Source organism: Phyllobates terribilis, unplaced genomic scaffold (genome assembly GCF_046119375.1).
Source record: "Phyllobates terribilis strain yellow unplaced genomic scaffold, ASM4611937v1 Scaffold_1__5_contigs__length_1240528914, whole genome shotgun sequence".
In the NCBI taxonomy this organism is placed as follows: domain Eukaryota; kingdom Metazoa; phylum Chordata; class Amphibia; order Anura; family Dendrobatidae; genus Phyllobates; species Phyllobates terribilis.
The window spans coordinates 308,727,998-309,201,112 of NW_027362761.1; the positions used below are offsets into that span (position 1 = coordinate 308,727,998).

Below are 473,115 nucleotides of genomic sequence, written 5' to 3' on the forward strand. Positions count from 1 at the left end.
GCCTTGCGACCAGGCTTTGGGCACCCTAAAGGAAAAGGGCACCGTAAGAACGGTGGCGCCCGTGGTTACTCGGCCCTGCGGCCAGGCCGGTGGCTCCGCGGAGGTAGGGGGCGCTGTTGGTATTGCGGCGCCCGGAGGTACTAGGCCTTGCGACCAGGCCGGTGGTATTTCCTGCTTGGCCACGCTCTAGGTCGAGGCGTGTGACGTCACAGGGGTCGCGGCCGCGGTTTCCGGTTGAGGCCTAGTCGGCGGCGGTGACGATGCAGCGACGGGCACGGCAGGGGGAATTTCGGGCTCTGCGACGGGGAGCTGGGGCAGGCACGCGGTTTCCCGGCTCGGGGTAGAGACGTCCCCTTTACCTGCCTCCGTCCGTTCAGCTCCCTTCTCGGCGCCGTCTCCTGCCTTCATTCTTCCTGCGCCATCCTCAGAGGCGGTCTGTCTCCTCGTCTCAGGTGGCGTGCTCCGCTGTCGGGTTTCGGTCTGCTGGGCCATTTCTCGGCTCCACTCCTCCACCGTCTCTCGCTGCACCCGGGCCATCCTCCGTGCGAGGCCCTCCAGCGCGGTCTGTGCACACTCCCGGTCTCGGGGGAGCTGTGCTAGGATCTCCAGCAGGCCTTCTGGAGTGGCGACCTGCAACAGGCTCCTGACCACTGGGTCGGTGCTGCCTGACTCTCCCTCCATCTCCGGGTAGGCTTTCTCTGGACTCTCTTCCAGACGTCTTGTCTCCGGGTGCGCTCTCTCCAGACTGCTCCAGGCGACACCCATCTTTGTTCTCTTCTTCTGTCTCCGCCCACATTGAGGGTGGTCCCGGGGCAACTTTGTGATTGTCAGTTCCAGGGGCAGTTCTCTCACGCTGATGGACACTTCCAGCATCACAGTCTCTGTTGGTGGGCGCGGTTTCCGCTTTTGGCGCCATTCTTCGACCTGGGCCACGATGGGAGGTGGCCTCTTGCCACCCTCTGGCACGCCCATAATGGCATCCGCTCTTCCAAGGCGGGAAATCTTTGGAAATGGCGGGAATCGTCTCCCAGTGGCGGGAAACTCCATGGATGGCGGGAAAAAGCTGCAAATGGCGGACAACCGGCGGGAAACGACCTGTGATGGGGTCCGTTGGCGGGGACCCTCCGGAACCGGCAGGAGACTTCTTTTTGAGGTAACGGTGGACTTTTCTTCAGGCACGCAGTACCCGGTTGTTGCGGGCACGTTATCCTGCCGACTACGCCAAAGTTGACGCGCCCCCTGGGCCAGTGCTGTTAGGGGATTACCCGGAGCCGGATCAGATGGGGGTTGTAGTCTCCGAGTGGCGGTGACCCGGTCCGTGCCCAGGGTGTCAAGCTCAGTGTGTGGCAGTCCTTATGATGTTACTAGATGTTCTTTTGTGTCGACTACGCCACCCGTTGAATTGCGGTCAATACGGCCGCCGCTGCAGCAGGGTCCACTGAGGCTGGTGATGTGTGTGCAGCTTAGGTAGTATAACCCCCAACGGGAGGGGTATAGCCTCAGGGGGTCAGCCGTGGAGGATGGTGGTTGTGAAGGTGCAGCAAGGAGACTCAGAGGCATAAAATGCAGTTCCAGGGTTTTACTTACTGGTGTTGCTCGGGTCACTGTGTACAGCAGTGACCACCCAAGCCGTGCTGCGTCCACCAGGTCCTGGACTCGGTCAACTCCCAGGCAACTCCGGAGTGTGGTCCTGAGCTCCTTTCTGTCTCTCCCTTCTTCTGGCCGTTCCCACCAGGGATCCACCTAAGTCCGGCTCCCTCGGGCCTCTTGTTGGTCAAGCCTCCTCTGGGCTCCCTGACCCTATTCTTGGTCTGCCTTCCGGGTGGATTTAGTGGGTGATCGTGGCAGATCCTGCCCACGACCTCCGGTTCCTGGCTAAGGTGTGCTGTAGCCTCTGCCAGCTTGGGATCCGGTACCCTGTTGCCGACCCTTCACCCTATTAGCTCTCTTATGGGCTCTTGGGGTCCCCTCTGCGCCTCTGGGTCTCTCTCTCTTCTCCTCTGCTCTGCTTCTCAGGCTCTCAGACAGACTGTCTGACTGGCTCACAGGCTCTGACTGACGTCTCACAGACTGACCCTGATCTAAGATGGTGCCCACCTTATATACTCCCTCTATGTGTGAGCCCAGGTGACCAGCACCCAATGAGCTCCTAGCTTTACCCAGGCTGCTCCCCCTATCTGCCCCTACACTACTGGGATGTTCCACCCCCCTCCCACTCCAGTCAGGAACAGACACTGTCGTACCTGCACATTTCTCTAGTGGGAGTACCATTGGTCTGTTCCCCGGAAATGGGATGTGTGTAGTGCATGCAGCCTACTAGCTCAGTTCCACACTCCATCCTTACCCGGGAGTGGAATATCACACCTCTGGGTTGAGGTGCAATACCCCTGTAGCAGCCGAATCCTCAGGGTGCTACAGTAGCATGTCCACGTACAATATGAGGAAGTTATAGTTCTGATGCATAATCAATGACTAACTAGCTCTGCCATCACTACTATGGGAGCAATGAGTCACCTGAAAAAGAATGATTAACATTACATGCCGAAAACTCGGATTTTTACATTGATTCATTTGTTCTTCCTTGTAGTTTGTATATTTCAGATTTGTTAAACCTTACCTGTCATTTCAGACAACTTTTCAGAATAAGCTTTGTGTACATGATGAATAACCGAAATTTTGGCCATTATGACTTATATATATCCTGAATGAATTTTTTACAAGATTTCCCTTCAGCAGAATCTCACTCTAATTTTCAGTTTTCTCTAAACCAGCTGTTACGATGTCTCCTATACACCACACCCACACACACACAGATGGATTCCTGTTCTTCCCTCTCTGAAACACAGAAGCAGCTGCATGAAAGGCATTATACAGCAGTACTGGACTCTGTAGCTGTGAATCCAGCATTGAAGTAAAATAAATTTGCTAGAAGCTGTATCACGATCTGCCTGTCTATATGTATAGAGTGCCCCTCACTCTTACTCCCACCTCCCTCTGCATAGATTTTAATAGGCTCTGTAACACAACCTCACTGTTTTGGCAATATGTCTTGTTTTTTAGTGTTTATTTCAGAGTGCATTGTGGACGATGAGTTTTGGAGGAAGAAGTAGATCAGAAGTAGGGAAAGAAACATATTTCTCTGATAAGATATAAAGTATTAGAAATAGTGATGAGCGAGCACTAAATTCCTCGGGTACTCGTTGCTCGGGTCAAGCAAAGAGGAATGCTCGAGTACTCGACCAGAGCAACGAGCCCAATGTAAGTCTATGGGAAACTCGAGCATTTTTCAGGCGGCTCCCCCCGGCAGTCTGCAGAGGGCCTGAAAATTGCCCAAATCGATGGGAACAGTGCTATAATGACATGGGAACAGCATGGGGAAGACCCCTGGAAACATTTCTGACTCCCAGGTCACTGCTGACAACAACGTTGTCAGAGTATTACGGCACTTTTACGGACTCACAATAAAACATACAAAAACAAAAATGGATTTTCCTGGGAAATATATTAAGGAACATCCTTTCCAGGGTAATGACTTGTATATAAGGCAAAATAAATAACCAAAACCAAAAATACTCCTCCACACCTTGGGCTATGTTCACACGTAGCGTTTTTGATGCGTTTTTTCACTTTAACTTTGCTTTCAACTGTGACAAATGCATTCACTGGGAAATGTAATTTTAACATTTTACAACCTTATCTGGCCATGTGGTGTGTGACACATCAGACACATGCATACAGTGCTGAAAAGACATGGGAACAGCATGGGGAAGACCTCTGGAAGCATTTCTGACTCCCAGGTCACTGCCTAAAAGTGTGCCTATCATAAGTGATCCTTGGTGCATGTGAAGATGCCTCCCGCCATGCACCTGTCATTGCAGACTTGCAACAATCACCGTCCACGTCCTTGTCCCAGTGCAGCGTTCAGTTGTCCCTACCCCATTCCTTGGAATGCAAGCGCAAGTATGCAGCCAGCCAACCACCCACCCACAGGCTGCAATACTATACTGCCAATTTTTTGACAGCTGCTTGCACTTGAAATGCGGCCTTTTAGGCTCGTGGAGGCGGAAGCTTTCATAACCTCATGCCGGCGGCGGCCGGGTGTCCATACTCTGTCCCCAGCCGCCACTGTTTCTCCCGGTGTCGTCTCCGCCTTCTACAAGCACGGGTCCCACAACATTACCCGTGCCCTCCCCAGTGCACTTACTGGGAAGGACCGCCTAACCACACACACGTGGACAGGTGAATGTGGCCAGGGACGGTACGGAGCCAGTCTACAGCTTTTTTTGCGGAGTTGTATTTCACCACTGCCATATTCTTTAGCTTGGTGAAAGGACTTGGGAAACCATATCTACCCAGCTGTCATTTCTCCCAGGAAGTCCTCTAAAGCTGCTTTCACTTGAAATGTGGCCTTTTAGGCTCGTGGAGGCGGAAGCTTTTCATAACCTCATGCCGGCGGCGGCCGGGTGTCCATACTTGGTCCCCACCCGCCACTATTTCTCCCGGTATCGTCTCCGCCTTCCACAAGCACGAGTCCCACAACATTACCCGTGGCCTCCCCAGTGCACTTACTGGGAAGGACCGCCTAACCACAAACACGTGGACAGGTGAATGTGGCCAGGGACGGTACGGAGCCAGTCCACAGCTTCTTTTGCTGAGAGTTGTATTTAGCTTGGTGAAAGGACTGGCATAGAGGGAAACCGTATCTACCCTGGGTGTGATTTCTCCCAGGAAGTACTCTAAGGCAGCTTGTTGCAGAAGCAATGGCAGCCCGTCCAACATCAACTCGCACTTGTCGGTGGTGCTTTGACACACAAACATCTTTCTTTGCGCATTTAATTTCATGAATACAGAGTTTAACAATGACCTGATCTGCAATGCGGTTTAAGAAATAACATGCATAAGCATGTCCGATCCACATTAAAAAAGCAGCCATAGAGTGTCCGGGAATCTTCCCCCACACTTTTCTTAGCCAGGGCAGCTTCTCGGCAGGGTTGGACGGGCCCACCAGAGAACCGGAGACTCCTCTGGTGGGCCCTGGCTTCTCCTTCAGGAGAGTTCATAGTGCCGAAGTGAGGCCATGATGATGATAGAGGCCACCATCTGCTTAGTTTTCTGTTACTTGGAATGCAAGCGCAAGTATGCAGCCAGCCACCCACCCACAGGCCGCAACACTAAACTGCCAGATTTCTTGGCAGCTGCTTGCACTTGAAATATGGCCTTTTAGGCTCGTGGAGGCGGAAGCTTTTCACAACCTCATGCCAGCGGCAGCCGGGTGTCCATACTCGTCCCCAGCCGCCACTGTTTCTCCCGGTGTCGTCTCCGCCTTCCACAAACACAGATCCAACAACATTACCCATGCCCTCCCCAGTGTACTTACTGGGAAGGACCGCCTAACCACAAACACGTGGATAGGTGAATGTGGCCAAGGACGGTACGGAGCCAGTCCACAGATTTTTTTGCTGAGTTGTATTTCACCACAGCCATATTCTTTAGCTTGGTGAAAGGACTTGGGAAACCATATCTACCCAGCTGTCATTTCTCCCAGGAAGTCCTCTAAAGCTGCTTTCACTTGAAATGTGGCCTTTTAGGCTCGTGGAGGCGGAAGCTTTTCACAACCTCATGCCGGCGGCGGCTGGGTATCCATATTCGGTCCCCAGCCGCCATTATTTTTCCCGGTATCGTCTCCGCCTTCCACAAGCACGGGTCCCACAACATTACCCGTGCCCTCCCTAGTGCACTTACTGGGAAGGACCGCCTAACCACAAACACATGGACAGGTGAATATGGCCAGGGACGGTACGGAACCAGTCCACAGCTTTTTTTGATGAGAGCTGTATTTAGCTCGGTGAAAGGACTGGCATAGAGGGAAACCGTATCTACTCTGGGTGTCATTTCTCCGTCACCAGGTTCCGCCTATTGTCACACACGACCATGCCTGGCTGTATGTTCAGCGGTGAGAGCCACAGATCAGGCTGCTGTGTTACAGCTTTCAACAACTCTGCAGTGCTGGGCGGTTTGTCAATTAAGCATGTTATCTTCAGCACAGCCTGTTGCCTCTTGGTCAAGGCAGTGCTGCAGTGCTGTCAGCTTGTGACTGATGTGGTCATTTCGGAGATGGAGGAGGAGATGCAGGAGCTGACCAATGTGATTACATTGAGGTTAAATTGGTGACGCTGTTTTTTATACTAAAGAAAGATCCTATTGTTTTGTTTTTTTTATGTTATTTTTTTAAGACAAATGCATTCACCGGGAAATGTCATTTTAACATTTTACAACCTTATCTGGCAATGTGGTGTGTGACACATCATCAGACATATCCTGTTTTATTTATGATGGAGGGACTCTGAAAGTCATAAAGCCTATTTTTATAGGGCCATCAGACGGCCCTTACTATTCTTAAAAGGCCAGCAGTCGGCCCTCGCTATTGTTAGAGAGCCATCATCCGGCTATGCTTTCTTGTTCCCATTATTAACAAGTGGGTCTCCTATACTGTTATTGCGTATCCAGTGACTGCAAGGGCTGCCAAAAATTTGGACGCAACCCAATACCCCTTTGAAGAGACATAGAGGAGGGTCTCAGTAAAAAAAATGTTCCCATTATAAAGGAACAGGTCTCCTATAGTGCTAATGCCAATGCTGTGACTGCAAGGGCTGCCAAAATTTGGGAAAAACCACACTAAGAATTTAAAGACACATAGAGAAGGGCCACAGTAACGACAAATTCCCATTAGAAAGGAGAGAGTCTGCTATACAGTTATAGGGTATGCAGTGAGTCCAAAGGCTGACCAATTTTAGGAAAAACCCCACTAAGAATTTAAAGACACATAGAGCAGGGCCACAGTAACGACAAATTCCCATTAGAAAGGAGAGAGTCTGCTATAGAGTTATAGGGTATGCAGTGAGTCCAACGGCTGACCAATTTTAGGAAAAAACCCCACTAAGAATTTAAAGACACATAGAGCAGGGTCACAGTAACGACAAATTCCCATTAGAAAGGAGAGAGTTATAGGGTATGCAGTGAGTCCAAAGGCTGACCAATTTTAGGAAAAACCCCACTAAGAATTTAAAGACACATAGAGCAGGGCCACAGTAACGACAAATTCCCATTAGAAAGGAGAGAGTCTGCTATACAGTTATAGGGTATGCAGTGAGTCCAACGGCTGACCAATTTTAGGAAAAAACCCCACTAAGAATTTAAAGACACATAGAGCAGGGTCACAGTAACGACAAATTCCCATTAGAAAGGAGAGAGTTATAGGGTATGCAGTGAGTCCAAAGGCTGACCAATTTTAGGAAAAACCCCACTAAGAATTTAAAGACACATAGAGCAGGGCCACAGTAACGACAAATTCCCATTAGAAAGGAGAGAGTCTGCTATACAGTTATAGGGTATGCAGTGAGTCCAACGGCTGACCAATTTTAGGAAAAAACCCCACTAAGAATTTAAAGACACATAGAGCAGGGTCACAGTAACGACAAATTCCCATTAGAAAGGAGAGAGTTATAGGGTATGCAGTGAGTCCAAAGGCTGACCAATTTTAGGAAAAACCCCACTAAGGCTCTGTGCCCACTATGCGTTTTTCAAGCAGTTTTTATGTGGATTTTCCGCAGCGTAAACGCTTGCAAAACGCTTGGTAATCCGTGCCCCATGATCCCCAATGAAAATCTGCATGTTCTGTGCCCATGCTGCGGAATTTTCCAAAGCTGATTTTCCTTGCGGAAAAATCCGCAGCATGTCCATTATTTGTGCGTTTCTGCATGCGGATTTGAGGTACCAATGCACTTGAAAAACGCAAGTCAAATCCGCATGTAAAAACGCTGCAAAAACGCTTGTAAAATCCGCAAGCGTTTTTGACTGCCAAGAACATGCAGAAACGCTGCAGAAATTTTCTGCTTCATTTCTGCATCGTGGGCACATACCCTAAGAATTTAAAGACACATAGAGCAGGGCAACAGTAACGACAAATTCCCATTAGAAAGGAGAGAGTCTGCTATACAGTTATAGGGTATGCAGTGAGCCCAAAGGCTGACCAATTTTAGGAAAAAAAACCACTAAGAATTGAAAGACACACAGAGCAGGGCCACAGTAACAAGTATGACATGTTCCCATTAGAAAGGAGAGGGTCTGCTATACAGTTATAGGGTATGCAGTGAGTCCAACGGCTGAACAATTTTAGGAAAAACCCCACTAGAATTTAAAGACACATAGAGCAGGGCCACAGTAACGACAAATTCCCATTAGAGAGGAGAGAGTCTCCCATAGTGTTGGCCTATGCAGTGAATGCAAGGGCTGCCAAAAATTTGGAGGCACTTCAATGCCCCTTGGAAGAGACGTGGAGGCGAGCCTCATAAAAAAATGTTTCCATTAGAAAGGAGCGGGCCTCCTATACTTGTAATGCCCATGCACTAAGTGTATGGGCTGACAAACATTTACCCCTGGGGAGTATACAAGAACTGTATAAAAAAAAAATTTTTTATGGGCATTATAAACACCCTTTAAAAAATTAAGTGCGTGTTGCATCACGGACCACGGTCACCCTGGAGATATGGTGGTGGAGGATGAGGAAATGGAGGAGGACAAGAGCAAATAGCCAAAATCAGGAAGCGTATACCCATGTCTGGGTGTGAAAAGGTGCATGGGAATACACCTCCCAAGAAAAGACACTGGATTTGAGTTTATGTTATGCTGCTATCATTCGGTGGTGTTGAGAAGTCTGGCCCAATCCAGCCCTTGTTCATTTTTATAAGAGTCAGCCTGTCAGCATTTTCAGTTGACAGGCAGATGCGCTTATCAGTTATAATTCCACCAGCAGCACTAAAAACCCGCTCTGATAAAACGCTGGCGGCAGGGCAGGCCAGGACCTCCAAGGCATAGAGAGCCAGTTCATTCCACGTATCCAGCTTGGATACCCAATAATTATAAGGCACAGAGGAATCACGGAGGGCATTGGTACGGTCGGCAAGGTACTCCCTCAGCGTCTTCCAAAACTTTGCACTCCTTGTGAGAGTACCTCGTGCCTCAGGGTCTGTGCGATGGGAAGGTCTGAGCAAACTCTCCCAGAACTTTGACAGTGTTCCCCTGCCTCTACTGGATTGGAGTTGTGTCTCTCTCGCCTGTACTCCTTGGTTATCCAACGAAGTGGGCCCTCTGCCGCCAGCGTTTTCAGATGGGAATTTTTTTAATAGTTCCACAACAAGTGTCTTCTGGTACAGCCCCATTTTTGTAGACCTGTCCGCCTCAGGAATAAGAGATATAAAGTTCTCCTTGTAGCGTGTGTCTAGAAGTGTCACCAACCAGTAATGACTGTCACCCAAAATTTTGAGAACGCGAGGGTCATGGGAAAGGCAGCGTAACAAACTCAGCCATGCGTGCCAGACTACTAACGGGCAAGACTTCCGTGTCCTCACCAAGAGGATGACTGACCATGCTCTCCTCCTCCTCCTCTCTGTCCTCTGGCCATCCACGCTGAACAGACGGTATGACAGCTGTGCAGGTAGTACCGTCTATAGTAAGAGAAACCAAAGACAAGCAAAATACCCAAATAACTGGAAGTAAATGGGTAAATCGCACAGTGCAAAAATAATAATAAATAATGAAGGGTATTTAGTTAACATCATTTTGATCAAAATAATGTAAAAGCTATCCCGCAACGTCACGGCAACCCTTATGGGACAGTCCTAACTCTAATATTAAAACCTTACCATTTGTCAAGTGACGTACATATGGATAAGGGCAGAGAGACTGACCCCCTAGTAGAAGCATAGACCTGAGGCAGAATGAACATTTCAGCTCAGACAAAGGGCGGCCACACCCTTATATGTACTAAAGAACACTGAACTACAAAGAAAAAACCTAGAAGTCTGAACTGAAACATAAATTGATGTGCATGCAAAATGTAAATGCATGTTCACACAAGGCCACTAGACAAAGAAAAATCAAAGACAAGCAAAATACCCAAGTAACTGGAAGTAAATGGGTAAATCGCACAGTGCAAAAATAATAAATAATGAAGGGTATTTAGTTAACATAATTTTGATCAAAATAATGTAAAAGCCATCCCGCCACGTCACGGCAACCCTTTTACATTATTTTGATCAAAATTATGTTAACTAAATACAGGATGTTTAGGATGTCACGGCAGTCGGCTCCCGGGCCCGTACTCTGGGTTCTCTCTTGAAAAAGGGGTTTTAGTGTACAGTTTGTCTCGTGACGCCACCTGTGGTTTCTGGTAATGGGTACCAGCGCTGCTGCAGACCTCCGGGGGTGAAGGGATGGCAGCTGGGATGTTTCTGCTCCCCACAGGCGGAGCGGGCCCCCGGGGCAGTGTAGGTGCAGATGGTGATGCTGGGCGTTGTAGTGCAGAAGAGAAGGCGCAGCAGGAGTAACTGACAGAGACAGGAGATTCACTTCAGTACCTTTACTGGTGCAGATGTCAGGTACGGTCCAGGGTACTCGGTAGGAAGGGTGCACTTCAGGACTCTCCCCAGTGAGCGGGTATAAGGCCTCCTGGTCCATTTCTCCCTCTCTAAGCTCCTGGCCAGCCTGCAACTGGGCCTAGCTTCTGTGTTGTGTTGTTCTCTCACCTGTCGCTTGGTAGTAGGACCTTTCTCTGGCAACCACTATCCCTGGATGCTGGGGCCTTCGTGGTTCCTAGTCCTGTAAAAGGTTTAGCTTCAGGTCGACCAGGGATCTGTAATCCTCCTGGTATGCTGGTAATCCCTACTGGGCGTAGAGGGCCCTGTAGGCGTGGACCTGGTGCCCGGTTGGTATTCTGGGGTGCGCCTGTGATGCTCCTCTGCCCCCTTAACTCCCTTCTCCTCTCCTCTTTGCCTCCGGCCACACTCTGGCCCCGCAGAACACAGCAGCTCACATGCTGCTTCTTCACTGGTCTGAGTGTCAGCACACTTTCTCTCTGACTGAGAGACTCTGACTGAACTGCCTGACTCCACCCTCCATATATATATCCCTAACAGTGCTCCCTCTGGTGGTCTGAGGTGGAAGGGTGGAGGTGTTTGTTTGTAATGAGGGCCTCTTGTGGAGAAGTCTATCCATGCACCCTTTTGGGTCCTGTGGTAGCAGGGCGCCACACAAACTGTAAATTTTGACACTCCTAATATTGTAGCAATTTCTCGGATGGGTTTTTTCTGTTTTTGCAGCTTAAGGATGGCTTGTTTCACCTGCATGGAGAGCTCCTTTGACCGCATGTTTACTTCACACCAAAACCTTCCAAATGCAAGCACCACAACTCAAATCAACTCCAGGCCTTTTATCTGCTTAATTGAGTGGGATTGCCCACACCTGTCCATGAAATAGCCTTGGAGGCAATTGTCCAATTACTTTTGGTCCCTTTAAAAACAGGGTGGCACATGTTAAGGAGCTGAAACTCCTAAACCCTTCATCCAATTTTAATGTGGATACCCTCAAATGAAAGCTGAAAGTCTGAACTTCAACTGCATCTGAATTGTTTTGTTTAAAATTCATTGTGGTAATGTCCAGAACCAAAATTAGAAAAATGTTGTCTCTGTCCAAATATATATGGACCTAACTGTAGATTGCCTTTAGCCGCTAAGCCTGCCAGTAAGATCAAATTCCCCAATCTGCATGTATTAGCATGCATGTGTTTGAAATGTAAATCCATTGACATCTTTATATCTCCTATCTGATAAATAAAATAATCAATATAGCGATTATAATCCATAATTTGTCAATATGTTATATTACTTGTGATATATCGCCTATGTATGTACCAGCTTTATGAAATTATGTTTTCGTTTCAGCTAAAAGAAACCAAGGCTACCTGCAGATATTGTTAGAACGTTCTGTAAGATGTTGTTCTAGCGATAAAATAATCTAAGATAAGTCTCAAGTCTCAAGTCTCCTGGAATTATCCTTGAGAGCTAAATTGATATGTTTTCACTTGAATTGTTGAAGCATTTGGTCTGAGCATGCGTGGAAACTCCACGGCTGTGAGACAGAATTTTGATTTAAATTCTGCACCCTTTTACAACACGTCAGATCCCTCTTTCATATTCCTAGGTGTCCCTTATACGCCTTTAATATCTTCTCTTTATCTATCTCTTAATTGCAACTGTATTGTAAATACATTTTCCTTTTATACAAATCACCTGTGAAGATGGATGTTTTGCTTGGAATACAGAATATACAAATCATATCTGATGCTGAGTTCCAGAGAAATTAGTGTTTTAATGCATATGCATATTAGGCATTCATGGCTTTGGGTGTGGTAGAGCATTTAACTAGGCTCTGTCTCCCTTCCTGCAATGTCTGTGTGATGTCAGGAGCCAGGCATGGAAATCAGACCCTGAGAGATCAGTCAAACTAAAGAGGCTAGTGCTTGGCAGGGAAACAACCTGAGGAGGTTGAGGTTATTTAAATCCTCGGTCATGCTCAGAGCACTTAACACATCATTTGCATATAAATTAAAATACTAAGTTATTGAGAATGCAGCAACAGATAGAAGATATAAAGGTATCAATAGATTTACACTTCAAAGACCTGCATACCCACATATGCAGTTTGGGGGGACTGAATTTACTGACAGATTCCCTTTAAGGCTTCATTCCCAAGATGAGTATTTGGTGAGTTTTTTTTATGTTGCAGATTTTATACATAATTTCTGCACTTTTTAGCTAAATTAGCTTACTAGCGTTTTTCATTTGTGTTTTTTATGTGAATTTTAATCACATTTTTGCCTCTTTTCTGGTATATCATGTTTAAAATAAAACTGCTTTGTTTTTGATACTTCCCGTTATTTAACTTTGATAAAACTTTATTGGTACAGTCATGTGCGGATTACTTGCGTTGTCAGGTAAATGCTTTTTTTTTTTCTTTTACCTGTGGATGTGCATTTAATGCAATTCTATGTGGAACACCTGCACATAAAATTTACCGTTCCCACAAGAGAAATTAACACGATGAGGATTTCAAAAACGCACCGTCAGTTTACGCAGCGCAAAAAAAGCACAGCGGACATATGATTTCTATAAATCTCATCTTCTTTGCTGGAACTGTAAGTCGCTGCATTAGTTTGCGCAGCATAAAAACTCACCAAAAATTAATTGTGGGAAATTAACCTATAAAGTAAAATACGAAGAAACTAGAAGGAATGAACCAAATGTCAGCTTGCTGGCGTCTGTCTCAGTCTATTCATTCTGAATCTATTCATTCCGAACAAACATTTAGTTTTTAAATTTTCTTTATTTTTCAGTCTATGGTCTTGTTATATTGTAGCATTGTTTATGGCCTGTTTTATTTTTTTTATTTTTAGATTTTTTAAACAGTTATATTTTATTACTACTTCTATATTTTCTGAATGAAATTCCAATGCATCTCATGGTGATCTAGAAATCATTTATTGTTATTATTCCTATAAACAATTTAAACAAGAAGAAAAGTATTTCAAATACAATCTATTTTATTATATTCTTATTGCAGGTTATAATACAATATGTGCAACACAATAAACATATATACATATAATGTACAAAAGTCAGATACTTGAGCCCAATTCATCATTTTTTCCCCAGGAAAACTCATATAAAACTGATTGAAAATTTTTCCACAACTTGTAGGTATGCAAGCATTTTGTTTGCAACTTTTGTGTTTTCATGGCAGTCATGGCCATGCTCCGCCACCTTTATAAAAAGTGAGCAGAGCTTAGCCAGGAGGTTGTGTTGGCGAATGCGGCTAACAAAGTCATCATAATTTATGTCACAAAAGTGGAACAAATTATGAAAGAAATGTGCTCCAGTCGCCAGTAATGTAGGGATGTAAACTGTCTTACCCTGTTCCGACCCCTGAAGACAACAAATGTGCTATGTGAATACTGTTGTGCGGTTTTATATGTAAAAGTAATCTGTGTCCAATGTAATGTATTAGGGTGTTGTACAGTATGGAAAGTGTTAATGCATAATGTGAGTATAGCATAGGATAAGCTTAGGACAGTATAAGATATAGAATAAGGATAATAGGTTTCGCATGTAAGATAGGAAATCGTTAAGGATAGAAGTAGCCCAGTGCACGGGCACTAGTGCTGATAAAAGGGGGCACTTCCTGGTTAGGGAGAGTTCAGTGTCAGTTAGTGAAGTGCATAGTGAAAGCCAAGTTCAGGTGGAGTGGTGGGTTGCTAAGGGCAGCATGGACCAACCATTCGAGGCAGTGGAAGGCCAAAGAGAGTTCCTTGATGGACATTCCTACAGCGTCAGGTACCAAGGAGTGGGCCTGGTCTTCTGACATTACAAGGTCAGTGGATGTGGAATTACGTGGGGGGCAGGTGGCCGGTACTGGGTGCACTGCCAAAGTGGACAACGAATCCCTGAGGCTGATTGGAGTCAGTGGGCTTGGGGGTAGTCCAGGATGAATGGGTGGCAGGACAGCAATGCAAAATAAAAGATAGTGTGTATTTGGTCAACAATTTGACCAAGTCAGATTTAAGAAAACCTGACATGGGCTTTTATTTTTGGAGAGATCTGCAGGATGGTAGTGGGGAAGGTCTCTCCCACCACTCTGGATTTTGGGAGTGACTCAAGTCCATGATTTCCATTTAAACTTTCAATTAATTTTTAGGTGTGTCAATGTTTTGTTTGCGGGCAGTGTGAACTAAGCTATACCCCAAAGCAAGCTGCATGTCGTAATTAAGCCTGCCCAGTACTTTACAATGCTCAATCTGACCAAGGGTTACTGGCAGGTGCCTCTGACAGAGACAGTGAAAGAAAAGACCGTCTTCATCATGCTGAAGAGTCTCTATCACTATGTCGTCTTGCCTTTTGAGTTACACGGGGCCCGGCCACGTTCCAGAGGCTGATGGACATAGTTTTAGAGCCCCATCAGAAGTATTCGTCAGCGTATTTGAATGATATTATCATCTTATCGCGATTTTTCTTTCTATAAAAATGAAACATAGCATAGATAGCATCATCCATCGGTCCGTCACTTTGCTATGATGTCGAAAATATATCTTTAGTGCCGACTGGCATACCCACTTGTCCCAGGTGCAAGTAGTTGTAGATTCGCTCCGAGCCGCAGACACACCAAAAAATGTGCAATAGGTTTCAAGGAATTCTGGTACTTGGGGTATGTGATTGGCCATGGGGTTATCAAACCTCAAATAAACAAAATTGAGGCCATATAAAACTGGACCCGGTTTCTTACGACAAAACAGGTAACAGCGTTCCTCGGCATCATTGGGTATTACTGAAGATTTATTCCTAGTTTTGCCGGGAGATCGGCTCCTTGAATAATCTCTTAAAGGGAAGGAAATCTGTCATGGTTTGGTGGAACCCCCAGGCGGAGGTAGCATTCCAATCCATGAAGTTGGCATTGTGTGGACAACCCATCCTCACCAGCCCCAACTTCAAGAAAAGCTTTATCGTGCAAAGGGATACCTTGGAGGTAGGCCCAGGAGTGGTTCTGTCACAGGAGGTGAACCGAGAAGAGCATCCGGTCATCTACTTGAGTAAGAAACTCACCAGAAAAAAATTATACCGTAGTGGAGACAGAGTGGTTGGCCATTAAATGGGCCTTGGAGTCCCTATGTTATTATTTACTCGGGCGTCAGTTTGCTTGATAAAGGACCATTCACCCTTGGTCTGGATGAGAAATGCTAAGAAGAGGAATGCTTGGGTCACCAGATGGTTTCTGTCACTGCAAAACTTTAGTTTCTCAGTGGAACATTGAGGAGGGAAGGCGCATAGATATGCATACAAGCATACTAAACCCAGTGGAGAGCATTGTAATCACAGCCACAGCTGTGGTTGCAATGCAAAGTAAGAAAGGCTCTATGCAGAATAAGTCTGTGTGAGTCTGAACTCAGGCCAGAGAAGGCAAAGCTACTGACACACCCATGATTGATACGGTGGTGCAGTCGCCTACGGCAACGGACTGATACAGACGCTCCGGCTGCGAACCGGAGGATAAAAGTTCTGGTTTATTTTGTGAGTTTGAAAATAAAGATGTTTAAGTTGAACTTTCTTGGATCACTGCCTCATTGTCACATGGACACAAAAGCCGCTGCCTTACAATATATGTATGTCCTCCATCCTGGTATATATGTTCCCCATCCTGGTATATATGACCTCCATCCTGGTATATATGTTCCCCATACTGAGCCCCATCCTGTTATATATGTTCCTCATCCTGATATATATGTTCCCCATCCTGATATATACGTTTCCCATCCTTGGCCCATCCTGGTATATATGTTTCCCACCCTGGTATACATGCCCTTATCCTGGGCTTCATCCTGGTATATATATATATTATATATATATAATATATATATATATATATATATATATATATATATATATATATATATATATATATATATATATATATATATATATATATATATATATATATATATATCCCTTATCCTAGACCCCATCCCCAGGACCGGATGGGATACACACGCGAGTACTGCAGGAATTAAGTAACGTCATAGACAGACCATTATTTTTAATCTTTAAAGATTCCATAATAACAGGGTCTGTACCACAGGACTGGCGTATAGCAAATGTGGTGCCAATATTCAAAAAGGGGACAAAAACTGAACTTGGAAATTATAGGCCAGTAAGCTTAACCTCTACTGTGGGTAAAATCCTGGAGGGTTTCCTAAGAGATGCTATACTAGAGTATCTGAAGAAGAATAACCTCATGACCCAATATCAACATGGGTTTACGAGGGACCGTTCCTGTCAAACTAATCTGATCAGCTTTTATGAAGAGGTAAGTTCCGGACAGGACCAAGGAAATGCAGTGGATGTTGTGTATATGGATGTTTCAAAAGCTTTTGATACGGTTCCACACAAAAGGTTGATACATAAAATGAGAACAATGGGGATAGGGGAAAATATATGTATGTGGGTTAAGAACTGGCTCAGTGATAGGAAACAAAGGGTGGTTATTAATGGAACACACTCAGACTTGGTCTCAGTTAACAGTGGGGTACCACAGGGGTCAGTATTGGGCCCGCTTCTTTTTAACATATTTATTAATGACCTTGTAGGGGGCATACAGAGTAGTATTTCAATATTTGTAGATGACACTAAACTCTGCAGGGTAATCAATACAGAGGAGGACAATTTTATATTACAGGAGGATCTATGTAAACTAGAAGCTTTGGCTGATAAATGGCAAATGAGCTTTAATGGGGATAAATGTAAGGTAATGCACTTGGGCAGAGGAAATAAAATGTATAATTATAGGCTTAATTGTAAAACACTGGGCAAAACTGTAACTGAAAAAGACCTGGGTGTATTGGTGGACGACAAGCTCACGTTTGGTGGCCAGTGTCAGGCAGCTGCTACAAAGGCAAATAAAATAATAGGATGCATTAAAAGAGGCATAGATGCTCATGAGGAGAACATAATTTCACCTCTATACAAGTCACTAGTGCGACCACACTTAGAATACTGTGTACAGTTCTGGTCTCCGGTGTATAAGAAAGACATAGCTGAACTAGAGCGGGTGCAGAGAAGAGTGACCAAGGTTATTAGAGGACTGGGGGGTCTGCAATACCAAGACAGGTTATTAAACTTGGGTTTATTTAGCTTGGAAAAACGAAGGCTTAGGGGTGATCTTATTACTATGTACAAATATATGAGGGGACAGTACAAAGACCTTTCTACTGATCTTTTTACTCTGAGGCCTGAGACGGGGACAAGGGGGCATCTTCTACGTCTGGAGGAAAGAAGGTTTAATCATAATCACAGACGCGGATTCTTTACTGTAAGAGCAGTGAGACTATGGAACTCTCTGCCGCATGATGTTGTAATGAGTGATTCACTACTAAAATTTAAGAAGGGCATGGATGCCTTTCTTCAAAAGTATAATATTACAGGTTATATATACTAGATTCCTTGATAGGGCGTTGATCCAGGGAACTAGTCTGATTACCGTATGGAGTCAGGAAGGAATTTTTTCCCCCAATGTGGAGCTTAGTGTTTGCCACATGTTTTTTTTTTGCCTTCTTCTGGATCAACATGTTAGGCTATGGGTTGAACTAGATGGACTTAGTCTTCCTTCAACCTTAAAAACTGTTACTATGTATATAAGCCCCATCCTGGTATACATGTTCCAGTGCTGGTATATGTCGCTCATTCTGCCACTGTTCTTTAATGAATAGAAAAAAATAAACGATTATACTCACCTTATCTCCACTCCTATGCCACATAGCATCCTCTTCTGAAGCCAGCCGCTGAAGTTTGCGCTGGCGTCGGTGGGCCCCTCACCCGCAACGGCGATTGTTACGCCCCTGACTACATGGTCATATTAATGGATTAGGTGAGTTAAAATTTCTTAAATGATTTTTGAGAGCACAATTTACTGCCACTGTTGATTATTATAAAGTGGAATAGCAATTACAATAAAAAGTTCAATAGTCTAAATGATAAAATATGAAACCATTACTGTAAACATGACTATGTAAATGTTCTGAGTTTCTCGCACTATAAAATATAGGATCTAGATTTCAGCAAAATGTATAATTTATTGAGCCTTCAAAATATAAAGGGACCCAGTCAGCACATTTCTTCATATGGAAGTAGTGGTATGGCCGTGTAAACGCTTGTCCAATAGAAATGATACTTGCTTTGTAGAAATCTGATGTGTCAGTCAAGCTAAATTTGGTGAATCCATATGCAAATTATACTGGAAGTGCATTGGGGGCAAGTCATAGAACTTTGAAGGCAATGACACACCATAGCTGGATATGTATATGACTTCTGTTGTATATTTCTAAATACTGACACACAAGATCTCTACAAAAAGAGTACAATTTCTGTTGGGGGTAAGTGTCTACACAGCCATACCACTACAGTACTTCCATATGTAAAAACGTACAGACAGGTTGCCTTTTAAACCGATGACAGGGCTATGTTTTAGCTACACAGTCTTTTTTAAAGGATTTTTACACTGAACTATATTTGGATTTCGCCTATATACAATTATATAGTTGAAGTTGTGCTGAAATCTATTAGCCTGAATGTTCTAATAATGACTGGATATACCTTGTGGTCATAATGGAGCCACGTCAAGCTCCTGTAGCACTTATGACTTATAATGCAGCCAGTACTCCACCATTTATGCTGTTTGCCTTGTCCAAATATTACAGTCCTGTATGTGAGATTGTTCCTTTAGCTACCGATATTTGGAAATCTATCTGTGTTAATAACCTGCAGCCTTCCCTGACTTCCTAGTGTCCGAGTAGGGGAATAAACAGCTTTTCTCTTGGTAAATTCCTTGAACGACATTGAGCCGAAACAAAGATTCAGAAATGTTATGTCTTTTCTCCTGGAGACCCTTCTTTATAGCCTGTAAAAGACAACAAGTTTCATCAATAGATGTAAAACAAATTAAGCATATAACATTCATTCCCTATAAAAAGTGGCATGATAGCGACAATGGTGGCAGACCACGAGGCAGCTATGGGGCCCCTGAGTCAGGTTATAACAGGTTATAATACTGTATGGAGGACATCTATCATCGCATGTTCAACTGTATTCGCATCCAGGAGGGGGCTGGAGTCGGGCGTAGCTAGAGGGAAGCCCCCATGACCGGGATTGGCCGGGAGGATTTGAGTTCGGAAGATGCGGGGGTTTAGGATTGGGTATTGAAGTATAGGGGGCGGGCACCATAAGGATTGAGGTGTGGCTATGGGGAATAGTGTGGGAAGGGCCACTCTTCTGTAGGACTCGGACAGAGAAGACCCCATATGTCACAATCCCCTACCTCTATGGAGTCCGTGGAGGCATTGGTGGCCCAGCTGCGGGACTTGGCCCGTTAGAGATCCAGGCTGGCTGGCATCCCAGCTGTCATCCTTGCTGGGGGCAGCACGTGCGGAGGAAGAGGCACCGGGTCCCAGCCGGAGATCCAGAAGATCGCGGCCTCCGGAGCGGCTGTCGCCCAATGTACTTGCGGGCAGCAGGCGGCGGCTGCGGAGCCCCTCACGGGACCCTGCGGGTGGCGAGCAGCACAGTGCGGTGCCACGCCGCCGTGCTCGCACCGGCAGGAATCCGCACAGCCGGCCTGCGAGTCCTGAACGGCGGGGACCGGCGCTGAAGCACAGGCTCCACAGGAAGTGCGGGCCGCAAAGGAAGTGCGGCCGGCGTCAGCAGCGCTGCCTGGACCGGAAGTCAGGGCAGCACCTAGGAGGGACATTCCTGCATCAGGCGGATCTGCCTGGACACGGCGGAACATAATTGATCTGAGGCGCACAGCAGTGGAGCCGGCAGGACGGACATCCGGAACGGCAGGTATCCCTGGCGATGCTCCTGTCGGGGTACCTGCCAGACGAAGCGGGAGACTCAACACACGGCAGCGATCGGAGGGCAGGCAGCAGCAGGGAGAAGCAGCACCGTCAGGCCCAACTCTTCAGTCCGCGGCGGGCGGCAGAGTGGCGCCACCTGGCAGGCACATCCCATCCAGCATGGGTCGGGCCGGTCGGTCCGGGTCTGGGGCGGTCGGCGTCACAGGCCTACCAAGCGGAGCGGAGTGAGGACAAGCGGGAGGCGAACTCCAGGCATGGGAGCACCAGCGGCTGCGGCAGGCGCTCGGGTCCCCCTGTTGATGAGGAGGCCGGGGGCGCGGACCTGGAGCATGGCCGCCAATCGGAAGGATCGGATTTCGAACAAGGAAAAGACAACTCACGGGATCGGCAGGACTCAGGATTGTTGGCTGGCGGGGACATAGCACCTGCGCAGCTACGTGAGTATGATTAAATGTCTGGTTTGTTGCCCGCAGGGGCTGTATGGCAAGGGGTAGAGAGTAGTTATTTAGTGAGGAACGATGCGAGGAATGTGGGTGGGCCGAGTGGGGCACAGGTACCGGGGCTTAGTGATATTTTAAGCACTGTCGCAAGTCTTGTTGAGGTTAGAAGGTGGGACAGCAGGCGACACGGGCGTCTCGCCCGTGAGAGCTTGATTGCCTGGGCAGGCAGCAGCGCAGCAGGCTGGGCCTGAAAGGGTCAATGGTTGCTAGCGAGGTGGTGTCATCTGGGGTTTCGGTATCGGTGCAGACCGAAAAAGAAAAAGGCGGTACGGTAAAGCTTGATGATTGTTAGAACCCTCCTGTTTGTTTTTTCCATCTTGCGTTTTGCGGTCACGTGACCATCTGCCTTTATTTTCCAGCTCCGCCCTTGTGGCTGTGCTGGACTTCAGTGTTTCATTGTTTCTCTAGCCTGGTGCTTCGGTGCCTTTCTCTGTCAAGTTCGCTTGGTCCTCTGGGACCTCTAGTACATTTTTGTCAGTTTGTCTTTTTGTGTTCTGCAACAACTTCTCTGTTTAGGAGGTGTCCCATTTTTGTCCCAGTCCTTAGTTCTTTTAGGGACCCCTCCCTTAATTCTATAGGTCTTCGTTCAGACTAGCTGAGGACTAAGGTGGCTCTGTTCACTAGGAACAGGCAGCCCGCTACATCGTAGGGATTTAGCTTAGTCTTACTGTAGGGACAGCTTTCCCCTATCTTTCCTTAATACATGTTGCAGATCATAAGAGTTAGAGGGTTTGGGTGCAGTATTAAGGATGATTTGAAGTTCTAGTTTTGAGTTGGCATTGTTTAGGCTGGCTTTTTCGTTAGCTTTCTTTGGCGCAATGCGAGTTGGGGAATTGGTGGCTCCAAGTAAAAGCAGGGCGGGGGGACTGCGGGCTGAGGATGTGGGATATTGGGTTGGGGGCATTGATTTTTGGTTAAGACACTCTAAGACGGATCAAGCTGGAAAAGGCAGGCATGTGGTGTTGGACAAGGTGGACGGGGCAATGATGTGCCTAAGGAAATGTTTGGAAGAATATTGTCAACTATGGTCGGGTAGAGTGGGCCTGCTTCTATGCCATGAAGACGGAACGTTTTTGTCCCGTTTTCAGTTTACTGCAGTACTTTAAAAAGGGATTCTCAAGTTGGGGCTTAGCCACGAATTATATGGCTCACATTCGTTTAGGATTGGCGCAGCGTCAGAGGCAGATAGGTGCGGTTTGGGTGCTGAGGTGATAAAGCACATCAGCAGGTGGAATGCTGACCGCTATCTTACGTATGTGAGGTATTACTTATGATAAGGCGATGGCAAAAGTATTTCGTCAAGCAGGTTAATATGTTTTTTCGTTAATCATTTTAGGTGCTGGTCCATTGTTAGCCTGGATTTTCGGACATTCGTTCGTGCATTGGGGGGCACTGCGGGCCGATGTAAGGCCGGACGGTAGGCAACTGGGTTTTGGTAGGGAGCAGATTGTTGTCCGCTGGCTGGGTTTTAAGGGGATGGTGTGGAGTCGGTTTTTGTCCGAATTCCACAAGGCGGCCCGGTTGGATAGAGCACCTGATATCTTGGTGGTTCATATCGGTGGGAACGATTAGGGAACAAGGCCCGTTAGGGAGTTAATTCGTGACATTCGGTTTGATCTTTTGAGGCTATGGACAACTTTTCCAGGGTTGCTGACGGTGTGGTCAGACATCGTGCCTAGACAAAAGTGGAGGGCGGCTAGATCTTTAAAAGGGATCAATAGAGCGAGGGTGAAGTTGAATAGGGCCGTAGGGACCTTTGTATCCAGGAATGGAGGTGTAAGTATTAGACATTTAGATATAGAGTCCGGAACGGGGAATTTTTGGATGGCTGATGGTGTTCATTTGAATGCCATCCGAATTGATCTCTGGGCTTTGGCAATACAGGATGGGATCGAAAGGGCATTGTTTGGGTTGGGGTGCTCACGAGCCTGAGGCGTCAGGGCTGTGTGTGGTTGGCGGGGGGTAGGGTTCTTGGAGTTGGTACGGATTTGTTGATACAAGGAATTTGCGAGAATTCCGGGTAATTTGAAGTTACATGGAGGGTGGTCTGGCAATTTTTGGTCAGGCCTCTGGACGGGGTTTTTACCCTGGGAGCTCTTAGGTGATTAATCTTTCACGTATTGTGGAAGTATGGTGCCCTCGAGCTGGTGGTGCACGGCTGAGGGTAAGATGGCAGTTGGATTTCTTTCATGTTATAAAAGCCAGACCTATTAGCTCAAAGAACCCTCCCCTCTAAATTTATCTGGTATTATTATTATGGTTAATATGTTAATGTTTGTTTGTTAATAAAATGGCCGCTGTGGCCAAATTTATCCAAAGAATCCTGTATTGAAGTGTTTTTATTCGTGGGGGGGGGGGTAAGGTGTAGTGTTGGAGAAGGTGGAACCAGTTAAATACGGTAAGAAAGCCATACTGGCCGTACCCGGTCATGGATGCCAATATAGTTGAAAGCAATGATGGAGGAGGGAACAGCTGCTGACGCTCCCTCCTCCATAATTCTTCCTCGGTGTCTGACGTCTCAGCTCAGCAGGCGCGAAGACGTCACTACATGGCGCCAGCTATGCTGAGGTGTGCAGTGCTTCAGAACGCTTGCTGCAGAGACTGGAGCAGCGAGGGAACGAGGAGGAGAGGTGAATATTGTTTGTTTCGTGTGTTTGTTTGTTTTTAAATCAGTAAGTACATTGTGGTGGTTATAATACTGTATGGAGGACTATGGGGAGTGCAGTATACGCAGTACACTGTATGGAGGACTATGGGAAGTGCAGTATACTGTATGGAGGACTATGGGGAGGGCAGTATACTGTATGGAGGACTATGGAGAGTGCAGTATACTGTATGGAGGACTATGGAGAGTGCAGTATACTGTATGGAGGACTATGGGGAGTGCAGTATACTGTATACAGGACAATGGGGAGTGCAGTATACTGTATACAGGACAATGGGGAGTGCAGTATACTCTATGGAGGACTAAGGAGTGTGCAGTATACTGTATGGATGACTATGGGGAGTGCAGTATACTGTATGGAGGACTATAGGGAGTGCAGTACACTGTAAGGAGGACTATGGGGAGTGCAGCATACTGTATTCAGAACTATACTGAGTGCAGTATACTATATGGAGGACTATGGGGAGAGCATTATACAGTATTTAGGACTATGGGGAGTGCAGTCTACAGTATGTAGGACCATGGGCACAGCATTATACTGTATGGAGTACAATGGGGATTGCAGTATATGTGTAGCGCCCCAAGGGTTCGGCCGCTACAGGGGTATTGCACCTCTGCCAGAGGTGTGGTATTCCACTCCCGGGTAAGGATGGAGTATGGACCAGGGCTCAGTTAGCTGCATACAGCACACTCACCCCATTTCCGAGGGACAGCTCAACGGTACTCCCATTAGACAGAAATGCAGGTACGACAGACCATGTCCCTGGCTGGAGTGGGGAGGGGGGAGGTATACCAAGTGATGTAGGAGCAGATAGGGGTTGGTTCCTGAGCGTAGGTAGGAGCCCATTGGTTGCTGGTCACCTGGGCTCATGGCTAGAGGGAGGTATAAAAGGTGGGCACCATCTTAGGACAGGAGGTCGTTCAGTCTGTGCAGAGAGAGGAGAAGACAGGGAGTAGAGGCTCTGTAGGAGCTCTACTCCAGAGTAGGCCTAGGGAGAGGCCGAGGAGGAGAGTGGAGAGAGAGAGGAGGTGAAGGGGAGCTGGGATTACTTCTCAGCCCAGCTCCACGAGAAAGGAGAAGAAGGAGGAACAGAGAAGGGAAAAGAAGAGAAAGAAACAGAAGGGCTCAAGAACAAGAAGGAAGAAGGGACCCTAAGAACCCACGAGAATACAGGGTGAAGGGTCAGGCAGATTAAGGGTGCCGGATCCCAAGTTGGTGGAGGAGAAACTACCCTCAGCCAAAGACCGGACGTCGTGATCATTTATTGGTGCGACACCTCATCAAACCTGCTAGGAAGGCACCATATAGGGCAGCGGGGAACGGGGCCCACGTTTACCCGCGCAGTTCCGCAGCAGCTGGACAAAAGTGGGTCACTGGCGAGGCAGGCCAGAGGAAGGATTGAAGGGGGTCCTGAGCTATACTCCTGAGCTGCCTGGGAGTTGACCGAGCCCCTCACCTGGTGGACGCAGCACGGCTCGGGAAGTCCTTACCAGCTGAAGTGACTAGGATATTAACCGTGAGTAAAGACCCTGGACTGCAGTACGTTGTCTGTGTGCTTTTTCGCTCCTCCGGCACTACCAGTACTGGGACTCTCACCACCATCACTCCCACCATCCACTACACTGCCCTGGGGCCGTACTCCTCCCGTGGGGAGTCATACCATCCCAGCTGCATACATCATCGGCCCCAGCGGTCTGCCCTGCAGCGGCGGTTCCTAATAACCGCAATCCACGGGTGGCGTAGTCGGACATTATCTCAAACATCTAAAAGACTGCCACTGGTCTGACCACCCTGTGCCACGGGAGCGGGTCGCCACTACTACCCCCATCGTCTCCCTATTGCCCGGTTCCGAGTACCCCATGGCCCAGGGGGCGAGTCATATGTATGGAGGACTATGGGGTGCATTATACTATATGGAGGACTATGGGGTGATTTATACTATATGAAGGACTTTAGGGATTGCATTATACTATGAGGAGGCCTATAGGGAGTGCATTATACTATATGGAGGCCTATGGGGAGTGCATTATTCAATATGGAAGGCAACGTGGGGCCCGGTATACTATATGGAGGGCTATGTGGGGGCCATTGTAATATTTGGAGGGCTATGTCGAAGCCTTCATAGCCTTCATACTTTATGGAGGGCTATGTGAGGGTGATTATACTGTATGCAAGCAGTTTTACAGTGTGAAGGTTTGTGTGGGGTCTATCATACTGTGTGGAGGGCTGTGTGCGAGCCTTTATACAATGTAGAGAGGTGTGGGGCCATTATACTGTATGTAGGCCCATTATACTGCATGGAGGGCTCTGTGGGGGATCATATTGTGTTAAGGTCACCATACTTTGCTGAGGGAGTTAAGGTGGGGTATAGTAGGGTCATCATATTATGCATGTGGACGGTACTGTGGAGGAATTCACTGTGGGGGTATCACAGTGTTTGTGGGGCACTTTTGTTGGCATCATGCTTTATGGGGGCAATGAAAGTGGAATCTAGGGCTTCAGTAGGAGGAAAATTACTTTGTAAAGATTGCAAAGTTGTGAGATATGCTCTTCTGTGACCCCGCCGAATATTAATTATTTTTTTCTTTGGGGTGGGGCCTAATTAGAGCTTCTGCTATGGGGCCCCATGATTCCTATGTATGCCCCTGCCTATAGACAAACATCGGTAATACTATGGATTGTACTGGACCGCTGTTTCACATACAAAACCATATGTCAGATTGTGATGTCTGCACAGTTTTGCAGGTGAAACTGATGTTCTGCAAAATGAAGTCATTTTTCAACAATCAATTAAAAGCCGCTGCAGTTGTTTGCTTATATACGCGCTTGCAATATATTGCAGAAAATATGTTTTCGTTTATTCATTATAACTTGACTTTATACAGGTATTGAGACTTTATCTACACTGCACCATAATGTAAGTGAACATGATTGGGTTGCGACTAGGAAGTTGAAAGAAATTAAAACCAGCTTTTTTCCTGTAGTTTGGGGATACACGGCAACTTTGGCCATGACATAAGTCGTGTGGACAAAGATTGCTAGGTGTCGCTGCTGCATCGCAACACAGTACAAGTGAATGGGGTCCTATTGTGACCCCGAGGTAACCGCAACAAGCCAATCAGACCCGGTTGGATTTTCTGCGACTTGCTTGTCACAATAACTGTAACCTTGGAATGACTATGCAACCCCATTTACTTGTATTCCATGGGCAGAGTCCCCATGTAGCCCTTGTTTGCAAGTAGCAAACATGCACAGCATCTTGCTGGTTAACATTCTCTTATGTTAGGGAGAAACATAGCAGCAGCATAGAGAGATCTTTGGCCCTGCAACATCGTGTCGTGGCCAAAGTAGCAGCCCCAGCCATGAGCAAACCATACTATAGCATCACCAATGGATAAATCACCAATAGATAAATCACCAATGGATAAAATCACCAATGGATAAAATCCATATTCTTAATTAAATAGCCAATTTAAAAACAGCAAAACGAAACCAGGGAGAGGGGTGACAGGCGGCATAACCTGGTTATTGCCATTTTGCATTCAATTATGCTTCTATGGAAAGGAATCTCTTACAACATGACGTAATTATTAAGTATCATTTTAAAGATATGTAAACTAGTATATCGTCATGAGAAAAAATTGATACATGATAAAGAACAATTATTGTTGTAACCAGACAATGATGGATACATTGTAACAACAAAACTATAAAAATACGCCTGGATCACTTATCATTGAATCCAATTGTTAATTATACTGCAAAGTAAAGCACGCTGGATTCTTATCTCCCCCTTGTGGTGAAAAAAGAACATTTTCGAGTCCTGCAAATCCCAACAACAGTGCTGGCTCACTACCATGAACCTCTTACATCTGTTTGACTAAACGTGTTGCACCAGGGAAATCCATTAGAAAATCTTGAGCCCCATACAGCTCCATAATCAGGGCCCCATGCAGCCATTCCAACGTTGCCTATTTTATCTCTATAATGGTGCTTTCACATAATCCTATTTTACAGTCCAAGTTATGGCTGCAATGCCCATTCTGACCGATGGTCTCCTAACCTGAGCTGACAGCTGCATAATCAGGTATGAGATGTTGGTTTAGTTTAGGAGACCTGCGCATTCGACTGGCATTGTGGCCATAACACGGACAGTAAAATATGTTGGTATATTTGTACCCTTATCCCGATGATGAATACACATTTTCGGATACACAATAATTTATCACCACCTCTTCACCCACATACAAATAATATTTAGACTAAGGTTTCATAATGACACTTGGTCACCCAGCAAGAAAATCATAGCCTCTATAGCAACAATTTCAGACAGGAAACATGGACGTTTTAGGTATAAAAGACACATAGTATGTCAATTTCCATGAAGGCATATTTTTGTAGTGTCAGGATACATCAATGGATATTTTATCGGACAGCACTCAGACCCATGGGGTGTCACTTGTTCAATCACACATCCGTGTGTAATGTCCGAGTGCTGTCCGATTTTTTATCAGACAGTACCCAGACCAATAGAGTGTCACTTGTCCATTCTCGCATCCATGAAAATCACTGATATGATAAAAAACTAAAAGCATGTCCTAAACTGATCTGATGTTGAGGATCAAAATAGGACTTAAAGATGGGTCTGAGTGTTGTCTAACAAAAAGTCGGGCAGCACACCGACATCATGATTAAGAACGCATATAGTGTTTGAAATGCGTAAGTGATCAGTACCCTTTCACCACTCTTCTATGAATATTTGAAATAAAGTGCTAATTTTAACCCATTTGGATTAAGCTGGACAAGCCCACCTCTTTTTTCAATCGATCACCACCTTGTAACAGCTTCTGCTCCAGGCTCTCCAAAATCCCAAGTTGAGCTGGTGATTTTCTTTTTCATTGATACGATGTACAAAATTCATTAAGTGGTGTGAGCTTCTTAAGTAATTTAGCACATTCTACTCTAAAAAACGCCTTTTCATTAAAACTGGTGTGTGTGCCATACCAGTTTTAATAAATCTGGCTTTTAGTGTTCCTAAGATATTCAAAAAAACATTTATTAACAAAAATTAATACACGCATAGGTGCAACACATTTCATCTACAAATGCAAGAGGTTCATGAGAGTGAACCAGTGTTGTTGCCTTTTGCAGGACTCAACAATTTTCTAATTTCATTGCAAGGGGAGATAGGCATTAACTTCTACTGCACAATGCAGCAAAGTGGATTTTTAAAACTAAGATAATAGGTCATATTGGATTCAATGATAACACATGGTGCAGGCCACACCTGGCCAAAGTGTAGACTGCGGGCCTAATGTAGCCCTTTGGCGGTTCCGGAGTGTCGCCTGTGGACCAAAGGGCTGGATACAGTAGCGTCGTGCACCACACACCCGGTGTCTCACTTTCACCGGTACCTGTATCACCTCCCTCTTCCATCATTGAGCCTGTGCTGTGGGGACATAATAAGAAATTGTGTGGACATAATACTGTGTAAGGGGGCTGTGTGGGGACCTAATAATGTGCAAGGGGGTGGTCTTAGGGAAAAATACAGTGCAAAGGGGCTGTGGGGGCATCATACTGTGTGGGGGGCATCAAACTGTGTGAGGGAGCTGTTGATCAAGGTACATGTATACTTATTAGAACAGATACTGGACTCTGCAGATCATATATGTCAATACATATTCAAGAAATTAGAGTATCAGTCACACAAAATTGACATATCTGCCTAGACCATAGAATGGCAGACCATTCGGAAAAGATACATATGCCCAAAAAGAAAAAACCTGAACATAATGGTCATGTAAACGACAGAAGTCTTTGGGATCAATTAAAAAAGCCTTTATTATACAACCATTGGTTATTTGATGGCACTGCACAGGAAGAGTGGACACACACAGTTAATAATAAATACAATGAGTCAATAGCAAAAAAAGGGGGGTTAAAACATTAAAAAAAATCACCCGGACCAAAGCAAGGATGAATTAATTCAGTAGTAGTGATGCATCATATTTCATACGAAAAACTATGGAATTTGTCATACTCTACTGATTAGGAAACATCCACTAGGTGGCGTAATGTGAACGCAGTTGACCTGTCCTAATGTTACCAGAAACTAACCTGTATTTTTTATATATGAAGAGTAGGATTATACATACTGTTTTTTTATATATACGGTACTCTTTTTGGGCACATGTATACTTATATAGATTTAAGGTTGAAATACAGTAGCTTTTTACAAACTTTATAAAATGTAGTATATTACACGGTTTTGATTAGCTGCTACTGTAAGAGTACATGTTACAATAACCCCCCCAACCGTAACATATATTACCAGCAGCGAGTCATCAAACTTAATTTTATTAATTAAAAATAAGTGCAAACAATGAATATAAAATAACTATAATAATATTGAGCAAAATTAAGTTTGGCTCGTTGGTTTGGCTCTCTACAACAGTCACGATGTCTCATGTGGTCCCTTGTGAAATTTAATTGCCCATCGCAGTGATTGACAGAGGAAGGGGACTCCCCTTGTACTACATCACACACCCTTTAAACTCGTGATGCAATAGTTGGATGTTGATGACTGCTATGTCAACCAGAGACATGACAATGACCTTAGAGGCTGCCAGATACAGAAATTCATAAGTCCCTGCCAGTAGCAATGTAGAATTGGCTGCGTGTCATTGTAACACATTGTAATACAGAAATAGTGCAGTGTAATATGCCACTGATCCAAAGATGTATCAATGTTTAAGTACTAAAAAAGTTAAAAATAAAATAATTTAGGGGAAAAAGTCAATAACATTTTTTTAAACTCCCTTTCATACATCAAATCAGCATGATATATTAAATGCAAATTGCATGCACCATGTTACCATCAGCAGCACCAGCAGCCAACCTAAAATTCCTAGTAGTAGCCCCTGCTTACCGGACTGAATGATTCCTCAAAGTCCAGTGAATTGTCCAGTTGTACATGGAACACAGGAGCTGAGATCGCTTCCGTCATGTTGTAGCCGAACCACAACTTGTTCATAATGGCCTAAAAAGAAGATAAATATTTCACTGAAGATGAGTGGAAACCAAGTATTGTCAGTAATCACAGAATCACAGCATAATGTACAGCTCGATTAAACCTCAGAGGCAATTAACAAAAAGAACTTGTTACATAACATACAGAAGTGCATTAGTCCTCATTCTAGGCTTTATTCAGACATCCTTGAGTCACGTGTTCTATCTGTAATTTTAACAGACAGAACCCCTACCCATTTTATTCCATAGGGCTGTTCACATGTCCATGGTATTTTGTGCATTGTGTGTCCACAAAAAAAATCACTGACACATGTCCGTTTTTGAGCCACTGATCAAAATTACCCATACAATTCTATGGGTCCATGAAAATCACAGACTGTGCACAGATGGCATCAGTGTACCATCTATGTGCTGTCCGTAATTAACATTGTAATGAAACAAGGGAGGAGAAAATGCCAGACACAAATGTAAAGTATAAATATATCCTTTATTAAATAATATAATTAATTAAAAACACTTAAAACGGAGAACAAGGACAAAACAGACATGTTATTGACAAAATGGCTACAATAAGTTACATGGACTGTGAAAAACAGTATATATATAGTCGTGTTGATTGTAGTATGTCTCAGCGGCTGAATTGGCTAATGTCCCAAACAAAATACGTAACGCATTATGTATTGTAATATAACTGTTCATAAATAAAAGTAGTGACAGAAATATGCCCCAGATGAAGCCTAAGTGAAACTTGTGTTGGGTGCATTGTCTCATGGATGGGTAGCTATATTCTTCTAAAATGGCTTTACTTTGAGACAATAATTTTATCTCTGTGTTATTTGTCTTTTTCAGCAGCTGAGTCATTTAATATACTTGCAAACTGCTCTTCAGACGTATTCTATTTTTCTCTCTATATACTCATATGTAAACTCATATGAGTGATCTTGTACTTAATATTAACATTACTACACGACATATTTATGCCACATGTGTATATATTTCCGTCACTATTTTTATTTATTAACAGTTATATTACAATACATAATGAGTACATATTTTGTTTGAGACATTAGCCAATTCAGCCGCTGAGATATACTGTCACGATTCCTCCTCTCAGTGTGGTGAGTGGCAGCTCAGCCATCCAATCTGGGGCAGGGGCATGCTGAGCTGTCAGTATTGTGATAGACAACTCAGCTGTCCAATCTGAGACTTGGGCATGCTGAGCTGTTAGTGTGGTGAGTGACAGTCCAGTCGCCCAATCAGGGCCGTGGCGAGCTGGGTTTCCTACAGTTGTCTCCTGTTCGGAATGATTCCCAGGGTATTTAGCTGGCTGGCTGCCTCTTATCTCTGCCAGTTGTAGCTCTGCTTGGTTTCGTGTGTTTTTGCTTTGTGCTTTGAGTTCTAGTATTTTGATCTTTGTTGACCGACCTTGGATTTGCCTTTGACCATCCGTTTGCCTAGCTCCTTTGTCTTGATCCGCTACCTTCTTGGAATTCTGACCCCAGACTGTTACCTGACTACACCTTTGCCTCACCCCTCTGTTTATGACATACCCTCCTGGCTTTTGATCTTGGACTCCCTGACTTCCCCACCTCATGGCGTGTCCATAAGTAGGTACTAGCGTCACACATACTACATTCAACATGACTATATATACTGTTTTTCACAGTCTATGTAACTTATTGTAGCCATTTTGTCAATACGATATCAGTTTTGTTCTTGTTCTTCTTTTTAACTATTTTTAATTAATTATATTATTTAATAAAGGATATATTTATGTTTACATTAGTGACTGGCATTTTCTCCTCCCTTGTTTCATAATTTTGATGTATGCCTTAAAACACAGTACTTGGCTAATGAATTGCCCTGTTGTATTACTATAACATTGTAATGAATAGAAGAAGCTTTGCTATTTATTTATTTTAGCTAATTTAAAGGGAACCTGTCAGGTCTCCATGCCCTCCAACTCAGCAGCATTCACATGCATATGACTAAACTCCCTGCCTAGCCAGCCCTGTATAATGTTATTCAGTTAAATCAATGTTTGAAAAAAACATTTATAAGGTCCGCTTTTTCTATGCTAATTAGAGCTTTGACTAGTCAATGGGGCGTTAGTTTCCTAAAACTAGTCGTTCTTCTTTCCATCTTTCCATGTTATCACGCCCTTGTTATCATGATAACATAATTTGCAGGAGCGGCGTCATCGCCAGCTTTTGCGAATCTTGCCATGCACTCCTCACATTTCAGCAGCGTCAATGCGCCTCTGTAGCCGGACGTACACTTCCTGGCTTCAGAGGCGCACTTTGCATGACCTGATTCTTTGGATGTACAATTTGCGCGGATGCAAGTAAAAATGCCGGGCCCTTGTTTTATGAACAATGCACTGAGCATCTTGTGCCTTTCCTTTCTTTTCTTGCAAATTGTTCAGCCCTTTTTTCTGTATTGTTTGGCCCTGTTTCCTTTTTGCATATTGTATTGCATTGCTATATACATACTGTGTATTCCTGCAGTCTGGACAAAACAGGTGAGTTTTTCTCTTTGGTGAATTGATTACACATTTTAGCTATATGTGTTAATTCATTATGGCCATTGTCATTTATTAGGGTCATTACGGTTGGTTGTTTTTCTCCATTCATAAATATAAAAAAAACTGTCATAAAGATTGTTGTTAGTCACTTATTTTTTCTCCGAAAAAGATATAAATTATATTGATTTTCAACATTTTTTCAAAATTGGATAAAGCTACGACTTTCAGTATGGCCACGGCCCCACTATCAGTTTTGGTCAGCATTTTTTCTCAGGAGCGGGAGCCAAAACAAAAAAAAACGCAAAGTTTCTGTGTGAGGATAAGTTTACACTATATACTGCAAATAATGAATTTGTCAAGGCTTAGCCCCTCAACAATTACCCAATCCTTGTATTCAGCTTTACTATTTATTTCTGAATATATACTCTATAGAAAAGTTGAATTGAAATTTCCTTCTTATCTAACTTTATCCTTACTTATACACTTACCTGTGCAGTCGCACCAACTATCCTTAAACCACCTGAACCACCTATAACCAGTTGAGACGTCTGGTCTTTAGACAAAAGAATAGTTGGCGTCATGGAAGATGGTGGCTGCATCCCTACAATGCCAAGGAAGAGTAATCATACTTGTGAATCGCAAAGAAACATTTCACAAAATAATATCAAAATGTAATTTGGATAACACCAGGCTGAAGGAAAATGCTGTTGGCAAGCTGCGTTATTTCTTCTCATTTGTTATAAATTGGTGAACCCTTTCTGACAATCAGGTTTTCTTAGGAGACACAGTTTAACACAGTAAAAGCAAAAAATCACAAAAGATACAAAGCATTCTGCGAGCCCTATGACATGTGCAAATAATGAACAAATGAATTATTCTGCATTGCATTATTGCTATGTCGAATGTATATAACATACGAGGTCTTAGTGCACTTACGACCATATTGTGTGAGACTTCAAGACGACTTCCCATTTGTCCAAGGTTTCATTCAAACGTTAGTTTTTTGACATTTGAGAAAAACGGACCGAGTTTCATCAGTGAGTAATCATCGTGCCATTGGTTTCATCAGTTTTTTTTCACTGATAAGAAAGAAAAAAGTTTCTCCAACATATTCTATCTAAAGATATCCGAGGGACCATAGACATCCTTATAAAAAACAAATCTTTGTTCCAGAATATTTAAAACATCACAGCAGTGAGGAAACAAAAATAGAGCAACATTTTCGGCACTGGTGACTGTATTTATTTAGTCACTGCTGGGTCTATCATCACACCCCTGGCACCTTTGGCAACTACCCATCATGTTGTTTTTTCACTTCCATGTACACACGTGCGTTAGTGTCAGATCTCTCTTACCTGACAGCCTACCTCTTGGGGATTCTGTATGGTCTAACAGACCCTGGATTTATCTTTGGAGGTTTTTGATTCCTGCCTCCGCTACATAGATACCATGCCCCCTTTTCCCTCTTTATCTGCAGCTGGCTGCTATTATCTTGACATCATCCTTTGACCTTCTGGTCATATGCTTTCATTTGGGTAGTACATGCTAATATTTATTATACACCATGTTTCTTGTACCCTCTATGGGGACGCCCATTGAGTTATAGCATTGTGCATTTTAAGGGGAATTGTTATATCTATAGTTGTATATTTACAGTTGAAAGCTAGGCAGTCACATGTACTACAGACTGGCGAGAGAGGAGCAACCGGGGCCGGGGGATGTTATATGTATGATAGGACAGAGCATGGGCACATACAGTGTCTGCCATTACTATGGTTTTTATGGTGGAGCTGGACAGTCACATGTACTAGAGACACTGGTGAGAGAAGAGCAGCCGGGGGATGTATGATGAGAAGCTGTACTTCATGTCAGTGCAGTGTATACTGACCCTGCTGTGGGCTGATTAGTTCCCCTTCCCATTTAGGGAGTCTGATGACCTGTATGTGACCTCTATCTCTGTACTACATACTGGTCATGCTGTGTGTACAAATCCTATGTATCAAGGTTATCATTTTTCACTATATATGAGTTATCTGTGTACAGGCTCCATCTCTGTGCTGTATACAGATCCAACATATCCAGGTTATTCTCCACACTATACAGTTAGGTCCATATATATTTGGACAGAGACAACATTTTTCTAATTTTGGTTCTAGACATTACCACAATGAATTTTAAGCAAAACAATTCAGATGCAGTTGAAGTTCAGACTTTCAGCTTTCATTTGAGGGTATCCACATTAAAATTGGATGAAGGGTTTAGGAGTTTCAGCTCCTTAACATGTGCCACCCTGTTTTTAAAGGGACCAAAAGTAAGTGGACAATTGACTCCAAGGCTATTTCATGGACAGGTGTGGGCAATCCTTTCGTTATGTCATTCTCAATTAAGCAGATAAAAGGCCTGGAGTTGATTTGAGGTGTGGTGCTTGCATTTGGAAGGTTTTGCTGTGAAGTAAACATGCGGTCAAAGGAGCTCTCCATGCAGGTGAAACAAGCCATCCTTAAGCTGCAAAAACAGAAAAAACCCATCCGAGAAATTGCTACAATATTAGGAGTGGCAAAATCTACAGTTTGGTATATCCTGAGAAGGAAACAAAGCACTGGTGAACTCATCAATGCAAGAAGACCTGGGCACCCACGGAAAACAACAATGGTGGATGATCGCAGAATAATCTCCATGGTGAAGAGAAACCCCTTCACAACAGCCAAGCAAGTGAACAACACTCTCCAGGAGGTAGGCGGACCAATGTCCAAATCTACCATAAAGAGAAGACTGCATGAAAGTAAATACAGAGAGTTCACTGCACGGTGCAAGCCACTCATAAGCATCAAGAATAAAAAGGCTAGACTGGACTTTGCTAAAAATCATCTAAAAAAGCCAGCACAGTTCTGGAAGAACATTCTTTGCACAGATGAAACCAAGATCAACCTCTACCAGAATGATGGAAAGAGAAAAGTATGGTGAAGGCGTGGTACAGTTCATGATCCAAAGCATACCACATCATCTGTAAAACACGGCGGAGGCAGTGTGATGGCTTGGGCATGCATGGCTGCCAGTGGCACTGGGTCACTAGTGTTTATTGATGATGTGACACAGGACAGAAGCAGCCAAATGAATTCTGATGTATTCAGAGCCATACTGTGTGCTCAGATCTAGCCAAATGCAGCCAAACTGATTGGTCGTCGTTTCATACTACAGATGGACAATGACCCAAAACATAAAGCCAAAGCAACCCAGGAGTTTATTAAAGCAAAGAAGTGGAATATTCTTGAATGGCCAAGTCAGTCACCTGATCTCAACCCAATTGAGCATGCATTTCACTTGTTAAAGACTAAACTTCAGACAGAAAGGCCCACAAACAAACAGCAACTGAAAACCACCGCAGTGAAGGCCTGGCAGAGCATCAAAAAGGAGGAAACACAGCGTCTGGTGATGTCCCTGAGTTCAAGACTTCAGGCAGTCATTGCCAACAAAGGGTTTTCAACCAAGTACTAGAAATGAACATTTTATTTACAATTATTTAATCTGTCCAATTACTTTTGGTCCCTTTAAAAACAGGGTGGCACATGTTAAGGAGCTGAAACTCCTAAACCCTTCATCCAATTTTAATGTGGATACCCTCAAATGAAAGCTGAAAGTCTGAACTTCAACTGCATCTGAATTGTTTTGTTTAAAATTCATTGTGGTAATGTCTAGAACCAAAATTAGAAAAATGTTGTCTCTGTCCAAATATATATGGACCTAACTGTATATGTGTGATCTGTATACAGGATCCATCCCTGTGCTGTATATGTATACCAGGTTATTCTCCACACTATATATGTGTGATCTGTATACCGGCTCCATTCCTGAGCGGTATACTATAATGTATAAAAAGCCTGCCTATCCAGGTTATCACTCCGCACTATATATATGTGATCTGCATGTGACCATCTCTGCTATATACTGATCGTGTATATAGATCCTGTCTATCTAGGTTATTATTCACACTATATATGTGTGATCTGATATGTGTGACTATATATTTATAATGTATACAGATCCTGTCTACCCAGCCTGATATATCCATCCTGTTTCTTTATATTGTTCCCCTCATATGTTTGCAGGATCTGTGTATACCCACCAAGTGCTTATTTTACATTACCTAAGATGGTGGATAGCACAGGCCTGAGTGGCATACCTGGAGCCTTATCATATATGTTTTCTCGTATATAAAATAATAAAATATTTGGGGAATACCTCAGCACATGGTGGGGCAGAGAGTGGGCACTAATAACTCAGCACATGGCGGGGCAGTGAGTGGGCACTAATAACTCAGCACATGGCAGGCAGTGAGTGGGCACTAATAATTCAGCACATGGCGGGCAGTGAGTGGGCACTAATAACTCAGTACATGGCGGGCATTGAGTGGGCACTAATAACTCAGTACATGGCGGGCAGTGAGTGGGCACTAATAACTCAGTACATGGCGGGCAGTGAGTGGGCACTAATAACTCAGCACATGGCAGGCATTGAGTGGGCACTAATAACTCAGCACATGGCGGGGCAGTGAGTGGGCACTAATAACTCAGTACATGGCAGGCATTGAGTGGGCACTAATAACTCAGTACATGGCGGGCAGTGAGTGGGCACTAATAACTCAGTACATGGCGGGCAGTGAGTGGGCACTAATAACTCAGCACATGGCAGGCATTGAGTGGGCACTAATAACTCAGCACATGGCGGGGCAGTGAGTGGGCACTAATAACTCAGTACATGGCAGGAAGTGAGTGGGCACTAATAACTGAGCACATGGCGGAGCAGTGAGTGGGCACTAATAACTCAGTACATGGCGGGTGGTGAGTGGGCACTAATAACTCAGCACATTGCGGGGCAGTGAGTGGGCACTAATAACTCAGTACATGGCGGGCAGTGAGTGGGCACTAATAACTCAGTACATGGCGGGCAGTGAGTGGGCACTAATAACTCAGCACATGGCAGGCATTGAGTGGGCACTAATAACTCAGCACATGGCGGGGCAGTGAGTGGGCACTAATAACTCAGTACATGTTGGGCAGTGAGTGGGCACTACCAGTGTGATGCTGCACCTAGCTCTGGAGGATACATCATGGGCCCAGTTTTCAGCCCTGTCTAACAGGTATTGTACAGTGCTGCTCACAATTTTTGGCACCCCTTCATTTTTTTATAAACTGTACAATATCTTCAGAAATAAATGGAAATGTACCAAAGTTATATTCTCAGGATTTTTTTTATTAGTCGTCCAAAGTAATGCAATTATAAAACATTGTTTTTCAACTTCCGTGTTGCAATTTCAAAGAAGAAACAGAATAAACACCATGTGCAGCAATAAAGGCACGCCTAATTAATACTTGGTTGCATACCTTTTGGCATTTCTGAGAGCCTCTTAATGTTTCTTATAGCCATATATAAGCTTCTTTCACTTCTCAGCTGGAATTTTCTCCCACTCTTCCTTTGCAGTTTGTTCAAGCTCTTGAATGTTTGCAGGGTTCTTTTTCCCAATGACAGATTTCAGCTCACCCCAAAGATTTTCAATTTGATTGAGGTCAGGACTCATTGCTGGCCATTTAAAAAAAAAAAAATCTTTTTCAACCATTCCGGTGTACTTTTGGATGTGTGCTTTGGGTCATTATCTTGCTGGAGGACCCATGATCTTCGACTGAAACCAAGTTTTCTTACACTGGATAGGACATTTTGCTCTAAAATCTCTTGATAATTATTTGATTTCATGATTCCTGTGAGGTTAATTGTTGGTAAGGTGTTCTTTTCCTTATAAGTTTCATTGCATTGTCTGTAAACAAACTGTTGCTTTGCATTGCCAAAAAGCTCTATTTTTGTTTCATCTGGCCACAAAACATTTTCCCAGAAGGATTGTGGTTTGTCAAGGTACTCTTTGGCAAGGATCAGTTGTTCCTTTTTATGTCTTTTCTTCAGCAATGGTTTCTTCTTTGGCCTTCCCCCATAAAGCTCTGCTTGGTTTAGTGTGCGGCGTATGGTACTTGTTGAAACCATGACCACAGACTGTTCCAGGTTGGCCTTCAGGTCTTTGTATGTTTGGCGTGGTGTTTTTCCACCATTCGCACCGATCTTTGAAGACATCTCTTGTCAATTTTCCTGTTTCCCCCACTTCCAGGGAGGTTCCATGCTTGGCAAACTTCTTAATAACATTGCTTACTGTTGAAACTGGAATACCAAGGTCTTTGCAGATATCCTTTGCTAATAATAGCAGTTCTGATGTCGTCAGACAGCTCCTTTGTCTTTAACATAGTGACAAAGGAACAGGGCCTACTATGTGGCTTTTTAAAACACTGAAGTCATCATTCATTGGCAAATTCATGTCACATGGGCACCGACAATTAATCACAGGTGAATCTCTTTTGTGATTTACCATAGGCGAGTCAAAATGTTCTTCCATACTAAATTAATGTAAAGGGTGCCAATACCAGTGACACAGCAAGCTTTAGGTTTTTCTATTTTTCCCTCCCATTGTTTTTTGTTTTAAATTATTGTTTATCATTTGCTCTTTTGTCTCTTTATTAGGTCCATGGCGTTCAACTCCATTTAAGGTGTCAAATGGCCTCTTTGGTGGTTGTTTAGGAGTCAGGTGGAAGTTGCAGACGAGTTAAAGTGGACTCATTTTAACTAATAGAGGATGTTAAACCTCATGGTGGTGACCAGGCTCAGCTATTGGGTGCCAGCCTCAAGGATGTTGTAAATGTAAAGTCAATCGGGCGGGCATGGTGGTTAAGCACAGGAGTAAGGATAATAGGGTCATTGGTGCCCTCAAAGTTTGCTTGAATGGCAAGCTAGTGCGTGCCGCCCCTTTATGGCTGTCTGTACTGGTGCTGTATGTCAGACAGCTGGGGATATCACAGTACTTGTGAATCAAAATGTACTAGCACTTCACCTGACTCCTAATGTGATTGTTTTAATCCTGTTTAAATAAAGCTGTGGCCATTTTGACAACCAAAATAATGTGTTTTGTGTATTTATTCCAGTGTCTAGGTTTACTGTAGTTATAGTTGTTTTAAGACGGAGTGAGGGTCAGTCCCATATCCAGAAGTCATGGCTTTTCTCTTTTCTGGTGACGGTATTTTAGGCTTGAGAAAGGCCATTTGGCCGAAACATTGCTCTATTTTTGTTTCCTCACTACTGTGATGTATTAAATATTCTGGATATTTTCTGGATAACGATCTCTATGGTACCTCGGATATCTTTGGATTTTTGGACCTGGTGGGAGGCCCTGCCCAGTAACACATACTCATCAATGGTGCATGGGAATTCTATACTCAACATATTCTATCAATCAGTGAAAACCAGATGGCACACAAATATCATCTGAGTGCTGTCAGATTTTTTTCACTAACCCATAGACTTGCATTGACAATTTTAATCCGACTCTCGGACATGTATTAATATCGGACATATCCCCACAATTTAGCGGAGCAGTCCCATACACTGTACAAAAGTCAACTGTGAAAAAAAGGATAGCACTTGTGAATGAACCCTAAGGCTGATTTCACGCATCCAACATTTTCTGGAAAAGTATGGACTGCAATATCCGGACAGGCTGCGGGTCATAGGCAGAGGGTATATAGGCATATATGAGGCTGTCAAGTTTGGCTCAGTAGACCCATGGCCGTTCCTACTATATAACATTTTGCTTCCTTCATGCTGGGGGCAAGTTAGGGATTTTATATGTGGTGACAGGTTCCCTTTGTAGAGAAAAGTCTTTCTAGTGGCAGGTGTCCAATTAAAAAACTAGTTTCCACAAATGAGTAATTTTATTATATAATGCTTTGAAAAAAAGAAAAAAATATATATAAAGTACTGTGCAATAGTTTTCAGCAGATGTGGCCCAAAACTGCTGAGGCCGCTAGACTTTGAATGGAGTCGTTCACTGCAGCTCATTTAATGTCTTTATATTTGGCCACAGCATGTTGGACTTGCACTGATCTGATATAGCAAATAGTTATTTAGCTATTTAAACGTACACATGCAGTACTGTGCAAGAATTTTAGGCAGGTGTGAAAAATGCTGCAAAGTAAGGAAGGTTCCTAAAACACAAGTCATAATAGTTCCTTTTATAGCAATTAACAAAATGCAATGTGAATGAACAGAAGAGACGTCTTAATCAAATTAATATTTGGCATGACCACCCTTTGCCTTCAAAACAGCATCAGTTCTTCTAATTACACTTGCACAAAGTCAGGAATTTTGTAGGATTATACATTTTTTAAAGGATTAAAGGAAATGGCACATCCACAAATCTCATTAAAAAAAAGTTACTTCTTTATTGAGTTTCCATAAGGAATAGAAAAAAAATAATAATTCAATGGCACTGATGCGTTTCTGGCATCTCAGTGCCCTTATTCACACAGCGAATATTGAGATTTGTGGATGTGCCGTTTTCCTTTAGTCCTCGAAAAAATTTATCAATTTGGAAGTCCACAACAAGAGTGGCACCCATGGATAGAGAAAGGATGTGTGTGAAAATGCAGACATGGCAAGCTTATCTATGACTTCCTTATGCATATTTGTAGAATTATAGTCAGGTGTATGAGCAGGGCGGACACAGACTGTAGTGGGCCCCTGTGCAAGAATTTTTGGGGGCCCCCCCCCTGCCCTTTATAGGGGGCATGAAGGCCCCCCCCCCGTGCATCTCTCATCCCCCCGTGCATCTCTGATTCCCCCCACTCCTAGTTAATTAATTGTATTTAAAAAAAAATAAAAACTTGTTATACTTACCCCCAGGGCCGGCTCCAGGTTTTTGTGGGCCCTGGGCGACAGAGTTTCAGTTGGCCCCTTTAACACATACCATGATTCATGATGCACAGATACCACAGAGAAATATATATATATATATATATATATATATATATATATATATATATATATATATATATATATATATATATATATATATATATATATATATATATATATATATATAGTACAAGGCCAAGGATTTCACTTACTACATGACATGAGCGATATCTATTGTAAATTCTACAATAGCTCAGAAACCGGCGAATCCTCACAGCGCACAGTGCAGACCGGACAGTATAGTCTTTCATACAGTATTATGGGCACCATATAATGCTCCATACAGGATACTGGTCCCCATATAAAGCTCCATACAGGATACTGGCCCCCATATAACGCTCCATACAGGATACTGGCCCCCATATAACGCTCCATACAGGATACTGGCCCCCATATAACGCTCCATACAGGATACTGGCCCCCATATAACGCTCCATACAGGATACTGGCCCCCATAAAATGCTCCATACAGAATACTGACCCCCATATAACGCTCCATACAGAATACTGGCCCCCATATAACGCTCCATACAGAATACTGACCCCCATATAACGCTCCATACAGGATACTGTCCCCCATATAACGCTCCATACAGAATACTGGCCACCATATAACGCTCCATACAGAATACTGACCCCCATATAACGCTCCATGCAGGCTGTTCCCCCCCTTATAATGCCCCATTACACGAGCGATATCTATTGTAAATTCAACAATAGCTCAGAAACCGGCGAATCCTCACAGCGCACAGTGCAGACCGGACTGTATAGTCCTCCATACAGTATTATGGGCACCATATAATGCTCCATACAGGATACTAACCCCCTTATAATGCTCCATACAGGATACTGGTCCCCATATAACACTGCATACAGAATACTGGTCCCCATATAACGCTCCATACAGGATACTGTCCCCCATATAACACTCCATGCAGAATATTGGCCCCCATGTAACGCTCCATGCTGGCTGTTCCCCCCTTATAATGCCCCATGCAGGATGACACCCCTCTTTTAATGCCCTATGCAGGATGTCACCTCTACCCCCCATAAAATGCCCCATGCAGGATGTCACCCCCCCATATAATGCCCCTTGCAGGATGTCACTTCCCCCCTTTTCAATGCCCCATGCAGTATGTCAGACCACCCCCTCCCTTATAATGCCCCATGCAGGAGGTCACACCCCCCCTCCTTATAATGCCCCATGCAGTATGTCACACACACACCCTCCTTATAATGCCCCATGCAGGATGTCAATTCCCCCCTCCCCCTCTTATAATGCCCCATGCAGGATGTCACTTCACCCCTTCCCCTTATAATGCCCCATGCAGGATGTCAATTCCCCCCTCCCCCTCTTATAATGCCCCATGCAGGATGTCAACCCCCCCATATAATGCCCCATGCAGTATGTCACTTCCCCCCTTCCCCTCTTATAATGCCCCATGCAGGATGTCACGCCCACTCTCCCCGCACCATATAATGCCCCATGCGGTATGTCACCCCCCCATATAATGCCCCATGCAGTATGTCACACCCCATATAATGCCCCATGCAGTATGTCACACACACCCCATATAATGCCCGATGCAGTATGTCACCCCCCCATATAATGCCCCATGCAGGACATCACACCCACTCTCCCCCCACCATATAATGCCCCATGCGGTATGTCACCCCCCCATATAATGCCCCATGCAGTATGTCACCCCCCCCATATAATGCCCCATGCAGGACGTCACACCCACTCTCCCCCCACCATATAATTCCCCATGCAGTATGTCACCCCCCCCCCATATAATGCCCCATGCAGGACGTCACACCCACTCTCCCCCCACCATATAATGCCCCATGCCCCCATACATTAAAAAAAAAAAATCAAATACTCCCCTCACTTCTTACCTGATGCTGATCCGGACTCCACAGCGTCGCCCGCGTCTTCCCGCTGTGACAGCTCAGGAGAGATCGCGCGCGCTGTAAACATATCACCGCGCCCTCTGACCTGAGACGTCACAGTCAGAGGACGCGGAAGACGCTGCGGAGGCACGGTGAGGGGTAAGTATTGTGCCGGCGCCGTCACATGACCGGAGATGTCCCTGCGCTCAGCATGGGGCCGGGGGCCCATGCTGAGCGCAGGGACATCTCCGGTCATGTGACGGCGGGGGGTCCTGCGGGGGGGCCCCATGAGGAGACGCACAAGATGGGGGCCCCAACGGGGCTCCGAGGGGGCCCCGACAGCCCGGGCCCCATGCTGGAGTCAGGACAGTCATGCCCTGATGGCGGCCCTGCTGGAGTCTGGAGGGGCCCCCTCTCCCTCGGGGCCCCCGTTCAATGAACCAGCTGCACGGGCGGTAGGTCCGCCCCTGTGTATGAGTATCCAACTATACTAAACAGGTGATAATGATCAACATTTCATATATAGGGTGAAACACAGGCATTAACAGAAATAGCTTTATTGTAGGCTTAAAACTAGATGAGGAACAGCCAACACCACTGTTAATACTTCTACTTTTGAAAGTATTCTTACCTGGCAACATTTATTCCACACCTGCCTAAGACTTTTGCACAATGCTATATATACAGCATGGGGAAATAAGTATTTGAAACACTGCTGATTTTGCAAGTTTTCCCACCTACAAAGAATGTAGAGATCTGAAATTTTTATCGTAGGTACACTTCAACTGTGCGAGACAGAATCTAACAATAAAAAACAGAAAATCACATTGTATGATTTTTAAATAATGAAATTGCATTTTATTGTATGAAATAAGTATTTGATCGATCACCTACCAACAAGCAGGAATTCTGTCTCTCACAGACCTATTAGTTTTTCTTTAAGGAGCCCCCCTACTCTGCACTAATTACCTGTATTAATTGCACCTGTTTGAACTCGTTACCTGTATAAAAGACACCTGTCCACACACTCAATCAATCACACTCCAACCATTCCACCATGGCCAAGACCAAAGAGCTGTCTAAGGACACCAGGGACTAAATTGTAGACCGGCACAAGGCTGGGATGGTCTACAGGACAATAGGCAAACAGCTTGTTGAGAAGGCAACTGTTGGCACAATTATTAGAAGATGGAAGAAACACAAGATGACTGTCAATCTTCCTCGGTCTGGGACTCCATGCAAGATCTTTCCTCATGAGATAAGGATGATTCTGAGAAAAGTCAGGAATCAGCCCAGAACTACATGGTAGGACCTGGTCAATGACCTGAAGAAAGCTGGGACCACAGTCTCAAACATTACCATTATTAACACACTACGTGTAATAATTATAATGGATATCTCAGGAGTCTTTTTGCGTGGAACAAAGATACAACAGAACACAACTTATAGGTGTCAAAGTGTATATTATAAACACACGGTGTTTTAAACAAGTGCAGATGAAAATACAAAGTCCATAAACACTCAGGGGAAAATGCAATTAGCAGAGCAGTTTGTAAAGCACTGTTCACACTAGAGGATGCTAGAAAACAAGGAAGTCTTTATCAAGTCCAAACAATATATATTATATAATCCAGGGAGGCCTGGGTAGGAAGTCCCAGATAATGCAGCACAGACTCGTGCTCTAAATGTAATCAGCAAAGCAATCTGTAAAGCACAATTCACACTAGAGGATGCTAGAAAACAAGGAAGTCCTTATCAAGTCCATGCAAGGAAGTCCATACAATATTTAGATAATCCAGGGAGGCCTGGGTAGGAAGTCCCTGATAGTGCAGCACAGTCCCGTGCTCTGTAGCTATCTAAAGCAGGTGAGTCAGAGCGGAAACCAGCTTACTTGTTAGCAGAATGCAGGTGAAGACTGAGGCTCAGAGGTAACAGCAGGAGCAGCCAGGAGAAGGAGGAATACTGGTAACAACTGAATGCAGCAGAGTCTCTGAGAGCAGGTAACAGAAGATCCAAACAAGTCTGCAGGGCAGAGCAGGAAACTAGGAAACCACCTGGAGCAGATCACAGGCAGAATACTCTAGCACTGATTAGAGGCTGGGGTGGAGTTATAAAGCAGGAAGACAAGGGGCATATGAGACAAAAGACACCATCTTGAAAGAGGGCAAAAAGGGCCATAATGTAATTAAAAATATTTGCAGTCCTGACACTACGCCGTCATGGATTAAAATCCTGCAGGGCATGCAAGGTCCCTCTGCTCATGCCAGGACATATCCAGGCCTGTTTGAAGTTTGCCGATGACCATCTGGATGATACAGCGGAGGCATGGGAGAAACTCATGTGGTCAAGTGAAACCAAAATGCAACTTTTTGGTATCAACTCCACTCGCCTTGTTTGGAGAAGGAAGAAGGATGAGTACGACCCCAAGAACACCATCCCAACTGTGAAGCATGGTGGGGGAAACATCATACTTTGGGGGTGCTTTTCTGCAAAGGGGATGTGACGACTGCACCGTATTGAAGGGAGGCTGAATGAGGTCATGTATTGCAAGATTTTGGCCAACAACCTCCTTCCCTCAGTAAGAGCATTGAAGATGGGTCATGGCTGGGTCTTCCAGCATGACAATGAAAAAACTAAAAATGAAAAAATGAAGAATACTTCATATTTACACGCGCAAAAATTTTCCAAATATTTTTCATTTATTTCTATTTTCTACAGCAGTAATGTTATTCATATTTCATACTTCATATTCACATACTCAGCGTTACAGAGTGCTACTTTGTTTTTTCATTGTATATGGAGGTAGCTCCTCTTAGTAAGCACCTGTTCACACCTATTTCTTATAGTGGAAGTGCCGTCATTTTCTTTGTTACTAGATTTAAGCTTTGACTGAGCACGCCACCCCCATGCCGCAGGTGGTTTTAATTGCATCAGGATCTTACTTTCCCACACATAAGCAGACGGATGTCCCTTAGAGAGGTATTCACATTGGTAGGTCCTGACATCGAGAAACGCCTTATCGCGGCTGTGAGGTACACATGAATTGGCCAAGTTATGCGCTAAGATTTCTCATTTATTTCTAGATTCTACAGCAGTAATGCTATTCATATTTCATACTTCATATTTACATGCGCAAAAATTTTCCAAATATTTTTCATTTATTTCTATTTTCTACTGCAGTAATGCTATTCATATTTCATACTTCATATTCACATACTCAGCGTTACAGAGTGCTACTTTGTTTTTTCATTGTATATGGAGGTAGCTTCTCTTAGTAAGCACCTGTTCACACCTATTTCTTATAGTGGAAGTGCCTTCATTTTCTTTGTTCCAGCATGACAATGACCTGAAACACACAGCCAGGGCAACTAAGGAGTGGCTCCGTAAGAAGCATTTCAAGGTCCTGGAGTGGCCTTGCCAGTCTCCAGACCTGAACCCAATAGAAAATCTTCGGAGGGAGCTTAAACTCAATGTTGCTCAGCAACAGCGCCATAACCTGAAAGATCTGAAGAAGATCTGTATGGAGAGTGGGTCAAAATCCCTGCTGCAGTGTGTGTAAACATGGTCAAGAACTACAGGAAATGTCTGACCTCTGTAATTGTAAACAAAGGTTTCTGTACCAAATATTACGTTCTGTTTTCTATTGTATCAAATACTTATTTAATGCAATAAAATGCAAATGAATTATGTAAAAATCATACAATGCGATTTTCTGGATATTTTTTTTAGATTCTGTCCCTCACAGGTGAAGTGTACCTATGATAAAAATTACAGACCTCTTCATTCTTTGTAAGTGGGAAACCTTGCAAAATCATCAGTGTAACAAATACTTATTTTTCCCACTGTATATACTGTATATCTAAGTATATATTTATATATATATATATACAGTACAGACCAAAAGTTTGGATACACCTCATTTAAAGATTTTTCTGTATTTTCATGACTTTGAAAATTGTACATTCACACTGAAGGCATCAAAACTATGAATTAACACATGTGGAATTATATACTTAACAAAAAAGTGTGAAACAACTGAAAATATGTCTTATATTCTAGGTTCTTCAAAGTAGCCACCTTTTGCTTTGATGACTGCTTTGCACACTCTTGGCATTCTCTTGATGAGCTTCAAGCTCACATAGCTGTTTCTGTTTGTTAATGACTGTGTTTCAACCTTCATATGAAAGGCTGAAACAAAGAAGACCTAGACCTAGAAGAATTGATGCTTTGATGCTGTTTTGAAGGAAAAAGGTGATCACACCAAATATTAATTTGATCTCTATTTCTCTTTTGTTCATTCTCTTTGTATTTTATTAAATGATAAAAAATGAGCAATTATCACTTCTATTTTTGAAACTTTCGTACTTTGCAGCATTGTTTTCACACCTACCTGAAACTGTTGCATGATACTGTATGTGTACGTCTAAATAATTTAAAGGGTTTTTCCACTCACAAGATATTGATGACCTATTCACTATATCAGATCAGTGTAAGTCCAACAGGCAGTGGTCAGATTTATAGACAGTGAACAGCTCTATTCAAAGTGTGGCGATCCCAGCCATGTACTGCAGAACAGCTCCTATTCAAGAGAACACCTGGCAGCGGCCGCTACACCTTGAATAGTGCAGCACATTGCAGTTCCATTCAATGTGTTTACATTGGGCTACCAAGTGATCTTGCACCAGCTGATTGATGGAGGTGCCGAGTGTCGGATTATAAGGATAGCTCATCAATATCTTGTGATCGGACATCCCCTTTAATTTCATCTTATCTGTATATGAGTAGAATACATACCAAACACAAATACAGAAAGGAATGCAAAATTAATGATGTCTCACCTTCCTTCAAGGAAACTATATGAATATTGCAGAAATCAGCCAGCTGATTGTTAAAGATTATCCCTGTGCTTGGGGAATAAATCATGGAGCCAAAGCTAGTATTCAGAAAAGAAAAAATATAAAGTTAATAGAGAAATTAATTTCTGACAATCAGAATAGGAAATCTCATAAAATTCAATCTTAGAAATTGATGGGATATTGCTAGGATATGCATCACTTTTGATCGGGTGGGTGTCCACACCGCTGAATCTAATATTTTGTAGGGAGTTCTGCAAATCAGTGTGATAAGTAGAATACCATATATATGTAGGGTATGGTGTCTTTGTTCCTTATAGGACATCCAAGAAGAGAATAAATAAGTCATGTAGTTGGTAGGATACGTAAATCTACTTGGGTCCAACCACTGGGACCTGCACAGTCACTTTCCATTATAGTGAAAAAGAAAATACTGCAAAGGCTAAGTGCACTGTTTCTATTGCTAATTGTACTGTCAGCAATGTTGTTGTACCTCCTTCTATACTAGTTGTGTGTTAAATTTATATAGTTAATATTCACAAAACACTGTTTTCTACAAGACAGGTAATACAAAAACTGAATGCATTTATTGATAGAATCCAATAGACATATGATCTGAGGTCACAGCCTAAACTAACAGTCAGAATGCCCTTTAAAGAGACTACATAGGGCACTGTAGCCCACCTTCAACCAGTAGTTATATTAGAGAAAATCACACCAAAGCAACACTCCTTCAGAAAGCATGCCAGCCCCTTACATTTGATTGATGGAGCTTGTGACAGACACAGAGCTTCCATCTTTGCTGATGACAGAGAGGTGAGTCGTGCCAAAGGTCTCTGAATTAAGAACTTCAGACATATTATAAAAAAGAAAGCCGTGATCTCCAAAGTCATCAATTTTGTTCCTAATTTTGTCTGCATAAGGCTTAGAGATGAACTGTAGGTGAAAGGAGACAAAAAAATATAATGGATAAGAGAAAAGATAGGTATATTTTTGAGTAAAATGTACATTGTTGTTTTATTCTATAATCTACTGACAACATGTCTCCGAAATTCAAAGCTAAAAATTTTGTATTTATTTGAAGCAAATGAGAAATCGTCAAAATAATAAAAAAGAAACAGTGCTTTCAGACCTCAAGTAATGCAAAGAAAACAAGCTCTTATTCATTTAGAAACAACAATACTCAAGTTTTAACTCAGGAAGAGTTCAGAAATTAATATTTGGTGGAATAACCATGATTTTTAATCACAGCTTTAATGCGTCTTGGCATGCTTTTCACCAGTCTTTCACACTGCTTGACCTTATGCCACTCCTGGCGCTAAAATGTAAGCAGTTCTTCTTTGTTTGATGGCTTGTGACTATCCATCTTCCTCTTGATTACATTCCAGAAGTTTTCAATAGGGTTCAGGTCTGGAGATTGGGCTGACCATGACAGGGTCTTGATGTGGTGCTCCTTCATCCACACATTGATTGACCTAGCTGTGTGGCATGGGGCATTGTCCTGCTGGAAAAAACAGTCATCAGAGTTGTGGAACATTGCCTGAGCAGAAGGAAGCAAGTGTTTTTCAAGGATAACCTTGCATGCGGTGTAGCATCGGCGTCTCTGCCCCGTACTAGGCAGAGACGCCGTCCCTCTCACCTCCCCGCTCCTGGCGCGGCGTCCTCCAGCGCTTCTCTCCCCGCTGCTTCCGGCACGCGCTCCTTCCCCGGCAGTGTGCTTAGGGCGCGCACGCGCTCGCCCTCTCTTAAAGGGACCACGCGCGCCGTCCTAAGGAGTCCCCGGCCAATTGCCGGAGGACCTCCCATATTTAAGGCACCTCCTCCAAAATGGAGGTGCCCGAGCAATGTTGTTGCAAAGCCTTCACTCTGCTTCAGCCCTCAGGTCCCGTTACCAGTTACCAGCCAGTCACCTGCCAGATTCCTGCTTGTTACCTGCCAGTCACCTGCCGGATTCCTGCCTGTTACCTGCCAGTTACCTGCCTGATTCCTGCTTGATACCTGCCTGATATCCGTTTACCTGCTTGCAAGCCTGCGGTCCGACGGTCTGCTTTCCTACACCTGTCAGTCTGTCTATGGACCAGCCTGCTCGCTCACCTGGGAGCGCTCATCTGCTACCTGCCTGCTAGCCTACCTGGAGGCTCCGCCGTCACTTGCCGTGACCACCTGCCTGTCCAGAGACTCTCGCCTGCTCACCTGGGAGCGCTCATCTGCTACCTGTCTGCTAGCCTACCTGGAGGCTCTGCCGTCACTTGCCGTGACCACCTGCCTGTCCAGAGACTCTTGCCTGCTCACCTGGGAGCGCTCACCTGCTGTCTGCTAGCCTACCTGGAGGCTCTGCCGTCACTTGCCGTGACCACCTGCCCGTCCAGAGACTCTCGCCCGCTCACCTGGGAGTGCTCACCAGCCACCTGCCTGCTGTCCTTCTACCCAGAGACTGTCCCTGTCACTTGCCGTGAGTACCCGTCCTTTTACCCAGAGACTGTCCCTGTCACTTGCCGTGACTACCTGCCCCTCTACCCAGAGACTGTCCCTGTCACTTGCCGTGACTACCTGCCCGTCTTCCCTGGGAGTCACCCGCTTCCTTACATGGACTGCCCCCTTGTATAGTTGCACAGAGGTTCCACCTCCCAGACCCGTTACAGTTTGCTCGGGCCATGGAACCCGGTGGCCCCCAGATCTCCGATCTGCACCAGGAAGTCTTACGTCAGAAAACTCAGCAGGAGGTGGTACTGTCCTATCTACGGTCCGTTAACTCTCGTCTAGGCGCATTGTGTGACTTGTCTATGTCTACCTCTGGTCCAACCGTGCCCATTTCTGCGGTACCGCAATCCAGTCCCTTCATGGTACCCGACTATGGACCTCGGCTTCTGGCACCTCCACGCTTTGCCGGCGAACCTACTTTAGCTTGGGGTTTCATAAACCAGTGCACCCTGCACTTTGAGCTATTGGCATACCAGTTCATCTCCGACCGAGCCAAGGTGGCCTTCATCATGTCCCATCTTACTGGGGAGGCACTGGCATGGCTAAATCCCCTGTGGGAGAGAGGGGATCCCCTGGTGTCCGACCTGCCGTCTTTCCTCGCTGCTTTCCGGAAAGTCTTCGATGAACCTGGACGGAAAACCTCTTCTGCCTCCTCACTGCTACGTCTCCGCCAAGGGAGTCTCACCGTGGGCCAATATGCCATACGGTTCCGCACCCTCGCTTCTGTGCTTGCCTGGGAAAATGAGGCTCTGGTGTCCTTCTTCTGGGAGGGTCTTTCCGGTCGGATTAAGGACGAGTTAGCTGGTCGGGACATTCCTACCACTCTGTATGACCTGGTGTCACTAGCTACCCGGATTGGCATCTGGTTCCAAGAACGTGCCAAAGAGACTACCTGGGAGAAAGACTTTTCTTGCTCTGCTCCTACTTCCCTGAGGCCTGCCTCTCAATCAGTCACTCCGCGGGCGCCCTCGCCTGAACCTATGCAGATCGACCAGACCAAGATGGTCAAATCTCGCCAAGAATCTCGCCGAGCCGAGGGAAGCTGTTTCTATTGTGGCAGTATGGAGCACTTCATCCATTTCTGCCCGGAGAAGCCGGGAAACGCCAGTGTCTAGGACCGCTCGGAGAGGTCGTCCTAGACAAAAGTAAGCCCTCTCCGTCTCTGACTTTACCGGTCTCTATTGCTTGGGGAGAAAACCGTCACTTTGAACTTGCCCACCTGGATTCTGGAGCTGCTGGAAACCTCATCTCCCATTCTCTGGTAGAGAGATACCGTATTCCCACCAAGTCCCTGGCTGAACCATTATCAGTCGCCTCCGTGGATGGAAGACTTCTCTCGGAGACCATCCTGCTCGTCACTGAACCCATAACCCTGCAGGTGGGAATGCTGCACTCTGAGGAAATCTCATTCCATGTGTTGTCCGGACTTTCTCACTCCCTGTTGCTAGGTCTACCTTGGCTCCAGACACACGAACCCGTATTGAACAGGCGATCCGGTGAAGTACTCCGATGGGGTCCAGACTGCCATAGGACCTGCTTGGTTCCGGTCCGCCCAGTTCGCCCTCCGCCTACTCCAGCTAATTTACCAGGTCTCCCGACTCCTTACTGGCCCTATGCGGACGTCTTCGGTAAGAAGGAAGCAGAGACGTTGCCACCCCATAGGCCATATGACTGCCCGATCGACCTGGTACCTGGCACCACTCCTCCCCGTGGGCGTATCTACCCGTTGTCTGCAGCCGAGACCCGGGCCATGTCTGAGTACATTGAAGAGAATCTGGCTAGGGGATTTATCCGGAAATCTACCTCCCCGGCTGGAGCCGGATTCTTCTTTGTCAAAAAGAAAGACGGCTCGCTACGCCCCTGTATTGACTATAGAGGACTCAATCAGATCACGGTTAAAAATAAATACCCCCTTCCGCTCATCTCTGAGTTATTTGATCATCTTAAAGGCGCCAGGATCTTCTCCAAGCTGGATCTACGTGGAGCTTATAACCTGGTCCGTATCCGTCAGGGAGACGAGTGGAAAACAGCATTTAATACCCGGGACGGACAATATGAGTACCGTGTGATGCCCTTCGGTCTCTGCAATGCTCCCGCCGTCTTCCAAGAACTGGTCAACGACATCTTCCATGACCTTCTTTACTCCTGCGTGGTGGTATACCTGGACGACATCTTGGTCTTCTCTCCGGATCTTCCCACACACCGGAGGGATGTTCGTCAGGTCCTGCTTAGGCTCAGGCAGAACCACCTCTATGCTAAATACGAGAAGTGCCTTTTTGAGCAGACCTCTCTTCCTTTCTTGGGCTATGTTATCTCCCAGACAGGCTTGCGAATGGATCCCGAGAAGCTCTCTGCTGTCCTAAAGTGGCCCCGTCCGGAGGGCTTGAAGGCGATACAGCGATTCCTGGGCTTCGCTAATTACTATCGTCTCTTCATTCCTCACTTCTCGTCACGGACTGCGCCCATATCTGCGCTCACCCGTAAGGGAGCAAATCCCAAGGTATGGTCATCCGAAGCTGAGGAGGCCTTCCTTTCCCTGAAACAAGCCTTCTCCTCTGCCCCTGTGCTGCACCGTCCGGACTGCAACAAACAGTTCTACCTGGAGGTTGATGCCTCGTCCTCTGGAGCCGGAGTGGTGCTCACCCAGAAGTCTTCCTCCGGGAGAATGGTAACCTGCGGCTTTTTCTCTAAAATCTTCTCCTCCTCTGAGCGCAATTACTCCATAGGAGACCGAGAACTGCTTGCCGTTAAATTGGCGCTGGAGGAGTGGCGTTACCTGCTTGAAGGGGCTCTATACCCGGTGATCATCTATACGGATCACAAGAATCTGGCATATCTCCAAAATGCCCAGAGACTTAATCCACGTCAAGCCCGGTGGTCTTTGTTCTTTGCCCGCTTTGATTTCATCCTTCATTTCCGCCCGGCGGACAAAAATGTCAAAGCTGATGCCTTGTCCCGATCCTTCCTGTCCTCCGACCAAGAGGAGGAGCCTATGCACATTATCGACCCCTCCAAGGTGATGAATGTGGCCCCCTTGGATTTGACTCGTCTTCCACCCGGCAAGACGTTCGTGGCGCCTCCAGACCGTGAGAGGGTTCTTCGCTGGGGTCATTCTTCTAAACTAGCTGGCCATGCCGGCCAAAAGAAGACCTTCCTACTCATTTCCTGGCATTACTGGTGGTCTACCCTGCGTAAGGATGTGGTAGACTTCGTCTCTGCCTGTTCATCTTGTGGCCGCAACAAAATTCCCAGACACTTACCAGCTGGTCATCTCCTGCCGCTTCCCATACCTGTTGCCCCGTGGCAACACATCGCTATGGACTTCATTACCGATCTTCCTGTCTCTGCCGGGTGTACTGTCATTTGGGTGGTCGCGGACCGCTTCTCTAAAATGGCCCACTTCATTCCCCTGCCTGGTCTTCCGTCTGCACCTGAGCTGGCTAAGGACTTTATTCGCCATATCTTCCGTCTCCATGGCCTACCCCTCCACATCGTGTCGGATCGAGGGGTTCAGTTTACCTCACGCTTCTGGAGAGCCACATGTAAACTGCTGGACGTCACCCTGGACTTCTCCTCCGCTTACCACCCTCAGTCCAATGGTCAAGTGGAGCGGATCAATCAGATCCTTACCAGCTATCTCCGGCACTTTGTTAATGGCCACCATTCTGATTGGGTGGACCTCCTTCCTTGGGCCGAGTTCTCTTATAATAACCACGAGAGCGAATCCTCTTCCAAGTCCCCGTTCTTTATTGTCTATGGCCAGCACCTCCGGATTCCGCTCCCTGTCTCCGTTTCTGTGGACAACCCTGCTGCGGAGTCTCTTGTCAGCGAATTTTCTACTATTTGGGAGAGTACCAGGTCCGCTCTTCTTCTGTCCTCTGAGCGGATGAAGAGATATGCTGATAAGAGACGTCTGGATCCGCCTCAATTCCGTCCGGGAGACAAGGTTTGGCTCTCGTCCAAACATGTGCGGCTCAAAGTACCCTCCTTCAAGTTGGGCCCTCGATTCATCGGTCCCTTCGAAGTCCTCAGGCAAATTAACCCTGTGGCCTACAAATTAAAACTCCCGGCCACCCTACGGATTCCCAACTCCTTCCACGTATCTCTCCTCAAACCCGTTGTCTTTAACTCTTTTTCCAATAATCCAGGTGCCCCTCCTGCTCCGGTTTCCGCTGATGACGTCTTTGAGGTAGAGAGTATTCTGGCCTCCAAGAGGGTAAGAGGAAAGACCTTTTTTCTGGTAGATTGGAAGGGGTTTGGTCCTGAGGAGAGAACTTGGGAACCCAGGGAGAACATCAACGCCCCGCTTCTCCTTGAAAAATTTCTTTCTGGCCAAAAAAAGAGGGGGCCTAAAGGGGGGGGTACTGTAGCATCGGCGTCTCTGCCCCGTACTAGGCAGAGACGCCGTCCCTCTCACCTCCCCGCTCCTGGCGCGGCGTCCTCCAGCGCTTCTCTCCCCGCTGCTTCCGGCACGCGCTCCTTCCCCGGCAGTGTGCTTAGGGCGCGCGCGCGCTCCCCCTCTCTTAAAGGGACCGCGCGCGCCGTCCTAAGGAGTCCCCGGCCAATTGCCGGAGGACCTCCCATATTTAAGGCACCTCCTCCAAAATGGAGGTGCCCGAGCAATGTTGTTGCAAAGCCTTCACTCTGCTTCAGCCCTCAGGTCCCGTTACCCGTTACCAGCCAGTCACCTGCCAGATTCCTGCTTGTTACCTGCCAGTCACCTGCCGGATTCCTGCCTGTTACCTGCCAGTTACCTGCCTGATTCCTGCTTGATACCTGCCTGATATCCGTTTACCTGCTTGCAAGCCTGCGGTCCGACGGTCTGCTTTCCTACACCTGTCAGTCTGTCTATGGACCAGCCTGCTCGCTCACCAAGAGTGTGCAAAGCAGTTATCAAAGCAAAAGGTGGCTACTTTGAAGAACCTAGAATATAAGACATATTTTCAGTTGTTTCACACTTTTTTGTTAAGTATATAATTCCACATGTGTTAATTCATAGTTTTGATGCCTTCAGTGTGAATGTACAATTTTCATAGTCATGAAAATACAGAAAAATCTTTAAATGAGAAGGTGTGTCCAAACTTTTGGTCTGTACTGTACATTTTTACATTTTATTTTATATAAGCAATACAAATATTATATACAAGGAAAAGCCTAAGCAGTCCTTGTATAGTGCACTTGCCTGTCCTACTTGCAAGGTATTTTTCATCAGGTTTGATCATATTTTATGTGTATGTAAGAAAGTGGACAAGAGAGAAGATGAGTATAGGTGATGCCTATACTCATCTTAGATATGGCAGTTGGACAGGAGAGGAAACAGGCAAGACATGCCTTCCTTCCTTCCTTGCTTCCAGGTCATCTGATTTGCAAACAGTGTTTACCATTTGTATTTGTGCCATTTATGTTCTGGCTGCTATAATCATCCACATTCACCGTTCTTCCACAAACTCTGCACATTTCATCCATATTAACCCCTCTCTCCTCTCTTCTCCTATGTACAGCTGTCATGACAACAGATCAGGTGGAAGTGTTGGTCTGCTCCTTTCAACAAAATGTACTTTTCAGGTCATCCCCACAGTACCCTCCCTTATCTTCCCTTCTTTTGAGGCCCACACAGTCAGACTCTACCGGCCCTTCTCCCTGCGAGTGGCGGTTGTGTACCGCCCTCCAGGCCCCTCCCGTCAGTTCCTCAATCATTTTGCCACCTAACTTCCAAACTTTCTATCCTGTGACATTCTCACTCTCATCATGGGGGACTTTAACATCCCAATTGGTGATCCCCTCTCCCCATCTGCGGCTCATCTTTTATCGCCAACTTCCTCCTTCTGCCTTTCACAGCTTATTAATTCTCCTACACATGAAGACGGAAATACTCTTGACCTGATCTTCGCCTGGCTCTGTTTAATACATGACTTTACTAACTCTCCTCTTCCGCTCTCTGACCACAACCTTCTTTCATTCAAGAACTGTCACTCCGCTCAAGACACCCCCAATTTCCACAACTATAGAAATATACGTGCCATTAACACCCAGAAATTTATGAAAACGTTGCAATCATCATTGGTCCCAATCTCCTCCCTCTCATGTCCTGACTCTGCACTGAAGCATTATAATGTAACATTGCAGTGCGCCCTGGATGAAGCTGCACCTCCTACACAGAGAATAACTCGGCACAGACGGCGACAACCATGGCACACGCTGCAAACAAGTTTTCTCCAGCGGTGCTCTAGGTGTGCAAAACGGCTGTGGAGAAAATCTAATCTAGCCAAAGATTTCCTCCATTATAAATTCATGCTTAAATCATATAACTCTGCCCGTCACCTCTCCAAACAAACCTACTTTAGCGACCTCATCATCTCACTATCCAATAATCCCAAATGCCTCTGACACTTTTCACTCTCTCCTTAATCAAACAGCACAGGCCCCGACCACCGACCTCAGCGCTGACGATCTGGCCAATTATTTCAAAGAAAAAATTGACCATATCCGACAGGAAATTTTCTCCCAATCCCAAAATGTTATGCATTCTTCTCCCTCCCACATTGCATCTTGCTCACTTTCTGACTTCGAACCAGTCACGGAAGAAGAAGTGATCAAGCTCCTTGCATCTTCTCACCCTACCACCTGCACCAGTGACCCTATTCCCTCACATCTCCTTCAGTCCCTTTTTCCAGCTGTCACCACGCACCTAACTAAAATATTCAATCCCTCCCTCTCATCTGATATTTTTCCCTCCTCTTTTAAACACGCCAGCATACATCCATTACTTAAAAAAACACCCCTCAACCAGAACTACCCTGCTAACTACAGACCTCTTTCCAATCTTCCCTTTAACTCTAAACTCCTAGTCCACTCCCATTTAATCCACTATCTCTCAGATAACTCTCTTCTTGACCCTTTACAATCTGGTTTCCGCTCTTTACATTCTACTGAAACTGCACTCACTAAAGTCTCTAATGATCTACTAAAAGCTAAATCTAATGGTCACTACTCTCTGCTGATTCTCCTGGATCTCTCTGCAGCATTTGACACTGTGGATCTCCAGCTCCTGCTCACTATGCTCCGCTCTATTGGCCTCAAGGACACTGTTCTCTCTTGGTTCTCCTCCTACCTCTCGGACCACTCCTTCACTGTGTCTTTTGCTGGCTCCTCTTCCTCTCTCCTTCCCCTTATTTTCAGGGTTCCTCAAGGATCAGTCCTAGGCCACCTTCTTTTCTCCTTATACACTGCTCCTATTGGACAAACAATCAGCAGATTCGGTTTTCAGTACCATCTCTATGCTGATGACACTCAATTATACACCTCGGCTCCGGACATCACCCCTGCATTATTACAAAATACCAGTGATTGTCTTTCCACTGTCTCTAACACTATGTCCTCCCTCTATCTAAAACTGAATCTGTCAAAAACTGAACTACTCATATTTCCTCCCTTCACTAACCTACCTATGTCCAATATTGCCATTTCCGTTTGTGGTTCCAGCATTACTCCCCAGCAACATGCCCGCTGTCTTGGGGTCATACTTGATTCAGATCTTTCCTTCACTTCTCATATAAAATCACTCGCTCGATCATGTCATTTACACCTCAAAAACATCTCAAGAATCAAAACTTTTCTTACCTTCGACTCGGCAAAAACGCTTACTGTAGCTTTTATTCATTCTGGTCTGGACTATTGCAACTTTTTACTAATCGGTCTCCCTCTTACTAAACTTTCCCCTTTCCAATCCGTCCTGAATGCAGCAGCCAGGATCATATTCCTCACCAACCGATACACCGACGCCTCTTCCCTGTGCCAGTCATTGCACTGGTTGCCTATTCAATACAGAGTTCAATATAAACTTATCACTCTCACCCACAAAGCTCTCCACAATTCAGCACCGCTCTACATCTCCTCCCTCGTCTCAGTCTACCTACCACCCTACCCGTGCCCTCCATTCTGCTAATGACTTAAAACTAAAATCCTCCATAATCTGAACCTCCCATTCCCGTCTCCAAGATTTTGCGCGTGCTGCGCCAATTTTTTGAAATGCACTACCCAGAACAATTCAATTAACTCCCAATACCCACAGTTTTAAGCGAACCCTAAAAACCCTGGCCTAACACCTCAACACACTTATCTAACTGTCCTAGTTTGGCCCATATTAAAATTTTCTTCAAAATCATGCTCATACCATCCATTGACTTAATAGCCTGTGGCTGTACTGTACACATACTGGCTGGCGACCAGTTCATGTAGTGTTATGTACATACCCTATTTAGCATATTATGTCTGTATTATACAATATATGTACATTTTACCATTTGTGTCTCCCTATTTCCTCATAGACTGTAAGCGATCAGGGCCCTCACTCCTTTAGATATCTGAGTTATGATTATTCTGTAACATCTTTATTGTCTGTACAAGTCCCCCCTAAAATTGTAAAGTGCTGCGGAATATGTTGGTACTATAAAAATAAAAATTATTCTTATTACTATTATTATACCTAGCTGAGTAACTGCAAGCGAACACCGCCATCTGCTGGTCAAAGGCGAAAGTGAATGTAAAGGAAGAATTACAGTAGTAGGAACTTTACAGTGGGAACCTATTTTCTGACAGGAGGAGTTTAAAGACGACCCCAGGTCAGGTGACACCTGTGTCGCAGTTACTATTTATAAACGGCCTGGCTGGGCCGAGGAGAGGCAGTTGGTGCCACAACCTGTACCAGGACAGGTTGTGTCACTGCTAGGTGGGCTTACAGCTATCATCGCCACAGAAGGGTCCGAGAGAAGTCAGATGCCGGAGAAGGCGTGAGCTGTGAGGAAGATCCGTGCCCTGCGCCAGTAGATATCTGTGACCAGCGCCAGTACAAGATTTGTAAGCAGCACCAGTAGAAGTCTGCAAGCAGCACCAGTAGAAGTCTGCAAGCAGCACCAGTAGAAGTCTGCAAGCAGCACCAGTAGAAGTCTGCAAGCAGCACCAGTAGAAGTCCGTGACCATATCCAAACCAGGCTCGGGAGACGATCCGCTAGGGCCAGTGTAAAGATCAGAGGTGTTTACAGAGACTACGACGAGGATGGGCCTAGTACTGAAAGTGAATTAAGTTGAGACGTAAAGGCATTAACAGTCGTTTAACTGCTATATAAAAAGAACAGTGTATATAATAGAATGTTGCCTAGATATTTTATTTAGTCGCATTGCTGTGTCATAATAGACTGTTTTGACCCTGTTACTTTAACCCGCCATATAGTGCTTATTTATGTGTATATATACACTTATAAATAGATTTTCCTTTTTTGTGTTAGTTAAATAGTGATGGTTAAGTACCACTGTCTCCTCACTATCTGCGCTGTTGCTTCCAAGTAACCTGCTTACATGTAATCATACCTTTTGCATGTTGGCAGATGTCTCAGGATTTGTAAGTTTATCTCTGTGCCCGTTTGCAAATTTCCAGGCTTCCGCAATGTGATGGTAGGTTGTTATTTGGTCAGGTACTTTCCTCATGGCACTCTTATCAAAATGATAGCCTAAAAAAAGATGTCCAATTTCATTTTTTAGACATGAAATCTAAATTTTAATACATATATAATATCAAATTGCCAGGTTCCTACTCAGTTACAGTCCTCAGCTCCAAAGTTATTCCATTTATTTCATCTATTCTGTAAAACAATCTTTACACATATTTCATAGTGTTTATACTGCTCATGTGGCCAAAAGCCAATCCTGCCTGCAGGGCCAAATAAGAGCACAAGTGTGCTGGTAATTCCTGTGCTAATTCACCCAACTACGTGTGTCGGCGCACTAATAGACCGTACCCTAAATTATCTGTTAGTCAATTGCTATAAACCTGCATAGTACACTCTTCCTTTCCATTCTTCACGTGTACATTTTTTTGTTTTATAATTTTACAAAGATATAATTTCAGTTTAATCATTTCCACCTTTTTCCTGATTACCAAGTTTTTTTTACTAAAACATTGTAGTTCATTTGAAGGAAAGCAATACCAGGGAGACAGGCAGGCAGCAATCATGCTGGCAGCACACATCCAACTCCATTCCTATAGGTGCTACATTTCCAAGAACAGATTTTTGTCCCTGCGCTGTCCACATAGAAAATGGACCGCACATGGACCCAATGTTAATCTATGTGCTGGTTCACAGTGTGCAATTGTTCTTTTATTACCATTATCTCATCCTTTCTCTTTTATTTTTGTGTTGTGCGCTTATTACCATTATCTTGTCCCTTCCCCTCTATTTTTGTGTTGTGCACTTATTACCATTATCTTGTCCCTTCCCTTCTATTTTTGTGTTGTGCTCTTATTACCATTATCTTGTCCCTTCCCCTCTATTTTTGTGTTGTGCACTTATTACCATTATCTTGTCCCTTCCCTTCTATTTTTGTGTTGTGCACTTATTACCATTATCTTGTCCCTTCCCTTCTATTTTTGTGTTGTGCGCTTATTACCATTATCTTGTCCCTTCCTCTCTATTTTTGTTGTGCACTTATTACCATTATCTTGTTCCTTCCCCTCTATTTTTGTGTTGTGCGCTTAGTACCATTATCTTGTCCCTTCCCCTCTATTTTTGTGTTGCGCACTTATTACCATTATCTTGTCCCTTCCCCTCTATTTTTGTGTTGTGCGCTTATTACCATTATCTTGTTCCTTCCCCTCTATTTTTGTGTTGTGCACTTATTACCATTATCTTGTCCCTTCCCCTCTATTTTTGTGTTGTGCACTTATTACCATTATCTTGTCCCTTCCCTTCTATTTTTGTGTTGTGCACTTATTACCATTATCTTGTTCCTTCCCCTCTATTTTTGTGTTGTGCGCTTATTACCATTATCTTGTCCCTTCCGCTCTATTTTTGTTGTGCACTTATTACCATTATCTTGTTCCTTCCCCTCTATTTTTGTGTTGTGCGCTTAGTACCATTATCTTGTCCCTTCCCCTCTATTTTTGTGTTGCGCACTTATTACCATTATCTTGTCCCTTCCCCTCTATTTTTGTGTTGTGCGCTTATTACCATTATCTTGTTCCTTCCCCTCTATTTTTGTGTTGCGCACTTATTACCATTATCTTGTCCCTTCCCCTCTATTTTTGTGTTGTGCGCTTATTACCATTATCTTGTTCCTTCCCCTCTATTTTTGTGTTGCGCACTTATTACCATTATCTTGTCCCTTCCCCTCTATTTTTGTGTTGTGCGCTTATTACCATTATCTTGTTCCTTCCCCTCTATTTTTGTGTTGTGCACTTATTACCATTATCTTGTTCCTTCCCCTCTATTTTTGTGTTGTGCGCTTAGTACCATTATCTTGTCCCTTCCCCTCTATTTTTGTGTTGCTCTCTTATTACCATTATCTTGTCCCTTCTCCTCTATTTTTGTGTTGTGCACTTATTACCATTATCTTGTCCCTTCCCTTCTATTTTTGTGTTGTGCACTTATTACCATTATCTTGTCCCTTCCCCTCTATTTTTGTGTTGTGCGCTTATTACCATTATCTTGTTCCTTCCCCTCTATTTTTGTGTTGCGCACTTATTACCATTATCTTGTCCCTTCCCCTCTATTTTTGTGTTGTGCACTTATTACCATCATCTTGTCCCTTCCCCTCTATTTTTGTGTTGTGCGCTTATTACCATTATCTTGTTCCTTCCCCTCTATTTTTGTGTTGTGCGCTTATTACCATTATCTTGTCCCTTCCCCTCTATTTTTGTGTTGCGCTCTTATTACCATTATCTTGTCCCTTCCCCTCTATTTTTGTGTTGTGCACTTATTACCATTATCTTGTCCCTTCCCTTCTATTTTTGTGTTGTGCACTTATTACCATTATCTTGTCCCTTCCCCTCTATTTTTGTGTTGTGCGCTTATTACCATTATCTTGTTCCTTCCCCTCTATTTTTGTGTTGTGCACTTATTACCATTATCTTGTTCCTTCCCCTCTATTTTTGTGTTGTGCACTTATTACCATTATCTTGTTCCTTCCCCTCTATTTTTGTGTTGCGCGCTTATTACCATTATCTTGTCCCTTCCCCTCTATTTTTGTGTTGTGCGCTTATTACCATTATCTTGTCCCTTCCCCTCTATTTTTGTGTTGTGCACTTATTACCATTATCTTGTTCCTTCCCCTCTATTTTTGTGTTGTGCACTTATTACCATTATCTTGTTCCTTCCCCTCTATTTTTGTGTTGTGCGCTTAGTACCATTATCTTGTCCCTTCCCCTCTATTTTTGTGTTGCGCTCTTATTACCATTATCTTGTCCCTTCCCCTCTATTTTTGTGTTGTGCACTTATTACCATTATCTTGTCCCTTCCCCTCTAATTTTGTGTTGTGCACTTATTACCATTATCTTGTCCCTTCCCCTCTATTTTTGTGTTGTGCACTTATTACCATTATCTTGTCCCTTCCCCTCTATTTTTGTGTTGTGCACTTATTACCATTATCTTGTTCCTTCCCCTCTAATTTTGTGTTGTGCACTTATTACCATTATCTTGTTCCTTCCCCTCTATTTTTGTGTTGTGCGCTTATTATCATTATCACGTCCCTTCCCCTTCTTTTTTGTGTTTCATACCCGTTACTTACTTACTTGTTTCATACCATTTCATCCTTAGCAAGCACCCAGAAATTATTCATTTAGTATTTTGAAAAACTTTCTAATGAAAAATTACAAACTAAATAATTATGTATGGAAACCTCAAGAACATTGATTAACTGAAATTTTAGAAATATGACCTCATATTATAGCACTTATTATATTTACTCACATTTCTTCATTATACTTTATAAATTCTAACAAAACAAATATATAAAACTGGTTGAAATTGAACTTTTATTGTTAAAAGTATTATTTTTAAAGGGCTCAGCAAATCAGTGAAAATGATTAGAAGAATACTATATGTAAATAGGATACGGTGCTTTTGATCCTTATAGGATCTATGCATTAGGCAAGAAAGGAAAACTATTTCTATAGTGCTACTACAGTATAGTCTTAGTTTCCTCTTCTATTGGATTTCTTTTGATGTGGAAACCAGGGGTGAATGTAGGAGACTGGCAGGGCACATGCCGGTGGTCCTGGGTGCTAGAGAAGGCACTCTTCCTTCCTCACAGTATTTATATAAAGGGCTAGGGGAACAATATGAATCTTTATCCTGAGGAAAGGAAAGTCTGGCTACAACTGTGATGGGAAATAAAGCCCTGGACTGACAGGTGTTACAGTTCCCTCCCCCTGGGTAATTAAGGGAAATGAAAGGTGTTCTTCAGCTTTATAGTCACTTTGTGACTGCAGACTTGAGAATCCTCACATCGCACGCACTGCACGCTTTGAGAATTCTCCGGTGCATGCGCCAGGAGCTGGCAGTCATGTGACCACAAATATGCGATTTGCATACTTCGGCCATATTCCCACTAGATATGTTTGGTCTCACTCAATACACATGCATTGAGCAAGGCTGCACACGTCTAGTCGGCACATGACCGCATGTATGCAAATCACATACTTGTGGTCATGCGCCCTTTAGATCCCAGCGCTGGGAGTGACTGCAGACTTGTAGCCTAACACTGGTCAATCCCCTTCAAGTGGATATTGAACAATATGTGTTCCTGTTGGGCATCAATGGAGACATTTAAAGCACAACTAAAACATCTGGGCCAAAGAGTAGATGGTGTGGAAAAAATCCAAAAACCGTCTTTGCCCGCTTAGATGAGTAGCAGATAGTGATCCAGGGACATTCTACACATTCAGGGTCTCACTAAGCTACAAAGATTTTTAGAGCTATAGCCTGCTGTGCAGTCACTGTTTGCCTCGTTGCTTGGAATTCACAATCTACTACAGACTAACTCAATATGATTTACAGGACACTTAAAACCATGTTTAGGTCATGTAAACATGAAGTTCTTGCATCATATGCATAGCTCACTTCTTTAAGGTGAAAGAAACCATTAAAGGGTTTGTTCACTACTCAGACAAACACTATTGAATCCCTATGTTTCCCTCTAGTAAAACAAAAACACTTCTCACCTCCGGTGCCAGTGCCACTCCAGTGGTGTCAGCACTGGCTCTCTTGGGGATCGCATGACATTGTAACCCCTGCTGCATCTTAGTTGTGGAATGACTGGCCTGAGAACTAAGCGCAAATGTCTGTATAACAGGGATGAAGATTAGGGATTCTATACTTAAAGAATAACTTATAGAATTGATCAGCCTTTGCAAAGTTATCAATTTTCGTAATACACTTCATTACCTTATTTTGTTTTCTTCTCTCCCAGACACTATGCCGCATACTACTTCAATGTCCAGGTCAAGCTCCTTTAGAAGCTGTTTTCAACTGCTACTCAGCAAAATTCATACACTGCATTCAAAGAATTTGTTACAGGACTTTCCCTTTCTTATTAGAGGGAAGGGCATAGGAAGGAAAAGAACTTTGACAGTTTGAAATCAGTGTAGGATCATGCTGAGCAGCAGTTGAAAGGAACTTCTAAAGCAGCTTGTACTGGGCACAGAAACAGCACTGCACCATACATTTTGGGAGGGAAGAAGCCAAATAAGCTAATGAAGTATATTTCAAAAATTCATAACTTTGCAAAGGCTGATCAATAATTATATATAAATTAGTTGGTTACTTTTTAAGTAACTAAATGGTTAATGTCCATAAGTTTGAAGTTATAAATAATTATGTTAGTAAAAAGGAAGTGAAACGACTTTAGATTTCCTTTTCTTTTAAATGGGCATCCTCCCATACTGTATGTTCTATGTAGGTACACTTGTTTTTGCCAACCAGGAAAGCGTGTTTCATCTTAACTTCCATTCTCCCCTTTGGAATATTCCAAATCAGATCTGAAGTGACAAGATCTTCCGCTCTCCAGACTTGGCAGGATTCATGTACTTATCCTTCCAAGTATTTTATACTTATTTCAAAGGGTTAACATTAAAATTCCCAACAGATTTTTTCAGATGTTCAAATCATTCTTTATAAATTATGCTTGGGTGGCAACACACCTTGCTTGGGATATAACCACCTCATTTAGATGAAACTGAAATTGGATCTTCCTGGCCTTTTAGAGTATCTTTAGGCAGAAAGTTTTTTTCCTGCTTTCATAATTGGACTTTAAAACAATGAGTAAAGATGGAAACAAACATCTTAGGCTTTCCTCTGTCTCATTTTCTATTCAAGACCTTGCTTTAGAGACTTAAAGCATTTTCATAGTGTGCCGATAGTTACGCCCTGCGGTAGAGAAGGGAGACATGCTCTCCCTGCACTACCGCTCTCCGTTCTGTAGACCACAGGTCGCTTTATGCCTGCGGTCTACAGAACGGCCGAGGCGCCAACATACACACAGGACGTCAGAGTTCCGAAGTGGAGATGTCATCGTGCCAGGACTCTGACATTTCGTGCGTGCATTGGCGCTATGACAGTGCGTCGTCTTGCCGTTGCACTCGTCAGGAACCTAGATTAGGTGAGTATATGTTTTTTTTTTTATAAATATATATTAAAACTTGTTGTCAGATGTGGGTGCATCATAAACAATGGCGGACCCTTATACATAGTGTGAAAAACCCTAAAACAGTGTTAGGGGCCCTCATATATTTTATAGACTAATGCAGGGGCCATTACACAGCTTGTGGACTACTGTAGGGGCCATTATACAGCTTGGGGACTAATGTAGGGGTCATTATACAGCTTGTGGACTATTGCAGAGGCCATTATACAGCTTGGGGATGAATGTGGAGCAATTTTAAAGATTGGGAATTAATGCAGGGGCCATTATACAGCTTGGGAACTAATGCGGGGACCATTATACAGCTTGGGAACTAATGTAGATGCCATTATACAGCTTGTAGACTAATGCAGGGGCCATTATACAGCTTGAGGACTAATGCAAGGCCATTATAATAATAATAATAATCTTTATTTATATAGCGCCAACATATTCCGCAGCGCTTTACAATTCAGAGGTTCATATACAACAGTCATAAGTAACATAGCTAAAGATAATACAATAATTACAGCAAAAATAATGACGACCCTACTCGTAAGCTTACAATCTACAATGAAGTGGGGGTGGCACAAAGTACAATGGCTTATTTACAAAGATGGTTCAGCCATCTTGAGGGGATGAGGGATAGATAAACACTGCATCAGCTCATCACCAGCCAGTATCTGTAGTGCTTTTTGGTTTGGTGGAGAGTTATGTTTGGAGAAATAAGGGATGGGCTATAAGAAGATAAAAGGACTTCGATTAGGGAAGGTGATAGGCCGCCCTAAACAGGTGTGTTTTAAGGGAGCGCCTAAAACTGTGTAAGTTGTGGTTCATCCTAATTTCTTGGGGTAGAGCATTCCAAAGAATAGGTGCAGCTCGGGAGAAGTCTTGAAGCCGGGAGTGGGAGGTACGGATTAGTGCGGATGTTAGTTGAAAGTTGCTTGCGGAGCGTAGAGAACGGGTAGGCCAATAGACAGAAATGAGGGAGGAGATGTAAGGGGGTGCCACACTGTGGAGAGCTTTGTGGGTGAGAACAAGCAATTTAAATTGGACCCTATAATTCTTGGGCAGCCATTATACAGCTTGTGGACTAATGCAGGGGCCATTATACAGCTTGGGAACTAATGCAGATGCCATTATACAGCTTGGGACTAATGCAAGGCCATTATACAGCTTGTGGAGTAATGCAGTGGCCATTATATCGCTTGGGGCCTAATACAGAGGCCATTATACAGCTTGGAGACTAATGCAGGGGTCATTATACAGCTTGGGGACTAATACAGAGGCCATTATACAGCTTGGAGACTAATGCAGGGGCCATTATACAGCTTGAGGACTAATTTGGGGGGCATTATGCAGCATTATTCCCCATATCCAATCACTCACTCACGCTTGTCACCTTAAAAACATCTCCAGAATCCGACCTTTTCTCACCTTTGAAACTTCAAAAACTCTTACTGTTGCCCTTTTTCACTCTTGTCTGGACTACTGCAACTCTCTTCTGAGGGGTCCCCCTCTAACCAAACTCTCTTCTCCAATCCATTCTGAATGCAACAGCCAGGGTCGTATTTCTGTCTAGCCGCTTCACCAACGCCTCAACCCTGTGCCAGTCATTACACTGGTTACCCATTTGCTACAGAATACAATACAAACTCATTTCTCTCACTCACAAATCTCTGCACAGTTCTATACCACCCTACAGCTCATCCCTCATTTCTGTCTATCACCCTTCCCGTGCCCACCGTTCTGCAACTGATCTAAGACTAATGTGGCGCCTCTGCGGGTTCAGTCGCCACAGAGGTACTGCATCTCACCCAGAGGTGTGGTACCCCACTCTCAGGTAAGGTGGGAGTACTGTCCGGGACCCACCCACCTGCATCCAACACTACACCATTCCAGACCAGCAGGCACAGCAAGATGCATGTGTACAATGCTGAGCCCTGTCCCTGGTTGGAAGGGGGGGAACCAAGAGAGGGGGAACCATGTAGTGGGTGTGGGTGGAGGAAGTAGATCAGGGGAGCACCGTTAGTAGGAGTATAAGAAGAAAGGGAACCATCTTGGGAGAGATCAGTCAAGGGAGGGAGAGTTGGGAGCAGGAGCTCTGGAGGAGCTCTTCTCAGGAGGAGTGAAGAAAGGAGCAGGGCCCAGTCTGAGGGGCCCAGGAGGAGAGACTGAGAGAAGAGAGGAGCAGTGAGGAGGGCTCCAGGAGGAACAGAAGGGATCCCAGGGGCACGGCGAGTGCGGATGCCACCCGTGTGCCCAAATCTACACGGACGTGGAGGGATCAGGCCGCAGAGGGGACCGGCCCCTAAATTAGTAGAGAACAACCAGGCTCAGCTAGATAACCGGAGGCTACTGTACTTTCAAGGTGCAGCTGCCCACTACCACAATTACATCGCCGAAAAGGTGGCCGCATAGGTTCCAGGGGACTGCACATCGCCCGACAAGATCCGAGGCTACTGGCTTGGGACACTGATAGTGAGGCGCAGGGCAGGAGGGTGAGAGCCAGTGCAGGGAAGATGACCGAGAAAGGAACATAGAACGGGGTCCTGTTTAAGTACTCCTGAAATACTTGAGAGCTGCGGAATCCCTTCCTCGGTGAGCACAGGATGACGTTATAATCCGGAAAGTGTAACCTGAGGAACTTAACAACTGTGAGTAAAACCTGAAGACTGCACCCCACTGTGTCCTTGAATAATTGCTGTGCCATCACCAGCCCTGCACTACACAGCACCAATAACATCTACCTCATAACATCATTATTTCCTGCCCTGGAGCTTAGCTCTACCTGTGGAAAGCTGAACCAACTCAGCTGTGTCACCATCAGCTCCAGTGGATCAGCACCGCAGCGGCGGCCCCATATAGCCGTATACCACAGGTGGAGTCACGAACATTATCTCTATAAAAACTTTATTCCCCTTTTACTTTTCCCCTTTTATTGACTGCCCTGGGTCACGGACCGCGTCACTGCCACTGTGACATCCGCCAGCACCGACCGGCCCAGCTACCGAGTACCCCACGGCCCAGAGGGCGCGTCACTAACATCTTTCATAATCCGAACCTCGCACCTCCGTCTGCACTTACACCATAATTGCACTTAGGTCATACATGTCAAACTCTGGCCCATGGGCCAAATCTGGCCCATAATGTGGTTTTCTTTGGCCTGCGACACCAGAACCACCACTCCTATCTGGGGTCCATTATTCTGTATGGAGGATTATGTGGTGCACATTATTCTGTATGGAGAACTATGTGGAGCCCACTATTCTGTATGGAGGACTATGTGTAGCACATTATACTGTATGGAGGAGTTTGTGGGGCTCATTAATCTGTATGGAGGACTTTTTGGGGCCCATTATACTATATGGAGGACTTTGTGGGGCCCAATATACTGTATACTGGTTGGCACGCAACTTTGTCCAAGGTTTTCATTTTAGTCTTCTGTGTGTTTGAGTTTGACATCCCTGACTTAGACAGTTCCTGGCTGAAGACCGAATCATGCAGCTTATTATGAAAACCTTTATTTATTATAACAATGGCTGGACTGTACAGCACATTCTACATATTGTGTCCCCTTACAGTTATATGAAAAAGTTTGGGCACCCCTATTAATCTTAAGCTTAATGTTTTATAAAAATTGGTGTTTTTGCAACAGCTATTTCAGTTTGATATATGTAATTACTGTTGGACACAGTAATGTTTCTGCCTTGAAATGAGGTTTATTGTACTAACAGAAAATGTGCAATCTGCATTCAAACAAAATTTGACAGGTGCATAAGTATGGGCACCCTTATCATTTTCTTGTTTTAAATACTCCTACCTACTTTTTACTGACTTACTAAAGCACTTTTTTTGGTTTTGTAACCTCATTGAGCTTTGAACTTCATAGCCAGGTGTATGCAATCATGAGAAAAGCTACTTAAAGTGGCCACTTGCAAGTTGTTCTCCTGTTTGAATCTCCTCTGAAGAGTGGCATCATGGGCTCCTCAAAACAACTGTCAAATGATCTGAAAACAAAGATTATTCAACATAGTTGTTCAGGGGAAGGATACAGAAAGCTGTCTCAGAGATTTAACCTGTCAGTTTTCACTGTGAGGAACATAGTAAGGAAATGGAAGAACACAGGGACAGTTCTTGTTAAGGCCAGAAGTGGCAGGCCAAGAAAAACATCAGAAAGGCAGAGAAGAAGAATGGTGAGATCAGTTAAGGACAATCCTCAGACCACCTCCAGAGAGCTGCAGCATCAACTTGCTGCAGATGGTGTCACTGTGCATGGGTCAACTATACAACGCACTTTGCACAAGGAGAAGCTGTATGGGAGAGTGATGCGAAAGAAGCCGTTTCTGCAAGCACGCCACAAACAGAGTCGGCTGAGGTATGCAAAAGCACATTTGAAGAAGCCAATTTCTTTTTGGAAGAAGGTCCTGTGGACTGATGAAACCAAGATTGAGTTGTTTGGTCATACAAAAAGGCGTCATGCATGGCGGCAAAAAAACACAGCATTCCAAGAAAAACACTTGCTACCCACAGTAAAATTTGGTGGAGGTTCCATCATGCTTTGGGGCTGTGTGGCCAATGCCGGCATCGGGAATCTTGTTAAAGTTGAGGGACGCATGGATTCCACTCAGTATCAGCAGATTCTTGACAATAATGTTCAAGAATCAGTGATAAAGTTGAAGTTGCGCAGGGGATGGATCTTTCAGCAAGACAATGATCCAAAACACCGCTCCAAATCTACTCAGGCATTCATGCAGAGGAACAATTACAATGTTCTGGAATGGCCATCGCAGTCCCCAGACCTGAATATCATTGAACATCTGTGGGATCATTTGAAGAGGGCTGTCCATGCTCGGCGACCATCAAACTTAACTGAACTGGAATTGTTTTGTAAAGAGGAATGGTCAAAAATACCTTCATCCAGGATCCAGGAAGCTACAGGAAGCGACTAGAGGCTGTTATTTTTGCAAAAGGAGGATCTACTAAATATTAATGTCACTTTTCTGGTGAGGTGCCCATACTTATGCACCTGTCAAATTTTGTTTGAATGCAGATTGCACATTTTCTGTTAGTACAATAAACCTCATTTCAAGGCAGAAACATTACTGTGTCCAACAGTTATTACATATATCAAATTGAAATAGCTGTTGCAAAAACACCAATTTTTATAAAACATTAAGCTTAAGATTAATAGGGGTGCCCAAACTTTTTCATATAACTGTATTTCCTCATAGATGGAAGTTGACGCGCCCCTGGGGCAGTGGGGTACTCGGCAGCCGGGCCGGTGGATGCTGGTGGGGGATATCACGGCGGCTGGCCCGGTCCGTGGCCCAGGGCGGTCAACAAAAAGAAAGGGGTTTTAGGTTTTGGAATAGTTTGTGACGCCACCTGTGGTGCCTGGTAAGGTCTACCAGCGCTGCGACAGTGGTCTGAGGCAGATGTTAGGGCAGCTTATGATGGAACGGCTCCCCACAGGTGGAGCGGGCTTCAGGGCAGCGTGGAGAAATGGATAGTGGTACAGGTGAGAGACAGCCAGGACGGTTCAGGGAGAAATGACAGACACTCACACGGGGGTTTGCTTCGGTACCATTACTGGTGTAGATGCAGGCATGATCCAGGGTACTCGGTACGAAGGGTGCACTGCTGGACTCTCCCCAGTGAATGGGTATAGGGCCTCCTGATCCGTTGCTTTCACTTGCTAAGCTTCTGACCTGCCTGGAGCTAGGCCTGGCTTAATTACTGTCTCTCTCTCTCTTGCACCTGCTGACCTGGTGGTAGGGCCTTCTCTTGGAGATCACTCTGCCTGGTCGCTGGGGCCTCCGTGACTCCTAGCCCTGGTACGGTAGTCAGCATTGGTCGACTTGGGACATGTAGTCCTCCAGGTATCCGGTGGTCCCTACTGGGTATAAAGGGACCCTGAGGGCGCGGACCCGGTGTCCGGTGTATAGGTCGGGGTGAGCCTGGTACGCTCCTCTGCCCCCTCGTTGCTTCTTTTCCCCTCTTGCCTTTGGCCACACTCAGGGCCCTCACTAGGCTTCAACTCATGCTGTAGGCCTTGGCTCGCCTAAGCACAGCGGCCAGCATTCTGCGACTTCACTGGTCTAAGTGCCAGCACACTCTCTCCTCTCACAGACTGCAAGTAACTGAGCTGCCTGGCTCCACCCTCCCTATATATATCCCTAACGGGCTCCCTCTGGTGGTGTGAGGTGGTAGGGTGGAGGTATGTGAATGTGTGAGGGCCTCTTGTGGAGAAGTCCATCCATGCACCCTACTGGGTTCTGTGGCACCTGTGCGTAGCAGGGTGCCACATAAGCTTGCAAGCAGGGCCCTCACTTCTCCTATAACTGTTGAAATGTGTTATGTTATATTGTTTTTATTGTCTATACATATCCCTACTCGTGATGAGCGAGCATGCTCGTTACTCGAGGATTACAAGAATGCTCGGGTGTTTTTTTCGAGTATCTTCAGCGTGCTCGGGTGTTATGTTTTCGTCACTCCGTGCTCATGATTTGCAACTGTTTGACAGCTTTAATACATGTGAGGAATGCATTTTTTAGGCATTCCTCACACGTATTAAAGCTGTCAAACAGTCGCAAATCATGAGCACGGAGTGACGAAAACATATCACCCGAGCACGATGAAGATACTCGGCGAGCACCCGATCATGCTCGCCGAAAGGGTTAACAGAACATACTCACTCATCACTAATCCCTACTTAATTGTAAAGTGCTGTGGAATATGTTGGCACTATATAAATAAAAATTAGTATTATTTATTATATTAACTGTTGGCACAATTAGAAAATGGAAGAAACACAAGATAACTGTCAATCTTCCTCAGTCTGGGGCTCCATGTAAGATCTCGCTTTGTGAGGTAAGGATGATTCTGAACAAGGTCAGGAATCAGCCCAGAACTACACGGGAGGACCTGGTCAATGACCTGAAGAGAGCTGGGGCCAAAGTCTCAAATATTACCGTTAGTAGCACACTACGCCGTCATGGATTAAAATACTGCAGGGCATGCAAGTTCGCAGTGCTCACGTCAGCACATATCGAGGCCCATTTGAAGTTCGCCAGTGACCATCTGGATGATTCAGAAGAGGCATGGGAGAAGGTCATGTGGTCAGATGAGACCAAAATAGAACTTTTGGTATCAATTCCACTCGCCCTGTTTGGAGGAAGAAGAAGGATGAGTACAACCCCAAGAACACCGTCCAAACCGGTGGGGGAAACATCATACTTTGAGGTTGCTTTTCTGCAAAGGGGACAGGAGGACAGGACGACTGCACTGTATTGAAGGGAGGATGGATGGAGTCATGTATCGTGAGATTTTGGCGAACAACGTCCTTCCTTCAGTAAGAGCATTGAAGGTGGATCAGGGCTGGGTCTTCCAGTATGACAACGACCCGAAACACACAGTCAGGACAACTAAGGAGTGGCTCCGTAAGAAGTTTTTTAAGGTCCTGGAGTGGCCTAGCCAGTCTCCAGACCTGAACCCAATAGAAAATCTCTGGAGAATATTTGTATTGAGGAATGGGCCAAAATTCCTGCTGCAGTGAGTGCAAACTTGGTCAAGAACTACAGGAAACGTCTGACCTCTGTAATTGCAATCAAAGGTTTCTGTACCAAATATTAAGTTCTGTTTTTCTATTGTATCAAATACTTATTTCATGAAATAAAATGCTAATTAATTATGTAAAAATCATACAATGTGATTTTCTGGATTTTTTTTTAGATTCTGTCTCTCACAGTTGAAGTGTACCTAAGATATAAATTACTGACCTCTCCATTCTTTGTAGATGGGAAAACTTGCAAAATCGGCAGTGTATCAAATACTTATTTTCCCCACAGTATATAACCAGATGTCATATGAATTCCTGACATAGCCCTGTTCGTGTTGGCTGGCTCCTTCTCTGCTCAAAAAAAGGCATCTTATGCTTTTTGTTACCAGCCACCATACTCTTGATCCCCAGAAAAGGATATCAAGAACAACTTGTCGATGGCTTGGTGGGCAGCTGTCAGTTTTCTAATATACGATGTATGGAGAAACCACTTGTAGGAGACACAGGCTTAGAGGATGAATTTTATACCTGGCAATCCTGTATTACGTTGTAGAAAACACCGACCATTTTATGTGGCTCTCGGGGTCAGACTGATCTCCTGTTACACAAGCTGCTCTTCTTCAAACCTCCTGCCCTTTTGCACTTTTTGTTCATCATGTTATATATGTTTAATATTTTCCTTATTATTAGGCTCACATGTGACACAGAATTTGTATGTTCAATTTTTTTTTTATGTCTTTCAAAAAAATCCGTTGGAATCATAACAGATAGCAAAATAGACAATAGACCACCTTAAGGTGGTCATATACAGTATTTTCAAAGTCTGAAGGCAGAACACATATTCAGCTAACAGCTATTTCTCCTGACCCCCTGGAGACATCCATATTCAGTTCTCTCAGGAGTGCATGTACTGTATTTTAAATGGCGAGTGAGGAATAAGATGGCTGGATCCCTGAACCTTGTGAACCAATATCAGATTAACTTTGCTCAAGAATATTACATTTAGTTATAGAGATGTAATTTTGTGATCTTACCTTCAAGGACATTTAGGATGAAACTGAGCACACCGCCTCCTGCTGGTGTGGGAGGTGTATACAAATTGTAGTCTCCTAGAGTCACATTTAATGGTCGTACAATTTGCACCTTGTAATTTTTGAAGTCTCCCAGTGTAAGACTGCTCCCTGATGCCAGAATCAAATAAAGAACATTTTGATAATTAGTTAACGAGAATAGGCGAAAAAAATGTATCATTTTAATGAGAAATGTAAGCAACAGTTAATTTTTTAAAATTAAGTGGTCAGTTTGAGCTCACCTTGATGTTGGAGATCATCTATCATTTTCTTTGCTATGGAACCACTATAAAAGCTCTCAGCACCTTCATCTGCCAACGTCTGGAGGGTTTGTGCCAGTTGGGTAAAGTTTACAGAATCTCCTGCATTTATTACTCCTGTGCCTTTACAAAGCAGCTGACTAACAGGTAAAAATACACAAACCATCAATAAATTGCATATGGCAAACAGTATATACTTTGTTTTCAATATGAAAAATAAAAAATATTTCCATGAAATCCCGTCACAACTTAAGCACTGCCACTCTGGCGTTTCCCAATGATGTTATATCTAACTCTTATGTGACCACTGCAGCCAATCACTTGCCGGGGGTTAAGTGCCATACATGCAAACATGACTGCTGAAGCTAGTTAGTGACTGCATTATGAATGATTGACCATCACTGCAGGATGGGTGGAGGCCACCATGGCAGCACTGTTGGGGCTCTGGGGATTTAATGGGGAAGTAAAGGTTATGTTTCCATTTATAACATTTCATGCTCTCAAAAATCACTGATAGCCCCTTTAATGTCAAAAATTCTGTGCAAATAATTTCTTAATATATTTTTACAGCTGTTGTAGCTATGTTTTTTTTTCTGATAGCTTTCAAGATCTCCTGCACAGACATAGACGAAAACACAGTAATTAGGTTCATGCTGTATGAAATCCTGATCGTGACTCCTAGTAGAGAACGCTACGTCTCATTCTTAAAGCTGAGGCGTTCAGAGAAACATAATTGTGAAACTTACCCAGGCACAGGAAAAGAGCAGTGAATCAAGCAGGGTCAGACACGGAGATGTTGCACAGGAGGCTTTAAAATTTTCAAAACTCTATTTTCTAAAATTATTATTTTAATATAATATATATATATATATATATATATATATATATATATATATATATATATATATATATATATATATATATATACAGTACAGACCAAAAGTTTGGACACACCTTCTCATTTAAAGATTTTTCTAGATTTTCATGACTTTGAAAATTGTACATTCACACTGAAGGCATCAAAACTATGAATTAACACATGTGGAATTATATACTTAACAAAAAAGTGCAAAACAATTGAAAATATGTCTTATATTCTAGGTTCTTCAAAGTAGCCGCCTTTTGCTTTGATGACTGCTTTGCACACTCTTGGCATTCTCTTGATGAGCTTCAAGAGGTAGTCACCGGAAATGGTTTTCACTTCACAGGTGTGCCCTGTCAGGTTTAATATGTGGGATTTCTTGCCTTATAAATTCGGTTGGGACCATCAGTTGTGTTGTGCACAAGTCTGGTGGATACACAGCTGATAGTCCTACTGAATAGACTGTTAGAATTTGTATTATGGCAAGAAAAAAGCAGCTAAGTAAAGAAAAACGAGTGGCCATCATTACTTTAAGAAATGAAGGTCAGTCAGTCCGAAAAATTGGGCAAACTTTGAAAGTGTCCCCAAGTGCAGTTGCAAAAACCATCAAGCGCTACAAAGAAACTGGCTCACATGAGGACTGCCCCAGGAAAGGAAGACCAAGAGTCACCTCTGCTTCTGAGGATAAGTTTATCCGAGTCACCAGCCTCAGAAATCGCAGGTTTACAGCAGCTCAGATTAGAGACCAGGTCAATGCCACACAGAGTTCTAGCAGCAGACACATCTTTACAACAACTGTTAAGAGGAGACTTTGTGCAGCAGGCCTTCATGGTAAAGTAGCTGCTAGGAAACCACTGCTAAGGACAGGCAACAAGCCGAAGAGACTTGTTTGGGCTAAAGAACACAAGGAATGGACATTAGACCAGTGGAAATCTGTGCTTTGGTCTGATGAGTCCAAATTTGAGATCTTTGGTTCCAACCACCGTGTCTTTGTGCGACGCAGAAAAGGTGAACGGATGGACTCTACATGCCTGGTTCCCACCGTGAAGCATGGAGGAGGAGGTGTGATGGTGTGGGGGTGCTTTGCTGGTGACACTGCTGGGGATTTATTCAAAATTGAAGGCATACCGAACCAGCATGGCTACCACAGCATCTTGCAGCGGCATGCTATTCCATCCGGTTTGCGTTTAGTTGGACCATCATTTATTTTTCAACAGGACAATGACCCCAAACACACCTCCAGACTGTGTAAGGGCTATTTGACCAAGAAGGAGAGTGATCGGGTGCTACGCCAGATGACCTGGCCTCCACAGTCATCAGACCTGAACCCAATCGAGATTGTTTGGGGTGAGCTGGACCGCAGAGTGAAGGCAAAAGGGCCAACAAGTGCTAAGCATCTCTGGGAACTCCTTCAAGATTGTTGGAAGACCATTTCCGGTGACTACCTCTTGAAGCTCATCAAGAGAATGCCAAGAGTGTGCAAAGCAGTCATCAAAGCAAAAGGTGGCTACTTTGAAGAACCTAGCATATAAGACATATTTTCAGTTGTCTCACACTTTTTCGTTAAGTATATAATTCCACATGTGTTAATTCATAGTTTTGATGCCTTCAGTGTGAATGTACAATTTTCAAAGTCATGAAAATACAGAAAAATCTTTAAATGAGAAGGTGTGTCCAAACTTTTGGTCTGTACTGTATATATATATATAATCTTATATTTTTCCTCTTAAATGCCGCAACATTTCAGAGTGACACATTCAGATGTTCTTTTTTTTTTGCACGTGAGAACAATGGGTCAATATTGATCATATTTTTTTTATTCAACTTTCATCCAGTATTTTTTTGTACTTGTGTCCATTTTTACTACCTTTTGTGGCACTTTTTTTCCCATATGCACAAATATAAACAAAGAATCAATTTCCAAGCTTCTTCTACCAATTAAATACGTCCCACAGAAGGATGACAAACTCATAGACATGAATTGTATCAAAATCGGACAAATCATTTTTAATTTTTTCCATTCCGGACATTCAGACCGGAAAAAAACACAGACATGTGAATAGCCCTATAGATTATAATAAGTATGGATATCTTTAATATCCACTGCCAATTGCAGAGTCTGTGATTCCTACCTATGAAAAAATGACCCCAACATTATATCCAATATTTATGGTAGTTTATCAACCAGTGACCAGTTCTGCCACTCTCACAAGAAGACAGCATTGTCAAATTCATCTCAAAAATATAATTTAAAAAAAAAATTGTTAGCTGTTGTCCTTACCAATGCCAACCCCCCCAAGTACATGTTTTTCACGATCCCGGCACTTACCACAATGAGCTATTTCTTATTTGTTTTGTAGTGAAGCTGAGGAATTTGACCAGAACATTTGAGACCTTAACTCCATCTGTCACCAGTTTGATTGTAGGCTGAAACAGAGTTTCCCAAGGTAACTGTCCATATCTCCTGTGAGCAGCCTCATAACCTCTCAGCTCTCCAGGAACACCAATCCATTGCGGTCCTAGAAAAGACATTCCTATTTTAGGGGAGACTAGTTTCTTTTTCAACTATTTGCTGAATTTGTCTTTCCTTTACAAACACACATTAATACATAATAAACACTGTGCAAGTTCTCAATTGCTCTTAGACATATCATGTCCCCTATAGAAATCTATGAACTCATACTCTACCGCCAGCGAGAACGCTAGGTTTATGACAGGTTGACAGGGTCAGAATGGGCCCCTCCTTGCTTTCGATTTTTCTCATTGTCTTCCAACAACTATTATTTTGGGGTTAATATGACTTTCTGATCTTTTTTACTCCATTTTTTGGGGGAGGCAAAGTGACAGCAATTCTGCAATTTTAGATTTTCTTTTATTTTCTTCTATTCTTTTCATTAGACTAGTCACAAATGCTGCAATACCAAATATGTTATAGGTTAAGTCTCATCATCACAAATGATTCAAATTGCAAAGAAAAAAAGAAAAAACAAGCAACTTTGAAGTTTGCTTGTTATTAAAAATGCTCTCCATCCTCAAGAATGGAGGGATTTTTAATTCTATTAATTCTATTGCTTACTGCTCATTGCCTAGGTAATCGGCCACCGCTACAGCCTATCGGTAGTGGCTGGTCTGCTAGGCAAGAATCGCAGTGCTTACAAGTTCTTTCTAACAAAGCTTGTAAGCAGTGCCGTAACTAGAGTCCGATGGGCCCCGGTGCAAGATCTGGATCGCCCCCCCCATCCTGGTATATATATGTATATGTCCTCCATCCTGGTATATATGCCCCTCATCCTGGTATATATATATATATATATATATATATATATATATATATATATATATATATATATATATATATACACACACAAGCGTACTGTATTTATATATATATATATTTCCTCCAGCTTGGTATATATGTCCCTTATCCTGGCCCCATCCTGACATATATTCATTCCCCATCCTGTTATATATGTCTCCCACCCTGGCCCCATCCTGGTATATATATATGCCCCCCATCCTGGTATATATGTCCCTCATCCTGATGTTTATATATATATATATATACATACATATATATACATATATACGCATATATATATATATACCCTGCTCAAAAAAATAGAGGGAACACTCAAATAACACATCCTAGATCTGAATGAATGAAATATTCTCATTGAATACTTTGTTCTTTACAAAGTTGAATGTGCTGACAACAAAATCACACAAAAATCATCAATGGAAATCAATTTATTAACCAATGGAGGCCTGGATTTGGAGTCACCCCCAAAATTAAAGTGGAAAAACACACTACAGGCTGATCCAACTTTTATGTGATGTCCTTAAAACAAGTCAAAATGAGGCTCAGTATTGTGTGTGGCCTCCAAGTGCCTGTATGACCTCCCTACAACGCCTGGGCATGCTCCTGATGAGGTTGCGGATGGTCTCCTGTGGGATTTCCTCCCAGACCTGGACTAAAGCATCCGCCAACTCCTGGACAGTCTGTGGTGCAACGTGACGGTGGATGGAGTGAGACATGATGTCCCAGATGTGCTCAATCGGATTCAGGTCTGGAGAACGGGCGGGCCAGTCCATAGCTTCAATGCCTTCATCTTGCAGGAACTGCTGACACACTCCAGCCACAGTCTGGCATTGTCCTGCATTAGGAGGAACCAGGGCCAACCGCACCTGCATATGGTCTCACAAGGGGTCTAAGGCTCTCATCTCGGTACCTAATGGCAGTCAGGCTACCTCTGGAAGCACATGGAGGGCTGTGCGGCCCTCCAAAGAAATGCCACCCCACACCATTACTGACCCACTGCCAAACCAGTCATGCTGAAGGATGTTGCAGGCAGCAGATCGCTCTCCATGGCGTCTCCAGACTCGGTCACGTCTGTCACATGTGCTCAGTGTGAACCTGCTTTCATCTGTGAAGAGCACAGGGTGCCAGTGGCGACTCTGCCAATCCTGGTGTTCTGTGGCAAATGCCAAGCATCCTGCACGGTGTTGGGCTGTGAGCACAACCCCCATCTGTGGACGTCGGGCCCTCATACCACCCTCATGAAGTCGGTTTCTAACCGTTTGTGGAGACACATGCACATTTGTGGCCTGCTGGAGGTCATTTTGCAAGGCTCTGGCAGTGCTCCTCCTGTTCCTCCTTGCCCAAAGGCAGAGGTAGCGGTCCTGCTGCTTGGTTGTTGACCTCCTACGGCCCTCTCCACGTCTCCTGGTGTACTGGCCTGTCTCCTGGTAGCGCCTCCAGCCTCTGGACACTACGCTGACAGACACAGCAAACCTTCTTGCCACCGCTCGCATTGATGTGCCATCGTGGATGAGCTGCACTGCCTGAGCAACTTCTGTGAGTTGTAGAGTCCGTCTCATGCTACCACGAGTGTGAAATCACAACCAACAGTGAAAAGTGACCAAAACATCAGCCAGAAAGCATTGGTACTGAGATGTGGTCTGTTGTCCCCACCTGCAGAACCACTCCTTTATTGAGTGTGTCTTGATGATTGCCAATAATTTCCATCTATTGTCTATTCCATTTGCACAACAGCATGTGAAATTGATTGTCAATCAGTGTTGCTTCCTAAGTGCACAGTTTGATTTCACAGAAGTTTGAATTACTTGGAGTTATATTCTGTTCTTTAAGTGTTCCCTTTATTTTTTTGAGCAGTGTGTGTATATATATATATATATATATATATATATATATATATATATATATATATACACACATTGGGGAAAATAAGTATTTGATATACTGCCAATTTTGCAAGTTTTCCCACCTACAAAGAATGGAGAGGTCTGTAATTTTTATCGCAGGTACACTTCATTTGTGAGTCGCAGGATGTTAAAAAAAAAACAGAATATCACATTGTATGATTTTTACATAATTAATTTTCATTTTATTGCATGAAATAAGTATTTGATACAATAGAAAAACAGAACTTAGTATTTGGTACAGAAACCTTTGTTTGCAATTATAGAGGTCAGATGTTTCCTGTTGTTCTTGACCAAGTTTGCACACTCTGCAGCAGGGATTTTGTCCCACTCCTCAATAGAGATATTCTCCAGATCTTTCAGGTTTCGGTCTGTCGCTGGGCAACATTGAGTTTCAGCTCCCTCCAAAGATTTTCTGTTGGGTTCAGAGCTGGAGACTGGCTAAGCCACTCCAGGACCTTGAAATGCTTCTTACTGAGCCACTTCCTAGTTGCACTGGCTGTGTGTTTTGGGTGATTGTCATGCTGGAAGAGCCAGCCACGACCCATCTTCAATGCTCATACTAAGGGAAGGAGGTTGTTGGCCAAAATCTCGCAATACATGATCCCATCCATCCTCCCTTCAATACGGTGCAGTCGTCTTGTCCCCTTTGCAGAAAAGCACCCCCAAAGTATGATGTTTCCCCCACCATGCTTCACGGTTGGGACGGTGTTGATTGGGGTTGTACTCATCCTTCTTCCTCCAAACACGGTGAGCGGAATTGATACACCAGTTCTATTTTGGTCTCAAATTACCACATGACCTTCTCCCATGACTCCTCTGGATCATCCAGATGGTCATTGGCAAACTTCAAAGGGCCTGGACATGTGCTGGCATGAACACGGGGACCTTGTGTGCCCTGCAGGATTTTAATCCATGACAGCGTAGTGCATTACTAACGGTAATGTTTGAGACTGTGGTCCCAGCTCTCTTCAGGTCATTGACCAGGTCCTCCCGTGTAGTTCTGGGCTGATTCCTCACATTTCTCAGAATCATCCCTACTCCATAAGACGAGATCTTGCATGGAGCCCCAGACTGAGGAAGATTGACAGTCATCTGTCATTTTCTAATAATTGTGCCAACAGTTGTTGCCTTCTCACCAAGCTGCTTGACTATTGTCCTGAAGCCCATCCCAGCCTTGTGCAGGTCTACAATATTGTCCCTGGTGTCCTTAGACAGCTCTTTGGTCTTGGCCATAGTGGAGAGGTTGGAGTGTGATTGATTGAGTGTGTGAAACAGGTTTCTTTTATACAGGTAACGAGTTCAAACAGGTGCAATTAATACAGGTAATGAGTGCAGAGTAGGAGGGCTTCTTAAAGAAAAACTAACAGGTCTGTGGGGGCCAGAATTCTTGCTGGTTGTTAGGTGATCAAATACTTATTTCATGCAATAAAATGAAATTTAATTATGTAAAAATCATACAATGTGATTTTCTGGATGATTTTTTTTTAAGATTCTGTCTCTCACAGATGAAGTGTACCTATGCTAAAAATTACAGACCTCTCCATTCTTTGTAGGTGGGAAAACTAGTAAAATTGGTAGTGTATCAAATATTTATTTTCCCCGCTGTATATATGTCATCTTTCCTGGTATGTATGTTCCTCTTACTGGTATATATGTCCCTTATTCTGGGCCCCATCCTGGTATATATATTCCCCATCCTGGCATATACTGTATGTCCCTTATCCTGTGCCCCATCCTGGTATATATATCCCCCATCCTGGTATATATATCCTCCATCCTGGTATATGTCCCCTGTTCTGCCACTGTTCTTTAATACATAAAAAAAAATAAACAATCATACTCACCTTCCCTCTCCTCCCCCCACCGCGCGGCGTCCTCTTCTGAAACCGGCAGCTAACTTCATTGTTCAAGCGATGGGAGTGCATAATGTCATTTCCATGCTCCCCCAGTCATGTGCACGCCGACGTCAGCTGCTGGCTTGTGATTGATCGGCAGCATGTATTGCCACGCACAGACCTGACGGGTCTCTGCGCTGCAATACACTTCAACTGAATGTGCATCCGAGGATGCACAACCAGTTGAAGTTCATACTGGCATCAGCAGGTCCTCGCCCCTGCGTGGGCCTGGTCATGGTCGCAACCTCTGCGACCGTGGTCATTAAGCCCCTCCTTGTAAGTGCTGCTCTAAAGCTAGACAGATTGCTTGATCTGGTGCACTTCAGTATCCATGCACTCCTCCTGCAGCGCTCTCAGGTTAACTATGCAGAACAGCATAAAAACATGCTCACAAAGAATCCTGTGAGCAGCATCCCCTTGGTAAAGACCATAAAAATTAGCACTAAATAAAAAGGCCCATATCTCTGGAAATGTATAGCGGATTAAAAAAAAGCAATGCTCTGAGGAATACCAGGAAAAACATACCATTTGGTCCAGCATTCAGGCAGATTGTCATTGGGTCAGAGTGCTTGGACCCCCTTTTTTGTCCGAAAGTCTTTTAATGATACCATATGCAAGAACACGTACACAGCATTCACTATTGAACGCCGACACGGTGCATGCAGCACTGAATTACATTCAGCAATGGCCAGTACCGGCAAAAGGACATTTTTTGTGGGCAGAGAATATACATCTGCAATCCTGTCCCACTCCTACCTGTGATGTTTGTAGCAGAGTCAGTGTATCCTGTGTGATGTGTTTACAGTAGTGTCAGTGTCTCCTATGTGATGTAAACTGCAGGTGTAACACCGGTACTTTACTGTAGATGCAGTGACACAGAAACACAGAGCCGCCAATACGGGGTTAATAAACAGGGGGGTGTTTATAAGAACAAGGTCAATCTCCACGCAGGGAGCAACAAGGAAAATATGGGGGGAAAACAAGGAAAATAACAGGTGAAAGTCTATAACTAACAGTTCACAGTCTGACAAGATGTAGCAGAGCCGAACCGGTTGTAAACATTAGTTTGTACACTTAGCTGACTCTGGCTCCTCACCAGGCAGTCGCCAGCGGATGAAAGTGATGATTTCTTCAGGCTTCCCCGCCCAAACAATGATCCGTCTTCTGGCGGCAGCGGGCAATCTCCGGTTTTACCCGCTGAGCCCCTAGTCTATAACACGGCACCTCACGTGCCTCGGCTCCACGGACCCTGCGTCCCTTGTCACTATAGTCGGGCTTGACTCTTCCGGTCCACTGCACCCGACTCCTGCTCCCAGTACTCGAGCCAGGAGCCTGGACCCTCTCACACTGTTCTCCTGCGCAGGACTCAGCTCCGCTTTCCCGCGCAAAACGTCCTCGTCTCTTTCTTTCTCCAGTCACACCAGGAGTCCCTCGGTCACCTGACTTCCCAGCTCTGTCTCTGGACACACCCCCAACTTCCCAGTCACATGAATCCTGTGCTAGCAGTCTGTCTCCCCCCTGCAACAGGAGGTACGGCCCCGGAAGTTCCGGATCCCTTGTCTGAAAGCACTTACACCCCGGTCTTTCCCCTTACACTCCCGCTCTCCTTTAACTCGCCATTCCACGGGCGAGAGTTCCTTCATCAAACGTTCACACTCTTGGACTTCCTGGACGATACGATGCCATATAAATTGATCTTGTTCGTAACGTTAAGGAGGCACTCCTGCTGTTGTCCTTTCTGATCGGCGTAACTCAGTTTGACCGATTGGGGGTGCAGGGTCACTCGGATTCCCAATCTCCGCCTGCCGGGTGGCTTCAACCGATGTTGTTCCCTCGCCGCCTGCACTGGGGACTGCAGGTAATCGAGTGCTGGGGCTCGGAGGTAGAATCAACAATTCTTCTTCGTCCACATCGTGGCTTGGGGCAACTGTGACAGGACCTTCTCTAGAAGCAGGTGATTCTTCTTCATCCTTGTCATCTTTAGACAGACAGGGCCGCAGCATACTAAGATGAACCACTCTGGTAGGGGCTCCTTCAGTCCCCTCGGGTTGAACTTCATACACAGGTCCTTCAGCGCCAATCCTGCGCTTCACTCGTTGCGGGGTCCGTTCCCACCGTTTACTCAATTTGCCCCGGGGCCGCCTGTCCCGAACTAACACCCGCTCCCCGGGCCTCAGAGCTGTCCCTCGAAGAGGCAATGTCTTATGATGTTTGAGTTCCTAAAACTTTTGTTGTACCAACCGTCGGAGGGTCTGCAGTCGATGCCGATGTTCCCGGACCCAGGAAGACATCCTCGTCCGTGGGTAGTCCTCCTCGGGGTCCAGCTCTAACTCGGTGATCTCTTGCCCCTTTCGCCCGAACAGCAAGGTATAAGGAGTGAACCCCGTCGTACTATTCACTCGGTTGTTGTAGACCCACACCAACTCGGCCACAAACTCAGGCCATCGTACCTTTCGATCTTCCTCCAACGTGCGGAGCATTTGGATCAGTGTCCAATTAAAGCGTTCACAGGCCCCATTTCCTTGAGGGTGGTAAGGAGTAGTCCGTGACTTCTCAATCTTGTACAACCGGTGCAGCTCTTCCATCACCCTGCCTTGGAAGCAGGCGCCTTGATCGGAATGGATCCTCTTTGGGCAGCCATACACCCGAATGAAGTCTCGGCAGATGGCCTGCGCAGCTGACTCGGCGGTCTGGTCCCTGGTCGGGGTCACTACCGCAAACTTTGTGAAGTGGTCTGTCATTACCAGGCAATGTTCATACCCGAGATGCGCCGGTCCAACAGCCAAATAGTCGATCATCAGCACCTCCAAGGGGGCAGAAGTCACAATGGTTTGTATGGGGACCCGCTGCTCCGGGGGCTTAACCAGCTCACAGCTCCGACATCTTCGACAAGTGTCTTCTATTGTTACTCGCAGTCGGGGATGATACACCAGCCTCTGCAACCACTGAAATGTCTTCTCTGGTCCGAAGTGAGCCCCTCGTTCATGAGCCTCCTTGGCCACTACTCTGACCAACTTCTCTGGGATCACCACTTGCCAGGTGGTCCCGAACACTCGCAGTAGCTGCACCCGTCGGTACAGCAGCCCGTCTCGCAAACACAGTCTCTCCCATTGTCCCAGCATTTTCAGTACTCCCGGCGACAGGGTACTCCTCTCTTCTCGACTGGGGACTTGCCGCAAAGCCACCCATTGACGTAATTGAGCAACTTCTCTGTCAGTCTGTTGAAGTTGGATCCAGTCATCTCTTGGCCGCCCTAGCACTTGTTCTTCCGACGTCTCTCTGATCTGTCACTGCGCCGCAGTCAGCGGTCCCACGAAACTTCGGAAGCTAGGGGTCTCATCCGCCTCTAAATCTTCATCGCGGTCATGATCAGGCCGTTCATATGTCACTCTGGAGAGGGCGACGGCGTGAGTATTCTCTGCCTTAGGCGATCTTATACCGGTACCTGGCCATGCGGGCCACCCACCGCTGCTCCAGGGCTCCCAATTTCGCATTTTCCAGGTGGGCCAGCGGGTTGTTATTTGTTCTCACCAGTACTTCGGACCCGGACAAATACTCTGCAAACTTCTCGGTCATTGCCCAAACCAGAGCCAGCAACTCTAATTTTAAAGAGCTATAAATATCTGGGTTCCTCTCGGAGTCGTGAAGGGAGCAAATGGCGTACGCAATCACGCGCTCTTTCCCCTCCTGTGCTTGGGATAACACGGATCCTAGACCATGTAGGCTCCCATCAGTGTGGAGTATGAATGGTTGGGAGAAATCCGCATAGGCAGGTATTGGGGCCTCGGTCAGGGCCATTTTTAGGGCACGGAAAGCCACTTCCTGGCTGCTTCCCCACCGAAACGCCTGATTCTTGGAGACCGCCGGCACTCCCTTAAGTAGCTCCAGCAATGGGTTGGCTATGCTGGTGAAGTTCTTCACGAATCTTCGGTAGTACCCGGCAAGTCCCAGGAAGGCCCGAATGTCCGTTACTGTCTTCGGGGTAGGCCACTCCTGTATGGCGGCCACCTTCTCCCGGGTGGGCCTGACTCCTTCACCAGATACAGTATGACCGAGATATTCGATCTGTTTGCGGAACAGGTGGCACTTCTGGGGCTTCACCTTTAGGCCATGACTCTGTAGGCGACTCAGTACTTGCTCCAGTCGCTGGAGGTGCTCCTCGAAGGTGGCGGCATAGACAATTATGTCGTCAAGGTAAATCAGTGTGGCCTCGAAGTTCAAATCGCCCAGGCACCTCTCCATCAGACGCTGGAACATCCCGGGGGTGTTAGTCAGGCCGAAGGGCATCCGATTGAACTCGAACAGTCCCATGGGTAATATGAACGCCGTCTTCGCACGGTCATGTTCGGCCACGGGCACCTGCCAGTACCCACTGGCCAGATCCAAGGAGGAGAAGTATCTTGCCTTCCCTAAGGCCGACAGAGACTCTTCGATTCGAGGTAGTGGGTAAGAGTCCCATACTGTACAGGCATTCAGTCATCTATAGTCCACACAGAACCGCAGGGTCCCATCTTTCTTCCGGACCAGGACAATCGGGGATGCCCACGGACTCTGACTCTCCCGTATCACAGCATTCTGTAACATATGGGCTAGCATCTCCTTAACCTCTTTATACATCTGGGGAGGTATCTGCCGGTATCTCTCCCGCACTGGGGCAGCGCTCCCCGTGGGAATCTCGTGGGTAATGGCTTCGGTGCAACCAAAATCATCCTCATGGCGAGCAAAGACTTCCTGGTACCGCTCCAGTACCTCCTCAACCTGCTGCACCTGTCGAGGTGTAAGTCCCGTCAATTCAGTCCGCATTCGTTCTAGGATTCTTCGTCCCTCCCTTCGCACTAGCCCGGTGGGGTTCCGACGGCACGGTGACCGCCAGAGTCCAGGGGTCTCCTCGTACAGCGGACAGCTATACCACATCAGGTCGCACCAACTTCTCTGACATTCCCAGAATCTGGGTTATTTCCGCCCTGGGAGGGAGTGTGAGATCATCTTCGCCCAGATTAACACACCACACTATAACATTGCCACCCTGGACAGTGGCCAGTGTCCGAGCCACCAAGAGTCCAGGAGGTACTTTGTCCATCGATCTCGGTTCTATCTGAACTTCGACTCCTTCAAGAGGTGTGCAGACCTGTGCGGGTAACATGAGTACAGTTTGTCCGGGCGGTAAGGTGAGCGCCGTAGCTGCTGGCACTATTATTTTTCCCAGGACCTTCCCTTCATTCGACGTCTCCTGAGCCTGGGCAGCTCGGATTAGTTGTTGAAAGACCCTCCTTTGGGGGGTTCGTGGGTCCCACTGGTCTAGAGGAATCTCCCTCGGCTCACTAATCAGGATTTGCCCGATCTCTTTCAACATATTCATTCCGAGGGTCACCGGGGGTTCACTTCCGGTTCCCCCTGCAAGTAAGACGACTCCTTTTTTCCCCACATCTTTTCCACATACTCGGATCTTCATCCACACCACCCCTGTGACCGGGATGGGTATTTGATTAGCAGCCGTGAGACTAATTACTGGTCCCCATTCAGCCTGCGCTATCTCTGGGAATCGCTGTTGGAAGTAGGGTTCTGTCATCGTAGTCACCTGAGATCCCATGTCAATCAGGCAGTGAACAGCCTGACCACTTATTTCAGGCCAGACAGTCGGGCTGGTGGAAACCAGGTCCTTGGGACTTCCTTTTCTTCTTTCCCCTTCCTCAGGCTCCGGGTTGTGTCCCCCAAACACGGAGCCTGCTAGTTTAACGGCTGCTGCGACAGGGGCCGCCCTCGGCTATCACAGCCCCTGGCGTAATGTCCTGCGCCTCCACACTTCCAGCAGGTCGTGTCTCTGTCTGTGTAGGGCTGCCTCACTCCTCTATGGAACTCTCCTGCAGGGGGGGGGGGCTGAATTCAATTATTTCCATAACTGGGGCAATCGATCTGGGTATCTCTGGTGTCGGGGCAGGGGTCTTCTTGAGACTGGACCATTCATCCCGCATCTCCCGTATCTCCTTCTGCATCTCTCGAGCCCATTCCGGTTCAGCTGCAGGCAGGGTGGGTACCTCATTACTCCGGACCATCCCTGCCAGGGCCGTCACCTCCATCTCCTGCTCTCTCACACGTGCCTCTGCCCCCACTTCTAGAAAAGTCATAGGTGGGTTGGCGTGCAGGCGCTCCCGCAAGGCCTGCTTCAGCTGCACATCCCTGAGGCCTGCCACAAACTGGTCCCTCAAGATCACGTCAGGGGAGTCCATTCCCAAATTCCCCATGTCGTCTTTTCTAGTGATATAGGCATGCACCCTCTGTAAGGCATTAACATACTGCGTCACAGTCTCCCCCTCCTGCTGCACTTGGTGAAACAGCCGTATCCTCAGCTCTCCTACATTGGTGGGATCCCCATGCATCTCCTCCAGTATCCACACTACTTTTTCTACAGTATCCCGGTCATGGGGAGGGCGGTACATCACGGATTGTCAGGCATCGCCGTCCAGGGCCAGTAAGGTATTTTGGCTTGCATACAGTTATATGAAAAAGTTTGGGCACCCCTATTAATCTTAAGCTTAATGTTTTATAAAAATTGGTGTTTTTGCAACAGCTATTTCAGTTTGATATATGTAATAACTGTTGGACACAGTAATGTTTCTGCCTTGAAATGAGGTTTATTGTACTAACAGAAAATGTGCAATCTGCATTCAAACAAAATTTGACAGGTGCATAAGTATGGGCACCCTTATCATTTTCTTGTTTTAAATACTCCTACCTACTTTTTACTGACTTACTAAAGCACTTTTTTTGGTTTTGTAACCTCATTGAGCTTTGAACTTCATAGCCAGGTGTATGCAATCATGAGAAAAGCTACTTAAAGTGGCCACTTGCAAGTTGTTCTCCTGTTTGAATCTCCTCTGAAGAGTGGCATCATGGGCTCCTCAAAACAACTGTCAAATGATCTGAAAACAAAGATTATTCAACATAGTTGTTCAGGGGAAGGATACAAAAAGCTGTCTCAGAGATTTAGCCTGTCAGTTTCCACTGTGAGGAACATAGTAAGGAAATGGAAGAACACAGGGACAGTTCTTGTTAAGGCCAGAAGTGGCAGGCCAAGAAAAACATCAGAAAGGCAGAGAAGAAGAATGGTGAGATCAGTCAAGGACAATCCTCAGACCACCTCCAGAGAGCTGCAGCATCAACTTGCTGCAGATGGTGTCACTGTGCATGGGTCAACTATACAACGCACTTTGCACAAGGAGAAGCTGTATGGGAGAGTGATGCGAAAGAAGCCGTTTCTGCAAGCACGCCACAAACAGAGTCGGCTGAGGTATGCCAAAGCACATTTGGAGAAGCCAATTTCTTTTTGGAAAAAGGTCCTGTGGACTGATGAAACCAAGATTGAGTTGTTTGGTCATACAAAAAGGCGTTATGCATGGCGGCAAAAAAACACAGCATTCCAAGAAAAACACTTGCCACCCACAGTAAAATTTGGTGGAGGTTCCATCATGCTTTGGGGCTGTGTGGCCAATGCCGGCACCGGGAATCTTGAGGGACGCATGGATTCCACTCAGTATCAGCAGATTCTTGACAATAATGTTCAAGAATCAGTGACAAAGTTGAAGTTACGCAGGGGATGGATCTTTCAGCCAGACAATGATCCAAAACACCGCTCCAAATCTACTCAGGCATTCATGCAGAGGAACAATTACAATGTTCTGGAATGGCCATCCCAGTCCCCAGACCTGAATATCATTGAACATCTGTGGGATCATTTGAAGAGGGCTGTCCATGCTCGGCGACCATCAAACTTAACTGAACTGGAATTGTTTTGTAAAGAGGAATGGTCAAAAATACCTTCATCCAGGATCCAGGAAATCATTAAAAGCTACAAGAAGTGACTAGAGGCTGTTATTTTTGCAAAAGGAGGATCTACTAAATATTAATGTCACTTTTCTGGTGAGGTGCCCATACTTATGCACCTGTCAAATTTTGTTTGAATGCAGATTGCACATTTTCTGTTAGTACAATAAACCTCATTTCAAGGCAGAAACATTACTGTGTCCAACAGTTATTACATATATCAAACTGAAATAGCTGTTGCAAAAACACCAATTTTTATAAAACATTAAGCTTAAGATTAATAGGGGTGCCCAAACTTTTTCATATAACTGTAGCTGGGGTCATCGGATGCATACGTAACATACTCCTAACTCTCTCAACACAGTCCCACAGCATCATATTGTCCCCGGTGAACTTTGGGAGATTGCTGAGCATGGCCCCCAGTGGCAAGCTAGATTTAGGAGCACCCAGGATGGGCTGCTCTGCAGTGTCTGTGTCTAACGACTGCCGACTACGCCAAATATAACACGGGAACTTTAGATGCAGTGACACAGAAACACAGAGCCGCCAATGAGGGGTAAATAAACAGGGAGGGTTTATAAGAACAAGGTCAATCTCCACGCAGGGAGCAACAAGGAAAATATGGGGGGAAAACAAGGAAAATAGCAGGCGAAAGTCTATAACTAAAAGTTCACAGTCTGACAAGATGTAGCAGAGCCGAACCGGTTGTAAACGTTAGTTTGTACTCTGGCTCCTCACCAGGCAGTCGCCAGCGGATGCAGGTGATGATTTCTTCAGGCTTCCCCGCCCAAACAATGCTCCACCTTCTGGCGGCAGCGGGCGGTCTCCGGTTTTACCCGCTGAGCCCCTAGTCCATAACACGGCACCTCACGTGCCTCGGCTCCACGGACCCTGCGTCCCTTGTCTCTATAGTCGGGGTTGACTCTTCCGGTCCACTGCACCCGACTCCTGCTCCCAGTACTCGAGCCAGGAGCCTGGACCCTCTCACACTGTTCTCCTGCGCAGGACTCAGCTCCGCTTTCCCGTGCAAAACGTCCTCGTCTCTTCCTCTCTCCAGTCACACCAGGAGTCCCTCGGTCACCTGACTTCCCAGCTCTGTCTCTGGACACACCCCCAACTTCCCAGTCACATGACTCCTGTGCTAGCAGTCTGTCTCCCCCCTGCAACAGGAGGTACGGCCCCGGCAGTTCCGGATCCCTTGCTCTGAAAGCACTTACACCCCGGTCTTCCCCCTTACACAGGCTCAGGGTATCCTATGTGATTTATAAAATAGAATTTCAGTGTATCCTATATGATGTATACACAGCAGTCGATGTATCCATGTGAAGTATACAGCAGTCTTAGTGTATCCTATGTGATGTATAAAGTAGAATCTCAGTGTCCTATATGATATATATATATATATAGCAATCGATGTATCCATGTGATGTAAACATTAGTCTCAGTGTATCCTGTGTGATGTATAAAGTAGAATCTCAATGTCTCCTATGCGATGTGTATAGAGCAGTCGGTGTATCCATGTGATGTATACAGCAGTCTCAGTGTCTCCTATGTGATGTGTAAAGCAGACCTCCCTCTTGCTTGAGTTCAATAAACATTTTGTGAGCAGTGATGAATTTCCCACTTTGAAGAGACATGCATTGTAATATACAACACTAAGTTTCTGCTGCAAGCAGTTCTTTACAAAGTTTAGCATTGCAAAGAGTTGATTGTGCTCCTTACTGACTGACACAAACCTGGAAAATCAGTTGTGAACTATCATCATCCATAGCACATAACATTACACATCTCACCAAAGAGAAGAAGTTCCAGGCATCACATTAGTGGTGAATTATTTAAATATTTGATTAAATATGGCAGGGTCATTTTTAAGTTGATAATTTTGTATGGCCCGCAAGTCATGTTATAAATATCCAAATGGCACTTTTCCCCATCCCTGCTTTAATCCAACAATATTCAACATACAGCAAAGTATACATTCTGTTTAAAGCTGTAACAGTCCTATCTGTTTAAAGTGAAGGACAGATAATGGCATCGCTTATTTTGCACCAGTTTTTTGCTGTTCAGCTACCACTGTTACTAGACATTAACACATAAATCCCACACATGATATTCTAAAGTGCACCTACCTGTTTTGAATATTTTTTTATTTGCACACTGGTCCATTAAATGTGGAGTAAACTCTCTGGGAACAGTCTCTCTAGCATTGATTACCTCAACATTTCCTAGAAACAAGAGATAAATGTAAACTTTAGTTTGTGGAATATATATGTGTAATGTGTCATATAAAACAACCAACAATACTGTAGACACAAAGTAAAACACAACTCCTTATAATAGGGTCACTAGTTTTGTCTATGTGCAAAGTTAATTGGCATACTTGTGCTTTTCATGAACGTGATACCATTGCTTTCCTATCAAATGGGGTTGTCTTAACATGATAAACCCTTCTGAAAATGAAGGCAGCCCACTTATCTGCTGATCGATTCATGTTCTAGTTCTAAAATACTTTGCAATGCTTTTTTTTATCATCTGGGGAACTTGAGGCCAGACCTCAGGCCAGAGTCACACTAGTTTATAGCATCCGATGCTAATGACACTCAGCTGTGAGTTTGAGCTGAGTATAAGTGCACTGTGCTCTGATCCTCTCGCAATAGAGAATCGGAGCACAGGTGCGAAAGAGACGGAGAAAATAATTTCTCCATCTCCTCCATTGCCGGCGTCTGCGGGAATCGCACTGCACTCGACCATGAATAAGACATTTTAGTTGAAACGCGTCGGTTTATTTGCAAGGTTATCAGTGGTATGCCTGTTTATCTGTTTTTATGAAAAGACTTACAATAAAGGTGAAGTTTTATTCTGAAATCAATGCATATTTTTCCTATGCTTCGTTTCATTTGAAAACGTCCCGGTCCAGGGCAGCTCTGTGCAGTGAATCATCTACAAAAGAGTGTTTGATGATGACGAAACTCAGTTGCCAATTGCAGCGTCTTTATGCAGTGTGCAGACTGTCAAGGAGGGCAGAGTTGAGGAGTCGGTGGAAGATGATGCAGGGGATGATGAGGTCCTAGACCCCACATGGACCGGAGGCCATCCAACTGACGTGTGCAGTTCAGAGGAAGAGGAGGTGGCCATACAGCCACAACAGCCCAGCAGAAAAGGGAGCAGGGTGCAAAGGCACAGTGGGCAGCCCTAGCCACTACATCGGCTGCTACTGCCCACCTCGCTACTGATCTAAGCACACCAAAGACAGCTCAAAAGAGCTCCCTGGCATGGCATTTCTTCAGGGAATGTGCTGCCGACAAGCGACAGGTGGTTTGCACTCTGTGATGTCAGACCCTGAAGCGATTCATAAATGTTCTGAACCTGAGCACCACCTGTATGACGAAGCATCTGAATTTCAAGCACGAGGTGAAGGAGTATACACTTTAAAAATCATGACAAATCTGAGCCTCCTCCTGCTCCCTCTTCTGCTGCAGTCTCAACCTTTTCCTCCAGCTCACAATCAACAGGGCCACCTGCCTCCCCGCAGTTAGAGGATGTGATAGCATCACCACCACCAGTGTCACCGAGCATCTCCACACCGTCCCATGGAAGTGTTCAGCTTTCCATTCCCCAAATACTCGATAGAAAGAGGAGATACCAACCTAGCCACCCACAAGCCATGGTACTGAATGACAGCATTTCAAAATTACTGGCCTTTGAAATGATGCCATTCCAGTTGGTGGAGATGGTCAGTTTTAAAAAAATGATGTTGGTGGCTGTCCCACAGTACGTTGTTCCCAGCCGCCACTACTCTTCCCGGTGGGCCATCCCTGCCCTGCACAAACATTTTGCGGACCAAATCAAGTGTGCACTGTGCAATGCCATCAGTGGCAAAGTCCACATAACCACCAATATATGGACCAGTAAGCACGGCCAGGGACGTTACATCTCCCTAACTGGTAAATGTAGTGGCAGCTGGGACAGTGCGGTAGGCATTCCACCTCATGTCCTACCATCAACTAGTATTGCTGGACGTTTATCTGTCCAGGTTCCCTCCTCCTCCTACTCTTCTTCCTCCACCATCTCCTCATTCGATCACAGGAACACCTGCACCACCAACTTGAGCACAGCCAGGGGGAAACGACAGAAGGCTGTTCTTAAACTCCTCTGTTTGGGGGATAAACCAGACAGATGAGTGGTTGCTGCTGGTGGATCTCTTGCCCGGCCTGGTGGTGTGCGATAATGTGCGAAATCTCATAGCAGCTCTGGGCCTAGCCGGTTTAACGAACATCTCTTGCCAGGCGCATGTGCTCAACTTGGTGGTTCAGAGCTTCCTGAAAAACTACCCACATATGTCTGAGCTGCTAAAAGTGAAGGCAATGTGTGCACAATTTTGGCGTTCTCACCCTGCTGCTGCGCGCCTGTGTGCGCTGCATTGTCACTTCTGCCTTCCTGCTCACCAGCTGATATGTGACGTACCAACAAGGTAGAACTCCAACTTGCATATGCTGCATAGACTGTGCAAGTTGCAGGCAATAGTAGAGCTTCAGCTGCAGCACACACGGTTGAGTCGTACTGCAGAACAACACCACTTCACCACCAATGACTGGCCCTACATGCGGAACGTGTGTGCCATGTTGCGCTGCTTTGAATATTCCCCCAATATGGCCAGTGCTGATGACGCCAACATCAGCGTTACTATATTGCCTATATACAAAAAACTGCAACGAATCCCTGATATACTGTATATAAGGTGTCCTAGAGGGAATTATTATATGCTTAAAGTTGAGGGATAGTACACAATTATGTATGTAGGTATAATCCACAAATATATTGATTTATGATTATGTTGATTATATACTCACTTTGAGTGTACACATATATATTGTCTTTTCTTTACATACACTGCTCAAAAAAAATAAAGGGAACACAAACAACAGAATATAACTACAAGTAAATCAAACTTCTGTGAAATCAAACTGTCCACTTAGGAAGCAACACTGATTGACAATCAATTTCACATGCTGTTGTGCAAATGGAATAGACAATAGATGGAAATTATTGGCAATTATCAAGACACCCTCAATAAAGGAGTGGTTCTGCAGGTGGGGACCACAGACCACATCTCAGTACCAATGCTTTGTGGCTGATGTTTTGGTCACTTTTGAATGTTGGTTGTGCTTTCACACTCGTGGTAGCATGAAACGGACTCTACAATCCACAGAAGTTGCTCCGGTAGTGCAGCTCATCCAGAATGGCACATTAATGCGAGCTGTGGCAAGAAGGTTTGCTGTGTCTGTCAGTGTAGTGTACAGAGGCTGGAGGCGCTACCAGGAGACAGGCCAGTACACCAGGAGACGTGGAGGGGGCCATAGGAGGGCAACAACCCAGCAGCTGGACCGCTACCTTCGCCTTTGTGCAAGGAGGAACAGGAGGAGCACTGCCAGAGCCCTGCAAAATGACCTTCAGCAGGCCACAAATGTGCATGTGTCTGCAAAAACGGTTAGAAACTGACTCCATGAGGGTGGTATGAGGGCCCGACGTCCACAGATGGGGGTTGTGCTCACAGCCCAACACCGTGCAGGACGCTTGGCATTTGCCACAGAACACCAGGATTGGCAAAGTCACCACTGGCGCCCTGTGCTCTTCACAGATGAAAGCAGGTTCACACTGAGCACATGTGACAGACGTGACAGAGTCTGGAGACGCAGTGGAGAGCGATCTGCTGCCTGCAACATCCTTCAGCATGACCGGTTTGGCAGTGGGTCAGTAATGGTGTAGATTGGCATTTCTTTGGAGGGCCGCACAGCCCTCCATGTGCTTGCCAGAGGTAGCCTGACTTCCATTAGGTACCGAGATGAGATCCTCATACCCCCTGTGAGACCATATGCAGGTGCGGTTGGCCCTGGGTTCCTCCTAATGCAGGACAATGCAAGACCTCATGTGGCTGGAGTGTGTCAGCAGTTCCGGCAAGATGAAGGCATTGAAGCTATGGACTGGCCCGCCCGTTCCCCAGACCTGAATCCGATTGAGCACATCTGGGACATCATGTCTCGCTCCATCCACCAACGTCACATTGCACCACAGACTGTCCAGGAGTTGGCGGATGCTTTAGTCCAGGTCTGGGCGGAGATCCCACAGGAGACCATCCGCAACCTCATCAGGAGCATGCCCAGGGGTTGTAGGAAGGTCATACAGGCACGTGGACGCCACACACAATACTGAGCCTCATTTTGACTTGTTTTAAGGACATTACATAAAAGTTGGATCAGCCAGTAGTGTGTTTTTTCACTTTAATTTTGGGGGTGACTCCAAATCCAGGCCTCCATTGGTTAATAAATTTGATTTCCATTGATGATTTTTGTGTGATTTTGTTGTCAGCACATTCAACTTTGTAGGATGTGTTATTTGAGTGTTCCCTTTATTTTTTGGAGCAGTGTATATATATTTGATGTATTATTTATATGATCAGAGATTTATTGAGCACTATGTCACTTTATACCTACAGAATTCTTATAATAATATTTGTTTTTGTCTTTTATTCAATAAAATTGACATCTTTTTAAACAATTTCGATGTATTTTGGTCCTGGCATTTTTTCTTCGTTGGATGAATATACCGCCTATATACCTGGTGGAAAAAACTATTCAGGCCATGATGGATGAGGTGGTGGCACACAAGAAGAGCAGGCGAAGGAGCATAGTTAATTCACACCATTATCAGGTCTGTTGTCCACACAGGGCTCGGAGGGTGGGTTACTGTTCCAACATAGACCAGGTACCCAACTGTACAGGCAGGGGACAGTTTGGGAGGATGATGATGATGAGGCGGAGGAGGCAGGGAGGAGGACTAACCATTTTCACAGCAGGGTGGCACTCAGATTAGCTCACAGGCATCACTGGAGCGTGGCTGAGGGGATACAGATTACCCAGACGAATGACCTTCCACCGAGGACAGCTTGTCGTTGTCTCTGGGCAGCCTGGCACACATGAGAAAATACATGCTGCTGTGCCTGTGGAATGATTTACGAGTTGCCCGTATTGTTACCAGTGCAGATTACTGGGTGGCCACCCTGATGGATCCCCACTACAAGGACAACATACCATCATTACTTCCGTCACTGGAAAGGGATCACAAAATGCATGAATACAAGCATACGCTGGTAGAAAAACTACTAATGACTTTCCCACCTGACAGCGGGGGTTCAGTGGAACAACAAGGCAGAGGTGGAGGAGGAAGTCACCAATGCAGCTGAGGCACTGCCAGCACTTCAGAAGGCATGGTTAGAATGGCCGAAATGTGGTAAAACTTTATGAGCATGCCACAACATCTGACATCACCATCTGATATGGTACGTATTAGCAGGAGGCAGCATTACAACAACATGGTGGAAGACTATCTGTCCACACATCTCCACGTACTAACAGATGGGTCTGACCCATTTAAATTTGAAATTTGCTTCTGAAGCAGTACTCTGCCCCATGGTCTGGGAGTGAAGTTAGAAAGCTGCTTCATAGAGGATTCTCTACCCTATGGTCTGTGGGTAAAATTTGTAAGCTGCTTCAGAGAGGGTACTATGCCCCATGGTCTGGGGGTGAAATTTTAAAGCTGCTTCTGAGAGGGTACTGTGCCCCATGATCTGGGGGTGAAATGTTAAAACTGCGTCTGGGAGGGTACTCTACCCCATGATCTGTGGGTGAAGATTAAAATTTGCTTCTGAGGGAGTACTCTGCCCATGCTCTGAGGGTGAAATGTGTAAGCTTCTAATGTAGGAATACTCTGCGCCATACTCTGTGGGTGACATTTTTAAAGGACTGCCTGTAGCAAGCCTCGCTGCGGACTGCCAGCTCGACCCAAGATCATACTAACAGCTTTTCATTGGCGGAATTTGTAACATACGCTACTGGAGCATACATTTTTGAGCTGTGGGGGTACTATGCCCCATTGTGTGGGTGTGAAATTTTTAATCAGCTTTCGCAGGGAAGGTGAAAAGGTGCTGTGTTGTTTAAATTTATTATTGGCTTCTGTGGGGGAAATGTGAAAACATGCTATGTGGGTGAAATTTTTAATAAGATTCCGTGGGGGTACTCTGGACCATGCTCTATGGGTGAAATTTGTAACTGGACTGGCGGTAGCAAGCCTCAGTCTTTGTGAGGGCACTGTTAAAATGTTTATGTTATTCATTTACTTCCTATTTTACCATGATTGCTATGGTGAAAGAACCCTTTTAAGTCATTTTCCCATCCACATTTGTTTGCAAGGTGATTGTCCTGCTCTTACCCCCATTTAGCTTCCTTTTGCAGCCCCCTAGACCTGACTATGACCATTTTACAGCCATTTTAAAGCATCAAAGTTCAGGTCACCATTGACTTGTATTGGATTCGGGTCTGGGGTCAAGTTCAACGTAAAGTGGGGACCCAAACCAAACTTTTTACTGTATGTTCGTCGAACCATTCGAACCCGAACAACCATGGGTTCGCTCATTCCTACTTACTAGTTGATCTCACTCCCCTGAACATCTCGCTGCTTAGAGCAGAGGGAAAACTGCAAGTGCAGTTTTTACTATCTTATGCTCTTAGGCCGGTTTCACGCATCCATATATTTCCGGTAACGGAAAAACCGGCACCGGAGATATCCATGTCCCGTGTGTGTCACATGTGTGGCAACCGTGTGCCACATCAGGATCACATGGATCGGCGCCCGGGAATCAGCATTACAGTTAGCGTTGTTGCTAAGCGCAGGGTCCTGAACGCTGCCCTCATCATGGTTCCCTGCCAGCGCTGTGATCAGCCCCAGCAGGGAAGATGAGGAGGGCAGTAGTAGTCTGCTCCAGCTGTGTCGCTGTGTAAAAATAGGAATAAAATAATAAAATCCATATACTCACCTGTCCGGAGATGTCCTACGCTGTAATCCTCTGACCGCTGATGCCGGGGAGCTGAGCTCAGAAGCGGCATCCTGTCACTCACTGAGCGCAGCTCCGGAGAGGCTTATTCTCCCCGGCACCAGCGGTCAATTTTCCATGTTTTCGTTTTTCCTCCCCTTCTTCCAAGAGCCATTTTTCTGTTCACATAGTCATATGAGGGCTTGTTTTTTATACTTTTGAATGACATCATTCAGTTTATCATGTGATACACTGGAAAGCACGAACAAAAAATTCCAAGTACGTTGACATTGAAAAAAAGTGAAATTCCACAACTTTTTTTTTTATTTTTTATTTACTATGTTCACTATATGGTTAAACTGACCAGACAATATGATTGTCCATGTCAGTACGATTATGCAGATACCAAACATGTATAGTTTATTTTTTTTATTTCAGTGATGAAAAAAATCATAAATTTGTTAAAAAAATAAATAAATTTTGCTTGTGTTGCTATTTTCTGAGACCCATAACGTTTTCAATTTTTGGGATATGGGGCTGTGTGAGGGCTTATTTTTGTGTCTACCCCATTTTGGGGTAGATACGAGGTTTTGATCGCCTCTTATTGCATTTTATTGCAATGTTGCGGCTGCCAAAAGACATAGTTCTAGAGTTTCAATTCATTTGCTCATTACGCCGTTTACCGATCAGATTAATTTATGTTATATTTTGATAGATTGCACTTTTATAAACGCACAATACCAAATATGTGTATTTTTTATTTATTTATTTTAATTGTTTTATTTTTAGTGGGTCAAAAGGGGGGTGATTTGAACTTTTGTTTTTTGTTTTGTTTGTTTTTCTTTTTTTTTTTATTATTTTTTTACTTTTTACTGTATTTGTTAGTCTCTTTAGAGGGATTTGAAGCTGCAATCAACTGATCAATTGTACTATTCATAGCAGTGCATCGTCACTGATATGTATAGTGAAAATTAAAATGTTCTATGAACACCAGCTACAGGAGAACAGGCTTTCACAGGAGAATCGTCATGACAAGCACAAAGGTCTTCAGCATAGCCCTGGCTGTCATGTCAACCCATCGGTGCCCTGCGATCATGTCATGGGCTCGCTGATGGGCGTGTGGAATGATGTGCCCCCCCTGTTAAATGTCACTATCAGAGATTGACAATAGCACTTAACATGTTAACAGCCGTGGGCGTAGCTTAGCTCAGCCCCCAACTGCTAGAGGCACATGATGGCTGATTAAATCAGCCAACATTTGCCGGGAAAGATGCAAACTCGGCGTGCGAGCCTGCATCAGAGTCAGGGACACAACATATGAAGTAAATATACAGGTGCATCTCACAGAATTAGAATATCATCAAAAAGTTAATTTATTTCAGTTCTTCAATCCAAAAAGTAAAACTTCTATATTATATAGAGTCATTACAAACAGAATGATCTATTTCAAGTGATTATTTCTGTTAATGTTGATGATTATGGCTTACAGCCAATGAAAACACAAAAGTCATTATCTCAGTAAATTGGAATAATTAACAAAGAACACCTGCAAAGGCTTCCTAAGCATTTAAAAATGGTCCCTTAGTCTGTTTCAGTAGGCTCCACAATCATGGGGAAGACTGCAGACTTAACAGATGTCCAGAAGGCAGTCATTGACACATTCCACAAGATCCCAGAGTCTGGAGGAAGAGTGGAGAGGCACACAATCCAAGCTGCTTGAGGTCGAGTGTGAAGTTTCCACAATCAGTGATGGTTTGGGGAGCCATGTCATCTGCTGGTGTAGATCCAGTGTGTTTAACAAGACCAAAGTCAGTGCAGCCGTCTACCAGGAAATTTTAGAGCACTTCATGCTTCCCTCTGCCAACATGCTTTTTGGAGATGGAAATTTCATTCTCCAGCAGGACTTGGCACCTGTCCACACTGCCAAAAGTACCAATACCTGGTTTAAAAACAACAGTATCACTGTGCTTGACTGGCCAGCAAACTCGCCTGACCTTAACCCCATAGAGAATCTATGGAGTATTGTCAAGAGGAAGATGAGAGACACCAGACCCAACAATGCAGACGAGCTGAAGGCTGCTATCAAAGCATCCTGGGCTTCCATAACACCTCAGCAGTGCCACAGGCTGATCGCCTCCATGCCACGCCGCATTGATGCAGTAATTGATGCAAAAGGAGCCTCGACCAAGTATTGAGTGCATTTACTGAACATACATTTCAGTAGGCCAACATTTCGGATTTTAAAAACATTTTTCAAGCCGTTTTTATAAAGTATTCTAATTTACTGAGATAATGACTTTTTTGTTTTCATTGGCTGTAAGCCATAATCATCAACATTAACAGAAATAAACACTTGAAATAGATCACTCTGTTTGTAATGACTCTATATAATATATGAGTTTCACTTTTTGTATTGAAGAACTGAAATAAATTAACTTTTTTATAATATTCTAATTTAGTGAGATGAATCTGTATGTTATAAGTTGTAAAGGGGTTAAAGAAGCACTCCAATAAATATTTTTTTCATTAAATGTGTGTATATATGCATGTAATGTAGTGTGAGTGTATTAATATACTCGTCTACCCCAGCTTATTCATGGGAGTTCTTCTTTAATGACCGAGTGTCAGATCAATCTTGCCAAAACAAGTCTGTAAATCTGAGAAAAAAAATCAAGCATGCCATCCATGTGCTGTATCTTTTTTCACAAATTCTTTGATAGGAAAAGATTATGAAACCTCCATTAGTTTTTATTTTCATACAAGCACCACTAATGAAACTTTGACCAAACTTTGCTTATAAAAACTGACACAATGACCGAACTCTGGTGACACTCTGATCAAAAACATTGATGAAACTTGAGCCATTTTTTTTTTACATATGAGAAAAATTGCTGCCATGTAGAGGAGCCATCAGAAATATGAAAACTCTTTTCTACTGAAAAAATGACTTTGCTGACAGTGCCTAAACATTGGTTCATTTTTTTCCATTGTAAAATTGCAATACACCCTAGTAAAGATTGTAATCTGGAATTGTCCTTATGAACAATCACTTTAAAGTGATTTGCTCAAATTGGATGTCTTTGTAGTTTTCCTTATGACCCTGTTGGATGAACTGTGGCCCCCATAATATTTTTGGATATCTTCTTGCAGAAAATGAAAGGGTCATTGCAAACAATCACAAATATAAAGAGAAAACATGGCCACAGCAGGCACACTGGGAAGAAGAGGATGTACCTAGAGAATTAATGGTAGAATAAAGAAAAAAATGTATTTCAGGAGCTATGGAAATACATACTCCAATATTAATGCAAAAGAAAAAAAGAATATACATTTATTCTGATCCTCCATATTCATGTTGGCTCGTTCAAGTATTAACATTTTTCTCCAGATTTTTCCTCCAGATACACAGCTATTAAAATTTGGGTGCTGTGCATGAAATGAACGCTTATTTCCAAAAAGTAAAAAACAAAACAAAAAGGAGTCAAAACACCTTACTAATTGCTGTAGTCCTTTCATCTTCATAAATACTGGGGGTCCAAGATGTTGGTACAAAAAGATTACACATTATCTAAGATTAGGAAATAAAATGTGGGGGAAACAGCCAAGTTTAACTGATAGCATCATTTAGATGCCAAAAATTAGCCAGTTTCTATAAGAAACCAGTTGATACATGATATCGCTTTCATGATAGGACAATTGTAAAATGGAGTCAGCAAAAAAGAACAAAGTCTTCGAATGACCAAATGAAAGTCCATATCTTAACCCCATAAGCAAACTGTGTGCTCCACATGGGAGTTTCTGTCTCAAACTGATGAAACTAATCTGCATTCAGATGCAGTTGATACTACTGCAATAATAATAATTGCACAATTATTTCATTCTTTATTTTCACTAAAAGCTATGCTTTCCATTTAGATTTTATTAGTTGCAATATTAAAGCACCTCTCCTACTTTCATTTTTATTTTAGAGCTGGAGTGGTGCTACTAATCTAAGTTCCAGCCGCCATATTCTTCTGTTATCGGCGCCGCTCCGGTCATCGATTGCAGGTTGTAATTTGCCGGATCGCTGCAGAGTTTGCTGGGTGATTCGGAAGTCACTACTCAATGTAAGTCTGTGAGAGCCAGAGCGAGGCCAGAGCGAGGCCAGAGCGAGGCCAGAGCGAGGCTTTCATAGACTTGCAATGAGAGCCTGTGAATGTTACCTCTGACTTCCACTCAGTCTGGAAATGTGGTAACAAGGTGGCGGCTCAGGACTGGAGCAACGCCAGGAAGATCAAAAGACAGCGGCTGGTGAGTATAATATTATGGTCAGTGAACTTAGATTAGTTGCATCATTTAAATGCTGAAATAAAAAAAAATCCTAGAGTGGTGCTTTAACCTCAGTTCACAATAGGTTTCTGCTCCTCATTCATGACCAAAAAAACGAGATCAAGACAGAACCCCTGATGAAGCCATTGAGTATAAGGAGTGTAAAATCGCTGAAATGATTTATGTTTATTCACTTGAACTTTTATATTCAATTCAATAAAATACTTTTAATAAGACTTCTTACTTGTAGAGGCATCATAAATAGTAAAAATTACTCCTCCTCCAAGGCCCATGCTCTGTGGATTTATCACTGATGTACAAAGCAGAGCAGCAATAGCGCCGTCCACAGCGGAGCCGCCTTGCTTCAGGATATCCCTGCAAGGAAAAAAAAATCACCCCAATGACTACACAAATAGAACATATATTTACTTAAATTTTTCTATATAGTACATATTTTCTGAATGATTGACATGTTCAGGCACTTCAGTTGCAAGGTCTGTTGTACTGTCTGTGCATTTACTCAATAGATATTTAACAAATATTGAAATATCATAATAATTGAAAATATATGACCAAAACCTGTAGGTTTTTTTATGATTGTAATAGATAAGCATATTCTATTACTTCTTTGTTTTTGCACAATATGTATGAAAATTTAAAAAATACAGTACAGACCAAAAGTTTGGACACACCTTCTCATTTAAAGATTTTTCTGTATTTTCATGACTATGAAAATTGTACATTCACACTGAAGGCATCAAAACTATGAATTAACACATGTGGAATTATATACTTAACAAAAAAGTGTGAAACAGCTGAAAATATGTCTTATATTCTAGGTTCTTCAAAGTAGCCACCTTTTGCTTTGATGACTGCTTTGCACACTCTTGGCATTCTCTTGATGAGCTTCAAGAGGTAGTCACCAGAAATGGTTTTCAGTTCACAGGTGTGCCCTGTCAGGTTTAATAAGTGGGATTTCTTGCCTTATTAATGGGGTTGGGACCATCAGTTGTGTTGTGCAGAAGTCTGGTGGATGCACAGCAGATAGTCCTACTGAATAGACAGTTAGAATTTGTATTATGGCAAGAAAAAAGCAGCTAAGTAAAGAAAAACGAGTGGCCATCATTACTTTAAGAAATGAAGGTCAGTCAGTGCGAAAAATTGGGAAAACTTTGAAAGTGTCCCCAAGTGCAGTTGCAAAAACCATCAAGCGCTACAAAGAAACTGGTACACATGAGGACCACCCCAGGAAAGGAAGATCAAGAGTCACCTCTGCTTCTGAGGATAAGTTCATCCAAGTCACCAGCCTCAGAAATCGCAGGTTAACAGCAGCTCAGATTAGAGACCAGGTCAATGCCACACAGAATTCTAGCAGCAGACACATCTCTTCAACAACTATTAAGAGGAGACTTTGTGCAGCAGGCCTTCATGGTAAAATAGCTCCTAGGAAACCACTGCTAAGGACAGGCAACAAGCAGAAGAGACTTGTTTGGGCTAAAGAACACAAGGAATGGACATTAGACCAGTGGAAATCTGTGCTTTGGTCTGATGAGTCCAAATTTGAGATCTTTGGTTCCAACCACCGTGTCTTTGTGCGACGCAGAAAAGGTGAACGGATGGACTCTACATGCCTGGTTCCCACTGTGAAGCATGGAGGAGGAGGTGTGATGGTGTGGGGGTGCTTTGCTGGTGACACTGTTGGGGATTTATTCAAAATTGAAGGCATACTGAACCAGCATGGCTACCACAGCATCTTGCAGCGGCATGCTATTCCATCCGGTTTGCGTTTAGTTGGACTATTATTTATTTTTCAACAGGACAATGACCCCAAATACACCTCCAGGCTGTGTAAGGGCTATTTGACTAAGAGGGAGAGTGATGGGGTGCTACGCCAGATGACCTGGCCTCCACAGTCACCAGACCTGAACCCAATCGAGATGGTTTGGGGTGAGCTGGACCGCAGAGTGAAGGCAAAAGGGCCAACAAGTGCTAAGCATCTCTGGGAACTCCTTCAAGATTGTTGGAAGACCATTTCCGGTGACTACCTCTTGAAGCTCATCAAGAGAATGCCAAGAGTGTGCAAAGCAGTCAAAGCAAAAGGTGGCTACTTTGAAGAGCCTAGAATATAAGACATATTTTCAGTTGTTTCACACTTTTTTGTTAAGTATATAATTCCACGTGTGTTAATTCATAGTTTTGATGCCTTCAGTGTGAATGTACAATTTTCATAGTTATGAAAATACAGAAAAATCTTTAAATGAGAAGGTGTGTCCAAACTTTTGGTCTGTACTGTATATAAGTGTCAAAATTCTGCTGTCAGATTACCCGGGGCCAGGGACTCCGTCCCTGTCTCTAAAGCTAGCGGCGCCCTAGCTATCCCTGCTCCGCAGATTACTTCTGATGGTGAAGATACTGGTGCCACGTACCTTACTGAACTCCTGAATTAGCCATATATCTGTCCTCCTCACCCACCCAGGGAAGTTGTGAGGAATAGTGTATGTATACACACAAACCAGACAAATAAGGAAGGACGTACAAAACCAATCGTACAAAATATGCACTCACAGAAAACAGAGGAACACAGGGGAGAAAAGGAACTGAAACTAAATAGGAGAGGATAAGGATTTGCACACAGCCAAAACACCTTGCAACAGTCAAAGATAAACATTCTAAATGCCTGTACCAGCAACCGACTCCTCCACTCCTCACCAATCAGTATAAGACTTAACACTGGCAATCCAGATTGCCAGAGGCGATTATATATAGGAGAGCAGCTGATCGGTGGGGGTGTTGAGTGTTGCACCTCCACCGATTCTGAACAGCTGAAATTATCCAAGCTGGGAAGCTTCACAGACTCCAAACTGAAAAGATTAACCCCTGCACTGCTAACAGAAAGCTGCACAATTTAATATGAAGGAGAAGTGCTTCTGATTGGTGCAGGAGTATGTGAAATCAGACGCTGCAGTCTTCTGGTCCCTCTCTGTCGCGGCAAACCCGTGACAATAAGGTTTAGTGTATGAATTAAAAAGATCTGATTTTAAAAAAAAATAAAACTAACATGATCAAGACGATAAAAAAATTTCCCTGTTTACATCTTCGTCGAGACGTTCATTTATGACAGAGCCATAATAGAAATGTTTTTATTAAATCAATACAGAGGCAAAGCTGATCCCAATGGATCATACTGACCAAATGGGACTTTCAGTTCCCTTAAAATGCCTAATCTGTAAATATGTGTGTCGTTTGTGAAATAGCACCTCTGGAGAACTTTTTCTCAGAACTCTGTGTTAGCAGTTGGGATTGGGTCCCAGCACATCCTGATACTGTACTGTGATAAAATTGCCTGATTGTGTAAATAGTCCAAAAGTAGTGAAAAACTAGTAGTAGAAAGTATTACTATAATATACAGCACAGTGCCTGGGAGACAGCTGTATTAGGCCAAAACACAGCAAGGCTCAGTGAAGATGTGGACACTACCTTCCAGAAATCTCATGGCATTATGCCCAGGAATTTGTTTGCAATTGGCCCAGCTGTAAGTTCTCATTGATCTGACATGTTGAGTCAAGTTCTCATGGGCTTTACTATCATTAATGGCTTACATATCAAAAGGGAAATTTGGGGGAGAATAAGAATTCTTACTAACTTTATATAAAGAATACAAAACTGGAAGCTATGGCTCCCTCATGTCATTATTAAACAATGTCAAGAAATTTATAGAGCTGCTTCCAACTGTGTTCAGCAGACATTAGCAGTTTCCTGACACTTAAACCGATTGTCCCATGAACAAAGTACAATTTATTTAATAGATCTTAGAATAATAATAAGCTCAACAATATGATGACCTAAAAATTTTTTTCCTGTCCCAAGATAATCCTATAAGGCTATGCACCTACGATGCAGAAATGCTCCGGATTTTTCCTGAGAGTTTCTGCATCTCCCTGGTAGAAAAAAATGCATGCGGCTTTTACATGTGTTTTTCCTGCCAGGGACAAGTGGAAGTGAAGCGTTTTTCACATGCGATTTCGCATGCGGGTTGTCAAGCACTTTTCCAGGCGATTTTAGCATCACTTGGAAAGTGCTTGACAACTTGGTCATACTATATAAGTCCATGCAACCGGCATGGATTTATATAGTGTTACCAAGTTATAGTAAAAGAATGGTAAAAAATAAAAAATAAACATTATACTCACCTTCCGATGGCCCCCGGTCTCCTCCGGTGCGTCCAGTGTGTTGGGCGGCTCGCGGTGGTCTAAAAGGACCTTCCATGACGTCATTTAGTAACGTGATAGGTCACGCGACCGCCTACGTCAGCGGTCGCGTGACCTGTCACGTGACTAAATGACGTTATGGAAGGTCCTTTTAGACCATCGCGAGCCGCCGGGAAGCCAGGACGCATCGCTATGGAGACCGGGGGCCATCAGAAGGTGAGTATAATGTATTTTTTTATTTTAAATTATTTTTTTTTACAGCGACCATGGTACCCGGGTCTGGATGAGAGTCTCCTCTTCTCCAGACCCGGGTACCATCCGCACATTGAATCGCTTAATATCCGCATGTGCACATGTAGTCATGCGGATATTAAGCGATTCAATGCAAGTCAATGGCGGCGAAAACGCCACGATTACGCAAAAATAATTGGTAGTGCTGCGGATTTTTCCGCAATGATAATCCGCAGCGGAAATTTCCGCAGCATGTGCACAGCACATGCGGATTATCATTGGGGAACATGGCAGACCTTCTACCAAGGGTTTTTTAAGCGTTTCTGCAGCAGAATTGCCGCTGCAGAAACGCTTAAAAAACGCATAGTGGGCACACAGCCTAAATGTTCCCCTGTGTAATGGCTGTGTCTAACCATGCAGGAACATGTTCTGATCATACCACTTATCCTGGGCAGGGGAGGAAGGAAAAGAGAGTATACAGATATTACAGCATGGGATTACAGCTGATTCTTTCTGAGGTAAAACTAATTTTTAAACAGGCAGTGAAATGTTTTTTTCTCACAGAAACCAAGAGCTGAGATTCCATGCTGTCCTGTCTGTATACTCTCATTTGCTTCCCCACCGCCCAGGAGATGTGGTATGATCAGACCATGTTCCTGTACGGTCAGACACAGCCATTACAGTACACAGCAGGGGCACATTTATAAGATTAACTCAGCACAGGAACATTTTTTAACACATCCAATTGTAGAACTTATTTTTATAATAAGATCTATTGATTAAAGTGTACTTTTTTCATGGGACAACCCACGAGCATATATTCAGACAAGTGCTATGTGAGTGCATGATACCAGCGAACTGCAGGGATGTGTGACAGCGCTGCAGGACTAGTCTGGATAGAGATGTGTAAAAATTAAAGAGATTGTCTACTACTTTAACACTGATGACCTATCCCCAGGATAGGTCATCAATGTCTGATCAGTGAAGGTGCGATAGCCAGCATCCCCGCCGATCAGCTGTTCTCGGTGCCAGAGAGCAGCTTATCGGCGGGGGTGTTGAGTGTTGCACCTCCACCGATCAGACATTGATGACCTATCCTAAGGATGGGTCATCAATGTTAAAGTAGTAGATAAGCTCTTTAAGCTTCAGTAACTACATAAACATTAATTCATAATATAGACAAAATTACAAACATTATTATAATCCTGATACAGCATTCCTAACACACTAGAGCAGGGTTCCCCAACTCCAGTCCTCAAGGCCCACTAACAGATCATGTTTTCAGAATTTCCTTATCATTGCACATATGATGGAATTATCACCTGTGCAATACTAAGGAAATCCTGGAAACATGACCTGTTGGTGGGCCTTGAGGACTGGAGTTGGGGAACCCTGCACTAGAGAGTTAAATCCTGCTGTTAGGTTTCCTTTCAATGTGATTAGCTTGTGATAGAATGACATTTGACGTCAAGGAAATATTTGATTGCAAAGTGACTGCTGAATCACAAGATGCTAATCCACATCCCACTTGTTCACTGGGTAGCTGGATACCACCATGTTCATCATTATTTATAATTACAGTGGGTACGGAAAGTATTCAGACCCCTTTAAATTTTCACTCTTTATTTCATTGCAGCCATTTGATATATTCTAAAAAGTTCATTTTTTTCTCATTAAAGTACACTCTGCCCCCATCTTGACTGAAAAAAAACAGAAATGTAAACATTTTTGCAAACTTATTAAAAAAGAAAAACTGAAATATCACATGGTCATAAGTATTCAGAACCTTTGCTCAGTATTGAGTAGAAGCATCCTTTTGAGCTAGTACAGTCATGAGTCTTCTTGGGAATGATGCAACAAGTTTTTCACACCTAGATTTGGGGATCCTCTGCTATTCTTCCTTGCAGATCCTCTCCAGTTCCATCAGGTTGGATGGTGAACGTTGGTGGACAGCCATTTTCAGGTCTCTCCCAGAGATGCTCAATTGGGTTTAGGTCAGGGCTCTAGCTGGGCCAGTCAAGAATGGTCACAGAGTTGTTATGAAGCCACTTCTTTATTATTTTAGCTGTGTGCTTAGGGTCATTGTCTTGTTGGAAGGTGTACCTTTGGCCAAGTCTGAGTTCCATAGCACTCTGGAAGAGGTTTTCATCCAGAATATCTCTGTACTTGGCCACATTCATGTTTGCTTCAATTGCAACCAGTCGTCCTGTCCCTGCAGCTGAAAAACACCCCAATAGCATGATGCTGCCACCACCATATTTCACTATTGGGATTGTATTGGGCAGGTGATGAGCAGTACCTAGTTTTCTCCACACACACGACTTAGAACTTTTTGGTGATAATTCTATCTTCGTCTCATCAGACCAGAGAATCTTATTCCTCATAGTCTGGGAGTCCTTCATGTGTTTTTGAGCAAACTCTATGTGGACTTTCATATGTCTTGCAATGAGGAGAGGCTTCCGTCGGGTCACTCTGCCATAAAGGCCCAACTGGTGGAGGGCTGCAGTGATAGTGGACTTTGTGGAACTTTCTCCCATCTCCCTACTGCATCTCTGAAGCTCAGCCACAGTGATCTTGGGGTTCTTCTTTACCTCTCTCACCAAGGCTCTTCTCCCACGATTGCTGGATGTTTGGCTGGACGGCCAGATCTAGGAAGACTTCTGGTAGTACCAAACTTCTTCCATTTAAGGATTATGGAGGCCACTGTGCTCTTAGTAACCTTGAGCAATGCATACATTCTTTTGGAACCTTGGCCAGATCTGTGCCTTGCCACAATTCTGTCTCTGAGCTCCTTGGGCAGTTCCTTTGAGCTCATGATTCTCATTTGGTCTGACATGCACTGTGAGCTGGGAGGTCTTATATAGACAGGTGTGTGCCTTTCCAAATCAAGTCCTATCAGTTTAATTAAACACAGCTGGACTCCAATGAAGGAGTAAAACCATCTCAAGGAGGATCACAAGGAAATGGACAGCATGTGACTTAAATATGAGTGTCTAAGCAACTGGTCTGAATACGTATGACCATGTGATATTTCAGTTTTTCTTTTTTAATACATTTGAAAAAATTTCTACATTTCTGTTTTTATTTCAGTCAAGATGGGGTGCAGAGTGTACTTTAATGAGAAAAAAAATGAACTTTTTAGAATTTATCAAATGGCTGCAATGAAACAAAGAGTGAAAAATGTAAAGGGGTCTGAATACTTTCCGTACCCACTTTATAATTAGTATTAAAGGGGTATTCTCAAGTTTTCTCTCAGCAGTTAAGAGCAATGCAGTTTCCTTCATGGTTTCTAGCAGGGCGGGCTCTCCTCCTTGAGTTACAGATATGGTAACGAGTAAAACTATAGTATTAGTAGAGCTATAAAGCTCAACACAATATCTGCTGTAGCACATTCAGCTACCAATGGTTTGTTTGAAATCTAAACCATTATGTTTAAATACAGAGATAACAAGGCATTTGAACAAGCACACAGCTTTGAACAGCGATCTATGAAAGATGTGGTCTGGTGTTGTTGTAAAAGAGGGAGAGGCGGGGAGGGTAGGGACAATAGGGTATAGAAATTAATGGGCTGCCTGGGATGTTAAGAGTTAACCCCTCTCTTTGAATGTAAATAAAACAGCTAGGCTACAGATAACTTGCACATGTTGTGTGTGACTTTCAGACTTGCAACCAGTGACAGAAAACTTATTTGGAAACATGCAATTTGGCAGTGTTATTTACAGCAATACAAAAGCTCTAAAATCGTTGCATGACAGCAAGTTGCACACAAGTTGCACGGATGTTTTATCATGAAACTTTTCAGAGAACTGCTGTTGCCCAACACACATCATTGTGGTAGCCCCAGCCTTGCAACTACACTTACTTTTTTTCATATCTTTAGTTATAAAACAGTGTTAGATCTAATGTGGTCACACAGTCTGACACATGTATCAGGAGTTTCTGGAAATATTCATTGTATTGTCCATCTTGTCATCCATACAACACTGTTTGCTACACAATATTATAGCAGCTTAAAAATGGAAAGCTTGATCCAATGTTCATAGTAGAAGCATTATGCCTTCAGTTTATGAATTGTCTCATTATGAATGGTAAACAATATGTCAATTCAATAAAATGAGTCTCTCTTTATTACTTCTAGAAATTGTTTGGCAATTATATTTCAATGTAAGGAGGACAAACAATATCTTAGTTCATTGACTCAGTAAAGTGCACAAAAAGCTTCATATTAAAAATGTTACTATTTATCTATGTTCCCAATGTTATCCAGGACCTAGAATCAATTCGCCAATACTATGGATGAAGTTATGGATTAGATCAATCAAAATCTAATATTCATGGGGACATGGTAACTTCTTCTGTATGGCTGTGCGAACTGGCTGTGGGAGCACATAGCTCACTGTTAAACTATTGTGATAGGTGAGTAGACGAGTGACTGTGTGAAGTGGAGTCCCCCTTTACAGCCACATCCGAGTCACATGTGCAATGAGTTGGTGGTGTTCGATACAGCCGCCAATCAAATTTTTGGGAAAAATTTGGTGAAGATGGTGAATTCATATCAAAAATGTACTTTTCTCTATTCCCAAGTTTGCCCAAGTTGAATTTGCCCAAGTTTGCTACTTGGGCAAATTAATGTAGACTTTTCCCACATCACTTATAATTTTTTAATAACTGTATGATATTCTGAGTTAAATCATTTCTACCTAACTGAGTTCTGTGCATTAAAGCGACTAGAAGAGAAGACTAGACTAGACTAGAAGAGAAGAGTAGTTGATATTGTTATATAGAGTCATGTGACCCAGCATGTTTTCAGTTGTATAGAGGCAATAGAGGACACCAGTTTAGCGGTGAAACACGTAAAGGACTATCATTGTTGTTGATTCTGTGACCTAACACCTTCCTGACAAAACTTTATTGACAGTCATATGCAGATTAGATGCGTTTTTTACTTGTAGATTTTCCACATCCAATGCAAGTCTATGGGAGAAATCTTCATATAAAATTCAGTGTACCCACAAGAGAAAGTAACATGCTGCGGATTTGAAACATGCACTGCAGGTCAGGTTACGTTGAGTAAAAAAAAAGCACAGTTGGCATGAGATTTCTATAAATCCCTTCCGCTTTGCTGGAACCGTAAGACGCTGCGTTTTTGACGCAGCAAAAATACGCAGCATCAAAAACTCATCATGGGCACACAGCCTAAAAGTCACTTTCAAAACTGAATAGATCTGTAAAAAAAATAGGTTTTGTAAATTCTATGGAAAAAAATTAAAAATTGTTGCTAAAGTTTTAACCCTGCTAACATTAAAAAAAGGGACATTTGATAAATGCTACTAACGTAGAGTAGACATATGGGAAACGTTATCTATGAATTATTGTGTGACGCATGACTAAATGTTTTAAGAGTTTAAAATGTCAAAGTTTGAAGTTTGCTAATTTTTCAAAATGTTTGCCAAATTTCCATTATGTTCATAAATAAACATAAATCTTATCTACCTAATTTTATCACTATCATGAAATATAAAGGCTCACAAAAAATCTTAGAATTACTGGGATTGGAAGATGCATTTCAAATTTATTACAATATGTTAAAGTTATTACCATATGTAAAATTTAACAAATGTGGTTCTGTCATAATGGTCAAAACTGGCTTGAGTAAGGAATTAATGAAGAGTGCAAGGAAATTGTAGGCACCACTTCCCACATTACTCTATACAACATTATCAACTATTGTTCTCTACTACCTGTGTGAATACAATATAATACGTTGTATACAAGTGGTTAATGTAAAGTCACTTTTAAATCACATTTAGGGTAGGTTCACACGAAACGTATAAAAATTAGTTGTCCGTATACAATCTGTTTTTTACCGCAGCAGCTATTAATCATGTACAATACCATTTTCAGTTTCCTATGTTATAGAATTGCAATGTATCCGTAAAATTGGATGCTATATTGCGGCTCCATATGGCATCCAATTTTTTTTGCGCACCCATACATTTGAATGGGTGTATCTCATCCGATTTACGGAAGAAACTAGTGCATGCTGTGATTTTTTTTCACATGGAGATTCGATCAGTGAAAAAAAATCTGCGCTGCCCCATTGAATAACATTGGTCTGAGTGCTATCCATTTTTTTCACGGACAGTACTCGGACTGAATACATAGTCTTGTAAATGAGCCCATAGACTGTAGAAATTATTAAAAGTTAAGATTTAGATTTTCACAAAGTTCTCACAAATTATCAGTGATGCAAGAAGAGGGCATATTAATTTTCACTTTCTCAGAGGGTCCAAAACTGTATGCTTCTGTATGTATGTATGTTTTTGTTTAATGACGGAATGAGTCTTTGAATAGAGTAGTGCTTGATAGTTTGTGAATCATTCGGAATTTTCCAGATTTCTATATTTTAGACTTCGTATAAGTCTCCTCACTCTGACATGCCAAGCCTGACTTGTCACTTTCCACAAGAAGAAATGTTACCCCTTAGATCCTATAAAACGACATCAGATTTTTCACCCAAGTCTTTAAAGTAGATAAAGAGAACCAAATAAAACAAACAAGTCATAAATATTAGATTTTGTCATTTTTTTAAATAAGAAAAATTATCCAATATCACATGCCTGTGAGTGTTACAAGTATGTGAATCTTTAGGATACTAGATAATTTGAAGGTGAAATTAGAATCTGGTGTTTTCAACCAATAACATGACAGTCAGATGTGAGTCGGTGACTTGTTTTATGCAAAGAACAGGGATATATCCAAGTCTGATCTTCAGACTTGGTCTTTGATCTTGGTCTTTGATCACTGTCTGATACCCAATGATGCTAGTAGCTGCCCTAGTATTGGGATTGTACAGTGCACATTGCTGCAATCTTCTTGTCATAATTTTCCTACTGTTTATATCCACTCATGGTTTTGGCTCAAAATGTACTATAAAAACCTTATGACTGGATCTAAGTTTAAAGGGTAATTTCCAACATTGGAAGTTATCTGGGAACGGGGATCTGAAATGTCTTATCAGAGGAAAATGCTTCTTTCCAGTTAAGATCCACATCTTTTCCTTTCCTTGCCTCTTGAACTGATCATTCACTCTGGCAAAAAATGTCTTCCTCTAAACAAGACTAAATTCCAGCTGTACGAACAGGGTTGTAGCTGCCTACTGAAGTCTATGGAGATGCTAGAAGGAAAAGTAGAGTGAGAAACCAGGAAAGGGAAGTTCACTGACCCAACTGCTGCTTTAAAGAAAGCTTGATGTGAAACACGTGTCGGGGTACTGGGCAGTGAGGTCTATTTACTGGTGCATTGATGATGACGAGTGTTGATGGGTACTGGTGTTATTAGCACTACTGCAATTTATTAGAAGCTCTGTTTGTGAGGGGTCTCCTTGGGATCAATAATTGTGCATTATGTTTATTATTCTATTTTGCTCAGAGTTTCTTTGAGGGGTCATTGCATGAATTAAGGTTCTCATAATGGCAATCATGCTATTTGTTTATGCAAGCATGTTTTTTTGTCCCTTGATTATATATATGTTCTGTTTCTATGGTTGGCAGGTAATTTAAACCCCCTTCCTTTTTGACAAATTGATTATATTTTTCATTAATTATAGTTTTTTCCATGTTGAGATATACCATTGACCACACTGCCTTTTCCTTTTTTTCGGCTTTTATTTGTTTTAATTCTTTGTCCTTCAAACTTTTGTGTATATAATTGTAATTAATAAAATTATATTTATTTACTGTATGTATATGTTTTTTGTATTTATTTATTTATTATTATTAGAAACTTATTTTGGTAAATTATTTATAGGTTTAAATTATTTGGAGACTCCAATAAAGTGCATTACATTTTTGGTAACTTTAGTATGGGTCTTTGGGTATATTATTGGTTATTAGTAGTCTATTTCTCCCCAGAGATAGATTCACATCTACAGTGATCAATACTGCTGTAAAATGTCCACAATTCTGCTACTGCTTCAGAACATGTGTTAAAGAGAGACAGGAGTACTTGAATTCCTTATGTCTCTGTGTCCCATACATGGGAGACACCCTACCAGCAAGTATCGATCTATAAGCTCAGAGATACAACTAGTAGAGAGTTGCTGCTAGAGTATCTACTAGCCCAGAGCCTGCAGATGGTAAAACTGGTGAAAAATGCAAGATATACGTCTTATAATGACCAGAAATAGTGCTATTTTTCCTCTAGATATACAGGACACCTTATTCAGAACAGTCACCTGATCGACAGGAACCTTTAGAAGCCCAACACAATTACGTGTAAAACAATATACCATAAATGGTAAAATATATTACACTTTTACGGAATGAAGTTATGGATGGCAATAATGATTGTAAGAGTTTTACAGTATCCGATGGCACAGAACAGTTTCCTTTCCTTCTATCACAGCATATAGATTATTTTTCTCTGTAGGAGTAATGCTGTATAAAAGCCACTTACCTGCCAATATTTGAGCAGATCTCAGAGTCTGCAGCTACTGCTCCATTTAGAAATCCTTCACAGTTGGATTCTCGAAGCAAAAGTACTAAGGGGATGATGATCACAATAGCCAGGAAGAGAGCAACGATGAGACAATAAAACAAACTTTTGGATATTGCCATTGTACCAGGATCTTAAATTGTGGCTGATTTCTTTGTAACCGATTTCAAAGCAGTCTGCTTGTTACATTCTTTACAATGCTGTTCTTTTCTGGAATTCCTTAGTTTCTCACTCCTTACTATAAGCTTTCTTCATAAATCTTCTCTCTTGCTTGGTTTTGCATTTGCCTGGTGAGGAGTAGAGTAACTTTCACTTACAAAGTAAAGTAATTTGGAAATAAACAGGATATAAAACTTCTTTATCCTTTGCAGATCCTTCCTAGTTCTAACAGCTGCCCACCCCCTCCTTCACATCCATACACAACACGCATTCAAAGTTTGGCTCATAAGAAAATCACTGAGAACTATGGCCCCAATTCATGACTTGCGACTTATTGAAGTCACTTTTCTTTTTTTTGTCTTGTGGTATTCACTGACATTTTGTGTGCACATGGTTAATGAATTTGGCGCAACATCAAAAATGCTCATTATTTTTGTCTCCAACTAGTTTTTACAACTTTTTTTAGTGAAATGTCATAAAGCCTTTAAAATGTTGCATGCTTGTCTTCAACTGCTGTCAAAAAGAATCAGGAAGGAATTAATTCTGTTTGCTTTGCTTGCATACAGGAAAGACACACACAGATAGCAAGGCTGGCTTCACACTTTGGAGTATCATGGTCTGTGATTTCCAGATGGGCTGCAGTTCTCCTGACCCAAAGTCAACCGCTACATATATATATGCCTGGTGACCTGCAGTCGGCCAGAAAATCACAGTCCATGCGCAAACCGTGAAAGTCAAACATACAAGTGCTTCTCACTAAATTAGAATATCATCAAAAAAATGTATTTCAGTTCAATAGAAAAAGTGAAACTCATATATTATATAGAGTCATTACAAACAGAGTGATCTATTTCAAGTGTTTATTTCTGTTAATGTTGATGATTATGGCTTACAGCCAATGAAAACACAAAGATAATTATCTCAGTAAATTAGAATAATTAACAAAAAACACCTGCAAAGGCTTCCGATGCATTTAACCCCTTTCTGATGCGGTCAGTAATAGTACGTCTCACCGACCTGGGCCTATTGGATCAGGTACGTACTATTACACGCGATGCTTAATGCGGTCTCGCGACAGAAGTCGCAGTGATCGCATTAAATTTCCGGCCCCATCTTACCTTAGGGTACATGGTGTCATCATCCCAAGGGGTGTCGCCATCCCCCCGCAACCACAATTGCTGTGATTGGCTGTTCAATTCTGAACAACCAATCACAGCATTTCTCACTGTTTCAGGCAATCAGATTGCCTGAAACAGTGATGTGCAGCCTAGGATCGGTGCCTGGGCCCCAGCTGGCTCTGATTGGAGCGATCGATGATGACATTGATCGCACCAATAAGAGTGCCCGACCGAGCGGTAACCGGGCAGTGACCGGCCTGAGACCTGGCTGTCACTGCCCTATCACCCCCCTGTGACCACCCTGCATCTCCTCACAGTTGGTGAGCATGCTCGTTACTCGAAATTTACGAGTATGCTTGGGTGTTTTCCTAGTATCTTCGGCGTGCTCGGATGTTAATAATAATAATAATAATAATAATGTTTTAGTCACTCCGTTGCTCATAAACCTGTTTCTTAGATATTCCTCACATGTATTAAAGCTGTCAAACAGTCGCAAATCATGAGCACGGAGTGACTAAAACATAACACCCAAGCACGATGAAGATACTCGGCGAGCACCCGAGCATGCTCGCCGAAAGAGTTAACAGAACTTACTCGCTCATCACTACTGATCAGTATTTGATCGCTCGTATTTTGGCAGTTTTTTTCTTTCGTGCGTCCTGCAATGGCCGAGTGCTGATCAGTGACTACATTACTTATAAACATCCGTCCTCGCGGTTTTCCAGGACTTTTTTTTTGTCCCTGTCCATTTTTTCTCCCCCGCCCCCACTTTGCACCACCTCCGTGCATGCATCCAGCAGCCACCAAGCGTTGATCGGTGAGAAAAATCACCGATTGGCACTCGTGCTCTCTACTTTACACATTTTTTTCCACTAACTTTTTTTCTTTTGTAGAGGGCGGTCGCGATTTCCGATTGTGGGCCGTGCTGGGCCTTGCAGTGCCACAGAAGCCTATGACACCACAATCGCCTTTCCTGCTGCTGCTACAGAAGACAACTGTAAGTAGAATTTTTTGATCCTCCCTCCTTTCCCATCACCCTTTCTGCCACCAAGTGCTGATCAGTACTTGATCGCTGATCAGTACTTGATCGCTTGACTTTTGTCAAGTTTTTTTTCGTGCTTTCTGCAGTGGCCGAGTGCTGATCAGTGAATGCAGATCACTGATCCGCACTTGTGCTCACTGTTTTACACTTTCCCTTCCCCTTTGCACTACATCCATGTGTACATCCAGCTGCCGCCAAGCGTTGATTGGTGACTTAGTTCACTGATCCGCACTCGTGCTCGCTGTTTGCACCACCTACAGTTGTTCCTTTTTTTATCTTTTTCTTTCAGAAAAAAAAGTTTACACCAAGCACACTGACACACACACACACTCTCTAAATAAAGTACTGACACACATGCACCACATACATAAAAAAGTCCCACTCATCCCAAACCCTCTATTCAGTGGAGGAGGCATACGCTTTCCTTGCCTCCGACTCTGACAGCGAGGGAGAGGATCCCACCTTTCCTTATTTTTAAGACTCCTCATCGTCTTCCTCCTTTTCCTCTTCTTCCTCAGGTGCTGCTGAATCACCACGCAGTTGCCCCAGGACAGAAGATGAACCAGCATCCTCCACTACTGACCCCATATGGACCTCGCCCTCCGAAAATTATGAACCACTGATTCCTGATTTCGTGATGGAATCAGGAATCAAGCTTAACACCAACGGCCTCACAGAAATAGACTTTTTCAAAGTCTTTTTTTCTGAGGATTTTGTAAACCTCATGGTGGGTCAAACTAATTTGTACACTCATCAATTTTGAAACAAAACCGCTTTTCATCATTTTCTAACTGGTCTCCTCTAGACGCAGTAGAAATGATGAAGTTTTGGGGCCTGGTCCTTCATATGGGGATCCTGAAGAAGCCCGAAGTTCGGCAATACTGGAGTGTTGAAGTTTTGTATAACACTCCAGTGATTCCAATGGTCATGACCGGGACACGTTTTGAGGCCATCCACAAGTTCTTGCATTACAATGATAATGCAAGGTGTCCTGCATGTGATGACCTGAACTTTGATCGTCTTTTCAAAGTTCGGCCGGTCATCGAGCACTTCAACAACAAGTTTGCTGAAGTGTATATGCCCCAAAGGGACATCTGCGTGGATGAGTCCCTAATTTAGAGTTTACAAAGGGAAGGGCTTCCAGATTGAACCCTCGGAATGCCCCCCTATTCTGGGAGTGAGTGGGAAAATTGTGTGGGATTTGGTGCACCCACTGCTGGATAAAGGTTATCACCTTTACCTTGATACTGCAGCCTGCGGTTCTGTCCGCAGAAATCAGAGAGGCCTCCCAAAGACGCTAATTGGGCAGATGCTCAGAAGGGGTCAGAGCAGAGCCCAATGTAATGGCCACCTGCTGGTCGTCAAGAACAAGGACAAGAGGGATGTCCTTCTCTTGACCACCATTCACGGTGATGGCAGCACCCACAGCACTGTACGAGGTTCCTCTACACAGGTCGTCAAACTAGACAGTGTAGTCGGGTACAACAAGTACATGGGGGGAGTTGATCTCTCTGATCAAGTCCTCGAGCCATATAGTGCTTTGAGAAAGGCCAAGGTGCGGTACAAGAAGCTGGCGGTGCACATCGTACAGATGGCAATGCACAACGCTTTCCTTCTATCACGATGTGCAGGCCATACTTCTACGTCGTACCTTCAGTTCCAAGAGGTAGTGATCAAGGCCCTGATATTTGGCAGTGGTGACGGAGCAGGCCCCAGTACTTCCGGAACTGAAGGACCTCGAATTGTACCAGGCCAGCATTTCCCAGGGGAGGTCCCTCAAACAGGAAAAAAAGCAAAGTCGCAAAAAAGGTGCAGAGTGTGTTACAAAAGGGGAATACGCAAGAACACCACTTATCAATACGACACCTGCCCCAACAAACCTGGCCTGTGCATGAAAGAATGCTTCAGAAGGTACCATACTTCCATGCACTACTAAATTTATTTCTGACGTATGACAACCTGACAAACACAACTGATGTATGGTTCGTCAGGTTGTCCTATCTCAGTTGTGTAGTGTTCGTCAGGTTGTCCTACACAACTAACATGACGCCCACAGACCATTCCATCAAAGTCTGCATTCCAAAGCATCACTCCTTCCCTTTTGAGCCCTGACATACGCCCAAACAGTAGTTTTCTCCAACACATGGGGTATCAGTGTACTCAGGAGAAATTGCACAACAGATTTTGAGGTCCACTTTCTCCTGTTACCCTTGTGAAAATATTATTTTTAACATTTTTGTGGGAAAAAAAATTATTTTTATTTTCACAAGTCAACGTTATAATTTTCTGTGAAGCACCTGGGGGTTCAAGGTGCTCACCACACATCTAGATAAATTCATTGGGGGGGGGTCTAGTTTCCAAAAAGGGGGCACTTGTTGGGCATTTCCACTGTTTACTCAGTAGCAAATACCTGCTTCACATACCGCAGGAAAAATACCTCAGAATCAATGACACCAGATACAGCCTTGAGGATTCTCTTAAAACATAACTTTTACTTCTTATCATTAAACCACTATAATTTCAAATGGCTTAAATCCGATAGACCTGAAAAAATATATATCCCTATTAACGTCAGGACATCAACTGAAATAAATATCAGAAATAATGAGATCCCATATGCTCAAGTTAAATTTCTCTACATCCTATGTCCTGCTAGTTAAACGTATTTTTCAGACTATAAGACGCACTGGACCATAAGACGCACCTAGGTTTTAGAGGAGGAAAATAAAAAAATAAAAATTTAAGCAAAAAATGTGGTTATGGTGCACTTTTAAGGGGGAGGGGGTCTTCTGCTGACACTGATATAGGGGTAATGTCCCCCAATTCTGACAATATCCCCCATCCTGGTATATATGCCCCCCCTTCCTTTTATACGTGGTCCCCATCCCCATCCCGGTATGCCTGGCATCCCTCCATCCTGGTATGCATGGAACCCCTCATCCCTGTCCTGGTATGCATGGTACCCATCATCCCTGTCCTGGTATGCATGGCACCCCTCATCTCTGTCCTGGTATGCATGGCACCCCTCATCCCTGTCCTGGTATGCATGGCACCCCTAATCCCTGTCCTGGTATGCATAGCACCCCTAATTCCTATCCTAGTATGCATGTGTAAGGTGCCTCAGCGAGGTAGTCGTGGGCGAGCTGTAGTCCCTGCTCGCTCTGGCACCCTACAGACTATACGTGTCTTCCCTCTGATGTATGGCTGTGTGTGTGGTGCTCTCCACTTACTTCCAACCATCCGATCGCGGCTGTCTCCAGGCATTTCTCTTCTGGGACCAGGGCAGCAATAAATTCAGAGGACACGAGGTTCTTAACCATAACTTGGACTTTACTTGGGGAAGAGGAATATGTACAATATTTACAGGCAGATATAATGGATAAGGCCCGACAGGTTATTATCTCCCTCACAGGCGCTGGCAACATCTTCAGCCCTGGTTCCCTCTTTGGGTGAAGCATCTCTGTGACTCTAATCTCTAGCCCAAGAGACTCTTCTGCAATACCAGCAGTGGTCCGGATCCAATAGTCTCCCCACGTCTTAGCCTGGAGTCCTATTTATCTTCCTCTGCTACCTGCAGACTAGAAGTGCCCCGGGTTCTCAATACCTCCGTTGAGCTTCTCCGGCCGGCTAACAGGACTCTTGCGCAGGGAGATCTTTACACTGATGATCCCACTATCTGAGGGTATGGAGCTCCCGTCTACCCTAGAAGCCACCATATACTCAGGCTGCCCGTATGGTTTACTGTCCTAACTCTTACTCACTCATCATTTCCTGCTTCTGGAAACTATTTTCCTGATGTGCCCACCCTCTGTGGGCTGTTATCACACACCTTTATCCCCTTCACTGTCTGCAATACTACTGGCAGACTCAACCTAACATCTGCACCCAGGCCAGTGGCATCTTGTGGCCGATTACAAGTACTGCAGCCCACAAGGAATTATGTCAGGAACAAGCTCTATAAACACTTGAGGCTTGATCAGGGCACTAAGTGCCCCCCCCTCTACTCTAATGACTAGACCACTGCAGCTAACCCCCTTAGCTCGGCCTAACAGCAGTTCAGAAGGTCTAACTCCGGGAACATTCTCTTTTAACTACATCAGTGTCAAAGGAAGGCTACTCCTTTCCCCACTATTACACATGGCCCCACTAATCCCCATCATGCTGCACATAAAAAAAAAATAAAACACTCCTACTCACCTTTCTTCTCTCCTCCAGCGCTGCGTCCTGTCTGCCGGCACTGATCTCTCCATGTGAACCGCGCATGACGTCACTGCCATGCGCAGCTCACAAGGAGAGATCAGCTGCCGGAAGTCACTGCTCCCCACGCTGGGACTGTGTGTGCGGGGAACAGTGACTTCAATCTCCTTCATAGCCGGCACACAGCGGAGCCGCGCTGCGGCTGCTGCTGCCGGCTATCTCCTGTGCCCGCTCATTAAAGGGCATGAATATTCACCCCCTCCCCACGCCCAGTGGGGACAAATTTTGGAGGAAAAAAGTGCGTCTTATAGTCCGAAAAATACGGTAAAGATGAAAAAAGGTGTGGATCTCACCCAATCCTCTTGCAGACACCATCAGGGATTAATAGCTGTATTCACAAGATGTATTTATTGGACTAGTTCTACCCTGTCGTGCTCCTGGCAATGGCTCCTGCCCTAACAAGGGCAGTACCCAAGTGTACCTTATATTTTGTCCCAAAAAGGCCCTCCCAACGTGTTTCTTTCTCCCTTCAGAGAATTCATCAGGGGAGTATGTATAGTATATGGGAGGCACAGATGTTACACAGGAAAAAAGTGACTCTGTGCTTACAAAGTGCTTTTTAAAAACACTAGAATCTTTCCATAAGGCCACGGCCCCACTATCAGTATTTGGTCAGTATTATTTCTCAGGAGTGGGAGACAAAACTAGTTGAGGAACAATCAGAGAAAAGGTATAATAGAAACAAGTCACCAATTCTGCATTTATAACCCACTCCTGGCTTTGGTTCCCACTCCTGAGAAAAAATACTGACCGAATACTGACCAAATACTGATAGTGGGGCCGTGGCCTAAACCTCAAAGTGGTGAGTGTTTATTCATAGTGGTGCAGAGTGCTGCTCCCACTCCTTCCAACAAAAATATATAAAAGATCACATCCCAAAAACCCTATAATATCGCTGTTTTTCCCAGCAAACAAACATTTGTTTGTTTCCCAGAAACAAACAACTGTTTCTTAAAATCCCTCCTTTTTGCACAACAGAAAATTGCGGGATTTATTTAGAAGAACTGCACTCTTGTGGTATGACATTTTTTAGGTAAAAAGATAATAATAGATCTGAGTGCGACCGAGAAATGACTACTGAGATGATGTCATGTGACAGGGCCAACACCCGTGGGAGATAGCACATGACGAAGTAACGTGTGTCTGAGACACACGGAGGATCGTGGGATATGAATTGGCCACATGACTTGGTCATGTGACCATGTGAGTTTTTCGTGGTAGTGATGGTGGGACCGCTGCACTGGGAAAAACAGTGATATTATAGGGTTTTCAGGATGCGATCAAAAGAACTGAGCGCTGTGAGAAAGCACAGATGCATTTCTAAGTAAAATAGCTGAATATAAAGATTAAGGCGCCACCCAGGAAATGAGGTGGGACGCCGAAAAAAAGAGAGAATACAAACCTATTAAACAGTGAAGGTGTATGTGTGTGTTATCTCCCCATATATCTATGTGTATGTTATCTCCCCCATAGTGAAGGAAATAATTATTTGATCCCTTGCTGTTTTTGTACGTTTGCCCACTGACAAAAACATGAACAGCCTATAATTTTAAGGGTAGGTTAATTTTAACAATGAGAGATAGAATATTCAAAAACAAATCAAGAAAATCAAATTGTATAAATTAGATACATTTATTTGCATTTTGCAGTGAGAAACAAGCATTTAAGCCCCTATAAACCATTATGGGTTATGGCTCCTACAGACCAGTTAGACGCTCCTAATCAACTCCTTACCTGCATTAAACACAGCTGTCTTACATAGTCACCTGTATAAAAGACTCCTGTCCACAGATTCAATTAATCAATTAGACTCTAACCTCTACAACATGACTGTCAATTGACATCGATCTGGGGCACCATGCAAAATCTCTTGTCGTGGGGTATCCTTGATCATGAGGAAGATGACAGATCAGCGTAGAACTACACGGGGGGGAACTTGTTAATAATCTCAAGGCAGCTGGGACCACAGTTACCAAGAAAACCATTGATAACACTGTTGGCATATACAACAGATTAGGACTTATTATAAGTGAAAGGAGGACTTTATACTAACCAGACAGCAGATGGTGATTGTGTGTATCGTTATAAGCTTGCTGTAAATGTGGGAGGAAAGCTCTCAATTGTTGGTTGTTTTTACTTCCTGTGTGTTTTTTTCTCTCTTTCCTGAATGTGTTATGTCAGCAGCACACGGACTGTGTGACACTGAATTGTATCTCATGTTTAACCAGTATGAAGTAAATACTGTTTACTCAAGATATCTTGCTGATTGAAGCTCTCGTAAGTACAGTGGTGACTGTAAGAAGATGCACTCTGCGACACGTTATGGGCCCAAGCCGGAGCCCAGACACTAAAGCCCAGACACTACAGGCCTGCACTACAAGAGGATCCTGGTTTATAACCCCAGATAACGGAGCACACAGATAAGCTCTGTAAACAGAAGGAAATAAATCCAGATACAGAGTGACAGAGGAATTCATGATCCCAGGAGCTGGATATAATTACAGAGAATTCAACACAGGCAGGACATACAGGAACTATCAGCAAGAAAAACAGGAGAATATCTACAGTACAACTCTCTAAACAAGTAAGATTATATAAAGATGATGATTAACACAGAACTGAAATTCACAGTAGCTAAACTGAATAGTGAAAATTATCAGTTATGGAAATTCAAGGTAGAGATGTTGTTATCTAAGGATGATTTATGGGAAGTAATTGTTACAGAAAGACCAGATCAAGATAATCAGACATGGGATAAAAAGAATAGACAAGCGAGAGCCACCATTAGCTTATTAGTGGATGATGCTCAATTAATACATATAAGAAATGAAGAAACAGCTAAAGGAATGTGGGAAGAATTAAGAAAACTGTATGAAAGACCTAGCTTGAATCACAAGTTATTTTTATTAAGAAAGCTTTACAGTATGAGATTGATTGAAAATGACGACATGCAGAAGCACATATTCTCAATGATGGAAGTGATATCACACTTAAGATCTATTGGTGAAGACATTAAAGATAGTCATGTAGCAGCTATATTATTGTGCAGTTTACCAGATTCGTATACAGCCTTGATAAATGCCCTTGAGGCGAGACCAGAGACTGACATTACATTAGATTTTGTGAAAATAAGACTAATAGATGAATATCAGAGAAGAAAAGAACAAAGAAATGATTCTTCTACTGAAAAGGACAGTGAAAACACTCTTAAAGCTACAGAATTTAAAAAACCCTATAATAAAGAGACAAGAGAATGCTTCAGATGTAAGAAAAAAGGTAATTTAAAGAAAGACTGTACCATATGGAAAGCAGAACAACAAAAATTACAACATAAAAAGCATACACAGAAAGTAAAAAACACAATTTCCGATTCATGTGAGAATAATTGGAATAGCGCATTTAAAGTAACAGACAAGAAATCATCACTTGGTTGGTTTATTGATTCAGGAGTATGAGTCATATGACAAGTGACAAGAATTTCTTTACTGATCTTGATTTAGATAAGAAAGAAGCCATTTATCTTGCAGATGGAAGCAAAATAACCGTAGAAGGTATCGTACAAGGTATGCTAAATTGTTCAAACAAGTTCGGACAAGATTCAAAGATACTTGTACAGGATGTAAAGGAAAGGGGGGATTGTTTCTCTGTGAAGCAGAGAAACAAAAAGATGGCCACACAAGTTCAAAATTGTAAAGAAGTAAGAAAATTCCTTTATTAACACATGTAGTAAACACAAATTACAAAGATAAATGCGGACGACAGAGTAGACACAGAGTGCTGGATCCACATGAATAAAATGTTAAAAACTGTGACACAGCGCCCGAAAGGTCAGCCTATATAGCAAGTGGAAATATAAGGGGGACAGCAACAGGGTCACATGTATTAATAAATATATACCACCCATCAAGAATACCTTTTCCAAATTGTACCCCCAAAACAATAATATCCCATCACAATCAAAATACCCAGAAACAAAAGGGTTAAAACCCTTATACAGATGGAAGTAATACAAACAATTGGTCATAAATAAGCTAAAATAGCTATGTACCTGGGTAAGGCCACCAGACAGGCTCTGCTACCGTCACCCCGACGCACGTTTCGGTATGAAAACCTTTTTCAAGGGGTAATACTGCACACCAACCATCCACCTTTTATACCCCCACATCCATATCTGCAGCGTGCACATGTTGCACAGTAAAGCGGAAGTGCCGTGTAACTGACTTCCTGTTTCACTCACTGCATGTAACTGACTTCCTGCCTCACTCACAGCGTCTCCATGGAAAGGCGTCAACAGCCCTGTCATGTGGCTCCAGGCTCCACCCCCTCCCTTCACATGATCAAGCCCAAGTAACTGACTTCCTGTCTCACTCACTGCTTGTAACTGACTTCCTGCCACATTCACTACGTCTCCATGGAGAGGCATAAACAGCCCTATCATGTGGCTCCAAGTTCCACCCCCTCACTTCACATGATCAAGCCCGAGTAACTGGCTTCCTGTCTCACTCACTGCATGTGACTGACTTCCTGCCACATTCACTGCGTATCCCTGGAGAGGCATCAACAGCCCTGTCATGTGGCTCCAAGTTCCGCCCCCTCGCTTCACATGATCAAGCCCAAGGTGCCACCCCCATGATCATGGGATATAAACACCACCGCTGCCCGGCCAAAAATGACGCGGAAACCCCGCCGCACCACAGGCGCACAGCGGCATCGGCATCACAAGGACGTCGAGAGCCACTGGGCGCATGCGCGAAGCGGAGGGACCGCGTACCGGCCGGACAGCGATGGCGTGCACCGGAGCCACCACCAAGGCATCTGACAGCTGGCAGAAGACAAAGAAAGGGAACGAAAGAAGAAAGGATTAAAAGGAGAAGGAGGAGAGGACAAAATTGACTCAGGTGGAACATAGGAGGCAGACAAGAAAGGGAGCAAATAGGAAATGTGTATACAAATAAGTACTGCAATCAAAAGTATTACCATAATAGGTGGAAGACATATATATATCCAAAACTGTTAACCTATATCCATATCAGTACATACAATATAGAGTACATAAATATCAATCCCATTAGAGCATTGTACAATACAATCTTCTGCAGATTCGTCTCATTAGAAAAAATAAATAAATAAATAAATAATACATTGATGTAACAGCAAAACCCACACATATCTCTCAATATATGCTATATCGGTGGATTATGCAATCATCTTCTCATGGTGTCTGCAAGACTACATCATCACCATCCTCCATGGAATCCAGGTAGATAGCTGCATGATGTCAAACAATGGAGAACCGGCAGGTAAGGGCAACTCACTCATCACTGGTAACAGGGCAGACAATATGTCACGGGCAACAATTTAGTGGAGAGTCAATGTGCAGCATTAAAATAAGAACAATGATAAAATATGAAATGCAAAAAAGAATATAAAAACAACTGAGGACATCACATGCAGACCGGAAATTAAAGAAATGGGACGAAGCTAATACTCTCGTTCAACCCCTTCGGTTGCAGGGTTTTAAGTGCCCATATCCATTTAGACTCCAGCTGGGCCAACCTCTGGGTCACTCGACCACCACGGATACCTACAACTATATTGTCTATACCTCTCACTCTCAGCCCAGTGGAGTCACATCCATGGTATAATTTGAAGTGGCGTGGGATGGTCTTGAGGGTAGATGCATCAGTGTGGCCAAGTGCCGCCTTTATGCCCAGTACGTGTTCCCTTACCCGTGTTTTAAAATGACGAGTAGTCATGCCCACATAGATGAGACCACACGGGCAGGTTGCATGGTATATCACGTACCGTGTTTGGCAGGTGATGTAACTAGTGATCGGAAATCTATTACCGTCAGAGTCCAAAAATTCATTACTTCGATCAATGTTGGGACAGGCGACACACCGGCCACACGGACTACATCCACGCAGTACACCACCCACACCACTCAAAAAAGTCTGTCGGGGTACCCCCTCATAATGACTCCGCACGAGATGATCCCTTAAATTTTTAGCGCGTCTGAAAGTTATGCATGGTTTTTCAGACACATATCTCGTTAGAATCGGGTCATTCATGAGCACCGGCCATGCTTTCTCCAGTGCTCTCCTCATAGCCGGTGCTTGAGTGTGGTACTTAGTGATGAACCTAACGATCTCAGTGTTGGTATCATCTCTTGACCCATATAAGAGATCATCTCGTGCAGAGTATTTAGCCCTATTAAAGGCCTTTTTCACAGATCTACGGCTATAACCACGGGCATAAAACCTCTCCATTAACTCCCTGGACTGAGCGAGAAAATCACTGTCCGTTGAGCAGAGCCGTCTTAAACGCAGAAATTGGCCCACCGGAACCGACCTTATCATGTGTTGTGGGTGGGATGACGATGCATGCAGCAATGTATTGGTGGATGTGGGTTTCCTGAATATATTGGTCTTAATGCTCTGATTCGCTTCTCTATTAAGAGTCACGTCCAGAAATTCAGCCCTGTTGGGATCACACTGATATGTAACGTGGATATTTACGTTATTGCAATTGAGTTTGTCCATAAATTCAATTAAGCATTGCTGTGAGCCCTGCCAGATCAGGAAGATGTCGTCGATGTAGCGTGCCCAAAAAGAGGACATGGTCCATCGACGACCCTAGATCTGACAGGGAGAGGTCTCTCTCCCACAGCCCCAGGAAGAGGTTAGCGTATGAAGTTGTATGTTCCAAAATTGGAAGGCGGATTATTATCTGTGAAACATTTAGCAGCAAAAGGACTTACAGTAAAATTCAAAGACAATGAGTGTGCAATTATTGCTGGAAACAAGGTGATCACCAAAGTCACGGCAGATGAACAATTATATCATTTTGACACACCAAAGGAACAGATGAAGGTATGTACACATGATCACAAAAACTGTATTCACATGTGGCATAGACGTCTAGGACATAGACACCCTGACAGTATAAGGGAACTACAGAGAAAAGAATTGACAAAAGATTTAAAGATATCAGATTGCTCAATTACCGTAAGATGTCAATGTTGTATAAAATCCAAAGCCACAAGGATATCTATTTCAAAAGAAAGTGAGATGAAAAGCGAAAGACCACTTGATTTGGTGCATACTGACGTATGTGGACCCATGAAAGTGACTACATCAGGAGGCAATAGATACATGTTGACTTTTATAGACGACTACTCAAGATACACAGTCACATACTTAATTAAGAACAAAAGTGAAGTTTTTGATAAACTTGTAGACTATGTAACAAGATCAAGTAACAAATTTCAAAGGAAGCCAATTGTCATCAGAAGTGATAATGGAGGTGAATTTACAGGTCACAGAATAGAAGACTACTTAAGACAAAACGGAATAGAACACCAGAAAACTGTTCCATACACACCTGAACAAAATGGAGTAGCAGAAAGGACAAACAGAACTGTAACAGAAATGATAAGATGTATGCTGACGGATTCCAAACTACCAGAGAAATATTGGGGTGAGGCAGCAATGACAGCTACATATCTACAGAAGCGACTTTTTTCCAGAAAACTGACGAAAAATCCATATGAACTGTGGCAAGGTATGAAACCAAGTGTCAATCATTTAAAAGTTTTGGATGTAAAGTTTTTATATTCATTCCAACAGAAAAACGTTCCAAACTTCAAAACAGATCAATGGAAGGAATATTCGTTGGATATAGTGAAAATTGCAAAGTATATAGAATCCTAGATCCCAAAACAGACAGAGTTACGGTGAGTAACAGTGTGACATTCATTGAAGATTTAAATGAAGACATAATGATTTCAGTTGAAACAAAAAATGAGAAAAACAATAGTGACATAACTGAAGAAATATCTGATGAGAAAGAAGTAGAAATCAATGAAGAACAAAATACTGAAAGTGAAGAATCACAACTACAAACAGACACAGAACCAAGACGTTCAATGAGAGAGAACAAAGGAAAACCACCAAAACGTCTCTCATACAAGACAAGCATAAGAAAAATCTATGAGCCTACCTCTTGGGAAGACATATCTAAACTTCCTGAAGAAGAAGCTAATAAATGGATAGACGCAACAGAAACAGAAATTAAATCCATGCATGATTCAAATACATGGACACTAATAGATTTGCCAGAAGGAAGAAAAGCCATAGGATGTAAATGCATTTTTAAAGTAAAATATCAAACAGATGGCACCGCTGAAAGATACTGAGCAAGACTCAGTAGCTAAAGGGTATTCTCAAAAATATGGAGAAGACTATGATGAGACATTTGCTCCAGTTGTCAAACACACTACAATAAGAACTTTACTTACAGTTGCAGCAATGAAACAGATGGAACTGAGACATCTGGATGTAAAGACAGCTTTTCTGAATGGAGATTTAACAGAAGACATTTACATGGAACAACCTCCAGGATTCAAAGATGAAAGAAATCCAAACAAAGTTTGCAAACTACAGAAAAGCATATATGGTTTAAAGCAAGCAGCTAAAGCGTGGAATGACAAAATCACGGAAGTACTTACAAATGAAAAATTTCAAAGAAGCAAAGCTGATCCATGCTTGTACACAAAAAGGCTGATTAATAGATGGATTTATGTACTCATATATGTAGACAACATTTTGATTTGTTTTAAACAAGAAAGGGATAAAGAAAACATTCTAAAAATCCTGAAGCAACATTTCGAAATCAAAGACTTGGGAAATGTAAAACAGTACCTAGGAATACAGATAGAAAGAGAAGAAGACGGAAGTTTCCTACTGAATCAAAATCACATGATTCAAGACATAACAGAAAAATTTGGATTAAAAGATGCAAAAACAGTAAAGTCTCCAATGGAAACTAATTATCTCAAAGAGATGAACAGTGAAAAAAATATGCTACCAAATAATGAAGAATACAGAACAGCAATAGGAAAACTACTGTATCTAGCGACCATTGCAAGACCAGACATCGCAGCAGCAGTAGGAATCCTGAGTAGAAAGGTATCAAAACCAAATAAAGCTGATTGGAATGCTGTGAAGAGAGTAATGCGTTATTTGAAAGGAACTAGCAATGTTAAGCTGAAATTACCCACAAGTGAATTGCATTTTAACAGGATATGTTGATGCAGATTGGGCTGGAGATCCAACTGACAGAAGATCTACCAGTGGACATATATTTTTTCTCTCAGGTGGACCAATAATTTGGACAAGTAAGAAACAGTCAATTGTGACACTGTCTTCAACAGAAGCAGAATATGTTGCCGCAGCACATGCGAGTCAAGAAGTACTGTGGTTAAGACAATTGTTGACAGAATTAGGACAACCACAGTTGGAACCAACAAAATTGAAAGAGGACAATCAAGGATGTCTTGTTCTTGCTCAGATGGAAAGAGTCAATCCAAGAACCAAGCATATTGATGTGAAATATCATTTCTTGAGAGATCATCAGGAACAAGGAGTTTTGAAGTTAGAGTATTGTCCTACTGAAGAAATGACAGCAGACATCTTCACGAAGGCGTTGAATGCTTATAAACACCAGAGACTAATAAAAAAAGTTGGGTTTGATTGAATAAGTCCTTATTGTTGAGAAATGGTGTTGGCATATACAACAGATTAGGACTTATTATAAGTGAAAGGAGGACTTTATACTAACCAGACAGCAGATGGCGATAGTGTGTAAAGTTATATGCTTGCGGAAATGTGGGGGAGGAAATCTCTCAATTGTTGGTTGTTTTTACTTCCTGTGTTTTTCTTTCTTTCCTGAATGTGTTATGTCAGCAGCACACGGACTGTGTGACACTGAATTGTATCTCATGTTTAACCACTATGAAGTAAACACCGTTTACTCAAGATATCTTGCTGATTGAAGCTCTCGTAAGTACAGTGGTGACTGTAAGAAGATGCACTCTGCGACAAACACATTGCGTTTTAAAGGTTTAAAATCCTGCAGCAGTGCCCGCAAGGTCCCCCTGCTCAAGAAGGCACATGTGCAGGCCTGTCTGAAGTTTGCCAATGAACACCTGGATGATTCTGTGAGTTATTGTGAGAAGGTGCTGTGGTCAGATGAGACAAAACTTGAGCTCTTTGGCATTAACTCAACTCGCTGTGTTTGGAGGAAAAGAAATGCTGCCTATGACCCAAAGAACACCGTCCCCACTGTCAAGCATGGAGGTGGAAACATTATGTTTTGGGGGTGTTTCTCTGCTAAGGGCATAGGACTACTTCACCGCATCAATGGGAGAATGGATGGAGCCATGTACCGTAAAATCCTGAGTGACAACCTCCTTCCCTCCGCCAGGACATTAAAAATGGGTCGTGGCTGGGTCTTCCAGAAAGACAATGACCCAAAACATACAGCCAAGGCAACAAAGGAGTGGCTCAAAAAGAAGCACAGTAAGGTCATGGAGTGGCCTAGCCAGTCTCCAGACCTTAATCCCATAGAAAATGTATGAAGGGAGTTGAAGCTCCGAGTTGCCAAGCAATAGCCTCAAAATCTGAATGATTTAGAGATGATCTGCAAAGAGGAGTGGACCAAAATTCCTCCTGACAACCCTCATCATCAACTACAAAAATCGTCTGAATGCTGTGCTTGCCAAAAATGGTTTTGCCACCAAGTATTAAGTATTGTTTGCCATAGGAATCAAATACTTATTTCTCACTGCAAAATGCAAATAAATGTATCTAATTTATACAATGTGATTTTCTTGATTTTTTTTGCATATTCTATCTCTCAATGTTAAAATTAGCCTACCCTTAAAACTAAAACTATAGACTGTTCATGTGACACCCCTGAGGGTTCAGTCGTCCCAGAGGTACTGCATCTCACCCAGAGGTGTGGTGTCTCCCTTCTCTCAGGTAAGATGGGAGTACTGCACGGAACCCCAAACACCTGCATCCAACACTACACTACTCCAGGCCAGCTGGAGGGGCAACAGGCAATGTATGTTTCTGCTGAGCCCTGACCCTGGCTGGAGTGGGGGGAACCCAAAGGTAGGGGGAACCAGTAGTGGGTGTGGGTGGAGGAGCTAGTTAGAGGGAGCACTTTAGTTGGAGTATAAAATAGGGAAGCCATCTTAGGGTGGTGGAAGAGATCAGAGTTAGGGAGCAGTTCAGAAGAACAGCTCGGGACAGTTCAGAAGAACAGTCCGGGAGCAGAGTCTCATTAGGAGATCTGCTCCACAAGTAGGGCCAAGTCAGGAGGCCCAGGAGGGGAGCAAGGAGTAGGCTCCATTCTAAGAGGGGATCCCAGGGGGTATGGCGTGTGCAGGACGGCACCCGTACGCCCCGCATCTGTCAGAAGACAGAGGGATCTTTGCGGCATTCTAATCCCCAGGAGGGTCAAGTGAGTCCCGGATCCGACGTACAGGAAGGACTTCAGAGCACCCGAGCGGGATTGAGAGTGAGCAGCGCAGAGCAGAAGGGAGAAAGACCGGAGTGAAGGCATTCAAAATAGGAACACGAGAAAATGGGGTTCTGCCAGGTATTCTCAAATTGCCTGAGGAAGGATTGAACCTCTGCCCGGTGAACGCAGCGAGACGCGGGAGGCCTTTACCTGTATAGTGCACCTGTGCAGTGTCTAAAGAACTGTGAGTAAAATCTTGGATGACTGCACTGCACGGCCTCCGTCCATTCTTCATCGGCGCCATCATTCCCCCTGCACCACAACGCCCAGCGCAACCCACTCTCCATCACTTCACTGCCCTGAGGCCTGCTCCACCTGTGGGGAGCCGTTCCATCACTAGCTGCCCTAACATCTGCCTCAGAGGACTGTTGCAGCGCTGGTGATCCTCACCAGGTACCACAGGTGGCGTCACAAACTTTCCCAAATCCCCTATAATATTCCCCCTTTTGAGTGACCGCCCTGGGCCACGGACCGGGCCAGCCACAGTGATATCCCCCGGCAACCAGAGGCCCAGCTGCCGAGTACCCCACGGCCCTGGGGGCGCATCATTCATGTCTTTGTCAATGGGCAAACTTACAAAAAAAGCAAGGGATCAAGTAATTATTTCCTTCACTGTATTTTTTTGTTGGAAGGAGTGGGAGCAGCACTCTGCACCTCTATGAATAAACGCTCACCACTGTGAGGTTTATGGAAAGATTCTGGCATTTTTAAAAAGCACTTTGGCATTGTAAACATGGAGTCACTTTTTTCCTGTGTAACATCTGTGCCTCCCAAATACTAAACATACTCCTCTGATGAATTCTCCGAAGGGAGAAAGAAAGGGAGGGCCTTTTTGGGACAAAATATAAGGTACACTTGGGTACTGCCCTTGTTAGGGCAGGAGCCATTGCCAGGGGCACGACAGGGTAGAACTAGTCCAAGAAATACATCTCGTGAATACAGACGTTAATCCCTGACGGTGCCTGCAAGAGGATTGGGTGAGATCCACACTTTTTTTCATCTTTACTGTTTGTTGAGCACATTTGGTTAAATGGATTATTAGTTAACTAGCAGGACATAGGATGTAGAGAGATTTAACTTGAGCATATGAGATCTCATTATTTCTGATATTTTATATCAGTTGATGTCCTGACGTTAATAGGGATATATATTTTTTTCAGGTCTATCGGATTTATGCCATTTGAAATTATAGTGGTTTTGTGATAAGGAGTAAAAGTTTTGTTTTAAGAGAATCTTCAAGGCTGTATCTGGTGTCATTTCCACTGTTTAGGCACATCAGGAGCTCTGAGAACGTGACATGATGCCCGCAGCCATGCCATCAAAGTCTGCAATCCAAAGCGTCACTCCTTCCCTTCCGAACCCTGCCGTGTGCACAAACAATGGATTTCCCCCACATATGGAGTATCAACGTACTTAGGAGAAATTGCACAACAACTTTTGGGGTCCAATTTCTCCAGTTACCCATGTGAAAATAAAAAATTGCAGCTAAAAGATAATTTTTGTGGAAAAAATGATTTTTTTTTCACGGCTCTACGTTATAAGCTTTTGCGAAACACTTGGGGATTTAAAGTGCTCACCATACATCTAAATAAGTTCCTTGAGGGGTTTAGTTTCCAAAATAGGGTCACTTGTGGGGGGTTTTCACTGTTTAGGCACATCAGGGGCTCCTTCCCTTCCGAGCCCTGCCGTGCGCCAAAACAATGGCTTTCCCCCACATATGAGGTATCGGCGTAATCAGGAGAAATTGCACAACAACTTTTGGGGTCCAATTTCTCCTATTACCCTTGAGAAAATAAAAAATTTGGGGTCTAAAGTAAAATTTTAGTGAAAAAAATGCTCATTTTTTTCCTTTCACGTTCGATTAATTGCTGTGAAGCATGTGAAGGGTTAATAAACTTCTTTAATGTGGTTTTGAGCACCTTGAGGGGTGCAGTTTTTAGAATGGTGTCACTTTTGGGTATTTTGTGTCATATAGACCCCTTAAAGTGACTTCAAATGTGGTGTGGTCCCTAAAAAAATGGTTTTGAAAATGTTGCTGTAAAAATGAGAAATGGCTGGACAACTTTTAACCCTTATAACTCCCTAACAAAAAAAATCTTGGTTCCAAAATTGTGTTTATGTGAAGTAGACATATGGAAAATGTTTAAGGGCATAAAAATTCAAATTTTGAAAATTGCTAAATTTTCAAAAATTTCGCCAAATTTCAGATTTTTTCCCAAATAAATGCAAGTCATATCAAATAAATTTTACCACTACCATGAAGTACAATATGTCACAAAAAAACAATCTCAGAATCAGGGGGATCCATTGAAGCGTTCCAGAGTAATTACCTCATAAAGTGACAGTGGTCAGAATAGTAAAAAATAGCCTGGTCATTAACGTGCAAACCACCTTCGGGAGTAAAGGGGTTTCAAAGGTCCCTTAGTCTGTTTCGGTAGGCTCCACAACCATGGGGAAGACTGCTGACTTGACAGATGTCCAGACGGCAGTCATTGACACTCTCCACAAGGAGGGTAAGACACAAAAGGTCATTGCTAAAGAAGCTGGCTGTTCAAATAGTGCTGTGTCCAAGCATATTAATGGAGAGTTGAGTGGAAGGAAAAAGTGTGGTAGAAAAAGGTGCACAAGCAACCAGGGTAACTGCAGACTTGAAAGGATTGTTAAGAAAAGGCCATTCAAAAATTTGGGGGAGATTCACAAGGAGTGGACTGCTGCTGGAGTCATTGCTTCAAGAGCCACCACACACAGACGTATCCAGGACATGGGCTACAAGTGTCGCATCCCTTGTGTCAAGCCACCCATGACCAATAGACAACGCCAGAAGCGTCTTACCTGTGCCAAGGAGAAAAAGACCTGGACCTGGACTCAGGGCCGGCTCCAGGTTTTTCTGGGCCCCGGGCGAAAGTCTCAGTGGGCCCCTTTAACACATACCACGATTCATGATGCAGACATACGGCGGAGAAATATATATATATATATATATATATAGTACAATGCAAATATTTCACTTCTTACATTACATGAGTGATATCTATTGTAAATTCCACAATAGCTCAGAAACCGGTGAATCGCTCCACACAGAATAGTGGCCCCCATATAAGGCTCCATACGGAATACTGGCCCCCATATAATGCTTCATACGAAATACTGGCCCCCATATTACACTCCATACGGAATACTGGCCCCCATATAAGGCCCCATAAGGAATACTGGCCCCCATATAAGGCCCCATACGGAATACTGGCCCCCATATAAGGCTCCATATGGAATACTGGCCCCCATATAAGGCTCCATACGGAATACTGGCCCCCATATAAGGCTCCATACGGACTACTGGCCCCCATACGGAATACTGGCCCCCATATAAGGCTCCATACGGAATACTGGCCCCCATATAAGGTTCCATACAGAATACTGGCCCCCATATAACGCTCCATACTGAATACTGGTCCCCTTATAAAGCTCCATACAGGATACTGGCCCCCATATAACGCTCCATACAGGATACTGGTCCCCTTATAAAACTCCATACAGGATACTGGCCCCCATATAACGCTTCATACAGGATACCGGTCCCCTTATAACGCTCCATACAGGATACCGGTCCCCTTATAACGCTCCATACAGGATACTGGCCCCCATATAATGCTGCATGCAGGCTGTGCCCCCTTATAATGCTCCATGCAGGCTGTTACCCCCCACATAATGCCCCATACAGGCTGTCCCCCCACGTAATGCCCCATACAGGCCCCCCCTTTTAATGCTCCATGCAGGCTGTTACCCCCACATAATGCTCCATACAGGATGTCACCCCCCCTCTTTATAATGCCCCATGCAGGATGTACCCCCCCTCTCTTTATAATGCGCCATGCAGGATGCCCCCCCCCCTTCTCTTTATACTGCCCCATGCCTCCATACATTAAAAAAAAAAAAATCAAATACTGACCTCCCTTCTCCTCACCTGCTACCTGCTACCTGCTGCCCGCTGCCCGCTGCTCGGGTCCGAACTCCAGCGTTGTCGGCGTCTTCCCGCTCAGTGCTCCCTGTGACGGCTCAGGGGAGGGCGCGGTGTAAAGGCGTCACCGCGCCCTCTGACCTGAGACGTCACAGGGAGCGCAGAGCAGGAAGACAGCTGATCTGCGGAGGCACGGGGAGAGGTAAGTATCCAGCTGCCGGGGCCCTGAGCAAGCGGCGGAGAAGGGCGGGCGCTGACACCGCTCTCCTCCGCCCATAGCCCAGCGGGGTGCGCGACCGCCAGTGGGCCCCTCTGCCTGCTCAGGGCCCCGGCATTTGCCCGGGTGCGCCGGGTGCTGACGCCGGCCCTGCCTGGACTGATGCTCAGGGGTCCAAGGTGTTGTTTTCAGATGAAAGTAAATTTTGCATTTCATTTGAAATTCAAGGTCCCAGAGTCTGGAGGAAGAGTGGAGAGGCACACAATCCAAGCAGCTTGAGGTCTAGGGTGAAGTTTCCACAATCAGTGATGGTTTGGGGAGCCATGTCATCTGCTGGTGTAGGTCCACTGTGTTTTATCAAGACCAAAGGCAGCGCAGCAGTCTACCAGGAAATTTTAGAGCACTTCATGCTTCTGACTCGCCCCCTGGGCCGTGGGGCACTCGGATCCGGGCAATAGGGGGAAATGATGGGAGTAGTAGTGGCAACCCGGTTCCGTGGCTCAGGGTGGTCAGGCCAGTGGTAGTCCGTTATGTGTTATTGATAATGTCCGACTACGCCACCCGTGGATTGCGGTTATTAGGAACCGCCGCTGCATGCAGACCGCTGGGGCTGATGAGGTGTGCAGCTAAGGTAGTGTGACTCCCCACGCGAAGAGTGCGGCCCCAGGGCAGTGTAGTGGATGGTGGGAGTGATGGTAGTGAGAGTCCCAGTGCTCATAGTGCTGGAGGAGCAAGGAGCACACAGACAACAGGTTGCAGTCCAGGGTCTTTACTGAAACAGGTAAACTGACCCATAAACAGTCCCAGCTAGGAGGGGACCTGGATGTCTGAGAGCAACGGGGAAATTGGCCCTGGTCAGGGTGAGGGTGTAGGCCTACCGTGCTTTCTGCGCTCCTTCTGGCTATCTCCTCGTTATAGGGTAACAGCTGTCACACTGTCACAGAATACTGGAGGTAGGGGGCCTAAGCTGACCCTAAGCTGGGGCCCTGACTAATCCCTCATCCTGGAGGTACTGTTAAAGGTACAGAGGTCCAGGCCGCCAGCGTAACCCCTACCTCCTGAGGATCCCTGCACCACAGTAATCTAGTCCTGAGAAGGACCCCGATCACAACAATTGGGAACCAGCGATAATATGCCCACACACAGTATTTAGACGAACGAGACAGTACAAGGGAAAAACCAAAACCACCTTGCATACAACTTCAACAAAACTACAACAGAGGGAACACCAACGGGAAAGGAGATAAATGATAAAGCGAGGAAAGGGAAATAACACTTTCAAATACACTTATCTCAGCAACTCCAAACACCACGATCCGCTCTGTAAGTCTGAATGAAAAGCTTTCACCGACACCTCACAAACAGACCTGCAGGAATATAAAGGAGTCTCACTAACGAAGCATTGATTGCAGCTGGGCGAGGCTGGACCTCAGCTAGCCCAGAGAGAGAGAGAATTAACTCCTTCACTGCCGAGAAAACACAAAGCACCAACAAGTCAGCTGCGAGAAGTCAGGCTGTGTACTCGTGACGATCTTCGTGGCAACACACCCGTGACAGTACCCCCCCTTCTACGAGGGGCCTCCGGACCCTCAGGGCCAGGTTTATCCGGGTGAGTCGTGTGGAAGGCCCGAACTAATCGGTCTGCGTTAATATCCGACGCAGGAACCCACATCCTCTCCTCAGGACCATACCCCTTCCAATGAACCAAGTACTGAAGGGACCGGCGATTAAAGCGTGAATCAATGACCCTCGATACCTGGAACTCCAAGTTACCATTGACAACCACAGGAGGGGGAGGTAAAGGTGACGGTACCACCGGCGCCACATACCTCTTAAGCAATGATCTGTGAAACACGTTGTGAATTTTAAACGTAGGGGGGAGGTCAAGACGGAATGCCACCGGATTAATAACAGAACTGATTCTGTACGGCCCGATGAACCTGGGACCCAGTTTCCAGGAGGGAACCTTAAGTTTAATATTCCTGGTAGACAACCATACCTGATCGTTCACACTTAGGTCCGGACCAGACACTCTCCTCCTATCAGCCATACGTTTGTATCGGTTCCCCATAGTATTCAGATTCTTCAGCACCCCTCTCCATACTGAAGCGAGAGATGAGGAAAATCGTTCCTCCTCCGGAACCCCCGAAGAGCCCCCCCTACTGAAAGTACAAAACTGGGGGTGAAAACCATATGCCCCAAAAAACGGGGACTTACCAGTGGACTCGCTTCGCCTATTATTGAGAGCAAACTCTGCCAGAGGTAGGAAAGAAGCCCAGTCCTCCTGGTTCTCTGACACAAAACACCGAAGATATGTCTCCAAGCTCTGGTTCATACGTTCCGTCTGACCATTGGTCTGAGGATGAAAAGCCGACGAGAATGACAAATGCATCCCCCGCCGTGCACAAAACGCCTTCCAGAACTTGGACACAAACTGAGACCCCCGATCAGACACCACCTCGGAGGGTACCCCGTGAAGCCTCACAATCTCCCCAATGAACACCTGCGCAAGAGTTTTAGCATTAGGGAGAGCCGGAAGAGCGATAAAATGTGCCATCTTGCTGAACCTGTCCACTACAACGAGTATGACCGTTTTACCCGAAGACGGAGGGAGGTCCGTAATAAAGTCCATAGACAGATGAGTCCAAGGACGCTCCGGGATCTTCAAAGGTAAGAGGGCCCCAGACGGACGGGTATGTGAGGTCTTAGAGCGCGCACAAACCCCACAGGACGCGACAAAAGTTACCACCTCTTTATGTAAGTTAGGCCACCAAAACCGACGCGAGAGGAGATCCACAGTTGCTTTACTCCCCGGGTGTCCTGCAAAAACTGAGTTATGGTGTGCCTCGATCACCTTTTGTCGCAACTGATCTGGAACGAACAGTCTCCCCGGAGGTCCAACAGGGGCGTCCCCCTGAGCCTCCAATATCTCCTCCTCCAGCTCAGAGCATACTGCCGAAACCACCACCCCCTCCTGAAGAACAGGAATCGGGTCGTCCGTATTCCCGGCCCCAGGGAAACTACGAGATAAGGCATCCGCCTTTACATTTTTAGACCCAGGACGATATGTAACGACGAAATTAAACCTGGTAAAAAACAATGACCACCTAGCTTGTCTGGGATTCAGACGTTTAGCGGACTCCAGATATAGCAGGTTCTTGTGATCGGTGATGACGGTGACCGGATGAACTGCCCCCTCCAAAAAATGGCGCCACTCCTCAAAAGCTAACTTAATGGCCAGGAGTTCCCTATTGCCGACATCGTAATTCCTCTCAGCGGACGACAATTTTTTAGAGAAAAAGGCGCACGGATGCCACTTACCAGGGGACGAACCCTGTGACAATACTGCTCCCACCCCTACCTCGGAAGCGTCTACCTCTACAAAGAATGGCTGAGACGCATCAGGTTGAATGAGTATGGGTGCCGAGGCAAAACATTTTTTCAAGGAGGAGAATGCTTGACAAGCCTTGTCAGACCACCTAGAAAAATCCGTCCCCTTTTTAGTCATGTCTGTGAGAGGCTTAACCACGGACGAGAAATTACGAATGAACTTCCGGTAATAGTTAGCAAACCCCAGGAAACGTTGTAGTGCCTTAAGATTCTCCGGCCGATCCCACTCAAGAACTGCCCGCACTTTCCCAGGGTCCATACGAAAACCGGACGCAGAAACCAGGAAGCCTAAAAACTGGAGTTCCTGTACGGCGAACACACACTTTTCCCACTTGGCATACAGTTTATTATCCCGCAAGATCTGTAACACCTGTCTAACATGCTCCTGATGAGACACCAGATCCGGCGAGTAAATTAAGATATCATCCAGATATATGACAACAAACTGTCCCACCAGGTGGCGAAAAATATCATTAACAAAGTGTTGAAACACCGCCGGGGCATTAGTCAGACCGAATGGCATGACAAGGTTCTCATAATGCCCCTCCGGAGTGTTAAAAGCCGTCTTCCACTCATCCCCCTCCTTCATCCTAATCAAATTGTACGCCCCCCTGAGATCCAACTTAGAGAACCATTTGGCGCCCACGATCTGATTAAAGAGATCGGGAATAAGTGGGAGCGGATACGGATCTCGGACCGTAATCCGATTAAGTTCACGGAAATCCAGGCAAGGGCGTAGGCCTCCATCTTTCTTCTTAACAAAGAAGAACCCCGCGGCCACCGGTGAAGATGAAGGTCTAATATGCCCCTTAGCCAGACTTTCAGAAATATAATCCTTCATGGCCTGCCTCTCAGGACCAGAAAGGTTATACAACCTAGCTTTAGGTAACTTGGCCTCAGGGAGCAGTTTTACAGAACAGTCATACTCGCGATGAGGAGGTAGTTCCTGACACCCATTCTCCGAGAATACATCCTCAAAGTCTGCCAGAAATGGAGGTAAGACCCAAGGAGTAACCGCACCGATGACCGTGTTCATGCAGTTTTTATTACAGAATTTACTCCATTGGCTTATCTCTCTGGTTTGCCAATTAATAACAGGGTTATGCTTAGCTAACCAAGGAAGGCCCAACACTATAGGAGTGGGAAGACCCTCCAACACGTAGCAAGACAACAGTTCTTTATGTATTGCCCCCACTTGAAGTTTTACGCCATGCACAGCTTGCAAAAAACTTCCCTGACCGAGAGGCCTGGCATCGATCGAGAATATGGGGATGGGTTTAGCCAACTCACTCAATCGCATACCTTGAACCCGGGCAAACCGAGCATCAACCAGATTAGCCCTGGCCCCACTATCCAGAAGAACAGATATCCTCTCAGTTCTCGTACCCACCACCACCTCCGCCGGTACGAGAAACTGAGACGAACCTAGGGACGAAATACCTACTCCCAGATTGCCGTCCACCACACAACCTGGGATCAACAGTTTTTTCGACGACTCTTTACTCAGCAAGGGGCGGGATGGACACCCCCCAATAAAATGTCCCTTTTTCCCGCAGAGGAAACACCTTCCTGTCTTATGGCGCACCACCGGTCCCCTTCCCCGAAATGATGTCCCTCCTAATTGCATAGGCTCCTCCGGACTGACCAGGGGAACCACCATATGAGGGGACCTTGTAAGAGGTGGAGACATTACAGGGGGTAGAGTTATCCCGCACCTCTCCCGAAGCCGTCTGTCAACGCGAATAGCAAGGGCCATAGCGGCTTCCAGTGACGCGGGAGAGTCATACTGTGCCAACACATCCTGTAATTTGTCGGATAAACCATGACAAAACTGGCTCCTAAGAGCCGGGTCATTCCACTGGGTGTCCGTGGCCCACCTACGGAACTCCGAACAGAATTCCTCCGCCGGACGATCTCCCTGCTGAATCCTACGTAACTTAGACTCAGCAAGGGAGATCCGATCTGGGTCATCATATACGAGTCCCAAAGCAGCGAAAAACCTATCCACTGACTGGAGAACTGGGGAGCTAGGGGGAAGAGAGAACGCCCAAGATTGTGGGTCCCCTTGTAGGAGCGAGATGACAATTCCCACCCTTTGTTCTTCACTGCCCGATGACCGAGGCCGCAGCCGAAAGTACAATTTGCATGCCTCCCGGAAAACAAAAAACTTGTCCCGCCCCCCAGTGAACCTGTCAGGGAGAGCTACTTTAGGTTCTGGTCCGGCTTGCTCCAGAGGATGCAAAACCTTGGACCTGACGTCCGCCAGCCCCATGGACAAACTCTGCAACTGCTGAGCTAGACCGGCTACTGGATCCATGGTAGCTGGAGAAAAACTAAGTTGGTCGGTGAAAATGTCACACTGTCACAGAATACTGGAGGTAGGGGGCCTAAGCTGACCCTAAGCTGGGGCCCTGACTAATCCCTCATCCTGGAGGTACTGTTAAAGGTACAGAGGTCCAGGCCGCCAGCGTAACCCCTACCTCCTGAGGATCCCTGCACCACAGTAATCTAGTCCTGAGAAGGACCCCGATCACAACAATTGGGAACCAGCGATAATATGCCCACACACAGTATTTAGACGAACGAGACAGTACAAGGGAAAAACCAAAACCACCTTGCATACAACTTCAACAAAACTACAACAGAGGGAACACCAACGGGAAAGGAGATAAATGATAAAGCGAGGAAAGGGAAATAACACTTTCAAATACACTTATCTCAGCAACTCCAAACACCACGATCCGCTCTGTAAGTCTGAATGAAAAGCTTTCACCGACACCTCACAAACAGACCTGCAGGAATATAAAGGAGTCTCACTAACGAAGCATTGATTGCAGCTGGGCGAGGCTGGACCTCAGCTAGCCCAGAGAGAGAGAGAATTAACTCCTTCACTGCCGAGAAAACACAAAGCACCAACAAGTCAGCTGCGAGAAGTCAGGCTGTGTACTCGTGACGATCTTCGTGGCAACACACCCGTGACAACAGCCCACGTTTCCGAGCTTTCCGTGTATTCTCGCCTGTATGGCCTGCGACGTGGGTTCCTTTCTGCTCCCAGCCTTGTACGGCTTTTCTGGTCCCTTCGGTTGTGGCAGGGCCTCCAGGCTTCTTAGGCCAAGGAATGTACAGTCCCTTGCGGACTGGTTCTCTGCTGGGGGATGTGGAATCCTTCCAGCCTCAGACACCAAAGTCTGGGAAAATTAAGTCTTTTCTCTGCCAAGACAGGCTCTCTTCGCCTCTTGTCTCTGGCTTGTGGCTCTCTCCTCCTGCCACACTTCCTCTTAGGTGCAATCAACTTTCTGTCCCTGCTCCACTCTGGGACACGTCTCAAAGCTGAGACAGGCAATCCAGTTCTCCCTAACCCTGTCCCCAGTACCAGCTTTTATAGGGGCAGCCTGCTCCCCCTACTGGCCTGAGACAGGAGGCATTGCATGCTAATGTTCCCCTAACCAGAGAACCTCCCCCTTGCTCTCAGACACAGCTTTATTACACTTGTGGCATCCAGGTAGGGTGACACATTCCCCCCTAGTGAAATTTAGTACTCCGGGACTAAACAATAAACAAAGATAATATACATAACAATAAAACATGAATACACAAATGACGCACAGATTGAGTTCTTAAGGTCACAGTGTGGTCTGTGACCGGGTGTCCATATCACCAGCACAACGGGAGCCTTAACCAGGTGGGGGTCTGTCCTACCCCAAGTCCTTCACAGTCTTAGTTCATTCCTGGGTTAGGCTCCGAACGCAGTCCATACAAGGTCCCGGTTATAAAAAGTCCATAACCTTTGAGTCCTTACGGTAGCTGCAAGAAACTGAAACAGAGTATTACCAAACATGCATGTAACTTTGCAAACAATTCAACATTTGGCAACAAGGTTATTTACAATTTAGTACACTCTATATTCTCCAGCGAGCGGGTATCTGTCCCTTTGTGCTCCTGGTTGACCTACGTAGCCCACTGTCTGGTGGTGGACCAACCTGGCTTTCCCCACTAGCGTTAGGGGTACAGCTACCAGCTGGGTGTACAGGTAGGGCAGGCAGCTGTCTGCGGGTCCTTTGGCTTACCGCGGGCATGGCAGGCTCACTGTCAGCAGAGGTTTGACTCTCCTGGGCTGCTGGTACAGGCTCTTCTGCCTCTGGAACTGCTTGCTCCTCTTCACCTTCCGGCTCTGGTGTTGGTTGTTGCTGGACCGGTTGCAGGAAATGCAGGACGGGTACCACTATGGCATCATTTATGCGAGTCCAGGACTGAGGGAACTCTCCGAGAACGGTGCTGATCATTTCTTCCTTGTCCTCTGCGGGTTCAAGGTCACTCTGATCCTCTTCTGCACTACGGAGTTGCTCGGGGCATCTTTTGAGGTGGTCCCTGGAGACGACACTAGTGGTTTCTCCTCCGTCCTTGGTGATTACACACACCTTTGGGTTGTCGTGGTCAGACTGCAGTACGGTGTAGGGTTCCCTTTCCCACTGGTCGTCCAACTTATGTAGCCTTCTTTTCCGCTTCAGGACTTGCTCACCAGGTTCTAGGGGACTAGCAGGGGCGTGTTGATTGAAGAGTCTTTCTTGCTTCTCTCTCACCTGGGCCAGGCTCTTCTCCACACTCTCCTGTACCTTCTTGTACTGCAGTTGCCTTTCCGTATCCCAGTTCGCATCTGGGGAGGTGTCCTCAGGTATTAGGACTCCCATCTCCAGGTCTACGGGCAGCTTACCCAGTCTGGCTCGCATCAGGTAAGCCGGGGTGCAGTTTGTAGCGTTCACCGGGATATTGTTGTACATGTCTACCAGGTCCGGCAACTTTTCTGGCCACAGGCTGCATTCCTCCAGGGGCAACGTCTTCAGGAGATCAATGACTATATTGTTCATCTTCTCACACATCCCGTTGGTTTGGGGGTGGTAAGGCGTTGTCCGAATCTTCTTACAGCCATAGAGGTTGCAGAACTCCTGGAAGATTTCAGCCTCGAACGCTGGACCCTGGTCTGTCAGGACCTGTTCCGGATACCCGTGTGGACGGCAGAAGTATTGCTGGAAGGCTCGGGCCGCTGTTTGGGCTGTCAAGTCCTTTACCGGGACCACCACTAGAAAACGGGAATAGTGGTCCACGATTGTCAGGGCGTAGATGTATCCGGACCGGCTTGGAGCCAATTTGACGTGGTCCAGAGCTACCAGCTCATGAGGCTGCGTGGTGACGATGGGCCTCAAGGGTGTCTTCTGGCTGGTGCGGTCCTTCCTCCTCAGGTGACAAGGGCCACAGTCTCTGCACCACTTTTCTACAGCTCCTCTCATGCCGACCCAAAAGAATCTTCCTCTTAGCAGGAACTCCAGTTTCTTCCAACCAAAGTGCCCCGCTCTGTCATGGTAAGCTCCCAGGACCATAGCTGCATCTCGCCTTGGGACCACGACTTGCCAGGTCAGCTCGTGCGTCCGGTGGTTGACAATCCTTCTGCACAACTTGCCTTCGTAGAGGAACAGCTTGCTCTTCTCCTTCCATAGCTGCTTGGTTTCCTCCGGGGCATCTGGATCTAGTCGGGCGTCTTCCCGGGTCAGCAGATCTTTCACCAGGCGGAGAGCAGGGTCACTATCTTGGGTTTCGGCCCAGCTGTGGTGAGGTAGGGGATTCATCATCACAGTTGTTAGATCCTCCTCCTTCACGCGGTGAGAGAGTTGAGCGGCTCCATACCGGTGAAACGCGGGGAGTTCTACCTCTTCCAGCTCTTCTGGGTCTTCGTCACCTTCAGGTAAGTGAGGCATTCTTGATAGGGCGTCCGCGTTGGCGTTGGTTTTGCCTGCCCGGTACTTGATCACGAAGTCATAGTTGGAGAGACGGGCCATCCACCGCTGTTCCAGGGCACCCAGTCTTGCATTGTCCAGGTGTGTCAACGGGTTGTTGTCCGTGTACACGGTGAACTTTGCGGAGGCCAGGTAATGCTTGAAGCGTTCCGTCACGGCCCACACCACCGCCAAGAATTCTAGCTTGAAGGAGCTGTAATTCTCCGGGTTCCTCTCAGTGGGCCTCAGCTTCCGGCTGGCGTATGCGATCACCCGTTCTCTGCCCTGTTGGTTTTGGGACAGTACGGCTCCCAGTCCCACATTACTGGCATCTGTGTGGAGAATGAAAGGCTGGCCATAATCAGGGTAGGCCAGGATCTCATCCCCTGTGAGGGCCATCTTTAGCTGGCGGAAGGACTCCTCTTCCGGTTTATCCCACTTGAAGGGTGGCTTTTGACTTCTGGACTTGGACTGTCCGATCAGGAGGTCCTGCATAGGAGCTGCCATCTTGGTGAACTCGGGGATGAACCTTCGGTAGTAGCCTACCAACCCGAGAAACTGTCTCACCTCTTTGATGTTCGAGGGGCTTGGCCAGCTCTTGATTGCCGTGACCTTGTCAGGGTCGGGGGCCACTCCTTCCGCGCTTACCACGTGCCCTAGGTACTGGACCTTTGGTTTCAGCAAGTGACACCTTCAGGCCATAGCCTGCCAGGGCTTCGAACACCTCGGCCAGGTGCTTGAGATGGTCCTCGTAGGTCTTCGAATAAACGATCACGTCGTCCAGGTAAAGGAGGACCGTCTCAAAGTTTCGGTGCCCTAGACAGCATTCCATCAGCCGCTGGAAGGTCCCTGGTGCGTTGCTGAGCCCGAAAGGCATACAGTTGAATTCGCTCAGTCCCATCAGAGTGGTGAAGGTGGTCTTCTCCTTGTCAGCCTCTGCCACAGGAACCTGCCAGTACCCGCTAGTAAGGTCCAAAGTAGAAAAGAAGTTAGCAGATTTTAGTGCGGCTAAAGACTCCTCTATTCTAGGCAGCGGATATGCGTCTTTGTGGGTGATACGGTTGATTTGTCTATAGTCCACGCACATTCTCATGGTGCCGTCTTTCTTTTTGACCAGAACCAAAGAGGCTGCCCAGGGGCTACAGCTGTCTCTAATAACCCCAGCTTCTTTCATCTCTCTTAGCATGCCCTTTGCGTTCTGATAATGTGCAGGGGGTACAGGTCTGTGCCTCTCTTTTATTGGTGAGTGGCTCCCGGTGGGGATGTGGTGTTCTATCCCCCTTACTCTGCCGAAGTCTAGCGGGTGCTTACTAAAGACTCTCTCGTACTCCTGTACCACCCGGTAGACTCCTTGTTTTTGGTGCAGGGGAGTGGAGTCAGCACCCACATGGAGTTTCTGGCACCAGTCCTCCTGTTGTTTCTGGGAGCCATTACCCTCCGCCTGTGGAGATGGAGGCAAGGGTTCCACGGCCCTGATAGCTTTGTGTTCGACGACAAACAGTTTGGCGAGTGTAGCGTACCTGGGTAAGTGTACTTCCCTCTCCCCAATGTTGAGGATGCGGACGGGCACCCTCCCATGACGGACATCAACCACCCCCCGGGCTGTCAAAATGGTGGGCCTGCTGTCTGAGTACACGGGTTCTACCATGGCTTGGTAGTCTCTACCTCTCAACCCGATTGCAGTCCGACACCAGATCATCATTTCACTTTTGGGAGGCATGGAAATGGGGAATGGGTCACTCAGTCTTACGCTACCGATCTCACCACCAGACAGTTCTACCTGCTGCCGTCTCATCAGGGCTTTTATCTCCTTGTTGAGGACTCTCTGTTGGCTGGAACTAGCATTCACCGCCACCTGTTGTAGAATTACAATTACCTCTGAAAGACAATTTTCAATTATGTTAGTACCCACAGTTATTTTAGGGTGACTTTCATGACGGTCAATGTCCACAATAATCACTCCCTGTGCCGGCAGTTCAACTTTACCAATTTTAATGGTCATCTCTTTGAACCCCATCTGCGGCACGGGTAAGCCATTACTGGCGATGATGCTCAAGTTACTGTCTGGATACCGTGTGATATCAGCATCAGTCCAATACTGCTTAAAAAGTACATAAGGGATAGTGGTTACTTGCGACCCAGTATCCAGCAAGGCGCTCATGGGGATACCGTCCAGCACCACGGATAAAACCGGGCGCCCCCCAACGTACTTATTACGCCAATTGTAAGGGCCTGGTGATCTTATGCCTGGGGGTCGGCCCTCTGCCCCAGGTTGGACCCGTTTAAATTACAGTACCTGGAAATGTGTCCGGGCTGGTTGCAACGACGGCAAATGGGCTGTCCATCCTCTGCGTAGCGGTCTGTGGGCCTCCCTCGGAACGACGGGATCCTCCTCTGTCGACGCCACGGGACATCCTCCGGACTTGAAGCCAGCTCGATGGGTCTTGACGGGTCCACTTGCAACGCCTGGACGGTCCTGGTCAACGCCGCGACGCTCCTGGTCAGCTCCTGGACTTGGTGGTGCAGGTCTTTCGACGGGGCTTGGTTCAGGGCCTGTGCATCAGCCCCCACGGGGTCCATTGAGGAGGGCGCTGCCTCCCGGTGGTAGGTGAGAGCAGGGCGCCGGGGGTTTATAGCGCCACTGGTTGCAGATTCACGGAGCACCCTTATGGCTCTGTCCTTAAATTGGGCAAAGGTCAGATCAGGGTTCTGAAAGAACATGAGGCGCAGTTGGGCCCTGTGGGCGCTAGACAGCAGACCTTCTATGAATTGTTCTGTTAGTAACTTATCCGTTTCCTGCACACTGCCAGGGTCAGTTTGTTGAATAGCCCTCAAGGCTTCCTGCAGATTTAGGGCATAGTCTCTGATGCTGTCCTGCGCCCGCTGCTTACATCCATAGAACCTCATTTTAATCTCAGCGGAGGTACGTGTGTCAAAGGTACCCCGCAGCCGGGCCAGAATACCCTTCACAGTCCTTTTCTCCTCAGTGGGCCATGATTTTACCTCCCTTTGGGCTGCGCCAGTTAACTGCCCTGTTAATATGCTGACCTTCTGTTCCTCTGTCAGGGGGTAAACGTGGAACAAACTGTATAGCCTTTCCTTGAAGTCAGTTAGGGCATGGGGCTCCCCTGAGTATTTGGGCAGCCAGGCCGCTCCAGGGATGTAGGGCAGGGAAAAGGGCATCACCGCTGCTGCAGCTGCGTTGGTGGTAGTGGGCGCCTCTGTGTCCGACATCTTCCTCCCCCCTAGTTAAGCGTGGCCTACCTTCCGACGATCCTCTTCTGTAGGCCGCGGCTCGGCTGCTGCTGCTATGGACGAGGACCTGGCGTCGCGTCCTGATGACGTCAGCGTCGCTCTCTCTCCCTTCCAGGACCTTGCGCAGCGTCGGTGCGTGGGGCGGAGCTTCAGATCTCGCGCGGTTTTGACGTCCACGCCCCTCTTCTTCCCGCGCGGCGTCCTGAAGATGGCGTCCGATGGCGGGAAACAGCTGCGGATGGCGGGAAGACGGCAGAAGACGGCGGGAAACGGTCCAAGATGGCGTCTGATGGCGGGAATCGGCTCCGGATGGCGGGAAACGACTCCACAGGTAAGTTACAAAAGTCTTTTTCAGGCACGCAGTACCCGGTGGTTGCGGGCACGAAATCCTGCCGACTACGCCAAAGCTGACTCGCCCCCTGGGCCGTGGGGCACTCGGATCCGGGCAATAGGAGGAAACGATGGGAGTAGTAGTGGCAACCCGGTTCCGTGGCTCAGGGTGGTCAGGCCAGTGGTAGTCCGTTATGTGTTATTGATAATGTCCGACTACGCCACCCGTGGATTGCGGTTATTAGGAACCGCCGCTGCATGCAGACCGCTGGGGCTGATGAGGTGTGCAGCTAGGGTAGTGTGACTCCCCACGGGAAGAGTGCGGCCCCAGGGCAGTGTAGTGGATGGTGGGAGTGATGGTAGTGAGAGTCCCAGTGCTGATAGTGCTGGAGGAGCAAGGAGCACACAGACAACAGGTTGCAGTCCAGGGTCTTTACTGAAACAGGTAAACTGACCCATAAACAGTCCCAGCTAGGAGGGGACCTGGATGTCTGAGAGCAACGGGGAAATTGGCCCTGGTCAGGGTGAGGGTGTAGGCCTACCGTGCCTTCTGCGCTCCTTCTGGCTATCTCCTCGTTATAGGGTAACAGCCCACGTTTCCGAGCTTTCCGTGTATTCTCGCCTGTATGGCCTGCGACGTGGGTTCCTTTCTGCTCCCAGCCTTGTACGGCTTTTCTGGTCCCTTCGGTTGTGGCAGGGCCTCCAGGCTTCTTAGGCCAAGGAATGTACAGTCCCTTGCGGACTGGTTCTCTGCTGGGGGATGTGGAATCCTTCCAGCCTCAGACACCAAAGTCTGGGAAAATTAAGTCTTTTCTCTGCCAAGACAGGCTCTCTTCGCCTCTTGTCTCTGGCTTGTGGCTCTCTCCTCCTGCCACACTTCCTCTTAGGTGCAATCAACTTTCTGTCCCTGCTCCACTCTGGGACACGTCTCAAAGCTGAGACAGGCAATCCAGTTCTCCCTAACCCTGTCCCCAGTACCAGCTTTTATAGGGGCAGCCTGCTCCCCCTACTGGCCTGAGACAGGAGGCATTGCATGCTAATGTTCCCCTAACCAGAGAACCTCCCCCTTGCTCTCAGACACAGCTTTATTACACTTGTGGCATCCAGGTAGGGTGACACATTCCCCCCTAGTGAAATTTAGTACTCCGGGACTAAACAATAAACAAAGATAATATACATAACAATAAAACATGAATACACAAATGACGCACAGATTGAGTTCTTAAGGTCACAGTGTGGTCTGTGACCGGGTGTCCATATCACCAGCACAACGGGAGCCTTAACCAGGTGGGGGTCTGTCCTACCCCAAGTCCTTCACACTCTTAGTTCATTCCTGGGTTAGGTTCCGAACGCAGTCCATACAAGGTCCCGGTTATAAAAAGTCCATAACCTTTGAGTCCTTACGGTAGCTGCAAGAAACTGAAACAGAGTATTACCAAACATGCATGTAACTTTGCAAACAATTCAACATTTGGCAACAAGGTTATTTACAATTTAGTACACTCTATATTCTCCAGCGAGCGGGTATCTGTCCCTTTGTGCTCCTGGTTGACCTACGTAGCCCACTGTCTGGTGGTGGACCAACCTGGCTTTCCCCACTAGCGTTAGGGGTACAGCTACCAGCTGGGTGTACAGGTAGGGCAGGCAGCTGTCTGCGGGTCCTTTGGCTTACCGCGGGCATGGCAGGCTCACTGTCAGCAGAGGGTTGACTCTCCTGGGCTGCTGGTACAGGCTCTTCTGCCTCTGGAACTGCTTGCTCCTCTTCACCTTCCGGCTCTGGTGTTGGTTGTTGCTGGGCCGGTTGCAGGAAATGCAGGACGGGTACCACTATGGCATCATTTATGCGAGTCCAGGACTGAGGGAACTCTCCGAGAACGGTGCTGATCATTTCTTCCTTGTCCTCTGCGGGTTCAAGGTCACTCTGATCCTCTTCTGCACTACTGAGTTGCTCGGGGCATCTTTTGAGGTGGTCCCTGGAGACGACACTAGTGGTTTCTCCTCCGTCCTTGGTGATTACGCACACCTTTGGGTTGTCGTGGTCAGACTGCAGTACGGTGTAGGGTTCCCTTTCCCACTGGTCGTCCAACTTATGTAGCCTTCTTTTCCGCTTCAGGACTTGCTCACCAGGTTCTAGGGGACTAGCAGGGGCGTGTTGATTGAAGAGTCTTTCTTGCTTCTCTCTCACCTGGGCCAGGCTCTTCTCCACACTCTCCTGTACCTTCTTGTACTGCAGTTGCCTTTCCGTATCCCAGTCCGCATCTGGGGAGGTGTCCTCAGGTATTAGGACTCCCATCTCCAGGTCTACGGGCAGCTTACCCGGTCTGGCTCGCATCAGGTAAGCCGGGGTGCAGTTTGTAGCGTTCACCGGGATATTGTTGTACATGTCTACCAGGTCCAGCAACTTTTCTGGCCACAGGCTGCGTTCCTCCAGGGGCAACGTCTTCAGGAGATCAATGACTATATTGTTCATCTTCTCACACATCCCGTTGGTTTGGGGGTGGTAAGGCGTTGTCCGAATCTTCTTACAGCCATAGAGGTTGCAGAACTCCTGGAAGATTTCAGCCTCGAACGCTGGACCCTGGTCTGTCAGGACCTGTTCCGGATACCCGTGTGGACGGCAGAAGTATTGCTGGAAGGCTCGGGCCACTGTTTGGGCTGTCAAGTCCTTTACCGGGACCACCACTAGAAAACGGGAATAGTGGTCCACGATTGTCAGGGCGTAGATGTATCCGGACCGGCTTGGAGCCAATTTGACGTGGTCCAGAGCTACCAGCTCAAGAGGCTGCGTGGTGACGATGGGCCTCAAGGGTGTCTTCTGGCTGGTGCGGTCCTTCCTCCTCAGGTGACAAGGGCCACAGTCTCTGCACCACTTTTCTACAGCTCCTCTCATGCCGACCCAAAAGAATCTTCCTCTTAGCAGGAACTCCAGTTTCTTCCAACCAAAGTGCCCCGCTCTGTCATGGTAAGCTCCCAGGACCATAGCTGCATCTCGCCTTGGGACCACGACTTGCCAGGTCAGCTCGTGCGTCCGGTGGTTGACAATCCTTCTGCACAACTTGCCTTCGTAGAGGAACAGCTTGCTCTTCTCCTTCCATAGCTGCTTGGCTTCCTCCGGGGCATCTGGATCTAGGCGGGCGTCTTCCCGGGTCAGCAGATCTTTCACCAGGCGGACAGCAGGGTCACTATCTTGGGTTTCGGCCCAGCTGTGGTGAGGTAGGGGATTCATCATCACAGTTGTTAGATCCTCCTCCTTCACGCGGTGAGAGAGTTGAGCGGCTCCATACCGGTGAAACACGGGGAGTTCTACCTCTTCCAGCTCTTCTGGGTCTTCGTCACCTTCAGGTAAGTGAGGCATTCTTGATAGGGCGTCCGCGTTGGCGTTGGTTTTGCCTGCCCGGTACTTGATCACGAAGTCATAGTTGGAGAGACGGGCCATCCACCGCTGTTCCAGGGCACCCAGTCTTGCATTGTCCAGGTGTGTCAACGGGTTGTTGTCCGTGTACACGGTGAACTTTGCGGAGCCCAGGTAATGCTTGAAGCGTTCCGTCACGGCCCACACCACCGCCAAGAATTCTAGCTTGAAGGAGCTGTAATTCTCCGGGTTCCTCTCAGTGGGCCTCAGCTTCCGGCTGGCGTATGCGATCACCCGTTCTCTGCCCTGTTGGTTTTGGGACAGTACGGCTCCCAGTCCCACATTACTGGCATCTGTGTGGAGAATGAAAGGCTGGCCATAATCAGGGTAGGCCAGGATCTCATCCCCTGTGAGGGCCATCTTTAGCTGGCGGAAGGACTCCTCTTCCGGTTTATCCCACTTGAAGGGTGGCTTTTGACTTCTGGACTTGGACTGTCCGATCAGGAGGTCCTGCATAGGAGCTGCCATCTTGGTGAACTCGGGGATGAACCTTCGGTAGTAGCCTACCAACCCGAGAAACTGTCTCACCTCTTTGATGTTCGAGGGGCTTGGCCAGCTCTTGATTGCCGTGACCTTGTCAGGGTCGGGGGCCACTCCTTCCGCGCTTACCACGTGCCCTAGGTACTGGACCTTTGGTTTCAGCAAGTGACACCTTCAGGCCATAGCCTGCCAGGGCTTCGAACACCTCGGCCAGGTGCTTGAGATGGTCCTCGTAGGTCTTCGAATAAACGATCACGTCGTCCAGGTAAAGGAGGACCGTCTCGAAGTTTCGGTGCCCTAGACAGCATTCCATCAGCCGCTGGAAGGTCCCTGGTGCGTTGCTGAGCCCGAAAGGCATACAGTTGAATTCGCTCAGTCCCATCAGGGTGGTGAAGGTGGTCTTCTCCTTGTCAGCCTCTGCCACAGGAACCTGCCAGTACCCGCTAGTAAGGTCCAAAGTAGAAAAGAAGTTAGCAGATTTTAGTGCGGCTAAAGACTCCTCTATTCTAGGCAGCGGATATGCGTCTTTGTGGGTGATACGGTTGATTTGTCTATAGTCCACGCACATTCTCATGGTGCCGTCTTTCTTTTTGACCAGAACCAAAGAGGCTGCCCAGGGGCTACAGCTGTCTCTAATAACCCCAGCTTCTTTCATCTCTCTTAGCATGCCCTTTGCGTTCTGATAATGTGCAGGGGGTACAGGTCTGTGCCTCTCTTTTATTGGTGAGTGGCTCCCGGTGGGGATGTGGTGTTCTATCCCCCTTACTCTGCCGAAGTCTAGCGGGTGCTTACTAAAGACTCTATCGTACTCCTGTACCACCCGGTAGACTCCTTGTTTTTGGTGCAGGGGAGTGGAGTCAGCACCCACATGGAGTTTCTGGCACCAGTCCTCCTGTTGTTTCTGGGAGCCATTACCCTCCGCCTGTGGAGATGGAGGCAAGGGTTCCACGGCCCTGATAGCTTTGTGTTCGACGACAAACAGTTTGGCGAGTGTAGCGTACCTGGGTAAGTGTACTTCCCTCTCCCCAATGTTGAGGATGCGGACGGGCACCCTCCCATGACGGACATCAACCACCCCCCGGGCTGTCAAAATGGTGGGCCTGCTGTCTGAGTACACGGGTTCTACCATGGCTTGGTAGTCTCTACCTCTCAACCCGATTGCAGTCCGACACCAGATCATCATTTCACTTTTGGGAGGCATGGAAATGGGGAATGGGTCACTCAGTCTTACGCTACCGATCTCACCACCAGACAGTTCTACCTGCTGCCGTCTCATCAGGGCTTTTATCTCCTTGTTGAGGACTCTCTGTTGGCTGGAACTAGCATTCACCGCCACCTGTTGTAGAATTACAATTACCTCTGAAAGACAATTTTCAATTATGTTAGTACCCACAGTTATTTTAGGGTGACTTTCATGACGGTCAATGTCCACAATAATCACTCCCTGTGCCGGCAGTTCAACTTTACCAATTTTAATGGTCATCTCCTTGAACCCCATCTGCGGCACGGGTAAGCCATTACTGGCGATGATGCTCAAGTTACTGTCTGGATACCGTGTGATATCAGCATCAGTCCAATACTGCTTAAAAAGTACATAAGGGATAGTGGTTACTTGCGACCCAGTATCCAGCAAGGCGCTCATGGGGATACCGTCCAGCACCACGGGTAAAACCGGGCGCCCCCCAACGTACTTATTACGCCAATTGTAAGGGCCTGGTGATCTTATGCCTGGGGGTCGGCCCTCTGCCCCAGGTTGGACCCGTTTAAATTACAGTACCTGGAAATGTGTCCGGGCTGGTTGCAACGACGGCAAATGGGCTGTCCATCCTCTGCGTAGCGGTCTGTGGGCCTCCCTCGGAACGACGGGATCCTCCTCTGTCGACGCCACGGGACATCCTCCGGACTTGAAGCCAGCTCGATGGGTCTTGACGGGTCCACTTGCAACGCCTGGACGGTCCTGGTCAACGCCGCGACGCTCCTGGTCAGCTCCTGGACTTGGTGGTGCAGGTCTTTCGACGGGGCTTGGTTCAGGGCCTGTGCATCAGCCCCCACGGGGTCCATTGAGGAGGGCGCTGCCTCCCGGTGGTAGGTGAGAGCAGGGCGCCGGGGGTTTATAGCGCCACTGGTTGCAGATTCACGGAGCACCCTTATGGCTCTGTCCTTAAATTGGGCAAAGGTCAGATCAGGGTTCTGAAAGAACATGAGGCGCAGTTGGGCCCTGTGGGCGCTAGACAGCAGACCTTCTATGAATTGTTCTGTTAGTAACTTATCCGTTTCCTGCACACTGCCAGGGTCAGTTTGTTGAATAGCCCTCAAGGCTTCCTGCAGATTTAGGGCATAGTCTCTGATGCTGTCCTGCGCCCGCTGCTTACATCCATAGAACCTCATTTTAATCTCAGCGGAGGTACGTGTGTCAAAGGTACCCCGCAGCCGGGCCAGAATACCCTTCACAGTCCTTTTCTCCTCAGTGGGCCATGATTTTACCTCCCTTTGGGCTGCGCCAGTTAACTGCCCTGTTAATATGCTGACCTTCTGTTCCTCTGTCAGGGGGTAAACGTGGAACAAACTGTATAGCCTTTCCTTGAAGTCAGTTAGGGCATGGGGCTCCCCTGAGTATTTGGGCAGCCAGGCCGCTCCAGGGATGTAGGGCAGGGAAAATGGCATCACCGCTGCTGCAGCTGCGTTGGTGGTAGTGGGCGCCTCTGTGTCCGACATCTTCCTCCCCCCTAGTTAAGCGTGGCCTACCTTCCGACGATCCTCTTCTGTAGGCCGCGGCTCCGCTGCTGCTGCTATGGACGAGGACCTGGCGTCGCGTCCTGATGACGTCAGCGTCGCTCTCTCTCCCTTCCAGGACCTTGCGCAGCGTCGGTGCGTGGGGCGGAGCTTCAGATCTCGCGCGGTTTTGACGTCCACGCCCCTCTTCTTCCCGCGCGGCGTCCTGAAGATGGCGTCCGATGGCGGGAAACAGCTGCGGATGGCGGGAAGACGGCAGAAGACGGCGGGAAACGGTCCAAGATGGCGTCTGATGGCGGGAATCGGCTCCGGATGGCGGGAAACGACTCCACAGGTAAGTTACAAAAGTCTTTTTCAGGCACGCAGTACCCGGTGGTTGCGGGCACGAAATCCTGCCGACTACGCCAAAGCTGACTCGCCCCCTGGGCCGTGGGGCACTCGGATCCGGGCAATAGGGGGAAACGATGGGAGTAGTAGTGGCAACCCGGTTCCGTGGCTCAGGGTGGTCAGGCCAGTGGTAGTCCGTTATGTGTTATTGATAATGTCCGACTACGCCACCCGTGGATTGCGGTTATTAGGAACCGCCGCTGCATGCAGACCGCTGGGGCTGATGAGGTGTGCAGCTAGGGTAGTGTGACTCCCCACGGGAAGAGTGCGGCCCCAGGGCAGTGTAGTGGATGGTGGGAGTGATGGTAGTGAGAGTCCCAGTGCTGATAGTGCTGGAGGAGCAAGGAGCACACAGACAACAGGTTGCAGTCCAGGGTCTTTACTGAAACAGGTAAACTGACCCATAAACAGTCCCAGCTAGGAGGGGACCTGGATGTCTGAGAGCAACGGGGAAATTGGCCCTGGTCAGGGTGAGGGTGTAGGCCTACCGTGCCTTCTGCGCTCCTTCTGGCTATCTCCTCGTTATAGGGTAACAGCCCACGTTTCCGAGCTTTCCGTGTATTCTCGCCTGTATGGCCTGCGACGTGGGTTCCTTTCTGCTCCCAGCCTTGTACGGCTTTTCTGGTCCCTTCGGTTGTGGCAGGGCCTCCAGGCTTCTTAGGCCAAGGCAGGGCCGGCGTCAGCACCCGGCGCACCCGGGCAAATGCCGGGGCCCTGAGCAGGCAGAGGAGCCCACTGGCGGTCGCGCACCCCGCTGGGCTATGGGCGGAGGAGAGCGGTGTCAGCGCCCGCCTTTCTCCGCCGCTTGCTCAGGACCCCGGCAGCTGGATACTTACCTCTCCCCGTGCCTCCGCAGATCAGCTGTCTTCCTGCTCTGCGCTTCCTGTGACGTGTCAGGTCAGAAGGTGCGGTGATGTCTTTACACCGCGCCCTCCCCTGAGCCGTCACAGGGAGCGCTGAGCGGGAAGACGCCGACAACGCTGGAGTTCGGACCCGAGCAGCGGGCAGCGGGCAGCAAGCAGCAGGTGAGGAGAAGGGAGGTGAGTATTTGATTTTTTTTTTTTAATGTATGGAGGCATGAGGCAGTAGAGAAGGGGGGGGCATCCTGCATGGGGCATTATAAAGAGGGGGGGGCATCCTGCATGGGGCATTATAAGGTGGGGAACAGCCTGCATGGGGCATTATAAAGGGGGGGGGGCAGCCTGCATGGAGCATTATAAGGAGGGGGGACAGCCTGTATGGGGCATTATGTGGGGGGTAACAGCCTGCATGGAGCATTAAAAGGGGGGGGGCCTGTATGGGGCATTATGTGGGGGGCCAGTATTCCGTATGGAGCCTTATATGGGGGCCAGTATCCCGCATGGAGCCTTATATGGGGGCCAGTATACCGTATGGGGCCTTATATGGGGGCCAGTATTCCGTATGGGGCCTTATATGGGGGCCAGTATTCCTTATGGGGCCTTATATGGGGGCCAGTATTCCGTATGGGGCCTTATATGGGGGCCAGTATTCCGTATGAAGCATTATATGGGGGCCAGTATTCCGTATGGAGCCTTATATGGGGGCCAGTATTCCGTATGGAGCCTTATATGGGGGCCAGTATTCCGTATGAAGCGTTATATGGGGGCCAGTATTCCGTATGGAGCCTTATATGGGGGCCAGTATTCCGTATGGAGCCTTATATGGGGGCCAGTATTCGGTATGGAGCCTTATATGGGGGCCAGTATTCCGTATGGAGCCTTATATGGGGGCCAGTATTCCGTATGGAGCCTTATATGGGGGCCAGTATTCCGTATGGGGCCTTATATGGGGGCCAGTATTCTGTGTGGAGCGATTCACCGGTTTCTGAGCTATTGTGGAATTTACAATAGATATCACTCATGTAATGTAAGAAGTGAAATCTTTGCATTGTACTATATTATATATATATACAGTACAGACCAAAAGTTTGGACACACCTTCTCATTTAAAGATTTTTCTGTATTTTCTTGACTATGGAAATTGTACATTCACACTGAAGGCATCAAAACTATGAATTAACACATGTGGAATTATATACTTAACAAAAAAGTGTGAAACAACTGAAAATATGTGTTATATTCTAGGTTCTTCAAAGTAGCCACCTTTTGCTTTGATGACTGCTTTGCACACTCTGGCCTGAGACAGGAGGCATTGCATGCTAATGTTCCCCTAACCAGAGAACCTCCCCCTTGCTCTCAGACACAGCTTTATTACACTTGTCTTGTGGCATCCAGGTAGGGTGACACACTTCCCTCTGCCGACATGCTTTTTGGCGATAGAAATTTCATTCTCCAGCAGGACTTGGCACCTGTCCACACTGCCAAAAGTACCAATACCTGGTTTAACCCTAGAACGTATGACCATAAAAATCTACACTTTCACATACCTGGGGACTTTTAGGCCCGTGTGCAAATAACATGGAATAACTCAAACAAAAATGACAAACAACTATATACCTGAGGAATACCTAGAGTTTCAAAATTCTAACTAAAGTAATCTTGCAGAAAATAGAAAACAATTAACAGGGCGGGCCTGCGAGGCCCCAGGTATGTGTTCTAGGGTTAAAAACAACAATATCACTGTGCTTGATTGGCCAGCAAACTTGCCTGAATCTATGGGATATTGTCAAGAGGAAGATGAGAGACCAGACCCAACAATGCAGACGAGCTGAAGGCTGCTATCAAAGCAACCTGCTCTTCCATAACACCTCAGCAGTGCCACAGGCTGATCGCCTCCATGCCACGCCGCATTGATGCAGTAATTAATGCAAAAGGAGCCCTGACCAAGTATTGAGAGCATTTACTGAACATACATTTCAGTAGGCCGACATTTCGGATTTTAAAATCATTTTTCAAGCTGTTATAAAGTATTCTAATTTACTGAGATAGTGACTTTTGTGTTTTCATTGGCTGTAAGCCATAATCATCAACATTAACAGAAATAAACACTTGAAATAGATCACTCTGTTTGTAATGACTCTATATAATATATGAGTTTCACTTTTTGTATTGAAGAACTGAAATAAATTAACTTTTTGATGATATTCTAATTTAGTGAGAAGCATTTATATAAAACTGACTTTAAAGAGAATCTGTTACCAGGTTTTTGCCACCTAATTTGAGAGCAGCATAATGTAGGGGCAGAGACCTTGATTCCAGCAATGAGTCACTTACTGTGCTGCTTGCTGTAGTTTTGATAAAATCACTATATTATCAGCAGGAGATTATAAATAGAGTACTAGTAAACCTGCTACCATGTAGTCCTCTATATTCATGAGCTCTGTAGAACCACACCCCCACACTGATTGGCAGCTTTCTGCTTATGCACAGTGTACACAAGAAGCTGTCAATCAGTGGTGTCGACATGGTTATGCAGAGCACAGTATTCAGAAAACTGGTAGATCTGCAGCAGATAAAACAGTTATTTTATTAAGACTGCAGCAAGCAGTCCAGTAAGTGATACATTGCTGGAATCAGGGTCTATGCCCTACATTATGCCTCTCTCCAATGGGTTAGCAAAAACCTGGTAACAGATTCCCTTTAAAGTGATTTTATTTTCTTAAGTCTTATTAATACTTTGCAGAACAAAACTATATAAACACTTAGGATCTTTTCATACACAGATTTTTTGCAGAACTTTCTGCAGCTATCCCATTCATCTTAATAGAAATTGCAGAAAAATACTTTTGCAGAAATGCAGTTTCTGTTAAAGGATTGCGGAGATATGTGTGGATCAGTAAAGGGGGTCATACCTGGCTCAGTATAAGAGTGAAATAGTAAATAAATATATAACACCAGGGGCAGGAGGAAAAGCAGCAGATTGTAATGTACACACTTGTCAATCGTGTACTAAAATTGTAACGTATAAACAAAGTATCCCACTGCGCTAAACACGTCTAGTGGCAGATGATACAGAACATAAAAACTGTTTAAGGCTATGTGCCCACGATGCAGAAATGCTGCATATTTTTTCCGCTTCTCCCTGGCAGGAAAAATGTATGCGGATTTTATATGCGTTTTTCCCGCCAGGTTGAAGTGTTTGTCAAGCGTTCTTCACATGCATTTCTGCATGCGGGTTATCAAGCGCTTTTCCAAGCGATTTTAGCATCACTTGGAAAGTGCTTGACAACTTGGTCACACTATATAAATCCATGCAAACAGCATGGATTTATATAGTGTGACCAAGTAATAGTTAAAAAAAAAGAATAAGAATGGTGAAAAATAAAAAATAAAGATTATACTTATGTTCCGATGGCCCGCAGTCTCCCTCTCTGATGCGTCCGGTCTCCCCAGTGTCTCGCGGTGGTGTGAAGGACCTGCGATGACATCATTGAGTCATGTGACAGGTCACGCGACCGCCGACGTCAGCGGTCGCGTGACCTGTCACATGATTCTATGACGTCATGTCAGGTCCTCACACCACCGCGAGCCGCCCAACACACCGGACGCATCGCTGAGGAGACCGGGGGCCATCGGAAGGTAAGTATAATCTTTATTTTTTATTTTAAATTCTTTTTTTTACAGTTTCTATGGTACCCGGGTCTGGATGAGAGTCTCCTCTTCTCCAGACCCGGGTACCATCCGCACATTGAATCGCTTCATATCCGCGTGTGCACATGTAGTGATGCCGATATCAAGCGTTTCAGTGCAAGTCAATGGCGGCAATTACGCTGCGTGTCCACAAAATTAATGGACATGCTGCGTATTTTTCCGCAATGATAATCCGCAGCGGAAATTTCCGCAGCATGTGCACAGCACATGCGGATTATCATTGAGGACCATGGGGCACGTATTACCAAGCGTTTTTTAAGCGCTTTCGCTGTGGAAATTCCGTGGCAAAAACGCTTGAAAAACGCATAGCGGCCACACAGCCTAAAGCAAGAGCAAGTAGTAATATTGTACAAAGTAATAGAAAGATTGGGTTTTTACAAACCAGCCAGCTAGACACAAATCAACTGCATGGACAGTGGAATTATGGAGTTTTTTTATGTTCTGTATCATCTGCCACTAGGTGAGTTTAGCACAATGGAATACTATGTTTATGCAGTTGAAACCAGAAGTTTACATCCACTATATAAAAAGACACATATGCATGTTTTTCTTAATATCTGACATGAAATCAGAATAAACCTCTCTCGTTTTAAGTAAATTAGGATTACCATAATTTTTAATATTTGCCAAATGCCAGAGTAATGAGAGAGAGAGAGAGAATGTTTTAATGCATTTTTATTACTTACTGTAAAGTCAAAAGTTTACATACACTAAGATTCCTATGCCTTTAAACAATTCTGGACTGCCCATATGATGATGTCATGTGTTTGGACACTTCTGATTTTTTGGCAACATCTCAATTAATTAGAGACACACCTGTGGATGTATTATTAATGCACACCTGAAACACACTGATTCTTTGTGTAGCATCATGGGAAAGTCTAAAGAAATCAGCCACTAGATCAGGAAGAGAATTGTGGACTTACAAATGTCTGGCTCATCATTGGGTACAATTTCAAGATACCAGAAGGTGCCTCGTTCATCTGTACAAACAATTATACACAAGTACAAACAAGATGGGAATGTCCAGCCATCATACCGCTCAGGAAAGAGACGGGTCTGTGTCCCAAAGATGAACGTGCTTTGGTCCAACATGTGAATATCAACCCAAGGACAAAAGCAAAAGACCTTGTGAAGATGATGGTGGAATCTGGTAAGATTGTGTCAATAACCACAGTGAAACAAGTACTGTATCAACATGGGCTGAAAGGCCACTATGCCAGGAAGAATCCATTACTCCAAAAGAAACATAAAAAAGCCAGATTAATGTTTGCAAATGTACACAGGAACACAGACCTTAATTGCTGGAGACATGTTCTGTAGTCTAATGAAACTAAAATTGAACTTTTTGGGCATAATGACCACAATTACATTTGGAGGAAAAAGAGAGAAGCTTGGAAGCCTAAGAACACCATCCTAACTGTGAAACACAGGGGTGGCAGCATCATGTTGTGGGGCTGTTTTGCTGCAGGAGGGACAGGTGCACTTCACAAAATAGATGGCATCATGAGAAAAGAAGATTATGTGGCAATACTGAAGAAACATCTCAAGACATCAGCCAGGAAATTAAAGCTTGGGCGGAAATGGGTCTTCCAAATGGACAGTGACCCGAAGCATACTGCCAAAATGGTAACAAAGTGGCTTAAGAATAACAAAGTCAATGTTTTGGAGTGGCCATCACAAAGCCCTGATCTCAATCCTATTGAAAATTTATGGGCAAAGCTGAAAAGGCAGGTGCGAGCTGTTATGATCTGCAACAAGAACTAAGGAAAGAAGGGGAAAGTTTTCCCTACAGTAAGACTAAGCTAAATCCCTACGATGTAGCGGGCTGCCTGTTCCTAGCGAACAGACCCACCTTAGTCCTAGGCTAGTCTGAACGAATACCTATAGAATAAAGGGAAGGGGTCCCTAAAAGAACTAAGGGCTGGAACAAAAAGGGACACCTCCTGAACAGAGAAAGTTGTTGCAGTAAACAAAATAAAAACTAACAAAAAGGTACTAGAGGTCCTAAAGGACCAAGCGAACTGAGAGATAGGCACCTGGCTAGCAAAACAGTCAAACAACACTGAAGTCCAGCAAAGACAAAAAGGCGGAGCTGGAATATAAAGGCAGATGGTCACGTGACCGCAAAACACAAGATGGGAAAAAACAAACAGGAGGATTCTAACAGTACCCCCTCTTTTAAGAGGATCCTCCGTATCCTCCAGGCCCAGGCCTATCCGGAAACCTCTTGTGGAAAGCTCTAACAAGCCTAGGAGCAGAGACATCATCCGCCCTCACCCAGGAGTTATCTTTGGGACTGAAACCCTTCCAGGAGATGAGATACTGTACTATCCCTCTATGCCATCTAGAATTCAAGATACGTGAAATTTCATATTCACCGTCTTCCACCACAGGAGGAACTGAGACAGCGGCATCCCTATCAGATACATCTGCCTTTTTCAACAAGGAAACATGAAACACAGGATTAATCTTCCAGGAAGTAGGAACATCCAACCCCGCAGATGGGTTAACAACCTAAAGCACTTTAAATGGACCCACAAACTTAGGAACCAGTTTTTTAGAGGGAATCCTCAACCGCAGGTTCCTTGAGGACAACCAAACCATGTCACCCACAGTAAACAAAACCTCCTTTCGTTTCCTGTCAAAATACTTCTTGGACTTCTTGTTAGCCTCTTGAAAGTTGCAACGTACATTAGTCCAAACTCTTTAAAAAAATTCTCCTCCTCCGGCACCGCCGACCCCAATTTGGAGAACGAACCAAAAGACGGATGTCTCCCAGTACAACAAAAAAAAAGGAGAACACCTAGCTGAGGAGGATGTATGATTGTTAAGAGCAAATTCTGCAAGAGGTAGAAACTCAGACCACACCTCTTGATTGTCCACCACAAAACATCGCAAAAACTGTTCTACATCCTGGTTCTTTCTTTCAGTCTGTCCATTAGACTCAAGATGATACCCAGACGAAAATGACAAATGGACTCCCAACCTGTCACAAAAAGCACGCCAAAAGCGAGCCACAAACTGAGGTCCTCTATCAGAAACAATATCTGTGGGAACGCCATGAAGCTTGACAATCTCCTTAACAAACGCCTTAGCAAGTGTCTTGGCGCAGGGCAACTTAATGAATGGAACCAAATGACACATCTTACTAAAACGGTAAACGACCACCCAGATGACAGTAAAACCCTCGGACACGAGTAGATCAGTAATAAAATCCATTGTGAGATGCGTCCATGGTGCACTAGGAACCTCCAGAGGGCAAAGCAACTCCGCAGCAGGAGTATGTGAAGCCTTTGACCTAGCACACACCGTACATTGACGCACCCACGTGATGACTTCTTTCTGCCATCCAGGCCACCAAGAACTGCGACTGATAAGTCTCATAGTCTCAGAAATTTCTTGATGACATGCCAACGGAGACTCATGACACTCCACAAACAAGTCTCTCCTAAAGGTTCTAGGCACGAACAACCTCCCATGGGGAGTGTTAGATGGAGCATCATCTTGAGCTTTTAGAATCCCATTCTCTAAAACGGAGTCCAATGCCGCCACCACAACTCCTTTCTGTAAAATGTTCTCCTCCTCGGCTCCGACCTCAGGAGAGAAGCTGCGAGATAAAGCATCGGCTTTAACATTCTTATTACCAGGGATATAGGTAACAGAAAAATGAAACCAAGAAAAAAAAAGTGCCCACCTAGCTTGACGGGCATTCAAATGATTGGCAGCATCCAGGTAGATCAAATTCTTATGATCTGTGAAAACCTGAATAGGAAATCTAGCGTCCTCCAAAAAATGACGCCAATGTTCAAACGCGAGTTTAATAGCCAACAACTCCCGATTTCCAACATCATAATTCAATTCGGTTTCCGAAAATTTTTTCGAAAAGAAGGCACAAGGATGTACTCCATCCCTGTTCTCCTGAGACAAAACTGCTCCGACCCCCACCGATGAAGCATCGACCTCGACCAAAAAAGGCTTGGTCTCATCAGGCTGCATAAGGATAGGGGCTGAACTGAACCTCTCTTTGAGATACTTAAACGCTTCAATGGCCTCCGTAGTCCATTGGACTGTATTCGCACCTTTCCTGGTGAGATCGGTTAGAGGTTTAACAATTACAGAAGAATTCTTAATGAACTTCCTGTAATAATTGGCAAAACCCAAAAATCTCTGTATAGATTTCAAACCAATAGGCCTAGGCCATTCCTGAACCTTCACCGGGTCCATCTCAAAGCCCTCGCTGGAGACAATGTAGCCCAAAAAACTAATTTTCTGCACAGCGAACTCACATTTCTCCAGCTTAGCAAAGAGTGAATTATCACTCAATAACTGCAAAACTTCACGTACACTCTGCCAATGGGACTCCAGATCTGGTGAAAAAAATCAAAATGTCATCAAAATACACAACCACATTCTTACCAATCAAAGGTCTCAAGAGGTCATTAATAAGGTTCTGAAAAAATGCAGGTGCATTGGTAAGACCGAAAGGCATCACCAGATTCTCAAAATGACCTACCGGAGTGTTAAAAGCAGTTTTCCACTCATCACCCTCCTTCACTCGTAGCAAATTGTATGCCCCCTGTAATGCAGCGGCTTGCGGCATTACTGTAATGGTCCAGGGTGTGTTTTGGCCGACCATGTACCTCCCCCAGGTGACTGGTCACATGACTGTGACATCGCACAGGTCCTGTGCATACAGACGGTCTGATCACATGACTGTGACATCAGCACAGGTCCTGTGTGTGCACTAGAGGATACATAAACCCTGGTAGATTTGAGACAGGTGTGAAAGGTGTGAGGCCTGTTCCCGTGTGGGACACCGTTAGCCTGGAGAGGCCTAGTGAGGCCTAGTGAAGCCTGAAAGGCAGAGGCTTTATCCTTATGTGTCAGCGAACCCAAGTAGCCTTGGAGGGCAAGAGGCTTGGAAGTCAAGAGTCCTGGAAGGCAGAGGCTGGATGTAAGGTGTGTAAACATACCAGTAGCCTTTGAAGGTACGAGGGCTGGAGACCCCCATCTGGGAAGCCGTAAAGCCACCGCTGTGGCAGAACAAACCTGAAGCAGCTAAAACCCGGCAAAGGTAAAAACACTGATTGGTGTGGACATTTATATTGATACCTTGCTGAAGGCTGTATCTGGAGCCAAGTGGACATATCTGTCACTGGAAAGGCTCTTGGACATTATATGTGTAATATGCCGGTGAGCCACTGAGTTGGACTCGGTTATAAGCAGTTATCAAGTGTAATAAACTGCTGGTTTGTGAAATACTGGAAAACGTGGCTGGTGTGCTTTAATTGACCCGGTGCAGCGAGTGTTCCCCAGCATCATGACTAGCGCTGCCTTACATGTGGTTGACGAATGCGGGCCACTGCAGCCCGGTTGCTAGGGGCAACTACAGCCCGGTTGCTAGTGGCAACTGCAGCCTGGTTGCTAGGGGTAACGGCACAGGACGACGAGTGTGGATACAAGCATCTTGCTGTGGCTCGGCGAGGTCACGAAGATTAAAGCATCTTGCTGTAACTCGGCGGGGTTACGAAAATTGTCTACGCACTCAAACCTGGTTTGCTGTGGCTCGGCGGGGTCACGAAAATTAAAGCATCTGGCTGTAACTCGCCGGGGTTACGAAAATTGTCCTCACACTCAAACCTGGCTTGCTGTAACTCGGCGAGTTTACGAAAATTGTCCTCGCACTCAAATCTGGTTTGCTGTGGCTCGGCGGGGCCACAAAAATTTTTCCGGGGAAAGCGGTGAAGTGTCTAGTGTGAATAGTGTACCGCGATGGCTGTGAATGGAGCAGCAAATGAAACTGAAGCTATGGAGCAATTAAAGGACCGGTTAAAACCGCAGCAGGTATTTGAGAAATGTCTACAGGACATGGTGCAGGAACGGCAGGAGTTGTGGGCACCATATAGAATGGCGGCAGTGGACCATTCTGTGAACTCTCCGGGGGCGCCAGTATTGTCCCAGAGTGCCCGGGGAGGTGGTAAGAGATGTTGTGAACTGGGTCCTAAGACTATTGTTGATTTTTTTTTGTAAAAATTCCCCTACCGGTGTGGTTGTTCAAAAGAGGGCGGAGTCTAAAAAAGGGGCAGATTTTCACAAGAGTGTGGAGTATAGAAAACCAAAATTTGTTACTGGTTGTGGGTTGGTACCGCCTAAAAATGACAATTTGACAGTTGATAACGGGGTAGCTCCAGTAGAAGGGGTTGACGTCTAAGTGGGAGGTGACCTGTTAGTCCACAAAACCATGGGGAGTGACACAGACCCCGTAGCTGATGGTGACACTATGAAAGTAGAAGGAGAGTTCAGTAAGGAGGAGCTAGACGTGGAGAGAAAGTCCCCCTCTCGGCGTCAACGGTGCGAGGACCACAAAAAGGTTGCTCCTGTAGTCTTTGCTGCAAGTGAAAATAAAGAAAATGTAGTACTGTGTGCCTTTGGTTCAAGTGTGGATTCTCCTTTAGAGGCAGAAGAGGAGGTGACGTTGCCAGTAGCAACCTTCGGTACAGTACTGAGACAGAAGGATCAGGATCTGACAGCCCTGAAAGAGGAGGTGGCCAGTCATGACCAAGAGCTGGAGCCTATCAGGCAGCAGTGTCAGAGTGACGTGCAGCAACTACGGGAAAACCTGGAGAACGTGTCCTCAGACCAGCGGAGCCTGGAGTGTGAACGGCAGAAAATATACCAGGTTGTGAGGAACTTACAGCAAGACCTGGAGGGAAGCAACGAGGAAATTAACCAATGGAAGGAAATGTTCCAGGAAATTAAGGAGGACCGCCGCAAAACTAAGGAGGAGGTTTTGCAGTTGAAGCTTGAGAAGGAGGCACTGCAGGACACCCGTGATGAAAATGATGATCTCCGCAGAAAGACCATAGGTCTGGAAGCTCAGGTGAAGGAGCTGCAGATGTTCTGTGATAATCTCCAGAGGGCAGAGACGTGCCTTAAGGAAAGAATCAGCAAGATGGAAGCTGAGCGGAAAAAGATGGAGGAGTCTATCGGAGAAGCCACAGACCAGGGCCAGGAGTTGGCCACAGGAGATGGGAGGTATGAAGCAAATACCTCCTCGACTAATGCGAGCTCGGATGATTCGGTGGATGTAAGAGCCGAGATCAAGGAGCTCAAGGAGAAGCTACAAGCCCATTTGAAGCAAGAGAAGCTTGAGAGACTGGCGGCTGAGAGCCGAGTGGGCGCATTCGAGACAGAGAGGTCTGAGAGAACTCTACTATTAAAGGAGCAGTTGAAGCAGGAAGAGCTTCAGAGATGGGCTGCTGAGAGGCGAGTAGCTGAGCTAGAGGAAGAAGTTTTCGAGCTCAAAGGTCGCCTGGCAAAGTATCACTCAGTGAACGAGGCCTCCTTGGAGAAGGAAAAGGGAAAAAAAGTTGCATTTACTCCTTTATACCATGAGAAGGTGGACCTGAGGAGAGCTAAGAGAGTGTTAACAGAAGATAAGTATGAGATGGAAGTGGTCAAGACGAAAATTCTTTAATTTGTAGCTGTGAGTCAGCTCAGGGGAAGCATACAGGGTGAAGAAGCTGAAAGTCAGTTGCCCCTGAAACCTGAGCTAGATGGTCGTTGGGAGACCACTGGTGAGACAGCAACCTCTCGGTACTAGTGCCTCATAGATGTACCCGAGGATTTGAGAGAAGAATGCACCAGTGAGTCCATGCATGAAGAGTTTAAGAAGGCCGTAGGAGCCTGTAAGGTGTACTCGACCTCAGAAGTTAAACAACTGGTGGTCCTGTCCACAACCGAAGTCACAGTGAAGAGTGACATGCACTGGTGATGTATTCGCACAAAGCGGTTTGTCCTGTTGAAGACGGAACAAGCCATTAGACAACTGGAGCTTAGGAGAAAAGCTCAAAGTCTGCGTGAAGAGGTCATCCGAGTGCCTCCGGCTCTGGTAAGAAAGTTCATTGGGAGAAATGGCCGAACCATGCAAATGATGGTAAAGAAGTCTGGTGTGATGAAAGTAAGCAGTCCACGTGATCGTCAGGACTGGATACCAGATGAAGACGGCATGGTGTCATTCTCTGCTGTAGGAACGGAAGAAAGTCTAAGTTTGAACAGAGGGGGGGTATGTAATGCAGCGGCTTGTGGCATTACTGTAATGGTCCAGGGTGTGTTTTGGCTGACCATGTACCTCCCCCAGGTGACTGGTCACATGACTGTGACATCGCACAGGTCCTGTGCATACAGAAGGTCTGATCACATGACTGTGACATCGCACAGGTCCTCTGCATACAGAAGGTCTGATCACGTGACTGTGACATCAGCACAAGTCCTGTGTGTGCACTAGAGGATATATAAACCCTGGTAGATTTGAGACAGGTGTGAAAGGTGTGAGGCCTGTTCCCGTGTGGGACACCGTTAGCCTGGAGAGGCCTAGTGAGGCCTAGTGAAGGCTGAAAGGCAGAGGCTGGATCCTTATGTTTAAGCGAACCCAGTAGCCTTGGAGGGCAAGAGGCTTGGAAGTCAAGAGTCCTGGAAGGCAGAGGCTGGATGTAAGGTGTGTATGATCCGGTGGTGTCCGTCCGTCTGCATAAAAGTGTTGTCAGCCACAGTTTTGTGTACTTCTGAAAAGAAGGACACAGCTGACCAGAGACCAGACGGAGTCCAGACTAACTATGCTGCCTCATTATAGTGAATAGATCCCTTAGGGGTTTCATCTAAGTCATGTCACTCCGAGACTTAGATGGAAACCTCAATATAAGTGCTCAGCATAGTGCACAGGATAAATGTGATCCCAAATGTAATGTTATGTAAAATGTTTCCAATAAAAGCTTCAACTCCATTCACAAAAAAAAGCAAGTCCCCACTCAGGTCAGTCATCTGTTAAAGGAAATATAGGGGCTTCCACATTACTGATAGCAAAAAGGCTCGGGAAAAACAAAATGGCACCTTGCCCTCCAAGACAAATCCAGCAAATTCTGTGCTCCCAAATCCAAATGTCCCCCTCCCTTCTGAGCTCCATAGTGTGCCTAAACCGCAGTTAGCGTCCACATGTTTGGCATTCCTGTAGCGATGAGAGCCCGCGTAATTTACTGGTGCATGTCTACAGATCATTGAGGTGGGCACAACGTACTGGTCACTTCAACGTTTTGGTCATTACAACGGGAGTTTTCAATCTTCACTTAGCAACAGCCACTGCTGCTTGTTTCTGGAAAACGCTCATGGAGTCAAAATTGTCACTACACCTGTAGATAAATTCACAAAGGGGTATAATTTCCAAATGGGGTCACTTGAGGGGGGATTCTGCTCTTCTAGCACATAGGTCTGTATATGGAGTCCGCAAACTGTTGAATCTGCTCTTTAAGAGGCAAAATGCGCTCCGTCCCTCCCGAGTCTCGCCATACGGCTAAGCAGTACTGTACAGCCGCATATGGGGTGTTTCTACCTTCAGCAGAAATTGTGGGACAAATTTTAGTGCCATTTATACCCATTTCCCAGTGTGAAAATGTAAAATCTGGGGCTAAAATGAAATTTTGGTTGCAAAAATGTAATTATTTTTTCTTTACTGTCCAATGGTATAAAATGCTGTGACACACCTGTGGTGTCAATATGATTCCCTAGATGAATTCATTGAGAGGTGTAGTATGTAAAATGGGGTCACTTATGGGGGGGGTTCGGCTGATCTGGCATCTCAGGGGCTCTACCAATGTGACGTGGCACCCTCAAATGAATCCAGTAAAATCTGAACTCCAGTATGGCGCTTCTTCCCTTCTGAGCTTTGCACTATGCCTCAAAAGTAGTTTTCGACCACATATGGGATATCTGCGTACTCAGGAAAACAATTACACAACAAATTTTGGGATCCATTTTCACCTTTTACTCTTGTGAAATTGCAATATTTGGGGCTAAAATTTATTCTTACAGGAAAAATTAGATTTTTTTTATTTTCACGGCTCAACGTGATAAACTTCTGTGAAGCACCTGGGATTTCAAGGTGCTCACCACACATCTAGATAAGTTGCCTGAGGGGTATAGTTTACAAAATGTCACTTGTGGGGGGTTTCCACTGTTTAGACTCATCAGAGGCTCTCCAAACATGACATTGCGTTCGCTAGTTATTCCAGCAAATTTTGCATTCAAAAAGTCAAATGGCGCTGCTTCACTTACAAGCCCTGCCATGCGCCCAAACAGTAGTTTTCCTCCACATATTGAGTATCAGCATACTCAAGAAAAAAATTGCACAACAAATTGTGTGGTGCAATTTCTCCTGCTACCCTTATGAAAATGCAAAATATGGGGCTAAAAAAAAACATTTTTGTGGAGAAATGTGATTTCTTTATTTTCACGGCTCAACGTTATAAACTTCTGGAAAGCACCTTGGGTTCAAGGTGCTCACCGCATATCTAAATAAGTTCTTTGAGGGGGTCTAGTTTTCAGAATGTTGTCACTTGTGGGGGGTTTCTACTGTTTAGGCACATCAGTAGCTTTCCAAACACGACATGTCATCCACTAATTATGCCAGCAAACTTTACATTCAAAAAGTCAAATGGCGCTCCTTCCCTTCCGAGACCTACCATGCGCCCAAATAGTTTTCCTCCACATATTTGGTATCTGGGTACTCAGGAGAGATTGCAAAACAAATTGTATGGTGCAATTTCTCCTGTTACCCTTGTGAAAATGCAAAATATGGGGTTAAAAAACATTTGTGTGGGAAAAATTTGATTTTTTTTATTTTCATGGCTCAACATTATAAACTTCTGGGAAGCACCTGGTGGTTCAAGGTGCTTACTACACATCTATGCAAGTTCCCTGAGGGGTCTAGTTTCCAGAGTAGTGTCACTTGTGGGGGGTTTCCACTGTTTAGGCACATCAACAGCTCTCCAAACTCGACATGGTGTCTGATAATTATGCCGGCAAAGTTTGCATTCAAAAAGTCAAATGGCGCTCATTCTCTTCCTGCCGTGCGCCCAAACAGTGGTTTCCACCAACATATTGAGTATCCGTGTGCTCAGGAGAAATTGGACAACAAATCTTGGGGTCCATTTTCTCCTGTTACCATTGTGAAAGTAAAAAAAATGGGTCTAAAGTAAAATTGTTGTGAAAAAAAGTTAAATGTTTATTTTATCCTTCTACATTACATTAATTTCTGTGAAGCACCTTAAGGGTTAATAAGCTTATTGAATGTGGCGGTGAATACCTTGAGGGTTGCAGTTTTTAGAATGGTGTCACTTTTGGGTGTTTTCTGTCATATAGACCCCTCAAAGTCACTTCAAATGTAATGTGGTCCCTAAAAAAATGGTTTTGTAAATTTTGTTGTAAAAATGAGAAATCGCTGGTCAACTTTTAACCCTTATAATTTCCTTATTAACTATTTTGTGTGACATGACTCTCTGATTTAAGGGCATAAAAATTAAATGTTTGAAAATTGCAAAATTTTCACAATTTTCGCCAAATTTCCGATTTTTTTCACAAATAAACTTGTCATATCAAATAATTTTTACCACTATCATAACGTACAATATGTCACGAAAAAACAATCTCAGAATCACAGGGATCCGTTGAAGCGTTCCAGAGTTATTACCTCATTAAGTGACAGTGGTCAGAATTATAAAAATTGGCCTGGTCAGGAAGGTGAAAACAGGCTTCGGGGTGAAAGGTTTAAGCGCTCTATACATATCACACATGAATATGACTCGTACATCCATAATTCAGGGACATAATGCATTCCTGTACGTTGCCAGCTACCAATACTTTTACGATTTTACCCACGGATGCCAATATGGTCCCCAATCATAGATATAGCCATGAAATGTGTCAAACTCAGATTATTATGAATATAACATTAAAATATTGTTTTCCCTTATGTCAAGTGGATCTTCTACCGCTAAGGAGGCATAGTGGCTGGGGCTTGTCAGGCCCTTTTCTCACCTTTGGTTTGGCACCTTGGTGCTAGCAAGGACACATGTGGGAAACATTTAGTCATCTAGAATTGACAGCTAGTTGCTAATTACTCTATACAGCCACAATGTTTGAGCTACTTGGGGATAGCTAGTTTCAATTAGCTGCACATATAGTGGGGCGCTGTCGGTGTTCATGTGACCTAAGGCTTTGATTGATATATCATCAATCCAATCATAACATCTCCATTAACATGATACATTTTTTGTAGCGTTCTGATGTATCAACCATGAGAAATATAGTGTAGAAGCTATAAGCAAAAAAGTAGTCCACGTGCATTGCCCCACCCCCAGTGCACTTCCAGCCGGATTTGTATATGGCTCTAATGCTCGATTTCTCATCACTGAATGTGCGGATCTATACCCAAGAGGTATAATTTTCATTAGGGGACACGCACCACAACTTCCAAATGTAAAAATGTGCTGTCAGGTTCATTTTAAAAGCACAATTAACACCTCCATGACCAAACTATTTTTCAGGGGGGGGGGGGGGGTTTGTTTCTTCCTCCCCTTCTTTCAAATACAATCACTTTTTTTATTTTTCTATACACATAGCCAAATGAGGGCTTGTTTTCTTTTACTACGAGTACTTTTGAAAGACACCATTAATTTTATCATGTGATGCACTAGAAAGTGGGAAAAATTCCAAGTTTGTCGCAATTGCAAAAAAAAGTGCAATTTCACAATTTTTTTTTTTTTTTTTATTTAATGTGTTCCCTATACCGTAAAACTGAACAGGCATTAGGATTCTCCAGGTCAGTATGATTACGCAGATACCAAATATGTATAGTTTTTTTTTTATTTAAGTGATAAATAAAAATTTGGAAATAAAAAAAAAAATTGCTATTGTCGCCATTTTCCGAGATCTGCAACATTTAAAATTTTTGGGATATGAGACTGTGTAAGAGCTTAATTTTTGCACCCTGAGCTGACGTTTTTACTGATACCATTTTGGGATAGATATGATGTTTTGATCGCCAGTTATTGCATTTTATTGCAATGTTGCAGCAGCCAAAAAAATGTAATTCTGGAGTTTCGTCTTTTTTTCTCGTTACGCCATTTACCGATCAAATTAATTTATTTTATATTTTGATAGATTGGACTTTTCTAAAAGTGACAATACCAAACATGTTTTTTTGTTTTTTTTAAAGGGGGGTGATTTGAACTTTATTTTTTTTATTTTTTGTCACTTTTTACTGTACTTGTTAATCCCCTTAGGGGAGTAGAAACGATCGCTTGTACTATTGTACTATATAGAGCATTGCAGTACTGACATGAATAGTTAAAATCACGATCTATTATGAACGCCAGCTAAATACTGGTTTTCACAGGAGTATTGAAATGACAAGCATCAGGGTCTTCAGCAGGCCCCCGGCTGTCAAGGCAACCCATCGCTGCCGCACAATCATGTCACGGGCGCACCTATGAGCACATGGAATGACACGCCCCCCTGGCACTTGTTAAATCCTGCTGTAAGAGTGACAGCAGCATTCAACACTACCCATGGGTGTTAGAAGTAGATGATGGCTTAATAAGTCAGCCATCATCTGCCAGGAAATATGCGGGCTCTGTTTGCGAGCCTGCATTAAAGGCGGAAACACAACATATGACATAACTGTATGTCGTATGTTGTGAAGGGATTAAATAATTCACAGTGAATGATAAATGATTATTGAAATTTCAATCAAGGTAGCAGCAATTTGTGGGATTTTAAGTAAAAGGATTTGAACTTGGGATGGCAACTGTAGCGTTAATGTAAATTACAAGAAAACGACAAACACGTAGGATGAGCTTGTCTTCTTGTTAGTAAGCTTATTCACAATCTTTTAAAGGTCTATTTCCTTTCTTTGTTTTAACACAAAAAAGCAATCTCACTTGAGAACAGGGAAAACTTTTTGCGACTGTTTTCCACTTATGTCTAACAAAAACTTAAGGTTGAATTAGGAAACCGCCACAAGTGCACAACAGGATCGTATCTCTCCTCAAACAATCAGCAATGCAAAAAGAATGCACATGCATGCCATTTTTTGCTTTGCTGAATTTCTATTAACTTTACTTCATAAACAGTAAGGTACAACATAAATACTGGAATTTCACATAAAGTGCTCATTGTATAATAAAGAACTGGTAACTCACATAGAGATGGGGTTCAAGGAGTCAATAGAGAGTGAACACATGCAACTTGTTGTGGGGTTATGCCCTCTTTCTCAAGCATGCTTAGTGCTACACATTACTAGCAAGTGAAGGCATCAGATAAACACAGCTGAACACCTAATGAAAAATACAGGGTGGTCCAAAAGTAGGCGGACAGAAAATAATAACATTTATTTTGATTTATATATAAAATTATATTTACTAACACAAGCATAACATTGACAATTAAATTTTATTCTGAACAATAATACAAAAGCCCTTAAATTTTATCAGCGCAGGTGCTCAAACTGTTTCCATTACAATTTGCACAGCTTTGAAGTCTGCCTCTTACGCTTCCACAAACTTTTTTGCACAAGTCTCTTTGGGTATTAATTTCTTGAAATGCATCTCTTATGTAATTTTTCAAATCACTGACACTTTTTGGTTTTCGTCTATAAACTTTGTCCTTGAGTACTCCCCTAAAGATGAAATCAATTGGGGTCAAGTCTGGTGAACGTGCCGGCCAATCAAGTGGGCCTCTTCGGCCAATCCATTTATTAGGAAATGTTTCATCAAGATACTCGCGGACTACTCTTGAATAATGTGGAGGGTCCTCATCTTGTTGGAACTAAAGGTCATTTGAATTAGGCTGTTGCTATAACTGAGGAACAACTTGATTCATTAGAATTTCGAGATACTTATCTCCTGTGACTGTTCCATCAAAAAATATTGTTCCTAAAACACCAAAACTTGAAATACCACCCCAAACATTGACACCAGGCTCATTTAGTTGTTGCTCTAATGTTAAATGCATGTTCTCATTATACCAGTAAATACAATTATGTCTGTTAATATGGCCGGATAATTTGAAAGAAGCTTCATCACTCCACATGATGTTATCTAAAATTACTGGATTGTCTTCAATTTCGTTAAGCATAATCTCACTAAATTGCAGCCGCCTGTTTAGATCATCCTCCAATAAACCATGAATTAGACGTGGACGATGAGCTTTCCACCCAATAGATTTCAGGATTCGCATGATAGAAGCTTGTGAAATTCCCAATCCCAAAGAGGCTACATACATATTTACACCATGTTTGATAAATCTCCCCCTTCATAACCTTATTACACTTTCTGTCCACCTACTTTTGGACCACCCTGTATATTCACAGGCTAAGGGCTTATACCCATCACGATTAAAAAAAATCGATCCGATGTTGTTGCTGAAAAGTTGGACAAGTGTCATGCTAGTGTCATGCGAGTACAATGCGATTTTTCTCACCTAACATCTAAATGACATGCGAATGTAATCCGCATACAATGCGATTTTAACATTAGCTTTTGCATAGAGTAATTCTCTATGTCAGTTAAAGATATTTTTCAATTTTTCAAAGTAAATATTCTTATAAACATATATAGATAGATAGAAATATGTGAGTGAGATATATAATCATTGCTTTGCTTGTGTAACTTACTGTACATATATTTAATAAATTAATTAATTAATTAAAGGAAAAAAGGGTGAGGGGTTCCCCAAAATTTTAATAACCAGCTGAAGAAAAGCCGACAGCTGGGGGCTGATGATAAACATGGAGCTTCCTAGGCTATTAATATCAGCTCACAGCTGTACACTTAGCCTAGAATAAGATATTTTATTTGAAATAATGACACAGACTCCTTTATTGAAATAAACACTCCCTCTTTTACCCATTTATTATGGAAAAATTAAAATTAATAAACCACCATATTCCTTACCTGTCCGACGAGAAGATAATCCACTGTCCCACGACGAGTCTATCTCTGCTACATCTAAATGCCTTGCTGAATGGTTGCATGATGTGACCACTCAGCCTGGCATCCAGCAGATACACTGAGATACGCAAGCTAGCGCAGCATCAGTGACTCATGGTGACAAGAATAAGATAAGCGGAGTCCTTAGCCGATGAACTCCGTTCACCTCACTGATGTCAGCGCGAGCGGTGTGGGAAAGTTCTCAATTTTGGAAACTAAACCCCTCAAGGAACTTATTTAGAGGTGTGGTGAGCACTTTGAACCCACAGGTGCTTCACAGAATTTTATAACATTGAGACATGAAAATGAAAAAAAAATTTCCAGCAAAAATATTGCTTTAGCAACCAAATTTTTGATTTTCACAAGGGTAACAGGAGAAAATAGACGTACACCGATACCCCACATGTGGTGGAAAACTACTGTTTAGGTGCACGGCAGGGGTCGGAAAGGAAGGAGCACCAATTGAATTTTGGAGCGCGATGTTGGCTGGAATAGATTGTGGATGCCATGTCACATTTGAAGAGCCCTTGACATTCCAAAACAGCAGAAAGTCCCCACAAGTGACCCCATTTTGGAAACTACACCTCTCAAGGAATTCATCTAAGGGTGTAGTGAACATTTTTAACCGTCAAGCAATTCACAGAATTGTATAACATTGAGCTGAATGAATGGAAAATTACCATTTTTTTCCAAGAAAAAAGTTGCTTTGGCCCCAAGCTTTTAATTTTCAAAAGGGATAATAGGAGAAAATGAATGGTACAATTTGTTACGCAATTTCTCCTGGGTATGCCAATACCCCATATGTGGTTGAAAATTACTCTTGAGACACAATGCAAAGCTCAAGGGAAGAATATTGGAGTTTAGATTTTGCTGAAATGGTTTGAGGGTGCTATGTCACATTGGCAGAGAGCCTGAGGTGCTAGAATAGCAGAACTCTTCCATAAGTTACCCCATTTTACAAACTACACCCCCAATGAATTCATCTAGAGGTGCAGTAAGTATGTTTACACCACATGTGCCTCACAGAATTTTGTACTACTGGGCGGTGAGGAAAAAATAATTTCATTTTTCCCACTAAAATGTTGTTTTAGCCCCAAGTTTTTAATTTTTATAAGGTCTGATAGGAAAAAATGGACCTAACAGTTTGTTATACAATTTCTCCTGAGTGTGCCAATACCCTACATGTAATTGGGAAATACTTTTCAGGCACAGTGGAAAGCTCAGCAGGGAAGGAGTTCCATATTATATAGTAGTGCACATTTTGCTGTTTGTGGGTGTAATGACCCACTGGAAAAGCCCCTGAGGTGCCAGAACTGCAGAACCACCCCATAATCGACCCCATTTTACAAACTACACCTCTCAATGAATTCATCTAATGATGCAGTGATCATAATGATACCACGGGTGTGTCACAGAATTTTATACCATTGGGCAGTACAGGAAAAATATTTACATGTTTACCACAAAAAAAAATGTGTTTTAGCCCCAGATATTATATTTTCAGACAGGGAAATCTGTAAAAATGGCATCAAAATTTGTCACACAATTTTAGCGTGGCAATACCCCACATGTGGCTGTACAGTACTACTTAGCCACAAGGTGAGACTCTGGAGGGACAGAGCTCTGTTTGATTCTTGGAGACTGGAGAACAAATTTTTGTGAAATAGTTTGTGGACTTCATATACAGAGCCCTTAAGCATCAAAATAGCAGAATCCCCCCTCAAGTGACCCCATTTTTGAAATTACACCCCTCTGGGAATTTATCTACAGCTGTAGTGATGATTTTGACTCCATGGGCATTTTCCAGAAACTAGTAGCAGTGGATGTTTCTGAGTGAAAATTGAAAATCTGCCATTGCAGTGCCCGTACATTGTAGTGCCCAGTACATCATGCCCAGCTCGTGGTTCTGGAGACACGCACCAATAAATTAAACGGGCTTTCATCGCTACAGAAATGCCAAATACAGTATGTGGATCTAAATGTGGTTTAGGCACACTGGGGCCCAGAAGGAAAGGGGGGTCATTTGGATTTGGGAGTGCAGAATTCGCTGGATAGCGCTTTTCCAGAGCCTTTGTGCTACTAGTAATGTGGAAACCCCTATATTTCCATTGACACATTGCGGACCTGAGTGGGGTCTTGCTTTTATTTTATTGAGTTGAAGCTTTTATTGGGAACATTTTACATAACATTTTGGATCACATTTATCCTGTGCTCTACTCCGAGCACTTACATCAGGGCTTCCATCTAAATCTCCTAATGACATGATTCAGATGAAACCCTTGAGGGATCCATTCACTATAATGAGGTAGCAGAGTTACTCTGGAATCTTTTCAGTGGTGTCCTTTTCAGTGGTGTCCTTCTTTTCAGTTGTGCACAAAACTGTGGCCAACCGCACTTTTATGCACGCTTAAAAAGACGGACACGGCTGTATCACAGGCCAGACAGCATCCACAGTGTTTCAATCTGCCTTATTATAGGGAATATTCTGTCAGGGGGTTCCGTCTGAATCACGTATTTTAGAGATTTACACGGAAACCCCAATGTAAGCGCTCAGTGCAGAGCACAGGATAAATGTGAGCCGAGCCTTACTGTGATCTTTGGGAGACAGAATCAACAAATCAACAGTAATTCTAGAATTTGTACTATTTATTTTTTATGTCTTTCACTGTGCAGAATAAACGATTAGATAGATTTACTCTTCGGGTCAGTGCTATTACAACGATACCAGAATTATTTTTCTATATTTGTGCCAACAGAGTCATTTCTGTGGGACAAGTTGACGTTTATATTGGTACCATTTTCAGGCACATAACATTTTTAGATCGTTTTCTACTCCGATTTTTGAGAGGCAGAATAAGCAAAAACCAGCAATTCAGGAATTGTTTTTTTGTTTTTTAATGCCATTCTCCATGTGGTAAAAGTGATAAGATAGCTCTAGTCTTCGGGTCAGTACTATTACAGCGATACCACATTCATAATTTTTTGTTTTTTGTTTTGCTAGTTTTACACAATAAAAACAGTTTTTTAGGAAAAATAATTGTTTTTGCATTTTATAGGTTGGGTCGTTTCGGACGCCGCAATGCTAAATATGTGTACTTTTTTGTTTATTTTTGTTTTTACATAAATATATATAATTATTGGTACAATTTGTTTTTCATTTTTTTGTTCTTTATTTTGTGAATGTTTTTTAAATGTTTTTATTATTTTTATTTTTTTTCTCTTTTTTACTTAGTCCTTCTATGGGACTTTAACTTGTATTACACTGATCACTGATCTAATTCATTGCAATGCACCAGCTCCTGGCATGGTCTAACAGGCCACCGTAGCTGGGAAACCTAGAGGCCGTCATTTGACCTCGGGCTGCCATGGCAACAATCGGCAGCCCCGCAATGACTTCATGGGGGTGCCGATCGAAAGGGAGAGGGAGCCCACTCCCTCTCCTAGCCTTCTAAATGCTGCACTCGCTATTGATTGCAGCATTTAGAGGGTTAAACTGCCGGGGCCGGGACTGCCCCTCTCTGTGACAGCTGGGGCTCAACTATCACTTAAGCTGAGCTCCCGATGGCGATCATGCGGGCTCAGCTCCTATGCCCACACGATCGCCAGGATGTAACGGTGTGTCCATTTGCGGGAAGGGGTTAATAATCTGTTTTTAATACCACTATATTAAAATCTTTTACATTGGCCACTAAGCCTAATTAGACTTATTCTTCTTAATCTGTACAGAATATTTTCCAGTAATGTCATTATCATCACATACAGAATTACAATGAAAGGTAAGATCCATCATTCTCAATAGCTGATGGGTACAGCTCACCTGCTCCCTCTTCCTTCACAATGACCTTTCGCCTAAATCAGATCATGCCTAGAAAAAACATGTACAAAAGTCAATAGCGTAAGAGCTAGTCTATTGCTGCTTATCTCCCTGTGACTGCTGAAAAGAATAAGAAGCATTAAAATGCATTTAAAATAATAACTGATTTAAACAGGTCATTTTCTGATAAACACATTCATTTTAAAAACATATAACTGCAGGGGAATACATAAGAAAATGCTCTCTAAAGAAAAAGTAAAGAAAAAAACGTTATCATTATGTCTAACATGTTGTTACTCACCTGTCCCGGCTCTAGGGCCGGACTTTACTCCCTTCTCCTATGGCAGCCTTCTAAGCTGAGCACATGCCCAACCACCGCTTCACTCACACCCTGTGGGGCTGCTAGAAAATGCCAAGATCAGCACTGCGCATGTACATTACCATTCCATTCTAACAAAGGTAAAAGATTCCCGTTTTGCCAATTGAAGCAGGTCCAAGTGGTCAGACCCCCACGTTTAATAAGTTATCATCTATCCAGTGAATAAGTGATAACTTGCTTTCACTGGACAATCTATTTAAATGTTGGTGGTGGGCTACACTAACCATGCTTGAGAAAGGGGGTGTAACCCCAATGGAGTTGCATGTGTTCACGCTCAATCTACTTCTTGGAAATTTGTCTCTATGTGGATTACTACATGATACTTTATGGACTTTGTTGAAAAGGTGATCACTTTGCGTGAAATACTGTTTTACGTTGTACCTTACTGCTTTATAAAGTAAAAGGGAAAGCAAAGAAAAAATATGTGTGCATGCATATTTTGCTTGCATTGCTGAGTTTTCCACCTCCCTCTGCTGTTCTGTTTGTGGCAACATCTGAACAAGCTCTTATTAACTACGGTGGACATCCATCACTAGTGTCAGAGGCTACATGGATTTATGAGTCAGTGAGAATTGTGCCAAATTTCGAGACAATTCTTTGTTACATTTGGAACAATTCTTTAGCCATGTTTCGAAATGTATTTCCTTATGCCACCTAATGGCTTTTGTACATTCACATTACTGGTTTGCAACAAAAAATGCAAGTCATTTTATGATTTGTCTTAGCCACACACTTTTTCCTAGATGCAGCATTATTCTGTCAACTTTTGTCTTGAAAATTTACCAATTTCTCAATAACTGCACATTACCAACAAGCAGGGATGAATTATGCCATGGCATAGGCTTTCAGTTATTTTAGTCCAGCTTCAGACCTTCAAACGTTCACCCCAATACAACTGCCAGCTTGATGATAGAAGGGTACATAGACCTATTTGTTATTATCTGTTGTACTTACTTACAGTATGCTTCATCTTCCATAGCACTTCACAGACATCATCATCAATGCAATGTCCCCATTGGGGCTCACAATCTAGATTTCCTATCAATATGTCTTTGGAGTGTGGGAGGAAACAAGAGAACACGGAGGAAACCCACACAAACACGGGGAGAACATACAAACTTCTTGCAGATGTTGTCCTTGGTGGGAATTGAACGTAGTAGGACCCCAGCGCTGCAAGGCTGCAGTGCTAACCACTGAGCGATCATGCTGCTCATATTCTTTATTGCCTTAAAGTAAGTAACTATTGTGGCTGCTCCCTTTTGGCCCGTGGGAGCATTTGAGCACAAGCAATCAATGTTACTATTAGGGTAGTTTCACAGATGGGACAATTTTTTTTTATCACTTGTCATCTGTGTGCAGTCTATGTACAATCGGCTTTCTTACAGCAGAAGCTATTAATCATTTACAGCTCCCTATGTTACAGTGTCACAATGTATAAAAGACGGATGCTCTACCGTTTGATTTTTTTTATGCACCCATAGATTTGAATGGGCGAGTGTGATCCGATTTACAGAAGAAACTAGTGCATGCTGTGAATTTTTTTCATGCAGATTCGGTCAATGAAAAAATTTGCACTTATCTGCACTGCTCCATTGAATAACATTGGTCTGAGTGTGGTACATTTTTTCCACGGACAGCGCTCAGGCCAAAAATACGATCATGTGAACAAACCCTTAGACTGTGTTGCTCATGGAAGTGTAATAAAGGAAGAGGCAACATGACATCACAACTATGCTACTAGTGCACTACTGGTCTGCTGGTATAAATATATATGTACATATATTCCTACAACGCCGAGTGCAAAGAGCCTTTAATGATTGGAGCAATAAAGTGAAAGTAACAGTGCCTTAACAAAAGAAAATGGTGGGCTATTTAGTGACCTCTTTGATGAGTTGCTGATGCACTCTTGATAACATTTTGGTAGCCAGCAACTCTGGGGATGGTTCTCCACTGCTTCAAAAAGTTCTACATTTGTGGATGAATAATGGCTCTCACAACAGTTCATTGTTGTCCCAGAGCCTTAGCAATGGCATTGTAACACTTACTAGACTGGTAGATTTCAATGACTTTGGGTCGATACATAAAAGTTTATACGTTAGATTTCTAGCAAAAAACACTTTGGAAAGACGTTTGTGATGCTAGTGACGCTACTCACAGACTTGCAGTGAGGCATGATAGTCAAGAGGTCCAGGGTCAGTACCAAGAGGGCTCGTAATAGACAAAGGGAAAAGACAAAGGCGTAGTCAGGTCACAGTCCGAGGTCAGAGTATCAGGAAGGTAGCGGATCAAGACAAAGGGGTAAGTCAAATGGATGTTCAAAGGTAAATCCAAGGTTGGAAATGGAGATCAAAATACAACTCAGAGCACAGAGTAAACTCACACACCACTTGAGCACAGCTACAATTGTCAGTGGTCTGACCATAGTCAGAGTGCTAAATGGACAATGGTGGATGACACCTGGATGAGATCCTACAGACCCAGCCAGAGAGGATGGCTGAGCTGTCATTCACAATACTCACACCTCTGCCTCAGATTGGGCGATTGAGCTGTCACTCACAATTCTGACTGCTCAGCAAGCCCTCGATCCCATAGGGTGGCAGAGCTGTCATTGACAGCGTTCATAGGACACTGTGAGTGCTGAAATCGTGACATCATTATTTTTTTTGCACAAGAAGTTTTACAAAAAGTTTGAAACTTTTGGCATTTTATCGCAAGTCTTAGCCAGCTCTGCCAAATTGGATAGAGTAGGGGCAGGACGGGGTGCCCATTTAATTAATTACCAGATGTGGCATACCTTACATCAGAAAAGACTTCTGGCAAAGAGCATGGAGGCAAACGCCACTTGTAAGATGCGCCCGATTCATTAACTGGTATGTGCCTCTTAATGAATCAGGATCCTCTTACCCCTCCACGCCCCTTATTAAGACTGGCTTGTTCAAAGCCAGTCTTAAGAATCGGCCCATAATTTCTGTATTTAAATCCGGTGTGATTGGCAAAAGTACACACCGTGGCCAATGGCTTATTTAACGGCTAAAAGGGAAGGAGTGAATTACTTTTTCACAAAAGGCCAGGTAGGGCTGAATAATATTTTTCATTCAATAAATGAAATCATCATTTAAAAGCAGCATTTTGTCTTACATCTATGTTGAATATTAAAAATAGCTTCATAACCTGAAACTTTCAAGTCTTACATATATAAATAGCAAGATAATATGGTGATAATAGACGAGTGCCTGGGCGAGTCACAGCATGATGTAAGCCCGCGGCACTCCGACTACTTCCTTAACCCACCGTTCCTTTTCGGCTCTCTGGAGATGGTGCTCTGAGGTGTGGGCTTCAGCAGTGTTCATGAACTGCAGCTTCTTGGAGATGTAGAGAGAGGTCATTCATGTCCTGGCTCCTCTTCATCTAGGAGTTAGGCTGAGTGGTGTTTTGTTTGTCTTGGCGTATTGAAGAGCAATGCGTGGTGTGCAGCTTCCAAGAGCTCTGGCTTTCTGCATGTCTTCCCTTGATACTTTATCTGTCTGTGGGTTTGCCCTGCCTAAGTCTCTCAATAACTGTCAGTAGCAGTAAGCAAGTTAATTGGTGTAATGTTAGGAAGGCACTTTCTCTGCGCAGACCCTTTCACTTAACCTCTCTAATGCTTTTTCAACTAAATGAAAAATCATTAGTAATTGTTGGACTGCAATGATCACTTGCATTACATAAGCCTCACTACTGTTCTAAGTGCTGACAGCTCTATTGACACCTCTAGAAGCTATTGTGATTATGCATCATTCTTCCCCTCCAGTTATATATACTGCTCAAAAAAATAAAGGGAACACTTAAACAACAGAATATAACTCAAGTCAAACTTCTGTGAAATCAAACTGTCCACTTAGGAAGCAACACTGACTGACAATCAATTTCACATGCTGTTGTGCAAATGGAATACACAATAGATGGAAATTATTGGCAATTATCAAGACAGCCTCAATAAAGGAGTGGTTCTGCAGGTGGGGACCACAGACCACATCTCAGTACCAATGCTTTCTGGCTGATGTTTTGGTCACTTTTGAATGTTGGTTGTGCTTTCACACTCGTGGTAGCATGAGACCGACTCTACAACCCACAGAAGTTGCTCTGGTAGTGCAGCTCATCCAGGATGGCACATCAATGGAGTTGTGGAAAGAAGGTTTGCTGTGTCTGTCAGCGTAGTGTCCAGAGGCTGGAGGCGCTACCAGGAGACAGACCAGTACACCAGGAGATGTGGAGGGGGCCGTAGGAGGGCAACAATCCAGCAGCAGGACCGCTACCTCCGCCTTTGTACAAGGAGGAACAGGAGGAGCACTGCCAGAGCCCTGCAAAATGACCTCCAGCAGGCCACAAATGTGCATGTGTCTGCACAAATGGTTAGAAACTGACTCCATGAGGGTGGTATGAGGGTCCGACGTCCACAGATGGGGGTAGTGCTCACAGCACAACACCATGCAGGACGCTTGGCATTTGCCACAGAACACCAGGATTGTCAAAGTTGCCACTGGCGCCCTGTGCTCTTCACAGATGAAAGCAGGTTCACACTGAGCACATGTGACAGACGTGACAGAGTCTGGAGACGCCGTGGAGAGCGATCTGCTGCCTGCAACTTCCTTCAGCATGACCGGTTTGGCAGTGGGTCAGTAATGGTGTGGGGTGGCACTTCTTTGGAGGGCCGCACAGCCCTCCATGTGTTCGTCAGAGGTAGCCTGACTGCCATTAGGTACCGAGATGAGATCCTCAGACCCCTTGTGAGACCATATGCTGGTGCGGTTGGCCCTGGGTTCCTTCTAATGCAGGACAATGCCAGACCTCATGTGGCTGGAGTGTGTCCGCATTTCCTGCAAGATGAAGGTATTGAAGCTATGGACTGGCCCACCCGTTCCCCAGACGTGAATCCGATTGAGCACGTCTGGGACATCATTAGAGATGAGCGTTGTTCTACTCGAACTGTTCGCCAATCTCAAATTCGAGCTGTTTTGGGTGGTGTTCGAGCCGTTCGGCGAACACGAACAATTTGAGAAAATTTCGGCTGTTCGAGGTTATGTTCGATAACTGTTCGTGCACCAAAATCATAACTGGATTTTTTCTCAGTAATGATGAAAATTAATGTTAATACGCAGTTTGAGTGTACAGCGGGGTGGGGGGAGGGGCAGGGGATGGATCTCTGCAGGAACAATGAAGATCTCCATTTTTTTTTCTCTTTCCCGCATTTGCAGTGGGGAGGTGCAATCTGTCAGCCTATCAGCAGCGCACACACGGAGCGAAGTGCTTTTTTTCACACAAGCAAGGGCATGTGTCATTGGCAGTGTATGTCACATGTCCTTGCCCTATAAGACCAAGCCATTTTCCCCGTCGCCACCATTTTCTCACTGCTGCAGCTGCGTGTTAGACGGCACCGCTGTTGCTGTGTGCGCTATACCTTGTTAATTTCAAGCCAATTTTCGCACAAATCTACAGATAGCTTGGGAGTAGGGAATAGTTGTGATTGCAGTCCTTTTAAGGACTAGGTTACAGCATTTCCTACGACTTTTATCAGGCAGGTCTGTGCTCTTAAATAGATAGATTGTGGGAGTAAAGACTAATTGTAATTGGAGTCCTTTTCAGGACTAGGTTACATCAGTTCCTATCAGTTTTTGCCAGGCAGGTCTGTGCCAGTGCTGTGCAAGTTTTTTTCACAGCATTTGGCTGAATCTAGCAAAGCTAATCCTTTTTGGCCTATTGCAGAGTGTGTTAGTCAGTGGAGTAGCCTATCTGTGTTGCAAGATATACCACCTGTGTATAGAATATCAATTTTTTTACTGCACCTAGTGAAGTAAAATCTTTTGGGCATAGCATCATTCTATTAGTCCATCTATACTGACCTCCATCAGGTTGCAAATTGAATATAATTTTTTTCTGCATCTAGCTCTGAAAAAATATTGGGCTTCTAGCTGTGTGTGGGACTTGTTCTATTAATCCATCTATACAGACCTCCATCAGGTTGCAAACTGAATATATTTTTTTCTGCATCTACCTCTGAAAAAATATTGGGCTTCTAGCTGTGTGTGGGACTTGTTCTATTAATCCATCTATACAGACCTCCCTCAGGTTGCAAACTGAATATATTTTTTTCTGCATCTACCTCTGAAAAAATATTGGGCTTCTAGCTGTGTGTGGGACTTGTTGTATTAGTCCATCTATACTGACCTCCATCAGGTTGCAAACTGAATATATTTTTTTCTGCATCTACCTCTGAAAAAATATTGGGCTTCTAGCTGTGCGTGGGACTTGTTGTATTAGTCCATCTATACTGACCTCCATCAGGTTGCAAACTGAATATATTTTTTTCTGCATCTACCTCTGAAAAAATATTGGGCTTCTAGCTGTGTGTGGGACTTGTTCTATTAATCCATCTATACAGACCTCCATCAGGTTGCAAACTGAATATATTTTTTTCTGCATCTAGCTCTGAAAAAATATTGGGCTTCTAGCTGTGTGTGGGACTTGTTCTATTAATCCATCTATACAGACCTCCATCAGGTTGCAAACTGAATATATTTTTTTCTGCATCTACCTCTGAAAAAATATTGGGCTTCTAGCTGTGTGTGGGACTTGTTCTATTAATCCATCTATACAGACCTCCATCAGGTTGCAAACTGAATATATTTTTTTCTGCATCTAGCTCTGAAAAAATATTGGGCTTCTAGCTGTGTGTGGGACTTGTTCTATTAATCCATCTATACAGACCTCCATCAGGTTGCAAACTGAATATATTTTTTTTCTGCATCTACCTCTGAAAAAATATTGGGCTTCTAGCTGTGTGTGGGACTTGTTGTATTAGTCCATCTATACTGACCTCCATCAGGTTGCAAACTGAATATATTTTTTTCTGCATCTACCTCTGAAAAAATATTGGGCTTCTAGCTGTGTGTGGGACTTGTTCTATTAATCCATCTATACAGACCTCCATCAGGTTGCAAACTGAATATATTTTTTTCTGCATCTACCTCTGAAAAAATATTGGGCTTCTAGCTGTGTGTGGGACTTGTTCTATTAATCCATCTATACAGACCTCCATCAGGTTGCAAACTGAATATATTTTTTTCTGCATCTACCTCTGAAAAAATATTGGGCTTCTAGCTGTGTGTGGGACTTGTTCTATTAATCCATCTATACAGACCTCCATCAGGTTGCAAACTGAATATAATTTTTTCTGCATCTACCTCTGAAAAAATATTGGGCTTCTAGCTGTGTGTGGGACTTGTTGTATTAGTCCATCTATACTGACCACCATCAGGTTGCAAACTGAATATATTTTTTTCTGCATCTACCTCTGAAAAAATATTGGGCTTCTAGCTGTGTGTGGGACTTGTTCTATTAATCCATCTATACAGACCTCCATCAGGTTGCAAACTGAATATATTTTTTTCTGCATCTAGCTCTGAAAAAATATTGGGCTTCTAGCTGTGTGTGGGACTTGTTCTATTAATCCATCTATACAGACCTCCATCAGGTTGCAAACTGAATATATTTTTTTCTGCATCTAGCTCTGAAAAAATATTGGGCTTCTAGCTGTGTGTGGGACTTGTTCTATTAATCCATCTATACAGACCTCCATCAGGTTGCAAACTGAATATATTTTTTTTCTGCATCTACCTCTGAAAAAATATTGGGCTTCTAGCTGTGTGTGGGACTTGTTGTATTAGTCCATCTATACTGACCTCCATCAGGTTGCAAACTGAATATATTTTTTTCTGCATCTACCTCTGAAAAAATATTGGGCTTCTAGCTGTGTGTGGGACTTGTTCTTTTAATCCATCTATACAGACCTCCATGAGGTTGCAAACTGAATATATTTTTTTCTGCATCTACCTCTGAAAAAATATTGGGCTTCTAGCTGTGTGTGGGACTTGTTCTATTAATCCATCTATACAGACCTCCATCAGGTTGCAAACTGAATATATTTTTTTCTGCATCTACCTCTGAAAAAATATTGGGCTTCTAGCTGTGTGTGGGACTTGTTCTATTAATCCATCTATACAGACCTCCATCAGGTTGCAAACTGAATATATTTTTTTCTGCATCTAGCTCTGAAAAAATATTGGGCTTCTAGCTGTGTGTGGGACTTGTTCTATTAATCCATCTATACAGACCTCCATCAGGTTGCAAACTGAATATATTTTTTTTCTGCATCTACCTCTGAAAAAATATTGGGCTTCTAGCTGTGTGTGGGACTTGTTGTATTAGTCCATCTATACTGACATCCATCAGGTTGCAAACTGAATATATTTTTTTCTGCATCTACCTCTGAAAAAATATTGGGCTTCTAGCTGTGTGTGGGACTTGTTCTATTAATCCATCTATACAGACCTCCATCAGGTTGCAAACTGAATATATTTTTTTCTGCATCTACCTCTGAAAAAATATTGGGCTTCTAGCTGTGTGTGGGACTTGTTCTATTAATCCATCTATACAGACCTCCATCAGGTTGCAAACTGAATATATTTTTTTCTGCATCTACCTCTGAAAAAATATTGGGCTTCTAGCTGTGTGTGGGACTTGTTCTATTAATCCATCTATACAGACCTCCATCAGGTTGCAAACTGAATATAATTTTTTCTGCATCTACCTCTGAAAAAATATTGGGCTTCTAGCTGTGTGTGGGACTTGTTGTATTAGTCCATCTATACTGACCTCCATCAGGTTGCAAACTGAATATATTTTTTTCTGCATCTACCTCTGAAAAAATATTGGGCTTCTAGCTGTGTGTGGGACTTGTTCTATTAATCCATCTATACAGACCTCCATCAGGTTGCAAACTGAATATATTTTTTTCTGCATCTAGCTCTGAAAAAATATTGGGCTTCTAGCTGTGTGTGGGACTTGTTCTATTAATCCATCTATACAGACCTCCATCAGGTTGCAAACTGAATATATTTTTTTCTGCATCTACCTCTGAAAAAATATTGGGCTTCTAGCTGTGTGTGGGACTTGTTCTATTAATCCATCTATACAGACCTCCATCAGGTTGCAAACTGAACATATTTTTTTCTGCATCTAGCTCTGAAAAAATATTGGGCTTCTAGCTGTGTGTGGGACTTGTTCTATTAATCCATCTATACAGACCTCCATCAGGTTGCAAACTGAATATATTTTTTTTCTGCATCTACCTCTGAAAAAATATTGGGCTTCTAGCTGTGTGTGGGACTTGTTGTATTAGTCCATCTATACTGACCTCCATCAGGTTGCAAACTGAATATATTTTTTTCTGCATCTACCTCTGAAAAAATATTGGGCTTCTAGCTGTGTGTGGGACTTGTTCTTTTAATCCATCTATACAGACCTCCATGAGGTTGCAAACTGAATATATTTTTTTCTGCATCTACCTCTGAAAAAATATTGGGCTTCTAGCTGTGTGTGGGACTTGTTCTATTAATCCATCTATACAGACCTCCATCAGGTTGCAAACTGAATATATTTTTTTCTGCATCTACCTCTGAAAAAATATTGGGCTTCTAGCTGTGTGTGGGACTTGTTCTATTAATCCATCTATACAGACCTCCATCAGGTTGCAAACTGAATATATTTTTTTCTGCATCTAGCTCTGAAAAAATATTGGGCTTCTAGCTGTGTGTGGGACTTGTTCTATTAATCCATCTATACAGACCTCCATCAGGTTGCAAACTGAATATATTTTTTTTCTGCATCTACCTCTGAAAAAATATTGGGCTTCTAGCTGTGTGTGGGACTTGTTGTATTAGTCCATCTATACTGACCTCCATCAGGTTGCAAACTGAATATATTTTTTTCTGCATCTACCTCTGAAAAAATATTGGGCTTCTAGCTGTGTGTGGGACTTGTTCTATTAATCCATCTATACAGACCTCCATCAGGTTGCAAATTGAATATAATTTTTTTCTGCATCTAACCCAGCCAATAGTTTTGACCTAATACCACAGTTTGGCCACTCAGCTCTGCTCGGTTCCCATCCATTGTTTTTTTGTGCAAACAACTCCAGAGTTGTGAATTAGTTAACCACCAAAATGAGTGGAAAAAGGCCTGCTGCTGGTGGAAAGGGGAATAGGCGTGTTGGGAAGGGGAAAAAAGGTTGTGTCCGTGGGGTAGGTGTTAAAGCAACAGTAACATCTGCAGAAGAAAGACCATCTTCCAGCCAAACTAAAATGTCTACTTCTTTTAGCGGACAATGTGATAAGATCCCTTTCTTACGGCCACGCCAATCGCTACAAATTCCAGATGAGGCACAAAAACAGCAGGTGCTTCAACGGATATCAAGTGCTCCTTTAAGTGGGCTCTCCTCCACATCAACTTCAACATCACAAATACTCCAGTCCTCAAAGGTGTCACCCCAATCGCACTTGCTTCCTCACAGCTCCCAAATCTCCAGCTGCCCGTCTGAGTATGAGGTAGAACAGATGGTTGAGTCTGCAGAGCTGTTTACTCATACTATAGCCTGGGAATCAGAGGTCGACTCCAGCGCTTCTGTGAATCCAGACGAGGAAATGATCTGCACTGATGCCCAGAATCTTTATGAGTCGGATCCAGGACCAGACGCAGAAGGTTCTGACCATAATGTAGACCCTCATTCCCAAACTGTAACTCCTGTTGGTGGAGACAATGAGGAAGACGATGATAAGACTCAAATACCTGATTGGAGCGACAACTTTAGTTTTTTGTCAGGGCAGGAACAGGTTGGCTCTGAGGACGACGGGTGTGATAACGCACAGGGTGATGATGATGAGGTTGGAGATCCCACTTACTGTCAACCCACAGTCAGCCAAGAGATGAGGTCAGCAGAGGAGGTGGAGGAAGATGCTAGTGACGACGAGGTCAGGTTGCGCCTTCCTGGACAGAGACGTAGTACTGGAAGCACGTCAACAACTGCATCCTCAAACACAACTCTGCCTCTCACCACAAGTCGTGGTGGCTCTTCAGGTCGCATGGGTGCTAAGCCTTGCATAGCCTGGGCATTTTTTCAGATCGATAAAGATGACCCAACTCGTGTTATCTGTAACATTTGTCAGCAAAAGCTAAGTAGAGGCCAAAAAATACATAGTTTGAGTACTTCATGCATGAACCGGCACATGGACATGAAGCATAAGTTGCAGTGGGAAGCTCAGTGTGCTACAATGCGGCCTAGCCGGCCGGGCCAACCACCGTCTGCCATATCTTGTGCATCCGCGGCCTCTTCATCCTCTGTGACTGGGGGGACAGCAGTCACACCTGTTTTGGGGCGCAGACCTGCCACCTCTTTACCCGCAACAGCCAGGTGATTGGCAGGTCATCATTTTCTTTGGAGGTGGTAACACCAGCTGGTGTTGAGCGCTGTCCGACATCGATAGCACCACCTTTGGATCAAGGCAACCTAACATGTCCGCCTGCATCCTCCTCACAGACCGGCAGTTTGCCGGGGACACCCTTATCAACCCCGTCTAAGCACAATAGCCAGCCCTCGGTCCCTCAGATGTGGACAAGTAAAAGACCATTTCCTCCTAGCCATGAGAAAGCTAAGAGGTTGAATTTCACCATCTGCAAGCTCTTGACTACAGAAATGCTGCCTTTCCGCCTGGTGGACACAGAGGATTTTCGAGACCTTATGTCCGTCGCAGTGCCCCAGTACCAGATGCCCAGTCGGCACTACTTCTCAAAGAAAGGTGTGCCTGCGCTCCACCAGTATGTCGCACACAACATCACCGCTTCTTTGAGAAACTCTGTGTGTGACAGGGTGCATTTCACCACAGACATTTGGACAAGTAGGCATGGACAGGGGCGTTACATGTCGCTGACTGGGCACTGGGTAACTATGGTGACAGCAGGACAAGGGGCTGCTGTCCAAGTCTTGCCGTCCCCACGAGTTGTGCGTCAATCCTCTTTATGTCAAAGTTCCTCCACTGCTTCTGCCTCCTCTGCTGCAAAACTGGGTGCGGCCCTTCGCCGGGGCAATGTCACACACGTGCCTTGTATGGCTCACGTGTTGAACCTGGTTGTCCAGCAATTTTTAGCCCACTATCCCAGACTAGATGGCCTTCTGCAGAGGGCACGGTCGCTGTGTGCTCACTTCCGCCGTTCGCATCCCGCAGCTCAGCGACTTACATCTCTACAGAAGTCGTTGGGCCTGCCACTTCACCGGCTAAAATGCGATGTGCCTACCCGGTGGAATTCAACTCTGCACATGTTGCAGCGACTGTGGCAGCACCGACAAGCCCTGGTGCAATACGTTCTGACGTATAGCCTGGGCCAACGAGATCCAGACGTGGGGCAAATCACGCTGGAGGAGTGGTCTCAGATCAGGGACATATGCACCCTTCTGCACAGTTTTGAAATGGCGACGAAGATGTTTAGTGCTGACGATGCCATTATCAGCATGACTATTCCGGTGATTTACATGCTGGAGCACATGTTAAACAGAATTCGGAGTCAGGTGGTGGCACAAGAGGAGGTGGAGGAAGTAGAGGAGGAGGAGTTGTATGCGGAAGGGCTAACATCTGCAAGGTCCAGACGGTCGGCAGCACCAAGGCGGCAGGCATGTGAGGGTGGGGGAGATGGTTTTACCAGGGCGCATGGTAGCAGCCAAACTAGTGAGGAAGGTGCAGGAGCCCAGGAAGAAGTGGAGGACGAACTGATGGAAGACTCATCAGATGAGGGAGACCTTGATCACATTTCTGTTGTGCGAGGTTGCGGGGAGAGGACAGAGGAAGGAATCATGATTGTTAACTCGCCACCAACACAACAGGGACTTGGTGCTCCTGGATGCGCAACACACATGAGTGCCTTCTTGCTGCACTACCTGCAACATGACCCTCGAATTGGGAGAATTAGAAATAATCCTGACTACTGGGTTGCCACACTGTTAGATCCCCGGTACAAAAGTAAATTTGCAGAAATTATTCCTGCCATAGAAAGGGATGCACGCATGCAGGAGTATCAGCAGAGACTGTTGCAGAATCTTACATTTGCTTTTCCACAAAACACCAGTGGTGCACGTAGTGAATCTCACAGTTCCAACTTGCCAACCATGGGACCGTCAAGTGTTCAGCACTCAAACCATAACAGAACCACAGTATCTGCTGGTAACATCAATTTTGCGCAATCATTTCACCACTTTTTTAGCCCATCCTTTGCAAGGCCACAGGAGACAAGAAGTCTGACACATAGTCAACGCCTAGAGACGATGGTACAGGAGTATCTCCAAGTAAACATTGAAGCCATGACTGTGTCACTGGACCCTTGCTCTTTTTGGGCTTCCAATCTGGATAAATGGCCGGAGCTAGCCACTTACGCCTTGGAGATCTTGTCATGCCCCGCAGCCAGCGTTCTGTCTGAACGTGTGTTCAGCGCTGCTGGTGGTGTGCTGACAGATAAGCGCACGCGGCTCTCTACTGATAATGTAGACAGACTCACGTTCATAAAGATGAACAAATCATGGATCCGAAACGACTTTTCTACCCCTGTGTCATCCTGGGGAGAGTAAAAGATGGATGATTGGTTAAATCACCCTACCAACCGTTTTAAGCTTTCAAATTACTAATCATGTTTATCTGTATCTTGGCTGGAAAATAATTTGGGCTTTGTAGCAGTGTGCAGCACTGATTCTATTAGGCCATCTATAATAAGCTCCACCAGATTTAAAATTACTAATCATGTTTATCTGTATCTTGGCTGGAAAATAATTTGGGCTTTGTAGCAGTGTGCAGCACTGATCCTATTAGGCCATCTATACTAAGCTCCACCAGATTTAAAATTAATAATAATTTTTAGCTGCATCTAGCCCGGAAAATAATTTTGGGGCTCCGAGATGCGCAAGACACATAAGTGCCTTCTTGCTGCACTACCTGCAACATGACCCTCATATTGTCAGAATTCGAAGTAATCATGACTAGTGGGTTGCCACACTCTTAGATCCGCCAAACTTTTCGATCAACCATTTCATTTTAATAAAGACCAAAAAAATGGTCATTTTTGAAATTATAAGCATTAGCAGGTTATTAGAAACTGAAATCAAACAGTTTTCAACTCAAAACTTTATTCTAGGTGATGTTACATTTTCACATAGGACCCCTTGTTCGAAAGGAGCTTCTGAACTCTCTCGTCCATTGAATTTGTCAGGTTTTGGATGGTTTCTGCTTCAATTGTTTTGCATGAGGACAGAATACCCTCCCAGAGCTGTTGCTTAGATGTGAACTGCCTCCCGCCATCATAGACACTCCTTTTGATGATGCTCCAGAGGCTCTGAATGGGGTAGAGGTCAGGGGAGCATGGGGGTCACACCATAAGTTTGTCCCCTTTTATGCCCATATCAGCCAGAGATGCAGATGTTTTATGTGCAGCATGAGATGGTGCATTATCATGCAAAAAAATGATCTTGCTGTGAAATACACGGTTCTTCTTCTTGAACCATGGCAGGAAGTGCTGTTTGAGAAAATCCACATACATTATGGAGTTCATCTTTAGCGCCTTCAGGGATCCTAAAGGGGCCGACAATCTCTCTCCCCATGATTCCAGCCCAAAACATTACTCCACCTCCTCCTTGTTGGCGCTGTAGCCGTGTTTGCGTGGGGTGTCCATCAACCAGCCATCCTCCACTCCATCCATCTGGACCATCGAGCGCTGCACGGCACTCATCCGTGAGCAAAACAGTTTTGAAATCAGTCTTCATGTAATGTTTGGCCCACTGGAGCCGTTTCTGCTTGTGTGAAGTGGATAGAGGAGGTCGACAGGATGGCATATGCACAGCTGCAAACCTCTGAAGGACCCTGCATCTTGTTGTTCGGGGGACGTTGGAGGCACCAGCAGCTTCAAAAACTTGTCTGCGTGTACTGTGTGTACTGTGAATCACCTACATACTTCTTGATTGCCAAGACACTTCATCCTGATCATCGCACAATTTGATTGTAGTCATGCCTTGACCTAAACACTCCACAATTTGTTGCTTCTCAGCAGCCGACACATCCTTTTTCTTTCCCATTTTGGCAGAAAATGTAGGCTGCTTAATAATGTGAGACAGCCTTCTTAAGTAGTCTTGCCTTTCATTGGACACACCTGCCAAACTAATTAGCACAGGTGTCTGCAATTGCTTACAGTGATATAAAGAGCCCTGACACACATCACCATCAATGAGTTTAACTGACAAACAAACAAATTCTTCCCTTATCACTCCTAAACACTTTTTGCATAATAATTTGGAACACAGTGTACATGTGCTTTTCCACAAAACACCAGTGGTTCACGTAGTGAATCTTACAGTTCTAACTTGCCAACCGTGGTCTGTATGGAGTTGTTCAATAAAGGGCCCAAAATTAAGATAACATAGATGGGAGAGGTCTCTATGAATAGGAATTCCTAAGTATTTGATACCCTGTGAGGGCCAGGCAAAGGGAAAGTTGGACTGGATGGAATCCTATATGGATTTGGGGAGGGAGACATTGAGGGCCTCAGACTTCGCTGCATTGATTTTAAAATTTGACCATGTAACAAAGTGATCTATTTCAGCCATAACAGCATGGATGGATATATGTGATTGAGTGATATATACTAGGACATCATCAGCAAATAGAGAGCACTTGTACTCGATGCCTCCCACCTCAATTCACCTAATATTGGGGTTATGGCGAATTGATGAGAGCAGGTGCTCCGTCACTAGGATGTATAAGAGAGGGGACAGAGAACATCCCTGCCTTGTCCCATTGGTGATTGTGAAAGGTGATGAAAATGTTCTGACGCGCCCCCTGGGCCTTGGGACACCCAGAGCCGGACCCTTTTTGGTGGATGCTGGTGGTTGTAGTCTCCGTGGCGGCGACCCTGTTCCGTGGCTCAGGGCGGTCAAACCAGTGGCGGAACTATTTATGTGGTTTTGATGTTTAAATGTCCGACTACGCCACCCGTGGATTGCGGTCAGAGTGAACCGCCGCTCCAGGGCAGACCGCTGAGGCTGGTGTTGTGGGTGCAGCAGAGCGTAGCATAACTCCTCACGGGAGGAGTATAGCCTCAGGGCAGTGTATGCGGAGGATGGGGGTGATGGTGCAGGGCAGCAGCAGTAACGACACGGAGTCAGTGATGCAGTCCAGGGCCTTTACTCACAGTTCTTATTATCCAGACCACGTCTGCAGGTAACGGCTGCCCACGTCGTACTGTGCTCACCAGGTGAGGGGCTCAGACAACTCCCAGATAACTTTGGAGCGCTTCACAGGACCCCCTTTGTGTGTCCTTTGTCTGGCCTTTCTTACCAACCCTTCTGTCCGGCTGCCTCGGGCCTCCTCTTGGTAAACTTGGCGCCAGTTTCCCTGACCCTATGTAGTGCCTTCCTAGCGGGTGTAGCGAGGGGCTGCGCCACATAAAATGTCACAGCCTCCGGTTTCTAGCTGAGGGTCGTTTCCTGCCTCCACTAGTTTCGGGGACCGGTCTCCCCCTTTGGCCTGACCCCTCCACGCAGGTGGATTCGGGCGTGCGGTGGCGACTCGCCCGTCCGCACCCCTGGGATCCCTTCATTCCTCGTTCCTGGAGCCTTCTCCGCTCCTCTTCCTTCCTTCTCCCTCTTCCAGGCCTGGGCCTCTGTTACTAGGCCCGCCTCCGGAGCAGAGCTCATGCAGAGCCCCTGCTCCCTGCCACTTCTGCTCAGACTTCTCTGCACTGAACTAAGATGGTGCCCACCTTTTATACTCCCTTCTCAATGCACCCAGGAACTGCTTCCTCCCTGCTCCTGCACTACAGGGTTCCCCTTCCTCAGTGTTCCCTCCCCCCACTCCAGCCAGGGACAGGGACTGTCGTGCCCATCTCAGGGGCATATTGGTCGCCCTGCCCCACGGCAATGTGGTGTAATGCATGCAGGTGTCGAGTCCTGATCCACACTCCATCCTTACCTGAGAGTGAGATATCACACCTCTGGGTGAGGTGCAATACCTCTGTAGCAACCGAGCCCTCAGGGTAATACAGTTCCATTTATCTTCAGCCTAGGTGACGTATTGCGATACAGGGCCGTGATTTTGGCTATAAAAGGGTCCCCTAGACCCCTACCCCAAGCTTTTTAAGAGAATCATATATGGCGTGCCAGGAGACTCTATGGAATGCTTTCTCAGCATCCAACGAGAGTATCTAATTACAAATTTTTAACTGCATCTAGCCCAGGAAATACTTTGTGCCTAGTAGCAGTGTCTGCTAGTCAGCGGATTATCCCGGCTGTTAAGCAAGCTACACCACCTGTAGTTTTGACACTTAATTTTTTCAAAGGAAATGCTTCGGGACCACGGGATACTCAGTGAAGAGCATCAGGAGGCACCCCAAAGCATAGGGGCTGGGACTGGCAGTAGGATGCCTTGCGGTGGACAGCCGAGCTCGATCCTTATAAAAGCTTTTTAACTGCAGCAGCTTTAGTGGACGCTACTGGAGCTGGAATTACGCGGCTGCTGGCATGAGACTTGCCCTCCAATAGATCCTTGTAAATGGATTTAAAGTGTATTCATTCAAATTAGAGAGACAATTTAAATAAAAAAGTTTAGAGCTGCCTCCACCACAGGGGGGCTCGCTCGACCCTCCAGCGGACAGGCACCAGTATTGGGAGAGGGGGGCTGGCCGTCAGGGTTCACCGCGGCTCTGGCACAAACCCGGCGACACGGAGGTGGCACGGGCAGGAGCGGACTGAACGTGTCGGCTTCTCACTTTTTGGATTTTAGAAGGGCATGACATGCCTATATCTGTGTCTCCCCCTCCTTTTACTCCTCCACCTCTTTTCTTTTCGCATGACTATATGTACTTGTCACTTTTCCATGTGTTAGTTGTGTCTTCAGAGCAGTTTGTCAGCTTTTGGACACCTTTGAAGGTGTTTTCTATGTGTTTCTATGTGTTTTTGTTTGCCTGCCATTGGTTTTAACGGTGTTCGAAGGTGTTCGACGAACAGTTCGACGAACAGTTCGGCGAACACACGGGTGTTCGACGAACCGAACCGAACTCGAACACTACGGGGGTGGCTCAACACTAGTGAAGACCTAAGATGTTTCAATAGTAAGTGTTCAGCTATTTTTTGCATTACTCAATCTCTCCATTACTCTCATTATCACCAGGTTGGTTTAAGGAGACATGTAAGCCATACAATCTTTTTCTGGGAATTAAAATATGCAATTAATGCATTAATAAATAACAACATAGCGCTGAGTGATAATGGAATATATATGGCCACAGCAACCTTGATTAAACACAAGTATATGAACAAGAATAAAACACCATTAATTTTCTGAGGAGATCCTGGATGGCCCACCAACACTGGACAGTACCGGACACAACAATCCCCAGTTGCACCACTCCAACTTAGGGTTGAGAAGTCGTCATGGTACTGCCCGAACAACAATTTCCTGTTCCCCGGGAACTGTTTCAGCGGGAACTAACCACACATAATAATGAGGGGTCACCATAACTCTGATGGGACCCCGGTCCCATTATCCAAGGCCATCCCCGACCTCCTTACCTCCGACTGCTATGGTATAAATAAAGTGTAACACAAAAAATCCCTCACCCACCACCAGAGTCTGGCTGTTACCAACCAAACCTAAAAGAAGGGCAGGTAGGTGGGATGTTCCCTATTCCTCTTCTTCATATAAGGTACCCTAAGATACTCCACCCCCATAACCTAATTAACCAATCCTGGCCTAAACCTTCCCCATGTGAACTGACCTCTGACCCACCCCCTCTAACTGACCCCCTTCTGGTGTACGTGCAAAACTAGCAGTTAACCCTTACCTAGCCTCCAACTTTCAAACCCCTGTCATGATCAGGCCTGCTCTAGCTGCGCCTGTTCCAGCCCTATCTGGAACTCTAGTGCCACCTTTTGAAAGTAGCAATCTTAAAAGACAATAGATGGCTCTAGAGTTCCTGTCCTCTTCCTCTCTGAAGAGGCTATTCGCATATTTCAATTCCCAGAGAAGCATTGCATGGCCAACAAGTCTCTTTACACTAACTTGGTACTTTGCACAATGAGAAAAACTTTACTCCTTCAACTCCCTGTCAGAGGTCTCTCACCCAGCCAAATCAGAAATGATGCTTTGCACCGATGAGGGGTAAACCCTTGCACCGCCTGTCTGCAAATGGAGTTTCTGGGGAGGCTTCTTATCCTAATTCAAGTGGAAAGGCCCTACATAGGGTCAATATTTATATTTAGGGTTACTACTCCCAATATTTTCACTACAGTTCTTGCTCTCTTCCTCTCTGAAGATGCTATTTGCATATTCAATTTACCATTAATGTCTCCATGTGCTTGACACTCCAATAATTCCAAACTAAGTGTGTGGTTAAGTGGCTACTTCTCTATTGCAGCCTCAGTCTACTTAGTATATCAGTGAATTTATCAGCATTAGCTGTGCTTAAAGAGCAAACTTAATTTTATTTTTTTATCCCCATAAATCAATAGTGCACCTGAAAATAGGAAACTGTGTAATGTATTTTTATCAGAGAAATCTGCTTCTTTCTCCTCCTGGACTGATCTCTTTCAAAATTCTCAATTCTGGGGTAAAATTTGTATTCAATGAAGACCAATTATTATATTACTGAGATAGGAGATGGCAGTTACTGCTGATAAGATTTTATGTAGAGGAAGAGGGGAGAGAGGAGAAGAAGCTCGAGACAGAGCTCAGTGGTACCAATGAGTGACCATTTGTAAAATCTAAATGTATTTACTGTCGCATGAGCCTGTTTGATACTCCAGAGAGTTCAACTGCATTAAAGAAGCACTCCCATAAAGATTTAGATTTTTTTTAATAAATCTGTGTATATGTGTATGTAATGCAATGTGTATGTGTTAATTTACTCACCTACCGCTGCCTACTCCAGGATCCAGCTCAGTTCTACTCCTCACCGCTCTTCAGATTATCTGGCTCACCTTAGGATCTATGCGTGAGCCGGAAGTCTCTTTTACAATGTAACATGTCCGAAGTCATCGGCACTCCACTATAGTGCTGGTACATGTGGAAAACCTGCACTCACAATGCAAAAGAGAATACACATTCCCAAATCACAGTTTCAGAGAATAAAAAGAATGGTATCGGATCCGTACTGTGTGAACAGAGATTGGATAAGATGGAACGACAATTTTTAGAAAGGGGTTATCCCACACATTTATTAAAATGTGCCAGACAAGAAGCTGAATAAACCTTCATAGGATAAAACTGAAAGAATACACTTTGTATGTGAATATCATCCCATTAACTTACAAGTGCATGGGATAGTAAAAAAGCACTGGCATATTTCACAAAAGGCTTATCTAAATGTAGCAGCCTTTATGAATCCTTCTCTAGTATGCCACAAGAAATTACCTAATATATGAGACCATGGGCGTACCCAGGATCAAAACTATGAGGGGGCAAGCCATGGTCACAGATACCGAAGAGAAATATATATATAGTACAATGCAAAGATTTCACTTCTTACATTACATGAGTGATATCTATTGTAAATTCCACAATAGCTCAGAAACCAGCGAATCGCTCCACACAGGATACTGGTCCCCATATAACGCTCCATACAGGATACTGGCCGCCATATATCGCTCCATACAGAATACTGGCCCCCATATAACGCTCCATGCAGAATACTGGCTCCCATATAACGCTCCATACAGGATACTGGCCCCCATATAACGCTCCATACAGAATACTGGCCCACATATAACGCTCCATACAGAATACTGGCCCCCATATAGCGCTCCATGCAGGATACTGGCCCCCTATATAATGCTCCATGCAGGATACTGGCCCCCATATAACGCTCCATACAGAATACTGGCTCCCATATAACGCTCCATACAGGATACTAGCCCCGATATAATGCTCCATACAGAATACTAGCCCCCATATAATGCTCCATACAGAATACTGGCCCCCATATAACGCTCCATACAGGATACTGGCCCCCATATAACGCTCCATACAGGATACTGGCCCCCATATAACGCTCCATACGGAATACTGGCCCCCATATAACATTCCATACAGGATACTGGCCCCCATATAACGCTCAATACAGAATACTGGCCCCCATATAACGCTCCATGCAGGATACTAGCCCCCATATAGCGCTCCATGCAGGATACTGGCCCCCATATAACGCTCCATACAGAATACTGGCTCCCATATAATGCTCCATACAGGATACTGGCCCCGATATAATGCTCCATACAGAATACTGGCCCCCATATAACGCTCCATACAGAATACTGGCCCCCATATAACGCTCCATACAGAAAACTGGCCCCCATATAACGCTCCATACAGGATACTGGCCCCCATATAACACTCCATACAGGATACTGGCCCCCATATAACGCTCAATACAGAATACTGGCCCCCATTTAACGCTCCATGCAGGATACTGGCCCCCATATAATGCTCCATGCAGGATACTGGCCCCCATATAATGCTCCATACAGAATACTGGCCCCCATATAACACTCCATACAGAATACTGGCCCCCATATAACGCTCCATGCAGGCTGTTCCCCACACATAATGCCCCACGCAGGCTGTTCCCCCCACATAATGCCCCATGCAGGCTGTCCCCCCCCATATAATGCCCCATGTAGGATGTCACCCCCCCTTATAATGTCCCATGCAGGATGATACCCCCCCTTCCTTATAATGCCCCATGCAGGATGTCACACACCCCCTCCCTTATAATGCCCCATGCAGGATGTCACACACACCCCCTCACTTATAATGCCCCATGCAGGATGTCACACACACCCCTCCCTTATAATGCCCCATGCAGGATGTCACACACCCCCTCCCTTATAATGCCCCAAACATGATGTCACACACACCCCCTCCCTTATAATGCCCCATGCAGGATGTCACACCCACCCCCTTATAATGCCCCATGCAGAATGTCACACCCCCCCTTATAATGCCTCATGCAGGAATGTCACCCTCCCTTATAATGCCCCATGCAGGATGTCACACACACCGCCCATATAATGCCCCATGCAGGATGTCACCCCCCCTTATAATGCCCCATGCAGGATGTCACCCCCCCTTATAATGCCCCATGCAGGATGTCACACACCCCCACCTCACCCCCAACCTTATACTGCCACAGGCCTCCATACAATAAAAAAAAAAATCAAATACTCACCTCACGTCTCACCTGCTGCCGCTGCTCCGGACTCCAGCGTCGCCAGCCTCATCCCGCTCTGTGCTGTGACTGCTCAGGAGAGAGCGCGGTGTAAAGACGTCACCGCGCCCTCTGACCTGAGACGTCACAGTGCAGCAGCCGCGGAGGATGCAGGAGCTGCTGCGGAGGCACGGGGAGAGGTATTCTGTCGGGTGCCGGGGTCCTGAGCAAGCGGGGGGGGGGGAGCGGGCGCTGACAGTGAGGGGCCCCCCCGCCTGCTCAGGCCCCCGGCATTTGCCCCGGTGCGCCGGGTGCTGACTCCGGCCCTAGCATGCGGCGTGCGTCCCTGCTTCTAGGGGGGGGCAGCTGCCCCCCCCTTCCCCACGGTGGGTATGCCCATGTATGAGACAAGTTAGTCTGAGCTGATCTTGGGAGTGATAATAAAATACAGCAGCAATCTTTTTTATCTACTAGAAAAAAATGCACTTATCCATGTCTTAATTGCTCACAATTTAAGAATGTTATTAGGGGAAAACACTTTCCTGCACATACAGTATGAGTCAAGTAATGTGATTTATTTGGTCAATTGTCCATGTAAACTCCTAAATGTTGGAGAAACTATCCAGCATGTGAGTGGCCATTTAAATAAACATAATCCACAATTTGCCGCTCCCTATAACTTTAAAGAAAATAATCATTCCATCTCTTAGCTTAAATATCAAGGTATAGAACAAGTCTAACTCCCAAGACGGGTGGGAATTTGAAAAAATTACTTCTCCAAAGAGAAGATTTTAGATACATACATAATATCCCAAGGGACTGAATAAGGAATATGAGCTTAATATACTAATGTGAGATATATAAATCCTTTATTCCCTTTAGACATTACAGACACGCTGAACCGCTCAAGTGAATTTAACTGATATTGCAAAGTACTATTAAAGGGAATCTGTCAGCAGATTTTTGCTACCACATTCAAGAGCAGCCTGATGTAGGCAGAGACACCGAATCCAACGATGTATCACTTAGTTTACTGGGTGCAGTCGTTCTGATACAGTTTTTTAGATTTAGCAATGCAGCAGAGCTGAGAAAGCTAACCCCACCCACACCAGGCTCTCTGTGTATATTGTCTATAGACAGTGAGCTGCTTATCACAGAAGGGGGCAGAGTTGGACCAGGAGGCACACAATGCTGTGTCCAAGCAACAATAAGCTCCTGGTGCTAAAACAATTATTGCAAATAAACAACAGGACAGAGCTTGATAAGAGAGGCATTGCTGAAATCTGTGTTTTAACCCCTACATCATGCGGTCTTCAGATTACATAGCAAAAACCTGCATGCAGATTCTCTTTAAACACCATGGGACTAGGACCAACCAATGGTATAAATCTCTACTAATTGTTGTTCTGATAGAACTTACTTTACAGTCACATCCTATATATGACTAAGTTTGACAATTAATTATATGATTTTTCATTATATTGTCTTTTTTGTTTGTTATATTATTTTTTTGTAGATATTGTTATGACGCGCCCCCTGGGCCATGTTGTTAGGGATACCCGGATCAGATGGGGGTTGTAGTCTCCGAGTGGCTGTGACCCGGTCCGTGCCCAGGGTGTCAAACTCAGTGTGCGGCAGTCCTTGCAGATGTTCTTAGTGTCGACTACACCACCCGTTGATTTGCGGTCAAAAGGCCGCCGCTGCAGGATGGTCCGCTGAGGCTGGTGGTGTGTGTGCAGCTGTGGTAGTATAACCCCCAACGGGAGGGGTATAGCCTCAGGGGGTCAGACGTGGAGGATGGTGGTTGTGAAGGTGCAGCAAGGAGACTCAGAGGCATGAAATGCAGTTTCAGGGTTTTTACTCACTGGTGTTGCTCGGGTCACTCTGTACAGCAGTGACCACCCAAGCCGTGCTGCGTCCACCAGGTGCGGGACTCGGTCAACCCCCAGGCAATTCTGGAGCGTGGTCCTGAGCTCCTTTCTGACTCTCCCTTCCTCTGGCCGTTCCCACCAGGGATCCACTTTTGGCCGGCTCCCTCGGGTCTCTTGGTGGTCAAGCCTCCTCTGGGCTCCCTGACCCTATGCTCGGTGTGCCTTTCTAGTGGATTTGGTGAGGGTCGTGGCAGATCCTGCCCACAACCTCCGGTTCCTGGCTAAGGTTTGCTTTGGCCTCCGCCAGCTTGGGATCCGGTACCCTTTTGCCGACCCTTCACCCTTTTGTCCTTATTCTGGGATCTTGGGGTCCCCTCTCGTCCTGCGCCTCTGGGTCCCTCTTCCTTCTCCTCTCCTGGAGTTACTGCTGACTCACTGACTGACTGACTGACCCTGTCCTAAGATGGTGCCCACCTTATATACTCCCTCTATGTGTGAGCTCAGGTGACCAGCACCCAATGAGCTCCTACATTTACCCAGACTACTCCCCCTATCTGCCCCTACACTACTGGGATGTTCCACCCCCCTCCCACTCCAGCCAGGGACAGACGCTGTCGTACCTGCACATATACTGGTGGGAGTACCGTAGTTCTGTCCCCCGGAAATGGGATGTATGTAGTGCATGCAGCCTACTGAGCTCAGTTCCACACTCCATCCTTACCCGGGAGTGGAATACCACACCTCTGGCTTGAGGTGTAATACCCCTGTAGCAGCCGAGCCCTCAGGGTGCTACATTCCCCCCTGGTAAATCACAGCACGTCCTCGGGCTGTAAAAGAATAAACATCCAAAACATACAATTTTTTCAAAACATCATAAACATATAAAACATTATAAACATTATCCTTCAATCATCCCTTTATGGGAGGTACTTCTTACTTATAAAATGTTACGGACACATCATAAAATAATATTAACTCTTTCATCATAATAAAACTTTTCATATACAACATTTTTGACCTCTGGCCACTTGTGCAAATGGTGACCAGGTAAGTGCCACAGTCTCTGGTAGAAAAAACAACAGTTTCCTATAAAACCGGTAGGGGGCACTTTAGGAAGCGCAACTATATACAAGGAGAGGTATGGCCGCTCTCAGTCCTCGGCCAGTGGGATTAGGGATGGCTGCTCACAGTCCTCAGCCTGTTAAGGGATAGGGACACATGGGTATTCACTTGCTGGTCCCGACGGGGACTACACTTTGGTAGCAACAGTTTTTGTACCCACACGGGTAACTATTTACATATTCTATTTACAGTTCATCAGTGGCGGTGTGCTCTTGGCTGAGGGTAATCTTTAGACCCGTCCGGGTCCTCTTGATCCTCCTCACCCCGTAGCTCCTTCTCAGTAAGTCTATGCACGTGCAGGGCATACGGGCCCTTGGCGCACTGATGCCGGGTGAAGGTGACCTCATCACCCAGGTATAGGTCACGACCTCTGTGTCCCTCCGGCAGATGACTTTCAACGTCTCTGCGGGTGACAAAGACGTCGCCGGGGGTCTTGTGGTCCCGGATGAAACCCCACCCGTGCTCCAACTGGAATTTTATTACAGTCCCGCTGGCACGGGGACCGTGGTCAGCACGGGGGTTTCTGCGGGCTCGGCTCTTCTGCTCGGCGCTCTTCACTTGGAGCCGCTCCTCGCGGACCCGCCTCTCTCGTTGCTCTCTAGCAAAAACCTCCAATTGTTGCCGGCAGCACTCCGCACGCTGGGCTGCGGCTGCCCGGGTCTCCTCGGTGAACCCGATGAGGTCTTCTCCGGTGGGGTCCCACGCAAACTGTGCTTCCTCCAACGAGAGTGGGGTGGTCTTGGCGGGCGCCGGAGCCGGGATCAGGGGCTCATCCAGGGGTCTTTCCTTCCGGAGTCGGGGATGGTGGAACTCCGGTGGCCACACAAAGGGCTGCCCATCCGGGCATGTGTGCTGGGCAAATAGGTCTTCACCCAGGTGTGGCGCTGTGGACGTTGAGGGCGCTGTTTTGGTGGCGGCGCCCGGGTTCACCAGGCCTTGCGACCAGGCTTGGGGTACCCTGAATGTAAAGGGCACCGTGAAGACGGCGGCGCCCGGGGTTACTTGGCCCAGTGACCAGGCCGGTGGCTCAGTGGAGGTAGAGGGCGCTGTTGGCAGTGCGGCGCCCGGGGGCACTCGGCCTTGCGACCAGGCCGGTGGCGTCTCCTGCTTGGCCGTGCTCTGGATCGAGGCGCGTGACGTCACAGGGGGCGTGGCCGCGGCTCCGGCCGCTTGAGGCCTAGCTTGGAGCGATGACGCAGCGGCTACGGGAACGGTGAGTGGGGCTTCGGGCTCTGCGACGGGGAGCTGGGGCAGGTTTACGGCTTCTGGGCACGGGATATTGTCGTCCCCATTACCTGCCTTCATCTCTTCGGCTCCCTCCGCGGCGTCGTCTCCGGCCGTCGTCCCTCCTTCGCCGTCCTCAGAGGTGGACTTGCTCCTCGCTGCGGGTGGCATGCTTCGCTGGCAGGCTCCAGCCTGCAGGGCCATCTCTCGGGTCCACTCCGCCAGTGTTTCCTGCTGCACCCGGGCCATCCTTCGTGCGAGGCCCTCCAGCGCGGTCTGTGCACGCTCCCGATCTCTGGGGAGCTGCGCCAGGATCTCCAGCAGGCCTGCTGGAGTGGCGGCCTGCAACAGGCTCCTGACCACAGGGTCGGTGCTGCCTGACTCTCCCTCCATCTCCGGGTGTGTTCTCTCTGGACTCCTCTCCAGACTCCTCATCTCCGGGTGCGCTCTCTCCAGACTCCTCCAGGCTGCACCCATCTTCGCTCTTTTGTTCTGTATCCGCCCACATTGAGGGTGGTCCCGGGGCAACTTTGTGATTGCCAGTTCCAGGGGCAGTTCCCTCACGCTGATGGACATATCAATCATCACAGTCTCTGCTGGTGGGGGCGGTTTCCACTTTTGGCGCCATTTCCGATCCTGGCCCACGATGGGAGGTGGCCTCTTGCCATCCTCTGGCACGCCCATAATGGCGTCCGCTCTGCCAAGGCGGGAAATCTTCTCAGATGGCGGGAACCGCTTCCCAGTGGCGGGAAACACTGCAGATGGCGGGAAAGGACTGCAGATGGCGGACAAACGGCGGGAACTGCTCCGAGATGGCGTCCGATGGCGGGGACCCTCCGGAACCGGCGGGAGACTTCTTTTTGAGGTAAATGCGAACTTTTCTTCAGGCACGCAGTACCCGATGGTTGCGGGCACGTTATCCTGCCGGCTACGCCAAAGTTGACGCGCCCCCTGGGCCATGTTGTTAGGGATACCCGGAGCCGGATCAGATGGGGGTTGTAGTCTCCGAGTGGCTGTAACCCGGTCCGTGCCCAGGGTGTCAAACTCAGTGTGCGGCAGTCCTTGCAGATGTTCTTAGTGTCGACTACGCCACCCGTTGATTTGCGGTCAAAAGGCCGCCTCTGCAGGATGGTCCGCTGAGGCTGGTGGTGTGTGTGCAGCTGTGGTAGTATAACCCCCAACGGGAGGGGTATAGCCTCAGGGGGTCAGACGTGGAGGATGGTGGTTGTGAAGGTGCAGCAAGGAGACTCAGAGGCATGAAATGCAGTTTCAGGGTTTTTACTCACTGGTGTTGCTCGGGTCACTCTGTACAGCAGTGACCACCCAAGCCGTGCTGCGTCCACCAGGTGCGGGACTCGGTCAACCCCCAGGCAATTCTGGAGCGTGGTCCTGAGCTCCTTTCTGACTCTCCCTTCCTCTGGCCGTTCCCACCAGGGATCCACTTTTGGCCGGCTCCCTCGGGTCTCTTGGTGGTCAAGCCTCCTCTGGGCTCCCTGACCCTATGCTCGGTGTGCCTTTCTAGTGGATTTGGTGAGGGTCGTGGCAGATCCTGCCCACAACCTCCGGTTCCTGGCTAAGGTTTGCTTTGGCCTCCGCCAGCTTGGGATCCGGTACCCTTTTGCCGACCCTTCACCCTTTTGTCCTTATTCTGGGATCTTGGGGTCCCCTCTCGTCCTGCGCCTCTGGGTCCCTCTTCCTTCTCCTCTCCTGGAGTTACTGCTGACTCACTGACTGACTGACTGACCCTGTCCTAAGATGGTGCCCACCTTATATACTCCCTCTATGTGTGAGCTCAGGTGACCAGCACCCAATGAGCTCCTACATTTACCCAGACTACTCCCCCTATCTGCCCCTACACTACTGGGATGTTCCACCCCCCTCCCACTCCAGCCAGGGACAGACGCTGTCGTACCTGCACATATACTGGTGGGAGTACCGTAGTTCTGTCCCCCGGAAATGGGATGTATGTAGTGCATGCAGCCTACTGAGCTCAGTTCCACACTCCATCCTTACCCGGGAGTGGAATACCACACCTCTGGCTTGAGGTGTAATACCCCTGTAGCAGCCGAGCCCTCAGGGTGCTACAGTTAGGCACATTAACTAATGGTATGAATTATACCAACTAATTTTGGAAATCTGAATATTACGCACCTGATATATTCATGATTGATACAGTGTGAAATTTTATTTGATTTCAATATTATTGGGCTTCAATCTGTGACTTTATCCTTGTGATTAATATTGACATAATTTCCGTGAAACTCCTATATATATGATGAATGTCCACTTCCTTTGTTGTTGCTGAAAGCTTTGGATGAACCAACTGAAAAAGCTAAATAATTATCAAAGGGTTAAAAGTGCCATTATTGAAGAATATGATGACCCTTCAAGTACTGAAGCTGTGTTTACTGTTAATGCAAGTACATCAAAGCATGCATGGTGTACAAATTCTGGGGCAACTAGACATATGACTAATGACAGAAGCTTCTTCTCTAACCTTGACCAAAGTAAGTCAGAGAAAGCTATCTTGGTTAATCGTCAGTATATGAATTCAGAGGGAATAAGATATGGCTACATTAATTGTCAAGTCTCCGCAACACAAAGCAGAAAGATCACAATAAATGACATGTTCTATGTCCCTAGTCTTGAAAGCAATCTGCTACCTGTGAAGAAACTCACAAGACAAGGAAATTAAGTTACATTTAAAGATGACAGCTGTTTCATCGCAAAAGAAGGTCACACACTAGCAGAAGGAAAAATCAAAGATGAGTTGTACCAGCTAAAATGCAAGGAAAGTATACACTGCTAAACATGAACAGCACAAGAATTGTATCCATTTATGGCTCAGGCATCTTGCACATAGAGACCCAAAAGCAATAAGAAAGTTAGTTCAAAATCAACTTGCTGATGGTATTTCAGTCGATCTGTGTAATCAGATAATGAAATGTACTACCTATCTTAAAAGGAAAATGTCAAGAAAATCCTTTGCTAAGAATAGTACTACAAAATCAAAACAGCTTCTGGACTTAATGCACCCAGATGTTTGTGGTCCAATGAGTATTCAAACTTCTAGAAAGAAGAGATATTTTCTCACATTTATCAATGATTATTCAAGAAGATATACAGTTGTCTGTCTGCTTCACAGCAAAGATGAAGTTCCAGAGAAACTTGAAATATATCTTGCTGAAGTATATAACAAATTTGGAAGACTGACAAAAATTCTGTGCAAAGCGTTTTAAGGACAAATGGAATAGTGTTTTAAACCACAACCCCATAAGACCCTGAACAAAACGGTGTGACGGAAAGAAGAAACTGGACATTTTATGAAAGTGGAAGAAGTATGCTATTTGACACAGATTTGCCAACAACATATTGGGGCGTAGCAATCATGACAGCTTGCTATCTTAAAAACAGACTAGCAGGTAAAGCTACTGAGAAAGCTCCATTTGAGCAATGGAACAGCAAGAAGCCTGAACTACAACACATAAGAATATTTGGTAGTAAAGTATTTGTTTATATTCCCAAAGAAAAACGTACCAAGTGGGAATCTCATGCAAAAGAGGATATCCTGGTGGGCTGCAGTGAAACCCAGAAAAGCTATAAAATCCTGCACCCAGAAATTAACAAGGTCACAATAAGCAGAGATGTAATGATTTGATAAGAACTTCGTGTTGCTAAAATTTCATAACATCATACCAGTAGTCCAGCTGAAGCAACAACAGTCACAATTTCAAAATAACAAGAAAACAGATGTAGAAGTTTGGTTAGGTTCTTCAACCACTGAAGAAGCAACAGGAAAAACAGGTGAAACTGAAGTCAGGAGATAGTCAAGATCAAACAAGAGTATACGAGCTGCTAGTGCTAATGCTGCTAATGAGGAAATGAAGTCCCTTCATCAACTTGAAACTTGGAAACTCGCCAAACTACCACAAGGCAAAAAAGCAATCAAATGTAGATGGGTTTTTAAGACCAAGTATGACTCTGAAGGCAAGGTTCACAGATTTAAAGCAAGATTAATCGCAAAAGGATATTAAAGTATGGAGGCAGTGTTATCTTCCAGGCAGTAGCCTACCCATAGCCTGGAAGAGCTTATTTACATAAAGTGATTAAAGCGGATTTCTCAACAACAAGGCATCTGATCTGAGGCATACAGGTAGGCCTTTTAGCAGTCTATAACCTGTATGTCCATATTAATAGATTACATAGCTCAAAAATGGTGACAGACCTTTAAGGTCCGTTTACTGAGTGGTGGTCATTTAATAGCCTGTTTACACAGGAAAGAGATGCACACTGAAAAATCTGCAATAGATCATTCAGTTCAGGCTGCCATAGTTCTCAGCAGTAAGTTCTATTTATACAGGTCGATGCGCTGCCTAGAGTGAGGAACTTTTGTGCAGCTCAAAAGATCATTTCACCCGACAAACGAGTGTTTTGCTCGTTTATCAGGTGATTGGCAGCCTGTTTCCACTGGAGGACTATCGTGAAATACGCTTTCAGTGTAAATGAACCTTTTCTCATTGATGCCCTAGTCTGTTAACTTTCCAGAATGCTGCGCAAAAATCAATCAACAAAGGAGGAAGTAATTGTCCCCAAACAACGGTATTCAGGAAGTGCAATGTTTCCAAGAGACGCCTCAAAAAGTGGGAAAGAGAAGACATCTGTTGTTAATAAAATAAGAAGTAGTTATCTTCAGGGTTAGGTAAGACACCTACATGCATTACAAAGTCTAAAGCAGAAGAAGGCCAATATGAAGAACACCTGGAAGCATGTCTTGGAGGGAATAACTATGTTATAGGTCACCCATACACCAGTTCTACAACAAATTTTGACAGTATCACACTCCAATAAGAGGAACGAAGAAAATTAAACATGGAGTTGAGCAGGATGAGAGCAGTCATCCTGATCATTAAAGATATCAGGAATGAGATGATGGAAAAACAATAAAAGAGGCTATGCTGAGAGTGAGGGAGTTGGAGGAGAGTTCTTAAAAAAACAGCTTGAAGTTTATGGAAATTACAAAAGAAAATGACTGGCTACAGGCGAAAATAATAGATCTAGAAGACAAATCCAGTAGGGCTAACGTTAGAATAGTTGGTTTTCTGGAGAAGGTGGAGGGGGATGACTGTGAGGCACTTATTATTCAGCAGGATTACCGAAAACCACAGATAATCATTTTTAGTGGAGACAGCAGGCAGAACACCCAGTAACCATATCCTGTCAGGAATGTAATCCACCAAACATATTGATAACAGTGTTTAGCTCAAGAGATAAAGATGGGATACTAAGGAAGGACTGAAACATCCAACCTCTAAAATATGATAATGATTTTTCCAGACTATTCAAAAGTGACTCAGAGAGCAAGACTGTGCTGATGTAAAGAACTTAAATAGATCCATAACAACCGGAGTTCCCATCAGAAATGACACAACTTCAACCTTTGATGGGTGGGGTTTGGCCACAGCTTTTATTCAAACATCATAACCTTATGAAACACACATCTTTGGTACCAGGGGTAGAACGTCCTCAGCCAGGATACCGGTGGCGTGGAACTCCATAAGTTTTAAACCATCCTGGTACTTAATGACTTTCATGGAAACAATATAATTTTTTTTTTTAAAAATATAAATATATAAAACAGTGGAATACAAAAACCCAAGGCGGGAGGGTGGGTCTCCTTGTTCCACTGCACGCAGGGAGAAAAGAGGGCGAACCCACCAAGGAAAGGGGTTTATAAAGGGGAACCTCCCCTATTACATCACCCGAACAGCCAATCACTGAAGCTCTGCAGACAAAATCTCCATTAACCTTTTACATACCAACACACCTCACAGTCAGTAAGGCATTTCCTATTCTGCCCTTCCATATTCGTATTCGAAAGTGATTCAGAGAGCAAGAATGTCATTTAATGAAGCCAAGTACCGGTAAACACTGACTTTTTGTTTACAGCAAAATCAGGATTATAAATGAGGATAAGTTCCACTTTTTTATGAACAATAAGGAAGCCTCTAAATGGATGGAAACAAGAGGTCTTTAGGAAGCTATAATTGTGTCAAGGAAAAGGAGGAGTGGGTATGGAATGGGGGGGGGGTGAAGGTTAGAATGGCATAGGTGAATGGGTTTCCTCCATTATGAAGTGCGGGGTGAACCACAAGATGGGAGGAGGAAGAGGGGATGTTGAGGAAAGGAAAAGCATAGATGAGGGAGCAGGGGTTTTTTTCCCCATTTTTCTTTTTGGGCTGTAAACAATGACAACAATATTGACTGGGAACACTAGGGGCCTAGGAGATAAGACAAAAAGATTTGCAATTTTTCATGCAATAAGATAACACTTGCTGGGCTTTTTATGCTTTCAAGAGACCCATCTGAACAAGGATAAGTGGAATATCTAAAGAGAATTTGGAATGGTAGTGAATTCCATTCTATATTTTGGTTATTTTCAAAGGGAGTAAGTGTTGTGATTCTTAAATATATGCAGAATCATATACTCTCAAAAAGTAGAGACAAAAATATCAGATATATTTTTTATATTTTAGCATTCAGGAAGAGAGGTTGGTTCTGGCCTTCTAGTATGGCTCGCTACTATTCTGTTATTAAATCCTACTTGACTTATGTATGATTATGAAAGATGTAAGTAATACTCCATTCCTCTTAATGGGAGATTTTAACAGCGTGATGAATGAGGTGATTTATCGATTGACATTGGGCAGCAGCTCATGCAAAGAGGCTCAAACCACCCTAAAAACATTTGTTGTAGAGGTGAGGTAGGTGGACCCATGGAGATATCATAATCCAAAATTAAAGATTTACTGTTGTTATAATAAAACAAACACTTTCAAGAATAGACATGGTCCTGGACACTGCTAGCATAATTCCTTTAGTAGAAATTAAAGCGTATGAACCAAGATCCAACTCAGGTCACTCACTAATTTTGGTTATCCTAAAGACAGATAAGAAATGTGTTCCAAGAGGGAATGTATCGATTAATCTATATTGGTAAATGGTGCTCCCAAGTAAAGAACAGATAATCAGTTTAAAGAGTTATTTGAGATTAATAGAGCCACTGCATTAGGAAATATTATGTGGTGCTCATTTAAGGCATATTCTAGCAGTATTTTGCAGTCAGATATAGTGTATGTCTGGAAACAGCTTGAAAAAGAGGAAGAGCAAATGAACAGGAAATCATAACAGGCACTAGCACAGTTTATAATACCCAGGGTTGAACTTTCATAGAAGAAACTAGGAGAATGTGAGGAATGGAAGAAAGAATATGAGTCAGTCCAGCTGCTAAAGGCACACTAACAGGCAGATATACGGGATAGGCACAGGTATATGGAGAGAATAGGTGGATTATAATGAGAGCAATCTGGGCTACCGCCCAGGGCCTGAGGCTAGATTGTCCTCATTAAAATGCCACCCAGACCGGTTCCCAAGCAGCTGTTCAGGGCCGCCGGGGGACCTCATTGTAACTTTTGAACGTGGTTAGATGCCGGCCTGGCCACAGTGAGGCAGACACGCCCACTGCTATGCACGCTGTGAACTGCATCTGCAGAAGGGACGTCACATAGCGCGCCTGCAGCTGCTTAATCCTGCCGGAAAGGAGCTCGTGGATCAGACCTCAGTAGATGGCAGTAAATATGAGGTCATGTATCATAGTGTGGTGGTGGGATGTCTAGAGTGAGGGGGGTAGGACTCTGCTCAACTGATAATTCTACATAAGATTCCATACTGTTAGATCAGCGGCCGCTCTGCTGAGGCTCTGTGTGACTTATTGCAGGAGTCTGACCTTTGCTGCAGATCAGGTCGTGCTGTCACTTCCAGACCATTGGCTCCAGAGTCACCCGATCTGCAGGAAAATTCTGAGTCCTGCAATAAATCACACTGTGCCCCAGCAGAGCAATGGCAGACATCAGCATACAGGATACTGCACTGACTGATCAACTTTGACCTACAGGACATCCTAGATTATACTATATGGATCCATATGTAATATGTGGAGTACTGTAGGTTGGTCCAGGTGTGATAAGTACAGTGCGTTATATATCTGTGCACATAATATACCATATCCATACTGAATATAGGAAGCTATATGCGGGCTCATACATTATATAGGGAGTTGTGTGCGGGCTCATACTTTACATAGGAAGCTATGTGGGACTCATACTGTATATAGGAGGCTGTGGTGGCTCATACTGTATATAGGAGTCTATGTGGGGGCTCATACTGTATATAGGAGGCTATGTGGTGGCTCATACCATAAATATGAGGCTATGTGGGGGTTCATACTGTATATAGGAAGCTATATGGGGGCTAATATTTAATATAGGGAGCTATGTGTGGGTTCATACTTTATGTAGGAGGCTATGTGGGGCTCATATTTTATATAGGGAGCTATGTGTGGGCTCATACTGTATATATGAGGCTATGTGGGGCTCATACTGTATATAGGAGGCTATGTTAATGCTCATACTGTATATAGGAAGCTATATGGGGGCTCATTTTATATAGGGAGCTATGTGTGGGCTCATACTTTATATAGGAGGCTATGTGGGGGCTCATACTTTATATAGGGAGCTATGTGCGGACTCATACTGTATATAGAAGGCTATATGGAGCTCATACTTTATATAGAAAGCTATGTGCGGGCTCATACTGTATGTAGGAGGCTATATGGGGGCTCATACTTTATATAGGGAGCCATGTTCAGGCTCATACTTTATATAGGGAGCTATGTGTGGGCTTATACTGTATGTAGGAGGCTATATGGGGGCTCATACTGTATATAGAAGGCTATGTGCAGGCACATACTGCATATAAGAGGCTATGTGGGAGCTCATACTGTATGTAGGGGGCTGTGTGTGGACACATACTGTATGTAGGGGGCTGTGTGTGGGCTCATACTGTATGTATGTGTGACACCCCAGGGGTCTGGTTGCCACAGTGATAGAGATATTACGTCTGAGAGCAGGTGGGAGGTCTCTTGGTCAGGAATCCTGTGCATGCCACACCTCCTGCCCAGTCCTGGGAGGGGAAGAACTTCCCCTATATAAAACTGGGGCTGAGGCAGGGTTGGGGAGTTAAGAAGAGGAGCAGCTATAGGAAAGAGAGATCAGGAGCTCAGTGGGAGCAGTGCTACAAGGAATCAGGGGCTGGCAGCTGAAGAGCTCGCCCTGATTGAAGAGTTACCACCGGACCCGGGGTCCGAGGCTGTGGGGACTAATCCTTACCCAGCAGCAGAAACCGACCGGCAGGGGATTTCAGGTCCTCTGGCCAAGAAACCCGAAGGCACGGTCACACGCGTGGGACCAGCACCGCCGTCGTGGAGCGGAAGCCACTAGAAGGCCCCGAGTCACCGGCCATACGGGTGAGCACCACACGGTACACTCAGGGACGTGGGCTACTTTTACCCGCCTCTAGCAAGGTAGCCAGAAGAGTACAATTAGTTGGGGAGGCCTACAACTCCGCCTGGCCAGGGGAGATCCCATCTGCTCAAGGACTGATCAGGCCCCAATCGCTAGCCAGTACTCCGGGAGGGTCTATCTTTATCACCAGTAAAGACCCTGAACTACACCGCATCGTCTCTGAGTGGTTCCTGCTACCCCCATCATCCACGTCGGCTGCCCTGAGGCCATACCCCTCCCGTTGGGGGTTATCCCATCCACGCTGCACAACCCTTCCACCGGCCTCAGCGGTCTGCCCTGCAGCGGCAGCTCCATAGCTGCATTCAACGGGTGGCGTAGTCGTCCAACATCTACTGCTAACACTCAGCCACACAGTTTGACTCCCTGGGCACGGACCGGGTCACCGCCACGAGACTACTACCCCCAACAGACCCGGCTCCGGGTAGTCCCCGCGTGCGCAACGCTACACCAAGTAGGCCCAGGGGCGCGTCAACTTTTGGCGTAGTCGGCAGGATTTCGTGCCCGCAACCACCGGGTACTGCGTGCCTGAAAAAGACTGTTCAAACTTACCAGTGGTGAAGATTCCCGCCATCCGCGAAGTTTTCCCGCCATCCGGCGCCATCTTCTGCCTTCTTCCCGCCATCCGTGGAGTTTTCCCGCCGTTGGACGCCATCTTGAGGACGCCGCACGGGAAGAAGAGGGGCGTGGACTCCGAAAGCGCGCGAGAACTGAAGCCCCGCCTCACGTCCGGACGTTGCGTAAGGTCCTGGAAGGAGCCCAGCAGACGCCGACGTCACAGGAGCGCGACGGAAGGTCCTCAACCCTGACGATCCACTGCGGAGCCGCGGCCTACGGAAGAGGATCATCGCAAGGTAGGCCACGGTCCACTAGGGGGGGGGAAAGATGTCGGATACGGAGGAGAGCTTCACTGCCTCAATCCCCGCCAGCGCCACCGCTGCTGCAGTCATGCCTTTCACCATGCCCTATATCCCGGGAGCAGCCTGGCTACCCCAGTACTCGGGGGAGTCACATACCCTGAATGACTTTAAAGAAAAGCTGGATAGCCTCTTCCAGGTGTACCCCCTCACAGAAGAGCAAAAAGTGAGCATCCTGGTGGCCCAACTAACCGGGGCAGCCCAAAGGGAGGTAAAGTCCTGGCCACCTGGGAGGAGGACTGTCGCAGGGATACTAACCCGGCTGAGGGACACCTTTGATACCCGCACCTCAGCCGAGATTAAGCTTAGATTCTATGGGTGCAAGCAGCGAGCACATGAGAGTATAAGGGACTATGCACTAAACCTACAAGAGGCCCTGAGAGCCATTAAGCAGACCGACCCTGACGGCGTGGGAAACGAGGACAGGCTGTTGACTGAACAATTTATAGAGGGACTATATTGCAATGCCCACCGAACCCAGTTGCGGGCAATGGCCTTACAGGATCCTTATCTGGACTTTGCACAGTTCAAGGACAGAGCCATCCGGGTGCTCCGAGAACCGGCACCGGGTGGCGTTGTGACCCACAGGCGCCCAGCTATCACTTACCACCAGGAGGCGGCGCCCTTGTCGGCAGGGCCTGTGGGGGCTGATGCGCAGGCTTTGAACAATGACCCGGCTCCGGACCTGCACCATCAGGTCCAAGAGCTAGCTAAAAGCGTTGCTGCGCTAACCCGAACTGTGCAGTCTTTACAGGTTTCCACTCCAGGGAAGATCCAGCTGGCATCCGGACCGGAGGACATCCCGTGGCGTCGACCAAGGAGGACCCCACCGGCCAGAGGAAGACCCAGCGACCGATACAACGAGGACGGACAACCCATCTGCCGCCGCTGCAATCAACCCGGACATATGGCAAGAGGTGATTTTCATTTTACAGCAGGTTGCCAAGAACGCCAGCTCCGGCCAGCAGTGAGTGCTCCAGAAAGAGATCCGGGTACTGATGCGACGGCAACAGGTGGAACTCTCCGGTGTTATTTCATAGGAGTCTTTGGTGGATTTACCGGGAATCCTTTTTGCATATAGTTGGAGCGTAACCCAGGATGGACTAAAAGACTGATAAGGACTCGGGGCAGGACAGACCCCTACCTGGTTACGTCTCCCTGTTTTTGGTGAAATGGACACCCTTGTTTTCTTGAAAGACTGCACCCGGTTGCGAACATGTCGTGACCATCCTAATGTGTTTTTCTTTATTGTACTGTTTCTGTTTTACTTGTTATGTTTTACAAAAGTATGTTTAGTCCCGGAGTACTAAATTTCACTAGGGGGGAATGTGACACCCCAGGGGTCTGGTTGCCACAGTGATAGAGATATTACGTCTGAGAGCAGGTGGGAGGTCTCTTGGTCAGGAATCCTGTGCATGCCACACCTCCTGCCCAGTCCTGGGAGGGGAAGAACTTCCCCTATATAAAACTGGGGCTGAGGCAGGGTTGGGGAGTTAAGAAGAGGAGCAGCTATAGGAAAGAGAGATCAGGAGCTCAGTGGGAGCAGTGCTACAAGGAATCAGGGGCTGGCAGCTGAAGAGCTCGCCTTGATTGAAGAGTTACCACCGGACCCGGGGTCCGAGGCTGTGGGGACTAATCCTTACCCAGCAGCAGAAACCAACCGGCAGGGGATTTCAGGTCCTCTGGCCAAGAAACCCGAAGGCACGGTCACACGCGTGGGACCAGCACCGCCGTCGTGGAGCGGAAGCCACTAGAAGGCCCCGAGTCACCGGCCATACGGGTGAGCACCACACGGTACACTCAGGGACGTGGGCTACTTTTACCCGCCTCTAGCAAGGTAGCCAGAAGAGTACAATTAGTTGGGGAGGCCTACAACTCCGCCTGGCCAGGGGAGATCCCATCTGCTCAAGGACTGACCAGGCCCCAATCGCTAGCCAGTACTCCGGGAGGGTCTATCTTTATCACCAGTAAAGACCCTGAACTACACCGCATCGTCTCTGAGTGGTTCCTGCTACCCCCATCATCCACGTCGGCTGCCCTGAGGCCATACCCCTCCCGTTGGGGGTTATCCCATCCACGCTGCACAACCCTTCCACCGGCCTCAGCGGTCTGCCCTGCAGCGGCAGCTGCATTCAACGGGTGGCGTAGTCGTCCAACATCTACTGCTAACACTCAGCCACACAGTTTGACTCCCTGGGCACGGACCGGGTCACCGCCACGAGACTACTACCCCCAACAGACCCGGCTCCGGGTAGTCCCCGCGTGCGCAACGCTACACCAAGTAGGCCCAGGGGCGCGTCATATGGAGCTATGTGGGGGGCTCTTACTATGTATAGGGGGATGTGTAGGGGCTCATATTGTATGTAGAGGACTACATGGGGGCATATTTTCTGGGCCTGTGAGCTGTTGTCCTCATTGTAGTATGTGTGGCTTATGGTCTCCTTTTCTTGTCCTGATTGATGGAAATCCCTGATGAACCCCTGAATGACCAAAAGACGCGTCAGAAGAAGATGCCATTAAGTTAAGTACACAACTGTTCAGACTATGCTATATATAGGATAGTCCATGTCCATAGAAACGTGACTATGAGGTGTATGGATGTTTTGTGATTTTTAATTGCACTGCCACTTGACTGGCCATTTATGATCTGAAGGGTTATTCTTTGTTTGACAAGGACATCATATACAGGTGCATCTCACTAAATTAGAATATCATCAAAAAGTTAATTTATTTCTGTTCTTCAATACAAAAAGTGAAACTCATATATTTTATAGAGTCATTACAAACAGAGTGATCAATTTCAAGTGTTTATTTCTGTTAATGTTGATAATTATGGCTTACAGCTAACAGTACCCCCCCTTCTAAGAGGATCCTCCGGATCCCCTAGGACCAGGCTTATCAGGAAATCTCCTGTGAAACGCTCTGATAAGTCTGGACACGGAAACATCAACCGACCTCACCCAAGATTTATCCTCGGGTCCGAAACCTTTCCAGGCCACAAGATACTGCAAACTACCTCTATACAGTCTAGAGTTAAGGATGCGAGAAATTTCATATTCCCCGTCCTCCACCACCGGAGGAACAGAGGCAGAGGCGTCACAATCCGATACAACAGCTTTTTTCAACAGAGAGACATGAAATACCGGATTAATTCTCCAGGAGGTAGGAACCTCCAACCTAACAGCAGATTGGTTGACAACCTGAAGCACCTTAAAGGGCCCTACAAACTTGGGACCCAATTTCTTAGAAGGAATCCTCAACCGCAGATTCCTAGAGCACAACCAAACCATGTCACCAACAGCGAACAAAACCTCCTGTCGTTTCCTATCAAAGTAGTCCTTAGATTTTCTGTTGGCCTCCTGAAGATTACCACGCACATCCGTCCAAACTCTCTCCAAATCACCGGAAAAATTCTCCTCCTCAGGCACGGCAGATCCCAACTTGGAGAACGACCCAAACGACGGATGTCTCCCAGAACAACAAAAAAAAGGCGAACAACCAGCAGAAGAAGATGTATGATTGTTCAGAGCAAATTCAGCAAGTGGCAGAAACTCAGACCACCCCTCTTGATTGTCTGCCACAAAACAACGCAAGAACTGCTCAACATCCTGGTTTTTCCTTTCTGTCTGGCCATTAGATTCAGGATGATATCCGGACGAGAACGATAAATGAACTCCCAACCTGTCACAAAAGGCACGCCAAAAACGAGCCACGAACTGAGGACCCCTATCAGAAACAATGTCAGTAGGAACGCCATGAAGTCTGACAATTTCCTTGACAAAGGCCTTAGCGAGAGTTTTAGCGCAGGGCAGTTTGACGAAGGGAACCAAGTGACACATCTTGCTAAAACGGTCCACGACCACCCAGATGACAGTAAAACCCTCAGAGGGGGGAAGGTCAGTTATAAAGTCCATAGCCAAATGTGTCCAAGGAGCACTGGGAACCTCCAAAGGACAAAGCAACCCCGCAGCAGGAGTATGTGAGGACTTAGATCTAGCACATATAGTACATTGACGCACCCACTTAATGACTTCCTTCTGCCATCCAGGCCACCAAAAACTGCGACCCACCAGTCTCTTGGTCTCAGAGATTCCGGGATGACCTGCCAACCGAGATTCGTGACACTCAACAAACAAATCTCTCCTAAAGGTCCCAGGCACAAACAACCTCCCATGAGGAGTGTTAGATGGGGCATTCTCCTGTGCTTTAAGAATCTCATCTTCCAAAACGGAGTCCAAAGCAGCTATCACAACACCTTCTTGTAAAATGTTCTCCTCTTTCTCAGCACCGACTATGGGAGAAAAACTGCGAGACAAGGCATCCGCCTTAACATTCTTAGTACCAGGGATGTAAGTAACGGAGAAATTAAACCGCGAGAAAAACAGTGCCCACCTAGCCTGACGGGCATTCAGGCGCTTGGCAGCATCAAGATATATCAGATTTTTATGATCCGTAAGAACCTGAACGGGAAATTCCGCACCTTCCAAGAAGTGGCGCCAGTGTTCAAATGCGAGTTTAATAGCCAATAATTCCCGATTACCAATATCGTAATTCAGTTCAGTCTCCGAAAAATTTTTTGAAAAAAAGGCACAGGGATGTAATCCATCCCCGTTATCCTGAGACAATACTGCGCCAACCCCCACAGAGGAAGCATCAACCTCAACCAAAAACGGCTTAGTCACATCAGGCTGCATAAGGATGGGAGCAGAGGTGAACCTCTCCTTGAGATACACAAAAGCTTCAATGGCCTCAGAAGACCACTGAACCGCATCAGCACCTTTCCTGGTGAGATCGGTCAGAGGTTTGACAATACTAGAAAAAATTTTTATGAATTTTCTGTAATAATTGGCGAAACCTAAAAACCTCTGTATCGATTTCAAACCAATAGGCCTAGGCCATTCCTGTACAGCTTGAACTTTAACCGGGTCCATCTCAAAACCTTCGCTGGAGATAATGTAACCCAAAAAACTAATTCTCTGTACAGCGAACTCACATTTCTCCAGCTTAGCAAAAAGCGAATTGTCCATTAATAACTGTAATACCTCACGTACGCTCCGCCAATGAGACTCCAGATCCGGCGAATAAATCAAAATGTCATCCAAATACACAACCACATTTTTGCCGATCAAAGGTCTAAGGATGTCATTAATAAGATTCTGAAAAAATGCAGGAGCATTAGTAAGACCAAAAGGCATAACCAGATTCTCAAAATGACCCACAGGAGTGTTAAAAGCAGTCTTCCATTCGTCACCCTCCTTCATGCGCAACAGATTGTATGCCCCCTTAAGGTCAATTTTAGAGAACCACTTGGCCCCCATTAACTGGTTAAACAGATCAGGAATCAATGGCAGTGGGTAAGGATTGCGTACAGTAATTTTGTTAATCTTACGAAAATCCAGACAAGGACGTAAACCGCCGTCCTTTTTTTTTACAAAAAAAAATCCAACCGCCACAGGAGACTTAGAGGGCCTAATGTGACCGGCGGCCAAACTTGTCTGTATGTATTCCTCCAAAGCCTTCCTCTCAGGAATAGTAAGGTTAAATAAACGACTTTTAGGAAGAGTCGCTCCAGGGACAAATTCAATAGAACAATCATAGTCTCTATGGGGAGGCAAAACCTGCGATTCCTTCTCAGAAAAAAACTCTCCAAAAATCCTGAATAGGAACAGGCAATTTTCCCCTATCCAAAGCTGCAATACGCCCGTTACAACACTTGTCATAACATTTATGGCTCCAGGATTTAATTTCACTGGTAGACCAATCCAGTACAGGATTGTGAAATTTTAACCAGGGCAATCCCAATATTACTGGAGAAGGCAAGTTATTCAAAACTACCAAATCCAATTTCTCGTGGTGAACACCATTAATAGTGAGAGGAAATTCACAGACCTTGAGAGTAATATTCTTCAGAGGGGAACCATCCACCGAAACCACAGCAATGGGGGATGATAAAGGTTCGGGTTTTAAATTGAGTCTTTCCAAGAATCCCCCATCAATAACATTCAGAGTAGACCCACAATCAACAAACACCCGAAATTCCATTAATTTTTCCTGAGCAATCGTGGAAGCAGCTAAAAATACACCCTTGGAATTTAAACAGGCAATACGGGCATGACTGACCATTTTTTTTTCTTTCTTGATACGAAGCTCACAGTCTTTAATTAAATGTCCAGATTTTCCGCAATAGAAACACAAGCCTTCAGAAAATCTGCGATCTTTTTCTTGAGAGCGAGGTGCCATCGCTCCAATCTCCATCGGTTCACCACTGTTAGTACACACATTCTCATAACCAGAAACTGACATAGCAGAGGATTTGCTCTCATTAACCCTTGCACGCAGTCTCCTATCCACCCGTATAGCTAATTGCATAGCCTGTTGCAAATCTTCAGGTGTAGGATAAGCAATTAGCAGGTCTTTAACCCTTTCACTGAGCCCAGCAAGAAATAGACTTTTCAGAGCAGAATCGTTCCACCCTGTTTGAGTAGACCATCGACGGAAATGAGTACAATATTTTTCCACATTACCTGATCCCTGTCTCAAACGTCTTAACTCAGTCTCAGCTGATGAGACACGATCAGGATCATCATATAATAGTCCCAAAGCAGAAAAAAAACTATCCACTGAACTGAAGCATGTATCACTAGGTTGCAAAGAAAAGGCCCACTCCTGAGGCTCTTTCCGCAAAAGTGACATTATAAACCCTATGCGCTGGGAATCATCCCCAGAGGACTTGGGTCTCAGACGAAAATACAATAAGCAAGCATTTTTAAATGAAAAAAATTCTCGGTGTTCACCAAAAAATAAATCCGGCAAACGTACCTTAGGCTCCAAGAAATGTGCTCCAGGACAGTTACTCACGTGTTGACGGAGCTCAGTCACCTCCAAAGAGAGTCCCTGCAGGTGTTTAGCCAAATCCAGAACCGACACCATGATGGAACAGAAAAAATCTTTCCTTAGAGCATTTGCTGGGCTGGACTTACTGTTATGTTCTGCTACCCGAGCTAAGGAAAGAGAGGAGATCTGTCCCTACGATAGAACTCAGCTTAATCCCTACGATGTAACAGGGGACCTGATCCTGCGATCAGACCTGCTAAAGTCCTAAGCTAGTCTGTACGGAGACCTATAGAGGTGGGGAAGGAATCCCTACAAGTATTAAGGACTGGGAGGAAAATGGGACACCTCCTAACAGAAATAGTAGCAGACAGACGAACAAACAAAATATATAGAACAAAGAGGTCCGTAGACCAAGCAAACTAACAGAGTTAGATACAGAGCACAGGCTAGCTAGAAAGTAGTTAAACAATAAGTCCAGCAAAGCCAGAAGGGCGGAGCAGGATTAAATAGGCCAACAAGGTCATGTGACCAGCAAAGGAAAAAAAACCTAAGAGCAAGGTTCTAACAGGAAGCTTCGCCCTACTGAGAGGAACCCGGAGAATTACAGTTCCTTCAAACTGGAGTTCCTGGCCTTGGTCTGGGCTATCACTGAGCGATTCAAGCATTACCTAGCCTCAACTAAGTTTACAGCTTTTACTGACAACAATCCCTTGACACACCTGGAAACAGCCAGGTTGGGAGCCATGGAACAGCGTTGGGTGGCCAGACTGTCAAATTATCAGTTCACCATCAAGTACCGGGCAGGTCACAGGAACACCAATGCTGATGCCCTGTCAAGGATGCCTCACCAGTCAGACACCGAGGATGAAGTGGATGATTTAGAGGAAGTTGAACTACCTGCTTTCCACCAAAGCAGAGTGGTCCATGAGCAACACGTCACCAGAAGACATCAGGGAAGGACGCTGAATCCTCTACCCCATCACAGTTGGAAGGAGACCCAGGACAGTGACCCAGTTGTTAGCCTCATCAAAAGACTGATCACCCAGGAAGGTTCTCACCTGGAGAAGGATGCTCCTCCACAAGCCAAGCAACTGTAGAATGAGAGAAGCCCGCTGTTCATCTATAGATAGAAGCTGTGCAGAAGATATGTCAACCCCAAGACCCATGAAATGGTGTGGCAGATTGTTGTACCCAGAAAGGATATCCAGATGGTGTTGGAGGCCTACCACGATCAAGCAGGTCACTTTGGCTGGAAGAAGCTGGAAACCCTGCTGAAGGACCGGTTCTATTGGGTTGGAATGTGGAGCTCCATAGAGAGGTGGTGCCGGAATTGTGGGCCCTGTAGCCACAGAAGAAAAGACTACGGCAGCCAGAAAGCACCCTTGCAGTCCATCAAGACGACCCAGCCCCTGGAGATCGTCGCTCTGGATCACGTCAAGCTGTCAACCAGCAGGTCAGGCTATTCCTATGCACTGACCATGGTGGATCATTATTCCCGGTTCCTGGTGGTAGCCCCTGTCAAGGACCTGACAGCGGAGACTGCAGCAAGAACGTTCCAAGCATACTTCTGCAGGCCCCATGGATACCCGGACAAAGTGCTGACGGATCAAGGCCCTGCCTTTGAAGTCGAGCTGTTTAAAGAATTCTGCCACCTGTACGGATGCAAGAAGATCCGGACTACGCCATACCACCCTCAGACCAATAGTTTGTGTGAGAAAATGAACAACATCGTCATAGACCTGCTGAAATCCTTACCCTTGGAAGAAAGAAACCAGTGGCCAGACAAACTACCTGACCTGGTAGATCTGTACAATCACATACCTGTGAGTTCTACTAATTGTACCCCAGCGTACCTCATGAGAGCAAGACCCGGAAAGTTGCCTATGGACCTGGAACTCAGAGTGGTAGAACCGGAAGCAGATATGTCCACTGAAGACTGGGATACAAATCGGCAAGAGCAGTACAGGAGAGTACAGGCCTGTGTCGAAGACAGTCTGAACAGATTAAGGGAGAGACAGGAAGAACAGTACAATAAACATGCACCAGCAGAACCCTTGGCACCTGGAGAGATAGTGCTAAAGCGGAAGAGAAGTCACAAGCTCGATGACCAGGGGAAAGAGAGCCCTACACAGTGTTGAACTCCAAGTTTGATAACAGTAAAACCTGCCTGATTAGCAAAGATGGAGGGAAAACAACTGCAACAGTCTCAAGAGACCACCTGAAAGTGTGCCCAAGTCTACTGAAGACAACGGAAGAAGTGCCTCCTATAGCACCGGAAGAACCCAAAGACGACGTGCTTCACACAGTTCTAGGAGATTTCCCTGCGGACTGGCCTCAACTTGATGGAGCAGTTATAATACCGGTGATACACTTCTATCAACAACTAGAAGAACCTGTAAGCATCCTGGAAGAACCTGCTCAGGAAGAGGAAGAGTCCCCAGTAAGAGGAGGATCACCCGTTGAAACAGAGCCTGAAGGCCCAGTGGACAGTGTACTTGCCAGTCCCATAGAGAGATTAAGGCAGTTCTATAATCTACCAGCACGTACACCTGCTAGATTAACAGAAAGGGTACGCACAGACACTAGTGACACCCCACTGCTACGAAGGTTCACACGCAGCACACAAGGACAAATCCCTGCCCGGTTTAGGGAATAAGCATGAAGTGCCTAAATTGTAAATAGTTACCCAGTTAGGTATTGCCTATTATTTATTGTATAAACTGTCAATAATATGTGTGCATTTAGTTACCCGTCAGGGTACAAAGACTTGTAGGCTGAGGACTGTGAGCAGCCAAAAACTGTCCATGTATATAGTTTGCACTTATCAAAGTGCCCCTTATTTGACCACTGAACAAAAACCTGTTTGGCGTGGCCGAAGACGTGGTCCAGCACCTGGATCACCTATGCCCTGTAGCCACGCCCAGCGCCTATGTGTCACCCTGGCCTGGATGCCACAAGTGTAATTAAAGCTGTGTCTGAGAGCAAGGGGGAGGTTCTCTAGTCAGGGGAACATTAGCATGCAATGCCTCCTGTCTCAGGCCAGTAGGGGGAGCTGGCTGCCCCTATAAAAGCTGGTACTGAGAGCAGGGTTAGAGAGAACTTGATGGCCTGTCTCAGCACTGAGACTTGTCCCAGAGCAGAGCAGGGACAGACAGTTGCACTGCACCTAAGAGGAAGTGTGGCAGGAGGAGAGCCACAAGCCAGAGACAAGAGGCGAAGAGAGCCTGTCTTGGCAGATAACGGACTAAACTTTACCAGACTTTGGTGTCTGAGGCTGGGAGGATTCTACATCTTCCAGCAGATAACCAGTTCGCAGGGGACTGTATATTCCTTGGCCTAAGAAGCCTGGAGGCCCTGCCACAACCGAAGGGACCAGCAAAGCCGTACAAGGCTGGGAGCAGAAAGGAACCCACGTCGCAGGCCATACAGGCGAGAATACACGGACAGCTCGGAAACGTGGGCTGTTACCCTATAACGAGGAGATAGCCAGAAGGAGCGCAGAAAGCACGGTAGGCCTACACCCTCACCCTGACCAGGGCCAATTTCCCCGTTGCTCTCAGACATCCAGGTCCCCTCCTAGCCGGGACTGTTTGTGGGTCAGTTTACCTGTTCTAGTAAAGACCCTGGACTGCAACCTGTTGTGTGTGTGCTCCTTGCCCCTCCAGCACTATCAGCACTGGGACTCTCACTACCATCACTCCCACCATCCATTATGCTGCCCTGGGGCCGCACTCTTCCCGTGGGGAGTCACACTACCCTAGCTGCACACCTCATCAGCCCCAGCGGTCTGCATGCAGCGGCGGTTCCTAATAACCGCAATCCACGGGTGGCGTAGTCGGATATAAACATCAGCACATAACGGACTACCACTGGCCTGACCACCCTGAGCCACGGAACCGGGTTGCCACTACTACTCCCATCATTCCCAGACTGCCCGGATCCGAGTGCCCCACGGCCCAGGGGGCGAGTCACCTACGTTAAGGGTTTTCAGGATGGTCCCTCATGTTACACTTTCATCTGTGAAATGGACACCTGGTTACGGGACTTACTGTAACTTTATTATTGTTATTATAATTATTGTTATTGTTGTAAGCTGTTACAAAATGCTTCAGTCCAGGAGTACTGAATTGTACTAGGGGGGAATGTGGCACCCTGCTACAACAGGTACCACAGGACCCTAAAGGGTGCATGGACGGACTTCTCCACAAGAGGCTCTCATTACATACAAACACCTCCACCCTTCCACCTCATACCACCAGAGGGAGCCCGTTAGGGATATGTATATGGAGGGTGGAGCCAGGCAGTGCAGTGTTTAGTCGGAGAGCGTACTGACGCTGAGAGCAGCGAAGATGCAGCGCGTCTGCTGCTGAGTTCTGAGGGCCCCGAGTGTGGCCGACGGCGAGGAGGAGAGGAGAGAGGAGTTGAGGGGGCAGAGGAGCATCATAGGCTCACCGCGATATACAAACCGGACACCGGGTCCGCGCCTACAGGGTCCCTTTATACCCAGTAAGGATAACCAGCATCACAGGAGAACTACAAGTCCCTGGCAGACCTGAAGCTAGACCCACACAGGACCAGGAACCACGAAGGCCCCAGCGTTACCAGGGATAGTGGTTACCAGCAGAAGGTCCTACTACCGAGCGACAGGTGAAGGAACAGCACGACACATAAGCTAGGCCCAGTTGCAGGCTGGCCAGGAGCATACAGGGAGGCAGACACGGACCAGGAGGGCTTATACCCGCTCACTGGGGAGAAGTCCTGAAGTGCACCCATCCTACTGAGTACCCTGGACCGTACCTGACATCCGCACCAGTAAAGGTATTGAAGCGAATCCCCTGTCTCTGTCAGTTACTCCTGCTGCGCCATCCTCCTGCACTACAAGCCCCAGCATCACCACCATCAAACTCCACACTGCCCCGGGGGTCCGCTCCACCTGTGGGGAGCAGAAACATCCCAGCTGCCATCCCATCACCCCCCCGGAGGTCTGCAGCAGCGCTGGTGATCCTTACCAGGTACCACAGGTGACGTCACAAACTACTTATTTTATTTTTATCTCTATCCAAGTTCCAATCCCCCTTTTGGGTTGACCGCCCTGGGCCACGGACCGGGCCAGCCACTGTGACCTATCCCCCACCAGCATCCATAGGCCCGGCTGCCGAGTACCCCATTGCCCTGGGGGCGCGTCACCAAACTCTGCTGTCAGGAAGGGAATTATGAAGGGAGAAACTAGTCCCTGTCTCTCCTCATTTCTGCTCTTTTTTTTAAATCATTGTTTTTCTGTGCAAATGTGTGTGCATTTATGTCTTTATGTATTGAGTTTTAAACTAAGTAAATAAAGAGAGAATTTTTTAGTTTTTTTTTGTTATGGTTTACATGTTTAAGGGCCCCATAAGTTGATCGCTTTGGTTGTTGATTGAGGGAGCTATGTGGGGGCTCCTATTGTATGTAGGGGGCTATGTATGGGGGTCATACTGTATATAAGAGGCCATGTGGGGGTTCATATTGTATGTAGAGGGCTATGTGGGGGCTCATACTTATATAGGAGGCTATGTGGGGGCTCATATTATATGTAGGGGGCTATGTAGGGGATGTCAGCATACTTAATTCTGCTCAATAGTAAGTCATATAATTAATATAAAAAAATAATTATAATTAATATGTTAATATTGACCAGAGTTAATTTCAGCCACAACAGTCACAGTCTTTCATGTTGCCCCTTAGGAAAATAATTTTCCCACCCCTGCTCTATAATGTATAGTGCTATGTTATGTATAGTGCTGTACATAAGGGAAGAATTTACATGGTGTGCTACGTGTACCACTTTCCTTGTCGGGAATGCCCACACCTTATAAATTGCCCGGGGCCCTGGCTACTCTTAATCCGCCCCCGATGGAGGGGGAAGGCCGCATCAAGAAATATTGTGTGGGATGCATTTAAGGCATTTAATAGAGGGATTTTGCAGTCAGATATAGTGTATGTCTGGAAACAGCTTGAAAAAGAGGAAGAGCAAGTGAAAAGGAAGCCGCAACAGGAAAAAGCGTAATTTATAATATCCCTGGATGAAATTTCAAGAGGAGAATGGGAGGAAGGAAGAAAATATATGAGACAGTCTTGCAGCAAAAGGCACAATAACAGCTAGATATATGAGAAAGGCCCAGGTACATGGAGGGGGGAAGATCGCATCAGGAAATATTATGTGGGATGCATTTAAAGGGAACCTGTCAGCAGTATGATGTCGGGGCGCAGACCCTAATTCCAGCGATGTATCACTTACAGGGGTGGATTAAGAGTAGCCAGGGCCCCGGGCAGTTTAGAAGCCGTGAGCGCCCCCTTCCCAGGTACCCGATGTATCACATGACATGTCACATGATCCTCTTTGATAGATGTGAGTAAAACACAGATGCTCTGGTTACATCTATAGACTGAAAATGACGGATTTTTTTTCCATTATGTACAGTCCTATACACAACATAGCTCTGTATAAAGCAGAGCAGGGGGGAGATTAATATTCCCGAGGGGCCACATGAGAGACCGTGACTGTTGTGGAGGCCGAACCAATAGGCTGAAATTAATTCTGCTCAATAATAATATTAACAAAATAATAAAAAAAATTATATTAACTGTATGACTTAATATTGAGCAGAATAGCCTCCTGCATAGCCTCCTAGATACATAGCCTCCGAGATACAGTATGAGCCCCTGCATAGCCTCCTATATACAGTATGAGCCCCGCATAGCCTCCTAGGTAGAGTATGAGCCCCTGCATAGCCTCCTATATACAGTATGAGCCCCGCATAGCTTCCTAGATACAGAATAAGCCCCTGCATAGCCTCCTAGATACAGAATGAGCCCCTGCATTGAGCAGAATTAAGTATGCTGACATCCCCTATATACAGTAGCTCCCTATATATAGTATGAGCTCACACATAGCTCCCTATATACAGTATGAGCCCTACATAGCCTCCTATATACAGTAAGAGCCCTCAAATTGCCTCCTATATACAGTAGGAGCCCCACATAGCTCCCTATATACAGTATGAACCCGTACATAGCCTCCTAGATACAGTATGAGCCCCTGCATAGCCTCCTAGATACAGTATGAGCCCCTGCATAGCCTCCTAGATACAGTATGAGCCCCTGCATAGCCTCCTAGATACAGTATGAGCCCCTGCATAGCCTCCTAGATACAGAATGAGCCCCTGCATAGCTTGCTAGATACAGATTGGGCCTCTGCATAGCCTCCTAGATACAGAATTAGCCCCTGCATAGCCTTCTATATACAGTATGAGCCCCACATAGCTTCCTAGATACAGAATGAGCCCCTGCACAGCTTCCTAGATACAGAATGAGCCTCTGCATAGCTTCCTAGATACAGAATGAGCCCCACATAGCTTCCTAGATGCAGAATGAGCCCCCGCATAGACTCCTAGATACAGTATGAGCCCCTGCATAGCCTCCTAGATACATAATGAGCCCCTGCATAGCTCCCTATATACAATATGAGCCCGTACATAGCTCCCTATATACAGTATGAGCCCGTACATAGCTCCCTACATACAGTATGAGCCCGTACATAGCCTCCTAGATACAGAATGAGCCCCGCATAGTTCCCTATATACAATATGAGCCCATACATAGCTCCCTATATACAGTATGAGCCCGTACATAGCTCCCTATATACAATATGAGCCTCTACATAGCCCCCTATATACAGTATGAGCCCGTACATAGCTCCCTATATACAGTATGAGCCCCTGCATAGCCTCCTAGATACAGAATGAGCCCCTGCATTGAGCAGAATTAAGTATGCTGACATCCCCTATATACAGTATGAGTCCCCACATAGCTCCCTATATATAGTGTGAGCCCCCACATAGCTCCCTATATACAGTATGAGCCCTACATAGCCTCCTATATACAGTAAGAGCCCCCAAATAGCCTCCTATATACAGTAGGAGCCCCACATAGCTCCCTATATACAGTATGAACCCGTACATAGCCTCCTAGATACAGTATGAGCCCCTGCATACCCTCCTAGATACAGTATGAGCCCCTGCATAGCCTCCTAGATACAGTATGAGCCCCTGCATAGCCTCCTAGATACAGAGTAAGCCCCTGCATAGCCTCCTATATACAGTATGAGCCCCACATAGCTTCCTAGATACAGAATGAGCCCCTGCATAGCTTCCTAGATACAGAATGAGCCCCTGCATAGCCTCCTAGATACAGAATGAGCCCCACATAGCTTCCTAGATGCAGAATGAGCCCCTGCATAGCCTCCTAGATACAGTATGAGCCCCTGCATAGCCTCCTAGATACAGAATGAGCCCCTGCATAGCTCCCTATATACAATATGAGCCCGTACATAGCTCCCTATATACAGTATGAGCCCGTACATAGCTCCCTATATACAGTATGAGCCCGTACATAGCCTCCTAGATACAGAATGAGCCCCGCATAGCTCCCTATATACAATATGAGCCCATACATAGCTCCCTATATACAGTATGAGCCCGTACATAGCTCCCTATATACAATATGAGCCCGTACATAGCTCCCTATATACAGTATGAGCCCGTACATAGCTCCCTATATACAGTATGAGCCCGTACATAGCCTCCTAGATACAGAATGAGCCCCGCATAGCTCCCTATATACAATATGAGCCCGTACATAGCTCCCTATATACAGTATGAGCCCGTACATAGCTCCCTATATACAATATGAGCCCGTACATAGCTCCCTATATACAGTATGAGCCCCTGCATAGCCTCCTAGATAGAGAATGAGCACCTGCATAGCTCCCTAAATACAATATGAGCCCGTACATAGCCCCTATATACAATATGAGCCCTTACATAGCTCCCTATATACAGTATGAGCCTGTACATAGCCTCCTAGATACAGTATGAGCCCCTGCATAGCTCCCTATATACAATATGAGCCCGTACATAGCCCCCTATATAAAATATGAGCCCCTGCATAGCTCCCTATATACAATATGAGCCCCAGCATAGCTCCCTATATACAATATGAGCCCCAGCATAGCTCCCTATATACAATATGAGCCCGTACATAGCTCCCTATATACAGTATGAGCCCGTACATAGCTCCCTTCTCTGATCGACTCTCAGTTCCACAGCCAACTCAGAGAATGGTCGAATCCCTCTCTGGTGGCGGCAAAATGCAGCTGCCTGAGCGACACCTCTGACCACCGCATGAGGTGGTCCGAAGACACCCCCTGACGGCTGTGCCCAGGTCACATGCCCCCCTGATTCCTCTAGGTACGGCCCTGTACAGTCTATATGAGAATACATGACTGGTATCTATAATATAACGGGAGATGAGTGTCTCTGTCTGAAGCCTTTATAGACTGTGCACGGACTGCACGCAATGCGCCTGCGCAGTCTGGCCAGAGACAGAAGAACGCATGGAGCCGTTACAGGTGAGAGGGAGGACGAGGATAAAGGATTGTGATGCTGAAGAACGCATTATGAGTAAGAGCTGACCCCATACCGCTATCTCTGGCGCCATTAGGACACATACCTTGATCTCTGGCTCCATTTTGTTGAAGACACTGTGTGCAAATTTGTCAACAAAATGGCCCTGGAGATCGCGCTATGCTCAGGCGCGAACTCTGGCGCAACACTCCTCCAGCCTCACCGGAAGAACAGCAGAACAGGCAGAATGGGGGAGCATATACCAGGATGGGGGAGCATACTCCGGGATGGGGGAGCATTCGGTTTCAGTCATGGGGTCTGGTCCGGCACCGGTTCAGTCATTGCTTTGAGAATACAGAGCACCCGATGTAACCTCGGCCCTGACTGACAGCCGGCCTCAATGTAGAGCCAGTGTCAGTCAGTGCTGGGGGCGCGGTTATAGGGGACGCTCTGTATACATAGAGTGGTGACCGAACTGGCGCCGTCCCACCCCCATGACTGAAACCGAATGCTGGCGAGAAGAATAAAGTTAATTTTCTCCCCGCTGCATTCAGCTGCTGGGCAGTATAATAACGCTGTTAACCTGCACATTACCTGTTATATATGCAGGTTAATAGTGTTATCTCTGATGACAGGATCCCTTTAATTCTGTAGCACAACAATTGTTTGTTTGAAATTTGTTTGTGTTTTAAAAACATGCAAATAAAATAAATAAAATTGTGACCATGAGACAGATCTGGGGGCTCATAGTGCAATACGAGAGATTGGGATCGCGCCTGCACCTTACACATCCCTGTGTAGCTCCAGCCTTAGTGACCACACACATCCATCGCTCGGACAGCGTGCCAGCATGCCTGATCGTTTCTCCCATCTCCTGGCGCCGGCAGTGCACGGCGGCTGCGAAGGCCGGATCTGATAGATATACACACGGGCCATACAATACACTGCACAGACCCTATGACAACACTTCCTGGCACAGCACACTGGTGGGAATAGTTTTGTATTTTCATTGCAAATGACAAAGAAATCGGCACCGAAAATAAGAAAAAAAAATCAGATTGTGAGATTCTTGCAAAAATGTCACTTTCTCTTATTGAGCAGAGATAATAAAGTACACCCCTGTCAGTGTCAGCCACGTCCATTGTGTGAGACCTCTGCTGCTATCAGTGAATAGACACCACCTGCGCTCAGGTGCAACTAATGACTGCTTCCATTACCTTTCCACAAGCAGAGATCCGGACACCTCAGGTCACGTGACACCAAAGGAAAAACAAGAAGTGAAGGTGTAAGACAGAGCGCACTACAAGCCGCAGCATGCTGACAATACAATGCACACCTACCTCTCAGGGCACTGTACGGCGCCAGCCTCCGACGGGTCTCAACCTGCACACTGCCTGCTCCCGGCTCACACATCCTGGAGGCCGGGCCATTCCTGCTCTGCCTGACATCATGAGGCAGGGAGGGCCCAGCGTCGGTGCACGATCATCATGACAACATGCTGCCGAGGCGGCCGGCTAGGAGCAGCTGCACAGCGTGAGTGGCCACCTTACTTTTAAATAAACGCGACCGGCTGCCCGCGCTGTGTATGCTGGGTCCGCTCTGCCTGACGTCATGTGGCAGAGCGGGCTCAGCATCATTCAAGCCATCTGCAGCCGCAGGCCCGCGTCGGTAAAAAAAATCATTGGGATTGCGAATTATAATGGGGGAAATTCATGGACCCCCCCCCCCGGAGCCTCGTGCCCCGGGCGGTAGCCCAGATTACCCTCATTATAATACGCCTATGATCACTTAGTTTACTGGTTGCAGCAGTTGTGATAGAATCACAGTTTTCTCTGCTGCAGAACAAGCAGAGCTCAGTTGTTGAGCTTTGTTTAACCCCGCACACACCACAGCTTTCTGTGTACATTGTATAGTGACAGAGAGCTGCTAATCACTGCTGAGAGTGGGGTTGGACTACCAGACATAAGGCAACTTTTCCTGTAGTGATAATTTCCTGCTGATACAACACTGATTGTATTGAAGCAGCAAAACGCAGCCCAGTAACTAAGGTTAGATAACTTAGCTTAGCATTCCTGAGCACTTGGTCTGAGCTACACATACTGCCACATCCTGAGGCCTCTGACTAGCTAAGTTATCTAACCTTGTCTTTTTGTAACATTACCTGTTTTATTTACTCCTGATGAACATCATAGAGAGGAGAAACGCATTAATTGTTACCAATTTTGGGTTGTTTGTATAAGTGTTCATCTATAACTACTTTTTCTATTGGTATGAATATAGCCATGATGTCAGATCATTTGGGCTCCTATCTATTAAATATATCATAATTTGCCCTGCCTCAATTTGACCCACCCCTATTGCCAAAAGGGATAGACAGGGTTAGGAGAGACAGCAGTCGAGGAGTGGGGGCGCCATTGCGCAGGATAAAAGGGTGCCAACCTCCACTATTGGGTAGGGGCAGGTCTAGGGCCATATAAGGGTCATTACCCCTTCCTGTCACTATTCATCTTTTATATGGAGTATTTTTTCATCCTTACAAAGATTTAAACCAATAGATATGTGTTAATATGGTCCTGAGCCTATAAAGTGACACGTGGTTATTTGGTCTGCTACTCATTCACCACTGACCTAGAAGTACTATAGGTACCATTTTGTGCTGGCTGATCCTTTATTTACTAAATGACAGGCATAAATGTGCAATAAGCTGTGTCTATACATTTGTTGTCAACTTAAAAGACACTGCTATATATGCCTAAAGCACCAGCACTTTAAATAAGTCTCTGTGGTCTACAGCACCAGCGCTTTTTTTCTATGTTGGTGATATCATGAAACCAGACATAAAAAATAGGGTTATATGGCAGCAGCATTGTCTACTGGTACTTTTTCCTAGTTTCTCCCAGTATTAGGGCCCTCACAGGGCAAGGAGGGACAGCCGCCGAGGAGCGGGGGCGCCACTGGCGTAGGAAAAAGGGTGCCAACCTCCACTGTCAGGTAGGGGTGAGTTTGAGTGTGAGTTATAGGGACATTTAGTTCCTTTTTATATATGTCTTTCAACAGGGTGATGTGTCTTTTGTATTGTATTTTATTAAGTAATTATTAAAAGTAATGCTTTAAGTCTATTTTCCTAAAAAGTACGAAGCAGAACCGGTGAATTATTGTAAAAAGGCGAGTGGTGCCAGCATAAAGTGTGGTGTTGATGTGAGAAATGTCTGTGAGTTGTGCTTATCTCATTGCTGGCCTATTGTGATAGGTGAGTGGATGAGTGAGTGGGACATGGAGTCCCCCTATATGGTGACATCCAAGGCATGTGTGTCAGAAGCAGTGCTGTTTGTAACAGGAGGTTGTAAACTATTGAGTGAATGGTGTCATTAACAAAAGATAAGTACTGGGTTTAACTATATATTGTACACATTTATATTGTACACTAATCAGTTCCCTGAGATTGATAAGGGATGACTAAGAGATTTTATGAGATTCTAGGTATTTTATTACCAGTTGATAGTACTATCCTAGTAAGACTGATATGATATACATGTGAGTGCATTATATGTAGTCTCTTTTCAGCTTCTATTATTAGTATAGCAATAAAAGATAATTTTAAGGATATTTAATCCCTTTCCCGTATTCAGTGAATTTTTGACCCACAGGATTTAAAGATGCTACAGTCGACTATCAGTGATTTGTCAAGTTTAAGTTGCAAGCAAATGTATTCAACCCCAGTTGCAAATTAGGTTTATTAGCGAAATTTACAAACTTTCTGCTGTTTGCAATAAACTAATCAAGAACATTTTCAGTAGCTCAACACAACTAATTTAACAAGTGAGATTTGAAGAAGTATGTTGCAGCATGCAAATCTAAGAATATTAGTAAACTGAAGGCCGTTGACCATGAGGATTGGGCTAAGATTCCTCAGGCACACTGCCAGTAGCTGGCCACACCACAGTCGGGCTACGCATCATGTTTCCAGCAAGTTATAATAGCAAAAGGGTGATCTACTAAGTTCTTAAGACTATTGTCATAAAGGGGTTGAATAAGACTACACTGTGTTCCAAATTATTATGCAAATAATATTTTCTCAGATTTTCCCAAATTACCTATATGAATTGCAGTCATTGTAATTTTCCAGTCAAATAACTATTAGAGTACAATTGAAAGATTTTTGTACAAACTGCCTATGATAACACTATATTTAAAAAAAAATAAAAAACTCAAACTGCACTCAAAATGCATGTTCCAAATTATTATGCACAGCAGAGTTTTCAACCTTTTCATTTTAATAAAGAACAAAAAAATTATAAGCATTAGCAGGTTATTACAAACTGAAATCAAACAGTTTTCAACTCAAAACTTTATTCTAGGTGATGTTACATTTGCACATAGGACCGCTTGTTCGAAAGGAGCTTCTGAACTCTCTCGTCCATTGAATTTATCAGGTTTTGGATGGTTTCTGCTTTAATTGTTTTGCATGAGGACAGAATACCCTCCCAGAGCTGATGCTTAGATGTGAACTGCCTCCCACCATCATAGACACTCCTTTTGATGATGCTCCAGAGGTTCTCGATGGGGTTGAGGTCAGGGGAGCATGGGTGCCACACCATAAGTTTGTCCCCTTTTATGCCCATAGCAGCCAGAGATGCAGATGTGTTATGTGCAGCATGAGACGGGGCATTATCATGCATGAAATGATCTCGATGGTCCAGATGGATGGAGTGGAGGATGGCTGGTTGATGGACACCCCATGCAAACACGGCTACGGCACTAACAAGGAGGAGGTGGAGTAATGTTTTGGGCTGGAATCATGGGGAGAGAGATTGTCGGCCCTTTTAGGATCCCTGAAGGGGTAAAGATGAACTCCATAATGTATGTTGAGTTTCTCAAACAGCACTTCCTTCCATGGTTCAAGAAGAAGAATCGTGCATTCCGCAGCAAGATCATTTTCATGCATGATAATGCCCCGTCTCATGCTGCACATAACACATCTGCATCTCTGGCTGCTATGGGCATAAAAGGGGACAAACTTATGGTGTGGCACCCATGCTCCCCTGACCTCAACCCCATTGAGAACCTCTGGAGCATCATCAAAAGGAGTGTCTATGATGGCGGGAGGCAGTTCACATCTAAGCAACAGCTCTGGGAGGGTATTCTGTCATCATGCAAAACAATTGGAAGCAGAAAACATCCAAAACCTGACAAATTCAATGGACGAGAGAGTTCAGAAGCTCCTTTCGAACAAGCGGTCCTATGTGCAAATGTAACATCACCTAGAATAAAGTTTTGAGTTGAAAACTGTTTGATTTCAGTTTGTAATAACCTGCTAATGCTTATAATTTAAAAAAATGACCATTTTTTTGTTCTTTATTAAAATGAAAAGGTTGAAAACTCTGCTGTGCATAATAATTTGGAACATGCATTTTGAGTGTGTTTTGAGTTTTTTATTTTTTTTAAAATATACTGTTATCATAGGCAGTTTGTACAAAAACCTTTCAATTGTACTCTAATAGTTATTTGACTGGAAAATTACAATGACTGCAATTCATATAGGTAATTTGGGAAAATCTGAGAAAATATTATTTGCATAATAATTTAGAACACAGTGTACAGTCGTCAGTGTTAATTTTGGAGAAATCACTTGTTATATTAGTTGTTTTGAGGTAATTAAATTATTCTTGTTTTATTGGTTTATTACAAACAGCAGAAAGTTTGTAAATTTTGCTAACAAACCTAATTTGCAATTAGGGGTGAAATATTTTGATTGGAACTGTATAGGTGAACAATGGCTACTCAATAAGCTTGTTGTAAAAATCTGAAATTGATTAACCTCACTCAAATATCAGGGTTAGATTAAAAAAAAAAAAGTGACCAGATTGGGACAGTGATGCAGCCGTGCCACACCTGAAAGCTGTAGCTGATGCACATTTTTATTTATTCATCAAGCAATCTCTTGATTTTTCTACTGAAACAGTGGCTCCAGTGCAAAATTAAGTAATTGATTAACCCCTTTAAAGCCCAAGATGTACTAGTACGTATCTGCGCCCTGGGACTTAAGAGTCAGATACGCATTAGTACGTCATGGCGATCGCGCCCGCCACACAGGCTGTGGGGGCGCGATTGCCGCCAGATGTCAGCTGATTGTCACAGCTGACACCCGGTGCTATGTGCTGGGAGCGGTCCCGCACCGCTCCCGGCACATTAATCCCCGCAATGCTGCAATCGAAGTCGATCGCAGCATTGCAGTGGCAAGGGGAGGTGATCGCGATACTCACCTCTCCTGCCGGCGTCGAACGCTGTCTGCCGCTGCTTCCCAGATGTTGCCATGATGACCCGACATCGTCATGACAACATCCGTGTCACCAGACAGCAGGAAGATACTTTGGTCATGCGCAGTGCATGACCAAAGTATCTTCTGCATCTGCAGCGCTGACAGCCTGTATAGCACAGGGATGGTGCTCCATCCCTATGCTATACAGGCGATCAGAATAAAAAAAGTGAAAGTCCCATAGTGGGACAAAGAATAAAAGTAAAAAAAGTGTTAAAAAATTAAAAAAAAAATTAAAAAAATTAAAAAATATAAAAAAAATAATCCACCAAAAATAAAAATATAATGTACCCATCAATAAATATTGCTATGAAAAAAAAAAACAATAAAAGTACACATATTTGGTATCGCCGCGTCCGGAACAACCGGACCTATAAAACTGTCCCACTAGTTAACCCCTTTAGTGAACACAGTAAAAAAAAAACAAAGCAAAAAACAATGCTTTATCATCATACTGCCAAACAAAAAATGTAATAACACGCGATCAAAAAGACAAATATAAATAAAAATGATACCGCTGAAAACGTCATCTTGTCCCGCAAAAAACAAGCCACAATACAACTCCATCAGCCGAAAAATAAAAAAGTTATAGCTCTCAGAATAAAGCGATGCAAAAAAATATTTTTTTCTATAAAATAGCTTTTATTGAGTAAAAGAAAAGCGACATAACATAGAAAAACTATATAAATGTGGTGCCGCTGTAAACGTACTGACCCGAAGAATAAAGATACCTTATCAATTTTACCACACGCGGAACAGAATAAAAAAATTTAAAAAAAAAACAATTCCTGAATTGTTGGTTTGTGTTTATTCTGCCTCCCAAAAATCGGAATAGAAAGTGATCAGAAAATGTCACGTGCCTGACAATGGCACCAATAAAAACATCAACTCATCCTGCAAAAAACAAGCCATCACATGACTCTGTCGGCTAAAATATGGAAAAACTATAGCTCTCAAAATATGGCAATACAAAAACTAGATTTTACAAAAAAATGCGTCTTTTAGTGTGTGACAGCTGTCAGTCATAAAAATCCAATACGATTCTGGTATCGCTGTAATCGCACCGACCCAAAGAATAAAGTCGTCTAATCACTTATACCGCACGAGGAACAGCGTAAAAAATAAACTCTAGGGTTAGGATTAGGGTTGTGCTAGGGTTAGGGTTGGGGTTAGGGTTGGCTAGGGTTGGGCTAGGGTTAGGGGTTAGGGTTGGGCTAGGGTTAGGGTTGGGGTTAGGGTTAGGGGCTAGGGGTTAGGGTTGGGATAGGGTCAGGGTTGGGGTTAGGGTTGGGATTAGGGTTGGAATTAGGGTTAGGGTTGGGCTAGGGTTAGGGGTTACGGTTGGGCTAAGGTTAGGGTTTGGGATAGGGTTGGGGTTAGGGCTAGGGTTGGGCTAGGGTTAGGGTTAAGGCTGTGGTTAGGGTTGAGCTAGGGTTGGGGTTGTGGTTAGGGTTAAGGTTGGGGTTTGGGTTAGGGTTGGGCTAGGGTTAGGATTGGGCCAGGGTTAGGGCTGTTGTTTTTTTCAAAAGTAAAAAAAAAAAGATGACGATATGGCGACTAGTGTTGAGCGCAAGTGCTTGCTACTTAAGTTTGCATCGGGTGCTCGGGTATGCACTGAGTATCGAGGGTGCTCAAGTGACATGCTCGAGTCTCCGCCCCATATGCTTCGCGGCCAAAAAATCCTCGCGGGTATTGCCTGTCATGCACGAGCAATCCCCGCATGTTATTTTTTGGGTGTCTAATAACCGTGAAACATGTGGGCGGAGACTTAAGCATGTCACTCGAGCACCCACGATATATGGTGCATACCTGTGCACTCAAGTAGCGAGCACTTGCGTTTAAGACTAATGACAACTTATTCAATATGATGACCTAATGTTATCAAATTCTGTGTCGTACCTCTGGGTTCAAAATGTTCACTACACCCCTTGATAAAATCCTTGAGGGGTGTAGTTTCCAAAATAGGGTCACTAGTGAGGGGTTTCCACTATTTAGGCACATCGGGGCTCTCCAAACGCGACATGGAGTCCGCTCTCGATTCCACCCAATTTTGGGTTCAAAAAGTCACACAGTGCTCCTTCCCTTCTGAACTCTGCTGTGCGCCCAAACACTGTATTTTCCCCACATATGGGGTATTGGAGTACTCAGGAGAAATTGCACAAAAGTTTTTTGGTCCATTTTCTCCTCTCTTATTGTGAAAATAAAAAATTGGGGGCTGAAAAACATTTTTGTGGGAAAAATGTGAAAATTTTATTTTTACGGCTCAATGTTATAAACTTCTGTGAAGCACCTGGGGGTTCAAGGTGCTCACCACACATCTAGATAAGTTCCCTGAGGGGTCTAGGTTCCAAAATGGTGTCACTTGTGGGGGGTTTCCACTGTTTAGGCACATCAGTGGCTCCCCAAACCCAACATGGCGTCCGCTTACTATTCATGCAAATTTTTTATTCAAAAAGTGAAATGGCGCTCCTTCCCTTCCAAACCCTGCCGTGCGCCCAAACAGTGGTTTTTCACTATGGGGTATCTGCGTGCTCAGGGGAAATTGCACAACAAATTTTGGGGTCCATTTTTTCCTGTTACCCCTGCGAAAATAAAAAAATTGGGTCTAAAGTAACATTTTTGTGAAAAAAGTTAAATGTTAATTTTTTTCTTCCACATTCCAAAAATGTGGTTTTGAGCACCTTGAGGGGTGCAGTTTTTAGAATGGTGTCACTTTTGGGTATTTTCTGTCATAAAGACCCCTCAAAGTGACTTCAAATGTGATGTGGTCCATAAAAAATGGTTTTGTAAATTTTATTGGAAAAATGAGAAATCGCTGGTCAACTTTTAACCCTTATAGGCAGCTCCCTAATAAAAAAAAAATTTTGGCTCCAAAATTGTGCTGATGTAAAGTAGACATGTGGGAAATGTTATTTATTAACTATTTTGTGTGACATATCTCTCTTATTTAAGGGCATAAAAATTAAAATTTTGAAAATTGCTAAACTTTCAAAATTTTCGCCAAATTTGTGTTTTTTTCACAAATAAACACATGTGATAGCGAATAAATTTTACCGCAATCATGAAGTACAATATGTCACGAAAAAACATTCTCAGAATCAGGGGGATCCGTTGAAGCGTTCCAGAGTAATTACCTCATAAAGTGACAGTGGTCAGAATTGTAAAAATTGGCCTGGTCATTAACGTGCAAACCACCTTGGGGGTAAAGGGGTTAATTAGCAATTTGAAAATATCAATGAATGTTAGCCTTTGCTGTTTTTGTTTTTGACTGTGATTTTTCTGCGCCGTTTGGCCTTACTCTCAGAGTGATGAACAAGTAATTTGATATGCAAATTGCCTATTCAGAGAAAAAGAGGTCTTGAACTCTGTAGGGCAAGCTACTGGAAGCATCAATTCTACAAGTCACAATCAACCCTTTAACGAGTCGTGAAATATGACTTAGGATAAAAGCCAAATCAGAATCTAAATTTGCAGAAACGGTGTTTCGGGCTGTTTGCCCTCGTCAGTGCAAAGTATGAGAACTGATTTGGCTAGGTGAGAGGCTCTGGACTGAGGTCTAAGGGGTAACGGTTCTCCTTGTGGAGAGTGACATACCGGCTCTGGCACGTCAAGGTAAGGAAGCTTATTCGCCGTGCAATTCTCCTCTGGGAAATGTACTGTAATATGCAAATTGCCTCTTCAGAGAAGAAGATGACTTGAACTCTATAGTGCCACCTATTGGAAGCAGCAATCCTATAAGTCACAATCAACCCTTTAACGAGTCGTGCAATATGACTTAGGATAAAAGCCAAATCAGAATCTCAATTTGCAGACACGGTGTTTCAGGCTGTTGGCCCTCGTCAGTGCAAAGTATGAGAACGGATTTGGTTAGATGAGAGTAATTTGAATCACCTATGCACTGACCTCAGGGCTGTCATTGCGTATTTGGGATTGTGCTCCACTAAGAAGTCTGAGGCTTTCCCTAGATTCAGTTTAAACATGTATACTTGAAACTCTTTAGGAGTGCTTTTGCGATGGGGGGTACAAAATTGTGAACTTTTACCAACAGCTTGTACCCCAAATCCTAACTCTGTATCTTGTTCATGTACCCTAGATGCCGGGTGTGTACTCCAACCCATACCTTATTTCTTTACCCGGAGTTCCATTATGAGCCTGCAGAGACCCTACTACAGATCTTGGATTGCCTGGTCATCTTCTCAGTATTTGCTCTTCAGTCTCAAACTCAGCTCCTCTGTCTTCCTCAAGTCCAATATCTTAAACTTCTGAATCTCCCTTGCATTTTGAATCTTGATCCAAGAATCTAAAGTATGTATACTGTACCCTGTGGCCTAGAGAATTATCAGGAGTTCCAGTATGAGTCTACTGAGAATCTCATGCAGGATTGCTATGGACTGACCGATCCTCTGTCTGGTGGTTGCGCTTGAACCGCTGAATTAAGTCCCCTGTCTGGAATTCAGGTGTTTATCTATCTAATCCAAAAATTTAACATATTCCCAAAAATTTGTAATCTGTGTCTGAAATGTTATCCTGTTTTTGTATTTAATTTTTTACTCAGCATGTACTATTTATTTGGTCCCCTCTACTGGTCTGTAGCTGAGACAGATCCACACATAACATGAATGTAAAACATGCTAATGTGAAATTGGCCTAAAGTGTGTTTTGTGTGTTTGTCATGACCATCATATGCATAAAAACGAATAAACTGAAACAAATAAAAGTACACAATGTGTTAATAATTCCTGTATTACGGGAATGCCATGCCAAAAGTCTTTCTTGATAATCTAAATACACTAAATCCTTCCATTCATTTCCAGAATGTATTAACCTACAAGTGCTGACTTGCACAATTCTAAAAAAATGTTTATATAGTTTCCTACTGTGCAATGCATTGACTGTTACACACATTTAGGTTCTTTTTTTTAATCAGATCTTATTGAAAAATATACAACAGGTAACAGTTGTGCAGAGTTCGATTACACATTGCAACATCAGTTATCTCGTGTTATTGTACAAAGTCGTAATGTGAATCATGACGTATAAAAAATAAAGTTAACTCTTAATATTTTCCTTATTTTTATATGTTCTAATAAAACGGAACACCCTTTGCCCCCTTTGATATACCAGAGAAATCTCTATTTATCCTAAGTCCTAAACATTTAGGTTCATTGAGACAGTGCAATCTACTCTTCAGACAAGATAAATACTTCGCCCAATAAGGGTGCTTTTGTGGCACCCCAGGGGTCCGGTTGCCACAGTGGCATTGCCTCCCTCACAAGAGGTGATGCCATGCCTGGAAGCAAGCAGGGGTCCCCTGGTCAGGTATACCAGCATACAACACTTTCCTGGCTCCAGTCCAGCAAGGGGAGCTCCTCCCCTTAGCAACTGGGATCTGGAGGCGGCTTTAGTTAGAGTTAGTGAGAGGAGTTGAATACAGGACAGCGACGACGAAAGACCTGGGGAGTGGCGCTGCACGGAAGCTCACCCCAGAGAGGAGCGTATAAGAACCGGACACCCGAGTCAGAGGTTGCGGGGCACTGAAGGCCCAGCAGCAGAAACCGGAGGGCAGGAGACTGCAGATCTCCTGGCCCCATCAGACGCCCGGAGGCTCAGCAGCACCATAGGGCCCAGCACCGCTACGTGTGAGCGACACTCCGGGAAGGCCCGAGCTGCCTGCCATACGGGTGAGCACAAAGACGTTTTACTCAGGGATGAGGGCCACAGCACAGCTATAAGCACTAGGGCCAAAGAGATTAGCGCAAAGTGAAGGCCTACAACTTCATCTGGCGATTTGCATTCCCAACTTGCTTCCAGGCCGCCCGGACCTCTACTACCAGCTAGTACCCGTGCCCCGGTCTGCCTAACCACCGCAAGTAAAGATAAGAGGAAACCGCCATTAAGTTGTGGACTGATTATTGTTACTCTCGCGCCCGGACTGACTGGTGTGAGTGTGATTAGTGATCCCACTGTACCATGAACCGAGGAGTGCCTGGAGGGGCATAACTAAGTATCAACCTGATCCGACCAAGGTCACACGGCGGCTCAGTCGACTCCGTGAACCAGGGAGGAACCGAGCAGAGGGACCAGGTGCTACTCCAGGTCAGACCCCAGTCACAGCTGTTGACCCACACCGGGGAATGCAGGAACAGGCAGGTTAGCTGGTATGCAGACAGGTGGGCACTGGCAGGCACGGCTGGTATGAAGGCAGGTGGGTACTAGCAGGCACGGCTGGTATGAAGGCAGGCGGGTGCTGACAGGCATGGCTGGAATGCAGACAGGCAGATACTGGCAGGTATGAACGCAGGCTGGATAGGGACCAGTACAGACTGGGATACAGGAACAGAGCCGCAGGTGCGATGGACTAGCAGAGCAAAACCGCAGGAGCGGTGAACAAGCAGAGCGGCGCAAAACCGCCGGTGCGGTGAACAAGCAGAGCGGAGCAAAACCGCAGGTGCGGTAAACAAGCAGAGCAGAGCGGAACCGCAGGTGCGGTAAACAAGCGGAGCAGTGCGGAACCGCTGGAGCGGTGAACAAGCAAAGCAGAGTGGAACCGCAGGTGCGGTAAACAAGCAGAGCAGAGCGGAACCGCAGGTGCGGTAAACAAGCGGAGGAGAGCGGAACGGCAGGTGCGGTAAACAAGTAGAGCAGAACCGCATGTGCGGTAAACAAGCGGAGCAGAGCGGAACCGCCGGAACGGTGAGCAAGCAGAGCAGAACAGAGCAGAAGGTGAAGGCAGACAGGACAGGGCTCTGTTCACATGGAACAGACTGGAAGATACAGGAAGATGGCTAGAACACAGGAGGTAAATACAGAGGCAGGGAAACAGAATGAGCAGAACCAGATACACACAAGGTACTTACAATGAAGTAGCGAGTGGACAGAAAACTCACAAACAGAAGTACAGAGACAACGAGTTGGAGTTAGGTGCAGGTTAAGACACTGCAGGAAAAGGGAAGGTACAAACATGGAAACAAACAAGAAACGTGGTAGGACACTGTTCAGACAGGAACTGAAACAGAAACAAGATACAGAAATGAGCCTGGGAACTCAGCCCCCAGGGTGGCGGAAACAGACAGGAAACAGGCCTGGGTATACAGCCCCCAGGGTGGCAGAACAGACAGGTAACAGGCCTGGGTATACATCCCCCAGGGTGGCGGAACAGACTAGATACAGGACAGGACCTGGCAATTCAGTTGCAAAGGACAAACTGAGAGAAAGTGATGCTCAGGCACCTCCTACTGGGCGGAGGGGATTTAAGTATCCAGTGACTCACAGCAATAGGCTGGGGATGCAAAAGGACTGTGCACACAGTAGCTATAAGAAACAAGCAGAAAGCCGCGCCGATGCACTAAGCAATCAGACAAGAGACATGGACAGAGCAGGTACTGGAGCAAAGAGTGCAGCATGGACTGACAGGTAAGATTGCGGTCTTGCATGGTGGGAGGTGGTGCACCATGCAAGCACGCCGCCAGGGATGTTACAATTATTAACTGTGCCATCCACTGCACTACACTGCACAGCAACATCTATAACATCACCATTTCCTGCCCTGGAGCTAAGCTCTGCCTGTGGAGAGCTGAACCAACTCTGCTGCATCACCATCAGCTCCCGAGGATCTGCATCGCAGTGGCGGCTCCACATAGCCGCATACCATAGGTGGCGTCACGAACATTATATAAAAACTATATTCCCTTTTCTTTAAAACCCCTTTTATTGACCGCCCTGGGTTACGGACCGGGTCACCGCCACTGTAACATTCCCCAGCATCGACCGGCCCGGCTACCGAGTACCCCACTGCCCAGGGGGCGCATTATCTTGGCGTCATGAACAGGATACACGAAGCCTGGTAAAACCGGGTCCTGTGTGTCACAAAGACTGTGTATAACTGTATAAACTGCAGCCATTACTGTAGCACATGCAGCGTTAATGATATGCGGGGTGTCCCATCATGGGCGGAGCCTCGGAATCAGTGCCAAAATAGGCCCCTCCCACTTGCATAGACTGTACCAGAGTTGTCTATCACTCAGGCTGAAAGGTGCCAGCCTTCCCCTTTGCATCAGACTGAGGGGGGACATTGTCGCCTCCCCCTGCAGAGGGCTGTGTCAATGTCAGTATCTTCGCATATGTGCGATGGCACAGTATGTATTGCACATGAATATGTTAAAGGGGGGGGAAGAAAAAACCTGCAATAATCAATAACTGCAAAAAATTCATCTGCACTGGAGCCAAAGCAAGTCAATGTGCATATAAGATATACAGGTATATAGACATAATTGGCATGTATCAAAAGTAAAAATTACTTACAAATAGTATGCTAAATTGCTCCCACAGACCGGACCGCGTCCACCCCGACGCGCGTTTCGGCAAGCGCCTTCGTCAGGGGGTGGAGACTTCAGGCAAAACAGGAAGTATAAAAACAGACGGGAAACCAATGAGAAGGTGCCAATCGTATAACGGGCGTGTGGTTGTGGACCAATCAACAAGAAGGGGGCGTGGTGTGACTCGATGCGAGCTCTGGCGTCAGCACGTCTCCGCGACAACCATTTCATGTGACCCGCAGTCATGGGACCACGTGAGAACACGTGACCCGGAACCACAGGGCCCCATTGAAGACGCGGCCGGCACGGAGACCACACAGACACCAGAGCGCGCCCGCGTGCCGCCATCTCCAAGGTGATAAAGGAGGCGTGATATGACGCATATGATGTAACGGCAACCGAGGGCAGCCGCGACCCCTGCCATAGAACATGAGGTCCCTGATGGCGGTAAGATTCCCTCCACAATACGGCCCAAGTCCAAAAAATTTCCAGCCCTTTCAACATGTTCCAATATTGATTTATTTGTCCAAATTGTAGCCAAAGATTTGGAGACGCTCACCAAGAAGGCAACACATGACAATCTTAGCAAGGCGGAACGCCTCTCCTTAGACAGATTACAAAATCTTGATGATGTGGTAATAAAACCGGCCGATAAGGGTGGTAACATCGTTATCTGGCCTACACATATGTATGAGGTAGAGGCGTTTCGCCAACTTGGAAATGTAGATTGTTATAAAAAACTAACGTATAACCCCTCTAGTGGTTTTCAATCACAACTTTGTAGTCTATTATCATTGGCCAAGGACAATGGAGTCATAACTAAGGAACTTTTCTTGCCACTCCAAGTTAATGAGCCCACTATTCCCACACTGTACCTTCTTCCAAAGATACACAAGAAAATGGAGAGACCACCGGGCAGACCGATTGTCTCGGGTATGGGCAACTACTTCGAGCAGGTCAATAAATTTATTGACGCAAAACTCCAACCTTTGGTGGAATGTCTTCCGTCATTTACAAAAGATACGAGTGAATTCTTAAAAAAGGTTGATGGATTACATATCAACGATGATACGCTATTGGTCACATGTGATGTAGAGTCCCTCTACACTAACATCAGGCATGCGGATGGAATCAAAGCTGTTCAATTCTTTTTACAAACCTCTAATACATCTACTGCAATGTTTTCCTTTATTCTACAACTTTTGGAATTTTCCTTATCACATAATTTTTTTGTTTTTAAGGGGTCTTTCTACCTGCAGCTCCAAGGAACAGCGATGGGCGCAGCTTTTGCGCCCTCATATGCCAAACTGTTCCTGGGGCTGTGGGAGAGAGACCTCTTCCTGTCGGATCGTTTCTCGTCAATGGACCGCGTCCTCTTTTGGACGCGGTACATTGACGACATATTCCTGATCTGGCAGGGGACTAGGGATTCTCTCACTGATTTTATGTCTAAGTTGAACAACAATGACTATAACATTCACCTTACGTTTGAGGCGTACGTTTCATCCATTAACTTTTTGGATGTGAATATTAAACGTGATACCAACAATGTATTACAAACTGACATGTATCGTAAGCCAACTTCTGTTAACTCGCTCCTACACGCTTCTTCAGCTCATTCCTCCTTTATGATCAACTCTATGCCTGTTGGTCAATTTTTGAGACTTCGTAGGATTTGTTCTTCGGATACAGATTTTGAGAAACGAGCCTTGGATCTTAGGGCCCGTTTTCATGAACGTGGCTATAGCCACAGAATGGTCAAAAGGGCTTACCATAGAGCCAAACATACACCACGCGAACAACTCTTGTATTCCTCCAAACAATCAACTGACAAGAATTATGTTCGCTTCATTACGACGTTCAATGCCCATGCTGAGGCCATGAGACAATGTCTTGATAGATTTTGGCCTATTCTCTTGGCAGACCCCATATTATCTAAGTACCTTTCGGACAAACCACAAATTACTTTTCGGAGATCCAAAAATCTATATGATCAATTAGTCACAAGTCACTATCAATCTACGCCCCCTAAGACATTTTTGGATAGCAACCCTCAGATAGGAGGTTGCTCACCATGTGGGCGATGTGTGGCATGTCCCAATATTGAACGATTGAACACTTTTGCGGATTCAAAGGGACTCAGATCATATAAAATTAATTAAAAAATTTCTTGTACAACTAAGGCTGTTATATATTATGCCACCTGCCCATGCCCTAAAATTTATGTTGGGATGACAACTCGACAATTAAAGGTGCGGGTACGTGAACACATCTTGGGTATTATGACTGCTAGAGATGAGAAAGATGTATCAATTCTGAAGACAATCCCTAGACACTTTAAAATCCATCACGATTGTGATAGTACGAAATTTATGGTCCGCGGTATTGACTCCATTTCTCCCACTATTCAAGGAGGTAACGTTAGTCGCAATCTTGCTCAGCGGGAAACGAAATGGATTTGGACCCTAAATACGGTTCATCCTTTTGGTCTCAATGAATACAATAGTTTTATCCCATTTCTCTGACCATCTATGTGATATCAGGTCTGTTTTTATTTTTTAACATTTTTAACTATTTATACTTATTAGTGTATGTTTTCATTTATGTTCTGATTACTATCGGGTGTTGTGATATTCATTTATAGTTACAACTCGTTCTGGGTTCTAACTGATGATTATATATTTGTATCTTTTCAGTTTTGTTTTTTGTGGTCTGATTATGCGGGGGATACGACTGTGTGGTGTCACGTTTCTATATATCTGATGAACATTGAATGGACTTACATCGATCGTTGTACATCAACATATGATCTTCATAGATTTTCACATACCGACTCATGTCGTTTGGGGTCCAAGAATGTGGTGGATACTATCATGTGGAGTGTCATGCCTTCATGCGTTTTGTAGATATGAATTGGGGTTTATACGATGGATTTATGTGGACTCAACGTATTATTATTATTATTTTTATTTTTTTTTATTTTTATTTTTTTGTACTAATATATGGTGTATGTATAATATTATTTTTTGCTGCACGTATATGTATATGTGCCCACGCGCATGTATATATATGTGTATATATGTATTGTATATGTGTGTGTGTGTATATATGTATAGTCTTGCACGTCCACGTTCATGCTTATATGAACACATTTAGTCATACACACATTCACATCATTTTTTGTCACTTTATGCATTTAGTCATCTTAGCACATTTCTTTTTTCACATTTATTTATGAATATTTAAATAATTTTGGTATTTTTGCAAGCACTTGCACATTCTTCCTCAACTCATCACATTCACTTTATATTTTTCACTGTCCCTACATTCTCTCCTATATTGTACTTTTCACTTTTTTCATACACATATTTATTATTACACTTTTTACACCATACACTGTTTATAGTCTTTTTATCCTACTATATATTATTCTCCACCTTTTTTTCATTTTTTTCACTTTTTTATTGTACATCATTTTATTATTTTATTTTCATTTTTCATCATTATTATTTTTGTTGTCACCATTCTATTCAATCAATTGGACTTTGTCCCTATTGGATATAATTGGCATGTCTCTATTCCTCTTTCTTTCCCCCCTCTTTTTCGTTCCAAACACTGGTAATTGATTCTTTCACACTGGAGGTGGTACGCATTGCTGCTATGTTGCCTTGGATACCCGCGGCTTCTGTGTGTCTCTATGTGATCTTTGCACTGGTTGGGTGCTGGTCGCATGACGCATGGGTCGCGGCTGCCCTCGGTTGCCGTTACATCATATGCGTCATATCACGCCTCCTTTATCACCATGGAGATGGCGGCACGCGGGCGCGCTCTGGTGTCTGTGTGGTCTCCGTGCCGGCCGCGTCTTCAATGGGGCCCTGTGGTTCCGGGTCACGTGTTCTCACGTGGTCCCATGACTGCGGGTCACATGACGTGGTTGTCGCGGAGACGTGCAGACGCCGGAGCTCGCATCGAGTCACACCACGCCCCTTTCTTGTTGATTGGTCCACAACCACACGCCCGTTATACGATTGGCACCTTCTCATTGGTTTCCCGTCTGTTTTTATACTTCCTGTTTTGCCTGATGTCTCCACCCCCTGACGAAGGCGCTTGCTGAAACGCGCGTCGGGGTGGACGCGGTCCGGTCTGTGGGAGCAATTTAGCATACTATTTGTAAGTAATTTTTACTATTGATACATGCCAATTATGTCTATATACCTGTATATCTTATATGCACATTGACTTGCTTTGGCTCCAGTGCAGATGAATTTTTTGCAGTTATTGATTATTGCAGGCTTTTTCTTTCCCCCCCTTTAACATATTCATGTGCAATACATACTGTGCCATCGCACATATGCGAAGATACTGACATTGATTTACTTTATATTATATATTTTACACATAATTTAGGGGAACCTTTAAAGCACTAGCACTTACATATACTATTTATTATATTTATATATACTGCAATACTGTGCACTTTATGTATATTAATATTTTCCCACATGCATTTTGCACACCATCCGGATACGCGCCCCTGTTTTTTAGATGTTTTTAATTATTGTATTTGATCTGCTATACATTATTGTCACCTGTTACCAATAAATATATTATTCACTACATCTGGTATTTTGGACTTTATGGTCGGTTCCTTTTTTTCCCCTTGTTTCTCGGGCCATTAAACAGGTAGACCCCGACAGTGTGCGAGACGAGGACAGATTGCTAACTGAGCAGTTTATTGAGGGGCTCCTGTCTAACGCTCACCAGACATAGCTGCCCATTATGGCTCTGCAAAACCCTGATCTGGACTTTGCGCAATTTAAAGACCGAGCCATCCGGGTGCTAAGAGAACCAACCCCAGGTGGCACTGCATCCCTCCGGTGCCCAGCTATCACATACCAGCAGGAGGTGGCGTCCTTTTCCCGAGCACCTGTGGAGGCTGATGCGCAGACCTTAGATAATGACCCTTCTGCGGACTTACGCCTCAAGGTCTAGGAGCTGACCAAAAGTGTGGCTGCGTTAACCAAAACCGTGCAGGCCATGCAAGTGTCTCCAAAGGAAAAGATCCAGCTGGCTTCCAGTCCAGATGACGTCCCGTGGTGACGACAGAGAAGAATTCCACCGACCATAGGGAGGAACAGCGATCGCTACGACCAGAACGGACAACCCATCTGACGATGCTGTCAAAAGGCGGGGTACTTCGCAAGATTTTGCGATTTAAAATGAGCGACCCTTGGGGCAGAGGGCCAACCCCCAGGAGTAAGACGACCAGGCCCACAAAGCTGGCGAGACAAGTACGTGGGAGGACGACCGGTCCTATCTGTCGTGCTTGATGGCATCCCGATGAACGTGTGTCACCCTGGCCTGGATGCCACAAAATGTAATAAATCTGTGTCTGAGAGCAAGGGGGAGGTTCTCTTGTCAGGGGAACATTAGCATGCAATGCCTCCTGTCTCAGGCCAGTAGGGGGAGCTGGCTGCCCCTATAAAAGCTGGTGCTGGGGGCAGGGTTGGAGAGAACTGGATTGCCTGTCTCAGCTTTGAGACGTGTCCCAGAGTGGAGCAGGGACAGAAAGTTGATTGCACCTAAGAGGAAGTGTGGCAGTAGGAGAGAGCCACCAGCCAGAGACAAGAGGCAAGGAAAGCCTGTCTTGGCAGATAAAGACTTACTTTACCAGACTTTGGTGTCTGAGGCTGGAAGGATTCTACATCCCCCAGCAGAGAACCAGTTCGCAAGGGACTGTACATTCCTTGGCCTAAGAAGCCTGGAGGCCCTGCCACAACCGAAGGGACCAGTAAAGCCGTACAAGGCTGGGAGCAGAAAGGAACCCACGTCGCAGGCCATACAGGCGAGAAAGCACGGAAGCTCGGAAACGTGGGCTGTTACTCTATAAGGAGGAGATAGCCAGAAGGAGCGCAGAAAGCATGGTAGGCCTACACCCTCACCCTGACCAGGGCCAATTTCCCCGTTGCTCTCAGACATCCAGGTCCCCTCCTAGCCGGGACTGTTTATGGGTCAGTTTACCTGTTGTAGTAAAGACCCTGGACTGCAACTTGTTGTCTGTGTGCTCCTTGCTCCTCCAGCACTATCAGCACTGGGATTCTCACTACCATCACTCCCACCATCCATTATACTGCCCTGGTGCCGCACTCTTCCCGTGTGGAGTCACACTACCCTAGCTGCACGCCTCATCAGCCCCAGCGGTCTGCAAGCAGCGGCGGTTCCTAATAACCGCAAATCCACGGGTGGCGTAGTCGGACATAATCAATATAACAGACTACCACTGGCCTGACCACCCTGAGCCACGGAACCGGGTTGCCACTACTACTCCCATCGTTTCCCTAATTGCCCGGATCCGAGTGCCCCACGGCCCAGGGGGCGAGTCAGCTTTGGCGTAGTCGGCAGGATTTCGTGACCGCAACCACCGGGTACTGCGTGCCTGAAAAAGACTTTTGTAACTTACCTGCGGCGAAGTTTCCCGCCGTCCGGAGTCGTTTCCCGCCATCCGGAGCGGATTCCCGCCATCAGACGCCATCTTGGACCTTTTCCCGCCGTCTTCTGCCGTCTTCCCGCCATCCGCAGCTGTTTCCCGCCATCGGACGCCATCTTCAGGACGCCGCGCGGGAAGAAGAGGGGCGTGGACGTCAAAACCGCGCGAGATCCGAAGCTCCGCCCCACGCACCGACGCTGCGCAAGGTCCTGGAAGGGAGCGAGAGCGACGCTGACGTCATCAAGACGCGACGCCAGGTCCTCGTCCATAGCAGCAGCAGCGGAGCCGCGGCCTACAGAAGAGGATCGTCGGAAGGTAGGCCACGGTCCACTAGGGGGGTAGAAAGATGTCGGACACAGAGGCGCCCACTACCACCAACGCAGCTGCAGCAGCGGTGATGCCCTTTTCCCTGCCCTACATCACTGGAGCGGCCTGGCTGCCCAAATACTCAGGGGAGCCCCATGCCCTAACTGACTTCAAGGAAAGGCTATACAGTTTGTTCCACGTTTACCCCTGACAGAGGAACAGAAGGTCAGCATACTAACAGGGCAGTTAACTGGCGCAGCCCAAAGGGAGGTAAAATCATGGCCCATTGAGGAGAAAGGGACTGTGAAGGGTATTCTGGCCCGGCTGCGGGGTACCTTTGATACACGTACCTCCGCTGAAATTAAAATGAGGTTCTATGGATGTAAGCAGCGGGCACAGGACAGCATCAGAGACTATGCCCTAAATCTGCAGGAAGCCTTGAGGACTATTCAACAAACTGACCCTGGCAGTGTGCAGGAAACCGATAAGCTGCTAACAGAACAATTCATAGAGGGTCTGCTGTCCAGCGCCCACAGGGCCCAGCTGCGCCTCATGTTCTTCCAGAACCCCGACCTGACCTTTGCCCAATTTAAGGACAGGGCCATAAGGGTGCTCCGTGAATCTGCAACCAGTGGCGCTATAAACCCCCGGCGCCCTGCTATCACCTACCACCAGAAGGCGGCGCCCTCCTCTATGGACTCCGTGGAGGCTGATGCACAGGCCCTGAACCAAGCCCCGTCGAAAGGCCTGCACCACCAAGTCCAGGAGCTGACCAGGAGCGTCGCGGCGTTGACCAGGACCGTCCAGGCGTTGCAAGTGGACCCGTCAAGACCCATCGAGCTGGCTTCAAGTCCAGAGGATGTCCCGTGGCGTCGACAGAGGAGGATCCCGTCGTTCCGAGGGAGGCCCACAGACCGCTACGCAGAGGATGGACAGCCCATTTGCCGTCGATGCAACCAGCCCGGACACATTTCCAGGTACTGTAATTTAAACGGGTCCAACCTGGGGCAGAGGGCCGACCCCCAGGCATAAGATCACCAGGCCCTTATAATTGGCGTAATAAGTACGTTGGGGGGCGCCCGGTTTTACCCGTGGTGCTGGACGGTATCCCCATGAGCGCCTTGCTGGATACTGGGTCGCAAGAAACCACAATTCCTTATGTACTTTTTAAGCAGTATTGGACTGATGCTGATATCACACGGTATCCAGACAGTAACTTGAGCATCATCGCCAGTAATGGCTTACCCGTGCCGCAGATGGAGTTCAAGGAGATGACCATTAAAATTGGTAAAGTTGAACTGCCGGCACAGGGAGTGATTATTGTGGACATTGACCGTCATGAAAGTCACCCTAAAATAACTGTGGGTACTAACATAATTGAAAATTGTCTTTCAGAGGTAATTGTAATTCTACAACAGGTGGCGGTGAATGCTAGTTCCAGCCAACAGAGGGTCCTCAACAAGGAGATAAAAGCCCTGATGAGACGGCAGCAGGTAGAACTGTCTGGTGGTGAGATCGGTAGCGTAAGACTCAGTGATCCATTCCCCATTTCCATGCCTCCCAAAAGTGAAATGATGATCTGGTGTCGGACTGCAATCGGGTTGAGAGGTAGAGACTACCAAGCCATGGTAGAACCCGTGTACTCAGACAGCAGGCCCACCATTTTGACAGCCCGGGGGGTGGTTGATGTCCGTCATGGGAGGGTGCCCGTCCGCATCCTCAACATTGGGGAGAGGGAAGTACACTTACCCAGGTACGCTACACTCGCCAAACTGTTTGTTGTCGAACACCAGGCTATCAGAGCCGTGGAACCCTTGCCTCCATCTCCTCAGGCGGAGGGTAATGGCTCCCAGAAACAAAAGGAGGACTGGTGCCAGAAACTCCACGTGGGTGCTGACTCCACACCCCTGCACCAAAAACAAGGAGTCTACCGGGTGGTACAGGAGTATGAGAGAGTCTTTAGTAAGCACCCGCTAGACTTCGGCAGAGTAAAAGGGATAGAACACCACATCCCCACAGGGAGCCACCCACCAATAAAAGAGAGGCACAGACCTGTAACCCCTGCACATTATCAGAACGCCAAGGGTATGCTAAGGGAGATGAAAGAAGCTGGGGTCATTAGAGACAGCTGTAGCCCCTGGGCAGCCCCCTTGGTTCTGGTCAAAAAGAAAGACGGCACCATGAGAATGTGCGTGGACTATAGACAAATCAACCGTATCACCCACAAAGACGCATATCCGCTGCCTAGAATAGAAGAGTCTTTAGCCGCACTAAAATCTGCTAACTTCTTTTCTACTTTGGACCTTACTAGCGGGTACTGGCAGGTTCCTGTGGCAGAGGCTGACAAGGAGAAGACCGCCTTCACCACCCCGATGGGACTGAGCGAATTCAACTGTATGCCTTTCGGGCTCTGCAACGCACCAGGGACCTTCCAGCGGCTGATGGAATGCTGTCTAGGGCACCGAAACTTCGAGACGGTCCTCCTTTACCTGGACGACGTGATCGTCTATTCGAAGACCTACGAGGACCATCTCAAGCACCTGGCTGAGGTGTTCGAAGCCCTGGCAGGCTATGGCCTGAAGGTGAAACCATCGAAGTGCCACCTGCTGAAACCAAAGGTCCAGTACCTAGGGCACGTGGTAAGCGCGGAAGGAGTGGCCCCCGACCCTGACAAGGTCACGGCAATCAAGAGCTGGCCAAGCCCCTCGAACATCAAAGAGGTGAGACAGTTTCTCGGGTTGGTAGGCTACTACCGAAGGTTCATCCCCGGGTTCACTAAGATGGCAGCTCCTATGCAGGACCTCCTGATCGGACAGTCTAAGTCCAGAAGTCAAAAGCCACCCTTCAAGTGGGATAAACCGGAAGAGGAGTCCTTCCGCCAGCTAAAGTTGGCCCTCACTGGGGATGAGATCCTGGCCTACCCTGATTATGGCCAGCTTTTCATTCTCCACACAGATGCCAGTAATGTGGGACTGGGAGCCGTACTGTCCCAAAACCAACAGGGCAGAGAACGGGTGATCGCATACGCCAGCCGGAAGCTGAGGCCCACCGAGAGGAACCCGGAGAATTACAGCTCCTTCAAGCTAGAATTCTTGGCGGTGGTGTGGGCCGTGACGGAACGCTTCAAGCATTACCTGGCCTCCGCAAAGTTCACCGTGTACACGGACAACAACCCGTTGACACACCTGGACAATGCAAGACTGGGTGCCCTGGAACAGCGGTGGATGGCCCGTCTCTCCAACTATGACTTCGTGATCAAGTACCGGGCAGGCAAAACCAACGCCAACGCGGACGCCCTATCAAGAATGCCTCACTTACCTGAAGGTGACAAAGACCCAGAAGAGCTGGAAGAGGTAGAACTCCCCGCGTTTCACCGGTATGGAGCCGCTCAACACTCTCACCGCGTGAAGGAGGAGGATCTAACAACTGTGATGATGAATCCCCTACCTCACCACAGCTGGGCCGAAACCCAAGATAGTGACCCTGCTGTCCGCCTGGTGAAAGATCTGCTGACCCGGGAAGACGCCCGCCTAGATCCAGATGCCCCAGAGGAAGCCAAGCAGCTATGGAAGGAGAAGAGCAAGCTGTTCCTCTACGAAGGCAAGTTGTGCAGAAGGATTGTCAACCACCGGACGCACGAGCTGACCTGGCAAGTCGTGGTCCCAAGGCGAGATGCAGCTATGGTCCTGGGAGCTTACCATGACAGAGCGGGACACTTCGGTTGGAAGAAACTGGAGTTCCTACTAAGAGGAAGGTTCTTTTGGGTCGGCATGAGAGGAGCAGTAGAAAAGTGGTGCAGAGACTGTGGCCCTTGTCACCTGAGGAGGAAGGATCGCACCAGCCAGAAGACACCCTTGAGGCCCATCGTCACCACGCAGCCTCTTGAGCTGGTAGCTCTGGACCACGTCAAATTGGCTCCAAGCCGGTCTGGATACATCTATGCCCTGACAATCGTGGACCACTATTCCCGTTTTCTAGTGGTGGTCCCGGTAAAGGACTTGACAGCCCAAACAGCGGCCAGAGCCTTCCAGCAATATTTCTGCCGTCCACACGGGTATCCGGAACAGGTCCTGATAGACCAGGGTCCAGCGTTCGAGGCTGAAATCTTCCAGGAGTTCTGCAACCTCTATGGCTGTAAGAAGATTCGGACAACGCCTTACCACCCCCAAACCAACGGGATGTGTGAGAAGATGAACAATATAGTCATTGATCTCCTGAAGACGTTGCCCCTGGAGGAACGCAGCCTGTGGCCAGAAAAATTGCCGGACCTGGTAGACATGTACAACAATATCCCGGTGAATGCTACAAACTGCACCCCGGCTTACCTGATGCGAGCTAGACCGGGTAAGCTGCCCGTAGACCTGGAGATGGGAGTCCTAATACCTGAGGACACCTCCCCGGATGCGGACTGGGATACGGAAAGGCAACTGCAGTACAAGAAGGTACAGGAGAGTGTGGAGAAGAGCCTGGCCCAGGTGAGAGAGAAGCAAGAAAGACTCTTCAATCAACACGCCCCTGCTAGTCCCCTAGAACCTGGTGAGCAAGTCCTAAAGCGAAAAAGAAGGCTACATAAGTTGGACGACCAGTGGGAAAGGGAACCCTACACCGTACTGCAGTCTGACCACGACAACCCAAAGGTGTGCGTGATCACCAAGGACGGAGGAGAAACCACTAGTGTCGTCTCCAGAGACCACCTCAAAAGGTGCCCCGAGCAACTCCGCAGTGCAGAAGAGGATCAGAGTGACCTTGAACCCGCAGAGGACAAGGAAGAAATGATCAGCACCGTTCTCGGAGAGTTCCCTCAGTCCTGGACTCGCATAAATGATGCCATAGTGGTACCCGTCCTGCATTTCCTGCAACCGGCCCAGCAACAACCAACACCAGAGCCGGAAGGTGAAGAGGAGCAAGCGGTTCCAGAGGCAGAAGAGCCTGTTCCAGCAGCCCAGGAGAGTCAACCCTCTGCTGACAGTGAGCCTGCCATGCCTGCGGTAAGACAAAGGACCCGCAGACAGCTGCCTGCCCTACCTGTACACCCAGCTGGTAGCTGTACCCCTAACGCTAGTGGGGAAAGCCAGGTTGGTCCACCACCAGACAGTGGGTTAAGGAGGTCAACCAGGAGCACAAAGGGACAGATACCCGCTCGCTGGAGAATATAGAGTGTACTAAATTGTAAATAACCTTGTTGCCAAATGTTGAATTGTTTGCAAAGTTACATGCATGTTTGGTAATACTCTGTTTCAGTTTCTTGCAGCTACCGTAAGGACTCACAGGTTATGGACTTTTTATAACCGGGACCTTGTATGGACTGCATTCTGAGCCTAACCCAGGAATGAACTAAGACTGTGAAGGACTTGGGGTAGGACAGACCCCCACCTGGTTAAGGCTCCCCGTTGTTTTGGTGATATGGACACCCGGTCACAGGCCACACTGTGACCTAAAGAACTCAATTTGTGCGTCGTCTGTCTATTAATGTTTTATTGTTGTGCATATTGTCTTTGTTTATTGTTTAGTCCCGGAGTACTAAATTTCACTAGGGGGGAATGTGTCACCCTGGCCTGGATGCCACAAAATGTAATAAATCTGTGTCTGAGAGCAAGGGGGAGGTTCTCTTGTCAGGGGAACATTAGCATGCAATGCCTCCTGTCTCAGGCCAGTAGGGGGAGCAGGCTGCCCCTATAAAAGCTGGTGCTGGGGGCAGGGTTGGAGAGAACTGGATTGCCTGTCTCAGCTTTGAGACGTGTCCCAGAGTGGAGCAGGGACAGAAAGTTGATTGCACCTAAGAGGAAGTGTGGCAGTAGGAGAGAGCCACCAGCCAGAGACAAGAGGCAAGGAAAGTCTGTCTTGGCAGATAAAGACTTACTTTACCAGACTTTGGTGTCTGAGGCTGGAAGGATTCTACATCCCCCAGCAGAGAACCAGTTCGCAAGGGACTGTACATTCCTTGGCCTAAGAAGCCTGGAGGCCCTGCCACAACCGAAGGGACCAGTAAAGCCGTACAAGGCTGGGAGCAGAAAGGAACCCACGTCGCAGGCCATACAGGCGAGAAAGCACGGAAGCTCGGAAACGTGGGCTGTTACTCTATAAGGAGGAGATAGCCAGAAGGAGCGCAGAAAGCACGGTAGGCCTACACCCTCACCCTGACCAGGGCCAATTTCCCCGTTGCTCTCAGACATCCAGGTCCCCTCCTAGCCGGGACTGTTTATGGGTCAGTTTACCTGTTGTAGTAAAGACCCTGGACTGCAGCTTGTTGTCTGTGTGCTCCTTGCTCCTCCAGCACTATCAGCACTGGGATTCTCACTACCATCACTCCCACCATCCATTATACTGCCCTGGGGCCGCACTCTTCCCGTGGGGAGTCACACTACCCTAGCTGCACGCCTCATCAGCCCCAGCGGTCTGCAAGCAGCGGCGGTTCCTAATAACCGCAAATCCACGGGTGGCGTAGTCGGACATAATCAATATAACAGACTACCACTGGCCTGACCACCCTGAGCCACGGAACCGGGTTGCCACTACTACTCCCATCGTTTCCCTAATTGCCCGGATCCGAGTGCCCCACGGCCCAGGGGGCGAGTCAAACGCGTTGCTGGACTCTGGTTCCCAGGTGACAGCGATGCCATATATCCTTTATAAGCAATACTGGACTGATTCAGACATTACCTGCAGTCCAGGTGAACATCTTAACATCTTTGCCAGCAATGGTCAGCCCTTGCCTCAGGTGGGGTATAAAGAGGTGACCATAAAAGTTGGCCGAGTAGAATTGCCATCACAAGGAATGATAATTGTTGATATTGATCACCGAGAAAGTCATCCTATGATAACTATAGGCACCAATGTGATAGAGAATTGTCTTGGGGAAATTATTCTTTTGTTGCAACAGGTCGCAGAGACTGCCAGTTCCAGTCAGCAGCGAGTTCTGCAGAAGGAGATCAGAGCCCTGATGCAGAGACAACAGGTAGAGCTGTGTGGAGGAGAAGTTGGCAGTGTCAGAATGAGTGATCCATTCCCCACTGCAATGCCCCCTAGGAGTGAAATGTTAATATGGTGTCGGGCAGCAATCGGTCTCAGGGGTGAAGATTATCAGGCCCTGGTAGAACCCGTGTACTCTGATAGTAGGCCCACCATCTTGACAGCCAGGGGGGTAGTTGATGTCCGCAAGGGGAGAGTACCGGTACGCATTCTGAATTGTAGGGAGAAAGAGGTCCATTTACCCCGGTATCCCACTCTTGCTAAGCTGTTCACTGTCAGTAACAATGCAATAAAGGCAGTGGAACCATTGCCTCCGTCCAAACCAGCGGAGGAAAATGGCTCCAAGGGGCAGGTGCAGGATTGGTGTCAGAAGCTACAAGTAGGCACTGACTCCACCCCTTTGCACCAAAAGCATGGGGTGTACTGGGTGGTCCAAGAATATGAGCGAGTCTTTAGCAGACACCCACTAGACTTTGGGCAGGTAAAAGGGGTCCAACATCATATCCCCACAGGAGATCATCCGCCCATTAAAGAGAGGTACCGGCCTGTACCCCCAGCTCATTATCAATGTGCCAAAGTAATGTTACGAGAGATGAAGGAGGCTGGGGTGATCAGAGATAGTTGTAGCCCCTGGGCAGCTCCATTAGTTCTCGTTAGAAAGAAAGATGGTACAGTGAGGATGTGTGTTGATTACAGGCAGATTAACCACATTACACATAAGGACGCCTACCCATTACCCAGAATTGAGGAATAATTAGCAGCATTGAGATCAGCTAACTATTTCTCCACTTTGGATCTCACCAGTGGGTACTGGCAGGTTCCTGTGGCAGAGGCGGACAGAGAAAAGACCGCGTTTACAACGCCAATGGGCCTCAGCAAGTTCAACTGCATGCAATTCGGGCTCTGCAATGCCCCAGGAACCTTCCAGCGGTTAATGGAGTGTTGCCTAGGACACAAAAACTTTGAAACCGTCCTGCTGTACCTAGACGACGTAATCGTCTACTCAAAGGCATATGAAGACCACCTGGAGCACCTGGCCGAGGTGTTTGAGGTTATGGTCTGTCTTGTTATGGCCTGAAAGTAAAGCCGTCCAAGTGCCACCTGTTAAAGTCCAAGGTGCAGTACCTAGATCATGTGGTAAGCGCCAAAGGTGTAGCACCAGACCCTGAAAAAGTCACTGTGATCAAGGACTGGCCAAGACCCTCCACTATCAAGGAAGTGCGGCAGTTCCTCGGGCTGGTAGGCTACTACAGGAGATTCATCAAGGGTTTCACCAAGATAGCGGCACCCATGCAGGACCTCTTAGTAGGCCAGTCCAAGAAGGCCAAGAACCCGAAACCTCAGTTCAAATGGGGTAAACCAGAAGACGAATCTTTCACTGAAAATGGCTCTTACTGGAGACGAAGTCCTGGCCTACCCCGACTATGGCCAACCCTTTATACTCCATACGAATGCCAGCAACGTGGGATTGGGAGCGGTGCTGTCCCAGGTACAGTAGGGCAGAGAGAGAGTGATTGTGTGACGCCTCTTCTCGAAAAGCCCTTTTGTTTTACCCTGGGAGATGGGGGACTCGGTGTCGGGTCCTATGATTTAGAGATGGGGTGCAGCCGTGGCCCGGACCCGACCCATGCTCAGGGCCGTCACATTAAAAAGGATGGTGTGGGCTTGTCCGGGTTGAGTGGCTGATTTACGACTACGCCACCTGTGGCACCTGGTGAAGGCCACCAGCGCCGCCGCAGTCCACTGAGGCATGGTGTTGTGGCAGCCAAAGTTATTACTACTCCCCACAGGCGGAGCGAGGCCTTAGGGCAGAGGGACAGGATGGAGGGGGTAGTAGTAGAGGGAGACGGGCGCCGCGTCGTGCGGTGTAGCGCAGAATAAACAGTCCGGAGGCCATAGGGGTGAACTTCCAAGGCTTTACTCACTTTAGAGATGGCAGAAGGAAGGTGACTCCCTGCTCCCCGCAGAGTCCTGCAGTCACCAGGGACAGGGGTCCGACAACCTCCGAGTAAGTCCAGCATTCAATAGGGACCCTACACCAGAGTGTTCCTGAACTACAGAGCGAATCCTTTCCTGTCCGTGTGTGTGCGAATAGGCCGGGTCTCCCTCTGAGCTCCTCTCAGAACAAGGGCACGGGTGGCTGCTCCGCTCCGTCCGATACCCGGTGGGATCCTCAGGGCCTACCGGGCTTTCCTGACCAGGACTTGGAGTAACAAGGTCGGGTGTCGGGGGCCGGTACCCCTCTTGCAGCCGGACTCCCTCTGAATATATCAGTTGGTGAGGACAGGTGGCGTACGCCGCTCCATCTGCATCCTCCCCGGGATCCATTTGCTATGGAGCCACACTCTTAAGCTCCTGGCCTTCTTGGTCCTGGTCCTTGACCGGGTCGAGACATTCCTTGTCTACAACCTACCCCTCGTCCCAAGGACGGGGCACGAGGGCTGTGTCTCCATCCGATGCGGGCCTACACAGGATCCGCGTTAGGGTGGGAGATCACAGTCCACTCAGCAATTGACAGCATAGAGACAGTCAAAGAGCGATTGATGGCAGTCAAAGAACCCAGACCAAAAATGGCTTTTTATTAAATATGAAATTTAAAGTGTAACTAACTTGTAGGTCCTCCACCCACCCTCACTCACTAACTGGTTCCCCTCACTCTTGGTTCCCCAGTCTCCTTGTAACCAGGGGAGCAGCACCTAGTGCATACTAGCCCCCTCTGGTGGAGAAATGTGGTGTTGGATGCAAAGGTTGGGTCACGACTATCACACTGTTCTTACTTCAGAGGAGGAACACTACACTCCATTAAAGAAGTGCAGCATCCCTGTGGCGGTTGAACCCTCAGGGGCGCCACATTCCCCCCTGGTAAAACACAGCACGTCCGAGGGCTGCAAAAGAAGTAACACCTAGGAAATTTTCTTTTTAATATAAACGTGAACTATCTTCCCTTTATGGGAGGCACATCTTCTTAAACGTTGCATAACAGGTTATACAGTACAAAAATACAAAAGTATAAAATTATAAAGGTGCTAGCATTTTCCAGAGACATTTTGTGCAAACAGACGGGTTAAGGTGCAAAGACGCAGAGTCAGTTCAGAAGTGCGAGGGACCTGTCCCAAACCCTTAACGTGGGCCCTGGGGTGACTGCAGGGCATGAAGATCCCGAGTTGGACCTCCAGGAGAGCCACCCTGACAGGTTTTCCTTCTGAGGTCTTGAGGTAGAAATATCCGCGGTTTTGTATAAAACCAATATGGAGCACCTAAAGAGATGCAAACTATATACAAGGGAAAAAGAGTCTGTCTGCTGCCAGTCCGCAGGGACACATGTCTCTAGAAACCGGGGATTATAAAATAAGCAAAAATAGAAATGTCAACACACATTAACTTGTAAACAAAAACTGCAACAGCCAGGGCTGCTTTAAACCTTGGGTTCCCTCCTGGGAAACGGCTCGTTCCTCCCGACGGAGGCTGACCGGTCCCCTGAGGCCGAGCGTGAGGGGGCGTCGCTCCGGGGCACTTTGTGTACATCCAGGGCGTACCACCCTCGCACCCCCTGGTGGCGAGAAAAGGTCACTGTATCGCCCAGGAAGAGGTTCCGACCAGGGTGTCCCTTCTTCAGACGCGGCTCGACGTCTCGCCGGCTGACAAAGACGTCGTCCTGGTACTGGGGACTTCTAATGAACCCCCACACCGCCTCATGGTGGAAGCGGACGACTTGCCCTTCCACTCGGAGACTGGAACAGGTGGCCTCCTCCTGACGAGCCCGGGATTTGGCAGCTTTAGAGATGGCAGAAGGAAGGCGACTCCCTGCTCCCCGCGGAGTCCTGCGGTCACCAGAGACAGTCAAAGAGCGATTGATGGCAGTCAAAGAACCCAGACCAAAAATAGCTTTCTATTAAATATGAAATTTAAAGTGTAACTAACTTGTAGGTCCTCCACCCTCACCCACTAACTGGTTCCCCTCACTCTTGGTTCCCCAGTCTCCCTGTAACCAGGGGAGCAGCACCTAGTGCATACTAGCCCCCTCTGGTGGAGAAATGTGGTGTTGGATGCAAAGATTGGGTCACGACTATCACACTGTTCTTACCTCAGAGGAGGAACACTGCACTCCATTAAAGAAGTGCAGCATCCCTGTGGCGGTCGAACCCTCAGGAGCGCCACAATTGCCTATGCCAGCAGGAAGCTCCGTCCTACGGAAAGGAACCCCGATAACTATAGTTCCTTCAAGTTGGAGTTTTTAACCATAGTCTGGTCTGTAACAGAGCGCTTCAAACACTACCTCGCCTCCTCCAGATTTACAGTCTTCACAGACAACGACCCGCTGACGCACCTGGAGACTGCAAAGCTTGGTGCCCTAGAGCAACGATGGATGGCCCGACTGTCTAACTACGAGTTTACCATCAAATATTGGGCAGGGCATAAAAACACTAATGCTGATGCGCTCTCCAGGATGCCTAACTTGCCAGATGGGGGAGAAGACCCGGAAGATCTGGAGGAGATAGAGCTACCAGCTTTCCATCGTCACGGGGTGACCCAGTGCTCCCACTGTGTGAGGGACAAGCGCTCCGCCAACAGAGAGGCCACGTTCAACCTATTGCCCAACCATGTATGGGCAGAGACGCAGGATAGCAACCCGGCTATCTGCCTGGTAAAGGAGTTGCTGACACAAGTTGACTCGCACCCTGATCCAGATGCTCCACAGGAGGCCCAGCAGTTGTGGAAGGAGAAGGGCAAGCTGTTCATCTATGAGGGAAAGCTGTGTCGAAGAAGCATCAACTCCCGGACACACAAACTGGTCTGGCAGGTGGTAGTCCCGAGGCGGGATGCGCCAATGGTCTTAGAAGCGTACCACGATGGAGCAGGACACTTCGGGTGAAAGAAGTTGGAAAGCAATTGAGAGATGGTGTCAAGAATGTGGTGCATGCAACCTGAGACGGAAAGACCGCAATAGCCAGAGGACTCCCCTGCAGCCCATAATCACCAAACAACCACTTGAACTGGTAGCCTTGGACCACGTGAAGCTAGCCCCAAGCCAGTCAGGCTATGTCTACGCTATCACCATAGTAGACCACTACTCCCGGTTCTTGGTAGTAGTGCCAGTGAAAGATCAGATGGCTCAGACGGCAGCCAAAGCATTTCAACAACACTTTTGTCGCCCGCACGGTTACCCTGAACGAGTGCTTACCGACCAAGGTCCAGCCTTTGAAGCGGAAGTGTTCCAAGAATTCTGTAACGTGTACGGCTGCAAGAAAATAAGGACGACGCTGTATCATCCCCAGACCAACGGGTTGTGCGAGAAGATGAACCAGGTGGTGATAGACCTGTTGAAGACGTTGCCCCTTGAAGAACGTAGCCTATGGCCAGAGAAGTTACCAGATTTGGTGGACCTATATAACCACATCCCGGTGAACTCCACCAACTGTACACTCGCTTACCTGATGAGAGCAAGACCTGGTAAGCTACCCATCGACTTAGACATGGGAGTCTTAACACCAGAGACGACATCACCAGATGCAGATTGGGATACAGAGCGGCAGCAACAATACCGCAAGGTGCAAGAATGTGTGGAGAGAAGTTTGTCCCAGGCGAGACAGAAGCAAGAGAAAACTTACAATCAGCACGCACCTGCAGTTCCCTTATCACCTGGAGAACGGATACTCAAGAGGAAGAGACGAGTCCATAAATTAGATGACCAGTGGGAGGTTGAGCCATACACCATCCTACCCTCGAATTACGATAACACCAAAGTGTGCCTCATCAGTAATGATGGAGGGGAAACTTCAGCAGCAGTCTCAAGAGACCACTTGAAGATATGTCCTGAACAGTTGAAACACAAAGAAGACAAAGACAGCCCTCAGCCCACAGAAGAGGTGGAAGAAACGGTCCAGACAGTCCTTGGAGCATTTCCCCGGTCTTGGACGCAGGTGAACAGAGCAATTGTGGTACCGGTCCTGACCTTTCTCCAAGCGGCCTCACTGGAAGCTGCAGAGGCTCCAGAACAGCAGAGAGACCAATTGGCCCCAGAGACAGATGCTTTATCAGCAGCAGATCAGGAGAATCTACCCTCTCCTAGCAGTGAACCTGTCGTACCCAGGGTGAGCCAAAGAATTCGTAGAAGATTACCCAGCCTACCGGTGTTTCCTCAGACTACCCGTAGTGTAGTTCACACTGAACCCACCACACCAGGGGTAGACACTAGGGACCAGGGTAAGTCAGTGACAATAAATGTACTACGTAGATCGACCCGAAGTACTAAAGGTCAGCTCACTGCCCGCTGGAGGAACTAAAGTGTATGTTATATATAGTTGTAACCGTTAAATAATCTTGGATATATATAGTTGTTAAATTTATGAACAATCGGACCACAGGACTAGGTGTGGTCAGGACAATATTGAATATAGTTAATAAGTGGCCTTGAAAATAAACCGCAGGAGTGGCCGAAGACGGGGCCCAACGACAGAGCGCCCTGAAGCCACTCCCAGGGACGATACACAAAGTGGGTTGATGCGGTTCCCACCAGCCAAATTTCAATTATCCGGAAAAAGACAATCCCCGGATTGTGGCGTAAAGACTAAGCGCCGCAAAGACTGCTATAAATTTTTGGTTGGGTTTTTTGTAATTCTTGACTTTGTAAACTATTTGTAATGTGAATTGTTATTATTGTTGATTGTTAATTCAAAAAGGTATCCTCAGTCCGGGAGTACTGAATTTAACTAGGGGGGAATGTGGCACCCGAGGGGTCCGGTTGCCACAGTGGCATTGCCTCCCTCACAAGAGGTGATGCCATGCCTGGAAGAAAGCAGGGGTCCCCTAGTCAGGTATACCAGCATACAACACTTTCCTGGCTCCAGACCAGCAAGGGGAGCTCCTCCCCTTAGCAACTGGAATCTAGAGGCAGGGTTAGTTAGAGTTAGTGAGAGGAGTTGAATACAGGACAGCGACGACGAAAGACCTGGGGAGTGGAGCTGCATGGCAGTTCACCCCAGAGAGGAGCGTAGAAGAACCGGACACCGGAGTCCGAGGTTGTGGGGCACTGAAAGCCCAGCAGCAGAAACTGGAGAGCAGGAGACTGCAGGTCTCCTGGCCCCATCAGACGCCCGGTGGCTCAGCAGCACATAGGGCCCAGCACCGCCACGTGGGAGCGACACTCCAGGAAGGCCCGAGCTGCCTGCCATACGGGTGAGCACAAAGACGTTTTACTCAGGGATGAGGGCCACAGCACAGCTATAAGCAGCAGGGCCAAAGAGATTAGCGCAAAGGGAAGGTCTACAACTTCACCTGGCGAGGTGGATTCCCAACTTGCTTCCAGGCCGCCCGGACCTCTACTACCAGCTAGTACCCGTGCCTCGGTCTGCCTAACCACCGCAAGTAAAGATAAGAGGAAACCGCCATTAAGTTGTGGACTGATTATTAACTGCGCCATTCCCTGCACTACACTGCACAACAACATCTATAACATCACCATTTCCTGCCCTGGAGCTAAGCTGTTCCAACTCTGCTGCGTCACCATCAGCTCCAGAGGATCTGCACCGCAGTGGCGGCTCCACATAGCCGCATACCATAGGTGGCGTCACGAACATTATATAGAAACTATATTCCCTTTTCTTTAAAACCCCTTTTATTGACCACCCTGGGTCACGGACCGGGTCATCGCCACTGTGACATCCCCCAGCATCGACCGGCCCGGCTACCGAGTCCCCCTCGGTCCAGGGGGCACGTCACTTTCACTTTGCGTTCCAGCACCCGTTCAGTGGCTCACGTTGGGGCTTACGTCCAAACCCACAACAAAACGTGATTCGGACGTATGCACCGACGGGGCCGGCAGAATGAACGTGCGCTCTGCTGTGCATCATTTTCGGCATGAGCGCCTGTGGCGCCCCTGAGGGTTCGGTCGCCACAGAGGTATTGCATCTCAACCAGAGGTGTGGTATCTCACTCTCAGGTAAGGAAGGAGTATGGCTCAGGACCCTAACACTACATCCACTACACCACATTTCCGGGGGACAGGGCGACAATGCTCCTACGGGAGAGCACAACTGTCCCTGATCCCTGGCTGGAGAGGGGAGGAACCACTTAGAGAGGGGGAACTATGTAGTGGATGGGTGGAGGACGTAGATCCTGGGTGCACTGAGTAGGAGCATATAAAAGAGAGTAGCCATCTTTGAGGAGGAGAGTGAGAGGAGCAGAGCCTCTGCAGGGGCTCTGCTCCACAGGCGGGCCTAGCCACTGAGGCCCAAGTCTGAGAGGAAAGGGGAGCAGGAAGGCTCCAGGACAGGAACCGAAGAAAAGTTGACGTGCCCCCTGGGCCGTGGGGGCACCCAGAGCAGGGCCTTGTAGACGCTGGGGGTTGTAGTCACTGTGGCGGTGACCCTGTCTGTGACTCAGGGCGGTCAAACCAGGGTAGTAGTCTATTTGTAAAGATGTTTTTATAATGTCCGACTACACCACCTGTGGAATGCGGTTACTAGGAACCGCCGCTGCGGTCTACAAGGCCTGGGTCCGGGCGCCCCCACGGCCCAGGGGGCGCGTCAACTTTGGCGTAGTCGGCAGGATTACGTGCCCGCTACCACCGGGTACTGCGCGCCTTCACAGACTGTGTCGCAGGACCTCGACGGAGACCATCACCTGCGGAACTGCGGCCTACGGAAGAAAAGTGAAAGAAGGTAGGCCACGGTTCACTAGGGGGGAGGAAGACGCCCAAGATGGAGGGAACTTCAACCACCGGCGCGGCCGCTGCCGCAGTAATGCCATTCACCATGTCTTACATACCGAGGGGGGCGCTGCAAGTGATCGGCGACACCCAAGCCCCGGAAGAGCTGCTCATGGATCGGGAGGTGATGGGCCGAGTTGAAGCGGTCGCGGGAGCAGGTAGGAGTGATGTCCCTGTCCCGGACGCAGCTGGCGCTGCACCGTCCCTGGTCCCCCTGCCGGAACCGCTTATCCCGCTCGCACACACCCCAGACCTGTACCCTGGTGATCACGTCATCTACACCAGGCACAGAGGTGAGAGGGGCTGGTATGCCCTGAATGTCCACCGGGTGGGGAGAACGTTCTACAGTGCTGATGACCCGGCTGGGTCAGCCTGCGGTGGACCAGAGCCTCCCTGGAGGGAGCGCTCTTGCTAAAGTGTAGTAAGTGGAACAGAACTGATAATGTACATAGCTACCTGGAAAGGTACAGCAGAGACACTGCAAGTTGAAAGGTTTGGTGTGTGTTTACTTAATTACCCGGAAAGGGTGCAAGGAACTGACAGGCTGAGGACTGTGAGCAGCCAAGAACTGATTTTGTAAGTAGTTGAGCTTATTAAAGTGCCCACATGCAACAGACGTCTGAACAAAAACCTGTGGAGGTGGCTGAAGACGTGGTCCAACGCCGGATCATCAATGCCCTGTAGCCACCCCAGGGCCTACGTTGAGTGTTTGGGACGGGTCCCTCAGATTACAACTTGTTCCAGTGAAATGGACACCTGGTCGCAGAATGAACTGTGACCTGTTGAAAGGACTTCGCTAAGAAAAAGTTGCTGAAGATGTTTTATGCTTGAAAATGTGTTTTACATATATATGCCAAGAATTGATATTGAAAGAAAAGTTTAATATGATAGCAGTAACGTTTAAAAGCAAATTGCCTCCCATAAAGGGAAGATCTACTGTGTTGATGATCTTATATGTGAACGCGTTCTAAAAATTTTGCATGTCTTTGAAATTGTCTTTTACTCTGTTCCAGAGTGTGCATCCATTGTCCCACACCTAATGCAGTCTGCATTTGAGCAAACCCCTGTTTTGCACTGGAAACTCGGTGTTCTGTATACCCTATGAATAAGGTAAATTTGTGAAGCCTCTGTGATTTACAGGAGGATAGACTAGGCATCAGCTCCAACAAATCTTCCCTTTGCTCTTCAGAGATTGAGCCCACCTCTCCTTCCCATTTAGATTTAACTAATAAAGGGTGTTGAGAATGCAGAAGCTGTTCATAAACTTTAGAAATTAAACCCCTTGTAGTTTTGGCTGAGGCTATTAAATCTAAGATATAATCCTTTTGTATAATTGGATCAGGTAAAGTGCATTGGGTCTGCATGCCGTAATTGTAAATATTAGAAAAACAGATCATGTGCTAAATTTAATTCCTTTTGAAATTTGTCAAAGCTTTTAAACATGCAGTTTTCCAACAAATGGTCTAATGTTTGTATTCCCCTCTCTTACCACCCTCCCAAGCCTGGCAATTTAACAAATTCGGCCAGTTGAGGGTTCTGCCGTATTGGGGTAAATTTGGAATAATCAGTACTTCCCAGTAGTTGTTTCCCCCTGTCCCAGACTTTATATATTAATTCTAAGGTTGGCTTATCCTGTCCACCTACAAATCCAGTGTTCGCTTCCAATGCATATAAGGTTGAGGTCCATTTTTGTCTTGTAAAATAAGACTTGCTGTTTTGACCATGCTCTCTCTCCTTACCCAACCATGAAGCTGTTACATTTGAGATGCTATGAAATAGATCCATGGTTCCAGTATTGCCAATACACCTTCTGCTTTATCTCTCTGGAGTGTTGTTAATTTAACTCTTCCTTGGCGCTTGCGCCATATTAGTTCCCTGAACATGGTCTGTATTTTGCAAAAAATGGGCTGTGGAATCCAGTATGGTGAATTATGCAATAGGTAGAGCAATTGGGATATCAAAATCATTTTAATAAGATTCCCTCTACCTATTACAGACAGGGCAATCTGCACCATGTATTTATTTTAGATCCAAATCTTTCTAACAGGGAATTTACATTAAGTGTTATATAATCTATGGGTTTAAATTGACCACCACCTGTATCCCGGATCTATCAATTATTTCCAAAAAGCAGAGAGGATCTAGTGGCAACAATGATGATTTTTCCCAGTTTATTTTGTGGCCTGACTATTGACTGAATTTTGCCCAAAATTGGTCCAAAAAATGTTTCTAAGACTCCCTCATACAGTAACATGTCGTCAGCATACAGACTCACCTTTTCTTAAATAATATTACAGTCAAAGCCTACAAATTCCCTTGACTCCCTCAATTTACATGCCAGCTGTTCTACTACTATTGCGAAGAGGAAGGGCGAAAGCAGGCAATCCTGTCGAGTGCCCCTCCCCAACACAAAGGGATATGATAATTGACCATTCACCTTCAACCTAGCAGTCGGGGATCTATAAAAAATTTTAACACAGTATACACATCTAGAGACAAAACACATTTTTTCTAATAACATCCACAAATAGCTCCACTCAACGCTGTCAAACGCTTTTGCAGTGTCATGGGACATTATCACTCTATTCCCACTTTTTGAGCTACATAGTTGCAAATTCAGGTATAGATGCCTTAAATTGTTGGCTGTAGACTATGTATGAACACCTGATTGATCTTCATGAATTACTTCAGTTATCACTTTATTCAGTCTGTTAGCTAATACTTTCAGAAAGAGACAAAGAAAAATACCAGCTCACCCTCTGTTACTTGTATTCAGTCCGGGGTCCGTGATCAGCACTACTGCAGGCGCTCTGGTAATTGCTGAGAAGGGAGAGTTGATCCAGCGCCAAGGAAGCCAAATTTAATTAAAAACATGTGATTACTTTATTTCTTTCATGGTTAAAATCCAAGAGATAAGGTCAACAAAATGACGGAGATATACTCCACAGCAAGGGGGAACATGGGGAAGCAATTAATAGTTGATACTGCCAGACGCTAATACTTTCACCAACAATTAACATCAACCTGGAGCAAAGATATTAGCCGGTACGAATCCGGGTGATCTGAGTTGTTCCCTGGTTTCAGCAGTGATATATATTATGATTGCTTCATTCAAAGAGGTGGGAAAGCTCTCCACTAATTCAGCCTCCTCAAACATTTTTAATCATTTGGGAATTAAAATGTCCTTGTATTCTTTATATAGTTCCCCGGGAAGGCAATCTGATCCTGGAGCATTTTCATTGTGAAGGTCTCTCAATGCATCCGCCAACTCCTCCACTGTCAGAGGCTGCTCTAAGACTTCTCTAGAAGCTGCAGATAGTTTAGGGAGATTTATACTACAGTATATAGCTAAGATATGTCTTCCTCTTGAGCCATGGATTTAGATGTATACAAGTCCCTATAGTAAGAGCATAATGTAGATATAACAGCGGAGGTATCAGTAATTACTTCTCCTTCTACCGAAACCAGTCTAGTTATATATGCTGAGCCTTCTTGTGCCTTGAATATTGATGCCAGTTGATGCCCCGCACTTTCTCCCTTTATAAAATATTTTTGCTAAATAAACATACCTTTCTGCGATGCCAGGACCAGAAGATGATCCGCCAAGGCTTTCTGTGCCAACTCCCGCTTTTGTAAATTTTCCACAGATCCCCTTTCTATATAGGATGCTTCCCTTAATGTACCCTCTTGCAACTCTAAGAATTGTTCCCGTGTCTTTGATTTGGTTTTGCTGATTTCTCTTATACAAATTAACCATATATACGCCTTCATGGCATCCCACACCACATTGTTCCCAACTGTTCCCTCATTTATATGAAAGTATTCCACAACTCGGGGTGCAAGAGATCCTTTAACAACTTAACCAGTAGTGTTGTAAGCACCATAAAGTTTTCCCTCTTGAGTTTCCCTCACTTAATTGTAATTGTATCAGCAGAGGCGCATGCTGTGAGATATTTCTGGTTAACAACTTTATAGTTTTCATATAGCGCAAGATATGTTCTTTACCAATGGTCAAATGTATTTGTGAAAGTGAATGATGTGAAGAGGAGTAAGTTTATGTTCACACATGTTGGGTTTTTCAGCGTCACAAATCTGCAGTAAAACCTAATCTCTGGCAGGAAATCAGCTGCATCAAAAATGCAGGTTTTAATGCATTTTTATGCATTTTTTATGCGTTTTTTGTGCGTTTTTTCAGTGCTATTTTCAGTGTCCTTCTGTCTCTATGCATGCACATAAAGGTCAGTGGAAAAAAAAATTCATTCTGGTTTTGGCATAGTAGGGGAGGTGAATTGTTCCGGAATAGTTTAGACACTGACAATGTATTGAGTTTGTATGACACCATTTACTTTCACACTATGGGGTCTGCCATTCAATTGCACAGGCATTGTTCAATTTCACACTTCCCTGGGCCACAGGTATTGCTCAATCTCACATGTATCTCAGCTAATGTTTAGACTGTACACATCACTAATTTAAATAAACACTCTTAATACAAACAACCATTTCAGTGGCCAAGACAAGATGGTAAAATCACAAAAATAAATGAGTTTCACATACTGCTGTACTTGCTTATTTTCATTAAAAACGCAGCAAAACCTGATAGCTACAGTTGTGCTCAAAAGTTTACATACCCTGGCAGAATTTATTCTTTCTTGACCTTTTTTCAGAGAATATGAATGATAAAAAAATCTTTTTCTCCACTTATGGTTATTGGTTGGGTGAAGCCATTTATTGTCAAACTACTGTGTTTTCTCTTTTTAAATTTTAATGACAACCAAAAACATCCAAATGACCCTGATCAAAAGTTCACATACCCTGGTGATTTTGGCCTGATAACATGCACAGAATTTGATACAAATGGGTTTGAATAGCTACTAAAGGTAACATCCTCACCTGTGAGCTGCTTGCTTGTAATCAGTGTGTGTGCATAAAAGCTGAGTGAGTTTCTGGGATCCAGACAGACTCTTGCATCTTTCATCCAGCCACTGACATTTCTGAATTGTGAGTCTTGGGGAAAGCAAAAGAATTGTCAACGGATGTACGGGAAAAGGTAGTTGAACTGTCTAACACAGGAAAGGGATACAAAAACATGTCCAAGGAATTGATAATGCCAGTTAGCAGCGTTCTAGCTGTGATTAACAAATGAAAAATCAGGGGCTCTGTAAAAACCAAACCACGGTCAGGTAAACCAACAAAAATTTTGGCCACAACTGCCAGGAAAATTGTTTGGGATGCAAAGAAAAACCCACAAATAACATCAGCTGAAATTCAGGACTCTCTGAAAACTAGCGGTGTGGCAGCTTCAAGATGCACAATATGGAGGCACTTGAAGAAAAATGGGCTGCATGGTCTAGTCGCCAGAAGAAAGCCATTACTGCCCAAATGCCACAAAGTATCTTGCCTACAATATGCACAGAGACAAGCCTCAAAACTTCTAGAACAAGGTCATTTGGAGTGATGAGACCAAAATTGAACTTTTTGGCCACAAACATAAACGTTACATATTGAGAGAGGTCAACAAGGCCTATGATGAAAGGAACACCATTCCTACTGTAAAGCACGGAGGTGGATCGCTGATGATTTGGGGATGTGTGAGCTACTAGGGTACAGGAAACTTGGTAACAGTTGAAAAGATGAATGCAGCACATTATCAGCAAATACTGGAGACAGATTTGCACTCATCAGCCCGAAAACTGCGCATGGGACGTACTTGGACGTTCCAACATGACAACGATCCAAAACACAAGGCCAAGTCGACCTGTCATTGGCTACAGCAGAACAAAGTGAAGGTTCTGGAGTGGCAATCTCAGTCTCCTGACCTCAATATCATTGATCCACTCTGGAGAGATCTCAAGTGCGCAGTTCATGCTAGACAGTCCAGGAATTTACAGGAACTGGAGGCTTTTTGCCAAGAAGAATGGACAGCTTTACCATCTGAGAAAATAAAGTACCTCATCCACAACTACCACAAAAGACTTCAAGCTGTCATTGATGTTAGAGGGGGCAATACATGGTATCAGGGTCATTTGGATGTTTTTGGCTGTCATTAAGATTTAAAAAGAGAAAACACAATAGTTTGACAATAAATGGCTTCACCCAACCAATAACCATGAGTGGAGAAAAAGTTTTTTTTTATCATTCATTTTATCTGAACCATGGCCAAGAAAGCAAAAATTCTGCCGGGGTATATAAATTTTTGAGCACAACTGTATGTTCACACATCATGTTTTTTTCAGCGTTTTTTCACTACGAATTACTTCCAATGGATGAAAAACGCTGAAAAAACACTGAAAGGAGTGACATGCTCTATTTTCAAAAAAAGGCTGCAAGGCACAAAATAAGCAACAAAAAAACATGATGTGTGACCAGAAAATTCTGGTTTCTCATGGACTTTGCTGGTACTGCAAAACACAGCTGAAAATTTTCATAAAAATCTGCATAAAAAAATGCTGAAAAACCCAACATGTGTGAACATAGCCTAACAAGAGTATTGTAGTACTCCCGGGTCATGAAGACATCAAATGACTAGCATTCCAGTCTCTGACAACAGATGGTGTAGAGATGTTGAACTAGTATGCTGGGGAATAGACCCTGAATTATATTTATCCCAGTAGGGGTGTGGATAAACATTGAAGTCTCACACCACGATTACCAGGACTTCTAGGAAGTCAGCGATAAAAAAGTACAGTTTTAAGAGTTTCCGAGGAGTATGGGGGGATAGAAGGAATATAAATAATGACAATTATAATGTTAGTGTTATATACAGTATTTTACAGGCAATGCAAATGTATCTTCCTTCTACATCAATTTTGGTCGCCTGGCTGATAAATATGATAGGTTTGTGTATTAGCACATGTTACATGCACGCCACTTGGTTCAGATAGGGGCGAGACAGGTTGCATGAATTCTTTGGAATCCTGGGGGAACCGTTACTCAGGGCGCATAGACCATGTGCTGCAGCTTCTCTCAGGCACACAGGGGATTGACCCTCAGGCACAGACACATAGGTTGTTTCACTTTCTGACCAGACACACTTGACAAGGGTCCTCATAAATGGTAGAACAGTAGCATTTAATAAGAAGCCGCACAGCCAGTGCAAGTTAAGTCTTATGAGCAACAGGCTCCAGTGTCAAACAGTATAGTTTCCTTAGCAGCACAGCAGTTCACAGTCTTTCCAGTAGTACAGGACAGCTGCAGAGCTGCAGAGCACTGGCTCCTAGAGTCCAGTGATTAATTGAAGCTCTGACCGCAAGGTCAGGGTGACGCCAGCTGCGTGATTAGGTCATGTGATCATGCTGCTGACGTCACTTGCCGGCACAGCAAACAGAGGTGCACATTGGTGTTAAGTGCTCCACACTGGAGTTTAAGACACCAAAGATTAAATGTAACGGAGGTGGAGGAGATTTACTATGTGTGTGGTGGGATTTACTTTGTGGGGGGATTTACTATATGTGTGGGGGTATTTACTGTGTGTAGGGGTATTTACTATGTTTGTAGGGGTATTTACTATGTTGGGGGGATTTACTATGTGGGGGGAATTACTATGTGTGTGGGGGTATTTACTGTGTGTGCGGAGCTTTAGTGTAACGGGGCTGACGGAGGTTTACTGTGTGGGGGGGATTTACTATGTGTGTTTGGATATTTATTATGTGGGAGGATTTACTGTGTGTGTGGGGGTATTTATTGTGTATGGGGAGATTTAGTGTAATGGGGCTGGGAGAGATTTATTGCGTTTGGGGGGTATTTACTGTGTCTGGAGGTATTTACTGTGTGCTAGGTTTATATAGTCTGTGTGCGGGGAGAATTAGTGTGACGGGGCTGGGAGAAATTCACTGTGCAAGGGGGTATTTACTCTGTGTGGGGAAGATTTAATGTGTCGGGGAGATTTAGTGTAATGGGGGGATGATTTGAGAATACAAATTTGGGAAGCAAGGAAGGGACAGGTGCAGACACAATATGGGGAGCAGGAAAAATTTGAAGATACAATATAAGGAGCAAGGGTTGAGATGGGAGCACAGTATGGTGAGTGGGGGATGGGGCCGACGCAGTATGAGGAGCGAGGGGAAAATGTATGTGGACACAGTATGGGGAGTGAGGGTGATGTGATGGGTGCGCAGGGCCACCATCAGAGCATTGCTGCCCTTACTGCTGTATAGGGCCCAGTGATCAGAAACAAGGAGCAGGGGCCCGGTCCAGGGCCCCCCTCTTGTGCTTCTGCTCACCGGGCCCCGTAGTATTGTGTGCCAGGGCCCCGCTGGCGGCGACATACATCTCCTCGGTGCATTGACCCTTGGAGCTCTCACAGCCGTCAAAAGTGAACGGCCGTGCCGCTCCAAGGGAGTCCCTCCACCTCTTCTGTGACGCACTGGTGAAGGTGCATACGTGATGACATCATCGCGTACGTGCCTGCATAGAGTGCCAGGATGCCAGTGCATAAGTGCAGCTGCAGGGGATTGTATGAGAGGTAAGTATGAAAACTTTTTTTTTGTTTATAATCAAATTAATTAAATGGTCTTGGGGCAAGAGCACATAATGAACTGGAAGTGGGGGGTGGGGAGAACACATGGAGAATTGGGAGTGGGGGGTGGGGAGAGCTCATGGTGAACTGGGAGTGGGGGGTGGGGAGAGCACATGGTGAATTGGGAGTGGGGGATGGGGAGATCACATGGTGAATTGGGGTTGAGGAGAGCACATGGTGGGTGGGAAGAGCAAATGATGAATTGTGAGTGGGGAGAGCAAATGGTGAATTGGGAGTGGGGGATGGGAGAGCAAATGGTGAATTGGGAGTGGGAAGTGGGGGGAGAGCAGATGGTGAATTGGGAGTGGGGGGTGGGCCGAGCACATTGTGAATGGGGGTTGGGAGAGCAAATGATGAATTGGGAGTGGGGAAGTAGGGAGAGCAAATGATGAATTGGGAGTGGGGGGTGGGGGGAGCAAATTGTGAATTGAGAGTGGGGAGAGCACATGGTGAATTTGGGGTGGGGAGAGCACATGGTGAATTGGGAGTGGAGGATGGGGAGAGCTAATGGTGAATTGGGAGTCGGGGTGGGAGAGAAAATGGTGAATTGGGGGTGGGGAGAGAACATAATGAACTGGGGCTGGGGAGAGTACATGGTGAATTGGGAGTGGGGGGTGAGAAGAGCACATGGTGAATGGGAGGTGAGACAGCAAATGATGAATTGGGAGTGAGGGGTGGGGAGAGCAAATGATGAATTGGGAGTGGGGGGGTGGGGAGAGCAAATGGTGATTTGGGAGTGGGGAGAGCACATGGTGAATTGGAGGTGGGGAGAGCACATAATGAACTGGGATTGGGGGGTGGCGAGAGCATATGGAGAATTGGGAGTGGGGGGAGAACATTGAGGAGTGGCGGTGAGGAGAGCACATGGTGAATTGGGAGTGGGGGGTGGGGAGATCACATGGTGAATTGGGGGTGAGGGGAGCGCATGGTAGGTGGGAAGAGCAAATGATGAATTGGGAGTGGGGCGAGCAAATGGTGAATTGGGAGAGGGGGATGGGGAGAGCAAATGGTGAATTGGGAGTGGGAAGTGGGGAGAGCACATGGTGAACTGGGAGTGGGGGGTGGGGAGAGCACATGGTGAATTGGGAGTGGGGGATGGGGAGATCACATGGTGAATTGGGGTTGAGGAGAGCACATGGTGGGTGGGAAGAGCAAATGATGAATTGTGAGTGGGGAGAGCAAATGGTGAATTGGGAGTGGGGGGATGGGGAGAGCAAATGGTGAATTGGGAGTGGGAAGTGGGGGGGAGAGCAGATGGTGAATTGGGAGTGGGGGGTGGGCCGAGCACATTCTGAATGGGGGTTGGGAGAGCAAATGATGAATTGGGAGTGGGGAAGTAGGGAAAGCAAATGATGAATTGGGAGTGGGGGGTGGGGGGAGCAAATTGTGAATTGAGAGTGGGGAGAGCACATTGTGAATTTGGGGTGGGGAGAGCACATGGTGAATTGGGAGTGGAGGATGGGGAGAGCTAATGGTGAATTGGTAGTCGGGGTGGGAGAGAAAATGGTGAATTGGGGGTGGGGAGAGAACATAATGAACTGGGGGTGGGGAGAGTACATGGTGAATTGGGAGTGGGGGGTGAGAAGAGCACATGGTGAATGGGAGGTGGGACAGCAAATGATGAATTGGGAGTGAGGGGTGGGGAGAGCAAATGATGAATTGGGAGTGGGGGGGTGGGGAGAGCAAATGGTGATTTGGGAGTGGGGAGAGCACATGGTGAATTGGGGGTGGGGAGAGCACATAATGAACTGGGATTGGGGGGTGGCGAGAGCATATGGAGAATTGGGAGTGGGGGGAGAACATGGAGGAGTGGGGGAGGGGAGAGCACATGGTGAATTGGGAGTGGGGGTGGGGAGATCACATGGTGAATTGGGGGTGAGGGGAGCGCATGGTAGGTGGGAAGAGCAAATGATGAATTGGGAGTGGGGCGAGCAAATGGTGAATTGGGAGAGGGGGATGGGGAGAGCAAATGGTGAATTGGGAGTGGGAAGTGGGGAGAGCACATGGTGAATTGGGGGTGGGGAGAGCACATGATGAATTGGGAGTGGGGGGTGGGGAAAGCAAATTATGAATTGGGAGTGGGGAAGTGGGGAGAGCAAATGATGAATTGTGAGTGGGGGGTGGGGAGAGTAAATGGTGAATTGGGAGTGGGGAGAGCAAATGGAGAATTGGGAGTGGGGAGAGCACATGGTGAATTGGGGAGTGGGGAGAGTACATGGTGAATTGCGAGTGGTAGGTGAGGAGAGCACATGGTGAATGAGGGTGGGAGAGCAAATGATGAATTGGGAGTGGGGGGGTGGGGAGAGCAAATGGTGAATTGGGAGTGCAGAGAGCACATGGTGAATTGGGGGTGGGGAGAGCATATGGTGAATTGGTAGTGGGGGGTGGAGAGAGAAAATGGTGAATTGGGAGTGGGAGTGGGAAGACCAAATGGTGAAGTGGGGGGTGGGGAAAGCACATGGTGAACAGGGAGTGCGGGATGGGGAGAGCACATGGTGAACAGGGAGTAGGGGGTGGGGAGAGCACATGGTGAACTGGGAGTGGGGGGTGGGGAGAGCACATGGTGAATTGAGAGTGGGGGTGGGGAGAGCACATGGTGAAATGGCGTGAGGGGAGTGCATGGTGGGTGGGAAGAGCAAATGATGAATTGGGAGTGGGGAGAGGAAATGGTGAATTGGAAGTGGGAAGTGGGGACAGCACATGGTGATTTGGGGGTGGGGAGAGAAATGGTGAATTAGGGGTGGGGGGAGCACATTGTGAATGGGGATGGGTAGGGAAAATGATGAATTGGGAGTGGAGAAGTAGGAAGAACAAATCATGAATTGTGAATGGGGGTGGGGAGAGTAAATTGTGAATTGTGAGTGGGGAGAGCAAATGGTGAATTGGGAGTGGGAAGTGGGGAGAGCACATGGTGAATTGGGGGTGGGGAGAGCACATGATGAATTGGGAGTGGGGGGTGGGGTGAGCACATTGTGAATGGGGGTTGGGAGAGCAAATGATGAATTGGGAGTGGGGAAGTAGGGAGAGCAAATGATGAATTGGGAGTGGGGGGTGGGGGGAGCACATTGTGAATGGGGGTGGGTAGATCAAATGATAAATTGGGAGTGGGGAAGTGGGGAGAGCAAATGATGAATTGTGAGTGGGGGGTGGGGAGAGTAAATGGTGAATTGGGAGTGGGGAGAGCAAATGGAGAATTGGGAGTGGGGGTGGGGAGAGCAAATGGTGAATTGGGGGTGGGGAGAGCACATGATGAACTGGGGAGAGGGGAGAGTACATGGTGAATTGGGAGTGGTAGATGAGGAGAGCACATGGTGAATGAGGGGTGGGAGAGCAAATAATGAATTGGGAGTGGGGGGTGGGGAGAGCAAATGGTGAATTGGGAGTGGGGAGAGTACATGGTGAACTGGGGGTGGGGAAAGCACATGGTGAATTGGGAGTGGAGGATGGGGAGAGCTAATGGTGAATTGGTAGTGGGGGTGGGAAGAGAAAATGGTGAATTGGGGGTGGGGAGAGCACATGATGAACTGGGGGTGGGGAGAGTATATGGTGAATTGTGAGTGGGGGGTGAGAAGAGCACATGGTTAATGGGGGGTGGGACAGCAAATGATGAATTGGGAGTGAGGGGTGGGGAGAGCAAATGATGAATTGGGAGTGGGGGGGTGGGGAGAGCAACTGGTGAATTGGGAGTGGGGAGAGCACATCATGAATTGGGGTTGGGGAGAGCACATGATAAACTGTGATTGGGGGGTGGCGAGAGCATATGGAGAATTGGGAGTGGGGGGGAGAACATGGAGAATTGAGAGTGGGGGTGGGGAGAGCACATGGTGAATTTGGAGTTGGGGGAGGTGAGAGCACATGGTGAATTGGGAGTGGGAGTGGGAAGAGAAAATGGTGAAGTGGACGGTGGGGAATGTAGCCGTCCCCCATACCGCCGCGCTCCGGGCCCGGCGTCCACCGGCCCTCCTGCTGCTGCTGCTGTCGGTGCGCGCAGCTTCCCGAGCTCTTAAAGGGGCCGCACGTGCCGTCCTAAGGAGTCCCCGGCCAATGGCCGGAGGACCTCTCATATAAAAGGCACCTCCTCCAAAATGGAGGTGCCCGTGCAAGGTTGTAGCTCTGTGTTCTAAACTCTGCTTCAGCCTTCAGGTCCCGCTGCTAGCCTGACTACCAGTCCAGTCCACCAGCCTGACTACCAGTCCAGTCCGCCAGCCTGATTACCTGTCCAGTCCGCCTGCCTGACTACCAGTCCAGTCCGCCAGCCTGACTACCTGTCCAGTCTGCCAGCCTGACTACCAGTCCAGTCCACCAGCCTGACTACCATCCCAGTCCGCCAGCCTGTCTACCTGTGTCCACCTGCCAAGGACACTCTCCAGCCCGACGGTCTGCCTACGGTCCTAACCCGTCAGTCTGTCTATGGGCCAGGCTTGCCTGCCTACCCGGACAACGTACCAGTTACTTGCCGTGCCTACCAGCCAGCCTACCTGGAGGCTCCTGCCAGTTACCCGTGGTGTCTGCTATTCCGTCTTCCCGGATCACCCATCAGCCTGCCTGCCGGGCTCATCTGCTATACCGGTCAGTTCCTGCCTTCTGACCCGTGGGAGTCACCTGCTCTCATACAAGGACTGGTCCAGAGTAGCACCTGGTCCCTCTGCTCGGCCCTTCCCTGGTTCACGGAGTCGATTGAGCCGCCGTGCGACCTTGGTCAGTCCGTGTTGATACCTAGTTACGCCCCTCTGGTCCCTCCTTGCACCGCAGCACAGAGGTTCCACCACCCAGATCCGTAACAGGGAAAGCTCATAATGAACTGGAAGTGGGGTGTGGGGAGAACACATGGAGACTTGGAAGTGGGGGGTGGGGAGGGCAAATGGTGAATTGGGAGTGTGGAAAGCACATGGTGAATTGGGGGTGGGGAGAGCACATGGTGAATTGGGAGTGGGGGATGGGGAGAGCAAATGGTGAAGTGGGGGGTGGGGAAAGCACATAATGAACTGGAAGTGGGGGGTGGGGAGAACACATGGAGAATTGGAAGTGGGGGTGGGGAGAGCACATGATGAACAGGGAGTGCGGGGTGGGGAGAGCACATGGTGAACAGGGAGTGGGGGGTGGGGAGAGCACATGGTGAATGAGGGTTGGGAGAGCAAATGATGAATTGGGAGTGGGGGTGTCGGGAGAGCAAATGGTGAATTGGGAGTGGGAATTGGGGAGAGCACATGGTGAATTGTTGGTGGGGAGAGCACATGATGAACTGGGGAGTGGGGAGAGTACATAGTGAATTGGGAGTAGGGGATGGGGAGAACAAAGGGTGAACGGGGGGTGGGGAAAGCAAATGATGAATTGGGAGTGGAGGGGTGGGGGGAGCAAATGATGAATTGTGAGTGGGGGGTTGGGAGAGCACATGGTGAACAGGGAGTGTGGGGTGGGGAGAGCACATGGTGAACAGGGAGTGGGGGGCGGGGAGAGCACATGGTGAATGAGGGTTGGGAGAGCAAATGATGAATTGGGAGTGGGGGTGTGGGGAGAGCAAATGATGAATTGGGAGTGGGGAGAGCACATGGTGAATTGGGGGTGGGGAGAGCACATGGTGATTTGGGAGTGGGGGTGGGAAGAGCTAATGGTGAATTGGTAGTTGGGGGTGGGGAGAGAAAATGGTGAATTGGAAATGGGGCGTGGGGAGAGAAAAAGGTAAATTGGGAGTGGAGCGTGGGGAGAGCAAATGGTGAATTGAGAGTGGGAATTGGGGAGAGCACATGGTGAATTGTTGGTGGGGAGAGCACATGATGAACTGGGGAGTGGGGAGAGTACATAGTGAATTGGGAGTAGGGGATGGGGAGAGCAAAGGGTGAACGAGGGGTGGGGAAAGCAAATGATGAATTGCGAGTGGGGCGTGGGGAGAGCAAATGGTGAATTGGGAGTGGGGAGAGCAAATGGTGAATTGGAAGTGGGGGGTGGGGCGAGCACATGGTGAATTGGGGGTGGGGAGAGCACATGATGAACTGGGAGTGGGGAGAGTACATGGTGAATTGGGAGTGGGGGGTGAGAAGAGCCCATGGTGAATTGGGGGTGGGGAGAGCAAATGATGAATTGGGAGGGGGAGGTGGGGAGAGCAAATGGTGATTTGCGAGTGGGGAGAGCACATGGAGAATTGGGAGTGGGGAGAGCACATCATAAATTGGGGGTGGGGAGAGCAAATGGTAAATTGGGAGTGGGGGGTGGGGAGAGCTAATGGTGAATTGGGAGTGGGGAGAGCAAATGGTGAATTGGGAGTGAGGAGAGCAAATGGTGAATTGGAAGTGGGGGGTGGGGAGAGCAGATGGTGAATTGGGGTGGGGAGAACACATGATGAACTGGGGGGTGGGGAGAGTACATGGTGAATTGGGAGTGGGGGTGAGGAGAGCACATGGTGAATGGGGAGTGGGGAGAGCACATGGTGAATTGGGAGTGGGGAATGGGGAGAGCTAATGGTGAATTGGTAGTGGGGGGGTGGGGAAAGCAAATGGTGAATTGGGAGTGGGTAGAGCAAATGGTGAATTGGGAGTGGGGGGTGGGTAGAGCTAATGGTGATCAGTGTATTACCCGTACACTGACACTATATACAGAGCTCCTGTGTATAAAGATGTCACTGGTGATCACTTTATTGCCTGTACTCCTATGTATAATGTTACTGGTGATCCTTGTATTACCTGTACCCTGACACTATACACTGCATACTATGTACAGAGCTCCTGTGTATAATGGCACTTATGTTAATATTAGTATTGTGTTTTTTTATTAATGATCAGTATTGTAGTATTCCGTCACTATGTAGTGGTAATATGTGGTCCTGTCATGGTGTGGCAGTATTTGACCCTTGTATGTGGTATTATTCGGTGACTATGTGGTAGTAATATGTGTGTCTGGTCATGGTGTTGCGGTATTTGTTCCTTGTATGTGGTATTATTTTGTCACTATGTGGTAGTAATATGTGGTCTGGTCATGGTGTGGCAGTATTTGTTTCTTGTATGTGGTATTATTTGGTCACTATGTGGTGGTAATATGTGGTCTGGTCATGGTGTGGGAGTATTTGTCCCTTGTATATGGTATTATTCTGTCACTGTGGTGATAATATGTGGTCCAGTCATGGTGTTGCGGTATTTGTTCCTTGTATGTGGTATTATTTGGTGACTATGTGGTGGTAATATGTAGCCCGGCCATGGTGTGATGGTATTTTTTCCTTGTATGTGATGATTTTAAAAAATGTATGTGATACATTCCTTTAAAGAAAAATAAACAAAAATATACCTAAAAAGATCATTGGGTATTTTAAGAAATCTTTAATAGGTTAGAATAGAGAAGGTCCCGGCCAGAAGAGTCTACCTTGCCGTGGTGGCGGCTTAAAAAAATCTTTTGGCCAAAACAAAAGTCGCTGGCTATGTATGTGATATGGTTCAGTGGGAACTGTAAATGTGTGATTGGTGAGGATGTGGTGGAGAAGTGGAGTTTTCCCAAGAGTGAGCGGTGGGACTGTGGAAGGTTCAAGGGGTGGAGATGGAGCTGGTGTGGAGTCTGGGCAGAGTCTCAAGGGGGCTCTCATATCTATCTATCTATCAAACATCTATATATCTCATATCTATCTATCTATCTATCTATCTATCTATCTATCTATCTATCTATCTATCTATCTAATATCTATCTATCTATTCCATATCAAATTCAAATTAGCTTCATTGGTAGGCATGGTAACATTTCAATGTTCGGTTCGGAAAAGTTCAAACAAATTAATATTCGTCCAAATTTATTCGCCGAATGTTCGTCGAACATTTCCGAATCCCATAGGAGTCAATGGGGGGACCAAAAAAATGCATATGCAACACCTAGAAATGGGACCAAAAGCTGCCAAAACACATCAAATTAGGTGTAGACACCAGGGAAGTGCCATCAATTAACTCAGGCTAAGAGTCCACGATGCAGAAATGTTGCATATTTTTTCCGCTTCTCCCTGGCAGGAAAAACGCATGAGGATTTGACATGCGTTTTTCCTGCCAGGTAGAAGTATTTGTCAAGCGTTTTTGCATGCGGTTTATCAAGCGCTTTCCCAAGCGATTTTAGCATCACTTGGAAAAGTGCTTGACAACTTGGTCACACTATATAAATCCATGCAACCGGCATGTGTTTATATAGTGTGACCAAGTAATAGTTAAAAAAAAAGAATAAGAATGGTAAAAAATAAAAAATAAAGATTATACTTACCTTCTGATGGCCCCCGGTGATTTCTCCGCTACGTCCGGTCTGTTGTATGGGTCACGGTTGTGTGAAAGGACATGCCATAACCTCATTTAGTCATGTGACAGGTCACGCGACCGCTGACGTCGGCGGTCGCGTGAACTGTCACATGACTAAATGATGTCATGGCAGGTCCTTTTACACCACCGTGACCCTACAACAGACCGGACGCATCGCTGAGGAGACCGGGGGACATCGGAAGGTAAGTATAATCTTTATTTTTTATTTTAAATTCTTTTTTTAACAGGTTTTATGGTACACGAGTCTGGAGGAGAGTCTCCTCTTCTCCAAACCCGGGTACCATCCGCACATTGAATCGCATAATATCCGCTTGTGCAAATGTGCTCATACGGATATTATACAGTTCAATGCAAGTCAATGGCGGCAATTACGCTGCGTGTCCGCAAAGTTAATGGACATGCTGTGTATTTTTCCGCAATGATAATCCGCAGGGGAAATTTCCGCAGCATGTGCACAACACATGCGGATTATCATTGGGGACCATGGGGCACGTATTAGCAAGCATTTTTTAAGCGTTTTCGCTGCGGAAATTCCGAGGCAAAAATGCTTGAAAAAAACATAGCGGGCACGCAGCTTCAGAATACAAGTACTATAATTATTATTATTGTGACAACGACATTTATTCAGTTGCGCTTTACATTTCAAAAGGGGTCACCGACTGGTACAACAGGAGAGAGGACCCTGCCTGCAAGGGCGCACTGTCACGGACGTGATTTGTGGAACCACTGTGCCACGGACCCCGGAGAGCCTGGAGGGGCGTGACTAAGCGAGCGCCGGACTGTTCACTAGAGCCTCTGATGGTGAGGTTAGACTTGGCTCCCGATGAATGCCAGGTGCCACTCCAAGACAGACCAACGGACGCGCAGCAGCTGGACCCAGTAGGACAGACTAGATGGTGCAGCAGACAGAGTCTGTATCAGAGTGCAGCAGGCAGAGTCTGTATTAGAGTGTAGCAGACAGAGTCTGTATCAGAGTGCAGCAGGCAGAGTCTGTATCAGAGTGCAGCAGGCAGAATCAGTATCAGAGTGCAGCAGGCAGAGTCTGTATCAGAGTGAAGCAGGCAGAGACTGTATCAGAGTGCAGCAGGCAGAGTCTGTATCAGGAGTGCAGCAGGCAGAGTCTGTATCAGGAGTGCAGCAGGCAGAGTCTGTATCAGGAGTGCAGCAGGCAGAGTCTGTATCAGGAGTGCAGCATGCAGTGTCTGTATCAGAGTGCAGCAGGCAGAGTGTGTATGAGGAGTGCAGCAGGCAGAGTCTGTATCAGAGTGCAGCAGGCAGAGTCTGTATCAGGAGTGCAGCAGGCAGAGTCTGTATCAGGAGTGCAGCAGGCAGAGTCTGTATCAGGAGTGCAGCAGGCAGAGTCTGTATCAGGAGTGCAGCAGGCAGAGTCTGTATCAGGAGTGCAGCAGGCAGAGTCGGTATCAGGAGTGCAGCATGCAGTGTCTGTATCAGAGTGCAGCAGTCAGAGTGTGTATGAGGAGTGCAGCAGGCAGAGCCTGTATCAGAGTGCAGCAGGCAGAGTCTGTATCAGGAGTGCAGCAGGCAGAGTCTGTATCAAGAGTGCAGCAGGCAGAGACTGTATCAGGAGTGCAGCAGGCAGAGTCTGTATCAGGAGTGCAGCAGGCAGTGTATGTATCAGGAGTGCAGCAGGCAGAGTCTGTATCAGGAGTGCAGCAGGAAGAGTCTGTATCAGGAGTGCAGCAGGCAGAGTCTGTATCAGGAGTGCAGCAGGCAGAGTCTGTATCAGGAGTGCAGCAGGCAGAGTCTGTATCAGGAGTGCAGCAGGCACTGGTTGGTGGAACCACTGTGCCACAGACCCCGGAGAGCCTGGAGGGGCGTGACTAAGCTAGCGCCGGACTGTTCACTAGAGCCTCTGATGGTGAGGTTAGACTTGGCTCCCGATGAACACCAGGTGCCACTCCAGGACAGACCAATGGACGCGCAGCAGCTGGACCCAGTAGGACAGACTAGATGGTGCAGCAGACAGATTTTGTATCAGAGTGCAGCAGGCAGAGTCTGTATCAGGAGTGCAGCAGGCGGAGACTGTATCAGGAATGCAGCAGGCAGAGTCTGTATCATAGTGTAGCAGACAGAGTCGGTATCATTGTACAACAGGCAGAGTTTGTATCAGGAGTGCAGCAGGCAGAGTCTGTATCAGGAGAGCAACAGGCAGAGTCTGTGTCAGAGTGCAGTAGGCAGAGTCTGTATTAGAGTGCAGCAGGCAAGTCTGCATAGAGTGCAGCAGGCAGAGTCTTTATCAGAGTGAAGCAGGCAGAGTTTGTATAGGAGTCCAACAGGCAGAGTCTGTATAAGAGTGCAGCAGGCAGAGTCTGTATCAGGGTGCAGCACACAGAGTCTGTATTAGACTGCAGCAGGCAGAGTCTGTATCAGGAGTGCAGCAGGCAGAGTCTGTATCAGGAGTGCAGCAGGCAGAGTCTGTATCAGGAGTGCAGCAGGCAGAGTGTGTATCAGGAGTGCAGCAGGCAGAGTCTGTATCAGAGTGGAGCAGGCAGAGTCTGTATCAGGAGTGCAGCAGGCAGAGTCTGTATCAGGAGTGCAGCAGGCAGAGTCTGTATCAGAGTGCAGCAGGCGGAGTCTGTATCAGAGTGCAACAGGCAGAGTCTGTATCAGAAGTGCAGCAGGCAGAGTCTGTATCAGGATTGCAACAGGCAGAGTCTGTATCAGGAGTGCAGCAGGCAAAGTCTGCATAGAGTGCAGCAGGCAGAGTCTTTATCAGAGTGAAGCAGGCAGAGTTTGTATAGGAGTCCAACAGGCAGAGTCTGTATAAGAGTGCAGCAGGCAGAGTCTGTATCAGGGTGCAGCACACAGAGTCTGTATTAGACTGCAGCACGCAGAGTCTGTATCAGGAGTGCAGCAGGCAGAGTCTGTATCAGGAGTGCAGCAGGCAGAGTCTGTATCAGGAGTGCAGCAGGCAGAGTGTGTATCAGGAGTGCAGCAGGCAGAGTCTGTATCAGAGTGCAGCAGGCAGAGTCTGTATCAGGAGTGCAGCAGGCAGAGTCTGTATCAGGAGTGCAGCAGGCAGAGTCTGTATCAGAGTGCAGCAGGCGGAGTCTGTATCAGAGTGCAACAGGCAGAGTCTGTATCAGAAGTGCAGCAGGCAGAGTCTGTATCAGGATTGCAACAGGCAGAGTCTGTATCAGGAGTGCAGCAGGCAAAGTCTGTATCAGAGTGCAGCAGGCAGAGTCTGTATCAGGAGTGCAGCAGGCAGAGTCTGTATCAGGAGTGCAGCAGGCAGAGTCTGTATCAGGAGTGCAGCAGGCAGAGTCTGTATCAGGAGTGCAGCAGGCAGAGTCTGTATCAGAGTGCAGCAGGCAGAGTCTGTATCAGGAGTGCAGCAGGCAGAGTCTGTATCAGGAGTGCAGCAGGCAGAGTCTGTATCAGGAGTGCAGCAGGCAGAGTGTGTATCAGGAGTGCAGCAGGCAGAGTCTGTATCAGGAGTGCAGCAGGCAGAGTCTGTATCAGGAGTGCAGCAGGCAGAGTCTGTATCAGGAGTGCAGCAGGCAGAATTTGTATCAGGAGTGCAGCAGGCAGAGTCTGTATCAGGAGTGCAGCAGGCAGAGTCTGTATCAGAGTGCAGTAGGCAGAGTCTGTATTAGAGTGCAGCAGGCAAGTCTGCATCAGAGTGCACAAGGCAGAGTCTGTATCAGAGTGAAGCAGGCAGAGTTTGTATAGCAGCGCAGCAGGCAGAGTCTGCATCAGTGCAGCAGGCAGAGTCTGTATCAGGAGTGCAGCAGGTAGAGTCTGTATCAGGAGTGCAGCAGGCAGAGTCTGTATCAGGAGTGCAGCAGGCAGAGTCTGTATCAGAGTGCAGCAGGCAGAGTCTGTATCAGAATGCAGCAAGCAGAGTCTCTATCAGAGTGCAGCAGGCAGAGTCTGTATCAGAGTGCAGCAGGCATAGTCTGTATCAGAGTGAAGCAGGCAGAGTCTGTATCAGGAGTGCAGCAGGCAGAGTCTGTATCAGGAGTGCAGCAGGCAGAGTCTGTGTCAGGAGTGCAGCAGGCAGAATCTGTATCAGCAGTGCAGCAGGCAGAGTCTGTATCAGGAGTGCAGCAGGCAGAGTCTGTATCAGGAGTGCAGCAGGCAGAATCTGTATCAGGAATGCAGCAGACAGAGTCTGTATCAGGAATGCAGCAGACAGAGTCTGTATCAGGAGTGCAGCAGACAGAGTCGGTATCATAGTGCAGCAGACAGAGTCGGTATCATAGTGCAGCAGGCAGAGTTTGTATCAGGAGTGCAGGAGGCAGAGTCTGTATCAGGAGTGCAGCAGACAGAGTCGGTATCATAGTGCAGCAGGCAGAGTTTGTATCAGGAGTGCAGCAAGCAGAGTCTGTATCAGAGTGCAGCAGACAGAGTCGGTATCATAGTGCAGCAGGCAGAGTTTGTATCAGGAGTGCAGCAGGCAGAGTCTGTATCAGGAGTGCAGCAGGCAGAGTCTGTATCAGAGTGCAGTAGGCAGAGTCTGTATTAGAGTGCAGCAGGCAAGTCTGCATCAGAGTGCACAAGGCAGAGTCGGTATCATAGTGCAGTAGGCAGAGTTTGTATCAGGAGTGCAGCAGGCAGAGTCTGTATCAGGAGTGCAGCAGGCAAGTCTGCATCAGAGTGCACAAGGCAGAGTCTGTATCAGGAATGCAGCAGACAGAGTCTGTATCAGGAGTGCAGCAGACAGAGTCGGTATCATAGTGCAGCAGACAGAGTCGGCATCATAGTGCAGCAGGCAGAGTTTGTATCAGGAGTGCAGCAAGCAGAGTCTGTATCAGAGTGCAGCAGACAGAGTCGGTATCATAGTGCAGCAGACAGAGTCGGTATCATAGTGCAGCAGGCAGAGTTTGTATCAGGAGTGCAGCAGGCAGAGTCTGTATCAGGAGTGCAGCAGGCAGAGTCTGTATCAGAGTGCAGTAGGCAGAGTCTGTATTAGAGTGCAGCAGGCAAGTCTGCATCAGAGTGCACAAGGCAGAGTCTGTATCAGAGTGAAGCAGGCAGAGTTTGTATAGCAGCGCAGCAGGCAGAGTCTGTATCAGTGCAGCAGGCAGAGTCTGTATCAGGAGTGCAGCAGGTAGAGTCTGTATCAGAGTTCTGCAGGCAGAGTCTCTATCAGAGTTCTGCAGGCAGAGTCTGTATCAGAGTGCAGCAGCCAGAGTCTGTATCAGGAGTGCAGCAGGCAGTGTCTGTATCAGGAGTGCAGCAGGCAGTGTCTGTATCAGGAGTGCAGCATGCAGAGTCTGTATCAGGAGTGCAGCAGGCACTGGTTTGTGGAACCACTGTGCCACAGACCCCGGAGAGCCTGGAGGGGCGTGACTAAGCGAGCGCCGGACTGTTCACTAGAGCCTCTGATGGTGAGGTTAGACTTGGCTCCCGATGAATGCCAGGTGCCACTCCAGGACAGACCAATGGACGCGCAGCAGCTGGACCCAGTAGGACAGACTATATGGTGCAGCAGACAGAGTCTGTATCAGAATGCAACAGGCAGAGTTTGTATCAAAGTGCAGTAGGCAGAGTCTGTATTAGAGTGCAGCAGGCAAGTCTGCACCAGAGTGAAGCAGGCAGAGTCTGTATCAGAGTGCAGCAGGCAGAGTCTGTATCAGTGCAGCAGGCAGAGTCTGTATCAGGAGTGCAACAGGCAGAGTCTGTATCAGAGTGCAGCAGGCAGAGTCTGTATCTGAGTGCAGCACACAGAGTCTGTATCAGAGTGCAGTACACAGAGTCTGTATCAGGAGTGCAGCAGGCAGAGTCTGTATCAGGAGTGCAGCAGGCAGAGTGTGTATCAGGAGTGCAGCAGGCAGGGTCTGTATCAGAGTGCAGCAGGCAGAGTCTGTATCAGGAGTGCAGCAGGCAGAGTCTGTATCAGAGTGCAGCAGGCAGAGTCTGTATCAGAGTGCAGCAGGCGGAGTCTGTATCAGAGTGCAGCAGGCGGAGTCTGTATCAGAGTGCAACAGGCAGAGTCTGTATCAGGAATGCAGCAGACAGAGTCTGTATCAGGAGTTCAGCAGGCAGAGTCTGTATCAGAGTGCAGCAGACAGAGTCGGTATCATAGTGCAGCAGGCAGAGTTTGTATCAGTAGTGCAGCAGGCAGTCTGTATCAGGAGTGCAGCAGGCAGAGTCTGTATCAGAGTGCAGTAGGCAGACTCTGTATTAGAGTGCAGCAGGCAAGTCTGCATCAGAGTGCAGCAGGCAGAGTCTGTATCAGAGTGCAACAGGCAGAGTCTGTATCAGGAGTGCAGCAGGCAGAGTCTTTATCAGTAGTGCAGTAGGCAGAGTCTGTATCAGGAGTGCAGCAGGCAGAGTCTGTATCAGGAGTGCAGCAGGCAGAGTCTGTATCAGGAGTGCAGCAGGCAGAGTCTGTGTCAGGAGTGCAGCAGGCAGTGTATGTATCAGAGAGCAGCAGACAGAGTCTGTATCAGGAGTGCAGCAGGCAGAGTCTGTATCAGGAGTGCAGCAGGCAGAGTCTGTATCAGGAGTGCAGCAGGCAGAGTCTGTATCAGGAGTGCAACAGGCAGAGTCTGTATCAGGAATGCAGCAGACAGAGTCTGTATCAGGAGTGCAGCAGGCAGAGTCTGTATCAGAGTGCAGCAGACAGAGTCGGTATCATAGTGCAGCAGGCAGAGTCTGTATCAGGAGTGCAGCAGGCAGAGTCTGTATCAGGAGTGCAGCAGGCAGAGTCTGTATCAGAGTGCAGTAGGCAGAGTTTGTATTAGAGTGCAGCAGGCAAGTCTGCATCAGAGTGCAGCAGGCAGAGTCTGTATCAGAGTGAATCAGGCAGAGTTTGTATAGGAGCGCAGCAAGCAGAGTCTGTATCAGTGCAGCAGGCAGAGTCTGTATCAGGAGTGCAGCAGGTAGAGTCTGTATCAGGAGTGCAGCAGGCAGAGTCTGTATCAGGAGTGCAGCAGGCAGAGTCTGTATCAGGAGTGCAGCAGGCAGAGTCTGTGTCAGGAGTGCAGCAGGCAGTGTATGTATCAGAGAGCAGCAGACAGAGTCTGTATCAGGAGTGCAGCAGGCAGAGTCTGTATCAGAGTGCAGTAGGCAGACTCTGTATTAGAGTGCAGCAGGCAAGTCTGCATCAGAGTGCAGCAGGCAGAGTCTGTATCAGGAGTGCAGCAGGCAGAGTCTGTATCAGGAGTGCAGCAGGCAGAGTCTGTATCAGGAGTGCAGCAGGCACTGGTTTGTGGAACCACTGTGCCACAGACCCCGGAGAGCCTGGAGGGGCGTGACTAAGTGAGTGCCGGACTTTTCACTAGAGCCTCTGATGGTGAGGTTAGACTTGGCTCCCAATGAACGCCAGGTGCCACTCCAGTACAGACCAATGGACGCGCAGCAGCTGGACTCAGTAGGACAGACTATATGGTGCAGTAGGCAGAGTCTGTATTAAAGTGCAGCAGGCAAGTCTGCATCAGAGTGAAGCAGGCAGAGTCTGTATCAGAGTGAAGCAGGCAGAGTCTGTATCAGTGCAGCAGGCAGAGTCTGTATCAGGAGTGCAACAGGCAGAGTCTGTATCAGAGTGCAGCAGGCAGAGTCTGTATCAGAGTGCAGCACACAGAGTCTGTATCAGAGTGCAGCACGCAGAGTCTGTATCAGGAGTGCAGCAGGCAGAGTCTGTATCAGGAGTGCAGCAGGCAAAGTGTGTATCAGGAGTGCAGCAGGCAGAGTCTGTATCAGAGTGCAGTAGGCAGAGTCTGTATTAGAGTGCAGCAGGCAAGTCTGCATCACAGTGCAGCAGGCAGAGTCTGTATCAGAGTGAATCAGGCAGAGTTTGTATAGGAGAGCAGCAGGCAGAGTCTGTATCAGTGCAGCAGGCAGAGTCTGTATCAGGAGTGCAGCAGGTAGAGTCTGTATCAGGAGTGCAGCAGGCAGAGTCTGTATCAGGAGTGCAGCAGGCAGAGTCTGTATCAGGAGTGCAGCAGGCAGAATCTGTATCAGGAGTGCAGCAGGCAGAGTCTGTATGAGGAGTGCAGCAGGCAGAGTCTGTATCAGGAGTGCAGCAGGCAGTGTATATATCAGAGAGCAGCAGGCAGAATCTGTATCAGGAGTGCAGCAGGCAGAGTCTGTATCAGGAGTGCAGCAGGCAGAGTCTGTATCAGAGTGCAACAGGCAGAGTCTGTATCAGGAGTGCAGCAGGCAGAGTCTGTATCAGGAATGCAGCAGGCAGAGTCTGTATCAGGAATGCAGCAGGCAGAGTCTGTATCAGGAGTGCAGCAGGCAGCGTGTGTATCAGAGTGCAGCAGGCAGAGTCTGTATCAGAGTGCAGCAGGCAGAGTCTGTATCAGAATGCAGCAAGCAGAGTCTCTCTCAGAGTGCAGCACACAGAGTCTGTATCAGAGTGCAGCAGGCAGAGTCTGTATCAGGAGTGCAGCAGGCAGAGTCTGTATCAGAGTGCAGCAGGCAGAGTCTGTATCAGGAGTGCAGCAGGCAGAGTCTTTATCAGTAGTGCAGTAGGCAGAATCTGTATCAGGAGTGCAGCAGGCAGAGTCTGTATCAGAGTGCAGCAGGCAGAGTCTGTATCAGAGTGCAGCAGGCAGCGTCTGTATCAGGAGTGCAGCAGGTAGAGTCTGTATCAGGAATGCAGCAGGCAGAGTCTGTATCAGGAGTGCAGCAGGCAGAGTCTGTATCAGGAATGCAGCAGGCAGAGTCTGTATCAGGAGTGCAGCAGGCAGAGTATATATCAGAGAGCAACAGACCGAGTCAGTATCATAGTGCAGCAGGCAGAGTCTGTATCAGCAGTGCAGCAGGCAGAGTCTGTATCAGAGTGCAGCAGGCAGAGTCTGTATCAGGAGTGCAGCAGGTAGAGTCTGCATCAGGAGTGCAGCAGGCAGAGTCTGTATCAGAGTGCAGCAGGCAGAGTCTGTATCAGGAGTGCAGCAGGCAGAGTCTGTATCAGAGTGCAGCAGGCAGAGTCTGTATCAGAGTGCAGCGCACAGAGTCTGTATCAGAGTGCAGCAGGCAGAGTCTGTATCAGGAGTGCAGCAGGCAGAGTCTGTATCAGAGTGCAACAGGCAGAGTCTGTATCAGGAGTGCAGCAGGCAGAGTCTGTATCAGGAAAGCAGCAGGCAGAGTCTGTATCAGGAGTGCAGCAGGCAGAGTCTGTATCAGAGTGCAGCAGGCAGAGTGTGTATCAGAATGCAGCAAGCAGAGTCTCTCTCAGAGTGCAGCACACAGAGTCTGTATCAGAGTGCAGCAGGCAGAGTCTGTATCAGGAGTGCAGCAGGTAGAGTCTGTATCAGAGTTCAGCACACAGAGTCTGTATCAGAGTGCAGCAGGCAGAGTCTGTATCAGGAGTGCAGCAGGCAGAGTCTGTATCAGAGTGCAACAGGCAGAGTCTGTATCAGGAGTGCAGCAGGCAGAGTCTGTATCAGGAATGCAGCAGGCAGAGTCTGTATCAGGAGTGCAGCAGGCAGAGTCTGTATCAGGAATGCAGCAGGCAGAGTCTGTATCAGAGTGCAGCAGGCAGAGTCTGTATCAGAGTGCAGCAGGCAGAGTCTGTATCAGAATGCAGCAAGCAGAGTCTCTCTCAGAGTGCAGCACACAGAGTCTGTATCAGAGTGCAGCAGGCAGAGTCTGTATCAGGAGTGCAGCAGGCAGAGTCTGTATCAGAGTGCAGCAGGCAGAGTCTGTATCAGGAGTGCAGCAGGCAGAGTCTTTATCAGTAGTACAGTAGGCAGAGTCTGTATCAGGAGTGCAGCAGGCAGAGTCTGTATCAGGAATGCAGCAGGCAGAGTCTGTATCAGAGTGCAGCAGGCAGAGTCTGTATCAGAGTGCAGCAGGCAGAGTCTGTATCAGAATGCAGCAAGCAGAGTCTCTCTCAGAGTGCAGCACACAGAGTCTGTATCAGAGTGCAGCAGGCAGAGTCTGTATCAGGAGTGCAGCAGGCAGAGTCTGTATCAGAGTGCAGCAGGCAGAGTCTGTATCAGGAGTGCAGCAGGCAGAGTCTGTATCAGGAGTGCAGCAGGCAGAATCTGTATCAGGAGTGCAGCAGGCAGAGTCTGTATGAGGAGTGCAGCAGGCAGAGTCTGTATCAGGAGTGCAGCAGGCAGTGTATATATCAGAGAGCAGCAGGCAGAGTCTGTATCAGGAGTGCAGCAGGCAGAATCTGTATCAGGAGTGCAGCAGGCAGAGTCTGTATCAGGAGTGCAGCAGGCAGAGTCTGTATCAGAGTGCAACAGGCAGAGTCTGTATCAGGAGTGCAGCAGGCAGAGTCTGTATCAGGAATGCAGCAGGCAGAGTCTGTATCAGGAATGCAGCAGGCAGAGTCTGTATCAGGAGTGCAGCAGGCAGCGTGTGTATCAGAGTGCAGCAGGCAGAGTCTGTATCAGAGTGCAGCAGGCAGAGTCTGTATCAGAATGCAGCAAGCAGAGTCTCTCTCAGAGTGCAGCACACAGAGTCTGTATCAGAGTGCAGCAGGCAGAGTCTGTATCAGGAGTGCAGCAGGCAGAGTCTGTATCAGAGTGCAGCAGGCAGAGTCTGTATCAGGAGTGCAGCAGGCAGAGTCTTTATCAGTAGTGCAGTAGGCAGAATCTGTATCAGGAGTGCAGCAGGCAGAGTCTGTATCAGAGTGCAGCAGGCAGAGTCTGTATCAGAGTGCAGCAGGCAGCGTCTGTATCAGGAGTGCAGCAGGTAGAGTCTGTATCAGGAATGCAGCAGGCAGAGTCTGTATCAGGAGTGCAGCAGGCAGAGTCTGTATCAGGAATGCAGCAGGCAGAGTCTGTATCAGGAGTGCAGCAGGCAGAGTATATATCAGAGAGCAACAGACCGAGTCAGTATCATAGTGCAGCAGGCAGAGTCTGTATCAGCAGTGCAGCAGGCAGAGTCTGTATCAGAGTGCAGCAGGCAGAGTCTGTATCAGGAGTGCAGCAGGTAGAGTCTGCATCAGGAGTGCAGCAGGCAGAGTCTGTATCAGAGTGCAGCAGGCAGAGTCTGTATCAGGAGTGCAGCAGGCAGAGTCTGTATCAGAGTGCAGCAGGCAGAGTCTGTATCAGAGTGCAGCGCACAGAGTCTGTATCAGAGTGCAGCAGGCAGAGTCTGTATCAGGAGTGCAGCAGGCAGAGTCTGTATCAGAGTGCAACAGGCAGAGTCTGTATCAGGAGTGCAGCAGGCAGAGTCTGTATCAGGAAAGCAGCAGGCAGAGTCTGTATCAGGAGTGCAGCAGGCAGAGTCTGTATCAGAGTGCAGCAGGCAGAGTGTGTATCAGAATGCAGCAAGCAGAGTCTCTCTCAGAGTGCAGCACACAGAGTCTGTATCAGAGTGCAGCAGGCAGAGTCTGTATCAGGAGTGCAGCAGGTAGAGTCTGTATCAGAGTTCAGCACACAGAGTCTGTATCAGAGTGCAGCAGGCAGAGTCTGTATCAGGAGTGCAGCAGGCAGAGTCTGTATCAGAGTGCAACAGGCAGAGTCTGTATCAGGAGTGCAGCAGGCAGAGTCTGTATCAGGAATGCAGCAGGCAGAGTCTGTATCAGGAGTGCAGCAGGCAGAGTCTGTATCAGGAATGCAGCAGGCAGAGTCTGTATCAGAGTGCAGCAGGCAGAGTCTGTATCAGAGTGCAGCAGGCAGAGTCTGTATCAGAATGCAGCAAGCAGAGTCTCTCTCAGAGTGCAGCACACAGAGTCTGTATCAGAGTGCAGCAGGCAGAGTCTGTATCAGGAGTGCAGCAGGCAGAGTCTGTATCAGAGTGCAGCAGGCAGAGTCTGTATCAGGAGTGCAGCAGGCAGAGTCTTTATCAGTAGTGCAGTAGGCAGAGTCTGTATCAGGAGTGCAGCAGGCAGAGTCTGTATCAGGAATGCAGCAGGCAGAGTCTGTATCAGAGTGCAGCAGGCAGAGTCTGTATCAGAGTGCAGCAGGCAGAGTCTGTATCAGAATGCAGCAAGCAGAGTCTCTCTCAGAGTGCAGCACACAGAGTCTGTATCAGAGTGCAGCAGGCAGAGTCTGTATCAGGAGTGCAGCAGGCAGAGTCTTTATCAGTAGTGCAGTAGGCAGAATCTGTATCAGGAGTGCAGCAGGCAGAGTCTGTATCAGGAGTGCAGCAGGCAGAGTCTGTATCAGAGTGCAGCAGGCAGCGTCTGTATCAGGAGTGCAGCAGGTAGAGTCTGTATCAGGAATGCAGCAGGCAGAGTCTGTATCAGGAGTGCAGCAGGCAGAGTCTGTATCAGGAATGCAGCAGGCAGAGTCTGTATCAGGAATGCAGCAGGCAGAGTCTGTATCAGGAGTGCAGCAGGCAGAATCTGTATCAGAGAGCAACAGACCGAGTCAGTATCATAGTGCAGCAGGCAGAGTCTGTATCAGCAGTGCAGCAGGCAGAGTCTGTATCAGAGTGCAGCAGGCAGAGTCTGTATCAGGAGTGCAGCAGGTAGAGTCTGCATCAGGAGTGCAGCAGGCAGAGTCTGTATCAGAGTGCAGCAGGCAGAGTCTGTATCAGGAGTGCAGCAGGCAGAGTCTGTATCAGAGTGCAGCGCACAGAGTCTGTATCAGAGTGCAGCAGGCAGAGTCTGTATCAGGAGTGCAGCAGGCAGAGTCTGTATCAGAGTGCAACAGGCAGAGTCTGTATCAGGAGTGCAGCAGGCAGAGTCTGTATCAGGAAAGCAGCAGGCAGAGTCTGTATCAGGAGTGCAGCAGGCAGAGTCTGTATCAGAGTGCAGCAGGCAGAGTGTGTATCAGAATGCAGCAAGCAGAGTCTCTCTCAGAGTGCAGCACACAGAGTCTGTATCAGAGTGCAGCAGGCAGAGTCTGTATCAGGAGTGCAGCAGGTAGAGTCTGTATCAGAGTTCAGCACACAGAGTCTGTATCAGAGTGCAGCAGGCAGAGTCTGTATCAGGAGTGCAGCAGGCAGAGTCTGTATCAGAGTGCAACAGGCAGAGTCTGTATCAGGAGTGCAGCAGGCAGAGTCTGTATCAGGAATGCAGCAGGCAGAGTCTGTATCAGGAGTGCAGCAGGCAGAGTCTGTATCAGGAATGCAGCAGGCAGAGTCTGTATCAGAGTGCAGCAGGCAGAGTCTGTATCAGAGTGCAGCAGGCAGAGTCTGTATCAGAATGCAGCAAGCAGAGTCTCTCTCAGAGTGCAGCACACAGAGTCTGTATCAGAGTGCAGCAGGCAGAGTCTGTATCAGGAGTGCAGCAGGCAGAGTCTGTATCAGAGTGCAGCAGGCAGAGTCTGTATCAGGAGTGCAGCAGGCAGAGTCTTTATCAGTAGTGCAGTAGGCAGAGTCTGTATCAGGAGTGCAGCAGGCAGAGTCTGTATCAGGAATGCAGCAGGCAGAGTCTGTATCAGAGTGCAGCAGGCAGAGTCTGTATCAGAGTGCAGCAGGCAGAGTCTGTATCAGAATGCAGCAAGCAGAGTCTCTCTCAGAGTGCAGCACACAGAGTCTGTATCAGAGTGCAGCAGGCAGAGTCTGTATCAGGAGTGCAGCAGGCAGAGTCTTTATCAGTAGTGCAGTAGGCAGAATCTGTATCAGGAGTGCAGCAGGCAGAGTCTGTATCAGGAGTGCAGCAGGCAGAGTCTGTATCAGAGTGCAGCAGGCAGCGTCTGTATCAGGAGTGCAGCAGGTAGAGTCTGTATCAGGAATGCAGCAGGCAGAGTCTGTATCAGGAGTGCAGCAGGCAGAGTCTGTATCAGGAATGCAGCAGGCAGAGTCTGTATCAGGAATGCAGCAGGCAGAGTCTGTATCAGGAGTGCAGCAGGCAGAATCTGTATCAGAGAGCAACAGACCGAGTCAGTATCATAGTGCAGCAGGCAGAGTCTGTATCAGCAGTGCAGCAGGCAGAGTCTGTATCAGAGTGCAGCAGGCAGAGTCTGTATCAGGAGTGCAGCAGGTAGAGTCTGCATCAGGAGTGCAGCAGGCAGAGTCTGTATCAGAGTGCAGCAGGCAGAGTCTGTATCAGGAGTGCAGCAGGCAGAGTCTGTATCAGAGTGCAGCAGGCAGAGTCTGTATCAGAGTGCAGCGCACAGAGTCTGTATCAGAGTGCAGCAGGCAGAGTCTGTATCAGGAGTGCAGCAGGCAGAGTCTGTATCAGAGTGCAACAGGCAGAGTCTGTATCAGGAGTGCAGCAGGCAGAGTCTGTATCAGGAAAGCAGCAGGCAGAGTCTGTATCAGGAGTGCAGCAGGCAGAGTCTGTATCAGAGTGCAGCAGGCAGAGTGTGTATCAGAATGCAGCAAGCAGAGTCTCTCTCAGAGTGCAGCACACAGAGTCTGTATCAGAGTGCAGCAGGCAGAGTCTGTATCAGGAGTGCAGCAGGTAGAGTCTGTATCAGAGTTCAGCACACAGAGTCTGTATCAGAGTGCAGCAGGCAGAGTCTGTATCAGGAGTGCAGCAGGCAGAGTCTGTATCAGAGTGCAACAGGCAGAGTCTGTATCAGGAGTGCAGCAGGCAGAGTCTGTATCAGGAATGCAGCAGGCAGAGTCTGTATCAGGAGTGCAGCAGGCAGAGTCTGTATCAGGAATGCAGCAGGCAGAGTCTGTATCAGGGTGCAGCAGGCAGAGTCTGTATCAGAGTGCAGCAGGCAGAGTCTGTATCAGAATGCAGCAAGCAGAGTCTCTCTCAGAGTGCAGCACACAGAGTCTGTATCAGAGTGCAGCAGGCAGAGTCTGTATCAGGAGTGCAGCAGGCAGAGTCTGTATCAGAGTGCAGCAGGCAGAGTCTGTATCAGGAGTGCAGCAGGCAGAGTCTTTATCAGTAGTGCAGTAGGCAGAGTCTGTATCAGGAGTGCAGCAGGCAGAGTCTGTATCAGGAATGCAGCAGGCAGAGTCTGTATCAGAGTGCAGCAGGCAGAGTCTGTATCAGAGTGCAGCAGGCAGAGTCTGTATCAGAATGCAGCAAGCAGAGTCTCTCTCAGAGTGCAGCACACAGAGTCTGTATCAGAGTGCAGCAGGCAGAGTCTGTATCAGGAGTGCAGCAGGCAGAGTCTGTATCAGAGTGCAGCAGGCAGAGTCTGTATCAGGAGTGCAGCAGGCAGAGTCTTTATCAGTAGTGCAGTAGGCAGAGTCTGTATCAGGAGTGCAGCAGGCAGAGTCTGTATCAGGAGTGCAGCAGGCAGAGTCTGTATCAGGAGTGCAGCAGGCAGAGTCTGTATCAGAGTGCAGCAGGCAGAGTCTGTATCAGAGTGCAGCAGGCAGAGTCTTTATCAGGAGTGCAGCAGGCAGAGTCTGTATCAGGAGTGCAGCAAGGACTGGTACGCAACCTTACACAACTTAGACTGCAAAACAGGAAGGTTCCACTACAGCCAACCCAATAGATGGAGACCCAATCAGGATTCCCCACATTTAAAAAAATTAGTGGCAGATGCCAGCAAAGTGGTATCAATTTCACTACTGTAATAATATAAATAAGACCCACACCACAGGAGTGTTCACATTGCCCTAAATGAGGGCCTAACACCACCGAAGTGGCATCAATGCCATCAGACTACAAGTAGTTTAACGCAGACCCAAACTTGTCCCACTACAACGAACCCAATAGATGGAGGCACAATCAGAATTCTCCACATATCCTAAAATTAGGGCCTAAAACCTGCAGCAGCAAGAGCAGGCACAGAAGCCATATCACAGACTGCAATTTCAAGAGATCAATGCAGCACACTCAAAACGACAACATCGCATACTCTGTACAGTCTGCAATTGGGGTGCAAAAGTCCTTGGAGATCCATGACTTGTTCATCTTGATGAAAGTTAGGCGGTCTACACTTTCAGGGGACAGCTGGGTGCGCTTATCTGTCAAGACACTACTAGCGGTGCTGAAGACACGTTCAGAGAGAACGCTGGCTGCTGGGCATGATAAAACCTCCAAGGCGTGAGAGGCGAGCTCAGGCCATTCATCCATTTTTGAAGACCAAAATGTAAAAGGGTCCAAACTCTCCCTGATGGTATTGATATTGAGCTCTAGATACTCCTGCACCATCCTCTCCAGTCGTTCACCACGTGTCAGACTTGTACTCTGTTGTGCTGGTGCATGAGCTGGTGCAAAAAATGTGTAAAAGGACTCCCATAAATTGCTTCTGCCACTTACTCTGCTGCTGCTAATATTTTGGCATTGATGAACTGATGTGCCGGAGGTTGAAAGACTACAGCTGCGATGCACACTGTGTGCCTCACTGTTATCTTGGAGAAAACCTCTATTAAGGTTGCTTAAAAGCTTGTTTCGATACTCCAAAATAAGCGGGTCCCTTTCCAGGGCGGGAAGCATCAGGCAAAATTGACTCTTATAACGTGGATCTAACAGAGTGGCAACCCAGTAGTCAGCATTATTTCGAATCCTAACTATACAGGGATCATGTTGCAGATAGTGCATCAAGAAGGCACTCATATGTCAGGCTCTTCCAGGAGGTCCAAAGCCAGGCTGTATTGTGGGCAGCGTAACACTGATGCTTGTTTCCTCCGTCCCCTCCTGCCAACCACGTTAAAACGAGAGGGGATGATTATCCTCTTCATCCTCTGACAGCTGCTCACCCATCACCTCTTCCTCCTCCATTAGTTCCTCGGCTCTTGCACCTTCACTAACAGTTTGCCTGGTATCACCAAACCCCCTCGATCGCTGTAATCCACCATCACTTGGCATCTGCCCGTGTGACGACAGTTTGAAAATTTGAGACATTGGTATTGACTCGCCCCCTGGGCCGTGTGGGGAACCCGGAACCGGGCCTTTTGTGGGATGCTGGGGGTTGTAGTCACCGTGGCGATGACCCGGTCCCGTGGCTCAGGGTGGTCAAACCAATGGCAGTCTATTGAGGTGGTTTTCATTATTTTCAAATGTCCGACTATGCCACCCGTGGATTGCGGTCAGAGTGAACCGCCGCTGCAGGACAGACCGCTGGGGCTGGTGAGCAGCACAGGAATGGTATAACCCCCCACGGGAGGAGTGTAGCCCCAGGGCAGTGTAGGTGGATGATGGGGGTGATGGTGCGTGGGAATAATGACTCGGAGTCTTTGTAATGCAGTCCAGGATCTTTACTCACAGTTCGTTATTCCACATTACTCCGGCCGGCTGTAACTTCCCGCGTCGCACCATGTTCACCAGGTGAGGGGGCTCGGCAAACTCCCAGATGATTTTGGAGCGCTTCGCAGGACCCCCTTTGCGTATCCTTCCTCTGGCCTGTCATACCCCACCAGTGACCACGCTTCTGTCCGGCTGCCTCGGGCCTTCTCTGGGTAAACCTCGGCACCAGTTTCCCTGACCCTATGTGGTGCCTTCCTAGCGGGTATAGTGAGGGGCTGTGCCACATGAAATGTCACAGCCTCCGGTTTCTAGCTGAGGGTAGTTCCCCGCCTCCACTAGTTTCAGGGACCGGTCTCCCCCTTGGCCTGACCCCTCTACTCAGGTAGATGCGGGCGTATGGTGGCTACCAGCCGGTCCACACCCCTGGGGCCCCTCCTTTCCTCTATGTTCCTGGAGCCTCCTCCGCTCCTCTTCATTTCTCTTCTTCCCCAACTCTCTCTCTCTCTTCCTTCAGTGCTGACTGGGCCTAACAGGCTAGACCCGCGTCCGGAGCAGAGCTCCACAGAGTCCTGCTCTGTCACATCTTCTCTCTGCCTGAACTCAACCCTGATCTAAGATGGTGCCCACCTTTTGTACCTCCCTCTAGGTGCACCCAGGAACTGCTTCCTCCCTGCTCCTGCACTACAGGGTTCCCCCTTCCTCAGTGTTCCCTCCCCCCACTCCAGCCAGGGACCGGGACTGTCGTGCTCTACTTGGACCATATCGGTCGCCCTGCCCCCCGGAAATGTGGTGTAATGCATGCAGGTGTCGGGGTCCTGATCCACACTCCATCGTTACCTGAGAGTGAGATATCACACCTCTGGATGAGGTGCTATACCTCTGTAGCAACCGAGCCCCCAGGGTGCTACATTCCCTCCTGGTAAATCACAGCACGTCCGCGGGCTGGAACAGAGTAAAAGACAGTTCAAAACATGCACATTTTTAGAATGCATCAACATATAAGATTATAAACCATTATAACTCATTCCTTTATGGGAGGCAATTTTTATTTTAGAGGTTACGGTTATCATACAAAACTTTTCAGCATACAAATTTAAAATGGATTTTCAAGTAGTAAAACACAAAACTCTCTCAGCAGCATCGTTACGACGGAGTCCTTCAGCAAGTTACAGTTCCTGCTGCGACCAGGTGTCCATTCTTAAGGTGCAAACTTTAGCAAAACTTTTAAACATGAGGGACCCGTTCGTAAACCCTCAACGAAGGCCCTGGGGTGGCTGCAGGGCGTAGCTGATCTAGCTGCCGAACCTCGTCTTCGGCCACCTCTAACGGGTTTTCGTTCTGAGGTCAGTTGTTGTAGTTCCTTATAAAACCAGTAGGGGGCACTTTAAGAAGTGCAACTATTTACAAAGTTGACCGCTCCCAGTCCTCGGCCGGATAGTTCATAAAAAGTGGCTGCTCCCAGTCCTCAGCCGGATATAAACAAAGAATTGGTTGCTCCCAGTCCTCAGTCGGCTATTACTAACCCATCTCCGGGTAACTTTCAGCAAACAACACACAGGCAACAGTCAGGCAACAGTCCCCATCCGGGGTGAACTTTTTCTTCTTGTACCCTAACGGGCAACTATTTACAGTGCACTGACATTTCAATAGCGGTGTCCTCCTTGTGCACGCTCTTCCTCCTCGCCATACTCTTCAGACCCGTCCGGGTCCTCTGGGTAGTAGTGCTCCTGGTAATGTTCTTCCTCCACCCTCTGGACATTGAGGGCATACCACCCTCGCAATCCTCGATGCCGGGTGTAGGACACCAAGTCCCCCAAATACAGATCCCGTCCTCGGTGACCCTCAGTCAGATGACTCTCCACGTCCCTCCTATTCACAAAGAGGTCCGTGTCCGTGGTAGGGTCCCGAATAAACCCCCACCCTTTCTCCTGGTGTAACTTTACCACGGTCCCAGCTACTTTAGGACCGCGTGCTGCTTGGGGGTTGCTACGAGTCCGTGTCTTCTCCTCTGCGCTCCGGGCCTGCAGCTGCTCCCTCTTCTGGCACCGCGCCCGCTCCTCCTTTTCAAGCTGCTCTCAGATCTCCCGCCTGCGAGCTGTGGCCGCCCGCGTCTCCTGCGCAAATCCCATCAGTTCCTCCACGGTCTGGTCCCATTCTATCTGGACCTCTTCCTCTGGGAGCTGGGAGACGGCGACTGGCTGTGGTACGGGCAGTAGCGGAGTGGGCGGGGCCTCGGCCTCTGCGGACAGGTTCTTCCGCTGACTGGGGTGAACCCATCCCTCTGGCACAGGGACCGGCTCTCCATCGGGCCCGGTGAGCTGGCTGTACAGGTCAGCCCCTAAGGGTGGTGGCTTCGGGACCAGGGGCGCACGTGGTTCGGAGGCGCCTGCAGGTGTCAGGCCTTGCGACCGGGCCTGGTGCAAGCCGCCTCCGACCGCACCCGGGGTCAGGGGGCACGGCCTAGGGCTTGAGTCGGCGATGGGGCTCACGGCTTGGGGCCTGCGTGCCGGCAGTGGGAGTGGGGTAGGCGCAGCAACGCCCGGAACGTCTGGCTCCGCGACAGGGTCCAGAGGCAGGTTGGTGGCATTAGGGCTGGTGGCAGGGGTGTCCCCCTTACCTGCTTCCAGGGCTGCGCTGCTCTCAGCTTCCGGCCTCCGCTCCTCGTCCTCCGGGGCTGGCTCGCTGGCCGGTGCTGGCGGCGTCCTGTGCTGCTGGGCCGCGTCCCGCCGGGCCATCTCTTCTCTCCATTCCGCTACAGCTTCTCGCTGCGCCTGGACCATCCTCTGATCCAAATCCTCCAACGCCGTCCGAAGGAACTCCGGGTCTCCTCCTGGGAGCTGCGCCATCAGCTCCTTGAGGCTGTACGGGGCCGCGATGGCCTGCAGCAAGCCACCCGTCAGGGTGCTGGAGTCGGTGCTGCTTGCCATCTCCGGGTGTGGTCTGCCGAGACTGATCCAAACCACACCCTGCCCCCCGGTTTTCTTCTCTTTCCGCTCCCGTTGGGGGTGGTCCCGCGGCCATCTTCTGACAATCACTCTCAGGGGCAGCCCCCCCACGTTGATGGACATCTCTGCAGCCGCACTCATGGCTGTTGGGGGTGGGCTCCGTCTTTGGCACCATTCTGGGACCTGGCCCACGATAGGAGGTGGCTTCTTGTTTTCTTTTGGCGCGCACATCATGGCGTCCGTTCTTCTGGGGCAGGTGCCATTTTCAATACAGTTAAACAGTCTCTTTTCAGGCACGCAATACCCGTTTGTGGTGGGTTGGTCACGATCCTGCCGACTACGCCAAAGTTGACTCGCCCCCTGGGCCGTGTGGGGAACCCGTAACCGGGCCTTTTGTGGGATGCTGGGGGTTGTAGTCACCGTGGCGATGACCCGGTCCCGTGGCTCAGGGTGGTCAAACCAATGGCAGTCTATTGAGGTGGTTTTCATTATTTTCAAATGTCCGACTACGCCACCCGTGGATTGCGGTCAGAGTGAACCGCCGCTGCAGGACAGACCGCTGGGGCTGGTGTTGGTGAGCAGCACAGAAATGGTATAACCCCCCACGGGAGGAGTGTAGCCCCAGGGCAGTGTAGGTGGATGATGGGGGTGATGGTGCGTGGGAATAATGACTCGGAGTCTTTGTAATGCAGTCCAGGATCTTTACTCACAGTTCGTTATTCCACATTACTCCGGCCGGCTGTAACTTCCCGCGTCGCACCATGTTCACCAGGTGAGGGGGCTCGGCCAACTCCTAGATGATTTTGGAGCGCTTCGCAGGACCCCCTTTGCGTATCCTTCCTCTGGCCTGTCATACCCCACCAGGGACCACGCTTCTGTCCGGCTGCCTCGGGCCTTCTCTGGGTAAACCTCGGCGCCAGTTTCCTTGACCCTATGTGGTGCCTTCCTAGCAGGTATAGTGAGGGGCTGCGCCACATGAAATGTCACAGCCTCCGGTTTCTAGCTGAGGGTAGTTCTCCGCCTCCACTAGTTTCGGGGACCGGTCTCCCCCTTGGCCTGACCCCTCTACTCAGGTAGATGCGGGCGTATGGTGGCTACCAGCTGGTCCACACCCCTGGGGCCCCTTCTTTCCTCTATGTTCCTGGAGCCTCCTCCGCTCCTCTTCATTTCTCTTCTTCCCCAACTCTCTCTCTCTCTTCCTTCAGTGCTGACTGGGCCTCACAGGCTAGACCCGCGTCCGGAGCAGAGCTCTACAGAGTCCTGCTCTGTCACATCTTCTCTCTGCCTGAACTCAAACCTGATCTAAGATGGTGCCCACCTTTTGTACCTCCCTCTAGGTGCACCCAGGAACTGCTTCCTCCCTGCTCCTGCACTACAGGGTTCCCCCTTCCTCGGTGTTCGCTCCCCCCACTCCAGCCAGGGACAGGGACTGTCGTGCTCTACTTGGAGCATATCGGTCGCCCTGCCCCCCGGAAATGTGGTGTAATGCATGCAGGTGTCGGGGTCCTGATCCACACTCCATCCTTACCTGAGAGTGAGATATCACACCTCTGGATGAGGTGCAATACCTCTGTAGCAACCGAGCCCCCCTGGGTGCTATAGTATCCCTTCCTCATCCTCCTCTTCTTCTGCGGCCACCACCTCCTGCCGCTGGTAATTCAAAGTTTGATCCAGCATGTATATGACCGGAATAGTGATGCTGATCGTCAGCGCTAACCACTTTAGTAGCCATTTCAAAACCGTGCAGAAGGGTGCTGAGGTCCTTAATCTGTTCCCACTCCACAAATGTGATATGCCCCAAGTCCATTCTGCATTGCCCAAAGCTTTACGTCATGACACACTGCATCAGAGCTTGTTGCTGCTGGCACAGTCGCTGCAACATGTGCAGAGTGGAATTCCACCGCGTCGGCATATCACAGATCAACCTGTTAACTGGCACGAACAAAGACCTCTGTATCGATGCAAGTCAATGACATGAGGGGTGCGAACGGCGGAAATGAGCACACAGCTTCCGTACTTTGTGTAACAGCTCATCCAGGCCAGGATAGTGGCGGAGAAATCGATGTACCACCAGGTTGAGGACGTGAGCCATGCAAGGCACGTGTGCAAGCTTGCCTCGGCCTAGGGCAACTAACAGGTTTGCACCGTTATCGCTCACGGCCTTCCCTGGCTCTAGGTTCAGACAGCCATTGCTCAAACTGAGCCTGGAGAGCTGCCCACAACTCTTCACCTGTATGACTGCGATCTCCAAGGCATATTAATTTGAAGACTGCCTGATTATGGTGAGCCCTGACTGCGCAGTACGGAGGTGGTGTGTATTCGCTCCACACCCTTGGAACGCGTGTCTCGTTAAGGCAGAGGTTGAGAGCGCAGGTGGAGGCCGCAGGTGGAGGACGCAGAAGCAGTGGAGGAAGTGGGAAATACAGAGGTTTCTTCTGCAAGCCTTGGGGATTCCAAGATTTGTGGAGCAGTCCCTTCCCGGCCTGCCCCCACAGCCACCAGAGTCACCCAGTGCCCAGTTAGCGAGATGTAAAGCCCTTGGCCATGCTTACTCGTCCGGGTGTCTGTGGTGAAATGCACCCTGGCACACGTAGATTTAGACAAGCAACGGGTGATGTTGTTTGCGACATGCTGGTGTAGCTTTCTTAGAGAAGTAATGGCAACTGGGCAACTGATACTGGAGGACATCAGTTTTCGGAAACCGTCTGTATCTACCAGGCGGAAAGGCAGCATTTCCGTGGCCAACAAATTGGAGATGGTGGAGTTCAACCTCTGAGCTTAGTCATGTGTAGCGCCCCGAGGGTTCGGCCGCTACAGGGGTATTGCACCTCAGTCCAGAGGTGTGATATTCCACTCCCAGGTAAGGATGGAGTATGGACCAGGGCTCAGTTAGCTGCATACAGCACACACACCCCATTTCCGAGGGACAGCTCAACGGTGCTCCCACTAGACATAAGTGCAGGCACGACCGACTATGTCCCTGCCTGGAGTGGGGAGGGGGGTGGAACACCCAGTGCTGTAGGGGCAGATAGGGGTTGGTTCCTGAGCGTAGGTAGGAGCCCATTGGTTGCTGGTCACCTGGGCTCATGGCTAGAGGGAGGTATAAAAGGTGGGCACCATCTTAGATCTAGGTTCGTTCAGCCAGAGGAGAAAACAGGGAGTAGAGGCTCTGTAGGAGCTCTACTCCAGAAGGGCCTAGTGAGAGGCCGGGGAGGAGGTGAAGGGGAGCTGAGATTCTGGCTCATCTCAGCTCCAAGAGAACGGAACAGAAAGGAACAGAGAAAGAGAAGGAGAGACAGAGAAACAGAAGGGCTCAGGAACAAGAAGGTGGAAGGGACCCTAAGAACCCACGAGAATCCAGGGTGCAGGGTCAGGCAGATTAAGGGTACCGGATCCCAAGTTGGTGGAGGAGAAACAACCCTCAGCCAAAGACCGATCGTCGTGATCATCTATTGGTGCGACACCTCATCAAACCTGCTAGGAAGGCACCATATAGGACAGCGGAGGACGGGGCCCACGTTTAACCGCACGAGTCCGCGGCAGCCGGACAAAAGTGGGTCACTGGTGAGGCAGGCCAGAGAAAGGATTAAAGGGGGTCCTGTGCCATGCTCTTGACTGCTTGGGAGTTGACCGAGCCCCACACCTGGTGGACGCAGCACGGCTTGGGCGGTCACTGCCGACGGAAGTGACCCGGGACAAACGAACTGTGAGTAAAGACCCTGGACTGTAACTTGTTGTCCGTGTGCTCCTTCGCTCCTCCGGCACTACCGGTACTGGGACCATCACCACCATCACTCCCATCATCCACTACACTGCCCTGGGGCCGCACTCTTCCCGTGGGGAGTCACACCATCCCAGCTGCATTCATCATCAGCCCCAGCGGACTGCCTTGCAGCGGCGGTTCCTAATAACCGCAATCCACGGGTGGCGTAGTCGGACATTATCTGAAGCACGTAGCAGACTACCAATGGTCTGACCACCCTGAGCCGCGGGACCGGGCCGCCACTACTACTACCCCCATCGTTCCCCTATCGCCCGGATCCGCGTGCCCCACGGCCCAGGGGGCGAGTCACATGCGTAGGATGAAACAATCTTTTACGTGACCACAACTGTTGGACCAAGGGCTGGCTAAGGTGCTGAGAGAGGGCGGAGTATGGTGAGCTGGAAAAATTGGTGGAGCGTGAGTGAGGTGCAGATATTATGGTGGATAGAGAAACATGCGATGTGCTCGGTGAAACAAACACAGCAGGCCTGTCCATTTCCGTTACAGCTGAAGGGCTGTCACTTAGCCTGACTGAAAAGGGTAAAGCACCGGAGTTTCTGTGATGGGAGAGCTGCGTGACAATACTTGGCACAGTAACAGAGGAGGAGGAAGAAGCAGCGGATGCGTTTGATGAGGCAGCTGATGGTTGTTGAGGTGCGCTGGTCCGCATTTCGGCGCGGTAAGATTCCCAGCGTAAAGAATGTTGTTTGAGCATGTGAACGTTTATGCATGTAGTAGTCAAATTATTGCAGTTTTTCCCTCTACTGAGTCTTTTATCGCAAAGTTTGCAGATAACGTGAGTTGGCTCATCCTTTCCAGTGACAAAAAAGGCCCATGCTAGGCAACCCTTGCTGCCCCTGCAAGCTGCAGACCCGTGACCGCTGCTGGCCCCAGCCACGGTTGTGGCTAAGGATGCAGTGCTCCTCGTGCTTGCATCACTCCGTGTCTGCGCCATAGGGCGAAATGTAACCTCCTCGTCTTCCTCCTCCACCTCCTCAGATGAGCTACTCGGCTGCGTGACTCTGGGTTCACACCAAGTAGGATCTTCAACCTCGTCATCATCCAATGTGTTATCCCATTCCTCGCCATCAGAGTGACCCCTCTCCTCTTGTTGCCCTGACAGCACAGTACAGTCTGCTTGAGATTCAGGTATCTGAGTCTCAATGGAATCACCTCCCTCCCCTGCGGTTAACGTCTGATGACGAGGGTCAGGAACCTGCTCGGACCCTACTTCGTCCTGCCCTGAATCCAAGCTAAAAAAATTTTGGGCATCGGTGCAGATAGATACTTTCCTCCCCTTGACTCTGTGACTGTTTGGAGTACACTTCTGATGCCCATGGTGTAGAATGGGCGAAGAGTTCTACAGACTCGCCCATCTGTGGTTCGCTACAGTCAGTTGGGCAGTTGGCCAGTTGTGACGCGGGGGGAAACATGGGTAATTGGGGTGCCACCTCTGTGGACTGTACTGCGTGTGATGTTGAGGTGGAGGAAGAAGAGGAGAGGAGAACCTGCTCTTTCTGGGCCTTACCAACAAGGTTTTATCGCTGTGCAGCTGCCAAAGGAAGGGAGTGCAGTAGGCCGTCAATTAACATAAGTTGTCAGTTGTCTTTGGATAGGACCTGTTTGTGTTGGTTCACTAGTGCATTCACTACGCCACGTACACCTTGAACACCAAGCCTATTCCCCCTTCCACCACGCCCTCTCTTTTTCCCACTCATGTTGGTCAGATACAGTGGTAGGAGCATGCAATTAACTAAAGAAAAATATGTTTTTTTTCCTGTGCAATAGCTCAGCACACACCTGAATTTCAGCGACACTAAATGACAAGGTAAGATGTGGCCTGCCGTATAACGTTACTAACAGACAAAAGAAATTTGTTAGTGTGCCGATAAAACCTACAATATATTCTCCAATTTCAAACAGAGATGTCGCCTGCTGTATTACTTTAGGAACAGAAGAAATTTTTTTTTGAATGTGGATGAGGCCAGTATGACATAGAATATATGCTCTAAAATATTTCAAACTCAGATCTAGCCAGCTGTATCACTTTACTTAGAGTAAAAACTATTTTTGGGTTACTCTGCATAAGCTCTGCGTCCAGCTGACTTTGACCGCCACTGACGTACAACCCCTGGCAAAAATTATGGAATCACTGGGCTCGGAGGATGTTCATTCAGTTGTTTAATGTTATTGAAAAAAAGCAGATCACAGACATGGCACAAAAGTAGAGTCATTCCAAATGGCAACTTTAGGGCTTTAAGAAACACTAAAAGAAATCAAGATTAAAAATGTAGTACTCAGTAAGGGTAATTTTTTTCAGACCAAGCAGAGGGAAAAAATTATGGAATCACTCAATTCTGAGGAAAAAATTATGGAATCATGAAAAACAAACACACAAAAGAACACTCCAATAAATCACTAGTATTTTGTTGCACCACATTTCGCTTTAATAACAGCTTGCAGTCTCTGAGGCAAGGACTTAATGAGTGACAAACAGTACTCTTCATCAATCTGGCTCCAACTTTCTCTGATTGCTGTTGCCAGATCAGCTTTGCAGGTTGGAGCCTTGTCATGGACCATTTTCTTCAACTTCCACCAAAGATTTTCAATTGGATTGAGATCTGGACTATTTGCAGGCCATGACATTGACCTTATGCGTCTTCTTTCAAGGAATGTTTTCACAGTTTCTGCTCCATAGCAGGATGCATTATTATCTGGAAAAATGATGTCATCATCCCCAAACATCCTTTCAATTGATGGGATAAGAAAACTGTCCAAAATATCAATGTAAACTTGGTCATTTATTGAAGATGTAATGACAGCCATCTCCCCAGTGCCTTTACCTGACATGCAGCCCCATATCATCAATGACTGTGGAAATTTGCATGTTCTCTTCATGCAGTCATCTTTATAAATCTCATTGGAACGGCACCAAACAAAAATTCCAGCATCATCACCTTGCCCAATGCAGATTCGTGATTCATCACTGAATATGACTTTCATCCAGTCATCCACAGTCCACGAATGCTTTTTCCTTAGCCCATTGTAACCTTGTTTTTTTCTGTTTAGGTGTTAATGATGGCTTTTGTTTAGCTTTTCTGTATGTAAATCCCATTTCCTTTAGGCGGTTTCTTACAGTTCGGTCACAGACATTGACTCCAGTTTCCTCCCATTCGTTCCTCATTTGTTTTCTTGTACATTTCCTGTTTTGGAGACACATTGCTTTAAGTTTCCGGTCTTGACGCCTTGATGCTTGCCTTTAACAACCTTCCCATGTTGTTTGTATTTGGTCCAGAATTTAGACACAGCTGACTGTGAACAACCAACATCTTTTGCAACATTGCGTGATGATTTACCTTTTAAGAGTTTGATAATCCTCTCCTTTGTTTCAATTGACATCTCTCGTGTTGGAGCCATGATTCATGTCAGTCCACTTGGTGCAACAGCTCTCCAAGGTGTGATCACTTTTTTTTAGATGCAGACAAACGAGCAGATCTAATTTGATGCAGGTGTTAGTATTGGAAATGAAAGTTTACAGGGTGATTCCATAATTTTTTCATCCGAATTGAGTGATTCCATAATTTTACCCTTACTGAGTACCACATTTTAAATCTTGATTTCTTTTAGTGTTTTTTAAAGCCCTAAAGTTGCCATTTGAAATTACTTTAGTTTTGTGCCATGTCTGTGATCTGTTTTTTTTCAACAACATTAAACAACTGAATGAACATCCTCCGAGCCTGGTGATTCCATAATTTTTGGCAGGGGTTGTAGTAGCTGGCTTATAGCACTGTATCTACTATTGCTATCTCCATGGGTGATTAAGCACTGTCTTATATACTGCACTTTAGGGAGATTGATTGGTTCACTTGACTTAGCTACATACCTCAATGTGAGTGTAAGCCTTGTATTACCTTGTGTCCCTCACAGTTGGAGGTGCCTTTTATCCTTTTTGTGTTTGTTTGTATGATTTTATTTTCAATAAAATTCTATCATTTTAACCTCAAGTTTGCTGGTATAGTTCAGTTTGTGATCATTAATTAGATCATTTTACCGAACTGTATGATATCTTCGCTGCTATACAGAAGGATTGGGGCAATGATGGCATCGAAGATTTTTAGCCAAACTCTCACTGGCGGCTTCAGATGGTAGAGATTCCTACGGATGGCATAGAAGATTTTGTAGGCCTTGTCCATCAGGGTCTCTATGGCTTGTTTGAAGCTCCCTGATTGGTGAATTTCCAGGCCCAGGTAGATGTATTTGTCCATTGCTGTAAGAGTACAGTTGTTTAGCACAAATGAAGGGTGCTGGTCCGATCTTGGCTTTCCCCTCTGGACCACTATGATGTTGGTTTTCTTTGGGTTGATTGGTAGTGTGCATGTGGAGCTAAATTTCTCCAAGATTTTCAGGTTGTCTTGGAGGCCTTTTTCGGTTGGTGACAGCAGCAGTAGGTCATCTGCATGCAGAAAGAAGTTCACCTGGGTGTCATGGAGTGTGAGACCTGGAGCCGCGGAGGATTGCAGATCAGAGGCCAGCTCATTTATGTAAATGTTGAAAAGAGCTGGATCTCAGTGAATAAGGGCTTTTTGCCAGAAATGCGTTGAGATGTATTCCCAACCTGTATGATCTTTTAAATTATTTTGAAATAAATTGAGGATCTTAGTTATTTTTGGGACTCACCAAAATTCTTTTCTTAAATATCTTCCCATGTCTTGTGTTGTGGACATGGCTCTGAATAAGGCTGTACAGTGTGTAGATGTGGTCAGTAGTGCGGTGGGTTGGCATGAACCCTGCTTGGCTTTTGCTGAGGATGTTGTGCTCGGTGAGGAAGCTGAGGATCCTATTGTTCAGGATGCTGTTAAACAGTTTTCCCAGGTTGCTGACACGTATGCCTCTGTAGTTGGCAGGGTCATACCTATCTCCACTCTTGTGGATGGGTGTGATGAGGACTTGGTTCCAGGTATAAGGGAAGTATCCAGCACTCAGCACCATGAACAGTTTAACCATTGCAGCCTGTATTTTTAATGGGCTGTACTTCAGCATTTCTGGTGGGATTCCATCCAGGCCACTGGCTTTTCTACACCTAATGGAAGAAATTCTCTCTGTAACTTCCTGTAATGTCATTGTTGTATCCAGAGGGTTTTGGAATTTTTTTACTTTTTCCTCCATTGCCTTTAGTTTTGACATCATGTTTTTCTGTTCTTGGCTTAGTCCTTCCTTTGAGATGTATTTATAGAGGTCTCTGAAGTACTGGAGATGCTGCTGTTTTGGATATAGATGTTGTTTTTCTTGCTTTTTGTGCCCATGTGGTTCCATAGTTCCCAGAAAGAGCTGTTTGGAGGGCGTCTTGGAGTTGGTTAAGTTTGGTAGAGATGTAACTCTGCTTCTTCCTCCTGAGGATTGTTTTGTACTGCCTTTGTATGGTCTGATAGGCATCTTAGACCCGGGTGATTGGGGTCTCTGTGTTTCTTGTTTGAGGCAGTTCTCAGGATCTTCCGTACGTCTTTGTATTCTCTGTCAAACCAACCATTGCTCTGTTTTTCTTTTGGCCATAGTATAGAATATACAGTGGGTACGGAAAGTATTCAGACCCCTTTAAATTTTTCACTGTTTGTTTCATTGCAGCCATTTGGTAAATTCTAAAAAGTTCTTTTTTTGCTAATTAAAGTACATTCTGCACTCCATCTTGACTGAAAAAAACAGAAATGTAGAAATGTTTGCAAATTTCTTAAAAAAGAAAAACTGAAATATCACATGGTCAAAAATATTTAGACCCTTTGCTCAGTATTGAGTAGAAGCACCCTTTTGAACTAGTACAGCCATGAGTCTTCTTGGGAATGATGCTACAAGTCTTTCACACCTGGATTTTGGATCCTCTGCCATTCTTCCTTGCAGGTCCTCTCCAGTTCCGTCAGGTTGGATGGTGAACGTTGGTGGACAGCCATTTTCAGGTCTCTCCAGAGATGCTCAATTGGGTTTAGGTCAGGGCTCTGGCTGGGCCAGTCAAGAATGGTCACAGAGTTGTTCTGAAAGCACTCCTTTGTTATTTTAGCTGTGTGCTTAGGGTCATTGTCTTGTTGGAAGGTGAACCTTCGGCCAAATCTGGGGTCCAGAGCACTCTGGAAGAGGTTTTCATCCAGGATATCTCTGTACTTGGCCGCATTCATGTTTCCTTCAATTGCAACCAGTTGTCTTGTCCCTGCAGCTGAAAAACACCCCCATAGCATGATGCTGCCACCACGATGTTTCACTGTTGGGATTGTATTGGGCAGGTGATGAGCAGTGCCCGGTTTTCTCCACACATACCGCTTAGAATTATCACCAAAAAGTTCTATCTTCGTCTCATCAGACCAGAGAATCTTATTCCTCATAGTCTGGGAGTCCTTCATGTGTTTTTGAGCAAACTCTATGCGGGCTTTCATATGTCTTGCACTGAGGAGAGGCTTTCGTCGGGCCACTCTGCCATAAAAGCCTGACTGGTGGAGGGCTGCAGTGATAGTTGTCTTTGTGTAACTTTCTCCTATCTCCCTACTGCATCTCTGGAGCTCAGCCACAGTGATCTTGGGTTTCTTCTTTACCTCTCTCACCAAGGCTCTTCTACCACGATTGCTCAGCTTGGCTGGACGGCCAGGTCTAGGATGACTTCTGGTCGTCCCAAACTTCTTCCATTTAAGGATTATGGAGGCCACTGTGCTCTTATGAACCTTGAGTAATGCAGAAATTCTTTTGTAACCTTGGCCACATCTGTGCCTTGCCACAATTCTGTCTCTGAGCTCCTTGGGCAGTTCCTCTGAGCTCATAATTCTCATTTGGTCTGACATGTACTGTGAGCTGTGAGGTCTTATATAGACAGGTGGTTGCCTTTCCAAATCAAGTCCTATCAGTTTAATTAAACATAGCTGGACTCCAATGAAGGAATAGAACCATCTCAAGGAGGATCACAAGGAAATGGACAGCATGTGACTTAAATATGAGTGTCTGAGCAAAGGGTCTGAATACTTATGACCATGTGATATTTCAGTTTTTCTTTTTTAATAAATTTGCAAAAATGTCTACATTTCTGGAGGGGTTTTCAGTCAAGATGTGGTGCCGAGTGTACTTTAATGAGAAAAAAAATTAACTTTTTAGAATTTACCAAATGGCTGCAATGAAACAAAGAGTGAAAAATTTAAAGGGGTCTGAATACTTTCCGTACCCACTGTATCATTGAGGTCTTTTGAAGCTTGACTCACTCCCTCTGTGTTAGGCTTGTACTCGTAGTTGTAGAAGTGGTAGAGCATCTCCTGCATTCCGAGTCTGCTTGGAACCTCTTTGTATTTTATTGCCAACGTTTTGGACCATTTATAGGATGGAGGCAGGTTGAAGAGGCTCAGTTGAGGTTTTTGTGTGGATAGTTTCTTTGTAGATTTCATGTACAGAAGTTGGCTGTGATCTGACAGGTGTGTTTGTAAGGCGCCGATATTTGCCAGGTCCGTATCTGTAATGGCATAATCTACTACACTCTTTCCTCCATGGGAGTTAAGTGTAAACGTTCCTAGAGAGTCTCCCTTGGTGCGGCCATTAAGAATATGAAGTCCTAAACTTCTACATAAGCTCAGGAGCTTTTTTCCACTTTTTGTTGACTGTACTGTCATAGCTGTTTCTCTCCATATGTAGTGAGTCATGGCCGTCAGTCTCTGCTCCAAATATATAGATGTTTCCATCCAGGGCCGGCTCCAGGTTTTTCTGGGCCCCGGGCGAAAGAGTCTCAGTGGGCCCCTTTAACACTAACCTCGATTCATGATGCAGAGATACAGCGGAGAAATACAGTGCCTACAAGTAGTATTCAACCCCCTGCAGATTTAGCTGGTTGACACATGCGGAATTAACTTGGCATTGTGACATTTGTACTGTAGATCAGCCTGGAAGTGGGAAATGCACTGCAGCAAATTTTGTTTTTGTTTTGTTTTTTTGTTTTTTTTTAAAACGTAAAAAGTTAATTCAGAGTGTCATTTATTATTCAACCCCTCAAACCAGAAGAATTCTGTTTGGTCCCCCTAAAGTATTAAGAAGTAGTTCAGGCACCAAGAATAATGAACTTCACATGTGTGGATTAAAGGTCTCTTTTGCCAGCCTTTTCTGACTATTTAAGACCCTCCCCAAACTTGTGAACAGCACTCAGACATGGTCAACATGGGAAAGACAAAGGAGCATTCCAAGGCCATCAGAGACAAGATCGTGGAGGGTCACAAGGCTGGCAAGGGGTACAAAACCCTTTCCAAGGAGTTGGGCCTACCTGTCTCCACTGTTGGGAGCATCATCCGTAAGTGGAAGGCTTATGGAACTACTGTTAGCCTTCCACGGCCAGGACAGCCTTTGAAAGTGTCCTCCCGTGCCGAGGCCAGGCTTGTCCGAAGAGTCAAGGCTAACCCAAGGACAACAAGGAAGGAGCTCCGAGAAGATCTCATGGCAGTGGGGACATTGGTTTCAGTCAATACCATAAGTAACGTACTCCACCGCAATGGTCTCCGTTCCAGACGAGCCCGTAAGGTACCTTTACTTTCAAAGCGTCATGTCAAGGCTCGTCTACAGTTTGCTCATGATCACTTGGAGGACTCTGAGACAGACTGGTTCAAGGTTCTATGGTCTGATGAGACCAAGATCGAGATCTTTGGTGCCAACCACACACGTGACGTTTGGAGACTGGATGGCACTGCATACGACCCCAAGAATACCATCCCTACAATCAAGCATGGTGGTGGCAGCATCATGCTGTGGGGCTGTTTCTCTGCCAAGGGGCCTGGCCATCTGGTCCGCATCCATGGGAAGATGGATAGCACGGCCTACCTGGAGATTTTGGCCAAGAACCTCCGCTCCTCCATCAAGGATCTTAAGATGGGTCGTAATTTCATCTTCCAACAAGACAACGACCCAAAGCACACAGCCAAGAAAACCAAGGCCTGGTTCAATAGGGAAAAAGTCAAGGTGTTGGAGTGGCCTAGTCAGTCTCCTGACCTTAACCCAATTGAAAACTTGTGGAAGGAGCTCAAGAATAAAGTCCACATGAGACACCCAAAGAACCTAGATAACTTGGAGAAGATCTGCATGGAGGAGTGGGCCAAGATAACTCCACAGACCTGTGCCGGCCTGATCAGGTCTTATAAAAGACGATTATTAGCTGTAATTGCAAACAAGGGTTATTCCACAAAATATTAAACATAGGGGTTGTATAATAATTGACCCACACTTTTATGTTTAAAATTTAATAAAATTCAACTGAGCAACATAACTTTTTGGTTTGTAAGATTTATGCTTCTGTTCATAAAACCTACTCTCGTTTGCAGTTTGAAGGCTCTAACTTATTTGCATCTTATCAAACCAGCTAAATCTGCAGGGGGTTGAATACTACTTGTAGGCACTGTATATATATATATATATATATATATATATATATATATATATATATATTACAATGCAAAGATTTCACTTCTTACATTACATGAGTGATATCTATTGTAAATTCCACAATAGCTCAGAAACCGGTGAATCGCTCCACACAGAATACTGGCCCCCATATAAGGCTCCATACGGAATACTGGCCCCCATATAACGCTTCATACGGAATACTGGCCCCCATATAAGGCTCCATACGGAATAAGGCTCCATACGGAATACTGGCCCCCATATAAGGCTCCATACGAATACTGGCCCCCATATAAGGCCCCATACGGAATACTGGCCCCCATATAAGGCTCCATACGGAATACTGGCCTCCATATAAGGCTCCATACGGAATACTGGCCCCCATATAAGGCTCCATACAGAATACTACTGGCCCCCATATAACGCTCCATACAGGATACTGGCCCCCATATAACGCTCCATACAGGATACTGGCCCCCATATAACGCTCCATACAGGATACTGGTCCCCTTATAAAACTTCATACAGGATACTGGCCCCCATATAACGCTCCATACAGGATACCGGTCCCCTTATAACGCTCCATACAGGATACCGGTCCCCTTATAACTCTCCATACAGGATACTGGCCCCCATATAATGCTGCATGCTGGCTGTTACCCCCCACATGCCTCCATACATTAAAAAAAAAAAATCAAATACTCACCTCCCTTCTCCTCACCTGCTACCTGCTGCCTGGTGCCCGCTGCTCGGGTCCGAACTCCAGCGTTGTCGGTGTCTTCCCGCTCAGCGCTCCCTGTGACGGCTCAGGGGAGGGCGCGATGAAAAGACGTCACCGCACCCTCTGACCTGAGACGTCACAGGGAGCGCAGAGCAGGAAGACAGCGGATCTGCGGAGGCACGGGGAGAGGTAAGTATCCAGCTGCCGGGGCCCTGAGCAAGTGGCGGAGAAGGGCGGGCGCTGACACCGCTCTCCTCCGCCCATAGCCCAGCGCGGTGCGCGACCGCCAGTGGGCCCCTCTGCCTGCTCAGGGCCCCGGCATTTGCCCGGGTGCGCCGGGTGCTGACGCCGGCCCTGTTTCCATCCGTAGTCAAAAAGTCTTTTTCTCTCCCTGTTTTTGCATTGAGGTTTCCAAAGATGAGAACTTTGCCCAGTACCTGATAATGGGCGACTTCTCCTTGTAAGATCTCAAAGCTGTCTGGATTGAAGTAGGATGACTCTGGTGGTGGTATGTAGGTGACGCAGAAGTAAACATCAGACTGAGAGGTGAGGATGGAGCTGCTGATTCTGATCCATAGGTGGCTGTGTCCTCTATCACCGGTTTGATGTACTGGTGGAGCGCTTCTTTATACCAGATCAATATTTCTCCTGAGCAGTGGCTCTGTTTGATGTTTTTATTTTCCTGGGCAGGCACAGAGAATTCCCTGTATCCAATGGGTGCCAGAGATTTGTTTTCAGCTCTCGTCCATGTTTCCAGGAGGATCTTAATGTCTAAATTTTCAGTCTTTGTATAAAAACGGGGTAATTTGTTGTACATCCAAAGGTCAAGGTGTTCAGGCCTTGGATGTTCCAGCTGCTGATTGTAAGTGAAGTCATTTTTTTATTCTATATACTTTATGTATATATAGCTTGCAATGAGTGTGGTTGTGTAGGACAGAGGTCCCCAACCTTTTTTGCACCAGGGACCGGCTTTAAGCAAGACCAGTTTTCCATGGCCCGGTGGGGGTGGGGGCGGGGCTTTGGTCATATGGGGGTGGGGTTATGGAGGGGTGGAGCTGTATGGGGAGGATGCTGGCGGGACCTCGGTGTACAGCGCTGCTAAGTAGCAGCATTGTACATTGAGCGTCAGTGTATACAGCGCTGCTGCTTAGCAGCGCTACACACTGAACACCGGTACCGGGAGCCGCGTCACTGAAGCCAGTCTGCTGCCCCAGCACGCCCCACATAACATGTTCTGCCGGGGGCGTGTCAGTGAGGAGAGCCTGCCGCCCCACCCCGTCAGGAACACACCATGCTGTGCAGGAGGGCCGCGTCACTAAGACCCGCCCCGTGACGTACAACAGGTACCATGCTGTGCTGTGGAGGGCTGCGTCACTAAGACCCGCCCGACGCCCCACCCCGTCCTGCATAATGTTCTCTGCCGGGAGCTGCGAGCTGTCACGGCTATGGCAGAAAACATTATAAATCCACACAGAGCGAGCTCTGACCAGGCGCAGGGCCGCGGAGCTAGCTGTCAGCGGCGCCGCGGACCGGCTGAAAAACCCCAACGGCCCGGTCCTGGTCCGCGGACCGGCGGTTGGGGACCTCTGGTGTAGGACACACCAGATTCCTGACTGGTTTATTAATGAAGTTGGTTCCATCCAGTCACATTAATTTCCTGCACAATGTGCTGAGCAGGGTCTTTATCTCCTCCATATCTCTACTCCGCATATCTCTGCTCTGGATGCCTCTGTTTTGCATGTCTCTGTGTGTCCCCTCCATGGTGGTCTCCTCCTCTGATGGCCCGATTTTGGGTGAAGGGCTTTGTTTCCAGCTTCCGGTGATAAATTTAGGGTTTCCTGCCTTTTGGTTGTTGGTGGTATTTCCATGGAATTTTGTTTGCTGTTGGATCCAGGCCTGGGGTCTCTGTTTAATACGATGTACTTCAGCTCTTTGGCCAGAAGGCTGATCCTTTGTTTTTTCAGGTGCTTGTTGTCAAACAGGTGATTTATGGAGGGTTGTTGGGCCAGAATCACGTCTGGCACTGACTTTATTCTTGCCGTCATGTCCATGTTGATTTTCTGGATGGTTTTACTGGACACATCCTTTCTTGGGAGCAGAGATGACAGAATGATTTTGCTGTCCGGCAATTTTAGTTTTGCCATACTTGCTAGTTGGGTCAGTTGTCCTGCGATCGGCTGGTGCTGGTCTAGCAGATCTGCATATTGCACCTGTGTGTGCAATAATATGGTTTAGGTTGGTGAACCGTGGATTATTGCTCACCGCTATCAACTGTTCAATAGTTGCACAGTGGATTTTATTGACCCTTTTTCCTGGGAATAACCATAGTGTATTCAGTTACTTCCCATTTGAGTCCATTATTAGGATGGTATCAGGACCTTGTGATGTCACGGGTAGGTTACGTGCAAGATGCTGGGGGTCTGTGCTGGAGATTTTGCTTGTGACAGGTTCTCTTCTCTCTTCGAACTGATTTCTGGTTCATTTTTATTAGTTTCAGATTACTTAATGTTGTTAGGGTTATTTGGCATCTCGGCCTCCTGGCCAATAGAAGTCATACCGTCTGCACTCCTTGTTTCCACGGCCCCCCTCCTGGCTCAGATGTCCAGGTGTCTGTGGTTTTAGCTTTTCTATCTCCTGTCTCAGCCTGGCATTTTCTCGCTGCATTTCACCCATTGCTTCTCATATGTATCTATCTATCTATCTATCTATCTCATATCTATCTATCCATCTATCTTATCTATCAATCTATCTCATATATATCTATCTTTCGTATTAGTAACCATCCTCCAAATCCACTTGTTCGGCCACTTTCTGAAAAGATTGGATAAGTCTATTTGGAAACATCACAACTCATGGAAGAAATAAATCACACAATGACAGCACATTAATATAATATAACATTCTGTTTCATTATGAAGCTTACAACAGAGTGGCAAGTGACAATACATAAATACCAGAGATATTATAAAAATCCAAGTTAAAAACAACATCACTAAATATGCAGGGAATCCATTGTATGAGCCAAGAGATGGAAATTTTATTTGCTCAAATAAATTTGCTCAAAGTGTCAAAGTTGACCTCTGTGTGAATAAGCGCAGAAAACGGACCTTGGCTGGTGTCCACAGTTCAGGACCCAGTCCTTTGTCTGACCTCATTCACACAAAGGTCAACTTTGGCACATGGTAAAGTTTTTAATATTAGACAGAGTAGCATTATCCCAAACGGGTTCACCTTGTTGTGGTGGGATAACTTTTATACTATTTTTGATCAAAAACAGTGTTACTAAGAACTCTATTTTATTTAAATGCACTTGCTGTTAATTTATTTACAGTAGGGTTTGTGTTCATTTTGCTTCTTGTAGGTTTTTCTGATTCATGGCCATTGTGAAACATGCATTTATGTGCTGCATGTATACAGGGCCGTATTTACCCTTAGGCACTTGTAGGCACGTGCCTAGGGCGCCGGAATTCGGGAAGGGCGGCGCCTGAGCGCGTTTTTTTTTTTTTGTGTTTTTTTTGTTTTGTTCGTGCCCCGAGCCGCCGCTGCGGAACATACTGGCAGACAGTGGTGGGGTGGCCCCCGGACCGCTCCCCCAGCAGTGGCGCACGGCCGCTGCTTCTTCTCCGGCCGGGCCAGCACTGCAGCAGTTAACTTCCCTGTGTGCTGGCCCGGCCGCGTCACTGCTAGGAGACACGGCCCTGTGTGCGCCCGTGTCTCCTAGCTGTGACGTCACGCAGTGCGCGCCCTGCACTGCTACTTACCACCGGAGAGGACTGGAGCCGAGCTGGAGGATGGTGAGTCTGTGTATGAGAGAGTGTGTGTGTGAGAGAGTGTGTGTGTGAGAGGGTGTGTATGTGTGAGAGTGAGTGTGTGTATGTGTGATTGAGTGTGTGTGTGTGCAGATATCATTGTGTGATGTCTGTTTATATGTATTTTTGTGTTTCAAATGTGTTTATGCGTGTATGTATACAGTACAGACCAAAAGTTTGGACACACCTTCTCATTTAAAGATTTTTGTGTATTTTCATGACTATGAAAATTGTACATTCACACTGAAGGCATCAAAACTATGAATTAACACATGTGGAATTATACACTTAACAAAAAAGTGTGAAACAACTGAAAATATGTCTTATATTCTAGGTTCTTCAAAGTAGCCACCTTTTGCTTTGATGACTGCTTTGCCCACTCTTGGCATTCTCTTGATGAGCTTCAAGACGTAGTCACCGGAAATGGTTTTCAGTTCACAGGTGTAACATGTCAGGTTTAATAAGTGGGATTTCTTGCCTTATAAGTGGGATTTCTTCCACTGGTCTAATGTCCATTTCTTGTGTTCTTTAGCCCAAACAAGTCTCTTCTGCTTGTTGCCTGTCCTTAGCAGTGGTTTCCTAGCAGCTATTTTACCATGAAGGCCTGCTGCACAAAGTCTCCTCTTAACAGTTGCTGAAGAGATGTGTCTGCTGCTAGAACTCTGTGTGGCATTGACCTGGTCTCTAATCTGAGCTGCTGTTAACCTGCGATTTCTGATGCTGGTGACTCGGATAAACTTATCCTCAAAAGCAAAGGTGACTCTTGGTCTTCCTTTTCTGGGGCGGTCCTCATGTGAGCCATTTTCTTTGTAGCGCTTGATGGTTTTTGCAACTGCACTTGGGGACACTTTCAAAGTTTTCCCAATTTTTCACACTGACTGACCTTCATTTCTTAAAGTAATGATGGCCACTCATTTTTCTTTACTTAGAATTTGTATTATGGCAAGAAAAAAGCAGCTAACAGTCTATTCAGTAGGACTATCAGCTGTGTATCCACCAGACTTCTGCAAAACACAACTGATGGTCCCAACCCCATTTATAAGGCAAGAAATCCCACTTATTAAACCTGACATGTTACACCTGTGAAGTGAAAACCATTTCCGGTGACTACGTCTTGAAGCTCATCAAGAGAATACCAAGAGTGTGCAAAGCAGTCATCAAAGCAAAAGGTGGCTACTTTGAAGAACCTAGAATATAGGACATATTTTCAGTTGTTTCACACTTTTTTGTTAAGTATATAATTCCACATGTGTTAATTCATAGTTTGATGCCTTCAGTGTGAATGTACAATTTTCATAGTCATGAAAATACAGAAAAATCTTTAAATGAGAAGGTGTGTCCAAACTTTTGGTCTGTACTGTATGTCTGTATATGTTTGTGTGTGCGTGACTGCATGCAGCCCCCGCTGTCTCTGGGGGGCAACGTGCGGCCTCCCGCTGTGTATAGATGGCGCTGTGCGGCCTCCCGCTGTGTATAGATGGCACTGTGCGGCCTCCTGCTGTGTATAGATGGCGCTGAGTGGCCTCCTGCTGTGTATAGGTGGCGCTGTGCGGCCTCCTGCTGTGTATAGATGGCGCTGTGCGGCCTCCTGCTGTGTATAGATGGCGCTGTGCGGCCTCCTGCTGTGTATAGATGCCGCTGTGCAACCTCCTGCTGTGTATAGATGGAGCTGTGCGGCCTCCTGCTATGTATAGATGGCACTGTGCGGCCTCCTGCTATGTATAGATGGCACTGTGCGGCCTCCTGCTGTGTATAGATGGCGCTGTGCGGCCTCCTGCTGTGCATAGATGGTGCTGTGCGGCCTCCTGCTGTGTATAGATGGCGCTGTGGGCCTCCTGCTGTGTATAGATGGTGCTGTGCGGCCTCCTGCTGTGTATAGATGGCGCTGTGCGGCCTCCCGCTGTGTATAGATGGCTACGTGCGGCCTCCCACTGTGTATAGATGGCTACGTGCGACCTCCCGCTGTGTATAGATGGCGCCGTGCGGCCTCACGCTGTGTATAGATGGCTACGTGCGGCCTCCCGCTGTGTATAGATGGCTACGTGCAGCCTCCCGCTGTGCATAGATGGCTACGTGCGGCCTCCCGCTATGTATAGATGGCTACGTGCGGCCTCCCGCTGTGTATAGATGGCGCCGGGCGGCCTCCCGCTGTGTATATATGGCGCCGTGCGGCCTCCCGCTGTGCATATATGGCTACATGCGGCCTCCTGCTATGTATAGATGGCTACGTGCGGCCTCCTGCTGTGTATAGATGGCTATGTGCGGCCTCCTGCTGTGTACAGATGGCTACGTGCGGCCTCCCGCTGTATATAGATGGCTACGTGCGGCCTCCCGCTGTGTATAGATGGCTACGTGCGGCCTCCTGCTGTGCATAGATGGCTACGTGCGGCCTCCCACTGTGTATAGATGGCTACATGTGGCCTCCTGCTGTGTGTAGATGGCGCCGTGCGGCCTCCTGCTGTGTATAGATGGCGCCGTGCGGCCTCCCGCTGTGTATAGATGGCGCCGTGCGGCCTCCCGCCATGTATAGATGGCTACGTGTGCTCAATATTGAGTCATACAATTAATGTAATGCTATGTGCCCACGATGCAGAAATGCTTCGGATTTTTTTTGAGCATTTCTGCATCTCCCTGGCAGAAAAAACGCATGCGGATTTTACATGTGTTTTTCCTGCCAGGGACATGCGGATGTGAAGCGTTCTTCACTTGCAATTCCGCATGTGGGTTGACAAGCGATTTTAGCATCACTTGAAAAGTGCTTGACAACTTGGTCACACTATATAAATCCATGCAACCGACATGGATTTATATAGTGTGACCGTAAAAGAATGGTAAAAAATAAATATATAATTACCTTCTGATGGCCTGCCAACGTCAGCGGTCGCGTGACCCGTCACATGACTAAATGACGTCATGGCAGGCCCTTTTCAGACCATCGTGAGCTGCGGGCAAACCAGGACGCATCGGATAAAGACACCGGGGGCCATCAGAAGGTAAGTATGATATTTATTTTTAATTTTATTCTTTTTTTTTACAGGTACTATGGTACCCGGGTCTGGAGGAGAGTCTCCTCTTCTCCAAACCCGGGTACCTTCCGCACATTGAAACACATGGATTCTGCATGTACAGATGCAGTGATGCGGATTACATGCGTTCCAATGCAAGTCAATGGCGGCGAAAATGCCGAGCTTCCGCAAAATAATTGGTAGTGTTGTGGATTTTTCCACAATGATAATCCACAGCGGAAATTTCCGCAACATGTGCACAGTACATGCGGATTATCATTGGGGAACATGGCAGACCTTCTACCAAGCGTTTTTTAAGCGTTTCTGCAGCAGAAACACAGCCTAAAAAAATTATTATAATTAATATTGTGCCAAATTAATTTCACGTGAACTATCACATGATCTATCACAGGGGATCATGTGACATGTGATACATCAGGTGTGTGTGGGGAGGGGGCCGCGCCTTCTAAACTGCCCGGGGCCCTTGCTACTCTTAATCCACCCCTCATCGCACCCTCTCGCCCTCCGGTCACGCCCACCCACCTCACCTCTCTAGTCTGCTCTGCTGCTGCAATCTGGAAAGAAGAATAGGAGCCCGGGCTCTTGAAGTTCCCATGGCGGCTCATCTCAGCAGGCAGCGCCGGTAATTGTGTCCTGTTGTGATGTGCCATTGCGCCGACACTGCCACCCGGGCCGTGGTGCCGGTGCATGATGCTGGCTGAGGAGCTGCCGTTTCTGCAGACAGTCTGCTCTGCAGCATAATTGATGATGGCGGGCTGCAGGCGGCGAGGCGGGCAGCGGGATCATAGTTTAGGCGCAGACGCGCAGTCAGCAGCTGCCGCCGGTACTGTGTTCTGTGCTGTGCACAGACAGTACAGCCAGCGGGCAGCAGTGCCAGCCTGACAGAGCCCAGACTGCCTGAGTCTCTGACTAGTCTCAGACTCCTAGGAGTCTGACTAGTCTGTGACTGTTGTCACTGGTCAGACATGATGGCAGGCAGCAGCAGGGAGGGACACAGTGGGGTCTGAATCCCAGACATGGGCTGCATCAGGCACTGCAGCATTGCATATGGGCCATATGCAATGCTGCAGTGCCTGCTGCAGCCCAGTTCTGTGTGGGCCGCTCCCACCCCCCCCACCCCCATATACAATGCTGCAGCCCTGTGGTCTGTTTGGGCCGCTCCTACCCCCCCCCACCCCCATATACAATGCTGCAGCCCTGTGGTCTGTGTGGGCCGCTCCCACACACCCCACCCCCATATGCAATGCTGCAGCCCTGTGGTCTGTGTGGGCCGCTCCCACCCCCCCACTCCTATATGCAATGCTGCAGCCCTGTGGTCTGTGTGGGCCGCTCCCATCCCCCCCACCCCCATATGCAATGCTACAGCCCTGTGGTCTGTGTGGCCCGCTCCCATCCCCCCCACCCCAACCTTTTATATGTGATACATGGAATGGGGGGGGGGGGAGAAGCTACATGAAACTTGGGGAAACGGCCACGACGGGGGGGAAGATATTGGATGCGAGGGGGGCACGACGTGGGGGGGGACGCGACAGGGGATGAGGGTGGGCGTGACCGGGGGACAGTGTCTAGGGCAGCAGAAACTCCAAATACGGCCCTGCATGTATACCAACTTAAACCAAGCTAAAATGTTGTGTTTTTTCTTCGTATTTTCTGCATTCTGTGCAAACCAGGGTGTGACCTCTCTTTCTACAGCTGGATAATACGTTTAAAAAGCGTCCCTTGGCTGGTGTCCACAGTTCAGGACCCGGTCCTTTGTCTGCCCTTGTTCACACAGAGGTCAACTTTGACACATGGTAGGGTTTTTAATATTAGACAGAGTAGAACTATCCCGAACGGGTTCACCTTGTTGTGGTGGGATAGCTTTTATACTATTTTTGATCAAAAACAGTGCTACTAAGAACCCTATTTTATTTAAATGCACTTGCTTTTAACCTCAATGTAATCACATTGGTCAGCTCCTGCTCCTCCTACTCCTCCTGTTCGGCCTCTATCTGCGAAATGATAACATCACTCACAAGCTGGAAGCACTGCAGCACTGCCTTGGCCAAGTGGCAACAGGCTATGCTGAAGATAATATGCTTAATGCTTAGGTGACAAATTGCCCCCAGCTGCAGAGTTGTTGAAAGCTGTAACACAGCAGCCTGATCTGTGGCTCTCACCGCTGAACATACAGCCAGGCATGGTCGTGTGTGACAATGGCTGGAACCTGGTGACGGGGAAATGACAGCCAGAGTAGATATGGTTTCCCTGAATGCCAGTAGACCTGGCAAAGAAAAGCCTGTGTGATGGATCCCTGACACTCTATGACTGCTTTTCTACTGTGGATTGGACATGCTTATGCATGTTATTTCTTAAAATGCATTGCAGATCAGGCCATTGTCCAACTCTGTAGTCATGAAACTCAAGGCGCAAAGAAAGATCTTTGTGTGTTAAAGCACCACCGAGAAGTGTGAGCTGATGTTGGATGGGCTGCCATTGCTTATGCAACATGCTGCATTAGAGGTCTTCCTGGGAGAAATGATACCTGGAGTAGATACGGTATCCCTCTATTCCAGTCCTTACACTGAGCTAAAGAATATGGCTGTGGTGAAATACAACTCTCACCAACAAGCAGTGTCAGACAGAAAAACATTGGGCCCACGAAAGGATTTGATTCTGAGAGTCCACCTTCCCCACCCAAGAGCCCCATAGCAACTGCCAAGTTTGTGCTATGAACTCTCTTGATGGAGAAGCCAGTGCCCACTGGAGGATTCTCTGGTGGCCCTGTCCAATCCTGCCGAAAAGCAGCCCTGGCTAAGAAAATTCTGTGTGAAGATTCCTGGACACTCTATGGCTTTTTTCCTGATGGAGAAACCCACGCAAACATGGGGAGAACATACATCTTTGCAGATGTTGTCCTTGGTGGGATTTGTAATGTGCCCCCTGGGCTGTGGGGTACTCGGTAGCCAGGCCAGTCGGTGCTGGGGGTGTCACAGTAGCAGTGACCCGGTCCGTGACCCAGGGCAGTCAATAAAAGGGGAAAAGAGAAAAGGGGAATAAAGTTTTTATATATATAATGTTCGTGACGCCACCTGTGGTATGCGGCTATATGGGGCCACAGCTGCGGTGCAGATCCTCTGGAGCTGATCATGACGCAGCAGAGTTGGTTCAGCTCTCCACAGGCAGAGCTTAGCTCCAGGGCAGGAAGTAGTGATGTTATAGACGTTGCTGTGCAGTGTAGTGCAGGGGATGGCGCAGATAATGACCAGTCCACAACTTAATGGCGGTGTCCTCTCATCTTTACTTGCGGTGGTTAGGCAGATCGGAGCATGGGTACTAGCTGGTAGTAGAGGTCCGGACGGCCTGGAAGCAAGTTGGGAATCCACCTTGCCAGGTGAAGTTGTAGGCCTTCCCTTTGCGCTAATCTCTTTGGCCCTGCTGCTTATAGCTGTGCTGCAGCCCTCGTCCCTGAGTAAAACGTCTTTGTGCTCACCCGTATGGCAGGCAGCTCGGGCTTTCCTGGAATGTCGCTCCCACGTGGCGGTGCTGAGCCATATGGTGCTGCTGAGCCTCCGGGGCGTCTGATGGGGCCAGGAGACCAGCAGTCTCCTGCCCTCCAGTTTCTGCTGCTGGGCCTTCAGTGCCCCACAACATCGGACTCCGGGGTCGGGTTCTTCTGTGCTCCTCTCTTTGGTGAGCTGCCGTGCAGCTCCACTCCCCAGCTCTTTCCTCTTCGCTGTCCTGACTTCAACTCCTCTCACTAACTCTAACTAACCCCGCCTCCAGATTCCAGTTGCTAAGGGCAGGAGCTCCCCTTGCTGGTCTGGAGCCAGGAAAGTGTTGCATGCTAGTATACCTCACTAGGGGACTCCTGCTTGCTTCCATCATTGTGAGTGGCATGCCATCATTGTGAGGGAGGCAATGCCACTGTGGCAACCGGACTCCTGGGGTGCCACATTCCCCCCTCGTTAACTTCAGTACTCCTAGACTGAGGATACCTTTTAAAATTAACAATTAACAGTAACAATTCACATTACAAATAGTTTACAAAGTCCAAAATTAAAAAAAAAACAACCAAAAATTTATAGCAGTCACTGTGGCGCTTAGTCTTTACGCACAATCCGGATAACTGAAATTTGGCTGGTGGGAACCGCATCCACCCACTTTGTGTATCGTCCCAGGGCGTGGCTTCAGGGCACTCTGTCATTGGGCCTGGTCTTCGGCCACGCCTGTGGTTTATTTTCAAGGCCACTTACTAACTATTTTCAATATTGTCCTGATCACACCTAGTCCTGTGGTTCAATTGTCCATGAATTTAACAAATATATATATCTAGGTTTATTTAACGGTTACAGCTACATATTACACTTTAGTTCCTCCAGCGGGCAAGGAGCTGACCTTTTGTACTCTGGGTCGATCTACGCAGTACATTTGTTGTCACTGACCTACCCTGGTCCCTATTGTCTACCCCCGGTGTGGTGGGTTTAGTGTGAACTACACTACAGGTAGTCTGAGGTAACACCGGTAGGTTGGGTAATCTCCTATGAATTCTTTGACTCACCCTGGGTACGACAGATTCACTGCTAGCAAAGGGTACATTCTCTTGATCTGCTGCTGATGAAGCATCTGTCTTTGGGGCCGACTGATCTTCCAGATGTTCTGGAGCCTCTGCAGCATCCGGTGAGGCCGCTTGGAGAAAGCTCTGTTCACCTGCGTCCAAGACCGGGGAAATGCTCCAAGGACCGTCTGGACCATTTCCTCCACTTTATCTGTGGGCTGAGGGCTGTCTTGGTCTTCTTCTTTGTGTTTCAACTGTTCAGGGCATATCTTCAGGTGGTCTCTTGAGACTGCCACTGAAGTTTCCCCTCCATCTTTACTGATGAGGCACACTTTGGTGTTATCGTAATTCGAGGGTAGGACGGTGTATGGCTCAACCTCCCACTAGTCATCTAATTTGTGGACTCAACTTTTCCTCTTAAGTACCTGTTCTCCAGGTGATAAGGGAACGGCAGGTGCGTCCTGATTATAAGTATTCTCTTGCTTCTGTCTCGCCTGGGACAAACTTTTCTCAACACACTCTTGCACCTTGCGGTATTGTTGCTGCCACTCGGTATCCCAATCCGCATCTGGTGATGCTGTCTCTGGTGTTAAAACTCCCATGTCTAAGTCAATCGGTAGCTTATCAGGTCTTGCTCTCATCAGGTAAGCGGGTGTACTGTTGGTGGAGTTCACCTGGATGTGGTTATATAGGTCCACCAAATCTGGTAACCTCTCTGGCCACAAGCTATGTTATTCAAGGGGCAACGTCTTCAACAGGTCTATTACCACCTGGTTCATCTTCTCGCACAACCCGTTGGACTGGGGATGATACGGCGTCGTCCTTATTTTCTTGCAGCCATACAAGTTACAGAATTCCTGGAACACTTCTACTTCAAAGGCTGGACGTTGGTCGGTAAGCACTCGTTCAGGGTAACCATGCGGGCGACAAAAGTGCTGTTGGAACGCTTTGGCTGGTGTCTGAGCCATCTGGTCTTTCACTGGCACTACTACCAAGAACCGGGAGAAGTGGTCTACTATGTTGAGAGAGTAGACATAGCTTGACCGACTTGGGGCTAGCTTCACGTGGTCCAAGGCTACCAGTTCAAGTGGTTGTTTGGTGATTATGGGCTGCAGGGGAGCCCTCTGGCTGTCACGGTCTTTCCGTCTCAGGTTGCATGGACCACATTCTCGACACCATCTCTCGATTGCTTTCCTCATGCCAACCCAGTAGAATCGCTCATGTAGCAGGACTTCCAACTTCTTCCACCCGAAGTGTCCTGCTCCATCGTGGTACGCTTCTAAGACCATTGGCGCATCCCGCCTTGGGACTACCACCTGCCAGACCAGTTCGTGTGTCCGGGAGTTGATGCTTCTTCTACACAGCTTTCCCTCATAGATGAACAGCTTGCCCTTCTCCTTCCACAACTGTTGGGTCTCCTCTGGAGCATCTGGATCAGGGTGCGAGTCAGCTTGTGTCAGCAACTCCTTTACCAGACGGACAGCCGGGTCGCTATCCTGTGTCTCTGCCCATCCATGGTGGGGCAATGGGTTGAACGTGGCCTCTCTGTTGGCGGAGCGCTTGTCCCTCACACAGTGGGAGCACTGGGTCACCCCGAGACGATGGAAAGCGGGTAGCTCCATCTCCTCCAGCTCTTCCGGGTCTTCTCCCCCATCTGGCAAGTTGGGCATCCTGGACAGCGAATCAGCATTAGTGTTTTTATGCCCCGCCCGATACTTGATGGTAAACTCGTAGTTAGACAGTCGGGCCATCCATCGTTGTTGTCCGTGAAGACTGTAAATCTGGAGGAGGCGAGGTAGTGTTACAGCACAGACTATGGCTAAAAACTCCAACTTGAAGGAACTATATTTGTTGGGGTTCCTTTCCGTGGGCTGGAGCTTCCTGCTGGCGTAGGCAATTACTCTCTCTCTACCCTGCTGTACCTGGGACAGCACCGCTCCCAATCCCACATTGCTGGCATCCGTATGAAGTATAAAGGGTTGGCCATAGTCGGGGTAGGCCAGGACTTCATCTCCAGTAAGAGCCATTTTCAGTCGAGTGAAAGATTCGTCTTCTGGTTTACCCCATTTGAACGGAGGTTTCGGGTTCTTGGACTGGCCCACTAAGAGGTCCTGCATGGGTGCCGCTATCTTTGTGAACCCCTTGATAAATCTCATGTAGTACCCTACCAGCCTGAGGAACTACCGCACTTCCTTGATAGTGGAGGGTCTTGGCCAGTCCTTGATCACAGTGACTTTTTCAGGGTCTGGTGCTACACCTTCGGCGCTTACCACATGACCTAGGTACTGCACCTTGGGCTTCAACAGGTGGCACTTGGATGGTTTTACTGTCAGGCCATAACCAGATAGGGCTTCGAACACCTCGGCCAGGTGCTCCAGGTGGTCTTCATATGTCTTCGAGTAGACAATTACATCGTCTAGGTACAGCAGGACGGTTTCAAAGTTTTTGTGTCCTAGGCAACACTCCATTAACCGCTGGAAGGTTCCTGGGGCATTGCAGAGCCCGAATGGCATGCAGTTGAACTCGCTGAGGCCCATTGGTGTTGTAAACTGTAGCGCCGGCGTCCCTGCCCTCTGCTAGGCAGGGACGCTGTTCCCCTCACCTCCCTGCTCCGTGCCCGGCGTCCTCCTCCCGCTCTGCTGGCGGCGCACGCTCCTTCCCGGCCACTGTGCTTAGGGCGCGCGCGCGCTCTCCCTCCCTCTTAAAGGGGCCGCGCGCGCCGTCCTAAGGAGTCCCCGGCCAATGGCCGGAGGACTTCACCATATATAAGGCACCTCCTCCAAAATGGAGGTGCCCGAGCAATGTTGTTGCACTGTTCTACTCTGCTTCAGCCCTCAGGTCCCGTTGCCAGTTACCTGCCAGTTACCTGCCTGATTCCTGCCAGAGTCCTGCCAGTTTGCTGTCTGTTTCCTGCCAGTTATTCCTGCTACCTGCTTGCTAGCCTGAGGTCCGACGGTCTGCCTTACAACTCCTGTCAGTCTGTCTAAGGACCAGCTTGCCCGCTCACCTGGGAGCGCACATCAGCTACCTGCCTGCTTGCTAGCCTGAGGTCCGACGGTCTGCCTTTCTACTCCTGTCAGTCTGTCTATGGACCAGCTTGCCCGCTCACCTGGGAGCGCTCCTCCGCTACCTGCCTGCTTGCCTGCCCGGAGGCTCCGCCGTCACGTGCTGTGACCACCAGCTATTCCAGAGACTCTTGCCCGCTCACCTGGGAGCGCTTCTCCGCTACCTGCCTGCTTGCCTGCCCGGAGGCTCCGCCGTCACGTGCTGTGACCACCAGCTATTCCAGAGACTCTTGCCCGCTCACCTGGGAGCGCTTCTCCGCTACCTGCCTGCTTGCCTACCTGGAGGCTTCGCCGTCACGTGCTGTGACCACCTGCTATTCCAGAGACTCTCGCTTGCTCACCTGGGAGCACACATCCTCCATCTGCCTTGCTAGCCTACCTGGAGGTTCAGCCATCACAGGTCGTACCTACCCTTTACCTAGAGACTGCCCCGGTCACTTGCCGTGACCTCCAGCCCGTTCACCCAGAGACTGCCCCGGTCACTTGCCGTGACCTCCAGCCCGTTCACCCAGAGACTGCCCCGGTCACTTGCCGTGACCTCCAGCCCGTTCTTCCAGAGACTGTCCCGGTCACTTGCCGTGACCTCCTGCCCGTACACGCAGAGACTGTCCCGGTCACCTGCTGTGACTGCCTGCCTGGTCGCCACCCGCTCCCTTACAAGGACCGCCCCCTTGTATAGTAGCTCAGAGGTTCCGCCTCCCAGACCCGTTACATAAACGCGGTCTTTTCTCTGTCCGCCTGTGCCACAGGAACCTGCCAGTACCCACTGGTGAGATCCAAAGTGGAGAAATAATTAGCGGATCTTAGTGCAGCTAATGATTCCTCAATCCTGGGTAATGGGTAGGCGTCCTTATGTGTAATGCGGTTAATCTGCCTTTAATCAACACACATCCTTATTGTACCATCCTTCTTTCTAACGAGAACTAATGGAGCTGCCCAGGGGCTACAACTATCTCTGATCACCCCAGCCTCCTTCATCTTCCGTAACATTCCTTCGGCACATTGATAGTGAGCTGGGGGTACAGGATGGTACCTCTCTTTAATGGGCAGATGATCTCCTGTGGGGATATGATGTTGGACCCCTTTTACCTGCCCAAAGTCTAGTTTGCTGAAGACTCGCTCATATTCTTGCACCACCCGGTATACTCCATGCTTTTGGTGCAAAGGGGTGGAGTCAGTGCCCACTTGTAGCTTCTGACACCAATCCTCCATCTGCCCCTTGGAGCCGTTATCCTCCACCGGTTTGGATGGAGGCAAGGGTTCCACTGCCTTTAATACATTGTTACTGACAGTGAACAGCTTAGCAAGAGTGGCATACCGGGGTAAATGGACCTCTTTCTCCCCACAATTCAGAATGCGTAACGGTACTCTCCCTTTGCGGACATCGACTACCCCCCGGGCTGTTAATATGGTGGGCCTACTATCAGAGTACACGGGTTCTACCAGGGCCTGATAATCTTGACCCCTGAGACCGATTGCTGCCCGACACCATATTAACATTTCACTCCTAGGGGGCATTGCAATGGGGAATGGATCACTCATCCTGACACTGTCGACTTCTCCACCAGACAGCTCTACCTGTTGTCTTTCCATCAGGGCTCTGATCTCCTTCAGCAGAACTCGCTGCTGACTGGAACTGGCAGTCTCTGCGACCTGTTGCAACAAAACAATAATTTCCCCAAGACAATTCTCTATCACATTGGTGCCTATAGTTATCATAGGATGACTTTCTCAGCGATTAATATCAACAATAACCATTACTTGTGATGGCAATTCTACTCGGCCAAGTTTTATGGTCACCTCTGTATACCCCACCTGAGGCAAGGGCTGACGATTGCTGGCATAGATGCTAAGATGTTCCTCTGGATGGCGGGTAATGTCTGAATCAGTCCAGTATTGTTTATAAAGAATATATGGCATCGTTGTCACCTGGGACTCCGTGTCCAACAGTGCATTCGTCGGAATGCCATCAAGCACAACAGGTAGGACTGGTCGTCCTCCCACATACTTGTCTCACCAGCTTTGTGGGCCTGGTCATCTTACTCCTGGGGGTTAGCCCTCTGCCCCAGGGGTTGCTTGTTTAAATTACAGAATCTCGCGAAGTGCCCCGCCTTTTGACAGCGGCGGCAGATGGGTTGTCTGTCCTGGTCGTAGCAATCGCTGCTTCTCCCTCTGGTCGGTGGAATTCTTCTCTGCCGTCGCCATGGGACGTCATGTTGACCGGAAGCCAGCTGGATCCTTTTCTTTGGAGACACTTGCATGGGCTGCACGGTTTTGGTTAACGCAGCCACACTTTTGGTCAGCTCCTGGACCTGAAGGCGTAGGTCCGCAGACGGGTCATTAACTTCAAAACTATGTAATTCTGAATTCAAATAGGAAACATTTATGTAGGAAAATACTTCTGAAAAATGTCAAATTAACGCAAATAAAAGAATAACGCAACTTCAAAACTATGTAATTTTGTAATTGTGACTAGGGATAAGCGGATAGATCCGTCCAGACCCGTTATCCGAGCGGATAACGGGCTGTACGGATACGGATAATCCCGATATCTGTCTGATATATCCGTGCCTTCCGATAATGCATGTTTCATGCATCATCGGAAGGCATGGATGGTGCGAGTGTGCAGGGCAGGCAGGTATAAAGCTAAATTGCTACTTACCGGAGGTTTCCCAGGTCTCGTCGTCCGCGTTCTCCTTCCAGGTCACATGACTGCATACGTCACCATGCAAGTGACGCATACGTAAGTCATGTGACACAACTCGTGTCACATGACTTATGCACCTGTCACTTTCGTGGTGACGTATGCAGTCATGTGACCCGGAAGAAGGAGGATGCGGCCGGCCGACGAGACCTGGGAAGCCTCTGGTAGCCTCCGGTAAGTAGTGCTCTTTAAGTGGCGGAGAAGGGGGGTCCGGCCAGAGGGCGGGATGACCCTAGTGGGCGGGGAGTTCCTACTGCATTTAGGATCCCAGCGGTAGTCCCCACTTGGTAGAAGTCATCTTCTTTTTTTATAATAATCGCAATGATCGACTTAGGGTCCATTTTTGAACGGTCGACGTCTGGAATTCTGATTCTGATGTTCTGTCCAATGTTAGGTTCGGGTAATTTTTGACTGGAACATTTCAACATTTTCTTGGCCTGTGTTTCAAGTCCTTCTCTTGCAGCTTTTCAAACTCTTCTGACCGCACCAATTCTTCTATTGATTGTATGCGAAATCAAAACGTCAGGTTGCTGATCATCATGAAGTTTTCCATCTTTCTTAGAAGGCTTTGACTCGACACTTTTTTCTTTTAGGTCTTCATTATTCTTGGATGGCAAAATTGGTGGAGTTTCATATGCTGTTAAGGTGTGCGGACAGTTGGATAAGTCCAAAGCTTCTCCTTCCGTTGTGAACAGCTGATGACAGTTGGATTCATCCGAAGCTTCTGCTGCTGTCGGTGCTGACGTGTGATGAAAGTTAGATTCATCTGACCCTTCGGCTTCTGTTGGTGATGTCGGATCACTAGGTTCCTCTTGCAAACCAACAAACATTTTTTCAAGATCTTCTTCTGAAGAGAGATTTCTGATCCCATCACTAGGAATTTTGGAGGTAGCTAGACCCATCTGCATTGGTACTCCGAACATAGCTTCATAGGGCGAGCATTTTATTCCCTCATCGTATGCTCTATTTTTCATTGCTTGTACAAAGCGAAGGCCCTCAGACCACTTGGGTGTCTTATTTGTTTCCATCCACGTTGACAACATGTTTTCAATGTCTTGATTTGCTCTTTCCACGGAGCCTTGGGACTGGCTGTGTCTTGGTTTACCATGCACTATTTTCATATCAGGCCACATCGCGCACAAACTCTGTATGACCTTGTTACAAAATTCCCTCCCATTATCAGAATGCAGAATACACAGGGCACCAAAAGTGGAAAAAATGTCAAGGAGGTGGTACGCAACCTCTTCTGCTCTTTTAGTGCATAAAGCACGTAGAAGAACAAATTTAGTGATGTGGTCTTGATAGACGAATATGAACTTGAAATCATTATCACAATTGGATTGCATGTCAATGAGATCGACTTGAGCACGAGAATAGTGTTGAGCCACCCCCGTAGTGTTCGAGTTCGGTTCGGTTCGTCGAACACCCGTGTGTTCGCCGAACTGTTCGTCGAACACCTTCGAACGCCGTTAAAACCAATGGCAGGCAAACAAAAACACATAGAAACACATAGAAAACACCTTCAAAGGTGTCCAAAAGCTGACAAACTGCTCAGAAGACACAACTAACACATGGAAAAGTGACAAGTACATATAGTCATGCGAAAAGAAAAGAGGTGGAGGAGTAAAAGGAGAGGGAGACACAAATATAGGCATGTCATGCCCTTCTAAAATCCAAAAAGTGAGAAGCCGACACGTTCAGTCCCCTCCTGCCCGTGCCACCTCCATGTCGCCGGGTTTGTGCCAGAGCCGCGGTGAACCCTGATGGCCAGCCCCCCTCTCCCAATACTGGTGCCTGTCCGCTGGTGGGTCGAGCGAGCCCCCCTGTGGTGGAGGCAGCTCTAAGCTTTTCAATTTAAATTGTCTCTCTAATTTGAATGAATACACTTTAAATCCATTTACAAGGATCTATTGGAGGGCAAGTCTCATGCCAGCAGCCGCGGTAATTCCAGCTCCAGTAGCGTCCACTAAAGCTGCTGCAGTTAAAAAGCTTTTATAAGGATCGAGCTCGGCTGTCCACCGCAAGGCATCCTACTGCCAGTCCCAGCCCCTATGCCTTGGGGTGCCTCCTGATGCTCTTCACTAAGTATCCCATGGTCCCGAAGCATTTCCTTTGAAAAAATTAAGTGTCTAAACTACAGGTGGTGTAGCTTGCTTAACAGCCGGGATAATCCGCTGACTAGCAGACACTGCTACTAGGCACAAAGTATTTCCTGGGCTAGATGCAGTTAAAAATTTGTAATTAGATACTCTCGTTGGATGCTGAGAAAGCATTCCATAGAGTCTCCTGGCACGCCATATATGATTCTCTTAAAAAGCTTGGGGTAGGGGTCTAGGGGACCCTTTTATAGCCAAAATCACGGCCCTGTATCGCAATACGTCACCTAGGCTGAAGATAAATGGAACTGTAGCACCCTGAGGGCTCGGTTGCTACAGACGTATTGCACCTCACCCAGAGGTGTGATATCTCACTCTCAGGTAAGGATGGAGTGTGGATCAGGACCCGACACCTGCATGCATTACACCACATTGCCGTGGGGCAGGGCGACCAATATGCCCCTGAGATGGGCACGACAGTCCCTGTCCCTGGCTGGAGTGGGGGGAGGGAACACTGAGGAAGGGGAACCCTGTAGTGCAGGAGCAGGGAGGAAGCAGTTCCTGGGTGCATTGAGAAGGGAGTATAAAAGGTGGGCACCATCTTAGTTCAGTGCAGAGAAGTCTGAGCAGAAGTGGCAGGGAGCAGGGGCTCTGCATGAGCTCTGCTCCGGAGGCGGGCCTAGTAACAGAGGCCCAGGCCTGGAAGAGGGAGAAGGAAGGAAGAGGAGCGGAGAAGGCTCCAGGAACGAGGAATGAAGGGATCCCAGGGGTGCGGACGGGCGAGTCGCCACCGCACGCCCGAATCCACCTGCGTGGAGGGGTCAGGCCAAAGGGGGAGACCGGTCCCCGAACTAGTGGAGGCAGGAAACGACCCTCAGCTAGAAACCGGAGGCTCTGACATTTTATGTGGCGCAGCCCCTCGCTACACCCGCTAGGAAGGCACCACATAGGGTCAGGGAAACTGGCGCCAAGTTTACCAAGAGGAGGCCCGAGGCAGCCGGACAGAAGTGTTGGTAAGAAAGGCCAGACAAAGGACACACAAAGGGGGTCCTGTGAAGTGCTCCAAAGTTATCTGGGAGTTGTCTGAGCCCCTCACCTGGTGAGCACAGTACGACGTGGGCAGCCGTTACCTGCAGACGTGGTCTGGATAATAAGAACTGTGAGTAAAGGCCCTGGACTGCATCACTGACTCCGTGTCGTTACTGTTGCTGCCCTGCACCATCACCCCCATCCTCCGCATACACTGCCCTGAGGCTATACTCCTCCCGTGGGGAGTTATGCTACGCTCTGCTGCACCCACAACACCAGCCTCAGCGGTCTGCCCTGTAGCAGCGGTTCACTCTGACCGCAATCCACGGGTGGCGTAGTCGGACATTTAAACATCAAAACCACATAAATAGTTCCGCCACTGGTTTGACCGCCCTGAGCCACGGAACCGGGTCGCCGCCACGAAGACTACAACCACCAGCATCCACCAAAAAGGGTCCGGCTCCGGGTGTCCCAAGGCCCAGAGGGTGCGTCAGAACATTTTCATCACCTTTCACAATCACCAATGGGACAAGGCAGGGATGTCCTCTGTCCCCTCTCTTATACATCCTAGTGACGGAGCACCTGCTCTCATCAATTCGCCATAACCCCAATATTAGGTGGATTGAGGTGGGAGGCACCGAGTACAAGTGCTCTCTATTTGCTGATGATGTCCTAGTATATATCACTCAATCACATATATCCATCCCTGCTGTTATGGCTGAAATAGATCACTTTGTTACATGGTAAAATTTTAAAATCAATGCAGCGAAGTCTGAGGCCCTCGATGTCTCCCTCCCCAAATCCATATAGGATTCCATCCAGTCCAACTTTCCCTTTGCCTGGCCCTCACAGGGTATCAAATACTTAGGAATTCCTATTCATAGAGACCTCTCCCATCTATGTTATCTTAATTTTGGGCCCTTTATTGAACAATTCCATACAGACCACGGTTGGCAAGTTAGAACTGTAAGATTCACTACGTGAACCACTGGTGTTTTGTGGAAAAGCACATGTACACTGAGTTCCAAATTATTATGCAAAAAGTGTTTAGGAGTGATAAAGGAAGAATTTGTTTGTTTGTCAGTTAAACTCATTGATGGTGATGTGTGTCAGGGCTCTTTATATCACTGTAAGCAATTGCAGACACCTGTGCTAATTAGTTTGGCAGGTGTGTCCAATGAAAGGCAAGACTACTTAAGAAGGCTCTCTCACATTATTAAGCAGCCTACATTTTCTGCCAAAATGGGAAAGAAAAAGGATGTGTCGGCTGCTGAGAAGCAACAAATTGTGGAGTGTTTAGGTCAAGGCATGACTACAATCAACATTGTGCGATGATCAGGATGAAGTGTCTTGGCAATCAAGAAGTATGTAGCTGATTCACAGTACACACGTGTGCGTGCTGATAAGGGCAAATTGAGGACTCTTTCCTACAGGCAATTACGTCAGGTTGAAAGAGCAGCGGCAAAAAAGCCTTGTCATAGCAGCAGACAAGTTTTTGAAGCTGCTTGTGCCTCCAACGTCCCCCGAACAACAAGATGCAGGGTCCTTCAGAGGTTTGCAGCTGTGCATACGCCATCCTGTCGACCTCCTCTATCCACTTCACACAAGCAGAAACGGCTCCAGTGGGCCAAACATTACATGAAGACTGATTTCAAAACTGTTTTGTTCACGGATGAGTGCCGTGCAGCGCTCGATGGTCCGATTGTCCTCCTTGTTGGCTACAGCGCCAACAAGGAGGAGGTGGAGTAATGTTTTGGGCTGGAATCATGGGGAGAGAGATTGTCGGCCCCTTTAGGATCCCTGAAGGCGCTAAAGATGAACTCCATAATGTATGTGGATTTTCTCAAACAGCACTTCCTGCCATGGTTCAAGAAGAAGAACCGTGTATTTCACAGCAAGATCATTTTTCTGCATGATAATGCACCATCTCATGCTGCACATAAAACATCTGCATCTCTGGCTGATATGGGCATAAAAGGGGACAAACTTATGGTGTGACCCCCATGCTCCCCTGACCTCTACCCCATTCAGAACCTTTGGAGCATCATTAAAAGGAGTGTCTATGATGGCGGGAGGCAGTTCACATCTAAGCAACAGCTCTGGGAGGGTATTCTGTCCTCATGCAAAACAATTGAAGCAGAAACCATCCAAAACCTGACAAATTCAATGGACGAGAGAGTTCAGAAGCTCCTTTCGAACAAGGGGTCCTATGTGAAAATGTAACATCACCTAGAATAAAGTTTTGAGTTGAAAACTGTTTGATTTCAGTTTCTAACAACCTGCTAATGCTTATAATTTCAAAAATGACCATTTTTTTGGTCTTTATTAAAATGAAAAGGTTGATCGAAAAGTTTGGGGGATCTAAGAGTGTGGCAACCCAGTAGTCATGATTACTTCGAATTCTGACAATATGAGGGTCATGCTGCAGGTAGTGCAGCAAGAAGGCACTTATGTGTCTTGCGCATCTCGGAGCCCCAAAATTATTTTCCGGGCTAGATGCAGCTAAAAATTATTTTTAATTTTAAATCTGGTGGAGCTTATTATAGATGGCCTAATAGGATCAGTGCTGCACACTGCTACAAAGCCCAAATTATTTTCCAGTCAAGATACAGATAAACATGATTAGTAATTTGAAAGCTTAAAACGGTTGGTAGGGTGATTTTAACCAATCATCAAGCTTTTACTCTCCCCAGGATGACACAGGGGTAGAAAAGTCGTTTCGGATCCATGATTTGTTCATCTTTATGAACGTGAGTCTGTCTACATTATCAGTGGAGAGCCGCGTGCGCTTATCTGTCAGCACACCACCAGCAGCGCTGAACATACGTTCAGACAGAACGCTGGCTGCGGGGCATGACAAGATCTCCAAGGCGTAAGTGGCTAGCTCCGGCCATTTATCCAGATTGGAAGCCCAAAAAGAGCAAGGGTCCAGTGACACAGTCGTGGCTTCAATGTTTACTTGGAGATACTCCTGTACCATCGTCTCTAGGCGTTGACTATGTGTCAGACTTCTTGTCTCCTGTGGCCTTGCAAAGGATGGGCTAAAAAAGTGGTGAAATGATTCCGCAAAATTGATGTTACCAGCAGATACTGTGGTTCTGTTACGGTTTGAGTGCTGAACACTTGACGGTCCCACGGTTGGCAAGTTGAAACTGTGAGATTCACTACGTGCACCACTGGTGTTTTGTGGAAAAGCACATGTAAGATTCTGCAACAGTCTCTGCTGATACTCCTGCATGCGTGCATCCCTTTCTATGGCAGGAATAATTTCTGCAAATTTACTTTTGTACCGGGGATCTAACAGTGTGGCAACCCAGTAGTCAGGATTATTTCTAATTCTCACAATTCGAGGGTCATGTTGCAGGTAGTGCAGCAAGAAGGCACTCATGTGTGTTGCGCATCCAGGAGCACCAAGTCCCTGTTGTGTTGGTGGCGAGGTAACAATCATGCTTCCTTCCTCTGTCCTCTCCCCCCAACCTCGCACAACAGAAATGTGATCAAGGTCTCCCTCATCTGATGAGTCTTCCATCAGTTCGTCTTCCACTTCTTCCTGGGCTCCTGCACCTTCCTCACTAGTTTGGCTGCTACCATGCGCCCTGGTAAAACCATCTCCCCCACCCTCACATGCCTGCCGCCTTGGTGCTGCCGACCGTCTGGACCTTGCAGATGTTAGCCCTTCCGCATACAACTCCTCCTCCTCTACTTCCTCCACCTCCTCTTGTGCCACCACCTGACTCCGAATTCTGTTTAACATGTGCTCCAGCATGTAAATCACCGGAATAGTCATGCTGATAATGGCATCATCAGCACTAAACATCTTCGTCGCCATTTCAAAACTGTGCAGAAGGGTGCATAGGTCCCTGATCTGAGACCACTCCTCCAGCGTGATTTGCCCCACCTCTGGATCTCGTTGGCCCAGGCTATACGTCAGAACGTATTGCACCAGGGCTTGTCGGTGCTGCCACAGTCGCTGCAACATGTGCAGAGTTGAATTCCACCGGGTAGGCACATCGCATTTTAGCCGGTGAAGTGGCAGGCCCAACGACTTCTGTAGAGATGTAAGTCGCTGAGCTGCGGGATGCGAACGGCGGAAGTGAGCACACAGCGACCGTGCCCTCTGCAGAAGGCCATCTAGTCTGGGATAGTGGGCTAAAAATTGCTGGACAACCAGGTTCAACACGTGAGCCATACAAGGCACGTGTGTGACATTGCCCCGGCGAAGGGCCGCACCCAGGTTTGCAGCATTGTCACACACGGCCTTCCCTGGTTTCAGGTCCAGTGGAGACAGCCATTCATGAAATTGGTTCTCCAGAGCTGACCACAACTCCTCAGCTGTGTGACTCACATTTCCCAGACATTTCAAAGTAAAAACCGCCTGATGACGTTGAGCCCTACTGCCAGCATAGTAAGGAGGTGTGCAGGATCCCTTCTGCGCAGTTAGAAAGCTTGTGGCATGACCAGACAGGCTTTGGGTGCAGGTGGAAGACCAAGAGGAGGTTGAGGAGGCAGAAGCAGTGGAGGAACTTTGGCATAAAGAGGATTGACGCACAACTCGTGGGGACGGCAAGACTTGGACAGCAGCCCCTTGTCCTGCTGTCACCATAGTTACCCAGTGCCCAGTCAGCGACATGTAACGCCCCTGTCCATGCCTACTCGTCCAAGTGTCTGTGGTGAAATGCACCCTGTCACACACAGAGTTTCTCAAAGAAGCGGTGACGTTGTGTGCGACATGCTGGTGGAGCGCAGGCACACCTTTCTTTGAGAAGTAGTGCCGACTGGGCATCTGGTACTGGGGCACTGCGACGGACATAAGGTCTCGAAAATCCTCTGTGTCCACCAGGCGGAAAGGCAGCATTTCTGTAGCCAAGAGCTTGCAGATGGTGAAATTCAACCTCTTAGCTTTCTCATGGCTAGGAGGAAATGGTCTTTTACTTGTCCACATCTGAGGGACCGAGGGCTGGCTATTGTGCTTAGACGGGGTTGATAAGGGTGTCCCCGGCAAACTGCCGGTCTGTGAGGAAGATGCAGGCGGACATGTTAGGTTGCCTTGATCCAAAGGTGGTGCTATCGATGTCGGACAGCGCTCAACACCAGCTGGTGTTACCACCTCCAAAGAAAATGATGACCTGCCAATCACGCTGGCTGTTGCGGGTAAAGAGGTGGCAGGTCTGCGCCCCAAAACAGGTGTGACTGCTGTCCCCCCAGTCACAGAGGATGAAGAGGCCGCGGATGCACAAGATATGGCAGACGGTGGTTGGCCCGGCCGGCTAGGCCGCATTGTAGCACACTGAGCTTCCCACTGCAACTTATGCTTCATGTCCATGTGCCGGTTCATGCATGAAGTACTCAAACTATGTATTTTTTGGCCTCTACTTAGCTTTTGCTGACAAATGTTACAGATAACACGAGTTGGGTCATCTTTATCGATCTGAAAAAATGCCCAGGCTATGCAAGGCTTAGCACCCATGCGACCTGAAGAGCCACCACGACTTGTGGTGAGAGGCAGAGTTGTGTTTGAGGATGCAGTTGTTGACGTGCTTCCAGTACTACGTCTCTGTCCAGGAAGGCGCAACCTGACCTCGTCGTCACTAGCATCTTCCTCCACCTCCTCTGCTGACCTCATCTCTTGGCTGACTGTGGGTTGACAGTAAGTGGGATCTCCAACCTCATCATCATCACCCTGTGTGTTATCACACCCGTCGTCCTCAGAGCCAACCTGTTCCTGCCCTGACAAAAAACTAAAGTTGTCGCTCCAATCAGGTATTTGAGTCTTATCATCGTCTTCCTCATTGTCTCCACCAACAGGAGTTACAGTTTGGGAATGAGGGTCTACATTATGGTCAGAACCTTCTGCGTCTGGTCCTGGATCCGACTCATAAAGATTCTGGGCATCAGTGCAGATCATTTCCTCATCTGGATTCACAGAAGCGCTGGAGTCGACCTCTGATTCCCAGGCTATAGTATGAGTAAACAGCTCTGCAGACTCAACCATCTGTTCTACCTCATACTCAGACGGGCAGCTGGAGATTTGGGAGCTGTGAGGAAGCAAGTGCGATTTGGGTGACACCTTTGAGGACTGGAGTATTTGTGATGTTGAAGTTGATGTGGAGGAGAGCCCACTTAAAGGAGCACTTGATATCCGTTGAAGCACCTGCTGTTTTTGTGCCTCATCTGGAATTTGTAGCGATTGGCGTGGCCGTAAGAAAGGGATCTTATCACATTGTCCGCTAAAAGAAGTAGACATTTTAGTTTGGCTGGAAGATGGTCTTTCTTCTGCAGATGTCACTGTTGCTTTAACACCTACCCCACGGACACAACCTTTTTTCCCCTTCCCAACACGCCTATTCCCCTTTCCACCAGCAGCAGGCCTTTTTCCACTCATTTTGGTGGTTAACTAATTCACAACTCTGGAGTTGTTTGCACAAAAAAACAATGGATGGTAACCGAGCAGAGCTGAGTTGCCAAACTGTGGTATTAGGCCAAAACTATTGGCTGGGTTAGATGCAGAAAAAAATTATATTCAATTTGCAACCTGATGGAGGTCAGTATAGATGGACTAATACAACAAGTCCCACACACAGCTAGAAGCCCAATATTTTTTCAGAGGTAGATGCAGAAAAAAATATATTCAGTTTGCAACCTGATGGAGGTCAGTATAAATGGACTAATACAACAAGTCCCACACACAGCTAGAAGCCCAATATTTTTTCAGAGGTAGATGCAGAAAAAAATATATTCAGTTTGCAACCTGATGGAGGTCTGTATAGATGGATTAATAGAACAAGTCCCACACACAGCTAGAAGCCCAATGTTTTTTCAGAGGTAGATGCAGAAAAAAATATATTCAGTTTGCAACCTGATGGAGGTCAGTATAGATGGACTAATACAACAAGTCCCACACACAGCTAGAAGCCCAAATATTTTTTCAGAGGTACTGTAGATGCAGATAAAAATTATTTTTAATTTGCAACCTGATGGAGGTCAGTATAGATGGACTAATAGAGAAAGTCCGACACACTGCTAGAAGGCCAAATATTTTTTCAGAGCTAGATGCAGAAAAAAATTAGATTCAGTTTGCAACCTGATGGAGGTCAGTATAGATGGACTAACAGAGAAAGTCCCACACACTGCTAGAAGGCCAAATATTTTTTCAGAGCTAGATGCATACAAAAAATTATTTTGAATTTGCAACCTGATGGAGGTCAGTATAGGTGGACTAATAGAACAAGTCCCACACACTGCTAGAAGGCCAAATATTTTTTCAGAGCTAGATGCAGAAAAAAATTATATTCAGTTTGCAACCTGATGGAGGTCTGTATAGATGGATTAATAGAACAAGACCCACACACAGCTAGAAGCCCAATATTTTTTCAGAGGTAGATGCAGAAAAAAATATATTCAGTTTGCAACCTGATGGAGGTCAGTATAGATGGACTAATACAACAAGTCCCACACACAGCTAGAAGCCCAATATTTTTTCAGAGGTAGATGCAGAAAAAAATATATTCAGTTTGCAACCTGATGGAGGTCAGTATAGATGGACTAATACAACAAGTCCCACACACAGCTAGAAGCCCAAATATTTTTTCAGAGGTACTGTAGATGCAGATAAAAATTATTTTTAATTTGCAACCTGATGGAGGTCAGTATAGATGGACTAATAGAGAAAGTCCGACACACTGCTAGAAGGCCAAATATTTTTTCAGAGCTAGATGCAGAAAAAAATTAGATTCAGTTTGCAACCTGATGGAGGTCAGTATAGATGGACTAACAGAGAAAGTCCCACACACTGCTAGAAGGCCAAATATTTTTTCAGAGCTAGATGCATACAAAAAATTATTTTGAATTTGCAACCTGATGGAGGTCAGTATAGGTGGACTAATAGAACAAGTCCCACACACTGCTAGAAGGACAAATATTTTTTCAGAGCTAGATGCAGAAAAAAATTATATTCAGTTTGCAACCTGATGGAGGTCTGTATAGATGGATTAATAGAACAAGACCCACACACAGCTAGAAGCCCAATATTTTTTCAGAGGTAGATGCAGAAAAAAATATATTCAGTTTGCAACCTGATGGAGGTCAGTATAGATGGACTAATACAACAAGTCCCACACACAGCTAGAAGCCCAATATTTTTTCAGAGGTAGATGCAGAAAAAAATATATTCAGTTTGCAACCTGATGGAGGTCAGTATAGATGGACTAATACAACAAGTCCCACACACAGCTAGAAGCCCAAATATTTTTTCAGAGGTACTGTAGATGCAGATAAAAATTATTTTTAATTTGCAACCTGATGGAGGTCAGTATAGATGGACTAATAGAGAAAGTCCGACACACTACTAGAAGGCCAAATATTTTTTCAGAGCTAGATGCAGAAAAAAATTATATTCAGTTTGCAACCTGATGGAGGTCAGTATAGATGGATTAATAGAACAAGACCCACACACAGCTAGAAGCCCAATATTTTTTCAGAGGTAGATGCAGAAAAAAATATATTCAGTTTGCAACCTGATGGAGGTCAGTATAGATGGACTAACAGAGAAAGTCCCACACACTACTAGAAGGCCAAATATTTTTTCAGAGCTAGATGCAGAAAAAAATTATATTCAGTTTGCAACCTGATGGAGGTCTGTATAGATGGATTAATAGAACAAGACCCACACACAGCTAGAAGCCCAATATTTTTTCAGAGGTAGATGCAGAAAAAAATATATTCAGTTTGCAACCTGATGGAGGTCAGTATAGATGGACTAATACAACAAGTCCCACACACAGCTAGAAGCCCAATATTTTTTCAGAGGTAGATGCAGAAAAAAATATATTCAGTTTGCAACCTGATGGAGGTCAGTATAGATGGACTAATACAACAAGTCCCACACACAGCTAGAAGCCCAAATATTTTTTCAGAGGTACTGTAGATGCAGGTAAAAATTATTTTTAATTTGCAACCTGATGGAGGTCAGTATAGATGGACTAATAGAGAAAGTCCGACACACTACTAGAAGGCCAAATATTTTTTCAGAGCTAGATGCAGAAAAAAATTATATTCAGTTTGCAACCTGATGGAGGTCAGTATAGATGAATTAATAGAACAAGACCCACACACAGCTAGAAGCCCAATATTTTTTCAGAGGTAGATGCAGAAAAAAATATATTCAGTTTGCAACCTGATGGAGGTCAGTATAGATGGACTAACAGAGAAAGTCCCACACACTACTAGAAGGCCAAATATTTTTTCAGAGCTAGATGCAGAAAAAAATTATATTCAGTTTGCAACCTGATGGAGGTCTGTATAGCTGGATTAATAGAACAAGACCCACACACAGCTAGAAGCCCAATATTTTTTCAGAGGTAGATGCAGAAAAAAATATATTCAGTTTGCAACCTGATGGAGGTCAGTATAGATGGACTAATACAACAAGTCCCACACACAGCTAGAAGCCCAATATTTTTTCAGAGGTAGATGCAGAAAAAAATATATTCAGTTTGCAACCTGATGGAGGTCAGTATAGATGGACTAATACAACAAGTCCCACACACAGCTAGAAGCCCAAATATTTTTTCAGAGGTACTGTAGATGCAGATAAAAATTATTTTTAATTTGCAACCTGATGGAGGTCAGTATAGATGGACTAATAGAGAAAGTCCGACACACTACTAGAAGGCCAAATATTTTTTCAGAGCTAGATGCATACAAAAAATTATTTTGAATTTGCAACCTGATGGAGGTCAGTATAGGTGGACTAATAGAACAAGTCCCACACACTGCTAGAAGGCCAAATATTTTTTCAGAGCTAGATGCAGAAAAAAATTATATTCAGTTTGCAACCTGATGGAGGTCTGTATAGATGGATTAATAGAACAAGACCCACACACAGCTAGAAGCCCAATATTTTTTCAGAGGTAGATGCAGAAAAAAATATATTCAGTTTGCAACCTGATGGAGGTCAGTATAGATGGACTAATACAACAAGTCCCACACACAGCTAGAAGCCCAATATTTTTTCAGAGGTAGATGCAGAAAAAAATATATTCAGTTTGCAACCTGATGGAGGTCAGTATAGATGGATTAATAGAACAAGACCCACACACAGCTAGAAGCCCAATATTTTTTCAGAGGTAGATGCAGAAAAAAATATATTCAGTTTGCAACCTGATGGAGGTCAGTATAGATGGACTAATACAACAAGTCCCACACACAGCTAGAAGCCCAAATATTTTTTCAGAGGTACTGTAGATGCAGATAAAAATTATTTTTAATTTGCAACCTGATGGAGGTCAGTATAGATGGACTAATAGAGAAAGTCCGACACACTACTAGAAGGCCAAATATTTTTTCAGAGCTAGATGCAGAAAAAAATTATATTCAGTTTGCAACCTGATGGAGGTCAGTATAGATGGATTAATAGAACAAGACCCACACACAGCTAGAAGCCAAATATTTTTTCAGAGCTAGATGCAGAAAAAAATTAGATTCAGTTTGCAACCTGATGGAGGTCAGTATAGATGGACTAATAGAATGATGCTATGCCCAAAAGATTTTACTTTACTAGGTGCAGTAAAAAAATTGGTATTCTATACACAGGTGGTATATCTTGCAACACAGATAGGCTACTCCACTGACTAACACACTCTGCAATAGGCCAAAAAGGATTAGCTTTGCTAGATTCAGCCAAATGCTGTGAAAAAAACTTGCACAGCACTGGCACAGACCTGCCTGGCAAAAACTGATAGGAACTGATGTAACCTAGTCCTGAAAAGGACTCCAATTACAATTAGTCTTTACTCCCACAACCTATCTATTTAAGAGCACAGACCTGCCTGATAAAAGTCGTAGGAAATGCTGTAACCTAGTCCTTAAAAGGACTGCAATCACAACTATTCCCTACTCCCAAGCTATCTGTAGATTTGTGCGAAAATTGGCTTGAAATTAACAAGGTATAGCGCACACAGCAACAGCGGTGCCGTCTAACACGCAGCTGCAGCAGTGAGAAAATGGTGGCGACGGGGAAAATGGCTTGGTCTTATAGGGCAAGGACATGTGACATACACTGCCAATGACACATGCCCTTGCTTGTGTGAAAAAAAGCACTTCGCTCCGTGTGTGCGCTGCTGATAGGCTGACAGATTGCACCTCCCCACTGCAAATGCGGGAAAGAGAAAAAAAAATGGAGATCTTCATTATTCCTGCAGAGATCCATCCCCTGCCCCTCCCCCCACCCCGCTGTACACTCAAACTGCGTATTAACATTAATTTTCATCATTACTGAGAAAAAATCCAGTTATGATTTTGGTGCACGAACAGTTATCGAACATAACCTCGAACAGCCGAATTTTTCTCAAATTGTTCGTGTTCGCCGAACGGCTCGAACACCGCCCAAAACAGCTCGAATTTGAGATTGGCGAACAGTTCGAGTAGAACAACGCTCATCTCTACACGAGAATTCATTTCACTGTGTAGGATGGGTTTCACAACAAGGCCTTTTTTGGTAATCTTCTGTTTTTTCTGGCATGGCTGGCAGAGTCGCAGATAAATAACTATTGACTCCGTTGTGACATTTTTGAACTTACGGTTCACCTCCTTTAGGATCCTGGTCCGCCCTCCGTGGCCGGTACTGATGTGCGCATTATGAATGACACTAAAGAGTTCTGCACACCGAACGTAATGCAACACACGAGATTGGTGCAATTAACTTTTCATCACTTCCGACGGTCATGATGTCGTACCTCTTCAAATGCCTGTAGTGAATACTCTGTTTAGGTACCGCCACCTTAGCCTCCTTCACTTCTTTCAATATATTCTCGTATTTATCGTCTGTGAGATAAAAATTATTACCTCGCTTTTTCTCCACCACTTCATTCAAGAGCTCCGAAAAACGATCTTTCATTTCCTCACTCATGATCTGACAATCAGCTAGTGCCTGTGCAGCTTTGACAGGCAGTCGGCTATGCAGCTTTGAGCAGTACGTGCAGCTTGCAAAACACTCAGGCAGTCGTCCAGCATGAGGACACAAACAGGAAGTACGCCCATTTACCCACACTGCTTGGCAAGAATCCCATGTTCTTTTGTAATAGGGTTACTCAGCATTGTGTGAAAGACTGTACAACAGCACCATCTACTGGTTTAACACTGCCATTGATGAGTTAGTGATTTTCTTCAGGCAATGATTGGGCAGCAATCTAAGAAGAGAACCCCAGGAAACTAGGACTTGAGGCAGGAGCTATTTTAGGGAGAGTGAGAGGACTGGTGCTGTGCTGACTAGACTGAGCCCAGACAGGGCTGTTGCGCTGTTTCCTTCCAGCCTTTTCTCGGAATGCGCTGTCTTCCGATTCCCCTGATCAGAGACTAAGGTGCTCGGGTGGAACAGACCGTTCATGGCACCTAGCAACTCCAGCTCAGAGCTTATCTGCATATCTTCTGGTTCTACCACATTGGCGCGGCAACGGTAAATCGTGTGAGCGGTGTTAGCGTCCACCTTGCAAGGGGCCCTTGGAAAGACTTTGGACTCTGCGCTCTACAGGAAGCTAAGTACAGGACAATTTATACACTACTACAACGGCAGCGTGTGTACTTCTTGTAACTTTTTGTGAGAGGGTGCTGCGGAACACTGATACCCTAAGATTCATAGGACGTTCTCTTTTGCATATTTTAGTGTGGGGTTAGTGGTTGTATGTTAGTGGGAAGTGGGCACTTTTTGTATGATCGGAACAATAATCATAGGATAGTCAGGATTGACATCTGTATATATAGAACATACATACGTTAAGGATAGTCAGGATTGACATCTGTATATATAGAACGTACATACGTTACAGGGTAGCAGATACCTTACAGGGTAGCAGATTTTGTTCATTGTTATTACCATATTTTCCCCATTTACTCTTATTACATTTATAAAAACTTTGAACACTGTGTCCTCCATTTCCTTGCCGTATCTGCCTAATCAGACTCCTTTCCCGCTGTGGCTTACACTTTTTATTACACCCTTCTCAGCTACATTTACCAAGAAGCCGTGGTAAATGTGCACATTTACCAACTGCGCTTGGTTAAAGTCAGATGTTCCATCTTCACACCTGATATTTCTGACTTTTACCACGCTCGACGGTAAATGTTAACATTTACTAAGACTTCACAGGTAAAAGTCCAATTTTACTTTTCATTTTGAGCTTTTACCGACGGCCTCGGTAAATGTCCAGATTGACCGGTAAATCCTAGGTTTTACTGGCCTTCTGACTTTAACATATATAATGTTCGTGACGCCACCTGTGATATGCGGCTATATGGGGCCACCACTGCGGTGCAGATCCTCTGGAGCTGATGATGACGCAGCAGAGTTGTTTCAGCTCTCCACAGGCAGAGCTTAGCTCCAGGGCAGGAAGTGGTGATGTTATATATATTGCTGTGCAGTGTAGTGCAGGGGATGGCGCAGATAGTTGACGCACCCCCTGGGCCGTAGGGTACTCGGTGCTGGGCCGGTCGGTGCAGGGGATGTCACAGTGGCAGTGACCTGGTCTGTGACCCAGGGCGGTCAATAAAAGGGGATTATAGTTTTTATAGTTTAATGTTCGTGACGCCACCTGTGGTATGCGGCTATATGGAGCCGCCGCTGCGGTGCAGATCCTCTGGTGACGCAGCAGATTTGGGACAGTTCTCCACAGGCAGAGCGTAGCTCCAGGGCAGGAAATGGTGATGTTATAGACCTTGTTGTGCAGTGTAGTGCAGGGGATGGCGCAGATAATAACCAGTCCACAACTTAATGGCGGTTTCCTCTTATCTTTACTTGCGGTGGTTAGGCAGACCAGGGCACGGGTACTAGCTTGTAGTAGAGGTCCGGGCGGCCTGGAAGCAAGTTGGGAATCCACCTCGCCAGGTGAAGTTGGAGGCCTTCCCTTTTGCGCTAATTTCTTTGGCCGTGCTGCTTATAGCTGTGCTGAGGCCCTCGTCCCTGAGTAAAACATCTTTGTGCTCACCCGTATGGCAGGCAGCTCGGGCCTTCTTGGAATGTCGCTCTCACGTGGCGGTGCTGGGCCCTATGGTGCTGCTGAGCCTCCGGGCGTCTGATGTGGCCAGGAGACCTGCAGTCTCCTGCCCTCTGGTTTCTGCTGCTGGGCCTTCAGTGCCCCACAACATCGGACTTCGGTTCTTCTGTGCTCCTCTCTGGGGTGAGCTGCTGTGCAGCTCCACTCCCCAGGTCTTTCCTCTTCGCTGTCCTGACTTCAACTCCTCTCACTAACTCTAACTAACCCTGCCTCCAGATTCCAGTTGCTAAGGGGAGGAGCTCCCCTTGCTGGTCTGGAGCCAGGAAAGTGTTGCATGCTAGTATACCTGACTAGGGGACCCCTGCTTGCTTCCAGGCATGGCATCACCCCTTGTGAAGGAGGCAATGCCACTGTGGAAACCAGACTCCTGGGGTGCCACATTTGAACCGAGGACCCCAGCGCTGCAAAGTTTCAGTGCTAACCACTGAGCCACTGTGCTGCCCTCTCTGTTCTCCCTCTGATATCTAACATGCTGGAGAAACTTGTACCTACTGCCACTCAGCATCTTCAGCTCCTTTTTGAGAAACAAATGTATTTGGGCAGCCACTCAGTCTACCAAGGAGGGCCAAAACCCACCGGAGGAGTCTCCGGTTCTCTTGTGGGCCTGTCCAACCCTGCCGAGAAGCAGCCCTGGCTAAGAAAAGTCTGTGGGAATGTTCCCGGACACTCTATGGCTGCATTTTTTTTTTTACTGTGGACTGCCTCCAGCAATCTATAAGACTGCAATCTAAGATCCCTTCACTGGCTCACCATTGCCTAGCATATCCAGTTAAAACTACTAACACTGACCTACAAAGCCATCCATAACCTTTCTCCTCTGTACATCTCTGAACTAATCTCTCCCGATATATTTCCTTACGTAATCTCTGGTCTAACATGCTGGAGAAACTTGCGCCTACTGCCACTCAGTATCTTCAGCTCCTTTGTGAGAAACTAATGTATTTGGGCAGACACTCAGTCTACCAAATAAAATTCCTGAGAAGGAAATTGTGGATGGCTTCGCTACTGATACTGGGGGCACTGCTAATACCATGGTGTCGTACCATAGTTCACTGGAAATATTCCAGACTGGTAGGAGATAAGCTGATTCCCACAGAAAAGTACCAGCAATAAGCTAAGGAGACGGTGGACTCTATCATCATCACGATCTGCAAGGTTTGCACTATGAACTCTCCTGAAAGAGAAGCCAGGGCCCACCGGAGCAGTCTCCGGTTCTCTGGTGGGCCTGTCCAACCCTGCTGAGAAGCAGCCCTGGATAAGAAAAGTCTGTGGGAAGGTTCCCGGACACTCTATGGCTGCTTTTTTACTGTGGACTGCCTACAGCAATCTATAAGATTGCAATCTATAAGTGTTAGAACCCTCCTGTTAGTTTTTTCTATATTGTGTTTTGCGGTCACGTGACCATCTGCCTATATATTCCAGCTCCGCCCTTCTGGCCTTGCTGGACTTCAGTGTTGTTTGACTGTCTCTCTAGCCAGGTGCTTCGGTGCCTGCCTCTGTCTAGTTCGCTTGGTCCTCTGGGACCTCTAGTACTTTTTGTCAGTTTGTCTTTTGTGCTCTGCAACAACTTCTGTTTGGGAGGTGTCCCATTTTTGTCCCAGTCCTTAGTTCATTTAGGGACCCCTCCCTTAATTCTATAGGTCTTTGTTCAGACTAGCCGAGGACTAAGGCGGGTCTGTTCACAAGGAAAAGGCAGCCCGCTACATCGCAGGGATTCAGCTTAGTCTTACTGTAGGGACAGCTTTCCCCTATCTTTCCTTAGTTTATGTTGCAGATCATAACAGTAAGTCCAGCCCAAAAATAGTTATAATGCCCCCGGCGGCACTAAAAATCACCTCTGAAAAAACACTAGCGGCCAGGACCTCCAAGGCGTAGAGAGACAGTTCATGCCACGTGTCCAGTTTGGATACCCAACAGTTGTAAGGCACAGAGAGGAATCATGGAGGACACTGGTACAATGTGTAACGGGTCTGGGAGGCGGAACCTCTGAGCTACTATACAAGGGGGCGGTCCTTGTAAGGGAGCGGGTGGCGACCAGGCAGGCAGTCACAGCAGGTGACCGGGACAGTCTCTAGAAGAACGGGCAGGAGGTCACGGCAAGTGACCGGGGCAGTCTCTGGATGAACGGGCAGATGGTCACGGCAAGTGACCGGGGCAGTCTCTGGGTGAACGGGCAGATGGTCACGGCAAGTGACCGGGGCAGTCTCTGGGTGAACGGGCAGATGGTCACGGCAAGTGACCGGGGCAGTCTCTGGGTAAAGGGTTGGTACGACCTGTGGCGGCTGATGGTAGACGTGAGCTCCCAGGTGAGCAGGCGAGAGTCTCTGGATAAACGGGTGGTCACAGCATGTGACGGCGGAGCCTCCAGGAAGACCAACAGACAGGCGGCAGATGAGCGCTCCCAGGTGAGCGGGCAGAAGTCTCTGGACAGGCGGGTGGTCACAGCACGTGACGGCAGAGCCTCCAGGTAGGCTAGCAGACAGGCAGCAGATGAGCGCTCCCAGGTGAGCGGGCAGGAGTCACTGGACAGGCAGGTGGTCACAGCACGTGACGGCAGAGCCTCCAGGTAGGCTAGCAGGCAGGTAGCAGATGTGCGCTCCCAGGTGAGCGGGCAAGCTGGTCCATAGACAGACTGACAAGAGTTGGAAGGCAGACCGTCGGACCTCAGGCAAGCAGGCAGGTAGTTGATGTGCGCTCCCAGGTGAGCGGGCAAGCTGGTCCTTAGACAGACTGACAGGAGTAGTAAGGCAGACCGTCGGACCTCAGGCTAGCAGGCAGGTAGCAGAATATCAGGCAGGAATAAGACAGCAAGCTGGCAGGAATCTGGCAGGTATCTGGCAGGTAACTGGCAACGGGACCTGAGGGCTGAAGCAGAGTAGTGAACAGTGCAACAACATTGCTCGGGCACCTCCATTTTGGAGGAGGTGCCTTATATATGGTGAAGTCCTCCGGCCATTGGCCGGGGACTCCTTAGGACGGCGCGCGCGGCCCCTTTAAGAGGGAGGGAGAGCGCGCGCGCGCGCCCTAAGCACAGTGGCCGGGAAGGAGCGCGCGCTGCCAGCAGAGCGGGAGGAGGACGCCGGGCACGGAGCAGAGAGGTGAGGGGAACAGCGTCCCTGCCTAGCAGAGGGCAGGGACGCCGGCGCTACACAATGGCCAAGGTAGTCCTTCAGCATCTTCCAAAACTTTTCCCTCCTTGTCAGAGTACCCCGTGTATCAGGGCCTGGGCGCTGGGAGGGTCTGAGAAAACTGTCCCAGACCTATGACACTGTTCCTCTACCGCATCTGGTTTGTGTCTCCCTCACTTGTACTCCTTGGTTGGCCAATGAACTGTCTGTGACCTCTGCAGCCAGCATTGTCAGATGGGAATTTTTTTTTGTTATAATTCTTCAACAAGAGCCTGAACTTAATATCTCGAAAAATGAACTTATTTGGTTTCCTCCCTCTATTAACCTACCTACACCTGACTTTTACTAACCTACCTATGTATTACTGTTACTAACCTACCTTTCCTTTATCTGACTTTTACTAACCTACCTATACCTGACTTTGCAATTTCCTTTAGGTGGTGCCACCATAGCTCCCACTCGGCACGCCTGCCGTCTTGGAGTCATATTTGACACACAACTTTCCTCTATTTAACGTGGAGAATCACTCACTCACTCATGTCACCTGCACCTTAAAAACATCTCCAGAATTCGACCTTTTCTCACCTTTGATACTGCAAAAACTCTTACTGTCACTCATATTCACTACTGCAACGCTCTTCTAATTGGTCTCCCTCTAAACAAACTGTCTCCTCTCCAATCCCTTTTGAATGCAGCAGCCAGGGTCATATTTCTATCAAGCCGCTTTACCGACGTCTCTACCCTGTGCCAGTCATTGCACTGGTTAGGTTAAACAATCACTACAGAATACAATACAAACTCATCTCTCTCACCCACCAAGCTCTCCACAGTTCTGCACCACTCTAGTTCTCATCCCTCATTTCTGTGTATCACCCCTCCCGTGCCCTCCGTACTGCAACTGATCTAAGACTGCGATCCTCCTCAATCAGAACCTCACACCTCCATTCTCTTGTGCCGTGCCAGTTTTCTGTAATGCCCAAAATGCGTACAAGGCGATGGTCACGGTAAAAGCAGCAGAACATAAAGTCGGCCATGTGTGCCAGACTGCCTACAGCCAAGACTTCCCTGTTCTCACCAAGAGGACGACTGCCCATGTTCTCTTCCTCCTCCTCCTCATTATCACCCAATCCGCAATGAGATGAGATGAGACTGGGCTGAGTAGCATCACCCTGTATAGTTCCTTGCTCCGCCTGCAGTGCCTCCTCTATAATTGTGAGCAGTGATTGTTTCAGTAGACAGATAAGTGGGATGGTAATGCTAATTAAGGCATCATCGCCGCTCACCATCTTGGTGGAGTACTTAAAGTTTTGGAGGACGGCACAGATGTCAGACATCCATGCCCACTCATCAGCTCTTATGTGTAGAGGCTGACCTGAATGCCGATGGGTGTGTTGAAGCTGGTATTCAACAACTGCTCTCTGCTGCTCAAAATCACTCCAAAGAACTGAAATGTTGATTTACAACACGTGGTCATATCGCACACTAGTCGGTGAACTGGAAGCTGCAAACGGTACGGAAGCCCTGCCAGGGTGGCAGAAGCTGTAGCTGACTTTCTGAAATGGGCACACACGCGGCATACTTTCACAAGCTGCTCTGGCAGATCCGGGTAGGATTTGAGAAACCGCTGAACCACTAAGTTGAGCACATGGGCCAGGCATGGTACATGTGTGAGCTTGCCTAGCTTCAGAGCCGCCACCAGGTTCTCTGAAACAGCTTTCAACAACTCTGCAACGGTGTGCGGTTTGTCGCCTAAGCATACAGTCCTGCTTATTGTTATTGGTACCCACAAAATTTAAGTACATAATCAAGTAATGGAGATGGAGGCTGAAGGAGGTGATGCAGGAGCTGTAGAATGTGGGAACAACCCTGATTGACCCAGGACCCTCAATCCCCTGCGTCGGGAGAACATATTTCGTCCCAGGGTCCCACTGGGTCCCTGCTTCCACAATATTAACCCAGTGAAATGCGTCATTAAGATGTACCGTCCCTGGTCACATTCACTTGTCCACGTGTTTGTGGTTAGGCGATCCTTTCCACTAAGTGCACTGGGGAGGGCATGTGTAATGTTCCGGAACCCATGCTTCTGTAAGGCGGGGACGACACTGGGAGAAATAGTGGTGGCTGGGGACTGAGTACAGAGCCCCAGCCGCCATGAGGTTGTGGAAAGCTTCTGCCTCCACGAGCCTTAAAGGCAACATTTCAAGTGCAAGCAGACAAGAAATGTGGCAGTTTAGTATTTCGGCCTGGTGAGTGGGTGACTGGCTGTATACTTGCACTTGCATTCCAAGTAACAGAAAGCTAAGGAGATGGATGGCCTCATCATGAATAATTTGCTCGTTGTCTAGGAGACCGACCACTGCTGCTGTCTACCTTCTGAACATTGAGTTGAAGCTTGATTGACCCAGGGCCCGCAATCCTCTGCGTTGGGAGGATGTGCTCTGTCCCAGGGTCCCACTGGGTCCCGGCTTCCACAATATTAACCCAGTGGAATGCGTCAGTGAGATGTACCGTCCCTGGCCACATTCACTTGTTCACGTGTTTGTGGTTAGGCGATCCTTCCCACTAACTGCGCTGGGGAGGGCATGGCTAATGTTCTGGGACCCCTGCTGGTGTAAGGTGGGGACGACACCAGGAGAAATAGTGGCGGCCGAGGACAGAGTACGGAGCCCAGGCCGCCGCCATGAGGTTATGGAAAGCTTCCACCTCCACTAGCCTAAAAGGCCTAAAAGGCTCAAGTGCAAGCAGTCCAGAAATGTGGCAGTTTAGTATTGCTGCCTGAGGGTGGGTGGCTTGCTGCATACTTGTTCTTGCATTCCAAGTAACAGAAAGCTAAGGAGATGGATGGCCTCATCATGAATAATTTGCTTGTTGTCTAGGAGACCGACCACTGCTGCTGGAAATCTTCTGCCTCCACGAGCATAAAGGGCAACATTTCAAGTGCAAGCAGTCCAGAAATTTGGCAGTTTAGTATTGCGGCCTGTGGGTGGGCAGCTGGCTGCATATTTGCGCTTGCATTCCAAGGACTGGGGTAGGGACAACTGAACGCTGCGATAGGACATGGACGTGAACGGTGATGCTTCAAGTCTGCAATGACATGTGCAGGGCGGGAGGCATCTTTGCATGCGCCATGAACAGGGGATTGGCGTGCACGCAGAAGAAGCATTGGTGTCACCCGTAGACACTGTTTCTGGACCTTGGCATTTGGCCCAGTCGAGTGCTTTTCTGTCATGTGCCTGAGCATGTTGGTGGTGGTCAGGCTGGTAGTTTTGGTGCTCTTGCTGATGCTGGCCTGGCAGATGTTGCAAATGGCCTTTTTGGGGTTATCTAAACAGTCTTTAAAAAAGAACCAGACTCGGGAAGACCTAACAGTTGTATGGGCAACTTCCGTCGTATTGGTGTTCTGGGGAACAGTTGCCCGCCTTGTGTCTATGGCCACCACACCACTTGTTCCTGCCTGTTGTAGTGCTATGCCTCCCTCCCCGTGTGCTGCTGTCATCGCTCTGCATGTCCCCTTGCTAGGTTGGGTCAGTGACTTCATCGTCCACCGCTTCGTCTTCCACTTCCGCACCCTGGTCCTCCTCCTGACTTTCTGTCCATTGTGTCTCATCATCATCCACCTCTAGCAACAGTAATTGCACTTTCCCACCCTCACCTTCGGGTGACCATGGCTGCTCAAATCGCTACATGCGATCTTCTGTTGCCCTGCTTGAAGCTGGCCAGGCGAGAGGCCCAAATCTATCAATGGAAAAGTGAACAGCTCTTGGGGTAACCCTGGACTCTAATCTCTCCTTCAAACCACATATCCAAGCTCTTTCCACTTCCGAGTGGGCCGAGCAAGTGGCCAGAATATATAAATGGAAAGAAGAACAAAACAGCTCTTCAGAGTGTCCAAGTGTGGGATCTGTTGTCTCAGGGCACTTGGAATGGTGGGAGGAAGGAGGATCAGGGTGAGGAAGATGCTGACTCCAAGTAAAAAAAATCTCCCGGATCCGCACATTCGTCAACCATGAATCTACAAAAACACTAGTGCACGCACTCATCATCTTCCGTCTCGATGACTGCAACCTCCTGCTCTGTGGCCTCCCTTCTAACACTCTCGCATTCCTCCAATCTATCCAAAACTCTGTTGCCCGACTAATTCACCTGTCCCCTCGCTGTTCCCTGGCTTCTCCTCTCTGTCAATCCCTTTACTGGCTCCCCATTGCCCAGAGACTCCAGTTCAAAACCCTAACCTTCGCCTGCAAAGCCATCCACAACCTGTCTCCTCCATACATCTGTGACCTAGTCTCCCCGGTACTTACCTCCGATCCTCACAAGATCTCCTTCTCTATTCCCCTCTTATCTCCTCTTCCCACAATCGCATACAAGATTTCTCCTGTGCATCCCCCCTTCTCTGGAACGCTCTACTCCAACATTTCTGACTATCGCCTACAGTTGAAACTTTCAAAAGGCACCTGAAGACCCACCTCTTCCGACAAGTCTACAACCCGCAGTAACCCTCTCTCCACCATACCGCTGCACTACCAGCTCTACCCTCACCTACTGTATCCTCACCCATCCCTTGTAGACTGTGAGCCCTCGCGGGCAGGGTCCTCTCCTCTCCTGCAGCAGTCGTTATCACATGTTTGTTCAAGATTATTGTAATTGTTTTTGCGATGTATAAACCCTTTTTCACATGTAAAGCGCCATGGAATAAATGGCGATAAGGCTATGTGCCTACGTAGAAGATTTGATGCAGAGCGTTTTTCCCTCTGTCTGGCAGAAAAAAACGCATGGAGATTTACATGCGTTTTTTCTGCCAGAGAGAAGCGTTTTTTCAGCTTTTTTACATGCGTTTTCGCATGCATTTTTTCAAGCAGTTTTCCAAGCGATTTTGAGCATCACTTTGAAAAGTGCTTGACAACTTGGTCACACAATATAAATCCATGCAACCGGCATGGATTTATAATGTGTGAACAACTGTTGCTTTAAATGCAGCATCTATAGTAAAAAAAAAAGAGAATTCAAACGTTAAAAATAAAAAAAAACTTGTATACTCACCTCTCCGGTCTCCTCCATTCTGCTCCCGGCGGCGATCCTGCGATCCTCTCTCTTCGGCGTCCTGCAGTGTACTGTCAGGACCTGCGGTGACGTCATTTAGTCAGCTGATGGTCACGCGACCATCACCTGACCGCCAACGTTAGCGGTCACGTGACCATCAGGTAACTAAATGATGTCACCGCAGGTCCTGACAGTACACCGCGGGACGCCAAGGAGAGAGGACGTGGGCGGGAGCAGACCGGGATCCACCGGAGAGGTGAATATACAGGTTTTGTTTATTTTTAACTTTTTTATTTATTTTTTTCACCACGTGGTAGCCGGGATGAAGAGGAGTTGTAGTCTCCTCTTCATCCTGGGTACCACATGCACCGCGATTACGCTGCAAATTCGCGGCCATTGACTTTAATTGAAACGCAGCAAATCCACATATACCTGCGGGTTTGCTGTGTTTCAATGTTCCTCAATGGCCGAGAATTTGCAGCTTAATCGCGGTAGAAATGGTCATGCTGCGTTTTGCAACGCAATGCAAATTCGGCGCGCAAATTAGCGCATCATGTGCACAGCACATCCGAATTCATATTGCTTTGCATGGCAGACTGTTTTACAAGCGTTTTCGCTGCGTTTTCGCAGCCGTAAAAACGCCACAAAACGCTACGTGGGCACATGGCTTTAAGTAATAATAATAATGCGGTCAAGATTCACGGATACTGAGACTGGACCATGTGGAAGACAGGGAGGTGGTGGTGGCAAACTGACTGGAAGCATTATCTGCTATCGAACCAACAACCTTTTCACATTGCTCTGGCTTCAATAGCGATGTTCCGCAGCCCCCTAGAAATTGGAACAGGAAGGTAGTTCGACATGATGTGGGTGTTTGTTGTGCTCCCTCAGCAGGCACAGTTTCATCTTGCCCATGGCCTCGGCCTCTGCGTGCACCATCACCATTACGTCCACTTCCCCGTCCCTTGCCACACACCTTGCCCATTTTAAATTGAGTTTAATATTTGTCAAAAATGTCAGTATTATTACCGCAGTAATATAGGATCACGTCTGATGACCACAGTTTTAGGCAGTGACCAGGGAGTCAGAAATGCTTCCAGGGGTCTTCCTCATGCTGTTCCAATGTCTTTTCAGCACTGTATGGATGTGTCTGATCATGTCTCACACACCACATGGCCAGAAAAGGTTGTAAAATGTTAAAATGACATTTACCGGTGAATGTATTTTTCACGGTTGAAAGCAATGCAAAAGTGCAAAAAAGCATCAAAAACGCTAAGTGTAAACATAGCCCAAGGCATGGAGGAGATTTTTGTTTTTTGGTTATTTATTTTACATTATATACAAGTCATTACCCTGAAAAGGATGTTCCTTAACATATTTCCCAGGAAAATTCATTTTGGTTTCGTTTTTTGTAGGTTTTATTGTGAGTCTGTAAAAGTGGCATAATACCTCTGACAACATTGTTGACAGCAGTGACCCGGGAGTCAGAAATGCTTCCAGGGGTCTTCCCCATGCTGTTCCCTTGTCATTTGAGCACTGTTCCCATCGATTTGGGAAATTTTTAGGCCCTCTGCAGAGCGCCGGGGGGCCGCCGGAAAAATGCTCGCGTTTCCCATAGACTTACATTGGGCTCGTTGCTCGGGTCGAGCACTCGAGCATTTCAATTTGCTCGACCAGAGCAACAAGTACCCGAGCATTTTACTGCTTGCTCATCGCTAATGATTGCTAATGGATGGGGGGTAAGCTGCCCTGGAGTAGCGCTATGGATGCGATGCACGTCGCTGTAGGGAATGCACATTATTTTACTCCTATCTCTAGCTATTTAATGTCATAATCTGATCTTTTTTTCTAATATACTTTAATTTAAAATTCCCTATCCTTCCCTCACTACTCTGCTTTATTTATTTATATTACAGAGGCTGCGGTCACTGGCACAGCCTTTGCCCCCTCCCTGAAATGAAGCGTCATTAGTGACCTCCATTTCAAGGGCTGGGCTAGTCCCTGTTCTACCGAGCATGTGTCGGTTGTCAACTCTGAGGTATGCTCAGTAGATTCCTGTCACTGTGCACTGTTCTGCTGTTCTTCTTGACACCCATTAAGACTATGTTCACACACGTTGTGTTTTGCTGTATATTTTGCAGCAGATTTTTCTGCAAATTTTCAGCTGAGTCTAGCAGTACCAGCAAAGTCTATTAGAAACCAGGTTCCCTGTTCACACATGTCACTTTTTGTTTGCTGCTTATTTTCTGCCTTGCTTGCGTATTTGGAAAATAGAGCATGTCACTTCTTCCAGCGTATTTGCTGCGTTTTTTTCACCCATAGGAAGTAATGGGTGGTCAAAAATACAAAGCAAAATACGTAGCAAATGCACGGTAAATACGCACGTTTTTTATGCAGCTGTTTACCTGCCAAAGATAAGTTAGCAGTAGATTTGCCGCAGAAAAAAAAACACATTTGTGAACATAGCCTAATCTGGGTAAAATCTGCAGCAAAAACTCTGAAAGAATTGACATGCAGCAGATTTAAATCTGCAAGGAAAAAAAAAGCAACGTGTGCATGAGACTTCAGGATTCTCATTCACTCTGCTGGCATCAGGAAACCCTTTAGGTTTTGTGATAAATATGTGCAGAAAAATCTGCGACAATCTGCAACGTGTGCACAGGCCCTCACACATACAAGATAATATATGACTTATCTGACTGACATTTGATATACTGTTATACAATTTACACATTGTATGTATATTCAGATATATGACAGGGTGTATAATGTATACCAGCTGATGTCTATATTATACTTTATACTATAATGTAAACACTAAGAGAGTACACGTATGGATATTAACCACTTCGCGCCAGAGCCGTTTTTTGCCTTCATGACCGGGCCATTTTTTTCAATTCTGACCACTGTCACTTTATGAAGTAATTACTCTGGAACGCTTCAACGGATCCCCCTGATTCTGAGATTGTTTTTTCTTGACATACTGTACTTCATGATAGTGGTAAAATTTCTTCGATATCACTTGCGTTTATTTGTGAAAAAATCAGAAATTTGGCGAAAATTTTAAAATTTTGCAATTTTCAAACTTTGAAGTTTCATGCCCTTAAATCAGAGAGATATGTCACACAAAATAGTTAATAAATAACATTTCCCACATGTCTACTTTACATCAGCATAATTTTGGAACCAACATTTTTTTTGTTAGGAAGCTATAAAGGTTAAAAGTTGACCAGCGATTTCTCATTTTTCCAACAAAATTTACAAAAACATTTTTTAGGGACCATATCTTATTTGAAGTGACTTTGAGGGGCCTTTATGACAGAAAATATCCAAAAGTGACACCATTCTAAAAACTGCACCCCTCAAGGTGCTCAAAACCACATTCAAGAAGTTTATTAACCCTTCAGGTGTTTCACGGGAATTTTTGGAATGTGGAAGAAAACAATGAACATTAAACTTTTTTTCACAAAAATTTTACTTTAGACCCAATTTTTTTATTTTCACAAGGGTAACAGGAAAAAATGGAATACACAATTTGTAGTGCAATTTCTCATGAGCGCGCTGATACCACATATGTGAGGGAAAACCACTGTTTGGGCGCACTGCAGGGTTCGGAAGGGAAGGAGCGCCATTAGACTTTTTGAATGTAAAATTTGTTTGAATAATTAGCAGACGCCATGTTGCGTTTGGAGAGCTCCTGATGTGCCTAAACAGTGGAAACCCCCCACAAGTGCCACCATTTTAGAAACTAGACCCCTTAGGGAACTTATCTAGATGTGTGGTGAGCACCTTGCACCCCCAGGTGCTTCACAGAAGTTTATAATATTGAGCCGTAAAAATAAAATTTTCACATTTTTCCCACAAAAAATGTTTTTCATTCCCTAATTTTGCATTATCATAAGGATAACAGGAGAAATTTCACCATGAAATTTGTGCAATTTCTCCTGAGTACGCCGATACCCAATATGTAGGGGAAAACCACTGCTTTGGTGTACGGCAGGGTTCGGAAGAGAAAGGAGCGCTATGTTGGCTGGGATAGGTTGCAGACACCATGTCACATTTGAAGAGTCGCTGACATGCCGAAACAGCAGAAACCCCCACAAGTGACCCCATTTTGTAAATTACACCTCTCAAGGAATTCATCTAGGGAAGTAGTGAGTATTTTTTAATTTTTAAATTCGTACCATTGGGCAGTGAAAAAAACAATTATATTTTTACCGCAAAAAAATGTTTTACCCTCAGATTTTACATTTTCACACAGGGCAATGGGTAAAATTGGTGCCGAAATGTGTCACACAATTTCTTCTAAAAGTGGCAATACCCCATATGTGACTGTATCATACCGCTTAGCCATACGGCGAGATCTGGGAGGGATGGAGCGCTATTTGACAATTGGAGAACAAAATTTTCTGAATTTCTTTTGGGGGGCAAGGGCCATTTCCCTTTTCCAGAGCCTTTCTGCTACCAGTAACTTGGAATATTTTTAACAGATGACAGACCTGAGTGGGGACTAGCTTTTTTGAGGACTGAGTTGAAGCTTTTATTTGGAACATTTTACGTAACATTTATTCGGCGCTCGAGGCTGAGCACTTACATCGGGGTTTCCATCTAAATTTCCAAGTGATGTAATTCAGATGAAACCCCTGCGGGATCCATTCAATGAGGCAGCAGAGTTACTCTGAACTCCGTCTGGCCTCTGTTTAGCGGTGTCCTTTTTTTCAGAAGTGCATAAAACTGTGGCCAACCGCACTTTTATGCACGCCTAAAAAAACTGACACCGTGGGATCACAGTCCAGATGGCATCCACAGTGGCCTATATCTGCCTCATTACAGGGAATCTTCCGTCATGGGTTCCGTCTGAATCACGTATTTCAGAGATTTACACGGAAACTCTGGTGTAAGCGCTCAGCGCAGAGCGCAGGATAAATGTGAGCAGAGCCTTACTGCGATCTTTGGGAGACATAATAAACAAATCAGTAGCAGGTGAAGAATTGGTTTTATTTATTTTTTACGCCGTTCCTCGTGCGGTATAAGTGATGAGATTACTTTATTTTTCGGGTCGGTGCAGTTACAGAGATACCAGATTTATATCGGGTTTTTATGATTGACAGCTGTCACATACTAAGAGACGCTTTTTTTTGCAAAATCTAGTTTTTGCATCGCCATATTTTGAGAGCTATAATTTTTCCATATTTCAGCCGACAGAGTCATGTGACGGCTTGTTTTTTGCGGGATGAGTTGACATTTTTATTGGTACCATTTTTGGGTACGTGACATTTTTTGATCGCTTTCTATTCCGTTTTTTGGGAGGTAAAATTAACAAAAACCAGCAATTCAGGAATTGTTTTTTGAGGGTTTTTTTTATGCCGTTCTGCGTGTGGTAAAAGTGATACCAACTTTCCCATGCTGACTTCCATGCCGTCTTCTCTATACCGTTCTGTTCCTACTTTCTAATGGTACGTCACCCAAGCTACACCAGCTACCCCCCACTTTCATTTATGACCTTGTTTACTCAGTCTTTGACTATCCAGCATCTGGTTCAATCTAATCAGGTGATCAAGATGAGCACTGACCACTCCCCTCTGGTTCACAGCTGAATGCATTCTGTCCATTGGCTGAAGTGTCTGAAATTTGAATTAATCCTGAATAAAACCTGAAGGGAACTGAAGGTAACTGGATACTTTGTCCCAGTAAACAATGTTTGTGTTTGTTTTTACTCTCACCCCCTTAATCCTTCACTTTTTACAACCACCCCTAATCCCTACACCTAGTAATGAACTCTTCATCTCTCCCTCCATTCATTCTCCCCACCCATCTCACCTCCTCCTTAGAGCTATTCCTCAACATACAATCCTTTACCTCCAAACACAGACAGCCACCTCCTGCTCCCACCTACTAACGCTTTCTCTGCTCCTCCTTACTGCCAGCGACATCTCTCCAAATCCTGGCCCTCCTCACCACATCCCTACAATCACTTCCACCTCCTACTCACAATCTAACCCAAACTTTCGTAACCCTTCTAACCTTATACCCGTCCGCCCAGCCCCCGCTTCCCCAGTCCCACTAATAGGAGCTCTATGGAACGCTCGCTCCGTCTGCAACAAACTTTCCTACATTCACGATCTCTTCATCACTAACAAGCTTTCCTTCCTCGGCATCACTGAAACCTGGCTCACCCCCTCCGACACAGCCTCTCCTGCTGCACTTTCGTATGGCGGATTCCACCTCTCCCATAACCCCCGCCCCACCGGCAAGCACGGTGGAGGAATAGGTCTTCTCCTCTCAGAAAACTGCTCCTTCACCCATATCCCACTGCCGCCCTCCATTACTCTCCCCTCTTTTGAAGTGCACTGCGTGCGTATCTACTCCCCCTCCAACCTCCAACTGGCTGTCATCTACCGCCCCCCAGGATCAACCACCACTTTCTTTGACCACTTCACCACTTGGCTACATCATTTCCTCTCCGTTGACATCCCCACTATCCTCATGGGAGACTTTAACATCCCCATTGACAATTCCCTCTCTGCTGCCTCTAAGCTTCTATCCCTCACTTCCTCCTTTGGTCTTACTCAGTGGTCTTCCACACCCACCCACAAAGACGGCCACACACTGGACCTCATCTTCACCCGCCTCTGTTCCCTATCTAACCTCTCTAACTCACCTCTCCCTCTCTCTGACCACAACCTACTCACATTCTCTTCTCTCTCCTCCCCGGGGCAACAATCCCCACTCCACAAACTTGCATACCCTCACAGAAATCTCAAACACCTTGACCTACACTCACTCTCTGAATCCCTCCTTCCTCTTACAGACATTAGTTCCTTACATGATGCAGATGTTGCTGCCACTTTATACAACACCACAACCGCTGCAGCTCTCGATTCGGTCGCCCCCCTCACACATACCAAGGCTCGCACAATCAACAGACAACCCTGGCACACCAGCCTAACTAAAGAACTGCAACAGGCCTCCAGGGTTGCTGAGCGTAGATGGAAAAGGTCCCACTCCCATGAGCACTTCATCGCATTCAAACAGTCCCTCACTACCTTCAAAGTCCACACTCACTGCAGCAAAACAAACATACTTCACATCTCTCATATCCTCCCTGTCTCACAACCCCAAACAACTATTCAACACCTTCAATTCTCTCCTCTGTCCCCCAGTGCCTCCTCCCTCTCCTCTTATTTCAGCCGAAGACTTTGCCTCATTCTTCAAGTAGAAGATTGACACCATCAGAAAAAGCTTTTGCCTAAAGCCCCCACAGCCCCTCCCCACACCTACTCAACCCTCGTCCTCCAAAACCACCTTCTCCACCATTTCTGAAGATCAACTTTCCTCCTAACTCTCCAAATCACACCTCACCACCTGTAAACTTGACCCAATCCCGTCCCACCTCATCCCAAACCTTACCACTATCTTCATCCCAGCCCTAACCCACCTCTTCAACCTGTCACTAACAACTGGTGTCTTCCCCTCATGCTTCAAACATGCCTCAATCACACCCATCCTCAAAAAGCCCTCCCTTGACCCATCCTCTGTGTCTAGCTATCGCCCCATATCACTTCTCCCCTATGCCTCAAAACAACTGGAACAACATGTCCATTCTGAACTGTCCTCCCACCTCTCCTCCTGCTCCCTCTTTGACCGCCTACAATCTGGTTTCCGACCGCACCATTCTACTGAAACTGCACTGACTAAAGTCACCAACAACCTACTAACCGCCAAATCTAAGCGACACCACTCTGTCCTCCTCCTCCTGGACCTGTCATCTGCCTTTGACACAGTGGACCATTCCCTCTTACTACAGATTCTCTCATCTATCGGCATCACAGACTTGGCCCTATCCTGGATCTCCTCATACCTAACAGACCGGACATTCAGTGTCTCCCACTCACACACCACCTCCTCATCTCGCCCCCTATCTGTCGGTGTCCCCCAAGGTTCAGTTCTAGGACCGCTGCTCTTCTCCATCTACACCTTCGGCCTGGGACCGCTCATAGAGTCTCATGGCTTTCATTATCACCTCTATGCTGATGACACACAGATCTACCTCTCTGGACCCGATATCACCTCTTTACTAACCAAAATCCCACAATGTCTGTCTGCTATTTCATCCTTCTTCTCTGCCAGATTTCTAAAACTTAATATGGACAAAACAGAATTCATCATCTTTCCGCCATCTCATTCAACCCCCCCAACTGACCTATCTATCAACGTCAATGGCTGCCCACTCTCCCCAGTCCCTCAAGCTCGCTGCCTTGGGGTAACCCTGGACTCTGAACTCTCCTTCAAACCACATATCCAAGCCCTTTCCACTTCCTGCCGACTCCAACTCAAAAATATCTCCCGGATCCGCACATTCCTCAACCATGAATCTGCAAAAACACTAGTGCACGCCCTCATCATCTCCCACCTTGACTACTGCAACTTCCTGCTCTGTGGCCTCCCCTCTAACACTCTCGCACCCCTCCAATCTATCCTAAACTCTGCTGCTCGACTAATCAACCTGTCCCCCCGCTATTCCCAGGCCTCTCCTCTCTGTCAATCTCTTTACTGGCTCCCCATTGCTCAGAGACTCCAGTTCAAAACCCTAACCATGACATACAAAGCCATTCACAACCTGTCTCCTCCATATATCTCTGACCTAGTCTCCCGTTACATACCCGCACGCAACCTCCGATCCTCACAAGATCTCCTTCTCTACTCCCCTCTTATCTCCTCCTCCCACAATCGCATACAAGATTTATCCCGTGCTTCCCCCCTACTCTGGAACTCTCTACCCCAACGTATCAGACTCTCGCCTACCGTGAAAACCTTCAAAAGGAACCTGAAGACCCACCTCTTCCGACAAGCCTACAACTTGCAGCAACCATCGCTCCACCATACTGCTGCACGACCAGCTCTACCCTCACCTACTGTTTCCTCACCCATCCCTTGTAGATGGTGAGCCCTCGCGGGCAGGGTCCTCGCTCCTCCTGTACCAGTCGCTGTCACATTGTGTTCAAGATTATTGTAATTGTTCTTGTATTATACCCCTTTTTCACATGTAAAGCGCCATGGAATAAATGGCGCTATAATAATAAATAATAATAATAAGGCGGCATTATTCTTCGGGTCAGTACGTTTACAGCAATACTACACTTACTGTATATTTTTTTTATGTTTTGGCGCTTTTACACAATAAAACAATATTATAGAAAAAATATTTTTTTGCATCGCTTTATTCTGAGAGCTATAACTTTTTTATTTTTCGGCTGATGGAGCTGTATGGCAGCTTTTTTTTTGCGGAACAAGATGACGTTTTCAGCGGTACCATTTTTATTTCCATTTTGCTTTTTGATCGCATTTTTTTCCACTTTTTGTTTGGCGATCTGATGAAAAAGCAGTTTTTTGCTCCGTTTTTTATCTATTTTTATTACCGTGTGCACAGAAGGAGTTAATTAGTGTGACAGTTTTATAGATCGGGTTGTTTCGGACGCGGCGATACCAAATATGTGTACTTTTTTTGTTTTTGCATAAATATATGGATTTATTGGTTTAATATTTTATTTATTTATTTTTATTTATTTTGTGATTTTTTTTAAACAGTTTGAAAACATTTTTTCGACTTTTTTTTTACATTTTTACTTATGGGACATTAATTTTTATTTTTCTAATCACTGATCTCATGCAATGTAATAGACATGTATTACATTGCATGACATCTTTTCTGACTGTTTCACAGTCAGTGTCTCCTGTTGGACTCAGCTGCAGGGCTGAGCTCAGCAGGACACCATATATGGCAGATCTGGAGGCGGTCATGTGACCTCCAGCTGCCATAACAACAGCAGGTCCTGGAAGATATCAGGAGGCCGTCGGAGAGGTAAGTTGACGACCCCCTCTCCTCTCACTATCTTCTATATGCCGCGATCACTATAGATCGCGGCATATAGAAGATAGCAAAGGGTTAACATCATTAGGACCTGATCCAATCAGGTCCCGATGATGTCCCCTGTCAGAGCTATCGCTCTGCACCGGAACCGCAGCGCTTGCAGGACCACCCACCGTTTTTAAACGTCGGCGCTGCACAGACCCCAGGCAGCGCCGACGTTTATGTACAGTGGGCGGTCCTGAACCAGTTAAGGGGAGGAAGGATGCTGGATTTTTTTTTTTTTTTTAATGCAGGTGGGCATAAAGATGGCAGCGGATCCCAATGAAAGATATTGAAGATAAAGGAGTCAGCAGAGCTACTCATGCACTGGCGGTAAATATAAGCACCACAAAATCTGCACTCCATTATAATTATAGGTATGTGCAGAACATTTTACACTGTCAGTCAGTGCCGAGGCACGGTTACAGCAACCGCTTACTATGTACTGAGCAGTGACTGAAGCCACGTCGGCTTTATTAAGCCCCGGGGCCCCAGCCACTCACAGCCGCAGCTACTTACATTGTATGGCCGCGGCAAATGGGGCCGGCCACATCTGACATCAGTGAAGTCAGATGCTGCCGGCCCGCCTTTTGTGAGCCTGCACTGAACCGGGCACGTCAGCTGATTCTTACAGCTGACATGTGCCCGCAACAGCCGAGGGTGGAATCGCGATCCACTCGCAGCTGTTAACCAGTTAAATGCCGCTGTCAATCTCTGACAGCGGCATTTAACATCGCCGCGCCGGAAGCGCGGCATTAGCCCCGCCCATCAGTGACCCCGTCACGTGATCGCGGGTCACTGATGGGTTGGCATGACAACCTGGGGTCTGCAGCAGACCCCTGTGGTTGTCATGTCTCGCTAGCTATGAGCGCCACCTAGTGGTCGGCGCTCGTAGCACATGAGCATTTCTACTATATAGAGGCTATCTGCTCATCACCTCTATGTAGAAGAGGCGATCGAACAACTGCTGCTTCTAGTCTCCTATGGAGACTATTGAAGCATGCAGAAAGTGGAAAAAAAAAGTTTAAAAATATGAAAAAAGTAAAAAAATATAAAAGTTTAAATCACCCCCCTTTTGCCCCATTCAAAATAAAATAATAAAAAAAAAAAAACCACATACACATATTTGGTATCGCCGTGTTCAGAATAGCCCGATCTATTGATATAAAAAAGTAATTAATCCGATCGGTAAACGGTATAACGAGAAAAAAATTCTAAACGCCAGATTTACGTTTTTTTTGTCGTCGCAACATTGAAATAAAATAAAAAATAATAAATAAAATAAAATGCAATAACGGGCAATCAAAACATCACATCTGCCCCAAAATAGTATCAATAAAAACGTCAGCTCGACGAGCAAAAAATAAGCCCTCACTTGGCCCCAGATACCCGAAAAATGGAGACGCTACGGGTCTTGGAAAATAGCGCCATTTTTTTTTTTGTAGCAAACTTTGGATTTTTTTTTCACCACTTAAATAAAAAAGAATCTATACATGTTTCATGTTTGGTGTCTAAGAACTCCTAATGACCTGGAGAATAATAATGCCAAGTCAGTTTTAGCATTCAGTGAACATGGTAAAAACAAACAAACAAAAAAAAACAACTGCGAAATTGCATTTTTTTTGCAATTTCACCGCACTTGGAATTTTTTTCTCGTTTTCCAGTACACAATATGATAAAACCAGTGATGGCGTTTAAAAGTATAACTCGTCCCGCAAAAAATAAGCCCTCATATGGCCATATTGACTGAAAAATAAAAACGCTATGGCTCTGGGAAGAAGGGGAGCAAAAGACGAAAACGCAAAAATGGAAAATGCTCCGGTCATGAAGGGGTTTTAAACCTGTAAAAAAAAAGAAAATTTTGCGTATAGAAAGTTGCAGAATAAGAAACCATCTTCAGCATCGGGCTATGAGCTATACATACAGGCGGCTGACTGACAGCTCAGCTCTGGCGGTAAGCGCATGCTTTCGTTCGCTCACAATTTCAGCACTCTCCAGGCTGTGACGCTGGCCGCAGTGAATAGTATTACGGGGCTATGAAACTTGGTCTTCAACAAAATGGCCACCACTTTCCTACTCGTGAACAAGACTTTACTTTCGTTTTCCAATTTGAATAACCCCGGGGACGCATTGTGATGACGTCAGCGAGACGCGACAAGTAACTGCTGTCTGGCGCGGGGGTCGAACCGGGACTGTTGGAAATTTTGGGACTATGAGTCTCCCGGGAGGGAGTCCGCAGCCCAGCTACCTGCTGGTGAGTAATCGGCCGGTCCCCTCCGCCTGCAGCACGGCGCTCAGTCCCGGCTCCCTGCCGCCATAGAAGTCCTGATCACTTTGTGCACGGGCTATAAATGGTCCCTCATGCGTCAGCAGACTGGTGACTGCCGCACGTTCCCAGGGCGTCTTATGATTGGTGGCGCTGTAGAGTCATCTTCCTGTTATGTGACTCAGAGCCTCGGTGACTATCACTATGGCTGCCGTCACCCAGCTTTCCTAGAGTCCTGAATGGCAACTCTGCCTATTCCAGGATCCCACTTACCTCACAGTATTGCTGCACAGTTTGGGAAATGTGCTATTCAGGGGCATAGCAGAGCTGGGTGATCAGATGCTGTAATGGGGGCCATTGTGATCACAGCTAGAAAGCTGAGGCTGTGTCCACTCCTGCTCTGTTGGCTCCTTTGCTTTCTGACCAGGAGTGTGGCAGAGCTTCCCTTTAGCCAAAAAACAGTAAAGGAACCTGCCAAATCCGGTATAACCTGAGTAGAATTATGCGTTAACGGATCCATCATATGTCATGCTGTAATAAAGCAATCTGTTTCCCTTGTCTTATCACAGACATTGGTGACAGATCACTAAATTAAGCAGCCAGCTGTGCTCACTAGATCAGTGTGACTGCAGCACCAGATCTTAGACCTGAGGAGGCTGGTGGAGTTAGTTTGAAAAATCCATGTTAGAATGGCAGTGAAGTCCTAAAGCCAGTCCAGCAAAATACTCATTTTCATATTAGAAAAGCTTTCGCAAAGCCATTCTGACATGGATTTTCACTGTAAGTACACCAGCCTCATAAGGTCTATTTAATATTGTATGCAGTTTGGATTGTAAACTCTGTCCTCTTGAGGCTGAGGCCACATGGCAACTTTGACTGTGACACCTGTCACGAGGTGACGCTGCTACATCGCAGCACAATACAAGGGAATGGGGTCGCATTGTGACCTTGCGAGTATGGCGACAAGCAAGCCCCAACAAGTCCAACCTCCTCAGATTTTTGGCGACTTCACTTGTCGCATTTACTTCCGGGTCTCAATGTGACCCAATTCACCATTAAGCCTCAGCCTTAAAAATACTCTTGAAGATGTCTGTCCTGATGATCAAAGGCTCGAGAGAAGACGACTGTAAAAAGCCCCATAGAGTGGTCAGTAACATTGCTGCTTGGAGAATTAAGTTGCCATTTTCATCACTAGTGCTGTCGTTACTGAGATGCGCTTTAGACAGTGCAGAAGATTAGTTTTAATATTAGTCACATGCTGTACAGCACATTTCTTATGTTCTTTCGCTTTTTCCTATAGGCCTTGCTGAAGGCTGACTGTGTCAATAAACCCTTACCCCTCCGCTGTCAAGACCTTATCAGAGTAATTGATGATTTTCCTGCAAAGGTACCATGTTCTATTATAAGCTATGATAATAGCAGGCATTACTGTTTGTGCAATATATTCACTTTCTTGGGGCAGGTGCAAACAACCGAATTTTCGGTCCAAGTGTGATCCAACAAAACATTAGCTCCCACTCAGACCAATGTTATTCTATGTTGACAGGTCCAATTTTTTTTTTCCTCGGTAAAATTCACAATGTGCACGATTTTCACTGAGCCATGCCAATCAATGAGTCGGTAAAAAACATCGGAACGCACTCAGATTCCATCCAAGTGTGATGCGACTTGCAGACTAGAGAAGATGGAGACATTTTTTCTCTAATAACCCCCCACGACAGCACAAAGGAGGATGTAACCCCACCCTAATATGGACAGGAAATACGAAGAGGTTTAAATAGCCCCTCCCACATCCTCCCTCCAGTGTTATTTCCTGTCCCCATCAGGGATGAAGAGGTCATCCCCGGTGTGCTGGGCCGGCGACAGGCACTGGGGGAAAGCTACTAGCCGGGGAGCGGAGGATCGAGCAGTCTTTACCTCTCCTCCTCAGGGCGCTGCTCCCGTCTCCTCCGGATTCAGGACCCCTTCCTGCAGTCCGCGCTCTCGGGCAAGGTCTGCAGGATCTTCTGACCGGAGGCCTCTTTGAGCTCTCTGGTCCACCTCCTCCCCCTCTCCTCCTCTGGATGCGCGAGCGATGCCGGCTCCCAGATGTGGAGCGCACGCCGCGGCGCCGGAAGTGACGTTGGACGCCGGGCGGTGGATGATGACGTCACCTCCGGCAGTTTGCGTTCCACTGTGAACCGCATCAAAAAGCTATGGGGGAAGAAGAGCTTAATGCCGCCTGTGATCAGAAATCTTCAACAGGACATTGGGGGAGGAGCCCTCTAAACAGAGGGAGGCGCTGGTCTGGTCGCCCATGAAAGGAGCCCTGGACAGGAAGACATCTACAGGTAGGACAAAACCATGTCTGTTGAAGCTTCTCGCTCTGCATCTGTAGAGCCCAGCGCCGGTCCGGTCCCAGTAAGTATGGCACTGGTAATCCATCTCCCAGATGCAGGAAATAGTGATTATAGCTCCCCTCCCCTTCTCCCCTCTCTTGTAGGGGGACAAGGAACCTGCATCTGGAGAAAAAGTTAAACCGTCACGCAGATGTCCCATCTGTACAAAAAAACTATCGTCCTCCCATAGAAAGCCCCTATGCAAGGACTGTACGGAGAAGATTATCAGGCAGGAACAACCTTCCTTAATGGTGGAGATATAGGGGATTGTATGTCAGGAGATCAAATCCTCCTTAGCCTCGGTCACTCTCCCTACGCCTTCACCTAGTCAGGGTTCTACATCTACTCCCAAAAAGAGGAAGATTAGCCCGACAAAGGGAGGGGAGGAAGACTCTCAAGACGAGATATATATCTCGAAAGATCTTCCAGAGGAAGGTGAACTAAGTCCAACCCTTGATAACTCCCAAAGAGAGAGATATTATTTTCCATCAGATAGTTTGGAGGAACTCCTCATGGCAGTAAGGAGAACTATGGAGGTAGAGGAAGAAAAAGTGCCCCAAACCGTACAGGATCATATGTTTGGGGGGCTACGTTCCAGGAAAAAATTGGTGTTCCCTATACACCAGAGTATTAGGGACTTAGTCTCAAGCCCCCGTCTCACATAGCGAGATCACTAGCGAGATCGCTGCTGTGTCACGGTTTTGGTGACGCAACAGCGATGTCGCTATGTGTGACACTTTGTAACGATCAGGCACCTGCTGTGAGGTCGCTGATCGCTGCCAAGTGTCCTGGACCATTTTTTGGTCTTTGCCCTCCCTCTGGTCAGCACACATCGCTGTGTGTGACCAGCGGGAGCAGCGATCAGGCTGGTAACTATGGTAAACATCGGGTTACTAGGGGCACACGCGCACCTAGTAACCCGCTGTTTATCATGGTTACGAGCCTGCTAAAGTGAACGGTAACCTCCCGCTCACTGTAGCAGAGTGGTAACCATGATAAACAACGGGTTACTAGGAGCGCGTGTGCCCCTAGTAACCCGATGTTTACCATAGTTACCAACCTGCTCCTGCTTCAGCTGGCTCGTAACCAGGAGCAGGACATCGTGGAAAGATTCTTTCCACGATGTCGCTGCTCCCCTGATTCCACGATGTCGCTGCTCCCCTGATCGTTGGTGAGCCAGCCTGTTTGACAGCTCACCAGCGACCACATAGCGACGCAGCAACGATCCCTGACAGGTCGTATCGTTGTTGGGATCGTTGCTGCGTCGCTAAGTGTGACGGGGCCTTCAGAAGAGTGAGAATCTCCAGAAAAGAGATTAAATACCCCTACAGAGTTAAGGGATAGATTTCCTGTAGACAATGAGACGGCAGAATGCTGGTCTGAAGTCCCAAGAGTGGATATCCAAATTGCACGAGTAGCAAAGAAAACCACACTGCCCTTTGAAGATTCCTCTCAATTAAAAGACCCCTTGTAACGCAAAATGGAGGGACTACTCAGAAAATCCTGGGAGACCTCGGCAACACTATTAAGCACCAACGCAGTCTCTACGGGCATAGCTCGATCAATGCCTCGTTGGCTAGATCAACTGGAGGAACACCTAGTTTCAGGCACCCCCAGAGAAGACATCTTGGCATCCCTACCTACAGAAGGCTACAGGGTTTTTAGCAGACGCCTCTGCAGAATCCGTGAGAGTGGTGGCAAGAGCATCTGGGCTATCAAACTCTGTAAAAAGGGCCCTATGGTTGAAATCCTGGAACGGCGACGTGGCATCAAAAATGAAGTTGTGTTCCATCCCCTTTAAGGAGAAATACATGTTCGGGCCAGCCCTAGATGATCTTCTAGAGAAGGCCTCAGACAAGAAGAAGGCCCTCCCGGAACCTAGGAATGTGAGGAAGAGGCCTTTTCGTCCCTCCCAAGAGCAGACCCCTCAATATAGGGGTAAAGGCAAAACAGGACGATGGAGCTACCCAAAAGGTAGAGGAGGCAAAAATCTTTTTCTCTCCCAAAACCAACGTCAGAACAGACCATGACATCAGGACAGTCGGGGGTCGCATCTCGAATTTTCTCCCTCAGTGGAAAGAAATCTGCTCAGACCCATGGGTCCTGAGGGTTGTCGAGTTCGGAGTAAAAATAAATTTCTCCTCCTATCCTCCAGAGAAGATAAGGTTAACACCGCTCTCCTCTCAGAGTCGTCAGGCCACCCTGATATCCGGGCTTTCAGACCTATTGTCCTCATGGGTGATATCCCTGGTTCCTACAAGGAAGATAGGCACAGGACCTTATTCCAGACTCTTCCTAATAAAAAAAACAAATGGCTCACACCAAGTTGTAATCAATCTAAGGCCACTGAATCAGTATATCCACTACCAACGATTCAAGATGGAATCCATCAGGTAGACGGTCCCCCTGATAGGACAGGACCATGTCATGGCCACAATCGACCTCCAGGATGCATATTACCACATCCCCATACATCCACTTCACTTGATGTTCCTAAGATTCGCAGTGGCTCAGGGGGATCAAATAGTCCACTATCAATTCAATTTTTTCCCATTTGGAATTTCATCAGCCCCGCGAATATTTACGAAAGTCATGGCAGAAGTCATAGCTTATATCAGGGGTCAGAACATTTTAATAGTACCATACCTCGACGACCTGTTATTAATCGGGCCCTCAGTACCTGTACTCCGAGAACATCTACAGTTGACCATTCAGATCCCATCGTCTCTGGGCTGGTTAGTGAACCAGAAAAAATCAGAGATGGTTCCCTCCATGACAAAAACATTTCTAGGAGTACTATTGGATTCCCACAGCCAGATGTCATTCCTGCCCAAACAAAAACAGGTCATGATAAAAGCAAAAATCAATGTCCTAAGGAGCAGAAGATCAGTATCATTAAGAGACGCCATGTCGGTCCTCGGGTCTATGACATCCTGTATTCTGATGGTGGCCTGGGCTCAGGCGCATACCCGAACATTACAGACCTACATCCTTACGAATTGGGATGGATCCCCACGGTCTCTGAACAGGAGAATCCCTATACCACCACGAGTAAGGACTTCTCTATTCTGGTGGCTGTAAGGAAAAAATGTGAACAGAGGAGTACCATGGATCCAGAATCCGCTGGTAACCATAAAGGTGGATGCCAGTGAAAAGGGATGGGGAGCCATGGTCTCCTAAGAGCTATTCCAGGGTATATGGACCAAAGAGGTGAGCCAGCGCTCATCAAATTTCAGAGAACTAAAGGCCGTAGAGGAAGTCTCCAGGGACCGATTCACCATCCGGATCCCGAGAAACTACACCTAACTGCCTGGCTTCTGAATTCCTGATGTTAAAGACAAGAGGCCTCTCGGAGAAAGTCATCAAAACTCTCCAGAAGAGCAGGAAACTTGTAACGAACACCATTTAACATAAGATCTGGAAAACCTTCTTAAGGTGGTGTGCACCCACTCGCCCAGACCCTCATAGGGCTGATGTGGCTCAGATTCTAGACTTTTTACAAGAAGGTCTGGACAAAGGTCTCAGACCTAGTACTCTTAAGGTCCAGGTAGCGGCGTTAAGTTCTTACTTCGATCAAAGACTAGCGGAACATCAGTGGGTGAGAAGATTTATGACAGCAGCCAACCCGCATCCACCCTAGAGTAACAGACCTGGTTCCCCCCTGGGACCTTAACATTGTTCTGAAAGGGTTAACTCTTCCACCCTTTGAGCCCTTATCAACCATAAGACTGGACAGGCTGACCTGGAAAACTGCTTTCCTGGTGGCAATAACTACAGCCAGAAGTGTGTGTGAACTACAGGCCCTTTCGGTCAACGAACCCTACCTGAGAATCCTGGAAGATCATCTAATTTTCCAACTTAACCCTTCATTTCTACCTAAGGTGGTCTCAAATTTCCACAGATCTCAGGAGATAATCCTTCCATCTTTTTGTGACAACCCAAAAGACAAAAAAGAGATGGGATTCCACACTCTGGACTTTCGGAGAATAGTACTGCAGTATCTTCAGGAAACAGAAGAAGGAAGGAAAGACAAGAACCTATTTGTCCATACTCAAGGTCCAAACAGAGGAAAGAAGGCAGCAAAATCCACAATAGCCAACTGGATTAAGAGGGCGATTACGGAGGCTTGCCAGATCCAGGATCTACCTCCTCCAGCAAAGCTCAAGGCCCATTCTACAAGGGCGATATCTGTCTCCTGGGATGAAAAAGCCAGCGCATCCATCAAACAGATTTGCAGAGCTGCCACATGGTCCTCAATTCATACTTTCTCCAAACACTACAGACTAGACCTAATGTCTGTTGGAGATTTAGTCTTCGGAATGAAGGTCCTTCAGGCTATTGTCCCTCCCTAGTATATCTTTGGTATACCTCCTGTGTGCTGTTGTGGGGGGTTCTTAGAGAAAATAGAAATAGACTTACTGGTAATTTGGTTTCTAATAACCCACCACAACAGCACGGGTAATTCCCCCCCCCCTCGCTTATTGTTTCTACGACAGTTTGATCAGTAGAAATAAAAATTAATTTGAAGCATCTATACTCTTGTGGTCCTTTGTAATAACACTGGAGGGAGGATGTGGGAGGGGCTATTTAAACCTCTTCATGTTTTCTGTCCCTATTAGGGTGGGGTGACATCCTCCTGTGTGCTGTCATGGAGGGTTATTAGAAACCGAATTACCGGTAAGTCTAATTCTATTTTTTCCATCCTCTCCTCATCCGAGAAAATCAGATCAGAGTGTGCCCCCTGATTCTCTTGGAGGAAGGAAATACGGTGGTGTCACCTTAGCCTTGGGGTAAAGCCACACATACTGTGCTGATTTACACAATGAAAAATTTGAGTGAAAATCCCGGATTACAGCACCCACCATGTGGATGAGATTACAACAAAATAAATATTTAGAAATTTTAAAATCATTTGATTTGTTAACATCATTTTATTGTAAAATGGGTGACATCCACCATAAATCAGCGAGTTTACCATTTGGATTTTTTTAACTGTTGATTTGCCATTGATTGACAGCAAAATTCACACGCAGATTTTTCTGCAGTGTATGCAGCTACCTTTATTTATCTATCCTGTCTTATTCACAATGTGCATTTGTTTGTGTACAATTTAATCAGAATGTCTTTTTTTTTAATTAAAGGAACTGCATGCCATCTTTCCATGGCTAGTAGAACAGGTGTTTGGCAGTCTGGATGGCAGCATTGTGGGCTGGAACCTAAGATGCTTACAAGAGAAGACTTCTCCACTGGAATTCCATTCCACATTGTTTTTTTTAGATCCCAAGTGAGTTTAGATCCCTTGTTATTTACGATCCATTTTACTTTTTTTTGAGAAGAAAAAAAAATTTTGTGACATTGAACTGTATCTTTATTTTTGTGGGTTAGTGGTGCAATGATGAAACTAGTCTACAAACTACAAGCAGAGGAATACAGATATGATTTTCCTGTTTCATTCCTACCAGTAAGTAAGCCTTTATTTGGTATGTAAGGGGGAAGTAGTTAAAGGGTCTGTCTGTGATTGAAGAAAGTCCTTGCGACAGGCAATTTAATAAGATAATAACATATCAAAATGTACCTTGTATTTGATTACTTGACGGGGTGGCGTCACGTACATCTCGGTGCAGCCGTATATTACTGTTTCATTGTCAGAAGCTAAGGTTTTTTTTATTTTTAATACGTGAAAAATAGATGCAGCTAGGATTGCAGAAACTGACACATGGACTAAAAATGGATCCAGCATGCTGAAAAAAAGACAGATCGTTTTCACATATGGAAAAAAAATGTGTGAAATGGGCCTAACCTTTTAGCTTTCCCTAAAACACTCCATTTTAAAGAGGATCCGTCAGCGACATCTGCCCTAGGCTGACGGAGGTACTGCAGGCGAGGGTAGTGTAAACCTTTCCAAGGATACTGGTTTCTCTGCTATCTGGTTTTCCCTTGCTCTATAATTCATCACTTTATTTTATATGCAAATGAGTTTCCCAAGTGCACTGGGGGGTATGTCAATACACTTGCAGTCCTCCACAGCAGAGCCTCTGTTTCCATTGTCAGTAATGAAGGGGAGCAGAGGACTGTAAGTGCACAGATTCGCCCACCAGAGCATTGGCAAAGCTAACTAGCACATGTATAACAGCTGAATTTCAGAGCAAGGGACCAGTAGATAGCAAAGAAACAAATATAGTTGGTAAGGTTTTACTCTGCCCTCGCCTGCAGTACATCTGCTTGCCCAGAGCAGACGTTACTGACAGGTTCCCTTTGTTTTGACTGATATTTTTCTTTTTCCAGGGTCCTGTACGTGCATCTATACAGGAGAGAGTCTTGCCTGAGTGTCCTTTCTATCATAACAAGATCCAGTTTCCGTCCACTGGAGGACTTGGACTACATTTGTCTCTTAGTATCCTTTTTATTGCTACAGAAAGGTAAAAACGATTTTAGATAGATATATGTGAGCTATATACTAGAGATATATACGGCGCTCGTGAGCTATATACTAGAGAGATATATACGGCGCTCGTGAGCTATATACTAGAGAGATATATATGGCGCTCGTGAGCTATATACTAGAGCGATATACGGCGCTCGTGAGCTATATACTAGAGATATATACGGCGCTCGTGAGCTATATACTAGAGAGCTATATACGGCGCTCGTGAGCTATATACTAGAGAGATATATACGGCGCTCGTGAGCTATATACTAGAGAGATATATACGGCGCTCGTGAGCTATATGCTAGAGAGATATATACGGCGCTCGTGAGCTATATACTAGACAGATATATACGGCGCTCGTGAGCTATATGCTAGAGAGAGATATACGGCGCTCGTGAGCTATATACTAGAGAGATATATACGGCGCTCGTGAGCTATATATTAGAGAGATATATATACGGCGCTCGTGAGCTATATACTAGAGAGATATATACGGCGCTCGTGAGCTATATACTAGAGAGATATATACGGCGCTCGTGAGCTATATACTAGAGAGAGATATATACGGCGCTCGTGAGCTATATACTAGAGAGATATATACGGCGCTCGTGAGCTATATACTAGAGAGAGATATATACGGCGCTCGTGAGCTATATACTAGAGAGAGATATATACGGCGCTCGTGAGCTATATACTAGAGAGAGATATATACGGCGCTCGTGAGCTATATACTAGAGAGAGATATACGGCGCTCGTGAGCTATATACTAGAGAGAGATATACGGCGCTCGTGAGCTATATACTAGAGAGAGATATACGGCGCTCGTGAGCTATATACTAGAGAGAGATATACGGCGCTCGTGAGCTATATACTAGAGAGATATATATACGGCGCTCGTGAGCTATATACTAGAGAGATATACGGCGCTCGTGAGCTATATACTAGAGAGAGATATACGACGCTCGCGAGCTATATACTAGAGAGAGATATACGACGCTCGCGAGCTATATACTAGAGAGAGATATACGGCGCTCGCGAGCTATATACTAGAGAGAGATATACGGCGCTCGCGAGCTATATACTAGAGAGATACAGTACAGAACAAAAGTTTGGACACACCTCATTTAAAGATTTTTCTGTATTTTCATGACTATGAAAATTGTACATTTACACTGAAGGCATCAAAACTATGAATTAACACATGTGGAATTATATACTTAACAAAAAAGTGTGAAACAACTCAAAATATGTCTTATATTCTAGGTTCTTCAAAGTAGCCACCTTTTGCTTTGATGACTGCTTTGCACACTCTTGGCATTCTCTTGATGAGCTTCAAGAGGTAGTCACCGGAAATGGTCTTCCAACAATCTTGAAGGAGTTCCCAGAGATGCTTAGCACTTGTTGGCCCTTTTGCCTTCACTCTGCGTTCCAGCTCACCCCAAACCATCTCGATTGGGTTCAGGTCTGGTGACTGTGGAGGCCAGGTCATCTGGCGTAGCACCCCATCACTCTCCCTCATGGTCAAATAGCCCTTACACAGCCTGGAGGTGTGTTTGGGGTCATTGTCCTGTTGAAAAATAAATGATGGTCCAACTAAACGCAAACCGGATGAAATAGCATGCCGCCGCAAGATGCTGTGGTAGCCATGCTGGTTCAGTATGCCTTCAATTTTGAATAAATCCCCAACAGTGTCACACCTCCTCCTCCATGCTTCACGGTGGGAACTGGGCATGTAGAGTCCATCCGTTCACCTTTTCTGCGTCGCACAACGACACGGTGGTTGGAACCAAAGATCTCAAATTTGGACTTATCAGACCAAAGCACAGATTTCCACTGGTCTAATGTCCATTCCTTGTGTTCCTTAGCGCAAACAAGTCTCTTCTGCTTGTTGCCTGTCCTTAGCAGTGGTTTCCTAGCAGCTATTTTACCATGAAGGCCTGCTGCACAAAGTCTCCTCTTAACAGTTGTTGTAGAGATGTGTCTGCTGCTAGAACTGTGTGGCATTGACCTGGTCTCTAATCTGAGCTGCTGTTAACCTGCGATTTCTGAGGCTGGTGACTCGGATAAACTTATCCTCAGAAGCAGAGGTGACTCTTGGTCTTCCTTTCCTGGGGCGGTCCTCATGTGAGCCAGTTTCTTTGTAGCGCTTGATGGTTTTTGCAACTGCCCTTGGGGACACTTTCAAAGTTTGCCCAATTTTTCGGACTGACTGACCTTCATTTCTTAAAGTAATGATGGCCAATCGTTTTTCTTTACTTAGCTGCTTTTTTCTTGCAATAATACAAATTCTAACAGTCTATTCAGTAGGACTATCAGCTGTGTATCCATCTGACTTCTGCACAACACAACTGATGGTCTCAACCCCATTTATAAGGCAAGAAATCCCACTTATTAAACCTGACAGGGCACACCTGTGAAGTGAAAACCATTTCCGGTGGCTACCTTTTGAAGCTCATCAAGAGAATGCCAAGAGTGTGCAAAGCAGTCATCAAAGCAAAAGGTGGCTACTTTGAAGAACCTAGAATATAAGACATATTTTCAGTTGTTTCACACTTTTTTGTTAAGTATATAATTCCACATGTGTTAATTCATAGTTTTGATGCCTTCAGTGTGAATGTACAATTTTCATAGTCATGAAAATACAGAAAAATCTTTAAATGAGAAGGTGTGTCCAAACCTTTGGTCTGTACTGTATATACGGCGCTCGTGAGCTATATACTAGAGAGAGAGATATAGGGCGCTCGTGAGCTATATACTAGAGAAATATATACGGCGCTCGTGAGCTATATACTAGAGAGAGATATACGGCGCTCCTGAGATATATACTAGAGAGATATATACGGCGCTCCTGAGATATATACGGCGCTCGTGAGCTGTATATTAGAGAGATATATACGGCGCTTGTGAGCTATATACTAGAGAGATATATACTAGAGAGATATATATACGGCGCTCGGGAGCTATATACTAGAGAGATATATACGGCGCTCGTGAGCTATATACTAGAGAGCTATACGGCGCTCGTGAGCTATATACTAGAGAGAGAGATATAGGGCGCTCGTGAGCTATATACTAGAGAGAGATATACGGCGCTCGTGAGCTATATACTAGAGAGAGATATACGGCGCTCCTGAGATATATACGGCGCTCGTGAGCTGTATATTAGAGAAATATATACGGCGCTCATGAGCTGTATATTAGAGAGATATATACGGCGCTTGTGAGCTATATACTAGAGAGATATATACGGCGCTCGTGAGCTATATACTAGAGAGATATATATACGGCGCTCGTGAGCTATATACTAGAGAGATATAACTCACGAGCGCCGTATATATCTCTCTAGTATATAACTCACGAGCGCCGTATATATACTAGAGAGATATATACGGCGCTCGTGAGTTATATACTAGAGAGATATATACGGCGCTCGTGAGCTATATACTAGAGAAATATATACGGCGCTCGTGAGCTATATACTAGAGAAATATATACGGCGCTCGTGAGCTATATACTAGAGAGAGAGATATACGGCGCTCGTGAGCTATATACTAGAGAGATGTACGGCGCTCGTGAGCTATATACTAGAGAGAGATATATATGGCGCTCGTGAGCTATATACTAGAGAGATATATGCTGCGCTCGTGAGCTATATACTAGAGAGATATATGCTGCCCTCGTGAGCTATATACTAGAGAGATATATGCTGCGCTCGTGAGCTATATACTAGAGAGATATATACGGCGCTCGTGAGCTATATACTAGAGAGATATATACGGCGCTCGTGAGTTATATACTAGAGAGATATATACGGCACTAGAGAGATATATACGGCGCTCGTGAGCTATATACTAGAGAAATATATACGGCGCTCGTGAGCTATATACTAGAGAGAGATGTATACGGCGCTCGTGAGCTATATACTAGAGAGAGATATACGGCGCTCGTGAGCTATATACTAGAGAGATATATACGGCGCTCGTGAGCTATATACTAGAGAAATATATACGGCGCTCGTGAGCTATATACTAGAGAGAGATGTATACGGCGCTCGTGAGCTATATACTAGAGAGAGATATATACGGCGCTCGTGAGCTATATACTAGAGAAATATATACGGCGCTCGTGAGCTATATACTAGAGAGAGATATATATACGGCGCTCGTGAGCTATATACTAGAGAGATATATGCTGCGCTCGTGAGCTATATACTAGAGAGATATATGCTGCGCTCGTGAGCTATATACTAGAGAGATATATGCTGCGCTCGTGAGCTATATACTAGAGAGATATATATGGCGCTCGTGAGCTATATACTAGAGAGATATATATACGGCGCTCGTGAGCTATATACTAGAGAGATATATACGGCGCTCGTGAGCTATATACTAGAGAGATATATATACGGCGCTCGTGAGCTATATACTAGAGAGATATATACGGCGCTCGTGAGCTATATACTAGAGAGATATATATACGGCGCTCGTGAGCTATATACTAGAGAGAGAGATATATACTGCGCTCGTGAGCTATATACTAGAGAGATATATACGGCGCTCGTGAGCTATATACTAGAGAGATATATACGGCGCTCGTGAGCTATATACTAGAGAGATATATACGGCGCTCGTGAGCTATATACTAGAGAGATATATATACGGCGCTCGTGAGCTATATGCTAGAGAGAGATATATACGGCGCTCGTGAGCTATATACTAGAGAGAGATATATACGGCGCTCGTGAGCTATATATTTGAGCGATATATACGGCGCTCGTGAGCTATATACTAGAGAGATATATACTGCGCTCGTGAGCTATATGCTAGAGAGAGATATATACGGCGCTCGTGAGCTATATACTAGAGAGATATACGGCGCTCGTGAGCTATATACTAGAGAGATATATACGGCGCTCGTGAGCTATATACTAGAGAGATATATACGGCGCTCGTGAGCTATATACTAGAGAGATATATACGGCGCTCGTGAGCTATATACTAGAGAAATATATACGGCGCTCGTGAGCTATATACTAGAGAGATATATACGGCGCTCGTGAGCTATATACTAGAGAGAGATGTATACGGCGCTCGTGAGCTATATACTAGAGAGAGATATATACGGCGCTCGTGAACTATATACTAGAGAAATATATATGGTGCTCCTGGTAAAAAGCTGAGGTGCCCAAGTAGGGTTCCAACCTGTAGTCAAAGTGAATGAAGAACTTGGCACTCAAGAGGTTGCAGTGATTGAAAAAAGGTTTTATTGGCAATAGTTATAGTTGTTTTAACTAGTGTTGAGCGAGTATGTTCTGTTCCGAGTATGCTCGGGCCGAGCTCCGAGTATTTATAGCTGCTCGGTGATATGGTTGAATCGCTCCCGTGTGCATGATTTGCGACTGTTTGGCAGCTTTATTACATGTGACGAATGTGTAAGAAATAGACATTCCTCACATGTATTAAAACTGTCAAACAGTTGCAAATCATGCACACGGGAGTAATTCAAGCATATCACCGAGCAGCTGTAAATACTTGGCGCTCGGCCCGAGCATACTCGGCGAAAGGGTTAACAGAACATACTCGCTCAACACTAGTTTTAACGTTTCGGTGCTACATGGACCTTCATCAGAACGTAAACTGATGTATATCAGAGGTGAAAAAAATCTTTTCAATATATCAAATATACCGTTGAAGAATATCCACAAAAAGATATGGCCGTGATCTAGTTGGGATCTGTAACAACGTTCCAGAACCTGTCAGTACTTTTTACCTTGACTTACACTACCGTTCAAAAGTTTGGGGTCACCCAGACAATTTTGTGTTTTCCATGAAAACTCATACTTTTATTTATCACTTGAGTTGCAAAATGAATAGAAAATATAGTCCAGACATTGACAAGGTTGGAAATAATGATTTTTATTTGAAAGAATAATTTTCTCCTTCAAACTTTGCTTTTGTCAAAGAATGCTCCCTTTGCAGCAATTACAGCATTGCAGACCTTTGGCATCCTAGCTGTTAATTTGCTGAGGTAATCTTGAGAAATTTCACCCCATGCTTCCTGAAGACCCTCCCACAAGTTGGATTGGCTTGATGGGCACTTTTTGCGTACCATACGGTCAAGCTGCTCCCACAACAGCTCAATGGGGTTGAGATCTGGTGACTGCGCTGGCCACTCCATTACAGAGAGAATACCAGCTGCCTCCTTCTTCCCTAAATAATTCATGCATAATTTGGAGGTGTGCTTTGGGTCATTGTCCTGTTTGGCTCCAATCAAGCGCTGTCCACAGGGTATGGCATGGCGTTGCAAAATGGAGTGATAGCCTTCCTTATTCAAAATCCCATTTACCTTGTACAAATCTCCCACTTTACCAGCACCAAAGCAACCCCAGACCATCACATTACCTCCACCATGCTTGACAGATGGCGTCAGGCACTCTTCCAGCATCTTTTCAGTTGTTCTGCGTCTCACAAATGTTCTTCTGTGTGATCCAAACACCTCAAACTTTGATTTGTCTGTCCATAAAACTTTTTTACAATCTTCCTCTGTCCAATGTCCATATTCTTTTGCCCATATTAATCTTTTCCTTTTATTAGCCAGTCTCAGATATGGCTTTTCCTTTGCCACTTTGCACTGAAGGCCAGCATCCCGGAGTCGCCTCTTCACTGTAGACGTTGACACTGGCGTTTTGCGTGTACTATTTAATGAAGCTGCCAGTTGAGGAGCTCTGAGGCGTCGATTCCTCAAGCTAGAGACTCTAATGTACTTGTCTTGTTGCTCAGTTGTGCAGCGGGGCCTCCCACTTCTCTCTACTCTGGTTAGAGCCTGTTTGTCCTCTCCTCTGAAGGGAGTAGTACACACCGTTGTAGGAAATCTTCAGTTTCTTGGCAATCTCTCGCATGGAATAGCCTTCATTTCTAAGAACAAGTATAGTCTGTCGAGTTTCACATGAAAATTCTCTTTTTCTGGCCATTTTGAGAGTTTCATAGAACAAACAAATGTAATGTTCCAGATTCTCAACTAGCTGAAAGGAAGGTCAATTTTATAGCTTCTCAAATAAGCCAAACCATTTTCAGCTGGGCTAACATACTTGTGCAAGGGTTTTCTAGGGTTTTCTAAACATCCATTAGTCTTCTTACACAGTTAGCAAACACAATGTACCATTAAAACACTGGAGTGGTGGTTGTTGGAAATGGCCCTCTATACACCTATGTAGATATTGCAAAAAAAACAAGACGTTTGCAGCTAGAATAGTCATTTACCACATTAACAATGTATAGAGCGTATTTCTGATTCATTTAATGTTTTTCTTTCAAAAATAATGACATTTCTAAATGACCCTAAACTTTTGAACGGTAGTGTATGTGCAGGTGATTTTAGAGTTTTGTGGGGGATGGGTTTAACATTGGTGGGCAATATAATTGTGCGATTACTGCAGGCACCCTATATGCACTATATATTTGCTAATGTATTTGTAATAATGTTGATATGTTTAGTCACCAGAAGTAGAATGAATGTGTTTTTGTAATCGCATGACATTTTGCTCTCCATGCTTTGCTTGCTAAGTTTTTTCTTAATCGCCTCCTCAGATGCTTTTGAGTATTTTATGTTCCACTTTGCCATCTTCTTAATCATTCAGCGTGTAAGTAATCATTCTGTGCAATGTACAGTATGCTAGAGATGTGTTAGTAAGAAGTCAAGTTATGCACAGATCTCATGGTTGTCCTTTTTGATGGATGTCCTGATGCGTTTGAAAGGGGTTATCCAGAATTTACTTTTTAGAACATAAGTGAATGGTATAAAATTCAAGAGTTTTTTTTTACTTTTAGAAAAGTGGACCCCAAACATTTACAGTCATATAAAATAACAAGATCAAATAGTTCTCATTCTTTCCGCCAGTCGTCCGGTCTCAGGGTTATGGCTGCACCGGTGACGTCTCATCGACGGCTTACACTGAGCTCAGCGGCTCAGCCCAGATGGATGGCACGGGCCACTGAGCTTTGGCTGCTGCAGTGATGTGAGCTTCTATTTTGTGTCACTGCTGCAGCCAAAAGACAGAGAGACTGGCGTAGCGGCACCATTCGGCCTTGGACTCGGCGAGGGGGAGTACTATCTGATTTGGACTACATTTCCTATACTTTACATTGCCAATTCTTACTGTAATTCCCGTTATTTTTCATATAATGTTCAACCAATCAGAAGGGGACTTTCATACAGCTCTGAGGCTTTTGAAGAATCCAGTGAGTTCACATATGTGGTCCTAATGGGTGTTGAGGGTCTCGGTTTACTCTTATTTGTCAATCATTCTATTACAGATTTTCTCTGTGTAGGCTTCTTAAAGTACATTTGTCGCTATATTTCACATTACAGACTGTATAGTTTATTAGGCTGATTTCTTAGACCTGTTGGAACTGGGGTACTGACTGTGAAAATTCATGTCAGAATACGTGTTTACCACTGAAAATGCTCACTTTTAAAATTAGTCAGGGAATCTTTAAAAAAATGATTACTATAATTGCTCACTGCGATATTTGTGATGTCTACTGTCTGATGTTTGTTTTACTTTTTCTATAAAAATATCAATGGTTTTCTATATATTTATACATTTTGCCCATGCAGAACTTTATTACTGGACAAATCTGCAACTACTCTGATAATGCCTACTACATCTTGGTGGAGAAATACCTGAATTGTTTCCTTCCCATAGAAGGAAATGTCCCGCAGCCTCATTTTGCCAATCCTGGAGGAACGGTGCCATCCCCTGCACCAAGGTACTATGCTGGGCTTTAGCTGGCTACGCAGATGAGATAGCGGTCAGCCAACGTTCATTTGGCAAATGGCTTCATCTCCCTGCCCCTCCATACACCAAAGAGAGAGCAGAGCAAGCTGTTGCCAGAGACCTCAGACTTATCTCCCCTGGAAATGCCCTCTCCAGACACAGTCTGTCCGGGGATGCCCCCAGATACATCAGATGGTTGGCTGCTCCCACCAAAATCAGTGGGTTTGGCTGACTTTCAACTAATGTGTATGGGGGTCATAATTATTTGTGTTTAAAAGCATGTAATTGTTAAATAATAGAATTACCCATAATATATTGACAGCTCGATTCTAGTGACTGTATAAAATAGCTCCACAGAGCGGGGCCCACAGGTTAGCTACTTCAGGCACTTACAACCAAGCAAAGAAGTAACTTATTAAATTATTTAATGAAGGGTTTGTTGTTTTTTTTTAGTCCATGGATCCATGGGTATAGGGGATTCTGACTGATGTCATTTTGTATGTACAGATCCCCATCAATTTCATTAACTTCATACGGGACTAGCCCCAGTCTTTTAAAGAGACACATTTCCCACCAGCACTTGGTGAATGCTGACCCTGCAGCTCATGAGATATGGAGGTCAGAAACCTTATTGCAGGTGAGTTCCATAATTGTGACATACAGGGACATGAATTTCTTATCTTGTGATGGGTTTTATGCAAGAATAATTTTAATTCAGTTTGAGATTATAATTGGGAGAGAGAAGGGAGAAGAGATGGCAAGCATGTCAATGTTAAAGGGGTTATTTGGATAATTATTTTTTTCTTCACAGGTCTAAGAACTTCCAGGCAAGTAGTTGTGCCTATATTTGCTGGCTCAGAGTGGTCACGGACAGCACGTGCTGTCGATTTTGCGGCTTCCGGTGACGTCACGTCGACAGAGCAGCTGCTTCTTTTCCACTTTGTTCTGTTAACTGGGTGTGACTGCTGACGTCATGGTGATTGACAGCCAGCTCCCTGCTACGTAACTGCGGGGTGCCCCCTGTCAATCAGAATGATAGCAGCAGCCCGGAAGAGGAAGAGCTGCTGTGTTGACGTCAAGCAGTAGAATTGCTGTCGGGGGCGGTTGGTGATCACTCTGAACCAGCACAAGGAAATAAATTGCCTGGAAGGCCCCTATAACCCCTTCAAGACATATCACGTAAACTTACTTCATATGTCGTGTTCCTGCCTTCGCAAAAAAACAAAAATCCCTCATACGGTTATATTGAGGGAAACCTAAAAAATGTATGGCTCTTGGAAGAGGGGGAGGGAAAAACGAAAATGGAAAATCGGCATGGCGTGAAGGGGTTAAGTGAAACTGTCAAGCAATGTATGTAATAACTACTGATATGTGATTGTGTCTCCCAATGTTTCTTTGTATATATTTTCCTACTTGCAGATATTTGTAGAAATGTGGCTCCACCATTACTCTCTAGAAATGTACCATAAAATGCAGTCTCCGCATGCAAAGGTAACTACCTAATTTGTATCCATCGTGTCACCATATTGTTATCGGCCATGACAGGCTCTGTACTTAGCCATTATTGTGCTGTCCTCTGGTTTTGTCCCAGTGTTGTTCATGTGTGTATTTATATGTTTTCTTACGTCTTTGCGACATATTTTCTCTTGTTTGTACATTGATGACGAAGCGTTGCAGAAGTAGATGGCAATACACGGTATGTCTGGGGTTTGCCACGCTTAGTTGTTATTTCTAGCCTAGTGGCATCCAGCATACCAGCAATGCATTGTCTTTATCCTATGGAATAGTGTTTGGCTCTCACATTCTGATGTTGTGTCGTCCAGTCTTTTTTTTAGAACACAGTATGTTTTCTCTCATTCCATGTTTTGTGTTTTTTGTTATCTCTCTATTTTTTTGTTCCTACTTCTCCCCAATTTCTCATCACTGGTTGGCTCCTATGTGTCTCAGCTGGAAGCGCTTCACCACAGGCTCAGTGTGTCCAGTACTTCCTACATTAGTCCTGCTCAGCCCGGCTCCTTCCATTCATACCAAGTACTTCTAGATCTCTAGGACACACTTCTGTGTTGTAAATTGTAGTTGTGGGGAAGGATGGGGCTTCTGCCATTTTTCACCACTTTTTATCCAATGCAATCTGGGTATTGGTGGGCACAGGCTGTATTAAAGGGCTCTAACAGTTGTTGACTATGGTGTATTGATTAAAGCCGCTTTGCTTCTGTATTATTTTTGCTTTTAACTCTGCATATGTGTTTCTCTTTTCCGGGTGCTTCAGGGGATGCTGCTTTGCCTGTTTTTATTTTTGGCTGGAACTGTGTGATAACCAATAAACTGCTTTGGCTCTAATTTCTGGGGGGGGGGGGTTGTATACAGGTTGTGAATTTTAACAGAAAAGGTGCATTCATTCTAATTAGTAACCTATCCGATTTACCACGCAGCAGAGAAGTATAGCATGTTTAACCATATTAATGGTATTTGGTAGCACACATGCTACATAGATACGTTCTTTAGTCACTTTTTGGCTGCTGGGTCTAACACTTCAACTACTGTGTAAAGGGATGAATGCAATTTTTTTTACTAACGTCTGACTGCCCATCTTAAAGTGCAATGCTTTGTTGCTTTTTTTTCTTGCTATTTGTTGTGCTATTCTCTAGTAAATGTAAAACCGTAACATTTCTATTTTAATACTTTATTTGTAGGATTCTTTCCAGCCCACGGAGGAGCATGTCTTATTGGTCAGGGTTCTTGTTAAGCATTTGCACGCTTTTGCCAATAGCCTAAGACCGGAGCAATCGTCCCCCTCTGCTCACTCTCACACACCAAGTCCATTGGAAGAGTTAAAAAGGTAACTGAGCCACTCTGTCACCGGTGTACGTAGGTGAGATATGTCTGAGGGATGTGAGCACGGATCTCTGTACAAGCAATGGCGGATAATGTTACTCGCTAACCTCACCTCCTATGCTTGACCAGCTGCATGTGGTAAATCCAGGAAGGATGATGCAGCAATGAACTTTAAACTTTATTTTATTCACAGTGCCTTGGTGAGCTGAAGTAAGATGAAGGGATGAAGATGAGGTAGAATATGGAGGGTAGAGGCAACAGGAGAATCCTCTCTTCAGTCCTGATGAACGTGCTGCCAAGATGGCACTGCCCACAAGAAAGGATGTGATAGGAGGAGTTGCAGAGAGAGAGGCATTATGAGAAATCACAGTAATAATACATGAACAACATATAACAGTGGCCAGTAGATTTCAGCAAAGTACAACATATACTGGACCATAATCTATATATGATAAAAGAATGAATTAAGACCTATAACATTAGGCAAATGTCCCTGAAATGGCAGAAAGCTTTTGCAGACGATTAGCTGAACAGCACATAAGCATATTTAGTTATTCTAATACCAGAAATTAGGCGCTGCCACCATTTCCTATATCTATGTATTATATATACATATATATAATGTGTGTGTCATTTTTTACATTTTAAAAATTACAAAAAGGAAAATGGGCCGATGCAAAAGTTTGGGGACCCTTGGAGATTTTTGTGCTCAGATAACTTTGGTAGCCTGTTAGGGTTATATATATATATATATATATATATATATATATATATATATATATATATATATAAAACTCCATTTCTCATTTTTTCCCTTTCTTGTTAGGGTTGTTATCCCTAGATTCATTCAGCCCAAGCTGTACATCTTTCTGCAACATTGCTTTGGTCACTGGCCCCTGGATGCTTCCTTCAGAGCGGTATGTACAATGAAATATTATCCTAGATATTTTTAAAAATGAGTGTGGTTGCAAACAGTATGGCTCCCAAAACAACCAGTTTATTAGTTTCCTAAAAGAGCTGTGTCCTACGGGGGATGAGTTTGAAAAATTAACACACTGGTTATTTTTTTGTATATGTCAATCATAAGGAAAATCTGTCCTCTTTGCAGGTACTAGAGATGTGGCTGAGTTATGTGCAGCCCTGGAGATATGTTCCTGAGAGATCTTCTTCACCACTCAGCAATGAACAGAACCGTGCAGTGTCAGAAAAATGGTGAGTAGATGCTAACAATGCAGATGGCTGCAGGTGGGCACTGTACTGCCATGCAATAAATATCCAATATCGAAATGCCACTTTGTCTGGAGTAGACTGTTGTTCTTAGAAATAAAATAACTGCAGAGTCTTTCAAAAATATGTTCCTTAGCCTTGTACCTCATTGCTGTTCCTCTGGCCACTACAGCATAGTAGAATGTGTGGGCAGACGACAGTGAGCAACATCATCACCCTTTGCCTGTCTGCTCCATTGTAGTGATGGTGCTGGTGTCAGCCCCCCACCACTATATTGCTTTTACTGCTGAGTATAATGTCATGGAGAAATATATCTTCACCCTAACAGTATATGTAGAGACACTTCATCAAAATATTCCTTTAAAGGGAACCTGTCATGTCTCATAACACTATCGGCTTGTAGATATAGGGTTAATCTACAGGCTAATAGCATTATGACTGTGCCCGGCTGCTGTACTGAATTAACTTTATTTCTCCCGGGAGTCGCCAGCTTTTAGTCAAACAGGCACACTGGCTCGGCTTGCTCACTAAACTGTGAGCGGCGACTGTAAGCAAGCCCTGGCACATGGACGGACTGCTAGCTCTGCATTGATGCACTACTGAGCTGACTGACAGTCAGTATGCCGGGCCGGGTTTACAGCCGCCACTAACAATATAGTGAGCAAGCCGTGCCGGCACGACTGAAAGCTAGTGACTGCCGGGAGAAATAAAGTTCATTTTTTTCCCTTGTACTGCGTTTGGGGACCCCCATAACACTATTAGGGTGAAGATTAACCCTATATCTGCAGGTTAATAGCGTTATCGGACATGCCTGGCTCCTTTAAGTCTTAATAATTGTTATGCATAAACATTTTTTACTGCATAATAGAATGTATTATAAGTACAAATACATTTATATGTGTGTTCCGTACTGACAGGGCTCCGTTTGTGCAGGAAAACTTGCTGATGTACACAAAGCTCTTCCTCCGGTATTTGAACCGCGCCATTCGTAGTGACCTTGTCAGCCCCAAGAACGCGCTAATGCTCTTCAGAGTAGCAAAGGTTTTTTCCCAACCAAATCTAACGGAGATGATCCAGAAAGGTAAAAAATAACACCTTCCTTTAGTGTCAGATGTGCTTGTCATCAGCTGTACATGTATTAAGCATTAATTCACACTCTTTACAGGCGAGCAATTACTACTAGAACCAGACCCGGTAATGCCCCATCGGCAGCACCGACTTCTTATGTCCCCCAACCTTGGTGGAAGCTTCCTGTCATCTTGGCAGCCACCAATTACGGATGCTGCTTTCAGGATCAAGAGCCATGTGTACAGCCTGGAGGGGCAGGATTTCCAGTATACACAAATGTTTGGTAGTGAGACAAGAAACCTGGTAAGTGTAGTGTTATGGAATCAGGCATAACTGCAGCCAATCACTGAACTCTGCCAATGTAGACTGCACAAGCTGCTGAGACCAGTGATTGGCTGCAGTGCTGTTCATGTTAGGTCACCGCAGCAGCTTGTAAATAATCAATGCAGCGGCAGAGGCGCTGGATGGGACCTGGGGAGGGTGGGTAAGAGTTCATTTTTAGTATTTTTCATGATGGTATGACTATTTTGTATTGAAAGAGGTTTTTTGGTTACAGAAAACCCTTGTCCCCAGGTGCAGTATGTTTTTTAATAAAAACTTACTCACCCTCCCCGGGTCCAGCACAGAGTCCACTGCTGTTTTTGGTGTTTTATTGTCTGAAGTGCTGACGTTCTGTCGACAGCGGTGCTCCAAATTACGTAGCTTAGCACTTCTGAACAGTTTGTGTCGCCTACTTGGCCAAAGCCTTAAGGTGCAATGGCGTAAAGCACAGTGTTTGTTGGTTTTTTTTGGCACAACACACAAAGGGGACCTCCACATTGCTTTGTCCTATTTGAAATAGCCGATTTCTTTTCACTACAACTATTATTCCTAATTCCACTAAGTAATTTTTGTGAGCATGGAGATAATAGATAGATTGGAGTCTTTGTCCTGGGACAAGAACTTTGTTCTTAAATGGATTTGTTTGTCCTGGAACGGGCTTTCTGTTAGTTTATATATGTGAGTGTATACTGATATTTAACGCACACACCTTATTCCTTTTCGGCGTGTCTAATTCCATTTTATACACAGGTTCTGCGACTTGCTCAATTGATCATACAAGCCAAGCAAACTGCTAAATCCATCTCGGAGCAGTATCCAGACACAGGCAGCCAGACACTATTCTCCTGGCTTGGGTTAAACAGCCAGGATCAGAACAATACCTACACAGGGAATGACCTTGATGAGATGGGGTATGATAGTATTCGGAAAACTGATGAACACCTGGAAAAAGCGCTGGAATACCTCTGTCAAATCTTCCGGGTAAGTCTGAATATGGACTTCTAAACCATATTACGATGAGGCCCCTTTCAGTATTTGGTCAGTATTTTACATCCGTATTTGTAAGCCAAAATCAGAAGTAGAAACACGTCACCACTTCTGTATTTATCACCCACTCCTGGCCTTGGCTTACAAATACTGATGGAAAATACTGACCAAATACTGGATGTGTGAACGTGGCCTTAATCTTGTGGAAATGTATCTGCTTTGGACAACACACTCTGCATTTGTCTGGTGCATGTAATAGAGGGGAGGAGGACCCTACTTGTCCATGCTAGAATATATTCTGTATGTACTTGAATGTGTTTGTACAAGACTACATTCATTTATAATGCAGTTTTCCATAATATCTCAGAAAAAGTCTAACGTGGTAATAAACCCAATGTTCTATGGCCAACTATGACATGATAGAAACCTGTGTATATATTAGTGCAACCTTCCTCTGTATTTAAGCTGCATAAATAATTGTAAATGCAGCCTCTTATTCCACTTATTAGGTTGTGCATGCCATTAACCCTTATGAAAATATCTTCACTGTTGTATGTGCACATGGTCAGTATTTGCAGCAAAAAATCTGCTCCAAATACTGGAGTGTTGGCAGGAAAAACACTGCATAAAATACGTGCATTTTTTATGCTGTTTTTACCTATTAATATGAATGGGTGAAAAATGCTACCAGAACTGACATACTGGAGATTTAAAACTGCTTCAAATCTGGAAGGAAAAGATGAGCAACATGTGCATGAGACTTCAGAAATCTCATTCACTTTGCTGATGCTGTAAAACATTGTTTCTTTGTTGTTGTTGTTTTTTGTTTGTTTTTAATGCAATGTGTGAACATTCTCTAAATTAGTTGTTGTATTCTCTTTTCAGCTGAATTCTGCACAACTTAGTCACCTTACAGTAAACTTGGGGAACGCACAGGACGAAAACCAGAGGAATCAACTCCCCGATTTTATACAAAATGAAAATGGAGTTTGTCTGACCCCATTAGGCAGACAGCAGGTAAATTTATGTATTACAAGTTTCCTGGTGAGTAATGACTCCATTGCCAGGTGTCTGAGTTGTTGTAAAAAAGGTACATCACAATGATGATTCATGTGTCCACTAGAATGCCACAAAAATATCCTGTCTAATATATTAAGCAACTGCTTTTCGATAAGCTATTGACAATATCCTAAATGTATAGACTCATAGGACACCATTTTATTAAAAAAAGGCATCATTGCCAGAGGTGATAAAGGCTCTTGATGCTCAAGACCAGGAATCTAAACCATTCGTGGGTAGTACGGCCCCACAGCCCTCCTGTATAGTAAGAGATTGAGCATACATAGGTCTATGCCATAAGTTTATGTTAGTAAGGAAAATAACTTTACCTGTACTCATCACATCATCCTAAATCTTACCCCTTTTCTGCAAAAGGACAATAGTATTCACGTCCTGCGAAGGGGTCTTCGCGTATGGAGTGGACTCTAGCTGAGCTCTCTCCACAAGTGGCAAGTCCCTGCTATCTATAATATAACCAGGGATATGTCCTTCTGTCCGAAGCCTCTGTAGACTTCACATGCGCACTGCGCCTGCACTGTGTGGCCGGACATAAAGACACATCCCAGACAGGGAGGAGGACAATGCTGGAGGAGGAGTGGGGCATCGGAGATAGCGGTATGCGTAGGGGCTGACCGCATACTGCGATCTCCGGCTCTAGTGGGGACATACCGTGATCTTCAAAGAGGCAGGAGGAGGAGAGTGGCGCTGGAATCAGCGTGTGCGCATACCGCGCTATCTGGTGCCATTTTGTTGACGCTGCAAATTTATTTTCAACAAAATGGCGCCGGAGATCGTGCTATGTGCAGGCGCTGACTCCCGCGACAGTCGTCCTCTGGCCTCTCTGGAGATCAGTGTCTTCAACAAAATGGCGCCAGATACCGCGGCATGCACACGCGCGGATTCCAGCGCCATTTTATTTAAATAACGCAGGCGATGCGCTGCAGGGGAGTGGTGGAAAGGACAGTAGGAGTGTTTGTTTTTTTTTCTTTATTGATGGATGGATGGGGAGCGGGGACCAGGATTGGGGAGCATATACCAGGATGAGGAACTAGGATGGGGGAACGTGGACCAGGATTGGGGAGCATATACCCGGATAGGGGACCATATACCAATAAAAATGCTCGCCACCCGGGCATAGAACGGGTTCAGTAGCTAGTATTATATAGTCAACAGTCACGTCTGGCACTAAGTTCTGGACATGGCTGTTAACCATTTAACCCCTTTCTGACGTGGTGTGTATTAGTACGCACCACGTTGGAACCCCAGCTCAGCGTGGGCTCCGGTGCTGAGGCCGCACTGAACCGGGCACATGTAAGGTTATTTATACAGCTGACATGTGCCCGCAACAGCCGCAGGTGGAATCGCAATCCACCCGCGGCTGTTAATCAGTTAAATGCTACTGTCAATCTCTGACAGCGGCACTTAACTCGCGCTTCCAGGAAGCGCATCACTGACTTCGCCCATTGGTGACCCCGTCACGTGATCGCGGGTCACCGTTGGGTTGGCATGACAACCCAGGGTCTGCAGTAGACCCCTGTGGTTGTCATGTCTAGATTGCTATGAATTGCTATGAGCGCTGCCCAGTGGTTGGCGCTCACAGCAAGTGAGCATTTCTGCTACACGCAGGCGATCTGATCATCGCCTGTGTGTAGCAGAGGGGATCAGGTAACTGCTGCTTCTAGTCTCCCATGGAGACTATTGAAGCATGCAGAAAGTGTAAAAAAAAAATGTTTTTAAAAATATGAAAAAAATAAAAAAAATATATAAAAGTTGAAATCCCCCCCCTTTCAACCCATTCAAAATAAAAAAAAAACCACATATTTGGTATCGCCACGTTCAGAATCGCCCGATCTATCAATATAAAAAAAGAATTAATCCGATCGGTAAACGGTGTAGCGAGAAAAAAATTCTAAACGCCAGAATTACGTTTTTTTTGCTCACCACAATAAAATGCAATAACGGGCGATCAAAACATAGGATCTACCCCAAAATGGTATCAATAAAAACGTCAGCTTGGCGCGCAAAAAATTAGTCCGCATTTAGCCCCAGATCACGAAAAATGGAGACGCTACAGGTCTCGGAAAATGGCGACTTTTTTTTTTTTTTTCCACCACTTAAATAAAGAAGCTATACATGTTTGGTGTCTACAAACTCTTAATGACCTGGAGAACAATAATGGCAGGTCAGTTTTAGCATTCAGTGAATGCGGTAAAAAAAAAAAAAAGCAACTGTGGTATTGCACTTATTTTTGCAATTTCACCGCATTTGGAATTTTTTTCCCATTTTCCAGTACACGACATGGTAGAACCAGTGATGTCATTCAAAAGTACAACTTGTCCCGCAAAAAATAAGCCCTCACACTGCCATATTGACAGAAAAATAAAAACGTTATGGCTCTGGGAACAAAGGGAGCAAAAATGGAAAATGTTCCGGTCACTAAGGGGTTAAATGAAACGCACACCAGTACCCGTGCACATTGATTTCTATCGACCGATGGATTACTATGACAGCTGGGGGTCTGCTGCCTTAGGCATTGCATAAAAGAGAGGAAAGACTATATGCTCTGTGCATAGTATGGGCATGGCCTCTGCCCTCACAGGCACTATCTGCCTCCTGCGCCCGCCATATATCATGTTGATTTTCGTTTCCTGCCACTGAACATGGACACTGCAAAATGGCCATGTTTCATCTCCACGGATACTTGTCAGTCATCACCAACGATGTCTGGCACATGGCCCTTTATTTGTTTCTGGGGTCTTAACAGGCTTCATTTCTTGACTGATCGCTTCTCTCCCTCTTTCTACATAAATACCATGCACCTTTTCTTCTTGCATTCCACTATCTGATACACCTGACAATGCTTCATATATAGCTCCGGTCCCACGGACCTTGTTCTTTATTGTAGTGGCCACCTCACCAACTGTATTAGGCTGCCCCCAATTAATTTAATTAATATTTTGGAGCATGCGTATATTCGATTTATAGCATTTGCCGTGTCTATTATAGACCCAGGGGTGTTCATTCTTGGTATCATCTGGTTTTAAATGTTTTTAAAGGAGTGTTTTCTATGGTGTTCAATAAAGATATGTTTATTCTCATTAGCTATTAGGTGTGCTCATCACTTATGTATTATCGTTCCCTTCTCCTTTTATACATTGTTTGATACTATACTTGATGTAGCACCCCCTCTGATTATTATTTTGTATTTAGTGGTGCACCCTGCATTGCACACCTAACTGCTGCCATAGGCATAGTTCCATAGAAGACTGAGATTTTCACACTACTGAGGTATTGCTGCATATAGTATAAGCAATTGCAGGTTCACGTCCCAAAAGGGGACTAAAAAAACAAAAAATAAAAAAATGAAAATGATAAAAAAAAAAAAAAATTATAAAAAAAATAAGTCAAATCGTTTTCCTCGTTAAAAATAAAATGGAAAAAATAGATATTGGCATTGCCGCGTTCGTAAAAGACCGATCTGTTAAAACATGGCATTAAAGCGCACCTGTCAGCAGGATTGTGCTCAGTAAACTACATACACTGTCAGGTGGGCGCCATTACATTGATTAATATACCTTTGTTGATGAAATCCGTTCTGTGGTTCTTTTTTAATCTTTATTTTCATTCCTGAGAGTTTGGGGGGGGCGCTCTATCTGGTGGTTTGATTATGTATTCCTATGTCTGCCTTCTGAGAGGTCACTGTGCCTTCAGTCACCTGTCTCCTATTTTAAATACTGCCTGTGTAGTTGTGGTACAAATCTAGAAATTTACATGTAGCAAAATGGCCCCGCCGCCTGCGCATGCCGATAGATGCTACAGCGCAAGCGCCCCTAGTGGCGCCATTTTGTTGGAAGAAAAATAAATTTGCCTACAGCAATATGGCGCCGCCGACCGCACTTGCGTAGTAGCATCTCTTGCTTGCCGATAGATGCTACAGCGCAAGCGCCCCTAGTGGCGCCATTTTGTTGGAGGAAAAATAAATTTGCCTACAGCAATATGGCGCCACCGGCCGCGCTTGCACAGTAGCATCTCTCGGCAACCGAGACATGCTACTGCGTATGCCCGGGCTGCGGGGCCATTTTGCTGCTGGCAAATTTCTTGATTTCTACCACAATTACACATGCAGTATTTAAAATAGGAGGCAGGTCAGTGAAGGCACAATGACCTGTCAGAGGCCATACAGTGGAATACATAAGCAGAGCACCAGATAGAGCGCCCCCCACAGGCCGCCTCGAAGCACGAGCATATCATTATGTCAGAAATGAAAATAAAGATTAAAAAAGAACCACAGGACGGATTTCATCAACCAAGGTATCATATTAATCAGTGTAATGTCGCCCACCTGACAGTGCATGTGGTTTACTGAGCACAATCCTGCTGCCAGGTGCGCTTTAAGTAACCGATCGGTAAATGCTCTACCAAGCAAAAAATCTAAATGCCAGGATTACATTTTTTGGTCACTTCACCACCCTGAAAAAAAAAAAAAAAAAAATTCATAAGGTATTAAAGCATCATATGTATACAAGATTGGTATCGATAAGAAGCTCAGTTCACTAAGCAAAAAAATAGCTCTTAATCAGCCCCATCAACAGAAAAATAAAAATGTTATTAGTCTTGGAAAATAATGACACAAAGCAAGAAACATTTTTTCTTTTCTAATCGGAATTTTTTTTACATCAAAAAAATCAATGCATGGTTGGTATCACCATAACCCGACTCATGTGGACAATCAGGTTTTCCAGGCCATTTTTGCTGTACAAACAAAACTCAAAAAACAATGGCGGAAGAACATGTTTTTCTTCTTTCCACCATTTCATCACACTTGGAATTTTTTTACAGTGCTTCAGTACATTATAGGGTAACTTAAGTGGTGTTATTCAAAACTACAACCCATCCCACACAAGAAAACCACAAGCCATCATACAGCTGTGCTACGGAATAATTAAAAAAAAAAAAAAAAGTTATGGCTCTTGAAGGAAGGTGAGGAAGAATTAAAATATTCCTTAATTTTCAAAGGGTTAAAGAGCAGAGGGGATTTTATAGATGTTCATTTTTTACCTTCTATTAAACCTACATTGTGTGAAGAAAGACTTAACTTTATATTGTAATTTCAGATAATAAATGGATTACGCAAGTTTGACATACAGTACTACGGTGATCCTGAGCTCCAGCCCATCCGCAGCTATGAGAATGCTACACTAGTGCGATTTCTCTACCAACTTTCTAGTGTATTAAATGAAAGGGTGGGTACTAGTGTTCAGAACTTATACTTTAATGATCAATCATGATTTGTTTTCCAGGATTTCTTTTAGTTTCTCACTAGTCATTTGTCTTTCAGTTTGGCAGTACATTGGCTTCACTATGCAGAAGACAAGACTTCCTAGGAAGGTTCTGTGGCTATCATCTGATCAGCCAACCCACTGTTAGAATGAGCCCCATGCCATCCATTAATACCTACGACCCAGCAGTTCCCCGAATACGTCTACGATTCCTTGCCAATTATCGAGTCCTGGTGTATTTGGTTCTTTTCTACTTCGTGTGCTGCAGCATGCCGTCTATAGGACCCATATCTTGTACCCTCTTCCTTCTTTTTATATATGTGCTCTATGCAGCGGTCATGACTTTCATTGTTGAACATCGGAGACCACACCAGGACTGATGCCTATTCTTTTATAAATAATTTTTTATGGGGAAAAGCAAAACCTGTGTTCAGAAATAAAATCAACACTTTATATATCTTCCTTGTTTGTGAATCTGCTATAGAAAGTAAATACGGGTTGGTCTGATTCATGTAAAAGTTCTTTATTGCACTTTGAGCCTGAGTTCAGGCACAGTTTATATATGTGGCTCTGGCAATTTCTGTGCGATTTGGCTGTCTTTAATCCATTTCATAGATGGAATTCAGAACAGATGGGAAAATTCACACCAAGCTGACAATCTGATGTGGATTTTTTTTTTCTGAAAGCAGTTTAATATTCTGTTTACTTGCATTGTACAGGACTTCGTTCCAGAAGTTTTGTAACAAATCGTATCTGAAAAAAATATTAAGGTGTACACAATGGATGATTAACCATTTGAAAAGAAGTTAGATCATTTTAGAAAATGTTTAATTTCACAACACTGCAATAAAAATAGACCTTATTCACAAAGGGAGTTAAAGCCCAGAGTGACTGTTCAAACCCCAGTACATGCGCTTGGTGCACCCTGGGTGTAGCCAAACATTTCAGTGCACCTTCCCACCGACTTGTTTTCCATTAATGTCTGCCCTTCCCTTGCTCCTGTAAAACCAAAGCTGTCAATCAATGAATAGGGGGGCAGAGATAGATGGAAAATAAGTAGGCGAGAAGGTGTACTCCTTGGCTTGCTGAGGGTATACTAAGAGCCTATGCATGGTTTGAACAGTCATTTCGTACAGGCTAACTTTTAAATGTTAGCAGACTTCAGATTGCAAACATTTTTGGTTTATTAAATTCTGTTGAATATAGGTAGAAGTGACAAGCGTGAATCTTTTAGTTTTGGTAACATTGTGTCTCTGCTTGTGCGTTTTTCTTAATGCTTCTAGTGCAAAGTTGTATAAAAGCAGCTCTCGAACCTGGGAAAATGCCACCTATCACTTTACAATGTGCCAGATCTGTAACTTATAGAATAAAGAAAATATGTATCATTTTCTGACTCACTGAAGTGTGAAAGGTGTCCTGGCAGCACTAGGGTTGCTTTTTTTTGTTTTAGGAAGTATGTAATGGAAATGGCTTCTTTTGAATCAGATAATTTTTATTAAACAAACTCACTTTACATACAGTTTTTTCTTTTTTCAAATAAGAAGAGGACACAATAACAAGATATTGACATAGTTACAGATTAGTTCAAGACAATTGCAGTATTTGTATAGATGTCAATTAATCAAAAACAATGATAAAGCAACAGGAATTGGTATTAACTAGCTTTTGCGTACAGAGACCCATCCATCTAACCAAGAGCTGATTCTCATTGACTGTTCTGTCATAGGGTTCTCATTTTGATTATTCCTTTTTTTTTTAAAGGCCTATGTGTAAGAGGACAGAGAATAGAAAGGATCGCTCTCTTATTAGTACATAGGAAGGCAAATCGGGAGTATCTAATTACGGTCCCCACATCGACTCATATTTACTCATCACGTTTCCCTGATACACTTCCTTCTCCATAAATATAGTATTATTAATCTTACTTTTTAATTTTGTTAAGGTTGGAGGGTTCAAATCTACCCAATGATAGGTCAGCAGTTTACATGTCTGAAAATGAATCCTTGAGATGTCCAGAGCCATTGGAGAGTCTAGTCTATATTTTCCCTCCAAAAGATCCAGTATACATTTCTGGGCTCCGGTTCTAGTCTCACCCCAAATACTCTCTCCAAAATGAGAGAATCTTAGCACAGGTACGGAGGAGATGGAGAAAGTGCAGTCCGATGTTTCACACTCACCCATAGACTTGCATGGGTGAGTGTGAGCCAAGTCTTGTTGCCAATCGCAAATTAGCATGAGAAAATAATTGCTGATGTGCACTGTCTCATAGTATAACATTGGGCGCTCAGTGCTATCCGATAAAACATCAGATGGCACTCGGCCGTTATACGCTCGTGTGAGTGAGGCCTGAGAATTACACTTAAAGAAAAAGTATAATCATCTCCCATGCAGATTACACCCACTTGCAGACACCGGACTAAACCAGTTTAGCTTACCGTCACTTAGGAGGCAGACAAAGGCTTGAGGCCTTGTCCCCATTAATGGTATTTTTTATTTTTTGTAATCTTTTTCTCCTTTAAATAAGGAAACAGAGGGGAATGGCTTCTCTATGGTCCCCATACAAAAGACGGAGAGCACAGTCTGCCAGGGGTCAGACATATAATAATAATAATTTTTATATAGCGCCAACATATTCCGCAGCACTTTACAATTAAGCGGGAACATGTACAGACAATAAATTCAATACAAGGTAAGACAGTTTAAACAGTTACATTGGGAGTGAGGTCCCTGCTCACAAGCTTACATTCTACAAGGGAATAGGGGGGAAACAGTAGGTGAAAAGTGTTAGTTCTTTCAGGTCAGGCAATTATAACAAAAAGGGATATTCATATAAGGCTGCATGATCTGGTCATCAGCACATATGTTTAAGTGTAATAATCAAGTATCAAGTGTAGTTATCGGGTGCATGGAGGATGTGGAGACAGATGACTAGTAGGGTGCAGATTATGAATAATATTTAGGAGGGAACAGGGGAAAGTTAGTTTATTGGGTATTTGAGGTGGTAGGCTTGTTTAAAGAGATGGGTTTTTAAAGAGCGCTTGAAGACATGGGGGCTAGGCATCAGTCAGATCATCTGGGGTAGAGCATTCCAGAGAACTGGCGCAGCACGAGAGAAGTCCTCTCACGTCTGGATGACGGGACCATTTCATGACGCAGTCGGTGTTCAGATGGTCCTTGTTGCTTGCCCCTAGAGCGTGGCATGTTGCACGGAGCAGAGAGAAGCCATGGTACATCAGCTTATGGTGCAACGGTATATCTCACTCCAGATCAGAAGATTGTATGTGAAAGAATCAAACCTATTGAGTACAGGCAAGTATAGCCCCTTCCCATGGCTTTCCATTTTGAATCACCTAGAGGGGTTTTAAAGTTGGGAACTAAGGCGAATTCATACACTACCTCACATTCTATTTGTCGATATGATTAGAGTTTCCCCAGCTACAAGGTGAGTTTGGAATTCCTCAAACCGAATTTTATAAATCTCAAGCTGCTTCATGCATACCAGACAGAGGGGCTTAATCTGAATGGTGTTGTACCTAAGAATCCAAAGGATAGCAGATTCTAGTAATTCTGCTGGATTGATTTCAGTATTATATAAAGCTCTGCTGAAACAGACACAAATAAAACATCTAATAACTTCTAAGGATAAATGGGAGGGAGATATTGGCCCCATAAAAGGTCAGTGGCAGGAAATTCTAGAGAAAGTTCTACAATTGTCTTTAAGGGAATCTCAGATTATCCAACCTGTCTGTGTTACACCGAGTATACAGAATCCCTCAGTTCCTATTTGACAGCGTTGCGGCAAATCCATTATGCTTTAGATGTAAAGTGCATCCAGCAAATTTATTGCACATAATGTGGTCCTGTCCTCATTTTTAACCTTTCTGGAAGGGAGTACTAGATATTCTAAATAGTTTATTTGCTCAATATAACTCCCTCTCGCATTGTATGCATATTGCGATATATTAAGGATTCACATGTTGATGACCATAGGAAGACAGCAGTCTCTCGTATGCTATTTATGATAAGAAATCCCTTTGTTAAAAAAACACATGTACTGTAGCGGATACAATTTGCCAAAAAACACATCAACGGGCCTAAAGAGAAATGGAGAAACATGTTGTGGACTGATGAAAGTAAAATTGTTCTTTTTGGGTCCAAGTGCCACAGACAGTTCATCAGACGACCCCCAAACTCTGCATTCAAGCCACAGTACACTCTGAAGACAGTGAATCATGGTGGCACAAGCATCATGATATAGGCATGTTTCTCTTACTATGGTGCCGGACCTATTTACCGCATACCAGTGATCATAGACCAGTTTGCATATATTAAAATACTTGAAGAGGTCATGTTGCCTTACGCTGAAGAGGATATGCCCTTGAAATAGGTATTTCAACAAGACAACGACCCTAAACACACCAGTAAAATAGCAAAATCTTGGTTCCAGCCCAACAAAATCGAGGTTATGGAGTGGCCAGCCCAATCCCTGGATCTTAATCCGATAGAACACTTGTGGGGTGAGATAAAAAATACTGTTTCTGAGGCAAAGCCAACAAATGCCAAAAAACTGTGGGCATCCTGGGCTGGAATAACAGTTGACAGGCGCCAGAAGTTGGTTGACTCTATGCAACATAGATATGAAGCAGTTGTAAAAAAAAAACTGGGTATACAACTAAATATTAGGTTAGTGATTTACAGGAAAGCTAAATCCTCAAAAAAAAAAAAAAAGTACAGAAAATAACAAAAAATTAACATTGGGCTGTTCTAAAAAAAAATAGCAGTGTCGCAATTTGTGTTTACAAACTCACAATATGTAAAGTAGTTAAAAATTATATACATTTCTCTTCATGTTTTGAATTAGAAAACAGTCTGCAATGTTCCCAATGCATGGAAATAAAAACTAGTATAAAGATTTTGTGCTTAACTCATGTTTTTCTACTGGTTCTCATCTTGTCTTTCCACTCCACTCCTGGACGCAGATACTTTCAAAGATCCCACAGCTAGCTGTATGGTTTCTTGGCCATGTCTGCACTTGAGACAACGAGCTAGTTTTTTATTTTATGCCAAGCCTTCGCTGCCACTTGGCTCACCAAGGCTGTTCCTGCTTGGCCAGCAGTCCTGCGCTAAGGCATCCATTCCAGGACTCCTACAACTATGTTGTCCGACCTTGCAGAGCAGATTGGCTATGTGGGTAGCTATCTCTGCTTAGTCTTGTTTACAGCTGACGACTGTCCTGTTCCAGGCCTCATTCACCATTGTGGAGACCTGTCAATAGCAACAACAAAAACATATTTTTGGCTTAGTAATTAGTTCATAGGCCCTGCTAGCTGATGATTATCACATCAGTGTTTGGGTTTTGTTTATGCTTTTGGCTACTTATCTTCCATTGACCAAGAGATGCCTCCACCCTTCAAGAGCTGAAGAAATTTCACTACAGGCCAGTCCTTCCTAACATCCACACAGCCAGTCGGACAACTCCTCCAGTTACATAGGCAACACATTTTCTTTGGTATTAAAAAGCACCACCAACTGCAAACTCTTTGGGGTGGATGGCAGTTTTCTCCTCTTCCAGGATACATGCCTTCCACAGTCATGACGCTTGAATCTGAGAGGTCTTGCCTCTCCTCACATAATATTCTCGCTACCCTCCTTTAAGGCAGGAAAGGGATGCAGAGAACGTATCCTTGTGCAAACCTGCATGACAGGATACATGACGGGACTCTTTTTCCAACTGATGACTTTTTTCAATCTTGTCCTCCATGGTCTCCTTCCTTAGCTTGTTTTTTTCCAAGCCATCTCTTCACTTTTGTCAAGCATTATTGTTCTGTTTCCAGTACATGAGCACTTTACATGTTTTTTTTTATTCAATATTCTTCGTTGTGCCCACGAGGGACGACTGTTCAACAGCTTCAAGTCAAGGATGGGCCGAACGAACAGACTTGACTACACTGCTTCAATATAGTCTCTCGTTCTGTTGAAGCCTTCATGGAATCCTGGGAATTTGTCCTCCTTGGACATTCGGGAGGCCTAACTCCATCTTAATTTTTGGTCTTGGCTCTTGTGCTTTCTACAGACCAAAGATGTTCACAGATATTGGGGCCGCCATCAGGGTTCTCTTTTGTGCCAGGGTGATTTTGGTCATCCCCTATGTAGACAACATTCTTATCTAAACATGGTCTGTACAAGGTTTTTTTTTTTCTCCCAAGGAGCAAGAGGTCTGTTCTCCAGATGGGCATTCATTTCTTGAGATGTACTTAACCATTCTCCTGCTTCAGCATAAGCGTCCTGGGCAGATGGGTACTACGATCAAGACAACTCCCTTTGTTCAGTTTCCATACCATGCCCCTGCTGCTTGCCCTCCTCTTTTGTTGGCATCAGACAGTATTCTCCCTGGATTGTCTGGTTCTCCTCCCACCCATAGTCAGGCAGTCTCTGATCTGGTGGTAGATCTCTCCCTTCATATCGACTACTTTTTTTGTTCCTATTCATTGGCAAATGGGGATGTCATACACACTTTTGGAAGTCAACTGTACAGGGACTCTCTTTGAATCAAAGTCCTCAATATCCTGGAGGTCAGGGTCATTCTTCTGTCCCTTCTTGATTGACAGGACCAACTGTCAGGTCTATCCATCTGGATCCAGTTTGACTGCGACTGCCGTGCCATTATATCAATCATAAATGCAGAACACAAAGTTGTCCAGCCATGGCAGAGATTTCTAGAATTCCTGTCTCTGCAAAACAAAGAATTCCAGCAATCACAGTGGTACTCATACCCGCGTGGACTACTGGGCTGTGGATTTCCTCAGCAATGAAGGGCTATCCGCAGGTAGGTTGTCTTTACTCCCGGATGTCTTCCACCAGACTTCAATGGGACACTCCAGACTTCCACCTCATTCCATTCAATCCAAATTGTTTAAAAAGATAAAGCCGGAAGGGGTATCCATCAGCCACGTGGCCCTGGACTGACCTAGAAGATGCTGGAAAACAGAAGTAATTTTCTTGCTACTTCCCAGGGCCCCCTATTCCAGGTGGGGGCCTCCTGCATTTGCAATCGCTCTTGTTAGCAGCATGGCTTTTGAAGTAGTTAAGAAATCTTCAGTTTTCTCCAATCATTCTATGATTATATCAAGAATGCCCTCCTCCTTGTCACGTTCCTATCTTTGTACTTGGATGGCCTTTTTTTTTGTACCCAACCATGTTGTTTCTATGCCCTTCTATCTTCTGGGTCTTTCTCATTTCTTACAGCTAGATCTTGAGTCCTTCCTGGCTCTTGGTTCCCTCTTGGGACAGGTTTCTACCCTGCCCAATCCATTTCAGAAGCATCTGACTTCCAGGCCCCTAATCAGGTCGTTCCTTTACGCTTACCAGCTCCCCTTAAATCCATAGCTTCTCATCCTAGTCTTGATGCCTTACAGAGCTCTCCCTTCACCCAATCCAGGACATCTCCTGGTAGGGTGCTTTGCTGGTAGCATTTACTTCCATTAGACCAGTCTCCAGCTGGGGGATCTTTCCCACTGCTCTCTGTTCCTGGTATCTCCCAAGCATTAAGTGGCCTTCACTTCCCTCTCCCTAAGGCAACCTTCAGCCCTAAAAGGGAAGGTGCCATAAAAAAAAATTTTTTCAACAATTGAAAAAAAATGTAAAGTATTAATGTTTTCATTTTTTAAAAAAATATAATTGGTTTTCAGTGAAGTAAAATATGAAAAATAATGTAAACAAGTTGGGTATTTCCATTTTTAAACACTAGAGGGAGCAGCTGATGAAATTTGCCATGAAAACCTAGTGTACAACTAGCTCACATTACAACTGCAGTAAATGTGGGCGGAATCTGCTCACTGTGTGATGTCGCTCATCTCCTCCCCTTCTGGGTGTTTGTAACAGGATAAGAAAGGATGAAGTTTAGGATCACAGGGAGGAGCCATTTTGTCAGTGACTGCAAAGTGATACTGACAAGTAGACAACGTCACCAAAAACAGCCGGCAGCACCGATTCTGTGAGCAGTAGTGAGCAGTGTTGCTCACTGTATCATAAGCTGGGGTTAGATATGTGGAGTGAATCACATGTGTGATTAGATACAGGGCTAAGTGTAGTTTATCACATGATAGGATTAGATATTGAGCTCAGCGAAGTGTATCACACAGGATGGGATTAGATACGCAGTATCTAATGTATCAAGGACAGAAGATAAAGAAATGATGAACTATCCTAAGTATTGATAAAATACAAAACTTTATTCAAAACCCCATCTCTTCAAACAAGCTTACAGCCTGCCATGACCTTGCTTGCTGCCATCTCCACAACACCGGCGCTACCGCAGCCCCCCCCCCAACCTACTGTATCCTTCCCCACCATCCTGTAGAATGTAAGGCCACACGGGCAGGGTCCTCTTCCCTCTGTACCAGTATCATTGTTAGTTTGTTTATTGTAAGTGATATCTGTATTTGGTATGTAACCCTTTCTCATGTACAGAACAATGGAATCAATGGCACTATATAAATAAATAATAATAAAAAAAAAAACGATCAAGTAAAAGGAGGAGGGAAGGGGTAAATGCACACATGCAAGTAGGGGTCGTATGTCCAATACAGGGACCACACAAGATATTTAATGCATGTCAGTACGAATAGTACATTTGAGTATAGGCACTATAGTCTACCTATCAAGATATAATTGCAACATCCCATATGGCCTAAAACATTATTTCTTTATCACCTCATTGGGGGACGCAGGTAACCATGGGTGTATGCTATCACTGACACTAGGCAAAAAAGAATTAGCTCCTGCTCAGCAGTATACACCCACCGACTGGCACTAAGCTCATCAGTTTAAGCTTAGTGTCAGTAGGAGGCGGACCTGGATCTGATCTCAGATCCGTCCTTTTTAGGTATGACGCGCCCCCTGGGCCTGTGCGCTGCTGCTGTGCAGGGGGAATACCCGGAGCTGGATCGCTGGGGGTTGTAGTTCTCCGTGGCGGTGACCCGGTCCGTGCCCAGGGTGGTCAAACCAGTGGCAGTCTGTTTGTATGGTAATAAGTGTCCGACTACGCCACCCGTGGATTGCGGTCAGTGGGGACCGCCGCTGCGCTGCAGACCGCTGAGGCTGATGTTGTTTGCGCAGCTGAGTATGGGATGACTCCCCACGAGAGAAGTATTGCCTCAGGGCAGCTAATGTGGATGATGGTGGTAGTGATGGTGTGAGGGTCCCAGTGCTAGTGGTGCTGGAGCGGCAAGGAATCACAGAGACGTGTGGTGCAGTTTCCAAAGCTTTACTCACAGTTGTTGCTCCGGTCACTTCGGCCAGCAGTGACCGCCCGAGCCGTGCTGCGTCCACCAGGTGAGGGACTCGGTCAACTCCCAAGCAATTCCAGAGTGTGGCTGAAAGCTCCCCTCTCTTCCTTTCTACTGGCCGTCCCCACCAGTGACCCACCTTTGTCCAGCTTCCTCGGGCCTTCTGTTGGTGAAACCTCTCTCCGGTCTCCCTGACCCTATGCGGTATGCCTTTCTGGTGGATGTAGTGAGGGGGTCGCACCAAGATGTGGTCACGACCTCCGGTTTTGGCTGAGGATTAGTCGCCTCCACCAATTCGGGTTCCAGTACCCTGCTCTGCCAACCCTTCACCCAGTATCTCCTCTGGGAATATGGGGTTCCTTCTGCCTTCGTGTCTCTGGGCCTTTCTTTGTGTTCCTTGCCTCCTTTCTCCTCCGTTTCAGTTCCTTTCTTACTTTCCTTCCTGTTCCTTCTCCTTTCTCTTTCTGCTGTCTCAGGCCTCCACTCCAGGCTTGCCTCTGGAGCTGGGCCCAGACTGAGCCACAGCTCCCTGTCAGCCCTCTCTGGCTGAGCTGCTCTCTTCTTCTCCTCCTCTCTGAACTGAACCCTGATCTAAGATGGTGCCCACCTTATATACCTCCCTCTATGTGTGAGCCCAGGTGACTAGCAACCAATGGGCTCCTACCTATGCCCAGAAACCCACCCCTATCTGCTCCTACACCACTGGGTTTTCCTCCCCCTACCTGGGAGTGGAATATCACACCTCTGGTTCGAGGTGCAATACCCCTGTAGCAGCCGAGTCCTCGGGGTGCTACATTCTCCCCTGGTAAATCACAGCACGTCCTCGGGCTGGAAAAGAGCAAAGACAATTTAAAACATACAAATTTTTAAAGTGCACTCATATATAAGACATTAACTTTTCACTCATCCCTTTATGGGAGGTACTCTTCTCTTTTTAACGTTACTGGTATAAAACATTTTTATAAAACATTCTACTAATGCCACTGGAACTCTTTTTGCAAAACACCATATAAAACTTTTGGCATTACTATTTTAGCAGCATATTAAACTTTCCATTATAAGACATTTTCAAATAAACATTTTCAAAACATATTCTTGAGCTCTGGCCGCTGTGCAACCTGCGACCAGGTAAAAGTGCAACAGTCCATTTTAATCCGCCTTGAGGTAGACGTTGCGGTTCTTGTATAAAACCAGTAGGGGGCGCTTTAAGAAGCGCAACTATGTACAAGGGTATGGCCGCTCTCAGTCCTCGGCCAGTGGGAATAGGGGAATGGCTGCTCACAGTCCTCAGCCTGGTTAGGGATTAGGGGCACACAGGTAACAGTTCACACAATCAACAATTTCACAACAGTTCTTGTACCCCGACGGGTAACTATATACAGTTCCACTTTACCATTCTCTAATAATGGTGTCCTCCTTGTTCTTCCGGGTAGTCTTCAGGTCCGTCCGGACCCTCGGTGTACTCTGTTTCTGGGCAGTACTGTAGTTCCTCCTCCGTGAGCCTGTGAACGTGGAGGGCGTACGGTCCCTTGGCACCCTTGTGCCGGGTGAAGGTGACCACATCACCCGGGTAGAGATCACGTCCGCGGTGTCCCTCCGGCAGGTGGCCCTCGACATCCCTGCGGGTGACAAAGACGTCGCCGGGGGTTCGATGGTCTCGGATAAAGCCCCAGCCATGCTCCAGCTGGAACTTTATTACGGTCCCGTTGACTCGGGGACCGCGGGCCCTGCGCTTCTGCTCCGCGCTCCGGGCCTGCAGCTGTTCTTCTCGGATTCGCCTCTCCCGCCGTTCCCTTTCAAATACCTCCAGCTGTTGACGGCAGCACTCTTCATGCCGGGCTGCGTCCGCCCGGGTCTCCTGGGTGAACCCTATGAGATTCTCACCGGTGGGGTCCCATGCAAACTGGGCATGCTCCAGCGGAAGCGGAGCGATTTTGGCGGGCTCCGGCGCCGGGATCAGAGGCTCACACAGGGGCCGTTCCCTCCGGAGACGGGGGTTGACGTACTCCGGTGGCCACACGAAGGGCAGCCCGTCCGGGCTGGTATGTTGCGCATAGAGATCTGCGCCCAAGGGTGGCACCACGGGTCCCGATCGGGGAGCAGCGCCCCGGGTTTCTCGGCCTTGCGACCAGGCCGGGGAACTTCCGGTTGGGTCTGGGGGTGGCACTGTTGAGGAAGAGGGCGCTGGAGGGGCAGCGGCGCCCGGGTTCACCAGGCCTTGCGACCAGGCCGGTGGTACTTCCTCTTTTGCCGCGCCCGGGGTCGAGGGGTGTGGCGCGGAACGGGGCGTGACCGCGGCTCCTGCCGCTTGAGGCCTAGTTGGGAGCAGTGGCGGCGCGGCAACGGGTGTGGTGAGTAGGGCTTCGGGCTCTGCGACGGGAGGTTGGGGCAGGCTTACGGCTGCTGGGCTCGGGGTGATGACGTCCCCATTACCTGCCTCAATCCTTGCGGCTCCCTCCGCGGCGTCGTCTCCGGCCTTCGTCCCTCCTGCACCATCCTCAGAGGCAGACGTGCTCCATGTTGCGGGTGGCGCCTCCTGCCGGCGGGTTCCAGCCTGCCGGGCCATCTCCCTTCTCCACTCGGCCAGCGCATCCTGCTGTGCCCGGGCCATCCTCCGGTCCAAGTCCTCCAGCGCAGCCTGTGCACGCTCCGGATCTCTGGGGAGCTGTGCCAGGATCTCCACTAGGCTGTCTGGCGGTGCGGCCTGCAGCAGGCTCCGGACCAAGGTGTTGGCACTGCTGGACGCTTCCTCCATTCCCGGGTGCGGTCTGTCCAGACTGATCCAGAGCGCGCCCTGCCCCACAGTTTTCTTCACTTCCCGCCCCCATTGGGGGTGGTCCTAGGGCAACTTGGTGACAGTCAGTTTCAAGGGCAGCCCTCCCACGCTGATAGACATCTCCACTGCTGCATTCATGGCTGGTGGGGGCGGGCTCCTTCTTTGGCGCCACTCTGGGACCTGGCCCACGATGGGAGGTGGCTTCCTGCTGTCCTTTGGTGCGCACATAATGGCGTCCGCTCTGCCAGGGCGGGAAAAACTGATGAAGATGTCGGGAAACGGTCCAAGATGGCGTCTGATGTCAGGAATCGGCTCCGGATGGCGGGAAACGACTCCGGACGGCGGGAAACTTCTGGAAATGGCGGGAGACTTCTTTTTAAGGTACATGTGCAGTTTTCTTCAGGCACGCAATACCCGCTTGTGGCGGGTTGGTAACGATCCTGCCGACTACGCCAAAGTTGACGCGCCCCCTGGGCCTGTGCGCTGCTGCTGTGCAGGGGGAATACCCGGAGCCGGATCGCTGGGGGTTGTAGTTCTCCGTGGCGGTGACCCGGTCCGTGCCCAGGGTGGTCAAACCAGTGGCAGTCTATTTGTATGGTAATAAGTGTCCGACTACGCCACCCGTGGATTGCGGTCAGTGGGGACCGCCGCTGCGCTGCAGACCACTGAGGCTGATGTTGTTTGCGCAGCTGAGTATGGGATGACTCCCCACGGGAGAAGTATTGCCTCAGGGCAGCTAATGTGGATGATGGTGGTAGTGATGGTGTGAGGGTCCCAGTGCTAGTGGTGCTGGAGCGGCAAGGAATCACAGAGACGTGTGGTGCAGTTTCCAAAGCTTTACTCACAGTTGTTGCTCCGGTCACTTCAGCCAGCAGTGACCGCCCGAGCCGTGCTGCGTCCACCAGGTGAGGGACTCGGTCAACTCCCAAGCAATTCCAGAGTGTGGCTGAAAGCTCCCCTCTCTTCCTTTCTACTGGCCGTCCCCACCAGTGACCCACCTTTGTCCAGCTTCCTCGGGCCTTCTGTTGGTGAAACCTCTCTCCGGTCTCCCTGACCCTATGCGGTATGCCTTTCTGGTGGATGTAGTGAGGGGGTCGCACCAAGATGTGGTCACGACCTCCGGTTTTGGCTGAGGATTAGTCGCCTCCACCAATTCGGGTTCGGTACCCTGCTCTGCCAACCCTTCACCCAGTATCTCCTCTGGGAATATGGGGTTCCTTCTGCCTTCGTGTCTCTGGGCCTTTCTTTGTGTTCCTTGCCTCCTTTCTCCTCCGTTTCAGTTCCTTTCTTACTTTCCTTCCTGTTCCTTCTCCTCTCTCTTTCTGCTGTTTCTGGCCTCCACTCCAGGCTTGCCTCTGGAGCTGGGCCCAGACTGAGCCACAGCTCCCTGTCAGCCCTCTCTGGCTGAGCTCCTCTCTTATTCTCCTCCTCTCTGAACTGAACCCTGATCTAAGATGGTGCCCACCTTATATACCTCCCTCTATGTGTGAGCCCAGGTGACTAGCAACCAATGGGCTCCTACCTATGCCCAGAAACCCACCCCTATCTGCTCCTACACCACTGGGTTTTCCTCCCCCTCCCCACTCCAGCCAGGAACAGAAGCTGTCGTGCCTGCACTCTGTCTAGTGGGAGCACCGTTGACCTGTCCCTCGGAAATGGGGTGTGTGTGGTGCATGCAGCCTACTGAGCCCTGGTCCACACTCCATCCTTACCCGGGAGTGGAATATCACACCTCTGGTTCGAGGTGCAATACCCCTGTAGCAGCCGAGTCCTCGGGGTGCTACAGGTACACTGTCATGTTTTATTAATCTTTTTCCCTTTTCTTTCAGATTCTTCCTTCCCAGGGTAACGGTGTAATGTCTCACCCTGGTTTCCCGCACAGGTGCGACAGAGTGCAATGTGGTGTCGCCCACTCTCTGGTCTGCCAGGCAGGACCCCATCCCTGTCACCTCACGGTGTTCCGGACAGACGGAGCATCTGTCTTTGCCTTTGTCCCATCCCAAGCCCCCTCCTCGGAGCGGGTCGGGAGGAAAACGGTGTCACTAGTAGTGACCTTCCCCCTCTCCAGGGGTCGATACAGTCTTCTGCACCGTCCGGGACCAGGATGGTGCGGAATGAACATCTGTCAGCGACCCCCTTCTATCCCCGGAGCTCCTGAGGCCATCCCAAGAAGCGGAGAAGAGGCTCCCAGACGCTGCACCAACTCTGCAGCGTCACAGGTACTGTGCCTCTCTTCACGGGCCAGCTATCACCAACGCAAGTGCAGTGTCACTGACCTGCCTCCACTCCCAAAGGCGGGGACGCATCGGGAGTGATTGTGACGCGCCCCTGGGCCTGTGTCGCGCTGCGTTGCGCACGCGGGAGCTTACCCGGAGCCGGATCTGTTGAGGGTTGTAGTCTCGTGGCGGTGACCCGGTCCGTGCCCAGGGAGTCAAACTGAGCGGCGATGTATCAGCGGTAGATGTTGGACGACTACGCCACCCGTTGAGTACAGCTAAGGAGCTGCTGCTGCAGGGCAGACCGCTGAGGCCGGTGGTAGGATTGTGCAGCGTGATAGTATAACCCCCAACGGGAGGGGTATGGCCTCAGGGCAGCCGACGTGGATGATGGGGGTAGCAGGAACCACTCGGAGACGGTACGGTGTAGTTCAGGGTCTTTACTGGTGACAAAGATAGACCCTCCCGGAGTACTGGCTAGCGATTGGGGCCTGGTCAGTCCTTGAGCAGATGGGATCTCCCCTGGCCAGGCGGAGTTGTAGGCCTCCCAAACTAACTGTACTCTTCTGGCTACCTTGCTAGAGGCGGGTATAAGTAGCCCACGTCCCTGAGTGTACCGTGTGGTGCTCACCCGTATGGCCGGTGACTCGGGGCCTTCTAGTAGCTTCCGCTCCACGACGGCGGTGCTGGTCCCACGCGTGTGACCGTGCCTTCGGGTTTCTTGGCCAGAGGACCTGGAATCCCCTGCCTGACGGATTCTGCTGCTGGGTAGGAGTTAGTCCCCACAGCCTCGGACTCCGGGTCCGGTAAGAAATCTTCTCAGTCAGGGCGAGCTCTGCAGCTGCCAGCCCCTGACTCCTTGTAACACTGCTCCCACAGAGCTCCTGATGTTCTGTTCCTATATTTGCTTCTTTTCTCTGTCTCTACTTCTTCTCTACTCACTAACCCTGCCTCAGCCCTAGGTTTATATAGGGGAGGGGAAGAACTTCCCAGGACTGGGCAGGAGGTGTGGCATGCATAGGATTCCTGACCAAGAGACCTCCCACCTGCTCTCAGATGTAATATCTCTATTACTGTGGCAACCAGACCCCTGGGGTGTCACATTTGCATTCCCAACGCCCCAGCAGCACCTCAGACCCGGCTCCCAAATCTAGCTCCCGGTCTCTGCCTACACCAGACACGCCTCCTCTTGCATCGTCACTTGGCCTATCATGACGCTTTCCAGCTCAGCACCGCCCACCTTATTCCTATTGCCGGCGTGAGAGGTCAGTAACCACGCCCTCATACTCCCATCCCGCCCACATTGCTGGCAAGAGGGCGGTAACCACAACCCCTCTCTTTTAAACACTTATTCAGTGCAGGGTTTGTTTTTCCCACGTGCTCCAGGCCTGCTATCATCTATAGGGCTGGCCTTCCCCGTCTTCCCACGCCCTGCACGGGTTCACCCCTCATTTTCGCACACTCTGCACTGGACTGCCCACAGTCTTCCTCACACGGGGCCTGTGTTTCCATCTTACTGCCGCCATCAGGACCATGGATCAGCAGCTGCTGGATCACTGACGCTCATGCCTAGGGGACACCACATCAGATGACTACAGCCACTCCTCAGACCGGGTAGGCTCTGTACAGACTGCTCTCTTCACAGCATTAGCCCCCCTCAGCAGTATCCCTGCACACAAGGATATGCACAAACTCAGGGAGCCTCTCTACCGTCCCTCTTCCAATATATTCCATTACGCCTGTTCCTTCTGTAATAAGAAGTGGCCCACAGGCCAGGCTTCTGCCTTCCGCCAAACCTGCAGCCCCTCCACCATGTCATCCTCACAAGAGCACCCCGCAGCCTGAAACGAGAGCACACCCCCTTCTCCTGAGTGGGCTGTTGCCTTTTCTCAATCTGTATCAGTCCTCACCAAGGTCTCCCAATCCTTGGTCCAGGGCATCGACAGTTTACCCGTTCTACGGCTGCTTCTACCGCTCCGAGCGTTCCTCAGCAGGATTCACAGGCACCCAGCTGTCATTCTCACAAGGACAGATCAGGGACTAGACCCAAGAAGCGAGCGCGCTCTCCTTCCTCTTCCAGATCTCCATATCCATCCTCCAAGATGCCCTCAGTTCTGTCCTCCCCAGCGATGTCTCTTGGAGTGTCAGACTCTGATACAGACTAGAATTCTAAACTGCAAGACATGGTCGACAGACTCATCACAGCGGTTAATCAGACCCTCAATACCAAAGAGGGCGAGTGCTCCCCTCAGGACCACTCTGTGTCCTTCAAAAAGACTAAACGTCACCCATACGTTTTCTAGTCATAAGGAATAAGAGGGTATGCTCTCAAAACACAGGGAATACCCTGACAAGCACTTTCCTGGGAGGAGAAAGCTCGACGCCTTATATCCCTTTAATCCAGAGCTCATCAACCAGTGGTCAGATTCTCCATCCGTCGACCCACTGGTCTCTCGTCTTTCTGCTAAGTCCATTCTGTCTCTGCCCAACGGTTCCTTCCTCAAGGATACCAAGGACAGACAAATCGAATCAGTCACCAAATCAGCCTTTGAGGCTGCCGGCGCTACCTTCTGCCCCCCTTTCGCTTCCACATGGGTAGCCAAATCTGTCCCTGCTTGGGCGAAGCTTCTCAGCCAGGGTCTTACCTCTTCAGCACCCCCAGAGGATATGGTTGATCTGGCAGACCAGATTGCCCACACGGAGAAATATCTCCTCTCTGCCTCCATAGACGCTGCCAACTGTTCAGCTCGGGCCAGCAGTAATATTGTAGCCATACGGAGAATCCTCTGGCTTAAGGCCTGAAATGCTGATCCGCCTTCCAAAAAAATCATTGACCAACCTTCCATTCCAGGGTTCCCAACTCTTCCACTCTAAGCTAGACCAGCTGATTTCTGATGCCACCGGCGATAAGAGCACCTCTCCTCCTCAGCCTAAGCCCAAGCGTCCGTTCAATCTCAGATGATCCCTTCAGTTTTGTCCCTTTCGTCCCTTCTCCTCTTCCAGAGCCCCACTCCTGGGGGACCGATCTCCGGCCCAAAGGGAAAAAAGGAAACCTTCTTACAAGCCTGCCTCTTCCTGGCGCAGAAAGGGTCACCCTAACAAGCCCTCAGGATCCCGTTCTATCAGATTCACCTCTGCATGATGGGTCACCCTCACCTGGGAATCCTCACAGGGTGGGTGGCCGTCTCCTCCTCTTCTGGGACGCATGGCTGGCAGCAGTCGATGACGCCTGGGTCAGAGAAATAGTCTCCACAGGCTACAAGATAGATTTCTCCTCCCTTCCAAACAGTTGTTTTTTCCCGTCTCATCCTCCAAGGGATCCGGCACACCTTTCAGGTTTTTTCCAGGCCATCGATTCCCCTGTGTTAGCGGGAGTCATCGTTCCCGTTCCCTCCGAAGAGTGCTTCACGGGTTTTGATTCCAACCTGTTCATGGTGCCAAAGCTGGACAATTCTCTCCGCCCAATCCTGGATCTCAAGCTCCTGAACAGGTGGGTGCGGCTTCGTCATTTCAGAATGAAGTCCCTCCGCTCGGTTATCTCTTCTATGGAACCCGAGGAGTTTCTCTTCTTGGTGGACATCCAGGACGCTTACCTTCATATTCCAAGCTGCCCGTCTCATCAGAGATTCCTCCGATTTGCAATACAGGAAAATCATTATCAATTCACGCCTCTCCCGTTCGGCCTAGCCTCTGCCCCCAGAGTGTTCACTAAGGTAATGGCAACTGTCATGGCCATTCTTTGCGCCAGGGGGATAGTCATTATCCCCTATCTGGACGACCTACTAATCAAGGGGTCATCCTACCAGGACTGCTGCCAGAGTCTCCAGATCACACTGAACACTCTCTTCCGCCTCAGTTGGATTGTGAACAGAGCCAAGTCGTCCCTGATCCAATCCCAGCACTTAATCTTCCTGGGCATGATATTCGACACCTCCCTGTCCCTGGTCTGTACAAGGTTTTTTTCTCTCCCAGAGGACAAGATGGCGGCTCTCAGCCTGAGTATCCATGTCCTCTTATCCCGATCTCCTCACCCCGTGGCTTTGCATGTGGGTTCTGGAGAAGATGATCGCCGCAATGGAAGCTGTTCTCTTTGCCCAGTTCTATACCCGTCCTCTCCAACTGGCCCTCTTGTCAGCTTGGGCCAAGAGGACTTCCTCATTGGACCGCCCCATTCGCTTTCCTCCTCGGGTCAGAATCTCTGACTTGGTGGACCCTCTCATCATCCCTTCGCCTCAAAGGTCATTTGTCACGACAGACGCCTGTCTTCTCGGTTTTCCTTCAGGGTCGCTGGAATGTTCTAGAGACCTCACTTCCCATCAATCTGCTGGAAATCAGGGCCATCTACCTCTCCCTTCTTCATTGGCAGGACCTTTTTGCGGGCCAGCCAATCCGGATGCAATTCGACAACGCCACGGCCGTGGTGTACATAAATCATCAGGGCAGCATTCGAAGCAAGTCCGTTCTGTCCGAGGTCTCTTGGATCCTGACTTGGGCACGTCCTAGCAATATCAGCGGTCCATATACCAGGGGTGGAAAATTGGGCCTCAGACTTCCAAAGTCTTCAGGGGCTGTCCTCTGGCGAGTGGTCTCTTCACGCAGATGTGTTCGCTCAGATTTGTCAAAAATGGGGCATTCCCGATGTCGATCTAATGGCGTCATGGATGAATCACAAGGTCCCTCACTTCATAGCCAGATCTCGCGATCGCTTACAACGCCCTTGTCACCCCATGGTCTCCATTTCACCTTACCTCTTTTCGCCCCTCCCATTGATCCCCAGAGTCATCAAGAAGATCAAGTTGGAAGGAGTTTCGGTCTTCCTAGTGGCTTCGGACTGGCCCAAAGGGCCTTGTATCCAGAACTAGTCAATCTGCTAGCAGATATACTTTGGAGACTGTCAGATCACGCAGACCTTCTCTCTCAAGGTCCACTCTTCCACCCGAATTCTCAGTATCTCAGTTTTATGGTAGGGCCGTTGAATCTGCGGTGCTGAAGGAGACGAGCTTTTCTTCCCAGGTCATACAGACCATTATCAGCGCAAGAAAACCTGTTTCTTCTAGCATATTTTAACGTACCTGGAAGGCCTTTATTCGATGGTGTGATGAGACCCATTCAGCCTCCTTGTCTTTTTCCCTGCCTTCCATCTTGGCCTTTGTTTAGTCTGGCCTTGATTCTGTTATATCCCGCAGTATGCTCAAGGGTCAGGTTTCCACGTTTTCCATCCTGTTTCAGCATAATCTGGCCTCTCGTCCTCAGGTGAATAATATAATAATAATTTTTATTTTTATAGCGCCAACATATTCCGCAGCACTTTATAAATTTTAGGGGGGACTTATACAAACAAACAATAGAGAATAAAAATAACTCCTATCGAAAGGAGTGAGGGCCCTGCTCGCAAGCTTACAGTCTATGAGGAAATGGGGGAGACACAAAAGGTAGAATGTACATATATTGTATAATGCAGCCTTGATATACTATATAGGATTAATAATACATGGACTGGTCGCCTGCCAGTGTGTGTGCAGTTCTGACTGAGGCTATTAGGTGCATGGTTGGTATGAACCTGAAATTGAAGATTTTAATATGGGGGAAAACTGGGACAGACAACTGGGATGGACAGATAGTGTGTGGAGGCGATACACCAGTCTAAAGAAATGGGTTTTTAGGGTCTGCTTGAAACTGCGGGTATTGGGAATTAATCGAACTGTCCTGGGTAATGCATTCCAAAGAATTGGCGCAGCACACGAGAAATCTTGGAGACTTGAGTGGGAAGTTCGGATTATGGAGGATTTAAGTCACTGGCAGAATGGAGGGCACGTGTAGGGTGGTAGACTGAGACAAGGGAGGAGCTGTAGGGGGTACTGAAGCATGGAGCGCTTGGTGGGTAAGCGTGATAAGTTTAAATTAAACTCTATATTGGATGGGTAACCAATGCAATGACTGGCACAGGGAAGAGGCATCAGTGTAGCTGTTGGTGAGGAATATGATCCTGGCTGCTGCGTTAAGGACAGATTCGAGAGGGGAGAGTTTAGTAAGCGGGAGCCCCATAAGTAGAAAGTTGCAGTAGTCCAGATGAGAATGAATAAGAGCGACAGTAAGTTTTTGCCGAGTCAAAGGTGAGAAAAGTCCTGATTCTTGAGATGTTTTTGAGGTGTAGATGACATGAACGAGCAAGTGATTTGATGTGAGGAGTGAAGGAAAGATCTGAATAAAAAATGACCCCAAGACAGCAGGCTTGTTGCTGGGAAGTAATGGTTGAGCCACAAACGGAAATGGCAATATCGGGCACAGGTAGGTTAGTGGAGGGAGGAAATACCAGTAGTTCAGTTTTAGACAGAGGGAGGACATAATGTTAGACACAGCAGAAAGACAATCACTGGTCTTTTGTAGTAATGCAGGGGTGATGTCCGGAGCAGAGGTGTATAATTGGGTTTCATCAGCATAGAGATTGTACTGAAAACCGAATCTGCTGATTGTTTGTCCAATGGGAGCGGTGTATAAGGAGAAAAGCAGGGGGCCTAGGACTGAACCTTGAGGAACCCCTACGGTAAGGGGAAGGAGAGAGGCGGAGGAGCTGGCGAAAGACACAGAGAAGGAGAGGTCAGAGAGATAGGAGGAGAACCAAGAGAGAACAGTGTCCTTGAGGCCAATAGTGCAGAGCATAGTGAGGAGGAGCTGGTGATCCAGTGTCAAATGCTGCAGAGAGATCCAGGAGAATCAGCAGGGAATAGTGTCCATTAGATTTAGCTGTTAGTAGATCATTAGAGACTTTAGTGAGGGCAGTTTCAGTAGAATGTAAAGAGCGGAAACCAGATTGTAAAGGGTCAAGAAGAGAGTTGTCTGAGAGATAGTGGATTAGACGGGAATGGACCAGGCATTCCAAGAGTTTAGAGATAAAGTTATGGCATTGTAAACAATGAATTACTCTCTATGTTGTGATCAATAAATAGTATATGCAAAACTTTTGGCAGTCAGTTTTCTTTAATTAAATGACCATACCTATATTCAAAGGCATTTTGGTTAAAATTAAGGTCTTGCATGACGACAACTTCATGCACTTTCAATTCATCACCAGGAAAATGGCATCACAAAAAATATAATATAATATATATATATATGCTACACTTTTGGTCGCCACTGTACATCCACCTCTTTGGGAGCAGTAGTGTAATGTGTGACACTATATTACTACTCCCATTGAAGTAAACACAGCGGGGTCACGCATTACACCCCCCTCCCTTCCCCAACACATCCTTCTTCCTCCATAGGCTGTAGCAGCAGCCTCTCCAGGTCCCGCTGCACTCCGTGAGACCCGGTGGCTGTGATGAGCAGTAACATCAGTAAGTACACTGCCCAGAGTGGCAGAGTCATGCTGCCCTCTGTATAATGGCCCCATATAGTGCCCCACACAGTGCATCCTGGTATGTGGCCCTCCATCCAAAGCATAGAAAACAAACATTTATAGTTGCCTTCCCTGCGCTCCCACGCAACAGCATCCTATTCAGTGTGTTCAGAGCAAAGCAGATGGATGATCTCCCTGCTGTGCCCTGAAAAGGTCAGCAGTGATCGCAGCCTATACTGTAATACTGATGACTGGCTGTGATTACTGCTCACTGCCAATACTTGCCACACCCCGGACCTCTGATCCCTGGCATTTCCTCTCCCCACAGGCTCCTGTCATTGCACGCAGTTTGTGCAATGACAGGGGGAAAATTGAGCCTGCAGCATACACTGCAGGCTCCACAAAGATGGCCACTAACTCCTCCCACAGCTGTGACCTGGACAGCCAAGGGGGGGCGTGCCAATGTCACAGCTAGAGGAGCAGCCTCAATAGAAGAGATGTGGTCGGACGGCGACCGCAGACTCTTGCCCAGGGGCTGCGGTATTTGAGGTGTGTAAGTGTTGTGCTCAGACACTTACACACCCTCAAATGCAAATGGCAGCCCACAGTGGCTGAAGTAAAAATTAGTAGACTATTAAAGTTGTACATTTAATTTATTAAAAATAAATTCATACAAAATTAAAAATTGCAGCGCTTTCCCTTTAATGAGATCATTCTACCTCCCTTCTTTCCATCTGTCTGTTTAATCTTTACTCAATTTGGACGTAGTCAGAGCAGATAGTCACTCCCTGTGGGTGACTGACTCACTCAGATATTCAGACTGTTTTGTTCTGGCGGAATCTCGTTGAGGCTTCTCCATCGCCAAGGCTTTCATCGCTCGCTGGTTACCTTCTGCCATTCTGGAAGTGTATCTGGCTAAAGACAGAGTGCCCCTGACAGGGTAAAGGTCTACTCCATCCAGGCAGTGGGGATCTCCTCGACCGTTCGCCATCAGGCTTTTGTTCTGCACCTATGAAAGGCTGCAACCTGATCCTCCATCCACATGTTCTCAACCTGAGGTTCTCTTTGCGCCAGCTGATGCAAGGCTTGTGAGAAAGATTTTGCAAGAGACAATCACCCAGGCTACAACCTGGAGGGATCTGCCTGCTTACCCCATTACCTTGTTGTTCTGGTGTTTTTTATGTTTCCCACCCATTGGACTGCTTTCAGATGTCCCATGGTTTCCAGTGTCCTCCAATGAAGCGACAGAAAAGAGGATTTTTGGTACTTATCGAAAAAAAATTACTTTCTCATAGCCTTTATTGGGGGACACAGTAGCCACCCTTATAGCTTTTTTTGAGGTTGATTTATTTCCATTGTGGCTATGGACTATGACTTCTTGCTCTATTCTACTGTACTATTATTAAATCTTGTACAGTTTCTCCTTCAGACTAAACCAGTTTGAGAAAGCAGGTGTCTGCAGGTGGGTGTAGTCCTCAGGGAAGGAAACAACTTTTCGTTAAAAGGGTATTCCCATCTCCAAGATCCCATCCCAATATGTAGTAGGTGTAATAATTATATTAGCAAATACCTCAAATTAGATATGTAGTATAGTTTCTGACTCGCTATGTCTCTTTCCTCATGTGCAGGCATTGCAGGACCTTAGGTATCTATGGTTACGACCACTAGCAACTAGCTAACCAACTGTCACTATCAATGGTCGTAACTATGGCAACTAAAGGTCCTGCAATGCCTGCACAGGAGGAAAGAGAATCGAACTATACTACATTTCTAATTGAAGATATTTGCTATTATTATTACTACACCTACTACATATTGAGATAGGATGTTGGAGATTGGAATACCACTTTAAGTATAATTCTTAGTGTCAGCCTCCTGGTAACCGCATATACCCATGGTTTCTTGTGTCCCCCAATAAGACTACGAGAAAGGGATTTTACGGTTAACACCAAGAATCCTCTTTTCTACGTTTTGTCATATTCATCTCCCATTAATGTGTGTATGATTCTAAAATTAGAAATAATATTTTTGCCCCTACAAAAGGAAACACATTGCAAATAAAATATAAAATGGAGGGAATCTTTAATTTTATAATAAAACAAAATGCAAAGACATATGTACAAAATATGCCAGAGGGCAACAAGCAATTGTTATACATACTAGACCACATGCTCTGCCGCTAGTTTATGCTAGATGTTCACCACAGCAAGGTGTCCATGTCATACCATTAATGTAGGCACAGAGCTGTAATGTAGAAAGACAAAGCACTCCTCTTATAGAACCTCTTTAACCGTTGACAATCAGGAGTATGGAGACAGTCCACAACTTATTGTTGCATCTATGCCACAGCAAGGCAGGCTTGCCGGATGCTCTGTGCCCAGGTTGTCAGCAGGGCCGTTAGGGAGTGCTTGTCAGGTAGCTGGAGCAGTTTGGATGTCATGCAGCGATATACAGATTGCAGGAATGGGTTTGCTTCTGAAAATTAAAACAAAACAAACAGTTCAGATCACTGGATCAAAAAATATGCAATTTATAGGTGGCCATTAACAAATCTGTGGATTGAAAGTGTTATCTACAACCAGCAACCCCAGTATGTCTCATTACAATCAGACATTGCTTCTACAAAGTTGTCTCAAATATTAATTCTACATATATACAATTTTGGTCAAATGGCCAACACATCAGCTGTGCTTGTATTTTAAGTCTTCTGTTCCCCAACATCTACCTGTTCCAGTTGAACCTTTCTAGATGTGTATGTCACACCTAGAAATGGTATGTTACGTGTGGGATAATGGTGTACTAAGTAGACTCTAAAAAGCCCACACCATACCCAGGTGATGCCAGCCTTGTAAAATCGCCAGCATAGCACCTTCTTGTAACAGCAGCAAGTAAAGCTTGCTCCAATTGCAGCTGAACACAAAGCAAAGCCACACCGAGAAGAATTAAAATTCCAAGATTCAAGAAGGAAAGAAAAAAAAACAGCGCAAAAAAAGGGCGGCACTACAAGGGTGCAGCAAACCCATATAAAGATGGCGGCTACACAAGTGCAAAATACTGATGAGACCATCACTCACAACCTGCCATTTCATGGAGGGGGTGACTGCTTAGTATTTGAATTGCACACAAAAAGGCTTGTATAGGGCGTTGTTCACACTTGGGTAGTGCACAGTATCCGGCTTACAGCTCATTAGTTATGCCCATACTATTACATTAGGCAGGCTGCCAAGTGCACCCCATGGGAACAGACACCCCAGTTTACAATGCCAGTGCTGATGGGCCTGGCTGCACCCTGGAATAAAAAAAGTGCAAAAATGCATATATACATAAACACATGAGGTATCAATAGTTATTTTGGCCAAAATACGCAAGCTCGCAACCCGGGTCAAGGCTGCGGCAACATTTTGGGATAGGATCTTGGAGATGGGAATACCCCTTTAAGGTTCATCTCCATTTAATCCCATTTACAGAATCTCTTTACATCAACTCTTGGAAGGTTGCATTTTTAGTCGAGAGTTTTAAGCAGCCTTGTCCGCTAGTCTCCCTTCTTGGCTTTTAATCGGTATCAGATAAACCCCCATTCCTGCCACAGTAGTCTTGGCGTTTCACCTTAATGAGGACATTGTGATGTCTACTTTTTTCCCCCCTCTCACCCCAGGAAAAAGTTATACGTGGATGTGGTCTTCATGTTGTGCGTTTAGCACAAACTGTCTTTTTCTGGCAGTCAGACTCACTTTTCATTCTTCCAGAGGGTCTGAGGAGGGGCCAGGCGGCATCCAATGGCAGCCCATTCTAACTGAGCAGTGGGGTGTCACAGGATTTTAAGTCACACAGCCGCCACCTTCGAGGTGTGTAAAGCAGTCATTTGTTCGTCAGGTTCACACGTTTGCATCCACTTTAGGACATAGAGCCCTGCAGACCAGACAGTCTTCATTACTGTCCAACCCCTAGGGACTGCTTTGAAACGTCTCATGATCCGAATAAGGCATTTTCTGAGGATAACTACTATTTAGTTGCAGCTTCCTAGGGGCAGAAAGCTATAACCCATAGCCCATGTCCCCCAATAAATGGTGCAAGAAAAAATTTACAGTTAAGGCCAAAAGTCCAATTTTGCCCCATTTCACTGCACTTGGACCCCCCCCCCCCCATCAATTTCAAGAACATTATATCGTAAAATGCAGAAGTAAAAAAAGTGTAGTTTAAAACTACATGGCACGACGGACAAAACAAGAGTTATGGCTGTTGGAAAAAGTGGACAAAAAATAAAATAAAATCACCTAGCCAAGAAGGGGGTTAAAGAGTAGGACACCAGTAATATAGTAGTTAAGTCTGTGCTTGTAGCATCTCTTATATATCCTATGAGATATCAACATTATTACGAATAGTTATTGCCGTACCATATTGCCGTGGATTGTCCATCCACAAAGGACTCTGCTCAGGATAATCAGCTGGGACACTGAGCTGCAGCGGAGGCACACTGGGAAGGTTTTTATCATCTGGATTAAAAAAATATATATATATTATACATACACTACAGACCAAAAGTTTGGACACACCTTCTCATTTAAAGAAATTTCAGTATTTTCATGACTTTGAAAATTGTACATTCACACTGAAGGCATCAAAACTATGAATTAACACATGTGGAATTATATACTTAACAAAAAAGTGTGAAACAACTGAAAATATGTCTTATATTCTAGGTTCTTCAAAGTAGCCACCTTTTGCCTTGATGACTGCTTTGCACACTCTTGGCATTCTCTTGATGAGCTTCAAGAGGTAGTCACCGGAAATGGTTTTCACTTCACAGGTGTGCCTTGTCAGGTTTAATAAGCGAGATTTCTTGCCTTATAAATGGGGTTGGGACCATCAGTTATGTTGTGCAGAAGTCAGGTGGATACACAGCTGATAGTCCTACTGAATAGACTGTTAGAATTTGTATTATGGCAAGAAAAAAGCAGCTAAGTAAAGAAAAACGAGTGGCCATCATTACTTTAAGAAATGAAGGTCAGTCAGTCCGAAAAATTGGGCAAACTTTGAAAGTGTCCCCAAGGGCAGTTGCAAAAACCATCAAGCGCTACAAAAAAAACTGGCTCACATGAGGACCGCCCCAGTGAAAGACGACCAAGAGTCACCTCTGCTTCTGAGGATAAGTTTATCCGAGTCACCAGCCTCAGAAATCGCAGGTTAACAGCAGATCAGATTAGAGACCAGGTCAATGCCACACAGAGTTCTAGCAGCAGACACATCTCTACAACAACTCTTAAGAGGAGACTTTGTGCAGCAGGCCTTCATGGTAAAATAGCTGCTAGGAAACCACTGCTAAGGACAGGCAACAAGCAGAAGAGACTTGTTTGCGCTAAGGAACACAAGGAATGGACATTAGACCAGTGGAAATCTGTGCTTTGGTCTGATGAGTCCAAATTTGAGATCTTTGGTTCCAACCACCGTGTCTTTGTGCGACGCAGAAAAGGTGAACGGATGGACTCTACATGCCTGGTCCCCACCGTGAAGCATGGAGGAGGAGGTGTGATGGTGTGGGGGTGCTTTGCTGGTGACACTGTTGGGGATTTATTCAAAATTGAAGGCATACTGAACCAGCATGGCTACCACAGCATCTTGCAGCGGCATTCTATTCCATCCAGTTTGCGTTTAGTTGGACCATCATTTATTTTTCAACAGGACAATGACTCCAAACACACGTCCAGGCTGTGTAAGGGCTATTTGACCAAGAAGGAGAGTGATGGGGTGCTACGCCAGATGACCTGGCCTCCACAGTCACCAGACCTGAACCCAATCGAGATGGTTTGGGGTGAGCTGGACCGCAGAGTGAAGGCAAAAGGGCTAACAAGTGCTAAGCATCTCTGGGAACTCCTTCAAGATTGTTGGAAGACCATTTCCGGTGACTACCTCTTGAAGCTCATCAAGAGAATGCCAAGAGTGTGCAAAGCAGTCATCAAGGCAAAAGGTGGCTACTTTGAAGAACCTAGAATATAAGACATATTTTCAGTTGTTTCACACTTTTTTGTTATGTATATAATTCCACATGTGTTAATTCATAGTTTTGATGCCTTCAGTGTGAATGTACAATTTTCACAGTCATGAAAATACAGAAAAATCTTTAAATGAGAAGGTGTGTCCAAACTTTTGGTCTGTACTGTATACACATTAAATATAATAAAGAAACAGCAGCAGGTGTGGGCAACAGCAATAAAAAATTATACAGAAGCTTCAAACACCTTCAAGAATGTGCTCTTGCATTAAGACAAAGTTTTAACCTGGAAAACCTTTTCACATTATAGGCATCGTCCTAGTGAAAATGAGGCGTACTTATCCCGTTGCTGTGATAACGTCACAACCACAATGCCAACTACCCCTGCGTCATCACAGAGCCCAAACTAAGGCCCGGACAGCAGTGGAGCTGCAGGGAGGGGAAAGTACGGCTCATTGTGTTATTTTTTTTTTCACTAAAAAAATAAAATGTTTTTTCCGGGCTAAAAAAAAAAAAAAAACACTTTAAAACAACTTTCCAAGCTTCACATACATGAATATAACTTATGATAAAAAAAAAATTAAAACGCCCCCCCCCCCGATGACCTATCCCAGTGATGGGTCATTAATAGCTACAACGTCTGACTCACTGTGATATGACAAGTGCTTTTACATCAAGGGGTGTGGACAGTCACTCACTGATCTTATATTGATATCCTAAAGATAGACCATCAAAATCTTCAGAAACAAACCATTGTTTTAACACTATAACATTAACCCCTGCCCAATACCAACATCCGATGTTCAAAACTAATCCAGTAAAATCCCCTACCCTCAACTTTTGAGCCCCACAGCGTGCCCGTATCACAGTTAAAATGGATATATATGGCACTGCTGCATAAAGAATCCACTTAAAGGGTTTTCTCAGAACTTAAAAGTATGCCCATCTCAAAGATCCTATCCCAACATGTAGTAGGTGTAATGTTAGCAAATGCCTCAGATTAGAAATCTAGTATAGTTCTTCCCATAAGCTAAGTCGCTAACCCCATGTGAAGGACATTGCAGTAGCTTAGGTATCCATGGTTACAACCACACATCGCTACAGTTCATGGTTACGACCACTAACAACTGCCCTGCACATGGGGTAAGTGACTTCGCTTATGAGAAGAACTATACTAGATTTCTAATTGGAGGCACTTGCTATCATTAGACCTACTACATTTTGGGATAGTATCTTGGAGATAGTAATACCCATTTAATAATATCCTTAGGGTAGCAGCATCAAAATGAGATCAGTGGGGAGCAGAGAAATGACACACCAACTGATCAGCTGAAAACTGCAACGGCATTTGCTGGAACTAAGCAATGTAAAAGCAGAACACATCAGCTCGTACATTTCTTAAAGGGGTTGTCCCACTAACAAATGTTCATTTTAGAAAGTGTCTGACCATATACGGAACATACCACATCTCCTGGGCAGGGGAGGAAGAAAGAGTATACAGACATTACAGCAGGGGATCGCAGAGTATTCATTTTGTGAGGTAAAATATTGTTTAAAAACAGGCAGTGAAATGTTTTACCTCACAAAATGAATCCTCTGTGATCCCCGGCTGTAATTTCTGTATACTCTTTCTTCCTCCCCTGCCCAGGAGATGTGGTATGATCAGACCAGGTTCTGTACACGGTCAGACAGTTTTTAAAATGAACTTTTGATCATGGGAAAACCCCTTTAATGACGAATACTCCCATTTATATCCCATGAAGTTAATGTACTGCAGTACTTGGCAGCCGCCACCAAACAATGTACATGGCTTCCGTATTCAGAATTTTAATTCAAGCCGCTGTGGTGCAGTTTTCAACTAATCATTGAGGTGGCAGACCGCCACCAATCACTTATCTAGAAAGGCCAATCAATTGATAAGTCTTGAACTACCCCTTTAATTTATGGGGTGTGTGTCTTCAGAAGCACAAGCTGGGCACTATGTATTGGCACGTTTGACACTACATCTGTAGATAAATTCCCTGTGCAATTTGCAAAATGGCATCACTTTTGGGGGATTTCTGCTGTTTTGGAACTTTAAGGGCTTCGCAAATGGTGCCCACAAACTACTATTGGAGAATCTCAGCACCCCAAAAGCAGGATGATGCTCCTTCTCTTCTGAGTGTATGACCATAGGCAGGACATTGCCATGAAAAAGGTATTCTGTAAATTATTACACTATCCATGGAAAAAGTGAAACAGTTTTAGCTAAATCTACTAAATTATTATAACAAATGTAATTTGTTATCTTCACACCACCCAATAGTAAAGAAACCAGTGAAACACTTGTGGAGTACTAATGCTCATTACATCCTAAGACCACGGCCCCACGATCAGTATTTTTTCTCAGGAGTGGGAGCCAAAACCAGGAGTGGGTGATAAATGCAAAATTGGTGACTTGTTTCTATTATACCTTTTCTCGGATTGTTCCTCTCCTGATTTTGGCTCCCACTCCTGAGAAAAAATACTGACCGAATACTGATAGTGGGGCCGTGGCCTTAGGTGAATTTCCTAATAGGTGCAGTTTACAAAATGGGGCCACTTTTCTTGTCTTCTGCTGTTCTGGCATCAAGAGGCTTTGTAAGTGGTGCCCACAAACTGTTCCTAGCAAAATTTGCACTCCAAAAAGCCAAGTAGTGTTCCCCCCCCCCCCCCCACCCACCACTTCTATACTGGATTGGGCACACGGCAGAGAACATATACTGGGCTTTGCTACGTTTGGGAGAAATTGCTTTATAAAAATCTGTCGTATCCATTTCCTCCTATTAACCCTTGTGAAAATGAAAAATATGGAGCCAAAAGTATAATAATTTTAGTGAAAAAAAAAAAAACATTTTCACGTCCACATGCCAGCATTATCAAATAATGTAAAATGGTCACCATACCCCTAGATGAATTTCTGTTTCAGAACCTATAGGCTCTGCAAATGCATCAGGACATTCGTAATCTATTTCAGCCAAATTTTGGCTCCAAAGATCAAAATCACACTTCTTCTCTTCTATACCATGCAGTGTGCCCAAACAGTATATTTTGACTAAAATACATTCTCTCTCTCTCTCTCTCTCCACACACAATATATATTATATGCAAACACTATTATATATAAAAAAAGCAATTCTCAATCACTGAGATCAAAAGAAGCTATCCAAAGTTTACTCCCATAACGTGACATGTCAGATTTGAAAATGGAGCTCTGTCAGGAGAGTCAAAACTAGTTTCGCAGGTAAGGTGTTAAGGACCATGAATGTCCTAGTCATTTCCCCTTCACCATGAAAGCACCGTACAGATATCTGTCCCCAGTAACAGGATAAAAGGGGCGGCACCTCTCTACCTGCCCAGTGTGGTTTCCTGTTCTTGGAAGAGGATGCCTATGGTCCGGGAGAACAAGGCAATACCTGGGGAGATTTCTCCTGATAGGGTGCAGACCCTGAGATCCTGGTGGCCGCAGGGCTGTCCGAAAGGTTGGGGGCACTTATCTCTGGAGGACCGCCCCAGCCAGAGCATGAGGACATCGGCAAGCCACTTCTGGATTTGGAAGATGGGGCAGAGATGAGCGCGAGTTTTCAAGATGGCACCAGGTTGGCTAACAGCGCATGCGCGGTGTCAGCTGCTTTCGGGTTAGAGTTGAAGCCAGATGTGACATCAGCGGGGTACTGACACGTGCATTCGGCAGCCACTTCTGGGTTCGGAAGAGAAGGGACTGCTGGAACATGAAGCAAAGTGCAGCAAAAAAAAGAGAAAATAAAGAAACCCAGGCAGCCATCGCTTCTCCCATACCTATCATAAAAGGAATCAGAAGGTGTGGGTCCCGGGGTAAGAGGTGTATCCTAAGATACAGTGCGATAACAAATCAGTGGAGGAAGTCCTCAGCCATGTTTATTCTTTTTCAGGGGCCAAAGGTAAAGGGGCTACTAAATCCAAAATTGCTAGATGCGTTAGGATGGCCGTAACCTTAGCCTTCTCTGCCTCAGACCATGATCCCCCCTCAGGGTATAAAAGCACACTCTACAAGGACAATCTGGTCGTATCCTACCACCTTCTTTAAAAACTACAGGTTGGATCTAGGGCTGTCTGATCTTTCCTTTGGGACAAAGGTTCTTTCAGTGGTGGTCGCTCCCTAGGGATTTCATCTATTTTAATCTCCCTGTATGGTGCCATCATGGTGTAGGGGAAAGATAATTGCTTACCGGTAATTTGATTTTCCAGAACGATGACAGCACAATGCTACTTACCTCCCTTATTTTTTCTGGTGGTAAACTTTCCTCTTTTCACAAAAAAAAATATATTTTTTTTTTGTATATAATAGTATATGGTGAAGGTTGATAGCTATTTTTGTATGCATACATGTCCTAACAAGGCAGTTACCTCTTCTACTCTGTAAACACACTGGGGAGGTAGAGAGGTGCTGACCTTTTATTTTGGTAGGTTTCCTGTTACTGGCGGATACTCTGTACAGTGCTGTCATGGTTCTGGAAAATCAAAATTACCGATAAGCAATTATCTTATTTAATTGTTCCAGTTGATCAATGTATATATTCCCCAATTTATCCAAGTGAATTATTATTTTTGGGACAACCTCTTGGGCCTATAAAAGGCAGTCCGATAATCTCCTTGGATAGTGTTTACACTATACCTTCCTCTCAGTTATAAACAATCCAAGATCCTATCCCAATATGTAGTAGATGTAATAATAATATTAGTAAATACCTCCAATTAGAAATTTAGTATAGTTCGCTGTTGCTCTTTCCCTTATGTGCAGCACATAGCAGAATCTCAGGTATCCATGATTATGACCACTCATAGTGACCATTAGTTGTTAGCGGTCTTATACATGGATACCTAAGCCTCTGCAATGCCCTGCAAATGGGGTAAGTGACTTAGCTTATCAGAAGAACTATACTACATTTCTAATTGGAGGTATTGCTAGACATTGGGATAAGATCTTGGAGATTAGAGTACTCCTTTAAATTACTGTCTGCTTCACAACTCCTTTCTTACATTCTAATATGGTGTTAACCACGATATGGTTTAGAAATAACAGAGGAATAGTACAACGCTAAGATCCAAGATAAGATACCCCAGAGATCTTATTCCATAGTAAATACAAGTACTTACAACTTGCAGGTCAGAAGGGCCAACGGCTCCTATGTAATCCACAGCTGAGAGCAAGCTACATAGTAAGAAAAGCTTCTATATACAGAAATACAGGTCCCAGGATATCAAAACTCACCTAACTTGCAAATTAGATGGACAGTTCCATTATTACTGCAATGGGAAGGATCTAGGTTAATCAAAAATGTAGAGTGTAGTTTTGCAACCTCCCCCTGGAGAACATTCGGAATAGTTTGTCTCTCGTCATCTTCATATTTTCTCTTTCGGGGAATGACTGTTTGGGCTCTAAAATGACAACATCCCTCCATCATTTTCTAGAACATATAACTGGATTAGCTGCAGGATAAATCGCAATTATACTTCTCTACAAGCAGATGTGCTTCAGCTGCCCTACGATCTTGTGAAGATAAACAAGTATTCAGGTACATATTGTAAAATCATGATCAAATAGTGAAAATGTGTAGAGGCCATTGCTGCCTTTGACACGACTGAATCAATGACATTCAATGTCTGTCAGGGGTGCACTAACTTACGTGATGGGCTGCCCATGGATAGCAGTCATTGCTGGTACAAATGTCCGGTACAACGAGTGGTTAAATACAGGCGATCTAATATTTGCCAGGACTGCATCCAACAATGGTTGACATAGATATTGCTGCTTTGTGGAAGGAACAGTCGGAGGAGGTGGAGTTGTCTAGAGGTAAAAAAGACAAGACTAAATTTCAGTGAACCATCATTTAAAATCAGAAGGGAACTTGTCAGCTGATTCACACTGCCTAAGCCACAGGCAGAATGAATCAGAGTCCAACTACACAATTGCAGCCAGGCGTTGCAGAGAAAAAATAAGATTGATATTCAGAGTAAAAACTGTTTCTTGGTAGTCTTCATTGGTGAGGTGGGTGGGGGGACAGAACCATGGTATAATCTTCTGCCACCTGGAGGCACTTATTACATTCTAAATGAAAATTGTCTCTTCCCTAGCAGACTATACCTCGCCTGCTAGCCTCCGGCTCCTTCAGTTTAGTGAGAAAGTAGTAGAAGCAACAAAAAAAAAAAAAAAAAAAAAAAAAAAAAAAAAAAAAAAAAGCATGTCCAACCGGGAAACTAAGCGTGGGTGATGTGTCTGTGTCCCCCAACAGAGACTACCAAGAAACAGATTTTACGGCGAGTACCAAAAATCTTAATTTCCCGGCCGCTTCATTGGGGGACACAGAACCATAAGACGTCCTAAAGCTGTCCCTGGGGTAGGAAAAAAAATAAGTAATATACTGTTACTACCAAATTCTCCACTCTTACTCAGGCCGAAGCCTGAGCAACTTAAGCCTGCAAAATTTTCCTGCCAAGACTTCCATCCGAAGAAGCAAAAGGTGTGGACCAAGTAAAACTTGGAGAAGGTACCGTATTTTTCGGACTATAAGACACATACATACAGTGCTGGGGGGAGCAGTTGCGGCGGAGGAGCGGGGCACTGGAGGCAGCAGCCGCCTGCTGCAGCCTACACTGTCCCCGCTGCTAAAGAAAATGAATATTCACTGCTCCCCACGTCCATAGGCATGGGGAGCACTGAATATTCATGCTCCTTAATAGCGGCACACAGCGTAGCAGTAGCGCAGCTCCTGCTGCTGCCGGGCGATCGCGTGTGCCTGCTATTAAAGGGCACGAATATTCACCCCCATGGGAGTGGAGAGGGGGTGAATATTCGTGCACTTTAATAGCGGGCACACGTGATCGCCTGGCAGCAGCAGCCGCGCTACAGCTACGCTATGTGCCGCTATTAAAGGAGCATGAAGTCACTGCTCCTCGCGCACACAGTCCCAGTGTGGGGAGCAGTGACTTCCGGCAGCTGATCTCTCGTCAGCCGCGCATGGCAGTGACATCATGCGCGGCTCACATGTAGGAGATCAGTGCGGGCAGACAGGATGCAGCGCTAGAGGAGAGAGAAGAAAGGTGAGTAGGAGTGTTTATTTTTTTTATGTGCAGCCTGATGGGGATTAGGGGGACCATGCATACTAGGATAAGGAATGATTGGGCCATACATACCAGGGTAAGGATGAGGGGTGCCATGCATATCAGGATGGGAATGGGAGCCACGTATAATAGGAAGGGGGGGGGCATATCTACCAGGATGGGGCATATTATCAGAATTGGGGGACATTAACTCTATTCCAGTGTCAGCAGCAGACTCGCTCCCCCTGAACAGTGCATCGTGACCACATTTTTTTGATTAATTTTTTTTTCTATTTTCCTCCTCTAAAACCTAGGTGCGTCTTAGGCTGTGTGCACACGATGCGTTTTTAATGCGTTTCTGCAGCTGCGGAAACGCATTAAAAACGCACGGTAGAAGGGCAGCAATGTTCCCCAATGATAATCCGCATGAGCTGTGCCCATGCTGCAGATTTTTCAGCAGCGTTTATGCTGCGCTCAAAAATCCGCAGCATGTCCATTAATTTTGCGGAAACGCGGCGTTTTCGCCGCCATTGACTTGCATTAGAACGTGCCAATACCGCAAGACTGCATTTGTACTTGCGTTATTGGCGCGTTCTAATGTGCGGATGGTACCAGAGTGTGGAGAAGATGAGACTCTCCTCCACACCCAGGTACCATAAAAAAAAGCTGTAAAAACAAGAATAAAAAATAAATGTATACTTACCTTCTGTCGGCCCGCGCACCGCTCCTGCTTGGTTCCCGGCACTTTGCAGTGAGTTGAAGGACCTGCGCTGACGTCAGAGTCATGTGACAGGTCACGTGACGCTGACGTCGGCAGGTCTTTCAATTCACTGTTGCCGGCAAGGGAGAACGGAGTGAGCGGGACACCGGGGGCCATCAGAGGGTAAGTATACATTTATTTTTTTATTTTTACCACTCTCTCAGGTCACACTATATAAATCCATGCTGTTTGCATGGATTTATATAGTATGACCTAGTTGTCACAAGCACTTTCCAAGTGACGCTAATCGCTTGGAAAGCGCTTGTCAATCCGCATGCGGAAACGTCAGTGGGTAACCGCTTCATTTTCGCATGTCCCTGGCAGGAAAACGCATGGACAATCAGCATGCGTTTTTTTCTGCCAGGGAGATGCAGAAACGCTCAGGAAAAAATCCTGAGCATTTCTGCATCGTGTGCACATAGCCTGAAGCCATAACTGGGGCCAGAACCTTTGTAAACACCATGGGCATGGTTGCCAGCCCAAAGGGAAGGGCCCTGAATTAAAAGGAATCCTGGCTGACTACAAAGCGAAGAAATCACTGATCAGCCAGAAAGATAGGCATCCTGAATGTTTATCGAGGACAGATACTCCCTGGCCTCATGGATGCTGCGACTGACTCCATCATGAAGTGAAGCAGTCACACCCATTTGTTTAGCAGTCTTAAATCCAGAATGGGTTGTACCAAACCATCCTTTTTTGGGATGATAAATAGGTTTGAGTAGAACCCTCTGAAGCAGGAACCCTCATGATTACTCCTGCTTGAAGCAGGGATGCTATGGCTTGATCAAAACCGGCTCTTAAACAGAGGGAACGAGATCTGAAAAAATGATCTCATGGAAAAAAGAAAAACTTTATCCTGTAGCCAGGAGAGATAACCTGACTGTCCTCAGCCATATCTCCCTGAAGAGGAGGTGGTGACCACCCACCTGGGAAGAATCCCCGAGTGGGGGCTGCCTGTCATATGTTAACTCACCTACTGCTTCTGGAACCAGAGGGCTTACCATTCAAACCAAGGTAATGCCTGGCAGAAGTCGATTTAAAATATGATCTCCTTGACCTCTGGGTCTGACCTGATGGCCGAACCCTCCGGTGCTGGAAACTGTCGAAAGGGGCGCAACTGCAAAGCCCCCAGTCTTTGAACTGTAAGGCTGGGCCTGGCCTGAGGAAGCAGTGTGCTTCTGCCACATGTGGCAACAGCAATGATCTTGTCCAATTTAGTACCGAACAGGCACGACCCCTGGAAGGGTAAACCTGTAAGATCTTTGAAGCCAAATCTGCTATCCATACTTTGAGCCATAAAATACGCCAAATGGCCACACAATTGTTTGCCGCCTGGGCAAAGCATTCAGCCGCATCCAATGATGCCAAACGTAAAAATCTGCTCTGCAATCTCCACCTCCTGGGAATCAGCCAGGATACTGCACCACAAATGGTTATCCAAGGCAGTTACTGCTTGGGTGAAACAAGTAACAGCGAAAGCAGGCCGGGGCAAAGCCTGCTGCTTCAAAGGCAGACAACCACAGACTTCATACGTCTTTCTGTGGGGTCTCTAAGTGTCGCTACTTCAGCAAGAGGTAAGGTACAGGAGTATCTACCACAGGCAGAGTGGACCAGGATGCCACCAACTCTGCTGGAAAAGGGTATAAGGCCAGAGTCACACCAGTGTAAGGAATCTGATGAGAGCATCGGCTGCGATATGTTAATGACACTCGGCTCCAGCTCTGCTGCGAGCGGAAGCAGAGTGTCAGTGCACTGTGCTCCGATCCGGTCGCATGAGAGGATCGCAGCACAGTTGCTGAGGAGACGGAGGGGGGTGGGGGGCGCTATACTCACCTGTCCTGAAGACCTGGAATTCAATCTTCTGCTCCATGCAGCACACAAGGCATTTGTTGCAGGCGGGCAGGAGCTGTGTAGCTTATGGACCGCCACCCCAGTACCTGACCACACACAGTGTCAAGGTACTCTGGTCCAGCAAGACATCCTGACGCAAGAGGATACTGACTGCACAATTACAGCCTGAACTCTCCATCGCGTGGGTGAAACCGCGCGCACAATTACACTGAACACGATCCAGCTGAAAAACAAATAAAGACTGTTAACGCCTAACGACTAAGACGGGTCTGAGACCTAGCCTCCATCTGACTACACAAAACTGAGGGAGCCTGAGGCTAGGACTCAAGGTACATTTTGCTGGGGAGGAGCCAATTTTCATTTAGAATGGAATGGTGTCAGCCTGTAGGTGGCAGCAGACCATGCCATGGTTCTCCGTGTCCCCCATGAAGTGGCTGGGAAATGTAGTTTGAAGAGCCGGACAGGGACCATACCCAGAGACAAGATTACTTTGTCTCCTTCCCGCACCGCTCTACAGGATTGACAGGGTTTTACCATGTGTATACCTATGGACAGACGCGTCAATCATCTGGCAGAGTGTTGGTCTCACGGCCTTCGAATGCCGGAGTGTTTCAGAGAAAAATATACCCAACAACAATCATGCAGCCAGGATCTAATTCATGCTGCCCGTGGCAAGTAATATGTCTTTAAGTTTTTTTTCCCCACTCACTTTTCATATACGAATTAATCTTTTGGTCACAAGAGAACCAATATTACAAGTTAAAAGTGAGTAACAAAAATCAAAAACATAAAAAGGAACAGTCAGACATCGCTTACCACGATCATGTCGTTCTTTAGCTTTTCCAGTGCAATTTCACATTTCTGCAAGGTCTGTAAGGGGCACCTTTTGTTAAGAAAAAAAAAAAAGTAAAATACAAAAAAAAAAAAATGAAGGTCCTGAAAAATAATTTCTTGGAAGACCATATGCTCGTACCTCTTAGACGGATCAGTCAGAATATCCAACAGGCTCTTCATTTTACTTAAATCTTTCTTGCGATCTGAAAGTGGATATGGTCAGAGTGAATTATTCTATGGAATATTTGGACCATTGAAATTAATGTGACAGGTTCTGTATACATGCACTTATAAAACAGTGTTATTCTAAAGTGTAGGTGCTCACCTTCATTTTTATCAATCTTGTTAATCATACGCCGTAATGGCTCTATATATTTGGAGAGCTGTTTCAGTTTCTCTAGGTACTGCTGTTCATCCGACTGACTGGTGCTTGCAGGACTCATCACAGAGTTTGGATTGCCTAAATCATAAGAAAAAAAAAAAAAAAATAGCATCACCTCCCCCCAAAAAAGTCAGGTTTTAAGAATAAAAATAACAAAACAAGCTGTCTATTTGAGCATGTAGGTCATAGAATGTTGAATAAAAGGATACCTTGATATCTACGATTTGAGGTCTTATGACAGAGAAATCAAAGTTTTTCTGATATGTAAATGAGCTGTTCAGGACTATGGGCAGGCCATGGATCTCCTCAAGAATCTTCCTCTAGGGCAGGGATGTCAAACACAGAGGGCCAAAATGAAAAACTTGAACCAAAGTTTCGGGCCAACCAGTATACAGTATAATGGGCCCCACAGTCCTCCATATAGAATAATGGCCCCCCATAAGGGTGGTGGGATCTGGTGTCGCAGGCCAAATATAATCACCCTGCGGCCAGAGTTCACCATGTATGGTAATTTCTCTAATTTATAATAAGCCCTAGATCAGTGTGATGGCCGCTCTGTGCTCTCACTGCAGAGCTGTGTGCAATTATACCTGACACATCTGCAGGTTCATCTCTCAGCTCCAGCTTCCATCTCACAGGCAGACAGGGCTGCAATATTGTTGCAATACAGCAGAGCTCAGAGACCTGCAACCGCTAATGTGTTTGTTATGAGACAAAGTTCAGTTCTCCTGTTCTGTGTTAGTTACTTGTCTCACACTGGTAACTCCCCCTTCCATTTAAAATAATCTCTGGAGACAGATTCTCAGGAAGGTAAATGTCCAGCTCATAGCCTGGAACAGATCATTTACATACAAGAAAAATATAGATAGCTTTGGAATAAGTTATCAGATTCCAAATATTAAGGTATCATTTTATTCATCTTCCTATGACCTACATGCCCATATAGACGGATTAGGAGTGTTTATTCTACGGACAGATTCCCTTTAAATCATTGTGCAGTTAGTTACATACTGTGATAGGCAAAGGCATCTTCCAGCCCCACAAAGAAAAATAACCATATCAGCACAAAGACTGCTCAAACCAAGCACAGGCGCTCGGTGCACCTTCGGCGAGACCAAACAGTTCAGTTCACCTTCCCACCGACTTGTTTTTTAATCCATTTCCCTCTCTACTTTGATTGTCAGCTCAGTCTTTATACAGCTTGAGGTTAGCAGAGATAGATTGAAAACAAGTAGCTGGCAGGGGTGCATCGACTCATCTTCACCCTCCCTCTAGCTCCGGTAAAGCCAAAACTGAAAAGATGCACTGAAGTGTTTGGCCATGCTAATAGTATACAGAGCGTCTGTGCTTGGTTTGAACAGTCATTTTGCACTAACGGAATCCCTTTAAACTGAAAACCCATTTAGATAGTGTCCTTTTTATCCTCCAATCCTGCTTAGATCTATCCAGCACAACATCCACAGCAAAGAGCTCAAAGCCGCAACTTCACCATCTGACATTTACATAGGTTACATATGGTCCAGGTAGATATAAATATGTTGCTGTATATGGGCTGTAAAAATAACACTTCATTTTTATTTATTTTTTTTATAAAGTCAGGTGCAGCAAAACCTACCTGGAGTATTGAGCGGCCCTGGAGAGGGCACACTGAAGTTCTGTGGGGTTCTGGCAGAAGCTGGACTTTGAGAGGGCTGAGGGGATGGACTGGGCATGAAGCTTGGTGAAGGTGCTGTACCCGAGCTGGAAAATCAGAGCAACAAGATAATCTCATCACAAGCAAAGTTATCTCCAATCCGTTTTGTGCAATATATTGACAGTGCTGCATTAGATGTAGTTGTAAACGACTTTTTTTTTCCTATCCCAGTGGGGGAGTGATAGGGTCTCTCTTTCTTTGATTTTCAGTTGTTTTGACATATTGTCTAAAACTACTGGCACCATCAAGAAGACCGACAAGGTACTATAGGCCCAATTAATAAAGACCGGAATTCTTCATGCTGGAGTCAGACGCTCCTGAATCATGAACAGGTGTATGCATCTTCATGAATGGGGAGCAGACAAGCAGCACATACCTCTGTGGGAGCGCCTTGCCACAAATTCTACACCAGCCCGTTGAAGATTTGTGACATAGCGAATGCCGCCACTCAAATATAACGAGCGGCTCACAAAATTTAAGCGAAAATCTGAGTTGAGTTCATAAGTTCTGCAACTTTTCAAAGCTTTTACACCAGAATACTGTGGTAAATACTTTGATTAATCAGGCCCTACATCTGCATAAAAATGGGAATAAAGAGCAGATGTTGGCTTACTGAATACTACACATGCAGTCATGGCCGAAAGTGTCGACAGCCTTGAAATTGTTCCAGAAAATGGAATTTCTCCCAGAAAAGTATTGTAATTACACATGGTTTGTTATACACACGTTTAATGTGAGTACTGGAACAGCATTTTTTTTTTTTTTTTTTTTTTTTTTAAAATAAGGCAAATTGGACATTATTTCATAAAAAAGAAATAATGGGCCGGACAAAATTGTTGACAACCTCAACTTAATATTTGGTTGCACACCCTTTGGAATAAATAACTACAATCGCTTCCTATAACCATCAACACGCTTCTTACACCTCTTATCTGGAATTTTGGACCACTTGTCTTTGGCAAACTGTTCCAGGTCTCTCATATTTGAAGGGTGCCTTCTCCCAAAAGCAAATTTTAAGATCTCACCACAGGTGTTCAATGGGATTTAGACCCAGAATCATTGTTGGCCACTTTAGAAATCTCCAGCACTTTGTTTCTATCCATTTCTGGGTGCTTCTTGAAGCATGTTTGGGGTGATTGAGGAACCTAGGACGCAAACCCAGCTTTCACACTGGGCACTGCATTGTGACCTAAAATCAGTTGGTAATCTTCATGATGCGTTGCACAGTCAGAAAAACAACCCCAAAACATCTTTGAACCTCCATCATCATATTTGACTGTAGGTACTGTGTTCATTTCTTTTTAGGCCTCAATCAGTTTTCAGTAAACAGTAGAATGATGTGCTTTACAAAAAAGCTCCATCTTGGTCTCATCTGTCCACAAGACACTTTGCCAAAATTCTTTTGTGAAACCGCAGTCTAGTTTTTTTTTTTTTATTACGTCTGCCAGCAGTGGGGTCCTCCTGGGTTTCCTGTCATAGCATTATATTTCATTCAAATGTCGGATAGTTCGTGCCAATACCGATGCACCCTGAGCCTGCAGGGCAGCTTGAATTTCTTTGGAACTTGATTGGGGCTGCTTATCCTTCAGACTATTCTGCATGGCAACCTTTCATAAATTTTTTACTGCCGTCCAAGTCCAGAGATATTAGCTACAGTGCCATGGGTTGTAAACTTCTTAATTATGCTGCGGACCATGGACAAAGGACCATCAAGATCTCTGGAGATGGACTTGTAACCTTGAGATAGTTGATATTTTTCAAACATTTTGGTTCTCAAGTCTCTTCTCCCCTTTGTTCTCCATGCTTAGTGTGGCACACACAGACATACAATGCAAAGACTGAGCAAACTTCTCTTTATCTGATTTCAGGTGTGATTTTCATATCGTCCACACCTGTTACTTGCCACAGGTGAGTTTCCAAGCATCACATGCTCGAAACAAAGTTGTTTACCCAGAATTTCAGAAAAGTGCCAACAATTCTGTCCAGGCCACTTTTGGGGCCGTCGGCCATGGCTGTACACAGTAATGTCAGCATCTAGTTTGTGAATGGTACAGAGATTAAAAAAAAATAAAATAAAAAAATAAATAAAAAAGGCCTGCAACGTTCTCTACTGCTAAACATTACATCTATACACAAAATTACATATTACACAGTGGATGAGCATAGTAACCGTGCATAACAAAGGGGACCAATGTGAAGGGGTTATTGGCATACTCCTAGCTGTACATAACCTATAACAAATCATAAAGAGGAGACAAGATGCACACCTGACATTGGAGTTGGGCTGAGACATTGGCTGTGAGGGTTGTGGGGACGGCTGTGGAGGTGGTGGCATGGACTGTGGAGTCTGTACCTGCTGTACAGGCGATGGTGACGACATTAAAGGGATACTACTTTGATTTACCTGAAATGTAAATTACAATTGGAATTAAAAAGACCACAAAATAAATAAATAAAGCATTAGGAGCTCATGATCAACGAAAGAAGAGTAGCAGCTTGTGTTAGAATCATCAGTTTCTGGACCTGCAGAGATATTTAGTGTTGAAGAAATCTTGATACAGTCACCTGAATAAAAGAAAGCTGGATAATGACATGGGATGGATTTAGCTCGATTTATGGAGTCTGATGCCAAATACATTTTAGATGTATTAACTAGAAGTGCTCTTCAGGTTACGTAACATGGACACAGTGCAGACTAAAAATCTAGTGTATTATAATATGAAGTCTGGATAAGACACCACAGCCACGATAACCTACAATATAAAAAGAGTAATGCAAGCAGCAGAAAGCAAAAAAGTAAATAAATCACTATTGGGAGGAAAGTCAGGGTCAATCAGCTAAAATAAAGGGAACGGTAATGGAAAGGTCTTGATTTTTGATTAGCTATTCTACAAATAGGAAATAAAATCTATTTCACAGACACACTGTTACTCTAGTACATACACTAACAGACCAATATTAGGCACCACAATCCAAACCGCAAACATCAGAGCTACAGAGGAAACTACTCAATGGCCCACAAAAGGGGCAGAAAAAGTAACCGTCCCCCACAAACAGGATTAAAGTCAAGAGGGACTGGACGACTGTCACACCTCTGGCACCCACAAGTCAACCAATACCTGTGGGATCTGTGATCCTCCCATTGGGGCGGAGCTTGGAGGCGTGTCAGATGAAGTGGTGGGCGGGAACCGCGACCTTACTGCCATCCCACCTCGAGTCATAGCTGCGGTGATCATCTTTGGGAGGACAGAGTGACAACAGACAAAAGTAAAACAAGAAATGCAGTGCAAGTGGCGAGAGGGGGAGGAGTGCATGCAAAAGCCAGGAGGTAGGGGAGCCCAAAAGCACCCCTAAAAACTACAGCATCCCAAGCATGGAACACCTGCACTAAAAGCTTACAAACTGTTGTGGACTCACAGATCAGCCCCCGAAATTACTTAAAAAAATACCACATTATCAAGATTACTTGTATAGTCTTTTTACCTTGGTATTCACCAATTTATAACTGAAAAGCTTGTACCAGCTACATAAAAGTACAACCAAACACTATGTAAAAACAGCCTGTAAAAGGTTTGTTCAGAAAATTCTACAAATTCCTGATCTTAAGGCCAAGTTCTGTCGTTACATTGACTTTTATCCTACATTACAGGCACACTAAATCTGCCCCATCAGTCTGCAGGGTTTTCTGCCTGTTTCTTTCCTTTGCCCCTTCAATTGTTTAGCACTGAAAATGAGAGTTTAGACAACAGGGTGTGGCTTAATTGCATCTTCGCAAGGCAGAGGGGGGAGGCTCCCGCTTCAGCCAGACACCTGACGGAGATGGAGAGGACACTTAATGCAAATAAAATTATGTCTAGTGTTTTAGTTGCTGTGGTTTTGGGATACAGTTTTTAATGGTACAGATTAGACAGGTAAAACACTAATTGTGAGAGTCTGACAAGCATATTGCAAACCCAGCACAACCATTACCTACAGGGAACCTTAAAAGTAGTTTTAATAACTGCAGTCACATCATTATATGTTGTGACATCATATGAACGCCTTGTCATTAAAAGTTTACATAAGTGACGTATGGAATTTTGTACGAAATGCAGGAAAAAAATTTTTTACGAGGGAGGCTCTACTCACTATTGCTCCATTCACACATCAAACCTCTCTGGAGAGTACAGGTTGAGGGGGTCCCCAAGCTCAATCCCCCATGCTACCATAAATGTATCACTATTCTGTCGATAAACCCATCAATGGAATTAGAGTGATGAAATAGGCGATGTGCACAAAAGACAACCTGTTATTGACTCAGTCACTACTGTACATAAGCTGTTAAAGCACCACTCCAGTGTTTTGCTTTTCACCACTGGAGTGGTGCATTAAACATTAGTCCGGTCTGCCCGGTCATATACTCACTCTCCAGTGTCTTCACCATTTCTCTGCGCCATCTTGTGAGCACAGCTTCTGAGTGGCCAAAGCTACATCACAAGTTCACAACGCAAGTCTATGAAAGCCAGAACAAGGCTCTTATAGACTTACATGATTAGTGAGCTCCAGCACGCTTCATGAAACACTGGAGCTGCCCGCAGGTTACAAACTTCAGTATACAGGCCAAAGCGGCAGAGAGAACAGAGGAAAATGCAGGAAGGAGAGTATCGGACAGGGGACTTGGATTTTAAGCACCACTCCAGTGGTGAAATTTAAAAAAAAAAAAAAACCAACACTGGAGTGGTGCTTTAATCCTAGAACGCATGACCATAAAAATCTACATTTTCACATACCTGGGGCCTTTTAGGCCCGTGTGCAAATAACATGGAATAACTCAAACAAAAATGACAAACAACTATATACCTGAGGAATACCTAGAGTTTCAAAATTCTAACTAAAGTAATCTTGCAGAAAATAGAAAACAATTAACAGGGCGGGCCTGCGAGGCCCCCATGCGTTCTAGGGTTAATTCCATGATGTATATGCATGCTTAACCAGAAAGTTCCAGGAGACAATAAATCAGTTTTATGTTGTTGGGAAAGACTTTTATAAATATATCAAAAGAAAAAAGATGATTGCCAGAAAGTTAAATTCTCACAATGCTTGGTGGGTGAATGGACAGAGGTGAAATGAGATGCTGCCAGATGAAACAGGTCTTTAACATTTGAATCAGAGCTTCTGTGGATCAGTTCTAAAGAAAAGGAAATGTGTTCTAGAATATGGCTCTTTTCTTACACAAATTATTTAATAAAGCTTCTTGTGTACAAGTCTAATCAGTGATCCGTTATCAAGGTTTATTTTGAATGGGCCCAGTCAGAGGTTTATAAGCATATTTCCCCTTGTAAACACACAGTGGCTCAAAGTTGCCTCCTCTCCGTCCCCCCCAACAAATACATACTGAATGGAAAAAAAAAAAAAAAAAATTTATATATCTATAAGCATATTTCCTAACACTCTATAAAAACAGGTCAACCCAAAACTATAGCCATAATAAAAGGATTAAGGAAAAAAAAAAAAGTGTTTGCATCAAGAAGCAAAAAAACAAACTGAAATATGAGTCTTAAATGGCAACTCTTCTAATACGCTCTGGATGCATCCAGGCTGCAGATCACACATCTATCCACTATGTAAGACATGGTCCACAAGTACAAGCCATCGCCTATTACCACTGGATTATCCTGTTGATGTAGTAACATTAGCTATATTATACATCTGCGATACATGATGCACTACTTTTCACATTTGTGGTGTAGCACAGTAGAATTTTGTTATGGCAGATCTGGGTTATTGCAGTAATAAACCACCAGGTATTGTTATTGCACCCACAGCATAGAAACCAGGCCTAAAGGAGCAGTGCAAGTTAAAAGTGATGGCATAACACGAATAGTCCTCTGAATCTGAGCAAGGAGCTCTGAGGATTTAATGAGAGATCTACTGGTAAATGAATGATCATTTAGAAGGGAATTAAAGAATTTAAACCTGCAATGCTACTTTAAATGGCTTTGATAGTAGCTAGGGAAAAAAAACATGCAACTACAACACTGTATACCTGCTTTGGAAACCTACCTGGTTTCCTGCAGCTGCCATGTGAGCCTGAGCTGCTTGTTGCTGAGCTGCCTGCTGTTGCACCTGCTGGGCAGCTTGAGCTGCTTGCTGTACCTGTTGAGTCTGCTGCTGGGCCTGCTGCTGTGCCTGCTGTACTTGCTGCTGAGCTTGTACATGTGCTCGAATTTGCTAAAAAACAAAAACAAAAAAAAAAAAAAAAAAAACACATATTGCAAGCAAACTAATAAAAAAAAATTAGAATCCAGAATAGCTTTATGCAGATAAATACCTGGATTATCTTCAGCTGTTGTTGCTGCTGTTGGTGCTGCGGCGTTATTGTTACAGACATAACCTGTGACGGTATTTGTCCTGGCAAAGCCTGACCGGGCTGTATCAGGGACTGTGTCGAGGGCTGTGTGGAAAGCAGTGGCTGTTGACTTTGTGCCACTTGCTGCTGCTGTTGCAACTGAAGTTGCATCACCTGCTGTGGCTGCTGTTGTTGCATTTGCTGTTGCTGTAATGGCTGTTGCATGACCTGCTGCTGCTGTTGCTGTATTCGGTGGATATGCGCTGCCATTTGTTGAGTCATTTGCTGTTGCTGTAATTGCTAAAAGGGAAAAAAAAAATAAAAAAAAATGAACAAGATATCAAACAATTTTACCCCATAAATGGAGAATAGAAATATATAGTCTTGAATACACCTTTAAAAAGGTTACCTAGCTGTGGAGGTAGAAGAGTTAAAAATTTATATCCACTTACCAAAAACTTCATCAGAAAAAATATGCCATGCCAGGCTTCTCTATATTTAGCTTGCTTATTAAGCCATACAGCGACTTACCACTATAAAAACATGGCAGTGTGAAAAAAGTAGACTTTACATAAGCTATTAGATGTATGTTATACCATTTTTTCTTGCTGTGTACAGAAGTTTACTTTGTTTTTTGACTCACTTGCTGCTGGTTTTGCTGTTGCTGAATCTGCAGCTTTAACATATGTTGCTGCTGCTGAGCTGCTGCTTGAAGCTGTTGCGCCTGCTGCTGTTGTGCTTGCTGTTGCTGTTGGGCTGCAGCCACAGCCATCTGAAACTGCTGCTGCTGTTGCGGTTGCATGACACTCTGTTGAGCAACTTGAAATTGCTGCTGCTGTTGATGTTGTTGCTGCTGGAGGGCAGCAACTTGCTGCTGCTGAAATTGCTGTTGCTGCTGCGCCATTTGCTGGAGCTGAAGCTGAGCTAGAAGAACAAGAACAAATGTGTATGTACTGTCTACCATGTACAAAGGAAAGTTCACGTACAACACATTAGCTAAATTTCTGCTGTGGTAGTAGCCACATGGCACACCAGTTACATGGTGGAGACCCATTGATCAGAAAAGATGCCTAGGATGCCAATAGAGTAGAAATTTTGGTGGGTTCTGGTCTGGCTGCAAAGAGGCATTTGCCTCTTTCCCTAGTTTGGGCTTCCTCCCCCTCTTCCCTTCGTGTTGCACTTAGTCTTTCCCACACCTTGCAAGACACTTGTCCTGCAAAAGACAGACACCCATACAGCTCTGTCAGCTGAGAAATAAAGTTATAGCACTCAGAATACAGAGATGCAAAACCAATTATTTCCATAAAATGTGTGTAAAAGCACCAAAACAAAAACAGATAAAAATCCTGAATTGCTGGTTTTAGCTTATATTGCCTCCCAAAAATCGGAATGGAAAGCGATCAAAAAATGTTGTGCGCCCAATAAAAAAAAGTCAACTCGTCCTGCAAAACACAAGCAGTCGCATGACTGTCGGCAGAAATAAATTCTAGCTCTCAAAATATGGTGATACTAAAACATTTTATTGTAAAAACAGGCTTTTGCATGCGATAGCAGCCAAACAAAGATTTTAAAAAAAAAATAATAAAAAAAACCATGATAAATTTGGTATCGCTGCGATCGCACCAACCTGAAAAATAAAAAAAAGTAGTCTAATCACTTATACTGCACGAGGAACAGCATAAAAACAAAACAAACAATTCTTCACCTGCTGTTGATGTGTTCATTCTGCCGCCCACAGATCACAGTAATGCTCGGCTCACATTCATGCTGCGCTCTGTGCTGAACGCTTACACTGGGGTTTTCGTGTAAATCTCTGACATACGTGATTCAGACAGAACCCCCGGTGGAAGATTCCCTATAATGAGGCATATGGAGACACTGTGGACGTTGTCTGGCCTATGAGCCGGCGGTGTCAGTCTTTTTAAGAGTGCATAAAAGGAAGTTGGCCTCAGTTTTGGGCACTTCTGAAAAGAACACCACCACTGAGAGGCCAGAAGCAGTGCAGAGTAACTGCCACCTCAGTGAATGGATCCCTCAGGGGTTTCATCTGAAATCACATCATTTAGATAAAAACCCCGATGTAAGTGCTCATCGTAGAGCGAAGGATAAATGGGATCCCCAAATGTTATGTAAAATGTTCTCAACAAAAGCTTCAACTTCATTCACAAAAAAAGCAAGTCTCCACTTAGAGAGAGATGATGGACCCATCTATACACACACTACTTGTAGCACAAAAGCTCTGGAAAAGCTAAATGGCCCATCGCCGCCCAAAAGAAATTCAGCGAATTCTCCCAAATCCAAATGCCCCCACCCTCCCTTCTGAGCCCCAGTGTGCCTGAACCACATTTAACATTCACATATTTGGCATTTCTGTAGCGATAAGAGCCCACCTAATTTACAGGGTGCTTGTCTCCAGCAGCACGAGCTGGGCACAACGTACTGGTCACTACAACAGCAGATATGCAATTTTCCCTGCTGTTGGTTTCTGGAACAAACATGGAATCAAAATAGTCCCTACACCTGTACATAAATTCCCAGAGGGGTGTAATTTCCCAAATGGGGTCAATTGAGGGGGAATTCTGCTCTTTTGGCACTTAGGAACTCTGTATATGGAGTCCACATACTATTCTACGATAAATTTGTTCACCAAATTATATAGCGCTCCGTCCCTCCCGAGTCTCGCAGAGTGGCCAAACAGTACTGTACAGTCATTTAGGGTATTGCCACGCTCAGCAAAAATTGTATGACAAATTTCGGTGCCATTTTATCTCTTTTGAAAATGTAAAATCTGGGAATAAAACCAAATGTGTGGTAAAAAAAGGAATTTTATGTTCACTGCATGGTATAAAATTCTGTGAGGCACATGTGGTGTCAATATGATCACTACACACCTAAATGAATTCATTGAGAGGTGTAGTTTGTAAAATGAGGTCACTTGAGGGGGGTTCCGCTTATCTGGCACCTCAGGGGTGCTGCTAATCTGACATGGAATTCTCAAACCATTCCAGCAAAATCTGAACTCCAATATGGCACTCCTTCTTAGCTTTGCGCGGAGCCTCAAAAGTAGTTTTTGACCTTGCATGAGGTATTGCCTACTGAGGAGAAATTACATAACATTGTATAGTTTATTTTTTCCTATTATCCCTTTTGAAAATTAAACTTGGGCCAAAGCAACATTTTAGTGGGAGGAAAAAAAAAAAAAAAAGTAATTTTCCCATTGACTCAGCGCAATGTTAGACAATTTTGTGAATCGCTCTAGGGTTAAAAATGCTTACTACACCCCTAGATGAATTCCTCAAGAGGTGTCGTTTCCAAAACGGGGTCACTTGTGAGGGATTCAACTGTTTTGGGATGTCGGGGGCTCTACAAACATGACATTGGGTCCGCCATCTATTCAAGCCCATTTTCAGCTCCAAAAGTCAAATGGCGCTCCTTCCGTTCCGAGCACTGCCGTGCGCCCAAACACAGTTTTCCATCACATATGGGGTATCGGGTACTCAGGAGAGACTGCACAACAAATTGTATGGTCCATTTTCTCCTGTTACCTATGCAAAATTTGGGGCCAAATTAATATTTTGTTAGGAAAAAGTTACATTTTCATTTTTTCATTCCACATTGCTTTAATTCTGCTGAAGCCCCTAAAGCAGTGGTGGCGAACCTATGGTACGCAGAAGCCCTCTGGGTGGGCGGGCACGCGAAGCTCTGCATCGGGGCTGAGGAAGCAGAGCAGTCTGGCGGTGTAGTGCGAAGTGTACACCATGGGAATTGCTAGGCAGTAGGCACATTCATTCGGAATCAGAAGTGCACTGCATGTCTCTATCTTAAATAAAGTTTTTTGTTTTAACGTACAGTGCCTGCGTCTCTGTGCACGCACGCAGCATTACCTTCTTTAGCCCAGCGTGGTGCGGATAAAGATTCCCTGTTCTGCTTGGTCCTCCTCCAGGTTAGTACAGTCTCCCGCTTTTAGCCTGTGCAGAACATCGGCACGCACAGGGCTGGGATCTCCACTCATCTCCTGGAGTAAGTAGTCAATGACCATCAATTCAAGCTGCTGTTTGTGTCAGAGCAGAAGTGACCGGAGCGGCCCTGTCATAACTAGCTGCGATCTAGTGCTGGTGAGTCTGAAGCTCCATGTTGGAACTTTGAGGGGTGCAGTTTTTAAGATGGTGTGACTTTTGGCTATTTTCTGTCATATAGGATCCTTAAAGTTACTTTAAATGTGATGTGGTCTCTAAAAAAAAGTTGGTTTTATCAACTGTTGGAAAAATGAGAAAAATCGCTGATTAACTTTAACCCCTTTTAACAGCCTAACCAAAAAAAAAATAAAAATTAAAATGTTTCAATAATTATGCTGATGTGAAGTAGACATGTGGTATATGCTATTTATTATCCATTTTGTGTGATATAGCCATCTGGTTTAAGGGCATAAAAATTATAAGTTTGAAAATTGCAAAAGTTTCACATTTTGTCAAATTTTCTGTGAAGCTGGCTGATCAGGCCTCCAGTGCTAACAGCATGGGGAAGCACACAGTTCGGACCAGCGGTGCAACCATGTTGCTGGTACGAATTGTCAGTCGTTAGGATCACATCGCCCGCTGCATTCCTGAAGATGGACAAGAAATCCCCTTTAAGGCCATACTGACATCGGGCTCAGTGCCTCTGTCCAAAGCCTTCATTGCCAATAGGTAAAAAAAATAGAAAAGCATGCAGAACAGCTTTTGAGCAACACAAAGGACATGTCATCTGAACCTGGCCAACCTAAACTATATAAAAAAAAATGGCAATGAAATCCATTGTGTGCTTCGTGCAAAGAATCAGTCACAGCTTTTGTTCGGTTTTTCTGCCCCTAGGAACAAACAGCAAACTAAACTGACAACACATGTGAACTCAGCCTAAGAAACCCAACGTTAGCCATGTCTTCTACCGTACAAAACTCAAAATTCCAATACGTGTAGAAGGTTACAGAGGAACGATCACTAGGTCAAAAGCAGATGTTTTTGCTCTCATTTTATTCCTGCTGCCCCCGAGAATTCTGTATTTTAAGTTTATTAAATCCGCCATACGGCTCTAGGTATGATCCTTTTTGCCTAGTTCTAATTTGTATGGTCTTCACCAAAGGGGTATGGCTGACAGGAATCTCTGGTGTGCAATTAGGCTGTTATGCATAATTATTGTGAGAACACCCTCTTTGTAGAAACCCCAAAAATTTGCATCAAATAATGAGGCCCATATCTTTAGAACCGCATGCCAGATATAAAGAAAAACCCTGAATACCTGGGGGAGCAGTGGGAATAAAATAGGAGCACTAACCGGTCCTGGTGACAGATCCTATTTCGTAACACCAAGGCTGTGGAGTCGGTATAAAATGGACCAACTCCTAAAATATATAATAAATTGGGTACAGTAGTTCAATGCAGTTTGTAGGGAATATTTTTTCCATAAGAATTTGGGAAAGTTATGAAATGTCCTATTCCTGATCTAAGGGTCTAGACTTTTAGCGGAGATGAATCTGAGCTAAATTTATCACTTAAACATGAGCCATGTATGAGGGGAGTCGGAGTCGTGGAAATTGAGGAGTCGGAGTTAGAATCTGAGGTTTGGCTTACAGACTCCACAGCCCTGAGTAACACTATGCTTTACTTTCCTTGCATGGCATTTTAATTATAGCACATAACAGTCTGTACCTCCAGCACCTTCAACAAAGATGTGAATACCACCTTTACTGACCCTAAAGTGCGAATGTTTACACCCCAAAAACAGCATGATGGAAGCGTTCATCACAGAATACAGCACTGCAGTATAACTTATCACTGTATGAATAATGAACTTACTAGGCTGGTTTCCAGTGGATACTCCAGTTATACCGTGTGGTGCCATTCCAGAACTCCCAGGCTGTGGCTGACCAGGAAGACTCATCTGTTGGGCCATTTGTGGCAACCCACCGATGCCTCCCATTTGAGCACCAGGGGGACGGACCCCCATGGCCATCCCCTGTACACCTACAGGTGCTGTGCCTGTTAGTGTCTGTAAGGCATTCATTGGATCTATTGGGAAAAAAAAAAAAAAACATTATAATGATCAATAAATCTATAGCATTTGCTTAAATCTCTAAAACATCCCAAAATAAAAATCTTACCACTGGCAGATGCCTGAGCCTTCTTGTTATCTGCAAGGAAAGTACAAGTGAAAATGACATGAGATCTTCGGGTGTATGGTATCATGTCTGATGGAATATGCCACAATTGGCAGCATAAAGCACAAACTAATGCAAGCTTATAAATTGTTACTTCATTCAGGCTAATTATAACGTTCTTCAATCTGATTAAACAGCGTATATTATATGACACTTTCACATTTGGAAGGACTTTGCAGCTGCACCGGGTCACGGTGTATAAACATTTAGCAGACCCATGGCGGTAGTTTTATGCAGAGGGCCAAATTCACACATCAGGTTAGTCTCAAAAAAACAAAACTGACTATACACTTGTATGAATGAGGCCCAAGTACTTGCACGGTAATATTAAAATGGTTCTATCACAATCTAAAAAGCAACTTACGAATATCTCGAAAGTGAATAATCAGTCTGGCCACTAAAGACAGATACTCCTCCTGTAATCAAGAAGAACGGACGATTAGCAGGCAAAATTCACAGCAATGTTCAATGTAACCTCAAATTAAAAAAATAAATAAAAAAGGGAGGGCTATAAAACATTTTTCTTGCCTTTTTTCTGACTTTGTTTTATAATTTATAGACATAGAATGCAGAGCCAATTGTCTGATGCTGATCAAGAGAATCAAAGAATTTGATGTTAAAGTGATGTACACTGTGAGGGTATGTGTCTTTTAGACACAGGCATACCCACTACCTGAGTTATTGAAGCAGAATAGGCTTCATTAAAATGGCAGCCGTGTTTTTCATTAAGAGTCATTTCAGTTGTATGCTGCTGTTGATTTAGGGGTGTTTTATTTTTTTTTTTGGAGTAACAATCAGTCGCAATGAGAGGCTTTAGCCTTAGAGATACATCTTTGCCAGTAGATCAGGTTTCTGTCTACAACAATATTCCCCCATTTAGAATTACAAAATCGGAGATCCATAGCTCCAAGTCAGGGGCCTCCTGTTTGGTCACTTTACCAACAGCGTGTCAGGACCAACCTGTCACACAAGGTGTAGGAAAGACTAAGTGCAACACGAAGGGAAGTGGGAAAAGGGAGCAATGGAGACCTCCTAGGCTGACCTATATCACCCCGTCTCCCCCAACATCCCCATATTGGTTCCAAACCAATAGCCACACAGCGACCTTGCCCTGTCTTTCCCTGGTGTGGGAAGGGAGGGGGATGAGCGCTCGTCGATCCCCACAAGACAACAAAGGGGAACAAACAAGGGAAGATAGCTTAGCTTTAGTCAACTTCAGAGATGAACAAATGTCCTATTAGCACCAGAGAGGAAGAAGTACTGCACTAGCTCCAAGCCTTCACAAGGGATCATGTGAGTATCGCCAGCACCTCCCTCTAGCAAACAGCAGGTATTTATACACCCAAACCATCATGTTAATTAGCAAGAGGAAGGTAGCCGCTGGGTCCTAGAGAGCTTCTAAGGTGTTTGTAATGCCAAATGAAGAGATCTCCTGCAACCAACGGCAGGGCGATTGTCTGTCACACCCATGACACAACCTTCTCACTATGGTGGACCCATTACAATTCTGAGAACAAGGGATGCTTTGGTGAGAAATTCTTTTTGACTGCTTTCAGCGACTTGTGCACAAAGTTGGACCACAATGAGCTCATAATTTATGCCAAGTTCACACGATCATATTTAAAAAAAAATAAATAAAAAAATAAAAAATTGATAGATTTTCATCCAGGCTGCAGACAAGATTCTCAGTTAACCCAATCAGTGACCTCATTCTGATGGTCCAAATGGAAAATTTCTCTCTCTCTAATCATGTATTTTTTTTTTTTTTTGGAGTTCCTCAGCTGATTTATGACCACAAAGTTAAAACGTGCAGGTAACAAAAAGCCTGGGCCACAAACAAAGTATGTTTTAATCAATAGATCATGGCATAATAAGTTACACAATTGGATGTGTTAAAAAAATAATGTTCTTGTGCTGAGATAATCTTATAAATGTCCCCTGCTGTGTCCTGTGTAATGGCTGTGTCTGACCGTACAGGAACATGGTCTGATCATACCACAGCTCCTGGGCAAGGGGGGGGGGGGGGGGGCACTGCTTTCTGTGAGGTTAAAAAAAAAAAAAAGTGTAAAGATGAGGCAGCAAATGTTTTACTTCACAGTAAAGGTGTAATACTTCAGGGTGAAGAGAGCTCTGAGTCAAGGCAAAAATGTAAGATTATTTTTCTGTTAAAATATTTGCCCAAATAGCGAGTGAAAGCGAGGAGACACTTACCCGGGATTTAGCTTTCAGGAAGACATGGTTCTCCATATCCTTGCTAGACTTGTTGTGAGCTACTCCGGCTTTGCGCATAGCTTCTTCACTGGAATCAAAGACAACACCGTCCATTAAGGGCAAAAATCATCTAACGTGTAGAGAAAACATTTTCTGTATGTGAAGATCAAACAGGTAGAAATACTCTCATCTGACATTACTGGCAGCGACACATGGAGAGGATCCAACCATTGCTGCTTTGTATATTGGTCAGTGAGGGTCTACACTGTGTGCAGAATTATTAGGCAAGTTGTATTTTAGAGGATTATTTTTATTATTGATCAACAACTATGTTCTCAATCAACCCAAAAGACTCAAATATCCAAGCTTAATATTTTTGGAAGTTGGTGTTTTTTTTTAGATTTGGCTATCTTAGGAGGTTATCTGTTTGTGCAGGTAACTATTACTGTGCCGAATTATTAGGCAACTTAATAAAAACCAAATATAATCCCATCTCACTTGTTTATTTTCACCAGGTAAACCAATATCAGTGCACAAAATTTAGAAATAAACATTTGACATGCAAAAACAAAAAAAATTAGTGATCAATATAGCCACCTTTCTTTATGATGACACTCAACAGCCTTCCATCCATAGATTCTGTCAGTTGCTTGATCTGTTTTCGATCAACATTGCATGCAGCAGCCACCACAGCCTCCCAGACACTGTTCCGAGAGGTGTACTGTTTTTCCTCCCTGTAGATCTCACATTTTATGATGGACCACAGGTTCTCTATGGGGTTCAGATCAGGTGAACAAGGGGCCCATGCCATTATTTTTTATTCTTTTAGACCTTTACTGGCCAGCGACACTGTGGAGTAGTTGGATGCATGTGATGGAGCATTGTCCTGCATGAAAATCATGTTTTTCTTGAACGATACCGACTTCTTCCTGTACCACTGCTTGGAGAAGTTGTCTTCCAGAAACTGGCAGTAGGTCTGGGAGTGGAGCTTCACTCCATCCTCAACCCGAAAAGGTCCCACAAGTTCATCTTTGATACCAGCCCATACCAGTACCCCACCTCCACCTTACTGGAGTCTGAGTCGGAGTGGAGCTCTCTGCCCTTTATTGATCCAGCCTCTGGCCCATCAAGAGTCCCTCTCATTTCATCAATCCATAAAACCTTTGAAAAATCAGTCTTAAGATATTTCTTGACCTATTCTTGACGTTTTATCTTATGTTTCTTGTTCAAAGGTGGTCGTTTTTCAGCCTTCTTACCTTGGCCATGTCCCTGAGTATCGCACACCTTGTGGTTTTTGATACTCCAGTAATGTTGCAGCTCTGAAATATGGCAAAACTGGTGGCGAATGGCATCTTGGCAGCTTCACGCTTGATTTTCCTCAATTCATGGGCAGTTATTTTGCGCCTTTTTTGGCCAACATGCTTCTTGCGACCCTGTTGGCTATTTGCCATGAAACACTTGATTGTTCGGTGATCACGCTTCAAAAGTTTGGAAATTTCAAGACTGCTGCATCCCTCTGCAAGACATCTCACAATTTTGGACTTTTCAGAGCCCGTCAAATCTCTCTTCTGACCCATTTTGCCAAAGGAAAGAAAGTTGCCTAATAATTAAGCACACCTTATATAGGGTGTTGATGTCATTAGTCAACACCTCTCCTCATTACAGAGATGCACATCACCAGATTTACTTAATTGGTAGTTGGCTCTCAAGCCTATGCAGCTTGGAGCAAGACAACATGTATAAAAAGTATCATGTGATCAAAATACTCATTTGCCTAATAATTCGGCACACAGTGTAGAGACAAGATTAAGGTTCTTCAATCAGGAGCTTTGTAGAAAACATTTTTCAACCTTTGCCCCTGGATGATTCCTTTTACATTCTCATTCTTAAAAGGTCACTGACTTTTCCTGATCTTGGCAGACTCCACAGGATGCAGCTTGTAGTCAGAGCTCAGAAACAATAACTAATGGAGCCCGAGCTTTAGATCTGGCCATACACAGAAATAATGTAAAAGCCGCCAGTCTATGATGACGATAGCGGAAATCCTACCGTGTTTACTGGGATCCATTAATAATCTGATATGGAGGGGCCAGATGTCTTTACTCTGCTGGATGATGGTGGAGTGGGAAATATAGGGTTGAGGTTAAAGAGTCCATCACTAAATACTCTCCAAATGCCACCACTGCTCTGTATGACAGCACCAATGTTATGTAAGGCAGAGTAGTAGTTTCCCCTGACGAGAGCCCAGGACACGTCATCAGAAGTTCACATCTCACTGGGGTAAGTCTCATGTGCAGATGTCCTAAAACTTGAAAAAGCTGTGGCCTACTGTTACTTTAAAAACCCTTTGAGGACCAAGGGAGATTTGTCCCATAGTTTTAAACTGAGACCAATTTGATTGAATCAACTTACTGTCCCTTAAAGGGGTATCCCAGTGAAACGCACTTCCGCATCAGGAGGTGAGCGACACCGATGATACAGGTAACGGTCAGGATGCGCTCGCAATGGACAAGCATCATGCATATGTCTTACTCTAATGTGCAGGACAGGAGCCCTGATACCTGCAAATCGGTCACGCATCCCAACAAAAAGCTTGTAGATGTGAGGGGTGCTGGAATATCCAGTAAGTGACGATAGCAAGTTATTAAAAACTCTACCCATACAAAATGTTTTTGGCTGCTTTCATCTTCTAGGTATGGCATTTTCCAATGGGCTTCTCTAAAAGACTTAGACTGTAGAAACCACAGAGAAAAACTACACTACCCAACAATAAATTTCAACACCGAGAAGAAAAAGTTGTGGAATGATGGAAATCACAGGATCGAAAAAAATAGAACAAAATTTTCAAAACATCTGGATTTACTATCTAGTACGAGTCCTACGTACAGAAATACCCGCACCTACACGACTTGACATGCCATCAGTGAGGTCATTAATGGTGGTCTGAGGAATGTGCTGTCACACATCACCAAAATCCACTGCTGGCAGCTCTGTGCAGTTGCAGACCAATGCTTGATTGGAGACAAGTCTGGAGACGCTGCAGGCCATAGAGGAATGTCCAGGCCATGCAGGCTGCTCATAGCAGCAGAAGCAACATTCTGCATGGTCTTGTTATGCTGAAAAAAGGCTCCTGGTACAATTTGGAGAAATGGCTGTACCAATGGTTCAAGTAAAATTGGACATCACATAACGTGTGCATGTGGACTTGGGTTTGGTTGAGTATTTGGTGAGTTTTTTACCTCAGTATTTGTAAACGAAAACCAGGAGTGGGTGATAAATACAGTAGTGGGGATATGTTTCTATTATACTTTTCCTCTGATTGTTCCACTCCTGGTTTTGACTTACAGATACTGAGGTTAAAAAAAAAAAGAAAGAAAAAAAACCTCACTAAATACTCAATGTGTGCACTTGGCCTAGGTTATCAGTGTCTACACAAACCATCAGAGGGAGTTTGCAGAACATTTGGCTAAGAGTCAGACGTCCAGCTATAGGTGTTTCGCTGACCTCACACCTTGGCTCTCAAAGGTTATCATGGTACAGTGCAAAATGGCAATGGAGGCTGGAAACAAGGTCTATCCTCTTCAGTAAAGAGTCTCTCGCCTTCATATTGGTCTAGAGACCACAACTGCAACACCATGAAGAGGCCTTCACGAGGGAATGTCACACCAGCCCTATTCCCAGAATAGTGTGTGGTGGCATAATGTACAGTGTCCAGATCCCTCTAGTCTTCATGCTCGGCATTAGTCATTTCGTAGTGTAACTAGTAATATTGACATTTCTCCAAAGTAGACAAAAAGGTGGGTTATCAACCTCCAATTTATGTTGCAAGGAAGAGACTGGGTGCTTATTCCAATGGAGCAGGCCACATTACTCCTTACTTTGCTTTTAATTTTCTACCCTCATATCCAAAAAAGAGTTAATACACCGCAAAGGGAAATATAGCTTGACGAAGGGTACAGTACCCGAAACGTTGCTATGAGTGGAATGTCTTTCTTGGATGAGAAAAAAGAATGCAGAATATCCACTTGTACCAGTATACAAGAGGGACTGAATCACTGGGCTGTCTAAGGATCCAGAAAGGAAATTACTATTGTCCATAGGAGAAGGGACTCATGCAGTGGATATAGAGGAAACACAGCATTCACAAAAAAAAAAAAATTCCTTTTTTGTCCCAGAAGCCATTTTTCAATGCGATAACATCAGGCCGCATGTTCCTCAAGTTACTGTGAGCAGGCTGTGTGGCCTAAAAGTGCTACCATGGTCTGCAGCATCTCTACACTGGTCTCCCATTGACCACACTTTGGATGTTATTAGGGTGCTGCCAGCGGCGGATCTTGATTATTTGTGTGCCAAAGTGCATTCAGTGTAGGAGAACATTCCTTAGGCAAGCATTAATAACCACACTGATCACAGCCAAACATACAAGTGCGCATATTGATGCATGTGGCGCTCACTTAAAACAATGAGAATTTTATTTCACATTTTGTTTCCATTTTTTTTTTCATCATTAACATATCTATTGATGCATCGATTTCCATAATTCCACAACTTTTCCTTCTTGGTGTTGCAGTTTGTTAAGTAAGGCATATAATATTAGGGAAAAAAAATTGTTCTGTATTTTGAATTAACTTCTTGTTTTAGCCAAGAAAGCCTGATGAAAAGCAGTGCAGAAAAAACTCTGTTCAACAAAGAAAAAAAAAAAATTCTAGTAACGTGTGCAATTTTTTTCAAATTTGGGTATGGACACGTCACACTTTTCCAAAAAATAAACGCAACATGTGAACATACACTTACGGCTCACATTTACCCATAAAAGTCTTATGGGTCTTTGACAACCACGTACAGCGCACATTGTAATGTATAGAAGATGTGTTATTTATTTTTCAATATGAGAAAATCAGTGAGGAAACAGATGGTAAAAATAGACACTGATGAAAATCAAATCCAGAACACTGATGAATAATGGTCTGTGTTTATAAGTACAAGAAAAATTACAGATGTCTGAACAAAGACTGAAAGTCCAAACCCGCTACTGCAGAGCACTCGCCAAAAATTATTCTTTCAAATATAATAATGAGGTGTTCTGTGCACCTCTGGCGTAGCCGAGGGGGGGGGGGGGGGGGGGGGGGTCGCACCTTCCCATGTTGGAATAATCAAAGATTTCTGTCAAATACAGCAGTGGATTTGGACACTAAAAGGTGCGATATTTATTACATCCCTACTAGGTGCTGTGCTTGGTTTGAACAGTCATTTTGTGATGACGAAGTCCCTTTAATGCCTAAGCCACAGATAGAAAGGATAATGAGAAGACTTTAAAAAAAATTTAGGAAAAAAAAATAGTCAAAACAAAAGTACAATTAACAAATGGCTGAGAATTTAGCTGAGATTTATAGGCAGAACAAAACACTCTTCTGATTGTTTGCTACAATTATTAAAGGTGTTTTCTAGCCAGATTATAAATTTCTGTAGTCACACTGACGGCAGGTCAGCGATTCCTGACAGTGTGCCCGGCTATTGCCAGTGTGAGCAGGCACACGAGACCACAAATAGGAGATTTACATAGTTGCGGTTACATTACAACCAATTTTGTTGGGACTTTGTTAACTGAACCCACTTCCCCCACCTCTAGGTGGGCAGCAATACCAAGAGTGTTCCCCCCTCCCTCCCTCCCTCCAGGTGGGCAGCAATACCAAGTGTGTCGTCTTCCCCCCCCCCCCCCTCCAGGTGGGCAGCAATACCAAGTGTGTCGTCTCCCCCCCCCCCCCCTCCAGGTGGGCAGCAATACCAAGTGTGTCGTCTCCCCCCCCCCCCTCCCTCCCTCCCTCCCTCCCTCCAGGTGGGCAGCAATACCAAGTGTGTCGTCTTCCCCCCCCCCCCCCTCCCTCCCTCCCTCCAGGTGGGCAGCAATACCAAGTGTATGTCGTCTTCCCCCCCCCCCCCTCCCTCCCTCCCTCCAGGTGGGCAGCAATACCAAGTGTGTCGTCTTCCCCCCCCCCTCCAGGTGGGCAGCAATACCAAGTGTGTCGTCTCCCCCCCCCCCCCTCCAGGTGGGCAGCAATACCAAGTGTGTCGTCTCCCCCCCCCCCCTCCCTCCCTCCCTCCCTCCAGGTGGGCAGCAATACCAAGTGTGTCGTCTCCCCCCCCCCCTCCCTCCCTCCCTCCCTCCCTCCAGGTGGGCAGCAATACCAAGTGTATGTCGTCTTCCCCCCCCCCCCCCTCCCTCCCTCCCTCCAGGTGGGCAGCAATACCAAGTGTATGTCGTCCCCGTCCCCCCCCCTTCCCTCCAGGTGGGCAGCAATACCAAGTGTATGTCCCCCCCCCCCCCCTTCCCTCCAGGTGGGCAGCAATACCAAGTGTGTCGTCTCCCCCCCCCCCCCCCTCCAGGTGGGCAGCAATACCAAGTGTGTCGTCTTCCCCCCCCCCCCTCCCTCCCTCCCTCCAGGTGGGCAGCAATACCAAGTGTGTCGTCTTCCCCCCCCCCCCCCCTCCAGGTGGGCAGCAATACCAAGTGTGTCGTCTCCCCCCCCCCCCCCCCCAGGTGGGCAGCAATACCAAGTGTGTCGTCTCCCCCCCCTCCCTCCCTCCCTCCCTCCCTCCCTCCAGGTGGGCAGCAATACCAAGTGTGTCGTCTCCCCCCCCCCCTCCCTCCCTCCCTCCCTCCCTCCAGGTGGGCAGCAATACCAAGTGTATGTCGTCTTCCCCCCCCCCCCCCTCCCTCCCTCCCTCCAGGTGGGCAGCAATACCAAGTGTATGTCGTCCCCCCCCCCCCTTCCCTCCAGGTGGGCAGCAATACCAAGTGTATGTCCCCCCCCCCCCCCCTTCCCTCCAGGTGGGCAGCAATACCAAGTGTATGTCCCCCCCCCCCCCCCTTCCCTCCAGGTGGGCAGCAATACCAAGTGTATGTCCCCCCCCCCCCCCCTTCCCTCCAGGTGGGCAGCAATACCAAGTGTATGTCCCCCCCCCCCCCCTTCCCTCCAGGTGGGCAGCAATACCAAGTGTATGTCCCCCCCCCCCCCCTTCCCTCCAGGTGGGCAGCAATACCAAGTGTGTCGTCTCCCCCCCCCCCCCCTCCAGGTGGGCAGCAATACCAAGTGTGTCGTCTCCCCCCCCCCTCCCTCCCTCCCTCCAGGTGGGCAGCAATACCAAGTGTGTCGTCTCCCCCCCCCCCCCCCCTCCCTCCCTCCCTCCAGGTGGGCAGCAATACCAAGTGTGTCGTCTTCCCCCCCCCCCCCCTCCCTCCCTCCCTCCAGGTGGGCAGCAATACCAAGTGTATGTCGTCTTCCCCCCCCCCCCCTCCTCCCTCCCTCCAGGTGGGCAGCAATACCAAGTGTATGTCGTCTTCCCCCCCCCCCCCTCCCTCCCTCCCTCCAGGTGGCAGCAATACCAAGTGTATGTCGTCTTCCCCCCCCCCCCCTCCCTCCCTCCCTCCAGGTGGGCAGCAATACCAAGTGTATGTCGTCTTCCCCCCCCCCCCCCTCCCTCCCTCCCTCCAGGTGGGCAGCAATACCAAGTGTATGTCGTCCCCCCCCCCCCCCCTTCCCTCCAGGTGGGCAGCAATACCAAGTGTATGTCCCCCCCCCCCCCCTTCCCTCCAGGTGGGCAGCAATACCAAGTGTATGTCCCCCCCCCCCCCCCCCCCTTCCCTCCAGGTGGGCAGCAATACCAAGTGTATGTCCCCCCCCCCCCCCTTCCCTCCAGGTGGGCAGCAATACCAAGTGTATGTCCCCCCCCCCCCCCTTCCCTCCAGGTGGGCAGCAATACCAAGTGTATGTCCCCCCCCCCCCCCTTCCCTCCAGGTGGGCAGCAATACCAAGTGTATGTCGTCTTCCCCCCCCCCCCCCCCTTCCCTCCAGGTGGGCAGCAATACCAAGTGTATGTCCCCCCCCCCCCCCCCCCTTCCCTCCAGGTGGGCAGCAATACCAAGTGTATGTCCCCCCCCCCCCCCCCCCTTCCCTCCAGGTGGGCAGCAATACCAAGTGTATGTGTCCCCCCCCCCCCCCCTTCCCTCCAGGTGGGCAGCAATACCAAGTGTATGTCCCCCCCCCCCCCCCCTTCCCTCCAGGTGGGCAGCAATACCAAGTGTATGTCCCCCCCCCCCCCCCCCTTCCCTCCAGGTGGGCAGCAATACCAAGTGTATGTCCCCCCCCCCCCCCCTTCCCTCCAGGTGGGCAGCAATACCAAGTGTATGTCCCCCCCCCCCCCCCCCTTCCCTCCAGGTGGGCAGCAATACCAAGTGTATGTCCCCCCCCCCCCCCCTTCCCTCCAGGTGGGCAGCAATACCAAGTGTATGTCCCCCCCCCCCCCCCCTCCAGGTGGGCAGCAATACCAAGTGTATGTCCCCCCCCCCCCCTTCCCTCCAGGTGGGCAGCAATACCAAGTGTATGTCGTCCCCCCCCCCCCTTCCCTCCAGGTGGGCAGCAATACCAAGTGTATGTCGTCCCCCCCCCCCCTTCCCTCCAGGTGGGCAGCAATACCAAGTGTATGGTCCCCCCCCCCCCCCCCTTCCCTCCAGGTGGGCAGCAATACCAAGTGTATGTCCCCCCCCCCCCCCCCTTCCCTCCAGGTGGGCAGCAATACCAAGTGTATGTCCCCCCCCCCCCCCCCCCTTCCCTCCAGGTGGGCAGCAATACCAAGTGTATGTCCCCCCCCCCCCCCCCCTTCCCTCCAGGTGGGCAGCAATACCAAGTGTATGTCCCCCCCCCCCCCCCCCCTTCCCTCCAGGTGGGCAGCAATACCAAGTGTATGTCCCCCCCCCCCCCCCCTTCCCCAGGTGGGCAGCAATA

At 46.2% G+C, this 473,115-nt stretch overlaps 3 protein-coding genes across 8 annotated transcripts in view; 1 reads left to right on the plus strand and 2 right to left on the minus strand.

The window, feature by feature from the left end:
- Positions 1-16,304: 16,304 nt before the first annotated feature.
- GGT5 (gamma-glutamyltransferase 5) lies at positions 16,305-356,587 on the minus strand. 4 transcript variants are annotated; one of them, XM_073674260.1, is made up of 13 exons: positions 356,468-356,587; positions 117,290-117,615; positions 104,638-104,768; positions 93,349-93,444; positions 78,610-78,799; positions 75,401-75,558; positions 75,123-75,269; positions 60,444-60,583; positions 49,354-49,532; positions 48,582-48,676; positions 33,495-33,607; positions 30,382-30,492; positions 16,305-19,332 (listed from the first exon to the last, which is right to left on the minus strand). In XM_073674260.1, the coding sequence occupies exons 2-13, from the start codon at positions 117,448-117,450 to the stop codon at positions 19,186-19,188; spliced, it is 1,668 nt and encodes a 555-aa protein (XP_073530361.1). In that variant the 5' UTR covers positions 117,451-117,615; positions 356,468-356,587; the 3' UTR covers positions 16,305-19,185. The 4 variants fall into 4 exon arrangements, with proteins under 4 accessions (XP_073530361.1, XP_073530343.1, XP_073530352.1 ...); XM_073674242.1 differs by lacking the exon at positions 356,468-356,587 and adding an exon at positions 276,571-276,718; XM_073674251.1 differs by lacking the exon at positions 356,468-356,587 and adding an exon at positions 238,055-238,177.
- Positions 356,588-378,850: 22,263 nt separating this feature from the next.
- On the plus strand, positions 378,851-409,828 carry SMPD4 (sphingomyelin phosphodiesterase 4). 2 transcript variants are annotated; one of them, XM_073674273.1, is made up of 19 exons: positions 378,851-379,003; positions 380,316-380,402; positions 386,535-386,677; positions 386,779-386,854; positions 387,679-387,787; positions 395,410-395,462; positions 396,440-396,591; positions 397,107-397,236; positions 398,019-398,090; positions 398,547-398,630; positions 399,293-399,438; positions 400,261-400,351; positions 400,543-400,646; positions 401,579-401,742; positions 401,827-402,032; positions 402,801-403,031; positions 403,923-404,054; positions 409,211-409,339; positions 409,435-409,828. In XM_073674273.1, exons 1-19 carry the CDS (start codon positions 378,962-378,964, stop codon positions 409,753-409,755), a joined length of 2,472 nt encoding a protein of 823 aa, XP_073530374.1. In that variant the 5' UTR covers positions 378,851-378,961; the 3' UTR covers positions 409,756-409,828. The 2 variants fall into 2 exon arrangements, with proteins under 2 accessions (XP_073530374.1, XP_073530384.1); XM_073674283.1 differs by lacking the exon at positions 398,547-398,630.
- Positions 409,829-433,058: 23,230 nt separating this feature from the next.
- Positions 433,059-473,115, minus strand: part of MED15 (mediator complex subunit 15) — a 50,598-nt gene continuing 10,541 nt past the window's right edge. The window contains exons 2-18 of one of the 2 annotated variants that reach the window (XM_073674296.1): positions 464,333-464,420; positions 462,486-462,537; positions 462,065-462,094; positions 461,760-461,972; positions 456,572-456,852; positions 455,911-456,228; positions 455,643-455,810; positions 452,720-452,836; positions 451,868-452,004; positions 449,523-449,647; positions 447,851-447,985; positions 447,665-447,728; positions 447,508-447,574; positions 442,667-442,827; positions 442,252-442,418; positions 435,388-435,486; positions 433,059-433,468 (exon numbers count right to left, since the gene is read on the minus strand). In XM_073674296.1, the coding sequence (XP_073530397.1) occupies positions 433,332-433,468; positions 435,388-435,486; positions 442,252-442,418; positions 442,667-442,827; positions 447,508-447,574; positions 447,665-447,728; positions 447,851-447,985; positions 449,523-449,647; positions 451,868-452,004; positions 452,720-452,836; positions 455,643-455,810; positions 455,911-456,228; positions 456,572-456,852; positions 461,760-461,972; positions 462,065-462,094; positions 462,486-462,537; positions 464,333-464,420 (2,359 nt within the window). In that variant the 3' untranslated portion in view covers positions 433,059-433,331. The remainder of the gene's footprint in view (positions 433,469-435,387; positions 435,487-442,251; positions 442,419-442,666; positions 442,828-447,507; positions 447,575-447,664; positions 447,729-447,850; positions 447,986-449,522; positions 449,648-451,867; positions 452,005-452,719; positions 452,837-455,642; positions 455,811-455,910; positions 456,229-456,571; positions 456,853-461,759; positions 461,973-462,064; positions 462,095-462,485; positions 462,538-464,332; positions 464,421-473,115) is intronic. The other variant, XM_073674302.1, reaches the window with a different exon arrangement.

Coding starts and splice junctions, on each gene's coding strand:
- GGT5 (XM_073674260.1), bottom strand. CDS start 117,450: ATGGCAATATCCAAAAGTTTGTTTTATTGTCTCATCGTTGCTCTCTTC. Junction 30,493..33,494: donor TAGTTGGTGCGACTGCACAG/GTAAGTGTATAA, acceptor TCTTCTTTTTAG/GCCATTATGAACAAGTTGTG. Junction 19,333..30,381: donor TTGAGGAATCATTCAGTCCG/GTAAGCAGGGGC, acceptor TGTCTTTTACAG/GCTATAAAGAAGGGTCTCCA.
- SMPD4 (XM_073674273.1), top strand. CDS start 378,962: ATGAGTCTCCCGGGAGGGAGTCCGCAGCCCAGCTACCTGCTG. Junction 397,237..398,018: donor GGTCAGAAACCTTATTGCAG/GTGAGTTCCATA, acceptor TCCTACTTGCAG/ATATTTGTAGAAATGTGGCT. Junction 398,091..398,546: donor TGCAGTCTCCGCATGCAAAG/GTAACTACCTAA, acceptor TATGTGTCTCAG/CTGGAAGCGCTTCACCACAG.